We start from the raw sequence: 541,877 nt of genomic DNA, 5'->3' as shown, positions 1-541,877 counted from the left end.
GTCCCCAGGCTTCTACAATACTGCAATATTTTAACAAATTTACTCTATTCCGCTGTTCAGCAGTGAGTCGACATGCCGGCTATGAGGAAAACGCAGTGCTAAGGTTAGGTATCCACATAAATCACTGCAGCTCTGATACATGGCCAGCCTATAAATATTAGGGGTTTAGACATCAGTTTACATCAGCAGAGTAACTCAATTAATTCAATTTCTGTGGGATCATGCGAGCTGCTATTCATTAGCATTCACCTACCTGATCTCAGCAATGAGAAATCACTGAGTCAGAGCCCTCGATGTCTCAAGGCATTGCTGGGTGCTGTGGGTGCGCGGTCCACAGAGCTCCACACACCAAGCTCCGGCTGATCCCCGTGCTGGCTCTACGTGCATGTCAGTGCCATTAATTACTGCTAATTTCATTAAGTCAGCATGTGCCTCGCATGCAAATTACAAAGTCAGACTCAGTGAAGGAGATTAATGAGGTTGGATGTTTTTCAGTGGCTATTTGGATTGCCGTAGCAGCTGGAAAGTGTCATGCACCAAGACCCTTGGGTGTTGCATGTGAGCAAGGTGAGATAGCTCCAAGCTGGGTATCTCACTTCAGTAAGGAATTTAGAAGCCAGGATGCTGAATTAACTATGTTCATTGCAGAACAGGTCTAAAGTAAGTCTGTGCAGCTTCTGCTTGTAGGTTGGGATGTTTTATCCATCACACATGGTGCTCCACACAACATTAGTCCCGTGTTGGCAAACACAGGGTCCCTCGTATGCACAAGGTGAATGAGAACATCATCCCAGCTCTGTTCCTGCTCAGGGTGCAGGGGACCTCCTTGAGCTCCAGGTCTCACCACATTATCCCCTCTCAGGCTCTCAGGTGACTGAGGCCAAATCCAGACATTTGTCCTTGTCCTGCCTTTGTTGATGCTCCCTCCCATGCCAGCACAACCATGGTGGAGTTGTCTGTCTGTCCTGTCCCCCAGGATGGGGACACATCAGAGGAGCCCTGCTGAATGCCAATCTGCTGTTGGACCTACCCCTTCAGGAACCCAAGTTTGCCCTGTCTTAGCTGCTGGAGAAGGGGCTGTTTGGGGAAGCAGAGACTTCTTCTTGGGGAGGCATCTTCAGGCAGATGGCCTTGAAGATGTTCTCTGAGGACACAGATCTCTCCTGGGTAGTGCCAAATCACCGATCTCACCTCCAGCCAGTTCAAGTCTTGTTTTCCATAAGGCCAGGAGATAACATAAGCATGTTCAACAGAAGCATGTTGAATGCTTGGTGCCTCTGGGTAAGAGCTAAACCAAGATCAGTTGGTCTGCTTGAGGTACATTCACAGCAAAAAGGAGTCACCCACTGACCCCCAGAGGAGACAGATCCATCATAGCTCCATTAGTGACTCCATTATCTCCACCATCCCCATGCAAGTAGCACCAAAGGTCCAGGCTGGATTGCCAGCTCCTCTGCCAAACTGGCAGCAACTGTCTCCATTGTGGGTACAGCACCGAGCACAGCCAGGTCTCTGGTTAGAGCCACTGGGGTTAAAGTGTTGCAAACATATAGCTTCAGTTTAAGCCTTTGAGCAGGCTGAATAAAGAAAAAACAAGGGGAGCGTTGAGGGGGGAAGAGGGAATGGGAAATTAATAAAGCTGCAAGTAAATTGGCAGTCTTGAAAGGGAATTGTCAAGCTCAAAATTGAATTTTCTGGTTGGGAGGAGGTCTTTGACAGAACCACAATGTTTTTATCCCCAGGGAAATTTCAAAGTATTACTCAGTTTTAGGCTGGCCGCAAGCTCAAAATGCAAAGCTGGATTTCACCCAGCCCAGCATTCAGGCAATGCTTGTCTGTGGGGTTCAGATGTGCCTCTGTGTTCAGCACCGCCGAGCAAGCAACGAGAGGAGGTGGCAGTGGTTCCCCCAGACATTTACACCACTGGCTGTGAGGTTTCCCGCCCCGTGTTTTGTCCCCTGAATATTTAGTTCAAGGTTGACCCTGTAACAGACACGAGCAGGAGAAAATGGTGTCTCTAAGTAGGACCTGGGAGAGTTGCCAGAAGTGGGGGAAATACCTGGTGGTCACTACCCGACCCTGGCTGCTGGGGTATGATGAGACTTGCTGGCTAAGTGCCTGCTGGTCCACAGTTTCTGCCTGGAGAGGTTCTGCCCTGCAGTGATTATCCTCCTCTCTCACTGAAAGAGATGGAAAAGGGTGAGGCAAAGGATGTGCAAACTGCACGCTCCAAGCTGATGGCATGTTCACCTGACTCCTGCCTTTCCCTCTCTCACCCATGTCAAGCACCTGAATTCCCTTCTAACTGGTGTGCACTGGGGAAGGCCTTTGTAGGTGAGAAGATCCTGCACTATTTGCAGTCAGCACTACACCTCCGAGCAAGGTCCAGTGCTCAAAGAGCCCCAGCACAAGGCAGTAAAGACTGGGGAACCCCAGAGCCTTGCACGGGAGTTCAAAATGAACGTAATCACATCTCCATTTTAAAATGTTTCTGTTTGCTGGATGGCTGCAAGCAAGAAGCCATGACAACCAAGCTTTGTGCTACTACCATGGGCGCTCAGACTGTCGTAGCTGCAGGCAGGCAGCTTCCCCATCACTGCGGGTCATACAAATCCTGCTGCTCTACTTGTGCACCCACCAGCCAAGACGTAAAACCACCCATCTACTGAATAGCATCAAGATGAACCAGCCAGCCCTGTGCAACACAAAAGCCAAGAAACACCTAGGAAAAGTTGTATTTAAAACAGAATTCTTTAATAATTTGAACTATAAAGACAGAAATTAGTGCTTGACTGCAGCATGAATAACAAATGAAATACATTAAATATTTCAAAACTACTGTGCTTTGCAAAACAAGATATGCTCATACATACAAGCCTAATGTTAGTTACCAGCTGGTTTGGTATGAAGAATCAGTTTAGTATATCAAAACTGTCAATAAACATTGCTCAATGCAGCCGTGTTTTACAAGTCAACTGCTATTCACCTGTCACAGTGTTGTTATCTATCTGCAACAATATACTGAATTTCAGGAAAAAAAACCCCACACATTAGAACTAATAGTGTCAATGTTAGAAAGTTTGGTCATGTAACACGCGGGGTATTTCATGTCCATTACAGGTGGACAGATGTTATTTGCTAAGACAGTAAACATCATCAGTGCATTAAGATGAGTTCAATAGTCAACATCAGTTTGGAAGAGCAAAAGGAAAAATCAGTTCCTGTTCAGTCTAAGAGTAACTACTGCTTATGCTGCTTGAAAGTCTCTCTTCCAAAATCCAGGGAGCAACAGTATACACAACCAAAATTCTTCCGCAGCAACTGGCCGAGGCTTTAATTTAGAAAACATTTTGGTACATGATTTGCTATGAGCATGTGTGAAAGCCCACTCTATTCAACATTGGCTTTGGAGAAACATATATATGTTCCAGAGCTTTGGGGAAAGAAGGATGAATCTGAGATTGTGCTTACAGCTATTCCTGTGGACAAATAATCAAAAGACCCTTTATCTTTGCATTTTTAAAATCTCAACAATCTGCTCTAAACATTAGGCAGATTCAACTTGTGTGAAATATGTGCAAAAAAGATTTGCAGGCACTGGTTTAGGGTCTTGCATTAGCTGGATTCTGAACTTGGTTCTTCTTAAATGTGCAATTACATGCTTAATCAAATCTAAACACTTTCAACAAGTCAAAAGGGAAAGTTCTGAAGTAAAGAGGTTCAGGCATCAACCCTGCCCCAAAATTGTACATATGAATCCCCATATCCCCAGTCCTGTTTGGAGCATCTGGCTGGGAGCTCCAGTAATGGGGCTCTGCATAAAGTGCTTGCTTGCCTGCTGTGCCCTCACACTGCCTGTCACTGAACTACACACACTAAAATAAACAGCTGTGGAGATAAATCCCTCAACGAGCTTTCAAAATCTGAAAAGATGCAACAGCATCAGGGACATGGGGTAGTCAGGCTCAAATTTGAGCCAAGCAGAGGCAGCCACGCACTGGATTACTACATTTCTGGAAAACAACAAAAAAGAGTGCTGTGCCTCCTGCAGTAGGAGTATTTTTAACAAAAACCAAACTGTCTTCCCACCTACCAAGGACCCTGTCTTATGGACCCCAGGAGAAAACACAGCCTCAGCTCTCAGAAAAGACTTGCGACAAAGAGATCAGGCACTTGGCAGCCATAGGCAGTCGCAAGTGAGAAACTGAACAAAGAAACCCCAAACCAGTCTTAATAGTTATACAGTGTATTCTCTGTAGTTACATTACAGACTCTCAAACAAAGCTGGCAGAGGATGTTCCAGATGGGTAAGAAATGTGTTCATTCATGTACAAAACAATCCATGTCACGTTCCATCCTCATAAACGAACAGCTGAATAATCTACAATGAACCGAATGTAACAGAGGCTACATCACTTCTATGGTGAAGAGTGAAGAGTCAGCAGGGAAATTTAAATGTATAAATAGCAAAACATTCAAACTTGTTACATAAGTATCTAAAGTGCAGTTATCAGGAAGGTGGTTGACCTAATACTATGGGATTCTGTGCTTAATCTTTTGTTACTCTCTTTTCATGTAAGATTTCTTAATCTCCTTCTGGCTTTCGCTTCTCATGGGTATAAAGACTTCATCATTTATCCCTCTTCATACTAAAGTCTCACAGTTAAACAGTACTTTGCAGTTAAAGCCTCCCACTGCCTACTTATAAAGTGTAGATGGGGTTTCTTTAAAGTAAACCAACTGTTTTACCTGAATATGTTATTTTAAATTATGGGGCACACGTTCCACCAAAGTTAAGGTGTGTTCCTGGATTCTGAGGTCTACTGAAGAAAACAGCAGTGCTGCTTCGTTAGAGCTCATCTTCCACTGAGAAGTGTTATATTGAATTGTTTCACCACCTGCTATCAAATGCTAAAAATATATCCAGAGAGAAACAGGTTTAAAAAAAAAAAAAGAATGGTATTACCAAAATTCTTGAATGCAGACTAAAAAAGGTGGTAGTGACTGTGAGAAACACTTGTGATACTGGCAGGATTTTCTGTTGCTAAGAGTTTCACATGGAGGGGTTAGCTGAAAAACTCATTCAGCTGTTCGAAACCAGCTGTTCGAAACCAGCTGTTGGAAGCAAATGCACTACAGCCAAAAGAATCACCTGCATTTCAAACCATACAATTTCCCTTCAGCCAAACAAGACAGCGCAATATTAGATTAAAAGTGAACTAAAACTAATTATAAAACAGTATTTTCCATCACATCTCTTCCAAAACCATGTAAAACAAGTTATACTGTTTGCATCTCAGCTTTAAATATAACTTAACTGCCAAAAAGGTTTCACTTCACCTGTCTGAATTAAAGTCCTCCTACTCGTATCTCTTTCTAAAGCAGCCGGACTTCTGCATGCAGATGAACAGCAGACTGAGCACAACCCGAAAGTGACAGACACTGAACAAGTCAGGATGTTTACGGAGAGTGAACAGTCAGCCACGGATCAATACAATACTGCTGCCAACCTCAGGGGCTGCATGGTCTAAGTCAGGCTGCTCTAACGTCTGCACATTCAGGCAGATATAATTAAGGGCACAGGTATTGTACAATACATGACAGAGGTAGATCGGCAAGTGATAGACTGCATATTCCAATTCTGACTATGGGGTAGTCTTCTAAACACTCGCACGTAGCACATCGTCCTTGTGCTAAAGAAAAAGCATTAAACTGAAGTCCGGAGATGACTAATACTGCTAGCTAACAGCACTGCCTTCAAAACACAGGTGAGTTTCATCCTGATGGCAGATTTCTGTTTATCATGTCTTATCTCCAGTTCTGGATAATGCATGTCTTGAGCTGTATCCAGAGAATCTAGATTCCCAGCATAAGGTATGGTGTTGATCTGTATTGGGAGAGTAATTCTGAGGTTTTTCTTTCAATTCCAAGAAGAATTTTTCAGCTCACCGTCTGCAGAACTGCTTGCTGTGGATCTGTGCCAAGCCGATGGTCGTAAGGTGGCAGATTTCCTGGTTCTTCACGGATATTAAAGAATAAGAGTTCATTGCTATCAAGTCTGTCCAACACATTCTGTAGGATTCATATTAAACAACACCTACTACTTCCCTAATTTCCTTTAAAGTAGCTGCTGTCTGAATCCTACTCAAAAAATAGGATCAAAGATGACCCACCTTATAAGATGTAGTGCAAGAAAAGTTTAGGATGTGCTGCTCTAAGGTTTGTAGAAAAAAAATCAGCATGTCATACAAGTGATATAAATAAAAAGCAATTTAACAGACATTTAATACATTACAGGAGTAAGGATGTATGTCTTTCCAGGCACTAGAAAAAGCAGTCTGAATTTCAGTGACATGCAGTTAAAACTGGCTTGCCATTTTCAATATCACTCACAAGATCAGTAAGGCAGTGAAACCAAAGCACCCATAATTTTAGATTATTTATGCTCAGAAGGATACACAAGTAAATTACATTCTTCAGGGTCTAACATAACCTGAAAGAAAGGCTACTGGAAGGGTGGTGAATGTTTTTGGTCATTTGGAATGAAGGAATAAGACAATTTGCATAATTTTTTTAAAGATAAAAACATCAGTGACAAATGGTATGTGAATGAAAAGCTAACAGCAGCATAAAATTAAAACAAGAGCTTTTCCAACCTTTTTTTAAAATCCTCACAATTTAATTCAACAAGATCTGAAAAAAACCATACACTTCCTAGTTGAAAATGTGTAGGAGGATCAACAAATTTCTTTAAAATATACCATTGTAGAGATGTCTTATCAATAAGAAAGTGGCTTTTCAGCACACTCTGGTTCCTGCAATTACAGGGAAACCAAACAGAGCCCCCAGATCCTCCAGTAACAAAACTAAGGCCACTAAAATAAAAGTTTTGTTCATTTTCTTAAAAATAATACCATACCTAGCAGATATCACAAGTGACTGTTGACATGTCTTGTTGCTGCGCTGCTCCTATTATGGGACTCTTTCCCTAACTTATGAAAACATGTAAACATACTAAATAAGAAAATCAGATACAGTGTGCAGAAGGATGTTTAAAAGAGCCTGGAAGTGAATAGGCAGGCACTTATTTTTAAGCTACATTTTTAAAACAGTTCTCAAATCTCTTCACAAAAAATATGCCTTCTGGATAATTGAAGACATTTGATCCAAGACAGCATTTTCCTACCTCTGTGCTAGTTATTCCAATCTCTTTCAGTCTGAAGGTCACTCATATCCCAACACAGATGCTGAGCTTGTCTATGGAACTGGAGCCTACTGACAACAAATTTGTTCTGAAGTTATTGTTCAGGAGTCTTTATAGTGTTTTACAGGTTGAAATGCGCTGCTATCAGGACATGCTTAAACCTCACTGAAGTCAGAGAAGGTTAAGTATCTTTTTCTAGCCCCAAGTTTGGGTCTATTTGATCCCAAGAGTCCAGGGTCAGTCACGTAAGAAAAGCTATGATTTTATTTGGAGATTTGCCAATTTGTAGGTGTGCTACTGATGGACAGATTTCATGGAGGATGCAGCTAAGCTGCAAACAGGAAAAAAGACATTAAAGGGAAGAGACCATATTAGTCAGCGCTGATTGTACAACAGCCAGGACTTTGTGATCTGGGAGACAGCTTTATAGCTATGTTACTGTGCCTTGCTGCTGTGGGCACATTTTAAATCAATACAGAATGGGATTTCCAATCAGTCTGAGCATTTCCCTTTTTTTCTTCATGGCAAGAAGGATAAATCCCTCAGAGCATCAAAAGCAGACAAAAATTGCATAGCATGGCAGCTAGGAGGCCCAGAGACAGACTCCGTTAGTTGCCCCAAGATCTGAAGAGTCAAAACCACAGCCTCCAATATGAGGTATATTTTGAAAAACTGTCTTAGTTCAAAGTTTTCTTTACGCTCACTTATTAACTTTCATCAGCTGGGTAGATAAAAATTGCAGAAACCAGAGGGTTTGTCTCCCCCATTAATACCCAAAGTTTGGTTTTAAAAAGGTGTTCAACTTTCCACAGACTAACCGTGTGATGGACAGATTAAGAGCAAGCAATCAAAGTGCTGCCAATTATATTTTGGGGTATCCTCAACATCAATCTTGTTCTTTACTCTTTCTTCAGTATTTGTGAATAATAAGATGCTTCTGAAAGTCAGACCAATATTTAAGACTTGTAAAATAAGGGAAAGAGATGAATTCAAAGCTGAACTAGCACACATCTAAGGTGTTTGTCAATCTGTAGTATGAATGGGACATGGGGAGTAAAAAGTAGGGATAGAAAAGGGAGACATGTAAATAATAATTATAAAAAATAAAAAAAGTGTTTCTTGTGTTTATACAGTCACCCTGCAGTCTCTTGATAGATCACTGGTCAAGCAAATTAGGAATTCAGTTTCCACACACAAACCAGAACCCCTATAATGCTTCACCATCTTAAGTGTCTTCCGCTGGTCACACCCTGGAACATCCTCCACGATGTACCTCAGTTGGACTAAGAGAAAATGGAAGCTTGGTACAAAATGAACTAAATGGCACAGGTATCCCAACCGTTTCGCTTAAAATATAAATTGCAAAGGAGGCTGTGGAAAAGCAAGATAGAATAAAGCCCTAAATCAATCTTTACATACTTCATTAATTGTATAAAAGTGCAAGATTAAAGTAGTTCAGGTTAAGCATTCAGTTCACTTCAGGCCACACAAATGCTTAGCTTGGCCATCAATGGCCTGTTTTTGTCATTCAGTTACTAACATTAGTTTAAATGACAGAAAGAACAACAACTGAATGAAAAACGTATGCAATCCACTTCAAAAATGGTTAGTTTTCTGTGACCAGCACGAAATATTAGCTCAGTATCATCAGCTATACAATATATACATAAAAATATTGTGTCTTAATCTTTGTTTTAACAACTTAGAATAAAGCTGTACTAAACATTATTTCCCTAGCGTGCCAGCTCTTTGCTCTGTTCTGGCTGGCTGACCTAGTAACACAGAGAAGTCCTTTTATAGCAATGGTACTTGAATTGATCCATAATTTTGACACTTCAGCCATAGTAACTGTTGAATCACTTTATTCAGCCAGGCTAGGTGATCGCATGTGACTGCCTAGGTCTCAGTCAAAGCTTCTTGGGCGGCTCCACAAGAAGAACAGGCCATATTCCAAAAACAAACTGTTAAAAGAAAAATAGGAAAAGGGGAAAGATTTCCTGGAACTTTATGTCTCTTGGAACAGAAACCAAACACCATTAACCATCATTTCAACTGCACTTCTTGGGATGTAAGTAGAAATCAAAGACAGTACCCTAACAGGCATAATCAGTGAGCCCCACTGCAAGTTCAAAGCACAAGATATCAGAATGCGGCAGTGCATTAATGGACACAAAATATTGCTCGCTTACCTTCACCTTTGGCCTGTGTTTCAGGAAAAGTGTCCTTGTGTATAAACTGAGGAAAAGGAGAAAAGCGTGCTTAAAATTTCATGCGTAAGACAGCATATAAAATAATAATGACGTACTAATACCAGTTATATTTTCCAACTAGAAAAGAATTGTTTCTCTGATTGCAGAGCTACCCATTCTGCCTAGATTTACACAAAGTAGGAGACATTAGCCTACAGTAAATCCCTCTGTGCTAGACTATGATTAGCAAACTAATCTACCCTATCACCTTTGTGGGGAGAAAGAAAGAAACCCAGAGAAGTAAATTCTCTCTCCACTGTGGAAAAGATCAAACAGGGACTAGAGCCTGTCATTTTGGAAGGATGAAATTAAATCAGTGTACCACAAAATATAGCAGATGTTAAGGGGGATGGGGGGGGCAGGGGGAAGCATCATAGCTTGATTCTGTAGCTCATTTTTGTTCTTATAGACCCTCTCTCTTCAGCAGATGTTTTTCTGTGTATGACCTCACTTTTTTAAGCAGACATAGGTGATGCCACTGTGTGGCTGAGGAAATACTAGGGAAACCACTGCAGGGAAAGCATGGACTTCATTGGGGTAGGACAGACAAATCGGGCACCTGCACGTTGCCCAAGGGCTAGAGGACACAAACCCAAATTATTTTTTCTGTGCAGCATGCTGGAAGAACCTTGCCTATGCTTTCCAAACTCTCTGCATCAGCTTGCTTTCTGCAAGGAATTTTCGTCAAAAGAGTATCTCAAGCTGTTTAGGGCAGCAGACAACCTGTCAGCCAAAATGGAGCAGCTGTTTTCCACATACCATGACATATTTTATATATACACATACATATACAAGTACATATAGATACACATCCATATATACATGTGTATATGTACATATCTACATACATGTAGATATAAAAAAAAGCTCTCAGAATAGCTAATGGAAATGTACTTATTTTTCCTTGCATTTTCCTTTTACTAGCTATTTTAACATCTGACGGAAAAGGAGGATACTACGTTAGATGTAGAAAAACTGATAAGTAATCAAGTTTTCTCAACTATATAGAATGTATCTGTAAAACAGACATTCTCTTATGGTTAAGTGGTAAAACATTATTTCATTACGTAACGAACAAACTACAGAAATTCTTCAGATTCTAGCTTAAATTCTATTTTTGCTCCTGGCTCCACTAGATGGTGGTATAGAGCAAAAACAGAGACAAAAATCTGCTGGCTGCAGACTTGATAACTTAGGCTCTCATTTAAGTCTCCTTCTAAAACTAATATCCTGCCCTTCTGGGAGCAGCACTGCTCCAACAACTTCAGCCATCACCCTTCTGCTCTACAGCATGATGCCTGCTAGTTTTCAGGAGCAACAGTGCCTATCAAAAAGATTAGTTACACTTCTAAAATTAAACATGTTTTAAGTACTTCAAGATTGCTGCTCAAGAACAGAAAGGTATTAATAGCTTACCTTTTGAAATTAATATACTGTCAAATAGTTTTGCAGTTTAACTGCTACAGGGTTCCCATTTCTGAATTGCAATTTCATGAAGAACCATGACTATTTAAACAATATAAATTAATTTTACATAGTTTTTAGACCAGTTGCAAAGAGGAAAGAAAAACTCCCACCAGTTTAGTAAGAAGTCATTTTCCTGCTTTTCTGGACAATACAACATTTTCAAGTAAATCTGAACCTGGGAAAACTCCTAAGTGCTTTATGAACATCCAGTTTAGAAAACATTTCCTACCTTAGCAGGATATGAAGGTAAGAGCCCAGGCCTGTGAGAATATGCCACCATGCATGAAACTGTGTTACAGCTCCCACAATAGGAGGCATCTTCTCTCGTAGTGCTCTGTAAGAAAGAAACATCATGCACTGTTTGGTTTTTTTTTTTTCAAGCTAAGCAATCTCAAATTGCAGTGCTTGACTGTCAGATCACACATTACTGTTTCTGTATCTCAGGCATGTGCTTCATGAGTAAGGCTTCACGTAGTCAGGCTTTCAGCAGGTGAGGAACAGCAGTTACACCTTATACTGCCAGTACAGAAAGATATTAGCAAACTGGCTTTCTTACACATTTGAAGAAAGCACACACTTCTTCATATAATGAGTGATCAGTGACTTCCGGACTCAAATTTCAGGGAATTATATTTATGGCACCCCACAGTCCCAAATGAGTTCTATCATTCTCCTCCCCAAACCCCTGTGAACTACTGTCCACAGGATGAAATGCTGAGTTTAAGATTTGAGAGAGGAGATGGGATCCACCAGACATCACCACTTTACATTTGGCAATCACACCACCTACTCTCCAGCTCCACAGAGGCTTAGCTTGCCTTTCTCTGTTGTACTCTAAAACAGGGGCAAAATGGGTGTTTAGTAAGGAAGCAATAAAAGTAGAGGGTCTGAAATACTCTGCCAACATGCTTTGTATTTTGCACAGTTATGGAGTATGAGCTTCTTGGGAAGAGGCTAAGGGATGGAGATAGAGAAAGGGAAGGAACTACCCTGTCCTGATTTCTCCTGCTTACTACGTTTCTGCAGATAACGCCTATTTTGGTTGATGGTGGAGCAAATGTTTGCATCTGCCTGTCTCCTTTTTTGACTTTCATTTCACATTCAGTCAAAACAAGAAACAGAAAACAACGATCACAGGTGTTAAGGAAGAAAAATCTGCAGCTTCTGTAATTCTTACTTACTGCGTGATGTTACAGTGTTCAGTCCTCCTGACTAAATGCTAATCCCTGAGCTACCTCTTAAGTTTCCAGAGCTGCTCAGTCACAAATACGAACACAGAGCTTTGATTCAGTCAGCCCAGGAATGACATAGTGGAACACAAAGAGTGTCACCCCGGCACAGCCTCCAAGCCTTTGGATGGCAGGAAATCTCAAAGCTCAAATTCAAAAGTGCATGGATCCAACCAGGGAAGCTGAGTGCTATAGTTTTTTATTTGGGGGTTTTTTTTGGTGGTTGTTTTTTGTTTTGTTTTGTTTTTAAATAAGTTCCAGATTTAATGAATATGGAAAAACAAAAACTGAACCAAAATACAATTTTGAACATTAAAACCAAAAAGAGCAGGTAGGTGGATGATTCACAAGTTAGATCTTTAAAGAATAAAAAACTACAAGGAGCTGGAATATATTTTCCCCAAAGGTTCCATACCACCTGGAGAAATTCAAGGCTCTGCAGACATCCGATTAAAGCTAGTAAACAAGCGTATTTATTTTTTTCCAGCACCATAACCAAACAAGTATTACAGGAAGTATGCTAACTTTTTTTTCCCTTTACAAAATGAGGATGGAAAAAAGTGCTTCAGCAGCTGGTGTAATCTTTGAGTCTAGGAACAAGTTCAAAAGCCCCACGGACCTGCAGCAGCTCAGCAGGCTTGGAGAATTGGGGGTTATGATCTCACCAGTGATGTGATGCAGCTGCAAAAATCAACCCTGATGCCAATATTTGCAAAGTCACTGTATACCCACCCACTTGTGCTGGCAAATAACTTTTCTATCCCATCTGTATCAAGCGTTTCTAGGGATGAGGCACCATGTTATTATATTCAGTACACCTATATTTTTAAAAAAAGTTTCAAGAAAACTCTGTTGGTGTTAATTTTCAATTGACCTAGCCTAGTGCAGGGACTACAGAGCCAAAAGGGACAGATGGAAAACACTAGACATCTTGACAGCACACTACAATCTGACCCTGACAAAGCAACCTTCTAGGACAATTGTGTACACCACAGATTCAGCAGCATAACAGCATATCAGATAGTCGAGAATGGATTTTCTGGATGCTGGCATCAACCTTTCCATCTTCTCCAGCTTGTAGTGGAACACAAGCATCATAACTAAGCAAAAGAAAGGTGCCACAATGCAGTTGCCCAGTTCCAGAGGAACACACGTTAAGAGAACAACCTGTTGGACTGGTGTTCTTTCTTGCACAGACAGGATATCTAGCCATACGACGAGATGGTGGGTTCCTACAAGCTTTTTTCTGGAGGCCTCTTTTATCCCATTTGGCAATACACTAAACAGAGAGGAAGTCTTTCCTGGCCTTTTCTACAAGTGCTAAGCCAGAAGACTTCAGGCTAATGATGACAGCCAAGCACAGTGTATTGGCTCACAGTTACTGTTCTTTCTGAGATGCTCAAACAGCTGTTGTTTATTGTGACAGATATATTGAAATAGATATTTCTTTAACCTGCAGAACTACTGGTTTTGATATTTTCCTGGGAAATGGCAAGAGCAGAAGCAAAAAAAAAAAGCAGGATAAAACACTCATTCAGATGAAATCAAGTGTGAATAGTAGGCTTTAGCAAGCCACAGATCCTCAAAATTACTTCAGTGACATTACTTTCTCTCAATTTAAGTTGAAGTTAAAGAGAAATAGCAATTATTTAAAAAAATAAATCTATTCATGGATTAAAAAAAAAAGTTAAAAAAACCTGTTGAGTGCTGAATCTAGTCATGAGCAAACTGGGTAAAACCCTCGTGAATATTTTGTAGGCAGCGTACCATACATACCATGAGATGGACTTGAATATACACTGCATTAAAAACAAAGCTTTATGCTAGAAGACTATTAAGAGCTATCCAGACAAAGTGAAAGAACTCACCTCAATTTATCACAGAAAATGTTGTCCACATTCCAGAGAAAAAATCCCATTAAAAATACAGTTAAAGATGTATAGCCTAGACCTCTAAGCCATGGGTATACCCTAGAGAGGGAGAAATAATGCAAGGTTTAGTTCAAGATGATTTAAAGGCAGCTTGTAACATACATAAATACTATTACATGCAAATAAACGGCTTTTTATTTTTCTTTTCCCAAAGGGAAAAATACCAACTTCAAATCTCATCTATTTAAGTACTATATTTTACCTCCTCCCCTCTCCTGAATTCTCATTCTCTAAGACTGATCTTTTAAATGTTTTACTTCTATATTTCTAGTTGTTCCCCTAAATACTGCTCTCTCCTAACGCAAGTAAGTGGGAAAACTGAAGTTGGCTAAAAGGTACTGATTCTTCAGTCCCATGTATAATCTTTCAGTTAAAAAATAGCCATGCTACAAATTAGGACTCTCCCAAAAGAAGAGGCTCTTTTCCAACACATGATATCCCTATACTAGGGGACTTGTTTAAACAAGGTCTTTCAAAATGACTGTAGTCTTTTGTGAACGTAGACCACCATGACCAACAACTAACCAAATGAATAGTTTTAGAAAACAGTAATTTCATGTTGTATTTTATTGTTGAGTGCTATTGGGGATGGAAAAATGGCAATTTCATTTTGGGAGACAAAAAAAATCTTCTTTAGGATATGGGAAACACACTGAAGAATCAGATGCAAGAAATTGCATCATTAATAAATTTACCATCACTATGTGCATTCAGGTTGCACCATGGAATTGTAAACTTCCTACACGGAAGTTGGTAGCATTTGCTCCTTTCCCACTAATAAGACAAGTTCAAAAGCAAACCCAATTCCAAACCTAAAAGGCTGCCACAAAATACCGTTCAAGTTATTTTTAAACATTATGAATGCACAGTTTAGATTCTGGGTTAAACACATTCCTGAGCTACTTTTTCTCCACTGTGTTATACACAGTGCATGTTTCAGAGCTGTGAGCACTGGCAACCAAAATGCGCAAAACACAACAGGTCAAGCTTCTTCCACAGGGCAAGCTAACCAGATACAAGTTGTACATGTTCACAAGTGTACTGCCAAAATAAACTAGCAAAATTATTATTTGTTTAGTCTAATAAATGCATGGAGCACCATGTGGTACACAGCAAAGACTACACTGTAATATTCCCGACTCAGTGCTGTAGAGACATAAGCAAGCCCAGGACATGAAAGAGCACTAAATGGTATGTTATACATGCTGGTAATTAGGTAATTATAGCTAGAATTGTTCAGGGAATAAATGGTGGTGTTTTGTGAAGGAATGAGAGAGAGGCTGGCATTACTTATTAACGGGGAACATGCTTTGTGTACAGAGAACAACATTTGCCAAGTTGTAATCTTGGGAAGGAAGCAGACCCAAGAAAGAGATGAAATGTGTAGGGGAAACAGGCAGGAACAGCAACAGATGATGAGGATAGGAGGCGGCAGCAGCTGGAAAGAGTAACATGCTGTTCTTTGCAATTTTTACTCTAAGCTCAGAGCGACTTCAAGCCCCACACTAAGAAATATGGGTGATAGGAAGCTAATAGGTATTAAGGAAGTAAGAAACAAAACAAGCAGAAACTGGGGTCAATATGTAAGTTGAAACAGGCTTGGACAAGTGCTAGCACTATCAATGGAAAGGTAGGAATATGTTTTAGCAATGCAGAGGAAGTAAATCTGAAAGTGTACTTGGGGACGACTTTTAGAGCAAAGAAAGGGTACCTTCAGGTTGGCACAGCCTCTCTAGCAGAACTAATTCAAAATTAGTAGTAGTTTAGTTAAAATTTAGAAGTAGTTTAAACCTACTCTCCCTGTCCCAACTTTCTAACCAGTTTGCATAATACAACCAAAGGGTGAAGCAAGTCTTTGTAGGGCCATGTTCCAATGAAGTGATCTAGCTAATTAAGAAAATGCACTCCAAACTCCTGAAATTGAAGCAAAAAAGTAGGTGGAACTTCAGAGACAGACTTTGCTGGAGGAAAATAATGCATGATACCCTGAGAGGGAGGATGGCAGTGTTACTGATAGTGACAGAAGACAATGAAATGCTTCAGAAATAATGAGAATGCACAAGCGTGTGGAATTTGCAGAACTGCAAAGACAGCAGGCCTAAGGGTTTGTCTACACAGACAGAAAGAAATTCAATCTAAGTGACTAGAACTGTGCTAAATCCTTGTATAAGAACAAAATTAAAATGACCTGAACTTGATTCAACTTAGTTTCCCTTGGAAGTGAATGAAGGTAATATCACTTAAGATCTCTAGGTTAGGATTAAAATTTCCATGTTCATGGGTTTGGAAAGTGCCTTTAAACTGATGCTTGTTTCTAAAGCCACAAGCAACACGCTATCAGTTTTAAGTTCTTCTTGCTTAATAAAAGTCTATGAACATTTACACTTGGTCTGTGGGGATTTCTTGGGGAAAAGTCAAACCAAATTAACTGAAACTGCAATTGGAAGGTGATTCAATGAATCTACTTTAAATTCACACCTTTTGTTAAATTCTTCCTTGTGTTCCTGAACAGATGTGTGTGTAACTCAAAACAAAGTTTAACAAAAAACACATTTAGAATGAAGACAGTAGACAGAAATCAGTAATTTTCAGGGGCAATCCCCAAACACACAAGAACACCAACTATTCATAGGGGAGAGACAGGAAGGGGCAACCACCTGAGTCCCTGAGACCTAAAGGTATGTGTTTACTCCAACACTGATTCAATTCCTTTTTCTTCACTTCTACCCAGCAACTCTGTGCTCTGATGATTCTTATGCTTCTCAATGTCTCTTAACATTTCTAATACCCTTTTGTTTGTTATAAATAGTTTGTATTTCATTTCCATAACGTATCCCTAACCTTATCCAGTCAAAACTGTACAGAAAACTATCATTTAACCTTCTGTGTTATTATCTTTTACATTTGAATTTTAGATACTTGAGCAGGGAAAAGGAAAGGAAAATATTAACCGATGGTTCAGCTCTGCAGTCTTACTCTAACCCTTCTCAAAGTATCATCTTTAGAGTTTGGACCCTGGCAATAGATTTCACATGTTACCCAGCAATATGAAGAACAGACTCCACTCCCCTTGAAGTCCCAGGCTAACAGCTGAAGCCTCTAGCAGAACGCCTGGCAGTGAACACTGATCCTAAGTGTAGAGATCTCAGTTTTGTTTAATGTTATCCCCTTCAAAAAAATGCAAGGAGATGAGCCATTCCCTTTCAACCAAGCAGAGCATACGAGCTAGCATTATGTACCTTGTTAAAGGAATTTTGCCATTGCCAATTTCTCATGGTAAGCCCACCAAAAAATAGATGAAAATGCTAATTTATATTTTATAATGCTGAACTAAACGGTTACTTACCATAATACTATATAAACAGATCGTAGAACTATAATGGAAACTAGTGTTCCATACATGATCTGGAAATAAAAACAGAGATAAAATCAGTTGAATTCAAGAGACTTTATAAAACACTACAGGAGTAAAAAATATTTGAAGCCTCGGTTGATTTTCATTCCTTAGTCTCAGGAAGATAGTATCCCCTTTAACTTCCTCTCCAGAAAGTCTTCCATAAAAGTTTCAAATAAAAGTATGATTATAAACCATGCCCTTTATGCGAGTACAGGAAAAGTCAGTTGTGTAAAATCAGTTTCACTTTTTTGAATTAGAAAGCAAACACTAGATGGCACTCAGTAAGCATCCTGAAATCAAAATGGTAACTAACTCCTATCATCTCTTCTGTATCTGTGCATTTTAGTCCAGGATTGCATAAGCATCAGCTAAAACCATTTTTGAAAGCTATGCTTCCTTCACTGATATTTGATTAATATTTTTTCCTGAAAGCAAACACCTGAATAGACTATGCACTATGCCCACACTGGGCACCAATATGGAAGAAACTTTCCAGGAAGCATTTAAAACCAACTATTACAGAATGCTGGGATTCAAACTAATTATACAGTGGGAAGGCTGCACGCTCTGAAAAGATCCATGAGCATAATCTGGCTCACTGTAGGCTTGATGAATTTGAATGTAATCGCCTGACTTATATAAAAGTCAAAGTAATCATTTATTTTCTGCCTCGTGATCTTTAAATCACTCTCCCTTTTTTTATTCACAAGCTTAGGATCCACATAACACCATCTCCAAGAGGTACAGACTAAAGAGAAGAAATGTGGTCAATCATGCCTGAAAAGTGATGCAGAAGCCTCTGCAGCAGGGTGGATTTTCAGACACAGGTTTCAGACATTAAATTACTCTCCATGCTTTTTATTCTGAACACCATTTTCCTCCTGCCAAAAGGCAGTTTGTTCCAAGCAGTTGTGCCTTGCTCTTTGCCTCTCTCCAGTGGCCCACAAGCCTCTCACTATTTTTCGCTTCCTTGTTCACTGACTTTCCTTTCTCATTTTGCTTTTAGTTAACGCCTATCTAACTGCCTTGTTTTACATGAAACAGACAAATGATAAACCTTTGCTGCCTATTTTTAAACCTCACAGAGGTGTGTTTACAAACCAGTGTCCTTACCATGCTCTACTGACCTCCTCATACCTTTCCTTCTTTTAGACTACATTGTCTTCAAGGCAAGGACTACCTCTTACTCTGCTGTAACCGGGACATTCAGCTATTGCTGTCCTGCAAGCATATGCATGCATCTAGTCATCAGACATAAAACAGATTGCTGTAGTAACACAAAGTGAAACCTACCTTTCAAAAGTCCATAAAGCCAAAGTTTCAAACTCCTTTTAGCTTTAAGGATGAGGTTAGTAGCACACACTGTATTATCAGTGCATATATACAGAACAAGACAGACAACAGAGCCCTTATGTTTGACAACAGGTAAAAGTAAGCTCCAATATTGACTATGCAAAGTCACTCAGCACAGCAGCTCTTTATTTGCATTCAGAGTGAGATCAAATAACTTCAGTAACTGAACTACTACTACTGTGTGTTCTGCTCTGTAGAGCTAAACAAAGCAAAACTATTTGAAAGGCTAATTGGTTCTGGCTTGTACTTTATACAAAGCTGTTAAGCTAATTCCAGTCCCCTTGCTGGGCTACAGCACATAAATTGGGGGAAAAAAACCCAAACAACAAAACCTGCTAGACACAGCCTGAGTATCAAGTGTTTATCAGTCCCAAGCTAAAGGTAGAAAGGGCACTGCTCAGGTGTGCTAGGTGCTGGATGCTAGTACAATTCATCATCACTGACGTTTTGCCTAAAAAGACCCCACCAGATAACAAATACAGAGAAAATTTAAAAGTTAAATGCCATTTTACTTCATCAGTCTCATTTAAAACAGCCTGTTGCATTTTCCTAATCAAATCCAGTAATTTATTCTAAGAGAGGGATGGCACAGAGGAAGAAACTCCTAGAAAGGCTCCTCTGGGACCCAAATCAGTTTGATGCCCTTTCCTTGCTTATCTCCTCCCTCCTACAATTTCCATTGCTAAAATGCTCTTCTGCAACAGAGACACAGGAAAAACCTACCCATTAGGGGTGTGACGACCTTCCTGCTTTTATCCGATTTGCTCTTGGGTTCTTTGTACAAGGAGTTAGTGTCAGAGTACGCCTAGAGAAACATGGCTTATAGGCAGCCCAAAGCCCAGGTAAAACACAGGCTAAAACCGCTGATTTTTGCAGCAGCTGCTAAAAGCAGGGAAGAGCAAAAGCTTTCTTTGTAGAGCCTCTGGCTTGATATCTCCTAGTGAGTTGCTTAATGGCTTGCAGAAGAGGACAGTCTTAATGGAGGGAGGAAGGAAAAAATAAAAAGAACCTTGCAGTGACTGAAGAAAAATATGCCCACAGTTGACACTTCAATTTCTTGCCTTTTCCGCTCCCCCACACAAACAGGTTGTCAGCAGTAAAACACATTCGTGTTTAAAAGCCTGTGAAAGACTGGCACAACAAACTGTTCTGCTCTGCATGCTCCAATCCTCCTCTTCACACCGAAGGCAAGCATCGAGGAGGTGTTGCTGTGATATGCAGAGACTGTAGCTGCACGTCTCGCTACAGCTGTTTCTTACTAGAGGCCTATAAACTGAGCTACACAACTTAGTTTATACTTCAGGGAGCAGTGCTTACTTTTACTCCTTTACCACCCACAGATTTACTGTTTTCATCATGCCAAAAATTTGTCAGGTATTATCCGTCCACCCAAAGAAGGATAAAGCATTGAAAAAAAAAAAAAAATTACCTTATTCAAGTTGACTACAATTTTTCAATTCCTTTAGCTCCCTTTGTTGTTGTTCTTTAACTAACATATCACTTAAGTGACAGATGAAAACCCAAGCAAGTTGTGTGCTATTTTGCCTCACAGCCTTTAAATTGTAAGCCAGAGAACACCCTTGCACTACAATTGAAAAGGAAACAGCAAAATCTCATCATCTTTTGTTATCACTAGACAGTTCCCTCTTTGCTCTTTAAGATGCAAATAAAGCTGCATGTATTTCAGCTTTGAAGCCCGCATCTTTGCAATGGGGAAAACCCCAATGTCTTACTAATACACAGTGGATTACCTGATAAGAAGGCTAAATATGAAGAACATCCTTCTAATTCACAAAGGGGAAGCGAGCATTTCAGGGCTCAGTGTTTGACAGCATTTTTGATGTGGAGGCAGTTAAGCAAATCATATAGATTCACTTCTTATGCAATTTGGAGGCAAGGCTGGTACTCCACACCGCAAGGAGCATACAAACCTGGTTCTTCATCTACCCTTCTAGTACAGAAAGCAGCAACAGCCTATTATTTCCACATCCCTGTTTCCTCTGCTCCTGGCCTTCTGCCCATCCTTGGTTAATAAAGTCAATTTACCAGCCTCAAATACTAGTGTACAAATTGGGAACCGCACTGAGAGCTTTTGGGTTCTTGGCAACCACTGCTTATCTATTAATATACCAACCAGCTATCAAAAGATAGCTAGCCTAAGTACTTGAAGTTGGAAACTGTATTTGCAATTTACAACAAAGAAAACAGACTTTTACATGTTGTTGGATTTCTGGAAAAGAAATCCGAGCAGAGAGAAAAAGGAAGGACAGTCCCCACAATAACACTGAAACACTTAGTAACTCAGCATAGTTATGGCTGTTCAGTACTACATGCTGCCTTGACAGCTCCTGAATGAACTAATTCAGATTCACTTGGTTTGTTTGGTCCTGTTTAGATGGACGTACGTGATGGCAAAGCGACACACAAGTCACTGCCGCTGCATGGCACAGAGCAGCAATCCAGAACTTCTTGGACACTGCAGCAGTAAACTGAGTTTCCCCTTCAATAACTTGTAGAGCTGATCCTTTGGAGAGTCTGAACACCCTTCCACATTCCCTAAGCTACTGTGCAGGTAGAAGTACTAGCCAGAACGAAAGCTGTGCTCGCTTTCTGGAAGACATTCCCAAACAAGCTGTGTAACAGAGTGAAATTTCACTCAAATTAGTTTTATACGTGGTCTTCAGCAGGACAATGCCCAAGTAGAAAAAGCTCTGTGGTGAAGGCATGCCCTCAAAAGGTCATTTTTAACAGACTGCTTGGCAACATGAACATGTATAAAGTAAGAACACATTCCACTAAAAGGCACAATATATTAAGCCACAAGCCTACAACTAACTGTTGCCTTAGCAGCAAGAGGGGCTCTGGAGAGCTGTAGGACATCGAGTGGGTACACATAGATTCCTCAAAATGGGGAAGTCCTGCAAGCTTGAGCAGGTTGTGCCCTGACATAACATATTCTTCATGCAGTTTCAGGCTCCCATATGTACTTCCACATACACATTTCATCATGATATCACTTCCTTCTTTGCATTTGTATATTTAAAACACCTGTGGAGAACAATTTTACTAATTTTTTCATGGAGACAGATGAAATACCTTTTTCTCCCACACTTACTCTCTTCCTCTTACCCAAAGTCACCTTAATTGGTAAATCCAATATTTGTATCTTACTTCTATCACTGTTGCAGAAAATTCACTGGTCATATTATTATGCTATGATCAGCGAACACATCCAGGAACTCCTTCCCTCCCTCCTTTGGTAATCCGTGTGCAGTTTAGAACAAGAATAGCTGGTATTTGCCCATTGATGCATGCTTTTCCATTTTGAATCATTTGTCATCCTAGACCTCAAGGTCTCCCAGTGTTCTCTTCATCTCCTCCTCTGTGCTCAGTGATGCCTCTGAACTTTGTATCATCACAGATATCATCAGTACACAACTCTGTTTTTCCTGCTACAGGTCGTTAAATAAAAACAGTCCCACTACTGATCTCGAGAAAGTCCAGACTGAGAGTGCCTTTCATCATCTCCTTTAGTCATCTTCCACTAGTCACTCACTCCCTTACCCTATTTGCAATTCTCATCCCGATCTACTTCTCCAGCTTGCTTAGTTTCTCACGGGACACCACAACAAAACTTGAACGTCTATACAAAAGACATTTTTTAAATCACATTTCCTAATGTAGAAGAAACAGCTATTTAACCTAATTTTCTGTTTACCTTTTAATTATTTGTTTGCTCAAAATTTGCTTCAAACTCTTGCAGCAGATGACTATGCAAATAAAACAGGTTTTTAGATCTATTTCATTATTCACATAACTTGGCCCACTAGCTGAATGAGGTTTTTGATGGCTACAAGTGTATAGCCAGTATATTGTATGTAGCAAATAAACAAATCAGGATGGAAAACAATGCTTTGCATGTGACAGCTTTCTAGGCCACATCATATTAGAAAGAAGACTACTTGTAAGACTTGAGTCCAAGAGTTTAACTGCCAGGGTAATTTCTTCTACTTCCAGGGCTGTCTTATATTTTTGTATCTATGGATCAGTCCACACCAGCAGCCAGTCTTCCCCCACCCCTCTCCTTGTATAAGCACAAATATACATGCAGTAAACAGTGATGAGTAACTAATGGGATTTAAAACTAATTCTTAGGAAACTTTTAACCTGTTGAGTTCCCCAGTCAAATTCACATGAGTCTAAATTTGTGTGCCAGATGGGAAAGAGGAGAGAGGCATAGCTGTTTTCTTTGACAACGATGTGGCTTAAAAACAACTAGGAAACTGGGATGTAGGGTTGTTTAGCCCCATGGACATTAGGTAATAATAGTGTGCTAGCCTGAGAGATTTTGACATAAACAAGACAATAGATGCTTGTAAAGGCCACTGCTGTCTTTCATTTTATTGATGAGGCAGCAAAAAAATACCAGATCAGCTGTCAGGCAGGGAAGTGGTTTTTTTCCTTCTAATCATGTGTAGCCTCCAACTGACCAAAACTTGCATCTCATCCCTCCTATGGTTAAAGCACTAAGACCCTTAAGGATCTGCAATATGGGGATGAAGAAAAAGGAGTTGGTCTCTGTTGCCACTGTGCCATGAATAACAATCTGAAATCCCCTTCATGCCCTGCTGGCAGTAAGCAATTTATGAGCCTAAGTTGGGAAGAAAAGTAGAAAGTAATTCACTGAACAATGAGGCTTGGATCCTGACTACTAAATATAATAGGATCCTTCTCCATTCTTATTGCTCTCCTTTCAGGGAAAAAAAACCACACTGCAACAATGAACAATATAAAGCTGTCCATGTAGTTATTCCCCTTCTTGCAAGGCTGACAAATGATGATGATGATCACAGATGAATACCTAGAGGAATCAAATGCTGTTTTATGTCCTGACCCTGCTTTCCAATACAGTTAGGGACTAAGATTGTGATTTAAACTATGATTGCATGAGCGTATTTAACTTTACTTCAAGTCTACGTGACCCATTCAGTTGGAAAATACTTACTGAAATTATACTGAGATTTTTTTTTTTTGGTGCACTCTAAAGTAAAGGACATGTGTTAAGAAAGTAACCTTGCTTAGCTGTGCAGAGAAATGTTTCCTCTGGATTTACAACATATTTGGCAAAGATTGTGAAAAAATGAGTGCAGTACTTGAACATTTGGAATTTGGCCATAACTGTATGTTCTCCATAAAAATCAATTTGGAAAGAGTTATTGTAAAAAGTCCAGCACTTTTATGGGCCTAAATCTTTTCTACATTGATTCCTCATGTATAAATTATAACAGGGAATTCATATTCTGAACCTAAGAGAAACCAGATGCAAAAAATTAAAGGTCTGGGGCAACAGTTTAAAGTTTCCCTGTTTCCCTCTTTCCCGACAAGTCATAATATCTATTGTCTTAGTATCTATCTTAGTATCTTAGTCATAATATGTATCGTCTTAGGGACAATACCTATGCCAATGCATCAAACTGAAATATAGTGAAACTGTGATGTATTTATTGCAATAAATGTAGGTTGAGTAGATAATTGATTAAAGAAATAAAAGTCCAACATGAGCAGTAAATTCTGCCACTGTTGTTAACAAAATTACTTTAAGTCACTTCATTCAAAACCAGTTATATCCAGCTCAGTAAAAGCATCAGAAATTGCTGCTTTCACCCCAGCCAGTATCTTCCTGCCAGAAATGTAAGTAGGGGAAAAAAAGAAAGAATTTAATTAACATTATCAAACAACACCACACCCCCCTCAAGTTTCTCTTTTTATCTATAGGTAGAGTAACAATTCATGTTTCTAGGAGAGATTATTTGGAGCAGCTGGGAATTTATTTTATTCATCAGTGCTTCGCTAATCCACCAACAGGAATCACGTATCATTTTTACAACTGCTGATGCAGCAGGCACATTTTGACAAGCGATGGCACTACTAATTTCAGAAATAAAGGCTTTAAAGCTTTGTCCTGCAAAGAGCGCCAGTGCTTTTGCTTGGCAATTTTTCAGCTGTTACCCCTAATAAAAAAAAATCATAAATGAGGGAACACTACTCATAGCATACATAAACAAGCATGATTTCTAACCTCCTGTAAAGAGGCAAGTGATACAAGTCTTACTCCCACAGGCAGTGGAGGCATATTAATACTCTTGGGCTGCTACAAAATGAACCTGTACCAAATACGCCATTAAACCGGTAGGACCATAACAACCAGTCTGCTACATAACCCTAGAAGACATTCTGTGTTTAAATTCAGCTTCAATTTACACAAAGTAAAACTGTGTAGTTAAAAAAAACCCAACAAATGAATATGTTAAAGGGAGAGAAGAACATGGTGCTAAGTCACCCAAGCCACGTTACCCAAGCTAGTTTCACAGCAGCTGCTAATGGAAAGAAGCAGACCAGGACTCATTAAGCTCTCCCTCTCACATACACCTTAGTCCATAGTGAGGGTCACCTCATTACACTTGCCACTGATGAAAACCATGTGAAATATTAGGTCAAATGCTAAAACACAACATGCATTAAACCATTCTAGTTTTTCAGGTCACCATGTAAGAGGATGGCAACATGACAGGCAACAATACCGCTTAAAGAAAAAGCAAAAGGCAAATTGTGCTTGCCTGCCATCTTCCTTCCAGCTATAAAATCCTGTAAAACATTCCTCTAAAACAGCATAGTTTAAAAACAAGATTAGCTACTCCAAAAGAGCAAGATTTACCTGATGGAATACAGGCTCTTTCAAATTTAAGTAAACCTGGAAAGATTAAAAAGAAGAGAAATAATTTGCAACAGAGAACGATCATAACATTATTCATCTAAATATTGCCAAGACTTGTTCTGTTAGAATCAAGACACAAGTGCCTATCCATGCACCATTAAAGTTGATTAAACATTCGAAGTTTCCTCTGGCAAAACCTGGGGTTTTAACTGTGGAATTATTTTAAATTAAGAAGCACAAATAGAGACATTAACATCTAAAATCTTCTCATTTAATAGAGTTGCAACACACACAAAAACAATTAAGATGCAGAAATTACCAGACACATTCTTGATGTGCATTCAAGAAGAAAATGTACTCTACTTTGATTTGCTATTATTAATGTTTTTGACAATGCTTTAACATTTCAATTCATCTTACAAAAAGCTAGTAGTTCTTCCTATTGTTAATGCAGTTCATTTAATTTCTGCTTTTGAAGACAGAAGGGCAGTAGACCTTCGGTGTAACATGCCACAAGTGTAAAAAATTTCAGGAAGCACAGAAGAGAACAGGCAAGCATTTTGAAGGCAGAACATGACCTATAATAGTTCTTTTTTTTTTTTTTTTAAGAAGTGGTTGTCAATAAAAATAATGAAGGAGGTTCCATCTGTGGTTGACAGACAGCACAAAACTGATTTTATTCATAAAGGGAGCACACTGGACTGAGAAAGGGAACCAAGTTAGCCATGACACAGTTAAAGTTCTTCTAATTTTTTTTAACAGCTAAGTTCCTTTCTTATTCCGGCTGTATTTTAAAACACCAGTCAATATCCTGGACTGTCTATCACGGTTCACTTTTTGCAGTCTGTTGAACAGGACCATTCTCATTTCTGTAGATGAATTAAAGTGAGGGAAGTTGAGGAATACCACTTGTCCAAGGTCTCATAACAAGTCAACGGTGACTGTTATTCTCACATTCCTATTCTAGCAACTGGATTACTGCTTTTCTTCTTCATTTATTCTATAAACTGGTTTAGATAGAAAGGTTTCAGGTTTCTCTGCCCAGCCCATAATTTTCCCAACAAAAGAATAATTTGTCCATCTTGGCTGGAAGCAAGAGAGATTCAGTACTGCCTGTGTAACGTTCCTTCACTGGCAGGAAAACTGTCAACCTACAGGTGAAAATGCTGTATTAGAAAAAGTTACTTACTATGCTGACTACGAAGCTGTATGTTATTAACAAGAAAAGCAGTGGATAATTGACTGTGTTCTTGTACTTGAAACATTCATACCTGGAACAGAACATAAAGGAGAGCGATAACATTCATCACTTATCATATAAAGGACGCATTTTTCAAGGTATATTATCACAGAATTTGTGAGAAAATTTATGTGAGTCTTAGGCCCTTCAAGAAATTGTAGCTCCTCCAATAAAGATGTGTTATTTTAATATAAAAATTCACACTTTTACCAATAAATGTTTTTAAAAAAAATTTAGTGCAAAAAACCCCAGTAAGCTCATGCATATACAAAAAATAACCAATCAGTGGAAAGAATTTGGGAAGCAGAAGTGTTTTCAGAAGGTGCTTAAGGGGTGATAATAGATGGGAAATCAGAAATGAGTTTAAAATGCAATACAGCTGCCAAAAAACATTACATCTGTGAGCTAAAGGCAGCGTGGGAAAGGCACTGCCTTACAAAACAGTGAACTCTAGAGATCTGTTAAAATGCAGATTGTTTATGGCTTTACTACAGTCACAGTGCAGTAAATTTGCTAGATTGGGTACTGGTAGAAGTGGAAAGTAAAAAAGGCTAATTGCTCCCAGTATGTACAACAACTAATTAAAATTAGCTTCACAATCTCTACACTACACTTCAGTCACAGTTGTGATGGAATTACGCACACATATCCCAGTCCGTTATCTCCATCAGAAAAAAGGTCTAAAAAAACCCAACAAAAATGAACTTTGAGAAGCACAAAATCATTAGGGCTAAAGGAAGTTGTCTATATAACTCCAAGTTACATCTGCCTAGTTTACTTGTTTATAGACTTTTGGAAACAGACACCATCATAGATGAATAAAAGGAAAGAAAGAAAAAACATTTAGGACTATCTGGTGAAAAAAAAATCTACAAGACAGCACAATGCGCTACATTGCAAAATGGCTTGCCAATGTAATTACACAGCTTGAGAGTCAGTAGGACTGAATAATGTATAAGGGAATGTCCTGTTCAGAACCACTTCACCACCTACCTTCAAGAAAACCAAAACGATTATTAAAGGCCTCCTAAACTAAACATTAGCTCATTCTTCAGAACATTTTAATTACTACCAAACATACATACAGAGAATCTTATTAGAGCTATAAATGCAGTAACAGACTCCAGTGCTTTTGAAGATAATAGAATAACCATTGCACAAAATAAGCATGATTATTTTTTCAAACAGATTTTTATAGCCACTTCTCATCCTTTTCCCCAATCACATTCAAATCAGACAAAATAAATGCAAAGGCAATTTCAAGGAGATGGGGAGCTACAGTGGAAATATTTCCACTAACAGAGGCATTATGATTCTGGTACTGAGTTTGCACAAATCATACTTATGTATGAATCACAAACCGACAGTAATTTCCACAGATGGGATGCTATAGGACTAAACCCACATCTCCATTGCAAGCTACCAGTAATCTTCACCAAAGATATTCCAATTCTCAACTGCTGAATATTTGATATGTTCAAAAGCAAAAAGACATTTTTTTGTCTTTTTGTCTGCAACAAGTTGATTTATCATTTGGATTTTCCAAGTGACAGAACAAATCATGTTAAATCCAGGCCTTGCAGCAACAGGCAAGAAAAAGCCAACTTACAGTATCTTTTACAGTCGCCAAAAGCTACATTGCTCCCAAAATTAAATGCGAGAAAACATCCTGGCATGGCATTAAGCTCTCATGCATGTTCCAAGACACTCTCCACAGAATATGCATGCAACTCTTCATAAAATGTTTTTTCTTTAATTTTCCAGATGAGTGGAAAGCAGGTTTAACCAGAAATCTGAAATTTGCATTTGAGTCAGACTACATCACAGAAATACAGCTCAAATAAATTATAACGTTGATAATTTTGTAGGTGTTACTGAAATTGATTTTATTATGTCTGCTGTTTACATACCAAGTAACACTGAGCTCTGCTTGTATACTACACAAAGTCTTTAACAAGAGTTACTTTTTTTCCTGCTAAACAAACACTGGTAAAACATCTCTAAATTAGCAAAAACTAGCACTAAAGCCAGCCTGGTGCTCTAATGGCCATGTCATAATGCTATACTGCTAGCAAAACTGAGATCTCACTGAAATCATTAGAAGCTTCAGTGTCAGCCTCACTATACACTAGATTGGGCTCCACAGATTCTACATTTCAAAAGTTACTATTTCATAAATATTCAGAGAAAAACATTTAACAAATACTTACAGGCAGTAGACAAACACACAACAACTGTATATCATTGGCAGTTCATCCAACAGCTACAAAAAGCAGAGACATCAGAACATGAAAACTAGTTTTAACTCACACGCTTCTGTAAGTTAATCAAGGAGAGATTAAGTCTTAAGAAAACAGAAGATTTTAAGTCATTTGGCTATCCACCTTCTTGACTGTACTTCAGTATGCAGCAGTGTCAAATCCTATTCAACTACTGAAAGTCTGTTGCATTAATAAGTTTATTACTCTGAATCTTTTGAATATTACGTTTCACAAAAAGCCCACACCTTCAAAGAATCATGCGATTTTTGCTGTTCATACCTCTTTAAACATTTATACGAATTAGTTTTGTAAAGTCAGATTGACTAAAACCACCCCATTTATAGCCTGCTCAATACAGCCAGTAGCATTTCTTCCTTCTGTACAAACCTCACAGAGAAACTCAAATAAATTTTTTCCATAACATAAAATAGAACTTTAGCCCATTAGTAAGTACCTTGCGATGTGCTTGCATGTTTACTTCCTAAGTTTGGAAATTTCTTACATTGTTGTAATTCAGACACAGGTTTTTTTGGTTGGTTGGTTTGTTTGTTTTGGGGTTCTTGTTTGTTTGGTTTTTTTTTTCCCAAATTATTACTGCCATATAATATTTAATTGTCTTAAATAATTTTTATACTTTAGGAGAAGACTGGCATGTTACAACTAAAACAGTTATTTCTCCAGGAACTTGCCACCTTAATGGAGATGGAATTAAAATAGTAATCACAAGAGGGGTGATTTCTCAAAAACAGGTAACGCTCAAAATTGCCATTTAATTATCATTAAAGGGAAAAAAAATAAAAATCATAGCACCGTTTTCTTCTAAAACTTTTCTCAAAGAACATTAACAAATTTCTGCTCATAAATATATAGTTAAACTTACCTCCTCTTATGAAGGACTGAAAATCATGAAAATGCAAAAGTATACAAATGGATCAATGAAGATCCACGGCCTCTGATTTCTAATATGTTAAGCAAACCTTAATAGTTAGGCATCTTAGAATTGTTACACCAGGTTTGACTCTTTCCTAAGAAAAAAAAGAACTGGATGCAAACAAGATTTTGACCTTTTCCCACCATCGCTCTGAAAGTTGTTGATGGCCATGCCTGTACAGAAATTACCTTCCAACTACTGGTACAACATACTTAACAAGTTCACAACCATGTTTTTCCGAATAATGAGACACATTAAGAGCAATAGCAGCTTACACAAACCCTTTTATAAAGCCAGCCTAACTCTGCTTGGTTTGGGAGAATTTTTCTAACTGCACTGGCAAAAAATTTCTTTCTGTTTTGAAATTTCATACTGGGAAAAAAAGTGATCTGGTTCTTTACAGAAGGAGAGATGTATTATCCTGAGTGTGAACTATTAGCTTTTTGTGGTTTTGGTCATAGAAACTTCAGGAAATGTTTCACAATACTGCTAAACAGATCTACTGACTAGCTGCCACTGAAAGGGCAGGTCTTGCTTCTTCACCGAGACTCCCACTATTTCTCTCGAGTGAGGCAGTCATGCTCGTCTGACCCACAGCGAGCCAGTTCCAACAGCTGATCCAGCACACAGCTAACCCTGCAGAAAAAGGTTTAAATCCCTGAATCCGTGCATTATAGGGTCAGGGACCACAATGGGTAGCACAAAGAAAGTATCAGGAACATAGATAGCAGCTGAAGCTAACAGGCATGTTAGGTGGCACCTTGCCATTACACAGTTTACCTTTGCTGTGATGCCTTAGAGAGGAAAAAATAGAAGCAATAGCTGAATTCAGCTTTATACTAATAGTTATTTCTAAGTTCAGTGATATGCTTTACCAAGTCTGATAGGAATGAGCTGCAGGATTAATTCATGCAGCTCTTTAAAAGCATGAGTCATTTAAGGCCTCATAAAATAAAAAGGAGGGGGCGGAGAATAGGAAATACAACATAGCAAGATTTTTCAAATTTGGACAGCTGATTACTCTGAAGTTCATATGCTGGCAGCATCTCAGGGACATAATGGTAACATCAAAGAGCCTCTCAAAAGATCGTAGTTAGAATTTGCTTGCAGAAGACAATGGCTTCTGTATCCAAAGGAATTAATGCTTCCCAAAATACTGTCAACAGCATGTCTGAACATGTCTGAACAATGAAGAAACATGGATAGAAGAGAACTTGGTGAGCTGATTTCGCTGGTTAACTAAGCATTTGGATTCTTGAGGAATGCACAATCAAGCAGATTCCCATAAAAATAAGAGAAAAAGAAAGGTGATCGCTTCAAAAGTATTCTAAACTGCTTTCAAGAACAGAAGCTTTCACATTTATCTTAATTAAGCAATCTGAATTAACCATTTACAGTATTAAGACTGTGAAACAAATGTACAAAAAAAAAAAAATCTCTTCGAACAGCTATCAATGCTGACTTTTAATCAGAATGAGAGATAAAGTGAACAAGAAAAGCTTATTTACTGGTTGAAATGCTTCCTCTATGGTGATTTGTGAGCTAGCCATCAAAGTAATTATGGGCCACTTGCAGATCTCACTTGGCTGCCAAAATAATAAATGTACTTTCTCTGCCTCACACAAAGCCTTTTACACCAGTCAGAAATAGCCTCTACATGGAAAAAAAAACCAAAACAAAAAACAAACAAACAAACAAAAAAACCAACCAACCAACCAAACCCCATATAAGAATGTTTTAAGCCTGGATCATTTTAATGATCTGGGTTTCAGGGTGGCCTTGCTCACCTCTGCATCAGTGTAAGGAAGAGGATTTGAAACACTGGCAGGGTTAGGAACAAGAAGCTGAGGGAAGAGAGATGAAAAGGTGGAAATTCAAGGCAGTTTCGCCACTGAAGAGAATATAGGTAAATCACACCCCAGTTTGGGAGGGAGTGGTGAAACGGATCTAGAAACCACCTTTTACATGCCAAGAAAAGCACCAAATATTCTGACATGGTGGCAAAAGTATGCTCCATGGAGGCTGACAGTCTCCAGCACATGCCAGAGATATAAAACAGAGCATTATGGAGGCAAACATCACTATGGATTGTAATTCAGTTCAAGATTAAGACACGTAACTTTTGGTATCCACATATGCAGGGTCTCAGGTCCCATTATGATCAGCAGAAATCCAGGACTCAATTCCGTTGCCACAGCATAGGCATCTAATGCCACCTGAGATGCTCTGTCATCTCCAGTACACCCACCCAAGACTGGCAGATGTGACAAGGGGGTCTAAGAGAGCTGCACCTTTGTGGGGTGGCAGCTGGAGGCCAGATAGAACACACACAAGGTCTAAAATGACACTAAACACCTATATTCAGACAAACAAATATTATTCAAGACTGCCAATGGAGTCTGGAGAAAGATTCAGCCCAGCTGACTGGCTCTCTAAACTCCACTGACTTAACTGTATTTCCATTGACTACGGTGGGAGCACAGACTTCCAGCATACACTTTCAAATGTAGGTTTCTTAATTTTGAACTGAATCCCACTTCACCCTGACTTTGATTCAAAGACTTCCTTAATCTTCTCAGGCCTAAAACAGGACAAGACTCCTTGTGTCCCTTTTGAAAATGGGAAATACCAGGACCAAATCCTTATGGCTCAGTGATTTATAACAGAATGCCTTCTACTTGAGAATAAAAGAGAGAAAGGAAGACTCCAATATTGCTACTCAGAAGATACTGACTTCATTATTAATGCTACAGGTACATCTAGATAAATAAAAACCAATAGAAAACATTAGGATGAAAAAAAAGGATACAATAAACATCTCTAGTCTATACTGCTTGCTATTAAGCCAAAGCTGTAGGAATTTTAAAATAACAACTCTAGTAAAAAGATAGTATGATTTCCCAAAGGATAAAGTGTCTTCTATCAATGTAAACAATTGATTATAGCCCTTATTTTAGATGCAAGTATATATTCCTGTATATCTATCAGTGGAAAATATCTAATAAACAAGACCTGCGCTACTCTCTTGCTGAGAGCAGGAGTCATGTGCAATGATAATTAAGGTACATTAACTCATGTTATATAAGTTTCATCTAGTCAAGAAATGGCAATATGACTATATAGCGTCGTACACACATAAAATCATTTACAGCTACTTATCAATACTCACCTGCATTTCATACTTCAGGGTCATGTGGAAGCACCAAGATCCCAATCCCACAGCTGAAAACAAATCAAAACTATGGTTAACATAAAAGCCTGCATGTAAAACTTTCAGGTACATTAACTTAAATGCATGAACTTTACTGGGAAAAAAAATTAGAACATCAGCATCCCATTTCAGGGACAAACCCCCAATTTTCCACAGCCTGCTACTTTACACTTTAGTCATCAGTGATGTCTCTGAATTTATGGTTGTTTGGAGGGTGGGTGTCTCCTTTCCCTCCTCTCAATACTGTCTCCTATGAACTGGTATAATCTCAACGAGGACAGGAGTTGAGGGAACCAAGAATGAATGGAACATTATCATTCTATTTCTCTTTTTTTTTCTAAGTACATTAAGATTTAGCTGTCTCAATCCTTCTATAATGCAAAGCATCATTCAACTGGTAATACTCCTGAAAGCCTGTGATATTTCTGCTTATTGTCCAGGTTTATAAGGTAAATTTTACAAGGACCTTCTTGTCAGCTCTAGAAGCAGAAATGAATTGCTACTAGAACTCAGAACTAGAAATTCAGGGTAAACAAACAAAACCCACGCAGTATGGATTTGTTTTGTGAAACACGATCACCATTTCCGAGCCTTATTCTTGGAAGCTCAGCCTTCTGTGCAATGATTTTTATTTTTTTTTAATACTTTATTTTTAAACTCTGAATTTACTTCTGAAATTAATTTATGAGTTAGATACTTTGTTTATACACAGCTTTTTCAGTTAGACAAGGACAATGTTTCTTGGAAGTTAGATTTCACTGTTTAGAGCAAAGCTGGTAGAGTATTTAATGTATCATTCATTACTTTGAAATGTTATCAGTTAAACACTCTCATTAAACACCAGCTCATTTTTATTTTGCCAGAACAAGTACATTAATGCAAAGTCTTGTCTTCCTTCAAGACATGATGTTTTACTTTAGACTCTAGTTTCAGCGAAAGCTAAGTAATTTGCACTCAAGCCTTGACTACTGGGTAGTGCTGCTGTGCTTTGCTGCAAGAGCATAACCTTTTCTACACACAACAGCTAGATTTCATTGGTGCATAAACAGACCTTTATCTAACAAACCGCACATTTTGTAAAGGATTCCCAAGACAATTGATACACCTGTCTGGAGATGTTTCTTTAGATGCTATTAAGCTAGAATTGTGATTATTACATGTACTCAGTGAAATGAAATACCTAAGAATGTAACTTTACTGAAACATAAAACTGTAATACAGCTACATTTAAAAACTTATTGCCAAATACTTTAATGTCATTAATTCTCTGGGAAAATTAAGCATGGCTGTCTACCAAAACATAAACAACTATATGCACTTCTGTAAGTTCTGATTAAATTGTTTTGCTTCTGAAAAATCTTTCCAAACAATAAGCAATAACTGTTTTTCCACCTTCATTGAGATTTTAATGAGAAACTCTCATAGCCATTTTTCTACATATACAGAATATATCACAATTAATGTTCATTCTGAAGAAAAAAAAAACATTAAGATCGTCATTAAAACAGTACCATCCATTATCCTGGCTGTCACTGTGATTTCAGTATCTTCATGATACAAACTCTTACATTTGTAACAAGTGTAATTTTCAAATACAGGTAAAATCATTGCATAAGAATTTTCAACTGATTTTAAATTAACAAAATATGTTGTTAGAGTTGGTTTTGTTGTTGTTTTTTAGGGGGGTTGGTTTTTTTTGTTAATGTTAGCAAGGTTAAAAAAATCTCAACAATCAGCTACTGAACTCCTCCCCTTCCTCCTATATGATTAGAAGTAGTTATTTCTAGATTATTTTTCCTTTCCAGTCTTTGCAAAAATCAAGAATGCTGCAGATATTAGTGTTTCAGGTCATTAATCCTGCGACTACAATTAATTTCTAAAAATAATAAAAAAACCTCTTGCTTCTGTGTAATGATCACACTTGGGGTTTCTTTGATTATGAAATTTTACTATGCATTGGAGAACAATGCTTAGCTATATTGTGTAGGAATAAAATAGTTATCTGAAACAAGAAAAGTTTACAGGGACTCATCATATGGTTCTTCCTAGAATAAAAACCTCTACTGGAAATGGCAGTAATATTGCTTGCTGCAATCTTGACAGAGCTCATGAACACGGTCAAGTCTGTTTGGTATTTGAGTGCACTCAGCAGATAACCCAGGATGTTACATGACTAGAAATTACATGACTAGATTATTCGTCAGATGACACTATCCCTCTCAAGACTGCATAGACACATTTTCTCAAACACTACTGTGGTAACTGTACACAATAGCATCTTTTTGAAGAGATGGTTTAAATGAAGACTAAAGAACAAAACACGATTCTTTATGTATCCCATTTATACCTGCTTATTGCAAAGGCATAACTTAAAAAGGTATGTTTTACATTGCAGAGGGATAACTTTAAAATGTTTTACATCTAGAGATTGAATGAGCCAAGAACCAAGTTTCTCATTTGCTGCCTTTGGCATACGTTATATCTTAACACAGAATTGTGCAAAAAGCTTCATGAATCTGTTCAAAAAGGAGGAAGAAGGAAACTGCATTAAGAGATAATGAACTGAACTGTAGCAGCTGAAGCATATGTCACATACTCCGCTTCACTAACATCTCTATATAACTGGCAAACTTCAGCAGAAGGGAACTAATATCTAATACTGCACTCACTGGGTCAAGAGCTGTGCTAGTTGGAGTTGCTGTCTTGTGGCTTAATGCAGGGTTAGTGTTTGGTGCTGAAAACATTGCAAAGTAAAAAGAGGAAACACCTATCACATGCCAAGGATTGCAAGGAAATCTTTATTTCCTCTGCTATGCCCAGAGCACACTACCTTTTTGTCACGCTTGAAAGTCTAACTTGTAAACTTACAAGGGGCTTGACATGTTATTTGTCTCCAGTAAATAGCGGGTTAGTATTTAAGCTCAAGTATCTTCGCATGTAGCTTCTACCTGCAGTTCTACAGGAATGCAGCTATCTTTAGATATACTTCTCATCACATAACTTCAGGATCAAGACATTTCTAAGGAATATTGACTTTACAAAAACTATCACTGCAATGGGATGTTCTACCAGCTTTGTACTTTCCCAAATATGACTGAACACAATCACTGCGATTACACCAATTTTCAATAGAAGCAACTTTCCCATACAGCCATTGACAAAGTGAGCAATAGACTTGCTTCTTATCTTGTAAGCAAGGGTTACAGTTTTAATTTTAGGTGTTTACTTTTGCAAAGGAGCTGAACTCACTAAAAGCTGCATATCGGTTGGGAAGTTTTAACACCATCTGAAGCAATACCATTTCCTCTCTAACTACTGTAACTCACTTTTCATAGATACTACAAGTCACTCAGCATTTTTACATCAACAAACCTCTCAAGTTACAGGGGATATACATAAATTATGTATTAAGCACAAAATACACATTAAGTCACAATATTATGAGATCAGAACAGCACTTAAAAAGACTGGAAATGCAAAGTCAGGTTAGCTGCTATATGTAGACTAACATGGTCTTTTTTGTCCTGCAGCAAACAGAATGTGTAGTTACTGCCAGTTGATAAAACAGTTGTGTTAGTGATGATGTAAAAGCAATGCATCTGCAAACTTTACTTCATACACAGTTATTTCACTGTGCTTCAACACTGTCAAAGACTTCAAGGCAATATCCATGCTAGAAATATCCAATTATACACGAGATCCAGCTCCATATATGAACCACATATACTCTCAGGATTTGAACCCTAGAGGGATACAAATACCCCCTACAAATTTTTCAATAGTTTCAGGAAGAATCACATAATCAGTGGTAATTTATTTCAATATAAGACTATCCATCAGCATTCAAAATTCTTATCAAAAGACTAAAGCCTTTATAGAAAAAGCAGTGTATTATGATTTCATAGATGCAGTTTGAATTTAAACTGTACAAGCACTGTATGAAAACTTTCTAAAGGAAGGATGCTACAGATGCAAACACCATTCTTTAGGTATCTACACATGAACTAGTTGTCAAAGCTTCCACTAAAGAGAATGGCATTATAAAGAGTAATTCAGCTGGCCAAATATAAGGGGATATTTTAAGATGAGCCAAATGATTCTCTAGGCTTTACTGAATGCAATGGGAGACAGACCACTCTGCACAGGTAGACACACATGTTTAGGTGTTTGAATCTGGAGCCAAATTCCACCTATGATTTTTTACAATGATAGAACTAAACCAAAAATAGACAACAACATACTGCATCGTAAACAGCCAAAGAATAAAACAAGATGAAAAAGTAGAATTAAATGAACAATTTTTATTGAATTACTTTCTTTTGTAATGGTTTCCCTCCACAGCGTAAGAGACAGGAGAGGCCTTAGTTACTCCAAGGGTACAGCTCTACAAGTAAACTCAAGCATGGGACTGCTCCCAGACACTATAATGCAACCATCTGCAATAGTGAATTGTTAGAACGGTCTGTGGCGTGAATCTGGCCTGTTCCAACTAGCACTTTCCCCGAGCAGCTCCCAGGCACAGCCTAGCAGCCAGAAGAGTCCAGGACCCGTGCCCAGCAGGGAATTTGTATGCGGTCACCTTGTTTCAGAGGTTAAGACGAACAGACATGGGCTGTTCCACACTACTTGGCTTCAGCACTCAGGAATGTTCCCGAGCACATTTGATTTACTAACGTCGACATGGCCTAAGCACCTTCTGTACGGCTGTTAGATAAGAATAAGAGAATTAACTTTGACTGAAGGGCTTCTAACAACTATTTTCACAGATACAGAGTTTCACTGGAAATGAATTTCAGTAAGGTGTTTACGAGTTCCTGTGGCCATGTCTAAGGTAGAAAACTTCTTGCATCCTTTTTCTCCCTCCACTTTGGCACAGCTTGAATGACTGAGTCCTATTAAACAGGCCAAAGAAATACACAACAGAACAATCCTTCCAAATTTCAAGTAAAGCATCTAATAAAGTATATAACTCCATTGACTGTTTTTTCTTATCTTCTCAGGTCCAAAACAGTTACACTCTCTTTTTATTTATTTTTATATATATATATATACACACACACACATATATATATTTTTTTAATTTTTTTCAAAATGAGACCCTTCTAGAATATGAACCATTTGGGAATCATAGTTTCCCAGGATGCATGAGGAAATGACATATGGTAGAACCTTATACAATACCACAGCATCATAAGGAACCATGCAAAAACAACTGCTTATTCTTCGAGGCAGTGACAGTCTGATGATTTGTTCCACCTACTTCATGAGATGCAACATGCTAAAGCACTTGCTTAAGATTATTCTTCTTAATTTATAGGTTGATGAAATAGTTCTCTGAAGGTTAAAAATCATATCCAGTTCTTATTGAGTTCATTAACAACATCCCCTTGGAGCTGAAAAGCAGCAGAAATAAGGGCTGAGAACAGCAGGCTGTATCTCAAAGTATGTGCTGAAAAGTGCAACTCAGTCTCGGCACCAGTACGAACAAGAAATTCATTTGAACAGTTATTTAGAAATCCCCTTTCTTGTCCTGCCAACTTTGGATCTTAGCATATATGTGAAATGAACAGTGTTTCCCTAATTCAAAATGCATTTGGTTCAAAGAGGAAATAAATGTCAACAACAGAAATTGTGGGGTATAAAATGAAGCACTGAATGCAGCATGGTAAAACACAAAGGAACTGACAATCAGCTAAATATCTGGAAGTATCCAAAAGAAACAGCTGATTTGGATCAAAATAACGTCTAGAAACAACACTTCTTATGTTCTGAAATGCTAACAGATTTAATTTTCATGTCCGCTTTGACAACTGTCTTTTAACATCTTGTAAAATCTCAGTAATGATTCAAAGTTGTTAAAACCTCACTAAAGTGCCCTCCCTTCCACCCCCACCTTCAGAGCAGAATTGTTAAAGAATTTCTACTTTAACGAAACAACGCTTAGACACTACTAGCTAGTTAGAAGCTCTGCTGTATGGTCTTTAATGAAGCATGGTGCCTGAAGTGAAATCAGAAGTTTGTGTTAAATTCACTATCCCTTTACAAATTAAGTCTATGCTTGTCTGTTACAAATTAAGTAAGTAGAGTGAAATCTGTTAATAAATAAAATAAAATTCCCTGTAAAGGGAAAGAATTCTCTCTGGTACTTCCTTACAAAAAAATTTCTATACACTTACTCTACCTCCACTTCAGTATGCTTCTCATTCAGACACATGCACAGAAAGAATGCCAATGTTCCTGGCACATTTCAACTATATTTAAAATTCTGTTTATCTTCTCATTTGCTGCTTTTATTCTGTAGTAGAACAAATGTTAAGAGGTTTGTGATTCCAAACCATCCTGTTCCTGTTTTTCAGTGAGAAACTATAAAGCCTTCTATATTCCTTTACGTCTTTCAATTCAGCGATACCAATACTGAAGCAGAGACAAAACAGAAGAGAAACATTTTTGGGAGTGACCTTTAATGTTAGGTTCCAACATACGAGATAAAAATCAAGCCATGCAACCATTTATCACTTCAGACAGGAGTCAAAGGCGTCCCAGTCACAGATGAGCAGAGCCCAGCTGGAACTCAGGACTGCCCTCCAGCACTGCTGTCAAATACGCAGGCTAACCTCCCCTTCGTGAACACCCAGAGCAGTATAAAACTGAAGTCCATGGTATTTATTGTGATCAAAGACAGAATTTTTTTTTTCTTTTTTTTTTTTTAAACATTTTAAACATTAAACAGTATATGAGAAATGCCCACTCAGGGCAGTCTTGCTGTGACAGCCTGACACTCTGGTCAGATAGTGGCACACAGTGAAGTGTCACTGACAGAGGTAGCCACAAGTTACAGTCAAGACTGAGTCTCAAACACAGAGGGGTTTTTTTTGTTTGGGTGGGGGGGTTTTTGTGTGTGTGTGGTGGTTTTGGTTTTTTTTGTTAGAAAGAATGGCAGTATAGGATACTTTGATTCAGGAACACGTGAAGAATCAGCTTCAGCAAATGCTTCCACACTGTTTCTTTCTTTGTCTTTTTAAAAGGAAATCTGACCTTCAAGAATTCCTTCTACCAAACTATTTTATACTGAGACAAAAATGAGTAATTACTCAAAACCATAAAATGCCTACAAATGGCTATTTGGAAAGTGTTCAGACAACATTCAATGCTGTACATTGGTGCTGCTTATCTTTCACATGTATCAGCAAAGCTGACGTAACTGAAAAATCACGAAGTTGTACCCAGTATATGTTACAGTTTAATTGGCATCAAGAATACATTTAGCATATGGATATGTGGTTTTCAACAATGTTTGTAAATACAGAAGTATGCCAATCTTAAAAGTAACAAATAAACCGATCTCTTACCACTGAGAAGACTGGGAAAGATAGCCTCCACAGAGATAGGAGCTATAGCAAACATAGAAATCCCATGAAACACAGAAATTCTGTGAAATCTACTTTGAGACCAAACTGCCAAACCTGAACCATCTTCAAACATCTTCTTTTCTCATAAGGAACATGACTTTTAGTTGCATAATTAATGTTTTAAAGGAAGTTGGTTCTTTTCCAGATTTTGCTATTGTAGAAAAAACAGACCGCCCTTAAGTTCACCTATGGACAAATGTCACATTGTTCTTCCGTCCCTGCAAAACTCCCCAGATATGATGGCAGTTAGGTCATTGGGTGATATATGCCAAAGAGGAACTGAAAACAAATTCAAACTCATGAAAGAATGCTTTTCCAGTTCCTTCAAGATCTTGGCTATTTCTTGTATTACTGCTCCATACAAATGTCACAAAAATATGAAATAGTGTGAAACTGTTTGGAAGTAGGACACACAAGACATCTTCTGTAAATCATCATAAAAGGACGTGGTAAGCTAAGATGCGCTGAGCAGGACTTAAAGCCAGAAAAGGATCACTTTAAAATCTCATAAAGTTATTTAATGAATTCTAACTTCATGTCCTTCCAACAAATACCAATTTTCTGTAAATACTAACAAGTGTAACAAATTGAGGTTTACATTTCATACACATAGTATTTGGATTTAACTACTTGGTTTATTAATATTTGGATATTGTTCATTGCACATCTAAGCTCCCTTTATAATGAAAGAGCAAATTAAGTTTTACACATACCTGTAAGACACAAATATGCAGCTAAATACCGTTTTTCAAGGCCATCTTTATAGGTCTGAATCGCACCATAGATTGGAGGTAGAATGAAAATCAGGTTACTCACTGTGTTCCCTGTAGGACAGAAACCAAAAGCAGAGATTTAGAAGTGGGTACTATGCACTTTAAATAAATGAAGCTGCATTCACTCATTAAAGACAGGTTCAACAGTTTTCACCCAGAAAACTACACCTTTTCAGAAGTTGTCTTCTGCTTTCACACATAATACAAAGTTGAATTTTGGTACAACACAGTTAACTACGTGAAGGCTAAGAACATTTTAACTCTTTTGTCTTTTTTCGCATGTATGGATAGTAATAAAATACTAATTTAAATAAAAAGTTTGACTTAGATGGTTGTTGTGGTTTAACCCCAGCTGGCAGCTAAGCCCCATGCAGCAGCTCACTCACTCCTCCCCAGTGGGATGGGGGAGAGAATCAAAGGGTAAAAGTGAGAAAACTCATGGGTTGAGCTAAAGACAGTTTAACAGGGAAAGCAAAAGCTGTGCACACAAGCAAAGCAAAACCAGGAATCCATTCCCCACTTCCCATGGGCAGGCAGGAGTTCAGCCATCTCCAGGACAGCAGGGCTCCATCACGCCTAACGGGGACTTGGGAAGACAAACGCCATCACTCCCAACGTCCCCCCTTCCTTCTTCTTCTTCCCCCAGATTTATCTGCCGAGCATGACGTCCTACGGTCTGGAATATCCCTTGGGTCAGTCGGGGTCAGCTGTCCCGGCTGTGTCCCCTCCAACTCCTTGTGCCCCCCCAGCCTCCTCGCTGGTGGGGTGGGGGGAGAAGCAGCAAAGCCCTTGGCTCTGGGTAAGCCCTGCTCAGCAGGAACGAAAACATCCCTGTGTTATCAGCACTGTTTTCAGCCCAAATCCAAACCATAGCCCCATACCAGCTACTGGGAAGAAAATTAACTCTATCCCAGCCAAAACCAGCACAATGGTGCTTACCATCTTGGCAGGAGGCAGAAAAATAGGGTTCACAGCTCATGAATTAAAACCCAATTCCTTAAGGAGATAATAAGCCCCAAACAGTTCAAGCCTGGTATTTTAAAAGAGCCGTTTGTTTTTTTCTTTTCTTAAACCTATTCTTGGAACTCTCTCTTCCACACTCCCTTCACATACTTTAAGGTCACCAAGTGACTCATTCCCAAATGAAAGCAGTTCAATCTTTACTATTAGTGTGCTGGTCACTGCGCACACAAAGAAACAGCTGGATGAGATGCTGTATCTCAATGCTGATCACAATGTGAGACCAAAGACTGTAAGAGGGTACAATAAGGAAAAGCAAAGAGTCAGAAGCCACTACTGATCAGCATGATAGGTAACTGTCAAAGCTTATCAAGAGCCTGAACTTCAGCAGGACACTGCTGCTCTCCATCCCTGCTGCTGAAGCTGGGATGCGACGCAAAGAAATAACACGTGTTGCAGAGATTGGAGAAAGCAAGAACAAGCCAGGAGCCCAGCTCTCATACCAGGGGGCATGAAGACTCCTCCAGCACTGGGGAAGATCAAGGAACCTTTCTTTCATTTTCTTTAAGACTACTATTCCAGTCTGATTTAGATGGGGTTTTTGAAACTGTCCTGGCCTATGGAAAAGTACAATGAAATACTGAGAAGTTAAAGTGAAGCATAAGGAAATGGTACATTTCTCAGCAGAAGGGATGCAGATTCAGCTTTTTAGCCTAACCACAAACCATAATTTTGAGAATAAAGGTTAAGTAAAGGGAATAAAGTGACATGCAATTTGGGAAAAAGAGCAAATCTATTAAAAAAAAGCAGAATGTTGCTTACACAAATTAAAATGCACTTTCACATGACATCAGTTAAATATATATAAAATTGAAACTCTAACTGCCAAACATCTCAATGAAATGTACAATGTATGAGGCTATGGAAAGGCCAAAAACCCCCTACTTCCAGCTTTTTTATTCAGCAGAAAATCTCAGAAGAGTTTCACTTTCTAAAACAAAGAACAAGACTGAGCAGGCCATGTCTAAATCACTCCCCTAATTCAAGCACCGAGTTTTCAAGAGTCTTACTTCCCAAGATCCATCCCAAAGAAAAGTGAAAACTACCAAACTATGATCATACGAAGTATTACAGCACCTCTAGGAACAAAAATCCATACTTTACACATTTACAGAAAATTCAAACCCAGATGGAAAAATGGTTAGTTCTGAACATGTGAAGCAGAAGTGTACCTAGCTAACTTTAACAAGTTAGCTCTTCTAAATTCTCATAAAGTAGATTCAAATCTCAGTTTGAGACAGCCTTCTTGACCAGGTAAAAATCGCATCTCATTTTTATGAGACCTTTTTTAAATCACTTCCTTATTGATTTAACATCATCTCCTGCACAACCATGAATTTCACCAAGTTATAACAAGCAAAAGAGAGATGTGCCAGAGATCTTACTCTTCTAGTCAGCTCTGTAGTAAGTTGCTCCATGTAAAAGAAGCCCAGCTGAAATCAAAACAGCTCTGCAAAGACATACAAGTTTATACCAATATAAAAGGCCTTTTTCATGCTTAAATTCTTTGGGGAATCATTAACCTTTTACCACATTCCCACAGTGTTTCAATGGGCAGTGATTCATTTTCAGTGGAGACCAGGTTTGGAAGAAATCCACTAAAACTCAGTATTGTGTGGTACACTGACCATTACCACGTCCTCCCACAAATCATGCGAAGACATCATCCAGCCTTGAAAAGAAGAGTAAAGGCTATGTAATCTGGATAGTGAATCTTCTGCTTTCCAAAGCGGTTCTCAACTATGCCCATTTTCAAAAGAAGTTATTAGACATTATATAAATATCACTGTTCAAGGTCGATTTGTTATGAAAGTGTCAAAAACCTGGCAAAAATTCAAATATGAAAATGCCGAACAAAAGAAATACCATGATGTTTATCCATAACTGGGAAGGCACATGACTTCAGAAGAGATTTGCAGTAGGATATCAAACTTCAGATGGATGTAAGAATGCAGAAAAGAGATTCTTCTGCAGGAAAGTAAAGGTTTCGACACTTCCTGTAAAGCTATAATTATGTTAAATTTTTGAAAATTTATGACCGTTTAATCTAGGACCATCTTGCTGAGAGAGGAAATACCATAGACCTAATCTAGCTGTAAATTCCTGCCGCTCCTTCTCTGCACTTTTTGGCCTACATTTTTCAGAACATTTATAGCACAGATTAGGCAAGCCTATGTGCAAAACATACTTATTGAAAGCTGTGCAAATTTTTTAAAAAGGGAAATGGGGGCGGGGGAACAATGAAGTCCTCTGGCGTGCTGCTAGCAAAATTACTTCTTTCAAGAACAAAAACTACAAGGCCTCTTTCAAACCCAAGGTCCCTAGGAGTCCGTATTTCATAAAAGTCTAGCTAGTCTTTACAGGATTATCCTCACACAGAATAGCTTATAAATCCATTAAAAGGGATTTTTATTAATTCCATCAAAAAAAACAGCAGTGGGATATGCACAGAGATTAGCAAACAATACCAAGAAAGACGAAAAAAGGTGACACAACTACAGACCCATAACTCTCAAGTTAATTAACAAACAAGGAAGTGAAACGAGTTTTGAGGGAAATAGATATGGAAGTTGAAAATGGGAAAAAAGTTGAACTGTCAAGAAACCTAATCTTTTTCTTTTTCACCAGATTTTCTTTTTTTAAAAAAAGGAAAAATATCATGCAACAGACCTCCTTGGAAAAACCAGAGATTGGAGAATTTGCAACTAAGGCACGAGGCAGAAGGCATGGAAAAATAATTTAAAAAGAGATTATTGGTTATGCCTCTAAGAAGTATAGTATATCAGAAATTAGATGGATGCACGTGGATGGACCTGGGCTTAACTCTGTACAGCATTCTTGCAGTATTTCAGTACTGAATCCAGTATTTCAGTATTGGATTCCTTGAATGCTGGTCCAGGGAGTGATCTAATTTTTCTTTAGTGACCAAAGACTGCTTCTCAGCATTTTATCTTCAGCACGTCTGTCAACAGAAAGGAGGACAAGATTATCAGAGGAAGAAATGAATCAACTCACGGACTGAAATGACAGAACAGGATTAAATAAGATGGCCAAGAACATGCCTTCCAATGCGAGTATGAATCCTTACTCCAAATGTAGGATTAATCTATTTGAAGAGGCAGAAAAGTGAATTAAGATTGCATGGTGACTGACTATAAGCCATCACCGTAGGCACCAAACCCCCTATGTTTATTTCCAGTAGAGGCAGGGAAAACAGTAATGTCTTCGTGCAAGCCAATAGTAGAATACGCTGTTCTCCAGTTATCGATAAAAGAAAAGCGAAAGCACATCAGGTGCAGAGAAGCATCACTCAGATGGAAGTGATAAATGGGAGCTTACAATTGCTTAGCTCACCTAGCCTAACGAAACAACGGCTGGATGGAATAAAACTGCACTCTGTAAATACACCATGGGTAAATGCCAAGGAAAGGATGCTATTTGAACTGAAGGGTAATACTGACAAAAGAATAAATAAACTAAACCTAAATCAATGCAGGCTAGAATTAAGAGGAAACCTTCCCACTGAAGAGGAGGTATTAACAACTGCTTCCAACAGAAATGGGCAACATGATGAACCTACCTGCTTTCACGGTGAAGCTCAGTAGGCTCAAAAGCCAGATTACATTATGTGGTGGCCTATCACAGGAGTAAAACAGACCATGTCCACAAAGACTATACATGGTACTAGGTAAAGTGCTAAATTAATGTCTAAACATAATAAATGCAGACTGACTGACCTTACAAATTTTCATAAAAGTCTTTCAAGACTGTTTTAATGCAAACCATCGTTTCAAAATACTGTTTTATTTATTGAAAGAATGCCATATGGTACCAGAACAAAATCAAATTTATGCAAAACATCATTTCAACAGGCCTCTGTCTACAGGAAGGACAGCTGTATGAGTGTTAAACCACATCTGCACCCTGTTCTGCAAATACAACAGCAAAACCTGACAAGTCTTTTTTACGATGCATGTACATTCAGAGTTATCTTCAGGTCCTAAAAAATATCCATATTATCATAAATACACAAAGATCTGTACAAAGACTGACCACCTCAAAGACAAAAAAATATGAGCTTAAAGAGGAAATAGTATTTACAGGCAAACATGGGCATAATATACTGCTTACTGTTATACAGACAGCTTGGTACAGTTAGAGTACACAAATTTGAAGGACCTTACTTTCATAAAGTTTCCATTTCCCCAAATATGTAGTTAATTCTACATTAGAAAGTAATTTCTACAATAAATTTGTATGAGGAGTCAGAAGGGTAAAACAAGTAAAGTTGTAAATAAGTTGTAACAGAACATGGTCATAAAGAAATAATACACAGGATGTAAAAACATCAGAACACAACACTAGGATTTAGAATATAGGTGATGTTTTCAGTGAGGGAGGAAAAGCGCTATTATAAAAAAGAAGCAAAAATTGCCATCTTCAGCTTTTGACAAGGTGACCAATGTGATTCACACAGTGTTAAGAGATCCTTTTTCCTATGTTTGTACACAGAATGACTTCAAGATTTACCAATTGCAAGAATCTTTTCAAATGTTAAAATGCTCTTTCTGTCAAACAAATGAAGACTTTTCACTCTACTATGGTTTCAACAAGTCTCAAAAACACTAGAAATAGATGTTACCCTCAGAGAGCAAAGAAAATTTTTGCAGCTAAAAAAGTTGACTATACATAAAAAGCTCATTTAAAATCAGGACTAACAAACACAACATTCATTACAGGCTTTCAGCCTCCCCTTAAGGACAACTGCACCTCACTGTGAAAACAGGAGAAGGACAGTGGCTGCTATTTTCTAAAATAGATGCCTAAGTTGCAATAAAGTCAAAGTGTCCCTTTAAGTAAAACAAACAAGCAAACAAGCAAGCAAGTAAAGAAGATTTTGAGGCTGAAAACATCCGTTTCATTGTCTGGATATCACGGTGCTCTGCACAGTCAATTTTAGTGCACTTCCTGGATCATGTAGCTTTTTCTTTTTCCATCACTGCATGAAGAAAATAATTATAAAAGCAAAGCTTGTCAGATGGCATCATGCAGAATTGAATCATCCTTCTAGCTGTTTTCAGATATAAGGAATTCTGTCTCATGACTTTTGTTTCTGGAATCATCTCAAGCAGCTCTGGTGCGAACTACAGCTCATTCATTATTAGAGGGTTTACCAAATTTGAAGAAATTGCAAAGCAACGCAGTTCAGGCACATTTGAGAGCATAACCATCTACCATTAGGTACCCTCTCTTTTAAAGAAAGATTCTTCTCTTGGAAGGATCTCTAGGGATATGAAACCAAAGAGGAACACACACAGAGAATAACAGCAAAAGAAAGGCATAAGAAGGATAGTCCTGTGGCCCAGCAGCACCAGATAAGGTGAAACAATGAAAGACAGAAAGGTGCTTGGAAATTAGATTTGAACTGGAGGAGTAGGTAGCCTAACAGCTTAAAGACTGAGAAGGAATCTAGAGTATTTCCTTATAAGAATAAGAAACTCATTCAAATCTAATATGGGAGTCCTTGATAAGATACAAGAACTTCACCGCTCACCTATCACAGCACTGTAAGTGTCAACAGTTGAATTAATTTGAATAAAATCCAACAAGTTTCCATACAGTATATGCTATATATTATCAGTCAATAATAACTAAGCCAGAGCCAAGAGGAGGTTTCTATCACTGACATTTCAAAATACAGGCACTTTATGATTGTTCAGAAGACACAACTGCACAGAATCCGCTGTTTTGGTCACTAACTTCAATCTTGAGCTGTTTTCGCTTACGGCTTATCACCAGGAGGGCAGTATAACAATTAGATTTTCACTTCCACCAGCCATTTTTAATATCTTCCACTTCAAAGTCTACAATAACTGCACTTCAGAGTGTCAGGAAATGAAAACTCCTGTCTCCATTTGATATTTCAGAAGGACCTCAAGGGGAGAAAACCGAGTCATCCCAACGGGAATTTTGCCAATGTGTAATTACTAAACTCCCTACTTGCTAATGCGCATGAAGGATCAATATAAACTTCCCGTTACTCAGTAAAACACAACACAGCATTACTCCAGGCTGGAGCTCAGGACCAATGCTGACTTAAAATAAAAAATGGGGGTGGGGGGCTTTTAGAGTGTTTATTTTTAAGTGACAAGATCCATTTCTTACCTCCTGTAATTCTCCTTTCCAAATACTAAGCAAGCCTTGATTTTGTTTACCTGGACGTTAACTGAAGTTGCAACTTCAGCAATTCAGCTGCAACTTGTATTAGCCACCACATTTCTAATAACAAAACGGGAAAAACACTGAAGGAAACAATAGTGAAGCAATTACTGAACTGTATAAGCTATGTACAAAAGCTTCCCGAAGAACTATAAAAATGTGTACAGATAAATAACACTTCAAACTAATGGGTTATTAGACGGACTATTAGATCTCCCTAGGTATTTAAAATAAAAACAGAAATCTAAAGAGCAAGTTCATATAGATCATAGGAATCATAAAGTTAAAAGGTAGATAAAACACCATAGAAAAATGTGACAAAGTGAGTACATTACAAAGGAATGCTGCATTAATCTAGCTCTGTATAGATGTTGGCATACTATTATGAGAAAAACTATAAGGGACAAATGAGAGGGAGGGGTCAGATACAGCAACCAGGAGTACTACAAAGGAAAAGTAAGTTCTAAAAAAACCAACCAACCAACAACAAAAAGCACCAGCTACCTAAATCTTGGCCAGGCAGCAGCTACAAGAAAGCAATGTGGAATCCAACAGATTTACATGGGGGAAGGACTGAAAAAAAAAAAAAATTATTTGTATTACTAAAGAAGAGCATTCTGACCAGCACTAACAAATTGAAACAAGGAAAAGGAAGTTTAGGCAGAACATCTAGAAATCAAGTTTATTTGGCAGCAGCAACATATCCCAAAAGAAGCCACGAATCCTGGAACAGTTTCAAACAAGAGTGGACAACATGCTGCAAGATACATGACGAAAACAACACGCCATGGGCAAAAAAAGGAAGCGAACAAGGCAAGAACACAGCCTCCTCCTCAATGCTAGCACCAACACAGATGCATACCACTAGTGTGAGCACACTACGTTCCAGTCGGACATGTCTCAGCCCCAGCCACAACAGAGCGCTGCTTCCAGTAAGTCAAAGTGCTGGGACAAGGCCAAAAACAGTAAAGGCAGCACTGCTGCTGCAGCGCTGGTGGCCAGCTGGGAGGTTTTAATGTTTAAAGTCAGCGTGCAGGGCACTGCTGCTAGATCTTCTAGGCTGCTTCTCCCTTGCTGGGTCTCCATTTCTCCATGATATGTAAACGTACACTGATACCTTTCTGAACAAAAATTGCACAGGTGAACCATTTCAGTGATTTGCTGGATGGGGAGGGGTAATGAGGTAATTTTAGGAGGAAAAAAAGATTAATTACTAACAACACAATTTGATTTTTATTCCCAGTCCTCATTTATGAGCAGTTCCAACATGCTGTGTCAAGCGATTGGTTCTGATTTATGGCCTTACACACTTTATATTCCAGCTGCAGAATTCATTCCCTTGGCATTAATCATACTAGTTCAGCTAATATTTTTGTAGATGGTTTTACTCTGATTACAGTATTTCGTGCTGCATTTGTGTTCTTCAAAACAATCAAAAGGTAGAAGAAAAAGCTCTTGACATTCCTGACTAACAAAGCACACACAAGAAAGCTTAGTTCAAACCTGTAAAGTGTGGGTGTATTTTCTAATGCTCAAGCCTCTCTTTGGTATGCACGTCTTACAAAAGCACTTATTATTGAACTGCTTCTGAATTGCCCTAGGTTACAATTAAGCTATCCTTTTCTCTACCCTCACCTCTCTGCAAAGTGCTTTGCTACTGCGTAGTGAAGACACTAGAAAATTAGAACCGAACAGGAGACTGTACTAACGCTGACCTTGCTTCTTATGTGCATTATACTCAAAATGAGTGAAAGCTAATACTACATAAATCCAGATTTTAAAGCTCCACGTTTCTTCACACAAAACCAATACCCTTGCAATCCCAGAAATCCAACATTTGCATTCATAATGCAGATTTAAACTTAGATGGTGAAACATTCATTGCTGGGCTAAGAGGTTGCTGCTCTTCTCCCTCAAATCTAAAACATATTGGTTACCTATTTAGTCTCTGTTACAGCAGTGTCTGAGCAACCCCAGTCTTCTGTGCACTTATTCTTAATATCCTTGCAAGAAGAGGACAGGCTAGAAGAGTGTGCCTGAGTCACAAAGAAACCTGCATAAAACTGAAGCCAGGACTTTTTAAACACCAAAGTGTTCCTCTAGCCACTAGACCGTCCTTACCGGCCACAATAAAAATGAATGAGTTCACCACAATACCTCTTGTAAATAAAGCTTCAATGTACATCAGAGTAAGAACTGCGTACTTCCAAGAAACAACGTTTTTGTCACCAATTCTTATGTTTAGTGTAATGGAGTCCTCCTCCTCCTCCTCCTACTGGAATTCTTAAAGGCTATCACAAATGAAGAAGAAAGTACCTAAAGACCCAGAACTTGCATTGATGGGGTTTTTTTTGAGGAAGAATGACTGATTTTTTTTTTCAGAGGGTTCTGTCTTGAAGCCTTTCATGAGTGAAATCCAAGGTCTGCACGAAATGCGGATCCTCAGAACAGGGTTAATAGGGCAGATTACAAAATGTGGAGGACCAACTGTGAAGCTCAACAGATAATTATGAGAGCAATTGCAAGAAGAATATTCTGAGGTGACAGGCCAGAATAAAGATAGCTACAAGAGCTAAATCAAAAAGCCACGTTCCTCACTTTTGAAACCACTTTTGCTAATTATCTTACTGTGGCTCTATGTCTATCACACCTGTGACTCTTACAAGTGCAGGGCATTCTGAAGCATTAATAAACGGGTTTGGGGTTTTGAAGGGACCATTGCATGAAAAGTAACAGTATTTAAGGATGTAACAAAGTGCTAGGATCTATCCTTGGCCATTTTTTTGAGATTGCAGGAAGCAGCCTGGACAAATAAGATAGTCCACAGCTCCTTTACAGGACATTTTATTCCAAATCCAAGATATCCACAATTAACGGGACTACAAGGAATAAACTTGCATTACAATTAGCTGATATGCCATCCTGTTGTATTTTAATGTTGCTTTCCTAGAGCATGGGAAGCCTCATGGAAAAGAAAGCATCATTTCCCTGATAAACATGCACCTAAGATGATAGCAAGCAGACCAATTACTTTGAAGTACACCTGGAAGGATATTGCAAGTAAATTTAAAGTAAAAACAGTTGACATAGGCAGGTCATTTGAAATATCAATCTAGAAAGCTCACTAAAAGCAAATGCTTACAGCTGGAAAATGCAAAGTCTAAAGAGATTAGGCTGAGATGATGTAAAGTTAGAATATTACATGCAATAAGCTTGTTGCTGAAGGGCAGATTTGCTTCTATTATAGCCTTTACTGGAAAACAAAATGAAACATATTTTAAATGTTATTTTAAGACAGGTTGATGATGTCAGACTGGAAGGAAACAACTGAGAAGGGGAAGCTTACACTGCAGCCACTGCTAAAACTAAGCAGTGACCAATACAATGTTACAGCGATCATCCATTTAATTTTCATCATACTTAACTCCTTCCAACCTTTCTTCTTCTATGCTGGTGTCACCATCTTGGCTTCATGTTCAGTGTCTGCACCAACTCCTCTAAGCCTAAGAGCCTGTCCAGAGCAGAAAGCACAGCTTTTGGCAGCTGACAGTTTTGAGCTACCAGAATACATCCAGCCCAGCATCTGCCAGTCCTCATGACTATAAATAGAGATACCAACTTGAGGCACAGTAAGCTGTAGGTATCGTCTCAGAGGCTCTGGTAGGTCTCTTCCAGGCACTGTGCAGTGACATACAAGAGCTGAGCATTAGGGGAGCCCAGTATGCTCACTGGATGGTACATGGCAGAGAATAATGCGTGTCAGTGCTCTTTCCCAGATATTTGTAGCTTTAGTTTGAGTGGCCTTTCTTTGAAATCCAAATCCTCTTGCTTCTCTCCCTTTCTTACTATCAGTGTGGACTTCCCCGGGGTTGTCCAGAGTGATTAAGTCTCTCCTACTAATGACTCATGCCATTCCTTTGAATTTTGCCCTAGTTGGATGGTAGGAAATAAAAGGTGAGATGCTATGTGACAAATGTAAAACAGAGCATATGGGGATAATGAAACTAGTCAGCGACCACTGTCTGATTCAGATACACAGCAACCATTAAAACACTGATTGGTGACATTCCCCCTCTTATCAGCAGTACTAACAGAAAAATCCCATCTGTAACTAACTATCTTTTTTTGCAGGACTGCCTTAAATGAAAAATCCTAAGGCTACCTGGAACACGTGATAAAAGAAGAGCACCAGATCTCAGAAATTACTCGGACTCTTCTTCTTCACTCCTAAATACCCAACTTTATCTCTTTTACGTAGGCACTTCTTTTCTCTAAAGTCGTCATAAGCTTTTCCAGTTAATATGACAACCTCCAGCAAGAACTTTCAACAGTACCCAATTGATTCACTAACCCAAGACTCGAAGGTTGTTGCTCCTGATTCACAACCTCTAACTCCAACTCTATTCTTTAGTCACTGTCCAATTGTCATTTGAAGACAACTTTCTTGTTCTTGTTTGAAAAACAAAAAGAAAAAAATTGGTAATTGCCTATCTGCCCACAAACCTTGGCACAAGCTATTTATCTAGAGGGAAAGTGGAGCTGCTTCTCCACAAAGACAGTAAGATCAAAGTCCAAATCTTAAGTATCTCACAATCTAAGCCAAATACAGGAAGAGATATACACCACATTGAAGGTTCAAGCTTTAAAGACCGTCTTTTTGTTATAAATATAACTTAATATAATACCTACAAAGTAACAGTTCATAGGGTGGGTGGCAAGCATTTGGGCAGAAGTCAATTTTACCGAATAATAAACAGCCAGAAACTGAACACAAAATCAACCAAGTTCCCGGCACAAATGGTGGCTCAAAGACTGGCAGAGGAAACTTTCAGAGGACAGATTTGAGACAAATGTGGAAAAAGTACCATAAAGGACAAAAAGAAAAAAAGTTAATGCAAAAGCCATGTGGAAATCAGCATGGAAGAGTTCAAAGGCAGGAAAAAAAGTGAAGAGCTTGGAAGGGAATGCGTTTAAGAAAAGGAAATAGCTTTAAAATATTTATCTGCAGCCTATAGAACAGAGAAAGAAGAAAAGGACAAGAAAAATTAAATTGGGATGGACTCAAGAGTTTTAGCATTTGAGTACTGTGCCGATGTTAGACATTGTGCTGAAGACTGTATTCTGAGGGGCCTCATAGGAAGATAAAACTTGGGCCTTGAAAGATTTAACAGCCACCAAACCCCAAACCTCTGAGTGAAAAGCAACTGTGATATCACAGATCACAAAGCCATAGCAGTTTGTTTAAGTGAGCGAAAACAACATCTGCTCTATGATTTCACTACCACGGTGCACTTCTCTGCTGCTTTCCAAGGCATCTACACAATTCAATTGAGCTGATTCTTATTAGAGACCGCACTCACCAGCTCGAAAGAGACACAAGCGATACAAACTGGCAACGCTCATCTGGTTTTCACTCTGCTACTTGTAAAGAAAGCCATGAACTTCCACAGTGCTTCTGCTAGCTGCAGCTTTATGGAGGTGGCATTAAACTATACCCATTTGCAGAACCCGGATCTGCAGGTACAGGGCACTATGAACAAAAGTGCATTGCCAATCTTCTTTCCAAATTTCTGTTACTAAATTGAAAAAAGTAAAGAAAAATGTTTTGCTTCTCCAATTTTCCAGGCTGTTTACTCATACACTGGTCATCATGTTGATAACAGTTAGTTCTCTCTGCTTATATGGGTAATTTCTACAACTGTGAAAAGGACTTGGGGAAAAAAAAAAAAGAAAAACCTGAAGGAAAAAAAAAAGATAAAGGCATCAGTTTTCACTCATGAGTAAAATATCACCTGGAGCAACTCTGAGTTTATATATTTTGTACTTTTTTTCCTCAAGTCTATAAGATTTAAAACCTGAAAAAAATCTGTATCCTGTGGGAGGAATGCAGGGAATATCTGTAGAAATACACCCTGCAGCTTTCTTCCTGAGTGTAATAACCCACAGAGCAGGCTCCGCAGCTTGCCTGCTGCAGTCTGGGGCCAGCACTAGACCTGGCAGTCTCTGGCAGGAGGACAGCACTGGAAACTCCCTCCAAGAGCAATCAAGCCTATAATGAGAATCACACAAACATATCCTTTCTTACACAGCAAACCTTTTTATGTACTTGAGAGGAAAAACACGCCCAATTTTCCACAGAAGAAATACGAATTCCACTCTGTGACAATAAAATCAATTCTTTGGGTCATTTTAGCTCCCTGTTGTAGTTGACCCATTTGATTTCAGAGAAAGCCAGATCTGCAGATGCTATTTCTCAAAGACATTTAAGTAATTTTTCAGGTATCCCTGGGTTTCCTCATTGTAAGGTCAAAACACCCATTAGAAGGGATCACAGTAGCATGCTTTCCAGTTGGGAAGCAGGTCTGTGCCTGAACGAACAAATGGTATTGACCAGGGAAGATGAAGAAAACTGATGAACAAATGACAGATCTAATGCAGAAATACTCTGTCCCAAGATTGTCAGTGTCCAGACTATTTTTAATGCTCAACTATGCTACACAGCTGTACAGGATGACTTCTTTGATCTAACACTGCATCTGATTCCTAGATGCTGGATCTTGTCCAAATGAAAATCCTTATCCAACTGGAATTAGCAATTACTAAAATTCCACCCTACAGGGTAGCAGCATCTTGAGCTTCCGCTGCAAATGATGAGCTCGTTAAAGCACTGTGTAAATCAGAGAGCTTCCAAGAGTCATGTTTCATGACCATGAAGTTTATAACTTGAAATCCTACTGGTTGGAATTCGTACAAAACATACTCTGGTCCTTTGCAATACACCCATGACTCACAGAACAGCAGATGTGAAGGAAGAAACTGAGGGAGAGTCACAGCTAGAATAAGTTACGTACACTGTCCTGGCTTCGCTCACCTCATGCTGTTAGGTAGAGGCAGATGTTCAGCTCACCCCCAACACCATGTTTTTTTCTAATTCTGCTTGTCTGCTTTCCTACCTAAAGAAGACCGAGCCTTGCCTTCTCCTCAAACCTAAAAGTCAAGTCTCAGACTGACATCCTGAACCTTGTCCAGCTGAACCAGCCCACACTCGTCCCCTTCTCCAGCTCTTCTGGTTAGAGAGGAGCATCAGGATAACGTTGCCTGGACTAGGCTGCAAGGGAAAATAGCCTCTTGCTCACAAAGCCACCTGGAGATCCCTTAAGAGACACACAATCTGCACACAACATTCCAGGGTCACTCCAAGGACACTGGATTCAGAAAACAAGTCCAAAGGAACCAAGGAATAATGCAAAAAAACCAAATAAAATAAAATAAAGCCCCAGGACACAGCTGGGAAACAGATACACTCCTGGACGCTCATCTCAATTTTGAAATAAAGTTTGGAATTTCCCTCAGGAAAGCTCTGCAACGTGGAGGGCAGGTTGAGTCACCATTTGCTGGAAAGGCAAAGAACTGGAGTGGAACCTTGTAAGGCTGGGGGGGGCACAAAAGGTGCATATCCCCACCAGGACTGATAGAGAGGGCTACTTCTGCCTCCCAAACTCCAGACACGCTGAAGTACATAGTATGCCAGAGGTCAATGGACCTTAGTGTAAAGGAGATAATGATCCTACAGATCCTGACTGCACTGATCACTTCAAAAACATCAGTTTTTCAGTCACTGATCACAGTGCATATGCAGCGTATTTCTTCAAGGAAATTAATTTTTAAAAACAGAGAGAAAAATATAGCCTAGTCAGACACCTCAGGTTTTTGAGCTAGCACAAACCCCCCCCAAGTATTTTACAGTTGCATTTTCAAGTGGACAAAAGGGTCTGTGCCTGAAGCCTTAAATCTAAACGGTGCACAGCAAAATCACTGGGACTCTACCGGGAGCTTACTTCTGTGGGGATATTCAGATCAATTAATGGTAAAAGATCAACATTAAAGCAGTGCTGCTTTGGTTTTTTTGAGTTGTAACATGCTCTAGAAACTTCTCTCTTCCTGACAGCTTCCTTCCTTCTTTGTAGTGCTTCCGCAACCACAGAATAACCAAGCACCTTTAATTCATGGAGCAGCTCAGCTCCTCCGCTAACAGACTGAAAAATGGCTGTAATTAATGAGACCAGTATAAAGAGCCCCACACCTAGAAAACTCAAAGTAATCAAAAGTAGCTTTTCCCTGATAACCACTTGTAAGTGGGTTCCCTTCTAGCATTATACATTTCATTTTTTTGATACATATTTTGAATTAAAAGAACTCTTCACATTTTCTTAACCCTTCATGATCCACGAACCTTTCTATGATCCTCTTTAGGCTTTTGAGGCAGTCAGAAAAACAGTCAAGTGTGTTAGGACTTGCATGCGTTGCAAGATAAAACGACCATATACTGCTGAGCTGTTGGGACTGGAAACAACTCCCAGAGTTCCTTTGAACATTTTTGCAGGAATTATTAAATCTTTCTTTTGTTTAAAAAACATCTTCCCCACTGATCTGTGGAAGGCTCCAGCAATTATGGAAAATGCATTACATAAATAGCAGTTTCACACACGCACACAAAGACACAACAAACCCCAGACTAAAGACATTTTTGTCTTTCAATTATGACAACAGTCATTTTTATCTGTGAGTAAAGGCTCATTTAAAGTCAGCAGTGTCCTTTACCATAATTTATTTTACATTAATCTTCCTATTTCTAGCTACAAATATATATTCTGCAAATTCATATCATGCAGTTCATAAACCTGTCTGCCTTAGTTTGCACATAAGCAAAATTAAATTGTACAAATGCCACTGCTCTGTTACCATTTGGAGTGGCAGATGTCCAATTGCCAGCTGTACAAGTACTGAATATGAAGCACTAATTACAGAGTAATCAAATGCTTTGTTAAACCATATTTAAGAATTTTATTGTCACTTAATAACTACACAAGTATTAGTAGATAAACACACATGTGGTCCATTACCACAGCATCCGTCAAGTTTTAAGCAGATCCATAATGTGATGGATAAACGAGAACTGTTGATTGGACCAATGTAGACTTTCCAAAAGCCTTTGACCCTGTCTTTCAACGAAAGCTCTTGGGAAAACAGAAAATTAAGCTGTCAGGAAATGAAAGCTAGAGATGCATCACGGATTAGAAAGTGGCAAAGAAACCAAAAAAAAAAAAAGGAAGAATTTTTTCTTTAAATATAAATCATTAATTGTGGCAAAATGCATCAAAACAGTGCACAAGATTATCTTCAGGCTTAAGTCAAGTATATACATTTACAACCTGGGAAGGGAAATAAATTAATGCAACAGTATTTGCCACTGACTCAAAATCACTTAAAATCATTAAAGAAATGAGAAAGCACGACAGCAGAGACCATCCAGCTGGCTTAGGAGTTTATTTCTGCTACATTATTCTTTGAAGGAAGGAACCCCTCTTTCGACTTCTTTTTTGTCCGCAGCACAAAAAGCAAGCTAGAAGCGTTCATCTTAAAAAGCATCCCACAGCTGAGCACTGTTCTGTACACTCCACTTGACTTTATAGCCACCATCAATTAGTTTAATTTTCCCTTTACCTTTTCACCTGTACTGCCCCCTAAATTGTGGGAGCTCCCTCAAGGAGCCCGAAAAATTTAAAGAGGAAACCTGTGATGTGGCTTCCTGCAATTAGGTCATTGAAGTTACACATTCAAATCCCTTTCATTCTTAAAGTCTGTGAGGCTGTGACATTGTCTTCTCTTAAATCGCACTTTAGAACTTATCTGTGTCATGGTGTCTTTAAATGATTCAGCCACAGCTAGACAGTTGGGCTGATCACACCCAATTAATCCTGATGATTCTTCCTTCACCTGCCACTTTATTATTGAATGAACAGACACAGCTCTTGAAGCCAGACAGAGTTGGCTTTATTTTATTTTTTTAACTCGCATGGATAGTACCTAGCCCAACAGACTCTGGCTGCTTTCCAAAGCCTCTGGCAAAAGAGGCAAAATACACAGGATGCCCAAAAGGAACAGGTGGCAGCACATATGTGGCAGTCAAAAAAATCAATATTAATGACATTATTCTAACTTTAAGTAAATTTTGCAAGTTGTTAAGTTCTAAAGTAATGATCCCCATGCAAAACAGAGATCTGTACACCTTTGACAGCTGCCTTTTTTGAGCAAAGCTTGAAAAAAAAAAACAACCCTCAGTATTTTTGTGTCACTGTTCACAATGTAGAGAATGCTTGGGTGGTATTCTACATGTTAATGAGATATCTCACAACTAACACAGGTAACAGTCATCTTATCTCAATCATTAATCTCCTGTCTGAAAAAAAAATAGGAAGGATTTAAGGAAGAGCAGCAAAAGTGGCTAGAAATGTGGGCAGATTCTCATTATCTGTTTGGTTGTTTTGTTGGGGTTTTTTTTCCTAAATAAGGGTCCCAGAAGGAAAGCACAGTTACAAATATTTGTTTATCAGATCTCTAATGAAAACAAAAAGCAATTGATTTAACTCTGGTAATTTAAAAAAAAAAAATCTTTTCTTATATGAAGGTAGCAGAATGTACTGAGACAGGACCAGAAGCCAAGAAAGAAACAATTTCACCAATTCCTTAAGAAGCCCGAAGCTGTATTCCAGATGTTTGCTGCTGTAAATGCCAACATAAGGATATACTATCTCAAAAGCAGTCATGTTGTAGACGATGCATATTACTCATGGGCAATGATAGCTCAAGGCAGTATTTCACGTACCTGGAAACATCACTCAAGTTTGGTCCAACTGAAACACAGCACCGAGTTGATAACAACAACAAACTCACCCCCATGATTCTCCTGACTGAGAATTATAAGCCCTCGAGTACCACACAGGGCTCCTTTGAATTTAAAGTATTTGTTTAAATTGATAATACTCTCCACGTTTTCAACAAAGGAAATCTATGAAGATTAGTTATATCCACTCCTCACACTCTACAAGACAAACACTTCTTACAGGGATGACAGTGAATGCAAGAAGGGTAAGGCACTTGTCATATAGACATTCACATCAAAACAGACTGTACACTACATGGGCTAAACTGGCCTGAAACATCAACCCTGCTAAAATAAGGAGAAAACTGCAACATTTAAGCACTTAGTGTTAAAGAATAGCAGTTACATGTGACCTTGTTCTGTTTGTTTGGGTGGGAGAATGCTGCTGTTTTCCTTTATTATTGTTATTTTGCTTAAGTTGGTGTACAAAAGCTTGGGTAATTCAGCATACAAGCACTGGGAGCTGGAAAAGATTAGTTTAAAAAAAAACAAAAAACAAAAACCAAAACATCTCTACTACTTGCCCTCTAGCACACAGGAGTCAATCCAAAACTCCTGAGAAACCCTGAAGGAGGAATTACTATACCACACAATAGATTTGATCAGTGAGAGATATAAGAGTCATTTTAGGGCTTAAAACAGTTAAGCTAACAAAATAATTCTTTTCAATTGGTCTTCCATTTCAATTGGTTTAATATTCTACAGAAGGATGTAAAGCAGTTAGTCATCCACCTCCACAAGGGAGGAAAACCGGCTAGGTGCAGACTCAGAAAGGCAAGAAAATGCATTTTTCATTATTAAAAAGATGAATCTTTGAATACAGGTCATTGTGTTTGGGATACATCAAAAGAATGCAAGTATGAAGTGCTACAAAAACACCTTACCTCCTCTTCACATCTCTGAATACATACAATTGATTAGGGGCCATCATTTACACTAACTCTTTAAAGAGTGAATGGCAAAGAACTGCACGTAGGCTTCTGGAACACAATGTAGCAATTTGTACTAAAATTAGCATATTAAACCAAATTGCTAAATGGCACAAAGATGTAATTTGCACAACAAGCTTGCAGTTTGGCTCTTCAGCCTGCAGCCTAAGGAAAATATATTTGATTTGGACCTGCCAGTATCCTTCAAGCTTCGGGCCTCCAATAATTTCTTATAAATTATTTGCACCAAACATTTAATTCAAAATTTTTAAATACCATCAGCTTAACTGAGTGGTACCAAGACAGTGAGAAGTCAGAAAGCTATTTTCACTCTTCCGTAAGGTAACACTTAAAATAATACAGGCTGTGCATGAGTTTTAAAAACAGTATCAGAGACATCAAAAATGACCACAGTGAGAACTCTTGAGAGAGGTGAGAAAAATATTTTTGTACTTTCTGGTTTGTTTGCTCTCTGAATTTGAATTTTTGATAGAGTAAGGAGGCCATAAAGGCACAGCTACTGACAGAAGACCACTGGGCAACACAGACCCCGAATATACTCTCAGCTCTTCTGCTAAAGCAACTAGATTTCAGGGTAACATCTCTCTGATATTCCAAAATAATTATCTTAACATTAAGTATTTTAGAGAAAGTTGGGAAAGACCCTTTAGTTGTTTTATGAAAGATACATTGCCAACCAACTTCTGCTGGCTAAGATTTAAATGCAGTGGGTTCATATCATTAAAAAAAAAAAAAAAATTATTTCCTCTGACCCCAAAAGCGCAGTTACAGAATTATTGCTGAAGAAAATCTAAACCATCTTGACATCTCTACTGAAATTATCTACTGTTAAGGTAACCCTAAAATAAAGTGGGCTTATTTACTGTTTTGCTTTTTAAACTTGGACCATTTAAATGTTTTAATTTACAGCACAGCCCTTACACACATTTTTTTCAGCACAACTGACAGACCAATAAACTGTGGTCCCAAACACGAAAACCATAAAGGAGGGACCAGACCTTCTACAATAAGTCCCTTTTGCTTCAGAACACACACTTTTCCACCTCCTACCATTAATCTCATCCTCATCTTCCTTCTCCTGCATAATCTAGAAGCAGATAAAAAGTATCAGTTCAATCAGTTCACAAGGCCAACAATGCTGGGATTATTTCAAAAACTTACGTGCTAGTCAAATTTATTTTTACATGGATGAAGCAACAGAGCTTCCTCTTCCCTATGAGGATTATCTCACAAATTACTTTTTACCACAAGGAAAACACACACTCTGCAAAAGTCTCATTCTATTTAAAAGCTTCTAAGTTTGTCCCATTTTAAGAGTATTTAATTTTGTTCCTTCTTCAGCTGGCCTGTCTCTTCTCAGCCATAAATCTACACACCAACTTCCTTCCCCTCCCGCCGAGTTCCTATGCCGCCTATGCTACTGTTACTCAGATCCTGTACTCCTTCCCATTCCCACACTCTGAAACCTCTTTCACAACTATTCATTTTGGTCCTTCACCCATGTCAGTGTCTGTAACCAGGAGTCACAGCCTGGCATGGACACCCAGAACCCTCCATCTCCTGCATGTCAGGCTCTTCCAAGGTGCCGCTGAAGCATCCCAGCTATGCAAAAGGCCTCCTCAGATTGCCCACTCCAAGCACTTCAGGGTAGGCGAGCCTGTACTATTCTCCTGGAGTCTTAACACTCCAAAAGCAGCCGCCTATCTTATATGCATGAAAGCTTTTTGTAGGACAGGGCGTAACTACAACTACTACACCCTTTAAAGTCACTACCCAAGATACAAAAACATTTAATTTTTCAGCAAAACGCCAGTGACAGAGGGCTTCACACTTTACCTGCTGCCACAATACACTCCCTTCTCAAGCACCTGCTGGATGACCCTGTAGTCGAAGCACCTTTTTCCTTCCCTAAAACGCGCCTGAATATATCTAAGTTCCTAACTGCCTCTGAGTAACAGAGTTTTGAGGTCAGAACAACAGCCTGCTCTCTTGCTGTTGCTCCGAGCTATCCTAAAAGACCACCACCTGCAACAGAGCAACCTAATGACAGTCAAGACCCACCAAAGACCAGCTGGGCGAAGGTCTCTCTCTGGGATGAAGACCATCTCTTCCATACCCAGACACCTTCTCCCTCCCTGAACTGGTTTGGTTTGACCGGCCGTGGCTGGGCAGATGCTCCCATCTCCTCTCAAGGGGAGCACACCTGCAGCCCCCCCCAGCTTTACAGCACGGCACCCCAAGCACGATTTGGGTGAAAACTCCCCTCTTCAGCCCTCCGCGCGGTGCCGCACGACCACCCCTGCTCCAGTGCCGAGCCCCCCGAGACCCACCTCACCCGGCCACCCCCTCGATGCCTCCCCAAACCCCCGGACACCCTCCTCCTGCCCGACCATCACTTCGGACGCAGGCCAAAGGGACAGACTTGGGATGGGGGGTGGGGGGGCCAAAAACCACGCTGGGGCATGGGGGAGAGAGGGGGCTACACCACCCCCTCGTTAAGACACGGATTTGAGGGGGAAGGGGACAGGAAAATAGCCGTTTCCACCCGCCGGGGCCAGCTGAGGGGCAGGGGCCCCCGTTATCCCGCCATTTGCTCCCCTCAGGAAAGAGGGGCCACGGAGGAGGGGGGATTCCACTGCCGCGGGGCCTAGTCGGTGGAGTGAGGGCACGGAGGTCCGGGGAGGAGGGCGGAGGGTGGGGGGAGAAGGTGACTGAGGCGGCGGCGGGACGCGGCCCCCGGGGCAGGGGCCGGAGCGGCCACTCACAGAACTCGGCGATGTAGTAGGAGACGGCGTAGTTCTCCTCACACCACTCCAAGGTGGAGGTCGGCGGGCCCCAGTAACCCTCCCGGTCAGCTGCCGGAGCCATCGCGGCACCCGGTTTCAGGCCAAAGCGGAGCAAAAGGGGAAAGGGGAGGAGGGAGAAGGGCGCCGGGCCCGCAGCGCAGCGGCAGCGGGCGGGAACCGGCGCTGGGCCCGCCCGGCCGGGGGAGGAACCGCGGTGAGAGGGGAAGGCGGGCGGGCCGCGGGTTGCCATGGCGACGGGTTGAGGCCTGCGGGCGCGGGAAGGCCGGGGCGGGCGGCGTCGCGTTGGTCTGAGGCGGGGGGGGGGGGGGGGAATCTTGGAGGGGAGAAAAATGTTGAGGTGGAAAAGGCAGATTTAGGGAAAATCCGAGGGGAGAGGCCGGCTGGGAGTACGTTTGGCTCAGAGAGCCCGCGCGACGGCCCTGTGGAGAGGAGAGGAGGGAGGGCGGGCGTGCGCCATGGCGGCCTCGGTGCGGCCGCGCTCTCTCCTCACCCGGTTTTCGGGGAAAAGAACGCTGCCCCGGGTCGGTTCGGTGGCACTGAGGTGGTTTGCTCCTCTCTCTGGTTTTCCTCGTAGGCTGCAGGGAGGGTTTGTAACGCGAGCGAGGCAGCGCGCTGGGTTCGTGTTTTTAAATGAAGAGGCAAGTGTTTCTCGTACTCGTGGGCTGGGAGGAGGAAGGAGGTTTTTTTATAGCACTGCCTACTACACGGGGGTTTTCTCTCATCTGATGCCTTATTTAGTTTCCTCGGCGCTTACTACGCGTACTATACTTACACCCGTAATATGCTAAGTGCTTTTCAAGCAGAGTTGGTATCCAAAGGCAAGTGGAGTCTAAAAAGGGAAAGACTTGAAACACGGGAAAAGAATAAAGCGCGCAAGTCAAGGCCTAATAATATCGTGGGGTTTATGTTTCAGAAAAAGGTCCGAAGACTTGAAGAGAAGCTTTAGGCAGACCTTGTGGGCTGTACACAGTGGTTATACCCTGCCGGCCAGCAGAATTTATTATATCTGCAGATGAACAGACAAACTTCTTTTCCCACATCTTATTTCTCCTCGCCTCCCCTTCTGTAAGCTAAAAAACTCCAATCTAAACACAGACCTTTCCTAGTGTAAATGCTGATGTTTCATAATGTATACATCTGTCATGAAGAATAACCTGCCTTCTGCAGTTCAGCTTGTATATGATTGCTTTCAGCATCAGGTAGAGATGTGTTTAACATTTTTCATAGTGATATAAAGCCTTCAAAGCAAAATTGATTTTAGTGATGGCGATGATAAAATACTTAGATTGTCAAAACATCATCAAAATCACTGTGCATTTTTTTGTGCAGACCTGTCTTTTTATTTTTTTCAGACCTAGATTATCCTCCCCAGATTTAGACTTTCAAGACTGAGGTCTGGAAGAGTACCAAACTGATTCAGAAGCACAAAACCGGTTGTAAACAATGAGGAGGATTCTAGCCTGCTTGATGCACTTTAGCTTTTTGGACTTTTGAAGGTTCCGTTTATATAGTAAGGAAGTTTGTAGGCTCTGATCTATCTTTTGTTATCATGGTTAGCCATTTTAAGATTAAAAGTTCTTAATAGAAAAATATTTCAAAGTTTGAAATTGCAGTAGTTCAGAAACTAAAGAAATAACTATTAAATATCCCATTGGCACACCAGGAGCACAGAATGGGAACAATATGAAAAACCAAGCAATTTGGATACTATTCAATCACAGTTGGCTTTAAATAAATAATTAAAAAGATTGGTGCTTGTTTCTTTTCTCATCACATGCATGCTGGCCATGAGAAGATTTGTAACCGCAGTAGAAAGGGGAGTCAGATACGAAACTGGCTTTAAAACTGGGCAAGATAAATTAATGAAAGATTGTATGGGGTAGATAGCAACAACAATGTGGGTTGTTATCCATTCTGTTTTTTCTAGATAGAAAGACAAGCCAAAATGTATAACTAGCCCTTAATTTGAGTAACTGGGGAATTTTTGTTTATTATTTGACACGTTTCTGTAGTATTCTCCGTCACAATATGCATTTACTTCTGACTTACGCTGTGGTTTGGTTCTCTGCTTTTGAACTCTGGCAAACCTTTCAGCCATTGCACTCAGAAGGATAGTATTGCAGAGGCAGCCACAAACCATTATTATACACGCTTTTTTTTTCCTAAAACTGTTTTGTAAAGGTAAATTCGTCTTCCACAAAACCAACTTTGACCGTTTCAGCTGTTACAATAATACATATTAAAAGCAATGCTCTTCAGCTGTAACCTTGACCTACGCTTTGTAGTGTACGCTACTGCAGTGGATATAATGTGACAGCCTGCAGTTATTTGCATCTAAATGCGGTCTATCTGACTAGACGGCTAAACCTACCTATGTCCAGGTGTTGGATTTTTTTTTGTCTGGTCTGTACGACCTATGGAGGGAATGCCTTGTTTCTGAAATAACAAGAAGAGAAACAAATACAGAGCTCCTGAAATGTTTATTTTCAGTATTACTAAAAATGTACTTGACATGCCAATGGAATAATTTCCTGTGGCCTCAGGTTGCCTGTGGCAAAGGATCCTCCTCCCATACAGTTTTATGTTGCCCTGAAACCTCACGGCTTAACTGGTCATTTGGGTTAATTGCGTCATGTCGGTTTACACCACTAGAGGGATATGTCCCGTACGTTTAGTATGTCGATCCAATAGTTTTTTGCTTGGGGAATGGGAAATGGCTGCTGTTCAAAAATTGCACGTGTTCCGCTGTTTTTCTCTGTGATCCGTGGGATTCAGGGAGTGACACCTGAAGAAGAACATTTCTCTCTGTCCCTGCTCTATGCAAACACTTTATCGTGGCTTGTACTTCTGGTTGTTTAATTTCTGCATAAAATGAGACCTAACAAACAGATTGATTAGAACTCATTATGGCTACCTATGTTGGAGAGGATTGTACATATTCCCTCTTACCAGTATAAGCATGCGAAGGGATAGATAAATTGACACAAAATCTTGAAGATGTTTTCGCTACTTGGTTCTAATAATGTTAAAATAAGGGTATCAGTCGCATAAATAAAGCTGAATTTTGTGATAAAAATCACCTGTTCCAATTTTACATTAATTATGGACCCGTGCCTCTTCTAGGATCTTCTTTTATTGGATCATAGAGTATACAACATCTTAGGCATGGAATCCTGATCCAGGGTTCTCAGCTCTAAAGTCTCACATCCCGTGATAATGTCGGTTTCCAAATACTGCAGCACAAAATGTCATTATTGGCAGCTTCCTGGTAATTGTCTAGTCCATACTGGTTACAGAAAAAGGTCATCAACACCTCTAGATCCTGCAAGCCTCATCCTGTGTAACATGTAATTTATCCCATTGATTTATATGCAGATAGCATGAGTAAGCTGCTAAAAGCAGGACTGGAAGAGGCTGAATCAGACTCTCTGTAAAATGCCTTGAGGTTCAAGGGCTCTTTATGAGCACTGTTGTTGGGCTGATGATAATTATGCCTGAAGAAATATCACAGAAATGTATTGGCACCTGAATGAGTGAAAAAGAGAAGTCGTTTCCTAACGTGAAGAAGGATCTGATCCAAGAAACTTCAGCAGACTTCAGCAGAACTGATTTCCTATTCATAGTTAGGTAAAGCAGAAACGTCTGCGCTGAAGTTAAATGGAGTCATGCGTTTGTAAAGCATCATCAAAGGGACTCAAGTCCTAAAGCCATATAAATATTCATAAACTCGCCAGTGTAATACGACTGTTCTTAGTCATATTGTCAAGGCTACTGTATGCATTTTGGCAACTGACTGTGGTAGTGAATGACAGCATCACAGATTTCAGCTCTGTGGATGCTGCGAGCATCCGGCACTGAAGGGCTCAGATACGAATCCCACAACCTGAATGGTGTTATGAAGGGTGGATGAAAACAGGGGCTGCCGAGCGCAGGTATTTAGGAAAGGAAGTGCGACCTGCCGAGGACAGGACGTTCCCTCAAAGCAGATTTTGGGAAGGCACTTTTCTTCACCCTTTTCCTAGCACAAGGCTATCTGATTGGGTCTATCGAGATGTATCCCAAAACCTTTCAAATCAAAAGCTGAGGCAGGTGATACCATCCACAACAGATCCCATTTTACCAAAATCAGAATGTTTGCTTTCTTGTAGCAGTTGATTAAGCTGAAGCTTATCTGCACCCAGTGGTTACTACCCTGAAAGCAGACAGCATGCATAGATGTCTCCAAGCACCTGCAGCTTTCAACTCATCGTATTAGCATGAAATAAAACTGATGTCAGTTTGCACTAATTTGCAGGGCTGAAATTGGTACAGGAGGAGATAAACCTGCTGTTCAGCCATTCCCAAGGGAGAACCAGTTGACACTGGGAAAAGTGTGGAAGGAGAGCTCAGCTTAGTAACTTTTCCAGTCATCTGAGCTTAATTCACCCTTACATGTGAATCAGAGCCCTTATGTAAACCAGTTTAAGCTGAAATACCAAATGAAAATCTATCATGGGAGGGAGGCTTTCCAAAAGCAGAAATGGCATGTGCCTCAATCTCATTGACTTTCAAAGGAATCTGGGAATCGGTCTGCCTTTGTGCTTTGGACTTCTTCTCCTGCTTTAAAAAAGCAAGAGCAAATGCCATCACAATTCAGTGTTTACACTTGTAAACAGCTTTCTCTTTAGGGAAGGTGTAGCAAGCTGTCTTTTTCTGCCTGCTAATTTACATACACGGAGCTCAATATGAAGAGACTTCCCTGAACTTTGTAACACTATTTAAGTGTGTTAATCTCAATTTGGATCCTGCTTTAAAGGCTCTGTTCACTTCCTTAAATGCTGGCATCTTTTGTCATTTGAGATTCTTTCAGACCAGCAGCTGAAGGCCAGGCAGGATGCCCTGGGGTCACTGGATCTTCCCTAGATCCAGAGTCATACCCCATATGGCTCTCATCTGCTTTGTGTCCAAGAGCACTAAATCTCTGTTTTAGCAACTGAATTGAGCTTAGGTGTCTGGCTTTTTTTGGCTGGATGAAGTTGGGTGTGGTCATGAATCCCAACTGCTTACTCTCTTCTGGAAAGCACTCCACTCTGCTTTGAGGTCAATGAAGCTCCTGTTATGTTTTCTGTACTCACAGCGTCCATGGAAGGTACATACCTAATTGACTCTTGGGCTTGCTTTGACCTCAGTTGGCTGGAATTGAGGCATTTATGGGAAGCAGCCTTACTTCGGGATATTATACCACTCATTGGAGTCACCTGTCCTTAGGACAAATTATAAGCTCCCTATATGAAATCTGGGAGGAGAGATATACCGGAGGACAAGAGCTGTAAAGCATTGGCTCTCTCCAGCACTTGAACAGGCAGCACCGAATCCGTTTGGGACTCAAAAAATGGCAGTAGCCCTTTTCACGTGGTGAGAACAGGAGCAGTGCTCCTCTCTTTTTGTTCCTGTCCTAGCTCCCTCCCCATGAATAGAGCTGAGAAGGGGTTTGGAGGAGAACACATCACTGGTTCTCTCTTACAACCAGCTCCTTTTGGGGAAGAGAAGGGAGGGCACTGGCCGCTTGCAGTTGAAATAAGAATCTGTACTTAGTATCATGATATTGCTGTGGCACAGAGGAAACAGTTGTTGCATAACGAACCTATTTTCAACCCTGCAGGAGATATTTTGAAGTCTCCATGCAGGAAGGGAAGTCCCAACGATATGAAGGTGGCTTAAGGCAAATTTTGAAGGCAAAATGTTGTCAAGAAGCAAGAAACTGGCTGGAAGACAGGCTAATCTAAAGTCTGTGAGGGATAAGGGCTGAAGCTTTTTTATCCCCAAACCCTGGTGGTAATGGATTTAGAGGAACGAGCTATTGCCAGTGTCTCGCCCTTTTCTTACAACTTTCAGTTTAGGAAAGAAAGCACCCACAAACCATTCGTGCACTGTATCTTGTATAATGAATCAATTAGTGTCTGAACCTGGAAGGTGATATATCCCACCCCGTGCTCTATAGAACCCTTGCCCATCCAATTGTGACCTGCTTGGCACTCATGGATAGGGAAAGCAATTTCCTTGTATTGCTGCTCTTGGAAACCTCTGCAACAAAAGGGGAAAACCACTAGGAGCAAGCAAAAAGTCTCAGTGGTAAGCAGATACAGATACATTAAAATGTCAAATGTTAAAAGAACTTTTAAAAAATTGAACACTTGGAATATCTTCAGCTGCACTGCACTATCTGATTCACTGTAGGGAAGGCAGCTGCTATTTTCTTCCTTGATCTCTGGGAAAATGGCGTATTTACCCCAAACATATGCAAATTTTTCTACCTAGCCTGGAAATGAAGCACGTTCTGCTCATGTAAAGAAATGATTGTTATATTTCTCTCATTTACTGGAGGAAGGAGGAAGAGAGGAAAGAGATCAAGTCATTATTTACTTGGCAAAAATCCTTTGTTACTTTTCTGGATATCATTTAATTGCCAGTGAGCTAATCAACTTACACCTCAGCCAAACGCTTTTCCTTTAACAATCATTAATAAAGGAGACTGCTCAGACAGTTCAAATTGACTTTATTAGCATAGCTTGGGTATTTCAGACCTATGAACTAAAAAGGGGATAAAAGGAAACACAAGGTAATACAGTAATACATTTCCACTTGCAACATTCTTCTGGGGTGACTTGTGTCCCATGGTCATTCCCACAGTAAATGTTTGATGGTCAGCCTCAGTAGGAGAGCTCATTATTAGACAGGGAAAGAAAGAAGTTTTCTGGAGTTTTTGTACCCCTCACCCTACTTTCTTATTGGCATCAGCTCCCGAGAAGTGAGTCACTTCAGCTTGTATTGCAGAAAGCCATTGCTTTAACCATCTGGCCCTCACGCTTCTTGTATTTATGTGAGAGAGAGAGTTGGCTTCTGGGCATGGTAGTGCCCATGTGTTTGACACACCAAACTTCATACACCTGTCATACCAAAACTATAGGTGAGAGTTGGTCCATCATGACACACTTTTCTGAAAAGTTTCATTCGAAAGTGTGATGTAATTATTTAATTACAATGTGAACTACCTAATTACAACATATGAAGCTACATCATGTGCATGAATCATATTCTGAATTCTGTCTGTGTTAAGGCATTATGGCTGCAATAGTAAGTCAATGTGATATAATACTGAATTGCTGTCTCGGGCAACTTCTCTCTGTACCGAGTGCTGAGCGTGGCAGCTGTGGACAGTCTGAATCACTCAATGGTTTTCTGAGTTCAAATGCCGCCACAGGAGTGACCTAAAAGTTAGGCAATGCTAATATATGGTTTAAACTTGACCCAATATGCTTAGCAGAAACCCTAGAGCACCCTCTGTGAATGCTGTGTGATTTCTGTGATCCATATTAAAAGCTTTGTAGCTTTCTGGTAGAACCTGGAGTGTGACTGTCTCGGGAAAGGGGTACAGTGACTCCCTTGTAGGCTGGACTTCAAAAACCAAGTCTAGGTTTATCACCTGTAAAATAAGAAAAGGGCCCATAGAATAAGCACTGCTGGTCCCGGGGCTGGCTTTTCTCTAGGACCATTGCTGAACAAGGCTGGGGAACTATACTGCTCTAGGACTGAATTGTCTGCATCACTTCTGCTATCCAAACCATGTGCCCCGTTCACGAACAGGCGCAACTGGCATAGGTTAGGGGACTGCTAATGCTTGAACAAAAGGGGAGTAAAATTCAGTAAGACTCCAACGCAGATTGGCTGCTGTCTTATGCCAGTCTTCCCAAACAAAGTTGCAATGCGCTCAGAGGTCAGTGTTGTACATCAGCCCATTTGATCAAAGGCTAAGCAGTGTTCCTGGATGAATTAATTTTTTTTTAAATGCCACCAGAGCAAAGATGCTACCTACTACTCAGTGCTCCTGATGTACCAGAGCCAACCAGAAACAGTTTAACACCTTCCTTCTTGTATTCCCCTTTTAAAAGGAGCATTTCTACCCACTGCTTCCATTGGCAGAGACTGCACTATTCACATGACCATCTCCATTTTTGAAGCCAACGCTCTCTGAAGGCTTTGGAGGCCAGACTGCTAATCTCTTGACAAGCAAGTGTATTTCTTGACAGTGTGACTGGTGTTGGCCCATCGCCCTTAATGGCTTGGCCCTCTGACAGCTGGCAGTGATTTTCTGACGGCTGGAGCCCCAGTCACATGCCCCCTGACAGCAGCAGAATAATATTCTCATGCCTGCGATAATGGCAAATGCGTTCGGAAAGCTCATGAATAAAATTCCCTTCTCTGTCTCTTTTTATAACTCTGACATGCTTTTCTGTTGCCCAGTTTCTCCTCGTTCTTTTTTTTTCACCACCACCCCCCCTTATTTGTCCCACTCTATTATTATTCCTCATGTTATCAGAGTGGCAGAGACAGACACTTCTAATTTCTTCCTTGCTCGAGACTCAATGCTCTTTCTTTTGGTCTTTGAGCAATATTCCCCAGATATTGTTGGCAGGAGGCTGAGTCCTGTGTGAAACTGCCATGCAGAGCCCCTCTTATTTTGCTCCTACCAGCTTCTAACAATGCCAGTTCCGTCTTCCATCGCCTTCGCTTGCCAGCTTTGATATTTATTTTCAAAACATGCCTTTGACTCTTCTGTTTTCTCAGGAAAGTTTGGGCTTGGTTCCACAAGCCTGTCATACCTCCTAATTCAAAGCGCGGAGAGGAACCTTGGGTACAGGGAGGCAGGGGAAACGGGGAGCCACGGTGTAGAAGCTGATTTTTATTTTTGCCTTAGCTCATGGAAAGTATGGTTTGCCCTTGGCTGAGCAGGAGGAGGTGGCTGGGGCTTATAGCTCAGCTACAGGTTGGAGCAGGGCTCGAGGAAGCAGAGTCTGGGGATTTTCTTAATGGGACTTTCTTATTATCCCAGTGAAGCTGGTTGTAGGAGGAAGGGGATTGCTGCCAGTGTGCGGGAAACCCCCTGTTTCAGCAATTTGGGGTGAAATTTAATGTTTAATTCTCTAGGCGTTCTGGTAAGATAGGAAAATAGATTATCTTGCTGTTTGCAATACCCCACTCCAAAAGATAGTGAGTTGCTAAATGAACAGTCCTACTTCTTTTTCAAAGGTGGGACACCGCCGCACAAACCAAACAGGTATCGTTGTGCATAACAACACCCTACCCCGGCCACCCCCCCTATTCCATGATACCTGTTTTACGATTGCATTCGTTTAGCAGCGGTCAGTGGTGCTCGACGGGTCCAGCTCCAAGGCTGAAGCAGTTCCTGAGCCGTGCTTGCTCTCTGGAAAGAGAACTCAGACTCGTAAGTCTTGCAGTGTGGGCACTTTGCTGGCTCTGAGCCTGCCTGCAGCAGAAGTTCAAAACTTCCACGCCGTGTTTAGGAATAGCTGAGCTGAGAAAACCGCTCCCTTGCCAGTTCCCATGTCCTCCTCCGGGTAATGTGAACAAGAGCTGGGACCTGCCTGACAACACCCAACATGGGCTCTAGCCTTCGTTTCACGGCTGTGCCCCAGGCTGTGCGCATGTATGTGAAGAACAGGGGCATCAGCCTGGTCCTGAAAATGGGCTTAACCCAACAGTCTTTGGGACTATTTATATGTAGGACAAGAGCAATGCATGCAGAGATGAAGACCTTTGGTATTCCTAAATCTTGTTGCAAAGGAGATCCACAGCTGGAGCACGAAACTCCTTTTGCTCACAAAGATATGTCAGAAATAGCTGGTTTAGGTGTTAGCAGAATAACTTGGGCGTGCAACCACTGTAAGGGAGAGGGACATGAGGCTCCAACATTGAACGAACTGTTCTGGGCTCAGCTGTGATTTCTCTTCATCTTTCTGCTGCTTAGTAGGGTCACTAGTTCCTACTGCTTGTGCTGGTGAGGGAGGAAAGTAGGACAGCTTTATGTCCCATCTGAGTCTAGGTCAGCCCTGGGAGCGCTTCCATGTACTGCAAAACCTCTTTTTCTGGAGTTCCCAAGAAAAACCTGCAAGCTGCCGTAGCCTGAGCTCTCCCAAAGGCAAGAATGTGCTTTTTGGAAGAGTTTGGGGGAACTCCAGGAGAACAGCTTCTTTTGGAGGCAAGGAGATCGCTGCAGCTACCTGTTCAGCCAGGTGGGCGAGCTGAAACAAGTGGCTCTCCGGAGCCCCCATCATTGTTCTCGGGAGCGTAGTTAGGACAAGCTTCTGCTCTGCGTTGCGTGGGTGTCTCAAATTAGGAAAAATACCCTGCAATTTCCTCCCTTTGCTGCACTATGCTGCTGCTCACAAGGGACTGCCACAGGGGATCTCACTTTATTTTGTACAGAGACTTTCACATGGGCTGTCTTCCAAAATGCTCAGCATTACCTCCAGGGTGTTTTAACTGGGCATTTGTGAAATACTCTCTGGAGCACTTAGTGGTGGTCCAGGAAGATGATCTGGCTCATCAGGGGGCCTTGGTCCACCTTGGTTTTCTGTTCTCAGATATTGGGATGCTGTAGGATGAAGCAGACCAGAGCCCAGTGCTCTCCTGGACTCTGGGCATCATAGTGCCACTGGGGTTTCTTTTCTTCTGTAAAGGTGTGCTGTGCTCCAGTATTGCTGTTGGTAGCAACAGACCATCAGTTTTGTGCTGAGTTTGCAAGGCCTCAGGACTGAGCCTTGCCACGTTTTCTGCCTGAACTTTTTTTTCACCCGCCTAAGCTTTGTTTTACTTTAGCTTTGTTTAGCTGTGACAGCAATTTCTCTGACTGACCAGGTGTCTATGGCTAATTTCCTATACTTTTGTATAACCATAGTTTACATGAGTAGCAGTAACAAGCAGTTATTCTATGAAGAACAAGACACCGCTCTAACACAATGATGTATTATAGAGAAATACAGGGCTGGTACAACAGCAGCGATCTTGAGAAGTGGAGATGCAGGATGTGGCACTGAAATGTGCAGGCATGGCATGAGAGAAGATGGAGCATGGGCTGGCACTGGAGACCTCATGGCTGTAAACAACTCATCCATGGGTAGTTTCAGAAATGCAGACCTGGATCTGGACAAAACTAGTTTTAGGGGTAACAAAGAAAACAAAGAAATAGTATCTATCTAAGATACATAACACGTGTAGTAAATTTGGATGTAACCTGGATCTGTAGACTCATGAAGAAAGAGAAAGGTGTAAAAGCATATTAACAAGCATATAAAAATGACCCGAAGTGGGTTTTAGAGGAAGGATAAACCAGTAACATAAACAGCATATTCTTCCCAATGAAGCACACCAGAGGCTGATGGCTTACAGTGTTACCCTCTCCAGCAATCCAAGGTTACTGATTTTAAGACTCAATGGAGCAACGGAAGAGTGACCATAACACCAGAAAAAGGGATAGAAACTGAACTAATGAGATTTTAATTGTATTATTACTATTATTGAAACTTTTTCTGTATAGACTTACTCTTCATAGAATTATTATTCTTTCTTTTTCTCTAATAAATAGATCAAGACTAATAATGATTCTTAAATTAGAGAGTTAAGTTTTCAGTTATACTAACAATAAGTTCTTGGCTTTAACTGCATAAATGGTGTGCTTCCTCTTTGCCCTTGCACAACATTTGGATTATAACACTGTAGATGTTGAATTTTGGGGGGGAAATACAACTATCTACAGAGTAGGTGTTTCCATCCAAGCTGATTACCACAGATGCCCATTGTTGTCAGTAGAGACTATAATTTAATCTTAAAGTAGAAGTCTAAAAAGGGGTCAGATTAATCATGCTGTAAGACTGTTTCCTTTTTTTCTGTTAATTATACACAGAAGCCAGGCTGACTAGCTTAGACAGAATGGGCTTAAGACTGCTGCTGTCTTGAAATGATGTGAATCCAGCCCAGCTGTGCACACTGTTCTGACTTCACACGATTTTGTCTGCAGACCTGAGATGTCCATCAGGCAGGTGATCCTGGAAACCCTTCTTAGAAGGATCCATTGATCATGTAGTGTTGCTGCAAGGGCAGAAGGGGCATGCAGAAGTAGCTGACCAGGCAGCTGCCAAGTGGGGTCAGGTCCTATTTGGGAAGCTAGGATTTCCTCAAGGTTTCCACAAGCCAACACCAGAGCATGGTCTTGTATTTAAATAAGTGAATTTACATGCGAACGTAGGCTGTAGCTGACACCCTGAGCAGCATAGGCATAGCTATGCTGGTGAACGACAGCGACAGCTATGCTTGCATTCAGTTTCTAATATCAAGCTGAATTTGTTAGAATGACTTTTCAGTTAGTTACCTAATTTGAGGCACTTAAAAAGACCTGATAACTCAGAAAACACTATTCCTTTCCAGGAACATTGAGACACTGATGTTACGGACAGCTGCCACATCAACAAACCAGCTTGTCTGTGCTAATGGATGCAATTCCAGGGAAGGACATGCATACAAGTGTGTCTAGGCTGGAGCTTGGGCTTTGAAGATCATTTCCTTCCCGTCTGAAGCATCTCTCACTGAACATACCAGTCCCTCACTGTTCATTTATTGGGTGTATTATTTACTTTACTCCCCTTGTTGGCTGGTAAGACCTGCTGCCCTGGCCCTGGTCTGATTCAGACCTTACAGCCCTTCTCCAGGACCCCTGGAGGACCCTGACTTATCACAGAATCATAGAATCATTTTGGCTGGAAAAGACCCTTAAGATCATGGAGTCCAACCATTAACCTAAGACTGCCAAGTCCACTGCTAAATGGTGTCCCTAAGTGCCACACCTACACGTCTTTTCAATACCTCCAGGGATGGTGACTCCACCACTTCCCTGGGCAGCCTGTTCCAATGCTTGACAACCCTTTCAGTGAAGAAATTTTTCCTAATATCCAACCTAAGCCTCTCCTGGCGCAACTTGAGGCTGTTTCTTCTTGTCCTATCACTTGTTACACCTGGGAAAATGGGTTCCTATTAAAAGGGGCTTATCTTTCACGCTGGTAGACCAAGTGCCTTGTCAGAAGAAAGCACCATATTGCAGTAGACCCCTGCAGCATGCATAGATGGAGTAGAGATAGTTCAGCTCAGAGATCAGGCTTTGAATCCTGGCATCTTCTGCATCTCAGGACATCTTCCACATCCCAAGACATCTGCTACATCTCTGGAGCCTTCATTTCTCCATGCATTCCTCCTGCTGTTCATCATCCCTTCCTGGTTTAGGGCTAGCATCAAGCAGGAGCTCTCAGGATGGCTTACATCTTCCATGTGCATTACCCTATGGGTGGAGAAAGGGTCCCAGTGCACTGCAACTGATAGCAAGGCTAGCCACTGAAAACAACCCTGCTGAACGTCTTTTACCAATGCAGTCAGGGCAGGGGGAACCAAAAGGCCTTTCCTCCAAGAGTTCCTTTGCATGAAAAGGCAACTGTTCACTGAAACAAGAAAACCTGCAATTTTTCCTTTGCTTTTCAATTTGAAATTAAAATTTGCAGTGGAGAGCAGCCATTTCACAGTGCAGCCTCTGTTAATCAATTGTCCCACATACCGTTTTTTAATTAAAAAGGCAACTGGAGTGAATTAGGTCAGGGACAAACGTGCAGGGAAATTTGGATTGCAGATGATCGTGTGGTGATGCAGTGAACACTGGCGGTCAGGAGCTCTCGAGTCTGTCACCATCTCAGCCACAAAAACTTCTATTTGACCTTGGGCACATCTGTAGCCTTGAACCTTTACATATCCCTCACCTACACAATGTATAGGTCTTCAGGATGGGCCCCGCCTGTAACTTTATATGGTACCTTCCCTAGGGACTGAATTGTGATTTGTGGTTGCTGCAGTGATACAGAGAGATATTGCAAAAAATGCTGTAACACTGCAACTGTTAGAAGTATTCTGTGTGCAGGTAGATAGAAGATAATTACTTAAAAGCTCTCCTGTAGGATAGTGAGGATAAAGCACACAGAATCAGATTTGTTTGTGGTTTAAATCCACTAAGGATTAATTGGTCTCTACCCTACTGATACAGAGGTGTTTCTTTAGTCCATCTTTGCTTCAAAGAAAAGTTCCTTTGTGCTAATTGGGAAAGTATTTTTGCCTGCATCATGTCTAAAATTGGTTAGCAGTAAATACAAGAGTTGCCAATAGGAGCGTTTCGGCAAGAAATGTCCTGTGTTGGGACAGGACCACTTGTGAAGGTGGTCATACTAATGATGTGATATTGCTGGACATCACTCTGTGAATCCCAAAGGCTGGTATGGATTTCTGAACAGACACTTATTCATCTAAAATTGTGTAACATTTCTTAGAGCTACTTTTTGTTTGCAGTAAAGACCAGCATTTGCATCCAAGCTCAGAGTTTTACTGACCTGGTCAATGTACAGGCCGACCCTCCTCCCAAAAGTGTGTGGTTTCACAGAAAAGACAGACGTGAGGGGGACAGGACATCCATGGAAATAGGGTTATCTACCCCTGCGCTACACGGCAAGTCAAGGGACCGAAAGACCAGAGCTTTTGTCTCTGACATCCAGTCTCATCCAACTGATGGCACATGTTCTTCTCCATGTTTCCTATTCTGCTGCTTCAGATGTGCTTTCAGGATGGTCTGTTGGTGGCCACCATATGAGCCCCAGGTCCTGGGACAGTTCGTCTTACTCACCACCTTAATCTTAAAGGAGCTGGCACTCATGTCCCACATTGCAGAAGAGCTGGGTGAACTGGGGTTTTGCTTCTTACCATATCTCAGCTCAGCAAGGGCGGTTGAAGCAGCTCACTGGTTCTCAACTCAAGCCATGCTTCCCCTTGCCAGGTATGAGATTAGAACACCAGCAAATTCTGTATGACTTTTCTTCTTTTTTTTTTTCCCCATAAGAGGTGCAGCAGGTTCTCATTTTCCAACTTTTTCTTTTTTTTCTTTTTTTTTTTACAGCCAAGACAGTTAGAAATGTACTTAAAAATTCAGACAGAGAATCCCCCATATTCACACAATCCCAAGAGCTGGGACTCACCCCTCTTCCAGCCCTGCCTCCTCACCTTCCCACAGTGTAGGATGCATGGTAGCTGAGAGGAAGACAAAAACAGTGAAAGGCTCAGTAGATGATGATTTGGTGACTCATATTTGACGAATGCCTCACAACCAGCTTTACATGGGACTGCAGTAGTTTAACTGCTTCAGTCTGCTTTGTGCCTAAGGCAGAGAGGCTACAGTCCCTTTTCCTTTGTGGCAGCAATGCTTCCAGTGCCAAACATTGTGTTTTGTTAATCCAAGTGTATCAAGAGACAACTGCCTTTTGCTATTTGCAGCACGTAAAAATCAATATGCCACTTACTTACATATCCTCACTAGCTGTCATCCCAGACACTTCTGCTCTGCTATTACGTGCAGAAAGTTTACCTCCTTCAAGCAGAACGCTGTCTATTTTCTGCATGAGTGCGAGAAACGCTCCAACATTATGGCCCCATCTAAATTATAGGTGTGAGAAGAGGATTTATGAAGGATATTACAGGATGGGTGGCTTGTGAAAACAGAGTACTGGTCCCCATGGACAAGGATATCCTTTCTATTTCCACAGACCTAAGCTCTTACTGAGAACCAAATTTTGACTGTACATTTCAGCTATAAGGCGTTCATAGACCTCTGTCTTGGAGATGTGGTGGAACAGGTGAGGACAAGGTGAGATCCAGCAGCCAAGAATCCCTTATATAGACCTGTCCTATCTGACCTGCCCCGCAGTAAATTATTTCAGGGCTGCAGAGCCAAGCTGTTGTTGAAAGCCACTATGGCCTATGGGATTGCAGTCAGGATAGAGAGGAGAGATGGATGGAAAGGGAGCAAAGGAGAGAAAAGATGGTTGAGGAAATGATTGAGAAGGTCCTATGGAGAATGAGCTGCTTTGAAGCACCTGATGGCCAAAACGGTGCATGTAGACACTTATTTTAGATATCTAAATCTTGGAATGGGAAAATCTTGGAAGAGGAAAGCCAACACAGATGCTAAGGGACACACAAGAGGACTCAGATGTCAGGTCCCCTTGGCAGAGTTGGGGGAACCCAGGTCCCTGTGCAGTGGGAGGGCAGGTAGGCAGTACAAAATGGGAACCACCAAGCCAGGCAGCAGGCAGCATGCTGCACAGGGCAAAATCCTCTGATCTCTGGGACAAATGTGCCACACTGAGGTCTCCTTCACATGGCACTTAGAGCCTGGGTCATCTCCTGAAGTGGAGCAGCCAGGGAGGTGGTTGCTTGCTTTCCACCCTTTATCTACTACCCCAGAGGTCAGAAACACCTCAGCAAGCCGGAGGTCCAACTTCTTTCCCTTCCAGCAAGGATTTCTACCCAGACCTGGGAGATCTGCCTACCAACAGCCTGCTGGTTCCCAGGATGGCGTGGAAGCAGTCTACCCCCTCCCAGTGATGCCCAGCAAGTCACCAGCAAAGACGCTATACTGAAATGATCCAAAATCCTTGCTGGGATAGTGGGCTTGCCCAAACAAGCCCTCCCTGCTGTGTGGCAGGAGCCATCATCCCCTTCTCCATCCCTCGCCCTCTCTGCCAGGTAGATGACACCCACCCCACTTCAGTGCTTGTTCTGATTGTAGCGAAAGGCGTGAGTTTTGTCTGTTTTCCCTTGCTCCATTCCCCCATGGAGGCTCAAAGGAGACCTTGGGGTTTCTCTAGCAGCCTTTCTCTGCCCTCAGCAATGCCTCCTCCACAGTCCTGGCCATGGTGAAGGCTGGCTCCGAGCCCACCCTGGCTCCTTCTGGGGGAATATGCCAGCAGATGGTGCTCTAAGACCCCAAATTTAGCTCTTCTGCCCCACATCCCAGAGCAGGGACACCTTGGCACAAGCACTCCACAGCACCCTCTTTGCTCAGGCCTTTCCCACCCTGGGCACTGCACCTTGAAGTTTTTCTAGGGCCAAATGCTCAAGACGAAGTTTCAAAGTTATGGGTGTTATAATGTCGTCTAGCTCCATCCATCCCCCAGGGCCTTTTTGTACCAGTAGCATTTTTCCTTGGCAGGGGCGATTTCCAAGCTAATACGAAAGGATATTAACTTTTTTCATCAGAGTTGATCTGTTCTGGAGAAGCTCAACTAATTCTTTCCTCTAACTGGCTCATAAAAAACTGTGGCCCACATCTTACCAGCATATCCTTGCACCACATTGACTTGCGGACAGTGCTTTGATGAGACTCTGCTCCAGCTCAGAGATGTACCCAGCAATCCTCAGGGATGGATAAAGCTATTTTCTGATAAAAAGACAAATTTCAAGTCAAAAAAGCAGATGACAATATACCCTGGACTCAGGCAAAAAAAAGGCAGTGCTGGGGAGAGTGAGTTATAGCTGTGCTCTGTAGTTTATGGGAGAAGTAAGGTCTGTGTTTACAAAGCACGAAGAAGAGTGTAAGAAAGTGCTTTTAAGCTGTCAGCTATTTATGTCCCTTGCTTGTGTAATTATGGACTAAATATAACAGTGGTAGCGACAAGAGCGTGCAAATACTTGATGCCTTGGCACAAAAGCAGTGTAGAAACTTTAAATTCGTGCTGCACTACTGTTTGCTTTATGGTGATGATTTGTGGGGAAGCGATAGCAAGAGGTGAAGGTTTGCCTGCATTCCCCGGGGCACGGTTGTTTGGGTATTTGGGCTGGGAGGTCAGACAGTAAGTTCTGTCCCCTTGCAGCTTCTGAGTCCTGTTCAATAGCTGCTACAAATACAATTATTATTTTGTGGGGGATTTCCCAAGCTCCCATTTCAGTAACAACTCTTTCTTGCTGGAAACCAAGCTGCTGATGCTCACCCAAGAAAAGCCAAGACTGTGGTGTTTGGTCCAAAACTCGCAACTGGTTTTCATGGCCAAATTTACAGAAATCACTTTTCCCCACCAAAACACAGCTGTCTCTGAGATAAACCACAGCAGGGGTTTAACTCTGTGCAACTGCTTAGCAAGAAGACTCATGCGTCCTGCTGAAACTTTAAGGGGGAATTTGGGTTAGCAGGATATAATTACCAGAGCTGGAGTTTGGCTGTGTGACTAGAGCTAACATTCTTTCACTCCAGAAAATTGCTGTGAAGGTTTTCAGGCAAACATGAGTCTCATTCCTCAGTCCCGTGCTGGAGATGGCAGCTCCCGGAGTGGCTGTGGCATCTATCGTGGGAAGAAGATGCTGGAAACGCTGCTTAGGAAGCCCTGCAATCCTCCTGCACCTTTGCCTCTGGGAAGAGGCTGGGGGAAGAAACGAGCAATTTGATAGAAAACAGAGAAATACGCCAGTAATGAGATAGCTGTCAACACTCCCTGTGGATAACCTCACGACAGCAGAATTATTTATAGACAGAAGTGTCTGAGAACTTATTTTCTTTGACACTGTGGCCGTGGCAGAGTAATGGATAGCTCTACAGGACGGGTTTTCAAAACCACTCAATTAGGAGCAATGAGGTGCAAAATTACATGTGCAAAGAGATGGAAACGTAGATGTTTGAGATGAAAAGGCTGTTGCTGGCCTGCCAGCACCACCCGGTTCCCAACGGGGCAGAAAGAGAGCTCTTTTCTAAGCACCCTGATGTAAGATTGTTCTTTTTTATGGATATTTTTGAACATGTGACTATGATACGTGGAGCCTGAAACCTAGAGACGGTTGGGTTATTGTTTGCAGCTCTGGATGCCTGTGTGTGTACAAATCCCTGTCTGCACAGGGAAATTGGTTTCCTTCTCTCCAGAGGAAGAAAGTTACAAAGAACTTGCTTTAAAGTAGGGTTCCTGTTTTGATTCATTCCTTGGGATAAGAGAAAGAGTAGCTTCTTCCAAAAGGGCACATCCATTTGAGGAGGTCATCAGACAGAGGGCTGATCAGAAACTGCTCACTTTTAGAAGTGCAGCCAGCAAGCTGTTCTTTTTTTTATTCTTCCTTGCCATTGCTCACAACCCAAAATAAAAAAGTATCACTGGCCCGAAAATTAGTGGTCTTCTCCTTGGTTAAGGAAATGTTTTGGTCAGGGACGGACAGGAAGATTTTATTTTACTGCTACAAATTTCTTTGTCAGACTGGAGTGGCGTTTACTGACCTTTGGGATTTTGAGGGATCCAGGCTTTCAGATCACACTCCGTACCTGGGAAGAATGTCTCTCCAGTTCTGCTTTTTCTGATTACAAATTAACTTGGGTCCTGTGAGGAGAGTGCAGCTCACTGCTTATTTCAGCTGTTTTCGGGGCTTGTGCTGGTCTTTATCCAGGATGTCTCTCTCGCTGAATTAATTTGAGGAGAAAGAAGGGAGGAAAACTGGTACCCAGTAAACCGCTTGCAGCAGAGACATTTCCCTTGCTGTGCTGCAGCAGAAGGTGACATGATTTCATAGGATAAAGGGGCAACCACCCATTAAGGGTCATAAAGATGCCCCGGTTATTATTAAGACTGAATTGCAGCTGCAATGATTTGAATGGCAAGGGGTCCAAATGCAATCAGTTGGCTCACTGGGTTACTGTGACCGTGGTCTGCACGCTGCATCGCTCCTTTCTTCTTTCCTGCTTCGCCCTCTGCTTTCCTGATACAATCTTAATCTTCTTCCATGATGTATATGTACAATACAAGAGTCTTTATTATTCCTGTTTGCAGTAGTCATTACAACACTGGGGGATAATCAGCAGGGCAAAATCCGACCAGTGAATGCCAGCAGATCCAAGCATAGGCATTTGATCACATTTTGAAGCCTCAGCATTAGGAGTCAGCTGTGGTCTAGCAAGCAGGGAGGACAGGTCCAAGTGTGATTTTGTACTCTTTTGGGAGAGCATTTCTGAGCCCTCGGACAGATGGGGTAAGCAGCAGCTCTGCAGTTTGAGCACTGACTGTATTTCATGTGGTTGGTCTCCTTTTCCTGACCCTACCCAGCATCCTTGCGTTGCTATACACAAGCCACGTCCATCATAGGGTGGGATTAACTTCATTTTCCTTCACACATCTAAATGCAAATGTCTCCATTTGATTAAGTCACCCTCAGCTCCCATTTTTAGTCACAGAAGAGAAATGGCCACTGCTAAAGCAATTCCCCAACCCATTTTAGGTGCCTGCCTTAGGATAAGTCAGATGATGTATCGTACCTCTAAAATAAAATGAGACAACTCCTCGCTGACTTGGGTTGCCTATGCCAATTGTAAAGGACTGAGCTACAGCCCCACTAAAACTTCACTGTGCCTCATGTGCCTAATCAGCAAAAGGAATTTTCCCTAAGCATTTAAGAGCGTAGCTAAAGATAAATTTAACACAACTATTAACCATGGATGTATTGGGCAGTGCTTTGGTTTTCTTTGAAGGTCACACTCCCCTGTGGTGTACTAGGAGGGCGTTTTAATCGTCTGGTCTGCAGATGCTTGTGAGTCCAGGAGACCTCCCCAAAGGGACGGTGGAAGGTGGAAACAACAGGCTTAGCCATCTCAGCTGTTGTACAAGAGTCTGTAGTTCCATGGAGGAATTTGTCCAGTGCAGGTTAAAAACCACTGTCAGAGGACATGTCCTCTTCTGGGCTGTCCTGCCATCTGTGTTAAAATCAGTTGATGACGGCAAACCCTGCTGTCCATCATGAGTCAGACTCAGGGGTGTGGGTTCTTGCTGTCATTGCAGCTGTATAGCCAGGGCACATTGATTTGTCCATTCGGGAGAAGCATGTGTGGGGTGTTGAGTCTTCTTCCCCTGTGTGACCTATGCCTGATGCTGAAAGGTGCTGTGGACCACGTGCTGTCCCTGAACCATGGACCAAGACTCATAGAGTGCTCAGAGACACAGGGAAAATTTGTATCTGAGGCCAGTGGAAATAAAAGGGCAGCCAAGACCTCACTGGAGACAATTCCCAATTTTAATCCCCAATTTTTCCCTCGCCTTAATTTGCTGCCCTTGCCCCAACCCCAGGCAGACCCCAGGTTGGGGCAAGGGGCTGTGAATAGGAAGAGCCATCCCCTCAGAGATGCCCCAACCTCCAACCTCTGGGCTCCTACACAGGAGCCGGCTGGCACCACCGTGTTGGTCCATGTGCAGGTTGCCCTGCCTCCTCTCCGCACCGTTGCTCCCATAAAATGCGCCGTGTTCAGCCGTTACAGATGCGGACTGTATTGGCGTGGAGGGAGTGCCATTCATCAAGGGGCTCCGGTCTCTACTTGTTACGTGCCGGCTGCAGTGAATCAACGTTAATGAGGCAATTTTTGGTCATTTCCACTTTGTATGCACAATCGTTTTCTACCCTTGCAAAATAGTCCCTAATTAAACTGATAGATTTCAGCAAGGTGTTGCGAGACTAAACCCTGTTCCTCTTCTATAGGGGCAGTGTGGCCTGTGAAATCCTTCGCGACCGAGCTCTGCAAGGCACAACAGAGTTTTCAAATGCCTCCCTTTGCTGGATTTTAATAGGCTGAACAAATGGAAACCTTTTGGTGAAATCAAAGATAAAGAAAGAGGCGACACGTCTCTTTCTTGTGGAGAAAAAAACCCCAACCACCCAACCTAATTCTTTTAAATGCCTGAGGACAACGTGATATCAAATGTGCAGGAGAACAAGATGAAACTCATTAATTCACTCAAGTCAGGAATGCCTGCTCATGAAAATGCAGGCAGGAAACGTCTCTTTTTACGGTCTGAATTAAAGAAGGGGCAATGTTTCCATGTATTGCCCCCTGCTCTGTAAACATCCCTGCTGCAAAGGGACTGTCTGAATGCAGCATCTCCAAGCCGTTGCACCACACTAGAGTCCTATTCCTTCTCAGTGATAGCTGTTGAACCAAAAGGAGGTCAAGAGCCTGTTACTACCAGCCTTAAAGACAGCAGTGCTCTTAGAGGAGCCTGGAGGAGCCTCTGCTTTAAAGCTAAATGGTCTCACTGTCAAACTGTAACTGCTGTCCTCGGAGCAAGCTGTTACAACGGCTTTGGAAGTGGTTGGTGCTTGTTGCGTGAGCAGATTACAACAAATCAGCTAAGCCACAGCAATTTCTTGGGTGTAAACTCGTCGCTGGGCAAAAGCACTGTTATTGGTCCGAGCTTAGCTGATGAGCGGAGAGGATGAGCCTAAACTAGATTACTTCTCGTTATCTGCAGGCTGGAAGGCACACACAGGCAGCTGAGGAGCAATATCTCAAGACAGAGTAACATGACCTTGTGCTCGTGTCTTCAGGCATTAGGAATATGACATCTGTGGCTGCTTGTTTATTTGGGGGTTGAAAGCAAAAGCAAAGAAGGAGTTTAAGTCCTCCTGTAGAGGCTCCTAGCCCATGTGCTCTGAGACCAATAACCACTTTATGGGGAGCCTTCATGGAAGATAGATGCAAGCCCAAAGCAAGCAGCAAATTGGGGGTGACCCCTCCACACCACACAGGAGCTCATCCTTTTATGCCCCGGAGTCTCCTTCTGTTCCTAGGGGAATAATTCATGCAAGCACTGAAAAAACAAAGGAACTCCAAGCTGAAATGCACAGGGCTCAATCAATGGCATCAATAATGATATAAAACACCAGTTCACCCCAAGGGCAGCATTGTAGCAGGTTGAGGCATTAAACACCATGACAGGGCTGGGATAGAGGGTAAATGCAGCGACTGTGCAAAGCAATGCCTATTGCAGACCATTGCTGCCTCTCCCTCAGCTCATCTTCAGGGACCATGCCCTGTACTTTTCCTTCTCTACATCTCAGCATCTTACATACCACCTTTCAGCCTGATTTTCCTTTATATTTGATGTGCAACCACCAAAGAAAAGACAAAACAGAGAGAAAGACGACCGAGACGTTAAGAAGCATGCTGGCAAAATTGTGCTCAGAGCAGAAGTACATCAGTTTGGATATGGAGCATTGATTTCTTTTTATCACCCTGCTTATTAACTACACAGGATTTGCTCTTAAGAAAAAATAAATCAAAATGAGCCTAGAGGAACTGTGAGAGATAAGGGGAAGGATGTTTGCTCAAGTTATTTTTCATCATGAAATGCTTTTAGCTCCAGATCTTAGGTAGGGAGCCAGCTCCCCATCTTCCTTTTCAGTAATTAAAAGAAAAAAGAAAACTTGGCACATTACCAGACATTCTTTACACATAGAATTAATATCTTTTTATCTTCCAGAGATAATACATTGAGCTGGAGGAGTCAGATCAGAACATTAATATCTTTGTTGTAATTCCAACTCAAAGGAACATTTTTGCTGTAATAAAACCTAACAGTATTAAGTGGCCTTGATTTTCCATTGCAGTATTGTGGCTTGGTGCCTGAGTAGCATCATATGGCTGGATCTTCAGATGGGGTAAGCTGGTTGCTTTACCAGTAAGGTAAAAGCTGAAGCTATTGATTTAACTGGGACTCTATTGCTCCGATTAAACAAAGTATCTAGCCCATTGTTTTCGGTAAAGTTACCTTGAGGTGATGCAGCAGAGTATCAGTGTTAGAATCAAGTTGCCCGGCACTGGGGACACAGGATGCAGTGAGACAATTAGTGCAAAAAACAATGCAAAGGTACTGGAAAGAAAAAGTAACCCAAGGAAAAAGAAGCAAATTCCTCGGGTGTGGAGATTCAGGGAGACAACCAGAAAGTCAGCAGGTTTACTAGAAAAGGTGGTGTTGAACAGAGAGAGTCCTTACACTAAAAATGTAGCGACCTGAATCTCCTGCCTGCGACCAATTCCTAGCGAGCAGCCTGAAAGAGACGAAGCAACCCCCTGCCTCCCTCCCACATTCTTTCCTTTGACTGTTTACCTCCTTTCGTATCAAAGACTCAACTTGGGTGTCTTCCATCTTGGCTATCAACATCGCCAAGGAATGAGCTTCAAATCAACCTTCTTTGAAGCTGGCTTCTCAGCAAACCTTCTTCAATAACAGGTTTTACATGTCTTCTTAAAATCCCTTTCAGAAGCACCAAAGTACCCACTAATTGCTGTGCCCTGCTGCACAAATACCCAGATCTGAATGGATGCATAGAATCCTCTCAGATTGGTTGGCTTTAAAATATTTCATTATTTCACTCTCCGGTAGACAATCAGGAGTCAGAAAAATGTTGCTATAGTCAAGTGACTTTGAGCTAAGCAACTAAGCATTGCTCCGCACCTCGCAGTCTTCATGTTTTTCCAAGGTCTTCATGTCATTCATGTCGTTCCGGTCTTCATGTAATTCCTGAGAGATTCCTGAAGCTCTCATCTTCCTGTAGCAGCTTAAATGAGCTCAAGGAATCACCCACTCACATCCTAGATGGAGGAGGCCCCACAGATTGATGGTTGTGTCTTGATGAGATCAGTTGTTGCTTCACCAGATGCAACCTGGATTCCAAACCAAATCGCTCTGAGTGTCTACCCAAAACAAAAGAAGGTGGCCCCAAAATGATCTTCATGGATTCTGGATTCCAAGACTAATCATCTGTAATGACCCCATATGCAGTAACATCAAACTGTCTTTTCCCATCAGCAAAGAGAATAGAGATGGACACAGAGAGGAAACTATCAGATTTAATCAAGTTTTAGCTGCAGTTTCTCATACTCAGGGCTGTGCTATGAAAACCCAGGCGATGGGTATCACACAAACCATCTGAGCGCCCAGGATGGCTTGGAGATACAGCTCCTGCATGCAACTGGCATGTGAGCCAGGAGAGCAGCTTGTGGTCCAGATGCTGAGTCCCTTCACAAACGGGACCTTCAGTTACAAGCAGAAAGGAAATAGAGCAGGTGAAGTGTTTGCCATCCAACAGACACCTGTTAAATTAATGGCAGGGAGATGAGCGCTAAATAACTGATCATGCTAATGAGAATATTGGATTTTGGCAATGCACTTATTCTTTTGATCAGAGAGAATTGTGGATGCTGGTGTGGAGGATGAGACAACGCAATCCTGAGAGATTTATGGGGGCTCCGCATTGAGACTCCAAGAAAATTATTTTAAAAGCTTTTATATTAAAAAAGCTTTTATATTAAAAAAGCAATTACATTCTAACAAGTAAATAACAAGCTGAGACCTCTAGTTGTCAGGTGCTCTCTGAGGTTTTCAGTTCTGGTCTTGCTGCTGCATAGAGTAATGCTTTTTTTATGTTCCCTGTTATTTACCTGGGAATTTACAACAGTTTTAAGTCCATCACGCTGATTCAACCTCAGATGCACTACGGGTCTATCAAATTTCCAGAGATCACCCAGGCCTATGTTTCCCATCAGATGCACAGCAGTTTCCTGGTCCTTTGTTGTTCCTAAGGGGTATATGTGCCTTCAGAAAGATTATTTAAATGCTACTAATAAGCAACATTGGTTAACAAGATTCCTTTCTCGTTCCTGCAAGCCTCATTCCTTCAGGGATCTTATGAAGGACAATTTGATCAAAAATCTGCTCCCATTTTTCAGGATTAATCAATTAATTAGTACCAGGGCATGCTCTGGGGCCTGGAGCATCCATTCAATTATCTCTTGCTACGTTGCCAGCCTGGTCTGTGGCTTGGCTCACACCTCTGCTGAATTTCTGAGCAGGTTTCAAGGGATAACAGTGCAGGAGCCATTCCCGATAGGCAGCTGAGGTCAGTAATTTTCATCCCCCCATCTGCTGACCATCAGGGACCACAGGCAGAGGTGCAGGGGTTGTATCACAGTGTCACAGACGTTTATATCTCTGCCACACTGGACAGCTTCTCTTAGACCAGCCTTTTGCTATTTTTTCCCCTGGTGCTTCAAGCTCTCTGGGGCCACCAGGACATGGTTAGCATCAGTGCTGAGCCCTGACACAACTCTGTGCAGGGACAGGTACAGGAACACAGCTGCACTGCTGGCAGCCCTGGAGCACGGGTAGAGAGGAGACATCTGCCTCAAAATCCTTTCCAGAGGCTAGCAGGGAGACAGAGACTTCTGCACAGTGATTTTTAGCAAAGTGTGGGTCATAACTTTATACTTTGTTCCACATCTAAGTAGATTTATCATTTGAAAATAACCACCTCCTCTCTGAAAGGGTGCACCAGTGGAGTTGAATGACAGTTGGAGGTATTCCCATGTTTCTACAAGAGGGTTGATGATGCTTTTGCATAGAGGAGACCCAGTTTTCCAGCCATTTCTGCTCTGCCAGCCTGCAGTCTCACCAACTGACACGTGGCAGCAGGCAGCATCCTCAGCCTGTTGAGGCAAGAGACAGGCAGACCATGTGCACAACTGGGGTTTTCAGGTCCTCCTTGTCTCCTGCACCTTCAGAGCTCCAGCTGATGTGTCCGTCTCTTGGCGGGTGTCAAGTCCCATGTAGGGATTTGTTCCTGATGCAATGATCATTGTCAGATAAAATTAACGAAGGTCATCTCATTCACACGGAGGCTGGTCAGCCGAGCAGAGCTGCGTGACAAGCTTTAATTAGATCCACAATGATTGCCCTCCCTGGGAGAGTTGCTTGGTGCCTTGCTCAACACATGCAATGTAAGTGGCTTTTTGCCACCGCATGCTGGAGGGCAGCTTCCAAGTGCTCTCCTCTAACAAGAGTGGGGAGAAATTTGTGTGAAACAAATTGGGATGGGGTTTTGGGATTGCTTTCCTTCAAACACACACTTTTGTGCTGTTCCCTCCCACAATCGTGTGTTTGCTCTCACTTTTTTCCTCCCACGTATGCACAATCACACCTTTGCACGCCCTATTTCTGCTGGTCTTATGACCGTACGCTCTTCAGTCTTTCTCCACTCTGTTGCTCACAGGTTCCCCCACTTCATCTCCACCACGTTTGAGCTCTTTTTGTCTCTCTCAGGATAAAGTGTGGTGGCAGAAATGCTTGCAGACAAATGGGTTTGTGGGGAAAATTCCCCTCATGCACAGCTCTGCCTCAGGGGACCGATGGGGAGGCAGACTGGTGTGACCACCCAGGTACAGCAGTAGGTGGACGGAGAAGATGGGTGCAGAGAGAGGCATAGGACCTTCAGGGCAGACCAAGAAATGCCTTCTGCTATCAGTTGCAATTGTGTTAACGGTCAATTAAGTTACTTTGGACTATGGCCCAGGCTCAGCAAGGCCATTCTTTAGAGTATGTCCAACCCAAAGCAGGAAGGAAACGGTACAATATGAATGAGCTGGTTGTAGGCTTACAGTTCTCTCTGCTCCAGGCTCCTACACTTTAGCTAATCACCCTTTTCTGCCCCCCCTTTCTTCCCCAGACCTGGCAGAGATCATATTTTGGACAAAGCTTTGGGCACGGTCTTATTGGGTCTTCACTGATCAGTTCAGTATTTTGACATCTGGCAGCAGGAGTCTTCCCTGAGCAAGACCTCTGGGCTTTGGTTGGCATGAATGAAAGGGAAGGACAAAGCTGGCACACTCACGTTCCCACCAGGCCAAGTCCTGTCCTCCACCCACGCTGCAGAACAGCAGCTCCTTATCCCATCAAACCCGCAATCTCCTTCACAAGCTTCAGGCAGCTTAGTTTTGTTTAACCTTCCCTTTCCAGTTCTTAATAACCTTCCTTTGGGCTTTATTTAGAGCTAGCAGTGGTTCCCACTGGGATGTTGCCAGGCAAGGAATTAATTTGTTTGGATGGAGATATGAGAGGTCAGAGTGGCAAATTTAGACAAAGCTCAGTGTTGGACTGGATGGTCAGAGCATCTGGCTGTAGTGGACTGGACTGCATTTTTCTTTAGAAAGTCTCTGTGGCATAAATGGGGCAACCTGGGGGAAAAGAAATGGCAGAAGAGCAAGGATCTACCTGTTCTCACACACCTTTAACAGCAGACTTTCTTATATCTCAAGTTTATCTGGCATTCAAGCTTGTACGTGACCCTGCCCTATCTTCTTCTAGCAGGTACTGCTGCCATCAGAGCCTCAGCCTTTTACTGTGCCACCTTACTGCTGCCCAACTATTACAACTCATTTGTCTAGATGATATTTTAATGAACAGAGGTGACAGATGATGCTGAAGTCTGTCTCCTTTGCAAGGTGATATGCGGAAGAGCGAAACTTCAGTGCGACAAGCTGTCAAACGGCTCTTCTGGAAAAGAATTTCAGTCCTAACCTTTAAGACACGTGGCTGTCAGCGTCTGCCCAGAGCATCAGTCTCTGAAAGAGGCATCATACAGTGAGACTCTGCACAGCTTTGCTCCCCCACTGCTCTGCTCTTGTGAGACCCCCTGCAGTACTGCGTTCAGCTCTGGGGCCCCCAACATCAGAAGGACGTGGACCTGTTGGAGCGAGTCCAGAGGAGGCCATGAAGGTGATCAGGGGGCTGGAGCCCCTCTCCTATGAAGACAGGCTGAGAGAGTTAGGGTTGTTCAGCCTGGAGAAGAGAAGACCTTATAGCAGCCTGCCAGTACTTAAAGGGGGCTTATAAGAAAGATGGGGACAGACTTTTTAGTTGGGCCTGTAGAGATAGGACAAGGGGTAATGGTTTTAAACTGAAATGTTTAAAGTTTTAAACTTTAAACTAGATTCAGACTAGATGTAAGGAAGAAGTTCTTCACTGTGAGGGTGGTGAGGCACTGGCACAGGTTGCCCAGAGAAGTTGTGGCTGCCCCATCCCTGGCAGTGTTCAAGGCCAGGCTGGATGGGGCTTTGAGCAACCGGGTCTAGCGGAAGGTGTCCCTGCCCATGGCAGGGGGGTTGGAACTACATCATCTTCAAGGTCCCTTCCAACCCAAACCATTCTATGATTCTATGGTTCTATGATTCAGTTCCTAAATTGTTCTTTCTCCCGCCTTATGCCTTTGGTGGCTATTGGCAAGATGACAAATGAAGGAGAAGAGACATTGGCTTGCTTGATAGCTTTATTTCTATTCCCATCTTTGCCTGCACCTTTGTTCCACTGGGGAAAACCAGGTAGAACTGTGAAAGGTCAGGAAATTAAGTAGAATCAGAAGGAAAATGGGAGTAATTTCTTCTTGCACTTGCTCCAAAATTTTGAGTGGCAGGTGCAGAGATGGAAGAAATTGTTTCTCTAAACAACCCCACAGTGGGACTTGTTTCATCTCTCTGGATCATCATGGAGCTGGTCACCATGGGCTTCCTTAATAGTCAACGGAGGGAAGTAGGTGCTTCTGTGGTGATTCATCTGCCCGGCTTCAGATCTTCACCCCTGGATGACAGGATTCATACACAGCAGTGCCTGTTCCCCTCCATTGAGTCTGGGCTGCTAGCTTACATGGAGATGTCTACATGGGATAAAAAAAATCCCCACCTCCTGCCCCTGTGTCTTGTCTTGGCTCCTGAGCTGTCTCTGTTTTTAACCCAACGTGCTCAGCTCTCTCATGGTATAGAGGCCCTCAGTAGTCATAGCAGGGTGTCTTCTCAAAGAAGGCAGTTTCATAGTAAATGGCTCTAAATCAGAAAGACCCCTGCTCAGTGGAACACAGCTCTGGGATTACGTGATGGCATTGGATCAGGCTCAGAGATGAACCTTGAGGACTCCTCTACTCTGCTCCATTAGGAAAATGCAGTTTTTCTCCCTTTTTTGGGGTGGTGGAAGGCTGCTTTCTAGGAGCAGCTTGATTTGGAGGCATAATTTCTGTTGTTCTGGGTTGTGCAGGTCTCACTGAAACCCATTGGCTTCTGGATAAAATTCTGGATGCAAAGACAACTCAGAACCCACCCTCCAATCCATTGCATTTGCCTCCACAAGAAGGAACAAGTAATCAAACCCGAGGGCCCTAACCTATCCAAAAAATAAAAGACGAGGAAAACCAGGCACAAGAACAAACATTTAGGAGGTAAGAAAGGAGTGAGACAACACAGCAAATGCCCCGTTGGCCGGTTAGCTATTGACTGTGTCAGTCTTCTGTAACATCACCCCTTGTTTAGCTAGCACTAGGCAATCTTTCATCATTTCTTTCCTCTGGCCCAAGGAGAATAATGTGATCTCCAAGGTCAACGTAATTACCTGCTCCTTCTCATTAAAGGAATTGCCAAAGTATCCATTTAAAATCATTAGCCTCCCCGCCCCTTTCATTGCAAATGATTTATGAGGAGGTTATTTATTCCCTCCTCTTTTCTCCTGAACACCTTTCTAATTAGTGGCACGTTGAGATCCCGCGTTCTCCACGGTGGAATCCTGTTTATTGCAAAAGGGGGAGCATGGCAAGCTGGAAAATAAAGCAGGCAGCTATTTGTTTTAAAGGAATAAAATCCATCTCATGGCTGATAGTAGAGAAACAGCTCCAGCCCCAAGTCCTTTGCTTACAGACCATGGGACAGAGCAAAAATCAGCTGTATAGAGAAGGGTTTAATAGATACTGGTTCAGCTCTTGGCCGTGCAGGCGAGAGGACGATGGAGTGGGTTCCTTAATCTCTTAGTTTCCCACCCACCAAAAAGTCAGTAATTTTGGCCCATTTAAGCTGCTTGGAGCTGTGTGGCTGTCTTTCCACTTGTAAGGCTGCATGTCTTCCTAGCAACACAAAACAGCAAATCACACTTGGACGCTGGCTATTTTGAGCCAACAGAACAGTCATGCTTGGCCAGGCTATGAAAAATAGTCCGTAGATCCCCATTAAATAGGAGAATTTGAAAATTTCAGCCCTGCATGGTGATGCTGGGAGCTGCCAGAAGTGACAATAGCCTTTTGTTGTGAGTGTTTGGAAACTACAGTGCTAATGTCGTGACAGTGCAATTAGCTGTAATTTTTTCAAGGAGTTTTAATGCTCTTTCCTAAGATCACAGCCATATGCCATCTGAGATCTGCCAGCACTCAGCAGACCCTGTTGCCGACAATGTTATTCATTTAAACCTAATACAGCGTGGATCTTGTTACTGCAAGCCCTCTGTTAAGCAGCTGTAGGAACCAACTCATTCGCTTTCTGGGTAATCCCAGGAAAATCCTTGTGGGGAGAGGGATGAAGAAGCGGCTTTTGGGTCCCGTGGATTTTGTCTGGTGTTGTGATCATGGTGTGACGATCGCAAGAGCTGCGCATGCAGCTAAGCAGTGTAATTTGTACAGCAATTTCCCTGCCAAGTTGTTAACAAACGTGTCCAGGTGATGGAATAATGAGCAGGGAGCTTTGTGATTTAAGGGACAGTGCTTGCACACTGCTGCCATCCCCCAAATCATTGCAAATACCTGCAGGATCAAAGTCAAACACATGCAGGATAAATGTAGCTGTAATAAAAAGGAAGAGGAACATATAGGGACTGGACAGAAAATCAGGATAGAATTGGTCAAGTTCTGGTCTCACATCAGTTTTGAGCTTCTGTTCCGTGGGTATGAAAGGAGCAATTTCTAAAAGCTCCCTGACTGTGGTTGAGCAGAAGCTCTTGGTGTAATTATAGCTTTTAGCATGAACTCTTTTAAAATTAAAAGCGTTAATTAAAATTAAAAGAGTTGCATCTCTCTTCTTGGTCTCAGCAGCCTAGCTTAGAAACCCAAGACCTGCCATTTCCTCCGAGTGTCTTTTTTCTGCCTGCAAATGAAGCCTGCCTTAATTTACTCACCTCCAACATCTTTCCATTACTGGCCCTTATAATTACACGATTGGTCTTGCAGGGTGTCCGTTGGGAATGAACAGGCAGAAACTTATTCCTGCTGCTGCCCTGTGTTGTGGGGAGTGTTATGGGTACATTATAATCCCAGCTCTGTGCTTTTTACCTTGGTTTCCCTGTCAGTAAAAGAAAGATAATGACACTGGCTTTGGAGAACATGGGGAGTCAAGCACCTGGGGATAACTGGTTTTGTGGACTCCCTGGGCGTGCTGGGCTTCACAGCCTCCTTGAGCACTCTTCACTTCAGGTCTTGTCCTGCACCAGAAACAAAGTGCCTGTGGCCAAAAGAAGGGGGAGATCAGCTTTCCTAGTAGTGTTTTTCTGCAAACACAGAGGGACCCTCAGACAGGAGGTGGAGTTTGTCATTGCCTCCTGAGCCTCCATCACAGCCCTGCTCCAAGTCTGGGGCTTTCTCCCAGGCCACCCAGCCCCTTTGCTCTTTCCCCACCGGGTCGCTGGAGAAGGTTGGGTGTCTCAGGGCTGGTTCTCCCATGTCTCAAGCATGGAAATACCTCCCTGCTTCATCCCAATTCACTGTGAAGTGTCAATAACTAGTGGCTTTTTGGCGTGGGGAGGAAATTTATCTCTCTCTGGGGAGAGAGGGCTGTGCCTTTTAAGACAGAGGACATGAAGCCCCGTGATGGGGTGATATTCCCTCCAGCATCACCTGGTCTTTTGGGATAGGAGATATCTCCCTTGATAGGTTTGTGCAGTGCACAGCATGACAAAGTTCTCCTGGAGCATCAGCCGTGGTCCTCCAGCCATAGACCCATCTAAAGGACCATCCCTGACCCCATGTCCTCACAGGGGCACATGCCCTGGCCTGGCTTGGCACCACGGGCAGGGACCAAACAGCCAGGTCTCTGCTCTCCATGCCTGGTTTGTGCCTGGCAGACCCAGGCGGTTTGGTTCTGAGCTCCCCGGCGCCACGAGGAATGTTTTGATGCACGGACGTGCTTGTTCTACACTGCCTCAGCTCTGTGCTAATTAAATCCAAAGGGTAATCATTATTTCATTGAGTTTCCTCCAGCACTGTAATTCCATCTCTGCTGTGGCAGAAAGCCCTGGACAGAGAGGGAGTTACAGGGGTAGTGCTTCAGGCTAGGTATTTTTCTCCTTTTCTCTTCTTGCCTTTTCTCTTTTCTTTTCTTTTCTTTTCTTTTCTTTTCTTTTCTTTTCTTTTCTTTTCTTTTCTTTTCTTTTCTTTTCTTTTCTTTTCTTTTCTTTTCTTTTCTTTTCTTTTCTTTTCTTTTCTTTTCTTTTCTTTTCTTTTCTTTTCTTTTCTTTTCTTTTCTTTTTTTTCTTTTCCCTTCCCTTCCCTTCCCTTCCCTTCCCTTCCCTTCCCTTCCCTTCCCTTCCCTTCCCTTCCCTTCCCTTCCCTTCCCTTCCCTTCCCTTTCCTTTTCCTTTTCCTTTTCCTTTTCCTTTTCCTTTTCCTTTTCCTTTCCCTTCCCTTCCCTTCCCTTCCCTTCCCTTCCCTCTGTTATTTCATTCTTTCACTCTTTCTTTCTCTCCCTCTCTAATAAAAAGGCAGCTCTTCATGCAATGAGCAATCCCTTGCTGCAGAACCATGGCAGTGTAAGAAAGTCACACAGGTTCAAAGGGAGACTGCTCAGGTTCAGCCCATGAGAGGCAGGATCCATGCAGCATCACACAGGAGAGGGTTAAAAGGGTTCCCACTGGGAGCAGGGACCTGAGACAGCAGAGGAAGATGGAGAGATGGAAAGCCCGCATGCCCTGATTTTTGCAAACATATTCCCGGAGCGTGTAAGTACATGTGTATTCACTAGGACTGCTCCATTTTCTCTCTGCTCCTGCCTGCAGAGGGATGCGTAGTGAACAGGGGCCTCCGTATCACCAGTACCCAGGGCTCTCTGAGAGACCTGAACTGAAATTGGATTTTGTGGTTCAGTGACCAAAATCAAGAAGATAAAAAAAATCACTTCTGTTTGAAGCAAAAGGGGTCTCCCAAGGGCGTTTCAGTGAAATGATTAAAAACCCCTACCAAATAATAAAAACCACCTAAAGTGACTTCACTGTGGCTTAACACTCAGTGTTCCCTTTCTGTCCGTAATGAAACATTTTGTTTTTATTCTGGATTATTTAGCATGTCTTAGCTTTATCTTTTTTCTTTTCTCTCTCCCCGCGCCCACCCCACCCCCTCCCTTAGAGATATATCATTAAAGGAAAAAAAAGGGGAAAACACTAGTCTGGACTTTTGGCTACCACACTTCATTTCTGACACTGCTGGAATGGGATTTTTGAGCACCCTCCCCAACCAGCCAGCATAGGAGGCCACACAGCAACCTGGCTTCGCAGGCAGCTTCAGTCCCTCTGAAATTCCCTTTTCTCATTAAATGAGTCATAGATTTTTCTAGACAGATTATATTGAAAGTCCTTTTTCAAAGCTGAGAAACTGAGTCAGAGGGAGCCCTGTGCCTTAGAGAAATATTTCTCTGCTGTGACCGCTTCAGTCTGGGCCTCCTCCGGCTCTTTGGAGTTCATCTCACCTGAATTCTGATGTCTCAGGTTTTAATGTCTCCATCTGGGCCAATCACCCCTGGCTCCCTTAAAGTCAGTGGGGATAAACAAGCACTTTCAAGAGTTGCTCTATCATCTGGCATATTTTGGCACTCCTGCATGTGGCTGGATGACTCCCAGCCCTTATTCTTGGTGGTTCTTGGCCATTCTCTTCCCTGGAGATGACACCATCCAGAAGTTTGCCTTGTTTGGATAGATCCTGGCTTTGGCCACATCCCACTGGGGCTTGCACCCCTTTCTCCATCACAACCACTCTATCTGCTCTTCCAAGGTTTGCCTGCTTTTCTTCCTCCTGTTTCTGACATGGAGGAATGGGTTGCATGACCTCGTTCAGTTGTTGGAGGACTGTGTTTGCAGGCTGCCGAGTGGCAGGTGGGTCCTTTCTTGCTTGCTTCATGTCCTCAGCAAGATTTTAAACCTTGTTGGAGCAGAGGACACCTTTCCATCCCCTATCAATTTAGCACAGTCAGACTGCATCTTTTTATTGCTGTTGCAATATAAATGCCAGGCAAAACCAAAAACCTCTAAGTAGTTTTGTGATTCATATGAGGTTTGAAGAAATGTGGAGGCTTATCTATCTTCCAGTCGGCTAATGGGATAAGAGCCAGGAATTTCTGAGCTCTCTTCCCAGCACTGGCTGCATGCTCTTGAGCTGGGATCTCAGCCCATGTTATGTATTTCCCCTTGATTTGCCTGACACGTCATGCACCAGATGAAGATGGATCCTTACACAGGGGAGTTTATGCTTCCTAAATTCACAAACTGCACAGTCAAAAGACACCACGAGGATCATCTTATCTGACCTTCTGTATACAGAAAATAGATTTTTCCCAGAAATTGGATTAGAGCATCTTCTTTCATAGATACCTAATCTTTATTTCAACATAAGAAGCACTGGTGACTTGGCAGCCTCCCTGATAAGCTGTTCCAATATTTAATTACCTTCAGAGCAGTGAGTTGGTGTCCACTTCAAAGGCTGAATTAATCTAGTGCTATCTTCCACCCATCATGTCTTCTCATTCCCCTTATCAGCATGGCTGAAGAACCTCCCCTTCTCTGCCTCACTATCAGACAGCTTTCCCCTATGTAAATACCCATACGTAATGATCTCTCTTAGCCTTCTCTTTGATGGATAAGGTTACATTCCTAAATCTTTGTGTTGGCGGGTTGTGCATCTAATCCCTAGCCTTCTGCTATTTCCCCAGCCTCTGGTTCATGGCCAGCAGAACTGACCCATCACCTCCTAGCAGCCCTAGCCTACTGTCTACTAAGGCAAGAAGGTGTCCTTTCTGCGGGACCTTTCTTCATTTTGGATGCCCAGGACCTTTGTGGGCCTCTTCTGGCACATCAGCTTGGCTGGCTCTCACCCATCCCCAACTCAAGGGGTGTTCAAGAGACTTCAAGGCAGTCTCTCACCCTTTAGGGGTGAAACACCCTCTGACAGGGTATTTGCCCTCCAGGTTGACACCCCTTTGACTCTCTCTCCTTCCATGGATGCACCTATGTATCAGCCCAGTACATTTCCCACCCTACAGACCTTTGCACTGCTCCTGCAAACCCCGTCCACTTCTCAGTCCCCTTAAAGTCCTTCTGCACCTCCTTCCAGTGCCTCCTCCCCAGCCCATGCTCCTGAGCCTGCCTTGGGGCTTTGAGCTCTTTAATCCTCCATGCCTGGACCTGCTTCCATCTGCTTCTCCACTGCTGTCCACATTAAGCCATGTTTCATAAGAGAAGAGTTATAACCCCATCCCTTTATAGCCATGTTTCAAGATGTGTCAGGGGCCCAGTTCTGACACCATTTAATGCATGTTTTGTTAATCTCATCTAATGCAGTTTAGAAGGAAAAAAAGCAGAATGCCTTGGAGGAGCTGCGATGTATTAAACTGCCACAGCTGCCTTTATCAGCAGAGGCTCAGAGGCTGAAACGTGATGAATGCTGATGAAGGTTTTCTGCTCTGCCATCTGACTGTGTTTATAGACATATGTGCATTTGTCCAGATTACAAGCTCGTTGATGAAATCCCAAATTAACTGCTCTATTGTTTTGCTAAGAACTGATGGTGCTTACCCTTCTGGTTGTCCCCTTCTCGTCTGCCCATGTTGCCATGACCCAGGCCCTGTGCCAGCTCATTCCTCTTCCCTGAGGTTCCCCAAGACTTGTTAGATTTAATGTTAATGGCTCTTTGGGTCATTTCTTGATGGCTCCTGGCAGTGAGTTATCCAGGCCTATTGATTTGAAAGATGTCATTACAGCAGATAATTCTCCCTTGCTGCAGATGGTTAGCTTTCTGCTCCATCCACCTCGTCATGGTGTCTTCTTGCAAACAGGGACTAGAGAGGTCTATCGGGGATTTCTCAGTCACTGGTTGTGATCCTGCTGAGCGCATCCAGTGATCAGCCTAGTCCTGACCTTGTGCTCCTTTTGTATGTGTGAAATTTTTAAAAAGATGCCTCTGAACCTCGGGCCTGGAGCTTTCAGAGCCCGAGCCAGACTGTTATGCCCCATCAAAGACCTATATCGAATGAGCTGAACATCTAACCTGGTTTTAAAGGAATTCACACCCATGCTCACCTAAACTTTTCTGCCAGAAAGAGGTTAACCTGAGCCAAGGGCTGAATCTTAATTGCAACTCATTCTCTGTTCCCAGCAAAATCAGTCCTCCTGGACAAGATACATCAGGTGGAAAGGGCTTTTGCCTGTCATCAGGGCAGAAGGATTGTGGGTGGTCCCCTCCATTTCCCAGTGCCATTGCCTTTAGCCCCGATAGATGCGTTCTTCTCTGGTGAAGTGCCATTCCTTTGCATGGATGAATTTGGTGGCTATGCTACTTCTCTAGCGATCTAGCTGACTCGTGTCAATACAGGTGTCACAGGAAAGTTGCAGGCACTGCCTGACAAAGTGATCTGCAGACACACACACTAGATCTCCAGGCTTTTGCTTTGGGAATGCCCAGAGACTTGCTGTGCTTTGTATTTTACAATGATTTGCATCCCTGAGGATGCTAACTCTGGACCCTCCTCCTGGCAGCAAAATTCATACCCACCACTACGAGGAGGTGCAGTGGCATGTCATCCTGACAAAGTTATCTCAAGGCCAGAAGAGGTATCAATATTTACAGAAAGAAGTGGTATCTAATCACTTCTTTTCCCCCATGAATGCATGCAACTTTGGAACAGGCAGCAATAACCCATGTTGCCCTGACATCCCCCTTGGCAGTTCGATGTGTTGGCAGCACCGCTTCGCTGCAGTGGCTGTGGAGGGGATCGATCCGCAGGCTGCCACCCTAACCAGACCCCAAGTCCCTTCTGAACCTCACTTCTGCCTGTCCCAGCCCAAAGAGATCCTGACTGGGGCTAGCAGAAGTTCTGCCTCTTGCCAGCACTCCTTATCTAGCGATGGGGCAATTTCTGTCCAAGGTCACCGTCGTGGGGCAATTTCTGTCCTTATCTCCTCCCAACAGATCATCTCCTTTGTTTTCTGAGCATGCTGTCTGCTCCCTGTTTAACCTGCAGTGCGTAGCAGGTGCCTGGGAGAAGAGCAGGTCCTGCAGTTAATGTCTTGCAAAGCTGATAAAAATGCTATCATCTGCTGCATCCCAGGCTGTGCCTGGTGCTGGAAGTTGGTTAACGAGGGAACCAGCCTTCATCAGGGGCTCAGCAGTTCAAACATAGCTGATACGCAGCATCGTCGCCTGTCAGTCATTAATTTTGTGACCTCGTCACCACCTCTGTGGAGGTAAGGACGAGGAGTCACCGGCTCAGGCTGCAGCTAGGGAAGATTCAGGTTAAAGGCTGGGAAGTAGATTTAGATTAGACATAAGGAAGAAATTCTTCACTGTGAGGGTGGTGAGGCACTGGAACAGGTTGCCCAGAGAAGTTGTGGATGCTCCATCCCTGGAAGTGTTCAAGGTCAGGTTTAACAGGACTTTGAGCAACCTGGTCTAGTGGAAGGTGTCCCTGCCCACAGCAGGGGGGGTGGACTAGAGGATCTTTAAAGGTCCCTTCCAACCCAAACCATTCCATGATTCTATAATTCTATGACGAGAAGGGCAAAGCAAAGGCTGAAATTTGCTTCTTTAGAGAGGATACGGCACCTCCACTGCTGCAGGTCTGCAAGAGCAATGGAGACACACTCCCGTCCGAAAGCGTAAATCTGGCTGATGCCAATCTGATGCCATGGGTGAGTTGGCCATCGAGGCCCCTGGTTCTAGGACCTGAGCCAAGGTGCTGGGCTTTATCTATAACAGAGCAATGCAGATGCAGCAAACAGCTTGGGGAATGCTGTTAGCCCTTAACATCCCTGCACCCCAGAGCTCCCATGCTGAAAGCAAACGTTCCCATGTACGGGAGCATTTCTACGGCCTTCACAAATTGTATGCACGTGAACAGGGTCAAGGGTGTGAGGGATAGGGGATATCCTCAGTGTCTTTTCTCTGTGGTGGAATGAGCCCTGGAAAGAATCTCTGCCCAGCCAGGTGCTGGCTCTGATGGAGACAGCAATGGGGCAGGCACTGTGATAGGAACAGCAATGTGATACCTCGCTTTGGGCTCCTAGAGCAGAGAAAATCCTCTCTGCCGCCCCAAAGGTACTTCTGCCCAGGACTACTATGGTGGAAAAGACTGAGAGAAAAGAGAGGTGGGACTGCTATGGGCACAGGCTGTCTTCCTCTCTCGCTAGCAGTCACGAAGGGGGTTAAGAAATAGGGTGTAGATTTTTGCAACCATTAGGGAAGATCTACCAGGTACTAGATCTCCAGAGCCTGCCAGCTTCTAGGATTTTGTCCTCTCTTCCAACTGCTTATGAGATTAGTTCAATCCCTGGGAAGAGCCATGCAACTTTCTTCTATGCTTTCAAGCATATCTGGCGTTTGAAGGAGAGAAGATAAGCAATAAAAGCAAATACAACAAATTGCTCATCCTTCCTTGCGCCCAGCTGCCCAGCACCATTTTTGTCAGATGGAAGGGAAATCTCTGTTCTTGGACAATCAAGTACTTTGCAAGGAAGTGTTTGAATCTCAGGGATCTTTGGATATACAAAGAGGTCTGGAGTCTGAACAGCCCCTCTAACCCCCAAGTCTGTAGCTATCCCCATTGCTCCGTTGGGCAGGCACACAAGTTTGCTCTGTCCATGCTGAACCAAGAGGGTAGGGAAGTGTGATGAGGAGAGACCCAAGCTAGTGGGATAGAAGCCAGGCAGGTCCAGCTGCAGCCAGAATGCCTTGGCCAGGTGTCAGCTGAGCTCATTGCCAAAGCTAATAAGCCTGCCAGGAGCCAGGACTTCCTTGCTTGGATGAAAAACTAGGCTAATGGTGCTTGGCTGGCTCCAGAGCTCTGTTGGGAAATGCACAGCTCTGCTCTGCCGTGTGAAACTGCTGCTTCAGACGGGGCAACCAGCTTCCCTTCTGCAGCAGATAATGCAGGGACCTGTGGCACTGAAATGGGGACATGTCCTGACACAAGGGTTGTCCTGAGGCCCTTCTCTTCTGCTGTGGCTTGAAGAGAGAAAATGAAGGAATTACCACCTCATTTCCATCAAGCTGCTGGGGCTGTTTTTTGATAATTTGAAAAATTAATTTCGATATCACCTTGGTGACTCTAGGATGGGGTCCCTGCCAGCTGTGGTGCTTCCATTCTGCTTTGGGACGCCGGCACAACACACACTTTATAGCTCTGATTTTAGCTTCAGGAAGGGGGAAGCTGAGGCAATTCCAGGCAGAGCTTTTGCCTAAATTGGTTGCTCATGGACTGCAGACTGTGATTGGGGCATTTTCTCCATGCATAAAGTACCTACCACGGCTTTTCTGGGGCTGCTGAAACCCAGCAAACAGTATTTGCAGAGCCACTGCAGAAAAGCACTATTTTTCCCCCAAAGCAATGAAACCCAAACCCATTGTGAGCCTGGTAGTGCTCTTTCCCAGGACAGCACCTCTTCCTCTGGCATCACCAAGTATCTACACTCCTCCTGTGGAGCAGAGACTGGCCTGCTTGTGTGTGAATGTAGAAATAGCTGATGAGCAAAAGTAGAGTCAAGAATATTCTTATGGGGAATATTTTGGGGTGAAAAGGTGTCTCACTGGTGATTTCAAACCCAGCTGTGAAATAGCGTCCAAAGGGAGAAGCCTACTGGACTTGTTGAAAGGCTTGACACACCGTAAAGGCAATCTTACAGCAAGCAGATAGGGACTAGATGGGGCCAATGTGGGTTCCTAAAGCAACCAAGGAAAAAATACAGCTTTGTGATGAGGCTTTGGGAAAACTGAGTCAAACACAGTCCTAATTTCCTGTATTTCTGTGATAATATCCACTTTGGAGGTCTTCTCTGGTTGCAGGATCTCTGTGGAAGGATCCTTCCCAATTTAGCCATGGAGGAGCGTTGGTCTTGGGAGGTTGAGGATGCTGCCACAGGACATTTAAGAAACAGTGGTAAAAATAGCATTGTGGCACAACTGCCACCATGGATTATGCAGGCATTTCCCATGGGATATCACAGGGACATGTTCTGTGCCCTCATCCTTTCCTGTTTATTCAAGGGGATTTTCACCTCTGTAGTCTCTAGGATGCAGGTCCCAGATGGCACGATGATAAACAGACAGCTGTTGGCTGGGGTTTTTTTTGAAAACAAGCAATCACTTTACAAATGAGAAAAAAATCTATGAATGAATACTTCTGGGTAAAATGGAGAATTTTTGTGCTGGTGAATAGGATTATTAGCAAAACAGGGAAAAATCTTGCCCCTTTTGTTCCTGCAAGAAAGGCTGCAGGTAAGGACCAAACAGGAATCTGTTTTCCTCAGCATATCTCACAGGAAAAGCTACTCCCTCTTCAGAAGTTTCTTACCTTAGACAGAGACAGCAGATTAGCAGGTCTGAGAATTACCTCCAGAGATGCCCAGTTCTTCCAGCAAATAAATCTAGCCATTATTTCAGGTTTTGTAATCACTGAAGCGATAAAAGAAATGATGGCAGTGAGTACAGTTAAAGTAAAAAAAGACTGTAGAATATTGTTCTTCAGAAATATCCTAAAGGTTATGGAGCAGCACAGATTGATTTATGCTTTAATATAAGTTCTCAGATGTTTGATCAATGCAATGAGGTTTTATGAATGCTGGCTGACCTGTGGTAAATATATGCACTTAGTTGATTGCAACCATGAGGTAAGAGATTAGCGTAAAAGTTTGACTGAAGTTTATACTGACATGCTCTCCCTCACAAAAGCTGAAGCTAAGAGCTTATAATTGGTCAGTTGAAGTCTAGGGATTTTCTGAGCTGTGATAATTATTGTATGGATGAGTCCTACAAAAAGGTAAGGCCAATCATTGGCAAAAGGGGACTTAAAAGCCTGGTGTGGTTGAATTAGGGACAGTAGTAGAGCAGTAAGGACATGGAAGACTTGTCTTCCAAATTCAAGGGCAGCTGAAATGAAGTCAAAATGAGGTGAAAAAAAGCACTGGCTGGAAAGAGCTTCAGGCCTTATAGCTTTCATCAGAGCTATAGAGGTGTGTGCCCCATGAAGGACCCCAAATTCAGTTTTGGGGTCATGCCAGAGCTCTGCTCCATCCCTGACCTTCTTCCTTCCCATCATACCGAGTCCTGTCCCAGGTGGTAAGAAGAAGGTGCTGAGATAGTTCCTCTTAAAGACTTACTGAACAAGATGGGTATTGAACATATTCCAGCCCCTCAGAAGCGCTTGGTAGAGCATCTACTATGGGGGCAAAGAGGATAGCTAATGATGTGGGCTGAAAAAGCATCATTAAAAATGCAAGGATTTTAGGACCATAGGCCCAAAGATGACCCCAGTTATCAATGGAGACCTACCAACGCAGGTGTCAGCTCTGGTGATGCAGAGCTTGTCTTTCAGGACATCGTCTAATCTAATAATCCAACACCTCACAGTCCTACATATATTTATCTTCAAAGCAGGCCAACCAGTAGGTTATAAGCAGGCAAGATGCTCAGAGGTACTTGGAAGCCTTCAGTCCACCTGTTTTGAACCTAAAATGGATGCAGACATTGCTTATAGAGTCCAGATACTATCGTGAAGAGTGCTCGTTGTGCAGAGCACCATGCTCTTCTTGCTGTGCATTTCTGCTAGCGGCTGCATGGCCACCTGATGGGTTGGTTCAGCTCACTGATCTGTCTGAAAACTGGTCATCTTTTTTCTTTTTTTGATACAGTGAAGGGCTCCACAAATGCTGGCTTCGATGTAATGGAAAGGAAGGTCAGGACAACCTCTCTCTGCTGCCCTGCAGTCACAGGGTGACTTAAACCACCCATGGAAACACACCTCAAAAAAGTTGTCATTCATGGACCCAAGCCCATTTGGTTAAGTGACCCATAACCTGTGGCCCTTCCTTGGTCCTCTGTTGGCTGAGATTCCCCCCATGTGCTGCTGGGACAGCGATGTTACGTGCCTCTGCCAGTCCCTTGGGCATCTCTGGACCTTTTCTTTACTTGCAATCCCCTCAGAAATCAAGGGGCAGCTTGATCCCACCAAAATGCATCATCACACGCCGCTTAGCAGCATGCTGCCGCCGACATCATCGCTGGTAAAAAACCACCAGCTCTAATGTGCCAGGATTCTGTCAAAAGGGGCTCTGGGAGGAAGAAGCCGTGTGTTTCCTTTAACCTACAATAAAGCAAAGCAGTTCAAAGAGAAGGAAAAGGAGGTTAACAATCTCTTTGAAATGTAGGTTCAAATTCCCAGCACGGCCCCAGTCAATTAACCAGCAAGCGCCGTGACACACATCCACCGCTAACGAGGAAGAGGAGGGGAGCACGTGGCGCGGAGGTCCAGGCGGGCAGCGGCGGGGGTCAAAGGACATCACCACGGTGGTGGGAAAGTTTCCAGGGGCAAAAATTTGTGGTTTTTTCAGGCTTTTCGATCCCCCTGAGGTGCACCCGGAGCGGAGGCTGGACCACTGGAGGGGATGGAGCTGGGCAGGGTGGCAACACATCCCCCTGCCCAAACGCCCTTGGCAGCTGGCAGGGGTTTTTTGAAGGATGCACAGCGCCTGGCACAGCGGGCTGCTGCCTTCTCCGGGGTGCTCCTCCGTGGCAGAATAAACCACTTTTATTTTAATGCCATTAATGAAAGGCAATGCAGGGGTGGGGATGGGGCAGGAGGGGGGAGGGTTTGTTCTGGCGCTGAGGGACGCGTGCACACAGGCATACAAATGCTAGAAGACAAAGACTGTGATTAAGGGCCGGTGCTCCGACTCCCTGCTTATTACAGGAAAGGATTTATCTGATGGCCTAGTTTCAGCTCCAGTTTTCCACCTTTTAATCAGGTTCCCAGGTCTGCTTGTCCACTCAAAAAGGGAAGGAGGGGGATGTCTCAGGGACGATGGGGCAAGAATAATGCTACGGCGCTGCCTCGAGAAACATGAACGGGGCAGAGGGTTTCGCTGCCCCAAAGCCTTCCCAGGAGGCAGATCCTGGGGTAGCCAGAAGGATTATGCCCAGCCATGCAGCATTATTTTCTGGCATGGCAAGAGTACATCCGTGCTTTCCAGCCTGACCAAGTCAGGGTGTGCGGAATAAATGTGCTGGAAATAAAAACCTCCTGCAAAATGGAAAATGTACAGAGGAGCAGCTATTTTTAAAAGGGACAGCACTTACTGCTGCTATGAAGTCAGTCTCATAATCAGTCAGCGAGGGACTTCTGTAGGCTGACAGCTGACAGTCAGGAGAAACAGCTCCAGCAGACTGGTGAGAAGAAAATGGGAGCTTTTGGGTACCAAGAGGTTCATGTTTTCAAATAAAGAGAAGAAGAAGGTTGTCCGATGCTGCCCTGGTCTCAAGGCAGATGGGGCGAAGCAACCCTCAATGTCTTTCCCAACATGCTGGGAAGGGGGGTGAGATGATGATAGCCCTCCAAGAGACAGAGTGCTGCAAGCAAACGCCAGCTCAGCCACTACTTTCCCCTCCCTAACCCAGCCTATCCTTATTGCCCAGCCTCCACTGAGGTTTTCCTGCTTCTAAAAATGTTCAGCCTCTAATTAAAACGCCCATTTGCCTTGCCAGGGCAAACGTATCTGGCCGCAGAGCTGAGCTGGTCCTGGAGACAGCCAGAGCTTCCAGCTAACCAGCCTGGCCAGCTTTCTTGGCATGGGTGGCTGGGGTGATGTCTGACACCGGGGTTTACAGTCCATCACGCCGTGTTATCAAGCTGACAGCAGCTTCAGAAAGCTGGCATGAGGGCCTCCTCCACTTTTCCAAGCCTGAAGCCACCACGTGCCTTTTCCTTCTCCGTGGGGACATTAGTGCTGTGTTTCTGGTGTCCACGTTCTGTGGTGGAGAGGGATGTCATGTGTGGGCAATGTGGGGGCTCACGCGGCTGACAGAGCCTTGCATGCTTCTTCCCATCCAGGGGGCTTCGGAAAGACTATTTAAATAATAAAAATCACTAGCAAAATAAGATGTTAAGGCAAAGGAATACTGGGAGGGTCGAGGTCCAGCACAGCGCTGGAGCATCATGTAAGTGGGGCATTCAGAAGGAAGTGGGAGAATCCAGCTTCAGACCCATCGCTCCTGGGACGGAGTCCTTCCCCAGGACAGCAGGACACTCTCCACCACTCCGGCTGAGCCCGCATCCCAGGGCAGGAGGGATCCCATCCAGAAGGAGCGTGGTGGTGTAGGCTAATGGTCACAGCCTAACGGTGGATGCCAGAGGAGCAGTCATCTCTAAGGGTTGGTGATGGCTTTTCCCCCTACAGCCCGTAATACTGCTGGGAGCAAGATCTGGCCTCTCCTGGCGATGTCAACCCCCGGGTTATAGTCTGACTGTCCCTTGCATGCCATCCTGGAGGGCAGGGCAGTTTTGGAAGGCAAATAGAGAACCAATAGACTTTTCCAGGCAGCCTGCAGCTCTTCCTGCCTGGATGGAAGATGCATTTGTTCCTTCAGGCTTGGGAGGACCGGGAACACTGCCCAGAGGCAGTTTCCTCGCTGGGGCTCTGCTTGCGTTGCTTTTATACACAGCACTGAGAAGTGCTTAAAATTAAATTTTCTATTTAAGAGCGGGCAAAGCCCTCCTGAGAGGTTTCTGTTTATTCTTCAGTTGCAATGGCTCTGCATGCTCTCAGCCCTCCACGCAGCAGCCCCCCGCTCCTCGGAGAGCAGTGCTGAGACTGGACCACGTGTATCTCACCGCCAAAAGCTCTGCGGTCTGGCAGCGTGTGGTTTGCCATGCCATGGCATCGCTCCTGCACCCATTCTCTTCCTCCCACCCCCCAGGTCTTGTGAAACAGCTCGTGGGCTCTCCCCACATCACCCACTCCGCAAATCCAGCCTTTCAACCCTAGCAGACCGTGTCCCAAACTGGCAAAATCCCTGAAGAGATCCCCACCATCTCTGACAAGCTTTGGAGCAGATCCTGGAGCAGGAAATTTGCTCCAGATACTCTTGTGCTGCTTCACTGCCACGTGTCCATAATTTCCTTTGAGTCAGCCAATGCAGCTCTCAAGCCTTTCTGCCAGCGAGGAGCCCAGCGAGCCAAACGCAGTGGGACAAATCCTGCCCCCAGTTTGGAGATGCAACACCCATGAGGTTGGTGGGGCTGAGGAGAGCAAGGAGAGAAGCCGCATTGCACTTCGGACCCAGCGACAGCTGTCGCCCTCCCAGGACTAAGGCAATAAATCCGGGGGATCTGGGTTTATTCTCCTCCAAATCACTTTATTATATTGTGAGTAATCACAAAGCCTTACAATGCTGCAGAGGTTCTTTAAAAAAACAAACTAACACAGCGACGGTATTTGCCAGCTTTTGCTAAGACTTGTTTAGCTAGCAGCTAGTGTGAGATTACACAAGGAAATCTTGCAGTCTTCAATTGGATTGTCACATTGGTTTTAAACTTACCACAGTGGTGCAAAGACAGTAACTTTGACAGTACGTGATTCCCGAAACATTTCATCTACGTACAGACTTATAAAATTAAACAACTTTTTAAAAAATTACATTTTCTGCCAGCAGAAAAGAATTCTCTTAAAAAGGCAAGATCTACTAAAAAACACCTCCTCCCTCCCAAACTGCCCCCATCTTGCACTGCAGTTGGTTACTGTTCCCCTCCAGATCCCTGCCTGCAGGCAGTCCCATTGCCTTTTTAAGAAAATCAATGTTTCCTGTGACTGTGAAGGCTGGTCGAGCATTGCAAAGGTTCAGTAGAGAGGGAAAACCCCCAGCACTGAAAGAAAGGGTTAAAATCCCACCCTAAGATCCACGATTGAAAAGGAGACGGATGAAAATGTGAGAGAGGGGTTTCAGTATCCAAAGTGAGGTGTTGACTCTGCCTTTTATGGGCTCAGTAGATTTCAACCATCCCTGGAGACAGCTGCTTTGGGCAACAGGGTTTCCATTCGCAAAGACCTTTGGGCGTGTGAGGATGAAGCCTGAGCTCCTCCCAACGCTCCCAAGGAGGGTTGTGGGATGGATTGATATCTGTATCACCTTTGCATGGACCTCCCTAAACCAGCTTCAAACATTGAAGGCTGCCCTGATGCAAGGCTGGGTTTAGAGACCAACCCGAGCAGGACCCCCATCCACAACATCCCTCCCCATCCCCAGGACGGAGCATGCTGGATGTGGACCAGACACCTCCATTGCAGGAGCTCCTATAAGCAAGCTGAAGGCTTCCCACATGGCATTGAGTCATGCTGTGCTGCCTTCCCCCACTTTCTCCTAGCCTGGAGAAGAGGGACGAGAGGGGTTCCCCTTTACTTTGCCAGCATTTCAGCAATGGAGTAAAAAAGGAGTAAATCTCTGAGGCTTTTTATCAGATTTCAGTTGGCAGCTAAGGAGCTGTGTGAGAGAAAGAAAAGCCACAACTCTGCAAAAAACCCCCCAAGATTTTTCCCCGATAGGCAAAGCACTCCAGGGTCCCAGGCGTCAGTGTTAATTCTTCCCCTGGCATGTTCTGGAGAGTTTTTTGGCGCTGGAAATTGCCTCACACGAGCCCAGCTGAGTCGCAGATGTTGTGCTCAGATGGCGGACGTCAGCGTGGAAGCAGCTTACTCTCACGTCCTCTGGGTCTGCATCTTGGTTTGATAAGGTCATCAAAATGAGAATCCCTGTCAAGGTTTTCTTCCAAGCTTCCCCAGAAAGAGAGGAGGGATTTTTATTCTTTTTTTTTTTTTTTAAGCTAGGCTACATGATCTCTTCAGTTAATTTGCTTCAGCGGAGGCTGGTTCCTGGGTGAGATGCGGCTGTTGGCAGACCCCTCTGCTTCCCTTGCTCTGCTGCACATCATCTCTGAGCAATGGCTCTCTAAGGTTAGAAAGACAGGAGGTTGCCAAGGTTGGACCTGAAGTAATTTGACATGAAAAGGATCGAGATGGGAAAACAGGGAGAAAATTGTGGGAAAAGTTCTCGACTTAATGTTCATTGCACACCTATGCAAATAACATGTAAAAAGCAGCACATTAGGAGCACCCTGTATTCAGGTTTGTCTGGAAATGTTTCTTCAAGACTGAAAGTGCATGACAGGGAACAGGGTGCTGCTAATGAAGGCAAGATCCAGAAGGCACTTCTTGGGGAGTAATAATTAAAAAAAGGATGATGCATGGGTTTGTAAGCAAGCAGCTACGGAGTTGGTATGTTTTGGTGTGTGCTCTGGAGAGACGTAGCTTTGCTCCTACAAATGTGTCTGGGGCACAAAGGTTTGCTCCAGACCGGCTGTTCTGTCCTGGGACCTGCAGAGCAGCTTGGTCCCCGCTGTCCGGAATCACTGCTCTTGAGCTAACAGGCTGCATACAGGACCTCAACGCTCTGGGCAAAATCTGGAGCCTGCAGATGATGTGGACCAGGATTTGAGAGTTTATAAAATCCACAAACAATCAAGTATTGGCATATACAAATATATAAATTATCGACAATTTTACAAAAGGCACACTGCAAGCCATCTCAGTCCGACACCTGTACAAATCCCACAGCCCCCCACCCTCCCTTCCCCACCCCTTCTCCCCAGCTTTCATCACGAAACGTAAGGGGCTGATGCTACGGACCCGTGGCTGTCGTGGCAACTGAGGACCTCTTTTTTGGTCAGCCCAATTTGTCGGTGGTACTGTCCTTCTTTGATGGTCTTAAGACACTGTATGTTCTTCCCCAAGGTGATGCTTTTGATGGAAGGTAGGTATTTCAGCACGGTCTTTGGCAAGGATGACACGCCTGTCCCAGAGAGGTTGAGCTCTTGTAGGGCGTTCAGACCAAAGATAACTTCAGCAGTCAGTGACTTCAGGTCAGGATTGCTGGATAAATCCAAAACTTGGAGGGCTGGTAGTTCCTTGAAGCTATAAGGAGAAAACTCTCCAAAGCCACGCAGGCCACTGAGGGATAAATGAATCAAATCTTTCAGCCCCATGAAGTCTCCTTTCTCAATCTTGACTAGAGGGTTCCCATCAAGATTTAAGTATCGGAGAGGAATGCCTTGAAGGTTTGGCACAGACATTAGCCTGTTTCCAGAAAGATTTAAGTTCTGGATGTTGGGGATGCTCTTTTCACGGTGCCTCGTAATTGTGCTGAGCATATTATTGGACAGATCCACATTCAGGGGTTTTCCTTGACCTTTTGAAGCAAAAATGTCCATTGCTATATCCAAAAGCTTGTTATTGCTCAAATCTATGTCGCCCAGAGGAGAACTGGAGAAACAGTCCTCTGGAAGGACTTCCAGAGAGTTATGACTCAGATCCAAGGACTCCAGGTACCGAAGCCTGGAGAAGGTTGTGGAGGAAATCTTGGCAATTTTATTGTAGCTCAGGTCAAGGCTCACCAAGGTGGTGTATCCAGGGCCAGTAAGCATCGATTCATTGATTGTTTCCAGTTTGTTTGATGATAGATCCAAGTAGGAGGTATCCAGAGGGATTGGGACAGGAACAATGTGTGAGCCTATTCCACTGCAGTCCACCTTGGTCAAGCTAAAGCTGTCAAAGAGACCAAAGCTTTCCACTTCGCAGTGGCAGCCGGGGAAGCAGGTTTTGGTGGTACCAAAACAAGGAAGGAGAAGCAGCAAATTGAACCAGGCTAGGAACTGCATTGTCGACCTAGAAAACAAGACAATATGAAAATAGATTTAATTGGTGCAGAAATTACTGAAGATCTGTAACAGTTTGAGGCATGCAGTCTTCTCCACTGTCTTTCCAAAGGAATAGATTAAGTACACCCTTAAATAGCATGGATGTCCCAAACACTTTGTCTCTCATGTTATGAACCCCACTGGGAAATTAATGGAGAAAAAAAAATTGGGTTAACAGTCTTTGCAGATATAACCAAGTTAAGACACAATTGTAAATTAGCTGTAAGAACAGTAGGCTGCCTTAAAGCAAAATCTATGCAACATACACCCTTTCGACTGGACCATGCGCGAGGCTAAATGACAGCTCAAACACCGAGTCATTTTACAGCCTGGCAAACTTCAGGACGCAGAGGTCTTCACGTCAGGGCATCCACGTGAGATTTGGGAGCTCCGGTTCAAGACCCTGCATTGACAGGTTGGAGAAATCATTTAGGCTGTGCACTCGGTGGGACCCTTAGGTATCCAAAACCCTTATCAGGGAAGGAAAAACCAAAGCTTTGTTCAAATTTCCTATAGATGACAGAGATAATGGCATCATCAGAACATCCTCCAGGATGAACGGCTTGAAAGGCCAGCTGTCTACCGCCCAAGCGGACAGCATGTCTCCCTTGCTTAGACTTCAGATGCAAATTTAGACGTGTTTAGATAGGTAGGATCGTTGCTTTATAGCAGGTGGCTAAAACCAACGCTCCTCGGGCTGGTGGCAGGTAGGACAGACAACAGCCTCTTGGCTCCTTGTCTGTTGGAGCAGAAGAACCAAGGACTGCTTAGTCTAACCCAGACTCTGCCATGGTGGGCCCAGCCTCCTGCACAGGCATCAGCTGAAGAGAGCCAATTTATTTCACACAGAGCCTCTGGGGAGTCTTTGCTAATTACATTAAGTATTCTCTCTGATTAACAATGCCAGCAAGCAAGGAGCTCTCTCCACCCCTCTGGTTTTGAGCCTTCTCCAGCTGAGACGTTTCTGTCCCTCCATCGTTGCAGCCAAGGGAGGAAGAGAGCTGATCTGCACCTCACCGGCTTGCTGGACCTCTTTAGATCGCATCCTAACAGCTTCTCCGCACAACGCTGGGCAACAGCAGCTGCGTGCTTTCAAGAGCCAGCCAAAAAACATTTAGCTCTGCATCTCTGGAGAGGGTAAACTGGAGCATGCCAGCATCCTGCAGGTCAGCAGAGACAGCAAGGGCTGTCCTCGTTGGTTCCCACTGCAGTCATGGGTGATGGCTCCTCGTGCCTTACAAACAAAGTCTCTGGGAGGCCAGCAACAAAAACCAGGCAAGCAGATCCATCAGCACCGCTCTTTGGCTGCGCTGCTGGTGATAAACAGAGGCTCGCATGCCAAGCACTCGTTTAGCCAAAAAAAAAAAAAAAAAAAAATCCCCTTTAAACGTGTGTTCCCATCCCCACCTCAGCCCCCTTGGTCTCTATTCTCACCTTTCCCACCGCTGTTTAAAAGCACTTTATTGACTTCCTTGCAGTATCATCTTTCCCACACCCTCTTTGATCTGGCTGAGGCGCCTTCCCCACAGCTCTTACACCTTCCCAGGACCATTTCCTAGAAGTTCATGCTTCCTTTCATCTTCCCTTACCCACCCCTTGGCAGCAGTTTCTCTCCCTTTCCAGCATGGTCTTCCTGACCCTGCGCTTTTTCCCAGGAGACCGATCAGGGACTACTTGCCAATGTGCAAAAGAAGTGCAAAGGGGAAAAAGCATTGCAAAAATATTGTCCTGATCACTGATATGACTTGTCTGGCGGTAACTCCCAGACCTCCTTCAAATAGAGAGCAGAGATTGGGACTCTGGCCAAAATGCCTGCAACCAAAGCATTGCTAAAGGCCAACACGCAATCCTCTGGGGTCCATTATTCTATAGAAACAACAGAAAATCAGTAAGATGAGCCCTAGTCCCAGCCCATCTCAACTGTTTCTTGAGAAAACACATATGTGTGCAGAGGGGATGCAGGGGGTAGAGCTCCTTTCTGCAGACACGTTTCCAGATATCCCTTTCCTAATGACATCAAGGCTGATCCCCTCTGGTTCTGTGCAGACAGACCATAGCGTGCTCCCTTCTGCAGTCTCTCCTAAACTACATACTACTTTTCTTTTCATGAAGCTGCATTTGGAACGCACTGAAGTGTTTTATTACCAGGGGAAATTACAGCAGTGGGGAGCTCTTTGGAAACTAAAAAAGCAAAAACTCAAATGTTAAATGTCTCGCATACAGGGAAGTACCCGCATTAGTGTCAACTCAGTCTACTGGTATTTCTTCTTCCAGATCCCACCCAGTGGCTATTCCCATTTGATGTCTCAACAGGGGAAGCATCTCCTAACTTCTGTGAAAGCCCAGCTCAGTTCCTCATGGCATCCTGTTGGCTCTGGTGAGAGCTGGATCAGACTCCAGCAGGTCCAAAGACACATCAGTGTGAGACTTGGTTTTCTGAGCACTGCTAAGACCTTCATGGACTCCTGCTGGGCCACCTGAAGAAAAGCAAGAGGGCAATCTCCAAAGTCCTAGTTTAAATGGGAACAGACTTTTTAACAGGGCCTGAAGCAATAGAACAAGGGGTAACGGTTTTAAACTAAAAGAGGATTAATTCAGACTAGATATAAGGAAGAAATTTTTTATGATGAAGGTGGGGAAACACTGGCCCAGGTTGCCCAGAGAGGTGGTCGATGCCCCATCCCTGGAACATTCAAGGTCAGGTTGGACGGGGCTCTGAGCAACCTGATCTGGTTGAAGATGTCCCTGCTCATGGCAGGGGGGTTGGACTAGATGACCTTGAAAGGTCCCTTCCAACCCAAACCGTTCTGTGATTCTGTGATTATATGAACTGAGAGGAGAATCAAAGCCAGTGCTGGGCTTCGATATGCGGCTGCTCAAACCCATTTTGACATGGGAATTCCCTTCCCAATCAGCCTCAAAAATGATCGCCAGAAGTGGGCAGGTACAGTGACTCCCGCTGCAACATCCATGGCTCCAGCCAGCAGCAAGAACAAACCATTACACAGCTGAAATGCAGTACACAAAGCTCAGCTTAGATATTTGCACAGCATCTATTGGCTCTTCCCTCCTCACAGCACTGCCCCAAGTTCTCCCTTACTGGCTCTGCAATTGCTTTGCAGATGAGATGCGATCCATTACTACCAGTTAAAAACTTCCTTACAGAGCAGCATGAAGCATTCACAGGCTAACAAGCCCCTTGGCCAATAGGTCTGATAAAATATAGGAGAAATAAAGGTACTGGTCATCTTCCAGTCCAAGAGACTCCTGCATTGCCAGATAATCAACGAAGAGCTTAGTCAGGTACAGGCATGCTTTATCATCGCATGGAGCAATCGATAGTGCTCTTTGAAATGGGGAAAGAAACATGCCACAGGCATTTACAGTTCATCTGTGTACAGCGTGCTTTTGAAACCGCATCAAATTGCCTTTGGATTGCTGCCTACAAGCTGCTCTGTTGATAAAGGCAGGCAGCCAAGGTATCCCCTCGTAAAAGGAAGATGAGTTATCCTCCTGCGGCACTGGGGAGATTCACCTGGAGGAAACACCATGGACCAGAAACCACGGGCACCATCACCTGGGATGGCAAGGGGAAAGCCATTGGGAGACAGCAGTTCACCCTTGGGCTGGTTCATGACCATGACCTCTTCATTTCTATGGCTGTTGTGCTGTGGAGAGATCCCAGGGATAAATTTTGGCCATCTGACAGCTCTGGGGGGCTTGTTATACCCACTGATTTCAACAGGAGCTGCTGGGGGTGCAGCAGCATCCCCCACATTTCAGGTGCCTGGGGTGGCTGCAGGGCTCTGGTCTTTACCTCTTGCTTGTCCTTTCTGCACGGAAAATATCCTGAGACAACCCCAAGGAGATTCAGTGGTGGACGATGGAGCCAAGGTTGGACCAAGCTCCTAGCAGGGTGCTAGCCTTCTTCCCAAATCCCACATCTCTCCTTGAGCCTGCAGATGTCCTGATGCCTCATCCCTGCTCTGCTCATACCCTGCACTGTCATGTGGCAGGACCCGGGCAGAAACCTCACACTGAGATTTCCCTGCCAAGAAAACCATTAAAATCTGATTTTAAAACCAGACTGTAGAGGAAACCCAGGTCTCAGCTGAGGGTCAGGGGGTGGGGTGGGAGAGATGAAAGCCTTGTTGCAAATTCACGCTTCTCACTGCACTTGATTTCCTCCTTCTCCTCTTCCTTAAAGACTTTTCTCACTAGTCTTCCCCAATCCACAGCTGAAACTTTTCCACCTCGTTCCCACCCAGGGGAGATGTGCTAACACATCCTGCCCTGGATGGAAACCCATTGCTCGGGGACTGGTTCCCACCTTGGGAACGCGGAGGTGAAGAGGATGCTACCTAGGCTACCTCCATTTGCCCTGGCAACCACCAAGCCAGAAATCCCTATAGCCCAAAATCAAGGACTAATTAAAAAATAATAAGAGGGGGAGGTATTTGAAAGTTTGCTGTTTGACAGAGTTGGGAAACGGCCGCCCCATTCCTCATGCTGCACCCCTCAGCCTCCCTGAACATGCCACTCGACAAAGCTTTGGCTAAAATGCAGCTGGAGTCAGGGCTGAAGACCCAAAATCACCCAATGAAGCTTAAGATACGTAAGTAAGAAGTGCAGAAACCCCAGGTTTTCTCTACGGTAGGGTGAAGAGAAAGAAATTGCTCCAGAAGGGGATGAAACCTACCTAAGACCAGACCCATCCTTGGAGATGCCCCGTCTCTCCCTTGTCCATGGCAGAACAGGATGCCCCGTCTCCCTGGGGTACCGCTTCCCACCCCATCCCTGGCTGCATCTTCCAAACCCAAGTCCCACCCAGCAATGAGCTGTACCCAGGATGAATCAGTTCAGCTCACAAAAAACCCCTGATCTTCCTTTTTCCCCTTTGGTGGGTCAGTTTTCCAGCAAATCGGGCTGCCCAGCCGCAGGGTAACCAGCTCTGACACAGGAATGGGGAAAACGGGACCTGTCTTTTCAACACCAGCCCACCATTAGAGCAGATGAACCCCCGTGTATCTAAGGCGTGGTGGACTGATCCTGGTAATTTCCATGTTTCTTGCCAATGTGCTACTGGATTAATTCTGGATTAACAACAAATATAGCAACCTTTAAAGGAAAGAGGGAAAAAGGAAGGGCTGGAGTCTGCCTATCCCAAATAGAGTTGCTGTTCTAGCAAAGGAGGGAGGAGTTGATTAGCAACAATATTTCATCAGGAAGAAAATTTGGGGATTGTCTTCTGTCTCTTGCATCAGCCAAGTGAAAAAAAGCAAAGTCTTTATAGCAAGGCCCACGAGGCCCACTTGGCTGCATTCGCTAATTGGGGGCAGGGAAAAGGGAATGCTATTGGAAAGCAAAACAAGCTGCATAGGTTATGATAGAGGCCATAAATCCTCCAGACTGGAAAAAAAAAAAAAAAAGAAGAGATAGTTGGCTCTTTCTCTCTTTAAATACTTGGGAGGCTCTGCGAGGCAGCTGGGATGGCAGCTCCAGAGCACCAGGATGCTCCCCAGTTGCTTCTCCAACAACAAAATTGCTTCAGAGACCTTTCCCCCCTCTCCTCACATTAATTATTCTGTAAAATAGGAATAATTATTGAATACAGTGCAGCACTAGCAACAGCTACGCTTTTCCAGTATGGACTGTCCCGGGCTCGGTCCAAATGACACAATCGCAGCCTCGTCTCCAGATCCCATGTGCCAACGTGAGCAGACAGCAAAGCTGGTTCAAACCAGCCTACAACCAGAGACTATTAATCCCTTAACTCGCAGGCACACACCACTCACATGATAAAGAAACTGCTGCTGACAAGGTTACTCTTTTTTTTTTCTTTTTTTTTTTGTGTGTGTGTGTCTGAATCCATGGAAAGTAAAGGTCATCCAGGCTTTTGCTCTGCCTGCTTCAGACTGGCTTTCCCCTGCAGAAGGGGTTCCCACATGCATGCATCAAAGAGCTGTGTTTACCCCCTCTATAAACCTTATTAAACCAATTAGTGCTTCCTCACAAAGGAGTTTTGGTGTAAATGGGAACAGGGCTTTCTGACCCATTTGTTATTTTTTGTTGTTTACTGGTTTGGGGTGTGGTTTGCAAATACCGGTCCTGGTTTTACACTCAGTGTTTGTGACTTCTTGGATTTAGGGAGAGGACAGCTAATGAGAATGCAAGAAGTATCTGCTATTTAGGTTTGATCCTGCATTTGCCTAGACGGGTTTGGGGGAGTTCAGTGGAGTTACTCTAGGTGTCAGTGACAGCAAGATGAGAATTAGTGCCTTGGCTCTTTGAAATTCAGCTTGATTTCATGGAGCCCTCCATCAGGAGCCATTGCACAAGTCGCTTTGGGGTGATAAGTTATCACCCTTCACTTCACGCTGATGGTTTTATCAGTGGGAAGTGCAAAGCTGGTTAGACAGCAGAGGCATCCCCATCAAGATATAAAGAAGGAGATGTGCAACCCAGTCTTCTCCTTCTCCTCACCCTATTTCCCCCATCAGTGCATGCAAGCATTGGGATGAGGGGAAACTCAGCCACTGGGATGGTGGCTTTAGCCCTTATGGCTCAGTGTAAAGAGACATCAAGGGCATGAACAGGAGCTGAAATCATCCTGCAGGTGCCTGAACACTTTTTGCTCCATCTTCCCGCTCACGGGGGAAAATCAGAATTAAATGCAGGGAATGAGGAAAAAAAAAAAAGAAAAAAAGAAAAGATTTCTCTATGAATTGGTTTCTGCTTTAATGATTGCTAATAATGGATGTAAAAGCACCTCCTCTGCATTCAGTCAAGAGCCCCATCACCAAAGGAGGAGTTGTTAGCAAGTAGTTAACCCAGTGGTATCAGGAATCTACATTACCAGGCTATGGAAGAATAAAATACAATAGGCACCAAACTGGGGATGGAAACAAAAAGTTGTTTCTCCTCCCTCAGAGCAGAGATGTGGTTGTATTTAAGGCAGACCAGGATGGGCGGCGTGATGGGGATGGGTGAGCTCAGGACGGGATTTATCCTCTCTGACCTGTGGGTCCCCAGGGATCACAGGAGGCAGCCAGGACAAGCAGATCTTGAGCCAGTGGTTTATTTGCTCTGTGGGTGCTTTGTCCCCGTTCAAGTGATTTCAAGAGGGGATAAAACTGCCATAAACAGAGACGAGATGCTGCTCCCAGATCTGAACAAGAACCCCATTGCTCTGCATCACGTCTGCCTTTGCAAGACTTGAATCTCACCAAAAAACATGGAATTTGCGTTGTAGACAGCCAGAAGGGGCGAGGAAGGAAAAAACAAGACACCATTCCTCATTTTCCCCAGATGTCAGTTATCTCCATTCGCTTTTCTCAGCTCCAGACATAGAGAAACTGCCGAGCCAAAACCGCAATGATTAACCAGCATCCCACCCATGCCCTCCATCCTTCAGGGAGATTTTCGTAGACATTACAGGGGATGGGATAGATAAGATTAGCAAGAGCAAAGCCAAATTGTTCAGCATCAGAAGCATTTCACAACGCCAAAGCTGGAACGAAGCAGCCACTCGACCCACCATGCAGGCTGCAGAGAAGACATATGGGATTGATCTAGAGGGAACCCAGCACCTCCAAACCCTAGAGCTTCTCACTATGGGTTTGTTTTCAAACATGTGACATCCCTTGCTCAGCTGAAACAGCCTCTGCTCTATTTTTTTTTTTAAAGTAAAATAAAAATAAATTATCCTTTCTTTATAAAAGAAATTGAGAGACCTATTAAAATAATCTTTGCTCCAACTGTTAATATCACAAATCCCATCTGCTTTGCAAGAAGCCATGGGTAATTTATCATCCTAGTGTTTAAACAGCTAATAGTTTATTCCACTTGTGCAATCTCTCCCCCAGCATCCCTCATCCCGCCCAAGGAGGAAATCAAGGTGCCGTGTGGTGTATTTTGGGCTCTGACAAAAGGAAACCTGTGCGGGCAGGTCTGCCAGCCCATACAGCGAGTTCCAGATGCTTTACATCCATGGCTGAAATATGGACAATTTCTGCCACCTCGAGAGCTGCGTGCCTCCAAAAGCCACATCTTGGAAGCAAACTGCAGCCCAACTCCCGGGAATTTCGCCTCAAGTGGGAAAAGGTCAGTGCTACCTCCAGCATGAGCAAATCAGGAATTAAATCACCGCAGCACCAGGGTTTTGCACAAAAATCCCCCTTTCCCGCTCAGCCCAGGAAGCTCTCAGGTTAATAGGAGTTTTATCCAGGGTGGGGAAATAGCCTCCCATGGCTTTGGAAAGCAATTTTGCTCGCCAGCCTCACGCCGAGCTGTGTTTGTGCCTGGAGGAGGCGTTCCCAAAAGGAAATTGAAGTTTGCCAAGCCTCCGGAGCAGCTGCGGGCAGGGGAGGGCAGGCGTCGGAGTGGCGTGGCACCTCCCGGCAGCACCGAGAGGAATTCACAAGGCTCACCGTGAGCAGATGGGACGTGAGCATCCCGGCCCCACCATTGCCTCCTGGCTGTGCCAGCTGCAGGACCGTTCAAACTGGGAGCATCGGCAGCCGCACACTGGTTCCCAGCGGCCCGGGATGCACGGGATCAAACAAGGTGCCCGCAAGGGATGCAGGAGCTCAGGGTTTTCTCCTGCTCCAGCATCACCCCGAGGGTGACCACCCCAAATCCTTTTACCCCTAATAACCCCTGCTTCCCATCCTCCCCCCTCTGCTTTTTAACCGTGAGCATTTCCAGGAACGGGAGGTCTCGCTATCCCGGCACTCGCTGAGCATAACAGAGACCTCATCTCAGCCAGGAACACAAATATTTTCTTAACCGCCTCGAACTCAGCCTGAATAGGATCCTCATCATAAACCCAGCGACACATCCCAGAACGGGAGGTCTCTGTTGCAGAGGAGTTATTTTGACAGAAACCGGAGGACAGACCAGCCCTTTGGCATGTAATTTCATAGCAAAAGGAGAGGTTTGCACCAAGCTTTACGCCAGCCCTAATGCATTTTGCTGTAGAGGAACCTGGTGAAGATACCAACAGATCCCCCTGCCCCACCATCTCTGATGCCCAAGGGCTCGCTGTGATGCACGGAGGGAGGCTGCGAATACCCAGGCTTTACCCAAATCACAGCAGTAACCTTGGGAAGATTAAACCCTCCTTCTTCAGGGCTTCATCCCCCTTTGCAAAAGATCAATTTAAAAATGATAGATGACAGCTTCATCTGCAACGTCAGGGTTGCACATGCTTCCCCCTCCTCTCTGACCTCTCCTGGTGTCAGACTAAGAAAGCCAACAAGCTGACGTGAATTTTGAAAGCATAAAACAACTGAGGCAGGACCTTATTTCTTAGCTGGTCAATTAGTGAAAGCTAAAATGATCGTAGCGTGCTCCTCCTATAGCCTCAGCCTTTGACGATGCTCTCCCACACCTGACCCCCAGCCCCAGCCGGTTCCTGCGCCGGCTCCTGCTACGACGATACTTTTTCGTAGCACTCTGGCTCCCAGAGACGTGATATAATTCAAGAGGAATGCACTCCGGGACGAACACCATACACCAGGCCAGTGAGAAACATTAAGAGGTGCAGCACAGGGAGAGGAAACCTCCTACCCACGATGGACCCTTCTTGGTTTTAACTGTTAGTAGAGCTGCTCGGCTGTATCGTTGTGCCTGGCTGGGAAATGCCACGTGCCGTGCATGTCCTTGGGATGGCACATGCCACATCCCACCCTGGGAAAATAGAGATTGCGAGGACCCACCAGCGGCTGTCTGGTCCATGAGGGAAAAGCACAACGTCTGTGGACGTACCCCACATCCCCAATGTAGTTTGCTTTCAACCACCCCGGTGGGTTGGCCTGAGCTGCAGAAGGACCATGCTGCGTGGATGGAGATGGATGGGTTCCCCTGGAAAGGATGAGCTGGGCAGGGGGAAGGAAGGAAGAGAGAGAAGGGATGGTTCCAGGGAAAGGCGATACATCCCAGGGTGATGCTTCTCCCTTCCAGGTGAGACACGGCCCACCAGGAGCGAATAGCTCATAGCAGCCCCATCATCCTGGGTCTCTAAGGGCTTTCCAGCTCTTTCTCCTTGAAACAGAGGTGGCTGCAAATCAACTCTCCAAACGCTGCGTGCCTTGGTCACGGTGCTCTGCCCGGCTCCAGCAAGCAGGGGAGGCTGGCACCGGCCAAAATCATGCAAAAAGCAGAGGGAAAAGAAATCTGCCCCGCTGGGACTTCGGCTGGGCAATGCCTCTGGCCCTGGCAAAAGGATTTTAAGAGGACCCCATGCTGCTTTAGCTCTCTGAAAGGCAGCAGCTCCCAACCTCCCTTCTCCTAAGAGCCCTGCGGGGCTGCTGGCTTCAATAAGGGAGGGCAAAGAGAGGAGGCAACATTAGGCTGGGTGCCCCTCAGCACTGCCCCAGCCGGCCCAGGGCTTCTTTGTGGGCTTTTTATTTATTTTTGTGGTTGGGATTTTTTTTCATGCACAATAATCTCCAGGCCTCTTTGCCTCCTGTGGCTCTCAGCGTGCAGCTGCAGACCCTCCACCGAGGAGATAATAAATACAATCCTGGCCGTTATTGTTGCAAACAGCACAGCTGGAGGCTCCTGTCTCGTTCCCCTCCCGGCCTTTCTTCTCCCCCCCCCAATAATTCTTGCAATGTGACTCTGCGAACAATGAACGCCAGCGAAACCGCTCGGTAGAGCGGGGCTTCAGGAGCTGCCCCCACCCCAGCGAAGCGCGCGAGGCATTCGCTACGCCCGGCGGGTCTCCTACAAGATTTGGGAAGGGAGGATTTGGGGAGGGGAAGGGGGTCTGGGTAAAGCTGACAAAGGGTTTAGCAGCAGGGCTTTGTCCCCACGGCGGTTCCCAGTCCAGATGATGCTCTATTGCCCCAGTGGTACGGTGTTGTGGTATCTCCTCAGGTCTTTGACTCCCCTCCCTGGGCCAGGATCCTCCAGTGCCTCTTGCCTGGTGCAGGATTTTGGAGAGAAAGGTCATCTAAAGTGGGTTGGGAGAGCCACATCCCCAGCAGGACCCATTTCTCACCGCTGATGTTACCACGAGTCCCCATTCACGTGCCTCAGTTTCCCTCCTGACACCGTAAGGATGACTAACCCCAGGACCGAGAGGTGTTCATTCCTGTGTGGGGTTGGGGTGATGGTTGAACCATCCCCAGGTTCAAATCCCACCAGTTTAACTGGGAGTGGAGTACAAGCCAAGACGCCCCAGTCTCACCCCGCGCAGAAGCCACTGCCACAACCGGTCCAGCCAAATGCCACCACCGTCCTCGTGTACCGTGTCCAGCTCCTGCCTTGCCTGGACACTCTGGGGACACCAGCCTTGCTTTGCCTTCTGCAAAATGGGCAGCCAGGCTGGGGGACAGGGAAGGGGACATTTGGGGAGGTGGTCGTGGTGGAGAAGTATCTATGTGCCTCTCAAATCAGCGTTCGTGGATTCTGAAGCATGGCTGCAGTCTCGGTGGCTGCCAACAGCAGGCCTGCCCCTCCAGGGACCTCTGCCCACCCACGCTGCTCAGCTCCTCTGGCTCCATCCCGTGCCCATCCCCGTCCCCTTGGTTTTGGCACAGCTCTGTGGCACTTCTGCCGTGCCATGGAGATGCCGCAAGTCGCCCAGGATGCACAAAACCATCTTCTTTTTCCGTTTAACCCTTTATTAAGCTGCCTCCTAACCCAATTTGGCCTGATTTTCTGACCAGCAGAGTAAAAATTCCCAAATGACGGCATCCTCATACGTGCCCGCCGTATGGGCTACATGGTGCTGGCCCTTTGCACCCTGTTCCTTTCCCCAAAGCCAGGGGAGGTCACCATGCACCATGTTGCAAACACAGGAGATGGGGACATCAACACGGGACTTTTGGGGACAGTCCAGAAGAGCAATGCTCCCCCCCGGCCGTGGGACTGACCAGGTTATGAGTTACCCCATGATCCTGTAATCCTTTGAGTTGGAGATCTCCTGCAAGAGGTTGCAACGCTCCGATCCTGGGTAGATACGGGGGCTGCACCCTGGGTGGGAACTGAGTTTTGCACCGGGATTAAAGGGCTTTGGAGGAACGGTGTGTGAAACTTGGCCTCGCCATGCCCCCTGCTACAGATATCTCATTCTCAAGGATGGGAGGAAAATGGGTGATTTTGGGGTCAGGGATTTGTCCTGCCCCACTTGGCGAGCTCTGCGCACATTTGTCACTTCAGACGTGACGGGGGTGAGGAATCACATCTGGTTTGACCCATCTGCCACAGGAGGGCTTTGCCTTGAAGTTTCAGCTTTTCCTGACAAGGGTTATCTCATTCAAAGTAAAAAAAAAAAAAAAAGGTCCTTGCTTCTCTCCTCGCCCCTGGGTTTGAGCTGCCATGCATGAATCAGAGGAAGGGAGAGGAGTCAGCATCACAGATACATGGACAGCAAAAAAGAAGTAGGAGCGGGGAAAGGGGAAGGAAAAGAAAACCCACAGATGCCAGCACTCAGATATCACACACAGCACATGGCCCTGCGCTCAGCCACGGCAAAGATAAAGTGCTTTTTTCCCAGTTTGCCACTGCTCCAACAGGCAGATTTCCAGCCTGGTTAATACAACTCAGGAATGTCCCGTGCTAAGGCAGCCAGGTTGGTTTAATCTCTTGCAGCGTCTGCAAGCAGGGGGGGAGGCCGGGGCAATTCTCAGAGCACGTATTTCCTTCCCCCCTGCTGCACATCATGAATACTCCAAGAATGAACGATGGAAACTCCCAGGAAATGAAAAAAAAAAATTAAAAAAAAAATTGCAATACAAATTAAAATCTCAAGGCTTCCGTGTAACGAATGGCTGAGCCGTTCATACGTTCCCCTTGATAGGTCCAGGTGCCAAGTTTTAAGACAAGAAACGGCTTGCTCAAGCCAGCCTTTATCTTTTCCCGGCCCTCAACATCTCGGCGTTCGGAAGTTTCTTTTGATAGCCTGCCAGGAGGCCAGCGCTGCGGCTACCGCGCACGGCCCGGGGGTGCCGGGGGTCAGGAGGGCTGCCGGACAAGGATGCCTTGTCTTATCCCACCCTCCAGCCTCTGCTTCTCCCCACTAACCAGCTGACAAGCGAGGAGGAGGAGGGAGAAGAGACTGAAAGAGGAGGAAAAAAAGCAGTTAGGGGTGGAGGGAAAACTCTAAATCTCCGGAAGACGGTGTCTCACCTTTTTTTCCAGCTCTGTCTCGCGCCGGGGTGGCACACGGTGCTGTTCGCTGCAGGGCTGGGGGAGCACGGGATGCTTTTTCCTATATATAAAAAAACCCAAACAAACAAATAAAAAACTTTTGCATGGTTTTTTTTTTTTTTTAGAGCTCTTTTCTCCCAATTTCCTCCCACCCATTCAATGCTGTTTTATTCCTTGCATTCAATCTTAAAGAATAAGGGTGCGGGAGACCCTCACCCCGACCCTGCAGCCTTCCCTGCCCGTCTACCTCACCATCAGAAATTAATGTCCCCTGGGACGTCCCTCACGTCCTCGTTCCCTCCGGGCATTTTGTAATTGCTCCCCACTGCCTCTACCAGCAGCCGCTCAAATTCATTCACAAACCAACACCATCTCCCCGCAGCGCTCCCGCTCCAGGATGCCGCAAGGGAAAAACCCGTCCGGGAGCTGCCACCCACCCTCCTGCCCACCCCGATCCCGAGCATCGCTCACCCCACGCACCCACCGCCTCCGGAGAGGGACCCCCGCGTCGGAGACGGGTGACGGCTGAGCACAGGTCAGGGCCTCGCCGGGTCATTTATAACCCACGTACGGGCAAACACCTCCCGTGTGCCCTCTCCGGGACAGGGACTGGCTCCCGTGGGTCGTGAAGGGACGGGAGCTGCGCCCCACGCCAGGACGACGGCAGACACTAACCCACTTTGCCTTTGCAGCGCCTGGCAAGCAGCACAGCCAAGTTTCGCCTGCAAATTCTCCCAGGGACCTACCAGGCTCCCTCCGAGTCCTTCCAGCACCTAACACATCCAGCGCGCTCCTTATTCCCGGAGAGATCGGCGAGGCGTTGGTCTAACCCTGCCTTTCCACAGTGCCTCTTCTCCCGGTATTCGCTCTGCTCTCTACCGCTGCAATAAAGCTCCGTGTGCTGCCAAGCGAGCTTTGGAGCGGCGATCAATGCAATATTTCAGCGCAATGCCAGCGATCAGCACCGGCTGCTCTCTGCAGAGCAATGGCACAGTGTCCACCCAGACAAGTTTCCTACTGTAACTTCAGTGAATGCGGTTATTCAGGCTAACGGCAGCTGATTTATCATGGCAGACACCCGGGGAAATCTTTCGACTCGAGAGACTGGAGGCTCCTCGCCCGGCTGCCGCGATGAACGCCGTGAGCTCGGCGCGGCTCGCCGTGCTCTCGTTCCACCCGTGCTCGAACGCCTTCGCTGCCACCAAATTACGTTAGCTAACCGCGATGGAGAGCGTCGGTTAACGGAGGCGATGCCACTTCCCCACGACGCAAGCCACCGGCTCCATCCTCGCCGCTCTCCTCCCAGCCTTCCCAAATCCCAAGCAGAGGAGTAAAGTTGACGGACCCTTTTGTTTCCAGAGAGCTGGCACGTGTTGTGGTTTACTGGGCTAATAAATCTGCCGTGGTCTGCGCCTTTTAATGACTGCAGCATTAATAACAAGTTTCCATGGAGCTGCTTAAAAGTTTACAGGGTGTGTGCGTTATCAGGGGAACCCCGTGCTTTCTGACCTCCTGCTTCAAAAGTCACAACCAGCAGCTTTTTTTTTTGTTTTTTTTTTTTTTGCAATAAGAGAACAAATAAATCCTGATCTGCTTCCTCTCCCTTCTCCCCCCCGCCCCCAAACACACCTTCCCCTCCAGCTTAATCCACTTACAGGCATGGGAAATTCCCAGGCAGGGAGCTTTGCCTTGCCTTTATCTCCGCAACCCGGGGGAGAAGACCCCCCTCTTCACCTCCCAGCCTCTTCACCCCATTCAGGCGACCCCCTTTAAGCTTTAACCCCCCCCCCCCCCCCCCATTTTCTCCTTTCTCCCCTTACCTTGGGCGAGCTGCAAACCCCTGCGAGCCTCCCAGCACCAGAACCCGACCAAAAAAAGCCTCTCTCTTCTCCCAGCCCGCCGTGCTGGGAAGGGAGGGCCGGGAAAAAGGCAGGGGGGGCTTTGGGGGGGTGGGTGGGAGAGGAGGGGAGACAGGGAGCCCAGTGTGAAATCAAAGCCCCGCAGCCGGGCACGGGAGGCGGTGCGGAGCCTCCAGCTGCTGCTCGGATTACTTTGCAGCCGTGGCAATCCCAAGCACTCTGCAAACCACCATTGCACCGGGGGAAGGAAAAGGGGAAAAGATCCCGGCTGGAGACGTTTCATATCCCCCCCCCCCCCCGCCATCCTTCGGGCTGCAGCCCTCCGGGGACGAGGTGAGCCGGGTTGGGGGCTCGTACGCACCCGCTACACCCCCAAAATTCCCCCTTTGGCAAAACCAGAGGTGGGGAAAAAGTAGTTTACCTCCACCGGAGACCTCTGTCCTCCCCCCCCCCCCCGCCCCTCACCCGAGGTGTTTTGCAGCCCATGCCCGCTGAGCCCCCACGCGAGGCAAACTCATCACACCCCAAAAAAAGTTTCCCCACTCGGAGGTCGAGGTGGGGGGGGGGGTGTCTCCCCAGCAGACACCCCCAGGGCTGGCCCTGAGCATCCCCAGCTCCCAGGGCAGGCAGCAGGGAGGGCTCAGCCCCCCCCCCCAAAAAAAAAAAAATTGTGGGGGGGGGGTTTGCAACACCCCACGGCTTTGCACACCCTGCCTGTGAGCCTGGGGGGGGGGGACAGGGAAGGACTCACCGGGGCCGGGGTCGGTTCCCACCGCCGGGCCGGTTCTCACGGCGGGGAGCGGACTCCGCCGGGAGCCGGCAGCAGCAAGGCTTGGGGCCGGGTGTCCCCTTCTTCCTCCTCCTCCTCCTCCTCCTTCTTCTCCTTCCTCCTCCTCCTCTTTCTCGTCCAAGGCGTGCAGCTGGCCGGGCAAGCGGGCTGCCCCCTTCCCCGCAGGAGGAGGGAGGAGGGAGCTCAACAGATGGCTGCACACAAGGGAACATCTGGGAGGAGGAGGAGGAGGAGGAAGGAGGCAGGACTTACGCTCGGCTGTGCCACTCCTGAGCTGGCAGACCCCCCTTATGGGGAAAAAGGAAAGGGGGGGGGGGGTGTCAAGCCGGCTTTGCACACACACACATTCCCCCTCCCTGCTGCTCTGCTTCCCCCCTGGGTAAAATCTCTTGTCGTCCCTTTGCTTTCTTGGGGATCGCTCACAGCACAGCCTTGGTTCCAGCCCTGACCTCTGCAGGGCTGTATTTGCAGGAGTGGGTCTTATTCCTGAACATCACCCAGTTTTCCAGGCATATAGGGCCAAGGTCAGCTCCGCCACCCCAGGGTGCAGGGCAGGACAAGGCAGCACCGAGGTCTGAGCGATGACAGCAGGCAGGAGACTGGGGCTTATAAATTGTACGGTGCAACCCCTGAAATAGGATAAAGCAAAAAAAAAAAAAAGCAGGTAGCAATCCACAGTTTGGGGAACAGAGAGTCTGGACCCCATCACTGTGGGATGGGCAGTCTCTGGGGCTTCTCCAAGGAGGCTCTGAAACAGCAGCCCCGCAGCAGAATTTCTTGACTATTAGGTGTAATGGCCCGGTGGCGGCTCGAGTCGTGATGCTGGTACTGGAAAAAGAACCGGGAGCCTACCCAGTGTCGTGGTGCTGTGACACTGGACAAGGCAAAAAGGACCTCAGGGGTCTGTGAGTGGCAGGGGCCTCATCCTGCGGCTGGCTGTGGCTTCCCACACCTCACGCCTCGTCTGCTAGCCACTATTAGTGGCCTGTGCCAGCTCCCAAGCTGTGCGGTTGCTTGTTTCTTAATAGGTTTAAGTTAAGAAGGTACCACCAGGCTCCCTGTGTTTACTTTTAGTAGCGCTGGTGCTTTGAAATACGGCACATGCCCCATACCAATGATCAAAGTTTGCTCAGACCATGACCTTCAAGCAAGCGTGTTGCTGAGATTTGCATTTAGCATCTCTTTGTGATGAAAAGGTGGCGAAAAGGCAGGTTTTTGCTCTGCTCAGCTGCTTTCTCCGAGCGCATCACCCCACGACCTGCCTGAAGATTTGCTGGGTGATCCCCCCCCCAGTGAACACAGCTCTGATCAGAAGAGCTGAGGCTCAAGGCAGGAGATACCGGGGACATCAGGAGGAGATGGCAGAGGTTCCTCTCCACCCTCCCAATTTCCGAGCATGTTTTATCTGGGTTATGTGCTCACTCTGCGCCCACGTCTTAGGAGCTGCTTTTTGGGAATCACCATCAGAGTGTGAGAGCTCTGCCAAGGAGGGGACAAGCAGCCCCAGGGAGCCAGACGGAGGAAATCTGTGCTCAGGACTCAGCTGAGCCAAGCGCTTTTTCGGGAAAACCCTGGGAAAACCCCTTAATCTGGGTTGTGATTTTCCATGTGAAGGTGGTGGTGATATCTCCAGACATGAACAGTCTGCTATAAGGATCCATTCACCCAGGTCTTTGTTCATTTTTATAGCTCTGGGTAGGGGAAGTTGCTAAGCTGGAAACTTTTGTTTAATTTTCCATTTTGTTAATTTTTCCATGCCTTGTGTTAGGCTCCTGCCATGTCAAAGTTGGCCTCGGTAAAGCAAAACGCCAGTTTGAAGCTGGAGGAATTGGGAATTAAACTCTCTAGCTGAGATAAAGGCCAGGGGTCAGCACTGCCAGGTCTGGGTATTTGAAAGGAAGAGCTGAAAAACATGAACCTGGCTTAAAATCTCTGAATTTTGCTCAAGAAAGATCTTTAAATTTTGTTTTATTTATTTGAAGCCTAAAATGAGCATGCTTTGCAATAGGTGCTGGTAGATGGACATGGGAAAATTGTGTAGTCAGAAATTTTGTTGCTCAGATGAAAAAATAATCAACTGAGAGGTGTTCTGGCTTGAGCTTCTAATGCTAAGAGAGATTTTAACAAAATTTCCCCGGTGTGATGGAGCTGGCCAAAATCTGACAATTTAATTCTGGGTGATCTGGGGGTAGGGATTAGCCCTGGTGCGATGCTAACACAAAATTAGCCCTGGTGTGTGTCCATCTCTGCTTCTTAGCTCCTTCAACTGTCTCCCACTGAAAGCTGCACTTCTGAAAGTGGGGTGTCCTCCTCCTGGTGCTCAGTCTGTGCCCTGCAGAGGTGGCTGACAAAATGCTGCCTCGTGCTGCCATGGTCCTCATCTCTACTGTGAAACCCTCCGTTGCAAAGTGCCTTGGCTGGACAGTCCATAGAAGGATGCTCCCCCCAGCAAATCAAACCCAGTTAATTCCCATGACTGCACCAAGGTCATTTTTAGAGGACATTTAGTCTTAAGGTCACGTTTCCCACCATTACTATTTCTATTTCCTTGGCACATGGGAGCACATTCTCTTAAAGATAAACCAGGGTTTTCCCAGAGCTGTGTGGTCCCATGGGCTGAACTTTCACATGCAAAGCCTGCCACGTTGTGTTTGGACAAATTTCCCCACCTGTCTCAGGCAGTTCACTGCCTAAATACACCGGGGTAGGATGGAAGATGGAAATAGAAAGGGATTTGCCTGAGTTCACACAGCACCAAATGATGCTAGAACATCACTCGGGGTTTTAGGCACTGCTGTAGCCATGGGTTACCCTCCTTTTTCGCTTTGGAAAAGCAGATAAGGGCGGTTCTGCTAAAATTACTCCATTTCACCCTGATTATAAGGTCTAGCTATAATAGTTTTGCCAGCACCATGCTGAAACGTCAGAAAGCTGAGCGCCAGATCTCTATGCTGTCCCTCAGCCCAGTTTCTTTCCTCTCTTGCTGTCTCCAGGTGTGAGGGTTTGGTGTCTGTTAATGGCCCATTTCTCCAGCTCAGCTCCACACCAGCACAGATTGATCTTCAGTTTTCTCTCTGGCCCTGCGGCCCTGAAGAGCATCACTCCAAATAGCCCTCATATACCGCTGCTGCAGAGACCCTGGACAGGTCTGGGGACCATAAGACATCTTCTCCTAGGGCGGTTCTTCCAGGGTCATGCTGAGCCTTCCTCCGACCTTCTGTTCCCAGAAGACACCAGCTCAGTTCCTTGTTTCTCAACAGCTGATAACATCATGCCTGGTTTGGCTTGTTAAAATCCAGACGATTCTTAAGCCAAAGGAAAGATATCTGAGTCACTCTGAGTTTCTGCTGGATAAATTCTAATAGACACATATCAGGCAAAAGGCGTTAAAGAGTGAATGAGGATGACATAAGCTGGATTAGTAAGAAGAGCTAGTGTTGGAGTTCTGCCCCACGATGTTTGAGTCCCTCCCTGAGATCTCATTTCCCTTCCTCTTATGCAATCCCAGGAAAGGAAGCTTCTCATGCACCAAACTATTGGAAAAAGCCACAAAGCCAGACGGGTGCCTTGCAATCCCCATCTCTGATCTTCTCCCCCACGTGTCCCCCTCCCTGGGTATTCCTGCAGAGGAAGGAGCCTTCCCTTTCTGTTGTGCAAGGGATTGTTCATCTCTCTCCTTTGTGGTTGAGATAGAGCAGATGTCTTAGGAAGTTGTCCAAGCTCGACTGCATTTGATGGGATTTCTCAGAAAGAAGCACCCACAGCAGCAGCCAGCACGATTACTTGTGGAAGACTTTAGTTATTGCAAGAAGTTAGGAAAAAAGCTGCCCACAATAATAGCAAACAACCACCACCAGTTCCCACTGGGAAAATGTGAAAGAGGTAGGTCTATCTGTCTGCTCCGGGAATGTTTCCCATCCTTGTGGGAGTCCTGTAGTAAGTCAGAACAAGAAGCAGAGATTTTTCAAACTCCTGTAACAAGCAAGACTTAAAAAAAAAACCCCACCTGCAGCTGTGCCCATGACATTCAGGGGAGCTTGGCAATCTTGGAAACACATCACACTCTACTGTATACAGCCTTGGTCAAAAATACAGTTTGCTCTATAGGTCTGGCCTCACCCTTTGTCACTGGACCATGTCTTATGGATGGAAGCCCACTCATTAGTGATTGACTGCAGCCAACTCTCTTGGTCTGTGTTGACCAATGGACTTGTATGAAAAACTGGGTCAACTCTGCTCACCATGTTGATTACATCTTTCTTGACTGAAGGCCAGTAGGAAAACCACACAAAGAATATTTGGGAAAGGAGGCAGAACTCAGCTCCTCCTGGTGGAAGCCCCATGGCTGTCAGCAAGTGTCAAGGTTCCTCTTGCTCATTCTTCTCGTCTGGCCGCATGAATTTTGCTCTCCTTAGTGCCTGGTGACCCAGCTTGAGCAAAAGGGACAGAGGAGACCCCCTTCCTCACTGTTTATCCCCTGTCCCTGCTGTCCGCTCACCCCAGTTGCTCCATAGCCTGGTGGATTTGACACTGTTTTGGCTAGTGGGATCTATGGATTTTGGCTCCCTTGGGCTGAGGAGGCCTTCTTTTCTGTGTTTTGACCAAAATTCAGCAGCAGGAAGGGAGGGCAGCTCCCTCCCCTTGCTATTCAGTAGCCTGATTCACAGAATATCATGCAGGAGCACTGAGTCTCCTATGGGATTGCCTAGGTCCCATCCACTGAGGGGGAAAAAAAGAGTCTCGATCAGGTCCACTGAATCACCCCTAGATTCCTTCTCTCTACGGACAGCGGAGGAGGCCTGGCCACTTACGATAGTTTTATCACCCCACTGGGGCCAAGCATCTACTTTTCAGGTATTGTGGAGCCTAAATAGCCTGCCCAAGGGACGTGTGGGCTTTTGTCCATCTGGCTGTATTAGCTGCTCCTGGCAAGTGGGTGGTTGTTTCCCAGCAAGCTGCTCACTGGACTGTTTGTTTCCTTTCTATATATGTTGAGTCTCTCACTGCAGATATTGACTTCCCTTTGACATCAGTCAATATTTAGCTCTTGAGTTAATAAATATTGAGATTTACTTGGATGAAATCAATGTGTCCTAAGCTCTTTCTGCTATCATTCATGGTTAAGCCCTGGGGCCAATGGGTAGGAAAACCCTGTCATGCTTTCAAGACCTGTTTCTGCAATGATATTTGTAGATTGAGTTCATTCTGTTCATGAAAGGTCACATCCTCAGCTGTGTTGAATGCTACCCGGAGCCATCATGGTTCATAAGACCACACAAGGAAGGAAGTAAAGCACAGGGATTTTTATTTATTTATTTTTTTTTTCCTCTCAGTTTTGTTTGAACAGCTTCACATTGGCATCAGCAGATCAATTTGTAGATTGAAGGGATGTTGGCATCTTTCTAGTGCCATGTTGGTGTTTCCACTCAGTTCCATGCCTTTGGCTCCTTGAATCCTCAGAGGTTTCTTCATCTCTATTTCCCATGTAAACTGGATGGAATCAGAATCCCTTTGATAAGGTGGAAATCTTTGAAAATCAAAGCCAGAATATGTGGCCCATATATACCCTGTCAATCCATACTGAAAGAGTCTGCTTGGTGTATTCAGGGACCCAGCACCCTACTTGGATGCTGCAAGCTACTTTGGTCATCTCATCCCCCAAAACAATATTGAAGCATGGGTTGAGGCCCTTTGTCCAGACAATCAGAGACTTGAAAGTCCTCTTGGAGGACAGTCAGGAAAATAAGAATAATTTGCATTGACAAGGTGAGAACTAAGGAGGAATAAGGTAAGAGCTGTGTACCGTGCATACAGGCTACAGAGACAGCTCTCAAGATGCAAACTCAAAGAATAATTTAGGCTGGAAGGGACTTCTGGAGGTCTTTGGTCCAAAACTCCAAAGTTATGTCCAACTTTCATCCCAGAAAACTCTTAAACACTCACCATTTTGCATTTGCTAAAGCTCCATTGACTTCACTTCCGCAGAGAACTGTGATTTTCACTAAACACCTGTGGCCTTAAATGTTAAATGTGTGGGTACAAGTACGTTGCTGAAACAAGCCCTGCAGAGACATGTGTTGTGGAGAAAAAGGAAACAACAGACGATATTTAGATATTTTTTAAATGCTGTTGTTGGACAAAGCTGTTGACATACTTTTCTTGCTCCCTAAGCAATGAAACCTGGTTTCCTAATCCCCTGCACATTTGCATCCTGCAGTACTCCCAGTTTCTCCCAGTGTCCACTACCATTTTGGTCAGGAAAGGGCAACCTGCAGTATTGCTGGTAGGGCCCTGAGGTACCAGCTGGTGGACCAGTTGGCATTTGCTGACTGACCAGTCGGCTGCTGCCTTGCAGGATGAGTAAGGAATTGTCTTTCCATTAGTGGGCCCATTAACATAGATTAATTGGCATTTAATTCTCCTTTAACTTGCCTTTAATTCTCATTTCCCTGGCTGCTGATATTAATGAAACTTGTAGGAACTTCATACTCCCACAGAGTGGCAAAGACCCTTTTCTGAAAGTGGGGTGATACTGGCCAACAGGCTTAAAAGTGTTAATGCTTAATAGCTAGGCAAAAGACCATGTAGGCATCATTTTGTTCAGGAACCAGGCTAGGAGAGCAAAATAACTCCAGTCCCAATAAAAGGCAGCATTTTTCCCATTCTTCTGCTTTTCTCAGTCTAAGATAAAATGGTTATGAAAGTTTTTTCCTTCTTTTAATTTGAAAGATAAAATTCACCTATGCACTGAAGCCTTGGAAGCAAGTTTTTGGCCCAAAGCACAAAATCATTACTTGATGAAGTTATTCTTTGAGCAGCCAAATTTCAATAGAAAACATTGACTTGGAGTGGTTTTGCTTATCACTTGAGAAGATTAGGCACCATATAGTGGGAAATAAAGACAACAGGAGGCCAAATACTGGGAAAATCTTTCATCTGGTGGAATTGCCTGCCAAGGGAAGCAAGGGATGCCCTTATTGCTGATACATTTGAAGTTAGATTAGGACAAGAATGAAAATAACTACAGTCTAAAATCTAGATCCTGTTTCTTGTAATCTTAATGAAAATACTCTGACTGCAGAGAGTACAGCACAGTCTTCTCCCTTATCTGTCTGCTAATCACTCTCTCCCTCCTCTGAAGCTACCTATAATGTCCATTGCTATGGTAACCGAGCACGGTATGTATCACAGACAAGATGACATATGCATCTTTTCCTGCTTTCATAGCTCCTCTGTTTAGGCTGCAGTCTTCCCTCATTGCCGAGTTCCCCAAAGGACGGACGGACGCTGACTTCATGGGTTTGCATCTCCTTGCAGGCAGCTGCCACGCTCACCCGCTGAACCGCTGGCGCCGCGAAGCCTGGTGGGTTGTCATTCAAACCAGCCTCACACGGACCATAAATTTGTGATGCGTTCCTCCGAGGTTTAATTACGTGTATTTTTAACTGAGTGGCAAGAAAATATTTTGAAAGAAACAATGTTCATTGAGCTTTAAGTATAATTGCCCAAATGCTTAACGTGCCTAGAGAAATGGGAGTTATTGCATTCTTGGCTTTGTCAGGCAGGTCAGTCATTAAAGTTTAACAAATGAAGCCAATATTTTATCTCAGCAAGTTTGTACCAGCGGACGTTGATCCATTGGCTGTTTGTTCATGCTCCAAAATACATAGCCATCAATACCCAGAAGCCTTGCGAACCCAAGGACAGGGTCATAATGAAACAAGCAGACAGTTGTCAGCAATGCTTAGAAGAGTTACATCATCTTACAAAGAGTTAGCTGCAGCCAAAGCTCAAGATTTCATGGTAAAGGCAGAAGCTGGTCTTCTCCATCACGGAAGGATGTGTGGGGTGGTATTAGCTGCTAACACAGCCTGACCGTGGAGTCCCTCACAGCTGTCTTGGAGTCCCTCAACAAGTAGACTTTATTTCTACTGCAAGAGATAAGAGCACCAGAAGCCTTCGCTGAGATGATAGCTGGATTAGTAAGAGATGGTGCCTTCCGCAAAGAGCTTACGTCTCAGCGGGGACAGGCACACACAGCTTTGGATGGGAAGAGGACACAGAGAGGGAAAGGGACTTGCTGAAGTCCCTGCCGTCAACCTGACTTCACACCAACCTTGGCCAAGGTCACCTGAAGTAGTCCAGCAATAAGATGCTGGTTCCATAATGTTGTGCAGCGAACAAAGGTCCTCTCATTTCCCCTCCTGAGCACTGAGCTTGGTGTGTTGCCTTCTTTTTATTCATGCTCTCCCCCTCAAGAAGTAAACACGAAGGTTAAAGGAGCGAGCCTTGCTTGGCCTTGCCTTGCCAAACAGAAGCTTAATGAAAATACAGTTGCTCTACCTAAATGTATGGAGATGTAAACACTGGGGATGGAAAAGAGCTAGTTAAGCTGAAAGCTGCCTCTGGAAAATGAACAACTGGATATGATGGGGCAGAAATGTATTACAGTTGGGAATGCGATGTTTTCTGTCTCAAGTTGTGAGATAGAGCTACCAAGGCGTAGATATAAAGACCCAGAAGGCTTTGCTAATTCTTTTAGAAATTTCATATTTCATATCTGTGGGCAAAACTGTATCTCTTTGGTGGGTTTCATCTCCCTGCCTTACCTCCCTTTTACTCTTACTCTGCCCCCCTGCCTGCAGCAAAGCTCCCCAGGAGCTCACTTCCCACCCAAATCCCAAACCTCGAGCCCCGTGGTTTCCTCTGAAGCATACTGATGACTCAGAGCATGCCAGGGAGCTACGCAGCAAAGAGTGGGCTCTACGGGAGAGAAAAGCTGCATTTTTCTTATGGGAGTAAGGAAGGTGCCCGAGTTATCCTGAGAAAAAAAGGCGAGGAAGATAAGGCAGCTCTGTTTTACCAGAAAGCATGTTTGCAGGAATCAGCACTGTGCTTCGACATATAAACACCTCAAGTGCCTCTTTGCTGGGCTGGTGGGGCTTGTGCATATTATTCCTGCTAAGGTAGAAACACACGGTTGTGTATGCTAGCTGTAATGAGGCTGTATTTCCAACAGAGCTGGCTTTCTCAGCAGATTATTTTTTCCCTTGAATGATGCAAAGATTTTCTGCCATCTCTGCCTGTAACCTCCTCCCACGGAGTGTTTTGGTGAGGCTGCTGGACTCTATTGTCCAAATTGTTTACGATTTTAGACATTGTTGTGGGTGAATGAGTGAATAGCTGAGACCTGGGCTTCCCAGGGGAAGCTTGCTTTTTCCAAGCCCAAGGAAATGTAATTACCCTCGAGCCCCTCTGTTGGCCAACAGCGATGTGCTGTTGGCCAACAGCGCATGGACGGGAGAAGGCAGAGAGGAAAAGTGATGCAAAAACCTAATTTCATAGAAAAACAGACTAAACACACAGATTTCTTAGGAGCAAGGAGAAGCTCTGACTTATGTGGTGAGACCATCTCAGCAGGAGAGGTGTCCCTAGCACTTTCTTGGTTTCTCTGTTGTTTTTGTCTTTCGAACAGTGTGATGAGGTTGAAAGGCCTCAGATGGACTGCAGCTTCCTGGAGGCCCATTCTCTGATCATTCCCTGATCGTAAATTGATTTTTTCTCATTTTAAATGGAGATAGCCTGTGCTATCACAGGAGGCAGCTCCCAAGTCTGGTGGCAAGGGGTTCTGTCCCATTCTTCTTCCCGGTGTGCGTAAGCCATGGCTGGGACAGCCTGGGGTTTCTTCCCACCCATGTGTCAATTCCTGGTGTCACTAATGAGAAAAAATAGCGATACTGGCACTTTGCAAGCATTATTAAGTGATAGCTGCAGCCTTGGTGCTGCAGCTCCTAGGAGGGTGTGAATATGTGTTATCTCCTCAGGGTTCACACAGATAGGGTCCATTCAGAATGATGCATGAAAAATTATTTTTTAAACTCATTCAGGTGGATTTTCTTGAATGCTTGGAAAAGCGTTAACATTGCCCTTGTAGACAACACAGGTAAGCAAGTGCCAAAGGATGGGTGGAGCAGACAGATAGTTCTCTGGGTCTTTATGTATGCTGGGGTTTAGTCCCCTTTTTCTGTCCACTCCCACCCAATAACCCAGGTCACTCATAGGACCTGGAGTGCATAATTGCTAGTGATTGATGACCTCTTGACTAAGCCACGCTGATCAAGCTTGAATGTATTTCTTTGGTCTTCTGCCATCACTTTGTTTTCTGCCTTACCTCCACCGTCATTCAGCTGTTCCAGTTTGCTCCTTGATTCTCCTCTTCTCTTGACCTGAGTCCTCTCCCCTTGCTTCTTTATTAATCTTAAAATTGCTCCGCTTTGCATCTGCTTTGGCCCAAAGACATCCATGGTTCTCCACTGAAGGCAGGTGATCCTGTTGCCCAGGGCAATGCTGTAGGTTTCTCAGACTGATACAGCTCCATGAAGACACCCTGAGTCTCTGAAGTTGTGACTTTCAATGCAACAGCATTACCGAAGGAATATGTCTTTAAAAACTCCTTCTGGAGGAAGTCCTCAGGTATGCTTATGCTGCCTGAGATATACAAATTAATCTTTTTGTTCTCTTCCTGCATTTTTCTCTCTCCAATTGCTGTCCCTACCCCTGCACCAGCCACTTCAGTTTTTGTTGAAAGTTTGTGTTAACAAAAGTATTTTTACTATGTGTGAAGACCATCATCACCAATTCTGATATGTCTGCCAATTGCTTGGTGGCATTTGCGTAAGATAAGGATCTTAAGGTTATAACACCCATTGCCATGAGATTCATCTCAGCTTGGGTTGTTACGACACTGTATGGGAAGATGACGAAACGTTAACAGTTACTCTGTGCAGACTTCTGACTTGAAATTACTTAACTTTCTCCCTGCTCTTACTGCTCCACATAGCAATTGTAGTTACAATGCTTTTAGCTGGAACATGTCTGATTTTGTTACTTTCTGTGGTGCTTCTCTCAAAAAAATAAAAAATATCCTCAAAAGCACCTTTAATCACCATTCTCACCCCTTTTCTACTCATAGTCAGAGCACGGACATTTGATCTAACCCACTCCCACACTTTAGCATTTTCCACCCATTGCTTCCTATGTAATTTACTTTAATCAGTCAACGATTACTTCCATTGTGATTTTTCCCACTGCCCTATAATGTATGTCTTTATAGTTTCACTGGTGGCAGTAACATGCATTATTTTTGACCAATCATTTGTTTCCTCCTCTTTTCCTTAGGCATGGGGTGATCTCTAACAGTTCTGGGACATATGCTGCTAAAAGGATAGAAGGGACTGTTGCTGCTATATAGTCCTTTCTATTTCATTATCTGACATTGTCTCAGAGTTGATGGCTTTTTTGTCTTGCAAGCTATGCTCTTGATCTTGGTCTGGCATGATTGTAAGTAGGTAGATGAGAGTGTTCAGCCAAATACTCTTTCCGTGGCTCCACCTTCTCATTCATGCTTGCTCTCAGGCCACCAGGACTCCTCTTGGTGCTCCTAGCACTGGCACACTGTTGTTCCCGTCGAACACAGTCTTTTTCATTCTCAATTTCACACCTTGTTTTCCTGGTGCTTCTCTATACCCTGAAAAGGTTTACTTGCCTTTGGAAATTTTCCTCTGCTTTGTTTTGTGCTTTTATTTCCACTGTCCCATAATCCTTGGCTCTGTTTGCTTTTTCCCCTCTAATGCTCTTGTTTTGATGTTTGTCCAGCTTCTCCTTGTTTGCTTAGGCCTCCCAATAAGTTCCCTACTGTGTTCTCTATTGCTTCCTTAAATATTTCCCATCTGGTCTCTACTGAGATTTCTTTATCATCCCAGATTAATGGCCTGAAACACTCTCCAAGCATTACCTTCTCTGTCTCTCTCTCAGACTTGTCTTTTAACTTTGCAGGATCAAATTTACCTCCAGTGTCACCCATCTTTCCCTTAGGCTTTAATGTGTTTGTCATCTTTTCAATAAGTAATTCATGATCGCTGCTGCCCTTCAGCATTGCTATAGACTTTCACATCCAGCAGTGACTCTGTTGTGCCTTTTGCAGACAATCATGTGGTCCATCTGTTTTTATGTGTGACCAGCTGGTGACCCCTTATAAATCCACGAGGGAGCCAAACACTACCAGTGATCAGACTATACACCTCACAGCAACTATTCAACTTCTCACCAGTTCAACTCTCCCAGTCCCACGTGGCCCAGCATATTCTTTTGCTTGTTATTTCTGCTTTCATCCTCTATGTTCCCAGCTTTCACCTTCACAACTCTCTCATAAGTTGGGGCCTCGTTTCAGACACCATATTGATAAAATTTATATTTTCGCTTCTCTGCAACTTGTTTTGGTGCATAAAAGCAAATCACAGCTAGGCAGAGATTACTGCAGACTGCAGTAAATATTGCTGTGATGATCCTCTCAGGCATTAGTTTCCTGTTGCTCACAGAAGTCCTTATTCCTTTTGCACATGGAGGCAATATTACTCATCTGGGGAAAAAAAAAAGCAGCACAATATCCAAATTACCTGTGCCTCCAGGGTGTCTCCGGTTTGGCAGCCGTGGATGCGTAGCTCAGCTGTGCTGCTCACTGGTCTGGCGTGAGAGGGAGGTCCAGGAGCCCATCTCAGAAGCTGTGTGGTGCCTTCAGCCATTCTCCAACCTTCATGACCGTTTCCATGTGTTTGGGTCATCAGTCAGATTGAATTGCAAAACCCTCCCTGCAACAAGTTCTGCATATAATGACTGGTTATGCCTGTCTGGTTTTTGTGAAAACCTCGCCATCCTTTGCAGGACTCATCGGTATGGGTATCAGTGCCACCTTCATATCTTGCCTTCTGCAACTAAAGTTTGGACTGCTTTGACTTAAAATCTTGAGTTTTCCTCTGCCTACATAGACTGCCCAGACAAGGTGAAGTGAGCTGCTTTAGTAGAAGATGAAACTTTTTTTTTTTTGCCTTAGATAAATTTATTTAGTAATATTTGACGTGACATTTCCGGGTCATTCCCATCCATCACCTCAATATGGAGCTGCAAAGAGTCTGTATCCTGGCAAAGGAGCAACCTGTCTTCCTTTAATTTTTGGGATATGTGGTAAGATGTTTATTAAAATACTCTGAAGTAGAAAACATAGTGACAGAGAGGACATAAAAAGATGGGATTCAGTTTGAAATTAAATTACCTACATTTAGGTGTCTGCATTAGGTGTCTGCATGTGAGATATGCATCTAAGCTGCCACAGCAGTGAATAGAAATGCAGTTGTGAGATGCCGGCTGGGCTTTCCTGCTGCCCTACAGCTGTCAGTCCCTTAGGGGCCAGGAGTGACCAGATCTTGTGTCATATCATCCAGCACCACGTGGACGTGTCAGATACCCGACGCCACCTCAAAAGGCAGTCGGTGTTTTCATTTGCGCTAGCTGAACCTGTAGTCAACACCGTCAGAGTAGCCCATATTCAGCTAAGCAAACACAGGTGTTGGGTTTTAGAGGCAACAGGATCCCTTTGCAGCCCCATCAACTGTGCAGACCCAATCTCGGCCAACTGTGGTGCAGTCTCAGATGCCCATGGAGACACTTATGCTTATGTGCCTCACCAAGGTGCAACAGGGAAGTCGGCTACCTCAAGGAATGATGTCATCAGCTTAAAGTAACCCTCTTCTGTTACCACCTCGAAACATCCAGAGTTTGGATTAACATGGACACTCAATGCAATTTTTTAGTAGTTCATTGTAGAATCCTCCCAGAAACAGCCAAGCCCAAATCACCATTGCATTGCTCTCAGCTTTGTGACTTAAACCACTGCAAAGTAGTAAGAGATATGGCCCAAATGGTGGTCTTTGATACTCATTTTGTGGGGTGCAAATGAGTAGGTCCAGGGCAATTCTCAAAGAGGTTCACTGGGAATTTCCTACTAGCCACAACTGGTATCCTGCAGACAGACATTCCTTGGGATCCTAGACCGTAGGGTTCAAAATGCACAGTAAACTAGAAAGAGTAGTGATCCCTAATGGCATTTCTGAACAACTGGAGCATACCCGAAAATACCATATGGAGGGAAGAGCTGGAATGTGATGAGCAGAGCAGCTTGGTCCATGTTTCATCGCATTCAGTGCGGAAAAAGCGACATGCAACTGGTGTTTCTTAAGAGAAATACGTCTAAGGTGAGTGGTGCAAATGTAGATCAGCTGTGATCTTTCTGTGATCACAGAGTTCGTTCCCTTCTGTGAGCCATTAATGCCAATGTGTATATTGATTGCATATCACCTTCCCTCTTTAACAGCTAAAATATACAGCACAGCTGGGCCTAACCAGGGCTGGTATAGGACAATGAAGGACAAAACCATCTGTAACTGATATTTTTGATTCACCAGCCATAGCCAAAGTCCCAACAGTGGTTCAGAGATCCCAGGGCTGGAAGGAACCAGCGTGATCGTCTAAGTTGACCTGCTGCATCATTAAAGCAACAAAATTTTACTCATTATGAAGTCCACTGATACGGGACTGACTATGCCAGAGCACATCTTCTCAGGAGACCCCCACTCTTGACTCACAGCCTCTTACAGGACCAGTCAATACCTAAATAGAAATATACACTTAGTTACGAAAGAAACTGATAGACAGTTCTCAAAAAAACATAGCTCAGAGTTTGCATTTAGGAAAATCAATGAAAAGTATCAAATTGCCAAAGCTACTCTACAGGACATAATGACCAATAAACCCATGGTCAGACCAGAGAGCTGCCAACACGTGATTTCCTCTTCTGGTGATTTCCTTGATTGTTCTTTTCTGTTTCCACCTTCAGGGGTGGCTTGAGCTTCTGAGTGACACCTTGCACAGCCAAGATACAGATGCATTCATTGACTTAGACTGCAAGAGGGAGCAGACCAGACCATGGGTTGCTTAGACTTGCTCTTCCCCAGGCCAAGTCTTCTCTGATGAAACTGAGATTTTCTTCTAAGTAGATTCACATCTTGTGACAGTGTTTTAGGCAGAGACTTTTTTTCTCCTGAGCTGCAGTTCACAGACCCTAAAACTGAACCATCCCAACAGATGCAGGAGAGAACTGAATGGCATCTAGACCATTGGGCTTCCATATTCAAAGCACTGGCCCACAGACTTCAATACCCAGAGGATGCCTAATTAAATTACAGCAAGTGTTATTGAAAGCCACAGCATAGCTCAGCATTACTTGATGCTATACTGTGATGTCTGTAATGATGGCAAGTAAAAGAAGGTTCATAGTTTCCAATGGAAGTGACTTCAGTGACACTTCTTCCTTTTTCCATCAAAACACATTAAAAGTCGTAAAGATTAACACTCACAGGAGAGGTTTTTCAAGCTGCCTGTGGGCATCTGCATGTGTGTTTCCTATTAAAACAGACCTCTAAATACAAAGGCCGCTCAGAAAATCCCAGCTCTTTGCAAAGAAGCAAAGCAATTGGTCTGAAGCCATACAGGGAATTTCTTTCTCTGGGATTTGAGCACTTAAATCTCCTATCTCAGTCTCACAGCCCCTAGAACTAGCCCACATTTCTATGCATTAAACCACCGGGCCAACTCTTGTCCCAGCGGCAAGTTCAGCCGATTCCGACTTGGGATCCTACTAGTCATTAAAAGACTAAAATCATTAAATAACTCTGAAGGCACGTAATGGAGATGGTCTCCCCATGCTATGCTGTTCCCAGTACATCACCCATCTGTCTATGCGGTGTCACCACCAGTGCAACATGGGGAGGGTCTCCAGGTGGTATAAGATGAGAGCAGGAGGCTATGGCATAAAAAGTCCGAGAGACCAAAACTTGCTTTTCCATTGGATCTATTGCAGCCAGAATTGTCAATCTGCACAAACTGCAACCCCTGCTCTAATTCCCTCCAGCCTTAGGGGTAGAGGTGGAATGAGGAAGATGGATTACAGATTTAGAAACAGGGTATCAGCTTTCTTATAGTCACAGATTTTAAAACTGGAGAGGCATTAAATATCACCTTTCTTGACTTTGCCTGGGGCCCAGAAGTTCCCATGCTTTGAGGGCAGCTTGTTACCAGCACCTAGGATGCCATCGCATTTCCGAACAAGTAGACATGGCAAATGCATTTTAGAAATAGGCATGAAATCTCAGCGGCGACTGAACAACAACTTCCTTTGCCTCTCAACCTCCCCCCAAACGCTTATACAATTGAAAATGAAATTGCACCTCTGGGCTGAGCTGCAGCCGTGCTCCTCGGAGGCCCTTTGAATCCAATTGGCAAAGGATGGGGTTTGGCAAGGCTTAGTCAGCTCGTGTTTGCAAAACACTTTGGAAATGAAAACTGCTGCGCAGCACTGAGTCATGCAGCTGTGACTATGGAAAAGTGAAGTCTGTGGAGCCTAGGAACACATCTGGATCCCTTGTGGAGAGCAACTGGGATCTGTGGGTTAAGTGTAGAGTTCATATTAGCAACAATAACTCAGGATAGAGCACTGGGGACCTCAGCACTATAGACCGCTTTAGGAAAAGTGAAGTCTTGGGTGTTTTTGCAGGCAGAGTAGCCTGTTTGGGACTGACAGGCATTGCACTTTGGACATGTATTCTGCTCCCCAGTACAATGACAGAAGTCTGGCTGGAGGGAAGCACTGCTGCTCTGGATTAATGCTAACCTTGTGTAGAGAAGGGAATGAACCTGGTCAGCAAACCCAGGCATTTAACCAAAGAGAAACATGACCAAATAATGTTTCCCTATCCAGGACAGCTCTCATTTTCAGTCCTGGGCACCCATACCGCCTGACTGCCATAGTAACTGGTGCCCCCCCTACCTCCTGTGCCCATTGCTGTGTTGGTGATGACTCCCACCTGATGGGTGAGGAATTGGGGCAAAAGGGCCATTTTCAGAACCCCTTTTCTCATGCCTCTGTTCAAGGAGTGAGGAACCATTCAGCCGTTCCAGGACTCACAACAACCCATAGTAACTGAATGCTGTAGGTGCCTCTCTTGGATATCTTTTCCATTTCTTCCAAAGGACCTGACCCAAATATGCTATAAGGCACTGGATTTGAATCTGCCTTTTAGGGCACCTGAAGGTCTGTCCCTCCTGCTTTTCTTCCAGTTATGCAGTTATCCACTTACGTTTCTTTTCTTCCAGTTATCTTTTTTTTGAGAGAGAAAGGGAAAAAGAAATGCCAACTAGGGGAAAAAAAAAAGTAGATGCTTCTGTTAAAAACCCCTTGCTTTCTCTATTTTACTTTGGTATTGTGAGCAGATCCAAGCGAACCCCCATCTGCAATATCAATTTGGGTTGTTCCTTCCCTCTGTCTGCAGGGAGAGGTCTCTGTCAGCCAAACAATTATTCTTGGAATAATAAAAACTTGCAGCTGGAACCAAGAGCCTGGCTGATGCAAACAATAAAACCATGGGAAGGCATACAGAAAGAAGAGATCGCTTTGGCTTGCCAGGCTCAGAAATCTCCCTGTCTGTGTGGCTGCTTGCTTTCACCCCCCTGCAGATCAAACCCTTCAAAATTAATCCAACTGCTGACACGGAATAAAAACAGAGAGTATGGAAGGAAAACTCTACCTGAAATAGCAGTGATACCTTCAGCAAGAGGGAAAAGTAGGCAGCCTGCATCTTACAGCCCACATGTAACAGCTTGTGTAAGGAGGGAGGAATCGAAACAGAAACCAGAAAGAAAATACCACCCTGTATTACTCTACAGATATAGGGATGTCCTAAGTTTTGGCGTGAATAATGCAGTGAATAATATTACAGCAGGTGCTGTCATAGCAGAACTGCATAAAAACAACAAACTGGGATGTCTTCAGGATGCATTTAAGCCTAAAATTCCCTTAAATGTGGCCTTAAGTCCATTCCCTGCTCAGCAAATCGATGTAAGCAATGTGTGCAATCACCTGACCCCCAAATCCTTTTTACTCCTAAGGGTCTCAAGGGCTTTGCAAGCATTAACGTGACAAAACATGACACATCGACACATACATAAAGTACAATACAGGGGCTACCAGCAAAAATACACTAACGACCTGTGATCTCAAGATGTGCTGTCATCTCAGCTCCTCTCTGAAGCTGATGGAGGTGAGAGCTCATGAGCCACATGGCAGAAGATCTCCTTCAGCTCTGGAGCACCAGGATGCGTCTAGGAGACCCTGGCCGGGGTTTAGGGAATGATAGGTGAGCCTAAGAGAATTAGGTATTTGATGTCTGACTGCACTTAGGCTCTGACCTTCATAAAGAGAGAGGGTCTTCTCTTAAATTCAGTGATGCCCAACGTCTCAGCATATATTCTGGTTAAGATTTTGATCGGAAGGTGCTGTGAATCCTCGTCACAAAAAGGCGTCCAACTGACCAGGAAAACGTTTTCTTTCAGCTGCTCTTCAACATTTTCCAAACTGGCAGGGGCAAGCTGTCCCTTCCCTCTTGTCACTGTCCTTGGAGCCAGATGCCCTTGGAGGCTGCTCGATGGTTTAGCGTTTTGAGCCGCAGGGATGCTGGCTGCCGTGCTGTGTGTCCAAGGCAGCCAGCCCGCTGCAGGGCTTGGCAGAGGAGCCAGATTCCTTGGCCTGGCCCTCGACCACAAGTTCATCTTCGCATACCAGGAGCACTAATACTGCTCCTGGCTTTTCACAGAGCCAGAGCTGCCTCTAGACACCAAGTCAGGAATAAAGGAGAAACAGTCACACATATTATGCTTGCAAGACAAATGCAAACAAAGATGTTTTGCTTTTGAAACCACAAAATTCTGCAGTTTACAAAGAATTCCCTGCGTGTCCCCTAGCACTCCCTGTCCTTTTCTCTTCTTACCCCCTCCCTGGCTCATCGTGTGCTTCTCCCTGTCCTACCGACCTACCCTCATCATGCCCCAGAGAAAAAAGCAGGAGCAAAACATATCCCCACCAAAACCCCAGCGCCCTGTAGGCAAGCCAGATGTGTACATTGGCTTTTGGGGGACATGCATGGAGAAAAGCCTAGGTGGGCAGGGGTTATACATTATTCAATCCAGGCTGCTCCTGCCTTGGGTCCAGAACTACCAGTGGTGTAAAGCATCTCTTAAACCACTGTGTGCTAGGGAGGGCTAAAAGATCTTTAGCTCTTCAACTCCCCTCTCTCCCTGCTGCATCCCAGTGCTGACAGCCTTCCCACCATTGCTCTCCTCCACCTTCTCCATCCTTTGCTCCAGATTTAGGAAGAGATGGGAAGATCTGAGATGGGAAAAGCTGCAATGCCAGCAGGACAGCAGAAGAGAGGAGAGGGCGATTAGCTGGGTTGGGAGGGTAGCTGCTAGAAGGTCTCTCTGGTGGTTCCCATCCCTCCATGCAGCCCTAAGTGGTGGCTAAGTGAGAACCGCATCCCACCCCAAAACCAAGCTCCAAAACCGAGCACTGGTTACAGACAGAGCCCGGCCAAAGCCCAGATCCCTCCGACTTGGGCACCTCAGAGCCTCCTCAGTTCTATTTCCAAGTTTGGTGCAGCTCTCTGCATACACATGTTGGGTCACATCTTCCCTTACTGATTCCTTCCAGTGCTATTGCTCAGTGAGAGAAAGAAAAATAAGCCGGTGTTCATCTTTCCTTCCTACACCCTGCCTTGACCCCTCTTATGCACCAGTCCTTGCTGTTTCCAATACTCCAAACAATGTCTGTCTTCTACCCCAGCACCTCTATGTAAACTGATACCAATCCCAGCAAGCTGTTTCTCTTGCTTAAGGAGTTTAGTTTGCCAAAGTGAAATTTGAGAAATTCAGACCAGAAAGAAATAGGAAAAGCAGTGGAAATTCCCCAGGGAACAAGATCGCAGAGAGGCGATCCTCCAACACAAGACTGGAGGACTTCCCACCGGACACAGCTTCATCCAACCAACAGCAATGAGTTTGGTTCAGGACCTCAGATAAAATCCCTCAGGAATCTATACGATGCTGAGGACTGGCACATACTCTCTGTAAAACTCTCCATACTCTGTAGGTTGATTTTACCCAATAAAAACCTATCAAGAAGTGAAGAAAATTAAATCTCGAAATTAATTAATTAATTGAATCTCAATATCCAAGCCCTGAACCTGAACACAGAAAGCATTTTAACCCTGTCAACCCTTCCACAGCCTCTAGGAAACTCACTGGGAAGCTCTCCATTGCCACGGAATTTCTGGGGAAGGTATTCAGTTACTGCAAGACAGCACAGATAATACATAGACACAGAGGTAGATGGAGGGAGGGGTGGGGGGGAAGGAAGGAGGAACTGAGAGAGAGCACAAGCAGTTATGATTTCATTTGTATGTGAGTGCAGAAACCAGACTCTGAATTATACAAGATCAAAAAACTTCACTGATCTATACAGCTCCACATGTGTAGAAGCGTTATGAGAAAGACTGGAAACTTCTTACAGCAGGGTCTTGTTTTTCTTTATAGAAACTATAGGTAAATCTTAAATTCTTAAATCTGAGAAGAGCCATGGTTTGTCCTTTCCAGCCCAAAAGGAAAGCTGTCTTGTTTGGGCAGTGGAACAGACTCAAATACCTGAACTGAAAACATGCACCACCAAATGCTGGAGCAGGTGTAGGATTTTTAGCCTGAAGGAATGAAATAATCTATGAAAGAAATAAGGAGATAAATAGGTTAAATATGCCTCTTTGGTAAAACATTGCAAAGAAAGTATAGAATTCTCCCTTGCCTCCTGTATTTTGGGTGCCTTGTGCTTTTCACCAGCAAATGCTAATTGATACAGCAATGACTAGCCTAGCCAAAATGCTAAACTACATTTACCCCCTCCTTTTGATGACCATGGTTCCCCCAAATCCCATCTCAGGGTGCACCTTGTGCAGACCAGCCCTGGAGAGCATGCCCTGAAATGCAGGCTGAATTGGGCACAGATGGCCCAAAACCACTTACCTGGTGTATTAGGGTAGGCATCAGCTAAGGACCATGCTGCTCAGCTATGCTGATACACAGATTTTAAAGCATCAAAGGAACATGGAAACCACCTTTCACCCCACAGGGGCTCTGGTTGTGTGCATGGCTACCCTGGAGCTGAGAAGGGTTAATCCATGTGACATTGGGTGACCTTATTTCTCTCTACAGCTCCCTGAGGAGGGGAAGTGGAGAGGGAGGTGCTGAGCTCTTCTCCCTGGTATCCAGTGATAGGATGTGTGGGAATGGTTCAAAGTTGCACAAGGGGAGGTTTAGACTGGATATTAGGAAGCATTTCTTTACCGAGACGGTGGTCAAACCCTGGAACAGGCTTCCTAGAGATGCGGTCGATGCCCCAAGCCTGTCAGTGTTTAAAAGGCGTTTGGACAATGCCCTTAACATGCTTTAACTTGGTCAGCCCTGAGCTGGTCAGGCAGTTGGACTAGAAGATCATTGTAGGTCATTTCCAACTGAAATAGTCTAGTTCTATTCTATTCTATTGTATTCTATTTTATTACTATTCTATTCTGTTCTATTCTATCAGCAGCACTCTCTGGGCAGAGAAAATGAGCTGCTGCTGCTGGTGCTGCTGCTAGAAGCTTTGGATTCACTTTTAACACATTGCTCAAGGCAAAAGCAGGTGTCTTAAGAGGTAAAAATGGCCATAAGCAGCTGCAGAAAGTACCTAGAGTGAACTGGAGGAGCAGCTCTTTGCATGAAAAAAGCAAATCAAACTGCAGCCTGGGGTCTCTGATTGCTGAGCTGCAAAGCCTGCCTGTTCCCAGGCCCCCAGGACACAACCCTTGAAGCCCCAGGTGGGAAGCATGCTCACCCTTGCACGATTTGAACGAGAATGGGTCAGTGTGTGAGCTCCTGTTTAGGACCAAGAGAGCCAGGCTGGTCTGCTGGGTAGGTGCCTCCTTCAACCACATCGGTCTCTTGGCATGAGCACCTCTGGAAGTTTTGGGACTCTCCAAACCTTAGCAGGCACCTCACCAGGGATGCACAGGCTGCTCTGAAGTGGTGGATGGACACTGCTCTTTCCCACTGGGGTGGGAAACGTGGCTCTGAGTCAACAGAGCAAAGACAAAATGCACGCAATGGGAAAATATTAAACTTGGTGGTTTTGGCTTGAGCAGAGAGCATTTCTTTCATGCCAATAGCCTTTCAGAGCTGGCTTTAGCAGGCATGTCTTGGCCGTATCTTGACAGGAACTTCAGCTCTGGGAAAAACCTCTCTAGAGAAATGAAGGGGGCATTCAGCCCCCCCAGCAGTAGGTAAATGGGAACTTGGGTGCCTAATTCATGTCTGAGGATCCTTACACCCCCGTTTTGTGCCTCTCTGCACAAGGCAAACCTGGCTATATGCAGAGCACACTTGCAAAGTGTGTCACAGAAAACCCTTCTGCCTCTCTCCTCTAATGATATCCCTGGGAGAAGAACTTTGGCTTCTGCTTGGATCAGAGACGAGCAGAACAGCTAGAGTCCAGTCTTAGAATTAAGGTCAGATAATGCTGCTTTTTTATAAGCCTGATATTCTCTCTTTATTGTCCCTCCTCCTTCCCACCCTTCATTGGACAGTTCAGTATTACAGCTCCTGTTAATTATTCAGCAGGGCCTGTATTTGCTTAGGTAGCAGTTCACATCATGAACTCCCCTGACCTGCCCAATCTAGCCTTCCTGGGCTGTAAATTAGCAAGAGCCGAGGCAGCGTTGATGAACGGTGGCCACAATGAACAAGCACTTCTTGCTTCCTTCTGTAAGCAGTTTCAGGATGACTTTGCAGCGTTTTGAAGCATGACTGATCTTTCCTTCTCGTTTTTGCCTCAGTGGTGCCTGGCTGAGGCATCACCGTGTCCCAGAGGAGTACATAAGGGCTAGGCTTATATTACGGGTGTTGTATGAGTGAAATGAAACACAAGTTTGTGAGGCAATAATTAAAGAACAGCCTCAGGTCTGGCAGGTCCCTTTCTTCTGTGTGGGATGGTAAATTGCGTGGTGAGCTGGGGCACAGGAGAAATGGAGGAGCCACAGAAAGGAGGTGACTGGGGAAGCCCTTTGGACCTTTCGTGCAGCCCCCTCCTGGGTACCCCAGGCAGGGGATGGCAGCGTCACGGGCAGGAGGGAGGCACCGGGGCTGATTAGCATGTGGACGAGGTTCAGCGTGGGTTTTGAGGGGCTGTGAGCTGATCTCTAGTTGTCCTGGCACTTTACACTGGGGTTTTCAACCTGATTTAACTCCACAGGAGTCACATAACCCTTACTTGTTTGAACAATTTAAAGAAGACCAGTATCACTGGTTTCAAGAGAAGCACACCAGCGGAAAGCCAGCCCAGACAAACTGAATTAATCCAGCCCCTGAAACAGCTGAGACTAATGCACTTGGGAGGGAAACATCTGCTTTACAGGAAGGAGGTCAAAAGTGGGCTACTGGCCAGGAAAGGAATTTGGGATCATGGTAAAAATATCTCTGAAATGTCTGAACAGGCGATAGTTAGGGAGCAGAAGAAGCAGCAGAGATGAGGCTGCCTTACATTCCTAGGGCAACACAGTGTACATTAAATACTTGGTACAAGCTGCTCTAGGCAGTGCTGGTTAGATCCTGCTTGGAGGAGCCATTCGACATCCCAGGAACTTTGGTGTGATTGCACCACAGGCGATGACAGGAGTCCTCCGTCTTTTTCTGAGCTTGAGGGGTGTCAGGACTGTGGGAGAGAGCATCCTCTGGAGTTGGACATGGTCAACAGCCTGTTGTTGCTTTAACCAGCACGGCTGGGATGGGGGAGATCAGTCTTCTGCAAGCTAACCTGAAGGCTGCCCAAACGCAGCTCCAGTCCACAGGCTTGATAGTATCCATGTGCAAATCTTTGGATGCTACTGCACAAAAAATGTAGCGGTGTAGTGTCTCAGTCTGATACTGGTTCTACAGTTGATTCTCCTTCAAATAAATTAATGCAAAAACCTGCCAAAATGTGTCAGTGGAGCAACTTCACTGAATTGAGTAGAGGCTCTCCCTGATTTACACCGTAGCAGAATGGGGCAAGTATGGTCTCTGTCCTTCTGGTAGAGCTGGAAGCCAAGGAAGGTCCTGCAGGTGGGGAGCCCCCACTGAGACAAGGAGCCAAACCGTACTTGACGGATGTCACTTGTGCGGCTTCAGGATGCGCGTTGGTGCTTCCCAGAGGATTTTTACCATCTTCCCTGGTACGGTTCCTGCGGGGACCTGGCGGAGAGCAGGACCAGCTGGTACAAGCAAGGTCCCTGCTGACCACCAGAGACTGGCGTGGGCTATAGCAGCTCTGTTACTCCTTGGTCTGCCTGCAAAACCTGACCTGTATGGCAACATTGAGAGTTTGTGTGCTCCTGCCTCCTTTACCCTCTATGACCCATCTGCTGGGCAAAACAGGCTGGGGTAACTGGGGAGCAGAAGGAAGAGCCCAGGCACAGCACGGTGCTGCAGCAGGGAGAGGAGAGGACGCTCCATGGGCAGGCACGACCCTCACTTTGCTCCTCTGGGGGAAAACCCCGCGGGGCAGCTGCGCTGCAACTTCACGCACGTAATTAGCACTCCGGCCACGTCTTCTGTGCTTCAGCTCCTCTGCTCCCTGACTCCGTGTCAAACGTGGAGGGATAAAGGCAGGGTGGTGCTAGGCTGCCTGCCTCCTGGGCCGCTCAGCATCCTTTATCATGTTTGCTCAGTTTCCCACTTTGGAGGATTTCCCCTAAAAACAGTGGGGGGGAATGGTTGCCTTCTGCCCCCTCTCTGAAAAAGGTTGCACCTATTTAAAGAGGCAGGTAAATAAATATAGGAGTTTTCCTACTGATATAGTGGGTAAATATGCTGCTATAAAAACCTTTGGACAACTCAGCTGTTTGATTAAGTGGCCTAATTTCCAGTGTAAAGCACCTGACAACGTATTGCATTAAGTAGAGTACCTGGCAGATAAAACCCAGGGCTGAGACTGGGCATTGCTCTGCTCCCATCCTTTCTGTACAATGATGGGTGGGTGTCCTACACCTGCATGCTCTCCTCTGGCTCTCGTACCTGCTTACACAGCCAGTTCTTTGAGCTGGGACAACCTCTAACTGGGTTATAGCAGGGTGAGGTCCAGGGATGTCCCAGTAACAGAGTAGCTGCTGAACAGGAGTCACTGCTGCCCTCCTGGGAATTTCTAGGGACACCTGAGAGAGAGCTCAGCCCCAGGGTTAGGTTACCCTGTGTGGTACCCAGATGGGTTCCCTGGGTACCCCAAAAGCATCACTCTGTGCCTCCATGATGTTCTACTTCTAACCCGAAGTGATTCGCTTGCTCCTTTCTCCAGGCTGCCTCTTTCTTCCAGACTTCAGCCATGGTCCAGGATCATGTTTGGGGTTTTCTGCTGAGATGAAGCCTTGTCTGTCAGTGGGACAGGGTCCTTCTCCCATCCCCTCACTCTACTTACAGGAGAAGGAGTTACTGTGTATTGTCATAGCCCAGAAAAATATATTTTGGAGAGGACTTTAAACTTAATGATTCAGGGTGGGAATCAATGTCAGCGATACTCCTCTGGCAGGCAGAGTTCCTCACGCAACGGGGTTGTCCCTGTCCCATGAGTTACTGGAAAAGGTGGGCATGGAGATATTAAAGGCAGCCCTGCCCTGTCAGGAAATCCCTCTAATAGCATGTTCCTGTGAATATTTTCATTTTGACATAAAAAACATCTATTATACAGGTGAAGCATTGCATGGACAAATGAAGCGAGCTGTAGGTTTTGTTTCATTATGTAGGTTGGGGGGTGGAGTGTGCTGGTGTTGTTATGGGCAGGCAGGCTCCATGGTGGGTGTGAATATTATTTTAAAGTCTCCGTCCCTTATGTGTTAGTGCTTACATCACTGTGGGGAAAAGCACTGAAATAGCCATAGCATGGATTAGCTGTCTTTCCTCCTTCTGGGAGATATTGCAGCAGTCCAGATTTTTAAGTGCTCAGCTCTCAAGGCTGTGACCTCTTCCAAAAATCTGTCCCCTTGCTCTGGGAGCTCTCCTGGGTCCAGACTCTGCAAACACTGCACATGTGTCAGTGAATAGAGGAAAAAAGCAAGAATCAACAACAGCAGAAACACCCAAGCCCCATATGGAACAAAAAGGGGCTTTAAGGAACCTAAATAAGAGTCGTCTCCCCCAAAAAGCGACTATATAGGTTTTTTTGCTTCTACTTTAATTTCCTAACAACTGCCTCAGATCTTTTGCTAGCTTTTATGTCGGGGGGGTTGATGCATTACTCTCTGCCCTGACAAGAGAGCGGGCTCCGTTCCTGCAGTCCCTGCCCCAGCAAAGCCCTCGTTGTCTCGAGAACTTTTCAGGGAAAGTTTCCTCCAACCGCTTGGCCGGGAGCGCTGCCAGCAAAGCCAGACCCTCTGGGCTCATCAGAAGAGACCTTGTACTACATTTTCCACTATACTTATCAAATCTTGGCTTGCGTCCATCTAGTGTTTGTGCAGTAATTACCTCACCAGGCAAAACAGTTCCACTGCCTAATTGTCTTCACTCTCAGGAAATTGTTCCTAATAGCCAGCTAAATTTAATCTCCCCTTCCTTGCTCAATCCACCGCAGCAAACCTGCGCAGCCCTTCTCCCTCTGCTTACGGTTCTATACATGAAGCGATTATATGGCATTATCTGCTCTTGTTTCTTTAGGTCAAACATGCAAAATTGCTTTCATGAGTCAGAACCATCATCCTTAACTCATTTTCCTTGGGCTTGTTTGGACTTCTTTCTGCAATCTTGCAGACCATGTCCAAAACTGAAGTGTGTTTGGCTCCCAAGTACATTGAACTCGTGGACCAGGCTACCATAAAACAGCTTTTCCTGAAAAAAAAGGGAATGTAAAAACAAGAGAGAGTTTTTTAAAACTTCACCTAGATCTTGAGCCTCAAGAGTTTTCTTTAAGCTTTTTTTCAGTGGCTTTCAATGGTCGATATATCCTTCATTTTCTAAATGGAAGGTAATGTTTGCAGATGATCAAGAAGCTGGATCTTTAAATAAAATGCCATGTATTTTACCAGGTGAGTTGGCACTGCTGGAACACAGCAAGCTTAAGGGCATAACAGTAGTGACAAGTCATAATACAAACCAAAAGGGTAGTCCTTGTTCCCTTCTGGTCTCACACCATCTTGAATTTACAAATATTTTTGGTGGGGCATCTTGCGTCGGAGAGTCAGTAGATGTCAGCGACATTTCCATGTAGCTTCTCAACTTGAAGGCTTTCTCATGAGCCTTGAAAACAGCAGCAGAGAAAATAAAAAATTACTAAGTCTGTATTTTGGGCTGTAGAAGATCATGACCCTTAGATGTATCTGCTGGAGCTTGGTGCTAGAGAGGAGCAAAGCTGAAGGCTAGGTGAAGCAAGGATCAGATGGGGTTCTATGGTGTGTGCTGTGTAGGAATTCAAAAGGTGAATGTGTGCTGGGGGAAGTTATCTGGGATATCAGGATGAATTCATATCTGACAGACATCGAATGAGGAGAGAATGGTGCATGGGGCTTGCTGGAGAACAGCCACATGAGAAAGGGCAGGAGCTCTGCTCCCAGCCCCAGCCCCTGAGAGGGAAGATGACCTTTCCCTGCACCCTCTGCCACTAAGAAGGACTGCAAAAAATGCAATTGGGATTTGCAATCTCTAATAGAAACTTCCCCTCAGTCAGCCCCCTCCAGCCTTTGCACCGTAATCTTTGGCTATGACCAGGTCCTAGGTACACTGTGTCTGTACAGGGACCACATGTTCAGGTTGCTCCCTAAGTCTGCCCTTGAGCTTTGCTTCTCAACGTGTCATGTCCTGCAACACCAAGTATCTTTAGGAACCCCGTCTTGAATTGTGTCTCCATCTTCTACTCAACAGAGCAGCAGCAGGGTCAGGATATGGGGTAAGTCAAGCATCTCAGTGGGCTTGGGACTGGCTGAGAGGCCAGTTTCTGTTGCCTGTCCATCCTGTCTGCTCCAGCGTGCCCTCCCAAATGTGTCCTTTGCCACGGCTCCATGATGCAGAGGACACATACACAGGCAGCCTGTAAAAACTCCACGTAGCTGCCTCACCTTCACTACATTGATTTCTCCACCACCTCCTTTCCAAGAGGTTTCTAATTACTATTTTCCAGCTCGCAGACACATGTGACTGGCCCAGTGGAGCCTCATGGTGGGAGCGAGTGGGAGGAAAAAGGGTTGTGTTTGAGATTGCACCATCCTGGTAGAACCAGTTTCCCCAATGAGTCCCATCCTGCTGGGCTTTTAACACCTCCGTGTTGGCACATCCCCGTGTCTCTCATGTCTGTGCTATCCCCAAACCCTGCTGGGCAGGGGCTTTGTCTTCTCCTTGAGAAAGCTCGTAGCTGATGGGAGAGCCGGGATCTCCCCGTGCACCTCCTTCTGCTCGAGCCATCACAAGTCGCGTGTCTGCTTTAGCACTGCAAAGGCTTCCACGGAGGACTTAACCCTGACCCTTATCACCAAGGACTGCTTGCAGACACGGCTGGCGTGTGCTGACCGCTAAGCCAGGAGCTAAGGAGAGTTTGACCCCACCTTGCTTTACAGATTGCCTTTAGGTCTCCAAGCATTTGGCTTATGGGTTTCACCCGTGTTTGTGCAGGACCTAGTACAACAATTTTGGTTTGTGATGAGAACTCATGCCTTCCTGCAATGAAGGTACTCCATATCAAAAAAGAAGAAAATTAAGGCCATGAAGGGGGTGTTACGACCAACCTGCATGCTGAAGCGTTGTAAGAGATGGTTGTAGATGAAAAGGGAAAGGGCCCGTGTTAACTCCTCCAACTCACAATGAGTTTTTGGTCTTGACTGCTGATGGAAAGACCATTTGCCCTTGCAAGAGGAACAACGCGCGTGTCATATTGAAACCAGGGGAGGCAGGAAACACAGAGCCCCATGGTGCCGTTCTTGAATAAAGCCACTTTTCAAAGGCAGGACCAGGCTTTAAAAACAGAGCCGTGGCTTGTGAAAAGACTGACTCAGTGTGTGCTGGGATCTGCAGGGTCCCAGGGAGGAAGCCAGCTCTGGTAGGATTTTTTTTGTATGGTAGGGCCCTCTGGTTAGTTTTCTGTAGCAAAGCTATTCACAACAAGAGACACATACAAAAGAAAAAAAAAATCCCCATGACTTTTCCCTAATGGGCAGAAATTTAGTGATCAAAATTTTGGCCCTTTTAAAACCCCTTTGAAGTCAGAGGCCGAGGTTTTGTAGTTGTTTTTTCTAAAGCTCTCTGTAACTGCTGACATATGCTGCACATATGGTTTCAATGTCATTAGACTTCCGATCTGTTTTTTTTCTTTTTGACTTGACAAAGTACCTACTCACCAGCCACATTTCCACAAGGAAGGGACTTTTAATAAGATTCCCAGAAAGAAATACACTTCTGCAGATTCATTAAACAAATAATAATCTCTCTTTTTGATTTCTTTTTCCTGCCTTTGAAATATGTGGGAATTTGCCCAAAGGAGGGAAGCTTTAGGTGGGTTCATGCTTTACTTCCCCAAATGCCCTCAGGAAAAATTACTCAAGGGTAATTACACATCTTTGTGGATGCAGTGGGAATACACAGATCACTTGGTCTAGTTAGACAGCACTGGATCTGCAAGCATGAAGCTGTGTTACTTGTAGCGTGGAAAATGTCCGGAGGCCCCCGTGGCCGATGAGATGCCCCTGGGCAAGATGCTGCTTGTGGCAGGGGGTGGGAATTCATCCCCATCTCCCAGAGAAGACAAGTGGTCTGCTGCAGTCCTGCAGACCACTGCAGACAGCGCAGATCCTCCCTGGGGTTTCCTCTTAAAGACCTTTATTGGGGTTAAGAGTATGTCTTGAACATCTTCAAGGTACCAACAGCAGGTCGGGACCTTCGAGTGTTGAAGACCACGGCAGATCTGCATGAATCAATAGCCAGAGACAAAGCTCCTCCTCGCTCTTTTGGCTCTTCTGAAGATCTTAGCGTCAGAGTAAAGTTTGGCCCCATGTATGTTAACAAAGCAGTTGCCGTATGTGAGCAGATTAACGTTCAGCCTCGTCCTGTGTCCTGGATAACACGTAAAGCCCTGATGCCTTCAGGCAAAGCAGGGGAGGTGCAGGGCTTTGCTCCACGGTGTAATGCCAGAACCGTCTACCCAGAGGGTAGATCCTGCAGCACAGAGGCTGCTGTTGGTGGTCAAAGCATATCGGCATCTATGGTGCTTGTGAAATTTTCACCATCTCGTCTTGTTTCTGCACACCTCTGATCTCTCTCTTTGCCCTATTAAATTCTTGTAGTTCTGTCATTTCTCATTCCCCTTAGAAATACCTAATCCTACTTTGAACCCTGCTAGTCTTCCCCGTGCAGTAGTTATTCTTGAGTGAGTCCTGTGGCAATGAATCCTCCAGGCTCATCAGACATGAGGTAAAACCAGAAGAGCTGGTGTGAAAATGCTGCCTACCCTTTCCAATGCATCCCCTATGCAGGCAAACACTCCCGAAGGAGCCCTTTTCAGGAGTCTTGTTTTCTTGTATCTGCTCTATTTAAGCGCCCTTTTTTTCTGGTAGTGAAATTTGCATTTAGCAACACGGATAAAAACGGTTGTGAACTTTCCTGACCCATTGCCTGTAGATTATGAAGTTCACGAGATGGAAGATTAACCCCGGGCTGTGAAGTTTCTAGGCTGAAGTCAGCTGATAAAAGCAAAATGCAAAATCACTGCTGCGCTCACTTTGCCAAGATAAAAGTTTACTATCAGTGAATTTGTACGTGCTTGCAAAATACTTATGTAATAGAAGAATAAAGGCCATGTAAGTACCTGGATAGTCATGAGAGAGGGAAGAAAAAGTAGGTGTGGAGATGTACAAAACATTTTGACTGGTTTATAAAACTATATGATAAGAAAGCACTGGCGTCACATCCTCGGCTCTTGATGAACCAGTTTTTATGAAGGAAATAAAGTAATGAGCGAGCAAGATTTACTCTTGAGATTTCCAGTAAAAATATATCTTGTCCAATCACGCTACTTCATGCAGCACCAGCTGCTCTACCAGTCCAACAGGCATTTTTAAACTGGGACGCAAACATGATCTCAGCCTTCCTCTCCATATATCATTTTCTCTCCCTGTCTCTTGGAAATAAGCACTTTCCCCCTTTATTAGCATCACCTCTACCCTACAGGTACGAGGTGGTCTAACTGGTACAAGTCTAATTAAATGCAAGACACTTGTTCTCAAAGTTTGCTGCTCTCACTTTAGCCCTAGAGAAGCTGGTGTACCCAACATCTTGCTTAATTTCTCCAGCTATATCAGGTGCGTAATAAGACACTGCTTCTATTGCAAACCCATTTTGGCTCAGTTGGTGTTTCATGCCCTTTGTTTGCCTTGAACTGTGTTCAGACAACCTGGGTTAACCTCTGTCAATCTTCAGCCTTTGCTCTTGTGACCTCAAATGCCAAGATGCCAAGCAGGATTTAGATGAAAATTCCCGAGAGTGTCCTGCTCTGAGTAAAAAGAGCAAAGAGGGAGGCTTTAAAACATTAACTGGGGGGCACTGGGGCTTTCTGGGAGAAGGGACACATGTCCAAGCATCCCCTGCCAACGTCCAGGTTGTGTGACCTGGCTTGGGGCACACATGCTCTCACTGAAGATGCCCATTCAATTTGTTCAGGAAACGAATGAAATCAAAGTTTTATTTGAAAAGCACCATCCTGATCAAGAGTTTGCATGTCTCTTGGTGACATCTGAGCACATTAAAGGTTAGTTCATGTTAGTCACACTGAGCAACACCTCCCTCCTCACCTGAGAAGAGGTAAAAAAGCAGGGTTTGATAGTAGAAAGAGCTATCTCTGAACTAACAGCAAAAATCAGTTTTATCAGCTGCTTGGCACGCACAGCAGCTATTTGCCTTTGCTGAGAAGCACCCATTACTTTCTACTGACTACGAGGTAATAAATTGCCAGGCCAATGACACATGTCTGAGTATCAAACGATCATATTGCAAAGGTTAAGGTGATAAGATAGCAGTTGTAAATACAGCATTTTGCTCAAGTCTGCAGAGCTCCAAGTGGTCTGAACGTGCTGGGTGTTTTCTGCTAGACAGCTCTGATGATGAAGTGGTGGGACAAGGACTTTTTCCTTTACAAAGTTCACACTGAGAAGTCCTGTTTGTTTAACCATCAGCTGCTGTGTCAGGAGAGTTCACCAAAAGCATATCACCGGAGTTCAAACTGTGTTCCTCTCCTTTGGAAACCGAAGGGAAAATTCAGACCAAGTTTCAATTTAAAGATAAATAGCGCATTTGCAATTAGCGGTGCAAATACACCGAGAGCTCTTTAACCACCAGCAATGAACTTGTGAACCTACAGAGTGTCTTTTGGTATAAAATGCTTCTGTTTCGTGTAGGAAAATGAGGCACATCAGAGAGAACATTTTGCAAAACAATCGCATCCTGTTTTGAAGATCCTTAAGCTAAGATGTACCTAGAATGTGACTTAAATGAAACATCAGAGGATGTCCACAGAAGTCCCGATCCTGCAGCAGCCCACATCTAGAGACTCAGCAGCCTGAGGAGCACAAAAGGGATTTGCCCTCAGGTCTGTACAATGCAGATGTGCGTGCAGTATTGGACCCAAACTCCCTTTGAGGCCATGAAGAGCCATCATCTCATGCCCTTTCTGCAGCCAGCAGCAGCAATCAGAGCCTGAACAGGCTTGCTGCCTTGTCGTATAGGGCTGACACCAGGTGACACCAATCCCCCTCCCTTCCTGGTGTCTCCAGGACATGCCTAGCTCCCACCGACTGTCTGCCCAAAGGGGAGAAATTCAGCTTGAGGCTCCCACCTTTCATAGGATCACAGGATAATTTGGGCTAGAAGGGACCTCGGGAGGTACCAGTCCAACCTGCTGCTCCAAGCAGGGATGGATACAAGCCTGTGGATATACCCTATAAATGCCCTTCAAAGTGTTCGTGGCTGGCACTAGCTTCTCCCCAGCTGACTGAGATAGTCTAGTCTGAATCAGCCCTGGCTGTGAAGAATAGTCAGATTCCAAAATGTGTACCCTGGATACAGCCCAGAGGCATTCATGCCCTCGGGTCTTAAATCTTCTCAGCTTCCAGTTAGGGATCCTGCCCTCCCCGTGTGGTCAGTGGGAATGTCCCCAGGGGCAGCCCCTTGTTTTCCCTTTACTTAAGCATTGGTTATACAGCAGGCAGGCTGCCCGTGGCACTGTGAAATGGAGATATCCCAATCTGATTTATTACCTGGGATCCGCTCATTAAAGACCCGTAATTTCTAGAAGTCCTCATGCAAGCAAAGAACAGCTTCCACAGGCTTTCAGGGGAAAAATCATTATTTCCACAGCCCATGCGGCATCTCCCTTAAAATTTGCTCACAGCGCCTTGCAGCCCAGCAGCCAAGGTTACAGCGGATACCTTATTTCAGCCTTGCCAGCTAATTATATGCTGCAAACACAGCTAGCACCCATGGTCTAACATTGCTTTAATGAAATCTCCCCAGTGGGGACTTGGAGAGGAAAAAAAAGAAATAAAAAGGGACAGATATACACTATCTGTCCTGATGAAGTTGTTAATTTTACACTGACGACAACAAAGCCCTGAGGTGTCAGAGTGCTCTTTGCTGACTGCCAACAGAGACTTTATTCACGGCGTTAAAATTGTGGCCGCCTTGTAGCATTCAAGGTCCCTTGGTCTTCCTATGTAGAAATGCCCTTGAGGGGAGCGTTTTGCTTTCCTATGCTTTTGGCAGGTCAGGGACTGAGGCCTCACAAATTGCCGAGACGCACGTCATCGAGCCCAGTGAGGTCAAAGGATTCATTGTGTGAGAAAGCTCTGGTTAGAGGAGGATTTGCAAAATCAAACCCTAACTGACTGGGAATTGTGCTGGCCCAGGGTAGCCACGTCCCCGGGATGTGAGAGAGCCACTTGTTGCAAATGCAGTTGGAAGAACTTGGAGCTGTATTTAGGTTTTAACCCTGATGGCTGCTGGGCATGGTCAGATGAAATTTGTGTTAAAGCGTCCAGAACTTAACTTGACCTGCCCTTTTCTCTCCAAAAAAAGCCAACCTGTACCCTGTGCTATCTCTCAGAAGGAACTGATGGTGGTGGCCCTTTTCTCCTCATGACCATCTTCATTCATGACCGTCTAGGTTCGTCCCCATCCTCTGGCAGTTCCCATCCTTCAGGTGAGCGAGATCAGACACTTCCCTGGATCTTTAATGTGAAACACCAGGAAAATGAAAACAAACAAGACCCTGGTTTCCTACATGTTCATCTTAGAGGAATTCATTAGGCAATGGTATACCCTGCACTTACTTCTGAACTGAGCCCAGTAAATTGTAATTGGCCTAAGCAGGTTTGCAGAGAAAATACCAACTTTTAATTTCCAAAAGAAAAAGATCACATGTTCCAACAGTTAATCACTTCTCCGTTATTTCTGTCTCTACCTTCAGGCCAGTACACCCTTCCCTATTAGATCAGCAGACCTTTCTTGTGCAGTTAAATGTCCTTCTCAAACACTATTTCAAAGGATATACCCTTAAGGAAAAAAAGTAGCCAAGAGCATATGGAGATGCTGGATGGGCAATATAACACCTTTGGCTCCTTTGCTTTACAGCTAAGTGCCTGCTCACTGGGGTTGACCAGAGTGGATTTCAGCTTGAGTCTCACACCTCTGGTTTCCCAGAAAAATGCCATTGCTGTTCCAGCATCCGTCTCCAAGGGACCTTCCCTAACTGCCATACCTCTGTTCGAGTCATTAGCTGGAAACTTGGACTCAAGCCTACAAATGTGTGACCCTCCCTGTCATTGATTGCTAGCCTCTGAGTGAGTGATTTAATAATCCTGTACTAAAAACACGGAAAGAAGAACGTGACTGTGAGAACATTGTGGGGATGGCAGGAGCTCAGGAAGTACCATATTCCTGCAGAGAGGAGCCTGCACCCATGGGGAAAACTGAGCACTACAAAGCACGGCCCAGGTCTAGAGAGGTGTTGAAAAAGCAGGAAAAAATGCCTCTTTTTCATGCTAAAAACCCTTCCCATTTTATCAGTGCTGGTTAAAACAAATTCTCCTCTTTAGGAACAGGGCTCTTATAATTGCACAGCCTCTTCATGCCTTTAAACACAGAGTTCCTCTGACATACGCCTGCTGGCAGCAAGCGCTTGCCTTCCATATGAATAACTCTTATTTCCCTTCCTTTTCCTCAGCCTCACTTGTACTGTCACATCATGCACAATATTTAACCCAGCCGACCTCCTTTTGATACATCTATTTCCCATATTTAGAAAACATTTCCCATTTATTCCAAGGGGCCAGAATTCCTTGACTTGGATTACTTTTTATCCAGCCTGGGGAAAGGGGGGACGCAGGGAAGGGTTCCTCCAGATCAGCAATGTTGGCACAACGGTCCCTGCACAGCATGTGGTAAAACACTACGGTCAGGGAAGTGTCGGGCTGATTCAGCCTGAATAGCTGCGGGATGGGAAAAATCCCAATTTGCTTGGCTCAGCATAATCTTTTGGGCCAGTGCCCTGAATGATTATTGCTGCAATATCCTTCCAGATCAAGCCCAGATATCAACAGGAGCCCATCGTCCTGTTTACCGTGTGGTTAAACAAGGACAGGGAGCAATATGTAAGTATCTAAGGCATTTCAAAGCATTTAAGGAATTTCATGAATGCCAACTGTACTGGTGAAAGGCTTCCTTGCCTGTGATAGAGCCCAGTTGTCCAAGGACACTGCTATAGGAACACGTATCATCTTAGGAGTCTGGGCTCTCCAGGCTCCATTACGGACTCCTTGTGTCATCCTGAACAAACCATGTACCAGCTGCTTTTTGGTTTGACTTCCCCGGCTGCAAAGAGGGATTCACTTACGTGTTCATCTTCAGTTATAACTAAGCAAAACCATGACTGGGAAATTTTGATTCTTAAGACCATGAAATTGAAGGGCTGCTCTAGCCCACAGTCTCGTTCCATTTGGAAGATGGGTTTTGTTTTGTTTAGGCTGCAAATTTTTTTCTCTGTGTTCAGATTTATGATTTCAATACCCATCCTAAGGATCAGAAAGTGCCTTGTTCTGGCAGTTAGTTCATGAGCATCTCTGACCTCAGGTCTTGGAGGAAAGGCAGATTCAGAGAAAAGAGTTCTTTATCAGGTGGATCTCATTTAAAATCACTTAAGTATAACAAGAGCGTTTCCTAATTGGGGGGCAAACTTGATCTTCCTCCTGCTCTGAGTGTAAAATTATTTCTCTGGCAATTTGCAATTTGTTGACAAAGGGGAGCAAATCACTCAAGTTCGACGATAGCTCCTTGTAAGGCAGAATATAATCTGATTTACACAAAGTGATGTTTGTGAATATGTTCTGCACATAATTCATTAGTTTTGTTTCGAAATGCTTTTAAAGGATTAGGGCCAAAGTCTACCTTGGTGATTTTGGTGCAAACTTGGATTAGTTTCATGGAAGAAGCAGAATCAATTCTGATCAAGGTTGCTGGAAGGGAGTAGCGTTTGGTTCTTAATCTATTAAATTGTTCTCTTTGCCACAATAAGTGCTCCAGAGGCCCATTTCTCCGGATTGCACAGAGGAATCCACTTTACAAACCACCTTCTCATGCTATCACTTTACAGCTGTGCTGATTTTTCCCATGCTGGTGTCCTGCCATTAGGAAATCTAGCTGCTGGCCTTCAGGGGTCTTACCTGAGCAGTGAGTTATCAGAGCTTGATTTACAAAAAAAGGGATGCCTTTTTTTTTTTTTTTTTTTTTGGAGGGGTGGAGTCCCTGCAGTCTTTCATCAGCGGTTCTGGGATATTGTCAGACCAGACCTCTCCTCCTTCTTCCTCTTTTCCTCTCTTGTCTCTATCATCTCCGAGGGTGCCTTAGTCTTCTTCATCTGCAATGTGGTGCTGGCAAAAGCATCCAAGTCTGCAGTTCTCCCTGGGCATGTGGTTTTACCATAGCAATCTCTTCTGCCTTGGTTTCTCATACACATAGAGAGAAGGGGGAGCCTGAGATTGTATGTTGTCCCAGTGGTCCTAACTGAAGACTAGATAGGATTTTCTTCATGTGCTGCCTGGCAGACAGGGTTTTTCCATACTCCTGCCCTCTTGGCATGAGCAGAAAGCCCTGTTCAGAGAAAAGCCAACCATCCAAAGGAGTTTTTGGGCTGTGCTGCTGCCATCTGATGCAGCATTGACTGAATGTGCATTGAACTTGGCTCTACCTGGGCTGAAGCAAACATGATTTGGAGGGGGATCTAAGAGCACATGCTGGGGGTAAAACATGAAAAATGGAGGCTGTCTAGCCTAAAGAAGCAGGGCTGGTGAGGAGATGGGAGAAAAGGACACGCAAAGCTGCTGCAGAGAGGCAGAAATACAATTTTCTTCTTGTCTGTGCTGGCAAGAAGCTCAGATTAGATGCTAGTTTGGACAATTTTAGATTAGAATCTCATTGCAAAGGGAAAACATAGTGTGGCATCACACATGACAGCTGTTATTGCAATTTAGGTGCTTCTTGGTTTGAAATTGCTGAGAATCACCAATTAAGAGGCTCTTTTGAGGTTTCTAGCAGTCGTCTTCAGTGTGGCTATGTAAGCATAAAAATGTGTCAACCAGCATCATACCAACATGCCCATTTCCCTGCTTTAATATCCTGAGCATGTGAAGGAGAATGATACAGGGTCTATTCCATGAAAGGAGACATGCTGCTGTATGTTAGTGCCCTTTCTGCCAGAGACTGGTGTTCCCCCTGGCTGCAATTTATATGGGGGGAATATTCAGCCCCTTGGACTCTTTGACCTGCTCCCTTCCATTCTCCTGGTGATCCCCAACCATTCATCTACCATCAACCCTTCCCACTTCTCCCACCATTTTCCCTGCTCCTCTCCTTCCTCCAGTAAACCCAATGCTTTTCTCCTCTGGTCTCTCCTCAAAGCCAATAACGTTTCCCCCTTTCCGACACTGATCTCACTCCTCCCAACTGTTGTTGCCGCTTGCTACATCTTTTGGCATTCACAGGCGGAAAGGGAGATGAGGGTTAACTTCCTCTTCCTTGTGAACATCTCCTTTCCTGCAATTTTTTTGTTTAATCAATGAGGCCAGAGAGCTCTGTGGTTATTCTGGCTTGGATCTATCCCTCAGTTTAACCCTTCCACTGGGCCAATTCTATAGCTTTAATTTGCCAATGAGGTTTTTCTTCTGGGAAAGCAGTGGAAAGATCTGTGGCTCACAGATCTGGGTCGTTAGCAAGTTGGCCAGCAAATAGGAGCAATTCCTGGGCTGGAAATGGCTTTTCCATCAGTTAGAACATCACCTGGGCTTTGCAGAAGTGTCTGTGAAGAGCTGCAGCAATAAGTGCCGAAAAGCCGTTGTGTTTGGACCTCTTTGGTCAAACACAGAGCAGGAAGCAATTGGTCTGAATTTCGTGCAAATAGGCAATTTCTCCATTTCCTGTCTTATCCCATAAGGAAATATTCGTCTTGTATATGGGAAGGAGGGGAGAGGAAGAGGGTAGATTGCACCTGTGAAGTTACCCTGGTTGAGCAGACACTGCTTTGTCCCAGTGCGAACACCTTTCGTTTAGCCTTTTTTCTTTGTCTTCTTTTTGTTTGACTGATATTAAATCTTTTCACTGAAAAATATCCATTGATATTGGCATCATGGGAGAAGGATATCCTTGAACAGCTGGTGATCCCTTGAGGTCCCCAGCAACATGCCCTAGGAAATCCTTACCTGATCTGAATTGTGTTGGGCTTCAGGCACTTGGCAAAGTATTTCTTGTGAAAGAGCACGATTTGGTTGACTCCAGACCTCTTAGCAGATACAAACATCACTGCTGCAAGGGCTGGGCTGCTCACACTATGGGAGAGAGAAGGGAAAAGACAAAAAGCTGGGATGGAAAGTTGTGAGAGAAACCTAGACTTATGGGTCAGAGGATGGGAGACAGAAGCAATGAATAATGCTGTTGTCTCCTTATCTCCAAGAGGTCCACAGAGGAGCTGTAGCCTCCTGGTCTTCTCTCAGCAGCAAAGGTTGTTGAGAAAGTTGTTGGCAATGATGGAATTGCTTGGCTGGTAGTAGCATGCCTGGCTTTCCAGGATCCTGGAAGAAATGTAGGCAGCAGGGCCAAAGCTTTTCAAGTGCATTGGGCACGCTGCTGCCCAAGGAGCTGCACCTACCACTCTACATCAAACCCACTGAGACCTCTAAAGCACAATGTACTGCATTCGGCCCAGCTACCATCAGGTACCTTGAGGGACATCACATGTGGCTGAAGAGAAACCAGCTAGGTGACAGCAGGTCTGAGTCTGTCCTCACTCTCTTGGGCTTTGACGCTAAAGTGACTGAAAGCCCAGTTGGGTGCCTGGAAGGGCAGTTCTGAATATGTCCCTTTCACCTTCAGCATCATGGGCTGACTCCATCAGCAGCTCATGCAATCCTTCCTACTGACCATTTTTTTGCATAAACACACCCAAATCAATCAAGAGGAAGGTAATTTACAGCTTGTCCTGAGTCCCACCCATAAAATTTAACAGCCACTGTTAGTATTCACAGGTATTGATTGCTCCAAATCCCCAGATTCCCTGGTTTTATCCTGAAAACCATATTGCACTGGCATCCAGACCTGCACTCTGGGATTAATCGCAGACTTTACGAGAACATGCAAATGTGGAAGCAAATATAAATGACCCCCAAGGGCTTTTAGTCTGAGTTCTTCCTGGGACTTGTGCCTCACAAAGGAGCGAGGAAAGCTCTGAATACCCTACACTTCCAGCATGCTGCACTGCTCTGTGTCCTCGCTGCAATCAAATCACTCTGATGGTTGCTTTCCTGCTCCTGGGTCCATTTCTGTGGCTTCTGGGCTTCACAGTAGGGGCAAACTGGTTTCCAAGTGAAAAATTCAACATGTTGCATGAACTGGTACTCAACAACTCCCTGTGCTGCGAAAACGATCAGGTTGTACTGACAGTGGAAATACTCCTTTGCAAATGGGCTCTCAGGGAAAGTGGAGCATTTGAGGAGATCTTTCTCGCTTTCTCTCTCTCTTTTTAAATTAGGGTTGTGAGCTGGCACTCAACTCCTGCTGTGAAAAAATAACACACAAAAAAGAAGTACCAGAACTCAGTTGAGAGCTGCTGCCACTGTTCGTGACCACATGCTGGGATATGTATGTCAGTCCCCTGAATATACTCTAGGGGCCTAAAAAATAACTTAAAAAAATTAAAATAAAAAATAAAGTTGTAATATTCTTGGAAAGCATTGTATTTGCAGGGTTAGGGTCTGTGTCCAGTGAAGAGGGGAGGGGAAAAGGTATCATGGATTACTAGGGTGCAAAATGTTGTGCCCTGGAGCAGAAAAAGGCAGCCCAAGCTTCTGTCGAAGAAGAAGGCAGTAGCTCCCATCAAATCACCGATCTGTTGTGCTGCTTTGTCTCGCCAGCAAGGGCTTCCTGGTGGGGTGTCTTCTTGTGAAGACTTTCTCCTCGTAGCTAAGAGGTTTTGGCTTTCCTCTCCATTTTGCTGTGACCTCCCCACACATCAGGCAGAGGTGGACCTACAGAGGGGCTGAGGAGACCTTTGTCCACACGTAACCCCCCACCCCTCTCATTCCCTTGGCTGAACTGTGGCTCCAAAGGCACTTATCGTGGAACCAAAACTGGCTTCAGCAGCTCTCACCCTGCCCCTGGTTGCTATTCCCTTCCATGGGCTACCCCACTCCCTCCTACAGCTTTAAAAAATCCTCTTTTTTTTTTTTTTTTGGCAAGGTTATTTTTAACTTGGATCAATTCACAGGTTTAGCATAGGACCCCCAGCCTGCTGCACGGGAATGACTCAAAGTGGTAGCATGCAGCCAGCTGGAGAAAGCACATTGGAATGGGGAAGAGGTGGAGAGAGACTAGTTACATCTGCTTTGCCAGCAAAGCTACGGCTTGTGTTTTACCACCAGCTAAAGGAATATGGTTGCTGCTAAGAGAAGTTCTTCTCCCCTCTTGGGAAAGGCTGGTGAGGAGCAAGGGAGATGAGGAATATGGGAGAGGGAAGGGAAGCAACCCCTTTTCAACAGTAATAAGTTGCAGCACTGGCTTACTGAGCGAGGTCAACCACAGCCCAAAGGTCTTTGCAAAGCTGGCTTTGGAAACAGATGAAGTCCTGATTCGTCATGGCCAGTGGTAACACTCTTAAACACTTTTCAGCCTCTCCTGATGCACCACCCCAAAGGTGGCTTTATCCACCTCGTATTCCCCCCACACCACCAGGCTGCAGACCAAAGAGAGCCGTAAGAGCCTGTGCTGGGAGATTCCCTTGATTTTGTTAGGGATGCATCATTTATCTCCTTCAGCTTTTTAATTTTACGCTTCTCTTGCTGATATTGAGAGGGATTCAGAATGGAGGTGTCTTTGACGTTTTGCATGTGTTTACTTAAATTCAGTTTTCCCATTTCATTTGATTAATTTTGTTTGTGTTTGTTTTATTCAGTTGGTGATGGAGTGTAGGATCATGCATGTCTGAAAGACTCTGTAATTGCATTGCCTGTCTTCTGATAGTGCAATTAATCAGGCATATTAATCATCACCGCTTTCCAATTATTGCCTCCCATGTACATATATAGCTCTGAAAATTCAAGCATAGATCTAAATCTTTACAGACTTATTCCTGTTAATAACAGTTGTAGACATGGTGACTTTCTCCATAACCTCTGGGCAAGGAGTGGCCTTTTGTGGTGAGTTATTTACGCTAGCTTCATTTGATTTGAAGACCTTGGTCATTTACATGGTTTAATTGATGGAAGTTATTTCCCTGAAGCTTGAAGTCTTATATATGATTTATTTCCTGAGAATAACAATCTGTTTGTAGGTGCTCTGGATGGATAGTGGCTTGTGATATTTCTGTTATTGCTTTACTTCCTAATAGTCTACAAAAAGGCTGTTAAAAGTCTTTAAGCTGCTTATTAAGAGGAGTCTTGAGTAATATATGGCTTGACTAATGTATGACCTACATGGATGACAATGCATGGGTGGATTATAAACCTGTCAAAAGGCACTTTGGCTTTTAGTTATGTTCTTTGGCAGGAAATAAATGCCATTCCTCTGTGAGCTCTATTATCTTAAGCATACCCACGCCTCATTTGAAAGGAAGTGTCAAGATTTATTGCCCAGCATTTGGCCATTGTGATACCTGAAGGAGTCTCCTGTTCCTGTGGCTGTAATAGGTGGGAGAAGGGGTTCCTGGAATGAGCCATGTCTACAGAGTAAGGAATTCACTGGGAATTCAGTATTGTGAAACTGAAATTTTGCCAAATATTGTTTAGTGAGAGAGATTTTGGTGTCTTTGCCACCTCGAGGCCCTCCACAGTGTTGTCCCAAAGCATGAAAGCTCATAACACTGCCACAACAGACCCAGAATCCACTCTTGCTATGGTGATGGGTCTTTTAGTCCTGAAACGCATGGCTGGGGACCACCTGTGTGAGCCTTTGTGCCAAGGCAATTTTTTTGTCTCTGGCTTACGTATTATAAGGTCAGGACTGGACTTATTGGATCCTGGACTTAACTGCTGAAGGACCATGGTGTGTTTTCTTTCATAAGCAGGTGGTTTGGAACAGGAGAGTTTTCAACCCAGGGAAATTCCAAAGCACTCCTGGTAGATACAAGTGGAAATGATTGTAGATAGCTCATTGCACTAATTATGCAAATGATTGCATTTACACTGATAGGAACTCAAGGAGATCACTCAGCTTAGTCTGGACGCACACAGGTGTAACTAGAAAGTGAAGCCTAGTCCATCACTTTTCTTGGTTCAGGACCTTTACAGACCTCCAGTAACCCACGGCTGAGCACAGATCATGTAGTAAAAGCTGGCCCTCAAGGACAGACACTTGGTTTGAAGCTTTTACAGGGGGGCATGGGCATGGAAAGACCTATATTACAGCTGTCACTGGGGTACAGAAGCTTTTTCCCTCCTTGCTATCCATTTTATTACCAACAGTTCTCATTTCCCTAATTTAATTAGCTAGCGAAAGACCATTTACATTCATTAAATATATCAGCATTCTGGTTCATTGTGAAGCTAATGATCCAGTCTCTAATTCACATGGTTACAAGGAACTTGATAAACAAAAGTAGCTGCTGCCAGCAAGCGCCCGCCCTGGTGAAACCCGGCTTTGCCAGCTCCATCCATTCAACGCTGGCCGCATGGAGAGCCCCGTGCCCTCTGCCCTGTCCCTTTCATACCTGGATGCTGCAGGATTCAATGGAAGATGTGTGTGGTCCTTGTTCTCTCCCTCTTCCAAGGGCACAGTGAGTCCTTGCTCTGCGTAGTACACGCCTGCTTATCCACAGAGGGTAGGTGGTGTACAGGGGGCTGCCTGGGAAATCTTACTATTTAGCTCAAAATGAAGTATTTGGTTTTTGCAGCTTTGGAGGCTGTTGGTTTGATCTTGGGTACAGTGAAGGTGGGAGGTCTCAGACAGTTTCCGGGAATTACCTGGAAACCTGTGAATTACCTGCAGTATTGTGCTCAGCACTGGGGCCCCCAACATAAGAAGGACATGGACCTGTTGGAGCGAGTCCAGAGGAGGCCATGAAGATGATCAGGGGGCTGGAGCCCCTCTCCTATGAAGACAGGCTGAGAGAGTTGGGGTTGTTCAGCCTGGAGAAGAGAAGACTCTGCGGAGACCTTATAGCAGCCTGCCAGTACCTAAGAGGGGCCTACAGAAAAGATGGGGAGGGACTTTTTATCAGGGAGTATAGCGATAGGACGAGTGGTAATGTTGTTAAACTGAAAGAGGGCAGGTTTAGACTAGATGTAAGGAAGAAGTTCTTCACTGTGAGGGTGGTGAGGCACTGGCACAGGTTGCCCAGAGAGTTTGCAGCTGCCCCATTGCTGGAAGTGTTCAAGGCCAGGCTGGATGGGGCTTTGAGCAACTGGGTCTAGTGGAAGGTGTCCCTGCCCATGGCAGGGGGGTTGGAACTACATCATCTTCAAGGTCCCTTCCAACCCAAACCATTCTGTGATTCTATGATTCTAATTGAGAAATATCCACAGTTCAGAATCAGCCACACAAGTGGCTGAAATGAATAGGAAGTGGACAACTAAACAACTTCAGGGTGTAGGATCCAAGGTGGAGGTCCAAGGGTGACAAAAAGGGTGCAGCTGCCCCTGCTGCATGGTGCAGTGTAGAGCATGTGGCTCTTCATGAAGAGGAGGGTGAGGGGACTGTGATCCCGGTGTTGAACGTGTATTGAATGTGGTGTTGAACTCAGAGGTCACACTGAGTGGGGAGTCTCTTAAGGAGATGGGTGTCCTTTTCTCATCACCATGGTAATGCAAGTGGTTCCTCTTGAGAAACTGTGAGGATCTGACCAGAGTTTCATCTGTTTTATACCACTAATAGTGGTGTCACTGGAGTCACTCCAAGTTCAGGCCAGAATAATCCCAGCTAACAGAGGATTCTGCTTCCATCCCTTGAGGGTAGGCATCCAGAGATGGATGAGCCTAAATGAATCACTTCCTGCTCAAATATTTTTCAGGCACCAGCGAGTCATGCTTTGAAGTCTGAAATCTCAGCTTCATCCATCTGAGATGAACTCCCCCCGGGAGTACCAAGATGTCAGGATGGAATTTGGCTTTCCTGTCACTGCAGGGATGTTCTGCTGACAGCTCTGTAGACCTTGACTGCATTGATCCCTGGCAGCCCTGTTATTCATTTCTTTAAATTCTAGTGAGTGGAGGTATCACTTTGCAGACCAGTCCAGGGCTTTCAAACACAGCCACATTTCTTAACAGCTGCTTCTGATGGGCTTGTGTCAAACACTTTTGAAATAATCTAGCCAGAAGGGCCCAAGTTTATCTGCCTGTCATGGATTTCTAACTGAGGTATCTGAGCTGGGACCCTTTGCTGACTGATATAAACTACTTCAGCCTTCAGAGAGGGATTGAATCGAGTTAAGATTCAGGACTATAACCTTGGGCCTTTACTGTAGTTTGGTCACTCTCTCTCTAAAGGCAAATAATTTCTTAATGAATTCCAAATGATGAACTACACAACAGAAAGCTGACAAAAACATAAGTTTAACTGCAGTATTGTTCCAAACCATGAAAATCTATTATCTTTTTCATATTTCTAAACCAATACCCCTGCTGTTTCCTGAAAGTCTCTCCTTTTTTTGCCCATCATTAAAAACAAAGCCTATCTACATTTGTGCACAGAATAATTGGAAAGGAGAGTTAAACTGAAAGGTAATGTAATAGCTTTCTAAGCACTCACAGGAAACAAAGATTTGTGGAAACGTACAATATTGGAATAGAAATGACTTTTGTTTTTGGAAGCCACTAGTCAAAGTGTCCAAGGCTGCTGTTCTAGTGGGTGGAAAGAGAAAGGCACTTGTGCAGATTGACTCAAACTACCCTAATGTATGTGTCCCAAGTGGATTTGTTGAATTACCCTCTAGAAATCTCTTTTCCTTGCCTATAGAGAGAATACTTAGACTAAATGCTGATCTTTTTTAAACGTGTAGCCTTAGGTGATATGAATCATACCCTGGCATCTATTCAAATAACCAACAGAGATTGCAGAAAACAAGGAGAAATCTTCAGGTGGATTAGCCAGGCAACTACCTATTAGTCCTGCAGGCACAGAAAGACAAAATCCTTCCCCAGGAACCTTTCTGCTGTCTACTTCAGGACCTTAGTTTGTATGCTCAGGTCATGAGCACAGTCACCTAAGGTATAGCCAATGGAGAGAAAAAGAGAGAGACCTCTTCAGAGGGCAATTCAGAGCAGGAACATGAGCTGGCTTGACAATAGGTGTATTGAATAGAGCTGTCATGATAGGCATTAATCTTAGCTTGTTAGGATGGGAGCAGTGTCTTCCTTCACGTCCGCCCACCACCACGAATGTCAGGGCTGCTGCCGAAACCAGCCAGGAATCTTGAACAAGCAACAGCATCCCCTGAGCAAAGGTGTAATCACCTTTCAGTAATAAAGCCCAGCGTTAGTACTTTTTTGTAGCTTCAACTTCAAAATCAATTTGGGATGAAAAGAGAAGGCAAAGGAAAATTATGGTGCCAAAACAGACTAAAAACAATGAAGGCATTTTTTAGTTAAAAGATGTTAAAACATGAACCCTGAAATGAAATTTGGTATGTTTTTGCCCAGTATGCCTTTGTTTTCTCTCCCCATGATATTGCATCACAGCGAGGCATACTCCTTGGGGTTTAATGGGAACAATGTGTTTCTTTTTCTGAGATGGCAGGGAAAGATATTAGGTTATTCTTACTTATTTGGATAAACGCTTACGTTTTGTGAAGGACCTCCCAGTAAGTGTGTGGATACTGCTGTTGCTTAACACAATGAGCTGGACCTGGAAGCAAAATGATTTGGGTTTGAAATAGTGGTAGTGGTGCAGCTGAAGCAAAGTCTGAAAACAAATTACAGCTGGTGATAAGGTGTGATAAAGGCTGGAGGAGGTTTCTCTCCTCCTAAGAAAGGCAAAAACCCTCCGCTGGCACCCTTAGCTATGCCTAAACATGCAAGATAGCTTGGGGCACCCACTAGACAACCAGCTTGTCTGGGTGGCCTGGTAAAGTGGAAGGGCGTTACGTATTTTCTCTTTCTCTGTATTTGTGTGTATTAATTAGGGAGGTCTTGACTGCAAAACACACCCTCATGGTAAGATCATAAGAAGGCACACGGTTCCTCTAATAGATGCACAGCAGTTTCTCCCTTGCCATGCTAAGCCTCCCTCCCCTTTGAGTCCTTTGCAAATTCAGGGCTTGAGCTTGAAGTTAAGGACTAACCCCACCCTCCACATTTCGTTACTGGGGTCAGAAATGGGACTTTGGGGACTTCCTAAGATGTGACTATAAAATCTGCATCACATGGCAGGCTTTGGGACAGTCAGCCCCACCCCCAGCTCACACTCAACAGGGAGACATATCCACGAGTGTTGCACACCCATCTCACCCAGCTCCTTTTGAATCCAGCCCTCCATGAAACATGCCCACGTGCATTCAGCCCCAATCCTTGTTTCCAAAGTTAATTACCTTTCTCCCCTTAAAGAGAATTCCTGCACTGTTGACATTCATCATCCACGTGTCAATCTCGCCATGCGATGTATGGCGCTGTGTACTCCTTGCAGAGCTGGGAGTGTCCCAGTGGTGTTTTCTGAAAGTCATTTTGAGTAATCATCCCTGGAGGGTCCCTTAAGCACATTCAGCTCTACATCAAGCAGCATCACCTCCGCCTCATTAGCATTCTGCAAAGCCGTGCTCCCTTCCCCCTCCTGCCCTTTCTGCTCTTCACCAAAAGACAGAAAGAAAGTCCTTCGTCTCCTCAAATAGCTCCACCACTGCCTCGTTCATCTTAGCACCTAAATCAGAACTGCCCGTGTGCTTGCTGAGCACCATTATTTTTCACTCTGTCCCATCCCTTGCTCCTTTGGTGCCCTTCAAAGGAGCCCATGGTAGCAGCGTGAGAGCCTTCTCCCCTGCAGCTCCTACCATTCATTTATCTCCACCTTACCAAATTGTTTGAATAGCCAAGTCTATTGCTAAACTGACTTTAGGAGCTTGGAAACATTTCCAGAGGCCTTACAGTGCTCACCCTATTCCCCTTTCCATATACATTATTGCAAAATCCTTAGATCTGGGGCTTGGAAGTGCACACATGTGGCTTAAAGGTGCACGGGTCTCGAGCTGAGTCTTTCCAAATTTTCTTCTTGTGTAGATCTCAGAGCACTCTGGTCCTCCCTCCTCTCCTGCTGGGTCCCTAAGGTGGGGAAGGGCTCCGCATCGATACCGCAGATGCTCCAGGCATGGCTGCATGCTGGGGAGGGTGCAGGACCTGTGATTTACCATCTTTTTCTCATGGAATAGCTGCATGAAAAGCCACTAATTGAGTCTTTAACTTCAAGGTACCTTGTCTTTGATGGCTTTTCGGCTCTCCCTCCCTCTGCTGCCTCTCGTTCCTGCCGTCAGGCTGCTGCATGCTATCCCTTCTCCCCTGCCAGCACAGTTGCTCTGCTGAGAGCTGGTTTGGGGAATGGATCCAGCTGAAAAGCAACACAGCCAAAACAGATATTTTGGGGGTAATTGTTTGCTTCCCTGTTTCTTTTTATCCTACCCTACTCAGCCACAGCTTTGTGGCACTACACCGTGATATGGCAGGAGCAAACACTTGGGAGGGGGTAAGGGACAAGGACTGGGAGGCAATTGTTTAAGCTGATGTTGCTGCAAAAGAAAATGTATCCAGAAACCACAGCCTGAGGTGCAAGGCCTCTAAGTGAAATAACAGAGGGATAGTGTCACGTTCCTTTAAATCCTCCAAGGAATTTGACTTACTGGACAGAGATTCTTTCTGCAAGAAAAAAAAGCCAAACAAACAGCCCTTTATAAATCAGGAAATCCTTATCATCTCCTTCACCCTCTGCTCCTTTTTGTGCCTCTTCCTTTCAAAGCTAGAGTCACAAGGATATTCAGAGATGCAGAATAATGCAATAAATAAATAAATGCCCTGGAACTCAATTTTGATTGCAAATATTTTAGATCTGCACGGATTTGTGGAGACACCATAAGCTGTATGGCAGAATGAAAGCCTGACAGCATTCGTAGCTCCAGACCCCTGCTGAGAGCTGTTCAAATACATCTTTAAAGAAAAAGAAAATCACGGAAAAGGCTGAAAACAGCAAGCCTTTTCCCCCCTCTCGCTCCTCATTTCTCAGTTCAGCATGTCCCAATGTTTCCTCAGGTGTTAGGATGGGTGCTTTCAAAACCTGCCAGAATCACACTGTTTGTTCTTGGTGTTAGAACCACCAACTCCACCACCTGAAGAAAATCACCTAGAAAAATGGGTCTTGCACCCCACGGCATGTGGGGAAGAAAGTCACAGAGGTGGTTTTTGTAAGTGGGAGTCTGCTGTTCACATTAGTTTCTGAGGCAGCTGAAAAATTTAGCATTGAGACTTTTTGGAAAACATCTTCACTTCTCCTTCACTGGCATGGTCCTCCCTGGGCTATTTCTTCTGCCACTAAAAGCAGCTCGAATTCCTGAGGCATGCGGGTTGGGATCTCAGATGTGCTTGGCTCTTTCTGGAGCTATTTAAAAGACTTGTAGACATGGCACTTAGGGACATCATTAGTGGTAGGCTTGGTAGTATTAGGTTAATGGTTGGAGTCGATGATCTTAAGGGTCTTTTCCTAAATTTTTCTATGATTCTATGATTCTGTAGTTAGTGAAGAGAAATAGGTGCCTCCAGAAACTGATTTCGCCTTGCTAAGATCCAAATCACCTTTCAGGCATGTCTCTGAGTTGCCCCAGGCTGTAGCATGACCTTCAGCAATTCAGTTCCCCACATAGGCACTTTGGTCTGGTGTCAAATGTTGGGATGGGCTTTCCAGATCCCATGGTGCTACCTTTTTGGAGGCTGGGGCAGAGAAAGCACGTGCATTTCGGGTGGTGACAAGCAGCTCACGGGGACTGTGTTTGTGTCTGTCACTTCTCTTCCACCTTCTTTCTTCATCTCCTGCATCTGATTTCCCTGTGGTCCCTTGCATTCCCCCTGATCTCCAGTTGCTTACCACCTCCTGCACCAGCTCCTGTCTCCTGTTGTGTGCTGAAATGGGAAGCTCCTGGGGATGTTGGACCATCTAGTTGATGTGGCTACAGTGCTACTGGTGTCTGAGCCAGGTAGCCTCATGCTAGGTCTGGTGATAACCATAGCTGCACCTTCAGACCCTAGTACAAATTCTTTGCCCTCAGGCAGGAGTTGGGCTTTAAAACGCCTGATGTGAAACAGCAACCAAGGAATATGAATTTTAGGCATTGCAAGACCTTGGAAAACCTGTCCAAGTGTAGCACAAAGAAACTAGCTGAGTGTCAGAAACGTGTCCTTCCTAAATGTGAAAAGAAGGGCCGATGTGACAGGGATGTGTCCAAGCAGCAAGCAAGGAGGCAAGGCTCCTATTGCCTTGAAGCTGGGAGCTGTGATGTGACCATCAGCATGGCGCTAGAATGAGGAACTGCTGAAAAGCCAAACCCTTTTCCGTCCCCGCTCACTAATATTAAGCTGCAGTAACACAAATGTGGCAAGCAAACATCTCCGATTTCGTCTTCTGGTTTCAGGGCAGGCTTAATCCAGCATCAGTCTAATTGTGTTGCCCTGTGGTTTACTGAACCAGTCTGGTCTTGTTCCCTGTGGTGAATACTAGCTGCTAAGACTTTTTGCCTTTAATTCTTCTTTTGACATCTCTTTTTGTCCTAGCTTAGACTAAAGGGCTTAGCTTCTGAAACATGCAACTTGGGTATCTCTAAAGTATCCTAAGACCTAAAAAAGCAGTACTTAAGTACACTAGTTTTAATACACGTCTTTGGTCTTCTTAACACTTTTAGAGGTATAAGCAGGCTTTCTATTCTGTATTTATGCAGTATCTTACCCAGAGAGGTCTTAGTTCAATTTCTGGGATTCCTATGTATTGCTAAAAAGATCCGCAACTTGCCAGTCTGTTCTCTTTATCTGTCTTTAACCAGCATAGTTCAGCTGCAGACCCTTCATAGAGTGGGCAGGAGCTCACTCAACCTCACTTACTTGGGTGGAGGGGTCCCTAAACCAAGGTATGGGCCCACTGCAGCAGATTGCCTTGGGAAACTTTCTCTAAGTAAAGGCAAATGTGTGTCACTGCTCTGCTGGGAGACCTTGCAAATCCTTCACCTCTAAGTTTCCCCACCACGACTTTCAGGGGAACAGATCCAGAGAGGTAGCGTTGGTGCAGCACAGGATCCCCAGGACCGGACCGTGCTGTCAGCGTGGCATCAAAACCTTTCTCCTTGGCATCTTCTGAGCATCTGCTCCACTGAGCACAAAACCCTCCCTGTGGGACAGACTGTGGGGGCTGGGAGCTTCCTTCCCCCTCTTTCCCAAGCCCTTCCACTTAATTTGTGTCATTTTGTTCAGATGCAGCTGGAAAGAATTAAAATGTCAGCCAGGCACAATTGCCTCCATTGAGATGAAAAGCTGCTGGAAGAAACAATGCTAACAAGCATGGCAAAGAGAAAAAGGGAAAGCCTGGTGCTGTTTAGCTGGTAATAATTAGCCCCAGAAATGGAAAGAGGCAAGATCCAGTGTGGCTCCCGTTCAGTTCAGGGGAGGTCCAGCTAGGACCAGGTCGATGAGCGCTGCTTAATTGCTGCTAACCCGTTACTGGATGGAACCTGGTCTCCAGGATGTGCCTGTCATGCCAAAGCATGGGGCAAGCCTGTTGCAGAGAGCAAGGGCAGGCAGAGGTGCTCCTAAGACTTGGTTCTTATGGGAGGTGACCTGCTTGGAAGGGGTTACTTGGTGACCGATGGTTGTGGGGGTTGCAAGGTTTTAGGAGATCCTTTGGATATTCATATGTTGTCCAAAATGGAGTGATAGAAGGAGAAGTTTTCAACTATTTAAGCCAAATGACCGTGTGAAGTCAGGACTCATCCCACCACAGCCCAAGGCACTACAGGTAAAGAGTAATAGATTCAAGGAAATCACTGAAGCTCCACATGCCTTTACTAGCAGAAGAGATCAGATGCGGAACTTTTGGATCAGGAACATGCAACAGCCCTGCCTTGAAGACTCAGTATTTTAGCCTACTGGTTAGCTTTGGAGAAACATAAAAAATGGGACCAGAAAGGTCCTCCAGGGTTGTAAATCCTCCTGTTCCCGTGTCCTCAGCCAGAGCTTCTTATCAGGGCTGAGTTCCTGCAAGAAATGTGGAAGATGCTCTGGGTCCACCAGCCCCTCTTCCTTCTTCTCTTTCCAAATCTTCCTTCTTCTTCTGGACAACGTGAGGACAATCCAGACAGCCTTGTGCCCATTGCAAGTCCAGGAGCTGTAGCCAACTGCACTCTTCCTTCTCTTCTTCACATCTTGCCAGCACAGTTTAGCACAGCACACATTTTATAAAGCAACCTCCTCAGATGACAGCCTGGGGTCAGGGCTTATTCCATGCTGTGTGAGTGGCTTCATACACACCAGGGTTGCATTGAGAAATACGGGAATAGAGAGTACTGGGAGGGCAGTGACGTCCCAGTCACACTGGAAGTACTTGCCAACTGGAGATTGACTGTCTCTGGTCTACCCAGCTCTTAAAATCTGTGGCAATATTTCATGTGTTGTTCCAGGTCTTTCTTGTTTACGTGCCCTGAGGTAGGTCAGCATTTGTCTTTGTCGCTGCAATGTGACGCTGGTGACTCAGTTTGCATCCACCATCAGGTCAAACGTTTGATGTGCATGGGAACTCCTCTGTTTTTTTCAAGCTAAAGCAGTTGGCCTAATAAAAGGTATGTTCCCTCCCTACAAATCTTACTTAAGCTCAGCCTTGAAGTCTTTCTGGCAATATTTATCTCACATCAGTGCTGCATACACAGACTATTGCTTCCAGAAGGAGCAAGATGGGAACTGGGCAGGACATGTTAAACACCAGATAATGAGGGTGACAGGACACCCTGGAAATTGTTTTTAAGGTGGTATTGATGTCAGAGGAAGGAAAACAGCTTTAAGGAAAATGCAAAATAGTTATACGTGATTGAAATAAAGGGATCTTAAGAATATGTTAAAATGTTTTCCTGGCCTGACGTCTAAGAGTTGCTCCGTAGCAAAAGTCAAGGCAGGGCAGTGAAAGACTGTTGCTGACCAAAGGAATACGACTGCGCCAGAACACACTGTGAAATCTGAAATGTACCTTTTATTTAATAAAAAGCCTGCGCCCAACATGGCAGGGTGAGTTCATACTGAAGTACCAACACACGGGTGCCTTTCATTGCTTTTTGAGATGGGAACTGCCCTTCTATCTCTTATCTAGCTCAGTAGCTGTGCAAAGTGTCACGACTTTTTCACAGCAGTGCAAACACCTGACTGAAGCAAGGTCCAGCACTTCTGACATCTGCTCGTACATGGCCTGTCTTTTAATGCAAGCAGCAACACACCTCCCAGTTTGGTGGGACAGAGCGCTGTGATCTGTCTTGATGTGTGTTTTCAAGGGGGAGGCAAGGGAAGAGAATGGGTACTCAGACAAAGCCAATTCTTACAGTCCAATGGTCCAGTCAGACCATTGTTCCAGTTAATCCCGTCTTCTCAGATAGCAACTGCTCATTCGGAAGATGAGACTCTTCCCAGGATGCAGCCGGTGAGCTGTGCAATGCCCTCAACCATGTGAAAAATGGCTTTCTAACCCTCCCATGTAAAATTCTTATGGTCTCTGAAGCATAACATTAGATTACCTGAATAATATTGTCTTACTGCTTCTTTTGGTTAAGCCCTTTCTTTGAGCTGAGATTTCTCCAGCAAGGCATTGAAGTGAAAATTACTCCTTGATGGCCCCTGTTGTAGTGACTTTCACAAAAAGCACCATCTTCCCTTCCCCTGTATTATCTCTTCCTTCAGAGCTAAGGGCTAAAAATGACAGTATATGGTCATGGCTTGTTTTGCAAGTGAGAGGCATGGTCCCAAAGGGGACATTTCTCCTGTGCCTGGGAGCAAGATCCCTTGCACAAATTTAGGGAGTGTTTGAAATAGGAAACAGCCATGTACGAGATCTCATACGTAAGAGATCAAGGAGGATGCTATCTGCCATGCTGTCCTGGTTTGAATTGCACTGTGGTTTGGACACACTCAGCACTGCTTTCCTATGTCTGCCTTGGATACGGGCAGCACATCCACCACAGCAGCATGGAGCTCCCCTGGGCTCTCCGGCTCTTCAGGGAGGGGTCGAAGCCCTCAGTGAACTACAGGATGCTGCAGCTCTCAAAATCTGAGTGATTAAAGACAGCAATAGCTTCCCGATGTGCACTGCAGACCCAGTTAGGAAATTGGTATGTGTTGCTGCAGTGACACCACTTTTACTGGTGAAACATCTGGAGAACCTCTGTATCAGGCCTGGGACCCTAACTGAAGAAGTTGGGCTTGCCAACTGCTAAGCCACCATCTGAGCTTGAATACCAGTCTCTGAGGTTCAGTGGTGCTACTGCAATCGGCTTTATGAAAAACAATTCTTTATTCCAGATGCGATAAACTCTATGCTGGAAAAATTTGGACCTCAAACAGAATTTAGGTGCCTGATTTCTAGTCTTGTTCCCATCTGTATCTTAGAAAAACTCACTCCCTCAGTCCTTTCTGTGTGGGTAGATGTCCTACACCCCGAGGTGGTATGTCCCCATGAGCCTTCGTCTCGCCTTGAGTTCACTCAACGGTAGCTGTGCCCCGCCGACCTTACAGAAGACAGGACAACCCTGCTAAGTGTATTAACACCTCTTAATGCAGGTTTTGTCCTGGTTTCAGGCACTGTTTAACACAGTGTTTGGCTTGTCCAGGGGTTTGCCCCAGAGCTGTTACACATCCAGGTAGCTTCAGAGAAGGGCCTCTAAACGGAGCTGATGCTATCCCAAGCCCAGCACAAGAAACAGGGATGACTTCTCTGCCTGGCTTTGCCTCCCCAAAAGACCATGACGTCGCATCCCCTTGCAGCTCAAAGCCCTGGGATGCCGGGAAGAAGCTGCTGCTTCAGGACGGTGCCCTGGCTCTGCAGTTGTGCTCCTTCAGAGGACTCCTTCCCCTCCTTCTTCTTGGTGCTGCCATTTGCTTCCAGCTTTTGTGAATCCCTGCAGGGGCCTCGGGAGGAGGAATTGCCCCTCCGTTAGCACCGCTCTGCATCCCAGGCTCCCATCAGGAGGCCGAGTGGGGAGGGCTTTGCCATCAAGGTGGTCTCTTTCCCTGGCTCTGCCAGATTGCCCCAGGGTGCCTCATTAAGTCTGCTTCTCCCTCACTGCGATTGAGCTCATTTCTTTTTTAATGCACGGGCTGACAGGCCTGGAAATATCAAACTCGGCAGCTTCGCGCCCTGCTCAGATCTGAAGCGCCGTGCTTCGGAGCTAATTAGCTGGATTTCAAATCCGAAGGGCAACTGGCTGCCTTCTCTGACAGCCCTGTTTCATCAGGACCTCCCAGGAAGATTGTTTTAAAGTTTTTTCCCTTCCCAGGCTTGAAATGAAGTCACAGGAAACTTCTCTTTTTTAGGGGGTGGGAGGTGGGGAGGGAGCAGGCATTAAATAGTTTTTTTCCTTTGCCTCGTCCAATACACTTCATACTTCCTTTTAGGCAAGTAAAGATCATTTCACACCCATCAACCACCTCTGTTTCAAGGAGCAGTGGGGAGAGACATGTTTGCTTTGCTGGGAATCTCCCTACACCACCACCTCCTATCCCACAAAAATCACCATCAGCACAAGGGCTGCCTTGGAGGAAGGCTGTGCTCTTTTTGCATATTATGAGACAATTCTCCTCTGCCTGCTGCTCTGCCTCTGGGAGGGCACCACAGTGCTCAGTCACCTGCAGGACCGCAGGTTTTAGGGCTGGAAGAGGGGATTCGGAGCATCCAACTGTTTTTTTCCAAATTATATCCAATGTTCCCCATCTTGAGCCTTAAACTTCCCCTACAGACAGGGCATAGCCGAAGTCAAGAGCTGAATTCACAGCTTTTGGCTCCTTCTGTGTTGGCCAACATAAGATCAGTGGTGATTTTGTGCTGCTCAGCTTTATACAGTTGGAAGAGACCTACGTTTTAGAGGCAGGTGCTTAATGCTTATTGCAGACCAAGCATTCACTGAGGAAGCATCAAAATCTCTACCCTTCCATAACCTGTTCTGATGTGCTACAGAATTCCCCTAAAAGCTTCCTGTGTGAATTCGAGCCCACCTGGAGTTGTTATTCCTGCCCCAACCCATTCAACCACTCTTCTGCCTTCATCTCTGGACCTTTAATCGCCTCTGCGGTGGATGCTGGGCTCCTACACAATAAGTTGCTACGGGCAATTGGCAGTCTCGGGAGACGCTACAATAAGTTCCCACCTGAGTCCTCTGGCACCAATTCAGCCAGGCACTTTCTTTTTTATTTTCCCCCTCCACACCCCCAATTAAAAATAATATGTCATTAAATTGCTTTTATATTTGTGTTGGTGGGCATGTCAAATGCTTTCACAATACCAGCTTTTACAAAACCTGAGACAAAGAGTCCCACACAAAGTGGCTGCCCTCCGTCACTTCACTACAAAGTCCCTCATTGTACATCGAGCCTTAATAAAGGAAACCTAACGAGACACCGGAGGGGCCCCAGCAACACAGGATCTGAGACCTGAGGAGGGGGAGGGAGGGTGCTTTCAAACCTCTGCAGCGTTAGGTAGCAGGAGTTATTTAACTGAGTGGAGCTGGTATTCTCCTCCAGGAAAAGCTAGCTGAGCTAGCTCAGGAGAAGGATTTCCAACGCTGCCCCATGCTGGGGTCTGCTGTCTCCATTTCTGCAGAGTGATGCATCTCTCCATCATGTGTCTGCAGAGCAGGGGGTGCAGCTCTACAAGAGCTGTGGGAGAGGATTTTCAGCTGAAAGGTTTGACGTGTCCTACACATGCTGCCTTATTAATCCCTTGCAGTCCTCCAGTGGAAGAGGGAAAGATGATTCATTCCCCATTTGACTGAAAGGAAACCAGGGCACGAAGAGATGAAAAGATGCCAGAAAGAAAACTTCCACCCTGCTCTCCCAAATTAGACCTTAATTAGTGACACTGGGTGTATCTATGTGGTGTGTGGAGACAGGGATGAAGTCGCTCTGCCCATGCTGAGCTCTCTGGACACAAGAAGGAGCAGATCAGAGGCAGGGCTGGGGCACTACAGCTGGATCATGCCCCTGATAGTTTGCTCTCATGCTACGGCACAGCACTGTATGTGTGGCTTTTGGGTTAGGGCTGCCCAAAAGCTGCTGGATCCTGGCAGAGCAGCTTTGTCCTGCCTGTCTTCAGCCATGCCAACAAGCTCAGCGAGGCATTGATGACCTGGTGATGAAGAGGGTCCATCCATGGTGACCCCAGAACCGCAATCGGTGTTGAGCTGATGGGCTGAGCAGGTCTGCTTGGGGCTGCAAGAAGGATACATGGGCAGAACACGGTCAGCCAAGGACGTGGCTCAGAAGGCAGCCCGTGAATCACCTTCACACCTCTTCGGGGCACCCAGCCCTTCTCCTAAGGTGCAGACTCCTTCAGCCTCATGAGTGAGACATGCTCCACCAGAGAGTGTTGTGGCTGGGAGCAAATGGCAGGCAGGAAAGATCTTGCCTTCACTGGCCCTGGTCCTGGGCAAATAAGTTCTGAGGAGCTAGGAGGGTCTACTGTGGGATCAGCAGGTAGGGGTTGAAAGCCTCGTCTTTGGATTTGCACTGAAATCTGTCTCTGTGGAGCGCTTTGGTGTTGCAGAAAGTTTGGGGTGATCGGTGGAAAGAGCTGAGAGTGCATCATGCCCCCTTATTCCCTTGTGAGCCAATGGCTATGGAAAACTCACATGCATTAGCCAGGCTAGTCTGATAGACCCTCTACATCCAGTATGAATCTAAACTCTCCTTTTTCAGTCAACGCACCCCACTCAAATCCTGCTTTGCAAATGTGTAACATGATCAATTCAGCCTTTGCTAGAGGCACTCTGCTCTCTTTGGAGGGACCGCAGTACGGGTTGCCTAATGCCACCCCTGTCGTCTGCGGCTGCGCCGGTCATTGCAGGCTACAGTGTCTTCACTATAGCAGCAGGACTGAGGTGGCAAAAGTCTCCTAGCAGAGGGTCAATAACAGCAAAGCAAATTGTTTGGGCAGTGGGATGCAGTATATTGCAATCATCATATGTGGTGAAACCTATATTATGTGATGAAAACAGTCCTTCTGTCTTGCAGGTACTGGCCGCAGGGGCTTTAATCATCCCATTTATACTGGCCAGAGGAAAGGATGGTCTTATATTGTGGGATATGATTGTTTATGATCCTCATTTCCTCTCCAAGCTGAGCACATGGCAGTGTCCATCCTGGAAAGGAGGAGATGTGAATAGTTTCCCACATCTGCTTATTTCTAGGAAGCAATGATTAAAACCAAGACATTCCCTTATCAGAAGTGAAGGAAACCTCTGGTCCCACTAAGCGGTGGATGTGTGAGGAACAGGGAAATGCTAGATGGGACTGACCGGACTTGCCTTCAACCTGCTTTGCATTGCCAATGTAAAAGGACCAAACTGTTTGCATCCTCAGGCACATACTTGCCCTTGTGCGCTGAAGAACCAGGTCTCTGCCTGTGGAGGGGAACTAATGTGCGGCTAGACAGGCACATGTCTGCTTTCATGGACCTTATGTGGAATAGATGCTGAACCCTGGTGTCCTCCCCTGGCTACTAGCAGCTGGGAGTTTCCCCTAGCACCCTTAAAAGCTATCCCCATAGGGAAGCTGGGCCAAGGCGTGGTTTGCTGTATAAAGTTACGCAGCATGATGCTATCCAGTTCTCTGCCAGAAGGCAGGAATTTCAGGACTTCTTGCACCGTCCCTTTTTTATGAATTACCAGAGGACTGCATTTGCTTAGCTATCATCTAAAAAATATGTGTTTGCCCCACCCTAGCAGGGAGACTTGCGTTACTTCACTGGAAGGTGACCTCCCAGCTCTGCACCAAGTCTGGAGGAACCAGACTGTTGAATCAGCCCTGCAGGGATGCAGGCAAATCAAGCCAAGCAGCTAGTCCCATGGAGTTTATGGATATTGTTCCAGTCCAAATACTACTTCTAGCAGTGGTCAAGTCTGGTCGTATTGGAGGAAGATGCGTCAGCCAATACTCAGTGTACTTGGTGCATGGGGAGCTGAGTACATCATCATGTTGGACACCATTGCACATAATAACATTTGCTTTGAAACCAGTCAGCATCATGCTTTGTCCGGAAAAACTGGTTCCTCCTTCCTTCAGCGTGCAGGACTGCAGATGTTTTTTGACAGCTGCAATGTTTTGCAGCTTTTAAAGCCAGCATCCATTCTTTAATTCAGTTTCTGTATCACTCAATGAGCCCGTTAACAAAGCTAACAGAGAGGATGAGTTGTCTTTTTGTTTCAAATGTAGTTTCAGTGGCTGACCAAGACGTTGGAAAATGCTCACAGAGGGAAGCAGGGAGGTCCTGCAACTCAGAGACAGAGTCTGGCAGAAAAGTGGCTTTGCTTTCAAGGAACTGTTGGTCCTTGTTCTCTTTTGTTGTTTTATAGTTGCAGAAACTGACTGATTGAGACTCAGACCTGGTCTGTTCTACAAGCTCAGTTTTTATTCAGGAGTACAAATGTGGTCAGATCTTACAACAGATCGGTTCTTGCTGGCAGAGGAGGTTTCTTCAGAGGAAGTTTTGGTTAGGGGTAATCTGGCAGTTACAACCAGGTGAAAGCTCCTGGAGGACTGGACATTCCTCATCCGAACTGTAAAACACCACAAGCACTATAATCCATCATATGTGTTTGAAACTAGCAGGCAAGTTCTGCGCTGCTTCATGCACTGTTCGTTGCCCATTGCCTCCAGCCAGGCACCGTGCCATCCAGAGTTTTGTGTCTGAGTCCGTTCCAGGTGCCCTGAAGAACAGCGGTGTGCTTCACCCAAGTGATGCTCATCGTCTGCCTGGGCAGAAATGTGGAACAACTTTGTAACCCAGTCACTCAAAGCAAAACAAAGCCCGGCACCAAATAATTCAGGTGCTGTATCCTGAGGGTCTCAGCTGGATCCTAGGACCAAGGCTATGATGAGAGGCCAGACCCTGCCTCAGGGTGCTCAGTCGCTGGCAGTCTGGACTCAAAAGCCTGGAGACCACAGTACGTCAATTGGTTTTATTTGAAAACTACCATCTGAAGTCATGACTATTTAAAGATTGTGTCTATTTAAAACACACACACACACACACACGAAAGGGAGATAGAAATAGCAGGGGCTGTGAGGAATGGGGGCTGAGCTGGAATTCTTCCTCAGCCGAACACATGGCGACTTGGATGCTTTCCACGGATGGCTCACAGCCTCCGTTCCTGGACTGCCAGTGGCAGGGAAAGCAACATCTCCCACACATGGTGACAGCCCCCCTGTCATTACATCCAGGCTCTTCAGTTTATTTGCAGGTCGTTATCACACTATTTATAGCTGGCACCTATTTCTAACCCCGCAGACCTACTCACGCACGAGAGGCATCGCCACTTCCAGAGTCCCCGGCGAGCCAGGGATGTTTGAAGTGTGACATCTGTGAGGACAAAAGAAGAGAAAGCCTGACACAAAAGCGAGATGGAGAGGGCAGGCAGGGCACAAGGTATCTCAGGACTGTCACTGGCCTAACAGAGGGTATCTCCATCTAGATGATACCCACTGTCATTCCTGCCTCGTGGGGTTTACGGTCTGACCATGGTGACAGGAGAGGAACCGACCCTGGAATAACCCCTAGGCTATTTTCTTTTTTGCAATATTCTTCTCTCTGTCTCCTGGCTTCTTATTTCAGGCTAAATTCCTTCTCTCTGTAATTCTGCAGCTTCTGGAGACATCGGCTGTTGTGGCCCCATGAGAGGAACCTCCCGTGGCCACAGGTGCAGAAAACAGAGTCGCCTTCTCATTCCAGGTACAGCCCATCTTTCTCCAAGCGCTGGGCTACCCCATGGGATTTGCTGTCCCAAGTGTGCTGCCTGCATCCCAGCCGGAGCAGCTGAAACCCATGGGCTCTGCACCAAGCGGAGACCTGGCAATCGGCATCCAGCACTTTGTGAAAACGCTGGCTGCTGTCCGAGCTTCTCCCTGCCTGTTATAGCACAACAGCTGTGAAATGCATTACTCACACATGTCTATAATTAGGGTCCGGCACTGCCTTCTAATGGCATCTGAACCGAAAAGGCCAATGAAAATTGAACATGCTCGCTTGAGCCAGTAAATAAAAGATTCATGCTCTGTAGACTTGTGCGATTCAGTTTTCCTGATTTAGCCTCAACCTAACTGTGGGAACCAATGGAAGGAACCCTGGATCCAAAGGTATCATAGCTGAGCTATTGTTTCCAGCAAGACATTCCCAATGGCCAGGAGGCTTTATGTCCTGGAGTTGTATAAGATCCTAAATGACAGAAGTAGGTCTTTATTGCTGCGTTTTCAGATGATTATTTGTGCCTTCCTGCCTGCCATGGAAAACTAATTTGCATCTTGACTAACACCAGCTGTTTGCTACTGTTGATGAGCTTCAGTCATCTGAAAGTTCTGTCAACAGCCTCACATTTTATATCTAGTGCATTTTCCAACATGAGCCAGCACCAAGAGCCTTTCCAGCCACCACGGTATCAGAAAATCTCCTATAGAAAGAGAGAACACCAAAAAAAACCCCAAATAAATTCACGGTTTCCCTAAATAAAACTTACTTAAAATTTTACCTTCAGGGAGCTCTGTGCAGTTTTGGGGAAAGCAGGCTGAGCTTGTTGAAGGCATTGTGTGTCCACAGAGTTGGGCTGTCTCCTGACGGCCTTAGCCCCCAATTTTGCAAAAACCTCTGCATGTGCTTTAAGCACACAAGCAGCCCCAAAGGAAGGTCTTTGTTGGGCTAAGGTAACGGACAACTGATGGAGACAGGCAGCAGTGCAGAAGATGATATTTGAAGGTTGGTAGCCTTTTTTGATGGGGGTCTGTACATTTTTAGGAGGCTAGGAGGAGCAGGAGGGGGTCAGCATGCATTCAGAATGAACGGTGAGGAAGAACAGGCAGGAAAGTGCCAGCACAGAAAAGAGATGGTTAAAATGAGCTCTCACCGAGATCACAGAGCAAGAACTAGCAGGAGTCAAACCAGAGGTTTTATCTTTGTGTTCCTTGCTCAGTTCATCTATCTGCTATTCTCTCCTTCTTTACTGCCATTTTCCATTTATTGCTGCAGTTTTACAGAAGCAAAGAATAAAGGTGTGTTGTGATTTTTTTTTTTATTTTATTTTGCAAATAGGCTGTCTTAACTTTGTACTTGCAGATAATTTCCATTTGTGGCTCTGCTATTTCCAGAGATAGGTTATCCATCATTCCTGAAGATACATGCAACCTGACATTTTCTGTTAGACCAAAATATAATTAGATTTGCACACACCAAGCACAAGGTTATCGACCACAAAAATAAAAAGACATTGCATGAACAGGGAAGAACATCTGGGAGACACACCAATCCATCTAGGGACCAGCAGATACAAAACCTGAATAATAGATGGGCTAACATGGTGCTATCAGGGCCAATGTCCTGTCTGATTAAATCTACTTCATCAAACATCATCAAGGACAAAATGTCCCCTTTGCCCATAGTTGGATGCATGATAAGAAAAAAATATATGACTTCTAACACATTGCTGAGTTACTCTAAGTCCTCTGCATTTTGCAGCAAGCGGTAACAAAGCACCCTTGTACTCTAGGCATCAATTTGGTTTGCGTACTCCAGTTTTAGTGATGCTAATTTGTTAGATATTGCCTCAAACTGGAAATTTTGCAGGCGAGGTCTCCTTTCCAGTCTGCTGTGCTGCCTGCCGGTGGCCTGAGGACATGCTAAGCGTTGGGAGCGCTTAGGGTCCCCTGCTGGTATGCACCCTTGAAGGCATGACCTCATGTTTATGTTTTCATGTCTAGTGTTTGTACAGACGCTAAATTTGGTCTCCCTGGAAGCATCAGGTTGACTCTGAAAAACCAGCATGGATTCACTCGGGGGGTCTGTGCCCATTGCTATTGCACCCACTGCATGGTCCCAGGGGCAGGCTTGGTTTGGGGGAAAGCAGCTCATGGGCAAACCTGCTGTCAGTGCAAACCACAGGGAAAAAAACAACCTCAAACTAGTTCAGATTACAGGGAGAGAAAGTGAGTTATAAAAATCCATCAGCAGCTGACCGAGGACTTTGCTAGCACATTTTAACTTTCCTGGGGAGCCAAAAAGAGGGATCTTTCTCTCTCTGCCTGCAACCTGGTGACTGACAGAGATGATGTCCGTGTTCAGCACATCTCGGACAAGACGAACTGGCAGGTAAATTGGAAGTATTGGGTGAGACAATAATTCAATTTCTCTCATCGGTTCAGTTAATGGCTTTCATTTAGAGGGTTCATGGAGGATCATTACTCTCTATTAAGCTGCCACGGGTAGACACAGACAGATGGTTAACCAGTTTCCTCAAAGCACTTTACTAAAACCATCTACCTGGAGAAAAATCCCTGAGCCTGGCCGTCAGAGGAACTTGTCAGGCACATGAACGAGAGCCTGGGAAAGTCGCAGGAGCTGGCTTCAGTGAACTCTGATCCTGTGAGCCTGCAGGAGGTCTGCAGGGTGCACAGGCTGAAGACGACCGCTCAGGAGCAGACGTGCTACAATATAAGTGTGGATGGAAATTCAACCCAGCAGCTCTGCTCTTCCACTGCAGGGGACTGTGAACCTGAAAATCCTCTGATGCTGAGTGTGTGTGGCTGCAGGGAGCAGGAGAGACCTCTCTGGGGGTCGATGCCACCTGCCCTGCCTTCTGTGCCACAGGAGACGGTCAAGAGCCCTTTAATCCAGGGTGTTCTTCAAGTCCATGTTGTGGGTATTTAAACAACCTCAGAAAATTAGAAGCTCTACCGATCAGAGTCCCTCGCACCTCTTAAAGGAACGATGTCTCAGTGGAGTGTGCAAGAAATTTGGGTTCAAAAGACCTGGGTCCACACTCTCTTTCTACTATGGGGTGAATTTGAAGAAATCACATCTGCTTTGCATGACGGATGGGCGAAGAAGTACAACGCACCTCTGCTCCTCTGCTTTGACATGTTGGAGATGGCCTGGAGCTAGTTACACTGTGAGTCAGCCTGATATAGAAAAAGGGTCACAGCTTCAACTTTTGTGCCTGGTCCCTTGTCTTCCCTCCTGCAATTCCCTCTGCATAGCCCAGGGCTAGTACAGGTTGTGTGGCAGAGGACTGAAGCACTATTTTCCTAGAAAAGATCTCTTAGGATATTGCTTGGGAAATGAGAAAAGTTTTATCCAAGCTTTTCAAAACTGTCAGAAAAGGAAATTTAAAAAGGCTGATGTCATATTCTCACCATCACATTGAACAAGGCTTCTTGGGTGGAAATGTTTCCTCTTTAATTTTCTCTGAGTTGTTTTGCCTTGTCCTACATAGTCAGTAAAATTGCATCAAGCATTTTTTAACAGCCCCTCCTTTTCCAGCATGTGGTCATGTCTCCTGGGTGGGACTTGTCATTGCTGAGTTATCCTGGAGCAGGAAAATGTCGAAGAGCTCCAGAAGGCCTTGTGAGGGTGTGTTGGGGGGGGTTATCTCAACATACTAAATAATGGATGCCTTGTGTGGGCAGGCAAAGCCACGGCCAGAGATATGCCAGGCTTAATGAAGGAGGATTCAGGCTGGCATTGCAGATGCAAGCACTAGAATGGCCCACTTCAGATGTCTCGCAGCCCTTTGTGGCCCTACAGCTGCTTGGAGGGGTTTGACAAAAAGCTCTCGGACATTCCTAAGAAATGAGAGATGTTGCGTGGACACAAAGAAAGAGCTATCCGAGGAGGGGAACTGGGCTGTGGGGTCACAGAGCAGGCGAAAGCCATGGCAAGGGGGTGTCCTGTGCAGGATGGGTGCTCAGAGAGGGCTTAAAGGATTGCTGTTAGAAAGCATGCTCCCAATGGACACCCTTCTGCCACATGACATCCATTTCTTCTCTCCATGACCTGATGCATAGGGTAAGGAGAGGAGCAACGCGATACTCTCAAGAGAGAGACGCAATAGGAAGATCCACCATTAGAGGTTCACACACCCCCTGCAAATGGCTCATTAGGAGTAAAAACTCACCACCATCCCTGAAGGTTGGAGTTAGTCTCTATGTCATGTAGTGGGACCAGCAGACAATAAATTACTTCTGCCTTGGAGGTAGACATCAACTTGCTCTATAAAAGTCAAACCAAAGTCTCAAAGAGTGTTACTTTACAGGAGTAATAAGCTACCTGCTTATTGCTGGCCAGGGCAGCTCCCAGCTAATATCCTCCTTCCCTGTAGTATTCACCTCTTGCCTTTTGCTCAATGCCTAAGTTGTCAATTCTGTGCTTTGTTCCACATTTCTCTCAGGATGGCAGGGGTTCGTTACAACTAACACAACGCTGATAATGAGCAATGAGCGAAAGGTCCTCCGCACACCTCCAACTCTGGCTTTGTTCCTCAGTAATGCCTTACACATCAAAAAAAAAAAGGCTCTTAGTCAAAACGGGGAAGCGTGTCTGCAAACTGCTGAATTTTGCCTGAAGTGAGTTAACTTGAACGTACCATTTTCCCAGTGGAGACAAGACTTCATAGTATTTCTGTACTTCTTTCCCTCACCCATATTCATTACAGTGGTGTCTCACTCTAACATGTGGTGCTTTGAGCACTGGGGTTACTAGAACCTGCTTTCCTATGGGTTCATGTCTTGTGGTTGGTTCTCTAATGTCTAGTAAGGGTTGAGGTTTTGCTACAGACTTTCCCTCTGGACAACCAGTAAAGGTTTTCTCCATTGACTATGAGCAGAAAATCTTTAGCTGTAGAAAACTGCCGAGGTCTCCACCTTTCTGTCAAAAGTGATTGAAATTGGACAGCGTGTTCAAAAATACCTGGGGAAAAAAGAAGAGGACTTAATGGTTAGGCCGGCAAAGACACTTACAGGGAGGCGATCTCAAAGGCAGCATGATTGCATAGTACTCATTTCCCTAGGAAACTAGGGCAAACAACGTTTTCATTGCTTTTGATTACGTCCTGCTGTGCATTGCCATCTTCAGTCTGCAAACATCAAAAAGCCACTGCTGTAGTAACCACATGTGACATCTGATGCTGAACAGGAGGAGATGAAATCCCCAGTAACAGAGGACCTATTTCTATCTAAACTTCCCAGGCAATAACACTAGAAAAGTGTTCTATAAAATGCATAAGATGATGAGAAGCTGAGAAAACACGTGCCGTTTGAATGTCCTGGTGGCTGAGGCAGCATCTTAGGTGAGGTGGGTGAGAGACTGAATATCCAGCCCACCCCAAAACCAGGATTCTTGGTTAGCTTCTGAATTTTAAGGTGTTATTTAACCTCAAGATATCCGCACAGTCACCCAGGCTAGTTGTCACTGGTTCTGATTTGACCAGCTTTGAGCTTTGCATGTTCAGGTACTTGGGCAGCTCTCTCATAAGAATGACATGTGTGAAGATCCTTCCTCCATCAGCTGAGGCACCAGTAGCTGAGATGAGAGTGCCTAAAATAGCCACCACCCTTGTTGATACACTGAGAACTAAACTTGGTGTCTTCTGGAAACGTATAGGATATGTCACACAGCAAGCCAAGTCATTGCAGACTCACCTAGCTAGGGCTGAAGGAGATCTTCTGCAGTTAGAAATGAGTTGGGGCAAGTAACATGCATCCATCTTGTACAAACAAAACCGTATGAGACAGCCTTAAAGCAATCAAAGCAACTCCCAACAGTGCCAATAGTTGTAATTCTAGTCTAGAAGTGCGCTGAAGCTGTGCCTTGGTTGATTGTCTATTGCTGCACATTGATTATTCAGGGGCAGCAGTGGGGAAGGTGTCAATAGCCACCTTAGTCCGACGGATGCTGTGGGCTACAGGGAACACCATGCACTAGCCATACTAGGCTGAGGGGACCACCAGGCTCAGAATACCCTGTGGCCGTTTTGCTGCAGAGAATATAATTTGTTTCTTGGCTTTCCTGATGTAAACATATGGCCATCATTAATAATAATCATTGATTATGCCAGTTTGTAATTGAACACAAGACACTTTGGCGTGCAAAATAGGATAAGAACATATTGGCAGACAATCTAAAAAGACAAAAGCGAGGATTATGTGGGTTTGTTTGGGGATGTGATAGTCTAGAAGAGTGAACCAGGACCTAGTTTGACTAGTCACCTGCCAGTCACACTAAGATGTCATTTTTGATTGCAGCTGAAGGCATGCCTGCTCACTATTTCTTTCCTACCATGTTAGCCCTACTCGTTTTAAATTATGAACTGCGTTGTGGAGTCAGACTCATAAAGGAAGCCAATAATTAACAAAATTATTGCTACATCTGTTAACCACAGATTCATCCTTCCAGGTCTTGGCAATTACCCACCAGGGTCATATCTTCCCATACAATTTCATTTTGGCAGAATTTTCAGACATAACTGCTGTGACACAGAATGACATATATTGGCTGGAACGACAGCTCTTAGGACACTGTATTCATCAGTCATAAGTTTTTATCCCAGCTAAACACGTTTAATTTCTTAATATTATAGTAGTGATTTGGACAAAAAGGTCTGTGAATTAGAGAAATCTGAAAACTTGGAATAAAATGCAAGAATGTTTTTTCTGGGTCAAACAGTGTCCTGTCTGATGTGTCAAGTCGAGAACCTGTAGGGGAAGGTGTAACAGACAAAGATGAAGTGAACCTTTCCTAACAGACCTTCCCAGCTTTTAGTAGCAAGTGATTTAGAGACCTCCTGAGGTAGAGCTTGAATATGAGCTACACTTTCTGTGCAGCTTCTATGGACATATATTTTTTGGATGCCATCTGGAAGCAAATTTCCACGCACCAAGTGAAAAAGAAACATGCCATTCCTGTTTGTTTTAAACCTGACACCAGGAACTTCTTCAGAAGTTTCTTTATCACCAGACAGTGAATAATCCTCCCCTTCTCTACACTGCTCATAGTTGTACAGATCATGATTTAAAAAGCAGCCCAGGTAGATAAATTCACCTGTAAATTACCTAACTGGGATTTCGGTAACTCTTTTCCCCTCCAAATGATTGCTGTTATTTATATTTTGATTTTGGTTTCAAATCAGCTTCATGTGACTTGGCAAAAGCGCCTGCTGTGCTTAGTTTCCAAGGAAATATTTGGGTCAAACATAGCAACCAGAAGCTGCTATTATTATTATTTAGCAAACAGCCCAAACCTTTGCTCTCCATCCAAGCATCCCTCAGACTTTGAAGAGTTCGGAAATCTAATCCCACACTGAAGCTTTGCAAACAATCCCTCTCTTTATAATGGGCCAAGCCACAAAGCCAAATCCAATCATGCCGAACCGTCGCATTGCTCAATACTTGATGTGAGCTCCAGTTGCTGCCGTGTGTTTCCATCTCTGTTCCTCGTTACTGCTGTTATGCTGTACGTCCTTCTCCCTGTATCCATAGGAAAATGCATCAGACCAAAACTGATGAGGCTTTCTAATATTGTCGATGGTGTTATTGCAGAACTGTATCCATTAGGTACTTTGAGGCTTATTAGAAGCATCTGGAAAGTTATCCATCAAGGGTGCCGACAAAGACCTCTGAGATTTCATCCTTTTCCTCTCAGACAAGCCTCTCTTAATTTTCTTTTGGGTAAACAGCTCCAAAACACCTCTGCTTCATCTCTAGTCAAAATATCACACATGAGGTAAACATACCCCTTTTATATTCAAAATTTTGCTTGCTAGCTTGTTTTTTTTGTTTTTGTTTTTGTTTTTCCCTCCAGAATTGCACCATAAAAATTTAATGATCCTCTGCATATATTATAGACATATATGGAGATCTATGCTGCTTAAAAGTTAAGCAGAAGTGCTCACTTCGTAACAAATTTCTGCAGAGGTTTACGCTGCCCATAAAACAACACTCAGCATGGGGCAATGATCGCCAGGAGCAGGCACTTACCCCTTGCTGTTTAGAGATGTGACCCACTTTAACCAACATTAAATGGAAATCCAACCACTGATACAGGCAAGGGGGTGAATTAAAAAACATAATCAGTGCCTGGTTCCATATGTGCATGTCCTTGATTCTCTCTGCCTTCTTGCTATATGACTTTCCAGTCCTTGTGGGTTTTGGGCTTTTCTGCTAAAGGTTTTGAGTTTTCTATAGGCTTCTGGGAAGCTGTGACATCTTCTCGGTGGTTTTCCATGAATCTTTCTGGACTATGTGGCTTCATCTGTTCTGCTAAGGAATATTCTCTAGCTTTGGGGCCAAATAGTACTGCTCAGACTGTGTCCATATAGCTTGTTTCTCTCACCCCAGAACTGAGTGGTCTCCTCCGTGCTGCCTAATGGGAATAGCCTTTGGGGCCAAGACTTCTTGGGCGTTGCCTCATCTGTTCAGTGCCATGAGACAACACGTCACCAACTCATGTTAACACTGAAATGGGCTGGACAACTGCACAACTGTGCTAGAGACCATGCCCTGGCATGGGCTATTCTGCTGGGATAGATGTAGACAACACTTGTTGTAGTTGTATGAGCTGGATGAACTCAGGATGTTATCCAGGGGTCCTTCTAGTCAAATGTTTCTCTGATTTTACCTAAAGAAATTTAGATATTGATGCACAGCTGAATCTTAAAAGGGCGGTATCAGATTTTGATATCTGTTACTTTAGAGTAAATCTGGAAAAACTGCCCTGACCAGCTAGCTGAGGGCAGAGTTTGCCACCAGAGGAGATCAAACAACTAAGTCTGAGGTACATAGAGTGGTTTATTGCTCTACAGCTCATTCAGAGCTGGCATTTGGCCCCCATGGTGAGCTGACAGCAAACATGGAGCTGGACTGCTCTTGGCAGCAGGTGACACTGGGTTGGGTAGGTGAATGCTGGCATGGACCTTGCTATTCAGGACAGCTACTCTTGGTGTCACTTTCTACCTCTACAGCTGCAGTGACTTTGGCACTCCACCTACCTTGAGGACAGCACCTTACCTGTAACACCGCAACCCTACAGAGGTAACCTGCAGCAATTCAACGTCACTGAAAAAGAGCTTCCTTTGACAAAGGCCTTAAAAGATGCCACAGCTTGGAAGACAGATGGTCAACAGAAGATGACTTACCCGTTTGCACCCAAAATATCATGCTGTGGCATTGGTTCAGGCTAATTCAGGATGCTAAGCAGACATGTCATCAAGACCAACTGTTGAAGTCAGCTTCTCAAAGTATAGCCATCAGTTATCTGCGGCAACAGACTGTCAAGGCAAACAAGATGACAATGCCAGGACAGCCACCTCTCCCCCTTTTCCAGCTCTGTTCCTGCCTTCTTCCCATATTTCCTACATCCAGAGTGTGCCGTGTTCTAGCTCTTAATGAAACCTGAATTTTGCTGAGAAGCCTGAGCCTCAATCTGTCTTTGATGCCTCCCAAAAGACCCAAAGACCTCAGCCTGATGTGTTTGGCTTCATCATGCATCACATTCATGTAGCACAGAAGTCTAAGCCAACATTGCTGAACTCCAGGCTGTACAGTCTGTGAAGACATTTAGTTTCGTTCATTGTACAGCCAGTCCTCTGTCCCGGTCTCCCTCTGAACTAAACTAGCAGTGTCACTAAGCTAAGTGAGTTTAAACACACAGTTTTTTGACATTGTGATGGTGCAAACTGATATCTGGCTAGCAACAAACTTTATCCTCCTTCATTACTACGCCTCGTCTTTGCTTAGTCACTGCTTGGAGTCAAGGGTTCATTTCCCTGGAACAACATGTCTTCTGCCCTGAAACAAGGCTTCCTTGTGAAGAGATGGATGCTGTGAACAAAGATGCCCGCCCAGCTGGAGGGTTCAGCTCCAGGGGTGAGGGCTGGACAAGTTCTGTGCAGAAGAGATGCTTTAATACTGTCCTCTCTCCTATTAAAAAAGTTAACTCATTGCAAAGCATGACCCTTTCTGTATTTCTTGCTGGGAGCTCCTTTAGCATCAGCACAAATGTCCACTCAGGGGAATTATTTGCTTTTCCTCTATTTATCTGTTTTTCTGCCAGACAATGAAATAACAGGGGTTAGCACTCCCATCCTTGACTGGATGTTTATAACAAGCCGGTTCCAGCTAAACAAACTCTGGAGGAGATGTGTATATTTTGTGAGAACTCAGAAGTAAAGAATCCTGATAAAGATACATAAAACCCTTGCGGGAGACCATGCCCTGTGGCCAGGGAGTGGTGACTACATTTTATGCTCTGTTCTTGGATGAATGCACGGCAGGAACACCATGCGAATAAAGACCTACGTGTAAACAGCAAGCAGGAGACACAAATGCATTTCCATTATCATTTCGACTTGACTCCATCCACCCATAATTCAATGGCTCCCGTTGCCATAGCAATGGAGTGCCTCACCATTTTCATGTATTTTTCTTTGCAACACCCCTGTGAGTTGAGAAGGTATTGTCTACACCTTACAGATGGGGAAACGAGGCACGGCAGGAGGTGTTTTAATCCCCCTCTTTTAGCACCTAATTGAAGTGGTGGGTTCATTTTGACACACTGGCTCATGGCAAGGAGGGAGCCAGACACCAGCACCCCTGGTCCTGACATATCCCAGTGTCTCCCTGCTCGGGAGAAGGGGGAATTGCAGATGTAAGGTGTTTTACCAGTTAAAGAGCGTCTAAGTACAGTGCTGAGAGACAGCAAAGCTTGGCCAGAGGATGCTAGGAGTTGTCTGGAAGATCACAGAGTTGAATACTGATCCAAAGCAACCCCTCTTTCCACATCCCTGATTGCTCAGATACAGTGGTACCCACATGCCTGTGTGTACTTGGACCTGGAGGCACCATCTCAGGGGCATCAATTTGGGGTAACATCCCTCCCGTTAGCTCCCATCGACTCAACCTGAGTTGTGGTGGGATGTTCCTTTTAAACCCCCTCTTTCTGGGCAACTATCCCATCTCAGCCCCTCGCTGTAGAGCAGTAACTGAACACCGATTACCATGTGCACACAGGGCCCTCAGCTTTGAAAGGACAAGATAATGCACTTTATGAGCAGGAAATTAAACTAATTCCCTCAGTGTCCAACCCAGTGCCATCCCAAACTCAGCAATTAGCATTTCCCCCCCCCCCCCTTTTTTTTTTCCACAGTGGTTTTCATAAAATCTGAACATGATCCCCCTGAAACATAGCAGGGCTGCTCGCAGCTGTAATTTGCAGACAGAACCTCTCATTTATACCCTTGGTCCTGGGAATTTAGTATTTATGTTGGGCTATGAGGACTGTGGCTGGTCACTCTCCCTGGCAGGATGGCAGGCTGAGCATCCCGAAGCACGGGGACCCACAGGCTTTCCGTTGGATGGAGACCACCGGTCTGCTCCGCAGAGGCTGTCACCTGCTGGTGTGTTTAATTTGCATTGAGCTGAGATGCCACTCGACCATCAGTTTGCAGGCACACAAGGTACTTCCAGGCTCCCAAGAGATTTGGGCGTCTTAGCCGTTGGCCAGGATCTTGCCTCTTAACAGGCTGGAAAAGGCGAAGGAGCACATCTGGGTTCAGACCAGCCACCCATGCAGGGCCGCCTTGTACAGTTTGAGATGCCCTGGAGTATCTGAGACATCTGCATGGTGCTGATGATAGGTCTGACACAGCCTATGGAAGACCCCTGCCTTTTTTGAAAAGTCAATAGGAGACCAGGTGGAGTACCTTGGGGACCTCAGAGGGCATTAGGGAACCGGGTAGGGCTGATTTGTGTGACCGCACTCGGGTATTGAGTGGAACGGGAGATGGTCTAAGGCATTACAGCTCCAGCAGAGCATGCAACTCCTGCCTGAGGCATGTCTGACCACACTGAAGTGTTAGACCCGGAGGACATCATATATGTCACTATATACCCGAGGGTGCAGCTGAATGGAGCTATTCAGCTGCTCCAATGTTTTAGGGGGAGCTGAGTTACTTTCCAGGCTCCCTGGTGGCTCCAATAACACTAACTGCCACAGGAGCTTGGGTACCTGTGGACATGGAAACACGTCCTGGCATCAGCTGGAGGGCTCAAACCCACACCAGTGCTGTCACAGGGGATGCGTCTGCCACCCGGCACAGCTGGGAAGGGATTTCTTACAGCCGAAGGGCTGTGCTGGGAGGAAAGAAAGTTTCGAAGGATGTCAGGAAAGGAGGGACAAACTCAAAGTCCCAAGGCATTTTTGGAGGACACAGCTTCTCGCCCGATGTCCATCGCTGTTCATCCAGAGAGACCACTCCCTGGGCCAGCTCCCAGCCCCACTGCTAGGGTGCTGGGACACTCAGCTCCCTCAGTTTTACACCAGGGGCTCCACGTTGCCATCCGCAATGTCTTGGCCCCACAGCTCTGAAGAGGACAGCTTTTCTTTCCCTCTCCCAATGCAGCAGGATGGTGGATCGACCACAGGCTCCACTTCTACCCAACACAGAGCAATGTGCAAGAGACAGCACGCCAGGCAGGCAACACCATCCTACCCCCAGCCACCAGGTCCGAGCACCACTTTAATCATGGCTGAGGGCGTTCTTGCTCCCTGGAGGAATGAGCTGGGTGTTTTTCAGGCATCACGCTTCGTTAAGTGTTTTTATAGCATCACTTTGCAGCTGCAGGGTGCAGTAAGTGGTGGGCTGCAGCTCTGACTTGCTCATTAGCGCAAGGACTCTTACACACATGGCTCGATGAAAACCAGTGATCATCTGGGCAGGAAAAAACTCAGAATAACATAAAATCAGGAGTGGTTATAAGTCTGGCATCTGGGGAGTCCTCTGAACTGTCTGTCATCCTCACATGTTCACCACAAGGGAAACTTAATTAAAATTAGGTGTTGAGAGGCTCACTAGTCTTCTCTCCAGAGCAGCTCACTGCTTAATTGGAGAAACAAACTGTGCTCAGTAGAACAACCGAGGCTTTTTTGGACAGGAGGTCCCCAAATATGAAAAGAAAGGCTGAGGGCAGTGAAATATATTTTACCAGAACTGATTTCAGCTTGCTCTATGGATCAAAATCCTGCCGGTGGCAGTTTAGTCCAGAAGATGAACTGGTAAATCACACTTGCACTCTGTAAAACGTGTGGCTGGGAGAACAGAAACCCCCTCCCTTGTTGTGCTCTCCTGTTCTGCTTGTGAGTGCTCGTGTCCTGCAGAAATCCCTTTCCTGGAAAAAAACCCCAACCCTCTGACAGACCAGATGCTGATGTATCGTGTCTGTTTCCCAGGGAGCTGACTTTGGTGGGATTTTGGACATGAGTGGGGGATTACAGGGCAGCCCAGGGACCAAGCTACCCCAGCTAAGTTGCTTTCCAGCCTAACCAGTTGGAAAAGCGTGCAGTCCACCAGCGAGCGAGCGCTCTCTCGTGGGCTACGCGGAGGATGAGCAGAGCATGTGTCAGCTATGTTGGCTCAGAGGTGATTAATAAAGCAAATAAAGACTGTGGAAGAAAGACATGACATAAGCCAGCACAGCAGTAAAGTGCAACCAGATGTCAGGTTGTTTTGATCTTCTCCTTGAAGAACCAAGGAAGAGGGAAGACAAGTAAGACCCCCCCAGTGTCAGAGCCACTTTTGGCACCCGCTATGCTGCTTGAGGCTGGCTGAGATGAAAGGGAAGGTCCAACGTGGCACATGCCCCTGGCTGGGTGCTGTGAACTGCAGTAGCACGTAGGACAACTCGCTGTGAAGCATAGGCATGCTGGGTTTGCTCTAATTTTCCCCAAGTCCGGGCTTTGGCAAAGCAGCCAGCACCTGAGGATGGCAGCAGGACCAGGAAATTTCGCGTGGGTGTTCTGCCGCCCATGGTGGTGAGAAGGTGGTGAACACAGGAGGAAGAAGAAACACAGATGATGGATGGGAAGAAGAGCCTGTTAATTGGTACATGATGGTTTGCTCAAGGCTGACTCATATCTCCCCTTTTAAAGTCTTGCAGTCATGCTTCTTATCTTTGCTGTGTGGGTGAAATGTTTTGCCTATGGTCTTACAAAAAGCCTGTGACAAAGCAGGAAACCCTGAAACCAGTTCTCCCACCTCCTGGAGTACCCTCCACCTCTTTGGACCTGCCTTAGTATACCGTGAATAACATGCAAGTTACTCTGCTTGCATAGCACCCACCTACCCATCTCTGTTGCATCTCATGGCCCAGGAGCTTTCAGAAACTAGAATTGCCACCAGAAAACCCCAGTAAGACAGCTGGAGGCTTTTCCAGCCCAGGTCCAATATACGGCCCTGAGCTAATGTGTGAAATGTTGATTCTTATAGCTAAGCATATCCTTATGTACTTTACTATATTGAGGTTCCTCCTGGCCCAGAAGAACTCTCCCTTGGCCTTTCAACTTAAAGGATAATGCTCAGAGGTTGGGATAGGACCAGAACCAGAGTTTGATACTGCTGTGGATGAGCATCTTCACTCCGTCAGCTGAATACCTGTCGGCATATTTACGCTACTCCTTGAGATCCTCCCTGCCAGTCAGCCAGATATGAAATCTTTTGCCAGATCCTCATCTAGACAGTCTAGTGCTCAGGAAAAAACAGCATAAATTGCTCAGTATGGGGTAAAACATGGCTTCCACATATGTCTATGGTCTTAGGGAAGAAGCAGAAGTGACAGTTCTTTGCTGCACCTGCTGCATTAGCTACTTCGTGTTTCAGTCACTCACAGTGATGCTGATCCAGATGCAGGCTTGGAAGAGTTTCATGCTCTTTAAAACACAGGAGAAGGTAATCCAGGCTGCAGTGTCGTATTGTATAAGACTACACAGTCTGCTTTAGAGATAGCTGCAGAAGGTAAAATGATAGAAGAAAGGAGGCAACGACTGTGTCCCTTTTTCACAGCATGAACCCAGCAGTGCTAGAAGGAAAAGGCAAGCTGCCCTCCTCGTTGCCTTGCCCCTGCTGAATCCATCCAAGGAAGAGACAGTCCTAGAACCTGGGGAATTGGTTTCTCACCAGACCTCTCTGTTTTGCCCATCTTTGAGCACTGCAGGTCTCACAGAGACACTCTGACATCGATTTGAAAGGTCAAATGAGAACTGACCTGTCCAGGGTTGGAGTCTGGGCTCAGATCAGACGTGGGACTTCTTGGTCTGCGATGGGGAGTAAAGGCCAGTGACGCTGGAACCATGGAAAGTCAGGACTAGCCCATCAGAGCCAAGGACAGTTTAGGAAGGAGCTTTCCTGTCTCACCTCTGATAAATCTCCCTGCAGCTCTCTCTACAGATCCCTGCAGACATTCATGCAGCCTCGCCTGGCCATAGGCAAGCCAGGCGGTTCCTAGGGCAGCAGATTCGCTGCTTCCCCAGAACTGGATGTTGCTCTTGCCTTTTTGTCCCACGGCTCTTGAGCATCCAAGATTTCCATTCTGGCTTGCAGAGCTCTCAGCAATGACTACCCGTGCCTCGTGTCGGCTACCCATCCACAGCAGTGCTGGAGGTAACAGAGCAACACACAGTCAGCCTGAGAGGCTTATCATTATCTGCTTAGGAGATGTAGGTCTTCAGGGAATTTTAATCAGCAGAGACACTTTCACACCCAAAGAGACAAAGATATTATCAATTCCCTTAAATGGGCACCAGAAGAGCTGAGCTGCAGCTCTTGGGACTCTTCCTCTGTTCATCCCTGCTGAAATAAATTGCTCCATGAACTGCAGCAATGCCACGCTGATGCCCAACTGCTAATGCTCCGGCTCTTCAGCAACAGATGTACTTTGAAAGTTAAATTTTTCTGAAGGATTTCCTTTTCCATCAGGAACATGCCGTTTATTTCTCTCACGGCTCTGGAAGGGACCCTTCGTGATGGCCACCCTGAAAAGCTGTACTAGGACACAGCAGGCTACTGCTATTTAAAAATGCCTGGCTGTCTTCTGGGTTAGTGCTTATTTTCACTGGTAGTTTTGATCTGTTTTTTCTCTCCCTCTCTCCGAGGGCATGCCGCACTTGCCCTGCTGTAGTGTACCATGCTGTGCGGCAACAGATAATGGAGACTTAGCGAGGTGTTAGCCTGGATGCGCATGTTTCAGGTGAAGGAATTAATGCCTGGGGGCTTGTTTGGGACTCCTGCAGGCTCTGGGTTTGAAATATGGCAATGTTTACACTGGGACTTATCCTTTGTCTTGCTTCTGTCAACATCTTCATTAAATGATAATTCCTTTAAAAGAAAAAAAAATCACATGGTTGACATGAAGATGGACAAGAGCAATTGAATATTTTATTCCCCACCCCTCCCTTCTGTGGTTAGCTGAATTGCAGGTATTGCTGGTTATTTGATGGCTGGGTGGCAGTTAGGACTGATCGTTTCTATACCCCCAGGAGGCAAAGAAAAAGAGACATTGGGGGTATTTTGCTCTGTTATCTCTGGTCTTAGGTTTACTGAAGAGTTAAAGCATATGTTCAACAGATGTGTCACTCTAGCTGGGTTAACTGAGTTTGAGCAGAGCTACAAAATAGCCATCTGCAACAGTCTGTGTGGTTCAAATGTCCCTTGGAAGCAGTCATCTCAAGGGCTGTCTTTATGAATGACAATTAAAGGGCACTAAAAAGTAGGTGTGCTCTGAAACCGGGTACATTGACCCTCATTAAGTTTTATGCAGGCTCTGGAAATGAAGTGAAATCAAAATATTTCCTTCAGAGACAGGCCTCAGAAAGGTTTTAAATACAGTCTTAAAAAAACGCCAGTAGAAATTCCTACAGATTAACTTTTCTGCCAGTCTAAAATAGGGCCAGTTAATTCCCATTAAACTGAGCCGGCACTTACCCAACCCGGTGGGCACAGAGAGGAGTAGTGGGAAGTCTATGGCAGACCATGGGCTCTCCATGGGAGAGGGCTTTGCAGGGAGTCAGCAGAGCCAGGCTGCAGCCGGGTGGTGATCCTCCTGCCACGCTGCAATGCAAAGCAGCAGCCAGACGCTGCCAGAACAGCCCGGAGGAGATATATATATATAACTGAATATATATAAATATATATATATATCTGAAGCAAGAGAGATGAAGCCATCAGATTGCTGGAGGCTACTGCCTGCTGAGACCTTCCACCTCCCCAGGAAAGTTCATATCTAACTCATGTTCCATATTAATTTATTTATTTATGTATTTATTTTCTGTAACTCCCCATTATGGATGAAGTGGTGTTAGAAAATGGGGATATAAGAAATTATTGCATATGCTGCTGGTAAATTAATGAAGTGTATTGCAACAGGAGAGCTCTTACGTAGTAGAAGTTGGGTGTCGGGGAGCCCAGGTGCTGTCAGACATGACATGGACATGCAGCTCAGAGCCTGGGGTGGTTTCTTTCTCTGCTCCTGTATGATCTCCTGTGTAACATCTGGCAGGCCATGCAGAGACCTTGCCTTAAAAAATGCTGACCTAAGTCCTACATGGTAGAAATCCACAGTTACAACAGCGAGAACATACCTCTTGGACCTTGTTTCATCCCACACTAAAAATAACATAAAGCTTTGGGTCTAGTACAGACATTTCCTATGTGGCCTAGGCTAGATAGCTGAACTTCATAAGTCCTCAGTTTCTAAACCTTTAAATGATGCTAATGATGCTGTTCTGCCACAACATATTAGCTAGATGTTTGGGTAGCCTGATAACAGGGGACAAAGGTATATATTGTTATAGGCAAGGTGAGAGCTGGAGGAAGATATAACACCAGTACTGTATGGCCTGTAGTTCAGTATCCAAGTTAATGTCTCTCCAGCAAATATTTGAAAGCTCAGATGTTTAGATAAGGTTGTGAAACTGGCTATTTTCTTCAAGCTGCCAAAGATGCCAGTGGCTAGGAGAGACCTATTGGGACAGAAGATGTTCTGGGATTATTTGCTCTATGGGGTTTGTAAAGCCTTAGTATAAAGGAAATGCAACTCAGTGTCATGTTCAAGCTTTATTGTAGGGAGCAATGCCATTTATCAGATCTGGCAGGATCTGATGAATGCTCCAGTGAGGTTATGGTGTTGCGGGAAGGTTTGCAACATAGCACGGGGTAAGTCATCATGCAAAACATCAGCCAGCCATTCATAAGTCAACTGACGCAGTTAGAAGTCTTGTTACCATTCGCCGTGAACAGGGTTGGCCAAAACCCATCATTCTTTGCCTGCCAGAAGATTTAGTGTGATTTTTTTTTTCTTTTGGCTGCACTGCAATGAAGCGATTTATTTTTTAAATATCCAAGGAACTGCAAGCTTCCTGAACTCTGCAAGTGCAGGGTGGGTTTGCTGTTCCCCTCAGGTTTTCTGGTAAGGGGCCATCAGTGAAATCGTCATTGTCGCTGAGCTGCTGTGGCTGGTTTCCAGGCTTCTCCGTGCTGGCCAGGTTTGCATGCATGTACCAAACATTCATCTGTTTTCAGCTTCCCTGGCCATAAGACAGACCTGCTTGATATCTTTATTCCCAGGTAAGACACCTGGCAGTTTCTAAGGTCTCCAGACATAGATCCAGACATGTGCGACGTTTTTTTGAATCACATATTGACACATTTAAAGAAAAACATTTTAGACAAGTTGGGCAAGTGCTTTTTCAGTTAACACCACATGAAACACTACATCTCCCTCCAGTACCTGGCTTTAACTTGCTTATTAAAGGTCCAGCCTTGATAAGCCTCATGTAAAGAAAATGATAAACAGTAGCCACTTCTTAGGTCGAATCATAGCTGGATTCTAAAAGGTCTGGAACTGTCCCCTGGAAGAGGAGCATTTCTCTATGTATTGCTATATAACAAGTTTCTGGAGATGAGGCTGTCAAATTAAACACTCAGGTTTTGACGCCTAAGTAAATACACTTATAAATACCTCATCCGGTGTTATGAGACTGTTTCCTGCCAGCTCTAATATTGACTATCCAAACTACCTGCACGTCATATATTCCACTAATGCCAGTGCCAGAGACTTCGGATCTCACAGGCTACAAAATCAGCTTCCAAGAAAATCAAATAAATCTAGCCATTTTGGGAAAGAAGTGGACTCACTTGAACTTGACTCTACAGGACTCTTCAGGGCTGACATATAACTGCTCTGATGCAAACCACATAATCTGGAGAAAAAGGGATTCCACACGCCGGACTGCAACTTGAACACAGGATAATATGGCAGAGAAGGACACTCCCTCCAAAAAACCCCAGCCCCACCAAAACCATGGGACATCAAACCCTTCTGTGCTGCATGGTCAAGAAACTGATGTCAGATCGGGTTGACATCAAGCGAACTCAAAGTCACGGAAAGGACAAAATGGAGAGGAACTTGTAAAGAATCAAAGGATGGAGGTTAATTAATGACAGGCAGTGAGGCTGGAGCGATAATAAATCTTGTCAGTCTGGCTTTACATAATTTTTGTGATCGAGTCACAAGTCTGGCATGTAAAGGCAAGCGGTGATGTTGTCTTCTTAAATGCCTACAAGTTGTCATCCTACTGAAAGGTGATATTGAGAGAGAAAGTTAGTGCTACATAGTCAGTGTGTCCACGTCATAAAGAAAATAAAAAATGATTAATTGATGTTTTGAAATAAAATAGTAGATGAGGAGCCTCCTTTGGTAGTGTTTTCCAGTGGAGCCTCTGGGATGTCATTTTTTCCAGTGCTGTTCAATAACTGTATCATATTTTCTGGAAGAAACAGAAAAATCATTATTCATAAAACTTGCAGATTGGTTTGGACCTCTCATTAAATGGACATATTTGAAAAGTATCCACTAAACTAAAACCAGACGGGTTTGTATACATCTGGGAACAAAGAATTCATACTACACTTCCAAGGCAGAGGTCTGCATTAAGGAAAGACGAGATGGGCTTGAAAGCAGTGATGCTGCAACTGTGTTCATCTGAGCTATAGAATTAAAGCGGAGAAAAATCAAATAGGTGATAAAAGATGCTGTCACCCCTATATTCAACATTAAGGAGTAAGGCTCACTAATGGATACTGTTTTTAATTTAGCAAAGAGAAGGAAAATTAAAAATGAATGTCAAGAGCGTTGCAAGGATGAAATCCTGAAAGCACGCTCTATGGCAAAAGCCTTAAGGAGCTGTTTATTTTACTCAGAGGATGACTAGGATGTGAGGGAATTATGGTGTGCAAGTGTCTACAGGGAGGTGATATTTATTGTGCTTCCTGGTTTTTTGTTTCTCAGGCAAAGGTGGAATGAGAGCCAGTTTCAGGAAGCTGAAGCCAGACACACTAGATGTTAAGTGGGTATTTTTAATATTGACGGTAATTAACAGTTGGAATAATAGACGTGGGAACCTGGTAGATCCTCCAAGGCTGGAGCTTTTAATTAAGGCTCGGAGGATGTGAAGAAAGGCTAACGTGAGCATTGCCATGCTGCTCTCCCTCGATTTTCTCTATAATCAGTGGAGATATGAGACTTTTCTGCAGGGAGAGTCAGAAGAGGAGCCAAACCTTTCCCCTGTCTTCTCTGCTGGCTGCAGAGGGTTTCCAGAGAAATCAGCTTTATTCAGCGGTACCCTCCGGTATAATTCATTACAAAACGCGTTTTATTTCTAGGACGCTCGAAGAGCTGGGCGCAGCAGCAGCTCCTGGGAGGCTGTTTGGCCAGGCTGATGTGGGAGGTCAGACTGAGAGATTAGAGCACCCTCTTCTGCTCTGAAGATTTAAAGCAAAGCAATACAACTGTGGCTTAATCTTCCCATGGGAAAGGTTATGGCTGCGCGAATGCGTGCATCTCTCGCTCACTTCAGTGAGTACGGAAGAGTGTTGGGAATTGATCTGATGGCGTGCAAATAAGACAGCATTACAAAGGAATCTTCGCTCTGTGATGTGGTTGTTGCAGTAATGATGAGCTTAAGGTGTGAGAAAAAAGCAAGGTTTGGAGGCATACGCGAGGTTTTAAACTTTAATGTTAATTCCAGCCAGATGAATTACCTTAATAACACTTCTTTTTTTTTGCCTCGGCTGCTTAATTTACCTTGCTTGTTTATTAGCGAGGCAAATCAGGCAGTGCCAGGACCTGAGCTTGTTTTGCAAAAGTAGGAGTGTTATCCCCAGTCCTGGATACCCTAAGCATGGGACAGATGTGGCAGAGCTATTTGGGATAACCAGCTTTTCCTATGGAGGGTGGATTCCTGCCACTGTTATTACCTGATTGCAGGAGGCTCTTTTCTTTCACTGGCAAACAAGCAGCAGAATAAAAGGGAGAAAGTGATAGAAGTTTCAATCCACTTGGCTATGAAAAAATATGAATTGTTAAGGGTCAGAGTAATTATGCTAATAAATAGCCCTCCAAGTCGATTACTTTTTAATCTTTCATTGCTGGATGCTTGACCCACATTTTTTTTCAACACAGGAGATTTTAAGGCTATAAACATCCCCTAGAAAGGAATCACTGAGGTTTTGCAGCTACTTCAAGACACTTAGAAACTGTTCACCCTGACTGAAATTAAACTGCAGTACTGTTGTCCATACCAAAAGAAATGAGGTGGCAGTGAGCATATGATATATGGATAGAGATGTAGGTGTATTTGTATACGGATAAATCAAACTTTTAAGTTCAGTTCAAAAAATCAGACTCCTAGCTGCAAAAACTTCATTTAATTTCATGCTTTAATCAAACCCCAGTGTCAAAACCTAATGTACTAGTAGCACACAAAGCAGCGTTCTCAGTTTAGGCTTGACATTAGCGTGTGTTTTAGGCACTTTCCAAATGTGAAGTAATTTGGTAATTCCTGATAACCATCTTCAGTTGTACCAGTCTTCAATGAAGCATGTGTCCAGGAGCCTTTCTGGATCTAGGCCATGTAAATTCAATGAATGGAAGGACATGCATGAAATGAAGGGAGAGAGATGCTTTCCCCACTGCATCTGAAAGACTTTGTGGCTTCCCATATTCATCAGTCAGGAAGAAAGAACTGCTCCTGAACACACACCAATGAGATGTGTATAATTTATATGACGTATTTGAAGTTCATACTGCTAAAAGATTGAATTACAAATGTTTCCCTCTAGACCACAGATGCCGGTCCTGTGACCTCAGCTAAATTATTGCAAGGGACTTCCTAGCTAGGACAGGCACGGAGACATTCAAGGTCTTTCCAAGAAGACGGTTTTATTGCCAGGTCCACTGGGGAAGGAAGGTGTATGGGAGTGTGGGGAGGGTTACTGGAGGGCTCAGCTGTAGGGAGATATCTAGAGGACCCAGGGAAATAACCAAGAAGATTTTGATACAAATATAAAAATCTCTGTGTGTGTCATGATGGGTACAAGGAAGAAATGGGGAAAAGGGGAACAGAAGACACCAGGAGGATGCTAGAGACCGAAATCAAATATTCTGCTTACCCCAAACCTAAAATAGCTCTTGTCTCTGCTGCTTACATGGCAGAAGAGGAGCTATCCCTGCTGCGGTGCAGAGAGACTTAAGGAGCTGTTCCGCAGGGGCAGATCCCAGGAGCTAAATCCCACTAATCCAAGGGCAGAGCTTTAAGATGCCATCCCTACAATTACTAAGTTAGATATGAGTACGTCTCTGCATTGAGGCAGTTCAGAATGAGACAGCCTTGGAGCTCTGCAAGACCTTCACCGAGGAACTAAGGGTTCGGGAGGAGGTACCCCAAGTCGTGAAACCCTGGAGGAGAAGGATGGCCCTCACCAAAAGGGACATAGGAAACTTTTGACACAGCGCGGAGGGTCCCAGAGCACCCACCCAGTTGGAGTGGCCCCTACAAGCAAGACGTTGAAGGAGGTGGACGCCCACGGGGGCTTGCAGGGGAGGCTGACCATGCATCGCCTATCCTTGAGGTGGGACCCACGTCTGAGGATAACCGCTGCTAGCGGTGAGAAGCTGCTCCGCTGGTGGATGGATCCGTCCGGAGGTCTCTCTCCATCAGGCTAGAGGACCTGCGGGTGCATTTACGGTACGCGCTGCATTGCGGTGCTCTGCGTTACCTGTCTCGGTGGCTGAGGATCCGGGATAAAAATACTTCACCAGTAATGAATAGGTAAGCTGGTAAGGGGCCTGGTATTTTTAGAGCACAAACCTGCTTGGATCAGCAAATTTTCTAAGCCACAGGGTGACACTGCAGATGGCGGGGAGACTGTCGTGGGTGTGAGATTTCTGTGGCTCGCTGGGAAGGGTGAGGTTGTTATTCCCAAAAAGCCTATGGCTCCTAGGCTTTAACCAAGAATATTTTAAGCCAAGGGTGAACACAAAGCTTTTGCCATGACAGTTATTTAACAGTTCTTTATCTAAATTCAAATCATAAGCCTCCTTTTCCCTCATTTTGTGATTACCTGTTTATCCAGCTTTCGTTTTGCCAGGTTTAAGAGACTCCGCTGTAAGTTGTCCTTGAAAAACCTTTTCAGAAAGTCTTAAAATTACATGCACATACATATGTATCTCTAAGTATATGTATATATGGGTCTATGCATGTGTGTGTGTGTATTTATGTTTGTATGGGCTCTGATTCATATTCAAAACTCACTGAGGATTTTGGATGGCAAAAGTTGCTGGCTTAGTGCATTTCACCTTTTTATTTTCTTATATGCATGTTTGTCTCTGTGATTTGGGAATTACCCTTCCGAAGATCCCAAACCATAGTGTATCCATAGGTTGCGTTTACTGCTGCAGACAAAGCAGACTCACTCTTCACTGCCTGGTTTCAGAATGTATTGCAAAGCTTTTTAAAAGGTTTTTATAAGTGTGCTTTTAAGGGTTATGGTATGTCTAACTGGCACTGGCTGGATGCATGTCTGCACGGTGCAGTGGCTTGTGTGGTGCATGTCCATGTGTCTGTGCGGGGTTTTGGCACCTCATAGACTTGCACCTTGAGAACCGTTGTGTAATTTGGGCTGACTCAGCTGGAGCTACATGCGCTGAACAAATACGTATACAGGAAGGCAAATGTAATCTACTTTTCTTCCAGCAGCTGGTAATGCACTGCCTGGCTTCCTGAAGAACTCGGCGCAGACCTACCCACCTCTAAAACAATGTCATTGCTCCTGCTGTGTCCTAACAGCTTGTTCTGGGTGCTGTCAAGGCACATTAGATTGCATCAGTTCAACACTGGAAATTCATTCAAGACATTTTTCCAGGCAGTCTGGTGGCTGCTGTTGGGAATAATCCTACTTTGCTCTCCAGCATATTGTTCTGTTTTTAAAATTGGACTGCTCGGACCCTGGAACTGTGACCCCTTCTTTTCCAAAGCCTTTCCCCACGTGGCTGCCAGGTTAGCAGTGGGACGAATAAGTAAAGACCCTTCACTAGATCTTGGCCACAGGCTGGATTATGTGGTTCTGCAAGAAGAATGTGAGACATCAAGAGCTCTGGTTAGATTCATTAACTTTGGAAAGCTTTCCTCAGCTTTCATAGGCCCTCTGAACCCTGGCTTCTGTGAGGTGGCTACACTTTTAGGGGAAAACTGGAATAAAGCCATCTTCTCATGGATGTGTATCAATTATAAACTGGATTCCACCATCCACCACCCAACATTTGCAAGGACCCTGCCCTCTCCAACCCGAGTTTTGTTTACAATAATGAAATATTTTAACTGGGCTCATGTTGGCATCATTGCTTCCAATGAGGATATTTGGATAGACACGGCCAACAAGTTAGCAAGTGCACTCAGGAACCAGGGGCTTCCTGTGGGTATTGTTACATCCATGCATAAAGGAGAAAAAGGCATTGAAGACACCTGGAATGAGATTAAAGAAGTTGATGGCATCAGAAGTAAGTGCTTTGAGTCTCATTCCTTTTTTTTTTATTTTCTTCAGGGTAGGACTGCGTTGTTATCCAATAAGCATAACTTAGAGAATGAAATTTTGAAGTCATTTAAGTCAAGCAGACTTTTATTTCTGACCCTAATGGAGCCAAGGCTTCACGTAAAAGAATGCTGGGCATTTTGTATGTGATGGAGATAGGGCAAAATAGTCTTCTACAACATGAAAGATTGGGTCCAGCTTGTCTGAAAAAAAAATATTTAGTAGACGGGTATCTGTTCTTGACCCTGTCAAGTGTAAAGAGGTTCTTATAGGAAGGTTTTATATTTGTGGTGGTTTGGATTATAGATTATCAAAAATCTCATGCTTTGATGTTGTGTCCTTGCTACCTGTGTTCCATGAAGGTATCAGAAGTGAAATCCAGTGTTATACACCACATACTAAAGCAGTGGAAGGGCTCTTATTGATGTACAGCACGTAGTAAAGAATGATCTTTTTTCTCTTGAGAAAATGTGGGAAAAAAGTAATGTTTTTCTGGTTCAGAGCCTTGTTAGGAATTCTGTGATGGATCTCTGATCCTGGATGTACACCTCTGCAGTCAGCACTGTGAATCCAGATGAGGATGCATTGTAGCTAAGACTTTGACTTTTATGCCAAAGACTAACGAGGGTAGCAAGGTGCTCTCTAACTTCCAGTTTTATCAGTGCTCAAATCTATGCTTGTGACCAAATCCACCTTGGGTGGGTTCATTTCATCACCATCACAGCTCTCCATGTAAGTTAGAAATGATGGGCTCCTTTCATAATCAATGGAGAGAACCAGTCCCTCTTCAAACATGATTCATCTGACCAGCTTAAGCTCCGTGTTATGGTATGGGATGAATCACTGCCTAGGAGTACCCGTTTCTGTCGTGTAATTCAGCAACCTGAAAATGCTCTTGTTCATTTCAGCTTCTACTTTGCCACAGATAGATACTTTTTCTCCTAAGGAGAAAACACAGCTATGCTAGAGACCTTGCTCCCTCCTGATTTAGTAGCATGAAGGTTTCCTTTGCAACTTTCCTTCCCATCATTGCCCTACTTTGCTCCTCTCACTGACTGAGTTTTGAAATGCTGTCTTGGATGAAAGATCAGGAGTGCTTCTTTTCATGAAGGGCCAGCGAGCGCTGTGGAAAGCCTGTTAAACAGATATACCTGTATTTCAGATCTCCCCACCAGACAGGGGGACATTGGCCCTATGGCATTTTGCAGGCAAAGACACAGACTCTGTGATGGCCAAGCATGGACCAGATATTGAAACACAACACAGTGCCCAACACAAAATCTGTATATATGGTGACAGGGTGAATGGGCGGAGCTTGGGCACTGCTAACGACTGTGTGATGTCTGTCAGCACAGGGCACACGAAGGGAAAGCTCATCTCTCAGTCAACGACAACAATGACCGTGACTACCCATCATGTTAGCCCATGCCTCACTTTTGTCAAAATTTCTCTCCATTCCTCCTTCTGTATGGCTCCAGGAACGGGTAACGTTTACAGCTTCCTTTGCTAGATGTTGCAGACCTCCAGAGGTTGAACTAAATTGGTGTAGCTCCCAACTTCCTCAGCACATAACATTGATGGGGGACCATTAGTGTCTGACCTGATACAGCAGTTCAGACAGGTCTTTTATTGGGGAGGATGGAGCTATTTTGTGTTGAAAACCCCAAATGGATTAACAACACTGTCTGCCATCCTTGTGTTTCAGTTATCCTCCTGTGCATGCATTCTGTGCTCATTGGCGGGGAGGAACAAGCCACCTTACTCACAAAAGCTCTGGAAATGGGACTAGCAGATGGAAGATATGTCTTTGTTCCATACGACACTTTACTGTACAGTCTTCCTTACCAAAACAACTCATTCAACATCTTTGATAATGACAGCAAGCTCCAGGAGGCATACGATGCTGTGCTGACTGTCACACTGGAGTCTGGAGAAAGGACTTTCTATGAATCATTCAGGGAAGCTAAAGAAAGAGGTGAAATAACCATGGATTTGGAAGACAACCAGGTAAATATTCTTTCTCTCAGGCTTTTCTGGCACCTGGTAATGGGAGACATGAGACAAGCAATAGTTATAAAGAAAGTACAGGTGAGAGACAACCCAGACTATATGCTTTTATTTTGAGGAAATTATGGTGAAAGTTGGATGTGGTCTGCATTTGTTTGAAAAGAATATTTCTCCTGGACGTCTGGCAATCTAATTCAGTTTGTTCAACTGCAGGACCATGCTGGGAATTCAAGAGAAAAGGGTTGTCTCTGAGGCTTTGAGATTCAGTTTGCACATGCTAACTGCAATAGGCCCAAGCTGAAGAGGTGTCTCCTAAGGTGGATAAAGTCCATGGAGTTTGTAAGGCACCAAAATAACATGTCCACATGCCTGAGAATCTGGGGGGATGTGAGAGACAAACGAAATACTGGATGCTTCTAGAGGGAAATGCTTAGAATCATTGCTGCCTCATTCTTCTTAGCACTATAGTCAAAGTTATTCTTTGTCAGCACAGTTATCTAAATGTCACCAGTAGCCTACAAAAAAACAAATCAGTTGCTACCTTGTAGACATTACAAGAAGAATTGGGGAATCTGTCATACTGCTGAAGAGATGCAGGATTCATCTGAGCTAATCTTCGAATCTCACTATGATCTTTCAAAAAATTACAAGTACTTTTAAGGCATGATTTATCAGATCTGCATGGATGTCTACTTTAGAAGATGAATCATGCCTTGAAAGCATTCATTTCTTTCCCTTAACCGTAATGAGAGCCCAGGCTGACTATATTGAGTGTAGGGTTCTTCACTGTAGGTGTCTACATCTGATCAATGAATCCCACCACAGATGTCAAATTCTATGGATCCCAACAGCACTCCTCATTTTATCACGAGTGTATAATCTCTCTTCATTTACCAACTGTGAATGACCATGTGATTGCAAAAGCCACCATCTCTGTTTTTAGGGGAGGGGAAAGTTATAGGTTTCTAAATCAGGTCAGGCACAGAAGGGAGAGAATTGCAAGGAGAAAAGGCTCTGGCGCCTCAAAGAATGAGTTTGCTGTGGTTCTGCTTTGTGACTTTTACATCTTAGGAATAAACAATGTTCTGACAAAGAGGATGGATTCTTTGGGCATGACACTTTTCCTACCTGGTAAGGAGGCAGGCCTCTGACTTTGATATTCTATTTTTGGAAGATGTTTTAACGCAGTGCTTTGAGGCAGGTTGTGATAAATTGCCAGCTGAACATCAGGCTCAGAGTCTTGGCTCCTCCCACGTTAAAGCAATTTTACATGGTTTTAAAAATATTTTGAAATTGTATTTTGGGAAGCAACCATAAGAAAAGACAGATATTCAAAATCACACATATTGATCCAGAGCTACCTTTGATCTAAGATTCTTTGAACCCATTATCCGGTGAGCCTTAATGCTCAGGTGTCTCAGTTCTTGAGTTTACAGCTTAGCCAGTGGGACATTAGACAGACAACCAGAGGTTGACAGCAGTATATCCTGACCTCAATTTCTCCTGTATTTCTAGGTTTCTCCACTTTTTGGAACAATCTATGATGCCATTTACTTCATGGCAATGGCTATAGACAGTGCTCGAAGGAAAGGAGTCAGAATCTCAGGAGCTAACATAGCTGAGCACACAAAAAACTTCAGTTTCCCTGGATTTAGTCACCGTGTAGAGACAGACCACTGTGGGAAGGGGCTGAGCAACTACGTGATACTGGACACAGACGGTCGTGGGAACCAGCTCTTCCCGACCCACTTGCTGGACATGTCTTCAGACTCTGTGAAAGCCCTAGGCCGGGCCATCCACTTTCCCAGTGGAGCTCCACCCAAGCCAGACTCCAGCTGTTGGTTTGATCCAGATGTTCTCTGCACTGGAGGTAAGAAAGACAAAAAAACAGGGTCAAATGGCATTGGGTCCATGCTTTTATTTATTTCATCTTTTCTCTTACTCCAGGGGACAGCACCCCAAAGAGAAAACATTAAACTCAAGAAACTCCTATAAATATGACCAGTCGTCGTGCACTTTGTAATGGGAGGTCTATACAGAGATCCCACTATTGATCCACAAGACTCTCTTTATTTCTTGTTAGGTCAATAAGGTTGTTGCCACTGTTGTGTGCTGGAAAGAGTTTTCCTGGTCTAACACTCAACATCTGCCTATTTTGATAGCAATCAATATATGCCAGAGGCTCCAGCCAGCACTGTGTCCCTGTCCTTCTGAGGGACAGGGCACTAAGAGGATTTGCGTTGAAGACAGCCTAAGAGAGCTGCACAGCAGCAGATGCTCTCACCATCTCTCCTGGTTAACCCCAGCTTCTCTACCCAGTTAGCTGTGCAGCTTTAAGGATCATCAGAGCTCACCTCATCAAGAAAAGATGATAATCATTACTCAAAATAATCTGCGTTACTGTAGACAACAGAGGTGGTAACTGAAGACCTAGGGGCAGAGATATCTATACTGCTTCCTGGGTTTGCGAGACTAGGCACTGGTTTTACTTATTATTTTTAATTTGAGGCAACTGTGGTGCAGTTTTAAAGTCTGCAGGGAAACCAAAATCTCCGGGCAGGATACTTAGCCTCCATTTGACATATTTACTTATAATACCAAGCATTTACTCCTACTGCTCCAGGATATGACTTAAACAGACAAAATTAACCACATCTACAGAATATTTCATTCAGCAGCTGAGAAAAACATTCCCCTTGGCTCAGCCATACCTGGTTTAAATCAGTGTCGCTCTATGGAAATTGGAGATAAACTGATCTTACAGCAGCTGGCAAGCTATAGAAGAGACAAATATAATGCTACCATATATCTAATTTTGCACTGCTACTAGGAATGGTGTAGCAATTTAGCATCCCATTGCAGTCTATGGAAAAATCCCACTGATTTTTAGAGCGATCACTTTTTATGTTCACACCTTACAAAAGCATAAAGCTCTAGGCACTTGTCAGTGAAGGGGTAATTTATTATTATTACTAATATTTCAGAGACTGAATTTTATAACTAGATTGAAATCCAGGCCTCAGTGTGGCTTTTGTATGAAGTTAGGGTTGGAGTGGGGTTGGATGTGAAGCTGCCAGGCTGCTGGGGTGCCTGACCCCAGCTCCACCAGGAGTGGGGCTGAGCACGTGTTCCCAGTACACGTACACACACACTGCAGACATAGTCAGTCACCAACAGGAGAGCAATGTATTTACAGGCACCGTTACCCACAGCCAGCATTGCCGAGACATGGACAACACAAATGGCTTGATCCTCTTCTTATGCACCACTTAATCAGGCTCCAAGCTTGCTATAAGATCTCACAACCCCAGCTCCTGCACACACACAAATGCATCCTCTGGTAGATGGTCCAAACGTGTAATTCCCCCACAGCCAGCTCTCAAACCCTTTGGTCTTTGCAGGAGCTGGTCTCCAGACTTGTGGTCTCTCATGGGTTGCAGGCTCCAGGACTTCTTATCTTATGTGTTGGTTAGGTTGACGGGAAGTCTACAAATGTCACACACAGGCAGAGAGCACACTAACCCAGGAAAACAAAATTAGGAATAGGGGCTAAGCAGAAGGTAGGACAGATTGCAATGATCAGGTGCAGCATTTGGCTGGAAAAAAGCACAACATGCTTATGTGTGACCAGCATCCCCATCGTCTCCAGTATCCCACACTCGAGCATCCCCACCCCCATCCCTCCATTTCCCCATTTTTGTCCCATAAGAAGTTTCACATACTCCCACAGTCCCCTTAAAGCATCCACTAATGAGTTTAACACAATCCCACAAGTCCCCTCAAGTATGCTGTAAGTTTGCTCTTTCCCATGAGCCCGTGATAACCTTGCTTTCACTTCTGGTTAGTTATAAAGTTCTGGTTGAGCTTCCTCAAGGCTTTGCATCCTTCCTGCAATGGCCCATCCATCAGTGACATGAGCGCTCTGGTCTTTGGTATTGCTTTTGCTATCTCCTATTCCTTAGGGTTTGTTTATCTGGGTGTTAATTTTTTACTTCTCTTGACTTTTTACTGTCTCTCGTTCACCCCAGTGAATTTTGTGCTCCAACCAGCTCTTGCTCTCAGCTTATCAGATGCTGCTTCAGTGAATGAAATTGGATTTGGATGTTTTCCACCTGTGGAAGAGTCCTCATGTGACGTGTAACTGTGCCCCTACTTCAAGCAAAGGACATGATCAGGGAGAGACCCTTTGCTGTTCCTTGGTTTTCTGCACCCCCTTTCACGTACCATATTACCTTAGGGTCCTCTGAAGTATGGCCAAGCAGTTTTGGGTTATAAAATGCAATGGTAATAAGCAAAAGAATTTCTCTGAGGTGCTTTCTCAAAGGAGATTTGTTCAGACAGCAGAGCCTCTGGGGGCTACCTGAGGAAGCTTAGGAGACAGCACCAGCAAAAAAACCCCTGATTGAATACAGAAGAGAGCATTAACAAACTCCACATTATTCCTACCACATTGTGGTCTGGGTTACAGATTCTCTCTGAAAATGTTAGAGGCCATGCAGAGATGTGAGATGGGACTTTCATACTCCTACACTTCATCACTGGTTTGTCCAGGAGGCATTTTCTCCTTTGTCCAGCAAGAAAACCAACCCACGCTGCTGTGACAGGGCTATTTAAAGCTTATTGTCTCTTTAATAACAAGTTTCATAGCAGGCAAACACAGCCCCAGGGCACTAGGTCTCCTGCAAGTCTGCCTCTAAGCTGATCCAGTCCTTCCTTTTCCATGGATTTAGCATTGTGCAAGACCTTTACGGGATGTGTTCTGGCTCCACACTCACACCAGTCCTTCTGGAGGAGAACACATGTTTGGCAGCTCCCTTGCCCCCTAGGGATGAACATTGGGTTGCTGTCATTTGCTCTTATGAAGACCGCAACACTCTGACTTTGTCCATGTGGGAAGAACAAACCGTGTCCTTCAGGCCAGCTTGGTGTGGTCTTGCTCATTCCTATATTCAAGGTGAGCACCTCCTGGAGAAAGCTGGCTGTGTCTCCATTGCACTTTGGTGAAGTAAAACCTTGGTCTACATCCACACTGTCTGCGAGGTGGAGAAATGGGTGTGAAGCATCCACTCTACTGTGCCCGTATTTCTTCTCAGATGGAGGTGTACAGGGCTAGTTCCAGGCTGGAGCATGAAAGCCAAGTGACTTCTTATACAGAATCATAGTATCATAGAATCACAGAATGGTTTGGGTTGGAAGGGATCTTCAAAGATCATCAAGTCCAACCCCCCTGCCATGGGCAGGGACATCTTTCACTAGAATCATAGAATAGTTTGGGTTGGAAGGGACCTTTCAAGGTCATCTAGTCCAACCCCGCCATCTAGTCCAACCCCCCACTAGACCAGGTTGCTCAAAGCCCTGCCAAACCTGACCTTGAACACTTCCAGGGATGGAGCATCCACAACTTCTCTGGGCAACCTATGCCAGGGTATCTGTAAGATCAGTCAGGGACTGGGGCCCTGGGCTGAAGCAGAAATGAAGTCCAAACCCGGCAGGAAAATCTCAGCTAAAATGCTTTGTCTTTTCCTGAAAAGAACACCAATTTTCAAAAATGCCTGCAGCTTTCACTGGGAAGGTCTAGGTTTCAGTGCTTGCAAAAAGGCCTGTGATTTAGGTGCAAGCATGACAGAGTTATGTACCTTTTAACAACCTAAATTTCTCCCTGCTTGTTTGTGTTTAAGGATCTCTGAATACAGACAGAATAAATTAGAAAAAAACAGAAGACAGAAGAGACAGAGTCAGCAGACAGTTCCCACTGGAATTTAGCTTATCCACTCATGTCAGCTTTCCTTAGCTCTCTAGCAGACACTTATGAGCAAAGTATCTGTTTCCAGTACTTTCTGTTGATGGGCCCATTGAGGAAAACATCAACCACCTTCTTCTTGTCTTCTGCTCTTCTCAGCATTAGAAATCTGCAGCAGGGAATGAAAATTCCCAGATGGGCTGGTGACTCATGCTGGCCGTCAGTTTGGTACCACATGATAAAGATTTTACAGCATTTCAGTTCCTGGAGAGAAGAGGGTCAAATGTTCAAAAGTTATGAACTTTGTAAAAGCTGCCTCTAAAACTTAATACTTCCCTGTGAGTCCAATCTTTATTTACTTGAAGAAAAAACTATTTTTCCACTGATCCAGGGCTCTGGGTCTGGTATAGAAAAAAAGTGCAAGGAAATAAATAATTAAAGTATTTGCAGTTTCATGTAAATAAAGTCAGTAAGTATTTGAGTATCGACAAATTAACATTTCATAAAAATTGCCTTCTAGCATTCTCCTGAATGTTTCACTTTGTAATCTAATGGTCTGATATCAATATTTTTAATATTATTACCTAAATCAAAGGGATTTTCTAATTCACCAATTCTTTTCCCCTCTTTGCACAGGGATTGAGCCTACAGTCATGATTTTGGGAGCAATGTTAATATTTGCCCTGGTGCTTTGTGCTGTGGGCCTGGCTTCTCTCATCAGGTGAGAACTGGAGTACGTATTTGATTTGGTGCCACTTCTAGCTTCTGTGGGAGACTTGCACTTTAGCCAGCAGTTTAGACCATGTGAACACATAGAAGGTTTGGCTGTGGTCTTTGCTCTCCAGCCACATATCTCTTCACTAAGTGGCTTGGGCACTGCGGGCATTGGGTCTGCAGTCTCAGGACCAGCCATTTTACCCTTAATCCAGTCCAGATTTGGAAGAACTTTGCACTCTGTTGCTGGAAGGACTAGCTGGATGATGGCTCTGAAGCATTAGGAAGTTGACTATCACTCTGGAAGTGCAAAGTGTGCCGTACAAACCAATGACAGGAATTTTCTTTAAAAACATCACAGTGGAGACTGAGTGGGCTGCCATGTTAAATGGCTTTTTTCTTATTCCAGATCATTCTTCCCTGGATTTCTGTCCCTGATACAACCATGTTTCCTATGAAGCACCTAGGCTGACCCTCTTTACTTTCTCCATGTACTAAAGAGAGAGAGAGAATATCTCTGGAGAGGGTTCAGAGCAATTACTTAGGATACCTCTTTATTACCAAGCTGATTCACTCCCTGTTTTGAACTAGAGTCCAGCTCCCTGATCATTAACGTTGTGTATATATTAGTCTGGGCATGGGATCTTTGGGGGCAAATGAAGTAGTCTGCTGGGGAAATGACAGTTTCCAACAATTGCATAGGTCACACTTGCGTCCCGACTCTATATCCAAGGTGGACCCAAGGCAGCATGGACTGGGTGGTCCAGGAGCTATGGGTTGCTCTTTGGCAAGGACACTATGGCCATAAGCTAAGGTAATCTGCTCCAAACTGGCCCCTGGAGTAATCTGCCTCTCATTATTAATGTCTACATGGTGCATGGCTGAAATTAGAGTGAAACTTGACTGAAATTAGAAGACATATTTACTTAAAAGCAATGAGTTCAGCAGAGCAGGGTTCCTGGATTTTCCCATCCAGCTCTGCCTCTCAAATCATCCCAAAACATGTTTTCTCTCCACTACTGAATCATCCCTCCAAACCCAGATGATATAAGGCCACCCAGCAAGCAACACCCCAAACAGTTCCCCTACTTATAACACACAGCTGCTTCTGATACCTTATAATTGCAGGCACTGAGGAGGTTGCCTCCATCCACCGGCACTTTAAAGCCCTTGGCCACCAACCTCTACAATTACGTAAATAAAAGACAATCTTTCTGCCTACTCTACTTGTAAGCTGTTCCACAAGTACCAGACTGTGCTTGGGAAGGCTCAGTCATGAGTAAAGATGTATGGCCATCTGCAAGGGAAAAAAAAAAAAATTCTAACATGACTCAGACAATAATTTATGTTAGGGAAGGGCATGTCTGGAACTAAATTTAAACCACAGCATGGTCTGAGTTCAAATGTGGGAGCTCTGGTCTTAGCTCTGCCAGGGATATGCTGCATGACTTTAATTAATGAGTCACTCCACTCTCTGTGCTTTGCTTTCAGCAGAGGGGTGCTTTCCTCCATGCTTGGGGGAGAGGACATGGTTGACCGAGCAAGGTGAAAAGTACTTCAGTAATGAGTTTTTTGCGTGAAGCTGAGTTGGGTGGCTTGGGACAAAGCAGTTAGAGAAAGATTATAAAAAATCACCCCAGGTGATGCCTGTGGCCATATGGCCAAGGCTCCCTCTGAACTCCAAAAAGCTGTCTGTGCTCTTCTAAAATGCCTGGAGTGGTACATGGTGATCTATGGATATTTTGCGAAGTGGATTCCTTCTACCGTACAGTTAGCAAAAGGCATCCTATTGCCCACCTCATCAGGAAAAGTCTTAGGAGTGTGCAGATCAGACATCTGCTGTAGTGTAAACAAAGTTCCTTAAACAAAAAAAGTGACATTGAGGGCAATGGGGGAGCTTTCCCTTCCCTTGTCTGTTCCTGCTTGGTGAGGTTTTGGCTGTCTAATAGATATAGTGTGCTTTGTGCTCAGTGTTAGACCTTGACATCCGTTGAAATAGTGGGTTCAAAATGATGGGGTGTGACTTCTGCCTCTTTCCTGAGTCCCTAAAATGGCCATGTGGTGGGTATTAGTGTCAGATGTATCCCAGCTAAAAACTAACAATGAAACTCTGGAATATTTTGTATTGATTTGCACAAAGTGGATGTAAGCCTGTTTGAACTATCCCATGAACACGTAGTCCTTGACAGTGCACCATTTCTTGTTGTGGTCTCTTCTGCCTTGCAAATTCAAGGGAAGCTGGGTGAATAGCAGCATGCAGTCAAGCAACAAATAGCATCTTTGCTGGTCTGATGACTATACTGAATTTTCTCTCTTGCCCGAAGCAATTCTGCAAATCTGGTAGACTATCAAGAAGTGCAGAGAGTCACCCCTTGGAAAACAGGCAGCAGCATCCTGTGGAGATGCCAGAAGCACTTTTGTCCTGTATTACACAGTGCGTGATAGACATCCCATCTGGCTCAGGTCCTGGAAGTAGATCTGAATCAGCACAGTCTTCTTGATCTAATTACTCCTGACCAAGAAGAACAGCACTGGTTCAGCAATATTGCTTCCAAGACCTCCACGCCGCATTGCACTACACCACACACACCGAACTGCTCATCCCCTGTAGCTTTTCCCTCTGTACGAGCTTGCGGTCATTGCAAGGAGGTATCTGGCTGTGTGCTTCATACTCCACCATGCTACAATATAGAGATTCAGCCAGCACATTTTGATGGTCACTTGCATCCAGGTAGCTTTTATAAATTACCTGTGGTTCAGTTTAAGGCCCTAAAAAAGGCTGGTGTGCCTGAGAGCTGTTTGCTCACCAGCCACATTGGCTGATCTAATAAAAACTATTATTCTGTCCTAATGGAGAATGATTTGGAATATGAAAAATAAAACCAAGCAAAACAAAGTATGCATTACATACACATCCAATTCATATTTGTAACCAGATTGACTCAAGATGTCTATTTGTGATGAGACCCTTTGAGATTATAGCTTTTGTTGTCTGTGAATTGGATAACCCTTGCTGTTTGACTGAGGGGTTTTCAGTCCAAGTCAGGACATCATGGTTTGTCTACTGCTTTCACCCATGTCCATCCCTGCTGCCACACCACATGCTGCACTTTCCTTTGCTACAGGGAAGCCAGTTGTAGGGGACTCACTTAATGGTGGTTAACCTGGTTACCTACCTAAAAATGATAACCGTGGCTCTCCAAATCTCCCAGGCACAGTATCTTGAACAGCCAGCTATTCAGGGGACCTAACAAGATAATACTGACCTTGGATGACCTTGTCTTCATCAACGCAGAGCTACATAAAAAGGTAAGTCCTTCCACTCGTGAAAGTAATCTGGTGGGACCCTCGAAGACAGGTTTGCTGTATGGTATTCGCATACCCATGAAGGTCTGGGAAGTCATTTCCTTCACCATGCCTCATTTGCCCCTGCATATCAGAAAATTTCCAATATGCTGAGTGGTTTTGAGTCTTGGATGAGATGCACATGCAGTGTCAGAGCTGTTATGCTGATGTAAAATTGTATCCTTGGTTGTGTTTATTCTAACAGCCAGGGCTTATTCTTTGTTCTTAAGTATAGTTCAAGTATAGCAAAGTATAGTTCACGTCCATCTTAGCGTCTGCATCCAAACTACCTAATGGGAACCATTCTGGCTCCTGCCCAGAGCTGGGGCTCTCCTGGGGGAGTGTTATTTGACAGAGGCCAGAGCCATGCCCAGGACCGTGCCAACGATATGGATTGCTGTGGAGCAATCCCTTTGCTTAGGTCACTGGCACAGATACAGGCTTCTTGTCGATGCCAGAGGAGACACTTCCCTGTGCCTTGCTCGGAGAGACTCCTGCCTCCTTTGGTGTCTCCCCTAAGCCACGGCATCTCCATCGCCTAAAGTACCGCTGTAGTGTTTCCAGGCCTAAACAGCCTTTTAGAGGTATTCAGAGAGGTGAGATGGGAAGTTTGGGAGGATTGGGAGGTTGCTAGCATGGGTGAAATGTATGGCCCGAGGCAGAGCTGGAGTGGAGGTTTATACCCAAAGGCAGTAACTCTCTTGTACCTGCTTTTCTTGCCTTCCAGAGGCTGACCTTGGACAGTCTGACTGATGCAAACAGCATAGCAGCCGACAGCAGAAGCTTGAAATCCATAACCCGCTCCTTTTCCTTGAAAAGCACAGCTGCCACCCATGAAACCTCCAACGTGGCTTTGTATGAGGTAGGTAGGAACCTTGTGCACCTTCTGTTCACTGAGCTGCTCAAGTGAGGGAAGGCTTGGGCTGCAGTACTATAGGTCCCAGGGTGGGGACACTGCTGACGGACCCTAAGGGTGAAAATAAGTTACTCTCAAGCATGGACTTACCTGTGTTTAAGGTGACTTTACCCCAGTCCTCACCCTGACACTTGGAGTCATGTGGGGTGGTGGTATTCGACATTCATATGTAGCGTTGCCAGGTCTGGTCCCTGTTAGAGATGTCACCACCTAAAGGCACCATGAAGAACCTTTCTTACAAGACAGCCTTTAGGTAGTGACATCTCCAGTAAGGACCTTTCTTACAAGACAGGATCCAAATACATAGAATAAAGGCTATCGAATTCCCCTTTGTGCCAATAGGACTGTATGGAGTTTAAGCAGAGGCAATGGCCAAGAAAACTCAGCCCATCCATCGGTTCTTTCCTGAAAACACAGCTTTTTGAAAAAATAGCATGGCAATTTTTCCTGAAAAGGAGCAAAATAAACTGGATCATTAATGCCAGAGAAAAGCTCTGGACAGAGTTACTTTCCGTTTTAATCAATTTATCATTGTTTATCAGATACTAATACACCTTCCAGGTATGAAGTTCTGATCCAGATGAAGGTCCTGCCTCACCTCATTTTTTGAGGGTTTGCTGTGGATATTCTTGTTCGGGTGCAGTATAGAAAGAATCTGCTGCCAAGAACATTGAAAATCCCCAGCCACTTGCAAAGTCAAGGATCTGGAATTCACACCTAGGTCCCAATGTTAGCTGTTGCTCAGAAACTTGCTCTATCATTCACCCACCTGTATTGTGGACAGGGAGACTGGGTGTGGCTGAAAAAAATTGAGACGGGAGCAGTTCACAATCTGCGGCAAAGCTCCACCAGCATCTTGAGGAAGGTAGGAACTGGGGATGACGGGGCACGTGGAGGGAAGGTTGCTCCGGGGACTTTTGCAGCTGCGGGGTATTTTTATTCTCCTTGTCTCCTGTTTATCCATTGAATCACTCATCGTGGCTGTCAATGAGTCTTGCCCGGTGAAATCCGGTGGAATGGACCATGCACGATTGCATCTGACAAACTTACGCGTGTGTCAGAGTCAGCAGCTTGCAAAACCCCACCCTGGACCTGCCGCTTCAAAGCTGGTGCAACGCTGAATGTACAATGAGTCCTCTGAGTGACCTTGTCTGCAAAGGCAGAGTGGTTTGGAGGAAATCATGCCTGCCTGTGTCAGGGCACGATGATGCACTGGTAGCTATTTTCATGTGTTATTTGTTGACGGTGCGGCACAGACACGGTTGTGCATTTCTCTGGGATTTGCTTTGTGTCTACAGCTAGGGTGCCTGTTAGAAGTTTACTTTTAGTCTTCAATTTCATTATTATTACTAAATGACAAGCAAATGCATTTATTTTCCAAATTCAAGGCCATTAGTTGTTGGCAGCTACTGCTAACGTAGGAGTGGCATTTTTATGCACATAAATATAACAAATTTACCAGGGCATGTCTCCAAAGGCACCATTGATGGATGACTTTGGATCCCCCAGGCATGGTACTGCTTTCCAGATGAGACCAGAGCTGGTGCAAGTTTCCACATGCTGAACTCAGTTTACCCCAGAGAAGCCATCTTGTCCTAGTGAAAGATCCAATCCAGCTTGTCTAAAGAAAAACACATTTCTGTTCAGTTTGCTTTTGCTGTCTTGTTTTCTTCATCTTAATGGATAGGCTAAGAAAAGCAGAGCTTAAAAAGAGTGTGGGATAGCTGAAAGTAAGCAGCAGAGAGGTTTGCTTCCCCATCCTTGTGTGAAAGACTGGGAGTAGAGAATGAGAAGGACATCTAATGATACAAAGAAGCTTCTGAGTAGATGTCTGGCTGACTTGGTCTTGCTGTGATTCACCATCTTGTTTCAGATGAAAGATCTGCGTCATGAAAATGTGAATCTGTTCCTGGGCTTTTTCTCTGACTGTGGCATCTTTGCCGTAGTGACGGAGTACTGCTCCCGAGGAAGCCTGGAGGACTTGCTGAGAAACGAAGATATGAAACTGGACTGGATGTTCAAGTCCTCTCTCATGATGGATCTAATTAAAGTAAATTCAGTGCTCCTGCTGAGGCGTGACCTGCATGTAACTTCTATATTGACATAGCTATTTCATCCATGACTTTGGGATTTTTATAACGCAGGGAAAACCAATGTGAATGTAATTACACCGGTATACAGGGTCTTTAATGGAGACCTCTTATTCTTGTTGTTACCATCTGAGAGAAGCACTGTTTCGGGTAATAGGACTACATCCATGCAGCAGGATGAGAGATTAAAACTACACATCAGGCTAGAACTGATCACCTAGAACAATGAATTTTGTGACAAATTCATACTTTCCAAAGGCCCTTTCTTATCATAAATCAGACAGGCCTCCAGCATCGCACCAAACCGTAGTCATCTCCTGTCACAGGATGGCTACACTTGTGGTCACTTTAGAAGAGGGTTCACACACTTCCAATCATGTCCCATGTGTTTCCATCCCCTAATAGTGAACTACCAGTCTGGGACAGGTGGCCTACAGAGGGTAGACTGCCAGAACCATTCTTGAAGCCCATGGTCCACCTTCTGATCCTCCTTGAGGGTGCTGGGTAAGGGCAACCAGCTCTTAATGGTTTCCCTTGACCAAACCATTGGGTACCACTTCTGTCCACCTTCTTAACCCTTAACAACTTCTGAGTGCAATGGGTCCTAGGGCTACAGAGGGAGGCATCTGACTGTTCCTAAAGCTGCCAGTCCTTTCCAGTATTCCTTTAGGGTGCAGATAGCCCAGTTCTTGTTCCTAATCCATTTCTGAACTTTTCCCACAGTTTCATGGGCTGATCAGCACTGCATTTGACATAGAGTCAATGCTGTATTTGATGCCATCCCAGGTGACAATTTGGCTTGATGTCTCTGAATGCTGACAGATAATATCATTCTTAGGGAACAGCCTCAATCTTTTCTGTGTTTCACAGGGAATTAGGTATTTGCATCACCGAGATTTTGCCCATGGACGTCTCAAGTCTCGTAACTGTGTTGTGGACGGCCGGTTTGTGCTGAAGATCACTGACTATGGTTATAATGAGCTCTTAGAAGCACAGAAATGCCCATATATTCAGCCACTCCCAGAAGGTAGGTGCCATAAGGAAATTTTTGTTTTGAAATATTTGTCCATTGATTTAACAGATGCTTGTCCTAATGCAATTGCAGGCCAGTGGCCCCATAAGGATTTATGTGCTCAGTCTCATGACATCTGGTTATCTGTACACAATGCATTCTTACAGGAAAGGATAAGCAAAGTTTTTTCAGAATTCCTGAAAGTGAAGTGAATAGCAGGGTGTCATGGTAAGGAAAAAAAGATTTTATTGTAAGCAGTGACAGAACTTAAGCTTGTCGTAGTTGGAGAAGGATTTAAGTGCCCCTGAAATCTGATCAATCTTGAATTTCTGTGACTGGTGGAATTGGCTTCACATCCTTAGCCCCAACCCTCTATTTGAAATTTTAGGTTAACCCAAATACAAAGAGCCTTGTTTTGTAAAACTAAGCCATCTGGAACACGAGATGATACAGGTCTCTTTGAAATAGGTCCTCTACATGCCAGTTACCAAAGGCTGCCACGTGACATACCTACCACTTAGGGACAGCATCTCATAGGACCAGGTTTGGAGACTTTGACAGGATTTCTTTCACCTGGCCATTGCCTTGGGGTTCCTTTGGTATCTCAGTTTATTCTTGAAACCTGGTTTCAAGCAGTATGTAGTACTTAGATCCCTCTGTCATAGGATTTGTTTCCTACACGTTTCCAGTGTCTCAGATAGGGCAGTTGCCAGAAGACCTTCTTCTCCTCTCTTACAAAAGTTATATATTGCAGTAGCTGAAATGTTCCTTATTCCCATTACTCAGAACGCACAGTTACCAGGGTAACTTGGATTATAAAGACAGATCGTACTTCAAACTGCCACAAGCTGCTTTTACAGAAACTATTTTCATCTAAGAAGAACTACAGAATATATTTTATTATATTTTATTAATTGTTGCTTTGTAAAAGAGCAGAAACAGTAACAAGAAATCCAGGCTTCAGTGCCAGCATTTTGTCTGCGTGATATTTTCAAACAAAAAAAAAGGTGTTAACGCTTTTGGCAATGGTGTGAAGACTTCTTATGTAGATGTTTAAAGCTGGTGTTTTAGCACGTAAATTGTTAGTATAGCAAATACTTTTTTAAAGGTAAAGTGAAAGTTGGAAAATTCAATTTTTTGTCAGCATGGAAGTTTAATATTTCTAACACATCACAAGAAATAAAAGACTTGATCCAGTAAATAATGAAGTATGTTCCAACCTTTCCTCAAATGACTGAAATGAAGTGTTCATTTAAGCACTTAATTTGCAATAGTCTGAGCTCAAGTGTAAGAAACGTGATGCTCTTGATTTTTTTAGAATTGCTGTGGACAGCTCCTGAGTTACTGAGGGACCCAGACATGCTCAGAAAAGGCACGTTCAAAGGGGACATTTACAGCTTTGCAATCATCCTACAAGAAGTGGTTGTTCGGGGTCCACCATACTGCATGTCAGAACTCTCCGCTGAAGGTAGGCAACTATTTCAGTACATTTTTAAGGCTTTACACAGAGTGCTCAAAAGACGTCTGGCCAAGCCCCTTGAGTAAAACATTAGCATGGAAATAATGTCCCAGTCTCATGACTTTTCTCAGTGACAAAAGGCTGTTTTCAACAAAACGTCCATAATAAACATCAAAATGTGTGGTTCTGATCTCAGCCGCGGTACATGACTCATCACTGCTATCAGTGGGGTTGGAGTTCTGGGTACCCCCAAGACGATTCAGAGCTGGCCAGCAGTCAGACCCCTGCAGCACCTCCAGTTCCCTGTCAAAACTTTGACTTTTCATCATGGTGTGCAGTGAAATCTGGTGGCAGAATTTCCCATAGCTTGCAAACTCCTTTGATTCCCACTCATCAGCCCTTTTATGTATGTCATGGGGTTGAGGTTTTTGAGCTGGACCCTTTGCTAGCAACCTGTTTGCGCATCTGCCCATCTATTTTTCCTTAACTACTTTCCCATTTAAAGAGGTTCTCTCTTCAGCAGAGATCAAAGTGATACATCATGACCCAACTGACATATATAAGGTGGCTTGTAGCAGAAACAGCAAATAGGTGAACTCCTTAGAAACTGCTCATGGTGCAACTCTTATTAGTTCAAATCGTGTTGTCCATGCACAGGTAGAGCAAACGCATTGCAGTCAGGGTCAGGTCACAAGCACTTGAACAGGGAGGGGGTGAGAACAATCAAAAAAGAGCTGATTTCAGTGAAGGACCATTCTCAAGTTTTAAGCTGGACAGTCACCAAGTGGGGTATGGCCATTTAGTATCTGCCTGTTCAGCACCTGGAAAAATAGGGCCCTGACCTTGCTGCACCCCAAGCTCCTGCAGCAATGCAATGACAATGATGGTTGTGATGTAACCTGCTCTGTAATTCAGAGTTGGACCCATGATGTAGCCTATGATGTAATTAGCAGGTGTCCCCCCACCTAGTCCCCATGGGGAACCTCCAGCAAATGTTGCACGTAGTGCACTCCAGTTTCCTGACCTGATAAAATGATGAATTTCTACTCATTGTGTCCTAATCTTCAAGGAACTTTCACTTGTGGCGTGAACTTTCAAATCATCTGGGGAAGGCATTTCCCCTTGGCTGCCCCTGGAAATATTTGGGCCAGGTGCTTTGTTTAGTTCATTTGGTGGAGACTGGTGGGATGAGCCAGAGAGCTTTAAAGTAAACTGTCAACACCGAAAAGCTTTGGGTACTCACAGTAACAGCTGTGGAAATGCAGGGGTCCTGCCAGAAAGCGGGTGGTTTTCACTCCATTTGACTGCTCTCCACTACACAAAATGAAACCTTCAAGTACAATCACTTTGGGGTTTTTTTAAGCAAGAAGATACAGTTCTACCTTACAAAAGCCACATTTCCTCCAGGATATTCTTACCAAGAAATACCTAAATTGAAGTCAGGGTTGCGTTCAGACATCACACTCCCCCGTCCGTGCTTCAGCTTTCAACAAAACCTGCAGCTCCGTTCCTTCGCTGTAGTGCAGTTTTATCTAAAAACCGCAGATTCGAGGACTGATTTCTCAGGGTCTGAAAGCCCAAGCCCAGCTCCTTATCAGTCTTATTTCATCTCTAGATAGGGAGTACTTCCCAGACGTTGTTTTGAACCCAAACTCCCCCCCTTAAAACACTTCCCACTGTCTCCATTCCCATCAACCTCCTACACACTGGTTCCCAGTTACCAATGAAGCATCAGAGGCTGGTATCCTTCCTGTCTGGGCTCAACCAGAACCCTCTGCTCCCTTAGAGGACTGCAGATCCTAATGGAGGGAGTCAGAGGCAATTTCATTAAATACAGGTCTGCAGGCTCACACATCCATCTGTCACACAACCTTCCCCCATCCAGCCACTTTATTTCTCATAACATGGCTCTCCAGGGACAAGAAGGCAGATGAATCTCCTAACTTTTAAATCCTCCAAGAGACTCCTGGCAGAGGAAAGCAGAAACCCCCAGCTTCATTTGACACAGCCATTGGGTGCTGAGGAAAAACAGTGATGGCTGAAGGAGCGAGCAAGGGACAGGTGAAAACGTCTATGTCCTTTGTCCCCACCAAGACCCTCCATCTCACAACATGCTTCCCATTCTTCTCTTTATCACAGAAATTATAAAGAAAGTGAAGAAGCCCCCTCCCCTGTGCCGCCCAAACATAGCCCCTGAGCTGGCCCCCCTGGAGTGCATCCAAGTAATGAAGCAATGCTGGAGTGAAGCCCCCGAACGACGTCCAACCTTTGAGGAGGTATTTCATAAGGTCCGTGACTAGAGCAGCAGGTGCAATCCTTTGTTTGTACTTGGCAGTAAAGTGCATTTTTTTTCTTTAAGTGAGCCCTTAAATAATGATTAAATAAGTCCCAGAGCTCTAGTCTTGTCTTTGCTATTGGGTTATTTTGTGGGTTGTGGTGTCTGGCTTACACCTTGTCCTGAACTTGGGCTGCCACGGTACCACCCCGTGGGGTGTTAAGCAGGCGGGACATGGGCTTGGTGTCTTCACATTTGCAGTGTACCTGCACAGAAGGTCTCACGAAGATCAAAGATCTGTAAATTATGATAGCGTCTTCAGATCAGTATGTTTTTTGATCTTCTAAAGTATTTAAAAGGTGATTAACTTAAAAGAAAAATTCATCAAAGGCTGTTAAACAGAAAGATACAATGTTTGGCACAGGAGGTCTCTGAACTGCACATTGGTGGAGGCTGGGAGCATATCCCAGGGAAATATGACTGTACCTGAGCCCTGTTTGAACAACTTTCCCAGGCGTCTGTTACTGGCCAGTGTCATGGACAGGTACTGGCAAAATAAACCTCTTGTCTGATCCAGCAGTAGTGTTGCTATGTTCTTATAGGGTCAAACTAGGTAAACCAATAATTTTTACCTTTCAGTTCTATGAAACTATGAATATTTGTACACCCATGTGACTCCACTGTTGAGTCTAAGGCAGCTTCTGAAGCCACAGATTATCCAAATGGTCCAGAGGCTCAGCTTCAGGTCAAGAGGAGAAAGCACAACTCAATGAGGAGTTGGGGATGGGAGGTGGCAGTACGCATACATGCCAGTGTGCAAAGGTGGATTTAAGACCAGTAATACATAAGCAGGTTGCAAGTGTTGCTAATGCCCTGAAATTTGCACCGCTGAATGCAAATGGCTGCAAGGTACCCTAAAGATTAGTCATGGGATAAATGAGTGTGCAAATTTGCAGCATGATAAGACTCCATAACAACTCACATATGTGTTGTCATCTCATGGAAGGTAGTGTTTCACTTAACCCTTCCTGAAAGTTCAAAGAGGAGCAACGTGGTCCTGGCCAGCTTCCGTAGTTATCGTTGCAAATTCACCCTCTAGCTTGCCTTTTTCCTTTATTGTTGAACTCTTGCCACTGACAAAGTCAGTCTTTAGCATTGTCCCTTTAAAATAAATGTTTGCTTTTTGTTCCTTTCCAAACTTAGAGTGCTACAATGGTGTAATGAGATGGAGAAATAACTCTCCAGTTTGATTTTCCAGTTCAAAACCATCAACAAAGAGAAGAAGACCAATATCATTGACTCAATGCTCAGGATGCTTGAGCAGTATTCGAGCAACTTGGAGGATTTAATCAGGGAGCGGACTGAAGAGCTAGAGATTGAAAAACAGAAGACAGAAAAACTACTGTCACAAATGCTCCCCCCGTAAGTACTGGTACTTTAGACAGTTAAAAAAAAATACAACCCATAGCTACACTGGACAAAACTGTTCCCCAGAAGTGAGCAAGACTGCAGAGCTGACCTCCAATTTTGGCAATCTCCTTGCAATCTAAGTAAGAAACTTTAACCAATGCTTGTTACAGCCATATAGAACCTTCTATTTAGTGGAAGATCTTCTGAGCACAGTAAGACAAGAGTGTCTGAGCTCTTGGGCATGTACTACAAAAGGGTTTGTGCCCTGTCATCTTTGCTTGCGTTGTTATTTCAGATCAGTGGCAGAAGCCCTCAAGACTGGTGGCACTGTGGAGCCGGAGTATTTTGACCAGGTGACCATCTACTTCAGCGACATCGTGGGCTTCACAACCATTTCAGCCCTCAGTGAACCCATTGAAGTAGTTGACCTTCTGAATGACCTTTACACGCTGTTTGATGCTGTTCTTGGAAACCATGATGTTTACAAGGTGAGGAGTACCTGGGCATGAGGATCAAACTGTCTGTGGGTCAAACACTCTTGTAGTTTTAGTCTATGTCTCTTTTCCATCTTTTTCAATTTATTTATTTAATTTTTGATATAATGGTATTTGCTAGGTGGAGACAATTGGTGATGCCTACATGGTTGCTTCAGGGCTCCCAAAACGGAATGGAAACAAGCACGCAGCTGAGATAGCCAACATGTCCCTGGACATCCTCAGCTCGGTGGGAACATTCAAAATGAGACATATGCCAGACATCCCCCTCAGGATACGAATCGGGCTGCACACAGGTAGGCAGCGGCACTCGCCTGTGCCTGAACATCAAAGAACTCCTTTGCAATCGTATTTCCAGCTTTGAATGCTTTCTCCCTGCCTGCCCCAAAACAAGCACCCTTAGAAGATGCTTTAAAATCGTCCATAGCAGCAAGGGCATTAAAATGGAAACACAAACCCCAAGGAGGAAAGTGGCTTGGTATCATTTGGGGAGAAATTGTATATTCTGTCACAGTCAAGAACTAAATCAGACATGTTAGTCACAAGGGTTTTGTTGTAAGGGTGGCTCTTTGATGTGCCATAGGATCTTTACCGGTGTGATATGGAGACATCCCGTGATGTTTTTGTAACTCTGTTCTGAAATGAAAAAGCACAGAAAAACAGGCATATAGAGTGAAAGAAGGAAAAGGCTGGGGAGATTTTTTACAGGTAGGACATAACTGGAAGAATATGAGATACAGCTATTAAGAAAAAGTTATGTTATAAAGAAAGTAAATTATCGCTAATGTAGAAGTCATAATCTATTCAATTAACAGAAAAGTGGCTTGTTTAAAAAGAAAAGAGAAAGGTTTTTTTTATATATATATAAACTATAATTAAACTCCAAAATAAAACAAAAAAAAACCCAGTACAACTGCAGTTGTATAAGTGAATGTATGACTGGGATTTTAAATGGAGGAAAAGACATCTGCTGTTATCACAGAATCAAAATTTTTAGAAGAGACATGAACCTTCATAATAGTCATCCATTAATAAATTTTTCCCAGCTGTTTGTCACCAGACTTCTTGCATCTTCCTCTAAGGTACCAGGTACTGCCCATTGCGGGAAGCAAAACAATGAATAAGATTGTCCAGGAGTCTGACCCAGTATTACAGGGGGTTTTATCCTTCTGCCTGTCTGATAATGCCCACATTTTTGCAGCTTTGGCATACAAGTGTTTTACAGAAGTCAATATCCAGGTCCCTGTTGTACACATTGGGAAACAAGAGCAGAGGAAAGGAAGTATTTCACCCAAAATATCCCAAGAACAAAGCTGTGACTTGAGCAGAGCTAAAAACAATATTTCGTCTTAGCTGGCCGTTCACAGAAGTCTAAAGTGTTAAGGAATGATTGCAGGAGCACTGTGAGTGTTATAGTCTGGCAGAATTTAGATGACACTATGGCCCCAGCTTGTCTTGCTGAGAGCAGGAGTCTCTGGAGCACCAGCAGCACATTTTCAACATGGAACGAAGGGAATTCGGTGTGCAACATCTGCTGCTGCCTGTTGACAGCAGTTCTGCAACACATCTTCCGTGCACCCAGCCAAAAATCTATCCCTAGTTGACGTGTACGGGGGGTAGTTACATTTTTGCTTGTTTTTATGAACTCTGGGTATCTGGAAAGCAGTGTTGTGAGCTGTTGTGTAGAGTGTGAAAGGAAGAGGGGGAGGAATTTGTGTTTTCTTTCTAAAGAAGCAGAAGCCAGATCTTGTTTTGCACAGATCTGGCAATGTCATACTGTCATGAGAGCAGCGAGAAATGCATGCTCCAAAGCAAACCAGCTCTCTGAGCCACTGAGCTGACAGCAGAGTTTGATTAACCCTAGACCCTGTTTCTCCTGAGGAAAGAGGCATGAAGAGGGAATCACCAACATCATGAAAGCATTGAGGAAGCACTTGGGAGAGAGGAGGGCTTGGCTAACACTTTCACTGTCCTGGAAAGGATGGAGAACGGGTGTGACCACCAGTTTTGCAGGCCAACTGCTCTCTGGAAACTGGTGCCAAGAAGAGCTCATGATCCCTTCTCTGAAAAAGTAGGAAATGCCATTTGGGCACGGGCTGACCATGTCCCTCCAATCCCAACGGAGAGCTGCGCCTCTGGGAACTTCTGCCGGCCCATGCCCATGGTCTGCTTGTGGCAATGCAGGGGTAAGGAGAAGAGGACAAGACGACCAGTGTTTGGTCTGCAGTTTCTCCCCTGCTTTAAATGCACCCTTGAGTCTTGGCTCTCCTCTCTTGACTGCATGTCCAGAAAAACTCAGCTGACTCAGCGGTTTCCACGCCATCCATGTCTGGCTGGAACTGGACAGTGGGGGAGAGCGGTGGTGAGAAGACAAGCTTTTCCATGGATGCTGAAGAGGATCTGTTTATTGGTCAGGCTCTCTGGCAGGCAGTCCTGCACTTCGATGGAGCTTATTAACCTCTGAGGCACCGCTGATGATCGTTGCAGAGTCTTAGCCAGCACAGCTCATTAACTGACCCTGCAAGCCCTGGCAAAGAGCCATTTCAAAACAAACCAGCGAACCTGTATAATTAAACAACTAGGCCATAACGTTCTCATCACTGGGTATCTGGTTTCCTCTGAAACTTGTTACTGTGGGAGATTTATTGCTGGAAGTTTTTGTTAGCCCTTTGCTGAAGCTGTCTAGACAAGGGGGAACACACACAGGCAGCGAAGGCAGCGAGTGAATTAAGTCCTGTATGTTTTCAACACGGAGAAGTCCTTTGGGCATGCTTACACTGTAGGGTTGGTTTTGAACTAGTAACTTTCTGCAACAGGAGGACAGGCTTAAAGCAGTACTTTAGAAAGCTAGTACCTCTCCCTAAAAATCTTGCCTATCCTAGGGTGTGAGCGTTGCAGAAATGGTTTGAATGATTGCACTAACTGAGTAGAAAACCTGAATTTAGGCACCCAAGTGGAGGTGTTTCCAGGAGTGTTAGGGAGCCTGCGCTCATTTTGTGGTCGGTGGAGATCTGGTGGACACGTAAGTGGACCCTGGAGAGCTGTTCAGGTGCAGGAGTGGAAAGGCTCTCACGGCTCGGTTGGCTGCATCGACTCGGCCTCCACCAACTACAGTAGGAGCTCAGCTGCCTATATTTCTGCTTCTTAAAATGGAATCAAATCCTCCTCAGTGACGGCTGTTTTTTGACAGGAACCATTTTTTTGTGTGTCCTTACAACACCTATTACAGAAGGAGCTTTGATCCTTATTGAGATTTCTGAGTGCTGCTGTCATGTCATCACCACAAGATGAAGAGAGGTGATGCTATGTGAGTTAGTGTTTTCTCAGGGAAAGTTCTTACTGAAGCATGAATTAAAAAGTCTCCAACAAGACCCTTTTTTATGCATATGTCACATTAGTGTGCACACATTAAGGACCAGTTAGGCAAGTGTTAGGTCCTTGACCCAGTAGTATCAACAGTGCCTTTACACTTGTGCTGTAAAAGTGCCTATAGACTAGACCCTGAAAAAACTTCCTCTAGTGGGTATAGCTCCTCTCCTGAAGAGCTTGAACCAAATCAGTGAGTACTGATAAGGACGAAAATTAAATTAGAAGAGATTCTGAGGAGCAGTGTCTTATCCAAGGTTGCACGGCACATACATTGGAAATAAAAAAACTACCATTAAATCAGGTTCTACTGATCTCCAGCAGTCCCTGCATGCTGTGTGTGATCCAGACATGCTGTTTAAGTCCTTGTAACATTTTCAGTATGAACCATTCCTCCTCTCTTTTTTTTAAAATCTTTAAGTAAGTGATGCTTCATCAGGCAGGAGTTAAAATCTGTCTTACCTCTCAGTTTGCATCCTCTGTATATTATATTAAAATCCTGTTACTTTGACTCTGCAGCAACAACTTTTCAGAGGTCACAGCAAGAGGGGTTCTTGCAAAGTTCCCCATAGCTTTCAGCTACGGAGTTTCATTGTCCTTAAAATGTATCTGAAAACTATATGAAGACTCAGTTTTTGTAATTAGGAAGGCTAAAATCACAGTAAAATTACATTGTCCTTCTAAATTAGGCTATTATTATTATTATTATTACTATAAAAACAACATAACAACATTTTAACCTACAACTTCTTATATTATGAAAGACCTTATCTATAGCATCATTTCAGATACTGTTGATAATGTACTACATTCACATCTCTTGTCACCTTGCATGGGAAAAGACTTCCTAGATGTCAGTTTTGCTAAATCTTAACCCAGAAGGATCATGAAATTGAAAAGGCAGGCAGAGCCTGAAAAGACATATGACATAAATGCATCCAATGGAAAATACAGAGGCCTGTCTTTTCTCTGCAGGAAGCCCCACACCTCCTTACATTGTTGAGACCATTCTCTTTTTTTTTTTTTTTTCTTTTTCTTTTTTTTTTTTGCGTTTATTTTGCAAGCCTGATATATTAAATTGTGGGTGATGAAATTTAGCATCTCATCCTTCAGAGCACAGTCCAAACATTAGCTAAGCCAAGTGCCCCAGACGACAATTGTCTGTGCTGTTTGGCTGTTACACATTTTATCTCCGTGTGTGTGCATATTTGTGTGAATCCTGCGCACATACAGCTCCCTGAGAACTTGGCATTGGTTCTTCGGGAGCTACTTTGGAAGGGAGTGGATCTCGTCTAAAGAATGAGAAAAAGGAAAAATAAACAGTTTTTGGCTAGACAGGCGAGCTAATGATGTCTTTGTTTCCAAGGAGAGGACACAGGGTGGTCCAGCGTGCTGCCAGCATCTCTGGACTTCCAAAGCTGATTTTCAATCCTGTTTCACTGAGACACAGGGCATGTCACAGGATCTGAACTTTAGTTTTCTCAGATGGAGAAGGAGGTCTTTTCAAAATGAGATTGCGATAGTACTTAAGCTTCCATGAACTCTGAACAAATTTCTCCAACATGATGGTGAACTGAGGTCCTACCACACAAGACCTTTCTCAGGCATAGAATCATAGAATCATAGGATTGGGTCTGGCTGAGATGGAGTTAATTCTTCCCGTAGCAGCCCTCGTAGTGCTGTGCTCTGCATTGGTAGCTAGAAAGGTGTTGATAACACACCGGTGTTTTGGCTACTGCTGAGCAGTGCTCGCACAGCATCAAGGCTGTCTCTCCAACATTTCCCCCCCACCCTCACTGGCAGGCTGGGGCTGGGCAAGATCTTGGGAGGGGACATAGCCAGGACAGCTGACCCAAACTGACCAAACAGATAGTCCATACCATATGACATCAGCTCAGCTATAAAAGCTAAGTAAAGGGAGATGGAAGGGGGGACATTTGTTATTTACGTTTGTCTTCTGGATCAACTGCTATGAGTACTGAAGCCCTGCTTCCCAGCAAGTGGCCAGACATCTCCTGCTGATGGGAAGTAGAGAATAAATCTTTTGTTTTCCTTTGCTTTCGTGCACAACCTTTGCTTTTGCGCACAACCTTTGCTTTCGTGCACAACCTTTGCTTTTGGTTTATTAAACTGTCCTTACCTTGACCCACAAGTCTTTCATTATATTTTCTCTCCACTGTCCAGCTGAGGAGGGGAGTGATAGAGCAGCTTTGGTGGGCACCTGGCATCCAGCCAAGGTCAACCCACCACAGGTTTGGGTTGGAAGGGACCTTGAAGATCATGTAGTTCCAACCCCCCTGCCATGGGCAGGGACACCTTCCACTAGACCAGGTTGCTCAAAGCCCCATCCAACCTGGCCTTGAACACTGCCAGGGATGGGGCAGCCACAGTGTCCCTGGGCAACCTGTGCCAGTGCCTCACCGCCCTCACAGTAAAGAACGTCTTCCTTACATCTAATCTAAATCTACCCTCTTTCAGTTTAAAACTGTTACCCCTTGTCCTATCACTGCAGGCCCTACTAAAAAGTTTGTCCCCATCTTTCTTATAAGCCCCCTTTAAGTACTGGAAGGCTGCAACAAGGTCTCCCCGGAGCCTTCTCTTCTCCAGGCTGAAAAAACCCAAATCCTTCAGCCTTTCCTCACAGCAGAGGTGTTCCAGCCCTCGGATCATTTCGTGTCCCTCCTCTGGACCCGCTCCAACAGGTCCCTGTCTCTCCTGTGCTGAGGACCTCAGAGCTGGACGCAGAACTGCAGGGGGGTCTCACCAGAGCGGAGCAGAGGGGCAGAATCCCCTCCCTTGACCTGCTGGCCACGCTTCTTCTGGTGCAGCACAGGACACGGTTGGCTTTCTGGGCTGCGAGCGCACATTGATGGGTCATGCTGAGCTTCTCATCAACCAACACCCCCAAGTTCTTCTCTGCAGGGCTGCTCTCAATCCACTCATTGCCCAGCCTGTATCTGTGCTTGGAATTCCCCCGATCCATGTGCAGGACCTTGTGCTTGGCTTTGTTGAACTTCATGAGGCTCGCACGGGTCCACCTCTCAAGCCTGTCAAGGTCCCTCTGGATGGCATAAAACACCAACGTGCAATCCAGAGCAATGCTTAATTTTTGATCACTTGTAGAAAGCACCAAGGCCAAGGAGAGCTTTAAAATACCTTCTCCTGTATTCCCAAGTGGTTTTTGAATATCAGAGGAGAGGATGCGATTTGTTTGCCAGTGAACCCCATGATTTGTGCAGTACCATCTGGGTTATACAGATGACGTGTCTTTCAGGGCCTTGCGTGGCAGGTGTGGTGGGGCTTACCATGCCACGGTACTGCCTCTTCGGAGACACGGTGAACACGGCATCACGAATGGAGTCCACGGGCCTGCGTGAGTATTTGGGACAGTCCCTGGGGTGGGTGGTTGAACAAACTTCTCAAGAGGAATGAAGAAATGTGCATCTTTAGTTATAAGCATTGCAATTGAATCAGCTCTAAAGAAAGGGGCATGTCAAACGACAAAATTCAAAGCAGCTTGAAGAGGAGGGCATCAGCTTTGCCATCATAGGTCAGCATTTAAGACCCTGCCTTCCAGCTCCAGTCCTCTGATTTGGATCCCATGAACCAAAATCAACATGAATCTTGCCCTAGATTTCTCCTACGTGGGTTGGATCTTGCTTTCAGTCAGTGATGAGAACCATTAATTCAGAGCTGTACAGTAAAATAATGCACTTACATGGCCAGTACGAGGCAAGGGTTGAAGCACATGTGGACACTGCTTCCATCATGCTGGAGAGACAGAAAAGCAGACCACATGCAATGATGTCCTGCAACACAAAGGGCATCATTTGTGATGGCTTCATTTATCAGCATTAACAACTCGACAAATGTTGGCACGTCCTAACAAAATCCTTAAGCCTCCCTTCCTCCTTGGGTTTTCTTGATGTCTTTCTTGATGGATTGATGTTCATGCCATTTTTCCCTCAAGGTCTTGCCTTTGTTTTCCTGAGGCTTCCAGTTATAAAAGCACAGTCCACAGGCACAGAGCCAATAGCTGCAGCAAATAAGACAGTACCATCTCTCCCCTGGTTCTTATTGTCCCATGGCTGGAGACTTCTAGATGTGTAAAAAGAGCTGGTGGGAAAGAAACATTTACCTGCTTTTCAGTCATATGTGTACGCAGATCTGCTGTTTGTTGCCATCCTTGGCTAAGACATGGATATGCAAACCATAGTGGTTGAGCTGGGGATGACACAGTGGACAGCGAGGGACAGCAGTGTCAGAGCCCAGGATGTGTTTTGAATTTGCTTTTGATGTTCAAGCTGTCAGTACAAGTTGGTTTCCAAAGGCAATGTCTCATACATTTTAATCCTTGATCTCTGATCTCCCTTCTGATATTTTCAACAGGTCTAAGAAATTACTTATTATGACTAGTTTACAAGATACACGAAGTCTATGTTATTTAGTATTAAAATCTTGAGGTCTTGCCAGGCTAGAAATATGCTGCTGTATATATGCCACATTGGAACTTTTTCACTCTTTCATACAATCCTCACATTTCTAGCTCCAGTGATTTTGATTAGACTAATTAAGACTAGCAATTAGGCTAATCATTAATTAAGGAAAATTGCCTTTCTTGTGATTATGGCTGGCTTATTTTAAGAGGCATGCATTGCATGTGGAAAGCAGTGGAAAGGAGGAAATACTTTGATAGCAGATTTCTAATGGCAAGACAGATATTTGAAGAATCTCAAGGTTTAGACCCTTGGAAGTGGAAAGTCCCACTGAGACTGGAGACAGCAGGAGCACAGCAGATACAAGAGCATCATTATACATTAATAGAAAAGTATATAGATACACAGTAATAGGAAGATTGTAGGTTAGCATAGCTCAAAGCTGTGTGGTCTTCCTCTGAATATTTGAACTGATGTTCTTTCTGATTATTCTGAAAAAAAATTAACTGGTTCATCCCCCATCCTTCAAGGGGAAAGGGAATGTGATTGACATGTTTGAAATAAAAACTCCACAAAAACAACAACAAAGAAAACTATTTCGGGGGAAAATGTTTTAGAAACATTCCCTGGCTCATTCACACCAGCAGAACAACAACAGATTTCAGTGTGTTCCAGCAATGGCTGTAAAACAAACTGAGGGAGATGGGAATTTAGTAGAGACAGAATCATAGAATCATAGAATCATTTAGGTTGGAAAAGACCTTTAAGATCATGGAGTACAACCGTTAACCTAGCACTGCCAAGTCCACCACTAAACCATGTCCCTAAGTGCCACATCTATACGTCTTTTCAATACCTCCAGGGATGGCAACTCAACCACTTCCCTGGGCAGCCTGTTCCAATGCTTGACAACCCTTTCGGTGAAGAAATTTTTCCTAATATCCTAATATCCAATCTAAACCTCCCCGGGTGCAACTTGAGGCCATTTCCTCTTGTCCTATCACTTGTTACTTGGGAGAAGAGACCGATCTCCACCTTTGCCCTTTTTGTGCATGGACTGTTAATGGCATTTCTGAATTACCGAAAAATCCAGATGGATCTAGCTGCACAGCCACATTTTCATTATGTCCCCTTGCAAACTCCATCTCTCTGCTTTTCATCCCAACTTTCAAATGACATTGGATGTCTGTAGCAGGACAGTTAGTTATCTTTCTTTTCTTTCTTGCTCCCTAGTTATGCTGTGGCAATAGATAAAAATGGCATTTTTGATTCCAGCTGACAATGTTGCTGAAAAACCACTTACCAACTTTATTTAGAGCCGGACTTCTACACTTCGTGTGTTTGGCATCCTTCTCCAGGAAGCCCCCAGTGTAGATCTCCTCTCACCCTGTGCTCGTTACAGCCCTACCTGGAAGGATCCATCCATCAGCATCAAACTCTACGTAGAAGAGCACCACACAGCTACACGCCTGCATGCTTTGGAGCATTTTTCCTTGCCAGTATGAAGCAGTGGGGAATTCGCAGCGTGTGTGCAGTATAGTGATCCAGCTGTTTTGCTTTCTGTTCCCAGCTTACAGAATTCATGTCAGCCAAAGTACAGTGGATACGCTTCGGAGTCTAAATGAAGGCTATGAAATCGTACCTAGGGGAAAAACAGAACTGAAGGTAAGAAGGCCAGGGCTGTGTGAAATGCTTCGCAGGGGAATCTTCTTGCTTAAGGGATTTTCATATGGAGCTCTTGTTTGGCCTTCATCCACCACTCTTCTGCTGGTTCCTTCCCAAATTGTCCCCATCAGTTGTTTCAGTACATGAGGTAATTATTGAAGGACCATAGGATCGAGCAATCACCTGTATGTGCAGGATCTAAGTATTTATTTAGGACTCTATTTAGTCCACCCTTGACAGAAGCTGCTACTTTTCACTGTGTCCAAATAAGACAACACCAAATAATTCAAAACTTCACTTCCCCCCTTACATAGTCAATAGACAGAAGTAAGAGTTTTGCTTGCCCTAAACACCTTCAGTAAGAGGTCTAAATATGGCCTCAGGTCCCTTAACAATCTTTCATGACAAGTGGAATCATCTCACTCAAGTGTATATGTCTGCAGGCGGAGATCTGAGGTAATTATTCCAGGTTTAGTCAATGGAAAGAAACCTTTACATAGTAGAGATAAATTGGCACTTTAGGAAATTATTAACCTGACTTACTTTCAGGGTCCAGTTTATGTGAAGATGAATGTTGCCCTAGAAGTGTCTGTTTTCCTCCACTTCTCCAGTCAAGGCTGACTGACTCCAATACAGATGCCTACAGTTCATCAGGTGCATCTCACCTTAAAAGCTAAATCATCAGTGGTGGGAGAGGAAGTTTTATTCTAATACTCAGCCCAGCAACAGTTGTAAAATCTCTCAATTAATGATGCTAGTGCTGCCAAGTAAGATGATTAGAGACCCTGTAGTCTCCCATTTCTCTTAAGCTGTGTAGTTTCAATGACCCAGCTCATGAGGGACATTTGTAGGTGTCAGTTTGAATGAGGTCTCTTCTTTTAGGATAGTGAAATTCAAATCATCCCTGAACCATTGTGAAGGAGAGCCCATGATTTCCAGCCATGCTCTGTCTCTGGATATATATGAAGCCCTCAGAAAGCCAGTGGGAAATTTACATATTGCACAGAGGGTGGTCAGAAAGGTGCTCTTCATCTGGACTTTTGTTTTTATTTTAGGGTAAAGGAGTAGAAGATACATATTGGCTAGTTGGGAAAAAAGGCTTTCTGAAGCCCTTACCTAAACCTCCTGAAATAAAGCCAGGGTAAGTGTGGCTTCATTGCTGTTCAACACATTCATTAAAAGTCCTTGTTGGAGTTCACAGGCTGAATATCTGTCTTTCCATGTTACCTGTTTGCAAAGTCTACATAATTTTCCTTAGGTGACTTACATTTTCAGGCAAAGTACTGGGACTCAGAAGTGATGCGGTTTCTTCAACTCCTCTCCTTAATGATAGTTCCCAAGAAGTGGCATGGAAACTTGTTGCTTCCTGCCCTATAGTCCCTTGGAGACTGAGCACCAGGGATTTCCTTCCTGAATCTCCTTCCCACTCTCTGTGTGTATGGGAGACACACAGGCAGAGGTATTTTCAGCTTGCTGGTGTCATCAGTATATGGGTGATACTCAGATTTTTCTCTCCTTCCATCAAACTCCTGCAGGAAACACCAGCCTCATTCACCATATAAACGTGTTTCTTCCCTGTAGCACTGTCTGTTCAAACAGAACAATAAGGAGACTTTGTGTTGTAAAAATATGGCACCGTTAGGTAATTAAAGACTTAATGATGTTGCCTCCATACAAGCGGTGGTGAGCAAGGATTGAGTACTTGAAATTCATTAAGCCATTTTGTAGCTTTGCAATGCCTGACTTTGCAAAGGGAGTACTCCCTGTTCAGCTGTCACATGCTGTATGCCTGGAAAGGATGTTGTTGGCAGGATATAAAAACCAGGAGTGGGATTTTTTTGACAAGAACAGTGTAGTCACCCACATTAAAGCTAGTCAACCTTGACTCCCTTTATAGTCAACAAAGAGAAATACATGCTCAGGGGTCTGATTCGACTGGCCTGCTTGGAAGTCTGTATTAGAAGATGAATTGCTCTTGCAAGATGCCTGTTTTTTTGACTGTAGAGAAGTCCTACAATGACTAGCTCAGAGATTGATGTCTGACAGCAAACAAGGTCTGTTTTTATTTTGACTCTGACTTCCCCTGAGCAATCTCGTTCTGAGTTTTGCCTCATTTGTTCTTAGTAAAATAAAGAAGGCTTTTATCTCTCTTTGCACGTAATGGTTAACTACTTGGGCAGTTGCATATAGGGCAGTCCATGGGCTCAGGGTCCTCCTGGAGCCTTCTTGGAGTAGTACGAAATTAAGAGTATTTTGGGCCATAACTTTTAAGTTATGAGGGTGTCAATCAGGGTGGAAGATAGAAGGTTACTGGAACATAATTTTGAGGGACAATATTTCTTAGCCTTGGAGGCATTTTATTGTTAATACTTGATGGAAATGAGCTATTGAGTAACATGTGTTGATATCAATGATGCATTATTCGTGGGAGATACGAAACTTGGAGGAACTTTGCCAGATTAGCAAGGTGGGTTGACTTACTATGCAACCCAAGAAGTACTAAGACTTCTACCTTGAGAGAAGGTTCTTCTTATCCTGGTTTTACTGTCTAAAAGTCATGTGTTGGGCCTCTGTTGACTGTTGAGTTTCCTTCCATAATCCTCAAAAAGCCTGTCCTCTGGTCATGTGTGCCAAAGTCAGACTTATGCAGGCCCGAGCTGTTTCTAAACATGGATTGTAAATGACAGAAAATACATCAGGTCCAGGGGGACAATAAGAGGGGGCAAAAAATTTTCCTACATACCCAGGATCAGGGGATCTTGAGCATCCTTGTGCAACCTCAGAATAATCCACCAGTAGCACTGCAAAGAGGAAGGTGATCTTCTGCTCTTGCCCCTGATCTTCACTGTCCTTTTGCAGTTTTTCTGTCCCCATAGATCATCATACAGCAGTTGAATGAATGTGAAAGTAATCAGAGAAAAAAGCAAAATTATATGAAACTGAATCTGTCCTAGTGAAGGGTCAAAATGAAAGCTGTACCCCATAGAAGTCAAATGGCAGAAAGAAGTAACTGGAGGTTCAAACAAAGCAAATATTTGGAGAACTTCCTCATGCACAGGCTGTGCTATTACCAGAGAGGTGTCAGACATGGCATCCTATTTTTCCGGTCTTATCTTGATGGTTCAATTTTATGTCAGTTTATGAGAAGTTGAAAATTGTTTCTCTGTTATGTCTATATGTTGGCCAATACAGCAGTTTGAAGACACTGCTTGATACACTTCCATAGGAATTTCCTCATCTGCAGGCTTTTGTGCTGAAGAAGGAGGTGCTGAACAAAGTCCTCTTTTACTCATCTTCTCACTCTGTCCTGAAGCAACTCATCTTCTGTTTAGGTCTTCCCTTTCCATGAGGTCTTGAACAACCCAGTCCCTCATATCTGGTGAGATCAGTGGGTAGCAGCAGATTTTCTCCTCCTATTCATAAGAGCAAGGGACGCATTCGTCATCACTTGATTCCACACATTCCTCATCACTTAATTCCCCGTGGCTCATCGAAGCTAGCGACCTCCTCTGAGAGGTGTGCTGGAGAATTTCAGTCCATAGTTTGGCTTTCTGCCTGAGCTCTTGACTTAGACCGTTACAGGAATCACACTCATTAAGTATTAAAGAACCAGGAAAGGGGATTTGCTTCACTGACGTAAGCTTCAGCTTCCGTGTTTCTTACTGCCATGACAAGTCAGAGCCCTTGAGATACGGAGTATTTCAGGCCTTCACTTGCAGTGCTTTGCGGAAAAGACAGCAGATAACATAAAAAAAGCGCTAACTTCCTATTATTTCCTATGACGTAAAACCCATCAGCCAATCAAAGCTGTAATCACAGTTCTTGGCAGGAGGATTTCTTGACATGTGAAGACAATTTTCCAGCTCGGGTAGCCAGTCATGAGAAGGTCTATGACCAAGTAGCTCATGGAGCTGTTCATAGATGTCTAGGGACAAATCAATCTTGATCATCCTACTATGCTTGCAGTAGTCTTGGCACCCCAGACCTGGAGAATGGTCCTTGACCTTTCAAAGGTGAGTTTATATGCAGGTTAGAAACCAAGCTTCAGCAAACTTAAAAATATGGAAGAACATTTAATTATGTGATTGCGTTAATACTAATGGTCCAGTAAAATCCTGTGGTAACAACCCCTTCTGGTATTGCTGAAATTGCTGAGACAATACATCTGATTGTCTAGTAAAAAATCTCAAGCCACCACCAAATGACTAACAAAGGAACAATTTGAATTTAATTGATATGCACCAACCTCTCTGTTTAATCCCAATTACAGACTTATTGGAGGCATTAGTTGAAACATTCTCATTGATTTTTATTGTCTGCACTAGGCTTTCATACATTTACAGTTGTGTAAGGTCATTTAGATAAATGTACTTTACTCTTAAAACCCAGGTGCTGTGGGTGACATGGCTCACACAGGATACAAAGCATTTTAATTAAGAAGAAAGGTAGTTCAATGAAAAGACCTAATATGCTTCTTACCACCCCTACTTTCTTCAAACCATGCATAAAGTCAAATTAACTAAAAGGCTATTCTTAAAATCAACCTTATGTGAAGCTGCTCAGGGTCTGTGTATCTGTTTTCAGAAGTAAAAAGATTAGTGGAAATCAAGCAAGAAACCCTTCAACATGCTCTTTTTATGGGATAGGGTGGAGGTTCAGTAGTAGACCCAGGACACAGGGAAAGTGCAAGTTTAATGTCCAGATTGCAGTGCTGACTCCTGCCCCAGAGAATTTTCCTTTTTGAAGGATAACCTCTTTTTTTCTGGGTCTGGTCAAACCTCAGTTTTACCTGCTTTACATGGGAGCTTTGCGTTAATTTTGTATCACATAGAACAGGGCAGGCAGTTCAATAGGCTCCTTCATCCTTTCATTGCTCCAAGGCAAATTTCTACACATTCCCTGGCAGATGTTTGCCTTGTGATAAATATTATTTCTCCTTCTTCCTTGCAGCTTGTTAGGATTTGTATTGCTGCCTCTCAGGATCTTGTGGGTTGGGGATCCATTGTGTAATAGCCACAAAAGGCAAAGAAAAAAGCTCTCCACAAAAGCCTGATAGTGCCACTGGAAATAATAGCAGATTGGGGTGGACATAAGAGAAGGTGTCACAAAATGATGAGATAGCAAAAACAAGCATGCTGAGCAGTCGAGCAGCAGCCTACCTGTAGGATAGATATTTTTTTGAGATTTCACAGTCAGATAGGTTTAAAGGAAGGCTGTGAGGTTTCTTTGAGGGTACACCAGGAGACTAGTTTTGGGGCTGAAGAGCAGCCCTGGAAAAAGCAGAAAGTTGCTAATTTATAAATGTGGGATATTAGAAGTTGGCATTCTGTGATGCTCTGGGACAGGCAGCACTTTGTCAGCACTGGTGAAGCACTCCTTTTGTCCAAAACAGCAGAAAAGATGTGAGGTTATACAAATCTAGCAGATACAAGCCTGACCTGGACTAAATCACAGATGCATTTGGCAAAGCATTGAAATAATATCTAGCACTAGGAAAAATTCAATAGCTAATGAAATTCAGAAAAAACCCCAAGAGCCAGGATCACATTCATTTGCAGTTCCAAGGAGATGAGTGACATACTCAGTCTTTTGACTTTCCAACTTTTACCATCCTGTTTCAGAAATCCTTTGCTCTGGTACTGAATACAGTGCTTTCAAGCAGCAGGAGCCCTCTATCCCAGGAGGGAGTTTTATCTAGAAACTTTCCCTTCCTAACATTATTTTATATTAGCTATAGAAAGTTAACTGGAGAAGAAAAAAAAAAAAGAATACAATTCAGCGAAGAAAGATACAGATCGTGGGTCCTCTCAAGGGTTTTTAACCATGAATCCGGTGCCCAGTAAAGAATGTATGAGAGTTTTGGATTTTTATCATCAGACCCAGATCTCTTCTCTTGTATGAAATCATGCAATAGCTCTTAAGTGCAGAAAGGCTGATAAATCATCGAGCCCACCACCATCCACAATGATAAGTACAACCTGATATGAGAAATCACTAAAAACTGAAGATGCAGCCAGAGATAGGAGAGAGTTTTGGGGCTCTCCCATCCACACATACATGAGGATCAACCCTGGAGAAAGCACTGAGATCCTTGTTTTAAAATGAAATGGGTGAGAAGCAGTGAAAGATGGTCAGAGAATCCAGCTCCCAACACCAGATGAGAACTATTTTTTTACGAGCAAGGAAAAAGATACCCATTAAGACAACGTGGCTTTTTCTTCTACCCAATACAAGGCTCTTATTGCTTTGTCTATGTTGAGGCATCCTGGCAGGATGGGAGATGATCTGTAGAGAGTCTCTGCTGTTGCTGTCACTGCTGATGTGTCTTTCTGGGGGGATAAGCAAAAAGATTTCTATTCAGGCTCCTATTTGAAGTTTTTCACCCAATGCACTTAAAAATCAGAAATAAAAGGCCTTGTGGAGCAAACAGCATTGAAAAACTTTTGTTGTCCTTACATAGCTGGAATTATACAACAGCATCACAACATTTCATAAATAAACTTTATATAACATATAACAGAGTTATTTGGGGAATCAAAGCATCCTCTGGCTCATAGGTTTGATCACCCAGTGTCAGGACAGAAGCTTTTTGCTTCACAATCAATGCTTTCTTTTCAAATTATTTCTGAACCCCTAACACAACAGCAAAATGAAGAAAAAAGAATGCTCTGGTCATGGCTATGGCATAATGCAGGTGAGAAAGAATAATTTTTTTCTGAAATCTGATTGACGGGAGAAAGGGAATGAAAGCCAGTGACTCATCTCCCTTTGAACAAGGCTGGCTGACTTAGAATGTGGTTGCTCCAGCTGATATATTTAAACAAGCTCTTTTTGAGCAAGCTGAGGTTTCTGGGAGAATTGGCTGGAATACCAGATTAGAGAATTACTGCTGATAGCAAGGAACCCTAAACGCAGTGTTCAGAAAGGAAGCAAAATCAGGCAGTGGTATTGTTTGGCTGGAGTGATTAAATGCATTACCTTTTCTCCCATGGATATTTCTGCAGATTTAGGGAAAGGTAGTTCTGACACTGTGCCCAGGACCTGGCTGGCTTTGTGGATCGCATTCTGGGGTATGGCCTCAGGCATGGCTGAGGTGTGCCCAGATGTGCCTGGATGTGCCCAGTAGGTTCTCCTGTCTCACCCAGCCAGACTGGGAGGTGAAGTGGGAGGTGAAGGTCCCTTTGAAGGATGTTTTTGCAGAGGGACAGAGAGAGCAACAACCAGCACCTTGACAGCAGGAGAGGCTGTCTAGGGTAGGTCCTGGCTGCAGGAGTTCACCTGAGGGTGTTTCTCCCTGGATCTGCCCACACCTCCCTTGAAAAGAGAAGCAGAGGGAAACCCAGTGGCGAGTGATCTGAGCTGTCTGAACAGGAGTCAGCTTGTGCCTAGGAACATTTTTAGGGTGTTAAACCTGCTGCATGGGCTGGCCAAGTGAGGTCTCTATCTGATCAGGGTACACGTCTCTCCCTCGTGCCATCTAAACAGGCTTTCTTGCTACATAGCAGCCCAAAAGCTCTTATATGAACAACAGTGCTGAGGGACAAGAGGGAAGAATACCGAGGACAAACCACCTCAGAGCTGCTTTTAGCCTCCTCTGCTCCCCCGCCAACTGCTTCTACAAAGCTACCAGCCATTTACAGTAAGAAAAACTGGAGTATGATGAAACATGGGTTAAAATAAACTGCCTCAGAAACGAGTAACCTCAGAGACAATCCTGACTGGTTTAAAGACAAAGGTGTGTGGGAAGCAGTCAATGAAAGGGCTCCAGGGCTGGTTGGAGCAGGACCACAGAGCTGAGATGTAATGGGCTGCCCAGGATACCTGCGTCTTGCAACAGGGTACACATTGCTCCAGCATATGGGTTTATGCAAAGCAGGGATAAGAGAAAGAGAAAGGAGGGCAGAGAAGATTATGTCTGCATCTGTATGACCCAGGTCTCAAGGCAATTTGAGTGGCAGTCGTTCTCACCAAAGCGTACGGAGTGGCCAAGCCATAAAGATGCTCTGTCTATGGGTCTGAGTCTTCCCCCTGTAACTGGGAACTAGAAGTTGTGCTGGCTGCCTAAGGTTTGAGCCAGGGGCTTGTGTTTTCAGTGCTCAGAAAAAAAATCATTGTAACACACCACATTCAGAAAAGAGAAGGCAAATTCCTTAACCGTTCAGGGAGCTGGGGTGCAGGACCTTACAGTTTCTCCTGCTGGCTTTGGAAACAAGATGGAGGGAAGAGATTCCCTTGGTAAAAGAACAGCTGACAGACAGAGGGGTTTTGCGAGAGGCTGGGATGGAGGGTGCAGAATCAGCCCTCTCCAGTTGCTCAGACATTACTGAGTTCAGGAGATGTGTCAGTGCTGTTTGCACTGGATCTTTTTTCTTGTTATTGTGCCCTGGGTGAAGGTCAAGTCGTTATCAAACAGTTACTTGATACTTGTGTGAGCAGTGTTTGGAGGTGGAGCTCAGGCAATCTGATACTGTGCTTGATCCCCAAATACCCTGGTCAGGTCTTCACCTTCTGTGGGTCACAACCTGCTGCACTATTGTGCAGAAACAGGCAGCAAACTCCTCTACTCCCCTGTGGATGAAGTCCTGCTGGGTGGACTCAAAGAACAAGCCCCTCACGCTTATCCATGTGTGGCTGAATTTTGCTACTGCTTGCATAAAGGGGCTGGAGACAAAGTATTCCTCTTCCCCCTCCAACTGGTAGGATTTAATCTTATTAAAAGTTATTTAACTCCAGCATAGACACCTCCATCTGAGCTGGTCACCTTACACATCTTTTAGAGTCAATGCGGAGAAACAGGCACTTCTAGGTACATCTCTTCTGCCCCACAGAGGACATCTACTTTGAGATAAAGCCCAAAGTTGTGCCTGCTTCTCTTCACTGGCTCAGAAGAGAGCCCAAGATATTTGGCTCATCTGGAGACATCTCCGTTGCAGATAGCTAAATTTCAGGGACATGAATCCCACTTGAGTTGTAGATTCCCAGAAGAAACCATTCCTCATTCAGCCCATCAGGACTATATCCTCGTGGCTTCCCTGTCCTTGGGACCCAGCCCTAAAGTCTCCAGCACTGATGGGAGGGTTTATAAACAGGGATCAATGCTTCTATAAAAAGGAAAGATGTTCCCAGATCTGAGGATTTATGTAAGGCATGGAAGGACAGCTTGGTTAGATGTTTCCATTTGTAGGACAGAATTGGCAAAAGAGCTGAAACTTGACTCTGATCTCCCTCAGGAAAGGCTGTTAAATTTGTACTAAGCTTTCAGGGAAAACTGGCTGTCTCTAGGGACAGTTAAATAGGATTTCCATTTGGAAATGTGCCCATAGCTTTGAGAGCTGGGAGTTTCTGAAAGCAAAGACCACCAAAAGGCACTGAGGCAGGAGCTGAACTAACTGAAGGCAAGATCTTCACAGCAGTTTTTGTCGTGCTCTTCCCTTTAATGAATGAGGGGGAGGATCAGAGGAATAATGGAATAATTCTCCTGGGATTCATCTTTTCTAATAGATTCTGGATACAGACATGATTGATAGATATACAGTTTGTGTTCCTCAATCAATAAAGTCATTCCTCTCATCCTGGAAGAAGAGTCTAAGATGTGCCAAGAGCCCTCTGGATGTGCCTGGTTATACAGATTGCAAAAGATGCCTGTCTCAGAGCAGGCACTTAATTTCAGGACACTTAAAATTAAAGTAGCTAACCTCACTCTTTGCAGTAAGTAAGTCGAGCTGAAGTAATACAAGAGGGGACTAAATAAAATCAGAACCAGGCCCAATATTTGTTTTCCTTTTTTGCATCAGAAGACACTTATCTTTTACTCGGTCTCCGTTATGGTCTATTCTTTATTGCAGATGAAACTGAACTGGTTCTTTCTCTAATGGCCTACATGTTCACTGCAGGTGTAGAGCTCATGGGTTACCCACGGAAGAAATTGCAGAGTTCAAAAGGAGGAAAGCTGAAAAACTCCTTGGCAAAAGGGCCTAGATCTGAGGTAGTAGCTGTAGGACAGTCCCAACGTAGCTCTGCTATTTAGTGTCTGCTTATGTGTTATTTGTCTGCACTTTGCTGGTTTTAGTGTCATGTCCTTTTTTTTTTTTTTGTCAAAAATATGTATTATTCTTTTAAAATGTCTCATTCAAAGATGCTCAGAACAGCAGTAAAGCTGTCTAAAGATAGTAGTAACCTTGTTGGGTGATTTCCTAGCAAATTTATGACTTATTATCACATTCTTTCCTGAAAGACATACAGTATTACTGTGTTTACCTGCAGTGGATTATCGATCCACTGGATGTCGATGTGCACTGTGCCAGGAAGAGCCCAGCCCATGGTAAACACAGACATAAAGCTGGAGTTCAAGCCTGGAAAAATCCAAATTGCCTGTTGTTGCTTTCCTGTAATGTGTATCTCCTGCCTAGTGTAATTCCATGTCTCATGACAGGAAACGGATGCAGCTCTGTTATTCATCACTATGGTACCTACTGGTACAAGAAAAAAATGTGGATTTAGGATGATTTGGTTGGAATTCAGAAGTTACATGGAGTATAACAGCATGACCTGAGCTGCCTGATCAAATAGGTGCTACCAGAGCAAGGCTGGCATATAAGCATGCACAACCACGCATGCACATAGAGGGTCTGATGTCCCGTGAAAATGCTGTATGGTTGGTTTTATTAATATCTCTGAAAGCAGCAATAATGCTTCTGCTCAGTGCCTCTGAACTAACTTTTACTTAATTTCCATTTTCTTAGAAAAAGGCAGAGGTGGATGAAAGCCCAGAGTGCCTAGATATAGGCTGGTTACAAACCCCTAAGATACACCATATCAAGCTGATAGATTACTCTAAAGACTAAAGCTCCATCCAATTTTCTTACAAGGATAAAACCCAGCAGGCAACTTTTGACTGTGTTCCTCTTTCCCAACCACAACTCTTAAAGATTCAGGGGGTGTTACTAGGCTGTTTTGTCTCCCTTAAGAGATTTTTAAATTTTTGTCTGAGGCTCTCCCTATTCTACAAGCTGGGCAGAAATTCTTCATTTAAAAAAAAAGATTTAAATATGGGACACACTGTGCAGAGACCTGCATAAGCACTACCATATGCGAACACTCGCTGCTAAACATAAGCTCCAAGGCACAGAAGACCTCCCTGCTGATCTACACCTGTGAGCACAAGCTATTCCTCCAAAGGCAGAGACAAAGAAGATCTCTCACTTTAGTTAGCCCTGTTTGAAAAAAACTGCACATATACTAATACAAGAACATTTAGTACTTATATCACCCACAGACAGACTTCTGCACTGAAGCAAGGCTGATTAGCAGTACGTTATAGAGAACAGAAGGTCCTCATTAGTCCACTTGGCTCGATTCATGGGAAATAGCAGAAAAATCAATAAGGCATTTATACCTGGAGCATTTCAACAGTCCTAGTTCAATCCTTCGTGTGTGCACGAAGCTTTCAATGGAGGCAATTATGTCCTCAACATCCATTTGTTCCCACATGCCCACTTGGTGGTTTAGTGATGTTTCCAGCTAACCTATTTTAGACATATATGATGAAAGGGAATGCGCCATAAATAACCTTGTTTTTCTTTGATAGCAATAAAGGAATGCTATACGAGGATCTCAGATGTGGTGATCTATAGTCCAGTCACCCAGTTTACAGCCCCATTAGTCTGGCACTGTAAACTCTTAACAGTCTCACAAGGTCCTTGTTAGGACAAGATAGGGATCCCCATCTCGGAGTATTTATATATTTTGGAGTATACATCTGGCCTGGAGTCTAAAGGAAGGCCAAGACTCTGCTTCTCATGCTCAGGAAGCGAATCCTTTAACCTTGAAAGAGTGACTGTGGACTCTGTTGTCCTTGGTGGACACCTGTTTTCGAAGAGAAGTGATGGTTCTGTCCGAATCTTGATAAAAATGTGCGGCAAAGCACGACGAACACCGAAGTGCACCTCCAGTTATCTGAAGAAAAACCTCTCGGCTATACCACTAGTGATCCTTATACTTTGTCCTGCAGTAGGATCTGTGATCTTAACAAGGACCTACTAACCCACTCATGCAAGTGGGATTCAGCCCCGAGCACCATGGTTTTCAGAGACACTTGTGCAAGGCTGGCAGATGAAACAGCAGCTGAAGACCACGTAGGATAAACCATGGCATCTCAAATACTGCTAGACAGTATCCTCAGGCAGCTGAATCCCACCTCTAGCACCTTACAGTGCTTCTGATATGGAGAAAGGGAGTTCTCTCCTTCAAGGCCCAGCAGAGAACGGTCCCACAGAGAGGTCAATGATTCCCCGTGGTCCCTAGATTGAGCTCACTTTGGAGATGAGACTTGGACTCCATGCAAGTCTGTCAGAGTTCATTGTGGAGTTCAAACGGGCAAGATTTCACCCCAATGTGATTGGTAGCTGCTGTATTTAGGGAGGGATCCATGGTGTATAAATCTTCGTGTCACATGTATTGCTCTTTGCTGACCTGCAGGTATATAAGCATACGGGTAGTGTGTCCAGCGTGGACAAAGGACCAGTCTGGGATCACCTAAAAGTACTGAGGCTCAGTTTTTTAAGTTATTTTCTCTCCCTTTTTCTTTCCCCTCAAGGCTTTGCCTCTCCCTGACCTCTCTTCCCATGAACTCAGCTTAGTGACAGGAGATCCCTCAAGGTTCTTTCTTGTTCAAGAAATACAGTAAACACCCAAATCATTGCATCTTGCTGGCCAAGCCGTAGACTAGCAAGGTGTGACTGACCAGCAGTTAAGATCTGAAAGCTCATTCAGGACGGGGTTTTTGATAAAGATTCTCTCTGTCCTCAAAGGTGAAACCCACGCCTACACAGACACCCAATTACAGCGTACTCCTTCAGCCCCACTGCAGGGATAATCTCAGATGATTTTGCCTGCATGATGTCTCCAAAGATTAAAACCAGAACTGCAGAAACCACTCATTTCCATTGATCTTTTTTCCCACCATATCTTTTTCTTCCCCCTTTCTTCCACTCTATCAGCTACTTCTCTCTTGGTATGCAGGGCAACACACTGGAAGGCATATCTTCTTCATCCAACACCAGAAAGGCCTAAAGAAAAAAAAGAAATTTCATTTCCTTAGTAGTTGCAAAACATTTGGGATCATCTTTGACAAGGGCATCAGCAATTTCTCATAAAGTTCAATGAATGAATTTTCAGGGTGGATCCTAAATCCCATTGTGTTGATACATTTGGGTGATTTCTTAAGATTCAGAAATTTGCCTTTAGATCTCTTTCCTCTTTTTTGCCCTTGGTTGTCCTTGGCTGCCCTTGGTGTCCCACTGAGTGTGAGAGTGAAGGCAACATGATGTGTGCTGAGTTTGGAGGTCCTGGCTCTTCTCTTGTTTTATCCAGATTTAATAGCCAGTCCTCAGGCACAGGTAACTAGACCATCAAACACCATCTGCAGAACCTTAGGTCAAATAATAAAATACGATTCCCTTGAATGATAGCAAAAAAGCATTAGATATGTAGTGCTACAATACAGGGTGTCAGAGTGGTCAAGCCTGCACACCTGGTTCTAGAGCCAGTGCTATTAGTTGACTTTGCTATAGTCTGATATATATTTTTTAAATTATATTTATATACTTTATAGATATCTAATAGATACTTTAAAGACAGCTCACCCTGTGCTGTCATTAAGGGCAGTTTCATTAGGCTGCTTAACAATTCTATATTAACAATTGGTCATTAGTGTGAATAGTCCTTGGGCCTAATAATATTCATTCCCCTCCTTTCAAGACCTCATATCTCACACCTTGATATAGAATCATAGAATCACAGAACGGTTTGGGTTGGAAGGGACCTTTCAAGGTCATCTAGTCCAACCCCCCTGCCATGGGCAGGGACATCTTCAACCAGATCAGGTTGCTCAGAGCCCCGTCCAACCTGACCTTGAATGTTTCCAGGGATGGGGCATCGACCACTGCTCTGGGCAACCTGGGCCAGGGTTTCACCACCCTCAGCGTAAAAAAATTCTTCCTTATATCTAGTCTGAGTCCCTCCTCTTTCAGTTTAAAACCATCACCCCTTGTCCTATTGTTACGGGATCCCTGCTTCATGTAGTCAGTTTTACATATATTTCTATTCTGAAGTAATTGCTTGTTCATTGTACACAACAATGGTGTGTACAATTTAAAACCATATATATATCTATGTATAATCACAACAATTTCTCAGCTATTTCTTTTTAATATCTATATAATCACAATGGTGTTATTGGTATGGGTTGGCATTAGGTTCTTTTTGGTTTACAACAGCTGGAATTATATTTTCTTCTATTATGCACAGTAAATTTGATTTTATATGATACTTTATGTAGGACAGGACAGCTGCAGAGTTGACACTTACCTAAAGCCCTGCCATTCACTCAGCTTCTGGCCTTCTACGAGTCCTTGGTGTTTGTTTTGTCTCTGAAACACCCATTATGTTGTAATAAATCTGTGCCTATTGACAGATGGTAGAACCTGGGCATCATGAACACTTGGAGCATCATAACAAATGATCCTCTTCAGCTCCATCACATCAGTTTACTAGCCTGGATCTAGCTGTAGTCTCTCAGCCCAGCTTTTAAGTCCTGGTACTCAGCAGAGCTCGTTCTGTCAGGAACAGTGCCAGGCTAAGGCAGCAAAACCACACCTGGATCTGAGATGGACGTCAGGGCTTTCTGGTTCTCTGCTCATCCTGTCTTGGGCTTGGTGAGATCATGGGGCTGTCAGAGCAGCTGGACCTTCAGATTTCTCACTAGTGGCAGTGAATGACCTTAAACCTGGAGAAGCCCGGCTGATTTCTTACCAGCTAAGGGCTTTATGCGGCTCGTGATGCAGTTAGGAATGTTTTTCAGGAGCAGCTGAAGTCCTTTGGTTGTTTTTATGTAAATGTAATTTACATTTGTGAAGTGGATATCCTTGGAAGAAATCTCTGTGTATCCCATTAACCCATGGAACAGCTCCAGTGGTTGTATGGTTTACTAGGACCACCGCATCCCTGCCGTTCTCTACCAACATCCCTCCTTGCCCGATGCTTCTTGATGGCTTTGAGAACATCTGTTGTTTCTGCTTTGTCTGACACAAAGTGATGCAAAACGAAAGGCTATTCCTTAGTGAGCAGGGCTGCTAACTCCTCCTCTCTTCTCTGTTTTACAGCCACAACTGGCCAGATGTCCTGACCAGGAAACTCAAATGTGTCCTGAGGGGGACAAAGAGGACACTGACAAAAGCAACCTTTAAAGAGCTGGGGAGCATGAAGGAGGCCGGAATAAGTGCTGAAGAGGATGAAATCTGAGAAGAGCACAGCAAAAAAACTAGTAAGATCAGGATGGACACCTTGAAGCCAACCCAGCAGAGGAGCTCACACCCTCCATTTAATTCCCTTCCAGCCAAAAGCAGTATAATTGATGAAGCTTCTTAGCTCTTGCAGAGGGTGAACCTGAGCAGGCAGATGAATCCTGACCATCATCTCTTGGGAAACTGGGCACCAACTCAGAGCTGTATGTGTGTGTTTTTGGCAGGGGTCCATTGGGGAGGAAAGTGATGGTGGTGGTGATGGTAGTGCCAGCTCTTCATCAGCAACTGTCACAAGGGTGAGCCCAAAGAATATTTTAGCTAGGTCTGCATGGCAGCACAAACACGTCTGGCTGCACTTGGGCCTGGATTTGAACAATAATGCCAAGTGCTAAAATGGTTTAACTGTTTTGCATTATATAGATTTTTCTTGTTGTTGTAGGAAACTCTGGTTTCATGAAAATCGGTGCAATTTAGAAGAAAGTGGGTTTGACAACAACAAAAAATATTTTTTACTCCCCCACAAGGGGAAATTTTGAATCAAAATGTTTTGTTCCTATATGTCAATTTAAGATGAAACATTTTCTTTTAAATTGACATTTCAGCTGCAAATGCCATTTTAATGCTATTTTCAAACTGAAATGACAGTTTTGAAATGAAACAGTTTGGTATGAATCAATATTTGTTTCCAAATGCCAAAATGTGATTCTGCTCAAAATGTCAAAATATGTCATCTCTGCAATTCAAGATCTGAACTGGAAGAACATTTTGTTTCACTTTATACACACATACATATAGCATATCTAAAACATTTTACACTTTTCATCCCAAAGCAGGATGAAAACGGAAAGCCAAGATATTGGAAAACTGAGATGCAGAGAATGACATTCTGCAGTTCCTTCAGCTGAGTAATACTAATGAGAGATAAATTTTCTTTCCTGCAAAACTGGAGCTGAGGGAACGAAAAGTACATCACTTAAGCAGCGCAAAGCCTAAAACATATCGTTTTTTTTCCTTCCCAGTCTCCAAGTGGTCTCAAAGGCACTTGTCTTCAAAGTAAGCCTCCCAGTGGGTAAAAATACCTTTCTGCAAAGGGCCAGCATTTGGCCTGTAGGCACTTCTCACGGAGCACACTTCCTCAAGGTCAAATAATTTTGTTGTTGGCCACTTCTTCTTCCAGGTTTTTTACTCCTGTTCAACATCTGGCTTCTAACGATCTGCTGGGAATTGTTGTTCTCTCTTCTGCAAGGCTGAAGAGAACAGCAGATATAGTAATTTAATCAGTATTACCACCTGAAGGTGCTCATTGAAAACATGGAGACTTTTCTCAAGCTCAGTTTGAACTCTTCTCATCAGAGCAACCAGAGCAGATTTTTATCATTCAGATGATAAATAAGAGTCAACAACCACTTGCCAAACCTTCTTTGGTTATTGCAAACAATTGCCTTTATGAAACAAGGCAAGCGAGACTCCACAAAGCTAAGGAAGATATTATTTTCACAACTAATTCACTGTAGCAAGTATAAAACACATGAACTGTCAAAGTAAGAGCTGTTTGGAGTATAAACATCTGAAAAGTGAAAATGGAAGGGAAATTTGTTAATGTTCTTTAATAATGAGATTTTACTCTGTGGCACCTGGTTTTGTGAAAGAAGCTTTTGCCTATTTAGTGATGTGAGTTGATATTCCGGGTGGGAGAAGTTGGCCCTCGAAAGACATATGTCGAAAGGCTCATACTATACTTGAGCTGTCAAAGAGGGCTTAGGAAAGCTTTAACCTTCTGCACTGTGCTCACCCTCTGTTTGCAGATCCATTCAGGAATAAAGTCCTACGCAAGACACATGGGCCAGGCAATTCTGACACAATATACCTCAATATACAGTTCCAGGGAGGGACATTATGTGGATTGGTCTGTGCAAACGTGAATTTAAAATCAAACAATTTCTGAGTAATTCATGTCTTTTCCATTATTTTCCCATGTTTAAAACATTGATCAAGCACAAATACAGGCTGGGAGATGGGTGGATTGAGAGCAGCCCTGCAGAGAAGGACTTGGGAGCGTTGCTTGACCAGAAGCTCCACATGACCCGTCAATGTGTGTTTGCAGCCCAGAAAGCCAACCGTGTCCTGGGCTGCATCACCAGCAGCGTGGCCAGCAGGTCGAGGGAGGGGATTCTGCCCCTCTGCTCTGCTCTGGTGAGACCCCCCCTGCAGTTCTGCGTCCAGCTCTGGGGTCCTCAGCACAGGAGAGACAGGGACCTGTTGGAGCGGGTCCAGGGGAGGACCACAAAAATGATCAGAGGGCTGGAACACCTCTGCTATGAAGAAAGGCTGAAGGAGTTGGGTTTTTTCAGCCTGGAGAAGAGAAGGCTCCAGGGAGACCTTGTTGCAGCCTTCCAGTACCTAAAGGAGGCCTACAAGAAAGCCAAAGAGGGGCTTTTTAGTAGGGCCTGTAGTGATAGGACAAGGGGTAATGGCTTTAAACTAAAAGAGGGGAGATTCAGACTAGATGTAAGGAAGAAGTTCTTCACTGTGAGGGTGGTGAGACACTGGCACAGGTTGCCCAGAGAAGTTGTGGCTGCCCCATCCCTGGCAGTGTTCAAGGCCAGGCTGGATGGGGCTTTGAGCAACCGGGTCTAGTGGAAGGTGTCCCTGCCCATGGCAGCGGGGTTGGAACTAGATGATCTTTAAGGTCCCTTCCAACCCAAACCATTCTGTGATTCTATGATCAGTGCTGTTCTGTTATGTAGTGGTGTGGGTTCCACCAACCTGACCTTACGTGTTGGGTAAAGAGAATTGCAAGGTGCGGCAGGCAGAAAGCACATCCTCTCTATGGAGGACAGATGATCTCTCCCTCTGCTCTTGGTGTGGTGTTTCCATGCGAGTGAGTGTTACATCAATGGGTTTTTCTTGGAAAGGCCTATGTGTAGTCAAGGCTGGCCTCCAAATGAAAAGAAGTACCCACAATGATGTGCAAAAGGAGAATCATCTGGCTAAATATAGCCCTGTAAGGTCCAGTGAGACAGTCACCGAGGCAGGTCCCCTAACAGTCAGAGAAGGGGAACAGGCACTTCCCAGGGGTGTTTCTTAGGCTCTTCCACGTGGATACCTCTGTGTGTGCTGGGTGTCTCAGCTCCCATTACACGTAATGGAGATCAAGTCAAAAAGTCCAAGGAGCCTAATGACTCAGCTGAACCTAAAATGGGTGCCTACATCTGGCTAGCACAGTCACCCCTAAACTTCACTACTATTGGAATGTCTCCATTCAAGCAATGGGAGCCTGGTGCATGCGGATATACCCAAATGGACATACCTGTGACGCAATTCAGCTGCTGAAACACAGGTGCTTAATGACGTTTAGGATGCCCTGGAGTACCTGCAAATCCAGACAGAGCTGATAAATAAGACAGGACCAGAGCCTTTCGCAATGGCAGCTGGAGGCCAGACAGCAGACACTAAGATCCGAAATAATACTAGGCAGGTATGTTTAATGAGATACACCTTTAAAGTTGGGTGCCTTAACCTGAAAATTAATCCCATCCTGGATATCTGCATTCAGATGGATGAACCATGCCCTAAAAGTGCTTGCCATCGACTCTAACAGGAGCTGCGCTGATCAGCTCAGGTGGAGAAACCTACATCAAGGATGAATAAAGTCAAGTTGGATGAACCTCACTCCCACGTAGTTATCATCACTGGGTCAGAGGAGGTGCTGGACTCCCTAATCTTTTCCCTGGGTCTGGAAATTCTGACACTTGGCTTGTCTAGAAGTGCTAACCCTCTCTGAAACACTTGTTCTTCCCAGTACACAGGCAAAATGGATGTAAAGGAAGATACATATGAGCAGAAAACATAAAATTTGTGAAGCGACTTGCCCCCTGAAAAACTTCCCACAAATCCATTTAGCTGGTAATGTGACAGTGAGCAGGAGGGACAGTGACCTTCCGTTTCTGCTATATATCAAATTAAACATTCGTAAATGCATGAGAAAAAAACCCACAACTCTCCTCTTCAGTCTACCACTATGCATATATTCTCCTTTTCAAAATCTACGCATACATACAGATACTTATATATTTCAATTTTGGGGTACCCAGTTTTTTATTTCATACTTACCTACTAAGAAATAGTCTTTTTCTTGTGTGTTTTTGTTAGTCTAAGAAAAGACATTTTTAAGAAAATGTTGGGTAGCCAAAAACTGAATTTTCCGGCTGAAGACGATTTAAACAAGAGGATTTCAATCCGCCCTTCTGCACACAGGTTTTGGATTCTTTCTTCAGCCTGTAGTCTTCTAAAGTAAACAACATTCTTTGAATTTATTTAAAAAAATAAAATAGTAAATCTGTGGGAAAGGGTAGCAGAGAAGCAAAGTTCTAATCACTGATGACTTTAGTAATCCCAGGATAATTCTTAATTCTCTTTGAAGCCAGTGGTGTTTTTTTCCTCTTCATTTCAACAGGAAGAGGCCAAGGACGCATCCCTGAGTGTGATAACCTCTAGTGTTAGAAAGCCATAAAATATATTTATATTTTCCTGGCATTGTTCTATTTAGAGAGGTTTAGGTTTACTCATGAGATTTCTTCCCATACTAACTGTGATTACTGTATCATGCTCTTTTCTTGTTATTTTGCTCCTAAAACTTGTGTTTGGGTGTTGTAATGAGGAAGATGGGGGCTGGAAGCAGCAAATGTAAGTTTTGTAGCTCCACAGCAGACTTCTCGGGTGATTACGGACAAGTCATTTGGTGGATTTCTCAGATAGTGAAGCACACACTCTAGAAACCACTATCAACAAGAACCTACCATGTGATTGCCAGAGGTTTTACCACTAATGTTATAGGGTGATTTTTATTATAATCATGCAAACCAGCTGAGAGCTGTAGAAGATGTATTTATGCACAACATACCCTGTCTGAATATAGTTCACGTTTCATACAGTATTTTTAACAGTGAATTAAAACCAAATGCCAATAAAGATCCTTGGAGACCTATCCCTCCACCTGAAAGTCTTGTCCTTGTTTGATATATTTACCTTCAGCTTACTTCTCACCTTACTTTTCAGCTCTCTGTGCAGATAGGGCACCCGAGGAGACCCCTGTTCAGATATTCACTCCATTATTCAATAATTTAGAGGCAGGTCTCAAAATATGCAAGCCAGCAGCAGGACAGTCAGGCAGAGGAGGTATGAGGAGTTGCAGAAGAACCCAAGGAAGGTATGGAGCAGCCACAGCGTGGATGGGTGTCCAGACAGCTGCAAGGACCTATGTCGGGGAAAACTAAAGCGGGGAGGGGGCAATACCACTCCCCACAGCACATTTCTCACTGGAAAATATCAAGATGCTTCTCTGGGGTTTGGGACTGCAGTCAGGTGAAGACAGGAGTGGGGCTGAGGGTAAGTCTCCTGCAGCATTACCCATCTTTGAACTCATGAAACTACGCTATCTCTGTCCTGACATCATCATGCAAAAACATCAGCACGTCCGCCTTCCCTGAAGCTCTCGTTATTTACCTTGGCATTGTAGAGACGTGTCTTTCGGTGGTGAGGTCAGGGACAGCTCCACAGTCGGTGCAGCAGGAGTCCTCCCTTCCCTGCGACCTTCCGTCCTCGCACCAGCAATGGCTTTGTCCCTTTGTCGAATGCGGGGGAGACATCGGGGCAACCTGCTCCTTTCTATCCATGCAATCGAGAACGTGGTCTGGCAAGGTCCTCTGCACAGGTAGACCCTTTCCCCCTTTCACCTACCCACTCACGCACAATAACAGTGGTCGTCAGCTGGGTGCAAGTCCACGGGCATCACTGGTGAAGGTGGGCTAAGGATTTCCTACCGCCGTAGCCACACATCCTTGCATTCCACTGCAGTCATGCCAGAAAGCCCTAGTGTGACACTCATCACTGACCTTACCTGTGCTAAAAATAATCATTTGAATAAAAGAATAGGTGGGAGAAGGCAGAGGAACTACAGCTCTGCACACTCAAACTGAAGCCATGTGAAATGTTGGCCTTAGATAAAGCTCTTGCAGGCAAAGCTCAGCCTGACGAAGAGCTATAGGATTGCTAGGTCAGCTTGTGGGGACAGTGCTGTAGGATACAGAGAGCTCGATGTAAGGGGAGGTTGGGTTAGCACACAGAGTTGGACCAGACCTCCCAAAATGCGCTGAGAGCCATCGCATTCAGGATGATTTCCAGACCCCGGGTCATTGCAATCCTCTCCTCCAGCCTCCTGCAGCTGGAGGGTGAGCAGCAGCACGCAGTGTTCCTGGGCTAGCGACTGCTGAAAAAGGCAAGCAGGTGGAGCTTTTCAGTATTTGTCCCACACCAGGGTACTCCCCCAATCTTCTTGCAATGGCCACTGGAGAGGGTTCCCTGAGCTGATGAAACCAGCTCCATGTTCTGTGCAATATAAGAAGCACCTAACACTTTCCTCCGACGCTCGTTACTTTACAGCTGTTGGCATTAAATTTCATTCACCATCTTTTTCCTCGTTCATTAGAGCTCCTCGCAATCCTCCCCAAGCCTGACTTCATGACATCTGCAGATGTCAGTGTTGTCCTTCCTTCCCTGACCAAAGTCTCTGAGCACCACTAAATTCTGCTAAACAGCTCAGGACCCAGCGGCGGACTGCGAGGACCACCCACAAAAGTTGTTGCACAATGAATTCTGGTCGTGCAACTCTCCTCTTTGCTTCCTGCCTCCACATCAGCCTTGATCCATGACATTTGCCCTCCGCTTTGTCATTACTTGGTGCAATACAGTCTCCTTTCCTGCATAGGACCTGTTTAAGATCTCCTGAAAGTCAAGGAAAAATTTATCAGCTGGCTCTCTTTTATTGACTGCTTTCATTGACACATTAAAATTATTTTTTTCAAAGGAACTAAATCCCCCTTTTGCCATTATCTCTTCTCAACTTGGGGCTGACCAGGAGCCAAACTAGATAGTACAGACTGCAGGCACAGTTAAAAAAACTGTACAACAGACTCTGAAAATAAATACACTAATTTTCACAAAGCTAGATTTCTGAAACATTTTTCATTAACATATGCCGAGAAGCTCAGGGAGAGTTGATGTAGGGCCAAGGACCAATGCCGAAATATGTTATATCTACATAGGCCTGATGTCCAAATGAAAACTACAATACAATGCATGAAATTCCAGTTGGTCTTGAACAGAAGGCATTTATTAGCGTTGAAGCTTTTTTTACTATTGTTGTTAGAATTTGCCAAGTTGCAAATGTTCTGCAGTTTTCAAATGGAAAATGGTCTGGTTTTCTAACAGTTTGTTTGCCAGACACCTCAGCTGCCCGTCTGCTGGGCTATCTCAGTCACCGATTCCAGACTTTTGCTGCAAAGCAACCCTGGAGGCAGATGTCACAGATCCAACCTCCACATCCAATTTCCTTCTTTATTTATTTTTTCATTCAAGAGCTGGAACTGAAATAGCATTTCAAAATATTGAAATCCTGCAGGAAACCAACTGACCTTTCTCCACGCTAGTCAGAAAACTGTGGGCAGGAAGAGAAGGCAGCAAACAGACTCTGCACAGCTGAAGCTCCAGTCTTGAGGTCTTTGCCCACCAAGAGCAGTGCACTGTCCGAACCCCGTTAGCACAGAATAATATCTGATGGCAGATGTACTGCAGTTAACTGCCTTAATAACCATGGCTTATTGAATAGTTCTCCTGTAGTACCAGAGGGCTTTAACCATGGATTGAAGGTCTGGTGCTATAGAAATTGCTTACACTCCTCTGCATGTGACCGCTGCTCTGGTACGTTATTGCTTTAAAGAACAAACCTGAAAATTGTTCATCTGAACACTTCTGATTTTAAAGGATGTTCAGGCTTGGCTCTGAACATGCGTTGTGTGACTCAGGGCTGTTTGCAATAAGAAAGCATCACAGGAGCAGAGCATTCCTTGCCAATCCTTGTTTTGAGCCGTCTGTGAAGTTTTGGCACGGTGTCCCGAGAACACTGTGTGGAAATAAAGCTTTTGTTTAACCTACTTGTGTGGGCTCCCTGCGGAGGTGATTGTCTGCCCAGCCAAATCTGTAACTCTAACCCAAACACCATCATCACATAGAAAGCTCCGGAGGGAATAATCACAGGTTGTTATCCAAACAAGGTGCCAAAGTTTATTCACGGAGAGATGTCATCGAGGTTGCTCTGGTTGACTGCACCTGTCAGGACTGCAACACAGTCAGGACAAGAGGGAAATATGACCCGATAATCATGGTGGGTCCAAGCCTCAGGTCCAGTCTTCAGGGTGACCCAGTGAACGCTGTTTCTCACACTATGGAGAGGAGGAATCAGCCTGAAAACGTTCTCCTCTCTACCCCTGCTGCCGTAGCTTTGTCCAGGTGGCTGAGCACTGGGAAGAGTGCAGACTGTCCAACACTGGTGTGTGTGGAGGACAGGAGACACGAGAATAATAACCTCCTGACCAGGTGAGGTTAGAAGACAAAAAGGTCTTCATTTAGGTGGGATGAATCTGCCTCGGTTGTACATTCAGACACTGCTGTCCATGTGTGCCCAGCCAGCAGAAGATGGGCAGGTGGAAAGGAGCTGGGAGAAGAATCTCCTCCGACGGGGAGTCCTCTGGCTGTGGTGGGACAGTAGGTTTCACATCCTGAGAGGTCTCCAGCAAATCATTCCTCATGTCTGGAACAACAGGAGGCCCTGAGCGTTGAGAGCAACGAATCCTGCATGGTGCTTCTGTGGACTTAGAAAAGGAAAAGCACAAACGGATGCTCCTCAGAAAAGCAATGGAGATACCTGCATGATTAAATGACACTTGTCTGACACCCTTCCCTGGCACTGGAGCCAGCTAATAAACTGCCTTCCCCTCTCAAACACCCAAAGGTAGACAAGTACTGCCACAGTCACTGGACAATGTGTTATAAATGGTGGATTTGGACACTATGGACATCACCTCCATGTTGCCTAAGGCTACATAAATCCAGGGACATGGTGTGCTTATCCCTGTACACGGCTTTGAAACACAATCCAAGGCAAATATGAAATCAGGATAATAATCTATAGAAGGGTTTGCAGATCTCAAGGGCTCCAAGGGCTGAAGGCTGTTTTCTCAAAGGGGAAAGACTGTAGTTTCCCTTGGAAATGCTGAGTGGTGAATGAAGGTGTTGAAATGAGAAGTTGCTCTGGTTCACGTCCCTCTAGACATAGACAAACCCCATCAACATAACTACAGCCTGAGAAGCCACTTTTGCTGCCCTTCCTACTGTAATAGCTCATCCAAAGGGAAAAGGCTGGGAACACCGTGTTTAGGCAATACCTCTTATATTTATAGAAGTCCTGAGAGCTGCAATGTTGAACACACACATCCTCACTACCTTATGCCCAGGTGCTGGACACATTTGTAGGAGGTGTAGAGGGCTGCATGGCAAATCCCTCTGCTCTTTGCAGCTACAAGGGGAAATGAGTGGAAATATCATGTTGAACCCTTGCTGAACTGAAAATGAACCCCACCGAGGGGCTGAAGGAATATATCTCCTCCAAGGTTTCAGCCCAGGGCCACCTTTCTCTCTGTGCCCTCCTGCTAACCCAGACTAGCATTGTGTAGGGAAAAGCACATCCATGCTGCGGCAGTTATTTTTATGCTGTCCTGTATTTCCTATAAGAACTGGTCCTGGAAAAACATTTTGCTCTTGATTTTGTATAGCTCACCCAGTTTCAGTGGAGTTTATTTATAGAAAGGAAAAGGACACATGAAGAGCTCACTCGTCTCTCCAAGCTGGAACAAATATTTAGCTATACTCCTATTATTTTCATGCTGAATTATTTTGACTGAAATAAATTTTAACACAATTGCAGTAAGGTGGAAAATCTTCAGCATTCAAAAGACCAACTACAGCCAATGACAATAATTAACTACTACTCACATCTGTGACATTCAGATTCAAGGTACAATTCAGATGAAAGCATTTTCTGCCATATATGTCAATGCATATGCATATGTGCATGCATATATATGTACATATACATATGTTTATATAAATATATACGTATGCATACAATTAATGAGCAGCCATTCACCACCAGAGGGCAGGCAAAGTATACGTAAATCAGTTGTCCTGTGTTCCCTGCACAGGTCAATGAGCGAATTGTTCAGTGGCCAGAGAGGTAGCACCAATGTTTTCTTTGACCATGTCCAATGACTTTCTTATCCCAAATCTCGAGTCTTACAACAACCTCATAGTGCACAACGCGCTGGCTATTTTTTGTTTCATTGTTTGTCTAGAAATTCTTTGCATTTTTCAAGGATGAAACGGGCTGAGCTGGGAGCCGTCCACCATGGGGTAACCACAGGGAGTGTCACGTAAAAGGTGAGAGGCTTCCTCAGTGGCACGTGTGTGTGGGGAGAAAGGGGAAGGTCAGTGGGAGCTGTATGCCTCCACTTTTCATTGGGCTTAAGCTATTCTTATTCCTTTGCAATCAGTGGATATCAGCTGAGGTACAGTAAAAGGACTGGTCCCTTCTGGGGTGTGTTAAACATTTATCAAGACTGTCTTATGTGACAACTAAAACCAACTGAGATCTAAATCTAGTGATGTTGAGATGAGCCAATGAGCAATGTGGCCATTCTCATAGACCTGAGTCCTAGGAAGAGCTTATTTCATCCATTAAGATGTGAGGTGTGCTAGCAGGAACATGGACCTTCTGGAAAGGTGTAATGAGCAAGGAAGGCCTGCTCTGCTTTTCACTCATACTATGGAGAGGATAAAAATACAGCAGTCTTGGCACCAGAAAGTAAATCCTAAGAAGCACACTCCTCCAACTAGAAGATGCTTATAATATGGCACAGACAGACCTGCTAGATATGATGGGTCATGAGATCTATAAGGATCATTGTGTAAAACCCAGTGCCTTTGACCTGAGGAGGAAAAGGGACGTACAATCTAACCCCAGAAGCTGCATTCCAATTTGCTAACAAAGATCTTTGCGTTTGTGTACAAGGAGATGCTTTATAGGGGTACAGAGGCTTCTCTGGGTAGGAATCCTGCTCGGGGCTTTGCTCAATGGGGTGACAGATGTCAGACCCGCAAAGCAACAACAGAATGGCGGAATCACTTATAATGTCCAACCTGCGCTGGAAAGCTGGGATTTACACCAGGAGGAGGTATACCCACAATCAACAAAAAATCCAGTTCTCCGTTTCCTGTCTGTGAAAATGAAAATCCAGTTCTCATTTCCTTTAATTTTGAATCTGTGTCTGCGTTAGTCACTCACCACTCTCTTCGCGTTCACAGGAGAAAGTAGGAGCTCCTTGTGCATGACTCACCTGCCGGAGAATAAAATGATTCATGAGCAAGAAGGGCTTCCATTTCCCTCCATGAGCTGTGAAGGATATCAAGATCAGCGGTTTATTTGATAGATGCCGAACCTGCAGACGTCTACATTTGATCAGAGATATCTCATCTTTTTCACCTATAACACCATTCTGGGGTTACAAATTTGTATAAGAAAAGGAGACCAGGACTTTACTCAGCTCTTCAATGCTGCTGCCATAGCTTCTTCTACCTGTGCTTGACAGGGGGCTGATGATACATGTTTGAGAATAATTATCTGTGCTTCTGTGTTCTCCATATTTCACCATTCCAGTGCACTAAACTTCCTAGTGGAAATGTAGCCTGTGCAACGGCTCCAAAGTTTTTGCCGAGTGCATCCCACCTCTGAAATCTAGAAGATGTTCAGCATCAAATTAAATTTTCAGTGTTCGAAAAAATCAGAGTCTGACGAGCAGGACTAAAAAGGCATTGTTTCCTTCAGGTTGTTGCCCTATGTCTGTTTTCTCTCTCCATTGAAATAATTCTGACATTCCCTCATATCTCCCAATGTACCCCGTGCTTCATTATTTGGTCCAGAGGGGTTGTTAGATGGTGCAGGTACCTTTCTCCTCCGGGAGTATGTTCCACCTGAAGCACTGTACACAGGGACTGCCATGATGTACTGTATCAGCACAGCAAGGAGCATGCTCAGGGATTAAGCCAGGGTTTCAATATATTTCCTTCATGCAAAAAAAAAAATCCAAAATACATCATTGGGGGTGGGAGTTGTTAGATTATTCAAGAAAAGCCAACACACTGCACAGGAAGCAAAAACATTTTGGAAATAACCCAGAATCCAGCTGTGGGCTATAAAAAAAAATGCTTTCAATAAGTTATGACGTAGTGATGGATCAAGGGGCTATGGGAAGGATCAAAGGGTTTAAGGAACATGACAAAAATAGAGCATTTCTAACACAATTCTTCTCTCCCTAGGATTATGATTGCAACCTCCTTCTTTTTCAGTATTTGCCTAAACAGCATAGAAGGAGCAAAAGACAGGGCAGATCACACTCTCAACCAACTGTGGTGAAACCCTTTTCCACAAGAGCTGAAAATTACCTGTTTCATTATCAGCCTCAAGGCCTTGCAGATACAATGCCAGTAATCCCTTCACTATAGCTTCCCTGCAGTAAGACACCACCTACCCAAAGAAAACACGGTGAAGAGGTGGAAAGAGAATGGACAACAAAAAGGGAAGATTGATTATTTCAATGGTGGTTGATAGCTTAAAGTAATTTTCGCAAGGTCTGAGTCAATAGCAGGAATTGAAAATGCCAGGGGGATAGACTAGCTGAAAAGAAGGAAGAAGAATGGATGATATTTCACACTTTGAATTGAGATCTAAAGAGAGAAACATGATCTTTAACCCCATTAGCACAGATGACAGCGCAAACTGTTCTGCAGCTTGTTTGGCACCACCTGATTCATAGATCCTCCTGCTATTGCAGTGGCAGGCAGAGATATGAGAAATATTTGCAAGAGAAACCACATCAGTGTTGTCTGGTTTGCATTTCAAGATAAACCAGATTTGTCACATGAAGCACAGTTTCCTGAACCTGTTGATAAAGCTTGGGACGTTTCAAGCACAGGCTAGAAGATGTCCCTGGGGATGGTGTGGGGGCAGACAAAGCCCAGACCCACTTGAAAAATCTGGGTTGGATGCAGACTGCCTCCGACCATCAGAGCTGGCAGGGCAAGAGCAAGGCAGAAGGTCTCTGCCTTTATTTCTGTCTTCTCGAGATGTTCACCTGGCAACTTTGCTTGCAAAGTCTTGAAGTCTCACTGGGAAATGGTGCAAGTCTGAGGCCCATAGACATCAGAAAATAAAACCAGAGGACCCTGGAGACAGTTTCCCCCCCCCCCCCCAATCCAAACACAAATTCCATTTGCCTCATTTCAACCCCCCAAAATGATGGGACTCTGCAGCTCCTGCAATACGCATTTTCTTGCCTGGGAATTTTGCACACATGTTTTCCCCCTCATTTTTCTCTTACTGTCTCACTGCCCCATGTCCCAGCACCCCCCACATCTGGCCGTCGTTTCCTCCCCAACTGTATTTGCGTTATCTTCTGTGGTCTCTCACTCTGCAGAAGACCCTTATCACCAAAGTCACCTCATCTATATCCTGCAGTGGTACCTGCTCACGCTGCGAGTATCAACAATATCTGCCACTCCAAGTGATGTACAACGTCCCTCAAGCTCTCCACGAATGTCTCAAACACCGTTATGTGCATTTTGCTTTCTCGTTGAATTTTCTAGCACTGCCTGCCTAAGCGTGAGGCAGTGCCTGGGGACAGGCAGCCACCCAAGAGTAACAAGACGAGCCAGGACCATGCCCATCCTGCAAATCACTGCATCATAACGTGGGCACAGCTAAGCCCTTCGTAGCTAGTCACGTCTGGCTGGGTGGGTGTGGAGTGTCCCAGGAGAACCAGACATGCATTTTTTACCCTGCTTTTCAGATGAATTTTACAGCTACTTGGGTTACTGGTAGCTGATTTGTAGCTAGCTAAGCTATGTCTCCTTTGCAGTTGTAAGTGGAGCTGTCTGCATCTTGCAATGGCAATGGCCCAAGGCCAGGTGGACCTGGGGAAGGTTATGGTTGGTAACAGAGAGGACTAAGCCAGGTCTAGTCAGGGGAGATGCCAAGAGCAGCATCTTCCTTGAGTTCAACTAAAGACATAGTGCCTGAGACCTGCAGGCACCATATGATGAGGCTGAGATGGGACAGGAACCACAGCTGACCTGGTGACCAGGAAAACCCCCCCGTTCTGCATCAGCACCAAGGCAAGCATGTAAAGCATCATCACGCTCCCAGCGGCAAAATTCCCCGAACAGCAGCAAGAACAGAAAAAGAATGGCCAGAGCAAAGCTCTTGGCCCTCTTGTTCCTCATGTATTTTTTTAAAAGAACGGGCTATAATCAGAGCCAGAGGAAATGGAGCATAAATATCAAACTTTGTTTAGTCTGGGGAAATATCATTTATAATTAGAGATGGGCATCCTGTTGACATGATACAACCTATTTTAAGCGTGAGGTGAGCACGTGGTCAACCTCTAATCTTTTACAAGTGATTAGAAACTGCTATTACTTCTCTTCTTGGCTGGTTTCTTTTCTTTCCTTTTTTTTTTTTTAGTGTAATTTCTAAAAAGCAACTGGGCTAACGTCAGCTCAAGATAATGATGGTTATACTGGCAGTGATGTCTTGGAGCATCTCAGTAGCTGGGAGTTTTGCTTTCTGTTCATGCACTTCTGCTTGTCTCCATGCCAGCCCCACCAACCAAGCCTGCTCACCTCTCCCACGGAGGAGTGGGAATCCCATGAGACTTGGAGGGGTTGAGCCTATGGCAGGACACAGCCCAGTGTTGACTTTGTGTGACCAACACAGACCTGTAGCCCTTTTTTTGAAGTGGGATTTGCCGGTTGCCACATCCTGCTGCCCTAGCGTGGAGGCGTGCAGGATTTGTGCATGGCAGGTACCAGCAGAAATCGTTGCAGGATTGGTGTTGGTAAGCAGTTTTGGAGGCATGATGCTACAAGTCTTCAGGGTGTGGCATCCCTCCTAGTGTCCTCCGGTTCTTTCATGGAGTATGCACAGATACATCGACACTGTCAGATAACCTGGCTCCCCACAGTCAACCACATTCAGGGTTAGCTCTTTCATGGGCACCCTTCCCCACCAAACCAGCTTGTTCCCTCCAAGCTGGGTGTAGTTCTGGGCTTTCCTTCAGGGCCTGCATCAGGTTTGACTGCTCCGCACAGTCCTCCTACACTATCCCAGAGGGCTTTGCACGCTGTCCCCACATTATTCAAGGCACTCTGAAAGAAACGTAACAGTGAAACAACGACCTCAGGGCTGTGGGGACACCATCCAGAGGTAGATATCTGAGTGCTACGTACCTGGACATAGCCCACTTGCTCTAGAGAAGGGCCAGGTCTGTGCGAATCAGGCCAGGGATGGCTCCCAGGGAGAGACATCTTTAGTGGGAGAGATGTAACTGGAGAAGCATCAGCCCTCAGGTGTCACTGGGAATCAGCCATAGGTTGACCCAAGTCTTCTGCAGCCCACACACCAGAGATGGAGGTCTAACAACAGCAGGATCTGTAGGAATAATTCCTTCTGCTTCCATAGGAGTCTGAAATTTATTGTCAGGAGACTTCTTAATCTTTCTGTGATAGGTCATTTTCCTTTTAGCTAGCCACGCACCACTTGGAAAATACAACGGGACCCCTGTCTCTAAGCAGCAGGTCCACAGCTATCCTCCAGGCTTGGCTGCTGTGACAGCAGGTTGGCCATCAGGTTGGCCTGGCGACGTCCTTGTGCCTCGGTGAAATCTCTTTGTGGGTCAGTCCCAACCAAATAAGCTAGCACGGACCAAGAGGCAAGTTTTGGCTTGGGTAGGAGGTGTGTATCAACACATCAATGTCGAGCTCATGCCAAACCAAACAGTGCAGCCATATTCATTAGACATGATGCCACAAGGCGGGGTGATAATGGACAGTTAGTTTTAGGCATTGCACGGGATTGTCGCGGCCATACGGCTTTCAGACCATGAGCTCACTCCTTGGTACTGCCCTGTATTCTTGGGACCACCGATGTCCCATGAAAGTGCTGTTCTGAGGACATCAATAAGGTTTTGGGACTGCTGTACACAAGCAAGCTTCTCCATAAGATCTGCTTCTGTTGCCAAGACAAGTAAATGAGAAATCGTTCACTTACTAATTGTTAAGCTGTTTGGCCTTTACTAAATATACATATACAGCTATACATTTACACAGGCAATAGCTATTGCAGTAATAAAATCATTATTGTTTACTTCTTTATCATTGAGTACACGTTTCCCTGTTACATATTTATTGCAACAACATGTGAAAAAATATTTACTGCGATATTTAGCGAACCACATCTTTCACATCTGCAGATGTTTTCATCTTGAGTCTCCCAGTATGTTGCAGACCTGAAGTTACTCTGACTCACGGGAGCTGGTGTGCTACAGTAAATGAACAGTAACCTGTTGTGAAGAAGCAAAGGCTAGGAGCCAGCATATGTTTAGCAGAATCCACAAAGCTACTTGGTACATGGTATAAAAGGACATGGCTTTTATCTGATTTTAATATGCAGATCCAGGAAAGCAGGACAGAATTGATGCTGTCCAGGAGAAGGGAGTCAGCACCCCATTTTTGGGGGGGAACATCATTGGCCATCATTGCACATCTCGGTGCAAAGGGGGGAAAACACAGGATGCTGAAGCCAAACCTCTCCTTCGAGGGAGAGGTCACGCGGTGGAGGTGCTCCTCATGCACCATGGGGAGAAGGTGGGAGGTTTGCAGTGGTCCCCAGTGCCTGTGGGGTGGCCGGGGAGGGGGTCAGGTCCCAGCTGGTGAAGCCAAGACTCAGTTTGGTCCTAAGACACCCGCTCAGGAGCTGGCAAAACCCTGTCAGAGGTTTGTACTCCTGCAAACTAACGCGTGGAGCCAGTGGACACCTGCCCAGGTACCAGGACACTTCTAAGCAGAAGATGACAACACGGGCAACGTGCAGGTCTCCCACTGATTTACACGAGAGCATTGCATCTGAAATAAAAGGGAGTTTCACACTCAAGGAAAAGAAATAAAAAGCCATGTCATTGCCCTTTGTAGTTATTACCCATTCAAGCATTAAATCGAATTTATCCTTTCCCCCAAGGGTGCGTTCGGCCATCCCGCTGCTGTGCCACAGAGACACACCTGAGCTGTCGGGACACCAAAGGCGATGCGTTTGCCCTACTGCGACGTTTCCCTCCGATGTACCCTTTTCCTACCCACCCCATCCTGCACGGACTTGGGATTTCAGGGTTTGCAGCCAGCTCGGTCCCCATGATTTACCCCAGCCCCGGCGAGCGCTGCCCCCGAGAACCTGCAGGTCCATGTGGCTGAAAGCACACGCTCGCATCTGTGGGACAGGCACGGCGAACTTCAGAGGCAAGCACGTGTCCCCGAAGCCTGCGGAGGGGATTTTTTGTGGTATTCACAGACTGTTTCATGTGTCAATACGAGAGGAGCATAATTACCAGCTGAGAAACTGCAGGAAATAAGCCAAGGTTGAATGAACGAAATGGAAAATAAAGAGAAGCGCAGAGGACACACACATTTTAAAACTATTACGGAGGTATGTATTCACGTGCTCGTGGGAGCCTGGGAATATATAAGAGCTCATGACTGCGAAGGAATGAACTCAAGGACCAGTCTATGGGGAGTATTTTTTTTCCCTGTGACTTCAAACTTCTCTCGGAGCTCGCAGAGTTTTAGTCAGCTGGCATGCAACAGAGGTACGACTTCCCCAAGGAAACTCTTCCTCGGCTTGCACTGGAAAGGCTGCTGGGAGAGTCCGGGAGGCAGAAGGCTGCAAGCAGAGGCGAAACCTCCTCCTCCTCCTCCAGCCACAGAGCAGGTACGTGGAGACGCGTGCGAGACCGGGAGCCGGCTGGAAAGTTGAGCTTTCGACTGCGGGAGAGATGGGGGCTCTGGTGACTTAGAGCTGCAGCCTTTAAAAATAACACAGATGAGGAAGGTACTGTATAAATAAAATATATTGTGTTTATGAATAGGCTGAGGAACTGACTAAACACACTGTGTAGATGGCTCTATCCACACAGCTGTATATTTAATCCATCAGGGACTTGCACTGCAGCGAGTTAGATCCTTTACGTTAAGGAGGCACCGGTTAGTTTATAATAATGCAGTTGTCATATGCCTGCGTCGTTATTATTCTCTGTGTTTACAGTAATGGAAGATGGGGAGATGTTTTTTTTTTTTTTTTCCTTTCTTCACAGGACTTTAGTCTATTTATGGTGTTACTGCATTATAGCACTCTGAACCAGGAGTGCTGCAGAGATCAGCATTGTGCGCTGATTAAATGCTGCTCGCCCAGCTCTCCGACACTGAATCCGAATATAGCCTTGGGCAAATCACATAGTCCCCAGGTAAAATGAGCAAAATGCTGCTTAGCTCGTCTGCTCTTCTTACTATCAGCACTGTCATTGAACTCTCCCTGTTGGAGCACGAGGTGTGAGACGGCAGGGTTATTTTTCTACTCTTAAGATCCTGACAGCTTGAATGTCACCTTGGGTGAACGATGACTTACTGATAGTGTTTTGCTGCATCTGGATTGTTATCATGAGGAATTAATGTTTAGACAATATTTGGAAATAGTAAAGTTTTAGAAAATCCTAGTTTATATAAAAGTCACAGATAATTTTCTGAAGCCAAACCCTGTTGTATTTTTGATAAAAGTACAAATATGTTTCCCTTAAATAGAAGCTGAAGTTCAGCTTTCCACAACAGTGGAAATTTGTTTTTTTATTAAGACATAATCATTTCAACTTTAAAATCATCTTATTATTCTAAAATGCTGAAATCCTGCAGTTTTCAATAAAAAAAATTCACAATCACTCATCTCTTTTTAAAGCAGATGGTTACAGCTCAGTGACTATATCAATGCTTGGCCTTTTACTAATACAATGATGGATGGATTCGGGGGGGGGTATCAATATCATGCAAGTCAAATCTATCAGAAATAATTTTCCTCACTTCATTTTATCTCCTGTTGGAGCATATAAATTGAGTACACCTTTTCTCAAACACTGATTCCAATGTCAGTAAAAGAAAAATTGCTGAATTAAAAGCCAATTTTTCTCTCTTTTTGCTGCACTTAGATTAAAGCTGGTGAGAAAAGATCCTGTTTTGGTTCCTGAAGTTGAGTTTCTCCAGGAATTTTGTTCTCCAGGGAGAGTATTTCATGTTCAGATAGTTTAATCTGCAAACGGCAGTACATGTCACTTTTTGTTGATGGAATTGTTTTTATTTTCCCATGTGCTGCTGTCCCTTCGCCCAGTGCCTCGCTCACAAAGTCTCCAGGCTGGTGGGTTTCGTGCAATTCTCATCCACTTACATTTTCTCTCCCGGAGACAGGAGTAGATAAAAAGGTGAATAAAGTAGGGAAACTGGCTAAACCCTGTGGGTCCAATTAATTGGGAACGTTAATTTTTGGTGGGGAAATGCTGTTGGCCGAACACCTGATAGAGGTGCACGTGGAGAGAGGACAGAGAGGGAAGGGAGGAAGGCAGCAGCTTCAAGAGACAGGAGAAAAGCCATGTTGGGATTACAGGAGATGTAGGAGTCCTTACTTTGATGTGTGGACTTGACACCAGAGTGGCAGGAGGCTGCATCTGCCCATGAGACCCCGAGCCCAGCGCAGATGGCACGAGCAAAGAAAACCAGGAGAAGCAGCTCCCGGAGATGTTGTAGGGTCTCAGGAGCTGGAGCTGTGCCTCCTTCACAAAATCTGTGGCTTAGGATGGCATGGGCTATTTATTTTTTTAATAGGGTTAATGTTAATGTTGTCTCCAGCTCCCCGGTGGGATGACTCACCAGGGAGCTATTCCAGTCAAAAGGGAGCAAGATTTGTTCCACTCCTGCCCTTGCAGTTCAGACCCACTTTCTGAGGCGGGAGCTTGTTTTGTTTACTTCTCCGGAGAGTTTGATTCATACGGCTCGACACAGGACTCAACCCAAAAGCAGTGCCTTAGAAAGCAGCAGCGTTACGGATGGACAGACTCCAAAAGGTCTGGAGGTTCAAGGCACATAATCGTCAAGGCATATTCTTGTTTATCTGAAACCCTTGGGAACCTGCAGCAGATTACAGACTGGCTTGTGAGAGCCGGCGGCTGGGATTTGCTTTTCCTTCTTGCTCTGGGCCATGCTGGGAAGAGGGTTTGGAGGAGAGGAGAGGTCTGATGAGGTGCCCCCGGCTTTGGGTGACGTAGGGTGAAATCCAGCTGACGTTGGCAGAAACCCAGCAGGCAGCGATTGCTGAGGAGACCACAGGAAAATCAGGAAGGGCCTGATTTCAGGTGCAAACACTTCGGCATCCGCGGGATGGGACAGCCCTTGCTATTTTGTGCGGTAGGCAAAAGAGCTTGATCCTCCAATCTGCCTGATGGAGATGACCCAACCTGTGCGATGGAGAAGACCCTTGCTCTGCAGACGTGGCTACAAACGCACATGCCACGCTAATGTTTTAACAACACTTTAAGGTGTAAACTGCTGGGTAGCCCAAAGCACAGAAATACTGAAAATGGGAAGTCAGCCAAATGCTTCGGGGTCTTTGAAACTATGTGCTGTCAGATCCCCTTTAGGAAAGAGCAAAGATGATAAGGACGGTGCTGATCTTTCCCAGCGCAGTTGGTGTCCTCTAAGGTTGTGTTTTTAAGGAAGCAAAGTCCTGAGCAGCAGAATCAGTGCATGCCCTTCCCTCTTGCTTTAGCATTTGTTTCTGTCCAGGCTCTTCTTCACAGTTCAGCTGGCACAGCTGCTTGGCCAGTCGGTAAAACAGCTTGAGGAACAGAGCTGTTTTTTTAAAAAGCACAACCAACAAAAACCCTGCTATTTTTACCCTGCAAATCCAAACTTCCGAAAGTGCTCTGAACATCCAGGTGTAGAAAAATGTGATGCGGCAATCAACCAGGGCGCTTGCTACTCTTCATTACAGGCAGGATATTTGTATTCCATCTCCAAATCAAATCAAAAGATCCTATTTCACAAAAAAAAAAAAAAAAGAATATTTTTCTTTTCTTTAAGACCTCAAATATTTGAGGTTTTCCTTGCAAAAGCGCGTTGCAAGTGTTACTGCACACTGCTGACAAGGCGAGCTCTAAACCCAGAGCACCCAAAAGGTGTTTAATTCTGTGCATACCGCAGCGGTCCCCAGCTTCAACATGAGTTTCCTCCTTACCCCAAGGGACTGCAGATGGAGGGCTTGACTCTAGGGAGTGTGCCAAAGGGATCAAGTGAAAAACAGCGTGGCAGCCAGCTCCGACCAAGGGAAGCTCAGACACTATGTGCTTGGGGGAAGGGGATCAAAACTCGTCTGATGAGACCCCAGTCAAGGGGAACCTGTCCAGGGTTGTGATAATCTCGCTGGCAGACTGTTCTCCTGAGAGCTAAACGTGGATTTTTCTATTCATTGCACCTAATCATGCCCTCTCCTGCCCGCAAGCGTACTGCTGCCTCTTCATATCATTTATGCTTCTCATTTCAGGGTGCATTGCAAAGCAAACGAGATGCTGAGAGCCCGGCTCTTCGGCATATTATTTCGACCATGGGAAAAGTGCATTGCAACAGTTCAGGCTTGTGAAGTTGGGAGAAAGCAATGGGGAAATCTATGTAAAGGTGGGTTTTCCAGAAGTGGGACTTAATTAGCAAAAGGAAGAGAGGAAACCAGCAATTAGACAGCTGCTCCAGCCCTAGAGGGCAGCACAAAATAATAAATAAAAAGCTGAACTTACAGGCAATCTGAAATAATCTTCTGCATGACAAAAGCAACCCTTTTGCAATGGGAAGTTTTTACTAGCTTGTCCGGTAGATTGAGCATTATGTACTCACTGCCGAAAATTCAGTAACTCATCTGGATGTTCGGACCCCCCCTGCCTTTATCAATCTCCCTAATTCCTGCCTCGTGCCATGAAAACCCTTCAAGTCAGGTGCATTGTAGCTGACACCGAACCCCCATCCTGCCAGCAGGCTGCTATCACACTCCGATTAGTGCGACCATCGCAAAGAGAAAGAGTTATTTCTTCCAGGACAGGTTTCCAGATTCTGGGCTTTCTATTTACCAGCCGTGAATTTGAAACCTTTAATCCTCAAGCGCTGTTTTCCTAATGATGCAGAGAGTGATTTAGGTGCAGGGGTAGGAGGCTGCAACCCTCCAGGAATGTAACTGGCGGACACAAAACCTTAAAGTAAACACACCGCCTTGCACCACGCACGCAGCTAAACAATGGCATCGGCAGCGATAAGTCTCTTATTCCCCTGAGCAAACCCATGGCCTGATCCTGACAGTTTCTCTGGCAAAAATCCCCCTTATTTCTCAACGCCTGCCCTGAGCAAGGGCTTCAGGATGTCGCACAGTAGCTGACTCTGTCCGGAGCACAGCGGTGGCTAGGACCCAGCAAGACCCTGGAGAGGAGTCCGGAGGAAGACAAGCAACATAATTTAAAGCAGACACTGTCCCAAATAAGGTTATTTCCCTGAAAATGCCTTCATTCTGAAGTTACGAGTGAGCCTCTTGGTGTCCTGAATGGGTGAACGTGAAGCTGAAGAACAATTTCATCGGTACCAGGACTGAACCAGTTTTGAAGAGCTGGATATGCTTTTTAAAGACATGATAAGCAGTGTTTGGGGATGCGAGAAACCCTTGAAACAAGGTAAATGTGAAATATTCACTCTTTTTAACCCTGAAGGCTCTAATTTAGCAGCAGAGAGTCCTGTGTGAAAAAGGATCAGAACCTGGGGAGTTTGGTTTGTGTTTTGTGTATTCTCTTGTATTTAACCTCTCTTTGGCACAGGAGAACGTCTCTGTTAATTGTCTAAGCAGTAACAAAAATTACCTTTGAGGGAAATTTAGAAGGTGCTGCTGTTGTTAGCTACATGCAACATCTATGAAGTGGTTTCAGGGTTAATATTGTAATAGAGATGGAGGCAAATGTTGTTCTAGAGTGAGAATTGGGCAAACTGGGATTAAACCCTGATTATTGCATGGTTTCAAGTATGTCCTGGGGCAAATCATTGCTCTTCTCTGCCTTTGCCCTCCCATCTGTTAAGTGGATATGCTGACGTGGTTTGGGTACCGTGCTTTTTTCTAGATGCTAAATTATTTGACCCACTTAATAAGATTCCTTGGGTGTGTTACTCACTAAAATCACCTGTATTTTTCAGCTGGGGATTGGGATGGGTGATTCTGAAGTAGTGGTGGAAAGCTGTGACACTGAGGTTCAGAGCTCAATCCTGCTCTGGGGTATGCTGGGATTTCTATCACAGCTGCCAGTGGGAGTAAACTGGCACCGAGCACGAAGCTGCTTCAACTCCGGGAAAGCCTTAGAGCAATAAAAGCTCCTTTAGGTCGAGTTGTTGCTACTGCTGCTCCTAGAGAGTTTTTTGTAGGCTGTGGTTAGAGACACCAGTGCCAGCAGGCAGGGTTTGGTGGTGATGCTCTCTGACACCAGGGCAATGGGGGTCCTGTGAGCCCTGAGCTCTGCACTGGGAGAGGGTGGTGGAGGGCTGAGACCTGCCCAGAGGGCAGAGAGGACGCAGTGCTGGGTCACCTTAGGTGTTGCTGAGGAGGGTCTAAAGGTTGTCCAGGGAAAACCCGGGCAGGAAAAGCTCCTCAGCTGGACAGCTGAAGTGAAAACCACCTTGGGAAGGGAATCTCCATGAGCAAGGAGGTTGTGCTGTACCGTGAGGAGTAGCTTACCCTCCTCTGGATGGAGTCCACGTGGTCTCATGTTGGAAGAGACCACCGCCTTCTAGTGCTTCAGGGTGTGACAGCCACCTTAGAAACACCTTGAGGGACAGCATCCTTCCTTACTATAGATCCATCTTACACAGCAAGGAATTAAATCACATTTTTGTGTTCAAATACATCAATTTCCTAGTTGCTTTATAAACTCACAATTTAGGAAGTTTCAAAGCATGTTAAGACCGTGGATTGTGTCAGGTTAATTATTTAAGAAGCAAAGAGACCATTTTTTGCACTGGCAGTGTGGTGATAGAAGACATTGCAGAGCGCATGGGACACACATTGTCCATCAGGGTGGTGCCCTGTTGTGGGTAATATCCATGGAGATTTCCTCAGCTTAATTCATTGGGTCTAAACAGAAACAACTTCCATTTTAGGGCTCTGAGTAAAGCCTTGTAATCATCGGTATGTTTGTCTTTTCTCTCAATTCCAGCAAACTAATACCCAAACGATAAAACTCATTTTCTCCTCCTTAGAGGAGGTACCCACTCCTCTAAGCCTGGGGAATGAGGAACAGAGGGGGAACGACAGAGACATTATAGATGGTGGTATCAGCAATTCCTCCTTCCATAGGATGATTTCAGTGTATTTTGCAAACATTAATTAAAAGGGTCAAGAATGAACATCCTTGGTCTTGTTTTAGAGGGGGGGAACAGACTTCTGATCCTGCTGCTGGGCCCCAAAGACAAACTCCAAGCTCTTTCACCTTGGGGTCCCAGATCATCATCCATCATTAGTTGTTTCCGTGAACTGGAAGGAATGTGCAATCCAAAAATAGAGTAGCTGTGGTCTAAGCCTCCCCAGTTTCTCTCTTCCTAGTACACAACTCTTTTCTCTGGTTGGGAAGTGGAAGGATGGGCAGGTTTCCATAGTGAACCTGTTGGCATCGCTGTTCAACAACTGCCATTGCTGCGCGGAAGCATGGCCATCAGCGGCATCCCTCAAACAGTGACTAAGTGGAGGGATCTCCACCAGCTGGGAATGATCTTTTGTTTCCAGCCTCCTGATGCTCTGTGGGTGGAAGCAGCTGAGTAACGGTATGTTGATGCCGGGTTTTGGCGGCACATGTGCATGGGGTTGGCGTGCGTTTGGAGCTTGCCAGATGCAGGCTTGCTCCTGGAAAGACTTAAGAGCAGTGCTAGCTAAGCACTGCTGCATGGCTTCCAGTTGGGAGCTGGCGTGTGTCTCACCAGCTCTGGATGCAGGCAGGACCAGCTCAGATTTGACTGCAAGAAGCCATACAAATACAAATAGATTTGGCATGTTTGCAACAGAGGCTGTCATAAAGAAGTGATATCTGGAGCTCACATCAGTGGTGACCACAGCCAGAGACCTCATCAGTGTCCATCTAGAAACAAGCCATTGGAAGGATGAATGCTTTCCCTTGGCTTCATTTACATTTTTCTCCCATTGCCCCATGACAGGCCTCCCAGTGTTGTTTGCTCCTTTTGCAGTTATTTCTATGCTCTTTTCTGGAGTGCTTTCCAAACAGTTAAATTCTGATGAATCCTTCATTTCACGCAAATCCATTCCATTTTATATCTGTCTCTTTGTAGGGCATTTGCTTTCAAATGTATTTAAAAGCCTGCCCATACCTGGGATGTATAAAATGGAAAACTAACATTGGACAAAAAGTTCTCAGTCCATTCTTTAAGCTGTTTATATTAACTCAACAAATCTGGATGAGTGTGTAAAAGCTCTTTGACACTCTGGGATAAAAGGAGTGGAAAACGTTGTGGATGGAAATGGAAACTGTTCCCAATGCTTGTTGTTTCTGAGTGGCACCCATTCGCTTTACTCAGGACTTGGCACCCCAAAACACCAGCCCAGTTGAAAGTACCTGAGCTGCCTCTGTGGGGAGAGTGAAGGTAACTCGGTCTTCAGGAGCTGTCTTTCTCCATGATGCCAGACACACTGCCCAGCTTGAGCACCTGGACTTCACTGGGTGGCCTGGGGATCATCTGGGGAGCAGCTGAAATCACACTGGGGCAATCCCATGAAATGCCTTGGACCTTCCTTTCAAGTCCTCATATAAATCTCTGTTTCTCCCACCAGGCTCAAAGGGATGCAAAGGCACATAGGTAGGTCGTAAGTGCTGTAGGCTCGGAGATGGGTTAATTTATTGCACTGCACGTGTGCTTCTCCATGTTAGACGATGATCTGGTGCCAGCTTTCGCATGCGTCAACCACTGTGTCACATTTGAAATCTAACCGTAATTACTTTTACCTGCAGAACCATGAAACTGTACGTCATCTTCTTCCTGGCAGTGGTGAACAGAGGGACCTCTAACAATCAGCCCACAGAGGGGATGTCGTGTGAAATGGTAAGGTAATCTCCCTACTCAGGCCCCTTGAGATCCCAGATGAGGTTGGGAGCCCCTTGTTACAGCCACTGCACAAATAGCGATGGTCTCTGAGAAGGGAACCCTCGCCCAGGACCAGGGTCTCGGTGACGGCAGAGGTGGGCTTTGCTGGGTTAGTGGGTGCTCAGCAGGCTGTTCTCAGGCTATGTCCTTGTTGTAGTGACAGGACATGAAAAGGGGAGGAAGAAGGGTCATTATCTCTGTTTTTTTCTAAGGGGGAGCTGGTTAAAAGAAATTTGACCTGATTTCCCCAAGACTGTACAGGGATTCTGTGGCTGAGACAGAGAAAGAACTTAGACCTAAAATCAACTCCTTTATATCAGGCCTAAGTTCTTTGTGCTTTAAATAAAGCATTTTCTGTGAAATACATCTATATCAGCCCTTTTGTAATAACACGGAGACTGACCTTCTCTGCCCTGACACAGCATTCCTGCCAGGGGAGTTGTACCTGACTTCTGCTGGAGGTAAAAGAAGTGACAAAGTCTCTCGCTCCAGTACAAAATTTGCTCCCTGAATTTTTGCAAGCACCTGGTACAATATTATAAATGTTATTCACAGCTGAACTCTCTCCCTTCCCTATCCAAGTGCTTTTGACTGTAACAGGCCGTTTAAAAATACTTATCTTTTTTTTTTTTTCCTGAACGTTGAAGCTGTTCAGCACAAATCCTCAAGAATTTCCAAAATAGGGAAAAAAATAATTTGCTAGCTGTACACATCTCCCTTATGGGACTCATTCCATTCCTGCCCACCCTGCCGTATTGCTGCACTTCCTGAATTCCAGAGAAATTAAGACCCAGTATATATAAAAAGATCTTGGGAAGGTGACTGGGTAGCCCAATTCATTGGCTGGAGAGGGAAGACTGATGAAGCCACTGTAAACATGACAGCTTGGGTCTCATGTATCATAGTCACATGAAGGCTGGGCGAGACACGCAATAATCCAAGCAGATACGTTCCGTCCCATTTCTTGATGGGTCACAGATCGGGCTGATTGCTGAGAAGTAAACACATGCTTGTTTCTACCACTCCACTGTAAACTGCTTTCATCAAGCCAATAACCCAAGGCTCTACGCAACTAAGCTGGGATAAATTCGGCCCCGACAGAAAACACGCTGCAGTCAGGGGCTGGGACGCTCATCTGGTATAAATTAACAGCTCAGCATCGCTAATGTCGATGTTGATCGTCTTCCTTTGCTGGGCGTTTGGTTCAATGGAATGAGGAAGGTGTAAATCCAAACACAGCTTAAAGAAAGAGGGAGATACTGGGTTAGCTGATGGGTCCATTGAGAGTCCTTCTTACTTCACATGATTATTTTTCATCACAGCCTTGCTGTTTTACATGGTACTTTCCCTGTGGCAACACCTTTAGAATAGCAAAGGCTCAGAAATGGAAACTTTCATCCCAGATCTCATGGAAGAGGCACGAATCAGAAGCCCATGCCCCTCTCTGACTCACTGCTGGTGCTCCTGTCGTTGCACCAAAGTCTCATGAAAGAGGTTTTAGGAAGGAAACAGTCCGTACCAGACCCCTGACATCAGAGTGAGCTGTTCTGATTAGACAAGTTACTGCACATCTACCCGTTTGCGAGACCACAAGGCACATCTTAAATGTCAGGAGGTTCTTCCTAACTCACATTGCCTTCCAAGGAGAGGGGCTTCAACTAGTTTGTGTTTTACCTCCCGAAGAAAGATACTTCTGCTAATTCATGTTAACTGGCAAAGGAGGAGCTTTCAAATAATTTATAGAAGGGAAGGGGTTTTGGCAAATTATATCTTACCTTGCATTGAGGTGATGCAAGAACACGTGCATAACCAGTTATTGTAGGTCAGCTTTTATGTGGTACCTGGGCAAATTACTAAAGTTCGGTTGGGTAGCTGGACCTCCGCCTGGACAGCTCTTCTAGACAATGGGCATGGACACTGTGCAAGTACGAGTCAGCACCAGGTAGCTCCAGCCCAAATTCTTTGGTTTAAATGCTCACGAGTTGCTACAGGAGAACACGAGTGGAGGCTTGGATCCAGCTGCTTTGTTTGTAGGGCTCTTGCTTAGTAAGGTGGGTGACAACTTCCACCCAGTGCTGAGCAGTGAAGAACTGGAGTCAGAATGCAAACGATGCTCAACTTTTGAGGTGTTGGGTCCTTTTTTTCGCCAGAATCTGAATGGGACCAGACACCAAAGGGACCAAGTGCTCCCCACCCTGCAGTACTTCTTGTCAATGGACTTCAAACAAACCAGTGGCAGCACTGGCAGAGATGATGAAGGCAGAACATAAGACTGGCAAAAACCTCTTTTCCAGCCTCAGGCTGCCAACCCATTGGGCTATGGGGTGGGAAGAGGGGAGATACATGCAAACAGATGCTGTTTGCTCCATCCCACTGAGACGTGCTTCGTATTTTCTTCCTCGTGCTGATGAGAATGAAATTCATGCAGTTTGAGCCTTGGGGGAGAAAAGATGGTGCAGAACAGACTAGATAAGAAATTCAGTAAGGATCAAACTAGTCAGTGAAAAGGAATGAAAGTTAAAAAAAAAATGGGAGGAGAAATGTTATAGGAACAAATGGCAGACAGTGGGAGGTATAGATTTTATCAGTCCCTTTTATCACTGGGAGGGTTCAGTGGATGCAGATTAAAGGCCCAATCCTGCAAGTTACGTGGTGAACTGGGACTGACCTCTCCCCCCTCGACTTCAGTGAAAACCAGCCGTCTGGCATCGATGGGAGTTGGATGGGGACTTTGCTAAGATGCTGGGTGCCCAGAGGGAGTGGAGGGTGCTCAACACTTGTTGAGATCTGGCTCAAAGTGTGGGAAGAAACCTGGCATTTGCCTTAGGCTGCAAAGCGGCTGCTGCTTTTTCACTCTGGCTTTTTGTATCCTTCTGGCTTCTCCCTCTTCCACAAACCAAGCTAGAAGAGAATTCCTGCCCTGTTATTTGGGCCCTGGAGCTAAGCCCAACTCTGTGCACATTTTAGCTCAAAATGATCAATTCTACAGTGGCTTTGCAGAAAAGAAATAATGTCAGGGAGGAGCCAGAAAATCCCCTTCTCTTTTTTCCTAATTTGTTTAGCTGGGGGAGATCTGAGTGAGTTGGAGGGAAAAAAGGAAGGGGTTCAGGTTTTAATAGGCCATTTACTTGGGGTCTTTGGGAAAGATGTATCATGGGAAGGACTGTGGAGCAGCCTGTGTATATCTAGAGTTTGGATGAGCACTTACACTTCTCTGGCACATTTTTGTGCAGTCTCCAAAACTCACATGATGCAAAAGAGATTCACAAAGCGCTGACTATTGCCCCACTTCTCCTAAACAGACCTGCCACTTCATTCACCTAGAAGTTCACATGAAACAAATGGGGCTTAGCATTTTTTATTTTTAATGTTTCTTTAATATCTGAAAAGCTTTGCGTCATGGAATCTGGATTCTGCTTCTCCACAGAAGTTGAGATTCAACAGATTTTTTCTTTCTTTTCTTTCTGATCTTTCTACAAACAGTACATGATGCAGTCGCCTGAATACATTCATAACAAGAGTTTTCCTCCAGTAAATTAAATGCTGCCTAAGCCTTTCACATTCCACTTCCTCCTGCTGCTATATGTTCTCCTTAATAACAAAGTACAGCTTGACATTTATGCAAGGATGATCATGTTCGTGTTTCCAATGTTCCTTATGAACACACACTCCAAATTTTGCTCTGGACACAGATTCGGTCCTAGCTGCAATTAAACAGACATGCATCTAGAAGATTAATTTGACTTTCACACTTGGGTTTTTTCTCTACCCTGCTGCTGAGAATTGGACTGGAAAGGCATGACCCTCACTGCACATCACAGCTTTTTTCCTCTCAAAAGGTGGCTTTACATAATTTGTCTTTTCCATGTTGTATCATGGGTGTCCTGTGGGGGTGGTTTCATAAGGCGTGCTCCCCACACAAGAAGGGAACTGTTGCTTTAAGAAAAGGATAAACATGGATGGTAAAAGCAGGAAGAGTTTGGAGATTTGCATCAGAAATGTTTCAGTTGTTGAATGACCCATTTGGTTAAAGATGTATTGCTTAACTAAGCCATGGCTAAAGGAAGACACGATCAAATATCTGAGGGTGTCACTAAGAAGGAGAGAGATGGAGTTTGTGTTATAGGATCCTTATACATTTCTCCACCTCCTTGCTTTGGGACCTATGCTGCCAACAGAGTAAAGCTCTTCTATGTACTACTTACTATTGCAAATAGAGTTTGCAAAATCTAATAGGGTGATGGAGCTGAGAAAATTAACATCAGACCAAAAGTGAAGGAGATGGTGCTTGATTGCAATGGAAAGACGGCACAACTCTTTCACTTGGAACTATTAAAATAAGCCTGGGAGAAATGTACAAAAAGGAGAACATTTAGTAGTTACCACATGCAGATAAAACTCTCTACTGTTGTAAGTCAGAAATGTCTTTAAAATGAAATGAGTGCTGTTAGCTGCAAAGAAGCATTAGGATTGTTGTTCTTGCTGTCTGAATGCTCAGAGAAAGAAGTGTGATCAGTGTTTCAGAAGAAGGATCTGCCTGGATGCTGAATGTTATTTTCTTTATATTTCATGCAAAGATGTTTTCCATTTGTCACGTGACAACCCCTTTTCTCTCTTTTTCTGGCAGGCAAACTCGCAGGCATTTTGCCACAACAAAGACCTCCACCAAATCCCTCGTGAGCTCCAGCCGAATGTAAACAAAATAGATCTGTCGGGAAATCTGATTCAAAGCATCCCTGAAATGCCGTTATCATTTTACACTTCCCTCCAGTGCCTGGATTTAAGCTCTAACCAGATAAGCTTCATCACGCCTGGAGTCTTTGCACACATGACGAGTTTGCTGGAAATAAATTTAGCCAACAATCACTTATATGAGCTTGCTCAGAATGGGACAGAAGGGATTGGACTTTTACCTAAGGTGGAAGTACTGGACTTGTCCCACAACAGTCTGTACAATGGGATGGCTGAGTATTTCATTAAACAAGCTCCAGCACTGCGGTATCTTTCCTTGGCAGACAACAGTATTATAATGATATCACACAAGATGTTTCAGGGATCTCCCAATCTTGTGGAGATAGATCTTCAGAGTAATATCATCATGGAAATAGAGGAAGGTGCTTTTGAGACTCTAGTGAACCTTTCCAAACTCAATCTCTCCATGAATTCAATTACTTGCATCTCTGATTTCAACCTCAGGCAGCTGGAGATACTTGACCTTAGCAGGAATAGCATTGAGACCTTCCACACCGCAGAGTCAGACGATGAATATAGCTTAAGATGTTTGGATCTGAGTGAAAACAAACTGCTTCACTTCCCAGTCTTTCCCCAGGTAAATAAACTGGTAACTCTGAATTTATCAAAGAATTTAATCCAGCTCACTGCTGAATCCTCTCATAATAAAATGGACTATATGGAAAACGAATGGCTAGATGCTTCTTTTCATCTTCTTGATCAGAAGCAAAGCAGAAACAAAAGTTCTCTTTATCTATCCCAGCTTGTATATTTAGACTTAAGTTATAATGAAATCAAATCTATTCCGGATGAGTTCTTTGAATCAATGTTGTCCCTTCACACCCTTAATCTCAGCAAAAACTGTCTTCAGGCATTTGCAGTAACTTACGACAGTGCATTGATCTCCCTAACTGTCCTCGACTTGAGCTACAATGCTTTGCAGAACCTTCTCCTAGATGCTGGCACGTTGACAGATTTGAAGGAGCTCTACATTCAGAACAACCATCTTCAGACCCTACAATTTGATATCTTCTCAAGTCTTCCTAGCCTCAGACTGCTTAATCTACAGAGCAATAATATCAGCCTTTGCAGCATGTACTCAGGATTAGCTAAGCAAAGACTTGCTGGAGAGGAAAGTGGCTGTGTATCATTTGTCGATTCTCCTACTCTTCAGTACTTCTACGTAGCCGACAACATGCTGAACATCCTACCAGCATACACTTTCTACAAGACTTCTCTGATTGTCTTGGATCTCTCCATGAACCCCGGACTGAAAATAGAAGTTAAAGCATTATCGGGACTGGAAAAGTCTCTGGAATATTTGTATTTACATGGCAATAGCCTGATAGATTTAAATATTGACTTGCCTTGTTTTAGTCACCTTAAACATTTAAACCTCTCTGAAAATCAGCTGAACTGGCTGCCTAAGTGGGGTAGTGACTCTCCACTGGAAGTTCTGGACCTACGGAACAATAGGTTTAGTACATTACAGAACAGCAATATTTTAGCATTAGAAAATTCCCTTAAAAACTTGTATCTCACTGGGAACCCACTCAACTGCTGTGGAAACATCTGGCTCTCATCAATGATCCAGAACAAAAATGTCCAGATCCCCAACGTGGAGCACTTAACGTGCCAGTACACTCAGAACTTCGGGTACCAAGAAGAAATGTACATCGGGAACATTAGACCAGAAGACTGTGAAAAAGAGGATCTGAAGAAAATCAACTTCCTTATTATATTAACATTTGTGTTGGTTTTATCCGTGATCATCATTGGCGTGGGTTCATTTTTTTGCTTCCGCAGGCAAAACTTTAGCCATCAGTTTAAAGCATAGGAACACAAAATGCCTTGAAAACTGAAGAAATCAGGTGCTACACTGCCAGTGTGTAGAAATGAAGGGTAAAATTCTCCTCTTTGATTTTTAACTGTGGATTTTAAGATGGTTTCAAAGTGCCCCTGAACTGCACCACTATAGTGCTCTGTGTCGCAGGGACTGAAAGGAGAATTTCCCGTGTTTTGCACTTGCTTCATTCACAAGCAGATCTGCTTAAAAAAGTTTATGCAGTGGTAGAAGAGGCCACTGTAAAGTCCTGCTGTTGTTTTGAGGGATGTGTAATTTAAACCAGACCAAAAGAAAAAGCCCTCTAAGGTCTTGAGACTTTTCACTAAGCTCAGAGATACTTTGTGATGTCACCTTCACAGAAAGACTTTACGCAAATTGAGCATTGTAACTGAATCACTTTATGACAGTCCTTGATGGCAGCAACTGAGTAGGAAAGCCCTTCTCAAAGTTATGTGTATCTGTGAGGTATTTTGATTTGGTCTGAGCTTTGCTTTTTCCTAACTGGTTAGCTCCTAACCCTTCTTAAACTGAAATCATACAAACCTACGCCAGCGTGGGCCAAAATACAATCTTTCACTCCCTGAAGTTGGTTGCAAATCTCCCATGAGTTCCAAAACAATGAGAATTTGGCTAAAAAAGGAAATTGCAGTTTGCATCCATTGCGCTCATGGCTGCCATCTAGAAAATTCATGGCTGACCATGGGAACAAAAAGACCTTGGTGGTAGGAACCTTCTTTGGATACCTCCCTTTGCTTGTAGTATGTTGCTCCAGCCACTGGGGCAAGACATGAGAGGTTGATGAGGTCAACTAGTCTTGGCACTTAATACCCACAAGGGATGTAAGAGAAATCTCAGGCGTGAAACAGCTGCACTGTACATTACCCAGATCTGCTCAGAAGGTCACAGGTCCACAGTTCAACTCAAAGAGAAGAAATTTGCCCCTCGTGTGCAATACATATTTAACTGGGTTTAATGTGAAGAAATTCATCTCTGGGGTGAACGCTTTTTAAAAGAAAAATCTTGGAGAATGATTTTCAACCAGCTAACATTGGACTGAAATGTTTATATTTCTAAGGAAAACTGTTGGGAACTCCCTGCATACAGTTGCATTTCAATGCAAATAAATAAACTATCTATTTTTAAAGGTCACAGGAGGTTAGACAGCAAAAAGGTGTTGTAAAGATACCAGTGTGAAACAATACACAGGGAAACTAGTCCTGGGCCATTATTCAGATCAGATGTCCACTGTGTCTCCCTAAAAAGATATTATGGTCTAGAGGACTGGCTGCAAGAAAAGTTATGTGGGTCCTCATTCTGTGAAGGGTTTAACAAGGCCAACCTGTTGTGTTGCTAAAAGCTGACGCTGACATATGTTATGTCCCGTACTCTGACAGCTAATTCACACTTTTGAAGTGAAAAGCAGCTCATCAACAGTGGGAGCCTGACCTACTAACGGGGTTCAATGGCTTCGAAATGAGCTATATCAGGTTTTCTGTTAATGCCAGGAACTGTACATTAAGGCACATAAATAGAGGTCAAACCAAAACCTGTCCAGGTAAATAACTCAGAGTCAAATTGCTGCTCCTTTTCTGTTTCTTCCAGCTAGTGAATGTCAAAATTAACACACTACAAAAGGGTGTATAATTCTATTTTTAAAGCAGTTATGTAAGAAACTGGCTGGTAGTTTTCATTGTGGAATTTTGTACAATAAAAACACCTTTGAATTTTGTAAAAAGCACAGGGTTGTGAATATATTAAAGCACCAGCTTGGAATGCTCCACAGATTAAAAGCTATGTCTTCCTATTTTTCTATGGTGTTCAGACTCCACCTTAGACCTTTACCTTCTGGTACTGAAGCAGGGACAGCTGCTCCACATCTTAGAGTACAACCAATGGAGAGCAAGGAGATCTACTGAAGATGCAGGCAAGCGTTTGCACAAAGAGTCAGCAGCGATAGGGCCTGATCTAACATCTATGAAAGCCAATGCTAGCCATTGGCTCAAGCTCTTATTCTTGTAGGAGAAAGTTGGCATAAGCAGCAATCCCAGGGATTAGTTGGAAGCCCGATGCTGAAGTTGGTGAGCTTTTCCTTTGGTGCAAAAGCAAGCTGAGCTGTGCGCCCAGACGTGGGCTAATTTAGCCACACACTGAGTTCATGTTGAGCATGGCAAGATTATATCTCCTTCTAAGAGCCAGTATTAGCTTGGCTGCCATGACTGGAATTAGTTAATAACCTGATGACAGAGCCAAACCCATTTAATTAACGGTTTTAACACTGCTTTTGTTTGGCTCTACCAAAAGGAAGTGCTTGTTATTACTAAACGTCTGGGACTAATTAGACTTCCACTGACTTCCCTGGGAGCAGAAACAGCTTTCTCAAGGAATAAACCTCACAATAAAGTGCAGTATGGCTCATTTGGATTTCTCTGTTAGTGTCATAAGCAACTGAGAAGTGACATGAGCCCACTCCAGCCAATTCTGTTATTCTGGATGGGATGAGGAGCATGAAGGAAAGAAAATATGAATAAAAGAGCAAAGAGAGGGAAAACAGGGAGAAATGGGAGCTCTGTGTGATATTATTCCTCAAAATAAGGGTACGCAGGTGACAGCCCAAACTTTTGCCTCCCCTGTCTGCTCCTGTGCCTGCAAGAAGCCCAAACCCCAAAGTACCTGATCCTGCATCAAATGTAGCCATTACTCACCCATTACACATCTTTCCACCAGTCAGCCCCATTGTCCTAATAGGTTGGCATGATACAGGCTGTTTTGCAACTAAATTTTACACTCTCATTCATTGCTTTTTCATAAAGTCCTCTTTGATGCAAAGAGAGCTCATGCTGCTAAGCCAAAGAATATCCTTCTGGGATTCGTAATAGAGCATGTGGGATTTATGCAGCCAATGCAAACTTTTTTTTAAATTGTTGCATGCAACAAGTGGCTTCCTCTCCGGAGCTGTTTGCATGGGGCAGGACAATAGATCTCCTTCAAATATTTCCTACCAAAGTCTGCAGTGGTTTGTTCCCCAAACTGATCCTCTGCGGTGGGATCGAGTAGATATAAGTACTGGAAGCACTACAAACACTCCCAGAGAGAGTCCCTAAAAGTTCAGCAAGCCATGACTCATGCTGGCCATCCACGGAAAGTCAAGTCCCAGTTTCCAAAGGCATTGGCATTTCCTGCAAAGCCAAGACAAAACAATGCCCTAGCAGAGTACCAGAGCCTCTGGCTACAGACTTCTCTGCAGGGACCCTGCTCAGCCCTGAACTAGCCACGGTGGATTAGTATAAAACCCAGTAAGCACCTCCTAGTATTTTGGGAGCCCAGAGCATTTGCTTTCCTGTTCCTATCTATTCCCCATGCCACTCGGTACCATGTTACTTGCCTGGGGAGAAACAAACCAAACCCACAATCTGAATCCCCTATATCTCCACAAGAGAGAGAAACATGTCTTACTTTGTATGGCAAGGTATTCTCTGGCCATATCTATTATTTTCCATAAACAATTGCCTATTCTGTTTGTGCACACATGTGCAAAGGCACAGATGCACGCAGGCTAGTATAAGAAATACATCGCTTCAGGATTAGCTTTTTTAACATAAATTAGAACAGCCTGTACTAAATGATCTTCTATAATAACAAACAGCCCGTGGTGCTGGTGCCTGTGTATTCCTATTTCATGCCTGTCCATGTGAAGCAATTTGATCAAGATTTCCAAAAGCAATCAATGATTTATTTCAGATGCCTATATTTGCAGCCTGCATCTCACCAATCCTGAAACAAGTCTGATTTTCCAGAAAACTGGGACCATCTCCACTCAGAACCAAGGCTCTGTAGTATGCCTCACACAAGCCCCAGAAAAAAAATGAGATTGTCCAGATGAATATATAATTCTTTCACTTACTGCTTTCTAATGATAGTTGCCTGCCCTGTCAGAGCTGTGTTGAGCATCTGAAGAGCTGAAATACAGCAAAGCTACCCACCAACACCTCCTCTGCCCTGTAGTCTGCTCTCAGAAGGACCAAGTTAAATATCTCCTCACTCACAGACCAATCATTCACCTGCTGTTGTGGCTTAACTTGAGTGAAAGAGGAAAATTATCTATAAGGAAAGAACAAAAATTAAACCTAGTGTCTGCAGCTTTCTGACAATGCTGCAACTATCCAGCCAGAGTAGATTTTGGTCTCACGGGTCATAGATTGGTGAGGGTTCAAATAGATCTTGCCAAGAAACAAGAGGAAAAGGGGGATGAGAAGAGTTGAAAGCCATCAGAGAGCTCAGGCTGAGTGATGGGAAAAGGAGAAAACCAAATGTTGGTCTAATTCCCTCCAAGCAGTGGAGAGCTGAAAATACTCCAGAGGAACAGGCAGTAATAGGTACCTACCCACATCTCCCCAGGCCAAGAGGTTAGAGGAGATCTGTGAAGCTTCAGCCCACCTCTTGTAGTGGAAAAGTGAGAAGAGAGCCTAGGAGACAGATAAGAGAGGAGCAGAAATGAAGGACGATAGAAGAAGTGAAAGATGGAAGGGAAATGGAGTAGAGAAGAGGGTTTTAGTACAATTCAGCTCTTCATGATGGGTAACCAAGAAGTGTAACTGGAAACTGAAGAGCGTCCAAGAGAGAGGGGTGGGAAAAGCTTGGCAAAGAGGCAGTCAGAGCTGAGCTGTGCAGAGCAGGGCGAGACACGGGTACCCTGGCTAGGGGACATGTTAGCTGCCGGCAAATATGTGACACGTGTAAACAGAGAGGGCATCAGCTCACGAGGGGTCACAATACACAAAGAAGTATATAGTATACAGGGAAACAGGGGGAAACTGAAATGGGAGGGAAAAGAGCCTGAATAAGAACAGAAGAACTTTCTGAGGAGGGCCCATCGGGCTGTGCAACATTCTTTCACAAGCAAAGACATTTGGAGGCTGACGCAACATGATGCTAAACAAAATTTTGGCAAATATAAGGGAACAGTCCTGCAACACTGGGAGAGTCACTTTTCTCCCAAGCTATTGATCATGGCTATTCTGTCGCATTACAGAGCCAAGTTAGTTCTGCAGATTTCCTCCTCCTGTCCATTTTAGCAGTCATTGCATCAAAGACACACATTTTCCAGTTCATAAGCAGTACTCTTTATGAAGAAACGTTCTGGAAGGTGACAACAGAAGAGATTCCTCTCTACTTTTTCTGACTTTCCCAGAAAATGGAGTGGAGAGGGGACTCCAGGGGCCTGGAGACAAGACCAGAGAAGGAGAGAAACCAATTTTTAGGCAGGAAACCCACCAGGGAGAAGAAGGTTTGGGACAGGCAACGAGGGCAGGAGGCATGGGGCGGGGGGAACAGAAAGGGAGTAAGCATAGAAATTTGGAAGACAAATGGGGGAGGAATGGTCAGGATGAAATCAGAAGCAGAAGCAGAGAGTGCAGCATTACAGGGCAGATACAAAGGAAAGGAAGGCTGCACACTGCTTTAAGCTACATTTCTGTATTTAAGCTGATGGGACAGAGCCTTTACCATGTTTGTGGATGACACCGAATGGAGCAGTGATTGATAAGTTGGGGGCAGAGCTGCAATTCAGAGGGAATTTCCACATCAGAGCAATGGTCCGACAGAAACTTCATGATGTTCAGCAAAGACCTGCACCTTAGACAAGAACAAGCTCATGCAATACTCCAGCCTAGGGACAAGACGACTGGAAAGTAGCTTTGCAAAAGAGGACCTGAGGGTCTGGGTGGACAACGAGCTGTCCCTGAATCAACATCGTGCCCTAGTGACAACAAAATCCAGCTGCATATTGGGCTGTATTTGCAAAAGCTTAGTTAGAAAGTCAAGAGATGTTGTTACTCCCCTCTCTTTGGCACATCTAACACCACATCTGGTTACTGTGTCCAGCTGTGGGCCTCCCAGTGCAAGTGAGAGACTGACAAACTGGAGTGAGTCCAGCAGAGGCCACCAGGATGGTCAGGGGCCTGGAGGATATGATATCTGAGAAAGAGATGGAGGGAACTAGGCTTGTTGAGCCTGGAGAAGAGAAAGTCTTGGAGGGAAATCTTTTATCAGTACTAGAAAGGCAGTTACAAAGAAGACACCATCTGCTCCTTCCAGGAGTATTCAGTTAAAGGACAAGATGCAACCGCTGAGAGTTGCAACTGTGGAAGTTCAGACTGAACATAAGGAAAAAATTCTTCGTAACAAGAGAGGTCAAACTCTGGAAAATCCTTGGAGATTTTCAAAACTCATCAGGGCAAGGCCCCGAGCAACCACTTCTGGCATTGAAGTTGGCCCTGCTTTGATCAGGGAGCTGGACTGGGGCTCTCCAGAGGCCCTTTCCAACCTGAATTATTATCCAAAATGTTGCAAAACAAGAACAGGTCATGCACTTAGGTGAGGAATAGAGTAGCAGAGAAACTTCTGAGCAACAGAGCCTGTTAGTGGTATCTACTCCCTGCACTGAAGCTATGGAAGGAATTTGGCAGTAGAAGTGTCCAGGGAGATGGCAAAAGTGGCTGATAATGTCAGATGTGGGCAGACTTAGTCAGATCGTGGAAGTCCGAGTTCACATAATATTTCTTTTTTTTTTCTTTTTTTTTTTCTTTTTTATAGCTCAAAATTAAAATTAAAGTTTTCAAAATTTTCCGTGAAAAGTCTGAAAAACTTGAAGTTGGGAAATATTTGCTTTGTAAGGCCAGACCTTCAGTTTGAATCCAGTTATTCCTACTGCAGCAAGCACATTCTCATACAATTAAAAAAAAAAAATATCATTGCAACATTCAGTTTGCTTTTATTATCTTTGTTCTAGAGAATATGAGGAAATGTTTCAATCGGCTAATGCTAAATAACATCCCCCCTGGTTATCACTAAAACAAAACAAAGCAAAGCAAAAAAAAAAAAAAAAAAGTTAGGCTGTTGAAACTATATAAATCTTTTCATGTTTTAACACATCAAGTAGTGCTGGGACACAGGAAGAATATAAAATAAAATAATGGCAGTAACCTTTTGAAATTCCAGAAGAGACGTATGAGGTAAGATTTTCATTCAAAAATGTTTTTTATTGTAAAACTGTCTTCTATCATGAGTACTTATTTTGTAATTGGTGCTTTTTAATAATATTTACAAGTTTTATGACTCCACTGCCTTTCACTTTAAAATGTTGTAACAAAAAATTCTGGCAAGAGTCGTAGATTGAAGAGTTTCAAAACCCCAGCTTCATTAATTGCTGCTTACTCTTGGAAAAAGCTCTTTGTAACAGACCTTAGCATATGTTTCTTGCCTTACATATGTGATTCGAGACCGTATGTTTCCTCTAATCTGTCCCTCGTGTTTCACCACAGATGTCAGGCAAGCTATTGCATTGCTGAACTGGACCCATCACCCTTAAATGGAGCTCCTTTCCTGTTTGGGAAGAATGATGCCCAGGGAGGGGAAGGTCCAGAAAAGGATTTGGGTGCTTTAATTGCCACTTTTGGTATTTAAGTCCAAAACTTAAATCTTTACAATCCTTGTTCAGCTGCTGATTCTTCCATCTGGTGCCTAAAGTCTGTAGAGGACTGTGTCTGATGTTAAAATTCCCTACACATTTAACAGTCTGCTCCTTGGCATATTCAGAAATGCTGCAGACAGCACAAAACCATTCATATCTGGGTAAGCCCCAACAGGGCTCTCATGTTGAGCATCCCTCTGCCAAGTCTCCTAAGTCAGTATATATTGCTGAAGCATCGCTGCTAGATAAAACTCTGTACAAAGCGCAGCTGGAAATAGAGCTGCCATGATAACTCCATGCCTAGACTGCTGGTTCCATTCTCTTCCCTACCCAGACAGGTATTTTCTGCTCCTCAAGCAGTGCCCTCCTTGCTAGTCCAAGGGGAGTTCCAGGTGGACCCTATCAGATTATCCTCAATTTTCAGAATGTTGTGCCCCTTAAGGAGCACTTAAGTAATCTCTGGAGGAGGGAACTGTGCCCTCAACACAACAAATTGGCCACTGGGACTGCAGCAGACAGAGGGGAAGAGCCTGAATGAGACACTTGGGAAGCACCATGCTCCCATATTGCTTGATGTACTGATTAAAGCAATACCCTTCTTGCAGAGGAGAAAACTGAGTGACGGTGTGCCATACTCTACATGGTGCTCTAAATACTATGCTATAGGAGAAAAGAGAAAGAAAAGCAACCACAACATCCAGTCACTGTGCTTCATGAGGAAGGTCTAGGGATATGAACCACCAGTAGCCGGTGCCATCTCCCTCTGTAGCCCAGATTAAGGCATTTCAGTCACAGGGGGAGTTTAAAATGCAGGTGTCACCATGAAGGATTATGACATATGAGCCCCCTGACAGACATCTAAATTTCCCTAGGGCATCTACATCTACATGGCCTGGAGGTTGTGACTCAGGTCTTCTGGGAGACCGACAGTCCTGCTCCACAGTGAGCTGAACCTCCCTTCAGCCTCCATCAACTGTATTGACTAGATCTCCACTAGTTGCAAAAGAAGCATCGACCACCAGCTCACATGGTGATGTCTACAACTAGCCATTTACATTTAAGTATCTTAGAATCAGAGAATCATTTAGACTGGAAAAGACCCTTAAGATCATCAAGTCCAACTGTTAACCTAACACTGCCAAGTCCGCCACTAAACCACGTCCCTAAGAGCCACATCTACACGTCTTTTCAATACCTCTACCACTTCCCTGGCAGCCTGTTCTAATGCTTGACAACCCTTTCACCAGCTTCGTTGCCCTTCTCTGGACATGCTCCAGCACCTCAATGTCTTTCTTGTAGCGAGGGGCCCAAAACTGAACACAGTATTTGAGGTGCGGCCTCACCAGTGCCGAGTACAGGGGGACGATCACTTCCCTAGTCCTGCTGCCCACATTATTTCTGATAGAAGCCAGAGCTTAATCTTAACCCAGAGCTAAAGATTTAATTGAGTCAATTGCCTAAACATAGGCAGCTGGTTTGTCTAAGGCAAAAAAATAGTGCTGTTTGGGATGTTCCTGGGGTTTGGGCTACATCAATACAGAGTTTGCAGGTATGATACAGGATAGAGAGGAAACGGCTGTTCTTCAGCATCAGCTGGAGGCCAGGCAAGATACGCCAGGGTATCTCAAAGGCAACTGAACACCAGTTTGTGGGCATCCAGTCAAACCCACTGTTGGATAAGTCAGAATTAGTTTGAAAAACAGGTGCTCTGAGTCCTTTGCTTTAACTGGTTATGTTAGATCTGTTCTCTGGAGTCTAATGTCAGTTTACCCTCTTAAACAGTAATCAAAACCAGAAATCAAGACCAGCTTTCAACCAAGAAGGTTTTGCACAACTCTCTGCCTGTGCACATCCAACGTCATGTTATCTGTTTTTCTTTTCCCACAGTGTAATTGCTTTTCCAACTTCTGCTTCCTTAGACAGCTCATGAGGAGGCTTTCGAGTAAAGGCAATAAAAGTGCAATGACATCACGTGTTTGTGCACTACAGAATGTGTCACTTCATTCGGTTTGCATGGTGCACTTCCTACTGCTCTTCAGTAGACCTCTGGACTCACCCACATAAAGTATTCTCAGATGTCCCCTAGCAGAGTACCTGAGTGCTGCACAGTTAAACAAACCACTTACTGCGGTCTGTGGAGCAATGCTTTCAGCATCTCATGGGCCAAATGTTGGGTTTTTTTCTTACCACTTATTACACAACTCGCCTCTTGGGATTTGGGTCTTGTGCAAGGGTTGTTATGGGAATAAAGTCTTATCTCAAAGAAAGATCTTGTTTTATTTGGGTCAAATAAAATGAGTAGATCTCCCTAACTTTCCCCCTCAATAATAACAAAAAAAGCTTTATTCAATTAATAAAGGCCTAAAAGACATAGCTAAGTTTTGGATACAAACACCCCAAACTCCCTTGCTTTTTCACTGCACTGTTTCAGATACAGCTACAAATCAGAAATAAAGACACAATATACTATCCACATTGGGAAGGTATGGCAATCATTTTTCTGGTTAAGTCAGTGCAGTTTTTGAAGACATCTCAGCCGTAAATGAATGAGGTCAAGTTACAATCTGTTTGCCAGCCAAGCCCTCACAACTCTCTACACTTCTCCTTGCTTGTGAAGTAGTTTAAACCATCTTTGTGTTTTACTTGACAAATGGGACAGGCTAAGACTATGTCCAGTATCATTTACATCCTGTCTAGGGATAATTTATTAGGTCACGAGACCCAACTCCATGGCAGCTGCTCCTATCCCCCTTCTGCTGTCCTGCTTTGCAGAGCTCCCAAATGCTCTCCTCAAGATCCCTGGTACTTTCTCCCAAGAATGAGGTTACAAAACCTGGCAAAGTTTTCCAGCCAGACACTGTGAGAGAGTTCAGAGGGGATGCAGCAGCAACTGGGAAAGGTGTGAAAAATGGGACCTTTGCAGAAAGGTTATGAGAATTGGTTCACAGTGGAAGGGGGAGAATTAAAGAATATAAACAGAAAGGGATGTTTTAAACATTCTGAACCAGCAGGGAAGAAGGAAGAAACACATAGAAAATGTAAGTCAAATGTTGGGTGGATTTTTACAGTCTTGGTGGTGGCATAGATGTAAATGTATTTTGGGATCAATCCTGAACCCGGGCGACCCAGCAGAGACTGCCTCCTGGAAGAAGCTTCATGCATGGGGAAGGGAGCAGATGCCTTCCCATCAGTTTGGACTCACAGATGTTGGAATGTGAATTATTCAGGACTTCCGAGACAACTCTAATTATCCTGGAGGGTTTTCAGATCATCCTGAGTGCCTGAATCCTTCTTGTTCCACGAATGAAAAATGTGCTTGTTTCTCACAGGACAATTCAACCAGCATATCCAAGTTCCTGCTTGGGAGCAACCCTTAGGTGGGATTGTTTCATTCACACCAGTGAAGGTGCTGCTGCTGTTGGCTCTCACTTTTTGCTCTACAAATGGCACCAACAACATATACGGGACTGGCAATGACATTAGGTGATGCTCAGCAGGCTTGATGCATCCAGCAACTTTTTGGACTGTGCTCAGAGGACAACCTAGGTGAAAGCTGGTGATACCATCAAAAGTGAGGCTTTGTACAGAGTATTCATTCTTTTAATGTATTTCTTGCTTTTTCTTCCCCAGCTGTTCTGTTTACTTCATGCTAGCCACCACCTTCCTCTCCCTCTGTTCTTCACTGGATTCCCCTCATTTGTTTCAAGTTGTCTGTCCCAAACAGGACAAAAACTCAATGAAGTTTGATCCCAAGCTGAACTTTTGAACTGTATTTTTTAGTGGACTGGAGATTAGGTCAAGGGAATTTACGCACCCGTATTTCATCAAGAGATGAGACCTCTCTTCCTTGTTTATTATTCCTAAAACATTTAAATTTTTAGAAATAATATAATTTATTAGAAAAAAATCTGCTCTAATTGAAACAGTCATTTCAGTGCACCAAAGTATTATAATATCAGCCAAGTCTGTGCTCTAAAGGATGCAGGCAAGCATGAATTATGGGCTGGCACTGTGTCAAAAATGCAGCTATTGTTCTCAAAAACAGGATGCAGACCAAGGGGAAATGGTGTCTAGTCTTGACTGTTCATAGTATAGGCATAAAAAAAAACCATCGTAGTCCTATTGAAAAAGTAGAAGGTCAAATATTCATGGGAGAATTATTTTTTTAATTCTCCTGAATCTGTTGATTTCCACCATGTTAGGGTCTTGATCACCAAGCATAGCTTAAAGTATTTGTTCCATCCATCAGCTTGTGGACTGTGTTATCCGTAGCACACGCAGAAGACTTCAAAGCAGCAACTGATAACTTATAAACTTAGAAAGTTCCTTTTAAGCTAGATTTTTCATCTGAACCTACATGAATTTCACTTAAAAATCAATGCACTCTTTGGATCGAGGTGGAGAAAGAACAATTTTTTTTGCATTGCTCAGCTGAGAACTTGTCCCCATTACAGGCACACTGAGAGTCTTGTAGGGATCAGGACTGCCCTGTGTTAGGTGTGTATCAAAACATGTCTGAAGAGCTTCCAGACAAACTCAACCAAAAATGGGTGGAGAGAAGAACAGTCTGGCTCCTTCCATACATGGGGAACACCTGCATAAGTCCCTGCAAGCACACAGAGAAACTACACAAGGTGACACCATTTGGAGCAGCCTTATCCAGTAAATACGTGCTTGCAGCTAGTTCTCACCCCGCAGTGTGCGTTGGTAGCTCACACCCCATATTTGCAACAAAAAGCATTTTGCATTGGCCAAGGGTGAAAATGTGCACAAGGCAGGGGCTCTGCACTAACCCCAAGACATACACATCTTTGCTGAATTTCCTTGCAATGGCCCTTCCCCGTCTCTCCAGATGACCTGGGGTAGGAGCTAAACTTGAGGCTTCCAGTTTAGCCACCAGACCAATCTGCTCCTCGGCCAAAGCTGAGCTGAATGGGGCATCCCTCTATTGTTGTGCTGGCCAGATGACTGCCTTCCTCCCTCGCTTGGGTTGGTAAAAGCCATGTGTGGCTCCCAAAAGGGAGCTGGACCCCTAGGATGTTGTGAGACAGAGCACCTGTCTGTTGTTTAGCAATACTTGGATAACACTGAAGAGCATCTCCTCATTGCAATTGGAGGGATGGAGCAGTGAAAACAACCCCAGGGGTCTTGGCAGCAGACTTGCTGCCTCTCCAGGATGCTCTTGGATACAGCAGTAGGGAATAAATCATGCTTTCCCCAGACCCGGGCTACTTGGTGCTACCGTTTTCCTTTCATGCAGTAACATGTGTCACAAATCATGTCTTTATAACTCAACACTATATCAGGCTATGAGTACATTCCTCCATTAAGGAAACAGCCCCCTGAGGAGGGTTGCTCTAGACAAGCCCTGTGCCAGGGAAAATGCTTCTGGGGAAAGGCATTGGACAACCCTCCCCAGCAGCTCCGTCCTTCTCTTTGACCCTCCCAAGGGTACGTCTCCATGGACGGGTGCAGACAGATGTATATTTGCTCCACCCGAGTGTTGAGCTGGTGGGCCTCAAGCCAACTCTGGCTGGGATCTGCATGGCTTCATGTGCCTGAGCTCACAGCCTCCACCAACGAGCTTTCATGGGCACACAGCCCCAGACAGGGTCGGCTCATGCCCTACCGATGTCTCTCTACCTTGAGAAGCCCGGAGTGAAGTCAAAGGCTGAAGAGCCAGGAGGTGACATAGCTGTCCTACAGCGCTCCCCACTATTAAATTAGGAAAAACTCCTAATAAAACTGGAACCAGCCAATCCCTCGGTCCACTTGGGCTGGCAGCGATGACTCAGGAGCCGGATAGATCGCTCTGATGTTTAGTGCTGCTTTTATCCGATGTGAGAAAGCTAACCCAGAAAGGGCAGCGCGGTGTGCTAGCATGGCTCACCACATCCAATTGTGGAACGGTCCAAGGATCGTTGCTAACATCACAAACCCAGGATAGCTGGTCCGATGGGCAGCTGGGATGTGAGGGATGAGTCTTTGCTATGTATCATGCATGATTAGTTGACACAAGCAGCCCCATTTCCCTCAAGGGTGCTGGAGAAAGCTGTGGCGCTTGCAGGATAGCAATGCTCTGGAGAAGAATTAGGTTTGGTGCCTGTGGATGAAGGAGCAAGTAATGATGGAACCAGTTTTGGAGTCAATTCGCATAAATCAGTGGGTGTCCCGCCTAAGGACTGCATTGGGTGCGGTCCATTCCTTCCCAGTGAGGAAGAGTGACCCAGACCTTGCCAGGTTTTTGTTGCTTCTGCAATATTATGGTCACAATCCAGCAAAGCAGAGGTAGATGGGACAGGGCTGAGGCTCAAGTGCTCCCTGGGAGCAGACCACAGCCCTTTGCTCACTGTGTCCTGGAGAGGGGAGATAGGCTGGGAGGGGTGCAGAGAGGCTGTATAGCAGCCCAGGGAAGGGTTTTTTGGCTGATTCAGCAACGTTACTCATGCAGACTCTTTGGCTGCCCGCTCTTGACTGGGGCTGTTTAACAGATAAGCAGTTCCCTGATTATCAGCTGCAGAAGTGACAGTCAATTTAACGAGCCAAATATTACATTTTTCTCACAGTGGGAGGATTTTCCCTATTGGGGAGTCTTGGAAAATACCCAAAGGGGCATGAGAAATCGGCCGGGGTGCAGGCAGAGGTCGTGCAAGGTAGCAGACACTCTTTTCCTGGGGTACTTTTAGGTCTTCAGCCTCTACTTGCAAAGTGCCAGGTAGCGCAGGGACAATCTGGCCAGTCTGGGGTGCATGTGGACATAAGGTGCAGGGCAGTGGTTTTCACTGTTTTTTCTGTTGTCACTGTTTTTTCTCCACCCTATTATCGATGGTGATTGCAAGGCAAAACAAACAGCCTTCCTTCTGGCATAGCTTCCCTTTGGCTGTGTCCTCACTCCCCGTTCAGGTGACTCTCACTTGCTGCAGAGCTAGCGGGATCTCTGTTGTTCAATTTTCCCATAAATTCTGGTTTGAACCACAGTTCACATGAATTGTATTACTGGGAGGGCAGAGGTCTGGAGGAGAGAAAGTAGCTGTCATCATTAGGTAATAATGGAAATCACAGCCAATTAATCATTATTATTCATTGATTTACAGCACTTAAATTAATTATCAGGTTTTGAATATCTACACCCCTTTCATCTAAGGTTGCCCAAACCACTGCACTCGTATGTAATTACTGGACTCTTGTAAAGTATTGAAACTGAGCCTTGGAGGAGTTAATTGAGTGTAGAAGTGTAGGTGGAAATTGAATGTAGAAGCTGTGACTCACAGTCACTCGCTCGTATCCCTGTATTGTTTGCATTGCTTGTACTGTTTGCAGAGCTCAGATTTCTGAAAACTGGCAGCTTTAGCCAGCCCAGTAGAAATAAACAACAATCTAGAATTAACATCAGAGAAATAAATACCCTAAAGACTAACCAATACATATAAATAAGTTACCCGACATCCCGAGTATGAGAGGTTGTGCATGTTAGAGAGGTTGCTCTTCACAGTAAGGTTAATTGATGGCATAACCAAAAAAGGGCCACTTGGGGTTTTGGTTGTGTATCCAAACGGAGGACGGCAAGACTCCAGCCAGGGCACCACTGCCAAGTCAGACGGGAAATTTGAGAACCCGTTGAGGAAGCTAAAGGAGCACGAGGGGAACTACAAATTAAAACCACACAATAGGACCCTGTTCATGCAGAAGGAAAAAAACCCAGTGCTGTACATACACAGTATTTACTTAAGATCTCTTAAGCCACTCATGCTGCTATGGCATGAAAATATATGACAAGCTGCTACAGGGACCAGGGAATACAGATGGATATTTTTAGCCCATACCAACTGAGATAGAAAAATCCAGTTTCCAAAGATTCTCAGCCTGAACTCCAACTGCAGAAAGTAGTTTTTGGTGGGACAACCATGGTTGTTGTATAGAAGGTTTTTGAACAAGACGTCATATACAATTGAGTTGCATATGGCCTTCATTGAGCATCTTGCATATGGGTAAATTATCATCAGTTTGTGAGAGGTTACCATGGAAATGAGGAGAAATAACAGCCTCAGTCATGAGGCCTACTGACTTAACTCAGCCCAATATATGTGCCAAAATGATCCCAGAACCACATACGTAGCTCCATCTCCTCTCACTCAGCAAAATCAAGGGAAGGGTCACTGTCGGTTATCCTATTCAGCTGGAACACGAGGAAGCGGAGTGGAGCTTTGATCACACACCCCTGCGGACTCAAGAGACCTCACTGCACAGACACATGGCTCTAACAAGGCTGAGGAGATCTTATTTCTTTTTTCTGAAAAAAACACATCAGGCTGACCTGAAAACATGGCTGCACCTGGGCTCTGTGTCCTGCCAAATTTCAGCATGAAAATTTGCATGAATAACCATAGAAAGCCAGCATGAAGCTGCTGACATCACTGATGACTGACGATGACACACATGACAGCTCCTCTGATGCCGCTGACGGAGGTGCTGTCATGGGAAAGCCTGGTCCAGGGGTCCAGATCCCATGCCAAGGGAGGGCCCAGGAAGGCAGACACAGCATCTCAATGCCCATCTCCCACCTCCAAGTATGAACTCAGATAGCTACCAGGCACTCTGGAAAGGAGGAGAAGGAGAAGGAGAAGGAGAAGGAGAAGGAGAAGGAGAAGGAGAAGGAGAAGGAGAAGGAGAAGGAGAAGAGAAGAAGGAGAAGGAGGAGAAGGAGGATCCTGAAGGAGAGCTCTCTGAAGGAGAAACAGGCTTCCCTGTCCTAAATAATATTTTAAAAAATTAAAGCAAAATTTGGAGCTGTACTCGTATTCCAGAGCCACCTAACCTATGAACTTCTTAACAGTGGCTATGCAATGGGGAAGAGGTTGTGATGCTGCTGGGGTCCTCCATTGAGCTCAGCACAGTGAATGGCACTTACCACTGAGGACATCCCCAAAACTTTGTAGTGCGTCTCCCTTCATTAGAAGAGACTTGAAGGGATTTGAATCCTTGATCTCTATTCCAGGGACACTCTTTTTCCCTGGGATTGATATTGAGCTGTTCCTAATCTTCCATTTCATGAATGGCACATAAACCTAGCCTTGGTTTCTTCTGACTTTTGGTCTGAATACACCAAATTGTATAGCTCAACCCAACTGTTTTATTTAACCACCCCAACAGAAAATGGCTTGAAAATTTCATTTCAAGTTGATCCAACCTATCTGTTTAGTTTCTTGTTTGGTAACTGAACCAGCAATATGTATGATGGGTTTAATCTTCATCAACCGTAACTCCACCAGCTCTATTCTAGACAGAGGCAGTCACCCATCAGAGTAGCACACGCAGCCTTAGCCAGGCCCAGGAACTGTTCGTTTGCTAGTAAGCTGCCACTTATGTCTTTCATTTTCAGAAGAAAAAGTCACTGTAAATTTATAGCTGAAAGCAATTTTGCAGTAGTCCCGATGAAATACAAAGCAGATGCCTTCAAGGAGCAGAAACAGAGCAGAGCTGACTGACGCCTCCGTGGCGCAGACAACTTTGATCCGTATTTCAAAGACTGAACTGAGAGTGGATCTGCGCTTCCAAACTTGGTTTGCGCTTCTTTGTTAAAGGAGTTATCCAAAACATTGTATTTGGCATTTGTTTTCTTAAAACCAATGTAAAAAAACCTGCTCATTGTTCCTTATAATCTCTTCCCTATATTTGGCCTATTGTCTGTGTTTAGAAATGTTTGTTCCCAGTTTTGACTCCTAGCAAATATGTCTCTGATATTTTGCTGAATTACTTCAGATTTATTACGTTCTAGTTTGGGGATTCCAGCCTCAGATTTTACACTTGAAATATTTCATCTACTTCTATAGCACTACTTGAGATTGGAAGGAGATCTGGGACCCACATAAGTCCAGATAAAGCTTAAGTACAACTGGTTAAGCACATCAAAAGCACTAAGAGTCAGTCTTAAAAGGATCCAGTATAGATCATTGCATCATTGCTATTGGAAAATGTGCAGTTTAGGTCTCAGAGTTTCCAGAACATGTAGACAGCATTCTGACACCAAAAGAGATTACAAACATGTGTTCGGGCTTCGACAGAAAATGGGAAAGTATCAGAAAAAAGTTATTGGGAAAATTAGTTTGATTCTCAAAATTATACTTGCCATTACAGCAAAGTGTTGCCTGTTTCATGATGTGTTGAGCTGGGAAAAACATCAAAAAGGAAAAAACTTCATAGATCATTAATGAGTGCAATAACAGCAAAAGTAATGAAGCACTGACACTGGTAATTAGAAACATCACCAAGCGTAATAAAACGGACAATCATCAAAGAAACCTTATATTAGAAAAATATGCAGATTACAAAGGGAGATTGTTAATGATATATAGAAATTGCATAATAATGTAATGATTAACAGTCATCTGAAATCCTTTCTTAGACACTTAAGTAATTCCCTTATTCACGTAATCGTTGTCCTCTTATTCCTTTCCACAATGTTTACTTTCCTACTTTCTTATGCACTTTGCAAAGTTAGTGACATAACTTTGAAGTTTTGGACTATACGTGGACCTCTATTATTGAAAAATCGTGTAAAAAAGATGTGTGGTTTGACCTGGCAGCTCTGAAAGAATCAGAACAGGCCATTTGTGGCACTGGCACTGAGAAAAGAACTACAACAATTTCTAGGAAGTGCCTTTCACTTCACTATGTAGAAAATTGGTTTTTGTTGGGGTTTTTTTCCCCCCAATTTCAGATTTTTACCAGAACTTAAAAATGCTTTTCAAATGTAAATTCAACTTACCCAAGTAGTCCCTTTAAATGCCCATTAAAGGTTGTTATATGACAGTAGCAGCACTTATAATCTTGAGCGTCTAGAAAATATCCTGGTGTCAACTGCAAATGACAGAAACACTACTCCTATTGCCATCAGAGTGCAGCGCTGAATTTTTAAGATGTAATTCATTCATCAGGCCCTCATAAAAGGATAGTAACAGCAGGTGGGAAAGAAGACTGATGGTCTTCTGGTCATTTAGCTCTTCCTATTTGGTATCAGCCTTGCAATAATATCCATGTCACCTTTGAATCAAATTAAGCATTTAAGGAGGTCAGATTGTCACTGGCAGATATTTTTGTTATATATATATATATATAGCTAATCTCTTCCAACTAAGCTCTATGGGCTCACATTTTTCAGAAACATGTTTTAAAGGCCTATTAAATCTTCATTTTAGTAGAGGCTTTCTTTTTTTTTTTCTTCTTTTTTTTTTTTCTTTTTTTTTTAACCTGGCACTAGTTTGGTCTGGAATCTGAACACCTTCAAGATCATCTCATGAAAATCTTTTTTCAGGCCTGGGCTCTGACTGCTGGCCTGATGATTGTCAGATTCATCCCATCTCAAACCATCACACTTAAAGCTGGGCAGATAATTTGAGGTGTTGGTCTATAGCCAACAGAGAGACAGAGGTACCTCCACAGGAATCACATCACCAAGAAGTGATTTTACATATTTTGGGGCAGGAAGGATGTTTTTCAGAGATTCTTTTCTCTCTCCACAGCCAATAGTAGAAGAGTAACTTAAAGCAGGTACACAACGTTTCAGAACCTGAAATAAAAAGTGTCAGATCAAACCATTAACGCTTCATCAATTAGTGTAGGATTAAGCCATCTGTGCATGTCTTTTCTATGGAAGTCAACATGGTACCTGGTCTTTCCATTTTATTAGAAATAGCGCAGACAAACACTTGCTGAGGAAGGTCCAGAAGTGTTTGATCCACCCTAGGAGACTGAGTGGGGACACAGGTGACCTCTTCAGGACCTTCCCAACCTGTATTTCTATAAGACTGTATGGAATCAGGATCAGTTGCTGGATAAGATTCTTCTACAATCAGTCGCTAACAGTGCCTCCTTCTCTCCACTGGCAAAAAAGGGAGCTCAGACACAAACATCTACATCACATACGTCTATATTTAATCTGGCAAATCCTACCAATATGGTTCAAATACAAAGCACATCTTGTGCAATTTAGTCTCAAATATTCGCAGTTTTGATAGTGCAGCTGGGTATCTCCTACTTATTAGCAAAGAAGAAAGATCTCCAAAGCCATTGCACTGCATATGATGTTTATTAGAAGTAAAGCGTCTCTGATATCTGCAATTGAGTGATAATGTGCGAGGTTGAAGAGCAACCTCACAGTTTATAATTCAGTACACTTTCTAGTTGTCTAAAGACCAGATGTTTCAGCAAGAAGATGATGAGCACTGAGTAGGCGGAAGGTTTGAGGACAGGATTATAATGTAGAACTGAAAATTGTACATTCTCCAGAATCTTATGTGACTATAAATCACGGTGGGCTTCTTCAGACTGCATCAGGAGCCAAATTCCACATACATCCTCCATCAAAATGAACATTTGTAAGAGTGAGAATAGTTACAGTCTGGCTTTGAACAAGCAGGAGTTAACTGGTGGGATGAAAGCAAATGTATTTGCATTTCAAGGTAGCATGAATTCAAAAAATTAACTGACGATCACCTTTTACCATATTGTTACAATGAAGTTGAATGGATAAATGAGTGCAGCACATAATAGTCAAAGCAATTCACAGAATTAGTCTTCGGAGAAGGCAAAGATTTCTTCCTATGTGTATGGAGAGGGAGTTAAAATCCTGGCTACCCATTCATCAAAATGCCAAATCAGGAATTAATGCAGAGATCGATCCTCTTCTCTCTCTATCCTCCGCAGTGTTATGCTAAATGGGCCTCTCCAACAGGAGCAGGGATGGGATAGATCAGTCTCATCAGAAATCAGGTGACCATTTGCACACTTTCAGGTGGATGGTACCTCTTGGGTTACAAATCCCAGCTGTTTCTGGGAACAGCAGAACTTCACTACACTTCAAAGTAGTTCAGCAGAAATATAGCCCCTATTCCACCTCATGTCAAAGTCAGATGCCATGTTAACTCTATAGTAGAAGTTGGCAACTTGACTTATGTTTTTTTCTAACAAGCTCAAAGCCAAATGCCAGTCGTAAAATTCTGGCATCAGTAAGGGTAAGGGTTTTGATTCGAATGTGGCAAAAGTTTCCCCCAATGTCTGAACTCTGGACACCTCTCCCTCACTCCGGACATTTTTGATCTAGGTTTAAAGGGTTTGGAAGGAACTTTACTTAGGACTGGCTGGCTCAAGCCCTCGGACAGCGTCCTCTAGCAGTGCTCGTGTCCCACAGCAGTAGTAATAGTGTTGGCCAATAGCAAAATGATGTGACAAGATGAGTTTTTTATAGACACTGGATTTACAGACCATAGATTATTTTCCTTTAGAGATATGAAAGATATAAACAGGATCAAAGCTTCCTTCTTGCAAACATTTACATATGTGCTACGCTTCATTTATCAGAGTGGGCTAATTGACATCAGACACTTGTGTACATAAAGTTAAATATGTGTATAAATACTATCAGCACGGGGGGTCGAAAAGTAAAAGAAAGCCCTTAAGCAAACAGTTATATATAATCAAGTGGGTGGTTAAGAAGTCACAGCTTGTCAGCTCAGCTCTAGTACTTGGCTTATGCATGTTCTTAATGTGCAAGAGCACAACTCCGCTTCGACACGAGAGGTGGAGGAGAGATTTAAGCGCGAGGATTTTGCTACGCAGCCGAGGTAGACTGAAAGCAGGAGCATGCACGGTGACGGCAGCTCAACAGCGAGCAGCATTTTGGTAAAGGTCAGCAGAGATGTGCTGCCAAACCTCTGAGCCACCCTTCTTCAAACCCACTTTTCAAAGGTCATTCCTGCAAGTGATAGGAGGGGTTGTGCAGGGGGTGAGGAGTGTGTTTCCATTTTAGCTCAGGGAGCTGCCCAAATCTTGCTGTAAGTTTGGGGGAAGGTCCTGTAACCCCCCTTGAAAAGTAAATCTTTACTTTATTTCAACACTGTCTCTTTCGAGAAGGAGCAACACTCAAAAGATTTGCACAGCCGAAGTGATTACTGACATTGCTCAGAAGCATTTGCCCCAAACACAGTGACTCTTGACTAGCTGGAAAAGGTCTAAAAGAGGCATTTTAAGAACGTTTTCTTTATAAATCACTTTTTTGTTGCCTCTCTGCAGTCCCAAAATTGAGAAATGGTATGCGAACTATCAAATCTGAATGTAAGACATGTTACAAAAATGTGTCAGCTTGTCTGGGTCTGCTTCATCTGTACGGGTAAAACCAGTTAGCTTCAGAAATGAGAGTAAGCCATGTGAATTTTTATAGGACAAGCTATCGTGCAGAGGAAGGAGGACTGTGTTAGTCAGCGGTTTGTTGATACGAGAGGTGTACAGGGTGAAATAGCAGCTTTCTGTGATTTCCTATAAAAGGCCTGGAAGAACATAAAACCAACAAACAAATCTGACAGCACTCCAGGTCTGACAGTGTGCTGAATGAACCTGAGTCATGTGAATTACAATGGCTCATTCGTCAGAAACACAGGAGTGCTCTGGGAGAAAGAAAATGAAAAACACTTACAGTTCTTGGCACTATCAGGGAGCGCACACCAGTCTGTGTCAGGATCAATCTCATAACATGTCTATAAAAGAGCATTGCAAAGGATGGGACATACAAAAAGAAATATTGCTCCAAAACACTCATAATGGATCTCGGGAAGGACTTACCTTGGTCTGAACCGCCCAAGAGGTTGTGATGCTCTAAGCGTCACATCTAACTGAACACGAGGACGTGACGCTCTGAGCTTGGATCTGGTCTCTTGGTTTAGATTTCCACTCAGACTTGCCAGGACCAGTTCTCTCTCTCCTTTCTCAAAGCTGCAAAATCATGAATGGCTGAGCACTCTCAAAACCCCACAAAATAGAGCTCAGCACCCCAACTGCAGTTGGCTGCGGCAGGATTGAGACATATGGGAGATCCCACAGGGTTCAGCCCCAAACCAACATCTTAACAAATTGCCATATATAAGTAGGAACCTGCACTTTCTCATTGATCGTTCTTAGAAAAAACCTTGCTTCGAGAGCTGAAACATTCTGGTGAGGAGAGTAAAAGTACCTGTCAAGAATGAGTTCATCAAAGTGTGTAACCTCCAGGAAGAGGTTGGTACTTTGCCGTTGAATTGAAGGGAACAGGATTTCCTCTTCCTTGAGCAGTTTCACAACGATAAAGCTCAGAAGATCTTGTTTCTAATCCTGATTTCCGCTGCTCTTATTGAACAATTAATTTCACCATGTATTCTCAGCCTCTATATTTGTTACTAACACAGGGTGTGAGATTGTCAGAGAAAGTCTTATTGTATGTATGTGCCTGGAGGCAAATGATGATTTTGTTATAGAAATAGTGAACCAGGGCTGAACCTGGTGGGTAACTTCTGCCTGTTCATCAAAGCTTTGAGGGTTGGATTGTTCAGCAAGAGGTTGCAGACTAAACCCTACGCCTTGAATTGCAAATGCTACCAATGATGCTCACTGCCTATCTATTTTTACTGTTGGCCACCAAAATAAGAAGCTCAAATCTAAAATAAGAATCCAAACTTACTTCAAATTCAGGTTTGTTAGCTCTTGTGCTCTGGTTTGGATAAATTACAAAGCCTCCATAACAGAAAGCTGAGGTCTTATTAACCGAAATAGTTTAGCAGTTATTATTTACAGGCTGGGATGAATGAACAGGGATTATATTCTTTTGTCTGTGGCTTTGGACCGGTTAGTTGTGGTCAGACCTAAAAAGGCTCTTAGAAACCCAAGTCCCTATTGCTTCAGAGGACTGAGGCACCTGACTCCTTCTGTGCATGTGGTCCATAGTCCCTCTTCTCTTTACATGTAAAATAACAACTCTCTCCTTAGTTCAGTGGTCTGTTATGCTGTCTTATAGAATGACAATAATGTTTTGCTCAATACTAAAGATTGGCTGTATATTTACAAAACTTGGCCTTCCCCCCTTCTTCAGTGTTTCCTGAATTGAGTATAGTATATAGTGTTTATATAGCACAGTTTCTTCTTGCAGAAGACACTAACAGCAAGGCTGATACTGCATGCTTCATTAAACACTGTAAAGCAATGACATTTTTTAATCAGAGTAAAAGCTGTTGTCCCGGATAAATATTTTTTCCCTTAAAAATAATTTTGATTAGTCACAGCTTGGATATATGAGAGCGAGACAGTTGTCTTTGGCTGATTACAAGTGATATTATGAGCTATCTTAATATTTGAAAAGTGACTCAGAAGCCCTGACACTCATCTTTGAACCTTTGACATAGTTCAGAGGGCCAACGCTATCCCCTCGGCAAGTATTGCTGTGCTGTACATCGCTCATTTTCTATGAAGGAAGGCTGCGTATGAGGAGAGGAGCAACACAGGTCTTCCGAATCAGCAATGGGTTATCTTTCCATGGGGTCCAAAACACCACAGCAAGTTGAATCAGACATGGAAGCATGCAATGACTCTCCTGTGCACAGTAGTTTCCTACAGCTCAGTGTCATAACCCCACTCCTTAAGGGTTCAGTGGCATTGGCAAAAGATCATCCACAGCTCCAGGACTGGGAACATCTCAATCCTCCGGCACTGCAACACTTTCTAATAGAAGAGGGATGAAGTACAAAGCATTCTCAGGAGCCAGGATGGGACGAGGTCCCCACAAAGAACCCCCACAAACATTGCAACTCTCTATTCCAACTACAACACACATTTCTGTCCTCCCTCCTCTAAAATAAGTACAGCACACTAGAAACTCCTAATAATCCTTCCAAAACAAAACAGCCCACTGCATCTCCTTCTCCCCCAGAGAGAATGAGAGAACAAACACATGACACATTAGTCATAGGCTGTAGGTTCAGAGGAGACCATGGTGATCGTCTTGTCTGACTTCTTGCGTAAGAGGCCATTAGGCTTCTGGCAGTTAATTCATGCTTGAAATGGAGAAAAATGTACTGTGGTGATTTGGAGAATTGCTAGCAATGGAAATTCAACCACATTCCCTGTTCCAAGCTGTTCCAATGACTTGTTACACGCCTTTATTTTAAATCTCAGTTTGTCTAGGTCCAACCTCCAGCCTTTAGGTCTCATTCTACTTTTGTGTCTAAGACTGAAAATTCTCCTAAATCATCTTCCAAAGTAACTACTGCAAGAATCTGATCAAGACACCTTTTTTCCTCTAGCTTTGACAGCTACACAGTCTGAGCACCTTGTGACTTCTACCACAAGGCAAATTTTTCAGCACCTTAATTATCCTTGGCTCTCTTGCCTGAATGTTTCCAAGCTTGGTTGTTTGGTTTGGTTTTTGTTGGTATTTTTTTGTTGTTTGTTTGGTTTTTTTAAACAGACACTGACTATGAGTCCTCATTCTGGAGACAGTCATTGCTGAATGGAAACAGAACAAAGCTCACAGTTCCCACACTTACGCACTCTGAGATGCCATCAGATGATTATGTTCACCTGAGCAGCATCCTCCCCAGTCTCTTCCAGCAGTGCTGCTTTCCATAATCTTCTTCATCTTGTAAGTGTGCCTTTCAGTTTTGATCCTGTATATAAGATTTTATGTTTTCTTATGTCATAAATTTTCCCCATTATCCTTTGCCTTTTTCCCAGTGTTTGTGTCATCTGAAAATAACTGATTATGATTTTTAGTGACACCAGGGTTTTGATAGGATTATCAAACTGCATGCAGTCAAGTCAAGAACATCTCCCCCCAAGACCTGGTGTTCACTAAGGAAATGAGTATGGAATGAGAACAGAAGTAGCAGAATATGGAAAGGCTTGCTTCTATTAAGCTTACTTATTTATGAATACTGCCTCTGGGAACTGATGCGATTCTTCAAATGCACACACAGGTTCTTTGTTTAACTTTGTGTTACATGGAACATAAGTGCTGTCTGGTGTCATTACCTTTCCACATCAAGCTTGCGTCAAGGATACCTTATTTCAGTCTTGGATAGATCACCACTTGAAACATGACATGTTTCCTTCTCTGGGCAAAAGCCCAACGGTTTGTTCGCAGTCCCCTCTTTCCACAAGGATTGTCCCTAGTCCTGTGGTTTTTCTTAACCACAGAGTTCTTTTCTTATCCACTCAGTTCGGCTCTTCTGCTGGCTGTGCAGAGGTGTTGGAGACAGTACAGTGCTGCCCCTTCATTCCTTGCCGATTCTGGATCTCTCCTCAGCTGGAGAGGAGTTTATGAGCTGATCTGAAGTTGGGCATGAGCCCGAGGTTGCCTAAACCAGACTTGTCATCTGAAAACTCAAGAGGATATTCACCAAGGGTGTGTGTTCCCAGGAGCACAGGCATCGTGGGAATGATACTGCAGGCTCCCGAGCAAAGTCCTCGAGCCACAGACCCCACAGCCCCATCGATAACCTTGGTCCACACTGCCCCAGCTGGACACACAACTTTAGCACCCCATCAGCGATGGGAGGAGGCAGCCTCTTTGATGCATAACCCCCTCCTCCGGGGTCTTGGCCACTTGGAAGCAGAAGCCAGGCCTTCTCCAGGTCCCTGAAGTGTTTAGGTGATTGCTGAGGTCCCAGATCCACTTCACTCCCCTTTCAACCATCAACCACGCCAGCAGCTGTTAGCTCCACCCAAAGCAAAACAAGGACCTCTCCTTCTGCTATGGGACCTGACTCATGCTTTATCATCCCGCAGCCTTCTTTAAAGAGTTTATCAAGTTCAGCTAGCACAAAGCAAGCCATTAACACTTACAGCATTGATTAGAAGCAAGCAAAAAACAAAAAACAACAAAAAACATGGAGTATGTCAAATGCAGGAGCCTCATATTCCTCACAAGCTCATTTCCAGCAAATGTTGTGCACAGATCTTTCTCCACATTAGTACCAACACCACCACTTTCTTTGATCCCAAACCACTATAGATTTTTATATGAGTTGGCTTATCACAAAGCCCTCTTGCACACACATAGCTTTGACCTCAAAACCAACCCACTGGCTTGGTCATTGAAGAGACAACTAAGGTCAGCCCCTTCAAGTAGACAATCACATGAGAATGTCCCAAAACAAAGACTTTCATACTCTGAGTCTGGTGTCTGACCCAGCAATGAAGCAGAACAGAACCAAAATTACCAGCCTCCCTGAAATACACACACACACACAAAAAAAAAAAAAAAAAAAGCTCAATTTGAGAACAATGTCACAGCTCTCAAAAAAGGACAAACTTTGTTAAAAAAAAATCAGCTCCAAGTGCAAATAGTGGCATGCTGCTCTTTGCATTCCTCAGTGGCTATAAATCAGTTAACTGAGGATCTGGTACACATGTGTATACATATAAATAACGCAGGCAGATAGCTGAGTTCTGATAAAAACTTAAAGGCAGTTCCCAGCTGAAAAAAAAATTACAGGGAGCTTGAATGGTGGCCCTGAGGGTCTAGTATGTGAATTGCTTTTGTGAGCCAAAGTGGAGGCAGTGTTTTTGCATTTGGAAACCAGACGGTTGTAGAACTTGATTCAGAATATTTAATTATTCTTGGCTTTAATTCCTGATTTTCCTCATTACAAGGAGAGACATCTAAGACACGTGCAGGTCAAATTTTACTCTCATTTGTACTAGTTCAACCCCAAGAGGTCAGAAGAACCCTCCAGAAGCTCCTCCATGGGCTTGCCAGAAATGGAGGTGTTGAGCATAACTGCCCCCTACAGCCCAGACCCATCTGACTCATCTGCCTCTTCAGTTCCTTGAAATCCCAGATGCTGTGCTTAATGCCAAGAGGAAGCCCATTGTGTAGTGCTCTTCCTCAGATCTACTTGTCTCTGCTATCACAGCTTGTTCTCCTCTGTTCCTTATAGGATGATGGGTTCCTGTGGAAATTATACTTGGAAAACACCCACTGTTAGAGCATGGACTTCCCTGGCAATGCCAGGAACTGAGTTTTCTACAGGATTTCACCTTTGAACCATTGCCCTATTTTTTGTGAATATTTTATTAGCTATGTTAAGCAATGGCTGAAAGTAACTGGTCCACCTCTACTTTGCTTGGAAGAGGGTGTCTCTGCCTACTTGTCCAAGAGGACTAGTCTAATGGGCTGCAGAAAAGGACAGATATCTGTTTATGGCCTGGTGGTGCTTGCTGTCCAGAAATGACTTCTTTCTCATACTAGTAAAATTGAGTTTGATTCCCAGGTTATAAGACCAGAGTGGATCAGTCTGATTTTTCAGCATGATTGCCTGTATAATGCGGGGAACGGGCATCTTTGGGCAAGTTTCTATTTGCACAAAAGAGTATTTGTAAGAAAAACATTCAATTTTCACTTAAACATGGCCCTGATTAAACATGTTACAATAGGTATGGTTTTTCGCGTTTTTTTCCTGCATGCTGTTAGTAATGTGTACTTTAATTAGTGCTATCACTGATAAAAAAAAAAATGGGTTAATAAGGAATGTTCAGATCTAAGATTACAACTTACAGTTTGTTCCTTCTGGGGAAAAACATGCTGCTAGCTCATGATCTGGGCCAAAATGTTTATCCTGTTTGAAACACTAGAGAATTCAAGAATTTCAGAAGCAAGGACACACTGGTCCGTATCATCCTTGAGTTTGTGGTGACCTTCCTCCAGGATCAGGACTGAGTATCAGAATGGGTTCACAATTCCCCTTTCCTGATTTATGAACGTGATTCCCAATATAAGATGTTTGGCTTGCATCTTAGCAGCTATTCCCGGAAATATTGCATATCCCATACATTTGCCTGTCCCAGCAGTCATTCTTAGGTCAATGTGAGCCAACCAGTGTATTTTTAAGTCAGCAGGATAGAGGAATTGGGAGGGCTTTGTGCTGCTTTTATTAGCTTCAAACACTTCCTTAGTACTTTATATCATGTATTTCATCTGGAGGTGAATACGCTGTAATTCTAACGGCCCTGAAAGGGTAAAAAAATTCATAAATCTGCCACAATGAAGTTCAGGAAGTAGGGGGGGGATATACCATTGCAAGTCTGGAGCACCCAGCGACAGCGCTGGCAAAAAAGCTGCTGTGTTGCTGTGTCAGAAGAGCTTGAGGGGGTCTCAAGGGATGCCCTTGGTCAAAGCACAGATTGAGTCTCTATTTTCACATCCAGCCTAAACTACTGGACAGGGCTGTTGTGGTACTGCCTCATCGTTACCTTCATCCCCTGCCCCAAAGCTTCCCGCTGAAACTATTTGGCAAATTCTGCTAAAATGCAGGGTAAGTTCGGAGATGAACAAAATAATTTTGTAGGGTGCTTAGAATTATTGATAATATTAGTTTCCCCATTTCAGTGCTTGCAGTGCATAATAAGAATTCCACCCATGGCTTGCCAGCAGGACCCAAGCTCAGGACTTGGAGTCTGGTTTCCAGTATTAGGTCTAAGGGACAGCTCTCTTACAGACCACCAAGAACCACATTTAGCCTTGAAGGGCCTTTCAGCAGATGATATGATATAACATACCCTATTATATTTGTTGATCATCTTGTCTCCTCTCACTCCATAATATGTTTATTTATCTGTCTCATCCATCTGTTATATCATTTGTAACCTTGTTGAGAGAAAGATTGCCACTGCTTACATCTTTCCACACCACCTACAGCATCCAATTTCAATACACGTCTATACAATGTGGTGGCTGATGCTATTGCAGCTCTGCCAGCAGGTTACACGCACACGCATGCACCCGTCAAAGGGAATGTGACCTTCTGTCCTCTCTGCCACTGAAGGACTGCAAAAAGACATGAACAGCATGTGCGGGGGAGAAATTCAGAGCAAGGAGACCGCACGCAAAGAGTTTACATTAAAGCCCACAAGTACTGTTTAGAAGAAAAATCAGAGTTTGGGGAGTTTTTATCTCTGCTTTGAACTGCGGAGCCAGCGGTATTTCCCCTTCACGTTCCATATTCTCTGGGGATTATGGGGATTTTCTGCCAGACTCGAGACTATCTCAGCTTCGTTTCCCAAAGAGCAAATATTTTATGTGAATTGTGGTTACCCAACAATGCTACTCTGAAAGCTCCTTTGGAAGAAAAAAGAAAGGAGTCATCTTTTCACCAGACAAGTTCCTGCTCTTATCTGTTGGAGCTCATTAGCTTGGAAGCACTTCACCTGCTCGGTCTCTGCCAGGGAACCTCCCAGCAGGCATTTTGAAGGCAAAGTTCCTAGCATAGGACTATTGCTGTGAGAGGAAAAGAAAGCACTGTTGTATTTATTGCTACTATCACACCCTGCTCTTGTTTCAGTTTTGATTTGTTTCTAATATTTCTCAATTCAATGGAAATTTTCTTTTAACATGCTGGAACGTCATTACCCTGTTAGGTCTCAAGAAATTGGAAGAAGCAGCTTTCAAAGCTTAAATGCTAAATTCCACCAAAAGACTAAGCATCTAGTTGTTACTTCTGGCAGCAGTGTAATGCCAAAACCCTTCAAGTAGCTGCCCTCTAACCCTAAAGATCCCTAAAATCCCATTTGTCTGTGTTCCTAGTAGTAGCACTCCATAGCAGTCTACGATAGTCTTTTGGTGGTATGAAAAGGACTGCCTAAGTCCTGGCATCAACTTTTCAATACCCAGCTTTCTCCTAAAATCCAATGGAGCTCATAAACCAGATGTTTCTCTGTCTCCTCTTCACAGTCTGGTCTGGTAAAGACATCCAGATGTTGACCTGCCCCACAAAACAACAGTGGGAAATGTGGCACTGGGATGTCCTTTAGCATCCTGCAAATGCATTCTTATTTTGGGGGAGGAGCTTTGTCTTCAAGTCTCCTGAGGAAGAGGAGGAACTTGGATCCAGGGTGTCATGTCATCCATGAACACTTCAAGGTGACCTTGAGTTAAAAGGGAGAAGCTTTATTCCTTCAACATATTGTATGAGAAAGGATTTAGGTAGCACAAGAAGCAAGCTGATGAATCCTGAGAAGTTCCTTCCACCAGGTCAGCCCTGAGAGGACTGGTCCTCTTTGGAGCCTGAAGACAAAGCCCTGTCCTCCCATTACATTTTCTATTTGCTATCTTAGGTAGCTCTCTGCTCAGCAGCATAAACCTTGTCCTTGGTGCACAACATTTTATGGTAAATCCAAGTGCAGCATGAGCTGCCCAGGAGAGGTTAGGCACCTAAAACACCACTACACTGAGCAATCCTCCCTGGAAATCTGACCCTGGTGAAGACTACTTACTGATGCTGTTAAAATAGCACCCAGAAATTAGTGCCCTCGGGGCAGGCGTTGTAAAAGAAACTCAAAACAAGTCCCAAAAGTCTTTTCCCAAAGTGATTACAGATTAATGAGACCAGTGAAGGCAAGAAGCAGGTTTCCCAAGATTGGCAAACAGATGAAAAAGCCAGGGAGAGGACCCTGGCTCCCAGCTGCCAGGCTAGGGCTCTCTTCCATGTTTTATCACGATTATGCCACATGATTCAGCATCTTATCTGATAACGCACTGCTTATTTAATCCTCAGTCCGGGCATCCTAAAAATGCATCCAGTTTCCCGAAAGCCACGCTGACGTTTTCTTTTGGGCCTCATCCCATTTGTGCTATTTCCTCTCGGCAAAGCTCAGAAAATAATCCCTCACTTCCTTTTATGTTCACAGCCTTCACATCTCAGCTGACTCCTATCCTACGGTCCTCCTCAGTCATCTCCGTGCCAAGCTTTACGTATCAACCTCTTTAATCCTTTCTCACACATCTCTAGCTATCCAGGAACAGGGTTCCCAGAAATGAATGACACGTGGAGACCTACCACAGCTGTGGAGCACACCCGTATCTGCAGCTTGGGAAAGGGGTGCAAGTAAAGCTCTGCTTAAACTGTCTTCATCCAGTCCCACCACGGACCACATGAAGCATGAAGGACACCTGAAAGGCCTCCTTCCAGCCATCTTTCAGAGGTTGGAACAGACCGATGTCTTTTGGACAAACTTCCCTCGAAGTTTCAAGCAGATTTTAGAGCTGTTTCAGAACAGTAGTGGCATGAAGGTTGTATCTCTGCCTTCAGGTAGGGTAGTCGTACTTCAAGATAGTGGTTGCAATTGCTTAAAACAGAGTAGATCCTTTAGCTAGAGTAGACAAGGAGTGAGAGGACTAATGAATGACCACTACATGGTACTCAAAGAGAGGAGAGGACACCACTTACTCCTGAATTAATGCATTTGAACTTTGCATTGAATGTGAATTGAATTTTCCATAGAGACAGAAAGGGCCAGATTCAGTTGACCCAATGCAGATATCTGAGTTATCAGCTGAGCTGATAATACCCATCTAAAGAGACATACACAGTGAGAGGGTAAAAATCACCTCTTCCTCAAGAAGATATGTAAAATAAGGCAGATGAGTCTCCAAAGTGCCTATTTCTCTTCATTGACTATAAAAGGAATCCAGGCAATCCGAACTCCTGGGGATGCCTCCACTACATACACATCAAAATTAGGGGAGATGAATTTCACCTAAAATGCTGCAGCAACATCAAAAGACTAACTAAACAGTGGTCTGTTTCTAAAGAGCAGTGTGATAGCAATTAGTAACCAGAAAGTAGAATGTTAACCTTGAACCAGAGCTGTAATGTAAATATGCTCTTAAATTAAAACCCAGCTTTTGCTTCACTTTGACTGGCAAGGTCTTCTTGTTCGTTATTGGAGGATTATGAAAGCAAGTTTGGGAATCCTGAAATGAACTGTAACTTTATTGACTTAAAAATTATCACTGAAACTGTATTTTGGAGCCGTCATCCTCTTATTTAAGTTGTGTGCAACCAGGGAGCTTAAATGATACCATATGAGGTATATGTAAAAAAAAAAACCCAAAACCGAAAACAGAAGCAGAAGACAGTACAGACTGGAATGAACAGCACAAAACCAACTAAGCATCCAGCAGCAGCTCCCAACTGAGAGGTCAATGAAGTTATGAACGGGGTTATGAGACTGGTGGAAATTCAATTATTTTTTAACTGAGGACATCAGGCTGATTAAAATGGAGTTAAATTTCAGAACTGGAGCCACATGAGGAGAAATTGGGAACTCTTGCCACAGAACAAAAATTTTTCAGTGAAACTCTTCTCTTACAAATAATAATGGAGTCTCACAAATTTCAACTGATTAAGGAACAACATTTCAACCAATCAAGGATTAATTTGTAACAACTATATTTGATATAAGTGCATAGTTCCTATTAGAAATAGCTAAATCCTCTTTTGGCAACACTTTGATAGAAGCCTCCATATTTTCTACAACTCGGGATGAGTTAAATTAGAGTCTTCCTAAGAGTCAGACAGTGAACATCTGGTTTGCATCACTGAGATCTAAAGTGTGTGTTTGCATGTGTGCAAAATAACTTCATTACTAACCTCTCCCTTCGCCGCTTGTCTTCTCTCTCTGCTTCGAGACCAGAAGAAAAGAAAAAAAAAAAGGAAAAAAAAAAAAAAAATCACATGCCCTGTGATCTCAACACTTCACTGAGAACAGGACCTCAGTTTCTCACAGGTTGTCTCTGAAAAAAACACCCTAATAGAATCAGTAAGGAGGAAAAATGAGATAGTCATGAAATTAGTCATAGCTGTACATTTTCCATCCCCAAAAGATGTCAAGTTTAGATTGTATGTTCCAGCTGAAGATTTGTTTCAGAGGGTTAAAAAATCTTATCTGAACTAAGACTGTCCCTTTCTCCCAGACTCTCCAGCTGTATCCAGCTAAGTTGGTCTCAGAGGTCCCCAGGCTGGCTGGGCTGTTTTCAAGTAGACGCCTCTTTGCTTCAGATGTTTATCATCTGCTTTATCAGGAGGAGAGTCTGTGAACTTAGTGCTTGGAAGAAAAAGCTTTCAGGTCTCAGAAACTTTGACAAAAATGTCCAGACATGGTTGACAATAAAAATGAGGAAGGGGAATCAAATCAGAAGACAGAATTGAAAACAAACACTGGCAAGGAGATATTGCTGGTGGCACATATGGCACTTAAATTTTTATATGCATGTATAGCACATATACTTTATATCGCTGATTCTGAATTCAATTATACTTCATATACATATATATATATAAAAAATATATAAAAAGTCAGTTGGCCAACCGCCACCACCACCACCACCATTGCAATCACCTTCTTCAGGGTTTATCTCTGTAGGTGTGATGTTTGTGTTGCACAAGTGCTGGTGATGGCTTAACCTTTTCCCAAGCCTGCCCTGGGACCGGACCCTTTCCCCAGGCTGCTGAATTGAAAAATGCTGTCTTCATAACAGAGTGTTCGACTCAGTGAAGAGACATAGCTTCACATAAAAAGAGGAATGGGACACAAAATCCAAATGTCCTGACACCACTTATTATCCCATTTATTATCCTCTGAGGAACTAACTGAAGAAAATGGGAGCATTTATGAAAAATCACCTGCGTGTTGTTTTTCTCTCTGCTTTGGCTGCTCCACATTGGGTCAGGTCATGGCTCAAGGTTGGGACACGGGGAGCACTGAGACCTGCTCTCCAAGTGTGAGCTGATGACCATGGATGCATGTCAAACATGTCACAATTTCTCATGCAGAACCTATGATCTTTCCTTTAATCCCAGACCTGCCTTTCCAGCTCTCTGGGCCAAGGATTTCAAATGGACAACCAAGCTGCATCTGATGGGGAGTGCCCAGTCTCAAGCACGATAAATTCTTGCTTTGAAGGTGACAGCTAGGCTCTTCCTGTGGACAATATCTCTGTCCGGGTGCTTAAAGCTTGTGGCATCTGAAATCAGCGTTTCCCACCAGGACTTTCACAAACTCTTGGGACCATCACCCAGCTGCATGAATAAAGCAATCTCACCATCTGCCTGCTCGGAGGTCGGTGCCATTCAGATAATTGCATTGGAGAAGAAAGGGCATTTGTAAGAACAACCCTGAAGTAGCGCTTCATTTTTTCAAGAGTGTATATTCATCATTGATTTCTTTGCCAGTAGTAGTACATAAAATCCAGCAGATAAACAGCTCTGTTTTGGCTTTCAGTTCTGTGGAGATACATATGTTTCCAATTCATCTGCCCCAAATATTAGAATATTTTTCTGAATATGTGTCCTGGTATGCATAATTATCAGTCTTGCTTCTCCTACCACACCCATGGGGTGATCAGCTAACCCCATGAGAATATGCAGCGGAAGAGTGAAGGGGAAAAAACCTGTAGTTTCTAAGCAAGGGGATATCTTTCCCCTAATGGAGTCCCCACTGAAGCCTGGAAAAGTATGACACTTCTCTGACCCGGAGACCACAACAGTGAAAAAATAACATGTCAAAAATAACACCCTACTTTGCCTTCTCTTCTGACCTGGACAATGGCAACAAAAAGGATTTTTAGAGACAAAAAGCTATCAGACAATTAGCTATCTACCAATTGCTGGGAATGAGTACCGCTGCTGTCCTGCTCAGCGACCCACCCTGTCTCTCCCTCCGCTTGCTCAGCGCGTGGTGCAATGAGATAAGCAAAGCAGAACTGGGACTTGAACAACCAAGTAATGGCATTAACCAGACAATAAACAGATGACTTGTAGCAGATCCACCCAGGTTAGCAACGTAAGCCTTTGACAAGACCAAAAGTCAGGTAGGGAAACAAATGTGGTACCACAGCATCCTCCCAGTCCAAGACCCAGGAGCTATTCCCCCCCCAGACAAAATACATTCCTTCAAAGCAAAGGTTGGAGGAAACCTCCATCCTTGTGGATGACAGATTGAGGACCTGGCAGAGCTTTCCTTGGTGTGGGTGAGGTCCCGTTCCTGGCAGTTTTGTTGTTGTCACTGCTGTTTGGTTTTGCTTCATGAAATAAAGCTGATCTTTCCTCCAGAGCATCAGTGTCTGATGGCATTTATCTGCAGTTGCTTACATTAAACCGACAGCTCCCTCTACACACCTCTTCAAGACAAAAATGTGGAGGGAGTAACGATCTTCACTGATTTAAAACTATTTTCTGTTGACCAGCCTAACCTTTCTGGCTCCATTAGTTGAGTATTATTCATTTCTCCTTTAACTCAGCTTGAATCCTCGGAATTTCTACAGGCTTCACTGCTTGAGACATTTTAGCTAAGAATTACTACTTTTTTTCTGTGCCCCTACGTGAGGTCAACCTTGCTCAAAGAAATACAAGCAGAGGCATCAGTTATTTTGAAGTTGTCTCATTCAGCCCTGTGGGGTTTTGGAGAAGAAATCCCCCTCAATAAGATTTCTCAAGCTCCCAGGGTCCACAATTTTCCAGGCAACAAGGAGCTACATTTGGGTTCGCAGCTACCCCCTCTGCTCAAATAACAGTGATGTGATTTTGACAGTCGTAGTCACAACAAATATCTGGGAGACTTTTTTGAATTTTTTGCATGTGGGTTTTTTCAGGGCACAGCTCCTTGCAGTTTGATGAGGAGGGGGATCTTTACTCTGGGTTAATGCTACAGGTGCCTAAAAATATTGTGAGACATTTATAATCTGGTTCAACACGCATTCCCTTTGACAACCACTGTGAGGGGAAAAAGTCACATATTTTTCCCATATTCAGCCTATCTAATAAGGCTTGCTGCTGTTGCTATTTTGATGATGTGTGTCCCACCTATTCCACTCCCTGCACGCCCTTGCATGGCAACTCGTGATGCTGAAATACGTCTGTTGGTCTAGGGTTGGACTATCTTCAAATTTCTTACCATTATTGTTGTTTTGGTTTAGAGGGCAATTTTCTTTTCCAAAAAAACAAACCGATGTAATAACTACCATTGAGATTTGTGTTGGTACAAAAGTGCTGTATGCCACATCAGATCATCTCCTTTCACTTGCGGTAAATATGCTGTCCTAAAATAAACCTGAATGTTCCTCTAGCTTGAAGAGGAGGCTCTGCTGTTTCCTAACCTCCACAGCAGTACCATTTATGTGTATGGTGAAGTCTCAGGTAGAAGAACATCACACTAAATAACAAGTAACTCCAAATTTCTAAACAAAGATGATGTAAAGGAGATGTCTCATGTCCCTCTGGAGGTTTGCAGGATCAAACTCCTGGCTTGCCAGCATACAGAGGGGGTAATGTAGAGCACTTTGGCCCACAGGCAAAATTCTTGTTAATCCCAATGTTTCCCCAAAGGACTGAGTAGGTCTCTAGGAAACAAACACCAAGAAACCAGACAGGCCACATCACCTTTTACTCATTTTTCCCGAGAACTCACCCTGGTGTGTAAATGCTGCAAGAGCCCTTTCACTTTTCAGCTGCGGCTGACAGAGCTACCAACAGTTTCTCCATTTTTATCACAGACATGACAGTGTTCATTCCCATTGGTGAACATCTGGGTACAATCACAAACATATCCTCCAAGGAGTGCAGATCATGAATCAGCAGGCTGCTTGACAAGAAGTCCGGCCCATCAGAACTGCCAGGTCTAGAGCATGATCCACCAATATGTTATCTTCTTTGATTATTTTTCTCCAATTAATCTTAATTTCTATCATCCAGTTTTTGTCTCTATGGACACGACATTAAAACATGGCTTGTTATTTTCTGTCAGGGATAAAGAATTATTTCCTTTCTTACGCTTGGCGAGTCCAACAGGGCAGGCTAACCACACCAGGATGAGTTTATTGAAGCCTAATGCAAGAAATCGTGTAGGAATTTGAAGTGACGAGGCACAAAATTTATTAACAAGTGTATGAGAAAGGAGTATGAGCACAGGTTTAGCTCCTATGAGGCTCCTCTTCTCCTGGGACACAGCAACCAGAGTCCCTTTGCCATACTGTCCTAAGAGGATGTAAGACCTTCTCTATGCCACACTTGTGCTGGGATGGTGACCATGTGAGTCATCAGAAGGGGATGAGATGAGGTGATGACAAACACTATGCTAATATGTAGGAAAATAATCACTAAATCATGTGTATATTTTGTGCCATCATAGCTATGAATATGAACAGATGTCCTTGGACATCAGATCTTAAAGCATCTATCTGTGTGTATCGATGCACTCCTAAATAAATGTGTACTACATACTGTGCTGAACAAAAGTATGTCAGAGACAGGCTTAAGACCTCAACTCTGGCTTGTCCATCCTTGTTCATTTTTCCCTGCCTCCCTGGCTCTGTTCAGGCCTGAGCTTGACCCAGAAGAAGAACCAGTCATGCAGTTCTCCAATACTGGTTCAGCAAGCATTGCACCTTCAAACATCCCCCCAGTGCCCTGATTCACCACCCAGAGCATTCAACACCTTTGTGGTTTCATCCCATCACCACACTGTGCTGGTGGAATCAGCACTGCCTACATTATTTCAGATACTTTGAAGGGAAACACACATAGAATCACAGAATGGTTTGGGTTGGAAGGGACCTTAAAGATCATCTAGTTCCAACCCCCCTGCCATGGGCAGGGACACCTTCCACTAGACCAGGTTGCTCAAAGCCCCATCCAGCCTGGCCTTGAACACTGCCAGGGATGGGGCAGCCGCAAACTCTCTGGGCAACCTGTGCCAGTGCCTCACCACCCTCACAGTGAAGAACTTCTTTACATCTAATCTAAACCTGCCCTCTTTCAGTTTAAAACCATTACCCCTCATCCTATCGCTACACTCCCTGTTAAAAAGTCCCTCCCCATCTTTCCTGTAGGCCCCCTTTAAGTACAGGAAGGCTGCAACAAGGTCTCCCCGGAGCCTTCTCTTCTCCAGGCTGAACAACCCCAACTCTCTCAGCCTGTCTTCACAGGAGAGGTGTTCCAGCCCTCCCATCATTTTCGTGTCCCTCCGCTGGACCCACTCGAGCAGGTCCATGTCTTTCCTATACTGAGGACCCCAGAGCAGGACACAGTGCTCCAAGTGGGGTCTCAGGAGAGCAGAGCAGAGAATCCCCTCCCTCGACCTGCTGGCCACACTTCTTTTGATGCAGCCCAGGATGCAATTGGCTTTCTGGGCTCTTTAGGTCTTGGAGCCACAGAGTCCAGAGCAGAGCCAAGGCTGTGTAAATTCAATGCAAACTGTTGACTCTAGAGAGTGAGAACCCTAAGCAATGAATATCAGCCTTAGACCAGGTCTCAGTCACTGTCCCTCTGGCTCAGTGGCGTAGAAAGTATACACTTTCTATTAATTATAGAGGGAGCCTAGAGTGACGTGCTTGTAACCCGGAAAGCACAGCTCATTGCCTATATTTAGGTAGGATGAATCCAGGCCCTTCTAAAATGTTTACAGTGCCTTTTATTTGTGGCTTGAACCGGAAGATAGCAATTATACATATCCCAGATGGAGAAAGATGTTTAAAAGGAGGCTTGGTTATACCAGGAACCCTGTTGCTTGCTTTTTCTGTTTGGCTGTTTGTTCATTTCTCCTACAGAAGGAGCAGGAAATCTTTAGAGACTGGCTTTCCCGCCTCCGCTGTTTCCAAGAAACTGCACCTCTTTGATCTTTTTTAGTCTTGCAAAACCTGGGCCTGCCCTTATTCCAACCAAAGCAAGTGGAAAACTCACAGGGTCACATCCTTATCTGGGTGTAAATTGGCACAACCACTGCACTTCAAAGAAATTCCCCTGATTTACACCTCTTGCAGACCACAATCCTCAAGGTCTTCATGGGAGGCAGGACCCCATGCCGCCGACCTTAGTCAGTAAATTACTTAATTAAAAACAGTCATTAAATAGTCTTTAGCCTAATGTTTATTTCTCCAGGCTGATCTGTTTACACTGCTTGTTGCTGCTCTGCATCATGCCAGAGTGACAGGAGGCTACAGCAAGCCTGCTCTGCAACGTGGTGGATTTCGGTGCCCGTGCTGCAGCTGGAAGTCTTGGCTGCATTTGCTCACAAGAAAAAGTGCAGTTTAATGATTAGGTGGGGAGAGGGAAGCCAAAAAAACACTGCAAAACATCAAGGTTGAAATCTCTCTGGTGAGCAGACTCTTCTCTTCTGCTCTCCTTCCTCCTTCCCAGTGAGCAAATTCTACCTTGAATCTAGGATTCAAAACAAAAGAAGCCCATGGTCTCCTCCAGAGTAAGGTTATGCAGGTGATTCCTGCCATCAAAGAAAGCCTGGGATCATGCTACAGCTTTTCCCTCAGCCGGAGCATTGGGACTTTCTCCGAGCAGTCCGTTTTCATGACACTCTCTTAAAGCTCTCTGGATGCCTTTCACTATTGGGTTTATAAAGAAGGGTCTGGCAAGCAGACCCTTCCTATTGCACATAGATGCCAACTCACAGAGCCACGCTGCCCTAGGAAACAGCCCAAAACCCAAGGGTGACCATGCTGCGTTGCTCCCTTACAGCGAAGAGAGGGCATTCTCACCCCTGAGCGTGGAGGGGCCATTCTGTGAGGTCCTTACCATGAATTCTGGGGTCTCAGTTGCTCAGGCAACTCCGTTTCTGAGCTCTCCAGGAGCAATGATGTGCAGAGGACTCCTTCCTATGACCACTGACCTTAATGGCCCAGGATTGGGGCCAGGTCCTCCAAAGCACCTCATCCAAAGCTCTGCTCTCTGCTTGCAATTCACTGTCCCAGGAGTAGCCCCACAGCTCTCTGTGCCCTTCCTCACCTCTGAAGAGGGGAATGGCAGGACGATGGTCTCCCTAGCACATGCCATTTCAATTTTCATCTTTTTTCCCCCAAAACTATGTTTATGATGTTAAATCCCAACTCCTCCCATGAAGGCATCCCTCCAACCTCCTTATTACACATTGCAGGAGAAAGGCTTGGTTCATTGTCCCCTGTATGGACAACTCCCCACCAATTCATAAGAAAGAATGGGATTATTGATACATTCTTTTAGATATATTTTACAAGAGCCACTTAAAAATGCAGTTTGACATGTAGTTCTGCCAGGGATGGGTTCTCAAATGTTGAAGCTATTCTTTCAGGAAGGTCATGCTGTCATAACAAACATTTCACCAAAATAGAAACAATACCCTGGGAATCTGAACATCAGAGTGGAAAGTCAGCTTCCTGGCAGATATTTGCAAAGTGCTTTGAAGATGCGAAGTACGACACTGCTGCTAAGAAGTATTTATTCCCCTTTTTTGTACTATGATGTTGATGAGCTTAATTTTTTTCAGTGTGTAATATGACATCTTCTCCACACTTGGGGATTAAAAAAAAAAAAAAATACAAGAAAAACTCTGTGATATCTCCGCTATCAGCAGAAATATAAACAGCTCTGATTTATGTATAGATTTTTCCATGGCTCTCACCACTGTGGTATCTGAATGACTTTATAAACATTTAACAGCTACAATAATTTTGTGAAACAGTGAAGTATTGTTGTTTATATTTTGCCCAGAGAGAATTGAAGCACAGAATTAATTAAGCAACACAAAGTGAAACAGGAGATTAGATACTGAATGCTGATCTCTCGAATCCCAGTTTACTGTTTCTTCTATAAGAAAGATGATGCCTGTCAGCTAAAAAAAAAAAAAGATAAGGGCTTTACGCAGAAGTCATTTAGTGCAGTTGTTTGGCCTGAGTTGTACAAGCCAGATAAGATTATCTCAAAGGTCCCGTCTAGCCTCAAAGCCTTGGAAATTATTAACTTTCTCTAATTCCTTTGTATTTGGGTGTAAGCCATTTTGTCTATGTATAATCCCCCAAAAGAAGGCTTTTGTGGGCCATGAGTGGGTGCTTGTGTCTATCCCATGTCTCAGCTGTGTTGCGTTCCCATCAGCTGGGCAGGAGAGAGATCCTACAAATGCTCATGTGAGAACGCACATGGGGGGAGAGAAGGGGAGAGAGAGAGAGAGATTATAAATGACCCCACAGCAAGAAAAATATGTTAGACCTCACGGGCTTTTCAGGCACTGAAGGCAATCAATCAAGAGCCACAGCTCAGTAGGAAACTGGGCTTTATCATTTCTAGTGTTTGCGGAACTCCTGGGGTTTCAAAAAGTTTGAGACGCACCTTTTACACTGCAAACCATTTCTCCCCCAGAGAGGGGATTATCACACTATTCATTTTTAGCGTCGGTGGAGCGTGATAGCAGAGTCTGGCTGTAGATGAGACACCATCTGATGTTCAGTCAAGACGCAGCCCGATTAGTCATTCAGAAGGCAGATTTGGGGCTGGTTTATGTTCTTCACCTCTGATATCGCTTCCAGCTACTCCGAGACAGCCAGAGCTTTGCCTCCCTTGGGTTGTACATCCCACATAATCCAGCCGCCTGTTGGACTTTGTATCAGGATGGGGGCAGTCAGGCCCTGGTATCTGCTGGGGTTCATGAGAAAGCCCATGCCTCTGAAGGGATGGGGGGGGCAGTTCTCCCCATGTCCTAACACAGCCCACCCCACTGCTCGGGGGTGACTGGCATCCCACGAAGTTCAAAGAGTAGCCCTGGTGCAGGAAAATATTATCAGGCCCTTGATGTGACTTGAATTATGTGGTTTAAGGCAACTGAAGTCAAGCTTCATGTTGATGAAGCAGTTCCTATGACTATGACGAACAAAGCTTATTGCTCCGAAATTCAACTGCAAGTGAGATATCCATATCATACACACTGGAGAGAGGATGGGAATGATAAATGGCCCTGGATCCCTGCATATATGCTTCAAGCCAAACCCCCCCAAAATTTTTTTTTATTTTTTTGCTTTGGGCCCTTTTGGTAGAAAAAGAACAGTAATAAATTAACCAGTCAAGATAACTAGAATGAGGTTTACCAGCTCCATTTAGGTAATGAGGGTTTCTATGAAGAACAGAGAGGGAAGCAGCTCTCTTATCCAGTGTTCCCCTTGTTAGCTGTCTGTTTATATGGTGGCTGTCATCGGAAGCACTCTTGTTTTCAGCTGTTATTCACTCTCTGCAAATGAGAATGGGCTGACCATAAATTGGTGTCTCCTAACAAGCTGCTCCCAGCTGTTCCATATAGGAGCATAGACAAGAAGAGACAGAGGAATAGTTTTAGATGGCTGTGTTGGGTTTTTTTTTTTCTTGTTTTTCTGAGACTTTTAAGAAACTTTCAGGTTTAGGAGGGCTAAAACAAGATACTTTTTTTTGTTTTAATCCTACCTAGCAGGAAGACAATTTTCTTGGTCTGTAAGTCAGGACATGGTAGGAGGTTCTTCACCGCTGGAGCAACCCACGCAAAGTGTTTATTTCCACACTTAGGAAATGGTTATAATTGAACTCTTCCCAGAGATGCAGTTAAGAAATGATCAGGCTCCCCGCCTGCTGGTAAGAGCTTTCTTTGTGATTCACCTGGAGGCCCATGGTTCATAGTAGTCATAAAGGGGATGAGATTTCTTCTGATGCATGTGAAGAAAAGGCGGATTAAGTCCTGGGCAGGACAGAAAAGCATGATTAAAAAGTGCTGTGCCTCTGCTTCACTTCATTACAATTGTGGAATTGCCCTAGTCCCAGTACCTGCTCATCGGCTTGCCAAGCCAGCTGTTGCTAGCAGAGAAGAGTTTGCTGGGGAAGAAATCCCTTACACTCCCCTTCGCTAAGCAATCACTGCTGACCACTGCCAGAGGCAGGAAAATGCAATAGAGGGACTGTCAGGTATCACATAAAATGGGATTTCTACTAACTAAAGGAAACGGCCACAAACCTGGATTGGATCTATCCAGTTACCAACAAAATTCACCACCTTTTCTTTCTTTAAACTATAGACCCAGAAACACTGATGACTACAGAGATATTGTGCCCTTTTTAGAGTGCCTCCAAATCGAAGCTCACAGAAGCCATATAAAATCCCTGTAACACAGGGGTTTTTTCCAGGCAAGATGACTGAATCTAACCTTGGGTTAATTTCATATTTGAAGGCTGCAGATCTATTAATGCAAATTAGGGGCCTTCCAACATCTTGCCTACTGCCCTTGGCTCTGATATAATATCCTTCAATATGCCCTTAATTTACTGTATTCATCATCTGCTACTTCAAAATCTAGTGTCTCTTGTAGAAAAATTTTGAGTCGTCTTATGGTATAAATAATTCCAATGCATGTTTCATTTTGCATTGCACAAAGATGACTAGAAATGAAAACTCCGGAGGGATACTTTACAGACTGACATGTAAAGGGGACAGTAAGTTCAGTGAGAAAAACACAGCGCAATGTGCATTCCTCATCAATGTTTTGTGCCTCACTGTACAAAGAGCTTGAAATTGTATTCTCATAGTCCATGAGGAATAAAGCCGATTTTACAGTCAGGGATTAATTTTCCTCTAACACAGAAGAGAAAACTTGAAGTCAGTAGGAGACTTCAAAGGCAGATGACTGGTCCTTGATGAAAAATACCCTAAAAGAAGTAAATGAAGTGAATCATAAAGACCTAGAAGACTACTGACTACAACAGGAGCAGATAGAAAGTTTGTAATGAACCTCCACTTTTACATACTTTAGGAGAGATAATGTACAGGTCAAGAAATTCAGGCACTCTTTAGTTTTTTCATCTGGGTGCCAATACACTGTGGCAGTGGAGGAAGATGAAATGGTCTTAGTGCTGGTACCAGTGGAGTGAAGTCACCCATGTTCTTGCTGGTGAAAACGTAGAATGATTTTGATGATGTTTCAGTGGAAAGACTAAAGGTTTGCAGCACTGCAGGTGTGTATGGAGTTTGGCCCCTGGTGCCCAACCTGGATCATGGAAGGAAGACTCTTTATGGCCCAATAAGAAAGAGGGTACAAGGCAAGAGCTAGGACTAAACCAGGCGTCTGCCATTCCCAGAAGAACAAGGAAGAGGTGGGAAACACTGTTTGATTCTCCCTTCCAGGAGAAGTATCTCCAGAGGCGGGTTAGCTCTGCTCGGCTCTGAGGCTGCTGGGCAGAGGGAGCAGCGTTGCCAGAGCTGAGGCATTGCCAAGCAGAGGCAGCGAGAAGGACCACAGCCCCATCTCTGGACCCTCTTTCTCCCTTCTGCTGGAAAGAGAGCTAGGCAAGTATTAGCTCCCCAGTTTTGGACGAGGTAGCAAGACAGAGGCATAGGAAAACCTGGAAGAACAGCAAGTTTTGGCCAGTGTGCCGATGATTGCTTAGAAAGGGTCACAAGACCAATGTGGTTTGCTCATACAGCAGCCATACCAAGCCAAAAAAAATCTAGTGTAGTCTGGTACTGCATACATGTAGAATTCCATGACTAGACTGGTATCAAAATGTCACTTCCCATCAACAGGCACTTGACCACGGAAATGGCCAAACACCGCTGCATCAACAGAAGACCTGAAAAGACCCCTCATGGCATCTACAAAGACTTGAAGATTGTGCTGAACTGAGTGTTTGCTCAGGTGTATCTAAATTGTACATAACTCCCATGATGGCTACACTGGGTCTAATGGGATTTCGGGCTGGATCAGAAAGACTGTATAATATTTTTTCTGGTGTCTTTTCTTGAGAAGGTGGGAAGGGGGGAAATAATAGAAGATTTTAATTCATACAAACCTTTAGTTTGATACTAGTTTTGGATGAAGAAGTTCATGAAACAAGACAAGTCTAAGGGTTTGATATCTCTTGAGGAGCAGAAATAAATGACTTGTTTCCATATGGAGGTATATCACCAGGGGACATCCACAGGATCTAGGATACAGTCTGCACCATGCGGTACATCCATAAATCATCTTAAAAAGGGAGTGAAAAGTGAGGGGACATTGTATGTGAAGGACACTCAGTTATTAGGAATCCTAAAGAGGAAAGTAACTGTGAAAAGTTGTGGAAAGAGTGGTTGAGGGATAAAAGTCAAAGGCAGCAAATGCTACGTTTCGCAGATTAACATAAACAACTTTTTTTCCTACAAAGAGAAGGTCTCTGAACCACCCTTTAGCACTCAGTGAAGAAATGTTGATGTCATAAGAGTGAGTTCTATGAAAATGTTAACTGAACACTCAGTTGTGGCTAAAAGACATTTAGGAAAAGCTATTATAGGGAAGCCATTACTTGGGAAGGGATAGAAAACTACAGGATGACGTCACTTAAGAAACCACAGAGTACCCGAGTCTTGAAAGCTCTTTTGCTCTCTGAGCTTTGCTTCTCAACAAGGATATAGCAGAATTAGATAAGTTTTAAAAGGATTGGAGGTGTAAAATGTTTTTCACAAGAAGTGTATAAAATATGACTGTTCAGCCTCATAAGAGATTATACAAGAGAGACACGATAAATATCTCTACAGGCACACAATGGCACAGAGAATAATTATTCATTTTTTTCTAATAATAGCAGAATTAGGGTCATCAAATTATGTTATTGGGCAGTAGGCTTAGAAAAAAACTGCAAGATTCTTCCTTTTCACAAAGTCTGGGGTTCAGTTATGGACCTCCTTGTCAGCAGGTATTATGAATACCAAACATTTATACAGACCCCAAAGGCAATTGCGTAGCTAAGGGAAGAAATGGTCTTCAGAGGCTCTTCAACACAAACGTACAACCTGTGTCTTGGCAAGTCCCTAAGCCGTAACTTTGTAGGCACAGAGGAGGTATCATCGGGGCAGTATCGCTACCCTCTGATGTTGTTTGTATGCTCCTTTCCTAAGCTTCCACCCCAGGAGGGATGGGGAAAGGCTATAGACCTGGTCTGACTCAGCACAGTCACTCTTATGCCCTTACATGCTTGTAAAACAGCTTGGAAAGGTCTCTGGCCACCTCCAAGCCAGCAGAATCATCTGCTCAGTGACGCAAACCTCTGCTTTCTTTCTGCACCTTGCAAACTCAACTGCTTCCCAGGAAGGTTGGAGAGCTGGGGGAACCCAAGGCACTCCTCCAATAATGTTGGCACAAAGTGCCGATATCTTAGCAAACAAGCCAGGTTGGGGCAGATTTTCATCTCTGTTGTAGAGGAGCAAAGTCCCAGACCCAGTTAAGCAGTCTGGCCAAAAGCCTTACAAGGTGGAACAGTACAGGAAGGAGTTTGGTGCCAGTTTCGCAAGTTTTGATCCCATGCCTTGCCGTCTGCAGCTCTATGATACATCTATGTGCTCTGCAAGTAATTAATGCTGATTCTACACTAAACTAAAACCAGGAGTGGCTGAACAATGAGGATTCAGCCAGGAAATGCCTATTCATTGACCTTCCAATCCACTTGCATGTAAAACCTAGAGCAGACAGTGAAACTAATTCTGCTTCGACCCCTCTGACTCTGTGTCATCGCTGGCCATTGCCCTCTTGCTCTAAGTTAATATTCATCCCTGCTACCCGGGAGATTTCTGATTATTTACATATTGAAATATTCTCCCTTTTATCCCTTGTGGTGGCTTAATGTCTCATTCCCTCTTGGCTTCACTGGATTTCTGATTCAAACTTTCTCTATATGGGGCCATTCAAATAGGAAACAGCTCTGACCAAGGCAGCTGCTGCCTTGTCAGCTTTCATTTCTACAGATGATGACTAATGCTTCAGCTTCTGATTTTGGTGGATTTTTGTACTCTACCCCAGCACTTGGATCACTGGTATGGGATTTGCTGTCTACAAAGTTCTCAGCATATTGGTCCCATTAGGACTTCATCTGCGACTGATGCCATCTCTGGAAATGGCTCTCCTCCCAACCACCCGGTTTAATTCATGTCATTGACTTCTGTTAACATGCCCTTGTTTTACCCTGAGCAAATGGCTGGGATTGGCATCACACCCTCCAGTCCTTGTGTGGGAACAGGCTACTGTCTGTCCTCTGGGATCTCCCCCAGCCCCACCCTTTCTCCTTTTATATCCTACAGTCATCTCTGGAGCTGCCAAATGATCATATTTTTCTGTGGTCCGGGAATGTTAGTGACGGCTCCCCAGAAAAACTCATCATGGTGTGTGTGAAAGTTGCTGTTAGGGAAAAACCCCTCCTCCTGCCACTGACCCTGCAGACCCTCACACATAGTGAAAGCTTCAAGGCAAGTGAAGACCCAAAATTTACATCCAGATAGCTCTCAGGGCAAGCATACTCCTTAAAAATCTGAAGGGGAGAGATGACAATAAGGGGAAAGTTGACAATGATATGGCAGTCACCCAGACAAGCCCTTCACAAAGCACCTCTGATTGCTCTGGCAGCTCTCTAAAGGCTTGTGGCACTCGCACAGACTCCTGGCAACATCATCAGCTGCATTACCAAGAGATGCAAGGTGGTACTACAGTAGCCTGCTCCAAACACTGAGTAAACATTTGGTAAGAGATTCACCTTTCCCAAAGAGCATCCCATATACACCAGCCAAAGGAGGCATGTGTTCTCAACTCCACCTTACAGCTGAAGAGCTGAGCAAGTTTCATGTGGCATAAGGGCACCCAAATCCTATGGAAATTAATAGGACCTGGGCAGCTATGCATTTCTGAGGACTTCATGCTCTACTTGCAAAAGAATTTGGTGACTGTTGTAGACTATGGCTTTTTTCGCCCCTTGCCAGATGATGAAATCCTCAGGTCTGCAGGGTGCAAGGTGCCTCCTTTCTAGAGATAGTATATGCAGAGAAGAGATCTCCAAATGCAAGGGAACAGAGACCTTCCTCCGCTAGCCAGGTTGGAAAAAGGGAACATGGCTTAAGCACATCTAGCCAAGACATGACCCTCCTTCTGCTTCAGCACCAGTCTTTGTATCCTTGCTGCTAGACTCAATTGCCCAATATTTCTGTTCAGAGAACATTTCCCATCCCATGATAGTAAGGAGCTTGGCAGCTTGTGTTCTAGGGAAGAGCGATAGAAGCCTTGGATATGCGGGGAATTGAAGTCAAGTGTCTTTTCAATATCCAGTGGAGCAAGAATGAGATCCTGGGTCACCTGTGTGAAGAAGGACCTATGCAAACATGCACATTGCCACCTGGCTGTGTCTTGTGCAGGATGTATTCAGCTCAGGCTCAGCTTTTCTGTAGGATCAGGTAGCGGAAGGGACCAACATCAGGGTCCTCTTTAGGGCTTTGGCATAAAGTCTAATCAAATTGTTGGCTGCAGAAGATATTAACGTGTTGGTGCCAGCTAGCAGAACTGTCGCATCCTCAGGTCTAGACAGTGGTTGAGTAGCAGTTTTGTCTGCCATGTCCACCACAACAGTGACAGACAATTACTAATGTATCTAGTCCAGATCTGGCAAAGCATCTTAGCCAAGATCACAGACGACTCTGTGACAGAATCAAAATCTGACCCTTTGAGGTTCAGTCTAGTGCTTTAACCACATCAGTATGTTTTGTTATCTACTCCCCCTTTTCATGAACTCTACTGTATTTTTCATACCTAATTTGTTCCTGGTCATAAGGAAAAAAAATAACCCCTTTCAAATGCATATTGCAATGAACAAAAAGCAGATTCATGGTCCTTAAAGCCTCTCCTGATCTAAGTCTCTGTAAAATATGTTCTTTGGGTGTTCATTAATTACAAAGATTGTAAGATGGGAATTTTAAGTACAGTAATAAATCTATTCAGTTAAACCATGGTACTGGGGATTTCATCCAAGTAGGGTTTTATGCCATTAGATTACAGCAAAAGTTTTCCGAGACATGAGGAACAAGTCAATACTTCAGGGGCTTCAGCGATAAGGCCGTGAACGTGCTGGTCCCTCACACAATGTGTCTCCGCTGTCTGCAGAAGAGGTAAGTGTTCCAGAAACACTGCAGCCTGAGCCCCAAAGGGCTGCGGGATGGCTGGGGAGTTGTCGTTCCTGGCTAGGGACCAACAGATCCCCTAAATTAAGCAGGGTTGGCCATGGGATGTTGGTAGGTAGAAAGAAGCTCGAGCAAAACAGGGAGCACCACAGAGATCTGAAGAACCTGAAAGTTATGGCCAGTGAAATGACCATCTCTGTCTTGGTGGGGGTTCAACACTGGAATCTGCGCTTTACGTGCTTTTCACTACCCCAAGCCTTTAGGTATTGCATCCTGACAAAGAAAAAGCCACAGGCTTTGTTACTTAGTGTTTAATCTAAACACCTTCTGTCAGTCCTACTGATAGCAACACAACTTTTTGTCACTGCCCTGGTGACTGTCATCATGTTCACCGTTGCATTTGCTGTCCCTCCACGAGGAACAAGCATCGTGATAGCCTTTTCTATGACTTCCCACCAGGCCCTCTTCAAATCCCTCCTTCCCCCAAGAGTTAAATTAACTACAGACAAAGATCAGCAACCAGCAGGGACAGCTGATATTCTTCGTATCTCCCAAGCCTTCATGCCTTTGCAGAAATAGAGACTTTGAAGTACAAAGCGTGCACGCTGCTGCTTCATGCCCTTGCAGGCTCCTGTCTCGGGGACCCCCAGCCTGTACTCCCACTTGTCCAAACCTGTTTGCTGTGGGAACTCAGAGCACCTTTTGCCTTCTGTGGGGAGCAAACCTCCTCACAAACACTGTTTCAGATGCTCTCCCCGTTCTTGCTGTCCCACTCGGCATTTTCTGTCTGTGCTATTTCAGCCACTCTGCTGTGTGTCTTTCCAGCCGGGTGGGGCTAAGCTATAAAAGGGATCTGACTATCTTCCGTCGTCTCTTGGCACACAGCCTTGGGCTATACACAGCTCAGCTAAATCATTCCATGCATTCCTTTCTCTCCCGGGGAAGAGCGTAATTCATTGCAAAGGTTTTTTTCCCCATGTCCTCCCGAGACAAAAAATTCTCCACTTTGCAGCTGCTGTGACACATAGGTCTTGGGATGAGCTTATCTCAAGCATCTCGTGTGCAGAAAGATTCCCTGGCAGTATCAAATAATAAACAGATCTTGAAAGAGTGTGCAACGTGCAAGCAGCCAAGGAAATGCTTTGTGTTCCTAGAGAGACATTCCTACCCTGATCTTCCTCCTGCTGCCATTATCCAGTTAGAAATACATGGTTTGAATCAACCGCTCAAATGTCAGCATTTTATTAAACTTGCTGCAGTTGCTGTTCGGTGGACCACAGTCCAGCTGCCTTTTCCACCACTGATCCTGATGAACCCCTGATGGCTGATATTTTGTGTTTTCATTCTCAAATACACACTTTCCCATTGCATTAAAGCCATGTTCCATTCTGGGGACAAGGACTAGCCACATTTTTAGCTTTCTTCTACAGAAACTTGAGAAGCAAGACACAAACTCACGCGAACATGATCGTGCCAACAAGTTGTCTTTGAAAGTGGGTCTCAGGATCAAGAAGGCCATTTGCCTGACCACTAAAGCCCTTAGCAGGCATCAAAAGCCACAACTACTTTACTAAAGGCGTTTACCCCAAGGAGAAAGGCCTCAGGGCGGGGCACGGTGCATCTTATTTCTGTATTTTGAATGCATAGCTTTTGGCACCGTATATATGTATTTTGTGTTTGTGTCTTCTCATACAAAGTGTTTGAACTCACCAGCTCTGTGTTGCAGCCCCAGAATGGTGTTTTACACTGTGGTGGCAAGGACATGTGTCCGTCTTTGGGCGCACATGGGGTGTGCTGGAGGTGACTGTGGGTCCAAGGTTTCTCGGGCAGTGCTGGAGGACCGTGTGGAGTGAAGGGTGCAAAGCTATAGAGTTGGTTCATTCCTAAGGATAAATTAGCTTTTCTTTAGTCTGGGTGATCAGGGAGGCAGGACTGGGAATGATTCAGGGAGCTAAGTTATGTGATTATATTGACAATCCCCCTGTGTCCTGCAGTCAGAGAGAAAGGTATGGCACAAGGTAGGCTAGAATTTTGAAAGTGTGTCGACATCTAGTTGTATCTCCCAGAAGCCTTGCATGCCACAAGCCCACCCAAGTCCTTTATTACCGCCCCTTTTCAACCCCAGGCTGGATATCCAGCGTCCAAGATTGCTAAAATTTCCAGGATTCAGCAGCTCACAGCCTGGCTGGTTTGCCCATCTTGGCAAAAGAACTGAGAATATCCCAAATTTGTCTGAACATTTGGACTGAGAAATGACATCCTTCAGCATCTGGTCTCACTGTGGACACGGAACCCTTCTGAGAGTTGCACATCTCCTTCCTAGAAGATTACCATGTATGCTTATTCACTCACACGCCATACTTTTTCTTGTGTTCAGACCGGTAACTGAATGTGTTACAGAGCAAATGTACATCATCTCTGTAGTCTACGAAGATGGTTTGCTGGGAATTTGGAAAGGCCAGTACAACATCATGCCTTTATGATCCTCTGTATTTCAAATTTCAGACCACTGGATAAATATTTGGCTTATGCTGTGGGCAGCTTCTGGAATGCAGCTGCGAGCTGTGCAAAGACATGAATACTTGGCCAGGGTGAGAGGGCACCGCCTCGCTCCAAAGGGTCTTATAACCAGAGAAATAACTTCTTGGAAGAGCTTTACCATTGTGCATTGGATGTACTGGATGGTCCCCAGAGGATGCCGCGGAGGAAATGGCTTTTCTCTAGCGCAGTTAGAAATGTGACCACGCAACGTGGGCTGTGGTCGATGCCCTCATTAGGAAAAGGGTGCTGGGATCTTCAAGGAGAAGCTCAAGCCAGGAGGGAATATTTTATATGCTTTCTGATCATCTGCTCCGGGGCTTGTAGAGCACATCCTGTCTGAAGAGCCCATTTTTAGTAAGCAAAGAGCTTAACTTCCATTTGAAGTGCAGGGGATTTAACATGTGCCTCCCCGCTTTGCTAAATCTGAAACACCGAGTACGTACTTGGTGTTTTGGTAACTTTAATGAGAAAAAACTTCTGGGGGTCTGCTCAAGTGGTGGCTAATTAATTTCAGACATACCAATCCAGATGCTTATTCCTGTGGTTTCGAGCCAAATGTGACTGTCATATTTCTTGCTGCTGGCTCTATTTCCATTTCTTTTACTAATGGACCAACTGAGGTCTATGAAGTACTCAGAATATTAATTAAGACTTCAAAGTTTATTGTCTGAACATAGCACCACCACAGATTTATCTCATTGATTCATGAAAAATTTAATATTTAGTATCATGCACCAAATTTGTTTGAGTCAGAAAAAAAGGTGAGCTATTAGGACAGTAACCAAGTGCTTGATTTTCTAGCCTTTGCTCCAGCAACAGTGTCTGTTTGAGGGAACGAGAGCTCCAGGTAGTGCAGGATCTGTATTTATCAGCAGTATTTCTCTTGTCACAACATTTATCACCATCTCATGGTTAATGTTCTTACTTTCACAGGAGCAGACAATTAAAATGAATCAAATAAATTCATCAACAATAGAAAACCACACATGAATCTGATCACCTAACTAGGTGTGGGCATCATGCTTTACCACAGCAGCGGATGCCAAATGAGTGATCTATTATTCAGACGTCCAGGAGTGAAGTGGCAGCAAAAGAGGAGGAGTTGGCAACTTCTGCTTAATGGCAAACCTTTTTTCTTCGCAACAGTTCAGTTAAAGGGATTGGTGTGAGCATTGGAGGAAGCCTGTTACTGGAGAAAAACCTTATACTGTAGCCCTGGCTCAGGGCTGGCATTTATTGTAGCAACAGATTGGAGGCCTCCTCATCCAAGCATTATCCAGTACCTATGTTGGAGAGTGACAGACGGTATATTTCCAGCTGGTTGCACGTTCTGTGGAGCAGGTCACAGCTCAGACTTTGTGCTTTCTCTTCTTGATTATGGTTTGTGCCACTGCTGACCTAAGTCATCAGATAGGTACATTATTCAGAGTATAGGCTGTGAGAATAAACCAAGAAATATTTGTCCCTTTAGTGAACCCAGATTAGAAAAACATATTGGGAATGGCTAAGTAAGCATTAGCATGGGACACACATGTTGTTAATTTCCACATATTCAGATGCTATTTACTTTAGTTAAGGGGCCGAGGCCCATGGAAAAGGCTGCTCATTGTGTGGTCTGATACCACTTGCTAGAGCCTGCGAGGAAGAAGGGAGATGCCTACAACCTGCTCTCCAGGCTGTAGCCTCCTGAGGCAGCAGCATCACAGGAGCAGGAGGAGCAAGAAAACGCACAAACATGGAACCTGCATTTTGCATCAGCAAATCTCCAAAAACCTGGGGAAAAAAAGGGAAAAAAATCCTTATCATCCATCCTTTACAGATAAGCGGGTCGTGAACAAACACGCAAAGAGACGTCCTGAGGGCACCTAGCAGCACAGAGTGGGGCACCCAACGCAGGACGGTGAGCACAACCCACCTGCCTACCTTGCTCTGAGGTTCTGCAACCAAATAAGCGAGATCATCCATCTACCCACCAGCCCAGGACTGTGGCCAAAAGGCATAAAAAGCTTAAATTCCATTAAATGCAAGAGATTTTTAAGGCTGTAAAAAGGATGAGGTCAGGATGACCTGAAAGCCTGGAAGATATCATCATCTTCCTATAGTGTCTTCTTCAGTTTCAAACTTTCTCTGAGTTTTTCCATCTAGGCTATAGGTCATTTTGCACATTCTTTCTGTTACACACTTTCATGCCCCTCCTAACCATCCTTACAGGTACCATGGTCTCAACATCTTGGTGCTTCAGTTATTGCAACTTCCTTTACTCTCACTCTGACAAATACAAAACAAAGACTTCTTGCCAGTCATTAAATCATTTAAAACCATTTTAACCATCTCTCCCAACTTTATACACTAACATGGGCTTCTCTTTTTTTGGCTTATAATCAAAACCAAGCTGGTTTTCTTACCTCAGGTTTCTTTTCAAGTTATGCTTGCTCTGTCTTTTTTGTTTTGGGTCTAAAAGTTCAGATCCTACCTACAACTGATGTATTTGTTATGTCCTAGACCTCTAAGCAAATCATTATACATGGACCTGGAAGACATGGTTCAGTTCCTGGCTATGTCCTTCTTGTGAGATCTTGCTCTGTACTTTGGTTCCCACACCGTATACAGAAGAATAATCCTTTTTGCCCACTATTTTTAACCACTTATGTCAGTTATGCCTGTTTAGTCCGTGTTTGTAGAACATCTCACATAGCAAAGCCCTGATCATAGATAAAGTCTTCAGACACTAGCAGGACCTAAACAAAAATGACATTTTTAGGGAAAATAAATTCTAGATTATCAATGAGGAATTCCCAATGATGCGAGCTATTTGAGTGCAAAAATATCTTCAGAAATACTGAAAGTTTGTAGGTTATGGTAGATAAACTATAGTAAATAGTGGAGGCCTCTCCTTGCTGTTGTATGGGTCTGGAGCAGAGGACATCAGATTCCTGAGGTCCTTTGCTCTAAAGTTCACTGGAAGAGATCAAGATCCCCTGAGCAACAGAAAAAGGTATTGCCAATAGCAGTCTGGACACACTGCAGATGTGTAAGTGTTTTTCATATCCTCTCCAACTATTCAACAGGAACAGTTAGTAATTCTGAGCCTGGGGATATTTTGGGAGTATGTGTATTTGTACTTTTTTTTACTTACATAATTTTTTTTCCACTCATAATCTGATCATCTTCATGTTCTGGGAAAAAAAAAAAAAGCCTTGGTGCAAACAATTATTGCCCCACACAGTCAAGATTGTTTTCATTTACTCCATTACAGCACAGACGAGTCGGAAAAGAAGTCTTAGTCATGAATCTAACACCACATGAAGGGAAATTCCTGGGGAGTGAATGAGCACAGCAATATCTCAACGTCTTTTTTTTTTTTTTTTTTCTGAGCGCTCTACAAGTAAACGCCCGCTAAACCTTTTTTTAATGATTTGTCATCGTTTTAGTCTGAAGTCAGCACTTCACATGCAGTGATTCTCCTGTGCACAGAGTTAGCCTGTATCGACTTTACCTTTCCAGTGTCATGACGAGGTATATTTTTGCTGGGAGCAGAAAAAGGACAAGATTTCCCCACCACCACCATTCCACCCTGGATCAGTATTGGTAGGACACGGTTCAAAACCTCCTGGTGTAGTGATTGCCTTTCAGCTAGACAGGTTCCCGATTCAGGTGGGCGTTGGATTTACCCATGATTAACCCACACTTCTATCAGCCTGAGAGAGAAATTTCACCAATATAGTGTTATCGAGCCTCAACATGTCTTACTCCACAGGAAGAAAGGCTTTAAATGGTTTAAATAAATCCCAGCAAATTGTCCTGGGAAACACTGCAGGAAATAAGTTATCAATAGTGAACTGCAGATAGTCCAATGCCCGATCTTTGGTCTTCGTTTCTATATCTGCAGCTCAACAAGTGTAAGGACAGCAAGACATGCCCTCTGGAGAAACCTGAGGGCATGTTTATTGAAAGAAACTTGAAAAATGGGGCTCCCTAAATCTGTCTCCATGCCCATTTGAAATGATTAAGGTGGATATCAGAGTTCAAATACCACTGGAACCTCTTAGATGTACGCTCCTATGGTTTCATAGTTCATCCTTCTGGCTTCTTAAGCACTACCACAAATTAACTAATAAATAACCATACCTAACACATTACATACCACTTCTGAACACCCCAGGGCCTTGTTAGTGAAAAACAGCAGTTGTCACTTGTAAGTCACTCCTTGCATTCAAGGACTGTGGACCTCAACCAGCTGACCGCATTGACCTGGGGGGGAAGGTGGACCCATTTTAAAGATGGGAAATAGAGGCAGAGACAAGGCTGGGATCAGTCTGACCAAAAGCATCCTAGGGTTTGAGTCGCCCTGGGCTCTCCTTGTAACTCCCGGGGTGCGATTCACCTTCTTGGGAAGCAGATGTCTAAAACAAGTCAGATGAATCGCAACCTAAAAGTGCCCACTTCTCTCTACTGACTGTAAGGGGAGTCATGGTTGACTCGACCATGTATAGACATCGACACAACATGCAACTGAAGCCATGTGTGAGGACTCACATCTTCTGTGGCTTGTCCAAGACCTGATAGTCATTTAGCTATTGTGGCAAAGTCTGAAGCTCGTTTCAAAATGACATTTCTTTAACTAACATAAACTAAACCAAAATAAAATAAAAACAAAACAAAAAACCCAAACCAAAATAAAATAAAATAAAATAAAATAAAATAAAATAAAATAAAATAAAATAAAATAAAAAATATATATATACGGCACTCTGGTCTGAGGTCTGACTACTTTATCTGACTCAGACCCCGTTATTTGTCATTTTTAAATCTCTGTAGCAACAGGAAGTCAATACATTGTGGACTACAGGATATGTAGCAACTTTCTGCTGCAATAGGATTGCCAGCCACAATGAAAACTCTGGGGGATCTGTGGGGGATCAGGCTCATGCTTTGTGTACGAGGCATACAGGTGATGCAAGTGCCTTCACATCCCACAATATGTTGCACAAAGCATGGAAGCTTGAAATACCGTGAGTGGAAAACCTGACCCAAAATATCCTGCCATTTATCTTTTGTGTTACTTTTCCTTCCCACAGTTACTGCTGCACTTCTGAGTTCAAATCAGCGGTGGAGCAGCTGGACTGTTCCTGGCAGGAGAAATGGGAATGTGACAAAACCCCATGGATTCGAGACTTGGGACAAATGGTATCAACTCCAGAGCCTGAACCCAAACAACACCCAGCTCTACCAGTGCTACGAGCTGTGGGTTTTAGGAGAAAGCCAGTGGTAAGAAAATGGTATTATCATCTGGACGTGGTTCATTGGCCTGCGTTTGGTGGTCTCAGGACATTTCAACAGTGGTCAGGAGCCTACGAGAAAAATCGTGACCCCAGCTGATGCTCATCTGGGGCAGCTTGCACTTGCAAAAGACTGCTGGGAGCTGTACCAGTTTCCTTCGCTCAGAGACCGCTTTTTCCTTGTCATGGGGATGGCTCCAGCAGACACAGCATGGAGAGCTGGAAGAGACGAGGGAATTCGCAATGTCTCTAGATTGAAACCACCAGAAAGCTTGAAATGGCAGAGTGGTGCCTTCAACTGAAATAAGAGGGTGGAAAAGACCCAACAAGGAGATTTTTCCTCACCCTGGTGTGAGCTCTGCTCTTTGCTGTGATGGCCCTGGCTGGGTTCGGACCAGTGATGTTCAAGTGCTGCTCGATGTCTTATGCTACGATTTCTAAGGACTCTATACCAGCCCCTACATTGTGGGCACACAAGAGAGTCAATTAACATAAATCTCTTTTATTACTGTCGGTTACCTTTCCTGGAGGGGTCTTTGCCACAGCTTTTGTGGTCAAATTCCTTGGTAAACCTACATTCCCCTGTAAGGGATCACAACTACCATGCATGTCTTTCACAAGCCCCTGGAGCATTGGGGTTTTCTTCTATAATTATTAACAGTCCTTAGTTTGGAGACTCAGTTTTACTGTGAAATTATCAGGCAAATGAGTCAAAACTGGGTGCCTATAACGATATTGAGGCTTTCTGAGAAATGTGATCTCATTCAGAGAAGTGTCAGGAAGTTTTCTGTGTCAATGGAAAGCAGAGGTGCTCAGCACCTTTGAAATATTTTCAGACTTGAAGCATCTAAATATAGGTTTTAAAGCCTAATTTAAGAACATGGTTTAAAAATGTTGGTCTAGAAAATTCTGTGCTTTAAGTTTTCTTCCCCTTACATATCTGTGAATGTAAAAGGTCTAGTGCAATGAACTATCAAATACTTGTGATTTTGAATATTTCACCTACCAAGCAGTTGCATTTCAGTAGGGTTGAGACATTTGTTCCAACTAGGTTTAATGTCATGTATATGTTGTCCCATTGTATTTGGGGGGGGAATCTTGTTCTAAATAATTTTTTTAAATCACTATTTTAGGTATCTGAGTAAAGTCTTATGAACTCCTTCAAGATGCAAAGCATGAAGACCTATGTTTTTACTTTTCTTGTGTAATAAGCTAGAGTAAACAAATATGTACAAATATATACACATCCCTTATGCCAGTATTCAAAACCAGAGAACATTATTTTGGTAAGATGTCATTTAACCTAGACATCTGATGAACTTTCACTGAATGACATGAATTTGCATTCTGAATTTAGTTTAACATCCTGTCCTGTATTTTTGTTGGGAAATACTCAGAAGAGCAATGGGATCATCTGGGACAAACCCCCCCCCCCCAGAATCTCTTAAACTTTGCCCCTCTCCCAAACAGCAACAGATCACACAAGAGAATGTTTAGTCAAGGCGGTTCTGAATTCCAGGCCATGCTTTTTTCTGTATTGGAGCAACAAACTGAAAGAAATGTAGCTAATTTACCAGTTGCTTATTGAGATCTCATTAAAAATGTTTCAGCTGTCATTTCTACCCAATGCCCCATTTCTACCCATTTGTTTCTACCCAATTATTCTCTTATATGGTCTCATTATCAGTAGGAAGTTAAGGAGGAAAAAAAGATTTATCTGATGGATAAATTTAATTATGTCATTTTAGGATCAGCTATATATTTTAGCAATTGTTTTAAAAAATAACCACGACTTTTATTGCTGGTGTGATTTTTCAATGGATACCTGCTGAGTTTCTGAGCATGTGTATTATCTTCAGTAAGATGACATGTTTTCCCAGGCTTACATATTTTAAGACAAATTAAGACACGATTTACAATTTACATCACTTTTTCCAAACAACCCGTCCCATGGAAAGTCCCCAGCTGTGAAGGTTTCACAAAAAAAGTGACGAACCGGTATTTGGCAATAAACCCGACAGACCGTATTAAAAATTAAACTCAAAAGAAAAGGAGGGGGGGGGAGGAATGCGTGGTTTTAAAAAGTTAACCAGCTTATATTGTCCCCTCCCTGTAAGCCCACAATCTTGCTGCACAACCAGTTACATCCTTAAAAGAAACCTTACTTGGTAACAGAGTCATGTATACAAAAGGATCACACCACACATCACGGCCACGATGATGCATCCTGGGCCTGATCCAGAGCAGGCTGGAGGTGATGGAAAGACTGTGCTTGGCTCTAAGTCATCCCAAGATGCAAAGCACATTGCGGAGCACCTTCTCACTCCCAAGGGCTCCCGAGGAGACTGCAGATCCCATCTCTGCTCTTCTCACCAACAGCAAGTTGAGTGACAATTGCTGGTCATCATCTCCAAGGCATCTGGTGGCCTTCCCTGGTGTATCTGAAAGCCCCCTGTTCCTCAGAACAAACCCGACCAGAGCTCTGGGGTTGTGTATCAACCGCAGACATGGGCAGCATGATCTGCTGTGATCGAACACGTCATTGGGCCAGATGATATGTCCTGAGGCTGCTTCCCATCCCTTCCCCTCTAGAAGGACCTGCATGCAGATACTGTCCCAAAACGCTGTTGAGATCCCTTATCCATCACCAAGAGGTGGGAACACGTGGCGTGGCTCCAGTAGGAAGACAGAGTTGGGATCAAACCAAGTGTTTCATCAAGTCCTGCAGATAAAAGTGTCTTTGCACCAACGGCCATACAAATAACACGTACTTCCAAGGAGTTATAGCGGCATCAGAACAGCATGCAACAAAATGAGCTGTAACCAACTGAATCTGAAGTATGAAAAAAATTCCTAAAAAACAGGAAAAGCAGGAAAAAATCTAGCTGCAAGTTGTTTGAGTTTGTGCAACAAATGTGTCTGGCCTGGCTTTAAGCAATCTTTGCCAATTTGAGGTGAAAGTGGTATGTGAGTCAATAGTTTGCTTAGGTGGCATGGTCTCATCTGGCCTTGCAGTGGGAGAGCAGCCCAGGGAAACATGGTAAGAAGGAACAATTTTGAGAAAGCAAAGACTTGCACAAGATGATTTCTCTTGGCAGCAACAATTTCTTAGGAAGAAACTAACCGCTCACTGTGGACACATCCCAGATGTCCAGCCTCCTCACAGTTTGAAGGGGGATAGCAGGAGACCTCTACCTAGGGAGAAGCACACAGCTCAGGACATTACAGTGTTATTCATTTAATGTTTTTTAATGCTCTGTAGGCTCCCATCTGTTAGGCTGTGCTTACTATTGACCATCAGACAACTCCTAGACAGCAGCTCTCTCACTTTATGTTCAGTTTCAGTCAAATTCGGAACAGCAGCTTAAGAAACTTGACCTCTCAGCAAAGCTTGATGTGAATCCATCCCATGCTGGAGGCTGCAAACATCCCTTAGAGGTCTTAGAAGTGAAGAATTTAAGTGTTCGTTGCCTCCAGACCTGTAACTCTGTGAGCTTCAAAAGCAGTTAATTGGGTGTGATGCTGCAATATTACACTTTAGCCCCTTTTTTTGTGAACAAGGACCCAGCCTCCACCAGGCAGAGACGTGAGACATCCTCAGACCGGGTTTGAAAGCGAGCGCTGATAAAAGCAATTAAAACGAAAGCTGCTTTGAGGATGCAAAGGTCACTAGGTAGGAGTGAAAGCAGAAGACAGCATCAGGCTAGAGCAGAGGAAATGAAGAAATGGAAGCAGCCTCTGCAATGGAAACCTTGCTGCTGGAGGAAACATCTCATCATACCTCCGACTGGCATCATTCATCTCGGAGCAGAGCCGCAACGGCAGCAGCAGTTTTGGGGGAGGTTTTCCCCTCCAGATCTGCCGGCGGCGGGGGGGGTCACGGCAACTGAGACCAGCTTAGACTCACACTGAGCTCTACCCGCGCACAAAGGTGGCAACGGGTTTGCAAGTACGTCTTGCCCTTCTTAGAAGCGACTATCACAAATTAGGGGAAGATAGTTTGAAATTCTGCTAAACCTTCTCAGGCTGCAAGTCCTCACAGCTAATTACAGCTGAGACAACCCTGAAAACATCTGGGCTATCAAAAGCCGTGTCTGTCACACAATACATGCTGAATTTGCCTTGGAAAATTTGGCCCAACGCGAGACTCAGACGACTGAGTTCAGGGGCAATTTAAGCTACAAAGAACCTCTATCTTTTTTTAATGGTATTGTGCAGAACTGAGTTTAGCAGCTGTCCCAAACAAATCCACTAGAAAAGCAGGTCAGCAGGCTTTCATCGTCTTACAGATAAAGACATAAATCCACAGCATTGATGACTTTTGCTCATTATAAGCCCAGTCTTTGCCAAATCTCTGCTCTGCCACTCCATCCCTCCTGCCAGGCTGCAGGGCAGTGCTGCTCGCCCATCATCCAACAGCAAAACGCTCAACTGCACTCCAGTGATGGGTGAAGTGACACCTAAGTATCACGTCTTGGGGACAGCGCTGGGCTCAGTTACGCTGACACTCCTCCATCACAGCACGGCTCCGCTGATCTGCAAAAGAAAAGGATGGGATGGGGCTTGCACCAGCCACGGGCTCGGCTCCTGAAGTCGCTGCAAGGACCCGTGCAGAACCCAAAACTTCTGGACAGACACTTTGTGGCTTCAATATGTGCAAGGTGGGGACATCCACAGGGGCTGCCTTGGAGGCTGGTTTTGTGTGCATGCTGATTAACGGCCTGGAAACCACCACGAGAGGTGAAAGCACCGAGGAGGTGGTCAGCAGCAGCCTGCCAAGGCAGTAAAACTCAACTGCAGTGCAGCGCGAGGGCACCTCGAAGCGCTGACAGCGGCTGTATAGGGAAAGCTACGAAATGTTGCCAAGCCCTTTTACCCCACAGGACCCAAGCACAGCAGAAGCAATGTTGTTTTGATATGTTTTGGGGCAGAAGAAACTGAAATCCAATCCCTCTGCCCCCTCCTTGAGCCTCCTTCTTGTTCTTACAGGTAAATGAAGGGGAGCTTATACGGTGAAACCCAAAAATTTACACGTAGCCATGGAGCCTGAAGCTACTTTGAGAAAGGACAAAAAAAAAATGTGTTGACCAACAACTCCTACACATTATTCCCCCACACCAGGTAAGATTTGTCTTTCAGATTAAAAGACTGTGACATTTACAAACCACCATACAGTGTAGGCTTCCTGATAAATAATTATTCAATGGCAATTCCCCAGCTATTCCAGGTCAAAAGTAAACACTCAAAGAGAGAGAAAAAGAGACTCGTGAGACTTTACAATGGTGAGATAGGACTAAAGGGCCGGAGAGAAGAAGTCAATCAATGCACCAGCGTAATTGGGCACACAGACATCTATGTCATTTACTGTGAGATGCATGCAGCGTTTATAAGGTAGAAAGTCAATGAAATGGTGCTAAGAAAAGAGACAGGTAGCAACGGTCAAGATTAATCCTTTGCGCAAAGGTAATTTGTAGCTTTGGTCTGCATTGTGCAATGGGAGGTAATTAGGTATGGCATTGAGCAAACACCTGAATCCTGGCTTTTAATAGTCTGCTCTGAGCAGTTCCAGGATATGCTGGGATTGCTCTGGGAAGGAAAACTCCAGGGTTACCACGATTTCAGTAACTATCGATGAATCTTGTGTTGTGCTGGGTTCCTGGTGCAGTAGAGGAAGAAATCAATCTGCTTAGTCATTAGTACAACAGTTATTTCAATCCACATGGCATGGGAAAGTGCCGTATCGATTGCATTTCTTACAGACTTGATTGGGAGGAGTGATCAGTGCACTAATTTTCCTTGATGCTTCACCACGTTTACTCCAGCAAAAACTTTCTTTCCCATGGAGTTGTACTAGTGTGAATCTGGGGAACAAGGGAAAGAGAAACCACCAGTCTGGGAACAAAAGCATAAAGTACCAAGACTGGACATGAATTAATAATATTACATGGTTACTTACCCTTCGAGCAAATTTCACTGGTGTGCAGGGATGGAGGTATGATACATCACTGACTGTATCCCTCTGCTGCTTAACGAGAAGCCTGAAGCAATTTTTTTCCCCGTTTATGTCATCGAAGCATAGCCAGGTCTTTCCTGACTGCACCAATACACTGATTAATATAATTAACGGTCATATCTTATGATTATTCCAACCCACTTATTCCACTCAGCCTCAGCAGAAATTCACTTCCCTCTCAAAAAAAGACCAATGGCTTTTATTATTGTTTTGTTTCAGACTCTAAATGCCCTTCAATTTATATCTGTGAGTCAGTCCCCTCCAGCTGTGAACCACTGATTGGCAACTTCCCCAGAAAAGCAGCTTTCGTCCTTCTCAGCATCGCTGCAAGAGGGTAAAAGCATTGTGCTAAGGGAACAATCATCTTGCTATTATTTTTCAACACCTTTGTCTTCACTCTGGATTTTAATGCGGACAAGAGATGCCACCTGGGGTGTTTTATACACTGAAGTCCCTGATCAAGTTCCCTCTGCTGTTGTAAAGCAAGAATGAGCATAAACTTGGTATAATCACATGGAGGTATCATCACAGGTATTGTGAGTCCTCCTGGGGACTTTATGGATTTTGGATAAGGAAACACATTCCCTCCATCAGGGTGGGATTCAAGGGTGGCGTGAGAGATGGGTGTGGATTAGGCATAAATGAAAGTATGGAGTTTATTAAATTTAGCCTAGAAGACATCTAGGTTTGGGTCCCTAGTGAAGTTAATCCCATGAGATATAAATAGTGGAAATTTCACAAGGTCAGAGGTGCGGGCTCCACTTGGTTACATCTGGGCTGGTCCAGGAAACAAAGCCTGGGTTTAAATAAACAGCTTAAATCTATGGAGAGAGTCAGTCATTGAAACTCTGAGGTCATTGGTCCTGACCCTGAACTCAGTGACACCCCGTTTGCTGTAAGACAGATTCAGGGATGCCTTTAGATAGACATCAACTTAGACATATGGAGAGAGTTCTGCCTACTCATCAAAACCATTACGAAGCCCCAACAACTGGCTTTAGAGCCCCATATTCCTCTTCCTCTACATGTGCATTTTCTGTTAAATCACTGAGCAGTTTACAGATGGGCTGAAGTCTCAGGAGGATTTTTTAAAATCTTTGTTACTTTATTAGTTCTGTTTATCTTTCTGTTCCATGATGACGGCTGAAGTAATCCCAGCCTGTATGAATAAACTCAGAGTTTCACCTGTGTTTAGTTAAAGACCACGAGGTACAATACTTCCCACAAACACAGCCTTGTCAAAGGAGTCATGCATCATGCATTGTGCTGGAAATTATATTATCCAAATTTAGTGTCCATTTGATGCCCAATGAAGCTGGTGGAAACATTAAAAGTGCTGGCAGCAACTAAGGAAAACAGCTCTTTATTTTTTGTTCTGCCAAGATCTCAGCTGAAAGTTTGTTAAGAGATCTCCCAGTCCACTTCCTTTCATTACAAACTAGCTGACTCTCAATTTCTTTTTTCTTTTTTTTTTTGTTAAAAGAAACTGCAGATGTGACTGGCAAATTGTGTTATGTTTTTGTTTGTGTGTTTTCCTTAAGTGTCTGATAACCCATATAAAAGACTGAAACAGAGTGTTACTGGACAAGTTTCAACTTTGCAAAGAGAAGCAATAGCAAAACAAAACAAAAAACCCTCAATAAATCTCCAGTTAAAATGTTACATCTGAGCAAACTACTGGCATCACTTTCTGCTCTGAGATGACTCTTCCTCCATCCCCCAGTAAGCCTTTTAGCCAAAGTCTTTATTGGCCAAGTATAGTTTCTTTAGGAGGGTCCAGTCCTTCTTTTGCTGGCAGCCTGAAGCCTGAATATTTTGGGACAGATGTTCAGGGCTGTGGATCACTAATAGGGGACCTGTTTGCCTTTCTCAGAGTTAGTCTGGAAAATATCATTCAAAGCTCTTTTTGCTGCATGAAGGATTTTTCATTTTAGTTTTTAACTAAGAGATCTGTTACCTATTTTCTTGCTGTTAGTGAAATAAACCACAAAGAATTTCTCTTCTCATTAAAAAAAAAAGACAAAAAAAAAGACTGGTCCTGTATGGGACTCTTATGAAAAGAGCACATAACAACTGCAAAACTTTCAAGGCAAGTGGAGAGCTCCATAACCCTCGTCCAGGAGACACTGACGGCAGCAATTTGTGCTCCACAACTTGGGCTTTCATCCAGTGGCTGCTCTGTGCAGGTTGTACAGGTACGCCAAGGTCGTATTTCTAATAATCTCCTTGGGGACAAAGAGCAGAAGAATTTACATCCTGAATGCAATGGGGATCCAACAGAAGATTAAACTGAGTTAATCATTGGATGCCCAAGCTTGGTCCCCAAACCCATACTGGGAAAACAGTGTGGAAGGAACAGGGATTTTGTCAGAAGGTCACTTTTTATGTGCGTCTTGAAATGGTTGGAGTGTGAGATGGGCATCAGAACAGATGGGCATGGGAACAGAAAAATAGTATCAGAACAGAGATGGGCATGGGAACAGAAAAATAGTAGGAACGGGCAGCACTTTTCAGCTCCTGAGTGTGTGTTGGAAAGAAACCCAGCTGCACCCTTCCTCCCACTCTTCCCTGTGCTGGTTTCCCCAGGAAGAAAACCTGGGTGCATGTACGGGGAGGGAGCCAAAGCACATTCCAGGGGGTCTTTTGGTTGAGGTAGTTGGCCCCAAGTTTAGGTACTTTGGTAGACAATCAACTCAGATGAAGTAAGGGATCCTCTGCATTTAATGTAACTTCAGTTCCGTACTAAGTTTCTGAAATAAACTTATGTCTTCAGCTTTTTAAGAATGTCAGAAGAATTTGCAAGAGGTTTTTGTCCTCTCTCCTGAACTTGGGTACCCATCTTCCACCTGGGCAGCACCCAACACGCCTGAGCCTTACTAGGAGTTTTGTCTCCTGTTTCTACAAAGACCAAGAGACATCAGACCCCCGTTCTACCAGAGGGGCACTTGGATGATACAAGAGGTGATGCGATATGCCCCATCGCGTGGCCCTCAGGAAGACAGCTTGGAAGGATCTCGTAATGCCCCGCTGGACACCCAAGCTGCCCATGCATCGAACCCGCGGTGTCTGAAAGGGCACACACCGCTCCCATCCCTGCCACGATACCCGAGCCAGAAGCAGGAATTTCCCAAGAGACGGGTGCGCTTACAGAGCACGAGGACAGACCATGATCCCACCCTGCCAATGCGGGGCGCAGGGATTCCTGCCCACACCTCGCCTTCCTACCCACGCGTGGCAGCAGACACCCCTGTCCCAGCCTCTCCTCGCTCCGACCGCACCGAGCGTGCACCACTTACACATCCTACAACTAACGAGGCCAAAAGGAGAGCTGGGGACGGGGTCTGGCTCCAGTCCTGGGCTAGAAGATTCAGCTGGGAGGAAGGGAAGGAGATCTCCAAGATCCTGGTCCCTCCACACGTGTTTTGCTATTTTCTCGCTGAAACGGTGCTTCATCTGGATTCCCTTCAGCAGTCCGCTACCACAACACAGACCTTCCCGTTCCCCACGCTCCTTACACGAGAGGCATAGCAAAGCTCTTCATCCGTCATATGATGAACTCAGGGGAAAAGCGTCAGAGGCAGGAACGGTGCTCACCTTCTCTTGGAGGCTCTTCAGCTAGCTTAAGCTCACACTTTCCCCAAATGAAAAATAACCTAGGAGAAGATGAGCACAAGGCGACCAGGCAGAGGAACACATATATGATGCTGTGAATCCTACAAGAAATCTCAGGCGTTCGTCAGTTAGGCTGGATGTCTCTTAAACATGATTTTGTGCTCTTTACTCATAAAAATGTGTTTGAAATTAATATCTGTGTGTTTACTTTGTCTACACAGGAAAAAATAAAATCTAGAGATGTGAATCTCTTCAACCAAATTACTATCACTTTCACTGTATCCAATTGTGGTTTTTGTTTTGTTTTGTATCATTTTGAATGATAATTCTTACATTGCAAAGCTGTAAAACCAGTGGCTTTTGCTGTCTGAGTTCTGAGAGGCTGCAGGAAAATAGTATCACTGGAATTGACCATCACCCAAACAAGGTAAAATTGATCGCAAGGAGAAAATACTTTGGAAAAGATATGGGTATTCACTGAGAGGAATGGTGCATTACTAAGACTTTTACAAGTCAAGGGGGCTTGGCCATTCTGGTTTGGTAGGCAAGCAATCTGCAAAACTGCTGTTGATAATTTGTGGTTGTTGGCAGAAACATTCATCTGTTAGAGAGGCTAACAGCGACCCAGGATCACAGATGAATGCACAGACTATGCTTACAAAGTTGTTATCACACATTTTTCTGTAGGAAGACAGTGCTGTAGGGCTGGGTTTCTGACCTGGGTCCACTGAGAGAAGAAAGAGGCAGTGGGCTCTCATCATTCCCTCTGGTCTGACCAACGCAGAGCAGTACGTGGGCATATTCAAGGACAGAAGAAAGCACTCAGGTGAGTTCCTTTAGCTTCCCTGAATAGTTATAGAGTTCACCAAAGAAAATAATGCATAGGTGGTTTCTTCCTTCCTAGTCTTCTAGGACTTAAAAAATACATTTTTGAGAGCGAGCAACTGTTTCGGGACATGTTTTTGTTAGTAAGGGAACTGTTAACAAGGGCAATTGCCCACTGAGTGAGAACAAGATATTGAGAAATGAATTAAAATACACTGTGACTTGATGATGCAATGGTTGATACTGGAAAGAAAAATGGCCTGGTAGTTTATCCGATCTTGCAAAAGAGGCTGGGAGCCTAATAAATGGTTGACTATGGGTCCAATTGCTCTCGGCAGAGATGCTACCACTGAAAGCTTGTGGCTTCTGGAGCACCGCACAAGTTTGCCTGTCAGCCTTTTGCTGCTGTTGTTGGCACTGTACGTACGCAGAGACACCTGCACAAAAAAAGCAATGAGACGTGTTCTTTGCCTTACCCTTACTAAAAATACAGTTCATTAGAAAAAATCAAAGACGGAAAGCATATTCTTATGTTCCTACATGAGAATGTGCCCTGCATCAGAGTTTCTCAAGACATGGTGTGCAAAGCCACATCTAGTGATGCATAAAAGATCAGGAATGATAGCACCTTCATAATATTTTCAGTTGAAAGTTGGATAGAAAAGTGCAACTTGGTCTTCATGAAGTTTCAAGGTCTTTGAAGGTTTGTGGTCCAAAATAACTGGGAGCCTCTTCTCTAGACAGTAAGAAATGGGTGAGGAATGTCCACCTTCTGAAGAAACTGTAGAGTATCAAGAAGACTCTAGAAGATAAGCAAATACCTTGTGAAAATTAATATCCAATCCAGAATAGTCTTTCAAGCATAATCTACTCTAGTAAACTAAACACTGTGAGGACCTGGACTGTGTGTATCGGTGACAGTACTGCTAAGCTATCCCTGGTACACCTCTGTCCTGGATGAATCAGTCCTCTCCTAAAATGCCACTAAGCACAGTCTGGGAAAAAGCACAAGATGTTCAGACACCATGTTTTGGTGACAAACAGACTTTAGTAGTATGGACATGGGCTAGCCCATGCCAGTCGGCCTCAGCGCTGGAGAGCAATCATGGGCAAGTTCAACTTGCTAGAGTAGACATAGCCTTGGAGAATGAATTACTCGAGGCACGCTCAAGAGACAGAAATAACAGGGGCTCTTCAATGGGACAGTTCTTGTGCAACTTCAACCCAAAAGAAAGGGAGGATTCAAATTCATTTCCTGAGCCTAACAGAAACAATACTTGTGCCGTCAGGGAAAGGACTTGCAGAAATGCCAACACGTTTAGCTATCTGGGTTGAATATGTCATTCATATTCAGTAGGTCACGATCAAAAGACAGTGAGTTGTTGCTTACTGCTTCTTAAATCAAACACAATGAACATGACAAGGCCCAATCAGCATCCTAATTCTTCCCTGGTTTTGCTGTGAAAACACCCCTTTTTGCCACTTCAGAGATTTGGCCCAGCTTCCAACAGCGAAGGAGCTGAAGGAGCAGCACTGACACATGTCAAATAATTTTGTTTTCAATGAAGAAAATCTTGCACGGGTACAGATTGATACTACTCCACACATCATGAGTGCAAACTGTTCCGGATAATGCCAGTGAGTCAGTGGCAAAGCCAGAAAACAAGATTTGAGTCCTAACCTGGCACCCCGGTGTCTCCAGCAAACAAACAAACAATGAAAAAGCAAAGAAACAAACAAACAAAAATCCAAAAAAGGAAGAATTTCTGACAACTTCTCCCTGGAAATGTGGTTGCAGTGGCTGTGGATACTTGATAACAATATAGACACAAAGCAGACACGCTGTCCCAGTATTTGTTGGCAAGAATTGTCCAGCAACTCAATCCAAACTGCTGACGGGAGGGTGAGATGGGAGGGGAGCCTGAACATGTTGCACAGAGGAATTTCTATCACATGCTATGCTTCACATGTGGTGTTTTTCCCCCCACCTACTCACACAGTAGGTTTGTGACTTTAATCTGTTTATTTTTAGTGGGAAGCTTGAGTAGGTAAATATGTGCTCTGAGCTGATATTTTAGGCAGGGGAGTTTAATTATGTATGTGTGCTAATTGTTGTTATGTTTCTGGGTATTATTGATTTTGGACTGGCTCCTGCACACCCCCATGCGCCAGAAGAGGAGAATAAGTTGTTTAGCTGCTATCATAAAGACTCGCTGCTACTACTGTACAAACGGATCGGGGTGAGGGTTTTTCGCCCCCTGGTTCTTTGCTAAAAAATTTGGAGCTGTTCGAAGCTGCCAAATAGGTCTTGGGAAAGAAGCTTCTTGTCTGCAGGATAAGTGGAGGAGAGACTATGGCCATGCACGTTGTCCCTACTCTACACCGGCAAAATGCAGCCACCAAAATGTTCAAGTGAGACACGGAGTGAGCCTCTGCTCTTGCTCTGCATTTGCTTCTTTCGCTGCAAAAAGTGATGAGATCAGCTGTATCAGCATGGAAACTGGCTACGAGCTTTGCCCGCTCTGCTAAATTTGTTGATGACTTACACCTTGCCACCTCCAACAAGTCAATGAAGCTGCTCAGGGCTCAGGTCAGTGAGAAATGGAGTCTTTCTCCTCCTGCTGACATGGTAAGTCTGGAATCCTTCAAGTAGTTGTGTAAGCACTTGGCCGTGCCCCAGTCACCCCAAATCCCACAAGCAGCACAAGATTCCTCAATCATGCACAGATATTTCCTAGGACATCCCTGCACGGGAATGTTTGCTGATGAAAACCTTATAACTTGGTAAATTTGCGTTGAACTTGGGATCTTTATGCAGCTCTCTCCTGACTACCTATTTCCTTCAGACTTCTTGGGTCAAAACCTCTGAGGGCAAATACCTGTTTTTTTAGAATCACTCGAGTTCAATTCCAAACTTGATCTACATGGTTTAGGTAACATCATAAAAATAAACCACAGTATAAATAATGATGAAAACCTTAAAGCAGATAGGCAAACAAATTACATGATATTGTAAAATGACCTGATTTTGATTAAAACCAACAACAGAAAGGCAGACCAGCGTTTAGTCTTCAAATGACCCAGGCCAACTTGGACTAGCTGAAGACCTGTCTTAATAGCAAATAAAGCTTTGTCCTGTTCCACTTATTTTCTAGATTGTAAATCAAACTTGAATTAATCACTGCCACCCCAAGCAAACAATCTCCTCTAATCACCTTGTCATGACAATACATCTTTGTAATACTGCAGATGCTCAGGGACATCTTATAAACAGGATGTAAGTGAACATCTATTAAAAAATTAACTAGATTACTGCAGTTGCTAAATATTATTACAAGTTTCATAATACTATGTGCTTTATGGCCAACATATAAAACAGCAGCTGCTGTTAGAGGAGTTTGTTTTTCCACTCATAATCAAATTTTGGCTTGTGGAAGGGTATTATTTTTCTACCCTCATTCTTTTTCTGGGAATTGTTGCACCAAGCAGAGACAGAAAAAAAACTGTCTTCCTAACTTTTTTTTTTTTGATGGGTTTCTTTATTTTTGTCTTTAATCCACCCACCTACTCCCCCGTCGATTGCTGATAGCTCTCCTCTGTTACTTTTGTGCTGCTGGAGACAGCTCATTGCGTCTGCATTTATATTGCTAAAACAGGGGTTTTCCCAGATCCTGTGTCCAGGTAGGTGCCCCAAACCAGTTCCCAAATCCATATCGCGATGCTAATTTTTTCTTAGGTTCTTGAGTAAATTACAGCAACGTAAAGATGGAGTGTGCATTTTGACACACACAACTATACCCAAGGGAGAGAACTCCATCAGTCCTGCCAGGAGAAGGGTGACAACCCACCCTGCATCAGCTATCAGGGAGGAAAATCTAGACCAGGACATGACTTTCCAGTATCACTGCAGCACCCTGAAGGTCTGCTCAAGTGTCTGCTTGACTCAGAGTCAAAGTATAAAGCAAGGGGCAGACAGATGAACGCAGACAGAGGAGCACAAGACAGCAACCGTCATGCCCAACAAAAGTCATCAAGGCTTCTGCATGCATTGGTGAGGTAGGTCTATCTGCAGGTGTCTATGGGGGAACTTTATCAAGGATAAGGCAAGAATGGGAAAGCTCAGACTTGTGTTTTTTGGAAGTCTAATAGATAAGCAATGATAGCCACATGCAGGCAGAAGCATTTGGTCTCCACGTTGGGTGTGAGAAGACTGAGGGAACAATGTCTGCGACAGAACAGAGATGGAGTAGGTGTCCCTGAATATTTTCCTACAGACCTTTCTGCAAGGGCTTCCCTACCTCTAGTCTTATTCTGTGTATTGTTGTTGGACTGGATCCTGATTTTGGTCCTCTGTGTTTCCTTCTATCCACCTTCTCTCCTCATGTATTTTGTCTATGCTTCTCCTGCCATACGGCCATGATGCTGAACCTCGGTACTGGGCTCCGAGCTCTCCTCCCCGCTCTATCCTGACACTACCCATGGGGACCTCCCCCACCAGGACCTGCATTTCAAACATGCTTTTTTCCAGAAATGAACACATTTTCCCTCCAGATCCCACCTCCCCACCTTCCGTTGACTCCCAGAACTTTGACTCTTTTTCCTCTTTTTCTGTCTTTGCTGCAACACATCACTTGCTCTTTTGTTTTGTTCCCAAGTCCACGCTTCCCTCTTGGAGACCACGACCTCACACAGTATGCAATCACACACTTGAAGTTATAAACACAGCTGTCCTAAGACCTCTCCTTTTCTACCTGCACTGCCCCCCAACCTTCATAACTTGAGTTTTTCCTGCCAGGACCAAGATCTAGACCATTATTTTACAGTGCACTGGCTTATCTCTGTCTTCTCATCTAATTTCTTTTTTTGTCTCTTCACATTCTTGGCCTTGTGCCTTTGCCCCTTCCTTGTGTTCATCTGTCAAACGTCCTCTTTTCTTCAAAGCGCTGCTTAAAATTCAGCTCTCCAAGCAGAATTCCTCTTTTCAATCATTGGTAACCCTAGATAATCCTTGCGATGAAATATTTTCTCATGTTCTGCCATGTGTTTAACTTGACTACTTTAGATTTCAAAGTCTTCTAGACAGCGAGTATGTCTTATCTGTAATCTACAAAATACTGTTCACATCTATGCTACTCCACAAATGTTATCTAATACATGGAATTCACTGCAGCGTATTTATGATCAGCTACAAAAGGATGGGGAGGACCAGCTAAGATGTGAAGTTAACCATTTAAAGCCTAAACCAAAGAAACCAACGACATGAAGAGATTGATTTTGAAGTGAGATTTTGCTTTGTGCTAAAAAGAAATTATTATTTGCAGCTACCTTTGAGCAAACATCTGAGTTTTGCTTCATTGCTTTCATCTAGGAGTAATTTACTCTGAAGTACGTGCTCAGATTTGTGAATAAGCATCTCACATTGCTTTGCACTAATATCAATTGGTGTGATAACAGTTAACATCTTGACAACCACAGCACCATGCTCAGGACCATGCTCTGACCCTGTTTGGCTTATTGGGAGACTTGTAGCCCATGAAGTCAGGCTACTGGGAGCACGCGTACTGCTCTAAGTCAGGACAGTAGGGAATGAGATAGAAAAGATAAAAGTGGCTTTTGAAAACTAAGAAGAATACAGGATGACCTTCAGTTCTGTTATAGTCACTGAAACGGTACGTCCTGACTTTCTACGTAGTAGAAAGATAATTTGCGAATAGAGGGAAAGGCAGCTTATAATATTAGACCCCCACCGAAGCACACTCCAGCTCTAAAAACTACACCCACTGCAAACATACTCAGCGTTTGCCCAGCCACCCTCAGCAAATGCTTTAGCAGAACATATGGCAGCAGCTGCCATATCTTGCGTACAAAGCCAGCACCTAGATCGCTTTTCCCTGTAAATTTAAGTTACAATGTGCATCTGTTCCCAACATCCCTATATTCCACCAAAGGGAAGAATGATTCTGACTGACCTGCTGCCTTTGCAAGCGTAGCCTTGATGCTGGGGCCAGGAGGAAGGAAAATGAGTGTTACCAGAAGCTAATAAAGCCCAATTGCTGCAAATGCTCCCCAGAGCATCTCAGCATTATTGGTTGCTGAGCCACACAGTCTATGGTGGTTCCAGGGGAGAAGCAAGGAGTTGCTGTCATGTGCTTTCAGAAAGCAGTACACTTAACCAATCATTAGCTGATGTACACCATTCGAGGTATATATATGCATTTTTATATATATAAAAATATATTATATAAATATATATATTTTTATATATATATAAAAATATATAAAAGTTGCCAGAAGTTCTGCAAACCCGGCTTCTAGCTAACAGCATTGAAAAATCCATATTTTCCTATAGCGTACACATGCGCACAATACAATTTAAGGTGAAACAAGTAATTTTCTTCTAATTTGAAAAACAAATCTCAGCATATAATTAATTGGCATTGAGGCTCATGAGCAGGTTTGAACCAGTGTAGCTCTATGGCCATCTGCATGGGCTGACTGATATACACCCTCTTTGAACCCCACCAAACGTTCTTAATCAAACCCTGCAAAACACTTGATATCAGGACGACAAAGACCCTGACCAGCCCTCAGTCATCACTGCATGGTAATATTTGTATAGTTGCAGCTATGACTTTTAAGGATTCTTCAGTCTAACTCATAATCTTGGCCTGGAATTAGGTAATAAAGTTATGTGTATATGTATATATATATATATATATAAAAAATTATAATCTAATAGCAAGATAAGGCTAAAAATGAGCACTGCTCATTATCAACGGCATAGGCACCGAGGAGCAGACAGTGCAGGGAAAGCCCTGGAAGAGGACATCAGTTGTGTTTTATTATTCAGGCATATTGCAGGGAAGGGAGGAATCATGCTGGAAGAGGGCAATGATTTGCCAATTAAAGGTTGCCAATTAGGGAGAGAAGTTGCAGGGCCCTGTGGGGAGCTGCTGAGCACGGACACCAGATAAGCAGCAGCTCAGGATGGCAAAGTGGCCCGAGGAAAGACACAGCGGTTGGTTAATTACATGAGGAGGGCTGGAGACCAGAGGGAAGACTCTAGAAGATGCCTTTTTCTATTTACTTATTTTTTATTTAGCCCTAAGTCCACACAGTATCCAAGCAACTCAGAATCACAAATGGATTTTATCCTTACGCTACCCTGTGGAGTAGAGAGATGGCCAAATGCTCGGGGAGCCAAGGCGAAGAGCAGAGCAAGTGATTTATTTGCCTGGGGTCATAGAGACTGTCTAACCCAGATGATGTGAGCCCTAGTTTAGCGTCTTCACCACAAAGGCATGCTTTCCCCCAAGGAGGGAAGCTGGTCAGGAACCTGCTGGTATTTATTTGAGAAGAAAGGCCTGAGGATAAGAAAACCACTAATAGAGGAGAAATTTCACACACATGCACACAAAAATCACCTTGTTATTATAAAAGTTTTCCACTGGAAAAAAAATACATTATTACATACGTCCACACGCTGGGGCAAAGCTCGCAGTGCATAGCTCTGTTGGGTCAGCTCATGAGAGAGGGTAGTGGGATGGGTCCTGGTGAGAGGTAAGACATTGGGTCACTACGGCCATCCATGGGTTTTTTTCCATAGGCTGTATGAAAATGACTTCTGCATCCTTCCTGACCTGGAAGTCACAGATTTCCCAGCTGTGCTTCGCACCGTCTGAACAGTTTGGTGAGGGTAACGCGTTTTCCCCAACCCAGAAGCGCTCCCTCGGGGTTTTCAGACTGGCTGCTTCGTACTGATACAAAATCAAGCATTGCTGGATCATCTCCTAGTCACTTGGATCCAGTAAGGTCTTCCTTGCTTCAGCGAAAGGCTTTTGTGCTCAGAAGCTCTATTATGAAAGTCCACCTGAAAAAGCAGAGTACGGAGATGCATCATCTATGCAAGAGTCAGAATTCGTCCTCCTCCGCTATGGGTGCTCATCCCCGCTTCTGCAGAAACAGGAGCTTTTAATTTTCCTCTTCCACCAGCGTTTTACCTTACCCTCTGAAATATAAGCTAGATCGCAACCCTGGAAATTTAATAAACACCAGGGCACTAACCATGGCACGTCCGTGACTCACAGCAAGTTTGCGTTTTAGTTCCTTGCAGGATGCCCCATGGTTTTGCTCTGCCCAGAAGTTTTCATTACGGTTTCCACCACCTGCCCTCAGAGACCATTAGAACATATCAAAAAGTGCACTGGACTTTGTCAATGATCACGAAGGAGACCAGCCTGCCACCGAGCTCAAACTGCAACATAAAAAAGTGATTAAGTACTATTGTTCTCCGCAGGAAGCCGTGTTTACAGCGGGATGCAGTTTGGGTTGTTCCGGCTTGGGTTCGCTGTGAAACATCTGCAGAGGATTGTTTATGCTCCTGCAAAACAAGAGCAAGCTTGCAGCATGCCTGCAGAAGCCTGGCTTCATTCCTAGAGAGCTTCACGCAGGTGGCATCCGATAAAGACACCTGACCCTTTGATTTGTCTTTTACGTCAATAAGTATATGTTTTCAAGGGGGTGGGGGCGGAAATCATATGTTTAATTCAAAACTCACGTACGTTTTCTGCCAGCTCAGTCCTTCAGCATCCATAAAAGAAAAACACAAACATACAACATTATGGGCTCATGTTTCAGAAATGAAGCATCCAATTAAACGAGTCAGTCTTTCCCAAACAGCCGTCTTTTTCCGCTTCCATTATAATCAAGCTCTATTATTTTGACAAAACATTTTATTTTTTTTATGAAACAATAAATTCTCAGTAGTTGAACCTAAAAGCAAACAGAAGTTGAAGCTGTGGCACAGAAACCCATGGAAATCCAAAGTAATGGTGGCCTTTATTTTCTTGGTTTAACCCATTCATGCTACACATGGCCCTAAAGTCCTCATTGTCCTTAGTGCATTGGAAATCTCAGGGACTCCTTGCTTTTTTATTACGACGAACCAGCAGTATCCTACATAGTTCAGAAGAGAGTGGTGCCACCTAAATAGTAATGGAAAACTAAAATTGTCTGCTAATATAAGACTGTAGGGGAGAGGAAGCAGGAGTGAATCCTGGAGCTTCTTTCACAAGCAGCCTCCGCGGTGACTCCTCTCCGGTCAGGAGAAGATGGATCAGCACAAGGCACTAGCATTAAGATGAAACTTTTCAAAAACGGATGGTTTGTGGAAGAACAGGACGAATTTGAACCCACCAGGACAGCAAAGTGAGAACGTCACTGCCACAAAGTCAGAAGAACGAGACCGTAGCCAAGACACTATGCTCAGCATGGAGCGTGTTGTGTCAACACACAGCTAGGCTGGGTCCCTGCCAAGCCAACCAGAAGGTATCTACACTAAGCTCTCTTGGGTTGGATTATTTATTTTTTGGTATTAAAATCTGACAAATAAACTTAACAATATTTTTGGCAAGACTCCAACAGCAGCAATAGTGAGTGTTATGTTAACATAAGTTACTATTTACTACGCTGCAATATACAACACGTCTGGCCAAGGGAAGCAGAAGACAAGTCTGCTGGACCAGTCACATCAGACAGCGTGAACTGCAGGAGCAAGACTGCTTCGTTTCATTGGGCTTCTCACAGAGGTTTGGTGGCAACAAGGGACGCATGCTCTACAACGAAGAGTATGATGAACAGGATGGGTGGGATATAATAAATGGAGGGCTCAAATCACAAGCATTTGAATATCGATAAATCAACAAAACAAAAAGTTAGAAACAGAACAAAGGAATCTTAAGTCTGTAGGAGAAACAATCACCATTTTCCACAGGAACACCGTCATCATCTTGCTTTGTGCCACGCAGTCAGCGTGCCACGCACGATCCTCCCAAATGTCCATCCCACGGCAGGCCTCTCTTCTGTGTGGTGGTCTCCAAGGCATGGGAATCCAGATCTTCTAGACCTACGGTGAGGAAGCGGCCTCATGCTTTTCCACAGCCATCCTAACCAACTAAGGAATTTCTTGGTGATTTCCGAGGGAAATTTCACTTAGATTTGACCTGAAAACCTCCATTCATTACATCACAGCCATCCTGCTAATCTCTTTGCTGTAGAGATGACTGTAGCATGACCACAAAGTCTGGGAAGAAAAGAACAGAGAAGAAGGGAAAGGAAAACCATGAAGTCCTTTGGCAACCACACAAAGGACACCCTTTCTGCCAGAACCAAGAACAAGGGTGTGATTTGTGATGAAAACAAACCTCACTCTCATAAGAAAGTTGTTTGGCAAGAAAAGTGATTTTCAGTAGCTTTAAGAATGAAGTTGGGGAATTTAAAATTTATTTTCTAGGGGTGGAAGGTGAGGAGGAATGAGGTAATGGTGTGCTCAGTCCACCTTAGTCAGGACCCTGATAACTTTGTTTTACTTTGAGAGCCTTTGTAAGCTTTGCAAACAAGCGTGCCACCGCCAAACCAACCATCTGGGTACAAACCAGGGCTAACCGTGTCTCACCGTAACAGGAGCTGCAGCCCTCAGTAGGGGATTTTGGTAGTTCCTCTCCTCTGCATGCCATCGTTTCCCACGTCTCACTCACCATCTGTAGATACCACATACATCCAAGGCAAGGAATTTTCCCAGATCACTTCTTCTGATCAACTCTTGCAAGGGGACTAAAGCTCCGGGGCCAGAGTTGTCCTTCTGTCTTCCTGCACCTTGACCGAGAGAATCGAAATGGTCCAGGTTACATTTACCCTCAAGTTCAAAGTCTGCAACCCCCATTCCCCAACCCCAGTTTATTTCAGCTTGCAGTTCCTATTTTATTTCCAAACATGGCCAGAATAATCTTCCATAAAGCACCTGTGCTAACCTGAACCCAATGGTAACTCCGAGCCCCATGGTACATTCACAGTGGCTTATCAGACCAGGCAATTGCTCACTGAGTCCATGCACTACTATCAGTCTAACTTCATAACAATTATTTGTAATAAAGCCACTTGATAACAATTATTCATAATAAAGCCCTGTCCTGTGCCCTCTGTACTCAGCCAGCTCTTGCAGCATCTTCCTGGGTTCTTTGTCTTAAGCTGCTTTGGCAGATCTTTTTTATTATTTTGGTCTCCTCAATCCCGTCTATCGCAGGAGAACTCATCCGTCCCTCGGGAGAAATTCAGAGGGAGGCACTGAAGCAGTATCAGCAACCAAATGAGTTTGTGTGTCCTTGAGGCAAAGCTAGCCAGGGTCCATCCTGACCAAAATCGCTGCTTTACAGGGAAGGCAGCCCTTCAGTTCTCAAATTAGTCCTTCTGGGCTTGCAGGTTGCACATTTACGTGGTAGGTTTGAGCAAAAGTCATAAATCAGAGCTAAAGCTGTGCCGCAGTCACCCATGGATCTATATTATATATTTTCATGCAAAAAGAGGAGGCTGCACAGTGCTCACTAACAGCCGTTGCATCCAACCATAGATTGATGCAGTTGAAAAAAAAACATTTCTGAGCACTGAAATCTTTCTCCGGACACTTTTTCAATATTAAGAAATACTAGAAAGTGGGAGCTCACTACAGTGCTTTGTTCGTGCCTTGCATCACTGCAGTCCAAATGTGGCTGCAGGGAGAATGTACGAGTAAAAGTCCGGAGAGGAAAACAAATATCCCTATTTCTGGGAACTCTGCAGCTACAAAACTTTGTTCTCACTAAACTTGTGCTACTTCCTACTTCTTGTGGTTTGTTCTCATGCTGTTTTTAACCTCTTCTCAAACCAATATAGTATTTCTATTTCATGTCCAAAACAAACCAAGGAAAAAACAGAAAACACAGCACATACAAAAAACAATTGAACAGAAACCTTTTCATTCCCAAAAGGATTTTACCCACAATTTAGGTCAATTATTTTCTTTTTTTTTTTTTTTTCCTAATGAGTTCACATGTTCCTATTTTAACTTATTACAAAAAGCAGCACTGTAGTGCCTCTAAATAAAGAGTATGCTCTATTTTCCAATTAAATAACAAAATTTGGGTTTGGAAAAAAAAAAAAACCAAACCCAACAGATAAATTTCTAGCTAGACAGCCTGCTTTAAAGGTGATTTTTCTTATCGCATTACTACATCCTTATATTAAGTAAAATGGCCAGATAGGATGAGAAGGGGATGTCCCCCACATGCTTTGAGAACATGCGAAACCAAGGTATAAATATTTTCCAAGAGCTATTGAAGCAGCGTTTCTTTTTCCTGATCCTTTACATTGGATTTTCACTTCAGCCACAGTGGGATCCTGTACCACGCACACTCCGAAGACCCTCCACGCTCAGTCCTTGCTAGGCTGGGATGCCCCTTAAGGATGCCCTTTAATTCCCGAGTGCAGACCGCTTGCAGGAGACCGTGGAATTTTCTAAGCATCAGAAGAGAGATGGCAATGTAGGACAGTACTTCCTACCATCGTGGGCTACTGAAATAACTTCTAATTATTCACGTAGCCCCTGAATAGCTTCTATATTTTGATCTAAAAGCAACACGATCAAGTGAACCTGAACCGGCCACGTTCCCAGCTGCAGCAGTACGACACATCCAGTCTTCACCATGACGATACGGGGCAGTAACTTGCATTTTTTGCTTCCTGTGACTACCCTTCTCAGCAGATGCTAACAGGAGAAGGGCTAAAAATTGATGAAAGGAGAAAAGGTCCCAAAGGCGTAACTACAGAGGGAACAGCATCTTCTTCAACCACCTGTCAGGACAAGGAGAAAGGCAGTCACAAGAGAAAAAAATCTCACTTTTGGCTCAGGATCAGTAATGTTTTACGTAGTCCCGCTGTCCAAAAAGGCACTCCCCCTCCTTCACAGGACCCCAAAGTAGCTGTTTATACTACAGGCTCTGCTTTTACTGCTTATTTCAAAACAAACCTTTGCCATTTCCTGACCAGAAAAGTTGCACTTTTAATTCTGTGCTAGAGACTTTGAAAGTCAAGATACTGCTGCTTTCCACTATAAATAGCCCAGGCTTGCTATGACATCTCACTCTGACATTTAGTTCAAACAGAAAAAAAATCTTGACAGGAAACAAACAAACAAAAAAAGATACAAAGAATAAAATAAAATTTAAAAAAAACCCACCCCACAGGATAATAAGTTCTTGTATCTCTGTGAGAAACTAATTTCTGGATAAATTCATAACCTTGAACAAAGTCTTGTTTTCCAGTCTTTCCATAGAAAGTGTCTGATCCTGATTCTGGAGGAGGCAGCATCTTTTCCATGTGATACACAACAGGAAAATCTTATTCCAGCCTCTCTGGGTATAATTTCAAACTATTTCCTGGTATTATTTTCATGCTCCCCAAAGCCCATGGCTATCATCCCTCCAAGCTGCCTTGACAATAGTTGTAACTGCATTTATTTCCCAGAGCCCTGAAAGCAGCAGATTTTGCATTGCTTGCAGTTGAAATCCTCCCACCAGCAGAGACTCAAGACAGAAGCCAAACATCCCAAGACAAGCGTCATGCCTTGGGCCAGGTTATTGAAACTTAACCCAGAAGTGATTTCTCAAAGTATTTTATATCCCTGGCTTTGCAACCATTCAGGTTTCTGGGCGTAAGGCTGAAAGGGGATGCCCTCCATCTGTATAAATACCTGACGGGGGTGTGAGGAAGATGGAGCCAGACTTTTCTCAGTGGTAACCAAGGAAAGGACAAGAGATAATGAGTGTAAACTCAAAACCATGAAATTCCACTTAAATACTAGGAAAAAAACCCCCATAATTAGTGTGTGGGTGGTCAAACACTGGAACAGGCTGTTGAGTTTCCATCACAGGAGATTTCCAAAAACCCAACTGGACATGGTCCTGAGCAGCCTTCCCCAGCTGACCCTGCTCTGAGCAGCGGGGTTGGACAAGACGATCTCCAGAGGTTCCTGCCAACTTCACCGACCACGTGAGTGCATGAAGAACCGTTCCCAGCCCTTTGCTCTATTCAGGTCTCAGGCACCGAGAAGTTTCTTGCAAGGAAGGGATACAAGCATTCCCATTCTCTCCGTGGAAATTATGGAAGTTATCCACAGCTTTATCTTCTTGCAAGAAGAACGGGAGATAGCAGAGCAGATTACAGGTCTGGACTAAACTTATGGGGAAAGCAGCTTCGTAAGAACAAAGAGAATTAGGAAAACAGAGACCTGAAACAGATACCAAGCAAAAGATACCCTGCGCATCAGCTTGCTTTGCCTTTAAAAAAGGCTGCAATATCAAAAAACAAATTGGCAGTTAATCCTTAATTAATCTGCAGCAAAGTCTGGCCTGAGCAAACATCCAGCTCAAAGGGTTTGGAGACAGTCAGTGGCCATGGTGACAGCTACAGGGCAGCAGTGACAGACTCACTGTCATCTCTAGAGACAACCAGCCTGTTATGCACTCCATATGTACCTCTATATAAAAACCCCAGCATCCTTATCAGCAATAAAAGCCTGCGCAAAGAGACTTCCAGAGTCTTTAGTTGGCCTCTAGTAGAGACTGACGTGGAGGAAGTCCCAAAGTACTGGAGTCCTCGAGTCTCTGGGACAGTTCTGGCTGACGGCTGCGAAAAGCTGGATTTCTCACCGTAAAAGACAGCAATTCCTGAACAGCGTTTGCTCCAATGAGTAATAAATTAGACAGGCTCTCGCACTAAGAATTTTCAAAGTTTTAGCAAAAGCTCCATCACAGAGGATTCGTGCTAAGTAGTTTGGGTGTTCAAGTGACGTGATTAGATGATCTTTAAAGGTCCCTTCCAATCCAAACCATTCTGCGGAGTCTAAATCCCACACGTAGTCCACGAGAGACTGGCTGACATGCCTACCACCCTCTGAAGGGTTCAGTGATAAGCCAAATAGCCCAAGGTCCTAATTACCCACCTCCAGTTAGGTGATATGAGTAACTTTATGACAAAATTCATTTAGTAAAGGCAGCTACAGAAAATGGGATCCAAGAAAATTTCAAAACTGCTAAGAACTTACTGAGAGATGGAAAGCTGAGAAAAACATCAAGATAGCATCACAAAAAAATCTGTTTTTCAAAAGCAGCCAAGTACTGGGCCAAACCAAAATCATACGACGTTTTGAGTAGGACCTGATTTGGAGTAGTATTTATTGGACAATTCTAACAGTCCTGGACTCCAAAAATGATTCAAGGCCATGCTGTCACTCTTCAGTTCCCAATGCTTAAAAACCTCTTAATATCTTTCCTGCCCCAAATAATTCAAAGACCCTTTTCTCTAGAAATGATGAACAAGTCCTCAGGTACTCAGTATCCCGTTTACAACACTTCAGCAACTTTTCACCCAAGTACAGTGAAAGAGAAAATAACCCACCACCACCCCAACCCAAGATGACCAGTTACCTCCACTTGCCAGTCACAGCTCTAGCTGCCTCAAGGTATCACCAAATGCTATTTTATTAATAGTTTAAAACCTTAAGACACCAATGCAACTGTCTAGTTCATTACCATCGTACGAGAGATGAGGTTACTGGATTTCAACCTGCAGCCCCTGTGCCTGCTGGAGAGAAGAAGACTCCAAATGACAGAAAACACGAGATCCCTGGTAACCCTAATTAATTATCCTCAGTCTTGGTATTGATTTTTTCAAGTTTCCATTTCTATGCCTCTATACCAGACTAAAATGCCCCTAATGACAACTTCTTGCACAGGCACCCACAAATACATCTTAAGGCACTTCTTCCCTAACTTTCTCTCTGATAAACGATGTTAAGTGCTAAATTTATCATAAGCCATGTGTTGCATTTCTACTGAAGAAACCAGATTCACAGATTTTCAGGACAGAGCCCCAAAGCATGCAAGGAAACTTTGCACAGGCTGTTAGTAATCATTCCTCATGGTTTACACCAAACCTAGGGAAAGGACCAAGCCCTTAGCCCAGCACAGACACACAGGCGCTAAACATACTATTTTTCCAATGCAGGCAAACCTCTATAAATTGTCTGATTTTTCTAGTTCCTTGCATTATGATCAGAGTCTTCTCTGGCTCTCCTTCTGCTAAGCTGAAACCATTTGCCCTTGCAGGGTACCTATGGGGATGCATAACAACTTTCTGTGGTGAAACCCTTAGACTTCAGGAACTATTTATGCACTAGAGACAAACGCATATAGTCTTAAGTTTCCCTGACTTTTGATTTTTTTTAAAGGTCTTAGGTGGGTTGTTTTTTTTTAAATCCCATCTATTTAGTCACGCATCCTGTTCAAAGGGTCCTCCATATGTAAGATGACACAACTGCAAGCAGCTTCTTGGTTTTGATTTTGCCCCCAAATTTCTAAAGTTCATTTTGTCTGTGGGAGAAAGACTGAGACTGAAAAGATTTTTACCCTGATGGTTAAATCCTTCCAAACGTGTAGTCCTCTGTGATCGCACACATCTTTAAAGTGCACATAAGTTCTCCCTTGTTTCAGTACTTTCTCTAACTTCGTTTCACTTTCTTAGCATCCTTTTCTGAAAATTCATGTATGTACTATTGCAGTGCCAGAGCACATTTGTTAAAATGCTGAATTCAAAGCGACCCTTTGATGTTGTTTTACTTCCCCTCCAATTCATCCACAGCTTCCTCCTAAGTTACAAGCCTATTACCTGCCAATTCCTCGTACCAAAGATTATCACCACCATATCTCGCCTTTCTTCTATTCCAAGGAGGGACATCAAATTCCTTCCAGGAAGAAAGATGCAGCTTATGAGGGAGAAGGGATATGCAAATATTATCTTACACACTGATGTTTTATTTTTAGCAGCTCAGTGATATTTATAAGGCTGTGAGGAGTGCATACATGGCTGCGGTAGGATGAAGTAAGTATCCCAGGGGCAGGTATGAAAAATCTGCATATCTGCAGGGCAGGAAAAAGGAACAGGCAGTGCTGCCTGGAGTTCATAAAAAGGGGGAGAAGGCCAAATGCTCCGAGCATGTCTTCTTACAGTTGTTCTCAAAAATCAAGTAACTAGGAAACAAATTAACATCTTGACCCTAAATTTTAGCTCATCTTGTGTATTCCTTATTATTAAAGGTATTTATATGGTGAAGTGCTGGAACAGACAAAATAAGAGAATCTCAGAAATTTCAGCTTAATTTGGGAAAGCACCACGAGAGCAGTTTCAAGAATGAATGCATCGATTAAAAAAGTCCTTTTTCTAAATTTCTTACATGACCCCTAGATACCCCCACCATCTGCTTCAATTTGCCAATCTGAAAACAATTACCTCTCATAGCAACACCAAAAGCTTTCTTGTTTTTAAAAGAGATTTGCTGTCTTCAAGGAACTGTCAAATAGTTCACTGTAGTTGTTCATACCTTTGCTGTAAAGTCATCACTAAAGATGCAAACAAAAGTCTTACATAAAAGATCGGAATAAATTGGACCACAACTCAACAATATGCTTAATGCATCAGGAGTGTCGAATTCACCTTCTGCCGTTGCTTAGTATCCCTTTTTGGCTGGAGAGGGCACATACATTCACCTAAACCTGAAACCATAAATTAAGGCAAAGTTCTTGGGCAAAAGCGCTTAAGAAAAATCTTGCTCTACTTTATATTCTCACAGCTTTTCAGTCCTAGATACGCCAGGGACACTCAAAATACTGCAAGACCCCAGGTGACAATGAAAATTTGATACAAGCCAGAACTGTGTGTCATCTGCTTTGGGCTTTTCGTAACTGTGTATGGAAAACTACAGACCATCGATGCGCTGGCATCTGCAAAACACAACAGACTGTCCAATCCCACTGGCAGTGAAATCTGTATTAAATTGCTTTTTGTCATTATGTAGTAACATGGAACTTGCAGGACTTAAATCATAACTTGGTCCCTCTTGTTGGTCACCGTTATTTCACTAAGAGTAAAAGCTCCCAAAATATCAAAACCTGAACCATGTAGAATGGCATACTGGTAGGGTTATTTTTTTTTTTTTTTTTTTTTAAACTAGAGAAAGAAATATGGTATGTTTCATTTCATATATATTATTCTCTTCCATCCTGAGCACTAAGTACAGCAGAAACCAAACCAATACCTATTCCAACATAAACGTAACACAAAAATAATTAGTGTCCTAACCCAGTATTCCAGCAACTGCACGTTGACTTTATCAGGAGACTTCTCCACCATAATTAACTACATTATTTTGGAACTAATGCTGATGGAAAAGAAAACAAAAGGAAAAAAAAAAGTGTATGAAAGTCATAGGGACTTCATTTTTAAAGTAACTGAGGTCAGCTGAAAAAACAACAGCACCATCTAGGGGTTACTGCATGTTCTTACATAGGTGGATAGTCAGGACAAGTAAGATAAATGGTTTTTTAGGTTTTGTATTTTTAGTTCGAGTTACTCTAGTTGGAATTTAATCTTAACTACAATATCAACAGTAAAATCACAGCTTAAAAAAAAGACTGACGCAAAAAGCTGTATTAGACTTTGGATGAAATCTACTTACAGTAGTACTTCAGCACCAAAAAGTGGGCAGTTAGGCTGATAGATGTATATACAATTAAATGATATGTCAAAGTCTTAAAATGCTTAGTTATTTATAATGAAATCTATACAAAACAGTTAAAAACGTGTTTTTATATACATTTGGAAAAAAAAAAGTATTGTCTTCATTAGCAGAATGTATTAAAACTGGTTCTCTTATCCCATCTGAACCCAAACCTCTCTCTGTGGCTTGTAACTATCACAAAAACCCAATGTATTGCTTCAACAAGCCGAGTCATAAGGCTAATTTCTGAAACCTACCACTGTATATCGATTTAAGCTTTTAAACTCTCAAAATGGTCACTTTAAAAACAGCATGTAAGAGTAAAATACAGATTTTTAAAAGCCTTAGCTCACTTCTAAATTCGAAGGTTCAACTTTGAAAGATGCTGAACCACTTATCCCCAATTTTGAAAAACTGATTTATAGCAAAATACATGCCCCCAACCCGTTTGTATTAGAATTAACACACCTGCCTGTTTCACAGGAACTTTTTAAACAACTTGGCCTCACTTTAAATTTTATATTTAAATAAATAATCAAATATTAACTAGAGTAGATGAGCATTTCATGTGCTTATGGCACAAAGAAATGCCTCATACACCATTACCCTACTTCTTGTAACGCATGAAAACAAAAATCCACTAGCAAATCCACTTTGCTACCAGTTAGTGATTTTGCTTATTTCCAAAGATTCACCAACAAGAATTTAAAAAAAATAAACTATATTTTTAGGCTTATGAAAAAATCTTAACTCTAAGTGAGCACAAGTGCAAGAAAGCTAACCAATTCCAAAATTCCTGGGGCTTTTCCAGCACTGTCAGAGACACTTTTTCTCTCACATGCTATTTAAAAATACAAATATTTATTAAACATTCTCTTTTTTTGATGGTGTTTTGCTCAACAGCTAACAAAAAGACACAGCAAAATAACGATCCCTTTTCACTGAAAGCTGTTTCAGTATCTGGGCAAGGGCTTCAATAGCATGAGCTGTAGAATTCGCTGCAGATTTGCTTTTTAACAGGAGTACATTCCACTGTCACAGGTTTACTAAATCTTGGTTTGGTTTCTTTTTTTTTTTTTTTTTTTAGACAATTTTTAAGATGCAGCTTTTGCAATACCGTCTTGTTAAAACACACTGATGCTTCAAGGGTCCAATGAACAACTCTAATAGGCAAAGTGCTCTAAGACATCACAATACAAGGGCATCTTGGATACTCAAAATCCCAAGATATTTTAAAGTGCACTCCAGTGTCCCAATTCCTTAGGATTGTTCAGCAGAACTTCGAGAGGGGCTGGGCTCCGTGCCGTCCTCAGTGCTACTGTCCACATCTTGCTCCACTGCTGTCTCCTCATCGTCGAGGCGCTGACTGGTGAAGTTGTTGAGCTCCAGGAGCCCGCTGGGTTCCACTACCACATTGGAGCTGGAGTGACAAGGGATGGAATAGTGAGGGATAGTCTGAAAGAAAGAAAAAAAGATTTAAGTTTTAACATGCACAGTTTTCACAGCTAAAGGCATCTGCGCAAGCACAGGTACTCATGGAAAAGGGATATTTGGTTTCCAAGTGCAACTCTCCCTAGCTAAGGCCCACTGCATGTTACATCAGTAAAGCTTCAAAGCACACTTTCACCAGATGAGATTGCGAAAGATAAAATTTGAATAGTCTTGCTCTTAAGGCACTGATCTTGCCCTTGGATCTTCACTACAGGTCTGCGACAGCATAACCAACAGCTAAACCACCAACGCCAATGCCCACCATCCATCATTTCTCAAACGCAAAGCAGAGATAATACTTTCTTCAGCCATATCTCTTTCTTATCTTTTTCAGACAAGACATTCAGATATAAGGACTAGCTATATTTTTTGTATACAATACAATACAAGCTCCGGCCCTGCTCAGAGCTGCAGCAGCATAGAGGCTGAGGAAACACAACAGATTTAAGCTATTTATTTCTGCTTATACTTTCATAGGTTCTAGAAACTAAATCTGTAACTTTATACAACTGAAATTCTGGGCAGTATTTTACTTTTGAAACAGCTCGTAGCACGCCATGACGATAAACAATACAGATTCTCAAAATACACAGATCTGAAGTAAAATAGAAGTCTACCTTTGTCTATTTAGGGAAATAAGGACTAAAAATGAGTACAAAAATCATGATTTCTACAAAAGCAGTTAGCTGCAATGAAGATTTTACAAAGTAACATGAAAAATCTGAAAGCTCTGTACACAAGTTATTTCCCACATCAGAAGCATTTTCACTATAAGACAAATACGAGACACAATAAAACCATTTCAATCCACACTGTCATTCGTGTGAACATATACCACGCCAACTCATCTACAAAGATTCGTACTATACCCCTATGAGTCCTCAGATGACTTAAATCCTTCCTCAGTTGACGTTCTGACCACGTATTACATCATAAACCATCATATTTAAGACAGCAGAATCAATGAAAATACCAATCATCAGTTAGGCAATGACTCAAAAGCATTTAGGCTCAAGATCAACAGTCATTTTATCTCGAAAGTGGTAAGACTGATTATAAGTGAAGTTAACAAGCTTTCTTCTGAATCCAAACCTTATTTGCTGAACTTTCCCATTAAGTAGAACCCCACTACTTCGTTTCTTGTGCTAATTTTATACTTGAAGATGACATTGATACTATAAAAAATTCTAGATCATAGTTCCATAGTAAGTGTTAAAGGTCACATTTTTAAGCATTTTAAATAAAAGTACTCTGTAAAATTGAATGAGTTTGGTTTGTTTTCTTAACAGAAGAGAAAGGAACACACCGAGGACACAGTGAATTATACAGTGCTAGAGAAACTTGAGCTCAATTTAAGAATAATTACACACTTTGAAGTAGTAATCCATTACAAGGGTAAGAATAAAAAACACCCCCAAACTGGGGAAGGCAAACAAAAATACTCGAACACCGTTCAGTTGCTATCATCACATTAGACACGAGTTTGCTCTGCTCAACCTTTGCCTTATTTGCTCTGGTCTTCTCTTACCTGGATAACAATTTCTGATGAACTCTCTTCAGCTTTCTTTTGTGATATATTCTGAATGTGTATAAACTGGTTTGTTGTAGGTATTCCTTGTGCATCGAGTTTCCTCTCTGTTAAAGTAGGACCAACAGCAGGAGGACTTGAACTGGATTCTGTACATGTCTGTTGCTGGGGGATGGAAGTTGCCGTCATCCCTACTGCAGTCACCCTCGGCACCTGGGTACAAGGTGACGACGCGGCTTCGCTAGCGAGTTTACTAGTGGACATGGCCTTGTTTGGGGGATCCGCTATCGTATGTTCTATGTTTGTATCAATCTGAGCTTCCACCATAGACACTCTCAAAATATCTGCTACTGCTGTCTTCGCGGATGCCTGCATGGGAAATAGGCTGGTAACCGGCAATGCCAGTTTGGGCACAGAACTGCCACCTGCTACCTTTGAAACAGAAGGAGGCTGACGCCCCTCAAAAGTTATCTTTGTAACAGTGGATCCTTGCGTTATAATTGGATGCTGCACCTGAAAATCAAATTTTTGTTGTGCATGTTACAGCTAATTTTTTTTTTTTTTTTTAATTGAAAATCTAATCAATATTTCCAAGGACAGTATGGCACAAACAACATACTTGCTATTAGGAAGACAGTTGAAACTCAGTGTTTTAACAAAGGAATTAGCAACGATATGGTAACAGTTAATTGAAGCCTGGGGAAAAGCAGCTTTTTAGGCTGCTAGATAAGGATTGTAGCAGTATAATACCACAGCAGCCTCGTTTTCCTTTGGGATTTACATCCCCATGTGATGTTTGTTAACCCTCTTGTTTTCACATGTATTCCTGAAAGGGCCAAAAAAAAAAAAAAAAAAAATTGTACTTTTCTGGAGTTAAATACATTTTTTTTTTCCCCCACATTCCTCAGTCTTTACATTTTCCCCTCCCAAAGAAAATCAAATTACTCCTGTACATGAAAGCCATATAACTTCAGGAAGATGTAAACTACAAAGGAAGACGTACAATGGAGAGCCTTAGGAGACTGCAGTGTATTCATCTTTATTTCCACAGAAATAAAAAGTGCTACGGGAACGGAAATTAGTAACGTGTCATATCTAAAAATTAAAAGAAAATAATTAGGGACAAATTCCATGCACCAGTGGTGGCAGAAATTCATAAAAACTGTCCAACAAAACACGTTTGTGAGCTCTATGGATTTTCCCCTATAACACGTGCTTCTCTTTCCTAGTGTCAACCTTCTGATGGGGTAATTAATACCAGCGGAATGAGGAGTTCTCTCTTGCCAGGACAAAACACTGCTACAGCGACAGGGTTGGTGTTTTGATTATTTTTTTTTTTCCTTGAACAGCGACGTGTATTTTGCATGCTATCAATATTCCGTTACCTGGCTTGCTGGCTGTTTCTCTGAAGAGGCAGGTAGCTGCATTTGACTCTGGGGGGGTTGGGGTTGCACGTAGATTTTTTGTGCCGTTGGTGCCTGTTGCAGTTTGGGCAGCTGCTGCGTGGTTTTTACTGCAAGCACCTGTACTACAGTTTGCTGTGGCTGTGCCACTAAGGTAGGGAGTTGCCTTTCTTTGGCCATCATGTGGTGTGGGGGGTGCTGTGCATCTGGTTTGGTCTGTGCTTGCTCTTGCTGCAGGGGGGTTAGCTTTTGATGCCTTATAGAAAGTTGGGGCATTTGTGGGAGTTTGTGCTGGATTTGATCGGCCTGCAGGTGGATTGTCTGCTTCTGCTTAGTCTGGAAACACTGCAGAGTTTTCACTTGCAGTTGAGTCTGTTCCAGCTGTGGCTGACTCAGTTTTTGCTGTTTTTGTGCCTGTGATTGTGTCAGGGCAGATCTGTAAAACAGGCCAGTCTGAGGATCTAAGGTGTCCATCTCTTCCACTTCTCCTTCCTCGGTTCCAAGTTGTTCACTGTGTTTGGTAAATGCAGTGTGACTGCTTAAGGCCTTAATAAGAAGAAGTTAGAGCAAGTTAGTCAAGAGAAACATAAATTATAAGAATACAAAATCTAAAAATAATTTTTAATGTTTCAACTGCACTACTTTATTTTACCATTACAGACTCTCTATTAATGTATAAAAAGATACCCTTACACGGAGATTCCACAATATGTAAGCAATCAATAGCCATTTTTATCATGTTAAAATGTGGGATGTCTCTATGTGACAACATTAACTGCGTAACTAATCCTCATTGGAGATTACGTAGCCCTCGCATGTGTCATACTAAGGTTCAAAGCCCCTAAGGCTGCATGGCAGCTGGATTTGAAGTAGCAGGGATTAGCAGGTGATTGATCCAGTAGCTCCTCGTTAAAGCCAGAGTCTCTCTGCACAACAAATTCTTATTCTGCCTCTTGAGCGCCTAGTCATCTTCTCCATGATTTCTTCTGCAGCTCCCCATAGACCTACAGTCTACCCTATTTCAGCAGCGATCCTCTCTTCTCCTTCCTTCCTCAAAATTGTATTGCAATTTTTCTTGGGCATTGCACAAACAGTGTTTGATTTTTTTGAGGGATTTGAGGGAGGAAGAGATCAACGTTACTATGCTTTGTATACCATGGTATAAACGTATTAATAAATGGCCTTAGCAAGATGAAGCAGCCTACTCAAACACCTGTGAAAATACACTCTCTGAAGTAGGTTTATAACCCTAACATAGTACTGTCCTGGTCCACAGCTGAAGTTCCCAGAAGTTAAAGCACTGCAGAGTTGAGCAGGTCTTGAACAAACGCATCGGAGTGGCTTCAGTAAGATTTCACCACAATCTACACTGTTGGAAGTGTTTGGGATCCTCATGGTACTGGTCTAAATATGATCTTACTTCTTGATTCAGAGAAGTTTGCCTATTCACGAACTAAAGCCCTCAAATGAAAAAGACACTGTGTGCTCTGTGTACTGACCAGATTCTTCTTCGTCCCTCTTCCCCCTACACTAACGCCAACATAATCTGAAGAGCCTAAGCCCTTGCAATACAACATACAGAAAAAAGCAGCTTGTTGCTGCTGAAGAGATGACAGACAGCAAGAACTCATCTAGGAAGCACTATCTTTTCCACAGTGGCTGTTAATAGCTCTTACTTAACAATCTCAAGTAATCTCATTAACTGCTTTCCTTTTATCCCACCACCCTCACCATCAAAAGAAAGTTACTCCTTTGCCCTTACACTTGGCATTTTCAGCGGCAGCAACACGACACATTCATTCAGAACAAGCCCTGGTCCTACACAATTCATATAGCCTACTGCTGTTTATAGACTGTTGGGAAAAGAAAGGGTACAACCTGCTGCATGATATGGGTAATTGCTCCTGTAGAGGATGCGGGGATAGATTTCACCACAACAGAAGTCTGCGTTGCTGTCTGCGACTGAGCCACATGCTGCAGCAGAGTCCTCTGGGGCTGAGATGACTGCTGGTGGGGCTGGGACCGATGACTGACTGAAAGTAAAGAGGTCAGTGGCACTTCTCCAGAACTAACTGCAGTAACTTCAACTATTTGCTTTCCACTTAAGCTTCAACTGAAAGCATCTATGAGTGAAATAAAGATCTGAGTATGAAAAACATCTTCTACTGTATGCTAGCTTCAACCTTAAAGAGTAGATCTATTCTGAGAAGCCTCTTCAAGTAGCAACTCAGGGGTTTTGCTTTTGTCTGTTTCCTAAGTAATCATGCTTGGTTCAAACCTTCTCTGGCCTCCCTCTCCCAACACACCAACTTTGCAAGCAGAATTTATACTCGATTTTCAGCTGGGTTCTTTATACAGCACCAGCACAACACTGTAGAGCACAAGTTATTCTGTGGTTTTTTACACTGTTAAAAGCACTTGCACAATTGACTGCAATTAAGAACAGCAAGCCTTGCTCACTGAATTTCTACCACTGATAAACTGCAAGAAATACTCTCCAGAGCATAGGCTAAATTGGAAAGATTAGCAATTAGAAAATGTTGGGTATTATGAAAGCAAGTGAGGTTGATCAGAAATCACAGACCAAAAAATGAAGACCTTGTCATGGGTCTATGTCACTTTTTAGAACAGATCCAGCATGAGTTATGGAGCTATGGTGATGGCTCCCTAATTAAACAGTGGACTGACAGAGAAATGATCTTCAGCTGAGAAAAAAAACCCCACAAACCATTCTATATTGCAGTCACTGGTAAGACATGAATCCCAATTACTTTATGCCTGTCCACACTAATATGTAAATATTTGCTTTCATTAACTTTTTAGTTACAAAATAATTAATAACTGAAGGAGAACAAGCAAAGTTTAAATTCGTTTGTAACATAACTTAAAGTTAAAAAGTTTCTAGTGACCTTCCTGAAAGTTAAAAGAAAGGTCATATTTTGAATTAATATGATAATTTTACTTTTCTGCTCCAAGAAAGGAGTTGGATTATATCAATACCGGCCTGCATGCCGTGCCAGATCCATCGTGGATATCCCCCAACAGTTCCTGCACAATTGAAAACTTCATTTAAAAATAAAGTTTCTAACCTATATGGTTGTGTAGATATTCTTCCGAATGTGAACCAATACAGTGTTGTCTTCCTGAGTCTGCAGACAGACAAAAAATGGTGACACTAAGATGTGTGAACCGCTCCCTTCATCTCACGAGGAAGCACATGCTGAATCCCAGCTCCCATACAGATTAAAGTGTGCCTAATCCTTTGGTCTAGGCGCATGCAGGAGATTCACAACAGTTTACAGATTGTTTACTATCTTACTACTGAACTTTTAGCAGAAAATATAGCTACGTGGATTACTGATTAATCCTGAGAAGCACAAATTAAACCAAAAAGAAACACTCCATTACCTGCATTCCCTGGCAGTGTTCACAGAAACTGGGGGAAGGCACAAAAATGTAAGAGCAAAATGACCAGTTTTGTGCTATAGCAGAAAGTGCTGCCAGTCAACCCACAGCAGCCTGCATTTCTCTGGTAGATTCCTCTATATCAACTCACAGTTTGCAAAAATCCCAGTATTTCAAATAGTAATCACAGCTCAGGGAAATTTTCAACTTTTGTACTTTGTATGGCTTCTAAGCTGCGCAAAGATACTGTAGTCTGTAATTTCCCATCCTCCCTGCAAAGAGCCCTATTTTACATCAACTTTTACAGCGAGACCCATCAAAAACTGGAACCTTGAACAGAAGCTCAATGCATAGTATCTGTGCCAGTGAAAATAACTGATGTGTTAATTGGAGATCACTTGAACACTATTTATTGTACTTTTGAGTTTGTTTTAAAAGAGATCCAAGGGAGCATGACTCAAACATTCAAAACTGAAGTCAGATACAGTAAGTGTTATTTAAAAGAATAACAATAACATCCCCCCCCAGTTCCAATTTCACACAACTTAAATTTAGACCACAGAAGGGATGGAAGCGAGGGGAGGAGGTACAGAGCAGGCAAACGAAAAATGAGAATATCAGGTTGGACACTTAACACTACTAAAAACACTGGAGTTACAGATATGTTCTTATACAATTTAATATAATCAAGTTTTATTCCTCTTTTCCAATGCAGATTTTCAACACACTTCTGCGTTCATTTTCCAAATAAAGTAGGGAGACCAATAATGTGGACTTAAGAAATTAAAACGGAAAACAGATAATTTGATCCTCTCACGTATGTATGGGAAGTGGCTCACAACTAGTGTTCTGGGGTAGTAGGAAGCATCAGAGAGTCAAGGGACTCAAGGACTTACACAAAATGGACAACCAGATAGGAGAAGTCAAGAGTTTAAAAAGTTAAGAGTCAAATCCCAACCATACTTTCAATTTGAATAGTTTATTTGTTTAAGAAGTGCAAGTTCAAAGTTCAAAGCTTTCTAGCAAATGAAGAAACTGGGGACTACATTAGTATGCTAAATGCACACCTGGCTTAAAAACCCACTTAGTCCTGGTAAGCAAGTAACATTTTGCAAATATGGGTTAAACTAACTCAAAGTCTGACTCCTCTCGATAGGTACAAAGAATAGTATACAGTTCCTCTAACTTAATTTTCTACTTTTTCCTTACTAGACATTTTCCTTAAAGACAGGTGGGACAGCCTGTCCTCTCCATCAGATCAGGGAACAGAAAATCTGTTCAACTAGGATGTCTTGAAGCAACAACCCTTTGTTTCAGTTAGAAACATTATCCACTATGCCCCAGAAAAGCAGATGCAATCTCTGTCCCCTGCACAGGGTCTCAAGAGCAGAAGAAAAGACTCCTCTACAGCAAATTATAGTGAAAACACAAAAATGAAACCCATTGTAAGAAAACTCAAAATTAAGTCCCCAGACTTCAACTGCAAACCCACCATCACACTACCTTAGTCACTTACCAGTTGTGATATATTCAGCAACTAATTCTGACTCTACTACAGCAATTGAAGGACTTTCTGGAGAATGCCTCTTTTCTTGGGTCATCTGGATTGGGACAGCCATTTGGCTCAAGTCAATGGTAGGCTGCCTTGGCTTAGATTCTAACTTTTCCTTCACTGCTTTAGAAGAAAAGACAAACATAAAATAAACCTCTAATATATAAACCCCCATAATAAACTAAACCTCCAACATAAATGCCAGTTTAATTAAGTAGATAGTGAACTTTATATAATAGATTCAAACAAACTGTTACAGGATAACAAGAAAGGAATCAAGCTGATTCAAAATAGGTGCTTTTCAATTACAAAACTTATTACAACCTGCTGCTTAAGCAAGTAATAAGCTTTGAAGTTATCCTAAACAACCACATGTATTTTCACACCTGTTGTCTGCTGAAGTTCCAGCAAAGCTTTTATCGTGGAAGTAGCTGACTGAGATTCACTGGATACATCCTGGTAAATTATTGTAGGGCTTGTGTCCACAGCAATTTCATGTTCTGACCAATCTTGACTTCTTGAAGCAATCACATGGACTACAGGCTGAGAATCTGCAAAAGAACAAAAGCACATCAAGTCATCACAGAACCATTTTGGGTTGGAGGTCTCTCATCCAACTTCTTGCTTTAAAGCATGGCTATAGGTCAAAATTAGACCGCGTTATTCATTATCCGTTAGCATTTTGAACGCTGCCAAGGATGCATACTCTCATTCTACAACACTTTAGTTTTTATTACAATTGACTCGAAGTAAAACGCTGCTGATGTTACAAACAGCCTCCACCAAAAAAAAAAGATCCTGTGTCTTAGTTGTTTGTAAAAGCTTTGGTTTGAACAAAGTCCAGCAGGTTTCTTTGTATGTTGAATTTGCCTTGGATTGAACTCTTTTTCAGAAGGTTTTAGCAGTTCACATGATCAACACATATTCAGCATTCTGAATTAAAAGCTCCTAAATTTTGGTAAGTTTGTTGAATCTCCAAAACTTTTTTTAATTTACTTAAAATGGCAGTATAGACCAATGGTTACAGAATTATATAGAAAAGGTGATTGAAAGGCATGTAAGTATATTTGTTTCACTGAGAGACATTTGTTTTTATTTGATGCAGTGAAACACCCTATGGTCACTGCTGACCAAAGGCTGGGGGTTATTTATGCCCTATTATTTATCTCCCTCAACCACACAAAGAGCTGCATCTGTATCATGGCTTGAAGCATCCCCATCAGTACTGCATGTCTGATATATGTCCTGATGCACATATATGTGCCTTTAAAAGGACCAAAATTTATGTTGGTCACATGACAGCTTTCAGTCATGCACTGGAGAGATGCTTCAATACACTCAGGAGGGAGGGTGACAGAGCATGGGCTGCCAAAAAAACCAAACCAAACCAAACAAACAAAAAAACCCCCAACCTGCTACACTGCCTGCCTCTGGCAGATTCCCCAGAAAGAGGGAACAAGGTTCCAGGCCACAAGCATTATAACAGTAAGTGAGAGCCCAGCAAGAAACCATTATCTCCACTTTTTGCACAGGAAATGGAGGCATATAGTAAATAGCTCATAAAAGAGAAATAAAGCCAAAAGGGAAGTTAACAACGACACTCACTGCTAACAGAATGGGTGACAACCTGTGCTAAAAGGAGACACAGTGAGTTATATGAAACTAGCTAGCACGCTTGGGAGACAGTCCCTTCGTACTTTATGCAACACTAACACACACCTTGGGAGCTCTGGGAGGACTCTGTAGAAGAAGAGCTGCTGTCGGTGTAGGTTTGTGGTTCTTCTTTCACTTCTGGGAGAGACGAGTTTCCTGTCTCTGCTACCCTTGATGCCTGCTGTAACGTTTCAGTCACCAACTGCCTAGTTTGTTCACTCACAACTGTTGCTTGAAATGTCACTGGCTTTGGTTTTATGAGAACCTAATTAGAAAGACAAATTTTGTGTATGGTAAGAGCACTCAAGAAAACATATTTGAGCAGAGTACAGGGTGCCACTCAAATAGATCAATGTACAAGACCTACATAATACTAATAATTTACTGAAAAAGTTTATCTGTAAATCCAACAGCTCTGATTATTAAACCACAAAGCCCAATTAAATGGCAATGCACAAGAATGTACTTCTCACTCAGTAATTTGGAGTACTTAACACAATAAACCACTAAACAGTCATTTTTCAGGACTGGATACAACTATGGCGTGACAAGAGAAAGCTACGCAAGTGAGCTGCAACGTGCACTGCACCGATAAGGACAAGCACCTCTCTTCCGCAGCCCACAATAAATACAGTCTTGAACAACAAGACACGCAAAATATTACATCTGGTAAAAGTTTAGTTCTTTTAAATAATAAGTGCAACAAAAAAAAAGCTGAAACTGAAAGTATCCAGAAATAAGCCAGATTCTCTGCATACAGCCCCACCAACTACACAAGGTTGCAAGGACAACCTGAACACACAATAACCAGAAAATAACTTCAATAAAACCTGATTTGAAGGATGGCCTACGTCCAGACTGCATCTTTATTTCTCATGATCTAGCCATTAGCTGTAAGACTTATATAGGCGTCTAGAGCCATGACCAGACAGTTTCAGCTATGTAAAAGACTTAGTAAATCCTTTTGGCTTGCTCTAGGCCACCAGAAACACCTAACAAATGCAAACACTGCGCTCAAGAAATCAGAACCAAGACCACCTCATTACACCCCTAAGTCTCCTTCCCCGTAGACATACATTAATCCTGCAACAAATGAGGCAACACAGTGAAAAATTATTTACTTCCCATTAAAATTTAGGGGTACATTTCAAGACAGAAATGGGTCCTCACTGTACCTGCGTTTTCCCTTGCTGACCATAAACAATTTTAGTTGGGATGATTTTGGTGGCTGGCTGGACCGTGGACCCTATTCCTTTTGGCTGCGTAACAATCATTTTTGTGATGGGTCTTGTGGCAGTGATGATAGCAGGTTTTGCTCCTGCTGGCACTGCCTGAATCGTTTTCTCCCCCTGTAGAGAAGTCAAAGTTTACAGGTTAGCTTAGTGAAATTCTTCAGAGACACCCACTTCTCTAAAAAAAATACACAGTTATAGATGAGTGCGTATACCATGAAATCAACCTGCTGCTGCTGCAACTAGACTTATATGATACAAAAAACATTCGAAGACCAAGAACAAAAAACCCTATGACTTCGAATGGAAAAGCTACCAAAATCCCCTTTTCTATTACTTTACCTTTTGAGCAACTCTAAAGGGGTGAATAAAAAGGAGTAACTAAAAGACACTGACAAGTTTTTTAAAGTTGCTTCAAAGAATTCACATAAGTTGGAACTTTCCCCAAATCCTTTGCAAATATTTTTTAAAACCTCATGTCTATTAACACTAACTTTCGCAAGACATCTACAAAACTTGAATTGAGATTCTAAAAAGAAATTATTTAAATACAGACCTTTGTATTATCCTCATGACCAAGACATTAATTATGTATGGACTTTTTTTTTCTTTTTTAAACTAAAAATTTGCTTAAAAAAATGCAGATTCACAGCTATTTCACAGGAAACATTTGACTTTGGAATAGTGCTGACATATGACTAGACTCCTGATAGCTTAAGAAGGGCAAAGACATTGAGCATGCTTTTTTTTAGCTCTGCACAGTAACAAACCAGATGAACCAGATGGCAAACATTAGTTGCCAGTTTTCCCAGTACCAATTCCCATCAAGTAGCTGGAAATCCCAAGAACCATACTTCTTTCAGAAATATCATCACATTCTGGTGGTTTCTACTGTGTAACATCACGAGATTTCCACTTCTGTGAAAATACAGCTGTAAGTTTTGTAAACTAGGAAAGTTCAAAATCTTAAAAAAAAAAAAATTCCTAAAACATTTCAAAAACCCCCTCCCTACTCAGCTCTGCTACTCAGGTAGACTTTTAAAGATTACATGATTCATGCATTAAATCTCACAGTTCTATCTAGAAACATAAAGCATGTTCATCATTTTTATTTACTAGCACTTACAGGTAAACCCAGTTGAAGATGAAACCTTGATTTTGTTCTTACTACATATCAGGTTATCCAAAACATAATTCAACACTATACAATACTCAGGTACAGGATGTTAGTGTTACATGCCACGTAAATTGAAAGGTGGTACCCTTACTGTGAAGGGACAGTTTATTTCTGCTCTTTACATCCCAAAAGATAAAACGGTTGGACATGCAAGTTTATAACACAGGACCGTGGTTCTCACTAGAGCACAAATAAGGTAAGATTATAGTAATTTTCTTCTACTTAATCCCTTCAGGATTACAAAATCATTACCCATGGAAAAAAGGCAAGCTCAAAAATTTTTATTTTCCTTTAACTCTGAGAACATTTCCAGCTTGTTTTAAGCATCTTTCATACGCTGCAAAACATGCTTGCTTTTCAAACATCCCTGACATGAAGGCATGCTGTATCTGTTAAGGAGCTCATGCACAGTTTCCTTTTAATAGGGACTTTAGCAGAATGAATGCAGCAGCCACCACACAGCCTGTCACTTGGCTATCGATTTGAGACTCTTACCCCAGCATTCAACAGCGTTGTGACAACATTTTTGCCTGGAAGCCCTTGAATTGTAGTTCCTTTTCCAGTAGTCTTTTGCACAACAATCACATTGGGTTTGGATGTCATTGGAATTGTAGTGATTTTGGTTGTAGTTCCTAAATTTTTGTGGGAAAAGAAATAAGGTGCAGTTTATCACATGCACATTTCCTTCCACTGTAGAAGTTGGTGACCTATATAGGAATCATTATATTTAAATCTGACAGCACAACAAAAAAAAAAGGGCAGCATCTGGAATGGCAATTTACACCACCCAACTCAACATACAAAGATTAGACACCCACTTTACAAACCTTTCACCTACGGTAAAAATAGGCATGCCCAGGACAGAGTAATTTATTCTATATTAGGACAGTCAGCCCCTTCTCACAAATTACAGAGCAGACTAATACAGCTTTCTCAGGCTAACATGTCTAACTTTTCAAAGGCTAAAATTAGGGGGGGATAAAGACACCACTAATACTCAACTCAAGGTCCTATTTGCACAGACAAATATTCTTCTACAGATAACTTCTGTAGAAGAATCTACGTACCAAGAACGTATCTCCAGTCAAGAGAAATACCAGCTCTTTCTGGCATTGAACTGTTGTAATACAAGTGACGAGTAGTGTATTGAAAGAAGGAAGGAAAAAAGAAAAATATGCTATTGTTTTACAATCAGTTCTTAAAAGTTGAGAAGTGTGGGTTGTTTGGGCTTTTTTTGAAGGGCTGTGTTGGCTATTTCTGTTCCTCTCCCGGTATTTAATTAGTTCCATTCCCTGTATCAGGTTTTTATTCACCTGCAGTGACAGGTAATTCTGGTCAGCCCTCTGCAGTCTACAAGAGTACGTATACTGATATGTAAGTCATCAGTGTTATCAGACTGCCATTTCAATATCTACTCAGACAGCTTTTTATCAACACCTTCCACTTTCTCCTTGAAGAAAGTCCCACTCAGTCACAGCAGAGCTACAAACCCAAGGATTCCCCTTACTAACTTCTACCTATTAGGCATGCCTGTAGATACTTCACTATGTATTTGATTAATAATTCTACTAATTCTGGGAAAGGGAAGACATGCTGAAACAAGATCAGGAATTACTTAACTCTGGTGACTTCAGAGGCATCTAACGACAGCTCCCTTAGCAAAAAAAAACAAACAAAAAAAAGCCCAAACCAACCCCCTAAAAAACCCAACCCCCCAAAAAAACACCACAAACCAACAACAACAAAAAAAGCAGGCATCCTTTCCAAACTTGTGCTGTTTCAGGACAATCATTATTATCCTTATCAGGACCAGCCAAGGGTTTCCCTGCATTAGCTAGTGCTCAGGAGAATACTACTTGCGTTTGTGTATAAACTCAGTAGTAGATCTAGAAATCTTCTTAACAACTCATCATACCCATAACAGGCTAAAAAAGTTACTTGTTCCCAAAAAAGCTACTGTATCAGCCCTAAATACCATTTTGTGGAATTCAGGATCTGAAAAACTGAGGTACCTCTTACCAGACTGTACCCCAGAGTGGGTTTACAGGATAGATTGTGCAGCACCTTCCAGTGACAGGAGCTGGCTGGTGCCATGTCACGTCTTTGCTAAGCACCAGCAATGGGACCTCTGAGTAATGTAAAGATATTACTAGACAATTTAAAGATATTACTAGACAGGATAAACAGACCTAGCAGATCTTGCTGTACATGTGCACCTAGCTAGGAAGTGCAGCAGACCTTCTCTGCATTAGCACTGTTTAAGTCCAAAACAGATACTAAGAAATTGTCACTGGTGTGAGTGTGCTTGGTCCTGGTCCTAGAGAGACCCTATGTTTAGAGGTTATACAGGCAGAGAGCACCAAGGCTGGTCAGCAGACTAACAAAGATAAGCAGCAGGGTCTGCATGAGGCTAAGAGGAAAAACTTAAGAACATGCAGTAAGGGAAAGACAGGCTGACACTGATAAAAGAACAGGATAAGGTGGAGACTGCACAGCTGAATTTAACATACGCAGTTCATTTTCATTCTGGTTCTTTGGATGTGCAGTGGAATAGAAAAGGGCAGCATCCTGATTATAAAATGTTTTAAATTGGAGCCAATACAGTTTTCCGATCTTTCTGCCCTCTAACAGAGGCCAATATAGTAGTTCTCCTCCCCCACATTTCTCTTTTCCTCCCAGGCATCCCTCACATTAGATGTTTCCTTCTTAAACACAAGAACTACTGCAATCCTTAAGAACACCACCTCCATAACTTCTACCCGTTACTTCATCCTCAGCTATTTTTCTTCTGAATTAACAACTTCTCCAATAAAGGTCCTCATAATTATTTGAGCATGTAACCCACAGAAAAGCCCTGAACAATTACAGCAAGTCTAAAGTTACTTTTGAAATAAGTCTTAATACCAAAGTACTCATATGCCTACCAGAAACAATATTACTGCTGATAATCTTCCCTCCCAGCGTAGCCAGTGATTTTGGTACTACGGTAATGATGCTACCGCTTGTAGTTTTCACATAAGTAGCAGCCCCTGGAGTTCCAGCCATCCGAGCCCCTATAGAGGGGCTAACCGTTGGCCGTGTATATGTTGCTTGAGTTCCTGTTTTAAAGAAAGAACAAGAAAGTTCACTGTTAGAACATGATCCTCTACTAGTATTTGTGGAAAAATAAGCTAGTTTAGGAAAAAAGCATTAGATTTTATTCAAAGAGACCCCACACCACAATTTTTACCACCCTTTACAATTCTCCTAGTACTTTTTAAACCCAGACAGCAATATTCAAGTATATATCAACTTTAAATTGATGTAAGAGTCTTCTGAACTATTTTACCAAATATTCCATGACTGCCATATTTTAACTGATGTCCTTGTATCTAAGATTGTAATTTTCGATAGGTGTTTAGATTCTGCCTGTATGGTTGCCACTTGCTCCCTCAGATGCCCAAGAGTTAGGCATCTGATGACACTACCAGAACTGATCCCTTCCTCTCCTGAAAGACACCTATACTCTCACTTCTCCTATATGACAAATTGTTTATAAAGAACACCACGAATGACTGGTCTAAATATCACTCTAAGAGAAAAAAATATAATTTATAATGAAAATGCGATTTTACAGATTTAGCATTTAGCAGTACAAAAGAAACCTCCCGACAAGGTATAAATGCTGGTTTTTTAGACCTACTCCTTCTCAGAATGGAAAAAAGAACTGAGTCCACAAAAGAAACTTGCTCAAAATAATAATGAGTCAACAGCTACACAAACATTGTAATTCCATTCTGCTTGTACTGCTGCACTAGTGCACTACAGACCTTAACTGGTAAAGATCACAGAGCAAAACAGTTTGTTACAAGAAGAAAGCCGTGTGTTCAAATCCAAGAGAGCACAATACAGGTTTTACCAATTAAATGAACTGCAAAACTGCTAGTTTGTTTTTTTTTAAAAATGTACTTAAGAACATTTTTATGAAGTACTCCCAACCCATGCTAAAAATTCAGGAAGTCAGTTAATTATAGAGTTTTCTGAAAACTAGAATAAAGTTGCCTTTCAAGTTTTCCTCATACAAGTTTACAATCTGAGCAGTCTGCATTATTTCTGATCTTTAACCAGTAAGAAAACACAAATACAACTAGATCCCCAGAAAAACACTGGGAGTTTAAAATTCCATTTACTGGCTTTTTTATAAATTCACTGCAGGACTATGAGCAAGTCACCTGTCTTTTAAAGTCCATAGATGTAAAATAGGAATGATGCTGACCTATCTGCTTGAGGTACCTAAAAAGTTAAATTAATGTAAATTGTCTAATATAAGGTGCTACAAAAGTGCAAAGTATCAGTGCAAGTTGCAAGAATATTTCCTTTAAAATGTACCCAGTGGGGAAGGAATGATCATATTTTTGTGTACCAATTCAAAAAGACCATAAGAGGAATAAAAGAGCACTCAGTGCAAAAATCCTAATCTAGAATAAGTATCAACAGGACTGTGAATGTGCTGTTCTGCTCACTGTTCACAAGGGAGAAGTGCTTTTTTTTTTTTTTTATCCTAATAAACCACATTTGATCACCTGTATGTCTGGGTTTACCCTCCCTTCCCTTCTCAGAGCCATAACTTACCAGTGGGAGTAGTGACCAGTTTAGTTGTCATGATAGTCCCATTACTGCTAACCACCATAATAGGTGAATTGCTACTGCTGGGCAAGGTCGCTGTAACTGGTTTGGGAAGGATTTTACTGGGCTGCACCTGTTGAGTGATTATTTTAACACCTAGGAAAGGAGAAAGGTCACTGTTAAAATACAGGCACAAAAAGTTACTTTCTGAAATGCTTTCTCAGACCAAGCCCTAGTGGGCAAGTAGCCTCACAAGGCTTCTATTCTGAGCCCATGTATTCTTGATCCTGAAAAATATTCGTTTTTTTCTTTGGTTTGTTTTTTTTGCTTGGGTTTTTTTGTTTGTTTGTTTTGCAAATAACAAGACAGTCATCATCTTTGCCTTTCATGTGCCTGTTTCAGTTCCTAGCTACTCCCACTGAGGCATGGGATTCCATTCCATCATTGATTTGTATAGTGATTTTTAACCTTTTCTGGTCCATGATTCAAAAAGTAGAACATTTCCCAGGAACCAACAGGTTACAACCAATACTGAATTGGTTCATATACAATGAACCATCTAAAAGTGAAACAGCTCTTCATCAATTTAGTCTGTAAATTCTAATGTGTCTTAATTAGCCTAGTCGAATTTCATCCCTCTGAATAAATTAAAAAAAGCTTTCTGCACAAAGAGCATTAGTGGGTGTAGGGAAGCAACTGTGACACTGGCTAGGGAAGGTTGCTTTAAGTAAACTACTCTCTCTCCTCTTGATTTACTGGTTATCTTGAAGCCACAAACAAATTGGGCTGAAACAAGCTCTGAGCCGAATCAGCAAGAACAAAGGATGAGGACACCTTAGTATAGCAAGGATTCTGCTCCCTCTCTCTCAGTTGTGTAGTGGAATGGGACTTCTGCAAGCTTCACTTCTCAGTTGCAAATCAGGAGATTCATGTCATCTGTTCAAAAGTATATCCAGGACACTTGCATCTTATGTTCTGTTCCATGACAAGGTAAGTGCATTGCATTGTGTAGGTCAAATGCCATGAAACACCCAGCCTGAATTAATCCCATCTAAATGTAGGCACTTACATTTGTACACAAATATTTCTAGGTGAACAATTTTGTCCACTCGGGATGTGAAACATCCTCTGGAGATGTCGTCTTCTTTCTACTTTGACTATAAAAGCCATACAGAGCAAGTAAGCTCCAAACTTAGAGAACGAAGTTAGGAAAGAGAAATTGAAGCCTTTGCATCATCCAGACACAAAACCAGATAAAAAGCAAAGTCTCTTTGAAAATTGATTCACATCTTCCAGAAAGAATAGGTATCAGATGGTATTTCCAAAGAAATTTCAACTAAAAAGCACACTGAGCCTAAACCCATGGTAGAAGGCAAGGAATGAAGCTCTTATTGATCAAATACTGTTCAATGACCGGAGGATGGAGGCCTCTTATCTGTCTTCATTAGTAATTTTTTCTTAGGCAATGGTCCTATAATCCAAAACGAAGTTTATCAACGGACAGGAGTAGAGCTGTTTATTTTTTAATTCTATGGACTATTTTAATTCTTTTATCTAAATAGTATGAATTTAAAATAATAATTTTACTGACATGATTAATATGAAACATGGACATAAAAATACTTTGCACTTTTATAGCACTTCTTCGTTTAGAATTAGATAACTTTGCAAGCAGTACTTCTTACTGCATCTTATGGAGATAAGGACTATATTCTACAACAGAGTAAAGCCAAGATAGAAAGATTACATGACTTGCCCAAAGTCAACTGAATGAGTCAGTGTTCCAAAAAGAACTGAGTCCAACTTCCAGTCTCAGATCTAATTGTATTTGTTTTGACAAGTACCTCAAAATTAGGTTTTGATTTCTGGACCCAAGAAAAGAATTAAAACATGGATTAACTTCTTTTTGCAGTTGATACAGTTGAACAGCTCTTGGATCTTCAGAAAACTGGTGTCTTCCAGGTTGCCAATCACGTTACATTTGAAGATATTTACATACCTTTCAATCTCTAAAGATAAAACATTTACTCCTAAAGCATGGTCTGTAATACCTGAACCAAACAAGAAGAGTGACAGAACCAAATTCTTCAATTAATTTTAGCTGAAAACATGAAGACATCCTTCACTATCTACTTATAGCCAGGTTTAATGCCAAATCCTGTACTCAAGTAATTACGCCTTGTGGTTAGACCTTACCAATCAGCAATATGACCCAAGATTAACTCCAACTACCTGATTCCTGTTTGATCTGAATGGTGGGCTTGATGCCAGGTGGCAACTGAGATTGCTGTGGCTGCTGTTGAGCTACAGAAGACTGCACCAGCTGTTGTTGCTGCTGCTGCTGCTGTTGCTGCTGCTGCTGTTGTTGCTGCTGCGGCTGGGCCTGTTGTATTTGGTGCAGCTGCTGTTTAGGGGACTGCTGATGCTGTTTGGGAAACTGTGCTAAGATCTGAGTTGGGTTCCCAACCAAACCTTTTGGGGAAGGTAGTCTCGTAGAAGCAACTTTAATTGCCGATGTAGACACACCTGTGAAAGAGTAAATGGTTTAAAGTTGAACAGTACAACACAAAAGAAAAATATTACAATTTCTAAAATAATTTTACATTTAAACCACTTTTACTACTGAAAAATGCATAGATATACATGAGGGAAAAAAGCTCCCACAGAGCAGAAGTGCTCTGTTCAAAGGCAAAGGACCTTATACAGATTTTCTATGTGGCAGAAGAACAGCAGCTAATGGAAAGACCACAACCCCGGTCCACTTTCTGTACCTCTTGTAGTACAAATAATTTACAAATATTTTCAAAGTCTGATCTTTAAGCTGCAAGAAAGCAAAATATTTATAGTGAAAATCATGACTACAAAAAAAGTTAGGGGTATGAGAATGACAAATATCAAACCCATCAACATTAGGACAGAGTATCAGTGAGCGCAACGTTATTTTAAAAGAATGAATCAAGTAATGGTATGTAATTTAGAAAACTGTGGAACACACTTTTTTTTTTGTGCTGATAGATTAGGTGATCTTACAAGTAAAAGTGATTAAAATAAGTTTGCAGTAAGATGGAAAGTTCCCAAATAAATCTTAAGTACTTATTTCTGCCATACCCTTACATAGTTGTCACAGCATTTCCAGTGAAATTTGGCTTCATCTGTAATTCTAAACTGCATATCCATAAGCACCATGCAAACAAACAGAAAGTCCATGTCTTTATGAAGGCAGTTTTTAACCAAGTCCCAGTTGTAGTGGAAAATAGAAAGAAAATCTCCTCTCTTATTTCTCTACATTTACAGATGGCAGTGATAATGATAGAAATCATAACAAACTACAAGTCTGGCAAACTAAATAAGCAATGCTTTTCTCACTGCATCATCTAAGATGGTTTCTCTGTTTTCTTGGTCAGCTGTTTGCATTCATTAATTTAACTTTCTTCACATTTGGCGTGATTATCAGTTTATGTCACAAAACATTTCACCAGCATCTTCTGCAATGACAGTTACAGCCTTGAAAAAAAACTATTAGAGATATTCCACCTAACGTATTTTAGAATTATAGCCTCTTCCATGATCAAACCCAACTAGAAGCCTACAGTTCAAACAATATGAAATTCTGCTGTAAGCCCTTGTGCTCTGTGTATTACTAGCTTCAGGATCTGATTAATAGAAGCAATATGGAAGGCAAAATACCTCCTCAGCCTTGATTTGGTTGCCCAACTTTTTGTGGAATGGAACAAGAATGGAAAATATGGACCAGGAAAAATTGCAATGTGACATTTGTCATTGTCAGGCAGAGTATTTTGCAAGTGCTGGTCACTGAGGCCCTTTCATTCATCCACAGCTTCCCTTCCAAATGTTAGCTAGTGGCCATGGAGCTGAAACAGTCAAGCTAGCACACATAATTGGAATTAGAAATCAGAAACCTAGGAATTTTAATCCAGGCCCACTCAGGTCTTAATTTTTATGGACTTGAAAGCTGACATGCTGATAAAATACACAGATAAAAAGGTGTAAACACTTCTCTACCTTTCAGAATTGTCAGCAAGATTAGTTACCACAAGAAATATTCTAAAGACTGGGCATGTCAAGCACAGATTGTATTTACTTGATGTTAACTTTGCATGTTTCTGTAAATCAGGCTTTAAGAGAAGCAATCACCTTCAAATATTGGAAACATCTGTTTTCCATGCATCAGATAAGAGTTCTTAAAGCCAGCCATTTTGAGGCTATAGTGTTTTAATGCTGCAAGTAGAATCTTTTCAAAATAAAAAAAAGCTATGCCGCACCATCTCACCACATTCTCTTTAAAAAGAGGATCTGCACATTAATTGTTGAAGTAAAGAGGGAAAGAGTTCAACAAGAACTTTTGTGGAATATCTTGGATTAGTTTCATCAGTAGATTTCTTCCACGTCTCCTGTGCTTTATTCATCATATGTAAACACAAAGTGCATCTCCCCTATGTTATTCTCAAAACAAAGTCCAATTCATCAGTGAAAGAGCTTTTATAAATATGTTATTGCCATACCTTGTGCTACTGTTGACATAACCACTGACGGTGTTGATGATACTACAGCAGTCACAGCAATAGTATTTGCAGTACAGGAGGGAGTAGAACAGCTACTGCTGCTGCTGCTGCTACTGACCAAAGAGGACTGAGAAGCAGTTATAACCACTGGTTGCTTTTGAGTAGTTGAGGCAATGACTGATGTTGGGACAAGTTTCGTAACTGCTGCATAGTTGTGGGACTTTGAAAGGATGTTGGGTACAAAAGTTGAGCTTGGAGAGGTGGTTACTATTATCACCTGAAAGAAGAAAAAGAACAACAAGAAATTCATTTGTTCTTTGCATTTATTTAAAAGCACAATATTTCAGTAATATATCTGCCTATGTGTATTTAGTTTTAGGGATACATGTTTATTAAGACCATTTAAGAGTGTCATAATTACATTTGCTGGCAACAAAAAAATTCTATTAGTTTGAAGAAGTGGTGATAAACATTTCCTTAAAATTAGAAGGGGGTTTTTTTGAGGAAAACAACTACTATCTAATTAAAGTAGAATTTTCTCATGTCTGAAGGCAAACAGACAGGAATGAACTGTTTGGCTTTATTTAACTGGGCCAGGAAGTCTGAAGCCCATTTGAAACGGAACTGAACGGATTTCCAGCAAGTTTTAAACACTATTCTCCCAAACCTTGCATGTACATCAAGAAAGGGCAATGAGAGAACAGATGATTTTTTTTTTCCTCTTTAACAATTAACAAGCAGTTGCCAAGTCAGTAATAGGAAATATTTTTGATCCACAAGGCTGTAAACAATCAATATTTCACAGTGAAAAAAACTGGTTTAGCTTTGAAACAATTTCTGCTTTAATTAGTGCTCTCAGTAACAAGAAATTCTCTCTTATCTGTCTGAAAACCATTTGTCTAAAGACAATAAACATTACCCCTAGTGCGAGTTACAATTACAACGCCATGAATCTGATCTGACATAGAAAAACATAGACTTCATTAGAACATTGGAAGAGGTCTGTTCTTATGCAACTGACCTAGAAAACTAAGCATTTCTTCAGTATTGAGTATGGGACTGTTTACGTAGAGAGATTCCTTTTATTCTGCTTATATGTATCTCCTTACACACAGTTAAAATAGAAACACACAGCACAGAAATACAACGTATTTTCAGTTTACCATGCAAGAATATTGGGTTTTAATAATGCAACTGTCCCAATAAAAATTTAATTTACTAAAACCTTTAAAAGTAAAACTTATTAATGAATTGATGTAACAAAAGCAGATAGAAAAAAAAAGGTACAGAAGGAGCAAAGAAAACCTGGGTCAGCTCAAACTAAAAGTCTTACACTACTACCCAGGGAATACTGAAACCTTGCCTGATAGAGAAAAGAAATAGTATGATAATGGCACCAGAAATAGACTTAAGTGACAGATCAAGCAGTAGGAGATTAAGAGTTTATAATTTGTTTGGGTTTTTTTAAAAAAAAAAAAAATAAAAAAGGAGATAACTATATGGATGGAATAAAAGCAGCAAATTTCACCACCATGGCTGCCTCTGCCTCTCCTTGTGCCCCAGTTTTATGGTCCCTGCTACTTAGCTAAGCCTTTAATATCTTGATCTGAGGAAAACCAAAACCTCACTACCTCCACGAGCTACAGCAGGTTGACCATAACTGACTAATGCCTGAAGAACAAGGTTTCCGCATCTGCTGCTCTACCACTTTAATGCATTCTCCAGGGAGAATGTTTTCTCTGCATCACTCTTATTTTTGCCTTCTGCCTAAACTTGATTTAATCAAAACACCCTTCTGAAATTGCTCTTAGGCTACAACCATGCAGACAAGTTGAACACGACACAGCTTGATTCTGGTACAACGCTTGCAGGTGAAAAGATCCTACAATATGCCTCTGGAGTTTTAACCCGTTTCTTAAATAGTCAGTTAACACTAGAAATACTTCCTAAGTGTTTGAATTTTAGGGCCAGCTCCATTCCACCTAAGATAACTAATTTAGGAATACAGTCAAAGAACAACTTGCAGTTAAAAAAGGCTGATTATTCACATTAAACTTCCTGTATAATCCGTAGTGCAACAGTGCAAGTTCAGCATCTCAACTAAGTATGTAAGATGAATCTGAGCATAATCACAACTCCCGAAGACCGCTGTTCTTCATTCAAAGACAGAGTTAAAACCATCAGTCCAAGATTATCACTTAAGAACACTTTATTTAATCATGCAAGGATAAAAAGTTTGTAAAGCATTATAGTTCAACAATGATGGCTGTCCTGTGACTAAGCAGGTTTGGGTCTCTATTCTATTTCTTCTTTCAAAATTAACACAGCAGAACAAAGTTTAGTGATCTTCATATATGAAGTATATCCGAAAAACAGATTTTTCAGGTAAAAATTTAAAAGTATAAAGCTCAAATCACAACAATTATATTTTTGAGATACTATTTTCTCACATGTCAAAATGATCAAAGTAACCTCATCATGGGTACCAAAACTGCATCACATCAGTTACAGCAGAAAGACTGCATGATTTAAAAAAAAAAAAAAAAGGCAAGTTGCTTTTTGTTGTTGTTGTTGATTTTAATTGTTATGGTAAAAACTAATTCCTAACATACACTGAAATTAGTCCTGTCAGCTCTATTTTGAGAGGCATCAAAACCTAGTCCCTGAAGAAATAAAGGCATTAACTGCCAGAAGCTTCACTAGCTAGATTCCTTCTGTGTCCTAGACAGAGGACTTCATTATAAGAGAATCCAGAAATTGGAGCTGTGACATTATTAGTTGTTACGACAAATCTTCCTCCAACCTACTAAAATGTCAAAACAATTCAGAAAGCTGGCATGCAGAAACGAAGAATTTCGTTCATATCCAACAACTTCACTCCTATTCAACAGCACTTGTTTAAAATAGTACATTTCCAATTTGAGTGTAACAAATCTGACATTTAAATTAAAACTATTATAAAGGGTTTCTCCCACCAAAATGATCCAGTTACGTATTTTGGCATATCTAAATCCAACAGAAGAGGGCAGTGTGACAAGCTCAGATGCAAACCCTACTATGGCTCCCTAATGAAACAAGTGATGATTTTCCTATCATTGCAGATTAGTAAGAGTGTCAAATAACACTATGCAAAGCAAACCCAAAAATTCCCCGTGTCAGAACAAGCAGAGGCACAACTGCAGAAAAGACCCTATCAACAGTCCATTCTCTCCCTTTTGGAGATTTAACTACCATGATACATAACACTCAATACAACACTACAGACATTTAAGGCAAAAAATTCTTCCTGCACAAAAGATGAGCCTAACAAGAGCAACAGAATGGGTAGGTTAAGCCCTATACTAGCTGTGGATTTGCAGCATAGAATGCAGGACATTTTATTTGATGGTTTATGCTCACTCACGAACTTCTACACATATATTCAGATATGAAATTTGATTAAGGACACTGTTAAAGAACAGTGAATCAGATGAAAGCATCAAAGAGCTCTGAAGTGGGAAAAGGCCAGAAAGCAAGATCTTTATTGCACATTACTTCAGTTAATCTTCTTTGGTTTTAAAGTTTCCAAAAATCGGGACATGGGAACTCTGCTAATCCAAATAGAGTCATAAAACAATTAAGAAGACTAATAGAACAAATATCATGTGAAGGTTTGAGCTCAACAGTCAAGCTCTCATGGTTGGAAAAAAAATGCTTGTTAGTGGCCAGCCTACCATCAGTTTGTTGGTATGAAGGCCAAATTAATTCCACAGACCACCACCCCCAAGTCTGCCTTAATTAATAACCATACCAAGAACAAACTTGGCCTGAGCCATTAATCTTTTTTTAAATCTAAAAAAAAAAAAAAAGCGGACACATCTGAAATGCTTCCTAAAGCATGGGAAAATAGTCACGCCACAGATTAGGCATGTAAAAATCTTGAGTCCAATACAAAATTTCAACACGGAAAACCTCTTCCCACACACTGCATTTTGGTGGGCACACTCAGCTGAAATAACACAACTGATTTTGACCACTATAACACTGTTAATGTGGAATGAGAAATGGCACACTAGTACTGAAAGGAAAATAAAGCCCCCCAAGTCTTTGATCAGCTCCAAGAATAAGCTTTATAGACCCCAAAAAACTAGTCTCTAGACAAAAGGCTTGGCAAGGGAAAGCCCATGCCACCTCTCCTGGAATTCGACTACTGCAAAGAATAATTATAAATAAGGAAAATAGAAATAAGAAAGATTACCTTTGACCAATAGTTGTTACCATCTGAAGGCTGTTCAGTGGCCTATGTGATCCAGTTCTCAGTGGACTAGTGTCCATATCACAAAACCCAACACCACAAATGGTACTAACTGGCAACCTTGTTGGCAGTCTCACCAGAGAGGCCAAGAATTGAATGAGCATGGAGACTGAATCCCCTCTCATCCCTAGAAGTGGTCCCTTCAGGTCAGGGTTGAGGCACATTGGTGGGGCAGTCTGGGGGAAGCTTGCACTCCCGCTGCCTGTGCTGTACCTGTTCTGTGGATAAAAAGAGGGCTTCAGTCTCCACGGCTGTCAATCCAGGTCCTTTCACACACAGGTGAACTAAATTCATACAAGAGTTTGGTTTTCTCTTTGTTCGTTTTAAAGAGGGATTACCTTATCCCAATGCAATCCTTAAAAAACAGCTAGACAGTTCATAGAAAGGAAGAGTCAAACATCACATCTTATTCATTGATAAAACCAGAATAAAGTAACATTTGGCAGCTTCCCCCACATACCTTCTGTGTTGTCGTGTTTGTTGTCTGTGTTGAGGGCTTAGTGAAGGTTATTTTCACAGGCGACATGTGTGGTGGTAAGGAGTTGGCAATGCTCTGCATTATATTACTCATCTTGGGGCTGCCACTTACAGGCACTGTGATAGTTTTAGTGACAGGAGTCACTGCCTTCGGGACTTCTTTCAGGAGAACAGGGGAAGAACTAGAAGAATTCGTTCGCCGTCTTTTGCGGGGCTTTTCATCATCATCTGAGCAGCTGACACCTGGAAAAGAAGTACTTTTTCTCAATTGTATTTTCCCCATCTGCAGCTCTCGGTGCTTTCTAAAACACTACAAACTTGCTGAGTCTTATACCCACTTTCAAAGAAGACAAAAAGAAAATAGAGGATAAATTACACCTTATGGTCACAAATAACCTGTATCACACCACAGATGGTCTTAGTCCTTGATATAGACCACACTTAAAGTGCCATAAAGCAAAGAAATCCCCCCAAACCCAAGCTACTCAGTTACTCCGTTACTTCATTCAGTTTAAGAGGTTAAAAGAACATAAGAGCCAGCACAGGGATTTCATTTGGTCTCCAGAAGTTTGACTAATGAGACTATGCACACAAAGGGTTTGGGATAGCATCATGCACATTTCAGTTTAAAACTTTACACTACGCTACTGTTCTTGTTGCTGGTTTTGTTTACAGCAACTGGACTACTGAAGTTTACCTTCCTGCAGTCTTCTCTGATTTCAACCTTTGTACCTACTTTCATCCCAGGCTTATCATTACAGTACCCTTCTCCCTTTCACCTCAAAACAGCATCTTGAGATCCTTTTTTTTTGTTTGTTTTTTTATTACATAGTTTACGTATGAAGGTCAAACCTCACTTTATGAGCTTCTGCCTTGTTTGGCGCATTTTGTGCAACAGATATAAAACAGCACCTAACGCTCAATCGTGAAAAACAACAGAAATCTGGCCTCAAACGTGTTCATTTTCCTCACAATCACCTACTGCGCATGAGGAAAAAAGTCTGCTGCAATATTCAGCTGAGCAATGGATAACCCTTTCTGCAGTGTGATCAACAGATCTTAAATCCATGTGAAACTCTCCTAAGTAGGCAAAAGGTTCATAAATTGGTATACATTACAGAAAGACATAGTTTGATTACCTTGAAAATCTCTTACAGCTACTGGGTAGCATTTATGTTTACCAAATTAACCAGTGTTAAACAACTGAAAAACAGAGATATGCAGAAAATACACAATTGCCCTACACAGAACAAGACTGAAGATGTTGTTCTGTATGCCTGGGGCTTATAGACAAAAAATGCTGTCACGGTAAAAAGCGGTCTTGCTGGTAACCCAAGCAAACTTGGTTGGCAGTCAATCTCTAATTAGGGTCAAGATCTAATTATGGTCAATCTCTAATTAAAATAACTAAATATTCTGGCACTTGAAAAGTGAAGACACAAGAATTAACATGGACAAGAAAGTGCCCAGTAGCACAGCAAGTGATTTCTGAAAAATGGGATTCTCTCTTAGTACGAGTACCAGCTCATTTGCAGGTACGCTTCAGAAGGCTGACAGTTGTATCCACACAATGACGGGAAACTGAACTAGAGAAGAGAAGCAAAGGTTCTATTTTAAGTTTGCTTTGAACTCCAAAAAATAGTTTTAGCTGGCTGTAGCAGTACAGATGAAGCATGGATCTATGAGTCCAGATTTCAAAGCTCTAATCAACTATTTACTTTATGGTCCCGAGCAAGCCCAGCAGTGATTTCCATCTATAAAGAAGAGATTTGGTTACATGACTTTAAAGTCTCTTATGAACAGGCTTTTAAGTATTACTGTGAGTGCGCTACATAAACTTACAACTGTGAGGTCACTAATCACACTGAAAACGTGCAGGAATTTCAGAATCTCAGAATCCATCTGAATCAAAAATCCACATGCAGCTAGGATGTTAGAACACAGCTGTTATTTTGGTGGGCCACCAAGAAATACTGAAGGTAAAGCTATTTGTTCATGGTCCTCATCCACACAAAAAACCCCCAACCACAACACAGAAGAAAGAAAGTAAAATTGAACTAGCAGAGCATTATTTTATGTCAAGTACTGCTCATTTCATCTCCTGTTTTCACTGCTGGGGTTCTTTAAGAACATTATTCCTATAATTTCATGTTAGAAACTGCATTTGCACAAGTTTTCCACAAGCATTAAGCTAAAAGGTAATACAGCTCGACTATAACTCACACTTGACAAGCAAGGAAGCAGAGGCACGGAGAGGTTAATGGCTCAATCAGACTGTGACTTGGATGAGGTCACACAACAGATCAGAGGCGAAGTCATGACTGTATCTCAGGCCTCCTGAGTTTGCTCTTAACCAAGTTTGTTAAAACTAATGTGACTCATTAACACATTCTGAAAAACACATGATTCCTTAAAACAAAAACAAAAACCAAAAAACCCCTAAAGCCCCAAATGAAGCATGCAAAGTGGGGAAAAAAATGAAATCTAGGGATGGACAGAATAAAAATGAGGACCTTTCATCCCTCTATCATGTGTCTAGACTGCTTTTATACTCATTACCATGTAATAATTCAATAGAGGTCTAAATTAAATTTTTAAGAGGTTAAGAACATTTTCCCCTGAATCTTTAAACTAAAGCTGAGTGATCAGTGCATTAAATCAGAAAAATGAAAAAACCTTAATGTAATGGGTTCTGTGGGTTGATATAGCCATTGAAGATGGTGGTTTGCAAGTAACATATTTATGTACAATGCGACATTTCTGACTAGCTAGAAGTTTATACAAACATGCATATATAGCACAAAGTTTAAAATATTTTTTAAGTATTAAAGGTATCCACAGCAAGCATCAAAATAGCACTTATCAGCTCACTATTAATCTTTATTTGTCACCTGCATTTTGATAGACACCAAATCAGTACAGAAGGAAACATTTTTAATTATTAGTTAAATAAAACTACCTTTGATGAGCTGGGCATATGTATGAGGACATATCCTGCTTTTAGAACTAGCTGATTTATTAGCCAAAGAAAGAAGGTGGGTGCGGGGGACAAGAAAAAAGACTGTTTCTAGACATTATGCCCTGGATTTCCAAACTTAAATACATGAAGATGGGTATCTGGTGGGAGTTCGTATGGAGTTTTCACAGTTGCCCTGGAATGCAAGCCTCACTAAGATTTGCTTCCAAATAAACCACAAAATGGCCAGACATAGTTAATGTAAGCATATAAATGCTTGCCAAAGTACTGCATTCTAAAAAAGTCTAGGTCAACTGTGAAAGTGGAAAGGAGGGACCTTTTCTAACTCAAATAAGTGAGCACTATGCATTATTTAAGCAGAAGGAAGAGGGAAGTCCTCTGCAGAAGCAACCAGCAGAGCCACCTTGAAGACAAATTCTGAACAAGTGGGATTAGAAATCCACTGATAGACAGCAATTCCTATATTTTATTTTCAAAATACTTTTCATTCTTCTTGTCCTTGCCATCACTGCTCCCTGCAGCATTTTACAGTGAGTGGATTTATCCTGAACACAATTTCTCTGAAAAAGGGAAGCAATAAATTCATTCTTTAGACTAAACAAAGGCATAAAGGCATTAAATGACTTGCCCAAGGTCAGAGTGTTTAACTCAGCCCATGCTTCAGCCACAAGACTGTCCCTTTCTTTCCCTTTTGTTAATCAGTTGCTAGTATCACTTACTTTTGACGTAAACAGTACTTCCACTTGGCAAGACGACTACATTGGAGGCTGGACTGGCGGGTCTGGGGGACTTCACTGTTGCTACACTGCCACTTGGAACAGGGGTAGATGTTGGGGTTGAAGTGGTACTTGTGTAGGAATAGCAAACCACCACTGAAGAGGAGAAAAGACACCTTCCATATAACTGAAGTGCAGAATCCCATTATTCTATCACTATTTTAACAATTGAAATGGAAGCCAAAGACTTATTGGGTCATTATCCACATCTTTGCCTCTGCAATCCTGTTACTGTTGAATACTCCCCAGGTTTGACCTAAGCATGGCCATGGAATTAACGGCCTTCAAAGACAACATAGAAATCTAACCTCCCCTCCTCCCGTCCCCAGAAATCTGTGCTGCCAATTCTAGATTTTTTATTCGTATTAATCTGATGTTTTACTTTACAACTTGTTGTTTTCCATTTTAGCATTAATTCAGTATTTCAATCTTTTTGCTTTTCTGTAAATGACCATATCTAGACAGGTAACCAAGAGAAAATAGCTAATGCCTCTCCTCAAGAGTACATCGGTTGAAGAAACCAAACTATTCCTTCAGTAACGAACAACTGGTTTTGCTAATCAGCTTTTTTTAAACTGTTTATAAATAATAGTACAATGATCCAGTATTTCTCACAAAACCAGAATAAAACAGCCTGTTTCAAGAAGTGTTACACATTCTCCACCTGCATGAAGCATAATTTGAGCCTATTCGGCCAAGCTAGATGGAATGTGTATTAGCATTATTTAAAAGGCATAGGGAAAGCAGAAAGCAATCGTTTAACTTGTTAACTTGGAATGTTTAATCTGAAGTTAAAAAAAAAAAAGAAAACCAACAGAATTTTCTTAACTTTCGCCAAAACCTACTTACATTCTTAAAATAAAGTGTTCTGAAACATCTTTCATCACTTACAGAACTTTACACAATCTTAAGCCTTCAGTCCAAGTTTTTATAGTTTACAGAGCTTAACAAGTTAACCAGTGAATTTCCCCCTCATTTCCTGGCAGCTTGGTTTTTTTTTTTTTTTAATTTCAGTTGCTAGTGTGCTCACTAACACAAAGCTGTCAGATTTATGCTGTGGATACTGCAAAGGCATCTTTAAAAAAAAAAAAATTTTTTTTAAAAATATTTCTATGAATACTGTTCAGTAAGAAAGATTCAGTTTGGTTTTTTTAAATATCTAACACTTGACATCTAAGATAATAATTTATACTATGACATTATTTCTATATTCCCACAGATTGCAGAAGAATCCTGGCTTTCTCTCACCTTCTTTGTTTCCAGTTTCTGCAGGAACTGGAAGAGATGCGTTGTGCTGAACAGCTGCATTGGCAACAGCATTAGCGGTAACAGTAAAAGCTGTTTGTGGAACAAGCCGTGGCATCAGTGGCACCAGTCGACGACCTTCTATAGACCATTCGGAAGAGCTATTTGGTCCAGACATACTAAACAGAAATGCACATTCTGTAAGTATTCTACTGAGTTTCCAAAATACTCAGTACTCATTAAGTGTCTTTTTTCAACAGTGAAAGTCTAAGAGGCAGTTTCTAAAGTCATACTAGAGCAATAATGTTCAACTTTCTTCATTTCATGAAAGCCCTTGCATTTTTCCCACCTGATGTAGAAATCCTCCCATAGAAAATTTAAGAGCTGCTGCTTCTTTTACTGTCTTGTTTTACAGAGCCCTTAAAGGGCCAGAGGTGTGTGGATGTCATACTCAAAACTCCCATGTTAGATTAGCTACTATTCAGGTAGAATTGGTACACTCTCTACTTCTGGATGACAGAAGTACCTACCCATCCAATAGATTTCATAAAAGACTACTGAAATTGATTACGTTACAGGGAAAAACCCTCAGCTACCAACGCAAATCTTGTTTTACCTGAACAGAAGTGCTTCTCAGACTTATTAAAGTAGTCCCAAACAAGGTAACAGAACTTGAAATGATTTAAATAGACCCTGAGCATCTTCCTCAACAGAAACCAGCCTGCTGCTCTAATTTTCTCTTAACTTTAGTACTTACACACAAACTGGAACATTTCCAAAAAATGCTGTGCTTATCTAGATGGAGAAGTGTTTCTATTTGACTGTTTTACATGAGTCATTTGTCAAATCAGCAAAACCAAAATGGCAAATTATTTTTCAAACCTGTTATGTTCTTAAGCAAATCAACCTATTTAATGTATTAATATATTCTGAAAAACAACTTCTCACGTGAACTATTGCAAGCAAGTTGCAGTAAAAGCTACCACAAATTAGTTTGTAAAATACAGAGGATCTGCTCTGTTGTTAAATCCTGATACGCTTCAGCATTCTTCATACATATTCATATAGTATAAGCAGAGCTACATCAGCTGAGGTAAAAATACATTTTTTAAATGAAAAACAAGACTACAAATGTTGCATATAGCAAAGCTAGCAAAGTTGGCTTTCCTAAAGAGTTAAGAGAATTATTTAAGTCAAATACTGTATTACCAACCATCACTTACAAAGAATTACCACAGAAAAAATAAAGAGATGCAGCACTTCACAATTGCACCTTGTCTGGATTATAGTATCTCATCCATCTGAAGTTCAACGCTTCAGGACAAACTTTATGCTTGTTCTGTAAAATGCTAAAACCAGAACTACTACTTAAAAAGGAAACTTGATTCAAGAAAAGAATCCTGATTTGACAATTAAATGTTAAATTATTTTTCATTATTTTTTTCCCCCCTTTCTTTAAAGGCGTGTAAGGAAGTTGGTGGTTTTTCTTTGGTAAACAGCGTATTTCTAACTCTTTAAACTTGAACATTAAAACACTAAAACGTTAAATGCCCTTCTGCAGCACTAAAACAGTATGCTGATTTTGGCGAGTCTTGGATCAGACAATTACTAGCTCTGAGTGGCCTGCTATTTGTACGATTTCCTTTTTTTCCTCCCCGTAACACCTCAGCTACAATAGTCAAACTTAAAAATCAGTGGTTGTAACACAGAAAAAAAATACAGCCACTTACAATCCAGCTCTGTTTAAAGACAGTTCTTAATCGTAAGACTGTTAAGTAACTATCAAAGATACATAAGCACTTGCCCTCTTGCTCCTCTCCTCCACCTCTCAAAATCATGTGGAGCTTGAGAAAGCAAACGCAAGGAGGAACCAGCCCAGTTGATGCCAGCACAGCAGCTGCATCAAGCAGAGAACAGTGGACACTGATGTCATCAGTTAGCTTGCTGCAGTTTTTTTTTTACCCTGACCATTTTTTCCCCCCTCTGTGCTGATACACTGTTTTCCACTAATGTCTGCCACCTCTCTTTCCCTCCCTTTGTCTTTCTATGTAGTTAAGTCCCTCTTAATACAACCTTTCCAAACGGATTTAAATAAAATTAAAGGTAAAATAAAAAATAATAAAGCAAACATGTTCATCCTACTTAAGGATTTCTCTGTTTTCTCCACTTTCTGTTTCTTCTGGTCTGTGTTACAGACAGCTCTTCATGATGAAAGACTGTTTATTATACACTGTACTTGTACAGCGAATGGGATGCCTTCAGATACAAAATGCAACAGGACTAAATAACCGTTTCTAGTTCCCTGATGTAAATCTGACACAGTAATTCCTTCGTCCATACACTGTTTTAACTACTGTTCTTTAAACCACCATCAATCTTCAAAGTTCTATCACTCAGGTAAGGCATAATGGATTTTCCAAAGGGTACCTTTGGAAATCATGTAGAAAATGACCTGTAACTTACTTGTGTGCAATAGTCGTTAGTCGTTCATCATTTACTGCTCTCCGAACTTCAGCACGATGTCGCTCCGTTGAAATACTATTAAAAAAAACAGCAATACATTTTAGTCAGAGGGAGACATGAACATTTATCTAAAACCTCCAGCTAAAATTAAACTTATGAATAATCTACTCAAGAGATGAAAGGGAACAGGCATTTACATTTAAGAGATTGTCACTTAACTTTTGCTATCACAGTGAGAAAGAACGAATGTATTATTGTTCAAAAATATTACCGAAGAATAAAAAGAACATTACTGTTCATAAGATACCCCTGCAGAACAGCTAAAATGCAACCTCCCAGTGAGAGCAATAAATTTAAAGCATACGGTACAAAAATTTGCACAGAACATGCAGCGTTCTTTCTTGATGTAACTTGGGCCCAAAGACCTTGAAGTCCTACCTTGACGAAACTCCGAGCTAGTGCACACTCATGAGCTACCTGTAATCCTTTTAACATTCAGTATCCCACAAAACACCACCAAAACAGTAAGGCTTCAGCCACAGAAGCACAGTTGTTTTCCTTATTAAAAACTCAAAGCAGAATAGGAATTAAACCTCCACAAGATGGAGAATTACTTCTCTAAATTAAGATTTGCTTTGTGATACTAGTGATAGAAAAAGCACACAGTACCTTAAAAGAAAACAGGTCATCGGTTCTTATTTTAAAAAGGTCAGAGTTACCTAAGCACTTTAGAGAGTTCTCCAAGAAGATCCTTCTTCTCTTTCGTAAGGTCTCCCTGTGCACGTAAGGCACTGATGACACCTGCATATGCCTCCAGTTCTGAAGAATTAGAGCAAATAGTATTTCTATTTAATGCTCACAGCGAAGGAAAAGAAAAAAATGTTATTTTCAGTATTACTGACAGTATTCTATTAATTTTCAAAATCATTAAGAGGAACATGTCTTTCAATTATTTAGTGCTTTTCAAAAGAGATTGATGATTTAGAACTCTCTCAGTCAATTACTCTGCAGCGTACAGCTTTTCTATGAAACAATTGTATCATCACAGCAGATTATCTAGTTTATAAACCCAACCAAATATTTCAAGCTCTCTCTGAACTGACAGTTCAGCCAGAAAGCTTGAAGAAACAGTCCCCAAATTTGGAGAGTAGCTCAGAACTCTCTAGAAGCAGGAGAAAATCTTTAACACGTATCATTATTGAAAGTTCCATGGAAAAGCTTGGCTTGAAAAAGAAACACACTATCAAAAGTGCAACTGATTTTTCCGTAATTCCTTTCCTTAATTAGCATGGAGAACATCACCTCTAGTTTGTTAAATACCATCATCATAATCTTTTTATGCCCATTTACTTGATCAGTACAACTGCTTGAATCTGAAAAGAATGCAACACACTGAGTTAAACCTGCTCAACACAAAAGAAACAATCCAGCTATTCTTAAATGTAGACATATCACGAAAATTAATTCACAAAAATACAACTCTGATTTAACGTAGATTTGTAATTCCAGGTGACCTATGTAAATGTCATGCCATCGGTGTTTTATTAAAAAAAAAAACAAAACAAACGAATAGTTAAAGGCTACTGAAACTTCTGAATTTTGTCCTACTAAGCAGGGTGAAAATACACCTAATACAAATAATGGAGTCTGCTAATTTGCCAAAGAATGACTTGCTATTCTAAGCTTAGCACAATTTAAGGAAATGTTACTGAAACTCCTGCTTTAAACCAGAAATACAAATTCTTTCGATACTTACATAGGTGCCTTTCATTCGGCACCCCCATGTCAGCAGCCAACCCAAACCAAGCCCACAACAGATCCCAGTTAACTAAAAGCAAGAATAAAAGGGGCAGGCCAAAACCTAACACCTCTGAAGTTTGCTGCAAAAGAAAGACTGATGCTATTCTGAAAAGCTTTCAGTTTAGGATTCCAAAGAGCTAATTTACAAATCAAATCAAGGAATTGTGCTGAAAAGAAGTCCTGCTCTCCTGTCCTGATTAAGCAGACAAAACCCAAAGCAGAGTCGCTTTGGTTAACTATGCAGCCTGCACAGGGATGCTGAGTGACCTACAGAAGCATTTACAGCTTCAGTTATAAAACATTAGCTAATTAATGCAATGGTTATTACTAATATCAACATTTATTTAGACAACCATGTTACAATATTTAAGATACTAATTATTTTCCTCTGTTAACAACATAAAGTAATTCTTCAGATACAACCATATAATTATTTAGCAAGGACACTTTTTTTTTCCCCCCCCTGCATTTTTAATAGAGATCCTCTACACTAGGGCTTTAAAAATGCACATTCTGGCCTTTTGGAAGCTAGTAAAGATTACAGAACAGCTGTAACTAGCTTCTTCACCCTTATGTCTATGTGGCAATCATTAACTGGTGCGCTCTCTTTCCAACACAAAACACATCAAACGGCCAAAACAGGTTTCACAAATAAATATCATTATTTCAAGTGCAAAGTGCTACCACCATCCCCTTATGCAGTTACAAACCACGAACACCGCAGAACAACGCTAGGTATTGCACACCTCAGGATGCATTTCAGCCTCACCTACACCACTGCATTTCACGCGTGACAGAGTACCCCACTATTCCTGAACGGTCAACCAAGTAAGATGTTGGGCTGAGAGCTGGAAAAGTGGGACTCTATAAAGCAGATGAATATTGCAGTTATTCGCTCCCACTGCCCGTGCTCCTTCAGACTCCACTCTTGTGGTGCATCTATTTAAACTGAGAGCTTCTCTACCCTAGAAGAGAGGAGGCTGCTACAGGCTCTGATCCTCCGTTACACTGGCAGGGCCCCCTTGTGGGGACACAGCTCATGCCAGCAAAAAAAGATTTTTTTTTTTTTAATTTTTTTTTTTTCCTGTCAGCCTAGGTTATGTCATTGAAGGAGGTGTAGCTGCAGTTCTGTTTGGCTCAGCTGCACCAGCAAGGTTCTGCCAGCACATCGCCACCAGCTGGAGTGGAAGTTTTTTTTCCACACTCCTAGCCAGCAGAGCTACGTTAACAAAATTTAGTAGCACAGATCCGGTCCAAATCTTCTGGCATCCTGCACTTTCTCCTAGTTTTCGTACTTCTTGAGCCTTGCTTAAGACCTGAGGCTGTCACCTTAATGGATGTACAGCTTAGTTGCAATGTTGTGTGCAACATCTGTGTCACTGTCTGCTTCAACAAAACGCAAATCCCAGATTCCCAAGAAATGAAATAAAAAGGACAAAGCGACGGAAAATAAACTCTCAGAAAATAAAGTGGATGGCTGCATAATGTATGAGAACCTTGACACAGTTAAGCACAGCACATCATCTTTTACCATTCAAGTAAAACGAGAACAAGAAAAGCTGTGACTTGACGGTCACAGGAAGTTCGAGGAACTCTCCTCCTGACACCACCTCCTGGATTATGCTCCTCAGAAGACAGTCTGAAAAGAAAGCTAAGGGTTTCTTCTTCCCTTCTACTATTACGCATCATTTAACTGGCAAAAAACTCTTAACTAAATAAAAAGAAATTCAGCTCTAAGAACTCAAAAATGACTGTGCAAGATCAGATCAATGGTCTAACAAAGGATTCTCTCTCCTGTGGTGGCCAAAAGTGGATGCCTAAGGAAAGAGCAAATATTTTTATTACCTTCCAAAATACAAAAGCACGTCTCCTTGTACACATCTATTTACAAGGACAGAGCACAAAAAAATCTCCCAATATGTAACTACTGGACAGGGGTCTCAGATATTGAACTACATTTGAAACAATGCAAAAAGCTGCTGCTGTTGTTATGACAGTTAAGCGAGAACACTGTTTTCACACTTCCCTGATAATCTGTGTAACTGCAAACCACAAACCATCACAATTATTTTTTTCTTCTGTTTCAGGTCTTTACGACAGTACCTTTACTACTTGAACCCAGTCCCAGAGTGCCAGTTAAATCAGGGTTCCATGATTTTTTTTTTTGGTACAAAAAGCTGTCTAATACAGAATTGGAAAACAAACGACGACCCTTCTCTCACAGAGCATCCCATTGCATGTTAATAGTCGTAAAAAGAACAGCAATGCAACACTGCAACATCGAGGCAGAGATGGTCTAGGACATCCATGAGAGATTCGACCAAACCAAAACAATTCTGCTCTATTCATTTTGCTCAGGCAGAGAGCATCTGCCAAACATCATTTTAAGCCAGGGCTGTCAAACCAATGACACATGCAAAATGCAGGAAATGACTTGTAAGTTGCCTGTAGACATATTAAAGTATTTCATGGAAGCAGCAGGCAGGCAAATCTTAAAAGGGCAAACATACAGACCCACAAATTGTATCTTACTGTACCCAGTTTGCGAAGGATCCTCTTGCATTCATCTCTGCTGAGGTCCAGAAGAGTTGGCCACACCACAGGCATCTTTCCCTTGTGTCTGCGCTCCCACAGAGCTCAGCCTCGCTGAAAAAGGAATATAAATGCAGTAAGTGCAAGTCCATCATTTATTGATTTCCCAAACCGATTAATGTAAACTCTCCTCAGCCTGCTCACAACTCCACCAACACAGAGGCTCCCATCCCCGCTCCAACCTTTGTAATGGCATGCTTTGCCATGCAGGAATTCAGCAGTTTCACAAGGGCACGGACTTCCTATACTCTCTTGCTCAGATCCATCACCCAAGCCTTTTTACCGAGTTTCCCGTCTCCTTCTCAAGCCTTTTTTCATGCTGAAATGCTCTCCGAATTGATGTTCAAGTCTCCTCCCTCTCTTTATGCACAGGGCACCTATTATAAGAACTCTTCCAGCTAACCGCACGCTCCCCCTTCCCCCCGGGGAATGCATTTAGCACTAGCCTATTATATGACAGAACGGCACAAACACCCTGAAAATTTGCTTTCCACGTACCAACACCAGCACCCCCCCCCAAAAAAAAAAAAAAAAAACCAAACACGGGAACACCCCCTCGCCCGATCGCATCGCGGCGAGACGCCGGGGGTGGCGGGCGGAGAAGGAGGGCTCATCTCCCCGTTGCAACGAGGATAATAAAGGAAAGGGAGGGGGGGGGGAAGGGGAAAAAAAAAAAAAAAAAAAAAAAAAAAAAGAGGAGCCGGAGGTGACCGGGGCGAGCCGGCTTGGGCCAGCCCGCGGCGGCGCCGCGTTGCCCGGGCAGGGAACGGGTTTGGGGGGGGGGGGGGGGGGCACCGGGAACAAAAGCCCCGGCGCCGTCTCACCTTCCAACGCGGGGCTGGAGGGAAGGGAAGGGAGGGAGCACCTCCTACAAGGGCGCCCGGAGGCAGCCGCCACCCGGGGACTCTCCGTCCGACCTTCCCGGGGTCCTCGCCGCGGGGGAAGCGGCGGCAGCTTCTGCGGCGTTTGGTTCCCCGCCGGGCTCGGGGGCGGCCGCCCCCGGGGTCCCCGTCGGCAGGGAGGGAAGGAAGGAGCGGGCGGCTGCCGCTGTTTCCTCACGCCGGGCGGAGGAGCAGCGCTCGGCGGCCTGCTAGGCGGCGACCGGAGCGCTGCCCGAGGGCCCGGGCCCGTGAGGCGGGCGGCGGGTCCCCGCCGTCCGGGGAAGGGGAACTGCCCCTCTCCCTGAGGGGCGAGCGCCCCGGGCTAAAGCGGGGAGACGCGGGGGAACGCTGCCGGCTGAACGGGACCCACCTGCCCGGCCGTGCCTGGCACATCGAAAGGCTCCTCGGCGGCAGAGCCCCTCCTTTCCCCACACCCCCCCCCCTCCCCCGGTGCCGCCGCTCTCGGGTTTGTTTAGTGGCGGCGGTGGCAGCGGCGGCGGCGGCGGCAGCGTTTCCCCGGGCCAAGATGGCGGCGGGACACACTGCCCATGCGCGGGCGCCGCGGAGCACGCCGGGAGTTGTAGTCCCCAGCCCACCACCCTCTGCGAGTGAGGAGATGGAAGAAGCGGCTGCCAAGATGGCGCGGGAAGGGGAAGGGGGGGAAATGTCGCGTCGCGCATGCGCGGCGGCGCAGGGCGCACCTGGGAGTTGTAGTCCCCTCGGCTTTCGTCGACGCGGTGGGAAGCGGCTCCGGCCGTCCCGCCATGGCCCGGCGGGCCCGGGTACGGGCGGCGAGAAGGGACAAAACCCCCCCCCGCGCGTTGTCTCCGCCTGGGCTGGGGCGCATCCCACGTTCCCCTCAACTTTAGGCATTAACGGCCGGCCGCGGCTTCTGGGAAGAAATCTGGCAGGGTTGACATCAGGCCTTGACGTCATTTGGCCGTTTCCAGCCTTCTGACTTAAAAGCGGCGCCGGTTACGCGCGGGGCGGCGTAAGGCCGGAGTCAACCACGCTTCTGTGCAAACAATAAGATCATAAAATCCACGCCCTAAAACCACCGTCGCAAACCCGCTTCGGGGTGGTTTTGGCTCCCCGCCGTTAATTCGTCGCCGAGCAGAGCAACCACCTCCTCCCGCAAGCCGCCAGCGCCGATTTCGGCGGCCTGGGCCTGGGCAGCTATTTCGTATGTAACGGCGATTATAACTTTTTTTTCCCACCCCTGCAGATTTCCAAGAAAAGCGGTAAATTGTATCTCTTTAGAAGTCCTTAGGTTGGATTAGAAGTAGAAAACAAAGCATCTCCGGGGCACAGCTGGAGCTTAAAAGCGACGCATACAATTGTGGCTGCGTGTTGCAGCGAGAAAGTAGGGAAAAAAAAAAAAAAATCCGATCTGTAAAACTGTCTGCAAGGCGACCGCTGGCGAATCGCACCAAAGCCCCTTCAGGATGAGCTTCGGCTCCCGGCTCTCCATCTCGCAGGGCTTCGTTTTTGCCGCAGGCACTTGTTTTCCACGCTTCATCTTGCACGCTTTCTGATTTTGCAAAGCAAACTGGCACCCTGGGGACAGACAGTTTGATAAAGAGGAGGGAAGGGCTCCTCCTTATTCGGCTCTCTCCCAGAAAATCGTATTTTTATAGTTTGCTTTTCAGAAACAGCTGGAAGTTTGCCGAGGTGAAGACAAGGTGGACGGATGGTGTGCGTTGAACCGCAACACCTATTTCCAGATCTGTTATTTCCAACCAAGTAGAGACAAAAATTTTTCTTCCCTGTGATCATTGATGAACATTTTCTCACTTGTGATTTCCTATTGTTCTTCACAGCAGCATAAATCTCAAGTACTTGAAAACAATTATGCTGAACAGTACATGAGAGCCAGAATGAATTTTCCTTCTTTTTTCTGTGCCTTCCTAAACAAGAACCAGCTGAAGGCAAGTAGCATCATCTCTGCGTAATATTACCTAATAAGAATAAATGTCCTAAGCTTTGCACAAAACCGAGGAAGATGCAGACCACGTTAGTACCAGGAATTGAAGTTTTCCTTTGCAGGTCAGAGACTCCACTGCAAACTGATCTGGAAATGTGTCTTTTAGTTGGATTACTCTGGTCAATAGGAACAGACAGGACAGCCTTGCCTCTTACCAGAATAAAATAACTTTTTTTGAGGTTTATTCATCGGTCGTAACTGTGATGCTCTAGCAGAGTATCGTTTTTATTGCATCCAAGGTGTTTAACAGAATAAATCATTCTATGAGGAAGAAACTACCAAAATCTCTTTTTTTCTTACACAAAATTTATCTACTAAGGTGTAAATTTTAGCTGAATATTTGCTTCGAGTTTGTGTGTTTATTAATGCACTCTGTTCTCATACACGCTCTCCAGTGAAATCTCTGCTAACAATGCAGCTCAGAGAGAGCACAAATACGTTTTCTCAGCCCTGCTCAGCAGCTATATTCGTGAAACTTAATTAGATCAATTTGGTATTTTTTTTAGATCTTTAATTTTTTTTCAAAGGTGGATGAAACTAGCCAACAGGACCGAAAGTTATTATGGGCAAGGGGGACAGACACACACTGACACTCACATACGTACATACGTATGTACTCAAGAAAACGATAGACGCTTCATTTCCTTCGGCACACAGAACAGAAGAGATGTAAAAAATGAGCCAGTTATGTATGAAGTGTCTGAAGCTGCGATTACTGCGTTTCCACAGATGTCGTAAGATGACTTCCAAGAATACTTCTTATTTTTATTAAGGACAAAGACCCAGACTTGGAAATATGCGGAAGAGGTCCAGAAAGTCCGAAGGCCAAATTCTGCTTGCATTTACAGCAGCAACATTGCCGTTTACTTCAGACTAACCTACGATCAATTCTCCATTACCCATAAAAATGGGAGGGCTGAGATACCACGGACAAAGAAAAAAAACCCAAACAAACCCAAACACATAAATAATGGGTCATGAAAAGCGTAAGCAACCTGAAACAAGGTCAGATGCACCAGAGCCATCCCGGAGCCCAGCAAGCTCTGGTCGGCGGGTCTTCTTGAGTCAAGTCCCCCATCACACAAAAATCACTCACCTGCTATAGAGCCCTAAGCGGTCCCAGGAGCAGAATGGATCTTTCTGTAAGACTAAATTAAGGTTATCTGGACTCAGAATGACTGCACGCAGCCAGCTTGGACCTTCTAGCCTAAGCCAGGGAGGTCACCCGAAGGAGGTTGAGACTTGACAGCATTTCTTTATGTCTGATGAACAAAATGTCAAGAGTGTTCCAGTTATATACTAAAAAAATGAAGATAAAGACAACATGGTTTAGGCTTACTTCATTAATACATAAATGTGGCTAAATGTCCCACAGGTGAGCTTTTCTCGGTAAATTCATTTAAAATAAATGGATTCCTTGTGAAAATGCCAGCGTTTTTTCTAGCCTTAGTTGCCTGCCAGATGTTAATCACTTTCTTAGTTCTCATTACCTACATCCTTGGTCTCTGACTGAGTCATCAGCTAAGGAGGCCCAAAATTACAGAGCACTTTTTGACTGTTCAGAAAGCAAAACAACAGAGAAACTTGTCGACAGCACCAACGTTTCATTGTTTCCTAAGGAGGCAAGGCTCAACAGTGTAAAAAACCACAAGGTAAAAGTAGTCTGTAATAATCCATTTTATTTTGCAGTTGAGGCAAGCTAAGAACTCACCTAATTGTAACAGCTTCAAGCAGTAAATCACTGAATTTTTGTAGCTTGGTCATATTAGGCTGATACCTTAGCTCTACATGTGTTAACAGCAGCTCACCGTTAGCTTTCCTGTTACAGCCAGCGGAGATGAAACAAGACCTGCACTATTCTTCATCTGATGGTGACCTAGTGAGCAACCCTGCACAAGTTGTATCACCTCTCTTGTGCCTCCGTTTCCCACTTTTATAAAGCATTTTAAAAATTAATGACAGACGGTGATATACAAAAGCCACACATTATTGCTTATAACAGCATACTGCCGGATATTCTTTTTAAGAATTTGCTCAATTATATGCATTTGCGCAAAATTTCTTCCTCCTTCCAGTAAGGGAAAGAAATATAGTGACCATCAAGCACTCCTACTTTGTATTAAGTTCTCTACGACCTGACATCCTCTGATCCCCATCTGCTTAAATAATACGATTCTCATCAATTACAGGCACTGGACTGATTAATTAAACTTTCTGGGCACTTAAAGAATAATCTATGTCTCACCACACTTCCTTCTATCCCCTAAGACAACGGAAGGGAGAAGACAATGAGCTGGAGCTTGGAAGCATCAGCGGTGAGATGGCCCAAGGGACGAGCAGTGATTTTCACGTGGAGAAGGTGATTTGTATGCAGCCCAGGTCACCAGGACAAAGCTGCGCTTCCCACCTCTTTGGGGGCTCGTAGGAAACAAGCGGCAGTTCTCGCTGGATTATTAACTGCATCTCCACTCGCATCGCTACAACCTGATTGATAGAGACTCCAAAATATCCTTTTTCTTCAGAGCAGCCTTTCCCAGGTAGAAGAGAGGCGCATCAGCTTGGTACTATGTGAGAAACCCAGCTACTGCGGCTGCTTCTTGTCTGCTGCCAACAGTGAATTTTCAGTTTCCAAGAGTCTTAGGTTGGTAATTTCAAAAGTAAAATTGGAAAATCAAGGAAAAAAAATATTATTTGTATCAGCCTGCCAGCAACTGAGAAAAGAAGTAAGAAACTCACTACGCTTTTATACTAATATGAATGCCATGTTGTAGGTAATTTAACTTTTTAGGGAATTTAAAAACCGTTTGAAGTATCCTCTGTGTCTTGCACAAGAGAGAAATAGCCTAGATTCTAACAAAAGTTAAATTATTTCTTGATCTTTTTTTTTTTTTTTTTTTGAGTCAAATGGCCTAACCAATGGAGTTTCCACTTCTCTTAAAAGATTATTCAGTGGCTCGATATGCTTTCCTGACACAAGCATCGCTATTTAAATTTTATTCTATCACCCTCAGACCACTCCTAAACTCTCTCTCTTCCTTCTCAAACACTTCCCCATCACATTTTTTCTCCTGGCTAAGATAAGAGCAGAAGCTTCAGCAACATTTAGGTGCTGGCAGCTTGCCAGAGGAGCCTTTTATATACAGCCTTGTCAGATGCAGGGATTGTCACCCAGGACTATTTGTATTTAAATCCACAAAGATATTTCAACTACTTTCACTGAAGATAGCTTTGTGTTGCCAGTTAATAGAGATTTTTTTCCCCTATTATAAGTAATACATATTATATTCAACATATGTATTTATTTTACAAATAGTAAGAGCTTCAGTGCTGAAAGTACCGAAATTGAGCAAGGCTTAAATCCATCAAAACACCACCGTGCATCGAGTTGAGCACCTATTTAAACACTTTGCTACACTGAGGCAAAAACTGATTATATAACCTCAGATAATGAAAAAAAAAAAAAACCTTCATTATGTCATTTTGCGGCATATTAAAAGGCAAATTAAAGTCAGTACCCTCTGCAATCTAGGGAGGCAGATGCAAACCTCCAGCCTCTTTGTAGTGTGCTGTATTGGTGAAGAACATATAAACTTGCTGGGAAGAAAGCAAAGGCGCATTTCAGAATAGAAAGCGTGGGAATAAGGCAAAGTATTAAAATTATCGCTCCATGGTGCAACTTGGGTCCTTATCTATAGTCACATACGTGTATTACAAACCCATCGGTAACTCTAGCATACTTCTGCAATTCAGGGGAACACATCCCACCCAGATTAGCATTTCGCAGAATTCAGCCACACTAGGACCTGATTTGTGTTGCATTTTTAGGGGAGATTGCGTGCTCTCCCTCGAGTTAACACTTTTAGCCCATGAACAGACCATGTATTCCTTCGAAGTTCAAGACAAACTCATCAGTGAATTACTCGCTCCTGATTTTGACTAGATATTTTTACAAGGCTAGATGGGCTATATAAATGCTGGGGAAGCAAGTGAACTTATCAACTGTGAAGGATGTGTTCGATCACCCTACAGAGTCCGGACAACAAAGGCAGCTCCACAGACAACAGGATAAACAGTTAACAATCGTAATTACCTAATGGCCAATGAAACTAGGCATTTGCTTATCTAGACAATCAACGACCTTTTTTTCCCCTAGCAATATGGTAATTTATAAACTCTTTATCCCCAACTGTTTTTGAAGGATCCCATTCATTTGCTGTGCTCTGAATTCAAGAAACGGTATCGATCCCGGAACACCTAGCAAATGAAAGTTTACTCAAACATACAGTATTGTTGCAGGGTGAAAACAGCAATGGAAAAGGAAAGCAAGCCGGCACTGAGTTTGCAAACCAGAAGGAGTAACATTTTTGTCACTTCGCAGCCTTCACTGAAACTTTGGGAAAAGTTCATGTGCTTTTTAAGAGGTTGCTCTTAACACTGGCGGTTGGCAAGGCTTGCAGAGAGAAATAAAAGACAACCTGTCACTCCTGGGTTGAGGCAAGCAAACAGAAACTAAAAGATGACTCAGATTCCCTCGCTTTAACTCCTTCATGGTGATATGTATGTCTGTCTTTCCGTTAGCATGTGCTGCCCGCAGAGCAGCACGGTAGGCTGTAATCATCTACTTGGGCTGGCTGAATGCTTCAGAAACTGCAGCAGCTCTGGTGGAAGCCAGGACCGGACTCAGAGCAGTTGCTTGTAATTTAGAAGGCTGCTTTCCTAGGCAGGGAGGGAAGTAGCTGCAGGCCAGAATACAGACAGCTGTGAGTAAATCGCTTAGTACAGGTCATTTGGAAAGCTATGCCTGTGCACAAAACCACGTCATTTGGGCAGACCCTGACAAAAACACCACCCTCATGTAGAAGTACAGTGCTGCAAAGCCAACAGCCCTCTGGATTTCCTCCTACTGAAGACCTGATACAAAACTTGTGAAAATCAGCATTCTTTCAATCAGAATCATAAAAAAAAAGCAAAAAAGATCCCAGTGAAATAGGGAAAATGCATTGGTTCTGATAACCCTTGACTATCATCACAGACATTCCTAACTTTCATTTCCAAAAAACTAACCACGAGGCAGGAGCCAGGATGCTGCATGACGCCAATTTAGGGTTGGAGTTAAGTTGCACATTGGTCAGTAGTATTGCATACTCAGCGTGCACTCGCACAGTCTCAGAGGTCCTCTCTCATACAGTGTGCAAGACTTAAGCTATTCCCCACCTTTGCCTTCCCATTCCCCAGAACTGTAGGCAAACCCTGCACATAAGCAACTTGTTTTTCATCTGTCATTGTGAATTTCAGCACATCTCAAAGGGAGTGTGGATACAGATACACAAAAATACCTCTATGGGATTAACCCGATGTCCTTTTAGTTCTTACAGACAGGTTATCCCAACAACAATGCAGCTGTAAGAGTTGCAAGAGAATGTAACAGTCGTAAAAGTCATGAAAGCATTTCAGACTTCAAATCTTCTCTTGCAAACAAACTTTCAATGGCAGGAAACCTGCAGGAGTACACAGTCGTGCTCAAACAGTACAATCAGAAAATAAAGGCATACTGACTTTCACCCTGGGAAAGAGACATGCAGTTCTCCGGAAGTATGTTAAAGAGGTTATTTTACAACCACAATTAAGTGATAGACAATCCTGGATTTAAGATACATCTGACCTTAAAAGACACAGTGGGGAAAAAAAGCAATTAAAAAATCCACACAAACACACAAAATTCCTTTACTAATTTATCCAGAGAATACAGATTGTATGTACAACACTACTACTAACAGTATATAATCCCCGTTCAATGTCAATTGACAGACACACTTGGAAATATACTGTGAACAATACTTGCATAACCTGGAGGATTACTTAAGACACAAAATCACCAGCGTACATATTACATATGCACACTTCAAAGGCTACTCTGCAGGAAAAAAAAAAGGGGTTCGGTGATTTCTGTATTCTACAACTGAAGCTAATTTTTAGCATTTCCAACTAAGTAGTAGTGTATACTAACTTCCTTTAAAAATAATGGCTTTTGAGTAATATTGTTGGTTTTTGAAAATAATTTTCTTTCCATTATATAAGAATCATTAGTCTGCCCATAAAAAACATCATCCAGCAGACTTCAGTAAGTTAACTTTATGTACAAGTCATTGCATTCATTTTATTAGGAAAGCTCATATGCAAATATATACACATTTTGAAGATAACAGCCGTAACGTGCTTGTGTAGTGATTCAAATGATGCAGTATCAACAGAAGCTCTGGTCAGAAGCAACGGTTCAGAAATATGTGCCATGGTTAATTTCTTTTTAATACTGCCATTATCACATTCTGGTTTTGCTTGTTCAGAACCCTAAGAAGGAGTTTCAGCAAGCATGCACTTTTGTTTGGTGAATCCATTTGGGGGAGAAAAGGCCCTTCAATCTTGGGCAGAAGATGGTCAAAATTTTCTTATTATTTCAGGGTGACTAAGTATATTTTTCCTAAGGAAACAGGTTTTGAGTGTTTTAAAATTCACACTAACATTACGCAGTCATGCTCCTAAACTATTACTGCAACTGAAAATGACCCTGCTCTTCTTGCATTCCCTTGTGTCAGCATGAACACTTATGCAATCTGCACAGCAAATCAGATGGCAGTCACCTGAAATCTAACCTCAAGGTGAATGAGTGTATTTAAAAAAAGGTTACTTAACTGATTAACTCCCTTATACAGTTCACTGTACACGAACATTGGCGATAGCCCAGTAAAGTGAAAGCAGTCAAGTGCAGATAAAGTTATCTTTAGCATTGGCTTAAGTGACTACTCTAAACTACTTAAAAGGAATGAACTCAGCTACATGCCCGAGTTAGAATTCTGGCAAAGAATTAACACCAAATAAATTGATGTTATTAAAATTAGTCCAATGAAATATGCTTTGAGACTCCCTAGTTTGAAGGGCACTTGATGACGAGACTTCCTCACGGAAAAGATGGCTTTTGTCCCACTCAAACAAAAAAAGCTTACAAGTTTTGAAGCCAACCAACAGAAATTTCATTTTTTCTTTATGCACTTTTTTGAAAAGACACGTACGTTGGCTATTTCATATATTTGGATTATGCTTCCTAAAGCCCAACCAACCTCTATGTCAGGATGCCTTCAATATGATTTTAAAGGTATATAAAACATGTACCGCAGCTGAATTCTTACACCATAGCACTATTACACCTGAAACAATTAACTTTCGCCATCAGCGTTTATACATTTCACAGCTACAGTATCCACTCCCCCAAACTGCTAGCAGGCCACATCTGGTGAATGAGTCTCCTTCTTCCCACTATCCAGTTTTCTGTTTCTTTTTTCTAAGCCTTGCTTCATTTTTACCTGTAACAGACCTGACTAGGCATGCTCCCTGTTTGATTATTGCTGAAAACGCTCCTGGTTTCTCTCATTACCCATCCGGGCTGCGGAGCGACGACATCTTCCTAAAAAAACAAAACAGAAGAGAACAGACAAGAGGAAAAGAAAGACGATGACCTCATCCTACACCCTCAGTTCATTTTTAAGCTAAACATACTCAATGTACCCGGAACATATAGATCCTCCTCCACCCCGCCGCGACCCGGCGGAAGACAGGCCGGCCCCGCGCAGCCCCGGCGCCACTACGCATGCGCGGCGCCGCCGTCGGCCTCTCCCCTCTGCGCAGGCGCGCCCTGGGCTGGGCGGGGCCGCTCATCCGGGCCCCGCCGCCGCGGCGCATGGGCACTCTCGCGCGGAGTGGCCGGGTGCGGTGCATTGTGGGACGGAGGCGGCTCTTGTCCCGGCGGAGGGTGGCGGTGAATCCTCCCGGCCGCTCACAGCAGTGTAGAGCCGCTTCCCCCCCCCCTCCCCCTTACCCCCCTCCCTTCCTCCCCCCCGTCCTCCTCCTCCTCCACCCCACATACACACACACACCCGCCCCCCCCCTCCTCCCTCCCTCCGGCCCGCGGATTTAAAGGGGCAGCGGCGCCAATCCGGGGGGGGGGAGACCATGCCGAACTTCTGTGCGGCTCCCAACTGCACCCGCAAGAGCACACAGTCCGACCTGGCTTTCTTCCGCTTCCCCCGGGACCCGGTCAGGTGAGACCCCCAACCGGGAACCGCCGGCGCCGCCTCAGGAAGGCATGAGCGGCGGGTTGGGGGGGGGGGGGGGGTGGGACGGGACGGGACCGCGCTCGCCTCTCCCCTACCCTCAGGCTCCGCAGCCCTCCGCCTGAGGAGACACCAGCGCGGCGGGGAGGGCCTTCCCTCCCCTTCCCCCTTCTTCCCTCTCCGCGCCTCCTCACCTAGGCGGGGACCCGCCGCGGTTACGGGACGGGGCGGGTCGGGTCGGCGGCAGGCCGGGTCGGAAGGAGAAGGAGGAGGAGGAAAAAGAAGCAGAGGAGGCGGCGGGGGGGGGCTGTGAGGGACCGGCGGCCGCCCGGAGCTGCCGGCTCTCCTGGCGGAGGCCGCGCGCGCGCTGTGGCGCCGGGGGGGGCGGGGCTCCGCGGGACCCTCCGGCCTGCGGCGGGGAGGAGGGCGAGCGGCTGCGCATGCGTCGGCGTGGCCGCCTCTTCCTCGGGGGGGGGGGGGGGGGAGTGAGGGTGTGAGGGAATGGTTGCCTGTGAGGGGAGTGGGGGGGCTGGGGGAATGGCTGGCTGTGAGGGGAGTGGGGGGGCTGGGGGAATGGCTGGCTGTGAGGGGAGTGGGGGGGCTGGGGGAATGGCTGGCTGTGAGGGGAGTGGGGGGGCTGGGGGAATGGCTGGCTGTGAGGGGAGTGGGGGGGCTGGGGGAATGGCTGGCTGTGAGGGGAGTGGGGGGGCTGAGGGAATGGCTGGCTGTGAGGGGAGTGGGGGGGCTGGGGGAATGGCTGGCTGTGAGGGGAGTGGGGGGGCTGGGGGAATGGCTGGCTGTGAGGGGAGTGGGGGGGCTGGGGGAATGGCTGGCTGTGAGGGGAGTGGGGGGGCTGGGGGAATGGCTGGCTGTGAGGGGAGTGGGGGGGCTGGGGGAATGGCTGGCTGTGAGGGGAGTGGGGGGGCTGGGGGAATGGCTGGCTGTGAGGGGAGTGGGGGGGCTGGGGGAATGGCTGGCTGTGAGGGGAGTGGGGGGGCTGGGGGAATGGTTGCCTGTGGGGGGGCTGAGGGAATGGCTGGCTGTGAGGGGAGTGGGGGGGCTGGGGGAATGGCTGGCTGTGAGGGGAGTGGGAGGCGTGAGGGGGTGCCTATCTGTTAGGGGTTTGGGGAGCGATGGGATGGATGGCTGTTAGAGGTGTGGGGAGCTGGAAGGGTGCAGGAGCAATGGGATGAGGCAAGGGAGCCCACGCATCGTGGGGAGCCCGCGCAGGGCCAGCACTGGCTCAGGTGGTGGAAGTCTGTCAGTCCTCCTGCGTGTACTGAGGTGATGTGGTGCTGGATGGCAAAAGTGTGTGCGTGACAAATAGGACACCGGCGTGACAGGCAGCTGTCACAAGATTGCGAGGATGATGGTTTGTGGCGAAGCTTCGTGAGCAACAGCAGAAGTGATGGGATATTCAAGTTCCCAACAGGCGAAAAGCAGGGGTGGTGCACTGGTAGAGCAATACCATGAAAAATAAATCATGCGCTTAGATGTAGAAACCCCCATGTGGAAAGAAGCTCACCTTTAAATCTAGACAATGCTCTTAAAATCGTTTTACTTGCTCCTCACATTTTTGGAAGGTGCATGGGCACTAGAGCAATACCAGTTATCTCTTTCCTAACAGTAGGTAATTAAGGCTGAAATTCTTGACGATTTATACATGATAGTGGCTTGCTTCCTTCCTTGAAGCTGCTTGACCTGATTTTTGGAAAATTGCAAAACCCATGGGAATTGTGGGTACATAGTTTTTTCTAAGAAAACAGTCCCCTGTAAGTGATTTCAAATGAAGATACAAAAATCTCATATAGGTAGTAGCTGCTGCTTAAAGCTGTGTCTTCAAATATGTCATCAAGCTCTCCTGGGCGAATGCAATACCTTGCGTTAAAGCTAGGGTAACCAGGCCTCTTTCTGATGCCCATACATGGCAGGTTTTGTAGTACAATCCGTATTACATATGTTTATGCTTTTAATGAAAATTAAAATCGAAATAGTGGATTTCCTACTCTTAACCTTTCATTTGTATGATTCGTTCCTAGTGTTGTCTCTTTCCACCCTCCGTCCTGTGACAGCCAGAGGTTCTTACACAGTCAAAGGAATGACTGCAATTTGTGCGGAATTGAAGAGATTTGGTGTGGTCTGAACTTCAGTCTTAATTTTTAAGGAGTCTGTGCTGTAAAATCTGAGTTGTGTCAAGTTGTGCAAAATTCGTCAATATGTGACAGTTTATTGTATGAAGAAAATACCCCCTTCAGTTTATAATTTTTCTACTGAAATACATTTTGAATGAATGTTTTCCATGGTAGCAATTCAAAGATATGTTAAGAAGTGTGCAGTTAGTTAAATGATGCACTAATTTTAAAGATTTTTTTTTTAAAACGGTATTTCAGAATTAGAATACTACTACTTTTAACCACCATTTGTGAAAGTTTAGAAATTAAAACCCTTTTGAAAAAACAATGCATGTCAGCTACGATGAGTTGGAACAGTATAGATTTACGGATGTTGCTTTTGCAAACATTGAAGTGGATCGCAGACATGGTTTTCGGAAGCATGTACTGGCTTACGTTTCTACAGCGTGTGAGAAAGCATGCTTTCTGAGTGCATGACTACTTCATAATCCCCTTGAAGTAGTTCAAGCTAATATGATTAATGTTCCTGTAACAAAATAATACAAAATAGAGTTAAAATTGACCCTGAAGGATCATCCAGACCTTTCCACTGTCCAAAGGAAGGATAAGCTATACCTAAACTGCTTGTAGCATCTGTCATACTCTTAAAAACATGCTGTGACAAAGATGACGCTGTCTTCACTCTAAGTTCTCTACAAGTTTTTTCCTCCACTAATGTCTTATACCTTTCTCATTTAAACCTATGGTAAAATGTCCAAAGTTGATCATATATTCTATTTTAGCAACAGCATTTAATGACAATCCGTGCAACCTTCTGGCTTTGTACACTGGAGGTTGTTAGTGGTTTATTCTCCTGTTTGAATTACAGAAGTCATCTGCAGTTGTAAATGACAATGTGTTGCTTGTACTGCTTGCTGTCATAGAAACCTCTTACCGTTACAGGTCAGACTGGTCTGGCGAGCAAAGTACTTTATGCCAAAAATGTGGTTGTTGCACTTGGCAGCTTACAGTGAGAAAGTTGAGTATAAAGGCTTTAGAATACATCTTTAAAAATAAATTTTGATTTTTAAAAAAAAAAAATCATTGATAAGAAATACATAGTCCCCGGTAAACTGTTTCTACTACCTTACTGCTTTCAGTTTTTCCACAAAAACTGAATAATTGCCTTTATGTTTTCCCAGTTGAGTACTAAGCATTTCCAGTTAGATATCCCAAATCTGATCTTTCGAGTGTTAGCAACTCGGTGAGAGCTAACTGGTTATTTAAGACTGTCTTCATTTATCGTTGCTACCTGAGAAAACGAGAAGGTTTTGGATGCTACGTAGTCTTTTCATATCAAACATTAATGTAAATAGTCTCTGTTACCCTGGTAAGGATGCATATTTTATAGTTTTATACAGTCTAGGCAGTGATCCCCACAGTAAGATCTGTCTGTTTAACCCTCATTTGTGTTTCTGACTGTTCGTCATGGTGGTTTGAGTTAAGGTGAGGTGTGAGTATTTAGAACAAAATACCTCTTAAGCAAAGAGATGCTGTTCTACTGCAGTTGACCAATACTGAGATAATGTAAATGGTTTACACTCTATCCACACCTCAATAAAACGCCACTTGAGCTTCCATGAGATGTCAGCAAATCTCTGAAAATGTAAACTTTGTGACTGAAGAAAACCTTAAAAGCTAATGGGTGATACCTAAGCAGTGGTGTAACACGTTGCATTGAAATGGCTTTTAATTTGTGCCAAATATTTTGCAACTAAAGCACTTGTACAACAGTATACAGTGTGCCTTTGTTGAATACTAAAAAAAACCTGGTGAAAATTTTATATATAATTTTATTCTAAAATCTTTTTAATTGCTGCTTGGATAATACCATGCAGAGCTGTGCTGGGTGACTTCAGGGGTCTGACCTCCTTTTACTTTGTTCTTCCACTCCTCGTTCCTCAGAGAGCATTCGATTTGAAACCAAACTTGTAGCCAGACTGAAGGGCCGAATTCAGACTCAGATGGAGTTTGCATGTTTGAGTCCAGTCGCATAACCTCCGCTGTCTCCCTCTAGTCCTGTAGCTGCCTGAGAGAACGTCATCACTCCAGCCTTTGTCGGTAGAGTTTCCTAGATGTCCAGAGCTCCAGTTACCGATCCGCTGCTCCGATGGGGCGAGGAGCTTGGTGCCCGTACCTCATCAGGATCCACAAACCGGGTATCTGTGTGCCAAGGGCGGCTTTTGGATCGTGTGCTCAGCGTTGACTTCAGCACAAAAGGCTGCCGCTTTTATCTAACTGTAGGAGAAGGTGGGAAGGGAGAGGAATATTGGATGGTTAATTTAATATTTGTGAGACTCATTTCCTGAGTAAGACCCCTCTGAAGAGCTCACGTTATCTTTTGCCATCACTCGTTAGCCTGATCTGGTCCCTAGCGATTACTAATACCTACATAACTTGTTCTCTGGTTGGCAGCAACATTGGAGGTGAAGGGATTCAGGCTCATTTTTCTCTGTCCTTGACAACTGCGTGCCAGTTCTAGATGCACCATCGCTGCCACCGATTTGTCCCTGTGTGGTTGCCAGGAGGTGATTCAGAGGACTTATGTGAGGAGCTCTGACTTTGCTTCCTGGCAGTCTTCCCCAGGTTCCCTGAGTCACTGAGAGGCAGGTAAGACCACTAGGGTCAGGCTCTTCCTCTGGATACCCCTCTGGACTGAAACCCTCCCCACTAGCTATAGGGAGGCTCATCAGCCTTTGTGACAGCCCGATGTGATCCCCTTTAACGAGTTACCTAGTAATTGGCACCCACTCAGAAAGTATGAGAGCCAGATTCAGTATAATTTGCATGCTAAAGGTCTCCCATGGAAAAAGACTGTGTTTATACTGCTCGGTTAAATGGAGAACGCTCCCTTGTTGGGTGATTGCACTGTCCAGGCAAGAGTGCAAGATCTGTGGTGCCAAAAGACTGAGCAAAGAAACGATATTTTTTTGTTGTTGTTCTTCTTATTTTAAGTCATTATTAAGAATACTATGTGTAGATCTATGAGAGCAATGTTAGAAATTATTCCGGTTTTATGGCACTTGCAGCCACTGGTATTTTGATACTTTGCATGAATGAAAAATTGAGATGCACGAACGGTTCAGCCAGCAGAGATCAGAATCCAAGATTCTCCCCTTTCATCTTCACAGTTGCCCTTTATTGCACTCAGTTAAAGTAGAGGTGATGGTGAATCCACTCAGAGCTGTGGATTTCCTCATTTGGGCTGCCCACCAAAACATCTGATGAGACAGCCTTCATTCTTAAATTGTTGAATAATCACCAATTATTCTTCTCCCTCCTTGCTCCTGTGAGCAATTATTCCACATTTGCAGTCAAAAATCATAGCAAAACTGCTTTCTCGTAACTTCTAGCTGTTTCTTGAGTCAGAACCCATCTTCTTTTTAATTTAGGAATGAAAAAGACTATTTAAAGCCTTTTGGTTTTAAGTGGACCAAGTAATTTTTTCACTTTCATGAATTTCAGCAATGATTGGGTTGTGGGGAGATCTCCCCCACTTTGCCCTACTGAAATAGACTCTTCGTGTAACTTCTCTGCGTGTGGACAGTGCCAACATGTACCAGTTAAAGAAAAAAACAACACAACACTTTAAATATGAGTCCATGTTGAAAAGTATGTAGCATGTTGAAAAGTATGTAGCAAAGTAATGGATTGTAAGGTAAAATAAGTCACTGAGACTCTAGTGAAAGTTCCTTCTCCTTTTTGCTGTAGAATTACTGTGATATTACTGTAATTCTTTATAATGTAGTTGTCTCTGGCATTCTTGAGTTTGTCTGGGGAAGGATTTACCCTAGGAGGAATGGGAGAGGAATACTGGGTGGTTAATAACAGTGTAACCACTCTGTACAGTTAGAATAATGGAGAAATCATCGGTCGTGTTCATGGGAAGGTTTTTAGTCATTTGTATTGTATGTTTTCAACTTTCTGTTTACTTATGTGCCATTGTAAACTGGTGGCTCTGTGATCCCATAAGTTGTAAGCAAGTGCATTAAAATGACGCTGCTGCCAAGGATTATTTTTGCAGGAAGGAAATGGCTTTTTTGTTTAAGCTTTTAAATACAGAGATATCAATAGCTGCTGGAGTCTTGTTAATTTATATTTATATTTTTACTGCACAAATAAAACAGCAGATGAGTTTTACTGGAGTAGCTGTGCAGAATTGGTCTATGCATGCTGTTACTCAAAAATCCATAGCAAGAAAGTGATTGCATAGACCCCATTGGGGGAAATAGAAGCTGACTAGTGCATTTGCATCAATTACTGCAAGTGGTTTACTCACCAGAGGAAAAGGTATCTTGCAGATCTAAAAGGTGCTGTATTAGTAGGGGAAATGTTTCTTTAGCTTTGTGTTATATCTCAGAGAACTAATCCAAACCAGAAGTAAATGTAAAAATACGCATCTAACAAAAACTTACTTCAGGCATGTGAGCAGTGTCTGTAGAATGATTGAATTATTATTTTTATTTCACTTTTCAGAAATCTACTCTAAACTCCCCAGTGACCACAATAAATACGAAAAATGCTGTGTTTTGGAGGGAGGTGGAGAAGACAACTGTTTTAATAGCTGCCTTCAAAAACTTTATGACTTTAGTCTACAAGCACATCTGTTTCTTTTTTAACTGTTAAGATTAAATTCTTAAGAATTAAATGGTCAGGTTTCGTGAGCACCTGCGTTACAATCTGTTGCGTGTGTGAGACAAAGGCAAGAATATATAAATTAAGGGAAAAGATTCCTGAATTTCCTGGGGCAGTGGTAAGTGGTGAACAAAAGGAGAAAAACAAATTTTTAAAAAGATTTGATGGTATGTTACAACGGAAGCTGTACGGAACTTTCCTTAGCCTTGCATAAAGCGCAGGGCTCACTGCACTCCAATTTTGAGTACTGTTTGAAATTGTAGAGGATTTTGTTTCATCTTAAAACTAGCTAATTCTTTTGCTTACATGCAGATGTCAAAGATGGGTAGAGAACTGTCGAAGGGCAGATTTAGAAGATAAAACTCCAGATCAACTCAACAAGCATTACAGATTGTGCGCTAAACATTTTGAGACTTCTATGATATGTAGAAGTGTAAGTAAAACCAAGCATTTGTTTACTGCATCTTGCAAAATGTGAGTAACATTTTTCATCGGAATGCTGCGTTTTAATCTTTTGATTGCCTGGGTAACTGGTCCCTGGGAAAATTAATCTCTTGGTCTTAATTGAGATCATTGTCACGATCCAGGGCACCACACAGACTCACAGATGTTGGCACAAAGGATGAGGTGGAAATGAGCAGTCGGGGAAGAGGAAAGCAGAGCTGCTCCTGCTGGTTTAATATGTTTGTGGAGTACTGGTCTTCACTGCAGTTCGTTCCTCATGCAAAGCAATGCTTATTTTGTTTATTGTCACTAGAAGTTACAACATTATTTAAATTTATTGGGTGTAAGTATGTAAGTTTACGTAGCTCTAATTATTTAAAATCATTAATGTGCTGTTACTGAAGTGTGTACATAGTGTGATTTGGTTATATTACATTCTGTTGTGGCCAAGAGATTTAAACAGTCTTTACGTTTGTCAAGCTTGTGATTCCTGTTATATTTTATCCAGCTGAAATCATGGCACTGTTGCCTGTTAATGAAATAATAGCTTTCAATTTTTCTTGTTAACAAGATAATGTTGATTTTAACAGCTTATGTAACAGTAGGAGATGGTGGACCTGGGGCTCTGTATCAAGTTTTAATTTCTAGGCTGTGATACATAGGCAAAATCAGTCCTTTAGTTACGGAGGATAATTAAAATACACAGGTCAGACTCTGAGCTCCTGGTGGTATTACACGTGACAGGGTCTCTGATTAGCCAGCATCCCAGAAAGACACAGATGAATATTGGGAGTAATTCTGAATCTGAAATGAAGCTTTATGAAACTTGGTTTGTTTAAAATGTATTTCAGTCTAAGGACAGGTATAAATGTCATCAGATAAAATTTTGTACTTAACTGGAAATTAGCCAGTTTAGACAATGTAAGCTTACGGTATATCCAAATACAAAATTTTATTTAAAATATTTTTATTTAACTGCTAGAGGCATTTACATGACCATCTAGAAGTCTTTTCTTCCTCCTGCTCATTTGACAGATAATTTTTCCTTCAATATGATCTTTCATGGTAGTGTTTTGTGGAATTTATAAGTCTCCATAAAGAAGCAGTTGAACATTTTCACAATGAAAATGTTTATGTGATTGTTTCTAGAATTGTGAAAAAAGTGATAAAAATCAAAGCACAATAGTAACAAAATGTTTCCTTTCTGATTCATAAATGTCTTTTTATCCAGAATGTTTATTTTTAAAAATCATAATATTGCAGTAAATTAAAATTGCTGCATTTGGGGTCTTTGATGTGGAGATAATGGGGAGGAAAAAGTATTTGTGGTTTGGGTTCGGGTTTTCTTTAGTATGTCTCTTTTCTTTTTCAGTATTCTCTTGATATCCCTGAAATGTGAATTGCATAGCATAGCTTTCTGTTTGTTTTGAAACGTCAGAAAGTGAAAATACTTAAAAATAAAAAAAAAAAGGGGGGGGGCTTGGCATCTGAATTCTGGGGTAGTTTTGTGCACCCATAGTGAGAACTTTGCAAAGAAATCCCCAATCTAGGTGTCTGTCTGCTTACAGAGCCCTTACAGAACGGTTTTACGGGATAATGCTGTGCCAACTATATTTGACCTTACAAGTCACTTGAACAATCCCCACAGCAGACATAGGAAAAGGATAAAAGAGCTGGTAAGTTTTTCATGTAAGATTTTTTTTTTTTTAATTAATATTAAACCAATAAGGCAAGTAAGTTCATGTTAAACTTTTGTATGAAAGTGTCAAATAATAATATTTAGCACTTGAGTGTTTGCATTTTCTGTACTGCCTATTCCAGTATCTTTTTGTTGATTATAAGTCAAATGCCCAAATATTATGCTGATATAAATTTTATCTACTAAGGAAGGTTTAATGAAGTAATCTGGAAAATGAAATGTGTTGATCCAGAGCTGATTCTGCCTTCCAAAGAAAGCGCATAACTTTCTTTTGCTTGTTATTACAGTGCTAACTTAATGAAACTTATGCGTGGTACCCTGAAATTCTTGCTACATATGGACTGTGATCTTCAGTTCACCTGTTTAACTTTTGAAGTCTGCACCAATTCAGCCATGCTTGTTTTAGCTTATTGTTCTGTAAAGGTGATCCATGTATAAAATCAAGATCAAGAAGTTTTTTGTGGAATTGTGTCTTGTCGATACCTCTTTTGTGTCATTTACAGAAAAAGTGTCTTTAGGTCTCTGTGGTTATAAGTATACTGACAATTAAGAGGAATTCAGCTCCTGAACTCTGCTTATATGTTGGAAAATTACACACAATTTCTAAGTATTTCTTCATGAGTTTGATTGAGTCTGTTTATTGACTGAAAATAGAGTTAAAGACAGTTCTGTCTACTGACAGTGCATGTTCATATTGAAACAGAATTCTTTAATGGAATTTACTAAGAATTATAAAATACATATTGAACAAATTCCTAATATAAGTATGGGAACATCAGCAGTAGTAGCAAACTATTCTCATGTAGTTAGTAGATATGTGTTGTGGCAGCAATAAACAACCTGAAGAAACCTCCTTCTCTTGGACCTTCTAACACTTTTTGGTGAATACTGACACACTTAAAAATGGTCTCATCTACAATATTTGTATCTGATCTTGTTGTGTTTTAATGTTTTAAGGTCTTGTGTAAGACAATATCATCAATATAAGTTGTTGGTTGGTTTTTTTGTTTTTTTGTTTTTTTAAAGAGTGAAGATGAAATAAGAACACTGAAGCAGCAAAAGAGTAAGTGGGCAAAATAATTGAGTTCATAAAAACTTTGTTTACTAAGGCTGCAAGGTAATGCAGGACACGTAACTGTAAGTTTATATGTATCAGGAGTATAAGTGAGTTCCTGCTTGATTCAAACAGCCAGTCTAAACTCTTTCCAAATACTCATTCACTTTTAAACTGGAAACATTCTTCTCTGGACTCCAGTAACTTGAAAGTAATGGGGATAGTAAGGGAAAGCAAATGTTATGTTTTATTCATGTTATCTTGACACTTACAGTATTTTACATTTTGTAGTTGATGAAGCTTTTGAACGGGAACAGGCAACTCAAGAATTGAACGAAAACAATGAACAAAATACTGTCTCGGAGGAAGGAGGGGAAGAACAAGAGGAAGAAGCTATCCCCTTAACACTGGAAGAAAGAGAAAACAAAGATTACCTTAAATCTTTGTTTGAAATTTTGATCCTAATGGGTAAACAAAATATTCCTTTGGATGGCCATAATGTTGATGAGCTTCCAGAAGGTATTTTTACTTCAGATAACTTTCAGGCTCTACTGGAATATAGAATAAATGCTGGAGATGAAGTTCTGAGGAAACGATTTGAGATGACTGCAGTCAATCTTGAGTATTGTTCAAAAACTCAGCAGAAGCAAATGCTTGAGATCTGTGAAAACTGTGTTAGAGAAGAGACACTGAGGGAAGTAAGAGACGCACACTTCTTTTCTATTGTCACCGATGAAGTAGTAGACATAGCAGGAGAGGAACATTTGCCAGTGTTAGTGAGATTTGTTGATGATTCTCATAATCTGAGAGAAGAATTCATAGGGTTTTTACCGTATGAGGCTGATCCTGAAATTTTAGCTGTTAAGTTCCACACGACTATTACTGAAAAGTGGGGTCTAAACATGGAGTACTGTCGAGGTCAAGCCTACATCGTCTCCAGTGGGTTTGCTTCTAAAATGAAGATTGTGGCTACAAGACTCTTGGAAAAGTATCCACAAGCTGTGTATACACTGTGTTCCTCTTGTGCCTTAAATGTTTGGCTGGCAAAATCCGTTCCTGTTGTTGGTGTTTCCAATGCAATGGGAACAATTGAAGAAGTTTGCTGTCTTTTTAATCAGTCTCCACAATTACTAGTAGAACTGGACAATACAATTTCTGTTCTTTTTCAGAACAATGAGGAGAAGGGTAATGAGCTGAAGGAGATCTGCCGTTCTCAGTGGACAGGCAGGCATGATATTTTTGAGGTTTTAGTGGACCTCATGCAAGCATTGGTACTGTGCTTGGATGCAGTAAGCAGCGACTCATCTATTAGGTGGAACAACTTTATTGCAGGTCGAGCATTTGTACTTTCAAGTGCACTAACAGATTTTGACTTCATTGTCACTATTGTAATTCTGAAAAATGTTCTGTCTTTTACAAGAGCATTTGGGAAAAATCTCCAGGGACAAACATCAGATGTATTTTTTGCAGCTAGCAGCTTAACAGCAGTGTTGCATTCTCTGAATGAAGTGATGGAGAATATTGAAGTTTACCATGAATTTTGGTTTGAGGAAGCAACAAATTTGGCTGCAAAACTGGATGTACAAATTAAACTCCCAGGTAAATTTCGCAGGGCACAACAGGGGAACTTGGACTCTGAGGTAACGTCAGAAAATTACTACAAAGAAATCCTTAGTGTCCCCACAGTGGAGCATATTATTCAAGAATTAAAAGATATGTTCTCAGAACAACATTTAAAAGCTCTTAAGTGCTTATCATTAGTGCCCTCAGTCATGGGGCAGCTCAAATTCAATACGTCCGAGGAGCATCACGCTGACATGTACAAAAAGGACTTGCCTAATCCAGACACACTTTCTGCTGAGCTTCATTGTTGGAGAATCAAGTGGAAGCACAGAGGAAAAGATATTGAACTTCCAGCTACTATTTATGAAGCACTTCACTTGCCTGACATAAAGTTTTTCCCTAATGTTTACGCATTGCTTAAAGTCTTGTGCATACTTCCAGTGATGAAGGTGGAGAATGAAAAATATGAAATAGGACGAAAGCGCTTAAAGGCTTACCTGAAAAACACCTTGACAGAGCAAAGGTCAAGCAACCTAGCTTTGCTGAACATAAACTTTGATATAAAACATGACTTAGATTTAATGGTGGACACCTACATTAAACTCTATCCAGATAAAGTGGAATTTCAAGAAGACTTTATTCCCTCAAACAACTCTGAAGTAGCAGAAGATGCTTAATTTTTTAAGCTCTAACCAATCTGTTGAAACAGCTTTTTCTTAGCTAAGTTTCAACACCGAGGAAAAAAACTGTGAAATCTAAAAAAATCACTGCAATTGTATTTCCATTTTAGGTCTCAGACTGAAGAAGCTGTGTCAGTGACCCAAATTATGTTTTGTTAGTCTGCATTAAATGTGTTATGCGAACAAAACCAAGCCTGAAAATAAGCCCATGCTCTTGGCAGAGGTGCTTTCTACCTTTGATTGACTTCACTAGGTACTCGTTTACTTTATTGCATCTTGGAAAAAGTACATTGTGATTGTAGATCTGATGGGGCTGTTACATATTCACTCATTAATTAGGATAAGAAGAAAACCTCAATGTTAAAAAGAGTATAATCCATTTCAGTTCTGTTACTTAAGATTTTATTCTTTTTGAAAACTTAAAAAAAAAAGTCTTTGGTGTATATTTAATTGGCATTTTGGAGAGTGGATTCAGCTATTGCACAGTCCTTGTGCTGTGGACTGTTCTTGGTGTAAAGTGAATGTTAGTGATATAGAGGTACGTTTACGGTTTCATTGGAAGAGTCAACCTCTTTAATCTCTCGATGATTGTTTACATTCCTTTGTGTGAGACACAAACCTTTTTTTTTCTTTAGGCTTTTAACAGGCATGGCAGGAGTAAATTCTTAAAAGACACTAAAAACTTAAAATTTATTCCACAAATGTTTAAATCTGTTCATTCTATCCTGACTCTGACACAAACCCATGCATCTTATTGTCTGTTTATTCGTAAACTCACCCAGGAAAGATTAAAATAAGAGTTTGTTGTTTGTCTAGAAGTAAGATTGAAAATATTGCTGTTATTTTTGGCAAGAATAAAACATTTTTGTACAGTTTATTGCAATTTAAAATAAAATGTGAATTGCTTTTTACGTAGTATTGAATTTCTTAGTAAAGCTGTGCCTCTGAGAATGTGTATTCTTTTGTAAGGTACCTCTTAGTTTTGGCAATTTTTTCTCCATTGTTTTTGGAATTCTGGTGAGTGGTATTGTCTTAAGACACAGGAAACTTTGTGTAATAGCGCTTCTGATCTGTATGTTCTGCTGAAGGTTTTTTAAAGTATTTTGAGATAGCACTAAATACAGTGCTTTTAATTGTGGAAGTTCTCTCTAACTGAAACAGGCAGAAAGCGATTAAATTTGGAATGGTTCAAAAGTTAAGTTTTGCAGCTATCCTGATGCATGCCAATTTTATAACTTACTTACAGTGTTCCTTTTATGTACTTTCCAGTTGCAGTGGGAAAGGCCCCCAGCAACAGAAGATTGAATGATTGTAGAGACTGTGACAAATACAGTTCTTAATGTTTTAATGCAGTCAAACAATAAGAATAAATTTGAAAAAAAATCCACCTTTACTGAGTAAGCTTAGATATTAAAGTGGTGATGTACATCTTAAGAAACGCTTTCAGGAGCTTTTATTTGCATTGGAGTAGTAAAATTACTCGTAAAAAGTATTGTCTTTTCTTTCCATTGCTATTTGTGTATGCTTTCTGGCGTGCTTTCATGTTAATGCAATTGTTGCCTCAATCAGTAAAAAGTGTTTTGGCTAATAGCTTGCTCTATTCCTCTGAATACATGAAAATAGCCCAAGTCTATAGTAATGCTATTTAAAAAAAAAAAAAAAGGCATTTTAAAATTAGAAATCATACAGAAAATTGTCTTTTTTTTAAAAAAGATCTCAATTACAATTTTAATAAAATAAATAAATAAATGGATCTTTCCCGTCCTGGGAATGTCTGTGAGTTCCCCTGCTAAAGACAGCAACGCGAGGTGGTCATGACCTCTGAGATTGTGAGCCCCATATCAATAGTCGGGTTGGATGAGCCCAGGCTTACAGGCGTAATCGGAGAAGGAAAATTGATACCCAGTGCCATATAATTGGCCAAAAGAGCTGAAGACTACTTTCTGACTGTGTAAATGAGATCTTTTTGACCAATGTACTGAGACAAATTGAAGAAGGGAAATGCAGTAAAACACTCCTGTAGCTACTGAAGTGTCTTCTGGAGCTCAGCTGAGACATACAGTTGTGACTAGCGTTGCTAATTAGCTGGCTCCAAGAGCCTTGATTGCTTGGTGTGCTTGATCATTGCACTGCCTTTCACAGAGGTGTGTAAGATTGTCTGTAATCAATCAAAAGCTCCTTATTTAGCCTATTTGGATTGTCCTCTTGGAGAGGAATGCCTCATTTTCTAGGCACGTCAGTGCATCACTTAAGAACCTGTGGCAGGTAGTCTGAATAGTGATGGCTTGGCAGGATGCAGAGGAGCAAAGGAATAGCAGATTGCAAGGCTAGGTACCCCTTTAACTTAAGAGCTTTGTGTGGAGGAAAACCATTCACTGAAACTAGAGTGGCTCCCATCTTATTTCTGGGGGTGCAGAGAAAGGGTGCGACTGAAGTGGAACCCAGTAATATAATTTTAAAGAGAACACTTGCTAGAGCAGGTCAGAGACTGACAGAGAAGTGTCTGAAAATGGGACAAATAATCACTGAAGATAAATTTTGATTCCTTTTTTTTTTTTTTTTTAACTCATTCGTGAGACAGAGGGAATTATCATCTCAAATATCTTGCCAGTTCAGGGCAGTGTGTATTTCCAGGGTGTATCTGAGGTATTTACCTTGCTTTGACCTGGCTTTCTGGCGCATTCTATGTAATGAAGCAATAGGTCTATTTAATTTATTTTAATTGTCACTGCTGAGATATAAATAATTTTAGTGAAAGTGGATTTTCCTTAGCTGCTCAGCTGATTGTGTTTTGTAAAAGCAATGCTTGTGTGAATACACAAACTCTATTTCCTTTTCCCATGCACAGAGTTCCTGTTAGAAACCACTATTGCTTTTTCAAAAAGTGGCATGTAGCTTTCTATCTCCTGTAGTCTTATTTCTATCACTGGCTGCAGAAATCCTGTAACCGCTTATTTGGCTGCCAAGGTTCTGCTGTAAAGAAGCAGAGGACCAGAACCACTTAATGATTCTGGGTGCAGCTATCCTGTTCCCCCCGTGCTCTGTTTCTGTGAAACACTGCAGATCTGTTGCCAGAAACATCCCAATTACCCTAAGAAGATGAAAATAAATCTCTTTATTGGCTCTGTTTCAAGAAACAGTTGCTAACGTAGAATAACAATAGGTGTTATCCCAAAGTAGGCTTAACATTCAGTAATTTCCAGACCTCTAATGCTCCCTACTTTCCCTAAGGAAAACAGTTCTTAGAAAGAATAGCAGTCTCCTCAACATTTTGCCTGGGTGTAAGTAGTGACACATCAGCAAAAAAAAAAAAAACAGTTGGAAGTTTTAGATCTACAGCAGCTTCAAAATATGTGTGTGTTCATTGTAAGTTGTCTTTACTTTGCAAAATAACACTGTTAATCGAATAGAATTGAATGTGCATGTTCCATAATGTAGTAATTGTTCATTTTATTATTGCCATAGCTGTCCAATGTTTCTATTTATTTATTTTCATGTAGCAAGCTTGCTTTTTTTCTTAAAAGTGCCTGTGTGTCTTCTGTTTTAGCTGGCAACAGATATCCCTGGCAGTGTCCTTGAAGGCAAGGCAGGTAGTAGTAAAGTTTGTTCAGTGGGACTGAGGAGAAGCAGTGCAGCAGTGACAGAGCAGGTGCCCGTGTAGTCCCCTATTCCTCTGCTTTGTAGTGTCCCACAGTTAATTAAATATGTCCGTGAGTAACTGTCTGTGTGACTGCCCGTGTGATCTTGCAGTAGGTGATGCTCTTGGGTTGCAGTGGCTACTGTGTAAGTGTTTTGCATAAGGCTCCCAACGACACCCCCCCCCCGTGCACGTTAGTTGATATCAATGCTCTTTAGGAATAAATTAGTTTCCTAGTTGTAGAACTGGGAGTACAGACTAAAGGGTGGCTTTTACCATCCCCCAAAGCCACCCGTGCTATCTACAGACCTCCCACAATCCCGTGGCCACGTGCTCCATTGGCAGAAATGCTCTAACAAAATATTTGTGTGGGCAGCAAAGGATCCTTCTTGCAGGGAAGCCACGCTGTGAGCCTGCAAGCATACCCTACGGAGTCCAGACTGGATCGCAGGCTTCCCTTGCAGCAGCTTGAGGAGAGGGGCCTGTTACAGCTCCACCTAAAAGATACTGAGCAACACTGATTTACATTTAAAAAACAAAACCCCTGTGAAAGCCAGGAATGGAGGCAGTTCAGCACATCTGCCAATAGTTTCAGGTGTCTTATGGTATCTTGCACTGAGAGGTGACTACTGAGTCTCTGATCATCTGCGATGGTCTACAGTCAGAGCTGGGACTACACACATGACTGCTAGAGTCTGAAAATTCAGCTTCTGTCGCCTCTTCAGCCAGCAAATGTCTGAGGATCTGGGGAAAGGACTGTCGTTCCTTGCTCCTGGAAGAACCTCTAGAAGGTCTGCTCAGCAAGACACCACCTCTGGCATGGCCCACAAGCCTTGGTGGGATTTTCTAGCAGGTAGATTCTGGCAGCCAAGAGACTTCAGCATCTGCCAGCAGCAGGACATGGTGTTTGAGGGGAAGAACTTGCCACCAGCACCTTGCTTTTTTGTCCTCTTACTCCCAGAGCAGAAGACCTTCAGGCTCCGTGGCTATTTCCTAGCAAAGCAGCAGGGCACTTCTGTACAGTTAGCACCTGCTAACTTGGTGAAAGAAAGATGTTTATGAGCTACAGGGAAGGAGGGGTCATGGGTCTGGGTTGTGAGGGAAGCAGGAGAAGGGTGGGGAGGTACATGGGAGAGCTGGTCAAGGGTACCAGTTGGTGATGCTCCAAGCCTGCGTACTATATAAGCCCAGAGCTAAGCTCAGATGGGGTCCTGGTCTTTTGTGCTGCTGACAGAAGGGGTACCTCGCACAAAGCGTGGAGGAGAGGTGGCTGCAAGGAGGCTGACAGTGCTGGGGAGGTTGGACCCCTGTCCATCCCTGCGGGTCCACCATCGCGCAGGCAGCCAGCTAAAGACACGCTTGACCTCCTTCCTAAGCTGGGGGGCTTAAGTTGAAGGTGAATCATCTGTTTCATTAAATCAGAGGCCGCTTCAAGGACTGCAGCCCCATTATGCCACATGTTGTACATATCCCAAAAAGAGTATTTGTGGAGAAATAGGATCCATATGGGCAGATCCCTACTGGTGAGCATGTCCTGCTGAAGAAAGCCTTGGGTATCTGCCTGCAGAGATCAGGCATAGCAGGATTCAGGCCTTAACTCTTAATTTATAGTGTTGAACAGCTCTCGAGAAGAGGAAGGGATCTGTAGGAGGTACAGTATAAAGTGGACGGTGCTGTGACATGCATTCCCCCCCCACTCCCCAAGGAGTGAGGCTTGCTGTTTTCACCTTGGTGTGAGGCTCTGTGCTCCAAGAACAAGCAGGAATATCATGGTCTGGCCTGAATTCCTCCCCGGAGGAAAGATACAGATGATATCATTGTTGGAGTTGTTTGGACATCATAAAGGTACTTACTGAAATGAGAAAAATATGGTTTTAATTCCTTTTTTAATAATAAAAAAGTAACGGAAAGCTGTGAGTGCCAGGAACCTCACTGAGAAAAGAGTCTTTGCACCCTGGAGGACTTCTCTTTGCCTAATGAATAAGCACTTCTAAGTCACTTTTTGGTTCGTTTTGTGCGTGTGTATATATGTATATAAAGTACACAAAGCCAGATGAAGTTATTTGTTTGTCTTGCAGGTGTCAACTTTGCTGAGCAATGCTTTGATTAAGAAGAAGCATGCCCACAGTGAAAGGCACACGGCTTGTTCCCAGGAGACTTTGTCCACACTGTACACAGCTCCTCCTGACCCCTGTACCCCAAGATCCAAGCACTCAACTGTTAAATTAGGAAAAGACGTGAGCCTAAACACATGCTGATTATTAGACAGTTTCCACTCCGCTCTGAAAAGATTTAGTGGAAGTATGCAACTCAGCATTGACTTTAAGACTTTTCAGGTTCACGGTACAAAACTACACCTTCCAAATCGATGTCGTGCATAAGGCAGGGTACCCTGTTCAGTGTCTGCAGAGGCGGCAGAAAGCTTGAAGAAATTACTGCTTGGCAGATGAGCAGGCCTCTCTCTGTTTTGCTCTTCGTATAAACTTTAATCCCATAAGTGTACCATCGTTGCAGAAGATGTGTTTATTGAGAAACCTGTGGCTTCGGTGTGGGTTTTGGCATATGTAAAGGCACCTTTCTGTGTTATTATAAAAGCTGGATTTGGAAAGTACTTGTAATACATACAATTTGACATCAGGTATTCCTGTATTTTCCAGACTGTTTCACATTCTTATTGTAACAACGGGGATAATGGAACAGATTCGCAACCCTAACCCTGATTCTTTGCACCTTTCAAGCAGGACAGTATGGCTGGAGCCTGGAGGCAATTTCCCATCTGAGAGTGCACCATTGCTCCTGGGAAACTCTTCAAGGGGAAAAAAAAAAAAGCTGAAAATGCTGACACAGCCATTTTTTGCACTATTTGCTTCTCCAATGTATGCATAAGCTACTGCACACCTTGCTGCTACATGGTCCTTCAGGTCTCACCACTCTTCTTTTCTCCCAGCACTGATAGGCAAAGAAAGAGCTGCAAGGAGGAGAGGTCTCTTTCCAGGGCTGGGTGCTGTTTTTGTGCCCCTCTATGGCCTTACAGTTCTGTGCCTAACTAGCTGTCCTCTAAGGTCATGCTTTTCAAAGGTCAGTGTTCTTGGATGCCTGTAATTTATATTTATCAATTGGAGATGCATTGAAAGGCTGTGATTTTTAGAAAGTGTTGAGCATTACTCCTCTCTATGGAAAGGAGCTTTAAAGTGGTGTAAAGCTGGGCATACACAGTTAAAGGCGGTAAAGTGCACAGATTTTGAAAATGTCAGTCTAGGAACAAAATTCAGCATCTGAGTAGAGCACTGGGGCTGTATTGTTCGGCTACATTGGTATTGTATTGCATTCCCCAGGTGGCTTTCAGTAGATCCTGTGACAACAAAACCTTTCTAAACAATTTTAAAATTTGCCGGTTTTGATACATCCCCTCATTTTAATTGTGGTTTGGAGAATAGAAAAAACCCACTGTATTCCATTTCTTCTATGAAATATTACACGTGCTATATTTTTTTTCTACTTTACTCCATTTACTTTCCCCTTCCCAAATTCAGCCCAACAGTCCTTCACTTTTTTTGTCTACCAAGTTGCATTCTCTCCTTAATTCCCTTTTGCATGTTAGTCATTGCTCCTGAGCTTTGAGACTCTCTTCTGTTCTCCCCAGGACATATTTGCAAGATGTATTGGGTTAGGTTTACTGTTTAGACAAACCAACTCGCTCATTTTCTCACCTAGCCTCCTGTTTCAACCCCCATCCTAAAATGCTGCTTTTATGGATCACAGTTGTAGAAAAGCAGCCAGTTCCTCTTCACTTTTCTTCAAATACCAGTGTTCTTCCAACAGTAAATACAGATGTGTGCTTTCCTTCTGTAACCTTGGCTATGCTGGAAGTCCAGCCAAGGGAATTACACTTATAGTCTTTGGGGAGCAGGTGATCTTAAAAGAGCTCAAATGGATGAAAAAAGTTTCTAGGCTGGAGTGTCCCCTAATTCTCCCCTCAGGTGTGAGTGCAGGAAACAGCTCTTACTATGGTATTGTGTATTAATCAGTAATCTTTAATCCCGAGTGGCATAACCCGCAAGGGATGATTTACCCACCGACTGTAGGAACCAGTACAGTCGGGATCCACTTGGACCAGCTGCTTATTCTGCTTACTTTTTCTTGGGTTGGCCAGCTTGTAGTCGGTACGGTCATTACGTGTTGTTTAAATTAAATACATAGCAAGCCATGTATTATATATGTGCTATAAAACAATGTCTCTAGCCCAGAAGACTTACAGATATGACATGATGAGAGACAGCAGAAACCAGACAAACAATACTTGAAGAGAAAGGGTAGCAGGGGTGAGTTAATTTGGGGTAAATGAACGTACAGTCCATGGTATTCATAAAAGCTAAGACGACAGCCCCTCCTAACATCAGTATCAATTTGGATTCATGCTTTGTCGGCAGTGGACAAGGAAGGATCACCGGCAGAGGAAGAATCTTAGAAACTCATTCCATGTGGTTTTGGTTATTTCGGCATCCTCTTCTCCCATAACAGCACCGTCTCCTCTTGCAGTGACAGCAGTTTATGAACAGTTCCACTTCACGGGTTCCTCCTCGTGCCGACACTCGCACCCTGAGACTGAGCATCTCTGCAGAAAAGAAGGTGGGAACAGGTTGGAGACAGGAGTGTGAGTGTAGGGAAGGAGCGTAGGTGGGTAACATCCATTTGAAATATTAAATATCCACAGCTGACTCAGAAACCTACCTCCTGTGTTTATCTAATTACAAAAAATTAATACAGTAATTTCTTCATTTCCAGCAAATCAGTATTTCCTGAAGTATTGTGATACTTTCCCTGAGCTGAGCAGAGCTCCACCAGGATTTTCGTTTACAGACAATTTGGTAATATCTTATTACGTGTAAGAGTTGTGCTAGGTCAGATAAAAATGTGTCTTGCATTCCTTGCTTGTCCCAGAGCTGCTGCACAGTAGATGTTTCAATGTGCTAAAGGCATAAAGAGTTACGAGTATGCAGGTTTAGAATTTTTTTTAAGGGATTTTTGAATATATCACAGCCTTTACAGAGTAACCACTTCCCCAGGGCTAGGAAAGAATTTGGGAACAGAGCTACAAAATAATTGGTATTTTTGTTTCAACAATAATCCTGAAAAATAAAAAAAGATACCTTTTAAATAAACAGTCATCATCTGGTGTGAAACATAATTTTATAAATTTTTAATCTTCTCACCGTTAAATTGAAGACAAATTAAGACAACCTTGTGTGGTCAGATATCATCAAAATAAAATATATCATCTTAAAAACAGTTTCATTCATCCTGAATGAACCATGCAGGAAAACAGAGCAATTCCTAGATCATTTCTCCAGTTTACAGAAAGTTTCAGTTGAAAAACTTGGATAAATGCATTACAAAACTTGGATGAATAAAATCATATGTCTGTACCACCCCAATCCAACTCATTTTCATAATAGATAAAGACAAATTAAATCTTCCTTTTCTTTTGTTTTGCTTTTCAATTTATTAGATTGCTCATCTAATTAGAGTGAGTGCACAGCTGAGCAGTGAGCAAATCTTTTGTCTAGGGTTGGGGTTTTTTGCTTACTTTTATAGATAAGTAACAAGTGTTACTGCAGCAGGGTGAAGGGAGGAACATTTTTGGTATTTGAACAACTTAGCATTCCTTTTCTGTGTGGAATAAAAATATGTGTTGTGTTACAGAGCAGTCACCTTAGACCTCACATTCTTATGTTTCCTTCCCGCATTAAAAAAAACGCAAAGAACAAGAAGGAAAACCATGCACTAGGAAAAAAGATGGCAGTAACAATTTCGCATTAGGAATGCAAAGCGGGCAAATAAACCTCGGTTCCATGCAGGTGAGATCCGAGGTAAATGCAAAATGACTGTGTATGTGCAAATTTCCTGGAGTCCTTGAGATCAGCGTATTTCAGAACAGACTTTCCAGATGCTGCACTTAAATCTTGAAAAGTTGTTCTGGAAAGTTATGCCATGTTTATCATTCAGTACAAGCTCAGCAGAACTAAGTGGGAAATTGTGGCTTTTTCTGCGCTCTCAGCACTTCACTGTACTTGTGTCTAATACATAAAAATGATGTTCATATGTTCATTGTGTGATATTATTTTGTTGCCACTTCTCAATACGTGATTCAGCTCAAGCATTTGGCTAACTGTTCCTGAGCATGCCAGCTCACACTGCGATGTAGGGAGTTACTAAAATGAAACGCTCACTGTGTAATGAAGGACATTTTAACGCTCAAGAACAGTTGTTCCTGCAAGTGTTTGAATTTGCAGCAACCTCTGAAGTATGCCAGGCGCTGCACAAGTGTGGTACTTGGAGGCTAAAGAGAGCAGTGCTGTGTTTGGCAGCTTTAGCTCTTTCTGGGGTTTATTTGCTTTTACTTTTAGGAATAAACTGTGCCCGTATCCCGTTACGGATGAAAAATTACTGGTGATTCCCTTTGTTCTTTGCAAAGCGTCTCTCTGTCACTCTCATCACACAGGATTGGGGTAGGAAATGGGAGCGGGGATGGGGACCGCTGATGGGACCTCAGCCGCTCCCTAGAGAGCTGCCAGTAACTTGCAGAGCTTGGCTCCCTCTCCTTGTGCGAGCAGAGATGGGGCACGATCTTCACATCCATTCCCACGTCCTCCACCCCTGCCTGGCGCTGGCGAAGGAGGAGAGGTTCGCCAGGAGGGTACTAGCTCCCTTGCACGGCCGTGGAGACATCTCCCATCCTCCTTGGCTCTCTGTCCCTCGTAGGAGGTCCTCCAGGTCTCACAAATAATTGAAACCCCTGTCTTCAGCGGCGTATCCAGCCTCCTCATGAAGGTATGGCGTCCTGTGATGGATATGGCAGAGACCACCACGCTCAGGCTTGCGCAAAGCACGGGTGACCGCTGCGAAGGTGCCACTGAAGGAGATGTCTTCTGGAGGTGGTTTCCCTCAGCCGGGCAGGAGGCCATCGCCTGCCTTGCACCATCTCAGCGTGGGAGAGAGGACCCAGCCCTTCCCTGGGGTTTTTTTGTTTTTTTTTTTTTGTCTCCTAAACTGCCAGGATCCCAATTTATGTGTGACTTTTTCCATAATGCCCTCCAGCAGAGTTGCTTTAATCCTGCCCAGTGGAAAGATGGCCCACAGACATCAAAATCTGTTTACTCAGGTGTATGTCCCTCTTTTTTTTTTTTTTTTGCACAAAACCCTTCATTTGCCAGTCATTTTAAGGAGAAAGATTAGTCAAGTGAATTTCTACAACAGGTTTTATTTGGCCCTAAGTTCAAGTTTATTGTGGTGCTGGTGCTGATCCTTTTCCTTCTACAGGGTGGTTGTGACAGGTTGGAGCACCTAATTTGTGCAGGAAGACAGCCCAGAAAATAAGGAAAATGCAACAGCTGGAGAAATCCAGCTCCGAAGGCTGGAATGGTTTCCTTGTGCAGATTTCTCCAAATCACAGCTAAGAAGGGGCATGGCTCGCTGAGAAAATGTGTGCCCTGTAAAATAAAAGGATTAGGAAACCACTTTATAGCTTGTGAGATTTACGGTTTCAGAACAAATGGCTGTAGTTCACTTGGCCTGCAGCTCTAAAGGAGGCCAAAACAAACTGCTTTAAAGCTTTGGTTCAAAAGGAAGGCTCAGATCCCCCCTTACGTGGGTCTCTGTAAATGATGGGAATACTGGAAAGAGTCTTGTGTGTCCTGCAGCACCTCTAAGCTACCACTTTATGTTGCCTGAATGCGGTAATATTGAAAGGTAAATTTGTTCCAAATGTCCCAGCGCAGTGGAAATGTCAACCTGGAAACACAGTGATGGAGGAGAGATTTTTTTTAAAAAATGTATTATGGGAAGGATTGCAGAAGAAAAGTGTGATGTGACCTTTTTTCTGTCTCTCGGAGAAATACAAGCACAAGGCATGGCATCGCCTCGCTCTGTTGAAGAGAAGAATTGTAGTTGTCTGGGGATGAGCAGAGCCAAAGAAGCTTCATTTCATCTTGATTTGTGTTTCCAAGGGAAGCTCGCCTGTGTGGATTCTCTGATAATCTGATAAAGGGTGAGCCCACATCCAGCTATTTCCCATAGTGAGGGGAACTTAAGGGTGTCTGTGTCTTGTAGCTCTGCAGGACCTGTCTTCCTTCTCCACATTTGTATGAAATCAGCCAGTTGGTTCAAAAGTACTAGTGGAAGGCTTGATAAACTCACACAAATACGCCAGCACCATTACAGGGTTTTAAAAATTCTTTTTCTTTCAGAAGCCGGGCTAAAAATACCAAGTCAAAAAATACCATATGTAGGAGCATGCAGAACTGCTAACACCATTCTGTCTGGCAACATAGTATATTCTAGCAGACAAACAGGGTAATTAATTTATTTTTTTCTATTGAAAAGCCAGGTATATTAGCATTCTTTTTGTTTTTAAATGCGATACATATAATAGAATTGGATAACATACTAAAGTCTAGATGAGTAAACTTGATTATTCCCAATAAACAGCTCAAATTGAATTTATTCTGAAGGTTTCGGTCTTCCAGCCCAGTCGCATAAGGACTCGCTCTAGCGTGACCGGAGCGATTCTGGCGCAGGGGTGTTTGTCCCTGTCTGATTGCTTCGGATTCGTTCTTGACACTGGGAGCCCAAAAGGACTCCCAGGCTGCTGACAGCATTTATCAAGCCCAGCTGCCGAGGAAGGATGCTGATTGTAGGCAGCCCATAGTATGTCATGGAGAAAACATTTCCTTCTACTATGCTTTCCAAGTCGCTGAGGTCCTTCTGTGCAAACAGAGACAACGCTAAATTCCTGCTTGGCAGCCTTCAGCATGGCCCTATGGAGTCGTCTGCCTACCACAGAGAGCCACCTGCATTTAAATATATTCACCTTCTTTGCATTAACCTAAATGTGCTTGGGAGCAGTAGGGATGTGCAAGGCAAGCCAAGAAGGAGAGCATCTGTCACTGGCAAGTGCGTCCAGATTTTCTAATGAGACTGGTGATCACAGATGCCTCGGGTTTAAGCTGGTTAATTTGCAGCCCCTGCCCAAAAGGCTTTCTAGCAGTATGTGCATGGCCAGTGCCTTTGAAATCAAGTACCATCCAAATGTCGTCTTTCATATAATTTCAGATTTCTCAGTACTCCAGCCATTCTGAGAAATTGTGGCACTGAGAGACCATCAAAGGGGCTTAAAGATTATAATAATTGGGTTTACTGGATTAGAAATTAGAATAAAATCCTTGCTTACTCACCTTTCAGTAAGTGCTTGTATGCTTTGGTGCTCATGACTAAATACTTAGCCAAATGGCCTGATTTTGAAGTTTCAGAGATTATCTTCAATCTCCCATGCAGGTAGCCTGGCTTTTTGAACTGGCTTTTTGAACTGACTTTTTGTATTATTTAAACAGTGAAAAGCAATAATTTGGGAGCTGGAATAGATGCCAAGGAGCCTTGTAAAACCTATGAGTCTTCCACTCCGGCCAAGCGTTTCCACCTACCTTATGGGTTGACACTGAGAGAGCAAGTCCAATAATGAGAGAAGAGAAGGAAGAGGTTTCTGGGAACAGGAGCCAAGTCTGTCCTGAGGAAGTATTTAGAGCTTGGTCTGTTGTGGATTTGAGCTCTTCAGGCTTGCACTGAAATGAAGTATCAAGTGACAAGAGCCACATTCACTGCTTCCTACATTACAGCAATAGTACAGAGAAAAGGAGATCTTCCCAGTTCTGCGAGCTAAATAGTTACTTTTAGTTTATATCTTCCCCATTCCCAAAAGAGAAGACACACTGGACAACTCCTTCTTTTGTTTTTTTTTTCTTCTGGGAAATGATGGGTGTCCTTGGTTCGCAGCATCACCGAAATTGCCATTCTCTCTAAAACTGCAGCTCAGTATCTTGCTGCAGACACTGGCCAGACCCAGCACCACAGGGAAAACTGCAAAAATCTCTTTAGGATGTATTATAAGCTGAGATGCCTGAAGCAAAATCTTTCTCCTGGCCCCTTCCTTCTCCCTAGTAGCTTGAGGTTCAGCCACACACTAAGCCATAGGTATTTATAGCCTCCCTTAAGCTTAATATTACTGATTACAGCTCTGCATAATGTTTTTATCCTTATACAGCTAATCTTTCCTTTAAAGGGTACTGGAACTAACCAGGACCAAGGCATGGACCCATCTACTGTCCTGAAGTAGTCCAGCTGTGTAGCTGTGCCCGTTCCCCAGCATGGTCTTGGCCACGCTCTCCAACAATTTCCAGGGAGAGCATGGCCCTTGGGTCGCTCTCAGCAGGCAGGATGGTTGAGGCCACTGTGTTTTGCTGAGTATTTGGGTGTATGGATGCGGGCTGTGCTGTGCAAATTGTCTTCCAGGCCAGAAAACAGTCCCTGAAGTTTCTTATTTACTAGAAGAGATGTAGCCACTACTATTAACGGGGCTCTGAACTGCAGACTGGTTGTCCTCTTGTTCTTGGGTTACTGCCTGCCTACAGAGAAGGGCTGGTGGAGTTAACAAACTGGGAGACGAGGACTTGACAGGGAAGGCAGCAATGTTCAGGATGGAAGAAGGTTGTAGAGGGGACAACGGCAGCCCCTTCCAGAGGTGAACATCCTCCCCGGGTTCATTTTGGGTGAAACTCCCTTGTCCCCATGAGAAATGGTCCTCTCTTGCTGGCGCAGCCAGTGCTTGGCAGACTTTTTGTGTGTCTCCTCTTCTTCAGTTGTGCTTGGAGGTGGAGGAGGCTTTCTGTACTGGATGTGACAAGTCAAAAGGAGAGGGGGAGGAATGGTGGTGAGGGGACCAAGGTATTCAACAGAGCACCTATAAGCACAGCTGAAAGGTTGCAAACGATTTAAAAATGGTCCTCATTATTTCCTTAATGGATTTGATGTGGACACTACTGTTAAAAGTGGTGCTTTTCTTTGCAACTTAAAATGGGTCAGGAATCACTGCCAAAAAAACCATGACTACAAAAAAAAAAAAAATCACTACCAAGAAATCAGTACAAAGTTGAAAGGGTAACTCAAAACAAAGCTCGTATTGCCTTCTTTTTCCACTAAATCCTCTAAACCTTTTAATATTTCACAGCTGGTATGGAATCACATCAAATTTCTGATCCCAACTGCTTCAGAGATCCCTAACTGTCTCTTTGGCCCAACCAGCGGGTGATTAGGTGTTTCAGCGTTTCACTTCGCAATGCCTAATTGACTTCAGAGCCTAAATTTGGTTTTCCAAACTGACTTACTCATATAAGAGCCTGCAGCTTTCTGTCTTTCAATAAGCTAAAATATTTAATGCTGCACATGGGTCAGGGTAGGACCGTGCGCATAGCTGGGTACCACAGCCCGGGTGATGAACAGATATTTGCTAAGTGGGCTGCTACGTCGCTCGCTTTAGCTCTTGATTTCTTACGATCACGTCCTCACACTCCAACGTTCCTGTCAGTCCTTTAGGCATTGCAATACTGAACATTTCTAAATACCTATTAAAATCTGGGCCACAGTCTTCTCTTGCTTGAGCAACTGTCTTGCTCTCGCAGCAATGATCTCCTGTCATTGGCCAAATGTCTTTCGTGAGATGTACGTGAATCCTGCAAAGTCATCATAAAAGTAAAAATTTCTACCTAGACTGGCAGTTCTGTGTTCACATCTTTCATTTGCACCATTATATTTTAATCCATTGTCTGTGACTGTAGAATAAATCCAGAGTAAGGACTACAGGCTTTAATGAAGATAAGCCAGATTTTCTCTGCAGGTAAATCGGCAGCATTACCTGCTTGACTAAGAAATTGAATTTAGCCATTGCTTTGTTACATTCTTAAAGGTTGTTATTTTTTTTTTTTTTAAACAGCTGCCAAAGCTGAATAGTGGCTGATTTGTGTCCAGTGAAGAACAGATTTGGACTAAATGGAACAGCTGCACAAAGATGTTCAACATAATAGGTAATGCGAGTCTTTAAACAAAACCCAGTGCCATCAAAGCCAAAATCCGAAAAGCTCTTAACAAAAAACATATTTGTAAAGAACAGATGGAAAAAAAATTGTTCTGAGCTGTATAACAGGATCACATCAATCAGCCCAGCAGCAATGGCACACAGAAACCTTCACACATGACCAAAAAACATAACCAGAACCAGACACGATACCGATATTGCCAACTCCTCAAAAAGCAAGAGAGAGGATGAACAATGTCCTGAGAGGCTGAGGACAGGCAGGAAGCACAGTAGTTATAGAGGTGTTTTATCTCCGTAAAACTGGGGTTTGGGAGATTTAGGAAAGCATCATTCTAATACATTTTTCAACAGATCAGTTAAAAATACAGCCTCGAGCTTTCAACCAGTCCTTTTTACGTGCAGTAGGAAGCTGGTGATAATCGAGCTGTCCAAAAGACGAAGCAAAGCACTCCGGTATATTCCCCTGCGTATTTTTATGTTATTTTTGCCACTAGATGTCTCTGCTGACTTCACAGTGCGCTGGGTGAGCCGCTCGCCCTGGTCAACAGGAGACACCAAGGTGGAAATCAAGCTGGGACAAAACCTGCTTGTGGCTTCCGTTCCTGGGGGGTTGTTTCTGATTAATAAGATCTTTTGTTTAACACAGAGATAAGAGTCTGAGAGCTTTCTCAGCTATCTCCCTTTTTTCAAGTGTCGGAATGGGAATAAGACACTTGCTGTCATCCATCATTACCCCTGTTTCAGAGCACTTGTTGCCTACTCTGACGTTTTGATTCTCATCCCCTTCCCGTCTCCCTGACGGTCTCTTTGTTTCTTTCCAGGGGGTTTGTTCTCCTTGGATCTCATACACACCTACAAGTGCTGTGGACTAAGAGCAGGCAGCGTTGCCTCGAAAGCACCCTGTGGGCAGCAGAAAGGGCTGTGGGATGTTGTGTAGAGCTCAGGGTGTCTGAGCAAGGCACCTTTTCGATAGGTGCTAATGACAGATGTGAGAATGATGGGAGGCAAGTCATAGGGACAACCTGTATCATCAGGTGCAGATGTTGACTCCAAGCTCCTGGACTCCAAGATTTGAGGGGGCTCGAGGTTGGAAACCATGTCAGATGGTGCCTAAACTGTGCAGTCCAGGAGCCAGGACTGGATAAAACTATTACAGTAGTGACTGTGTGTCTTCTGGAAGAGAGCTGGTTGTCTTCTGCTGGCTCACAGCAAGGTGGACAGGCTTAGTGCATCCTTTGGCCATGGCTGCAGGATTGCCCCCAGTGACTGACAACTTATACTGAGAGTTGTGGAACAGTCACGAAATGGGAGGTGCTGGAAACTGCAGCAACTTTGATACTATAGCTCTTAAGATGTAAAGGGTACCCAGCTCAGAGGTGAAGCAACGTGTGCCTGAGGTAGAAGCTATGGCCCCAGCGGGACGCTCACATTGCCCTTCATGCTACAGCAATGCTGTGCCTGAGATTTCTCATAACCCGAGCAAGAGCAAGCCTGGCATTCATGGTGGTGGTTTGCACTTGTGACTTGAGCAATCCCAGGGCTGCAGTGAAGGCCACTGCCATTTGCCTGAGATTTGAAACCCGGTCCAAAATGGTGTTTTGCCACTGATGTCTCTACAGGGACTAGTCCCTGCCCTAGGAGACCTTTTCCCCTCTTGGATGGACACGAGCATGCCCTGGATAGGTTTGTGAGCGCACGTGAAGTCTCAGGGTCATAATCTCTTCACCATTACAATGAATAGATAAACTCAGCAAGACTTCAAAAAAATCTTCAGCACTTCCCCTTTTTGCAGCTCACCACTCTGTGTTTCCATTCATTCCTGAAAAAAACGAGAAGCTTTCAACACCAAATAACACCTTCCCAATTTCACCATGTTCCCACGACAGTTCAGGACAGTGTCCAAGTGCAAGGAAATTCCAGGGATGCTCAGAGGCGTATCTCAGGGGAGGAGCTTGGAAGAAAATATCACAGAGTTCATGTTTTAACAGGCTACCCTCAAGATAATGGTGAGAATTAGAGAGTTTTCTCCCCTTTCCATTATTTAGCTCTGTATCTCAGTAGCAATTATCAGAAAGGAAGTGCTGCATGGGATAGGTGGGGCTTTGACAAACAACGGTACGATACAAATTCTGGGACTGGCAAATATGGTCAAAATATCTTCTGAACTCACATGACAGCACACTCAGTCTGAGTTTAAAACCAGTGACGGCAGGAAGAGAAGGTGGGATCCAGAGCTCGGGCTGGTCCCCGAGTCTGATATGGCATCTCCAAATAACAGACCTGAGAATTGGAGGAGATGTGGCTGTCTCCTCTCTTTACCTGCTCCTACCTGCTCCTGGAAAAGCTGTGCCTAAAACTGATGTGTGTTTGTGTCCAAATCCCTTTTCTCCTTTCTTCATTTACTCTGCTTGCTTTGTTATGATTCAGGTCAGCAGTAAACCTGGGCATGGGACTGAGTGCTGTTCTGAACTGCAAAGGGATGCTTTCCCACTCTGGGGGTAAGGTAACACACTTAACATCTCCATTCCTCAGTTTGACCATCTTAAAGCAGGGAACAGCAATATTGACCAAAAGAGGTTGTGACATTTAAATGCTTGACAAGTCCTGGGGGACAGAGGTGCCGCTGAACTGCATGAGCTCCTGTGGCACACTGAAGAAGAAAACTAGTAAGGTTATATGTGCAAATTGTGCTCCGGTATGGAGACTATTTCCAGGAATCAAATAGTCCAATATCATACAAAAACGCCTCCCTTAAACTTGTGGTTGCATCCATGGAAATTAATGGCATTATCTGTGATTTGTCATAGAGCACTGATAATGACCTTAGCACTTAAAAGGAGTTACAGGGGGCCTTTTTCCTCTATTTGAAGTCTGGGTGAGTCTAGCTTGATTATCGAGTTTGATCTAATTCATCATCCGACTCATTGATTTCGTTCAGTGGTTCTTACAACGTGCTCCAAAACCTGTGGTGCCTGGACTACTTTGATCATACACGGAGATGGGATGTTACAGCCACAGGTATGAAGAAACCAGATTGGCTAATTCCTTCATTAAATTAGGGCAGAGGGAAGAGCTGGAACCCAAATGGGGATGTGACGCTCTCTTTTTCTAGTCCCTATCAGCTCAGCCATCCAGTAGCTGCTGTCTCTCCCACTGACTCCAGGCAGATGTTGAACAAGCTTTGTTCAGAGTAGTTGAATGCCTGGTTTATGGACAGAACCGGTTGCACAGAAAAGGCCATAAACACAATGTAAAGGAAAAAAGAGGTGGGACTGAATTTTTTGTTTGGGTTTTTTTTAACGTCTTCCTTCTCCTCCTCATAAATAATATAGCCAATTAGGTTTTGGGGTTCAATCTTGGTCTCTCTTTGCTTCCAGGCAACCTCCTGAACCCTTGATCCTCACTCATGGGGTGAGGTTGGACCTCGCTTGGCCAGTGTTCACTGGTGAGGCTGTGGCACCATTGCTCTTGCAAGCAAATATAACTTTCTGACTACATCCACGCTAATAACCAGCACAGGTCTCAGCTGGCCATACAGCTAAATTTTATGCATGGTCCCTGGAAGAGTTTTGGCCGGTCCCAAACAGTCCTGTATTTGCACAGGCCAGATAGTCTTCCCAGTGACGGGGATGGATGTGACCAACCTGTTCTGGGAAACAATAGAGATTAATGATAAAGGTACAGACCCTTCCATCTCATCTGGCCATTGGGCCAGGGAACAGGCCTTGGCAATGCTCATTTTGCTGGCATAAACGGAGATACTAAAGTGCCTGCTCTAGAAGAAGTTCTGGTAAGATGAGCTGCATACATCACAATGTTTCAGCTTTTTATGGGTTTGTTCAGTTCTGTCCTTTCCCGCATATGAACTGCTTTTGGGAGCTTAATCCTAAAGCTGGCAGGGAAGAGATGGGGAGGGAGCAAAACAGGTTTTATTGGATCACTTTTACTTGGGGCTGATGTCTCCAGCTTTCCAAGGACACCTTGCATCTCACTGCTTTGCTTGAAGCGTGAAGTCAAGGAGTTTGGCAGCAACTGGGCAATCAGTCACTCCTCTGCTTTAAAACTTTCCCTAATTCTTCGTTCCAGTAAGAACCACTGAATTCAAAGTCAGAGATCATATCCAGGGTGGATGCTGAATGCAAGGACGCAGAAAAGATTTTGAGTAAAGTTTACAAGCAGCTTCTCAAATGGCTTGAAGATCCCTTGGCTGTATTATTTCAGTTGTTTTCCCAACTCATCCTTCCTTCCCCTTGTAAACTGTTTGTACAGAGGGACAGCTACATCTATACTTCGTAAATGTTTTGTTCTGATCCCGTATCACATTTTGGGTCAAACAGGAGATGAGATTTCCAAACTGCAAGTAACCCACATTTTTTAATAAACTGGCCTGATATGAAGAACTTCTTACCTGATGATTCCTGGGTCAGCATTTCCAAACAAAGCAGGAAAAAAACCCATTTCCCTAAGCTGAATCCTCTTTCTGTAAGAGCAGCCTTCACCCCCAGGCAACTGTACCACCACATCAGAGCCCAGCATTCAGCTCCCACCAAACAGCAGTGCTCGCTGAAAACAGGTAAGTGCCAGGAGAAAGAGAGGCGATGGTTAAAGGGGATGGGGAAGACGAGGCAGAACGATAATTAGAGTGGCTCTAAGCCCACTGCTGCAAATTGCATCTTCTCCCAAAAGCCTTATTTTCTGAACAGATGCTGGAGAGGAGAGTTTAAAAAATAATAGCTGTATCTAGATTTAGGATACATCAGATCTCTAAAGTATTTCTTATCCTGCTTGCACTTTACATGTGTTTTACAGTGCCAGGAACTACCCATGCCAAACGTCAGTGATACGTGGACACACAGTCTGTGTGACATTGTCATAAAGTAATGGTGATCTTCATCATTATCTCACTGCAGACAAGGACTGGTGCTGGATCGATGAGGCAAAGGGAATTCATCCATGGAAATGCAATCTGCATGGCTGAACATGGATAAGGAGGAGACAGCAGGAGTGCTGAACAGGGTTGACCGTGCACCACAAATTAGGAGGGGAAGAAGCCAGTGAGATTTTTCAGACAGTCTCTCCGTGTGCAATTAGGATGAAGTTAAGCTCAAGGACTCGGCAATGCATTTGGTTGCAGAAGCAGCAGAAGGATGAAGGCGAGTGGAAAAAGGTGGAGGTGCTCATCACTGAGGGCAGTAGGAGGCAGGTAGGACACATGTACGTCGGCGTTCAGGTCAACTGCAGCCATCTAAGGGCTTCAAATAAGCATAGCTGACTGGTGAAAAGTGAGACGTTTCCAGAGGGCGGTTGTAGGACTATGTTAGATAGCCAAATTGGGGTGGGCTTGCTTAACCCTGATGATACCCTGCTCTCCGTTTTCACTGTGGGAGAGCACTAGGTGACTATCTTCTGCTGGACTTAAGTCGATGAAAACTCCCCCACACCTCTTATGGAGGGAAAAACCAGGAAAATCCAGGCGTGAATGCCCAAGTGACAGCTTGTAAGAGACACAGCCAACAATCAGCTGCAAGTGTGAGAAGGGTGAGAACAGGAGGCTAAAAGAAGGGCTGCCAGGGGTGCCAAAAGGGAGAGATTATTCAAGTGGATCAAAGGAAAGGGAAGCAGGACATGATAATCTGGGACAGCCCTTCTCCAGGATGGAATCCATTGGGCTGCAAGCTCACATCTGCAGGGAAGCAGCAGGAGCCACAGGGACCGAGTCTCTTAAAGCAGGACTGGATGAAGCAGCAACGCATGTGCTCTAAGGAAGAGTCCCAGAGCAGGCAGGGGACATCTGTATTGAAAGACATCTCCAGATCTTATTTCGTCATTGTTTTAGAAGGAATAGTAGTTCATCTGGAGACTGTTGGGACTATTGTCAAAGTAAGGCAGTAATCCATGGAGCAAATCCCCACCTGGCCTTACTAAAGGAGGTGACTTCACTACAGTGAGTAAAGCTGCTGCAGCTTTTCTCAGAGAAGGCTGTGAAGATGCTTTTCGGTGAACGTGAGTCACACCATGGATCCGATTGCCACTTCTGAACCCTCTGGCTCTGGGGACCATGAGGTGGCGCAGTTACCCTGGATATCAGATCACAGCTGGCTGCACACTGGCCAGGTATCTTCCCAAAATACGTGTCCGCTCCCCAGCTGCATAACTACAACCATGTGTTAAGGAGCTGCTGCTTTATACGCTGTATAGCTACATCACCTAACCCCCTTTTTTTTTGCCTTCCCAGGGAGTCGGTGAGGTACTGCGGGACAAGAAAGAGCAATCAAGCGTATTGCACTCTCCTGTTAGCAAGTGTGGCCCTTGCAAGGATCCCTTTCCTCTCCTTTTCTTAAATAGGGCTTTAAAAAAATAAACTAACGGCAAATGCATTTTATGTTTTCCCCCTGGAAAGCACTACAAGGACATCGCTTGTTTTATTAGCGGGGCAGTGGGATGCAAAATAACAGACACAGACCACATGGCAGAAGGTGTTGGCAGTGGCTACCCTCCCTCTGCATGCCCCATCTCCAGGAGTGGGAAGAAAAGGTCTGAGATCTGTGTCCTGTTTGGAGGTAGTCTCATTGCTGTCTGTCTTTGGGTCTCTTTTGGGCTTGTGAAGGGGTGGTAGCTCCAGTGCCCTGGCTGATTTCCAGGGAGGGGGGGCTGTGTTGAATCTCCCTCAGGTTCCCCATCGGTTTGAACTGGATCTGGTTTTTTTTCCTGCTTCCCCTTCCCACCGGTTGGGTCGTCTTGCTGTAATCTCACAGATTGCCCCAGAGGTTTCAGTGGAAAATCTGCTTCTGCTCATGAACTGGGACACTCAACTCCACGCAGAGAGGACAACCTGAGTCCTATGTTTCACGTGAGCTATATCCTGGGAATAAAAATGCTTTGGGATACAAAGAGCGTTTCCTCCCTGGGATGCTCTGTTTGCTCATGCAATGTCTGCAGCTTCACTCAACCTTGAGTTTGCCTCCAAAAGCTGTGGTGAAACTGAAGTAGGTGGATCTTCTTCAGCTCCTGGCAGTCAGCATGGCCATAACACGCACGCGGCGTTACACACATGGGTGCAGTGTGGTGCTGCATAAGCACCCGTATGGGAAACACACCCTGTCAGTAGGTTTTGGTATTTGTTCCCTAGAGCATCACTGATCCTGAGCGTGATACGGTGCAAACTCACCCTCCTGCTCCACAGGCGCATTTCGCTATGTCTATATATGTCCTCCCAGCGCGTCAGGCCCTGATTCTTATCACCTGTACACTTGAGAGATCAAAACAGCCGTAGAAAGGCTTCTCCAGACTCGGCTGTGAGCGCCCGCCTGCCCCCGGCCACATTCCAGCACAGGAGAGGAGCTCCGTGCTCTCCTGTGCAAGCACCACACCAGCACTATCTCCTCCCTTGGCCAAAAGTGCAGCTCTCTGGCATTTGAGGGAGACCACTGCTGGTCAGAAAGCCCAACGGGCACAGATGCTGCCTTTGGCTCCAAGGAGAGAGGGGACAAGCACCCCATGAAAAGCAAGGAGCAGAGGGGCCGCTTGTCTGGGCATGCCCACCTCTTCTGGAATGCTTTTGCATTTGCCTTCCAAGCTCAGTACAGTGTCCACCATATCCTGCCTCAAACCAGACCGGCGTTTTGGCAAGGCTTGGCACAGAAAAGCCCGTTCGTGGCACAGCTTCACCCTACAAGCACTGCACTGAAGTGGCCAAGCCGTGAGACTGGCCTTCCTCTGGGCACCTCAGAAGTCCAACCAAACCCCCATGGGATCCAAATCTCCCTTCGGGAGTGCCCTCCTCCACCCATCGGGTGCCCAGGTCTCCTGAATGAACACCCTTCAGGGTGTAATTAATTATATTTAACGATTTCTTCGCCTTCCAAAATTGCCTCCCACCTTCCACCGGCACTTTGTGCGTTGCTGGTTCCTGGACCAGCTACCCAAAACCTGCACGGTCTCCCACTTGGGTGGGCTGAGATGTGGAGATGTGATGCCTCCAGTCCCCTATTTCATCTCCAGCCTTGGGGCAGCACGCTGGGATCAAGGATGGGGGCAACTGCTACAGCAGGGACCTGGCCACCCTTGACATCTCCAGTTGGGTTGCACTCAAGCTTTCCCCCACGCTCCTCTGATGCCTGACCCAGGCATCGCATCGGCTTTTGCTATCAGCTCCCGGTTGCGAGCCGAGCCCTGCAAACCTATGCATTCCTCCTTGCTTACACACCGCAAGCTTTATTTGTTTTAATCAAAGGGGCCCCTGATAATTATTAACATATTTAATTATTTTTACTCTGAGTCACTCGGCTCGGGCGTGGAGTGATCACAAGGATTGCTTTACTACAAAGACCCAGCCCTGGAGCGTTTGCACCACCGAGTAATCACCCTTCACAGATGGAGCTCCCATTGATGCCTGCCTTTCCTCCCAGTTTGAGCTGCTTTTTACTTCACTGGGAAGTGCCGGCCTCAAAAAGAGCAAAATTGGGCACATTCAGACAATTTGCAGGGCTAAGGCTTTGCACACTGAGGTTGCTAACTCCGGAACGGAGCTGGCAGGGAATGATGTTCATCTGAGCGGTACTCCAGCCCCGCACCTCATGGGGGGGTGTTAGCCCATCTTCCCCCCCCCATGAAAATTGCACCACCACATCCAGCACCCCCCTCCCCAGGCTCGCCAGCGAGTTACGTGGCCTCGCACCAGCAATCAGAGCACACTGCAATTAGCGCTGTTTGTCTGAGGAAACTCATAACTCTGCACTTCCACATGATTTATGAGGTTCCCCAGTCCGGGCTGGCCCGTGAGCCGCGATCATTCCCAGCCCCGGCAGTTCACGGTGAGGCTACCCAGGGCGGTCCGGGTTTTTTTCCTCCTCTGATGTCCATTGGGGCTTTGCAGGGAAGCGCTACCCTTGGCGAATGCCCCCCATGAGCCCCCGAGGTCTGGGGGGGGTTGGCTGGGGACCAGACCCTTGTGTCTGGGGTGCATTTGCATTGGGGTGCACCCACACCATCCTGAGAGAGCTTGGTTCCTGCTCTCTCCTCCGTGCCCCAGGACTTTCTCCCCAAAATAAGACAGGACCCTGTGATTTGTGGATCCCGCAGGACCGCCTTGGTCCTGGGCATCCAACATCCAGGAGAATCTGTGTGGCTGGCGAGCAAGAATTGCTTTAATTCTCTGTCCCACCAGTGACGCAGGATCGTATTTGCCAAATCTATAGATACAAGAAAACTGAGGGAGGGACTCAAGGACGCGCAAAGGAGGCCTTGGCAGGGCTGGGAATTAAGCAGAAATCTTCAGACACCTTAAAGAAGCTGTTGGCCCTTGTTGAAATCCATATTTAAGAATAAGTCTTTGGTTAAATACATATATATATATATTTATACAGAGAGAGAGAAAGGGGTGGAAATAAATAAATTTCACAAACCAAAACCTGCACAATTTTAAACAAATCAAATCTTTTAATAAAAACCAGAACACTGATGCTACTTTAAAAGGCTACAAGATAAGGGCCAGTCTCTGCTTTCCCTTGAGGGAAAAGACTGGAAAATAGTGATCAGACTGTTCCTGCTAAGGCTGGGTTGTTGCTCAGAAAGGCTTTTTTTTTTTTTTTTAATTTTTTTTGGTCCATAGTGTTTTACCAGCATTTTTTGTCAGCTCTAATAATAGCAGCACTTCTTTTGTCTTGGCTGTTTTCACTGAAGACTCCAGGGAGCAGAGCTGGTGTCCCAGCATGTAAAGGCTTGTCCCCACAGAAGCCCATTTCTAGTCTTGGTCAGGGCGTTGGGTGGGCAGCAATAACCCCAAAGTCCTTATATTTTTCATGTTGTTTTGTCACTCTAAAATCTTTGTGTGTGTCTTCAAGCAGCCCCCAAAAGCCACATGGTGGCAAGCTGCCTGCGAGACCCCGTAGGCCAGAGGTGCATGGGGAAGGGTCAGAAGAAGATGTATTTGGAGTTAATTTTTGCTCCTGTGCCTTAAGAGCAGCCTGTACCCTGTGACAGCCATCCAGCACCTCTCACCAAGCACCATCTCAGCCTCACACCAGCTTTCCTGGGGGTGTTTAGCAGCTACAATCCTGCTTGCTTTGGATGCAGCGGAGAAAAAGCAAATGCGTAAGTGTGGGGTAAATTCCCAAGCTCAGCTCCATCTTTACCCAGTACAGGGAAGAGTTGGGGTTCCGAATATCACATAATTACAAAATAAGAGGCACTCCTCTTGTTTAGAGATGCTGCAGGCTGAGGCGAGTGATAAATGGGAGAGTGGTGCCCAGCTCCACTTGTGGATGCTGCCGCCGAGGAAGAGGGACTTCACCGAAATGGCAGATAACGGTAGCGGGAAAGTGCCCTGGGAGGCTGGAGAGAAGCATGGGGAGAAGCACCCGGGGCCCCAAAAGTGCAGGAGTTGGGAAGAAGCATCATGGAGAGCCATCTCTGCTGTTTGCTCCAGTTGCGGCAGCTGAGCATCATGTCAGGACATGTCAGGATCTCAAAATCTCTGCATTACTTGAGCCTGGGTTATTTTTGATCCGGAAGGGTTGCCTGAGCTAATTCCCAGCTTGCACGAGCGGCTGTCCTGGCAAAATGGAGTGACAGACCATGAGTGGTGACTCTCTCATTGCTGCCGCTGCGGGGAACAGAGCTGCGCGATCGCAGCATCCTCTGCTCCCCATCCCCTCTGCAAACCACCAGACAAAGCTCCTTTATTGCAAGGCCAGAGCAAGGAGGGGAAAAAAACAGGACCATTAAAGCCGCGACTATATTAAGCCGCAGAAAACCACAAAAATAAGTGCCTGCAATCCCAGCAGCGCTAAACCTGTCCGATGACTTCCCCTCTGAAACCAATCTCAACCTGACCCGGGTGGGAAAATGCCTGTAGTCGTAACCACCCCATCATGAAAACACAAAGTGAGGCATTTATCTGAGCGTTTGATTGCACAGCTCGGCGCTGTGATTTGCTCCGCTCTGCAAAATAACAAAGCCAAGACGCTGCAGGTAACAGTCAGGCCAAGAAGTCTGTGAGTTTCATTCCCTACAAGTGAGTTTTGGCACAGTAGCTACTTCACACCCAATTAATTACTTCAGCACCAGATTATACTTGCAGGCTCCAATAGAAGTGATAATAGGAACCAATTAAATTAATTTATATTTACTTTGTAAGCATATTTTCCTTTGGTAAATCTTTGCTTTAATTTGACAGATTGGACTCCAGCATTTTGTTTTTGTTAGGAGACACGGCCCTAAATCCAAAGGAACAAATCCAAACCTGTAAAACCAAGAAGTCCTTCCCTTTCAGGTTCAAAAACATGTAGGACATGGAGTTAAAAAAAAAAAAAAGAAAAAAGAAGAACGCATGCACGTGCCCGGACTAATAAAAACATACCGTGAAATGTACGGGGAGGTGCCAGCACGTCTTGCTGGAAGAACACGAGCATGAGCTGGGTTGGAGGTGGTGGTTGACAAGATGCCCATGCCAGAGCTCAAAACTGAGATAAGCTTTCATGTCACCGTGGGCAGGCTCACAAAACAGCTTGCAGGGGAGAGCCACGCTCTGCTGTCACCTGCTGGCGGGGGACTGGCTTGCTAAGCGCAACTGGTTAAAATGGGATGGTCCCTGTTTATGCCATTATATTTTGGCATAAACCTTAAATGGTTAAATACTTTTGTGCTGTAGTAGCATACGAATGTCTGCTCCTTTTGCACCCAGTTTGGATGTCTCTACAGCACATACACCTGGGAATAGCTGAAGGCCTTTGTGTCTTTTGTGAACTCCATATAAGATGACTCAGAAGTGAATGATTTATAATTCATTGCATTATCTCATCCACATCTCAGGGAACAACCCTAATAAAGTACAGTACCCGTCCGCTAAAGAGTGGCCTGCCAGAGACAGAAAAAGCCATGAAACCAGACCTGTGCCCCCGTGTGTGATGCTCTATTTTTATATCTATCCCTGTTAGCCTTCCCTATCCCGCCGGCAGCCCTTCCTCCCTTTTCCCTCTCCAGCACTGTCCTCACCAGCCTCCAAGGGTTCATGAAGTGAAGACCTTGTTGCCACCCGGTGAAACCGTTCTTGAAATGTTTAAGGCACTTTCTATCCTTTCTTCTCCTCTCTTCACTCTTGAGCATCTATCACAGGGAAGTGCAACTCTAGCAAAACCATCCTTGGAAAACCAAACCTGGAGACCTACCAGAGCCCTCCACTGCTGCAGGACAGGCTGATCTGGTGTTTTCCCACAAGCTTCAAGCAACAGACTGGGAATTGCAGTGTGAACCATGTTGTCCCTTGTTAAAAACCTCCATCGAAGCTGGTAGAGTCTTTATGGTGGCTTCTGCTGATGGCATTAAATCATGGACCCCATTAAAGGTAGCAGGGCTAGGGACACCTAGGATGACAGCGTGGCCCTGTGACTAAGAGATCAGGAGAAAAATTTCTTTGTGCAGATGATGGTGGGCTGGACATGTGCAGGATGGGAGCAAATACGTGTCCTCGTGGACCCTCACTTTATCTACACAGAGAGGAGCTGGGCTGAAGCCTCTGCCTTCCTCTGAGCTGGCAGGAATGAGGACACGATGGGGAAAACCTGCCCCTTTCTTTCCCTGAGGGATGAAAGTCAGGCAGCTTACCAAAGTTGCCAAAGAGGCTTTGGGGACAATTTAATGTCTTTGGAAAGCCACTGAGCTCCTTTTGGGCTCTGGAAATTTACTACTTCCAATGTTGCTGTTTTCTTAGCCTAGCATAGTGTGTGGATTTTACAGCCGTAGAGTTGCTACTCATTTTTCACCCTCTGGATGGTGATTTATGTCTTCTGGAACAAAGGTTAAACCCTCTTCCTCTCCTTGTTAGTGCTGTTTCACACACTTCACACAGATCGGTGCCATTGCACTCGGAAGAGTTCGTTGGCCGAGGTCCTATAAAATCCAATTTTCTCTTCATTTTGGATATCCCATGCTTTAAGTCTGGGAGATGTAGGGGTATCTCTTCTCAGCAGACCCACAAACAAGAAGTCTTCAGTGCAATGCAGTGGAGAAGGATCGGGAAAAAAAAAAAACATCTGCAGGACAACACAAGTGCTCCCATCTCCTCTGGCATATACCAGTGAGGCAATAACATCAGGCTGCCACAAAGTGCTGGGTAGGTCCCTGTTTTCTTCGCCCATACAAAGGTACGTTGCCCGCTCAACAGCGTGCTTGTGAAGATAGACGTGCATTCGACAGGTCAGCAACCTCGTTTGCTCCCCTCCAACTCTTCTGCAAAAAAAAAATGAAGGAAAAAAAAACATTGTGTGAAGTGAAGGACATGCTGCATCCTTGCAGTCTAGACTTCCCCAAACCTATGTTAACTAATTTCCCTTTTCTGACTCATCATTTTCCCTTTTAAGGCCCAGCTTGCTTTCTGCTGGTGGTGGCGATGGAGAACTGTATTTGGACGGTCTCTGTGGCTTTAGCTGCTGCATTCCTACGGGGCTGGGCTGTAGATGGGGTCATTGCTGACAGCCAGAGGTTGGCCCTGAGCTGAAGGCACCATTACTAATTTGTGCATCCCATGACCCATCTGCCGGTGACCCGTGATGGATGAAGCTGTTGCAGGTGGTCAGTGTCCTGAACCTAGAGGAAGGCTCCAAGACGTGGTTCTTCATCCACAGTGAGATATTTAATTGCTTTACCACCACACCCCATGAGCCATTGTTATACTTGGCTTATTTTTCCACCAGATGCAGGTTTTCTGTTTTAAAGCAGAACTTAAAAATGAAAACTATGCGAGGAGAGATTTATGGGCTGTGTTACCACTGGGCCAGGCAGTGAGGGCCTTAAGAGCTGAAGTCTATCTGCACAAATATTCAAATACTGCTTTTCACCCTCCGTGAACTCCATCAGATTGACTAAGAATAGCCTCTGTGCTCTCCTGTCTACTGCATTTATATTTGGACATCCTTTAGAGCAAGAGATGAGACCTAGCCGGGCTGTGCCAGAAGAACCCCAGAAAGGAAACTGTATGAGCCACCATTTCTGGGACATGCTCAGCGAGCCATGAGGATATCACATTATCATTCCTGCGCCTTCTCCAGCCCTTCCCCATCCTTAGTGGAAGCCTCTCATGAGCCCTGAATGTGTCACTGCTTCTTCCTCTGGCTCCCTCTGAGAAGCTAGTTTCTGCCTTAATAATTTTAGGAGAGGAGATGATGTTATCAAAAAACATGAACATTTTAACACCATCAAAGGCCCACACCAGACTGAGAAATGAGACTCTTGGGTTGTTTGAATTCTTGCCTCTTCACCCCTCACCCTTCTCCCTGCTTATGTCTCTCATGTGCATTGACTGCACCAATAAAAATCTAGTTTGTCCAAGCTATTGCTATGTCAACCTATTTTGAAAGCCCCCCCGCCCCCAAAAGTGAAAAGTCACAAAAAGTTTCAAAAGCCTAGGAAAAACAAGTCTCATGCTAGATCTCCACCTGCTTCACTTACCAAGGCTCAAGAAGGGTAGAAGGTTGTCCTCAGGAGAAAACACCCAGAGGCAACAGAGCCTTGTAGTCTATCAGAGGTCCAAGGCCGGAACCTAAAAGCAGACATATTTCATTTCAAAATGAGGCCCAGTGCTTTAACAGTGGGAATGATTAAGTGTTGAGACAAAATACCAATGAAAGTAGTAGATTCTTCCTCTTCAGATATTTTCAAATTGTGAGCAGATGCCTGCTGGAACAGAGGTTTCAGCCAAGCACAAGTTATTGGGTTCCTTATTGGAGTATGCAATTTTATGGTCCATATTATATGGAGCTCAGAATAGATGATCTTATGGCCCACTGTGACTTTAAAATCTAAGAAATAGGTAGTTCTGGATCGAAAGGAGCCAGGTTTCCTCTGGATTTGTGTCTTGAGGCTGACTGACTCTGCTGCCTAAGAAGACACAAAATCCGATTGAAGCTTTTCTCATTTAACAGCCGTGCTGTTAAAAACGCAGACTCTATTTCCAAGTTGAATTTGTCTGGCTTCGGTGTGGTTATGGGTCTGCCTCTCTCTGCTTGACTGGCTAGAAAGCCTTGCTCTCAGGGGGATACCAAGCAAAACCTCTTTGGCTTCTAATCTCCTTCAAGTGTGGTTGAGCTTGGCCAACGGAGTCGGATGCTGTTACAGTGGGAATGGACAGACATGAGTATGCGCACATACTCACAGTCTGACGGAGAGAAGATTGCAATAGCTTCATTTCTCCAGGCTAAAAATAGAGAATAATGAAGTTTAACGTTAAATTAAATGAAAATTTATCTCTTCAGATGGAGGTTGATACCTTTGAGAACATCCTTTGTCAAAGTGGTTGCCTCTGATAGCAGAGTCAGATGACCCTGAAGATCTTGTCACGTCTTTTGGGGTTATAGACTAAATATTCACGTCAGCCTGACTTTATTTATTCTTGGATTTGTAAAATGTGAGAGTCATTCAGTGCAGAAATCTGGTCCCTACTCAGTTTTCATGAGAGGTTGGCAGCTCACCCTCTAAAAATAAAAGCTCAAGTAGTATTCACTGTCCACATCATCTGAGCCAGTTAGGATTCAATTAAGAGCATTTCTGGGCTGTATTTTAGGAGTTAGTGTCTGTCAAGATTTTACCTTGGGGTTCTTGGGTTAAACCTTCCTGTCTCGGTGTCGTGCTGTGTGGAATAGCTTTGCTCTTTGAAGGAATCCATCTCCCCTGTCTTTCCTCCCATACCCTCCCACAGACACGAGGGTGAGCTGATTTTTGGTATGTAGTAATAACAATTTGTCAGGATGCCAAGTTCAAAGCCTCTAACCTACTGCCAATGCGAAGCCCAAGAGTGAGGTCACAACTAATCTCAGACTTCTGACCTCCCAGTCACATCCACTGTTACTGGATCAGAGGAGAGAAGTGGAAGGGCTTATTTTGAAAGGTTTTAGATTTCAGGTGAGGTCAACAAAAGATTTGCCCAGATGGAAGAAATCAAGAGGATAATATGGAGCATATTAGGGAAGATGAAAGGCGTCGTGTAAAGCAATCTCCTCCTTAGCCCAGAAAGAAAAGTCTAACTACCAGGGTAACCTTCCTGTAATGGCAAATAAGCCCAAGCCATCAGAAAATGTAGCAGAAACCAGGCATTGTCCTGGAGAAAGCAATGCAAGCTTAGGGATTCAGAGTGACGCTGCTGGGATTTTCAAAAGCTCCTGAACAGAGTAGGCTTCAACCTCTTAAGCCAGTGGGATTTAGGTGCCTAGACACTTCTGAAAATCCCGTGAGGCATCTTTGGCATTTTGAGGAGTGTGCATAGCTCGGTAACCCCAACGTGGGGGCTCGATTCACTGCAACTCTCTATCCGAACATTTTGAAAAATATGGGCCATGTGGAAATTAAAAATATTTAGGGACTTCATCTAGAAGAACCAGGGCATTCATGCAGCAGCCAGTCAAATTCCAGCTCATTAGCCACCTAACAGACCTGGTATCACCAGGTCATTCTGTGGAGATGCGTTCCCAGTCATACTGGGAGCCCATAACAGACTTGGGAAGAAAAAACAGATTTCCTGACTGCCAGCTCTGAACCATTGATAAAAGGAAAAAAGGACCAACAAAATAGATTTCCATTTCTGCAACCACCTTTCGGACCAGTGACAGAATTTCTGGTGAACTGAATTTTTCTTTAGAAGGAGGTAGGGAAACCCCATAGAGATGTGGCTGAGGTCATAGAATCACAGGATGGTTTGGATTGGAAGGGACCTTAAAGATCACCTCGTTCCAACCCCCCTGCCATGGGCAGGGACACCTTCCACTAGACCAGGTTGCTCAAAGCCCCATCCAACCTGGCCTTGAACACTCCAGGGATGGGCATCAACCACCTCTCTGGGCAATCTGGGCCAGTATCTCACCACCCTCACAGGAAGAACTTCTTCCTTACACCTAATCTAAATCTCCCCTCTTTTAGTTTAAAACCATTACCCCTTGTCCTATTGCTACCGGCCCTTGTAAAAAGTCTGTCCCCATCTTCCTTGTAAGCCCCCTTTAAGTACTGGCAGGCTGCTATGAGGTCTCCCCGGAGGCTTCTCTTCTCCAGGCTGAACAACCCCAACTCTCTCAGCCTGTCTTCATAGGAGAGGTGCTCCAGCCCTCTGATCACCTTCATGGCCTCCTCTGGACTTGCTCCAACAGGTCCATGTCCTTCTTATGCTGGTGGCCTCAGAGCTGAACACAGTACTGCAGGGGGGGTCTCACGAGAGCAGAGCAGAGGGGAGGTATAAAGAGATGCAGCCTTTTTCTCCTGATCTTCTCCTATGGTGGGCAGTTCTTCATTCTCCCGGTCCCTGCCTTTTCCTTCTGTGACTTGGGTGGTGTGGCTGGAGCACTTGTCAGTGAAGACTGAGGCAAAAATGTCATTGAGTACCTCAGCCTTCTCCATGTCTCAGGTAACCAGGTAAGCCATTTCTTCCCAGAAAGGGTCCACATTTTCCTTAGTCTTCCTTTTATCACCGATATACCTATAGAAGCTTTTATTGCTGCCCCTGATGTCCCTGGCCAGGTTTAATTCTATCAGGGCTTTAGCTTTCCTAACCTTATCCCTGCCTGCTCAGACAATTTCTCTGTGTTCCTCCCAGGCTACCTGTTCTTACTTCCACCCTCCGTAGGCTTCCTTTTTGTATTCGAGTTTGTCCAGGAGCTCCTTGTTCATCCACGCAGGACTCCTGGTGTTTTTGCCTGACTTCTTCTTCATTGGGATGCATCGCTCCTGAGCTTGGAGGAGGTGATCCTTGAACATTAACCAGCTTTCTTGGGCCCCTCTTCCCTCCAGGACTTCATCCCATGGTACTCTACCAAGCAGATCCCTGAAGAGGCCAAAGTCTGCTCTCCTGAAGTCCAGGGTAGCGAGCTTGCTGTGCGCCCTCCTCACTGCCTGAAGGATCTTGAACTCCACCATTTCATGGTCACTGCAGCCAAGGCTGCCCTTGAGCTTCACATTCCCCACCAGCCCCTCCTTGTTGGTGAGAACAAGGTCCAGCATAGCACCTCTTCTCATTGGCTCCTCTATCACTTGGAGAAGGAGGTTATCATCAACGCGTTGCAGGAACCTCCTGGATTGCTTGTGCCCTGCTGTGTTGTCCCTCCAACAGATATCAGGGTGGTTGAAGTCCCCCATGAGGACCAGGCCTTGTGAATGTGAGGCTGCTCCTATCTGTCTACTTGGTCTTCCTCGTCGGGTGGCCTGTAGCAGACCCCCACTATAATGTCACCTGGTTAATCCTGACCCATAGGCTCTCAGTCAGCTCCCCATCCATCCCCAGGCAGAGCTCCATGCACTCCAGCCGGTCATTGACATAGAGGACGACACCCCCCTTGTCTCCCCTCCCTGTCCTTCCTAAAGACCCTGTATCCTTCCATTCCAACACTCCAGTCATAGGAGCCATCCCACCACGTCTCCGTGATGCCAATAAGATCACAGCCCTGCAGGCGTGCGCACGTCTTTAACACCTCGTGTTTATTCCCCATGCCACGTGGGTTTGCATAGAGGCATTTAAGTTGGGCCCCTGGGACATGGGTAGAGTCCTCCCCTCTTCCAGGTTTCTCCCTGCTGGGGTACTCTTTGCCCCCAAATGCTTTCTTGCAGCTTCTCTTCCACCCGGATTTGTCCCAGGTCTGATGACCTGGAGGAGTTGGAGCACTAGTGAGTCCATTGCTCGGGATACACCACTCAGACTGGAAGTGAGTTGTGTTGGCATTAAAATCTATATTTCATCTGCTAACAAGATTGCGTCAATAGAAGACTGTGCCCTGGGCTGAAACGATAAATTACACAGAAAAGAAGCCAATACTCCCACCATAAAAAAAAGACAGAAATTTTGTTAATCTGAGGTAACAGAGACGCAAGCACTGGTGGACACACAGATCTCGGGGCCACTTGGGAAGAGATCCAGCCCCAAAGGGCATTTGTTGCTCTGTCCAATGCACTCTGAAAGGACTCGTACCAGAGATCCCCATTTCCATTGGACACTTTTGTTAGTGTTTTAGACATAGTCAAATAAGGGGAGATGATGCTGTCAGCCTCTGTGCACATGGTCTTATCTGGGTTTAGCTGGGCCATTTTCAGCTCAGAGCGGATAACTGCGCTTTATGGGATTACCATATATCGTTGATTAGTGTTGCGTTGATTAGTATAAACACAAATGCTGTTACAGACATAAATCAAATTAAAGTTTAGACTTTTCCATACAAGTTCAGATGTGTATCATAGCCAGCATGGCAGTTAATTCAATTGTTTCCTGGAGTTTTTGCGGGTCTGGGCTAGAAAATAAATCCATTTTTGTTACAGACAGAATGGGACATGTGAAGGCTGCAGATGTCTCCCAGCTCAGCCCTGTGAAATCTGCTTTTAGCACCTCTTCTCCTGACTTCCAGTGGAGCAGCCCCCAGACAGGAGAAGGGTGTGATGCTTCTTGCATGAAAATAATAATCCGTCAGCGAGGAGCACCGCAGGTGGTTTGTGTACAACTCCTACGCTGACCAAGATGAGCCTACCGCATCTCAAGCAGACGACCACTGGACCTACACCAGCAAGATAAGCAACATGTTTTCTATTGCAATCCAAAGAACCTTCAACCCTCTGTAGAAATAAGACTATAAATTATAGTGGAAACGAGTCTTAGCAGGAAATGTGGGTTGCTGTGTCCAAAAATAACAGCAATAACACTGTGAAAACAGAGCAGTTGATAGGAGGGGAGTACTACTTGAGATGTGGATTTTTTGACTCCCGTTTTACTCATCTTACTGAATTTCAGTGGGAATATTGGCAGGGTGAGGAATGGTTTGTCATTGGGAGCAGCCTGAAGTTCTGAATCATCAGGGGACAGACGCACGCTCCATTGAGGCATCGCTCACTGGGCTCGTCGGATAGAGCTTGTTGCCGAAGAAGTGAACCCAAATCTCTGGGGACAATTCATCCTTTATATAACCCAAAGGTATTCCTTTTCACCTTACAACCCATTGCATTTCACTCCAAATGCATGGGGATCCATTTTCTGTAGCTTGTTTTGCCTGGTTGTTCATCTCAAAGCTTTTCCCAGTGGTGGCACACAGTCGTCTTTCTTACAGATCTGGTATTAGCTACAAAAAGGGAACATATTTTTATATGGCAAAGTTCTAGTGAATTATCTGAATCCATTTTTTTAGGAAAAAATTATGTCCTGCACGTAGATGGAGTGCAGTAAAAGGACAGTCCCTTCCATCGCTGACTTGTGGCATCCTATTGCATTCAAATTCACATCGCCATTAAATAACAGCAGCTGGTCTTTACTGTCTCCCCGGTGCCAAGTTGTTGTTTGCCAAAAGATTGTCTACCTTTGAAATGATAATCATAACATAATCATGAGAGAGACAGAAGAAAAGTCCAATTACAGATAATTAGTATAAGGACATACTCTAACGAAAATCCTTGCCCAGGGGAATAGCAGTAGGCGATGTTCCCCTGAAGCTATGACCCAAATCTTCAGTCTTCAGTTGCCCTTCTCCTTTCCCACCTGCTTTGATCAGCAAAACCTTTACAATATTAATATTTTATTTATAATTTTCCTTTGTTTCTGCTCAGATGAAGAGGAAAAGGTACGATCTCCTCCATTACAACTGCGTATTGCTGGATTGATTTTGCTCAGAAAATAATTCGAACTGGTTTTAGAAAGGCAGGCAGAGAGGGATTTAGGTTTTCCCATTAAGAAAAGAAATGTGAATTACCGAGTTGTTATAAATTAGCCTAATCTGATTTAAGCAGAACAGAGTGGAAATTAGGACCCGTCAATTTTCTTCTTCCTCAGATGTAATGGAAGATGGAAATGACAAAATAAATATACAAAAGATCTGATATGATACAACAGAGAAGCTGACAGAATTAATCCTCAGTCGTGCTGGTTATTATTATAAGCAGCTTTAACACTATGGGAAAAAAAGACTCCTACTTGTTTTACTAATTTTTCAAGTTCCAAAATGTTAAGAAAAAAAAGTGAACCATAACTGCCGTTATTCAACTAGTTTCTCTCCATGGGAAACCTTGAGCACTTCAATCAACTTCCTCAAGCACCAGTTTTTGAATCTGCAAAATCACATTTCCCCACCTCAGAGTGAACAGCTGGGCTTAAGAAAGGCCACCTCCCTAGCTTTGAAAAACTCAATTTGTTGGGTTTTTTTTTAATCCAGGTTTAAAGTTAAAGTGCTTTGAGCAATATTACTAAACCCAGATTGCTCCAGAGTTATCCGAGTGGGAAGGACTGGGAGAAGTGTGCACAATTCTGCGTTACCGTCCGCCCACCCCCAGTGACGGCTCAATTTATAAAGGCAAAATTACTCATCCTGTAGCAATATGTTTGGCACGAGCGAGAGGAACTCACGCTTCTGTAACCAAATGCCCTGGCGAGCAGCAGAGGCATTGGGAAGGCTCAGCTGAGTGATTTTTGCTTGGCTTCACTTTGGCACCCATCTCCAGCTCCTGCTGAGCCCACATTAAATGGAGCAAAAAATCAAACTGTTTCATACTCGTTTCAAAGGAGGCGAGTTTTCACAGCTCCCAGGTCATTTCTAACAAGCTGTGCCTACAGCTAGGTCCCTTCTGGTTCTGGCACAACTGCTGTCAGCTCTTCTACCAAAAACCAGTAGCCCATGACTGATGGTGTATGAAAGGTTGCTCGCTCTTTTTCTTGGTTTTCCTTGCTGAATGCAAAGCCCATTGTAGGTCCCTTTGTTCTTGGCAGGAATGGAGATTAATCATTTTTAAAATGAAAGGCAGGATTTGAAAGACCCCTTTTGAGATGTGCTAAGGTGATTGCAGAGTGGGGTGCAGGAGCGGTGGGCAAGCGGTCTGATTTTTTTCTCCTGGCTATTTGCTTTTATTGTATGAAGAAGACACTTGGGGCTGTGCACGTCGAGTCTCAGCCAGGCTGAAATTAGTGTTTTCACCAACTGAATATCAAGTTGCGTCTGCTGAGGATCAACATTCAGCACTGCCACCGTGCATTTCACAGCACATTAATTAATCTGGAGATCCAATCAATACACCTCGTGATCCTGACAGTACTGAAATAGAATGCTCTGGCCATCTGAACCTGAACTCACCAGAATGAGTTAAGCGATGCGTTAGCTCCTCGCGTCATTTCAGGCTTTCCAGCAAGTGTTTGCACTCCACAGATGCAACAGTTTGACACCTGAGTCATGTGTTACTCAAGTGACTTCTTCATATAAAACATCTAGGTCAAGGGAGAAGTATTTTTAGGTGTAGATCAGCATAAGCAAAGCCCAGAGGCCACGTTGGCTTCCCCCCAATGAGCTGGTTGAATGCAATCTGACATTTCATGCTGATGCACCCAGGATCCAAACCTCCTGTACCGCTGATGGTTCTGAAAATGTCATGTTGATAACGCAGGTCCTGGTGGAGCCTGTCGTGACCAACACACCTCCAAGGAACTTCCAGATGTCCACAGCTCCTGCTAGGCTTCTTGCTGTTGCCTGGTTGACCTTAGCTGCAACCCATGGGCACAGCATCTGGCACCAGCTTGTCCCTGGTGATTAAAGGTCCTTGCTGTACATCTGCATTACTTAGGGTCAATACCACCAGATCCAAACCTTCCTTTCTTTTTGCATGGTCCCTACAAGAAGCGGATAAACTGATGTAGGTGACCTGTTTGGTGATGATACCGATCACTGTCTTGTTATTTCTTAGCCTGGAATTTGTGGAAGGAAAAAGCGACAATAAACCCACTTCAGTTCTCCTCCTGCTCATCTTTGGGATTCTTTGTACAACGTCAAGCTCTGTCCCCTGCTGGGATGAGACCAGTTCGTGGGAAGTTTTGGACTTCAACCCAAAGAATGATTCAGCCTTTCCAGTCCCAGACCAAGCAGCTGCAGCCTTCTGTGCCAGCAGCGTTAGCTCCCCGAAACCAACCTCCCACCCCCAACAACCAGCAACACAAAGCAAAGGCAGTCCCTGATGAAAACCTAGTGCTAAAAAAATGCTCTCTGAATTATAAAGCACTGCATTGTCATCCTTTAAAAACAGAGACAGGAGTTGCAAACTTTTTAAACTCTTTCCCATGCACAAAGGTCAAAATCTTTTACAGCCTATAGCTCTTATGAAAGCCAAATATTGGGAAGCTAAGCTATACAAGTGGTGCCATTTAATCATAGTTTAGGATGTCCCCAGCCCTCAATATTGTGGTGGTGATGATACCAAGGTATCCAGGTTGGCTGGGTGGCTTAGCTCTTGAGCTTTATTTGTCCCAAACATGGGTGTTATGGTCATGGAGAGTTCAGAGGTTAATGGCGCAGATACAGGGCACAGGTTTATGTGAGAATACAATGAAATCTGAGGACTATTACACATATTTGGGGTCCACATCTTGCCTGGCCACACACAAGCCTATTTAATGCCTCCATGGACCAGAGTCTGCTATGAGACAACTGGCGTCATTCAAGGTTTGCAGTTAGGTAGTGGAGATCCAAGCCTGGAGGCGGTGATCTAATCTTTCACATTTTGGGTGTCAATGACCTTGAGAAATGTGAAGTAACAGCGGATAGGGGCCATTGGAGGTTTTTATGTTAACGTATGGAAAATGAAAACGATACAGGAGGAGGAAAATTATTGCTCCAAAATGGACTACCTCCTTTAAGGTGCTGGCTAATCGCATACATCCAAACTCTGCAGTGCCAACTCCTTCCCTTCGTGCAGTTGTATTTCCCTTTGGCTTTGTTCCCCAGTGTAAATCAGCCAGTCTGGCTCAGTGCTGGTGTCAGGTATCAGCCTGGTGTTTGGTTTCAGCCCAGCTCCTCAAAGTTTACCATAAATAAAGACGGAGTGGCGTAGGGAAGCAGCAGGTGGACGGCATTTCTTCCCCAGACCCTTGGCAGCTAGCTGGGACTCCTGTGATAGGGTCTTCAAATAACGTTGAACCCCCCCCCTTCTGACTACAATAATTTTAATTAAGCAACTAGCTTGGAGAATATCAGAAGACACACAGTTGAGAGCGATGCTTAGAGATAATTTAAAACCCAATTAAAATGTGTTAGGGTTCCTGTGTTTCAGCTGCTGTTTTGTTCTGCAACGGTTTGAGGTTGGATGGGAGGCTTCTTCCACAGAGGAAACTCAGTATATGACTCAGGTCTGGGAGGGCAGAAGGCATTTTATGAGTTTCTATTTTCTGCTCGCTCTCTCTCTTTTTCAAGATGTTTTTTCACTAACAAATAAAAGTGCCTGAGGAACCACAACTCTCTCCCTTCCCCATCAAACCATCACACTCTCCATGTACCACAGGTGATAAACTCCTTCTTTTCCCCATGGGAAATAACCATCTTACCACCCTCTTCCTTTAATTACTGAACAGTTTGCACTGAACTTTTTTTTTCTTTCAGTCAATTAATACATCTCGTTCAACTCCAAGCAATTGCTAGTGAAGTGTAACCACCACAGAATTTTGTTGCTTCTATTTCAGACCTGCAGAAGGCCTGGTGTGATGGAAACCTTGTCTACTAATCAGTAGCAGATTGGTATAATAAGAAATGTTCTCCCTACCACAAACCTTGCCCAGCAGGAGACATCTTTACAGCAGAGCTGGGTGTGAAGACTTCTGTCCTGCTCTGTGCCTCAAATGGGGTAGCAGATACGGAGAGCATCTGTGGTCCATCACTACAGAGATGCCATCTGCAAGGTTGTCATGACTGCCCATGTCTGGGTGCCATGTTTATGGTCTCTGCTCCATCACCCTGTCCGTCCTGCCCAAGGGAAGTCCTGTAATCCTGCCACCTCTGCAGCTGCAATTCAACAGCCCATGAGCTACTGAAGGAGGACTTATCTGGGAGCTGGCAGCTAACCTGTATGGGGTCAGCCACAGGAAGGAAGGGAGCTGACGCTTGGGTGATATCGTCCAAAATTATCTTCAGTTGGCCTTTCTGGGACTGGGATCTTTGATCATTGCAGAGCACAGAGGAAAATCTACAGCTCTGAGAAGATGAGAATGCAGAAGAGATGACCAAACCCAGTAACAAACATATCTAGGATGAGGGGAGTTGCTGTGCTACTTTGACCCACATTTGACATATGGTCTTCAATGCTGGTCACCACCAAATACTTCCAAGGAAAGTGTAAGAAACCCCATAGCTGTGGAACTCACCCACTCCACAAAGACCCAGTAAGTCTGAGATGGTTTGTTGCTCCCAGGTAAGAAAAGTTCTATCTGTTTCAAAACCTTGATGATCTCTTTGAGGAGACAACTACTCACCTCTGAACTTTGCTGAAATCTTGGAATTAGACAGCTGAAGGGGAAAAAAGAGGCAGAATTTAAATGTTTGAAATATCTGCGGCAAATTCCTGCCCCTAGGCTGTTGCTCAGAGACAGGTCTCTGCTGCTACTTGTCAATTAAATTCTTACTTGAATTGTTTAGTATATTGTTAGTGAAGTTCATTTCCACAGGTTAAATCCTCTGAAGGCCCTTAGTGGTTAGAGATGGATTGGGTCCCACAGAAGTGGCCTGTGCTGATAAAGAAAGGGATGAGGCAGCAGACCATGAGAAAGGGGCGAGGAGGAGCTGATAAGAGGAGAGCAGGGAAGGAGGAGGAATAGCTGCCCTGAGTAGGAATAGGTTGAGATGTTGGAGATTCACAAACAACCCATGTAGGCTTGTTTAAAGGCTCCCAAGTCTTGACACGGAGGCACCTGAGAAAGCCCAGGGCCACGTTAGCTGTGACCGGTGGACATTTAATAGGAGAAAGTGGACTCTGCAGAGATGAGGGTCAGGAGCTGCTTCCCCACAGGGATTATCTGGGATCAAAGCCCCTGCTGCTCATTAAAATTTATGGGTGGATCCAGGCAACCGTGGCAGCCGTTCACAGCACAGCCCGACAGACCAGAGGCTGCTGTGAGGATGGCATGGGCCATCACAACCGTTGCAAACCATGCATGAGAGGTGCATGGTTTAGAAGAAGACATGGACCCGCTTCTGCACATTTAGTATTGGTAGCCCTGGAGCCTTTCTCCACCGAGGTCCAGCAGCACCCAGTAACCCAGTAACTTCATCTACCCAGTAACCCACCAGGCACCCAGAGACCTCCTGCCTCCATCTGGAGATGGAGGGACGTGCTGCAGGGGAAGGGAGCAATGCTGTCACCATCTCCCTGGCATCCCAGTGTCTCTGCAGGGAACAGTGCTAAGGGAAGACTGGTGGCGACAGTGGTTTTCTGACCCACCAGAAAGTGGACTGGAGATGCGTTTCCCACCAAACAACACGGCGATCTCGCGGTCATTTTGGGTACAGATATGCAGGCCCATAATCTTTAATTTACGCCGCAGGACTGATGCTCACATCACAACATCCTGCAGAGGGTAATTTATTTAAAGGAGGGAAGCAGCATGTTGCAGAGCAAGGGATGAGGGAGAAGACAATGTACTTGCATGGCATTGAAAGCCAACGGTGGATGCAGGGAGGTTAAAGAAGCGGCTAAATGCATTTCCTAGTGCTAGCACAAGGTTCGGAGAACTGAATAGCCGTGAGATGATGGCTTTGCCAGCCACAGGTTTGCATTGTTATAACTCTTCTGCAGTTGAACATTCTGGTGTTACAGGTAGTTGACACAGATGTAAAAGTTATTTGTTGAAACCCCCCAACCCCTTTCTCTATTTCAGCCTTTTCCTTGTTGCACTTCAAGAATTTTTTGCCTTGTTCTGTTTATTCAGCCAGCTTCGGTGTTGGATGTATTTGACTTTCTTGCCACAAATGCCTCCCTGTTTAAATGTCAAGACTGACTATTTAGGAGATTATCAGCCTCAGGAAGAAATTAAACATGCTGTAATAATATGCCATGACCCTGGCACATTCTTGCCACAGTAGTGGATGTTTATGCAGATAACGAGAGCATCAGAAATTAAGGTAATTAGTTTTTATGTTACAAAGAAAATCAGTTCCTGAAAGGAGGTAAATCTTCATTCTCCAGTACAAATCCGATGTAAAACTCCAATTGCTTTTTTACAGGGAATGTTGATTTCTTTTTAATGTGTTATTGGTTTTTTTCCTTTGAGGGTGGCAAGCGGATTTCTGAACACAGAGACCAAAAATTAAAATACTTGAGCTTTCTTTTCAGAAGAAAAAAAAAGCAGAACTTTCAAATAGAAGCAAACAAAAAAAGTGTAGATTTTCTTTTTCCATTGAAAAGACATTTTTAATGCCCCCAAAAGGTCTGATGAGGCAATATTTGTCCATGTCTGCTCTGGGGGTTTAAGTCAATATTTGCTGGAAGTCAGAAAGAGATTCCTGCTATTGATCCATGTTTGCTTATTCTGGATTTTCTTGCAGATTTCCTCACGCGTTTATTCCTCACCAGAGTCTGAGACAGGACATGGGATTGCTCAGGGGTCTGGTCCCAACTTGGCAGCCCCCCTCATTTAAGCACACTTTGCACGGCACAGTCAGGAGGCCAAAACAGGGTCCTGCTAGGGTAAGGTGGATTGAAATATGAAAGAGAGCTCTGGATGTGCCCAGCTGAGAGCAGAGCTCAGTCCACGCAGCTCTTGGGTGGAGGGTAAAATCTTGTCCCCAGCTGCTTCATGCCAAAGCACCTGGCTGTTCCCCGTGGCTGGACTGGGCACCGCATCACCCCACCTGCATGCCCCAAGGTCTACAAACCATAACGTTGAGGCAATCATTTATAAACGCTTGCCAGGAAGGAGTTCAACATTTCTAACACCCTCATGCATGGACTATTTCTTTCACCTGCCATGTCTTTTGGCACCATTCTCTTCCATCATGTTGGTGCTAAAGGCTCCAGAGCAGAAATGCAAGGGCAATCACAAGAGTTGGAAAAGAAACAGATTGAGCCCACTTTGCTGAGCTCACTGCAGAGGACGGGCTTGAGACACCCTCCTGGAAAGTCTTTCGAGAAAAATATCCACTGCCTATGCCCCTTGCTTAATACTCTTCATCTGGATAAAGTTAAAGAAATCCCAACCCTCTCCCAAACACAAGAATGTATTTAGCAGTTAGCAGAAGGTCAAAATTAATTTCTCTGTGAGGAAATACTATGTCCCACACATATGAGCAATTTACTTCCCATGATTTGTGTGCTCGTTGGACTGCGCTGAGCTGTAGGCTGCAGCTTGTTCCTGTGTTTGCGCATAGCGAGTATGGACAGACCCACACTGAAACACGTCCATGGAACTGTTTTGTTTCCTCTGACCAGACCCAAGAGAAAGCCCCTGCTCCCCAAACCAAGAAGAAAGATAATTGGTAAGAAGCAGCTGTGGGAGGTGGAATCTGCCTTTGGTATGGAGAGATGAATGTAGGCCAAGGTCTGAACCCAAATATACAAGGTGATGTGTCCACCACGTTGAGATAGGCAGAATTAATTAGGGTCCTCCTGTTGAATGCTTGTAACTTTTAGCATCCCCATGCCCTGTGGTTATGAAATACACAGTTTAACCTAGTGACCCAGAGAAGACCTTAGGCTTGGGTACATTGATAAGAAATGATGGCTTAATGTGGCACGGTGAGTGTAGTGCAGAAGTCAGGGAGCTCCTCAGGTTGGGGTCAAATAAAAGTGTAAGCACACGACGAGCCCCTCTTCCCTCTCTGGCTGCATTCAGGACAGCTCAGCGGCACCCACATCAGACCAAGTGCCCTCTTTGGTACAACCACTGTAAATTTTTGATTGATTTAGGCTGTCAAGCTCTGGACTGTTTCAGAAGACCCAAGTAATGATCTTAGTGTTGGTGCCTCTCAACATCCCCCATATAAAGCAAGACTTGTCTCCTTTGAGATTTCCAACAAGGAGGATGAGCCCTCCTGGCAAAGGTGCTGGGCTGAGGCAGAAATCAGGGAGAGTCTAAGCAAAAAGATGTGCGTGAAGAAAGGCAGCTGGGAGTTAAGGCAAAGGCGGCCAGCCAGAACACCTCATCTGAGGATGCACCCCTGCGATATGTCCAGTTTGGCGAGCTGGGGGGAACCTCCTTTATTGTTGTCACTGTCTCGAAGCATGACTTGAATCTTGCTTCAATGACAGCTTTTGGGGACAACATTTAGGGTTTGCCCATGGGATGAATGACGGTGGGATGAGAGGGGCTGGCAGTGCCCACCTGGTCCTACAGCAGACAGAGTCACACACACAGGACTGGAGAAATGTTTAGGGGTGCAATGCCTGGCCACAGAAAGAATCAGGAGCAGAGGTAGGAAGAGCAAGAAGCACATGCATCACATTTGCTGTGCCCCATGCAGCTTTTTTAGTTGGTGAGGATCTCAAAAATTCCACTTTGTTCAATTTCCTTATAGAAAGGAGGATTGCAGCACACATTTATGCAACAGATTTTCACAGCTTGAGTCACAAAATTATCGGGTGGCCAGATTGTCTCCCTACATGTCGCTGTTCACATTCAGCTTGCCCGTCTCTTCAACTTTGGGGCTAGCCAAGGAAATTCCCACTGCAGGCAACTGCACAAGGTACAATACCTTTCCTGCTCCTGTGTGCTGTGGGGTATCACCAACACTTATCCCAGGAAAAAAATAAGACTCAGAAAAATTTTACTGAGGATTGTAAAATGGGGGGACCCCTCTATCCCAATGGCAAGGGCTGCCCTTGACCCCATGACTGTGTGCCACTCACTTGCGGTGACACCAACAAATTGTGAGGTGCTTTAGAAGGCACTTTTGCTCCTCAACCGGGTCCAACACAAGGGCCAAATCTTCAGCCAGGGTAAATCTATGTGACTCCACGGCGCAGGATACATCAAGAGCTATAAAGCATCTGGGGTCTAGGCTCAAGTTTCCCAGCAGTGAGAGCTGGAAAAGACCTAGGAGAATTTCGATCCATTTGTCTTGCTGAGGCAGAATTGCTCCTCACAGCGTATTTTCTCTCGCTCTGCCCTGTCTTATTTTAAAAGCAATTGGATGTTCCCCAAGGTGCTTTTGGGGAGATTCTTTTCAGCTTGCCTTGTCAAGGCTTTTGAAACAGATGAGCGCGGTGGAGTCAGTGGCCGGGAAACCAATCAAGCTCCTTAGGTGTGGAAACACAAGGTCGGACCCCCCATGAATGGGTCCTTTCAGGGAGCAGTGTTTTGCCCTAGAAGCAAATCCCATTCCCCCCCACAGCCCTGCTGGGTTTGAAACCAGTGATTTTCCGTAGTTTTTTGGGCATGATCCAGCTGTCCCATGTCCCCTTCTCTGTTTCCTTCCATTACAGCTTGGCATTGAGTGCTCTGGGGTCAAGGCTGCAGAAGGAAAGACAGACTTTATTGTTTTTTAGCATTATAAAGATAAATGTGCCCATCAACATGGTCCCACCCACCACTACTAACGCTTCTGAGGGCATGCAGTGGTGGCCATGAAAAGCCCCTGCAGTCAATGGGGGAAAGAAACCTTCTTTTCTTCTCTGCATGAAAATCTATGCCACAGATCTATAGCATTCATGTAAAAATCTGTGCCAAGCTGTGCTGGCTTTGGGGCAGTGGGGGTTTCAGCCTTCAGTCCTTGTTGTTCGTGCTGTGTTAGACCCCAGGCAGCTGGATCCAGCTCTTATTTGGGTGGAGGAAGGGGGACTTGTGGTGGTTCACGTTGGCTGAAAGAGCATTGGGCCAGAGATATATGGGAATGCCAACTAAAAAAACAAACCCAAATTGTTTTAGGAGATCTGCAAATGAAAGCATGATGGGGAAAAATTGACCATTCTGTGGGTATGCCAAGGAATGTAAGGGAAAACCAGAGGGATATGGAAGGACCCTGGGTTTGGCTCCATCATATTAATCAATAGTCAATTTTGGCCTCCTGTAGCATCCTTGACCCTGAAACAACCCAAAGTGTTTCTTTCTCATGCACAAATGCCACTTTGTTCATCAGTCAAAGGCAACTTTCTTGTGACCCCATTGCACAGAGCACAGCAAATCTGGAGAGGAAACTGAAATACGAAACAAAGAAAACTTGACAGCAGGAATTGGAGGAGGCAAAAATGTATCTGCCCCTGGAAATAGTCTGAAGGACAAGTCTGAGACTGACTTTTTGAAGGGCCACATGAGCTGACAGTCTTCATTGGGGCTGCTCTTCAAACATTACAAGAGAAGGCTTCAAAACAGTCAGAAGGCAAGTCTTGCATTTGTGCTGAAATAGAGATGGGAAATTGTGGCACAACAGTTGCTGAAATACCCCGATTATTTTTTTCAGACTAAGCGGGGTGGATCATTTGGAGAAGCAGACACATTTTTGGATACTTGTCAGGTCTTGAAAGGCTTATGACAGCTCTTTGCAGCCCAGTTTTCTTTTGAAGGCTTGCATTGGAAAGTTATAATGGAAGGCATAATTCTAGATCAATGAATTTCTGCTGCTCATGTGAATATATTACTTTGCGTGTCCTCATGTGGATGTATGACTGCCTTTTTCATGTTGCTTTGGAACCAGTTTCTGCTGAAATTGTGTGAGTGTGTCTGAAAAGATCTTTCAGGGCCAGAAGATCTGGGGATAAAAGCCCTCCCTGAGGGAACAGCAAGCGGTTGGGCTGGTGATCGAATGCATAGCACATGGGCACGCTCATTTCTAGCCTGGGGTCTTCGCTGCATCAGCTAAATGCTGGCCTGTTGGCGTGATTCAGAGCTGAAGTCTTGGCCGCTGCCAGGGACCACAGCAGGGTCCTGGTGAAATCCAAAACTGGGTAATGAGAATTTTGTAAGCCACAAAATATTGCTCCTGCAGACCCAGCTGAGCCTGGGCCCAAGCCGATGGAGGATGCACCGTGGCTGCAGCCCGCTGGAGCAGCTGTGGCTTTCTGAGCCCCGATGTGCAGGTACATCCGAGCGATGTACCAAACGATCCCCTGCACTGTGGACAGGGCAGGCTGTTAGGTCTGGGCTTGGTGTCAGCAAGTGCATAATGTGCAAGCTTATGCCAGCAGTGCTTAATGGTTAGTTGTGACGGCACATCTGCGGGAGCAGGGTCTCCTGCCTGTTTACTGATTTATGCAGAAATTTGGAAAGGGTATCTATCCCATCTCCTTGCACGGTCTCGAGTCACACAGCTCCTCTTTGCTGCCCTGATCCCCTCCACGCTCCACCACCTCTCGTTACCCACCTCTTCCCAAGTCCGGGGAGGCATCAGCACCCAGTGAGCCCACGGCACGTCCCCTGGGGCTTTCCTGGCACCTTGTGATGGTTAAATGGTTTCCTCCATTCCCTTTGTTTCCAACTGAGAGATTAACTGGGTTTCAGGACGTGGTTTTAATGCAGTGCGTGAAGTAGCTGGCGGTCAGCACTTGTGGCTTGCATGTTTTAGCAATCTTATTTGATGACAAAAGCATGAAGAGGCAGGCATGGTGAGATTTATATACAGGAGGTTCATTGCTGAGTTCTCCAAACTATACCATACTGAGCATTACTGCCTGCCAGCTTTATTATGCCTTTACTAACCTTAAGTGCATGTTTTTCTTTGCCTTGCTTTCCCTTCCCTTTCCTTTTCCCTTTCCTTTTCCCTTCCCCTTCCCCTACCCCTTCCCCTTCCCTTTTCCCTCTCTTCTCCCCTCTCCACCCCTCTCCCTCTCCCTTCCCACTAGCAGCAAAAAATGCAATGCAAAAGGGAGCCACGGAGCAGAGGCAGGGTTTTGTTCTCAAAACCATACTTTAAAGCAGATGATTGTTGTCACCCATGGGTAAATCAGTGTTTTCCATTGCCATCGCTGGGGCTGTACAGGTTTGCAGCAGCTGACCATCTTCTCTGTTCAGGGCACTTAAAGCAAGGGTTGATAAATTTCTCCATCCACCCAGGTGTTTTGTGTGTGTGCCCCACAGCTCCTTCAGCTTTCCAAAAATCAGTGTCGTGGGTGGAGGAGGCAGTTCCAGAGCCCCAGATACTTGGCGTTCATGCTGGGAGGAGAGTTTTCTGGCTCCTGTGGCTGTTCAAGTAAAAAAGCATGACATCTCAAGATGCTTCAAGCCATGGGGACTTGTTTTGTGCCTGGGGTGGAAAGGGGGAGGTGGGCTCCCAGCCCTCCCCAGTCCCTTTGCCCATTTCTTAGCTCTCTTACCCAGGCAGCGCCGATCAGCTCTGAATCAAAAGAAGCAAAGGGCGATGAGCCAGTTTTAAAATTAGACCTGTAAGGAGCCCTTATCTCCAGCTAGGCTTTATCAGAAGGGCAGGCAAGCCTTATCCCACCCTGTAATCCCCTCTTCTGGAGGCTCTTGAATGCCAGTGACAACAAAAATGTGCTGTGTTGAAATTGTTGCCTGAGGAAATCTGAAATATCACACAAAGGCTCCCCCCTACCCCCCGTCCTTGGCCATGGTCATGTTTCGTCAGCGAATAATTGCTCGCTTTGCAGCAGTTTTGGAGAAACTGAAGCATCTTCCTCCTTTGCCCGGCTCACCATCTGCAGGGCACAGGGAGATTGTCCTGCTGGTAGCCCCCTTCAAATTGCTCATTAATGTCACCGGGGAGGTTTTCTGCTATAATAATGCTGGTGGTGTTTTAAGTCCGGCCGTATCCGATTCTTAATGTTTTACTTCAGATCAGGTGCTGGAAGTGTTTGAAGTCGTGCCAGCCACAACCCAAAATGTATTCTGCAGAGGGAAGGGCCGGAAAGGATAAATCCTACCCTGAGATGAAGGTCCTGAATAGAAACCTCAGACCCAAATGGCCTGGAAAAAAATGGATTTAAGTATTATGCTTGGCCCTGAGGCTTCTAAATAAAATCCTGAAACCAAACAGCTCCTCCCCCTTACTCCATTCACCTTCTCTTGGGGTACCTCTAGTTTTGCATCATGCACCCTTGCACTATTTCTCCTAGCTGGAGTGTCACATACATCCCGTGGGCCTTCTCCAGCCTGAGGCTGGTGGTTGAAGGTGAAAATCAGCCCATTCATGAGCTCGGCTGAGGTTTTTTTAATTTAACCCTCTCTGGCATCTCCTTTTTCAGATGCTTGGTCTGGGTCAGCAGCCCAGCCCAGGTGAGGTCTCAGAGCTGCTAGACTTGACGATGTAAAGGTTTCCACCTCTCTCCACTGAAACACGGGTTATGGAGCAGTTGTTTGCTTACAGAGCAGCTCTAGGATTCAGTAACTTGAACTAACATGCTTCCTACAGGCTTTTCACATTCACACTCCCTCTGCTTCTATATTTTTAATGAGCTCTTGACATTTTTACTCTTTCCCTCTTTGCTGCAGGGATGAGTCTGCGATCTGCAGCCCGCACACTCTGCAGCTAGTGGGACCAATTTCCAGGTGTCCTGCAGATAAAGTGGTGTAGGAGCTGTAGGATCCACATCCATAGACCCCCCCTGGCCCAGAGCCTTCAGCACGTGTGTCTTGTAAAGCGTGTTGTACATTTCCAGGGCTTCATAAACAGCAGCCAGTGGCTGCCAGAGAAGCCAAGATGAGAAATCTTTCTCCCCTCCTGCTGCCTTCCCCTCCGTGTTGCGATCTGATTGATAAACCAGCAATATACAAGGATACGCATTTACTCCACAATTTCTCTTAATCACCTCCGATAATGGGTGGCGTTGGCTTGCACTTTTTTTTTTTTTTTTTTTTAAGAGGGTGTTATTATGTTCTGCTTCTCCCCCACTGTTTACAACTTGGTTTTTGCCAAGAAGGCTCAGAAATGCCTCCTCCAGGCTTCATGGGTAATTGTCTAAGCAAAACCCCAAGGAAGAGAGGGAGAAAGAAGGAGAGGGAACAAGCTCATTTTGGCTACTGTAAACAGCTCCATCAGCATCCAGTGTTCAAAGACCCACTGTGGTCTCATCCAGCATCTGAAGACCTAACGTGGTCTCCTCAAGCTCCATCTGCAGTCAGGAGGCTTCTCCAACAGCTCGAAGCACAGCCTCAACACTGCAGACATATGCCTTTACCAGCAGACAGCGTTTTGGGATATTCTGCCAGACAGAGGCCAGAAAGCTGGGCTTACATCTGTGGTCCACGGTCCTGCCAACGAGTCAGTCCCTGGGGTCTCTGCTTGGCCATTCATTTACCCAGATGGAAATCCCTTTTCAACCCCTGCTCCCCTGTGCCACAGAGGATGAGTAGGAGGAAGGGGGTCAGAGAAATACCCTATGTGCTACGTAACCGGTATGGTTTTAATGGGGGATGTTAAAAGGGTCCTTGATGTCCTGTTGGCACAGGTCTGGCTGAGGTGAGAAGGCTGCTGCCAGCTCCCGAGAGCCTTCTGCCTCCACCTCTGGAGGACAGGCAGCGATGCTGGAGGGTCCAGCGCTGCCTTCCCCTCCGTGTTGCGATCTGATTGATAAACCAGCAATATACAAGGATACGCATTTACTCCACAATTTCTCTTAATCACCTCCGATAATGGGTGGCGTTGGCTTGCACTTTTTTTTTTTTTTTTTTTTAAGAGGGTGTTATTATGTTCTGCTTCTCCCCCACTGTTTACAACTTGGTTTTTGCCAAGAAGGCTCAGAAATGCCTCCTCCAGGCTTCATGGGTAATTGTCTAAGCAAAACCCCAAGGAAGAGAGGGAGAAAGAAGGAGAGGGAACAAGCTCATTTTGGCTACTGTAAACAGCTCCATCAGCATCCAGTGTTCAAAGACCCACTGTGGTCTCATCCAGCATCTGAAGACCTAACGTGGTCTCCTCAAGCTCCATCTGCAGTCAGGAGGCTTCTCCAACAGCTCGAAGCACAGCCTCAACACTGCAGACATATGCCTTTACCAGCAGACAGCGTTTTGGGATATTCTGCCAGACAGAGGCCAGAAAGCTGGGCTTACATCTGTGGTCCACGGTCCTGCCAACGAGTCAGTCCCTGGGGTCTCTGCTTGGCCATTCATTTACCCAGATGGAAATCCCTTTTCAACCCCTGCTCCCCTGTGCCACAGAGGATGAGTAGGAGGAAGGGGGTCAGAGAAATACCCTATGTGCTACGTAACCGGTATGGTTTTAATGGGGGATGTTAAAAGGGTCCTTGATGTCCTGTTGGCACAGGTCTGGCTGAGGTGAGAAGGCTGCTGCCAGCTCCCGAGAGCCTTCTGCCTCCACCTCTGGAGGACAGGCAGCGATGCTGGAGGGTCCAGCGCTGCAAAGAAGAGGTTAGCTCCTTTGCACGGGCTTTTTGGTGCTGGAAGAAACCCCAGCAAATACCTAGATGTTGCAGTTTCAAGCTTTTCTGAGCATATTCAAAAGGGATGGGACCTGAGCTGAGGTGCGCTGGCAGCAGAGAGAGGAGGGATGTTCTCGTGCACAAACATGCAACGGGAAAGTGTCCTGCTTGACCCCCCCAGGGGCTGGGGAGGGTCCTCCGCACCCACAATCTGCTATACCCTAATATATTTGTATTTGCAGTTATGCCAGCTGCAATATTTAGGTGACACAGATGGACGCCTGGAGTCTGAATTACTCCAGCAGTGGGAAGCCACAAGTCACAACGCTTGGCACAGTGGGTACATACTTGCAGCACAGAAGTCCCCGCAGAGAGAGGAATAGGCTGCCAGCCGCTGTTGCAGTCTCTTCGCTGCTAGGAGCCCTGTATAATTTGAATGCAAATTCCCCACAGATGAGGTGACACTTTGCTTTTCACCCAGAGGCAGATGAAAGATCTACTTGAGCATGCAGAGACGGGGAGCCTGGCCCACCCAGCTCAGCGGGAGCTGCAGGACGGGCTGGCTTTGTGGGCAAGGGCAGCCTGTTTGCAGAGGGGAGCGACGTTGGCATCTCCTTCAAACAGATTCCACTCGCTCCAGCCTTTTCTTAATGCCCGCTTTGAGCTCTAAAGAAGTTAAAAAACTTTGGGCGCTCTTTCTGAAATGAAACATGGAGCAGAGCAGACTCCCAGCTCCCAAGAGCAAAGGGATGCTCAGACAGTGTGGGTTTGTTTCATTTCAAGGATGTGTGCCTGGATCACACCCAAGCGGGACAAAAACAAATATGCAAAGTGCATCAGGACAGAAATGAAAGCCGCAGTGGGTCATGGCTTTCCCCGCACTCGATGGTCTGAAGATCTAAGGCATCCCTCAGATGAGCTTGCAAGGAGCACTGCAGCCCATGAAGCCCCCCCCCCCAGCCCAAATATTTGATGACTCCAGCTCTCCCAAGCTATCCCATTCACACATTGCCAGCTAATTTGGACAAAAGGCTCTGTGAAATTTTAACAGAAAAAAATATATCTGCAGTTCTTGAGCTTTCTGCTGAGAGTTTGAGCTGAAAACTTATGGCAACTGAAAGGGAGAAGACTCAGAGAAATACATGTTCTCGTCCCTCAACATATATTATGCAGGGCTAACTAAGACAGAGTTTTTAAAGTCACAAGAGTGAGGGTGGAGCACTGGGAAACAAGGAGCTGCAGAGCTGAGCAGCTGGGGCTGAATGTGCCAGCTCACTCACAGCACTGTGTGGGAGCCCCATCGTACCCTTAGACTCCCCTGGTTTCCCTCTAGGAATGTTGCTGAAGCATTAGGAAGCCACGCGACCCAGCCCAACCCACTCCAGCCACCCCATGCGGCAGAAATACAGCTCGCAGGCTCTTAGTGACCTGCTGTACCTGGTGGTGCATACCCTTGCCAAGACCGGTAGCACTGTGAGCATCAGTAGGGCCACTGATGGAAAGGGCAGCAGTGGGAGGAAGAAATGACCCTACAGACATGATGAGGCTGATCTGCAGTCACTGCAGATGCCCCTGGGTGGGTGGAAGACATGCAGTCCACAGCACAGCTGAGCCTCCACCGCTTTGTCTTCACTGGCGACATGGCCAAAGCTTCCTCCTATACCTTGAATCAAACGTGTGTCTCATATCTCCTACTCCACAGCCTTCTTGGGCCCAAGTTGTGCCCCAAGCTATTTGCAGGTTGAGGGACAGCTGAGGCACACGGCTCTCCTCTTTAACCTCTGTGCTGGGAAGTCATGTAAAACCAGGACCTGAGATGGGCTGGACTTCTGTCCTGGTTTCAGCTGGGATAGAGTTAATTTTTTTCCTAGTAGCTGGTATAATGTTATGTTTTGGATTCAGTATGAGAAGAATGTTGATAACACACTGATGGTTTTAGTTGTTGCCAAGTAGTGTTTAGACTAAGTCTAAGGTTTTTTCAGCTTCTCATGCCCAGCCAGCAAGAAGGCTGGAGGGGCACAAGAAGTTGGCAGGGGACATGGCCAGGACAGCTGACCCAAACTGGCCAAAGGGATATTCCGTACCATGTGACATCACATCTAGTATATAAACTGGGGGGAGTTGGTCGGGGCAGGGCAGGTGGCAGATCACTGCTTGGGGACTAACTGAGCATCGGTCAGCGAGTGGTGAGCAATTGCATTGTGCGTGACTTGTTTTGTATATTCCAATTATTTTATTATTATAATTGTCAATTATTATTATTACTACTTTCTTCCTTTCTGTCCTATTAAACTGTCTTTATCTCAACCCATGAGTTTTACTTTTTTTTCCGATTCTCTCCCCCTTCTCAGTGGGTGCAGAGGAAGCGAGTGAGCAGCTGTGTGGTGCTTAGCTGCTGGCTGGGGTTAAACCATGGCAGCTTTGTGCTTTGCTCTCGATACCTCATTAGCTGTTCAGCTGGGAGGGGTGTGTGAAAGGCATTGCATAAATCAGGAATTGTCCTAATATCACCAAGTCAAGCTCCCCTTCCCTCTCCACTGGAAGGAATAACCTTGCGTGATGCAGATGAAACCTTTACTCAAAGGTCATGCTGATGGCTTTGTTGTGTCCTACAGAAGTCCTGAAGCAGCAGATTTCATAAGTGGAAATCAGCAGGGGCTGTAGATGGAAATTTTCTGAAAACGTTAGCCAGAGGGGAAAGGCTGCCTGCACAGCTGATAAATATGCCATCTGTAAGGGTGTAAATCGTCGCTCCGAGGCATGACTCTGTAGAAAGCTTGGAACACTTTTAAATGCACGTACCAGTTGTCCTTCCCAAAGGGCAAATCGGTTAATGGTTATGGGGAGCTGTTTTACTCTGCTGTGGCTGTGCTCCCTGGCTCTTCTTTGCCTGGTAGTCTTGGGGTGGAGAATCAACTTCATTTCTGGTCAGGCTTCCCTAGATTATATTCCACTTCTTATGCTTTGGATGTGATCTTCAGTGTGTGAGGAAAGGAGGAGGAGGGTAAGGGTTCCCACGTCCTGCAGAAAGAAAGATTAATTGCTTTTCTGTGTCACAGAACTGGGGTGTTGGACCTGGGCATCTAAATCCGCAGGTTGGAGATTCACCAATCCCTCCACTCCCAGAGGCTGTGTCTGTGCTACAACCTTTAGGTGGTAAAGCTATGGCTTTTGGAGATCAGAGAATCATAGAATCACAGAATGGTTTGGGTTGGAAGGGACCTTGAAGATCATCTAGTTCCAACCCCCCCTGCCATGGGCAGGGACACCTTCCACTAGACCCGGTTGCTCAAAGCCCCATCCAACCTGGCCTTGAACACTGCCAGGGATGGGGCAGCCACAACTTCTCTCGGCAACCTGTGCCAGTGCCTCACCACCCTCACAGTGAAGAACGTCTTCCTTACATCTAATCTAAATCTACCCTCTTTCAGTTTAAAGCCGTTACCCCTTGTCCTATCACTACATGCCCTTGTAAAAAGTCCCTCCCCATCTTTTCTGTAGGCCCCTCTTAGGTACTGGCAGGCTGCTATAAGGTCTTCGCAGAGTCTTCTCTTCTTCAGGCAGAACAACCCCAACTCTCTCAGCCTGTCTTCATAGGAGAGGGGCTCCAGCCCCCTGATCACCTTCATGGCCTCCTCTGGACTCGCTCCAACAGGTCCACGTCCTTCTGATGTTGGGGGCCCCAGTGCTGAACGCAGTACTGCAGGGGGGGTCTCACGAGAGCAGAGTAGAGGGGGAGATATGGAGAGGTGCAGCTTTGGAGTAGGAAAAGAGTTGGTGATCACCCAGATAAGCTGCTCTACTGGCAGACCTGGATGGCTGGAGGGAGAGCAGGTGTGGGTGATCCAGAAGAGCATCTTCTCCCACCAGCACAGCTACTGGAAGAGGCTGTTCCATGGCTAGGATCACCTGGTATAATGCCCATGCTGATGGGATGTTTCTAGGGTAGAAAAATGGCAACTTACCCAACTGGAAGCACATCCACATTGAGAGTGGCTGCTGTTACCAAAGACAACACTTGACCGACTTCACCTGCTAGTGATGGATGGGGAATCTTAAACCGTAGGCTGCATCTGTGTCCCCTCACCCTTCCTGAACTGAAATCCCATCTCCCCATGCAAGGTATGCAGGATGGGTTTTCTGCTCTTTGCTGATGTCTTTGTCCAGTCTGCAGCAACTTCTGCTGTTTCCCTGCTTGTTTCACCAACCTCTATAATAACACCGTGTTTTTCCCTGGGTTTGCAACACCTCTGGGCTTAGCAACATCTGGAAAGGTAGTTAAAAGCCTATTCTGCCCATCTCCACCTTCCCAGGTCAGTAATGAGCAGGTTGTATAAGCCCCAGGTTCACCCTCCAGGCTCTCCCAGCCCCGAGGAATGGGAGTGCGAGGGGACAACATCACGGGGGAGAAAAGCCAGTCTCTTAAAATGGAAAGAGAAGACGTGCCCCTCTCTTGTATCCCCCCCCTCAGGGTGGGTACAGCCTGACTCGGTGCGTAAGAGGAGACACTGGGAATAAATGGGAGTGGGATGCTATCAGAGCTGGTCCAGGCAGGACTTTCTGGTCTGCAGAGCCTGGTAAGCAGTGACATCATTTCCATTAGCGTCAGCTCTGTGGAGCTACAACTCATCAGGCACCTCGCTGGGAAAGTGGTGGGTTCCTTTGCAAGATGAAGCCGAAGGGAATGCCTGAGCTGTAATCGTAAACAATATTAATTGCCGTGTGTGTATCTTTATGATCTATATCTAATGCAAATGCTGACTGTCTCCAAAGCAGTAAAACATCACCCCCAGAGGAAATAATAACAATTATCTTACATTACCTGCAGCCAATGTTTCTGTTAAAGCTTAATATTTAAGGAACTATATAAAGTAGGTGTGCATTTATAAACCAGAATCTTAACACTTATGTAAGACACTTGTAAACGTTAATCAGTCAATCCTCAGCACTCCAAAAAAGCTTAATTGAGTGGTAAATAAGGAGAATTATCTTTATACCTCTGAGATGGCCACAGAGGTTGTCACTATTTTTACCAAAGAGGCTGGAACTCAGGTGCTCGATGCTCATATCGCAAGATAGCATCATAGTCACAGGCTCTGTATATGTAGGTAGACACATATGCACTTATGTTTAATGTAAGCAAGATGCTAATGGGGTGACTGCACCATGATGCGCAGACATGGGTCTGACATGAAGAAGTAACAGAGGTTTTAGCAAGTGGATAATCTCCAGACATGCATATGTGTTCATACATCCATGTGGTTGGAGATAAACCTTGTCGTTTCCCACATCCCACTAGGAATGCCTGAAACTGCCCTTCGTAAGCAGGTCTGTAAAGTTCAGGAGAAAACACGGACATTCCCTTACCTCAGAAGCTTGGATGCAATGTCAGAGCCACAACTGCAGTGGAAACACAGAAGCAAACCTGACTTGAGAAAATAAATAAGTGCAACTGATTTGGAGTCCTTGAGTCAAATTAATTTCATGTGTAATTCTCTTGAAAACAACCAAGAATGGCTCAGAGCCATTCTGTCCGTAACAGATGTTGGGATGTCTTTACTAGTAGTCAAACCTCTTTGCTGTCGAGTTGTCTTAACCCATTGCTTGTGGGCCAGATGCTGCTCAAGGTCTTCTCCTGTCACTCGTGGCTGGAGGAAAATGAAAAAGCAGTGGAGGTCATGGGTCCTTGGAAGACACAGCCCAACAGTGCCTGACCACTATCACTCGCCCTGGATTTCTTCTTTATGGATCAGCAGGGCAGTGCTGGAAAAGGAGAGGCAACATCTAACCGATCAACATGACATTGTCCAAGCTGGCTGAAAGCTAGATATAGATGACCCTCATGGCTCTACATCTCGCTTTTCAGAGCAGGTCTTGAAGGCAAAGACAGGGTTTGGAAGAGCAGGTTTTAGTCTTGTGGTTAAGGGGTTAAAAGAAAAAAGACCCGCCCCCCTCCCAAGAGGAAAGCTTTACTAATTGAGGCCCAATTGGAAACGACTGGTTTGCACTGGCAAGCTGCTACTCCCAGAAAGAGCTGGACTGACTTCTCTACAATCACTCACATGAGTAAGCACTGCGAAAACACAGTTTGGCCAGGAAGGAGCTAATAAGCACACAGATAAAATCTTATTTTGAAAGCAGCAACAAAGGACACGTGATTTATATCTCAGTTGGTGACTTCATATGTTTTGCAGAGTTTCTCCAAAATGTATCGGAATTCATAATTCATTTTTACAATGCATTAAATTAAAATAATAAATGTCAGGAAGTTTTCTGAGAGAAAGAAAAGTCTGTAAGCAGCGCTGAGGGATCAAAAGAGATTTTGACAGGGAGAGACTCCTGTTGACTTGAGGGGCTTTGGATCAGGCTCGAGATTGGCAACAAAATGGACAACAGTTAAGAAAACCATGCCTGTTAGACATGCTGGAGCTTGGGTAAGTCGGAGCAGATTGGGAGCTGACTGCGGCGTCTCAGCGTGAGTCGCAGGGAGCTGCGTGCTGGCCGGAGCCTCGCGGCCGTGCGTGATGGGATCCTGTTGTTCATCTAAATGGCAGCAGCCACGGATGAGTCAAGACGAAGGAAGTGAGAGTGGAGGCGGAGAAGAGAGTGGGGATTAGAGGGTCGGAGGAAAAACAATGTTCAAGGGGAGAAACCATTCCAAAACCTACATTCATCCAAGGAAAAGGACTGCTGCATTAAAAGGCTGTATATCATTTCTGGAGTTATTCATTTCCTTCGTGTCGGAGGAGTTATTATCTCTGTGTGTGTCCGTTCTTTTCCTTAATGCAGGAATATATCACGTGCTTCTCAGCCGAGGTAGCATTTCATTTTTTCATGCACATTAGGAAAAGCACAGGACAAAACCAAACAGGTAACTCTGCTCACCTTCTCCATAGCACAGCAGCTTCAGACATTTACAGGACTTGCGAGCCATCATTTGAGTTGGGCAGTGTTGTCCCTGTCTGTCCCTACAAGAGATGTGTTTTGCTGCAAAATGCCAGTCATGGTCAGTAGGCAACTAGTGTTTCGGTTGGACCAGGGCTGATGGGCACTTGCACCATCAAGCACAGGATGAACTTGACCCCTTCGCAATCTAACCCACGTGAGTCGCTGCCTGTCCTACAGCAGTCACTGCCGAAATGCTCTATAACCAAGCAAAAACCAACACACATATCTATTAAATGGATGTCCTACCTTTTGGTGCTATTTAGGCAAGATAGCAGCTGTATCCTATTTGGTGGTCTCAACCTTTCATCAGACTCAAGCTTCCTTTGACACTTCTTTTTCAAGATATCCATTCCTTTGTCTCTTGTGTGTGATGTACCCAGTTAAATGCAAGAACCGCTACAGCTGCCCCATGTCCCCTTACACATGGTCAACAGGCAGCTCTACCTCGTGCAACCCAAGTGAGAAAGCATTGCTGTGGTGCAACCCCCGAGCACTCTCAGCTTTTGGGAAAGGTCAGATTCAGCCCCAGCCCCACAGCCTTCTGCGATGCCTGTGTGTCTCAAGACCTCTGCATCCTCCCATGCAGGGGAACAGAAGTATAGATTTCCATATATATATGATGGTTTGCATGCTTTGGTTTGCACTTCTTCACGAGGCTGTCATTTGTCTGATTCTGTAAGATGGAGGGCAATTGCTTGGCAAATGGGAGGACTGGGTTTAAATGTGAACCTTGGCTCTACTAGCTTTACAATTTGCCTAGAAAAAGGTTTGTGGCTGAGTCCTGGTGCGCAGTGGGAAGAAGAAGAAAATTCAGATTTGAAGAATCACAGGCTGGAGGGCACCTCCTGGGGTTGTGTGTCTCTGGTCTAAGACCCACTCAAAGCAGGTCCAACATATCGGGCTGCTTGGGGCTGGACTCGCTCCTGTTTATCACCATCTGCCTGGTACTGAGGAGCCCAAACTGGACCCAGTGCCCAGATATGGTCTCGGGTCCTGAGTAGAGGGGAAGAATCACATTCCTCAGCCTGCTGGTTGCCCCCTTGCTAATCCAGTCCTGGATGTGATCACTCTGTGCTGCAAAGGCACAATGCTGGCTTGTGGGCACCTCACAGTCCACTGGGACACCCAGGTCTATTCAGCTGGCCCCAACCTGTGCTGCTGTGTGAGGTTATTCCACCCCAGATACTGAACTTTACATTTCTCTACATTGAACTTCATGAGGTTCCTGCTCATCCATTTATGCAGCTTATTTCTTTGAAAAACATCCCTATTCTCCAGCACATCAACCATCTCCCCAGTTGGGTCTCCTCTGCAGACTTGAGAGGGCAGCCTGTCCCATTGTCTAAGAACCGGTTGAGCTTAATGATGACATCCTTTGGAACTGTTCACCACCTCCTACTTGATCAGCTGGGCTATGCAACCTTAATGGTATAGAGGACTCCGTGGAGTTTCAAGATGTCATCCAACCTGGTGCAAAATCTAAAAGCCCATGTGGAGCTTTAATATCTTGATGATTTATGGCTGGGATTGAGACTTTGTCCAAACTGTTGCTCCATTTGTAGAAACCTTTCAGGCTGATGGAGGACTCTGCAAATGAAGTCTCTGACTTTTATTTAGGCACTGTGAAAACTGAGTTGTTCACAAGCGACACTACATCTCACCTCAGAGTGGTGAAAACTCAGTCATGGAGTGTGGATTCATGCAGATTGAGGGCTCAGTTTGTAGATCTGAATCAAAGATATTTAAAAAGACTTTTCTGGGGGGAACAGTCATATGTGGATGATAAAAGTAGAGCAATTTTAACATACTGAGAGCAGATCTTCTTACTGCATTTGCTCAGAGTGTCTGTTTATGATGAATGTAAAGCAGACCTAGCGGCAGAGTTCATGCAAGGGTGTTCCCATTTATGTGCTGGGATTTCGTGTCTAACATGGCCTCTTAGGCATTTGAAAAGGCAAAACAAAAAAATGTGCCTGGTTTTTCAAAAATGCCTTACTGCATCACTCTTCATGTTTTAAACCATTGAAAAAAGAGGAAATTATTTATATTATTTGTATTACTTTAAGCCCCTGGAAGAGCAGATACAGCCCTATTTATATTTACTGCTGTGCAAGCAGCTACAGTATATGTTGGACTGAATAGCCCAAGAAAGTGTTGTTATTCATTTCTGAGAACTCATCAGCTCAATGTCTTGCTTAAGCTCACGTACAAAGTCTGTGGCAGAGCTGGAGCTGCAGGCAGAGTTGCTTCTGCCAGGAAAACCAAGACCAGATCAGCTGGGTGGTGGGTGCCTTTGAAGTGTGAAGGATCTATTTGCTCTTACTAATATTTGGATATTAGAAGCTAGAAATAAACTGGTGTTTATAAAGACATTATGGGCAGGTTATTCCACGTTTTCTCGCCTTTTCCCCTGAAAATGCTTGTGCTGGTTGGAGGCAGGCTCCTGGCCATGACCCTCATGCTGGGTTGGGATGATATTGCTTACCTTCACCCGGCCTAATGCCTGGACTGCTGAGCTGTGAACATCTCATCATCTTTAGTATGTCTCCCCATTGCCTTGCAAAGCAGGACGGTACTGTATTCCCTTTTGACAGAAGGGCACAGTGAGGCTATGATCACACTCAGTTGACCAGGTCACTGTGATGATTTATAAAAACATCTGTAGAGCTCACAAATTCCAGGCTGATTTTATTATAACCTTCCAAAGTTTGTATTCCATGCCTTGTGGGACCCTTAGCGTGAGCTCCAAAGGGTGCAAGTGGGGAACTCTAGTTGAGTTTGCATGTCCTGGGCAGTACAGGAGGGCAGCCCTCTCCTTGGTAGTCTTCTGCACTGCTGCCCATGGTCCCTTCCAGGTGAGACAAAACCTCCTTTGAGACATGCCAGAGAGAGCCAGGACTGCAGAGGACACCGGAGAGGCTTCAGGGCGCAAGGACCTGAGAGGCTGGACCCAAATGCAGCAGCCTTCAGGGGAGCAGGGAGCCAGGGGAGAGGTTTCCTCAGCCTCCCTCCATATGTTCTCATCCAGACTAATAAGCTTTGCTAGAGTTGGCTGTATTTCACTGGTGGATGGGATGATTTCTCTGTCTATATCAGTTTAAGTTGCTAAAGCTCTGTAGGATTGAAGGTACCTTAGATCTGTGAGCTGGTATTATTAATAATAATAATTTATCACATAGTTCCCCTCTTATTTCAAACATGGACTTTTATCATCTCTTCCACCTTTTCCACCCTTGGAGCAATTTGCCATTTGTCGGGAAGAAATAGGAGATGAAGCTGCTCATCCTTATGCTGCAACTGCAGGGGTATCCCAGAGGTGGGTGGGAACTGAAATAAATCTCCCCCATCCAAAGCCCCGAATCCCACTCTCTCCTTAATAATATAGAGATTTACTCCAAGCCTTTCCCAATAAAATTCTGAGTGTCTGTGTATGTTATAGGTCGAAGGAAAACATATTTGAAACCTAAAAGCAGAATGAGAAGCAAAACCTTGTAAGTTTGCCTCAGATTATTTGTAATCTCAACACCAGCTGTCTAACCTCACCAATTTATTACATCTTGAACCAACCACGTCTGGGTTTGGGATTTCCCCAAAAACCCAGGTTTTCACTGTGCCTGTGTGAAGGGTGGAGAAGACCACATGGAGAGCTGGTCCCTGGGTAGGTATTAAAGACAATATTCTGGATGCAACCTCAAGCTGAGAAAGTCTGTAAGCATGGCTGGGGGAAGGATCCCTGATTTCCAATACCCTTTTCCTCAGCATGGGCCAATGTCAGAAGTGAGTTACCGGGACAGATGGCCCCTTTGATCTGTCCCAGTAAGGTCATTCCTGCATTCTTATTCTCATCGGTGTTTGTTACAAATAACACCACATCCAAGGAACTTCACAGCTGTGAAGTCGAGATCTAGGAAATGCCAGTGTAAAAACTCCTTATTTTATAATTTTATTTCTCATGATGAAGCTTATGCTGATATAAGAATAATTCAGCCAGAGGCTCAGCTTGCACGTGGGCTATTTTAACAAGATTAATTAAAGACAAACTTCATTAGAAACTATTATTTTCAGAAATCTGCAGCAAAAGAAGGAAAATGAAGTGCAGCAGCCCTGAGTGTACTCAGCATTTATTTTTCAGCCTGATTTCCAAAGGAAACCATGTTTATTTGATCATGCAATGTGTGGGTATACTTATGTCCCCCTGCAGAGCTTTAAACCCCTGGTCATTTGGTCCAGCTCTGGCAAAGCAAAAGAGAGCTCAGAGACATGAAGTTTGTGCAGATTCTGCAAAAACTGATGCAAGGGAGAGAATCCACCATTTTCTGCAGTGAAGGAACTGTATTGCTAGACAGCAGAGAATCCCCATTAAAAAAAGCTATTTTGGATGTGCCGATGACGGGAAAACTTTCAGCCAGAGCAGAGGGACTTACGAGACATGCAACAACTCAACACCAGCTTCCAAGTGGCTGCATGTATCCTGCAGCTCATGCAACGGCTCCTTTTATCAGGGCAGCAGCTCCATGGAATATTTCCACCATTCCCCTCTGCAGCTACCTTTGGGTGAATCTGGGCCAGGCCTGGGCCATGGGGATGATTTGCAATAGCAGCTGATGGAAACGGCACTTGCTGCCAGCCCCCTCTTCCCTCCCTATTTCCCTGCAGCCTCTCCTGAGCCAACATTTCGGGGAATTGGGGAAGCTGCCGTGCCCCTGTCCTCCCCACACGGCTGTTTCAATGGGTATGAAGGCAGCCGCTGGGTTTGAAATCTTAGTCTCTCTTCCCCTTTTTGGAGACACTTGCTTTTTTATTTCATGCCCAGGCATCTATCCCAACAGCATCTGCCCCGTGCCCACGACAGCCCGCGCTCCAGTTTCTTATTTAAGTGCACCATGCTCACAGGAGAGGGCTGGGGGACAGACGTCGGGTGGATTCGGCAGGGCTCTCTCTGTAAGCATCAATGGCAGATGAAGGGTAGCATTTATCCCGTCCATCTCTTGGGTCTCCTCTTGCCCCTACAAATGCCCCTGCCTGGCACAGGGATGCCTACCGAAATCCGGGGAAGAATGAGCCTCCTCGGCCAGGGCTGGGGGCTTGCAAGGGCTGCCCCATCCTGGCAGGGAGGCTGGGTTATTTCATGGACAGAGCTGGACGGCAAACAAACAACAAGAGTCTCAGCATCACAGCCGATGTTGCACTAACTGAGGCCGTGGAAAGCCCTGGGGGAGTGGGAGAAAAAAGGGAGAGAAGAGAAGAAGGGGGACGCTGGCACCAGCAGTGGCCACCTGCTCTCAATTTACTCCTGAGGAGTCCTCTAATAACATCAGTGGAGGCCGTGCACGCTTTACTGGGAGCTTCAAAAGTGTTTATGGGATGATTTGTGTGGAACGGTTACGCTGGAAGCAGTTTAGGGAAGGTATGCTGTTATTAGAAGATTTTTTTTTTTTTAAGCTCCATTTGGACACTTCTTACCATTATATACCAGCAAGGAATGAGCCCCAGCAGCTGTTTGCTATTTATTAGAGTCCACGGTGGAGTAACAAGGAGGGAGGCATCAGGGAGGAGTTCAGCAGCTTGGAGAGTTCTTCCTTCTCCTTTTCTGCAGGTTTTCTGCAGGGCTGTGTTGAATCTTTGTAATTTCTTGCCCCACACAGACATCACAGGTGAAAAACAAAGTCCTGGAGAGCACCCATGGAGTCAATATGCACACGTGAGCTCGTACCTCTCAAACCCCAGACTGCAGACTCAGTAAGTCATCACCGCACTGCTTACACTCTTTGTGTTTTCATGCTCATCTTTTCTTATGAAGAAAGCCTTGAATTTGTTGCTTTGGACTTTACCCAGTCCTGAGCTGTCTCCTGTATGGCAAATGGAGAGATATGACAGATTTATGCCAATGAGAGACAGTAATTTCTAGTATATCTCTGCACCACGCAGTCCTGGTCCAAGCTGCCACAAAATCTTTTCTTCTGCTCCGTATATAACTCCATGTAAAGTTTTCCAAACACAATTAAGAGTCCAACTCTTGAGTATGGCTTGTGTCCAAACTACAGGGTGTAAAATTGCTTGGCAAAGCCGGTAGGACTCGAGGGGTTTCAGCCCATCAGTGGAGGATCTCTTGTTGCTGCCACGTGGCCTGTGAAAGGGAACTGAGAAAAGTGAAGGTGCCATTTGCTGCATGGGGGTCCACGCACGAGCGAGGAATATTTTCGGTGCAGGGAGAAGGCCAGTTGGGGAAGGTCAACCTCGGACTCTGCTATGTTGCTGCAGTCCTGCAAAGCCTCACTCAGCGGAGGCAGCTTTTAAAATACCTTCCCCTTTCCGATGAAAGATTCTGCGGCGTCTCTCAACGCAGCATTTGAAATCTCACTCATCTCTCTCTCTTCCCCTCTCCTCGATGATCCCTCGTTCGAGCTGTCACGGTTTAACAGCCCTGCTCTGCTATATTATCAACATATACAGTAACTCACAGGCGACCTTTGCTCTTTCTAGCACTGCAGAGCCAGGGAACAGGAACAGGATCTCATTCTGGTTCATGCATCAGCCACAAAACCATCTGCTGATTGTGGAGCACGGGAGTTTTATTAGCCGTGTGATATAGCAAGCAGAAAGGGCTCTGCTATGTTGCCATGTGCCTGGGAACAGGATAAAACCTTTTCCTTCCCTCAGAGGAATTCAAGCAAGCTCCACCAGATTCCCTGTACTGAATTTTATTCCTCTTCTTCCTTTTGCTGCAGGACCACTGACAAGCTCTTTCACCCCAAAAGATCTGTCTCCCACTGGGAAACCAGCGGGAACCACATGCAAAACCTCAATGAAAAGTGTTAGGCAAAGTCCTGGCCCCGCTAAAGGCAACAAGAATTTTGCCACTGCTTCCCGTGGAGCCATGATTTCCCTCCTTCACTCCAGTAAGCCCTGCTGCTTTAGTGCATGAGCAGGGCTTTTATTTTCCCTGGAGCCTTTATTCTCTATGCGGATGGAGAACAGAGCTGCAGAAGGGCTGCCAAGCCGAGAGGCAGGTATTCTGCAGTTTCAAATCCCCAGTGCCGTGTATTTTACAAATCCCCCTACCTCATTTTTATTACTAAGGAGGCTTATTACACTACCAGCTAGGGCACAACTGAGTGTGAAGAGCTGTATCACTGGACCAAAGACAAACCCTTCCCAGAAGGACTTACATCAGGACAGTCAACTGAAAGGTAGGAGAAAGGGATAGCACTTGAAAACCATATAGCTGGCCTCTTGCCTGTTTTGTTTGCACTCCCCAGCCTTGTAGCTCTTGCTGATGTTTTCAGGGGCTTCAGTTCATGGCTGGCTCCTTTCTCTGCTCCTTCCCTCTGGCGCTGTATCTCTGGTGGCACATTGGTACACAAGCATCTCCTGAAGGGTTGGTTAAAGCTGTTGCGCCGAGACGCCCAGGCACTGTGATTGGGACCGGTAGAAACAAGAAAAGATTAGTAGATGCTAAGCACCCTTTTGGAAGGCTCTAATCGAGGCTATTCATAACCCTGACACTTTGCTTTTCTTCTTGCCTATTGTGTCCTCTGCTCCTCAGCATGGTATCTCAGAGGACACAGGGTGGTTGCAGCCCATGATCTGTCGCCAGCCCCATAAAACACCCAGTTCAGCATTGTCTTTCCAGCACTCCCTGATTCTCCCACTCTCCAGCCCCACCCTGTATCTGCTGTTCCACAGGGCAGTAAGGCTTGCTGAAACATAAGGTTTTTATAGACTTTTGCACAAACTTCCCCAACTCTGTTTCCGAGAAGCACTAAGCCTCGCCGAGGGTTTTAGTCTCGATTATCCCAATAATGGGAGCAAATTGTTCTGTACTGGGAGGTGCTGAGGCAACAGCAGAGATGCCTGTGGACACACACTTACTCCTGTGTCATATCTTGTGCAATAGCTGGGAAGGGAGTTTAAAGCAGCGTTGGCTGGGTAATTGAAGCCAGACTCGGGTCAGATTTTCAGCTCTGCACAGATCCTTTCAAGTATTTCTTTTTTTAACCTTCCAAAGGTGGCAGATGCTGTTCGGGACCTGGCAAGCCAAGAGGACAGCACAACTGCAAGGTGGAACAACAGCCCCAGAAGGTTCATCTGGAACGACCACAGGCAGTCCAGGCAGGGGCTCTCCCTAGAAACCAGATCCGCTTTGAAAAGGGTTGTTTCACCACCTGAAATTCATGTTCCTTCCAGGAAAAAGCTGGAGGAAAGAACGGGTCTACGTACTGACATCAGCGCTGTAAGAAAAGCAGGCATAAGGCCGTGAGCATGTGCTGGGGGTGGTAGAGAAATAACGCCCACCAAGAGTTGCTGGAGTGATCTCAGCCGTCTGCTGAGGGAAGCCACCCCATCTCTGGGGGTTTGAAATGGACATCCCCCCCTTCCTTCTTCTTCCCCCAGCTTTCTATGCTGGGTCCTACGGTCTGGGATATCCCTTGGGTCAGTCGGGGTCGGCTGTCCCGGCTGTGTCCCCTCCAACTCCTTGTGCCCCCCCAGCCTCCTCGCTGGTGGGGTGGGGGGAGAAGCAGAAAAGCCCTTGGCTCTGGGTAAGCCCTGCTCAGCAGGAACGAAAACATCCCTGTGTTATCAACACCGTTTCCAGCCCAAATCCCAAACATAGCCGCATACTAGCTACTGTGAAGAAAATTAACTCTACCCCAGTCAAAACCAGCACAACCCCAAGCTTTCTGGGGATCAGGCCTTTTCAGACACTTCAGATATTTGGAGCTGGGTCCCAGGTGAGACTTCCATTTCTGGTTTCCAGCATCCGTCAATGAGATGGTGAGCCTTTCTCCTGGGTCAGAATCACAAGATTGACTCTAATACACATCTGTGTTCAGAATAAAACTGCTGCGAATTGTTCTTGATGCAGAGAATGCATTTCAAGCCCAGAAGGCACTGTTACGATCATCTTTTTTTGATCTTCTGCAAGACATATGCTGTCAGGCTTTTCTGAACTGATTTCTGCTTCAAGGCCATTGCTCAGTCTGAACTATTTCTGATAAAAAGATATCCAGCCGTCTTCACTGTGAACGACCTTCAACCTTCCTCAAGCCAAAGAGACGGAAGCTCTCAGCAGATTTTCCCATTTTTACAGTCATTCCTTTTTTCCTTCTATTAACCCTTTCCAGATTTGCAACCTCTGCTTTGACTTCCATCACTTTATGTGTCTCCTTCCCCTATTTGCAATTTGAGGTTCGCAGGATCGTTTAGACTCTCACGTTCAACCAATATCTACCATGACCTACACGTCCCTGCTGGAATTGCTGACTTCCAGAGAGTCAATGAGTGTCCCCTACCCCCATTTGGTAAATCAGGCCCATATATGTCATTTTTAAGCATGCAGTCTTAGATTTGGTCATAAGAAAGTACCAGTAGTTTGCTTGTGCTCAGCATATCAACCACAACGAATTGCCTTCTGTTAGCAATCTGTCTTGGTTTTTGTCGTTCTTGCCAACCCCAGTGTCGTCTGCTATGTTTATGCATAAAAATTTTCATGCTTTTTCTTAGCCATTGACAAAAAATGTAAATAATGTAAGGCTACGGACAAATCCATCTAGAGTACAGCTATGAAATATATTAGGTCAAAGTTGTACATAAGCACTTATACACCCACTTTAGACATGTCTGACACTTTTATCCCGTTATATGTACATCATGTTGATTATCCAGTGGTTCCAATTTCATAAGAGAAATTTTGTGGTGTAATTTACAGGATTCCTGTGGAAATATGCTACATCCGTGCTGTCATTTTTGCCTATCAAAACTCATGTGAGATTGGCTTGATGTGATCTATTTTCTGTGTGGATCAGTGTTATTTTTTTCAGTGATGTCGTTGACTCCATCATTTTTTCCATGACTGGTGTTAGGCTGATATAGCCTAAAGTTACCCAGGTTATTTTGCTTCTCTGCTCCAGAAGGACTTTTTCTATTCCCAGGATGCAAGTTATTTCTCAAACTCAGCAGCACATATTGGTCCTTGGTTAGTTCTTTTGTAAATTTGGGATGCCAGTCATACAGATATCTAATATCTATATATATATGATTTTACTAGCTATTCTTTCACATGCTTTTTCCTGCTGTAATGGAGAGTATTTAATCATCATCATGTAATATATCTATATTTTTCCCCCAAACTGGAATACAAATGTTTCCTGAAGACATTTACTGCTTCTGAACTACTGTTATCAGGTCTGTTCTGTCCTTCCACATTCATCCACGTCTGTTCATAAACCAATGTTACACTTAGGATTCTTTCTGATTTTGGTTTATTAAAAACTCCTACTTACTGTCCCAACTTTGCTTTCCTCCTGTTAGCCTCCTGGAGTATTTCTCTTCCCCAGAAATCTCTACAATTTGTAGTTCCTAATTTTTGCTTTTAAGCTTCCCCAGTTATTACATATTGGAGTTTTACTATTCTTTTCATAGCTGCATTCACTTCCCTTGTAAAGCAGCTTTTTAAAAAACTGTTTACTCTTCTCTTTCAGCTGTGGACCTATGTTTTTTTTGAATATATACAGTAAAATATTCTTTAACATTTTCCAATTTTCATTCACATTTTTAAATTCCTTTTTTGCTAGCCAGTTTTTCATCTGTTTTTTGAATCAATAGAATATACCTACAAAAACTTTTCAAACTTTCTTTCCTTCCCTTTATTAAAAGGAAAAACAAAGAAAAGAAACCTGAGATTTGTATCTAATCCCATGACTCTGAAGTCTGGGTTTTTTAAAACATGTAATAAAGGTCCAGATAAAATCACAAGAATTGGCAACACTTTAGTATTGCATTTGTCTGACTACATTCCCTGGCCAGTACCTAATAACATATTATCATAATTTTTTTAATAGATGAAAATAATGATTTCACCACAATTTTGAAAGGTGAAATCCAGAGAAAGCATGTGTCTGTTATTTGAGCATTTACAGTAATAGTGATGATTTCCAAGCTTGCAGTGATGTCTCTAGGAGATGGTGCTGACACTTATCACCTGTGAAAACCCAAGCAGTTTAAATTCAGACCAAATTAAAAATACTGGCCTTACATTCCTTGGCCAATAACTTGCCACCCGTGGCACCGTCATCCAAGCAGAGTATGTGCTTTAGTTGATTAGTGGGTGAAATTCATCCCATACATGAGATATGTACAGAGTCTGGTTGGCTTTTTGCTTCCCATCAAGAAACACAGGGTTTGAGAAGGAGTTTAACAAGGTGTAGTTCTGGATGCTGATGGCAATATCTCTGTGGCATGTCATGATCGAACTATTAATTATGTGTAAAATAACAATAACCCACTTGTCTTTCTAGTGTCTCGATTCCGGATACGGCTTTTACTTTCCAAATCCATCATCTTGCTTATGAAAGACTGAAAGGTTTATGACCTTTCTAGGGAGAAAAGGAAGGAAAAGAAAGGAAAAGAGAAGGGAAAAGAGAAGGGAAGGGAAGAGAATCATAGAATCATTTAGGTTGGAAAAGACCCTTAAGATCATCGAGTACAACCGTTAACCTAACACTGCCAAGTCCGCCACTAAACCATATACCTAAGCACCACATCTACATGTCTTTTAAATACCTCCAGGGATGGTAGCTCAACCACTTCCCTGGGCAGCCTGTTCCAATGCTTGACAACCCTTTCAGTGAAGAAATTTTTCCTAAAGCCCAACCTAAACCTCCCCTGGCGCAACTTGAGGCTGTTTCCTCTCGTCCTATCACTAGTTACTTGATAGAAGAGACCAGCACCCACCTCACTACACCCTCCTTTTAGGTAGTTGTAGAGAGCGATCAGGTCTCCCCTCAGCCTCCTTTTCTCCAGGCTAAACAACCCCAGTTCCCTCAGCCGCTCCTCATAAGACTTGTGCTCCAGGCCCTTCACCAGCTCCATTGCCCTTCTCTGGACATGTTCCAGCACCTCCATGTCTTTCTTGTAGTGAGGGGCCCAAAACTGAACACAGGACTCGAGGTGCGGCCTCACCAGTGCCCAGTACAGGGGGACGATCACTTCCCCAGTCCTGCTGGCCACACCATTTCTGGTACAAGCCAGGATGCCGTTGGCCTTCTTGGCCACCTGGGCACACCACTGGCTCATATTCAGCTGGATTTTGACCAACAGCCCCAGGTCCTTTTCCACCAGGCAGCTTTCCAGCCCCTCTTCCCCAAGCCCGTAGCGCTGCATGGGGTTGTTGTGACCCAAGTGCAGGACCCGGCACTTGGCCTCGTTGAACCTCGTACAATTGGCCTCGGCCCATCGATCCAGCCTGTCCAGATCCCTCTGTAGAGCCTGCCTACCCTCCAGCAGATCAACTCTCCCACCCAGCTTGGAGTTGTATGCAAACTTACTGAGGGTGCACTCGATCCCCTTGTCCAGATCATTGATAAAGACATTCAACAGAACTGGACCCAACACTGAGCCATGGGGAACACCACTAGTGACCGGACACCAACTCGATTTAACTCCATTTACCACCATGACTCTTTGGTGGCCATGACTGGCCATTCATCCAGCTTTTTACCCAACGAAGAGTATGCCAGTCCAAGCCATGAGCAGCCAGTTTCTCCAGGAGAGTGCTGTGGGGAAGAGTAGGGAAGAGAAGAGAAGAGAAGAGGAGACATTACTAAGTGTAAATAACTTAGGATCTAGCTAGTTGTCCCCTCATGCTAGAATTTATTTCTTGTGGGGTTTGTTTCTTTCCTTTTTGGCTCTTCAAAATACAGAATGAACTTTGAAGCAAGTTTCTTCCAATGTGCCTTTGCCTCCTGCCCTGAACCCAAGAGACATCTGCAAAAGGAAGATGCAAAATGCTGTGATGTGGGATGGATAGCTGCAATTTACCAGCTGGACCCCAAGGCCACATCACCAGGTCTGCAGCTAACTCTGCTCAAGAGGTGCTTTGTGTTCTCTGGCACATGGATGATCCCAGCACGGATGAAAGAAATCTCTGTCTGGGTCAAGAGAAGCATAAGAGGAAAGATGAGAGTGATTCTCATATCTAATTCACCTTCAGGAGCAATATTTTGTGGGTCTTTGTATTTACTGCTTGGGAAAATGTGAGGCGTTGGTAAGATCGCTTCTGGATTATCTCCTCCTGGCCTGGTTGGTTGTGTCCATGAATGAGTCATTCAGACCAAGTAGGTGCAGGGAAGTGGCAGGACATGGACAGGAGGATGGAGAACTTGTCATCCAAGGGTAGGCTGCAGAGCTTGGGTTTTTTTAGCTTAGCACAACAGCAGCTGAGAGGGGAAATGAATGCTGTTGCACATGAAAGGTAAAAATAGCCGGGAGCAAAAAGAAACACTGGAGTGAAAGAAAAAAATGTTGGCACAAGAACAAGTAGGTTTTAATTGGCCTGGAGTAAATTTAGTCTGGAAATTAGATGAAGTTTCCTAAGCATCAGATCAGCAAAGTCCTGGAACAGGCTTCCAGGGGTTGTGAAAACAGAGCTTGCTCAGACGACAAATCTGTTTAGCTGCAGCAGTGGCTGTGAGAACAAGTTGCTCTGCTTGGTAAGCCAGCAGGCTCGCACCCATGTTTCTAGGGAGATAGTGGAGACATAGTCGCCAAAAACAATCTTTCAACCTAAGGACTCGTAGTGCTTGGACCATAGCAGCAAGGTAGAGCTGTAAGGCACCCGTGGGCAATTTGCAGATGAAGAAATACTCCACCGTGGGGAACTCTTTGATCCATCTTCCTCGTAAGCTTGCAAGACCTCTCTGCAGCTCCAAAAATGTAATTTATGCCTAATTTGGCCATCTGTGACCCAACCACCCTGTCTGTCCTTTCATCCCTGCTCAGCCTGCCAACCAGGTGAGATACCTGTCTTCTGGGAAAGAGACCAAGACCAGGAAAATCACCACCCTGGACTGCTAAACCACATCTATGATAAACTGATTTTCTGTTCCTTGTGACTTGGACCTGCAAAGTTAACCTGGAGGGTCATATCAGGGTCTAGTGACAACATTGGCACAGGTGTAAATGTCCCTGTGTCCTTACCTATTCCAGAATTGCCAAGATAAGAGGGACACACGATCTGAACTTGGACTTCAGCTGCTCCAGAGTTTGCTGGGGACTAGGCAAATGCAACATTTTGTTTCGAGTCCATCTCCTCTGTATGCCTTACTGCCCAGGTAGTCCTCTTTTAAATCAGCTTGATGTGATTAGCTACACGACAAAATCCCAGAAGCCAAGGACATGGAATCAGGAGCCCTAAATGCATGCTGAGAAAGGACTTTGATTTGCATCTTTTTGATGCCACCTGGCACCTCTCAGATGAACTTCTGTAAGGCTCTCCTCTTCTCTTACCATAGCCCAGGGCTCATGACTTACCATTGGAGGGGCAGCCAAGTGACCTTCCCAGCTGCCTGGAGGAATGTCCACCTGAAGTGTTCTCCCTTGTTCCCTGTTAAAGGTTGGATTGGAGTGGTTTTGTGGTAACCATGAACCAACAGATAGGAAGGACAGGTTGGGAGCCGCTCTGTTCCCAGGTCCTCTGCCTATCCCAGGCTTTCAGGCTGTTGAGTCAAAGGCAGGCGATAGCTCTGTGTGATGCCATGAAGAAGCATCAAGCTGCCCGGTGCCAGCTCAGCCATCCTCCTGCTGTGCTCACCACCAAGCGCACACATGCCCCGGGAGCCTCGGCATGTGGATGGTGTGTAGCCCAGGACTGGGGCTGGGACATGGGAGGGAAAGTGGTCCTCTGGCCCAGCTTGATCCCCTCCCTTGGAAGTCTTCAGCCAACGCAATGAAGATTGAGACCATGAAAACATCCTCTGCTGTGAGATTCCCACTCCTCCTTTCTCAGGAGGAAAACACCAGAAAAGACCCCAGATGACACTTTTCCATCATCAGGAAGAAAAAAACCCCAACACTGGGCAAAAGCTATAACAAAGGCCAACACCAGCATAAATACGAGAACGATCCATTCGCCTTTCTCTAAGGAATATTGAGATGCATTTTGCAGAAGAGCCTATGTGTTTTAGGTACCTGCATCACATAGACGCTGATGGGATCTAGCCCTACAGCTCATTGAGGCAGTGCAGTTTGTTCTCCTTGAAGGCACCACAGGCAGTTTATTCTCCTGACAGGCTGTTGTTCTATTATGACATTTCCCCCCCTTTGCATTGCAGCCAACAAATCCAAATTCCTCAGTAAAGTTTGGTCCAGGGTGCTGTCTGCAAGAGGTAAAAAGGTGTCATAAATAATTTCCAGGGAGTGTAGGGGATGGAAGATGAGTTGAACAGAAGCAGAAATGCTGTTGTAGCACCAAATCTCAATGAAGATATTACTGTCCAATCTCTGCAGTTACCATTCAAGCCACCTTTCCCTTTGCAGGACCTGGGTGAGACCATCTGAGCTGGACGCTAATCTCATCATCCCTCCTCGTGTCCCCCAGCCAGGTGGGTTTGAAGCCCTTCAGAGCTGTTGAGCAAGGAAGATCTGCCTCTGATTTATCCAGACTTCATACAGAATAGAGAAGTGAAGGATTCTGGTTTTTAGTGACTCTGTTGCCATGTCTCTGCGCGTCTTTGATGTAACTCAATCTCGGTGTGCTTCTCTCACCGGCGTCTGACCGAGAGGGCTACAGAACTGTTTCCAGAGTTTCCCCCCCATTTATCCTGTGCAGTCTGGAGCAGCAGGTCCCTGGAAAAGCCATTGGAAAACAAACCTGCTCTGGTGCCTACTATAAAATTTGGTTCTGTTCAGATTAACTCTGAATTCTAGACATTCAAAACCAACACGAATGGTTTAAAAGCCATTTATCTGCACAGCGATGAAAGGACGAAATTCCTTGGCAAGGTTGGAGGCTCCCTTTCATATCTCGTATACTTTAACTACCACATTTACAATGCCTGTAGTACCTTATTTTTTACATTCTGTACTTGTTATTTTCCACTTCTCCAGCAGCCATAGCACAGAAACCAACCCTTACCTTCATAAGGGAGGTGAGACATCAGTACTGATTTAGAGATCTGTGCTTTGAATGAATGAGCAACACCCATCCTGGCATTTCTTTGTCCCCCCACTACGCACACAGATAGGCACTCACACGCTGACTACACCTTCATTTCAGCTCTTATATCAACCGGAGCTGGGTTTTACTAGGGAGCCACTGCTCAGAGATATACCTTATGCAATACAATTGGCTTTTAAAAAAATATTGCTTTAATACTGGTTGGGCTGCTGTTACCACGTAAGACACGAAACTAAAGACAGCCCCTGCGTTGAAGAGCTTACTTAGCTATAGACTGGTGGCTCTCCGAACAAAAGAGTCCCTTTGCAATACAAAATAGTCCTTGCATTGAACACTAAGGACTCATATGTTTGTTTCTTGAGGTTTGTTTCTTCTGGACACTGAAGGAAAGAAAAAGGAAATGCAGAGGAAGTAAAGAGGTTGAATGAGGGAGCTGAATACCAGGCATGAAATAATTATCTCTCCAAATTATCCAATAAATGGAGCCAGAAATGACTAGGTAGGTTCTTTTTCAGCACCGTGTGTGCTAACAGGCAGCAGCTGCCCACATGTGAGCCGAGAAGCTGTTCGTCACAGGCAAGGGGATTAGACCCCGATCAGTGTGTTGGAATACAACATACAGGAAAACTTCTTTCAGGTTTGAGAATGGCCCATTGCTAACCCCTCTCTCCCATCCTTCTGGGAGGAGAATAGTTCATCTATAATTAGGATGCTCTCATGGGTCTTGCTGTTCAATTTCTAAGCCTCAGCTTCCCCACCTATAAAATTGGTTATTTAAGGAACTTCTGTGGAGTTTTTAGGTTTTGGTGAACTTTGGGCAATGCAGCTGAAAATAGTCGTCTTTTAGTGAAGGGAGTGGCAACATCATTTTCTGGCATCAGACAACAGAGGAGGGGAACAAAAGAAAACAAGTCATTTGAGTGTGAAACTAGTGAACAGCATTCACTGGAGGGCTTCCCAGTGCTGATTCTCTAGTGGCTAGTAAAGTTATTGCTCTCACACAGCCAACTGTCCATTTGGGAGTGTCCTAATTTGGGTTTTTCTTCTGCAACCAGTCTTCTGGAGAGGAGAGGAGATTCTGATTCTTGAGGAGATTTAGCTTCATACTGAAATTTATAAGAAATCCTGACAGCACAGCTTTTGCTCAGACTGACCACACTAGATATTTTGCAGTAAAGCACAAGATGTCCCTGCATAAATATTTCCCTCAGGAAATAAGATGATCAGACTCTGAGACCACAGAGAGTCATTTATTCCTCCAAGCTGTGTGCTTATTTTATTTGTGGATTTAAAAACAATAGCAAGAGTTTACAAGCTCCACACTGCTCTGCAGAACTGCCCAAAATCCTGCCCAAGTCTACTGTCACCAAACATAAGGTATGGGACAAAGCTGCAGACCTTTAAAAATAAAGGGCTGCTCCTGAACACTTAACCCTGTGGCCAAGAGCTGTGTTTAGTGTCAAATGCCACCCCTTTTCAATCTGTCTGCAAAAGGTTATCCAAAGAAACTACACCTTTGTCCCAACAAGAAAATCAAGATAAATTGAGTTTTGATCCTTTTTTGAATATGGTGCTTGGCATTGAATCAAAGTCCTTGCAGACAAAATCTCCTGAAAAGACAACAAGGAACCTGCCTGGGTGTGCAGAGCCCTGTCTGCTGCGGACCAGAGGGGCTGCAGTTCAATAGCAGAAGTGAGGTGGCTGCTGGTATCAACAGTTGATTTTAATCACCTTGCTTGGTAGAAGCACGTTGTGGCTCAGTGAACCATGCCGATCTCTTTAAATGTTGCATGCACCCCTGTGCAAAAGGGACCAAATGAGTTTGCTCACTGGTTTCCACGTCGGTTGTGGGGTCACTCCAGATAGCAGGCAGAGAGTAGGCAACGTGGCTCTAAGGCAGAGTGCTGCCAGGTAGGACTCCTGGATTGATGTCTCCTGGGTGAATCCCGCTTTCTTTTCAGGTAGATCCACACCACTCATGCATGGAGGGGAAGTTGGGGTTGAAAGGAATCAGCTGCCCATCACAAGGGGGATATGGGAAGGGAGCATCAGCTCTGCCTTCCAAATTGACCCGGGACGTGAGTTTGCTGCTGCAGAACATGTCCTGGCTTGGTGCATCTGGGAGGAGAAGGGCGATGGGGAGCAGCCTACGGCTGTCAGGATCTTCTCTGGATCCTTCCCTGCTCCTGCACCCTGGAGTAACGCACTGACCCCACTCATTGCTGCCAGCCCCAAAAGAGACGTAACATTGACCTCGGAGAGGTGCGTAGTGTGTGTGTATATGGCTGCTTCCCGAAATGCATGCGTTAAAAACTGCCAAACGCACTGGAAGGTGTTCTTAGGTTTGTTTTTAGTTACTACAGGTCTCTTCACACAAACTTTTTTTTTTTTTTACTGGTACATCATATAAAACTGCCTTAAAACACATCCCCTACAAGTCCTCAAACAACATCAGATGTCACCTTGACATTTCCAGTGTTGGTTTTTAGGAGAGTTTTTAAGAATTAAAGGTAAACTTCCAAGAAAACTTGTATGTAAAAATAGTTTAGATAAACCTCAAAAGACATTTGACAAATATAGAATGACCAGGGCAGTAAAATGAATACATGTGAGTGAACATAAAGGGGTTTTATTTTCCTTAATTCCAGTTGAACAGCCCATTATGTCTTTTCCTGGAGGCCGCAGACTTGAAAACCAGTCGCAAGCTGAACTGAAGTGGTTGGGATATGTGATCTATAAACATTAGAGTAGCTGAAGCATGAAAGCAGACGATGTGAGGTTGGGTTTATGATACTGATGCTATCTCCTTTTCTTTCAGAATCGCCTGGAGTTATGAGATGAAGCCTTCTGGATTGTATAAATGTTACATAGTTTAGTGAGTGTATGAAAGAGGAGTCAGTCTCGAGAGCATGTGGGCATCGGCTGCTGTTCCTCCCGCGTGCCTGGGACTGCAGATCTGTGAAATGCGCAAAAGGGGAGCTTTTTTTTTTTTTTTTGAAAGATCCAGCCATTCAGATGATATTTGCCAAATGTGGATTTAAAGCCCTAATTAAGCTCTCACTGTGGTCAATAGGAACTTTATCATAGACTGCAGTGAAAGTCAGACCCTAAAGCACCAGCTCCTTTAAACTAGGGACACACAGACTGGTTTCCTATCACTGCTTTAGTGAAGCATGCCCTTGAAGGTGTGCAGTTCGGCTGATTGTCCTCTCGGTATCAAGGGATACACGATCCATCTCCCCACAAAGAGCAGCAGCAAGTGTCATTATGGAGACCCCAAAGAGCCTCCAGCTGGTGGAAACAGATGATGGTCCCATGTCAATCAGCAGGTCAGCAGAGTCATGCTGATTTCCAGCAGCTCTGGATCCGGCTCTGATGGCAGCCAAACCTCTACGTCTCTGGGTAACTGAGTGTTGTCACCATTCCTGGAGGCTCAGACCTGAATCTCATGGTACTGGGTCCAGGGCAAGCGCTGAAGGCATCCTGTGACCCAGCATTGGCTGTTGTCTCCATCTGCACCTTCATTAACTTTCAACGTTGCCATTACGGTATTGCTGAGGGCATCGCTGCTCTCTTGGGCAGAGAAGATAAGTCAGATGGAGAGCTGAAAAGGAGGGAAGCACTCAAGAAAATGATTGAGGGGTATGCCTGTCATTGCATGTGCACATGTGTGCGCTTTCCTAATTTTGCTCTGAGAACCATCTCCAAACACTCCTCTACAGCCACTGTCCTTAAATGACCTCTTCCTTTCTCACACCTTCACCTCCCCGCTCCTCTCTTCTAATTGCTGCTCCACACCTTGCATCCAGCCTTGCGTGGACTTCTCCACCATCACCGCGTCCAAGGCTACCCCCACCATCCTCCCTGGCTCTGAGACTTGTTGGCCTGGAGCCCTGGGAGAGCCATTTCCCCCATATCTTCTGCTGTTCACGCAAAATGATCTCCCCCTCCCCATGTTCCGGGTCCTCCCACCTAATTCAACTCCCTTCTGCACATTAGGCTTCCTCCAGAAGACTCAGCAATGCTAACCCCCTCATCAGTTAAATGCCCTCTCTGTCCCAGCAACATGTAAGCGTGGAAGGATAGATTAAAATCATGCTAAATGAATACCTGATGTGGGCTTCCCAGAGTGCCTCTTCTTGTAAAACCAGAGAACTTGGCTGCTGAACTCTTTGGGGCAGGATCTGTCTTGTATTTATATCCTGTAAATTTTCAAATCCATTGCTGGTGCTAACAAATAAAGAGTAATGATTAATCGCTGGTCATTTTGGGCTTGACCCAGCTTTGATTACATCAGTGGGAACCTTTCCATTTGCTGCGTGGGAGTTGGATCAGCCCCACAATCCATCCTCTTCTTAGCTCAGCGCTGTCCTCGAGTGGATTTTATCTTGTCTGGCTTAAGGTGTTTGCATTTGGGCAGCTTTCCCCTGCTTTTGTGAAGCTAACACTGTAAAAAAAGTGACACACCGAATCTGGAGATGTGCCTACCAGGGACCTCCAGAAACCGGTGTTTGGGATCTGAGGGACTGTCATATTCACATCTTTATCCAATCCAAGAATTTTGGCAATGCGAAGCTGGTGAAATGCTGTAGCCTGTGAAATAAAACCTCCCCATGACAAGGGTGGAAAACTCAATTAACTTAAAACCAGCCTGGGCGATGCTCTCTCAAGATGGCACTGCAGCTCAGAGAAGGTGGCAGAAGGGAAGATGCCAATGCACCCCGGCAGTGTGGCTTTTCTACCCTCTAATCGCATAAGGGTTGCCACTAAGGGAGCTGAGATGGAGCCCTGAGAAGGCGCTTTGTTTTAAGTAGCATCAAAATTGTAACTCTCATCCTTTTATATACAGCAGAAAACAAAGGAAAAACAACTCCAGGCACTGATGGCTCTCAGCTGATGCAGCTCAAGCAACTAAAAAATTACTAAATACATGATCAGGCGGCAGGGTTTACATCCATGCCCCCTGAGCACATCAGCCCTTCTGCCATTTGGTTCAAGGATAGCATCCCTGAATCTTAAAAGGAAAATATAATAAGGAATCCAGCAGGCAACTGAAAAATGAATCATGGTTTTATGTGCATGGAGGAGATCCAGAACATCATCCAATCCTCTGAGGCACCCCTGTCCCTCTGGTAACACGGCAAAAGGGTTCCCTCTGTAACAAGATACACTCTCTATCACCACCCCAGCAATGAAGCAACATCTCACGTTCTGCCAGACACCTGGCCAACTCCTTCCACCTCTGACCCCTTGATGAACACCCCTATCTTCAGTGAGAAATATTTTCCGAGATTTTCACATGGGGCAGAGTTATTCCTCATTGAGTATTAATCCTGCTGCTGCAGGAAATGCCTGTAAATTATATTCTTTCCTAAAATGGATCAACTGCCTGGGAAAGTGCAGGCACAGCTCATGAGCTAGCCTCAAATGTTTATACATAAGAGATAGTAGGTGAAATATTTACTATCTCCACCAGTGTTAGGAAGGATCTATCTATCGGAATATGTTCATATGCCTTATGTTGGCATCTAAACATTCCTTCAGCATTAAAGGTCTCAGCAGATCACCCATGTGAAGTAGGGTGCGAGGTATTATCATCACTGTGTGGAGAAGGAGCTGATGAATACAGAGATTATCCTGTCAAAAATATCTCTGCTTGCCCAGTTTACGGGTTCGTACATGCCCAGAGGTGCTGGCCCCTCCGCTGGAGTGGGTGTCCTGGCGATGCTGTTGTTAAATCAGCTTTGACAAGGGCTACCTTCATCCCTGCACCATGCAAAGCTGATGCAGAGCACTGATGGTGCCAATCCCAAAATTTGCAAACATTTTTCTGATGGGCAGCTCAGCCTTGAGTGATGGAGGTACTCCCACCTTGGCTGTTTGGAGCACGAGGTCCAGCGTGCAAATCTGTAGTGCTCCAGGAACAGACACTCCTGGGTGCCACAACTTCTGGGCCATGCCAGATAGGCTTCCCAAAATAGATTTTGTTCCTGTTAAGAACCCCTCAAAGAATTTGTCAGTTCCTGCTTATCAAAATCCTGTATACAGCAAGGCTTAACCGCATAAACAGAGGGATATTTTTTTTCATGAGTAGTCTTCTTAAGTGGCAGTGCAGTAAACTTGCAATTTGGATTCAAGGGAGTCAGAAACTGGGAAAATGGCAACGGATCCCCGAAACGAATGGGAGCAGCTCCCAGCCAGAGCTCTTAACGGCAGTCGTGTCTGCCCTCAGCCTTGTTTCAGTGCCAGCAGTCTGCAAGCAGCACTGGGAAACGCTGTGCTGCTTTACCTCCCAGTTTCAGCTTCTTCTTTCTGCAAAATCATGGAATCAGAGAATAGTTTGTGTTGGAAGGGACCTCTTGGAGGTCATCCAGTCCAGCCTCCCCCTCACAGAGACATCCGGAGGTCATCCAGTCCAGCCTCCTCCTCAGAGCAGGTCTAATTAGACTTGGTTTCTCAGGGACATAACCAGTCAGGTCTTGAAGACCTCGAAGGATAGAGAGTCAACTGGGAACAACCCATCTTCTAAATAAGTCCATTCATGGGGACCATTTTTTGATCTCTTCAGGCAGTTCAAGGAAAAGAAAAGATGTTTTGTAGGCAGATGCTGTGTTATCTGGGCCTGAAGGTCCTGGGGGGGTGTGTCACTAAGGTCAGGTCTAGTTCCACCAGTGACCAACACCAGTTCTCACCAAGACCAAAAAATGTTCCCCTTCCCCAGGTTTGTCAGCACATGCAGCTGTGGCAGAAGGGTTTTAATGGCCTTATAACCACTTTCTGATGGTAAATTAATGCAGATTCTAGATCAGGCAAGATGTTTGGTCCTCCCACACGTGTATTACTTCTTCAAGAGTCCCAGACATACTGGGGCATGTTGGTTGGCAAGTCAGATGAGGGATAAGCTGTTTCTAGGGTGCTCTTTTCCCCTGGTTCTTTGCTGGTACCATGAAACTATCCTCTGATGCTTGCAGAATGAATGAACCAGCCAAAGACCTGAAGGGCATTAATCAAATCCCTTCACTCAGCCTCAAGATGAATTTTTCACTGAGAAAGAGGAAACAGAGTTTATTAGGGGGGTTCTTCTATAAACACTTCACAATTGTAGGCACTGAACCACCCTTTGCTGTTTCACATCATCCTGGGTGATAAAGGGTACCACCATATGGATTTTCTCATCTCTCCTTTCCTCTGAAGACAAGATAAATCTATCCCAGCACTTTTTCCTGTCTTCTGAGAAACTGAAAAGCAGTTCTTCACTATGGTGCATCTTGAATAAGGGAATGTCTTCACATCATCCTCTTCCTCAGGAGAAATCACTGTCATTAACCCAGCAGCAGAGCCGGGTGTTCGGAAAGCAGTTTGGGTCCACACAGAATGCAAAATGATATTTTACCCTGAAATAAATGAGTGCCAATGCATTTCCCTATGTATTTTCTTTTTTGTTCTGAAACTGTGCAGTCCATGGAAAACATTTTTTGCTGCTTCTCACATCTGCCAGAGAGGCTGTTTGCACAGATTTTTCATTGCTTTGTTTTCATTTCCCCTGAAATGATACATGCTAAAGCTTTGGGATCAACCATGTGTTTTGCTTGAGACTCAACATGCTCATTAACTAATTGTGCTGGCATGGAAAATCTTGAAGATAACAAATGGCAGCCTGGATCCTGCTTGGATGGAAACAGGAAATATTATCATACAGAAGGGGAATTTTCAGGACAGCCCCACTCCTCTCCCCTCTCGTGACTGGGTGTTGGAGCAGGCACTTAGAAATAATTGTTGTGCTCTTGTCAGGCCATGATGTGTATTTACATCAGGCTGAAATGCAACCTCTTGGCAGCCTGCAATAGGCACAGGGGTTTGAACGCTGGCAGTCGCTGTGAAGAAGAGGAAGGGGGGCTGCAAACAAAGTCTCAGGATGAAAAAAAAGAGGAAGGCAGGTGTGATTCAGAGGAAACAGGCTTTGCAGAGTTGGGATGAGTTTGTGTCTCACTGCTTGTTTTCAACACAGCTGGTGCCTGCAAGTGGGAATGCAATTTTAGGGGTAGGGCAACAAGAGGCTCTTCGAGGGGGTGTGAAGTCACCTGGCTTCTCACCATGTTTTCGTAAAAGACAGCAGCGTCTGCTCCTTGTCAGACTGGGTCCTGCATCATGCTGTTGGTCTAGTTGGATGATCAGGACCTGGCCAAAATCTCTAAGGAAATGCATTGGTGGAAAACAGATCAGACTGGAGAAAATTGAGTTAGTTTTGATGGTCTGGCTTGCTTGCTTCCTTCCTCCATCAGATGCTCTCATCCCTCTTTCTCCATGGGATTGCCTGAGCTGTGCAGACCCTGCAGGTCATGAAAGCTGGGCAGAGAATTATTACTTCTCTGTTGGGGAGGATTTTGTTATTCCAGAATTTGGTATTACTCCTGATTTTGAATGGAAACCAAAGTTTCCATGGCTCCAAAACCCAAGTCAGGAACCACACGGTGCCCTGCCCTGGAGCCAGCAGCTTTGTGCCAGCCCATCGTCAAGGCCTTTCCAGAGCTGGCAGCTTGGGAAGTGGTGGGCAACTCTCAAAGCGAGGGAGTCTGGAGACCAGATCCGAAGCCTTTCTGAGGTGTGCACTCCCCAGAAGCCCACCGGGCCCACCAAGTAGGAAAGTTAGCGGGAAACCAGGCTCAGGCCTCGTTCTTGGGAGAACGCCAGCCAAGTTGAATGTCTATCCACAAAATGCTTTTGACTTCAGCAATTTCTAACCAGACCAGGATCTGCTGATGTGTTCCAACTCTCTCTATGCTATGTCACAGTTTCCCCTGTCCATTGCATATACACACTCCTGGGATGAGTGCTCCTGGGATGTTGTGGACCCTCAGGGAACTTTAGGGTTGGAAGGGGTGAGAGAGAAGATGAGATGAACCTGGCTAAAGGAGGAATAATGAATGCTGCATGTGATCTAGATGTCATCCTGTACTTTCCTTGCTGGATACACAGTCTCAATGCTGAAAACACAAAGGTTTCCCCTCTCCAAGTCAATGGTCCAATCCAGAAGTTTCTTCCTCGGTGCCTCCTTTAAACACACCCTCTGCCCATCACCAGGCTGTGGCAGAAACCATCAGTTCACAAGGAAACACATGCTGAGATGGGTCTGTCCCAGCAAATTCAGGGCCACTATATAGACCTTCATAAAAGCTAAAAGTGCTGCAAGGGAAAAAAAAAACCAAAACAACTTGAAAATTAAAAACCCTCTCCCAAGCTTCTTCATCTCCAGGCAATTTACTTCACAATAGGACATTAACTGGGGCTGTCTGCTTGGAGAAACACATTAAGGAGTATTTTGAAGGATCTGGAACCCATTATTGAGGTGTAAGAAATTAAATCTTTGTAATCAGGACAAAAATAGGAAGCAAACCCAGACATTAAACAAACCAAGCACTCAAATCATCCTGTGACACAAATATGAGTCCTAAGAGGGGCAGAAACATTTCAGGCAAACTGAGGGTTGATTTTCAAATGATTTTGGAGAAAAAACAGGGACAGGCAAGAATGAACCAAGCTTTTAGTTCAACTGAGTCTTAGCCGAAGATCTGCAAGAAGTCAGGGTCAGATCTGAGAGAATGCAGGCTGATGGATGAGGTAGAAACAGTGCCAGACAATGAGTTTGATGTAGTCTGAGGTGCCAGACAATGAGTTTTGTGTGTCTTCAACATGCTCTTGGGACAACGGTTATATGGATATTCCTCCCAGCAGGCAGCACAGCTCCCTGCTCTAGTTTATAGCTACATGGGTCCCATTGCCAGTGCAACTGTTTCTGGAGCTGGATGGTGAAACAGAGCTAATGTGGGTTCAGCTGAGATTGGGCTTCTTTGGGTTTGAAACAGTGTGTGCACAACTGCACACAATGACAGTGGTGCCACCAGCTCCATCAGAGATGGTTCATTTGGTGTGTGGTTCATTATAGGTAGGTCTTGTTGAGGCTGAGATGTGAAATATCTCATTACCAAGTGAACAAGGAATGAACTGGACAGATTCACAGTATCTTTGGCTTGAACTGAACTTAAGGAGGACCCAAAATATACCTCTAATGCACAAATGTTCCTGGAGTAAAGGGATCTGTCTCTCAATTAGTCTCTCTCTTCAATCTTTGTTAATCAAGGATGACTGAAAACAAGTTCTCAGACTCTGCAAGAACCCCTGTGCTCCTGATGCTACATCCCTAACACTGTTCTTGTGGACATCATCATTATTTCCATAGCAACCACCTGCAATGGCACAGTGGATTATGACTTCAGAAAGAGAATTAACAAGAGCAGACAAAATCCCAAAGGAGCCATTTGATTTTCTTGTGCCATAAAAGACCCAGTTTCAAGAGGAATAAGAAGAAAGAGCAACAGAAAATAGAGCATGGATGCAGACCTGCTTTGAAAACAAATATCTTTTTTGTTCTGACAGGATATGAAATTCTTAATATCCTGCCCTGAAGTGTTTGTGGAGTATTGGTGATCACAAATGAATCACTGAGACCAGCCCACGAGGCATAGGATGAAATGGGACCTTTTGGGTTAAAGAGTCCAGTTCCCTGCTATCATACTTAATCACATTATTTAAATCCATTCAGAAAACGATCAACTCCATCTGAAAACATACTCATTTCTCACACAGCACTTATTTCTTTGGAAAGTTGTTCTGGATCCTCCCACTTCTGAACATGAGAAATATTCTACTTTCTAATCTCACTTCATTTGTCAACAGGTTATGACCATCTGTGCTTGTACCAGGGTCTCTTCTAGCTTAAATAGTGCTTCTCCTTGCCTGCTGCTTACTCCACTGATGCTTTTTTTTAAAGACCATGGAAGCCAAATTTCTCACACTCTTCTTTCACAAGGTGCCTAAAATAAAATCAGCAAAGCAAGAAAGTCAATGTAACATAAAATTAGATCAGATTAATGGTGTTCCATTGCTATTATTAAATGAATGTCTGACCAAAACCTCCACATCTGAAGAGTCTTGAATTTTAAGGCAAATTGGATCTAGCTCTGAATTCACTGCCTGGCCTTTCCTGCCTAATAACCTCACATCTTGATGAGACCTCTCTGTGCCAAAACCCCAGAAATAACCAAAAATGGGCTCCTGCAGGAAATGTGAAATGCAGTGGGATTTGGGGAAGAGATTAAGACTACAGTTCCACTAGCACTTCATCTGAAGCCAACTCTACCATGAAAAATATCTAACTCTTTTCCAACCCTGGCTGTAAGTTCCCACCCTCCACTCCCTCCTTGGACCAGCACGGATATTTTGTGCAGTGAATCAGTGTGGGAGACTGATGCGGGTTCAAACAGGCAACACTGGTGCAGATTAGTTGGGGAGAGAAATAGGAGATGCTTCCGATGTACCTTACATGCTTTAGGATGGGATGAATCGTGTTTTCTGAAGTGTCTGTTTTCATTACCTAGGGAGTGGCCTGAGGATGGTTCAGACATCCACCTCTTAGACCTCTCAGCGGGGGAGATGGGCACCCTTCCACCCCTCCGGGATCTTGTTGGGGTCTAGGCGAGGTTGTTTCATGGTTTGCCTCCCAGCTGAAGTCACCTACTGAATGAGCCCTGAGCCATGCAGAAGTCTGTTAATGCCACTTTCCGTGATCTAAACAACACAAAGAAAACAATGCCAAATATGTACTGAAACGAGCTATCACAGAAGATGCATAATTTAGTAATGTGAAGCACAGGGAGCTCCTGTCAGCTGTCTCCAACACCTCTGAAAATCAGGCACCATATGCCCCAAAAGTGAGGCACATCAACTCAGCTGTCATTTCTGAATGCATTGGACTGTAGCCCAACATCTACACACTTTGGATTGACCGATCCAGCCAAAATCATGTAGCACATCAGGGATTGGCATCATAAATGTACATTCATGGTATATTACAACAGTGGAGAGAACAGAGCAGATTAGTAAGAAACAAGAGAGCTTCACAGAGCAAGACAATACAGCCAGGAGCTGTCTGACAAACAGAGAGTGACATGTAGTTATTCGAGTTGGAGTTCTTCCTTGGGCTAGTGAGATTTCTTACCATCTGGGAGAGCTTTGAAAAAGAGCAGGAAGAGGCTTGATGAATGTTGCGTGGGGGAGTGTTGCATGAAAGAGCGTTCGACATCGTGAGCAAGTCAAGCAAACAAAGAGCGCAGTCAAAAGGGAGACAGAGGGGAGCGAAAGGGAAGAGGTTGTGTGGGAGATGAGGGGAGAGGCACGACTTCGGCATGAAAGAGGTCCCTCAACCCATGGCAGTCCACATTATGCTGCGTGTGGGAGGCAAAGAGACCCTGCACACTCCTCTTGCTTCTGTGAAGACCACGGTGCTGCAAAGCTTTGGGCTGCCACCACAGAACACCCATCTGCTTCTCACCAGTCCTCGTTGTGTCCCCACCAGTCTTCACACAGAGGTGTGTCCATGGGGAAGGGTACATGAAGCCTACTCTGCTAAAAGGAGAGCTGCTGGGGTGGATCCACCAGCAGAGCAACCATCATTTCAGCAGACCAAGAGAAGAGCTTAGGGCATTTGAGGGAGAGATTAAAGTTATCGCTGGTGAAATGGTTTCTTTGCTGGGATAGACTGCCCAGCTGCCAGGAGTAGCTGCAAGTAAGGTTATAAACAACGTTGTGGGCATGGTTTGGTTGGATGGTCTGTGTGGCCTGACTGCCGAGGGAGAGAGGAAGATTCACATGCAAAGCTCAACCTACTATGAAATACAGGGAAAAGCTATCCCTGATTTTTACCCTTATTTTATCTCTGTGAAGAACCACAGTGCACCAACACAATCATTTTCACATCGTCTCTTGCAGGGATTCCCAACCTTCTGCGAATGCCCTTCACAGCTGCTGCCTTCTTCTGCCTTTCTCCCTCTATGAGCATTTCTTTCCATTCATCCCTTCTCTCTCTGCTACTGCATCCCTCACCATCCTCTCGGCCGTACCCACCACCTCCTCATCACCGTGCTGCCAAATCCGGCAGGACCAGCACAGATCCCAAGCTGAGAAGCCTGCTGCTTTGACTGTGATGTTGGTCCATGGCACAGTGAGTCCTCGGAGCTGCAGCTCTTCAACAGGATGGTTCTCAAACCTCTTGGATACTTGGGCCAAAACATTTCTTATGGGCTATCAGGTAGCATGAACCACCAAACTCTGAACTGAAAAAATTCTTCAATGCAATTCCACAGACCAGGTATTATGGCCTTGTAAGCCTGAGTTTGGGAACCACTGTTCCGTGATTACCCCCCACACTCATCCCCCCAGCCAATTTTGTTGCTTTCTGTGAAAGCTCTCTGCAGTTCTGCAGAAATAAATATTTTGCATATTGGGCTCTGGCTATACTAGAGTGTCCTAGAGGTGCTGCAAATTACTCTGATATAAGTAGGGATAGATAGAAAATGGAAATGCACACCTTAAGGCTGTGATGTTTGTTCCATCATTATCACAGCTGCAAAGCAAGTACTCTCATCGGGTTGTATTTTGCCCTCCCGTTGTCCTGTCTTTGCACCAATGCACCTAAGAAGAGTGGTGGGGAACCTGTAGGAATAGTTCCTTGGAGATGATGGGAACTGGGCTGATGAATCCAGTTCCTGGTAGGTCAGTGCTGTGGTGGATGTTAAAGACAACAGACTGACAAACCAGGCAACTGCTGCGAGACTGCATAGTGGGGTAAATATTTCAATATTTCCTTGTTTATAATTGCTGCACTAGATGTTCTCTATTGACTATTTGCAGGAAGAGGCCTGCAGGCAACAGGGACTGTGGCCTGATCCAGTGCTGCAGATCTGAATCTCTTAGATGTGTTCTTAAATGGCTCCTTGTTTCCAGGGATGCATGACAGGCTGTGTTTTTTGTTAGCCCTGTGTGTGTGTGTGTGTACACCCATGCACAAAAGTGTATGCATGTGCAAATATAAAAGACTCGTGGCTGTGAAAAGGATCTGGACAAAACTCAGATCTCAGCATCTGACTAGAATAACTCATGCAGCTGTTGATGTAGTCCTTTCCATCTCAGACTCTCGAAACATTTTAAAGGTCATCATTAATATTTTCAATCCCTTCTAAAATGATAGCTTCAAAAGAGCTGTACTGAGTCCAGCCTACCTCTGTGAGACTTGATCAGAAAAAACACATTTTCTCTCTCCTGCCAGATGCTTTCAAACCCTGTGCTTGTATATTGCTCTATTTTATCTATCCATTGGCCAGTCATGGATAGAAAGATTTCACTCCAGTTTTGCACTGTGCAGTCCCAGATCTAATCCCCATGCCCTCCCTTCTGTGATTTATGGGAGCAGGCCAGCCCTACAACCTTCTTCTTTTAACACTGCACCTGCACATCATGGCTAACAGCTTTAGGTGCTTTCCTGCAATAACTCATGAGATCTCTTTCCCAGGCAGCCACACCTTTCCGTTAGCAGATATTTCCCTTTCTGGTCCTTTGCTCTCCAGCTCATTTTTTGACCGTCCTCCTTCTTTCCCCAGATGCTGAAATGATCTAAGTCCTGCGGTAACAGCCTGTGCCATTTGTGGTGTGCTCAGCTGCCTAATGCAGCATCACACTTGGCTTCGCTGCTGTCCTTCCCATTAGCTGCACCATTGCTGTTAAGAAAAGTAATCCCACAGCTGAATTGCAACGTACATACCCAGGGAAACTCCGCCAGCAGCTTCTTTCCCATCAGCAGCAACTTTGCTCTTCTTTAGCTTCTGGCCTGCTTTTGCCCAGATTTCTTTATGTTGGGGCATTTTTTGTGTCCGTGATCTGTGCTCAAGCCCCTGATTACATGCTCTTTAAATGACCTCAGAGAAGAAAGGAGATATATATCTATATATCTATAGATATATATCTCAGGTATATCAGGGAACTGGCGTGGCTGGTGAACTATGCATCTGAGCTTAGTTAACAGCTTGGCTTCACAGTCTGCTACACGAGTGCATGTCCCAGCAGCTCCTTAACTGAAGCAGCGTATGACCCAGGGAGAATTAGGCCCTGAAATGCATGCCATGCCATTTCCAAGGTGGTCTTATTCCCAGTTGGAGGCTCTGATTTTCATTTGTATCTGAAAGGATCAGATATATCTTTATATCTCAGACCTGGGAAAGGGTCCTGGTATGAGGAATAGCTTTATTTTACAACAGGAAAAAAAAAAAGAGAAGAGCTGAGCACGGTTCTTCACCAGCACCCATCCCAACTATGCAGTATCTTTTTATCAAGGTGGCCACTGAGATAGGAGAGCTTCAAAGAAAATTGGCCATATCCAGCCACAACACCATTGGACAGAGCCAGGCCCCATGTGCTCTGTTTGCACTCTGGAGAGAAGAAAGTAGCGTGAGGTTTGGCCATGGGATTAGGTGTTCAGTAAAAAAAATAAGCAACCATTGCTTCTGCACAAAAATCCAGGCTGTGGGAAGAGCATCAATGCATCTTCAGGCAAGAAGGAAACAGAGCTGAGGTGAGTCCTCAGACTGGGAAACCTCCGCAGCATCGGTTCTTGGAGTTAATGGTCAGGCTCAGATGTAGCCACTAGGTGACCTAGAGAATTAGGGAGCTGCCTGACATCTCCCACAACTTGCTATAACATCCTTTACCTTCTGGTGAAACCACGCTTCAGATCTGAGCTTTGTATACTTTCAGATGGAGTCAGACAGACCTTGACCCCCCCCCATTGGGGGAAATTCTGTATAGGTGTAAAATTGCCTTACGCCACAGATATGAAAGGGGAGGCATCAGTTTACACTGGCAGAGGATTTATCTCAAACTTGCTAACCTGAAGCAAGCTTGTAGAAGGCGAGAAAGTCGACATATGGAAATAATAGTGATTAAAAGCAGTTTTATAGCTAAAGCATGTTTTCCTCACCCAAGACAAATTGTGGAAGCACTGTTCAGACATGCAATGTGCAGTTAAAAAGGATCTAAAATAGTCAATGCATCTCTGCATTGCAGTCATTCATTATTGCTAATATATTTTATTGCATATCCAAAATCAATAAAGTACCGCTCATGTGTGACACAATTATTGGGTTTTTTCTGCTCTGTGGTCACTGTAGTAAAGGATCTTGTTTGAGAAAGGAAATTGGATGTCATAAACTCTGGATTCATCACTTCTGAAATCAGATATAGACATTAGGAAGCCCTAGTCAGCCTTCCGCATGATGTAAGCTAGTGATTTTCACCCAGGTACGTCACCCAGGTATGTTTCCAGAAAGCATTGGGCTAACCTTTAAGATGTCGATTGGTGGCACATTCACGCCCTCCTTAGGTAGCTTGTGCTGAAGGGAGTTACGCTCTCCTGTCGAGCTCTTCGAAGCACGCGCTGGACTTTGAGCACAGTCCATTGGCATCAGGGTGTTTGGACATTGGGAGGTGAAGTGTTGATAAAGCTCACTGGCATATGAAAAAGGCCACGCACACACATCCCAAGTGACACTATTGCTTCTCCCATCCTGAGTTTCATCTAAGGTTAAATCAGAAAGGGATTTTATTCAATGCTGGTTTGCTCATTCAAGCCCTCTGGCTTGCCTGATACCTTCTCCAACAGATACCCACGAGCATTTGTGCCTTTCTGGAGAAGTCCTTCTCAAGTTGCTGCCATCCCCAAAAGCTCCACATCTCTGGGCACCATCTCACTTTCCTCTTCTGAGACAGACTTGAGCCCAAATCTTCCCCTGGATGCTTTTTAGCATGTTTCACCCCAGCTGGAAGCTAGAATTTTTGTAACTTCTTTAAGGTCAGACTGGGCACTGCTGATTTACACCAACCCGAGGCAAATCAGAGCCTATCCTGTGGATTCATGCTGCACCCTGGCTGGTCCCAGACTGTGTCCTTCACGATGTGGATCACTTCAAATAGATGGTATTAGCAGCAACTGGCTCTTTTCTTTCTGAACATTGAAAAGAAAGATAGCCCAGCATTTCACAGTTAAACCTGCTTGGCATCAGGTCAGGTTGACACTTGTGGTCAGAGTGCACTGATGAAGCCTCCCAAAACTCAGCTGTAATGATCCCTCCATCTCTGTCCCATAAACTGGACCACCTGCAGCTGCCACAAAATGAAATGGAGCCCCACTCAAGCCCTAGGATGAGGCAGCCCATAGGGTTTATTCCTCCTTTCGATGTTGGTGTGATTTAACCCAGCAGGCAGCTAAACACTACCCAGCCATTCAATCACCCCCCCTTGCAGTAGAATGGGGAAGAGAATCAGAAAAAAGGTAAAACTTGTGGGTTGAGGTAAAGACAGTTTAATAGGACAGAAAAAGGAAGGGAAAGTAGTAATGATAAGAAAATATACAAAACAAGTGATGCGCAATGCAATTGCTCACCACCTGCTGACCAATGCCCAGCCAGTCCCCGAGGAGCGGACCGCCAGCCCCTGGCCAACTCCCCCCCAGTTTTATTGTTCAGAATGACGTCATATGGTACGGAACATCCCTTTGGTCAGTTGGGGTCAGCTGTCCCGGCTGTGTCCCCTCCCAGCTTCTTGTGCCCCCCAGCCTCCTCGCGGGCAGGGCAGTATGAGAAGCTGAAAAGTCCTTGACTTAGTGTAAGCACTGCTCAGCAACAGCTAAAACGTCAGTGTGTTATCAACACTATTCTCATCCTAAATCCAAAGCACAGCACTGTACCAGCTACTAGGAAGAAAATTAACTCTATCCCAGCCGAAACCAGGACGGATGTGATTCAAAACCCACTGAGGCCAGACAGGGACTTTCTACTGACTCGGGCCCTCTGCCTGATTCACTATAAGCAATTTACTGCCTGCAAGGACTGAGTAAACCAGTGCAAGGAAGATGGAGACAGTTACTGGTTCTGCCACTTGCCTTCTCGGTAGGTTTCTGTCCTCTGTTTCTCCTCTTAACTCTTGTCTCTTTGGAGTGAAGAAGGAACTGGCTTATCCTTGTGGGACCAAAGCAACATCAGCCTCCACTGGGATACTGAGATGCTGCTGCACTGCAGTTACATTCCAAAGCAAAATACATATAATTCAACTATGGGAAGCTCCCAGTTCTCCTTGGTTGCTCATGGTAAAATAGCTTCACCGCTTCATCCAGGAAGAGGCAGGGTGGACACTGACTTATAGCAAATGACCATATAACCCAATATCTTCAATGGACATGCAAACAGTATGAACACATTTGATACTACCCTTGAGTACCCTGCCAGCCTCTGATCATTTTCTGCATAGGGCATTTCTTAGCTGAATTATGTCTAGGTAGTAATCTCCAATGGATCTCTCTTCCAAGGACTCCTTCTCTCAAGCCCATAGTCATGTTTTGCATCCATCACATCATCTGACGAGGAGTTCCATGGGTTAACTGCTCACTTCAGGGACTTCTGGTGGTCTCCTGCTGCTCTTGGGTCCACTCACAGCTGGTGAAACTCACTGGTGAAGTTGCTGTGTCAGCCTGTCCAGTGTTGTAGACTTTGCAATAATTACCCCAGGTAAGTATCTCAGCCAAGCAAGCATGCTGCGTGGAGTTCAAACTTGGCGTATCTTAATATGCAACACTTGGGTCTTCAAACACTTTTATAAGCTGGTGCCTCACTCCCCTTTCCCTGTAAAATGTCAGCCAGGCCCATGGCTGCAGCCTGGCTCTGGCTTGAGGCGATGTAGATCATAGCCTGGAAGCTGAAAAGCACCTCAGAATAAAAGGCTCTCAGATTGTCTGCCAGTGCCTTGTGCAATGAAATACAGTTCAGCTCATAAAACGTCAAAGGTATGTCAGTGCAAAGAGAAAAAGAAAAAAAAAAAAAGGAGAAAAGTTGGAAAAGAGGTTTTGATAGCAGCCAGGAAAATGTAACTCCTTCTACTTAATCTTTCTTTGCTCCTTCTGAGCTTGAAGCTTTCTTTCAGTGGAGGAAAAAAAATAGGAAGAAGGGTTAAAACGGAGCAGGAGCAAATAAGTGTCTGTTGGCTTTGTATCAAGGAATCATACACATCAAGTGCTGAAGTCCTTGCAACTCTTTAACACCCTTCCCCACACACTGTCTCCGAAATTCCTTCGCCTCTCCTCTTGCAGCAGCCAGGACAGCAGCTGCCTGCTGTGCTCAGCTGTCTCGCAGGTATGATCATGTTTGCTCTGGGCTACGCGGCTGCAGGAGACGGTTGTCATTTTGAGTTTCATGGCACTTCTCTCAGGTCTGGGCACATCTCAAGGGACCCCAGACTTTGACTCAAGGGTTACAGGGCAGGAGAGGTAAAGGTAAGGGAAAGATGGGTTCCTCAAATGAACCTAGTCAAACGATCGCTAGGGAGCTGGAGCAGAAATGACCACAGCGTGTCCTTCTGCCTTGCTCCTCAGAGCACCAGGCAGAGACTGGACACTCTGAGTTGTCTTTGACCCCTGAAATAGTCTCCCGTGGAGTTTCCCAGACCAATGCATCTCACAGCCGCCCTCCTTTTCCCCTGCCTTCCACATCATGCTCAATGACCAGCCCTTAGTGACACCCCATCAAGGGTGGCATCCCCTCATCACCCCACCGCTGCCCACCACCCAGCTCAGCCTGCAAGGGGCCAGCGAGGAGGTTTTTCTTCCCGTCCTGCCACCTGAATGCAAGGCACGGCCGCTTGGCGTGGGACCAGCAAGGCTTCTCCCAGCACTACATCCCCATCGGTTGCTCGTCCTCCGAGGGCCTCTGCCTGGCTCTGCTCCACTAACGTTCTCTGCGTCATACCGAAACAATCAGCCGGCACCAGTGCATATGTCTATCGAGATCAGCGAGCAGTGGGTCAAGAGTGCACCCCAGGAGAACGTGGTGTAAATAACTGACTCCATCTGCTTCGGGTCAGAACAGCTCCAACTCATCAGAGGGAACCGAAGAGACTCCACGGGCGGCAAAGGGGTTTTTCTGCATCCATCCAGGGAGCTGGCACTGGAAGAAGCCAAACAGGCTCTCAGTGTTTACGCTGTCAGGCTCCGAGGTATTCATCTTCATCCCGAAACACATTCCTCACAGAACACTTCTGTGCTTCAAACTGTATCATCGGGGAGCTAAGGAAATAAAAATTGGGAGGATGATGAGGAGCCATCGTGCCTTGCATACGGCAGCAACCGCTCTCATGCCTGGGATGTCTCCTGAGAGGCAGCAGGACACTGCACGGTGCTGGTTTGTTTTCATCCTGCCATGAGCATCTGAAATGAAAGATTATATCCCTGTCCACTGCCAGCTCACTGCCATGTAGGGAAGGTGCAGGGAAGCAAAGGGGTTGTTGCAAACCCAAGATGGAAATTTTCCTCCCTGGGTCCCCTCCAGCGGGCTCAAAATCTTCGAGCAATAAATGGTCGGCAGAGAAAGGGATGGTGGGCACTGCCGGTGTTCAGGACCTGTAGGGAACAGATAGCATTCTAAGCAGGACCACCCCCAGATAGTCACCTCCTCTCCCCTCCAAATATTAGGCACAAGCAAAGTCAAAGCTCTAACAGCCTTTTGGGAATGGGGATCCACCTCTTCACCCTTCTCTCAGTTAATGGATCAAAATTTAGACCTCCAAGTGGACTTCAGCTTTGAAATCCAGGCTTCTTCTTGTCTCCTCGGTGTCCACACAAACATTTTCAAGAGGGACTTGGTATTTTGGATGCCTCCACTTTTTGAGGTTTGTCCAAGGAGGGATTCCACTAGGGCCCTGGGACAATCTGACCTCAACCCACCCATCACGTCCCCATGGTTTGTCTCAAGTTGAGTCCCTTCTAAAATTAAGGTACCACAAAATAGAAGCAAATTCTGCAAATTTGGCCACAGACACTGAATTTATTCTCATGCAGTGCTCCTTTTGTCCCACGAACAGTATTTCTTTCAGCCCTCAGGTTAGCTAGGCTCTGTTCTCAGCATTTTCACCTCTTTTTTTTTAATACAAGTTTGTTGCTTTCATCGTAGCCTCTGAGAACTGTTTTCCCCTTGCAACAGTGATGTCTACAGCTCCTTCTACCCAGAACCACCACATCTTTTTAACTGCTGTCAGCGTGGCAAAGGAAGCAAAACTTTGGTTATGTGTAGTGAAGGACACTAGTATGAAAAAATACCAGTGAATTCCCACAGAGACTGCTGTCCATCCTGGGTCCTCTCCTCTTTTGCAGTTTGGATGGAGCCCTTGGGAGCTGATGGAACAGCCAGTGGACCTACAGCCTTATCAACCGATGGACCAGAAGGGAACAACAAGCATCTCCCAGCTGTGATCACACATGGCACTCCTTTCCCCAAAAGATATTCCAGTACCTGGGAGAAGGAAAAGCACTTGCAAGCCTTGATGGCAACTTAAGCCCCTTGTTGGTCCTTCTCTCACAGAGAACTGAAGCTTGCGATCACTTACTCTTTATTGTTACGTGATTGCCTCCTTGGTCACCTGGCATTTTTCTGCACTGGGACAAAATCCTTGAAACATCTGGTTTGGCCGCTCTGGGTGATAGAGAAAGTGCACAGGATGAACCCAAGAATAAACTCCCAGGGCTAAATAAAGGGACTGCTTCTTGTATGTCCCTTGGCGTGTCATTCAGCAAAGTGGATTTGGGAGCTGTAATTTACCATCTCCAATAGAGAGCAAAGAAACATGTCCTTTTGACTGTGATGTCAAGAAACCTTCTCCCTCACCAATTTAGTAGTAGCACATGGTCCAAAGTTCTGGGGGAGCTTTGAGTCCTGGTCTTGAGTTGTCCCACATGGTAGATAGAAGAAGCTGAAATGCCTGGAAGAGATGTCCTACCTGCTCTGCTAAGAACAAAGTAAAGCAGAACAAAATGAAATCTGAAGGCAGTTTTCTTTGCCTTCTGGTTCCTGTGGCTCCTGGCTGCCCTTACTTCCTTTGCTTATAAGCTCCTCTGAAATTTGGACGGCAAGAAAACTGAGAACCTCACAAAGCCACCTGCCACCTGGAAAAGAGGGTCTGAGAAGACACCAGATACCAGGAAATTTTTAGAAAAAATAAAGAAGCAATGAAGGCTATCCTGGATGGGGGGGATGGAGCTTCAGGGAGTTTGTGTGTCCTTCTTGTGCCTTCAGGAGAGTGTGAGCCAGAGGGAGATGATGACACTGCTCTCTACCCACCTATCTGGGGTGCTGGCTGCTACCAGCTCCTGCAGTAAGGGATGGAGAAGAAACGACATACGATGCAGACTTTACTGGATTTACAACTCTGGCAGAAATCACGTTTCTTGGGGCTGCTCAATCAATCCACAGCCCCAGCGCTGGCTGATTCAGACAGGAAAATGTCCATGAAACCCAGACCTCCTACAGTCCTTGTCTCTGACAATGTGACAGTGCTACGGCAGGAGGACACATCTAATGGAAGGACTCGAAAAGATGCCCAGGAGGTGCCACACCACCTCTTCTCCAGAGCTACAGGTTTCAATGTCTTTGGTCATGCATAAGGGACCCCTTTAATGTCCAGGTGGTCAGCTCTGAGCCTGGTGCTGCAGGGTGGGGAAGCCAGGCTGAGGTACAGCCTGAGGAGGTGGGTAAAATGAAGGACAGACCGTCCAAGTGTGTAAAGCTCACACTTGGCATGTGAGACCAGGGAGAGAGCAGGAGAGTCATAGCAGGTGGTGTCCCCTCCAGGTCCACTTACGCATCGAGACGTTTTCACAAGACTGGAGGGGACCAAGCCAAAGCACATGCCATATGTCAGCCTCAGCAAGGCTGACTCTTGCTAGCTTGGGTAGCAATTCCAGAAAAGCCCCACGGTCAGAGGTTTAGCCTGGGATGTTGTTAGTGTTGTCCCAAACCTCCCCATGGCTTTTAGATTTGGGGAAGGTTGCCTCATTCCTTCACCTTCTTGGTTCCACACTTTTCCCACTCAGACAAGGTTAGCAGGACCTGGTAGTGATGTGCCTAGAAGGCTCTAAGTGCAGCTTCCCAAATATTTACACTGCAGATCTGAGAGACCAACTGCTTTGCAGCACGCACCATGATTTGTCCTGCACAAAGCTGAGAAGGGCTGGGATTTCTGTGTCCCTTGAGACCCAGGACTTGCATTTTGGCCTTGATGGAGCAATAACTGGGCAACAGCCTGAGAAGTCCCAGATATATTATTGCCTGCTGAGTTTCTCCTCTTAAAAATGCAAGCAAACTGTAAGTCAAGTTTTCATCTTGTTTGCTCTCCAGCCCCCCAAAATAAGCAGGACAGTACAACGCATGGAAGTGGCAGCTCCTGAAATGCATAAATCTCCACCTCATTTCAAACACTGTTTTTAGTGGCATATTTCTTCTACTTCATGACTTTGCCACCTTTTTGTCCCCTCCCACCCGCCAGCTATAATATATATGTATTTGCTCTTTCTTCTCCTGCTGCTGATCTCCTGAGACCCTGCAGCCTTTAAAGATTTTTTGATGGGGAATAAAGCACTGGGAATTCGAGGGACGAGCCTACACCTGGTCTGCAAACAGCTGGAGCGGTGAGCATCACTCCATCTCCCTTCTCTTCCCCTGGCCACCTTCTCTTTATGCCTCTCTGCCAAAAGCACACTGGGGATGAGATGCGTTAGCCACGGATGCTCTGATTCCTCCTGTGCACTCAGCCGGGCTGGATGCAACCACCAGGATCCAAGCAGATCGACTTTATGCGGGGACAGACTGGGGGTGCCCACCTCATTTAACATGACTCACCCTGGCAAGGGGCTTCTCAAGCAACAGGGAGGTCCATAAGAGCCTGTTGGCTTTGGCCTGTGTTGAAAGAGCTACAGCCCATTACTCTTCTCCTGGTGTCCAGTTGAGAAATGGGGATTATGCGTTTCTCATGCTCTGTTTTAAAAGAAATGGCAGAAGGTGATTTACCTCCTCAGAAATTTTTTGACGCCAAGACAATCCCTCTGTCTGCACCTTAGTTCCCTGCAGACACCATCTCCAGATGATCTGAAGTGGATCTCCCTTTTTGCCCTGTGCCCAGAACCCACCATTCTCTTTGTGAGATGTAGAAGAGAAATGGAGTAAACTTTTCTGCCTCTCCTGCATCCTCTCTATATGAAGTTGTGAGCACAGCTGGAAATAATGCAGGCAAGTGGGTGAGCTCAAGAGAAGTTTCCATGGAAGCCGTGGCATTAAAACCCTCCAGCCTTTGATGGCAATATCATCCCTGAGCCCTCGCAGCTTTGCTGGGAGTGTAATGAAATAGGAATGGAGTAGCAGCCCATACGTGGAGGAGGAATTCGAGATATTAAGCCAAGGTCGGATTAAGGTTAAATGGGCCCCAGATCCACCCGAACATTGCCCCACTAGAAAGAAAATTTCCCGGCCTCCCAGGACTTTCTCCTTCCCCTGAAGAGAAAAGGAATTGCCAAAACTGCACTGAGAGGAGTTTAATACATGAATGACAGGGTGAAATTATGATCTTGCCCAGAGGGTTGGTTTAGATCATCTGATAGTCAGATCTGCCAGGTCTGCTCCAACCCCATGTCCCCCACTGTCTAAAGGGGTAGTCTGCAGAGAGCCCTTTGCACGGATGATCCCAAAAGGTCGTAAGGATATGGCTGCCCATGTCTGGGGGGAAGAAGAGATGTTAAATTAGTAGGTCATGTCCCAGGCTTTTGGCTTTTTTTTCTTCTTTCTCTTCCTCTTTCAATCGGGTCCTACACAGCCTGTGGTTACTCTTCAGGTAAAACCTACTGCTTGACACTTTCACAAAGCATTTTCTCTTCCCCACCAGTGATTTCCAGTTGGTGTTCCAGGATATGGGCTCCGTTCCTGGGAGCGCTGTGCCTGCAAGGTTATAGCTCTGGATGCATTTGAGCAGTGGAGCACACAAATGATCCACACCTGCAGAATGACGGGATAAAAGACACGCTACTTGTCACCTGCGGACTTGTGATCCAGACGTCATGGAGCCCTGGGAAAGTTTGGATCAGGCTTCTTTGCAGCTGTCAGCCGCCTCTGTAATTGCCTGTACCTCCAGTTTCACTCTGAATAGCTTGGCGTGCTGGGGCAATCCTGGGCTGCATCTGAGCATCCTGGACCGGGCTCGAGTCACGCCACAAATTCTGGTCCTGCTTGGCGGCTTAGCCATTTGGTTGCAGGCAGGTCATTAGTAAGGTTTCTGGTGCACTGCGTTGTAACATAATCGCCCTCTCCTCCTCCTCTTTTTTTGCGGGGGTAGAAGTAGAGATTCCAGGGCCTTTCTCTTTTGCAGCCACAAAATTAATTTTCTATGTTAAAAAAAGAAGAAAAGAAAAGACCCAACGGCTCCTTCTGGGGGAAGGGACGGAGTCGGTAATGACTTACAGAGCCGTGAACCAGCAGCACAGAACAATAGGTCCCAGGCAGAGGAGTTTAAAACAAATGAAGTCCAGCCTACAACAGCCCAGGGGCTTGGAAATAAATGATAGAGTCAATCTGAGAGAGAGATCTCACGACTAAAAATTAACATCTGACGCTGGCTGCATGAAGAGTTTGCGGGGAGAAAAAACTTGCCATCCTTGCAAAAGAGGGACCTGTGGTGGTTGCATCTCCCAGGAGCCCGTCCGTGGTCCAGGGTGGCCTAGAGAGAGGTTGTGTGCAGGAGGGCTGATGCTGCTCCCATGCTGGCTTCTACAGTCCCCACGGCATCGGTTCCCGCATCCGTGGGGCTTCGCGAGTCACGCTGGTCCCTCAACCCCTGCGATGGCTGAGCCATGTTAGCACCAAGAGGCATCACTGAATCTGGCCTCTCCCTCGTAGGTTTTGATATTCCGTCTCATTTCATGGCACCATGTGGTTCTGTTTTCAGCTGTTTATTATGGTGTCTTGTGTGCTTTGTTATGAAAAGGATCTGGGTCTACAGCTGATGGATGTGGTCCCATAATGCAAGAGAAATGTCGCCTTTTTATTATTTATTTTTTTAAAAAAAGAGAGATCTGATTACTTTTAAACTTTATTTTGATGTTATGCAATCTTCCCATTGGCACCATTAAAGACAGAGCCTCGAACAGCTTTAGGCTGTGTTTTAAACACCACATTTTCTTGGGATAGCGAAGATGAGCTGGTTCCATGAGAAACCTCAAGGACACAGCAGCTCTAATGATATTAAAGGGGGAAAATACCAACAGTAAAGAACAAGAATATCTTGCTCTTCACTAGCGCCTTCCTCCTGGAGACAGCCCCATTACAAACAGATCCAATCCCCTGACTGAATTTGCAAAGTAGCTTCATTCCCTTTTTAAAAGTGCAAAAACAAAGGGAGAGAAGTCACCATTGCTTAAATTTCTTCTTGTTTCTATAGCTGTGAGTGGCAAAGGTTGCACGGACTTGAGCAGTGCAGGATCAGACCCGGAGAGAGTGCAGGAGCCTGGACCATCGGTCCTTTACATCTTTTCCTTTCACTGTTCTGCTGTGTCTCAGTGGCTTTCATCTCAGTCCTTGTCTGTCATCAGACCCCAAACTGTTACCGCAATACAAATTTTTTTTATTTTTGTTTGTCACAGTATTTCTGACCCAGCCCAGAAGCAGCATGAATAGCGGGGTGTGTTCAGCCTCAGTGCTGGAAGGCATCGATGGGGGCCAGAGGGGTCCTGCCTTCGCTCGATGTAGCTTCACGTCGCGCCCTGAGACTACCCAGAAGAGCGACATTTCATCCACCAAAATAAAAGTAAAATTAATGACCCCCACTCACATTAATTTTGGAAAGAAATTCACATGCACCCAAACCCTCTGAGAATGCTCTGTTTTCCATCTAGCTCCTCATCCAGTCATAACTGACTAAACTACTTTATATGCCCTTGGATTCTGGCCCAGAAAATGTGTGGTTTCTTAAAATATATATGTATACACTACTTTAATACCAGCCAATACCTTCTGAAATGTAGGTGGCCAGAAAGGCATTGGCTGATCTTTTCCTATTACATATTTTAAAAATGAGTTGACATTCATACATAAATTCTGTGTAAGCTTCACGGAGTTTTAGTAGCAATATTGAAAGGGAATGTCAGCAACCGCTTAGCTGCTAATATGGGCTGGAGATAATAACTAAGGTAGCTGGGCAAATTGTATTTCCAGGAAATTTTGTCAGTTATGCAAAAAGGGAACAGCTTGGAAAAAAAAAAAAAAATCTTGATTTCTTTTCATGAAAGAAGTAGGTACTGTGAGGTCGAAAGGAAATTTGAAAATGGATGTATAGGGTCCTAATTTACTTTAATATTTCCTGTGTAAAGTCTTAAAGTTAAAGATTGATTTTTCCAATAAACATTACAAGCATAATGACCTGGAGGTATGATCACAGATCACGTACCAGATGGAGAGCGATGGAAAAAGAGCTACTGCTGTTAGAATATGTTTTGTCTTCTTTTTTTCTGGGGGAAGCCTGCAGTAGTTTGAAAGAAAAGGATCGGACTCTGAAGCATGCAGTAAGAAAGACTCCACTTACTAATGTATGAATAAAGATGGAATAATTTGGCCCAAAACCAAACTCTCTTAGGAAAGGAAAGCACATATATCAAATTTAATTGAAATTTCAAGGGGATTTCCGATACACAAATTGCATTTATATTTTGGTCCCGGCATCATAAATAGAGTAATCATAAAGTTTTGGTCAAAACTTCTATTTTCCCAACCAAAGGAAGTGTAGTTTTCACTGAAATGAAAACTTCTTTCAGAGTCCTGACTTCAGCACAATCCTGCGTTAAAACTAGGCAGGCACATTCAGACAATATCCAGGGTCCATGTGTCTGCACCTTTGCAGAATGGAACGCTTTGACCTTTTTTTTTTTTCCACCATTTTTCATGGGGCAAGCACTGTTTTCATAGAAGAAAACATTAAGGACTCTCAAAAAGTTGGATTTCAAATGAAATTGGGTGGGTACTTAAGCTCAGTCTTTTTTGGTGGGTTAGATTTTTTTTTTCTGTTGCATTTTTGTGTGTGTTTTCATGTTCAGATTTCAGGGGGTGGAAGC

General features: G+C 44.1%; 6 protein-coding genes and 2 long non-coding RNA genes across 33 annotated transcripts; 5 read left to right on the top strand and 3 right to left on the bottom strand.

The window, feature by feature from the left end:
- Window positions 1-2,732: 2,732 nt before the first annotated feature.
- ACER3 (alkaline ceramidase 3) lies at window positions 2,733-63,225 on the bottom strand. Its single transcript, XM_052812663.1, has 11 exons — window positions 63,048-63,225; window positions 41,311-41,421; window positions 33,147-33,199; window positions 28,996-29,048; window positions 26,735-26,816; window positions 25,546-25,581; window positions 17,427-17,485; window positions 14,018-14,119; window positions 11,150-11,254; window positions 9,394-9,439; window positions 2,733-9,165 (listed from the first exon to the last, which is right to left on the bottom strand). Exons 1-11 carry the CDS (start codon window positions 63,148-63,150, stop codon window positions 9,112-9,114), a joined length of 804 nt encoding a protein of 267 aa, XP_052668623.1. The 5' UTR covers window positions 63,151-63,225; the 3' UTR covers window positions 2,733-9,111.
- Window positions 63,226-63,536: 311 nt separating this feature from the next.
- On the top strand, window positions 63,537-64,849 carry LOC128153385 (uncharacterized). Its single transcript, XR_008238951.1, has 2 exons — window positions 63,537-63,733; window positions 64,009-64,849. It is a non-coding gene; the product is annotated as an uncharacterized LOC128153385 (long non-coding RNA).
- A 43,716-nt stretch (window positions 64,850-108,565) lies between these two features.
- Window positions 108,566-423,346, bottom strand: TSKU (tsukushi, small leucine rich proteoglycan). 8 transcript variants are annotated; one of them, XM_052812438.1, is made up of 4 exons: window positions 127,752-127,981; window positions 125,884-126,597; window positions 125,121-125,202; window positions 108,566-111,951 (listed from the first exon to the last, which is right to left on the bottom strand). In XM_052812438.1, the coding sequence occupies exon 4, from the start codon at window positions 111,942-111,944 to the stop codon at window positions 110,886-110,888; it is 1,059 nt and encodes a 352-aa protein (XP_052668398.1). In that variant the 5' UTR covers window positions 111,945-111,951; window positions 125,121-125,202; window positions 125,884-126,597; window positions 127,752-127,981; the 3' UTR covers window positions 108,566-110,885. The 8 variants fall into 8 exon arrangements, with proteins under 8 accessions (XP_052668398.1, XP_052668399.1, XP_052668403.1 ...); XM_052812439.1 differs by having other exon boundaries at window positions 125,884-126,564; XM_052812443.1 differs by having other exon boundaries at window positions 125,884-126,356.
- GUCY2F (guanylate cyclase 2F, retinal) lies at window positions 210,587-262,885 on the top strand. Of its 5 annotated transcripts, XM_052812429.1 has the most exons (20): window positions 210,587-211,070; window positions 211,995-212,797; window positions 214,535-214,836; window positions 216,352-216,706; window positions 221,213-221,297; window positions 224,503-224,599; window positions 225,363-225,497; window positions 226,336-226,416; window positions 227,425-227,601; window positions 228,512-228,668; window positions 229,972-230,121; window positions 232,252-232,400; window positions 233,646-233,809; window positions 234,093-234,285; window positions 234,413-234,587; window positions 240,932-241,030; window positions 243,664-243,758; window positions 244,814-244,899; window positions 253,652-253,743; window positions 258,920-259,034. In XM_052812429.1, the coding sequence occupies exons 2-19, from the start codon at window positions 212,059-212,061 to the stop codon at window positions 253,734-253,736; spliced, it is 3,324 nt and encodes a 1,107-aa protein (XP_052668389.1). In that variant the 5' UTR covers window positions 210,587-211,070; window positions 211,995-212,058; the 3' UTR covers window positions 253,737-253,743; window positions 258,920-259,034. The 5 variants fall into 5 exon arrangements, with proteins under 5 accessions (XP_052668389.1, XP_052668388.1, XP_052668387.1 ...); XM_052812428.1 differs by lacking the exon at window positions 253,652-253,743 and having other exon boundaries at window positions 211,998-212,797; window positions 258,920-262,885; XM_052812427.1 differs by lacking the exon at window positions 253,652-253,743 and having other exon boundaries at window positions 258,920-262,885.
- Window positions 276,422-293,813, top strand: LRRC32 (leucine rich repeat containing 32). Of its 2 annotated transcripts, none has more exons than XM_052812437.1 (3): window positions 276,422-276,824; window positions 284,962-285,052; window positions 289,722-293,813. In XM_052812437.1, exons 2-3 carry the CDS (start codon window positions 284,966-284,968, stop codon window positions 291,660-291,662), a joined length of 2,028 nt encoding a protein of 675 aa, XP_052668397.1. In that variant the 5' UTR covers window positions 276,422-276,824; window positions 284,962-284,965; the 3' UTR covers window positions 291,663-293,813. The 2 variants fall into 2 exon arrangements, with proteins under 2 accessions (XP_052668397.1, XP_052668396.1); XM_052812436.1 differs by lacking the exon at window positions 276,422-276,824 and adding an exon at window positions 280,384-281,637.
- Window positions 377,179-417,751, bottom strand: EMSY (EMSY transcriptional repressor, BRCA2 interacting). Of its 12 annotated transcripts, none has more exons than XM_052812417.1 (21): window positions 417,591-417,751; window positions 416,280-416,393; window positions 412,667-412,766; window positions 411,948-412,022; window positions 409,488-409,663; window positions 408,183-408,335; window positions 404,470-404,729; window positions 399,716-399,992; window positions 397,425-397,718; window positions 395,199-395,348; window positions 393,512-393,685; window positions 391,083-391,219; window positions 389,354-389,527; window positions 388,245-388,443; window positions 386,912-387,076; window positions 386,490-386,648; window positions 384,658-384,717; window positions 383,447-383,601; window positions 381,551-382,114; window positions 380,166-380,678; window positions 377,179-378,601 (listed from the first exon to the last, which is right to left on the bottom strand). In XM_052812417.1, exons 2-21 carry the CDS (start codon window positions 416,308-416,310, stop codon window positions 378,407-378,409), a joined length of 4,011 nt encoding a protein of 1,336 aa, XP_052668377.1. In that variant the 5' UTR covers window positions 416,311-416,393; window positions 417,591-417,751; the 3' UTR covers window positions 377,179-378,406. The 12 variants fall into 12 exon arrangements, with proteins under 12 accessions (XP_052668377.1, XP_052668374.1, XP_052668380.1 ...); XM_052812414.1 differs by having other exon boundaries at window positions 416,285-416,393; XM_052812420.1 differs by having other exon boundaries at window positions 380,166-380,534; window positions 416,285-416,393.
- Window positions 423,347-427,098: 3,752 nt separating the features above from the next.
- Window positions 427,099-440,466, top strand: THAP12 (THAP domain containing 12). 3 transcript variants are annotated; one of them, XM_052812433.1, is made up of 5 exons: window positions 427,099-427,297; window positions 434,428-434,548; window positions 436,128-436,235; window positions 437,285-437,321; window positions 437,604-440,466. In XM_052812433.1, the coding sequence occupies exons 1-5, from the start codon at window positions 427,209-427,211 to the stop codon at window positions 439,550-439,552; spliced, it is 2,304 nt and encodes a 767-aa protein (XP_052668393.1). In that variant the 5' UTR covers window positions 427,099-427,208; the 3' UTR covers window positions 439,553-440,466. The 3 variants fall into 3 exon arrangements, with proteins under 3 accessions (XP_052668393.1, XP_052668395.1, XP_052668394.1); XM_052812435.1 differs by lacking the exon at window positions 427,099-427,297 and adding an exon at window positions 431,386-431,730; XM_052812434.1 differs by lacking the exon at window positions 427,099-427,297 and adding an exon at window positions 431,739-432,090.
- An 18,997-nt stretch (window positions 440,467-459,463) lies between these two features.
- LOC128153444 (uncharacterized) lies at window positions 459,464-461,562 on the top strand. Its single transcript, XR_008238961.1, has 3 exons — window positions 459,464-459,688; window positions 460,026-461,229; window positions 461,351-461,562. It is a non-coding gene; the product is annotated as an uncharacterized LOC128153444 (long non-coding RNA).
- Window positions 461,563-541,877: the final 80,315 nt, after the last annotated feature.

The sequence above is a fragment of the Harpia harpyja genome, chromosome 17, assembly GCF_026419915.1.
Source record: "Harpia harpyja isolate bHarHar1 chromosome 17, bHarHar1 primary haplotype, whole genome shotgun sequence".
NCBI lineage: Eukaryota > Metazoa > Chordata > Aves > Accipitriformes > Accipitridae > Harpia > Harpia harpyja.
The sequence above is the reverse complement of the archived record's forward strand: the minus strand, read 5'-3'. Positions and strand labels throughout refer to the sequence as shown.

What these genes read in the sequence shown, in the direction of transcription:
- ACER3 (XM_052812663.1), bottom strand. Translation starts at nt 63,150, where the DNA reads ATGGCTCCGGCAGCTGACCGGGAGGGTTACTGGGGCCCGCCGACCTCC. An exon ending in TGTGTGTTTGTCTACTGCCT is followed by an intron (nt 26,817 to 28,995) that starts GTAAGTATTTGT and finishes GTTCTGTTCCAG; the next exon opens with GTATGAATGTTTCAAGTACA. An exon ending in AACACAGGCCAAAGGTGAAG is followed by an intron (nt 9,166 to 9,393) that starts GTAAGCGAGCAA and finishes TTCTTTTAACAG; the next exon opens with TTTGTTTTTGGAATATGGCC.
- TSKU (XM_052812446.1), bottom strand. Translation starts at nt 127,304, where the DNA reads ATGGCGGGGGGGGGGGGGGATATGAAACGTCTCCAGCCGGGATCTTTT. An exon ending in GGGTTTGCAGCTCGCCCAAG is followed by an intron (nt 125,203 to 126,961) that starts GTAAGGGGAGAA and finishes TTTTATATATAG; the next exon opens with GAAAAAGCATCCCGTGCTCC. An exon ending in AGACAGAGCTGGAAAAAAAG is followed by an intron (nt 111,952 to 125,120) that starts GTGAGACACCGT and finishes CTTGTTTTCTAG; the next exon opens with GTCGACAATGCAGTTCCTAG.
- GUCY2F (XM_052812428.1), top strand. Translation starts at nt 212,059, where the DNA reads ATGTCATTGCTCCTGCTGTGTCCTAACAGCTTGTTCTGGGTGCTGTCA. An exon ending in TTGAGGAGGTATTTCATAAG is followed by an intron (nt 232,401 to 233,645) that starts GTCCGTGACTAG and finishes TTGATTTTCCAG; the next exon opens with TTCAAAACCATCAACAAAGA. An exon ending in CTGTCACAAATGCTCCCCCC is followed by an intron (nt 233,810 to 234,092) that starts GTAAGTACTGGT and finishes TTGTTATTTCAG; the next exon opens with ATCAGTGGCAGAAGCCCTCA.
- LRRC32 (XM_052812436.1), top strand. Translation starts at nt 281,615, where the DNA reads ATGCGAGAAACCCTTGAAACAAG. An exon ending in CGAGAAACCCTTGAAACAAG is followed by an intron (nt 281,638 to 284,961) that starts GTAAATGTGAAA and finishes TTTTACCTGCAG; the next exon opens with AACCATGAAACTGTACGTCA. An exon ending in AGGGGATGTCGTGTGAAATG is followed by an intron (nt 285,053 to 289,721) that starts GTAAGGTAATCT and finishes TTTTTCTGGCAG; the next exon opens with GCAAACTCGCAGGCATTTTG.
- EMSY (XM_052812414.1), bottom strand. Translation starts at nt 416,354, where the DNA reads ATGCCTGTGGTGTGGCCAACTCTTCTGGACCTCAGCAGAGATGAATGC. An exon ending in GAGGATCCTTCGCAAACTGG is followed by an intron (nt 412,767 to 416,284) that starts GTACAGTAAGAT and finishes CTAATTCTTCAG; the next exon opens with AACTGGAGGCATATGCAGGT. An exon ending in CAGCAGTAATATTGTTTCTG is followed by an intron (nt 391,220 to 393,511) that starts GTAGGCATATGA and finishes ACAAAAATTTAG; the next exon opens with GAACTACAACCAAAATCACT.
- THAP12 (XM_052812433.1), top strand. Translation starts at nt 427,209, where the DNA reads ATGCCGAACTTCTGTGCGGCTCCCAACTGCACCCGCAAGAGCACACAG. An exon ending in TTCCCCCGGGACCCGGTCAG is followed by an intron (nt 427,298 to 434,427) that starts GTGAGACCCCCA and finishes GCTTACATGCAG; the next exon opens with ATGTCAAAGATGGGTAGAGA. An exon ending in AACACTGAAGCAGCAAAAGA is followed by an intron (nt 437,322 to 437,603) that starts GTAAGTGGGCAA and finishes TACATTTTGTAG; the next exon opens with TTGATGAAGCTTTTGAACGG.